The 527,001-nt window shown below is 36.7% G+C and overlaps 1 protein-coding gene, 2 long non-coding RNA genes and 1 other non-coding gene across 23 annotated transcripts; 2 read left to right on the top strand and 2 right to left on the bottom strand.

The window, feature by feature from the left end:
- Positions 1–8,765: 8,765 nt before the first annotated feature.
- LOC118155129 (small nucleolar RNA SNORA43) lies at positions 8,766–8,903 on the top strand. The gene has a single exon (XR_004745352.1). It is a non-coding gene; the product is annotated as a small nucleolar RNA SNORA43 (small nucleolar RNA).
- A 69,272-nt stretch (positions 8,904–78,175) lies between these two features.
- On the bottom strand, positions 78,176–82,281 carry LOC144576628 (uncharacterized). The gene is made up of 2 exons (XR_013518858.1): positions 81,235–82,281; positions 78,176–81,042 (listed from the first exon to the last, which is right to left on the bottom strand). It is a non-coding gene; the product is annotated as an uncharacterized LOC144576628 (long non-coding RNA).
- Positions 81,765–482,015, top strand: ZNF385B (zinc finger protein 385B). Of its 17 annotated transcripts, none has more exons than XM_008998610.4 (11): positions 81,765–82,225; positions 177,897–178,048; positions 178,801–179,100; positions 378,716–378,858; positions 400,952–400,990; positions 405,170–405,280; positions 443,734–443,896; positions 477,227–477,472; positions 478,275–478,453; positions 479,026–479,127; positions 480,535–482,015. In XM_008998610.4, the coding sequence occupies exons 3-11, from the start codon at positions 178,803–178,805 to the stop codon at positions 480,751–480,753; spliced, it is 1,500 nt and encodes a 499-aa protein (XP_008996858.1). In that variant the 5' UTR covers positions 81,765–82,225; positions 177,897–178,048; positions 178,801–178,802; the 3' UTR covers positions 480,754–482,015. The 17 variants fall into 17 exon arrangements, with proteins under 17 accessions (XP_008996858.1, XP_035160325.1, XP_008996859.1 ...); XM_054257485.2 differs by lacking the exon at positions 81,765–82,225 and adding an exon at positions 116,565–117,470; XM_035304434.3 differs by lacking the exon at positions 177,897–178,048.
- LOC118154546 (uncharacterized) lies at positions 269,454–311,737 on the bottom strand. 4 transcript variants are annotated; one of them, XR_008482102.2, is made up of 9 exons: positions 311,629–311,737; positions 297,074–297,189; positions 287,661–287,785; positions 285,314–285,426; positions 283,652–283,815; positions 274,096–274,216; positions 273,099–273,197; positions 272,499–272,727; positions 269,454–269,705 (listed from the first exon to the last, which is right to left on the bottom strand). It is a non-coding gene; the product is annotated as an uncharacterized LOC118154546 (long non-coding RNA). The 4 variants fall into 4 exon arrangements; XR_008482100.2 differs by having other exon boundaries at positions 272,499–272,694; XR_008482101.2 differs by lacking the exons at positions 283,652–283,815; positions 285,314–285,426 and having other exon boundaries at positions 272,499–272,694.
- Positions 482,016–527,001: the final 44,986 nt, after the last annotated feature.

Below are 527,001 nucleotides of genomic sequence, written 5' to 3'. Positions count from 1 at the left end.
TTGTTCACAAGTGTTGGTAAAGCTAGGTGTATGTTAGTCTTTAAACCAATACACAGTTATTTATAATTAGGACTACTCCCACAGGCAACATTTCTTCTTTCTGGACTGCTTGATATCATTTAAATGAAATTCTTTATGATTAGTACATTTTTCTCGGCCTTGAAGTTTTGTCACTCTTGATGAATTAATATGTATTTAATTTTTAATTTTGATTAATAGATCATTGGAAAACTTAACGGTTGTGAGATACGCAAGCAGCCTAACTGTAATTTGTTTTTTTATACGAATTTTAAGGGTTTCCATCATTGTAACTGTCACCGATTAATTACTATGACCATATTATTTATTACTTTTGAAATAAATATTGCCTCTGAGATCTTAGACTTGCTGGCAAACATTTGACCTTACTTGCTAAATGTAGACTTGTGCTTGCTCACCTTAAAGGTGCATATAGTTTGTTTTAGCCAATGTTTGGTTTCAGGAATACTGAGGCCGCTATTTTAATGTTTAGTTTTTGGGCATATGCTGATTCAAAATGTTTCCTATTTTTGTTTTTTAACTTGACTATAAGTAACAATAAAATTTATGTAATTAAATATCCTCGCCTTCTCCCCACCAACTCACAAAAAGCATTCATTTGAATGAGATAACTTAGATAAATTCTTTTTAGTATTTTTCTCCCTTTGTGGTGGTTAAAATTTGCTATCATCAGAAGGGGACTATCATAGACATAGTGCATTCCACAGAACTACAAGCTGAGGAGATTGGATTTAACAAACATGTAGGCCGTTAGCCCTAAGGGAAATAATTTATTTTTTTACTTGAACCCTCATCTTCGGGGGTGGTAAAAAGGAAAAAGTAGTAGACTAGGAATTTTAAATTACTTTTTTCACTTAAACCTTAGTTCATGACTTTTACATGTAAATATGGGAACCCATTCTTTTTATTAAGTACTTAAGACCTTAGAGTAGTTAGATTCTTTTTTAATGTTATTAATATGTATTAAGCTTTTACTATTTGCTCAGGTTTGTTTTAGGTACTAGAAATAAAACTGTAAACAGAGTTTCTACGCTTTGGGGCTTATAGTTCAGGGGAAGGAGATGGTAAAGACAATAAATAAATATGTGATATATCTAGAAGTGATAAGTGCTATGAAGTAAAGCAGAGAAAGGCAAGACTGAGTGATTGGGAGACTGGGTGTATAGAAGGTCAGAGCAGTTCTCTGATGAGGTGATGTTTGCCCAGATACCTGAACAGAGTGAGTACTTGAGACATGTGGATTTCTTGGGAAGAACCTTATAGGCAGAAGGAATAGCTGAGATACAAATGTTTTTTGATAGCAAATAGCCTGGAAATTTTTGTTAACATTTCCTATTCTACTTAATTTGTGTTTTGTCTTCTGTGTGTGTGTGCTCCTCACTACTTTATATTCTCTTCTACAAGCAATTAATGCCTAACTCCCTCTAGCAGAAGTATTTTAAGTGAGTCATATCAGAAGTAGAGACTAGAAGATGGATTGAGGAACTATCTTGTTCTGCCTTCAGAATGCATTTCTACAGCATCAACTGTGATGTATTCACATGTACTGTCTGCTACTCAGGCAGACTTTTCACCCTCATCTATTTAATGTGTAAACAAGAAACATGTTGCTGTTTCTATATTTTTACACTATTTTTAGAGGTAGCATTTTTTAAGAATCAACTGTGTTCTAGATATTTTGCATGCCCATTCCTTTTCAGCCTCTCAATTTCCTTGCTTCCAAAGTTCTAATTCTATATCCCTAGCTACCTGCTCCCATTGTCATCCCTTTAGGTTGACTTTCAAATCATACCATCTTTGAAATCCCTCCATGAAGCATCATACTTTGGCAACTGCCCATCGACTTCACCTGCTTTAGTACTGTTATTCTAGAAGTCCTTTCACCTCAGCAAACCTTCCGATCCATTGACTTCGTTATAATCAGTTACCAGTCCCCGCTCATGCATTTCTTTACTTCCCTCATTCGATGATCTGTCATTTGAATAGATAAATGAACAGATCAATGAATTTAATTCTTTCAAAACAACCCCATGAGAATTGGTATTGTCTTCCCACATCACAGAAGAGGAGACTGAAGTCCAAGGAGACTAATTAGGCTCAGGCCACAAAGTTGGTAAGTAATAGGATTTAACTCCAATCTTCATTCCAAAGCATAACTGGAGGATGCATTAAACTCAGAGAGGATTTGAGAATCAGCTGTGTCTCCTAGCAGGTGTGTGAACTTAGGCAAGTTATTTCACTTTTCTGACCTTCTGATTCATCTTAAAAATACTTGTGTCTACCTTACACAGTTGTAGTGAAAATTATATGAAATAATGAAGTCAAAGGGCCTAGAATAGCATGTAACACAGAATGTGCATTCAACAGTTTTTTCACAGCATACAGCAAAGATTTGAAAGAAAATTCAGGCTCATCAACTGGTTCATTATGATTGCTTCATTCCATCTGTAATGCCATTTGTAGTTTTAAAAAATGTGTGTTAAAATACCAACACAGCAAAATGAATTGATTTTTCTGGAGTCAAGGTGTGACACAGTAATTATCCATCATTTCTATCATAGTACCTGTTTCCCAGATGTACATATCCTTTTAGCTCAAGCAATCTGCTTCCTGCGTCTTACACTGCTACTTCACATTTCTCAAATGTGTTTCCAGAAACAAAGGTTTTGGTTATCCATGCTAGTTATGAGTGCAGTTTTTATTCTTGAGTTACTTTGTTTACACCATTTTCATTTTGGTGTAACTTTTATGTATCCCTCCCCACAAAAATATTCATATATTAGCAGATTAAATCTTCCCCATAGATTTTTTTTTTTCAGAACCCTGATGCTTTTGTTTTCCAATCCAATTCTCACTTTTTCCAGTGTAGTCAAATGTCCTTTCTGTCTGATCTTTCAAGTTCCTTCATTCTGTTCCCTGTATATTTCACAATGTTTCTTCAGCCAAGCAAACTTTAACACCCACTGATAGTTTAGCAGAGAACTCAGAGTGCCCACTGTGACATCTTGGAAACCTGTTCCCTTAACATGGACATTTTTCACATTGTACACTTTGAAACACTCACTGAAACATCTCCAAATGGTGTTTCTGACTCTCATCTCTTGTGTCCCCTGAGCCTTGAATATGGTCTACAACTTCCATTTATACTCACCCACATGTTGCTAAATCTCATTAAAAACCTGAGGCTGTTGCATATCTCCAATTAGAACTTAAGTTTCTTCAGTTGATTAGTTGTATCTATGCATTTTATGTTTACTAGACATAAAAATGAAGAAAAGTCTCTACCACTCCCACATTCTCGTCCGGCCACCTAAAGTTCATGATTTATGGTGAGAAACTAGACTATTGAGTTCATCTCAGATTATCATAGACACAGGTAGAAGAAGCAATGAGATAACTACCCAGGTGTGCATGTTCGTGTATATACTGCAGAAAAGAGTGCAAGTTCCTGTGGCTGAAGTGAAGGTAGGTATTTGCTTTTAGGAAAAGACCCAGATTTCATATTGAGTAACTTTAGTACCATTAAATTTGAATACTATTTGGCAAGTGCAAATTAAGTCTGACTGGATTTCTCATCTCACCATTACCACTTTCTGGCTGTTTACATTTAGGCAGATCTTTGAACCTCTTAGTCTTTTCACCTGTACGATGGTACAATTATAGCACCTCCCTCAAATGGTGGGTGATCTCTGGCACACTTAGAGCAGAGCCTGCCACTAAGTGCTCAGTCTGCTATTATTGCTGTTACTGATTTTATTCTTACCATTGTCATTAAAGCTGACATAATGCCCTAGACCAGGATTCACAAACTTCAGTACCTACAGGGGCCAGGTGAATATCACAAATGAGACAAATTGGGTAGTGAATCGGAGTCATTTAAAGCAGCAGCATTTACTCAACTTCATCCAGTTCTACCTGTAAAAACGAAGACAAGGTTGACCATCTGCCTGATGTTTGAAAGAATTAAAGAATCAGAATTTTTATGTAGCTTCTGATTTTTAAATGTTGACAATTATTAAACAGGCCAGAATTAAGCTGTTCAAAGTCATCTACAGGTAAACTACTGTCGCTAATTTGTGACTCCACTCTAGACTCTTAAAAACTATTACTTAATTTTGGAATGGCACGATTTGTAATACAAAGAAGGTCATTTTTCAGTTTCTGCTTCTCATAGAGTGGGAGGATGAGGTCCTTCATTTTTCTTGAAAAACCTTTTACTTTGCTAACCTCAGCAATCCCCACTGGCTAAATTGCTCTAAAACTTTTGTCAAGTTTTAGTTCTGCACTAAATTGGCCTACTTCCTCCCTGTAATCCAGGGATGGAAAATACGATTCATTTTTCCTCAAATCTGCATATTTTTAATGTCGTGCAATTGGTTCCAGCGATCTCCCATCACCGGGGTTTTTATTGCTATTCTATGTCCAAATCACCAAATTTCTTTGGAAAAACTTTGGCATGCTGTATCTTCCCACTCGAACTGCTGTCACCATAGTTCTGGCCCTTTTTACTTTCTCTTTTCTGTTTGAACTGTTAGACAGTAGTTTATTGGTCATCTCTGCAGTGTGTCAGGTACTCTGCTAGTTGCTGAGGACACAGACATGAGCAACAGAGACTTCAGTTGAGCCTAAATTATTGCAGGAGGAAGCAGAAAATAATCAAGTTCTAAAACAATAAAAACTAATACTTTGAAAAATGTTTGCCATTCAGAAAAGCTGAGAGAACAATGCAGTGACCTCTTACGTATCATCCACCTAGAATCAGATTAATTGAAAGCATTATTTTCATCCTGTCACTGCCTTATATGTTGAAGCAGTGACTCTTCCAGCCTATAGGATAAATGTAAATTTCCACCCTGTTACTTTATTGTTTTTTTTTTGAAGTTCAATTTCAACCTGTCTTTCCTTAATGTTTGCTGTAGGAGCTGCCATCCTTTAAGCACGACGATGTGACAGGCATGCCAGTGTCTAATTTTTACAGGAACAACTGTAAGGTAAGAAATATCCCAGTTTTACAGCTTGCACACTGGTGGTTACCCAGCCAGATGTGGCAGAGACAGGACTCTCAGCCACATGATCCCACTTGACAAGTGAAAATGTTTTTTGCTGATTGCCTTGCTGCACAAACCCTGCTGGACAGGGCTGGTTACTTACTGTCCCGAAAAACACTGTTCTTTCTTATCTCTGGATGTCTGCCTCCAGTGTACCCTTCACTTGAAATAGCATTTTCTGTTTGCTTATCCAAATCTTTCAAAACTCAGCACATCTACCTTGCTACTCATAAAGCTGCAATTCAAACCCCATGTGTTAAAAGGCCTTTTAATCAGTACTTAATGCATTGTGAATTGAAATCATTTTCATCATTTATCCTTTTATAAATTTCAGCTTTTATTTTATTTTTTTGAGACAGAGTCTTGCTCTGTCATCCAGGCTGGAGTGCAGTAGCACGATCCTGGCTCACTGCAACCTCCACCTCCTGGGTTCTAGCAATTCTCCTGCCTCAGCCTCATGGGTAGCTGAGATTACAGGTGTCTGCCACCATGCCTCTCTAATTTTTGTATTTTTAGTAGAGACAGGGTTTCACCATGTTGGCTAGGCTGGTCTCAAACTCCTGACCTCACCATCTGCCTGCCCCAGCCTCCCAATGTGCTGGGATTACAGGTGTGAGCCACTGTGCTCGGATTCCAGCTTTCATTTTAGATACGGGAATACATGTGTAGGATTGTTACACAGGTATATCACACCCTGGTAATGAGCTAGAACCTAACAGGTAGTTTTTCGACTCATGCCCCCATCCCCATCCCTCCCTCCCCTCTCTAGTGGTCCATGGTGTCTACTGTTCTCATGTTTATGTCCATATTTGCTTCCACTTTTAAATGAGACATACGGTATTTGGTTTTCTGTTCCTATTGTCTGCTTAAGATAATAGACACTAGCTGCATCCATGTTGCGACAAAGGACATAATTTCTTTTTTATTTTTTTTTTAGATGGAGCCTTGCTCTGTTGCCAGGCTGGAATGCAGTGGCGTGATTTCAGCTCACGGCAACCTCTGCCTCCCGTTTCCAGTGATTCTCCTGCCTCAGCCTCTTAAGTAGCTGGGACTACAGGTGCGCCCCACCGCACCCAGCTAATTTTTGTATTTTTAGTAGAGAAGAGGTTTTATTTACCATGTTGGCCAGGATGGTGTCGATCTCTTTACCTTGTGATCCGCCCACCTCGGCCTCCCAAAGTGCTGAAATTACAGGCGTGAGCTACAGTGCCCAGCCGACTATTAAATTATTTTTAATGCTATGTTAGATAATTACGTTATCTAATACCATTTTTTATGTATGTATTTTTTAATGTTTTAGTAGACTTCATCTTTTAAAGCAATTTTAGGTTCACAGCAGTAATAAGCAAAAGGTACAGAGATTTCCCAGGTACCCTCTGTGCATAGCCTTCCCATTATCAACAACCCCCACCAGGGGGGTGCATTTGTTACAATTGACAAACCTACATTGACACATCATCACCCCAAGTCCATCACCCCAATAGTGGAGGGTTCACTTTTGCAGGCACCTTAATCTATTTTTCTTTTCTTTTTTTTTTAAACCATCTTTTTATATTTAGAGACCGGGTTTTGCTATATTGCCCAGGCTGGTCTCAACCTCCTGGGCTCAAGTGGTTCCCCCTCACCTCAGCCTCCCAAGCAGCTAGGACTGCAGGCACATACCACCTCACAGAGCTAACACCTTGATTTTTGATCAGATACTTCAGTGACAGTCAAGTGGCTGTTAAAGTGAATTAGTTGTTTAATCAGTAATTTCATGCATTGAGATACCTAAAAAATTGGGCAAATGAGATTGAATCTACTGCAATTAGAAGTCATTGTGATTTCCATTCTTTATATAGCACCCTGTTTTGCTTAATCATAGATCTTCCCTGCCCCAAAACTATTTTTGTGACCAATATATGTGAAACCCCTGTGAGAGCTGTACGGAACATTTGCTGCTTTTTGTCTGAAGATTTTTTCTCTCTCTGATGAAATGATTCTAGTGAACCGGCCAACAAAATAACTTCCTGGTGTGGCCACACCTAGTACTCCATTCCCCGGGGAAACTGTAATTGGTTCAGGAGAGAGCATATGACCTAAGCTGGGTCACAAGGAGTTCTCTCCTAGTTTTTCTATTTGGCCATGAAATACATGGCCACGTCTAAGGGCATAGCAGAGCAGGAATAATGTTTATTGGAGTGGAGCATTCACTGACCCATGGAGAAAGGTAGTCTACAGTAGAAGAAGATTAGTACAGCTCAAAAGGAAGCAGAGCCCAGAGAGAGGAGCAAAGTCCAAACAATTTTGTGAGTCCTCGAATTGAGTTGTGGCTGAAGTTAGCCTCCCAGTTATATGAGCCAATGAATCCTCTTTCTACTTAAGCTACTTTGATTTGGATTTGTACCACATGCACTGAAAGTATCTGTATGAATTCAAGGATTTTCCTGTTGATGAATAGTTTGAATCATTTGGTACAAGCAGCTATGCCCACCATATTATACTTTTGCTTGCATACTTTTGCTTGCAGCTCTTTAACTATAGATGGAAATAAGTACAGACTCAGTAAAGCTACTGATGAAAAAAATTCAATAAGGGACCTTTGGGTGTCTTTTAATACTTTGTGGAAACATCTAAATGAGAGATTTTTAGATGAAGGTAATTGTTTTACTAGAAATCAGTGCTCCATTTTATAAATTACAGAGAAGCCCTCCTTTCACAGCACTCTTTCTGGGCTTTGAAGTGCCCTGCACAGGGGCAACAATTCAGTTCACAAACAACAATTGGCTTTATCTTACCAGTGAGAAGGACTGACCGTAGCTATTTTGGGAGTTGTAATACCTCCTTAAGCCACAAAGATACTTGAGCACATTACCTTAACAAGCAACATAGTCTGCAGATCGTTTTACAATATGAAATACTGAACGGCAAGAACACTGTGAACACTTTCAATCTTTTTACACAATATAAATGTAGTCTGAAAATCCCATTATACACAAATATATACAGACTCTTGAAAAAATGTGAAAAATGAATATTACCACCATTCCTGAAGTTTCTAGAACAATTTTGCTCTTGTCTTTAATATTTTTTGTCCAGAAAAGGAAAAGACTAAACTCATGGATAGTTATCCAAAGAGGTAAAGGAGAGAAGAGAAAATGGTTTGTGTAAATGAAAGATGCTGTCTACAGTAGCACGAATAATTCCATTTACAGCTGTCAGCCTGCTATGCATCACTTACATATGCTGCGGGCAACTATTGTGGAAGTGACAGGAGGACAGGAAGGCACGGGAAAGGGATAGACAGCTACTGATGAAAGAGTCGTCAACTACTGTAGATACTTCTCAGAGATTGGAAGTTGAATTTTACATTTCTTTATATCCCCAGGTTCAATGTAAAAAATTGCTTATAATTGTTCAATGAGCATTTGATAAATGAATGGGGGAACATTTTAGTTATTTTCCTTGAATCCTCGGCAGAATGATTTGATACACTTTGGATTCTTGAGGTTTTATGAAATTTTAAATTCAGGGTGACTATTAATCAAATTGAAATCCAAATATAAGCATTTTATGGTAAAACAGGAGAAAAAGGAAGGCAAAAATGCATTAGCTTAAATAAAACCTAGGACACCAAAATGAAGATAAAATGTATGCATGAAAGTGTGTTAAAGAAAATTGTTGCACTGTCCCGCAGATGCTATCCTGGATTTGCCAGCACCATAGATGCAGTTGTTCTGCTGTGTCTGTAATATCTGGGCAAAGAGAAAGTGGCTCTTTCTATGCTCAGTGTTCACAAACCAGTGAACACTAAAAATGTTTTATAGCCTGATGTTTTTTAGAATAAAATAATAAGAAAATTGTTGCATAGTGTTAGCTAAATTTGAACATACATGTTTCCTATGAGTCAGCAGTTTTTGTTTTGTTTTTTCTTGAGACAGTATCTTGCTCTGTTGCCCAGGCTGGAGTGCAGTAGTGTGATCTTGGCTTACTGCACCCTCCACCTCCTGTGTTCAAACGACTCTTCTGCCTCAGCCTCCTGAGTAGCTGGGATTACAGGCATCTGCCATCATGCCTGGCTAATTTTTGTATTTTTTGTAGAGACAGGATTTCACCATGTTGGCCAGGCTGGTCTCAAACTCCTGACCTCCTGATTCACCTACATCAGCCTCCGAAAGTTCTGGGATTACAGGTGTGAGCCACTACACCTGACCTGATTCAGCAATTCTGCTCTTAGGTATCCAATAAAAATGTGCACACAGGTACAACAAAAGACATGCACAACAGCCAAAATTTGAAATAACAACAGACATTCAAATTTGTGTTATATTCATGCAATGGAATACTATACAGTGATGAAAATGATAAAACCACAGTGACATTAAACAACATGGATGCATTTAACAAGCATAAATGCTGAATACAAAAGCCAGACAAAGAAATGCACATTATATGATCCCATCTATACAAAGTTGTAAAACAGGCAAAATTAATCGAGTCAGAATAGTGGTTACCTTTGAGAAGGAGAGTTGAGTAATGTTGAAGCAGGGATACATGTTGAGGAAAAACTACTGGGTGTTGGTAATATTCTCTTTCCAGACAAGTGTTAGTTACACAAGTGTATTCATTTTACATCTAATTCTAAATCCTTAGAATTTGCATACGTTCTGTTCAGTAGCAATAGCAAAAGAAGCTATGTAAAAGTCTCCTAGAATAACCTTTGCTTTTGACCTTCTTTTCAACTCACATACAGCTGAAATTATTGCCTCATCTTAACTGTAGACAAAGATGCATGAAGTGGCGATTATAACATGGCCACAAATTTCTCTAATCTCTCTATGCATGCCTTTTTAGTCAAGAGATATACTCCTTCCTCCTTGGGACCAAAATAGATACCCAATACCAAATCTGAGTTTTTATCTGAACCATAGTTAGGATTTTAACCTTTTTGCCCCTGGAGTATTTTTTTTATACCTCTGTGAGAGGTTTAAATCCAGCATGACTTACTTTGACCAATGGAACATTAGAAAGTAGGATGCATGCAGAAGCTGGAATAGTTCTTGTGCATAGAGGACTGGCCTCTCCTGATGCTGGAAATCCTTTCATCACCAAGATAATGAGCCCCAGCTAGCTTGCTGGATAATGAGAGATCATGGCCATTTCTCTAACTAACCTTGGGCCAACTGCCACACATAGTATATCCACCTCAGACCAGTTAGCCTGCTAAGTGCCAGAAATGTGAGTGAGCCTTGAGCTGTTTGGCACTGACCAGGACACCCAGCCAACTCTCAGAACTTCAAGAACTAATGTGTTTGCTCTTTTAAGCCACTAGTTTTGGAGTATTTGTTAATAGTTTGCTACACAACAAAAGCTGTCTGATACAAAAAATAATCCCTGAACTTTCTGCACAGCAACTAATATAACACTGCATACTGTTATACACTTAATAAATGTATTTAATCATGAGAGAGATTTCCTCTTCTCCAGGCCTTTTCTCCTAAGTAGTCTGTTTTATAACCTAAAACCTCAATATTAGCTTCACAAATGTTAAAATGTTTCAAATGTCTGTTTCATTGTTTTTGTCATTGTCAGTTTTGTTTTGTTTTATGTACTAGTCTCTTTGAAAGCTTCAGGAATGACCTTCGGATGTGTTAAGGTTTTCCCCGAAAGCCATGGTGATTACTGTTTCTATCACCACGATTTAGAAAGTAACAGTCAAAACTTGTTCAGCAGCTGCATGACTTCTTTTTAATGAATACATTTTCTGTCAGAGAAATGTTGAACAAATTTACTATGGAGGGTTGTGGAAACTCCTGTAAGCCTTTGAAGGAAAGACTTCTCTTCTATTTGAGCATGTAGGGCATCTCCTGTTTGATCTCTTGATCCCTACTAACCCTGTGGTTTTAGCCTATGCCACAAATACAACATAAAGAAGAAAGCCCAAGAAAAATTGGCATGCATCTCTGCACTGTAGTAGGACTGCTGTTAATTTTTATAGTGTTCTTAACTCTAAGAGACTTGTGGCTTATAATCTGGGTTTTTAAGAGAATCCTATGTATAAATAATTAGTTCTGTTGGCTGTGCCATTGTAGGTGATACCCCTATCTCTTAGTTACTGTTCATCTGGTGTGTATCACTGATCAAAAGTGTAGGGTGGAGGAGATTCTGGTGAATGGTTAATTAAAAATGAATACACAATAAAAAACCTAATCCAAGTATATGCTCTACTGATAAGGGCGCAATAGTGTCACCTTTAAAAAAAATACCAGTAGTGTAGGGAATGCTGCGATCTCTGTTCTTGCTTTTCTGCTGGTCTCAAATACTTTAATTTGAAAAGGGTAAAAACAAGTTTATGTGGTGGATATTAACTGATACATTTCTCTTTCCCCTTTCATCTACCCATCATTTTCTATTATCCCATACTTCCTTTCTGCTTTGAAGTCATTAGACAGGGGGCCACATTGTGCTCAGTGGGAGTTGTCCCTGTAGAACTAGAGAACAAAGATGTCAAGTCTTGGCTTTTGAGTTTCAAAAGCTATAGTACAACAGTAAGTCAGAGATACTTAGAGAAGAGTGTGATGAGGCAGAATTCAATTTTATAACTCTAATTTAAAATAAAGTTTCTCGAAACTTCAAGGAAGAACAGAAGACCCCATATAAATTTGAAATCGTTAAAGTGAATGCTACAGTTTGGCTGTGTCTCTACCCAAATCCCACTTGAATTGTATCTCCCAGAATTCCCACATGATGTGGGAGGGACCCAGGAAGAGGTAATTGGATCATGGCAGCCAGTCTTTCCCATGCTATTCTCATGATAGTGAATATGTCTCACCAAGATCTGATGGGATTATCAGTGGTTTCCACTTTTGTCTCTTCCTCATTTTTCTTTTGCTGCCACCATGTAAGGAGTGCCTTTTGCCTCCTGCCATGATTCTGAGGCCTCCCCAGCCATATGGAACTGTAAGTCCAATTTAACTTCTTTTTATCCTCAATTTAGGATATGTCTGTATCAGCAGCGAGAAAACAAACTAATACAGTAAATTGGACCTGTACGGTGGGGCATTGCTAAAAAGATACCTGAAAATGTGGAAGCGACTTTGGAACTGGGTAATAGGCAGGAGTTGGAACAGTTTGGAGGGCTCAGAAAAGACAGGAAAATGTGGGAAAGTTGAAACTCCCTGGAGACTTGTTGAATGGCTTTGACCAAAAGCCTGATAATGATATGGACAATAAGGTCTCAGCTGAGGTGGTCTTATATGGAGATAAGGAACTTATTAGGAACTGGAGCAAAAGTGACTTGTTATATTTTAGCAAAGAGACTAGCAGCATTTTGCCCCTGCCCTAGAGATTTGTGGAACTTTGAACTTTGAGAGAGATGATTTAGGTTATCTGGCAGAAGAAATTTCTAAGCAGCAAAGCATTCAAAAGGTGACTTGGGTGCTGCTAAAAGCATTCTGTTTCAAAAGGGAAATGGGGCATAAAAGTTCAGGAAATTTGCAGCCTAACAATGCAGTAGAAAAGAAAAACCCATTTTTTGAGAAATTCAAGCCAGCTATAGAAATTTAAAATTTGCGTAAGTAGCAAGGAGCCTTATGTTAATCCCCAAGACCATGGGAAAAATGTCTCCAGGCCATGTCAGAGAGCTTCCCAGTAGCCCCTCCCATCACAAGCCCAGAGGCCCAGTAGGAAAAAGTGGTTGTGTGGGCTGGGCCCAGGGTCCCCATATTGTCTGCAGCCTAGGGACTTGGTGTCTTGTGTCCCAGCCACTCCAGCTTTGGCTGAAAGGGGACAATGTAGAGCTCAGGCTGTGGCTTTAGATGGGGGAAACCCCAAGCCTTGGCAGCTTCCATATAGTGTGGAGCCTCTGTGCGCACAGAAGTCAATACTTGAGATTTGAGAACCTCCACCTAGATTTCAGAAGATGTATGGAAATGCCTGGATCCCCAGGCAAAAGTTTGCTACATAAGAGCAGCACTCCTGGAGAACTTCTGCTAGGGCAGTGCAGAAGGGAAATATGGGGTTGGAGTCCCCACACACAGTCCCTCCTGGGGCACTGCCTAATGGAACTGTGAGAAGAGGGTCATTGTCCTCCAGACCCCAAAATGGTAGATCCACTGGCAGCTTGCATCATGCCCCTGGAAAAACACAGACACTCAGTGCCAGCCCATGAAAGCAGCCAGGAAGGAGGCTGTACCCTGCAAAGCCACAAGAGTGGAGCTGCCCAAGACCATGGGAAACCACCTCTTGCATTAGTGTGACCCAGATGCAAGACATGGCATCAAAGGAGATCGTTTTGGAGCTTTAAGATTTCACTGCCCCACTGGATTTCAGATTTGCATGGGCCCCCTTTGTTTTGGCCAATTTATCCCATTTGGAACAGCTGTATTTACCAAAGACCCATACCCCCACTGTATATAGGAAGTAACTTGCTTGCTTTTGATTTTACAGGCTCATAGGTAGAAGGGACTTGCCTTGTCTTAGATGAGACTGGACTGTGGGTTTTTGGGTTATTGCTGAAGTGAGTTAAGACTTTAGGGGACTGTTGGGAAGACATGATTGGTTTTGAAATGTGAGAATATGAGATCTGGATGGGCCAGGGGTGGAATAACATGGTTTGCCTTGTTCCCACCAAAATCTCCACCTGAATTATATCTCCCAGAATTCCCACATGTTATGGGAGGGGCCTAGAGGGAGGTAATTAAATCATGGGGGCTGGTCTTTTCTGTGCTATTCTCATGATAGTGAATTAGTCTCACAAGAACTGATAGGTTTATCAGGGTTTCTGGTTTTGCTTCTTCCTCATTTTTCTCTTGCCACCACCATGTAAGAAGTGGCTTTTGCTTCCTGCCATGATTCTGAGGCCTCCCCAGCCAGGTGGAACTGTAAATCCAATTACACCTCTTTTTTTCCCAGTTTTGGGTATGTCTTTATCAACTGTGTGAAAACAAGCTAATACAGTTAAGGAGGCTCATATTCTGATGCCTGGAAAATGACAAGCCCCACAGAATTCTTTATATCACCATAGCACTAGAGAGTAGACTAGAAATTTCTGAATATAATGAATATACAGAAGAATTGTAGAAAGCCTTGCAGAATCCTTGCAAGACTCAACCAGGAGAGGGAAGTAGCCAAAAGACTTTTCTATGAAGATGACACTGAAAACCTGTGGATTTGTGATGCTGGGCTTCGTCATAATAGGGAGGAAAAAAACACAGCAGCAGATATAATGTGGAACTCATGACTAGAGGCCAAATGAAAACTCAGACATTGCTGGATTTTCCAGTGTAGAAGAGTGATGATAACTGAAATATTTCAAGATAGGTCCATAACAATCAGATATGAGACAATCAACCTAGTGGAGAAAATGGGGAGCAAGAAAATAATAAATTTACTGAATTCACCCAAAATTGATTAGATTAACTTTTCTATTACTAAAAAGAATAGAGTTCAAAATAGTTGCTGAATGAAAATAAAATTGTATGCCTTATGATCTAGAGTGGAGGGGTTGTAACAATAATGCAGGGCCAGATCATGAAGAGCATTGCCAACTGTGTTATGGAGAGTCATTAAAGGGCTTCAAAGACAGGGATCAGCTCTGTGATTTACGGATTCTCTTTAAGCAGTATAAAAAGTAGATTAAAGAACAGGTATATTAAAGGAAGGTGCCTAAGTGACAACAGTAGGTGACGGGGAGGCATTGGAAGAGAGAGGATTCATTGCTGTGGGACTTGCTTAGGATAAGGTTCAATTACACTAGATCTAATTTTTATGATAGGACACAAAACTTCTTTGATATTGAAAGTAACTTTATCAAGAAAAGATTGAGAATCCCTGGGATCAAATCTAAGTTAACATAATCATAATCCTGCCTGGATATAGGATAAATAACATATATTTATCTGAAGAACTTAATTTTGTATGGGAAGATTTAAGGGATGGTCTTATGTTATTTGACTATGTATCTTAGCTCCTTTGCATCCATTTAGGGTGTAGAATATAGAAAGTCACAAGGATACATTGCTCCTACCCTAACAAGAACGAAAGGGGATAACAAATTCATGTGTGTGGTTCAACAAAAGAGAACTGAGGATACAAAAAAGACCAATGAACTACATCAAAGTGAAAGAAGAAATCCTCAGCTACTCCATCCTTATAGAAAAGCTGGAGGAGGAGGAGGAAGCTGCCACAAAAGCAAATGAAAGAAAATAGCTGAGCTATTTAACATATTTTTTAAGGTAAAGCAAAGGAAGGTATGATGATTCAGAAACCCTAAGTGGCCCATGCACAAAGACAGTTTGCTCTTTTCAGATCTTTTCCAAAGGCCTTGACTGAGTCATTGCTGGCAAGATTGGGGAAGGACAGAGAAGTGGAGAGATTTATAGTCCAGAAGCACAGGCTTAAGTGTAAAAGAAGACAGGAGAATGGAGGGAATTCCACAAAGCACTATGGGCCAGAGAAAGGGGAGCTTTCTATGGTTGGTTGAGGGGTAGAGGACTTGTGAGAGATGTCTCTGCTCTTCTTAGACACAGGTGTGCTGGGCCTGCTGAAACCTGAGGGTAATGCAGGACAACTGCAAGAAAACTTCCAGGCATTTGAGGCCTTGTAAGTTGAAAGCAGCAGCCCACTGGAGCTGAGAGAGAAATTAAAGAGCTGACAGATAATCCCCTGAAAAACAGGTGCACCAGGCATCCCAAAGGCTAAAGTCAGGGATAGAGAACTTAGGCAAACTCTCCAGTTACTCAGATCTCAGCTATGCTAAAGGAAATATTCTAATCCTACCCTCAAACCTTTGAAGTCTTTGCTGAACTAAATCTAAAGCATCAGAAAGTCTATACTCATCTCAATTACAGATAGTTTGAGCTTCTCTCATTAATAGCCTAACTGAAAAGGGTACCCTTTTCTGAGTGAAAGTTGTGTTTGCTTTCATCTCTATTCCTTTATACACAATGTTAGCATTTAATCAAAATTATGAGATGCATAAAGAAGCAAGCAAATATGGCTCATAATAAAGGAAGAAAATAGTCATTTGAATAAGACCCAAAGATGATAGGAATGTTGAACATATCAAAGTATTTAAAATAATCATGATAAGCTAATGGTACTAGTAGAAAAGGTAAACAGTATTTGTGAAAAGATAGGGAATATCAGAAAAGCTGTAAAAACTATTTTTAAAAGAGCTATGAAAAATATGACAAGCATGAAGAATTCTTTTGGGGGCTTACAAGCCCAGAGTATATGCCACAAGAATGAATTTATGTACTTGAAGATAGGTCAACATAAATCATATAAACTGATACAAAAGTGAAAAATGAGAGAGAAAAAAGTGGAACACATGTCTAAGTGAAACAATGTAACATGACCAATCATACATGTAATTTGAGTTATGGAAAGAGAACAAAGAGAAGGAGGTCAAAATTGATGAAAATCCTCAGTGCACATATTCAAGAAACTCAGCAAACTCTAAGCTGAATAAATACAAATTAAAATTACACACAGGCACATCATAGTCAAACTGCTAAAAGAATCCAAGATAAAGGGAACATCTTAAAAGCAGCCAGAGAATAGAAAACACTCATACAGATGAATGACAATAAGAACGTAGAAGGACTACTCATTAGAAACAACTGAAAACTAGAAGACAGTGGAATAATATCTTCTAAGTGCTGAAAGAATAAAACTATAGTCTAGTATTCTATACCCAGCAAAAGAATCATCAAGCATGAAGGTGAAATAAAGACATTTGTACATGTAGAAAATATGGAAAAATATTCCTCTTTATCAGACCCACAATTACAGTAACCCTAAGAGAATTTCTTAAGACTGAAGAAAAAATAATACAGAGAGGAAAGGTGCCAGATAAAAATTATCAAATAGAAATATATGTATAATCAAATTTCAGTTAAAAATTATTGGTTGTTTAAATTAAAATCAATAGCAATATATTATGAAATTTATAGCATAAATAAAAGTTGAATTTATGAAAAGAATAGCACAAAGGGAGGGAGGGCAGTATTAGAAGTTCATTGTTGTAAGATGCTTATGCTATCAATGAAGTCATATATTAATTGTGGAAGATATACTGTGAAAGATAAAGATGCAGTCAGTCTTAGAGAACTCAGGCTGCCATAACAAAATATAGTAGACTGGATGGCTTAAACACCTAACATTTATTTCTGATAATTCTGGGGATTGAGAAGTTCAAGATCAAGGTGCCAGCCAATTTGGTTCCTGGTAAGGACTCTCTTCCTGGCGACTTTCTCACTATGTTTCCATACAATGGAGAGAGAAAGAAAACAAATTCTCTGGTCTCTTCTTACAATGGTAATAGCTGAATCATGAGGACCCCAACTTAATTACCTTTCAAAAGCTTCATCTCCAAATGCTAAAACTTTGGGGGTTAGAGTTTCAACACATGAACTTTGGGGGAACACAGCTCAGTCCATAGCAGTTATCTATTGTAATCTCCACAAAGAGTTGCAACTAAAAAGTCAATTGAGAAGCTAAATAGAATATATTTTAAAAGACTTGATTCACTCAAGAGATGATAGGGAGAAACAAATATAAAGGGAAAATGGGACAGATAGAAAAAAATCACAAACGTGGTAGAATTAAACGCATCAATAATTGCATGAAATGTAAATGAAGTAATGAGCTTTTCAGTTAAAGTAAGTGAAAGCCAATCAGACTCAATTGTGTTATTTATCAGTAATACATCTTAACTACAAAGACACAAACACAAAGAATGGAAAAAGATATGTGATGCATATACTAAACATAAAGAAACTATCTTAATATCAGATACTGCAAAGCAGAGTATTCCTAGAGAAAAAAGGGACATTTCATAATAGTAAAAGAGAAGATAATGACTGTGCACCTAATATAAAGCTCTTAAATGCTTGAAGTAATGGTGTGAATTCAATGCAAAAATATAGTTGGAGATCTTAATACCTCAGTAATCAATTAGATAAAAAATCAGTAAAGATATAGACTAGAGAAACTATGAAGTGAATTCATGTAATTTAGTTATAAAATAACCAGACCAAACCAAAACAGTTTTTCTCAATTGTACATGGAAAATGTGCCAAGATAGATCATACTGGACCACAAAATAAGTTGTAATAATTTCAGCAATTAAATTTATACAGAATGTATTCCTCTGACCACAACAGTATTAAGCTAGAAATTAATAACAGTAAGATATCTAGAGAATTTTTAAATATTTGGAAAACAAATTCTTAAGTAGCTCATGGGCCAAAGAAAAAATCACAAGAGAAGTAAAAAAAAAAATTTAGCAATGAAATGGCAATCGCAATATAGCATTTGAAAATTTGTGGCATGCATACTAATGCTGTACTTAGAGATAAATCAGTGGCTTTAAATGCTTACATTAGAAAAAAATATATACATTAAATGATTTATGCTTTCAATTTAAGCTAGAAAAATCAGAAGAAATTAACACAATATAAGTAAAAATGTAATTTGAAATTAGTAAAATAGAAAATGGACACAAAAATGAACAATGTAAAAAATTTTGTTCTTAGAAAAGATTAATAAAATAAATATCCAATAGGACTGATCAAGAAAAGAAATAAAGCCAAAATTGCCAATATTAAAAATGATAGAAAGGATGTTACAAATTATACAGATGTTAAAAGACAAAAAGGGATGTTATAAACAATTTTACACCAATAATTTAAACAACCTCAATAAATAGACAAATTCCAAATGTCTAATTACAAAAAAGAACATGACAATATATGAAAAACCTCCACAGCTTTATACCTATCAAAAAAATTAAAATCTTCATTTGAAATAGAATATAAAACTTGCCACAGATTCAGAAAATACAGGAAGAAGAGATGCTTCCCAACTTGCTTTATGAGGCCAGATTGCCCCTCTGTGAAGACCATACCAGAACATTCAAGGTGAGAAAATTTCAGCCCACTACACACAAGAATGGCTAAAATGAAAGACTAACCAACCATACCAAATGTTGGCACAGAGTGAATCAGCCAAAACTGTCATACAGTCATGGTGGAAATATATGATATAACTACTTTGAAGAAATTTGTAGCAGTCTTTTTAAAGCTAAATATATATTTACATTATGATCCGTAATCCCATACCTATGTAATCCAAAAGGACTTAAAATATGTGGTTCACCAAAGCCCTATAGAAAAACGTCTACAGTAGCTTTATAGTAGCTAAAATCTGGAATCACCCCAAGTAGTCATTAACAGAAAAATGAATAAGCAAATTGTGATGTAAAATATAATATTTTAAAAACATGTTCAATGAAAGAAGCTAGACATAAGAATAAATATTACTGATAAATATTCATGATTCTAGAAAAAAATCAAATCTAGTTAATGGTAATAGAATTCAGGACAGCAGTTGCTTGGGGTTAAGGGTTGAGGGGCAGGGCCGCAAGGGAAATTTCTGAGGTCGTGGAAATAATTTATAACTTTATAGGTATTTGGATTACATAGTTACATAAATTTGTCAAAATCAAACTTTATGCTTAATGACTGCACTTCACTGTATATGAATTATAGCTCAATAAATGTGGCTGGAAACAAAAATACTTAAAACAATTTATTATTACCATTATTATTATTTTGAGACATGGTCTGGCTCTGTCTCTCAGGATGGAATGCAGTGGCGTGATCTCGGCTCACTTCAGCCTGGACCTCCCAGGCTGAGTGACCTCAGCCCCCTGGGTTTCTGGGACTAAAGGTGTGCACCACCACACCAGACTAATTTTTGTATTTTTTATAGAGATAGGGTTTTGCCATTTTGTCCAGGCTGGTGTCAGACTTCTGAGCTCAAGAGATCCCCCTACCTTGAGCTCCTAAAGTGCTGCAATTCCAGGTGTGAACTACTGCACCCAGCCTGACAATTTATTTTCAATAAGTAAATTTTGCTAATAAAGTTAAATTTTTCAAGTAGAAAGTATTCAGCCTTAAATATATTATAAAATTGCTTATTGTTTATGTTAGAAAAACTGAAGCAACTTTCAATAGGATTATTTTTACATTTTTATCATTTTATTTCTCAAATGATTTTGCAAACTGTCACTTTATGGTAGGTCAAATTTGGGACTTTAAAAAGTCTTTTTCCTGTCTTTAAGATTTGATTAATTACCTAGTTATTTAAAATGCTTTGGGCCAGGCTATGTCTCATGCCTGAAATCTTAGCACTCTGGGAGGCCGAGGCGGGCAGATTGCTTGAGCTCAGGAGTTCGAGACTGATCTGGGCAGCATGGAAAATTTCTCTCTTCCAAAAATACAAAAATTAGCTGGGTGTGGTGGCACATGCCTGTAATTCCAGTTTCTCGGGAGACTGAGGTGGGAGGATCACTTGAGTCCAGGGAGGTTGAGGCTGCAATGAGACAAGATTGCACTACTGCACTCCAGCCTGGGTGACAGAGGGAGACACTGTCTCAAAAAATAAAATGCTAAACATTGGTGCCTAAACAGATTCTCTAAAAGCCTACCAATGTCAGTGTTTCTCCTACCAATGGGCCTTATTCTAACCCTTTCTATACACACATTGGGTCAAAAATTAAATCAATCTTATCTCTGTCAGACACCATTTGAAACAAATTTAAGTATCAGCAGCCTTATGATTTTACCAGTCCCAGACCTCTAGTTAATTTGTCATTAAATATAATTAAGAACCTGAAGTAATTCAGTTTAAGAATCTGCATAGGTTTTAAAGAGTAAATTAAAAGGCTTCCTTAATTCATTAGAAACCTGCAAAAAATTGGAACCCGAAGGAGACTTCCTGCTTTGGTATGTGATATTTTAAAAATACATCTATTTATCTGTAAGTAAAAGAGAAGGTCCTAGATAAAAGGATCATCTGAGTTTGCTATTTTATGCAAAGATATTTATTGTGTTGGAAAAAGACAGCCTTCTTTTTTGTAAGTGTATATATATCATTATATTTTTATTATAAATTTAATAGTATCATGAAAGAAAATTTGAGCGTCTGAGAAAAGATGGGAAAATAAAATGACCATAGTCTCGTGTCAAATGGAATTATAGTTAACACTGTGGAGTATTTCTTTTCCAGCTACTTTTAAAATGGTTTTTATTAAAGATTGACAACATAAAAAGGAGTATTTCTAATATACCTTAAGTCATAAGAACAATAAAAAGGAGCACTTTATCACCAATCTTACAAAATAGAATGCTCTTGCATCTTAGAAGCCCTAATTACTCCCACAGTATCCACGCCTCACTTTATCCCATAAGTAACCATTATCCTAAATTTTATATTTATATTCCTACATTTTATTTGTGGATTTACCACACAATATTGCCTTTATCTTTCTACTACACTTCTTAACATCTGTTACACGTTTGTGACCTCTTTGTCTCATTTTTGCTGCATTCTAAAGACTTCTACTAAATCTGCCTTCTGATAGTTCTAATTTTCTCTTCATCTGTGTCTAATATTCTGTTTAACCTGTCCACTGAGTTTTAACTTTCTATTACTTTATTTCTAGAATTTCAATTTGTTTCCCTTGAGTCTCTTTCTTCATTGTTTTAATATACTCTCATTCCCTTCTTAGATTTACAATTCTCTTTTATTTCTCTAAATATTTAATATATTGTTTATTTTTAATTTTGTACCTACATTATATTTAAAACTTTTGAATGTCAATTTTGCTGTTCATTTTTTCTTATTCAAGCTGCCATATTTTCATGACTGTTATTTTCATTTGTCAATGTGAGGTAATATTTCTGCTGATTTTTGAGGCCAAATTGTAGATATGTTTCCACAGAAAGAATGTATGTTTGACAGAATTACCATTTGACCCAGCAATCTCCTTATTGAGTGTATACCCAAGGGAATATAAATCATTCTACCATAAAGACTCACACATGCATGTGTTTATTGCAGCACTATTCACAATAGCAAAGACATAGAATCAACCTAAACACCCATCAACAGTAGACTGGAAAAGGAAAATGTGGTAGATAGACACCATTGAATATTATGTAGCCATAAAAAAGAATGAAATCATGTCCTTTGCAGCAACATGGATGGAGCTAGATGCCATTATCCTAAGCAGGTTAACACAGGAACAGAAAGCCTAATACTGCTTGTTCTCACTTATAAGTGGGAGCTAAGCAATGAGAACACGAGGAGAACAATACATACCGGGGCCTACTTGAAGGTGAGGGAGAGAGTAGTGTGAGTACCTATTGGGTACTATGCTTATTGTTTGTACACCAAACTCCTGTAACACAATTTACCTATATAGCAAACCTGCATATGTATTTACATAAGAAATCTGTACATGTAAATAAAAGTTTAAAATAACACAAAATAAAATAAAAAATTCAAAGGAACTTAAAAAAATGTATGTTTGAATCAGGCAGACACCTGGGGATGCTATCAACTTGAACACTTTCAAATTTTGGCTTAAAGTTTTGTGGACCACACTAGTAATATGAATTGCAGGTTCTAAAGTGTTTATGAGTGTGGTTTAATTTGCAAGAAGGCTGTTTTGTTCTATACCCAGCATCAATTTGTTTCCTTGATGATTCCTTCTGTGGAGTAGGCTTATCTCTACTCCTCTCTTTTACCAAGTATGCAGCTCTTTGGAGCCCAGCTTTATATGGGGTCTACAATTAGACTCGCCATCTTCTGCAGGATCCTAGGATTTTTTTCCCCCTAAACTTTGTTCAGTAATGTGTTGGTAAATGCTTAAGGGCTGCTTCTCTGATAAAAACATCCTTATTTGTAGTATTTGCCAATCTTTGTGTTGTAAATACATGCCAATTTCAAGTGCCAAAGTGATGTCCCTGAATGTGAAGATGGGAAAAGATGAGTACAATCAGTTCTTGGGGCCAGTAATAGGCAACTCTGTCACAGCACTGCTTGCACTTGGCATAGCTATGAAAAATGAAGCTAAATTCACCAGAGCTTAGCATATCTCTCTGATATAGTTCGGCTATTTCCCCACCCAAATCTCATCTTGAATTGTAGCTCCCATAATTCCCATGTGTCCCGAGAGGGACCCAGTGGGAGGTAATTGAATCACAGGAGTGAGTCCTCCCATGCTTTTCTTGTGATAGTAAGTCACACGAGATATGATGCTTTTATAAGTGGGTGCTCCCCTTCACAAGCCCTCTTGCCTGATGCCATATAAGACTTACCTTTGCACCTCATTCACCTTCAGTCATGATTGGGAGGCCTCTCCAGCCATGTGGAACTGTGATCCAATTAAACCTTTTTCCTTTATGAATTACCCAGTATGTCTTTATTGGCACTGTCAGAACAAACTAATACACTCTCAGAGGAAAAGACATTTGAGTAACTGTTACCTACCTGACTTTCCATTTTGACTTTGTTTTAGGATACTGTAGATCTATACCAGTTTGACAATATGTCTTAAAAGGAGATGCTTACTTTGATTATTCTATTTTTTGTTTAGCCCAAAATTTCTTGTTTTAAGCAAAAGGACTGGTTAGGGTATAGTCAACCTTATTGCCAAAAAGAGAGGTTCCATTCTTGGCCATTTTCTTTTTAAAAAATTCAATTTATTGCATCCGTGTACATACAGATAATACATGTTAATTATAGAACAGTTGAGAAATATACAAAAGTAGGTAGAATAATATGAAAACTATTGATAAATTCATAACCCGGAGCTAAGTACTGATAACATTTGGGTACTTATCTTTCTAATCTTTATATTATTTGTGTTCACTTAAATATCTCTGTGTGTTTTTAGCTATTGTGCATCAAGGTGTATCTACTATTTTAAAATCCGTTTTTGTTGTTGTTATTGTTTTGAGATATAGTCTCACTCTGTTGCCCAGGCTGGATTGTGCAGTGGCACAATCTCCAGTTCACTGCCTCCTCCACCTCCCAGATTCAGGTGATTCTCCTGCCTCAGCCTCCCGAGTGGCTGGGACTAAAGACACACATGACCACACCTGGCTGATTTTTGTATTTTTAGTAGAGACAGGGTTTCACCATATTGGCCAGGCTGGTTTCAAACTAATGGGCTCAAATGATCCACCCATCTCAGTCTCCCAAAGTGCTGGGATTGCAGGTGCGGGCCACCATGCCTGGTGAAATCTGTTTTTTATTTCTTTATGCTATTTAATGGATTTTTCTCATCATTAAATATTTATCTGTAACTCATTTTTATGGCTGTATTATGTTCTCTCACATGAATGAGCCAGAATGGCTGATCATGTATATTGTTTCTGTGTCTTCACCATAATAAATAATACTGAAATGAACATAAAAGATGTATTTCTGTTCAGTTTTCTGGCGCATACATTTTTTTCTCTCACCTTGGAATTGAGGCAGGCTTCCTCTGAATTGGTAGACTATTTTCTCCCTTTCTTATTTCTGCCTCACTCAGCTGTATCTCATTCTGCAGCAATTCACTTTTCTCCTATTGTATCTCCAGTTCCTCATCATTAATAATACTATTTATAGAACTACATTTGACTTTGTCAGCCAAATACATTAGCCATTTAAGAAATGGTGTCATGAAAAAATACATAGTTAAAAGCGAGTTTTAAAAGGCCAATGGGAAAAAAATCTATTGTCTTTTTTGTTTCCAATTTGATGTTTACTAAAATCAATTTTGCTCCTGGATATTGATGAATCTATAAGATATGGCCACCTTGTAAACTATCAAAAGTATTGCTTCTCAGCAAATAAAGATATTGCCAATCCATTGGGGCCATCTTTGGCAAAGGTATAGAGACAGCAGAGCATCTGCACTCAGTGAAGACAGTGTTTGCAACAAGAGTGAGTCATCAGTTTATGAGAAAGTCCAATGGGAGGTCAGTTCTTTCTTCATGAGTGCTCTTCATCTCTCTTGCTGCCCTGTGACTTGCTTTGGTCCAGTCTCTTTTGGGGCAAATCATCTATCAGGAAAGAAAAAGGCAAGAAGTGAAATAATGACTATAGGTTGATCCCTGAGAAAGAATAAAACATTTATTTTAACATACTACAAACTTGAGGTAGGAAAACGTGATGCTTCCCAAGAAATTGGTAGTCAAAAGAGAACATTCAAACTGTCATTTTTAATAATGTAATAATAATGGACTGTGGAATACCTTATATTAAAACTGAGTCATCTCAAAAAGTTAAGAAATAAAAGTAACTTCATTTCTCCAAAAGATTGGTAATGTGATATGAAATCAGAGGCTATTTATATGTCAAGCTTTAGTTGTGGAAGGATTACAGATAATATTCTTGTTGAACTCAATTTTCTTTCTTCCAGGTAAGTGATATATCTTGAAAGACTCTCTTCAACCCATTTCCTTCTTCTCTACTCCAAAGCAAGTGTCAAATTATCAGTCAGATCCCTCATATTCAGTTCCATGTATTCAGACACACAGTACTCAGACACTCAAACATATAACAATATGTTTTTTGTCTGTTTAACCAATTCTTGTTTACTCTTTATCCAGCAGCAAAAATAATTTTGTTGATAATATCAATTGTCCTATAAAATCGTAATGTAACAGGACTATAGATGATAAAGAGCACAGATATTTTTACAAAAGTTTGAATTCGAATCCCAGACTTTCACTAATTATCTGTGTGGCTTTGGTGAAATTGTTTGACATTTATCCAACTTCTTCATTTGTAAAATGGACATGTGAAGCCAATTTCACAGGTCACCTCCAAAATTAAATGAAGCAATATGTGTAAAGCACTTGGTACATTATGAGGATATGTGTGCAAACACCTATTATATATAGTAACACCCAAATTCAATTCATCTAGTATTCACTGAGTATTTACATTTAAGATAGTGGTTTGGTAAACTGGAAGAGTATATTCTACATAATCGACATGAACCTACATTCATAAAGTTTATAGTTGAGGATCAAATGTTACACATTTTAAACTTGTGCATAACAATATAAGGCAGCATATTATCAAAATACAATATGTGTGACAAAAGCTTTGATTTAGAAAGGTGAGTGAGATCTGTGTGGAACTCTCACCGGATATCTGGATAAGAGCGCAGATATTTTTATTTAATTTCCAACTTTTAAGTTCAGGGGTACCTGTGCAGAATGTGCAGGTTTGTTATATAGGTAAATGTGTGCCATTGTGGTCAGCTGTGCAGATCATCCCATCACCCAGGCATTAAGCCCAGCATCTACCAGCTATTCTTTCTGACCCTACCCTATCTTTCTGCTCCTCTATCTTCTCCCAACCCTCGCTCCCCAACAGGCCCCAGTGTGTGTGGTTCCCCTCTGTGTGTCCATGTGCTCTCATCATTTAGCTCCTACTTACAAGTGAGAGCATTTGGCATTTGGTTTTCTGTTCCTGCGTTAGTTCACTAAGGATAATAGCCTCCAGCTTTATTCATGTTCCTGCAAGGGACATGTTCTTGTTCCTTTTTATGGCTGTGAGCAGATCTTTTGAAGGAGATGGACTTAAGACTCTGAAAGACATAGTAGGGTGAGTAACAGCTCAGGTTCTGGAGTCAAATAGAACTTATTTGAATTCTAGCTCTGCCATCTCCAGCTCTTTGATCTAGGATACATTATTTAACCTCCCTATTCCTCAGTTATCCCATCTGGATGGCAAGTACCCCTAGCCATAGATTAGTTTGGAATGTTAAGTGAGGTTATGCATTAGTTAGTAGAGTTCTTGACCTGTGGTGAGTGCCCTATAAATATATATATTGTGCTGGTGGTGGTGACGGTAAATATTGTAAATGAGAACATAGAGGAAAATTAACATAGAAGCAACACAAGGATCAATTTTTAATATGCCCTTATGTTGTTATTTATGTACTTGATATGGTTTTAAAGGAAGCAGATAGGAATTTAATAAATACAACAAAGACTGTGATGATCATGCTTCATTTGCTATTTTTAAAATCAAACTGTAGAAGAGGATAAAAAAATGTTCAAGCTATTTAAATTATTCAATTTAAGTAAGTTTCAGAGCCAAAAAATATTCATGCATCATTTTAATTCTTGTTAGTGTATACAATTTTTAAAAAACCTCTGTACCATAATGTTAATGTTTAAATCCATTTGTTTTCTAAAGTTATGTTTCTGTTAATAATTTTTACTTTATTCCATTCCTTTTAAATATTGTTTCATTTTATGTAACTTTGTCTTTTTCTTTTAAGAATTATATTTATTGTTCTCATAATAATGAACATGCAGTTGAGTACAAGCCACAAAAGCCCCAACAGTGACGTTATTAATATACCTTCAAGATAAACATGAGTGGATACCAGGCATTTACATATCTGATGGATAAACTAGATGCAAATATGTTGAATAATAAAAATGTGTTTTGGTTTTCTATTAAATTATTGAAAATCCAAATGGTAAATATTAGTATATTATAAGGCTTGAATATTCATTATATGCCTTCCATGCTTGTGTTTTGCTCTCACTTGACAAAAATATTGTCATTTCTATAACCCTGAATATTTCTGAAGGATAATTTTATCATTAGAACTCAGCTGCTTTCTTTTAGAAAACCAGCCAATTGCTCTTTTAAAAGTTTGGCTGAGATGCAGTAGCTCATACCTGTAATCCCAGCATTTTGGGAGGCCAAGGCAGAAGGATTTCTTGAGTCCAGGAGTTTGAGACTAACTTGAGCAGCACAGGTGCCTGTAATCCCAGCTACTCGGGAGGCTGAGGCAGGAGAATTGCCTGAACCCAGGAGGCGGAGGCTGCGGTGAGCCGAGATCGCGCCATTGCACTCCAGCCTGGGTAACAAGAGCGAAACTCCGTCTCAAAAAAAAAAATAATAATAATAAGTTTGGATAACAGCAACATGTATTCCCCAATTGATAAAACTCTAATTTTGGGAGATGAGAAGGAATTATTCAATCATAAGTTCATAAGATGTACTGGAGCAGATGAAAGAAAATTTATCTAGGAGACATAAGCAATGAGTCAAGTTTAGAACAAGCATGAACAAAGAAAAAGAGAACCAGTCACAGGCTGTGCTAGAGGTAAGGACTTTGAACACTAGAGTGTAAAAGGTGAAGAGATACACAGCGTGCACAGGAGCAGCACCAGGAGCAAGATGCATGGAGCCTTCTTAGTGAGCATAGTCAGTACCAGGCCATGAACCAGACTGTCACTGGACCTAGTTCAAATGTTTCTTAGCATGGGGAGAAATGCCAGATATAGGTAATGGGGAGGAAGGCAGCAAATCACACTGCCATGTGTGTACCTATGCAACAACTTTGCATGTTCTTCACACGTACCCCCAAACCTAAAATGCAATAAGAAAATGCTTCTTAGCCTCATGACTCATATTGACTTTTAGGCTTTGACTGATTCCTGACCTTGGATGAAATATTCACTCTCCTAGAAGGATATCTGATTTTGAGGTGAGCATAGCAGATAGGAGTCCTTTATATCTAAGGAGGCTAGGTTTCTATGGACTGTGTACAGGCTGATTTCTTCAGCTCTTTATTCTCCCATGGGAATTTTCTTTCTCTGGGGCAAGCCCTTTCAGGTGATAGTTTTGGCCTTGAGTTTGACATTGCTAGTTGTTTCTAAAATCCTGACGCTAAAGATACTCCTTGGTAATCCATTAGACACACAAGGAGAAGCATCACTCTTTCAGGTCACTGCGACTACATTTATTGAATTTCTGTTTTAAGGTATTAAATGCTTAGTCAGTCAAAATTTATTGAGCACAGATGGAGTACCCAGCACTATATTAGAATCTGTAGGCACAGAAAAGACATAATAGATGAGGTTCATGCCCTAAAGTAATTTTGATACAGAAAAATAAATGTAAAAAACAAAAGAGCTCTTGAAATGAAGCATATAAATGTAAAAATTAATATAGCACATTTTATTTATGTATCATAGTCTACCATTTATTATGTATTTAATATTTGTCATATACATACAGTGTCTAAGACCCTAGGCTAGTGCCATGATGTTGTAACTTTGAATATAACACAGCCTGCTTGTAAATTGCTCATAATCTAAAAGTCGTGGTGCAAATAGACAAGTAATTATAATACTTGTGGTGTGCCAAGTAGCTGGTTCAGATCTCATATTGGTCTATTTAAGAAAAATAGAATGGATAATATTTATATTGTGCCTTAAAAGGTAAGAAAGATGAAATGAGAAAACATATACAGAGGGATTCCAGGTAGAACAAAATCTCAGAAGATAAAAACATAGCTTATCTCTATTAATTACCTAATTCTGTGTAAAAAATTTCCCAAAACTTATATGCTTAGAATGTATAATCATTTGCTGTATCTCATGGTGTCTAAGAGTGAGGAATTTGGGATTGGTGTGGCTGGCTGGTTCTGGTTTGGGGTCCTTAATAAGGTTGTGGTCACATGTCTGCCAGGGCTGCACCCATCTGAAAGTTTGAGTGGGTTGGAGGATTTTCTTCCATGATAGCTGGCTATGGCCAGGGGCTTTGGTTCTTCTTTAAGTGGTCTATGCATGGGCCATTTTAATGTCCTCCTAGTCTGTGGCTAGCTGGTTAGCCATTTAAGAGACCAAAGTGTAAGCTGTGATGCCTCTTATTACCACAGAAGTCACTTCTGCATTTTATTGGTCACACAGGCTAGCACTGATTTAATGTAGGAAGGAGCCTGAGATGAGGACAAAGACCAGGAGGTGAAGTTCACTGGAGATCATGTTGGAGACTAGATACAGCATCATCTGAAATGAGGATGATTTTAAAGTATACATAATATAGTTTATTTAGAAAGCAATTGCAGGCCTTTACTGGGAGTTCGCTCATCTACCTTCTCAACTAGAATCTGAGTGCCTTGAAGGCAGAATGGTGTCCTTTATTTGTGTTGTTTTTCTCAGTACCTAGAATACTGTTTGGTTAATAAAAGACACTTCATATGTGATTCTTGAAGAAGTGAATGAATGAATGAATATGAATGGATATGATCTGAGAGATAAATTAAAAATATCAAAACTACAGGGGGAAGTGTTGATTCAGAAAAGTGTGGGAAGCTACATAAATGAATCAGGGTCTGCACGGAATCTAGAAAAGAAGGCAGATCATAGGAATTGTAGGTGTTAGCCAGTCTCAGCCCAAACTTTGTCTGGGAGACATGATTTATTCCTATCACTCAGAAAGTCTACTTTATGATGTAGATGGGAGAGTATATGGATGAAATTGCCCTCAGAAAAACCAGAGAGTTCAGATTATTAAGACAGATCTGTGAATCTGATCTATCACCTCTCTGATAAGTCACTCTAAATTAGCCATCAAACACACCTGACCTCTAAACATTGCCAAAGGGGTCACGGCACTATGTTTACTGTGACAGATTGCCATTCTTCACACTAGAATTTCTTTGGAGAAAGTGGCAGAGAGGTTGAAGTCAATTATCTGTTGAGTTATCTGTTCTTTACAACCATGATAGGCCATGGCCAGGCCAGTTGCACTGAAGTCTGAAGTAGATTCTATGGCTCAGCCAGAAACAAAGGAAGACACAGGAGATAATATCATTATGATGAATCAAGGAATCCTGAAGCTGGAACCTGGAGTGATCACCTGAGTGCTGTAGACTGCTGGGCCCCGCCCTTACCCAGCCTACCCCCTTTTATAGAAAGTATTTAATATAAAATACAGTGAACACATACATAGCTGTCCTTATTCTGCACAGCTGCCAGGACATTCCAAAGAGCAAAGCAACCCTGAGAACACGTCCACTCACCATTGTGTATCTTTGATCTTGCACAGCTGCATTACTTGTTTACTGGTTCTGCACTAAACAGGAGAAAGCAGCTTTACTGGGGGCTGAAGATTCACTGAGCCCTTGGACGAGACTTTGTGTTCTGTCTGCCCTTGCTTTACCCTTGAGCACAGAACTAACTAAATCCAACCCCATTTATGCACAAACATAACTGTAAAGGTACAGAAAATGCAGACTGCTCTTATGCTGTCATGACAAGACCATTAAATTTGTAGATCATCCTTTTTTTCTTTCTCTTAGTTTATTTAAAGGAAGTATTACAGTTGTTCCTAATAACTCCATTAAAATAGGAGGGGTGATATATGTTTTCTTAATGCATAATCTGCTCTTGAGAAGCTGGCAGGGGTAGTATTTTAAGGTAATACTACACTTCTCACTTACATGCTGCCCTCATGAGGTCTGCTAAGAAGCTATCACCTCTCCCATGCAGCAGCAAGTGAATAGAAGCAAGGCCAGAGAGGAGAGGGTATGCAGCTCCTCTGTTGGGGAGTCAGGGGCCCAGGAGAGACTAAATGCATATAAGAGGTAAAATGGAAATTCTGTATTTTCCTTTTAGAAACATGGCGATTTATGATACAGAAGAACTGTGTGCGTATTTTCTTTCATTGCTAACAAGGTTACAGAAATCTTTTCAAATAAAAGGGCTGAATTTGTTTTTGACATCATCATTACTTTTTAAAAGAGGGGAGTAACAAGGTCAGCAACGATTCCCTCTGAAATGGAAATGAAGAGAATCAGCATCTATTCACATACGCCCTCACCCCTCACCCACGCACCCTTGCTCAACTTTTCCCTGCAACCCACACTGCGCTGGAAATAGATCGATAGACTGCTTGTCAGACTTATGCAAGGCTTACAGGCTCTAAACCTCTCTCAGACTGATGATCAGAGTGGGAGTCTACCCAAGGGGTTAAGAGTTGAGGTTTCACGGGGTTTCTTAATACACAAAGAAAATATATGGAGTTGAGATGTTAATCAAACAGAGCAGACTTGGGGCTATAACAATTTTAGGGTTCTCCCCTTCCTGAGTCACTTGTCAGGTGTGCTCTCCTACCCTCTCCTTGCAGCAAGTTTAGCTTTGACCCATAGTAAGAAACAGTTTTGTGATCTTGTCCTATCCAGAGTATTGCAAAGGAACGCTGATAACTCTGATTCAGCACCATGTCAGTGCTGCCCTTGGTCTCTGACTTTGGTGACCCAGGCTTGCAGTGACGACTTTGCTGTCACTGACTCCCAGCATCTATGTCCAAGGAATAAGATGCATGTCAGATGCTATCACTGACTGCCAGCATCTATGTCCAAGGTATCTCATCTTAGAACAGGGACTCCCTGTCCGGAGTCTCCCTGAATTTCCTGCCCGAACGTGGTCTCTTTTCATGGCTTGCCTGACCCGGTTTAGCCTTCTGAGCTCTGGCATTGTTTGTCCCTGTTTCTCAATCCGTTTGCATATCGCCATTGCCTGGAGACGGTGTAAGGTTTTGTTTTGTTTTTATGATTAAATATACATAACATAAAATTTACCCTGTTGATCACTTTCAAGTATACAATTCAGTGGCATTAATTACATTCATGTTGTTATATGACCATCGCCACTATTCATTGCCAGAATTTTACTTTTCTCACTTGAAATGCTATACCCATTAAACACTAATCTCCTTTTCCCCCCCTCCATATTCTCTGGAAACCACACTTTTACTTTCTGTCTCTGAAATTGACTAGGTATCTCAGATAAGTGATTATACAATATTTGTCCTTTACATTGGTGTTATTTCATTTAATATTTTCAAGCTTTGTCCATGTCATAGCATATATCAGAACTTAATTCACTTTTATTACAGAATAATATTCCATTGTATGTATATACCACATTATGTTTATCCATTCACCACTGATGGACATTTGGGTTGTTCCTACCTTTTCACTATTGTGAATAATGCTGCTCTGAACATTGGTGTAAGATACTCGTTTGAGTCTTTGCTTTCAATTCTTTTGACTATATACCCAGTAGGGAAATTTCTGGTTCATTTGGTAATTTTGTGTTTAATTTTTTTGAAGAACTGCCATATCATTTTTCATAGCAGCTGCACCATTTTATATTTCCCACCAGCAATGCACAAGTGTTCCAGTTTCTCCACATCCTTGCCAAGGTTCATTACAATCCCCATGTTCATTACAGCATTTTCTGTTTTATTTTTATTTGCTTGTTTTTCTAATAGCCATCCTAGTAGATGTGAAATGGTACCCAGGGAGTTTAAAAATTGCCAGTGCTCAGAGACGCTAATTTAATTGTTCAGAGATAGGGCCTTGTCAATAACTTTTTTAAAAAACTTCCCCAGGTGACATTAATGTGCAGCCACCATTGATAACCTCTAATACATTTTTGATTTATGTGACCTGACTACTGTCCCATATCCCCACACTGCTTTGCTGGTCTCACAAAAAGACAGATCTCCTGAGTTACTGCTATCTATACAGTATACTGTCCATATAGCAGTAACTCAGAAGATCTGTCTACTCCAAACCCTATGTTCTGTCTACTGTATTCCACTGTGCTTAAAGGGTGATTTTAAAGGGTTCCTGATGCACACTGCCAGCACAGAGCACACTAAATTGTTGTATCTGAATTGTGGAGGTGAATTAGTTTCCCAGGGCTGCCATAACAAATTACTGCAAAGTGGATGGCTTAAAACAACAGAGATTTAGTCTCTTGGAGTTCTGGATGCTGGAAGTCCAAAATCAAAGAAGGGTTATGTCCTCCTGCAGGCCCTGAGAGAGAATCCCTTACATGCTTCTCTCTTAGCTTTTGGCGGCTTCTGGCCATTCTTGGTGTTCTGTGGCTCAAAGCCACATCACTTCAAACTCTGCCTCTATCTGCATGTGGTCCTTCTGTCTTTTTGTGTCTTCTCTTCTTCTGTCTCAGAAAGAAACCAGCCATTCAATTTAGGGCCTCCCTAAGTCCACGATGATCTCATCTTCAGATGCTTATCTTTATTACAGCTGCAAAGATCCTTCTTTCAAAATAAGGTCATTAAGACATATGCCAGAGGTAAGAACTTGGACACATTTTTTTGGGAGCCCCAGTACAATCCACTACAGGAAATTTTCTCTTAGTCTTCCAAATTGCAATCAGTCATATTGTGATTCAAGAGTTCAACATATACCAAAGCTCAATCTGATATAATCTAGGCTGGAATAGGACTTGCATTAAAATCAGAGGGCCAAAGTGATCTGCAATCCCCAAGTTCATTACAGCATTTTAACAATAGCAAATACATGAAAATAATCCAATTGTCTATCAACAGATGAATGAGTAACACACACACACACACAGATACACACACACACACACACACACACACAATGGAATATTACTCAGCCTTAAAAAAGAAGGAAATTCTGCCATTTGCAACAACATGGATGGACCTGGAAGGCATTAAGCTAAGTGAGATAAGCCAGTCACAAGACAAATGCTGCATGATTCTACTTATATGAGACATCTAAAATAGTCAAACATATGCAGGCAGGCAGACAATAGAATAGTCATTCAAGGGAATGAGGTGAGGAAGATATGAAGACTTGTTCAATGGTATAAAGTTACATTTATACAAGATGAATAAATTCCAGAGAGAGATCTGCTGTAAAGCATGGTTGATATAGTCAACAAGAAGATATTTTGCACCTACAAATTTAAGAGACTTAACTGTTCTTACCATAAAAAGAGGCAAGGTACAAGGAATCCTTTGGAGGTGAAGGGTGATGAATATGTTGATTACCTTGATGGTGGTGGTGACAGCATGAGTGCATTCATGTGTTCAAACTCACCAAATTCTATACATTAATTATGTGAAGTTTTTGTATACTAATTAAGCCTCAATAAGGGTTGGAAGAAAAGAAAGCTGAGGTGGTCACATAAATCTTTGCCTCAGCCCAAATAAGCTGCTTGATGTTTTTGTTCTGGCCATCATGGGCTCTGACACAAAGTCAAGTCCCTGAGACAGTTTGAGACTGCCTTGGAGCCAAAGAGGTAGTGCTGAGACCCGATCTCAAGATGCCACAGGAGTGCCCAGACTAGAGTTCATATCCTGCTTTCCCTCCCTCTTAAACGCACCTGCCAGAGCACAGGGAATTAGAAGTATCTGGGGCAAAAATCTCCAATCAGTATAAGGAACTCTATGGATAGTGTCTCCTGGCTCAAACTTAGTCCATCTATCCTACTGCTCCCTGACGATTTCAAGGCTTCTTGGAAAGTTCAAAGAAAAGAAAAGAAAATATGGAAAAGGACACGGCTGCCTATTCTGTATAGAGATGGGAGGACTCCTTCCTAATCTATCCCATTCATCAGCTAATTTAACTGTCCTGTTTGGACCTGGCAGATTTATCCAGGCCAGTCTAGCCAAACCTTTCATAATCTCGGGCAGTTTTAGGAAAGGAAAGTTGCATTTTATCTCAAAAATACTTCCACTCTGGATCAGAATCAGGGAAGCCACACCTTTCTAACGGTGCATGCATCTGGCATCCTGGCTGTAATCCTAAACTAAATTATTTTCAGTTTTGCAGTGCTTGATAAGGTGTCTGAAATGAAAGCATTTTGCTTCTCAGCTTTGCACAGAATTGCACACATGGTTCTCACTCTCATTTTCCTTTGATATTTGAAATGATTTTATTACAAACTATAACTTTTCTTGAGTGACTACATCTGAGAAACTAAATGCAGTCTCCCAGTGGAATCAGCCATTTGTAAAACCGTCACAGAATCTCCAAGCAGAGGTTTTAAGAAGTGAGAGAGGCAATTTATCAACTTTTCATGCATACTCTCCTGACTGCTAAGGAAATTAAACTTGTTTTCACCTACTGAAACCTCAATACATTTTTATTATACAAATCTAATATGTGTTTAATGCTAACCTTCAATCAATTTACCCATTATGGTAAAATCCTAGTCCTATAGTTTTTCTCATTAGAAGTTTTGCTTTAGCATATTCGTTGATCCTGTTTATGAGTGTATCCTAATATTTTCTAAAGGTTATACTTTTTTTTAACATGAAGCTTCTAATCTGGTCATTTTTATATTTTAATTACCTATCTTAGGATGCTTAATTAGATGGAAAACCTCCAAGTTCGAGAACAAGGTCATATTAATCTCTGCCTCCAAGAGCCAAGGGAAGTGCCTGGATCATAGTAAGTATCCCATAAATGTTTATTGAAATGCACATATTTAAAGTTCATTTGTGCCTTACATATAACATGGAAGCCTAATCCCCTCTGTGTTTTACTTTATCAATTTTTAATAGTTATAATATGTGCTTTATTATAAGCCATCTCAGATATGAGCAGGGGATTTTAGTTATCTGTACATTAAAAAAGAATATCAAAGATATCCGCATATAAGTGGCCAGTAGATTCATGTAAAGATGTTATACTTTGTTCAGAATTAAACAAATACAAATTAAAATATCAAGACAATTTTATCCATCAGCTTGATACAAACATAGAAGCCTGATAATATTTTGAGCATTTTGATATGACAAGGGCAATGCCATAAATTGTTGATGGGAATTGAAATAGGAACATAAATTTGGGAGGAGAATATTTATTCCACTTAGGAGAGCCATCTAAATGTTGGGAACACAACCTAGGAAAATAACAATACACATGTACAGGTCTGTAAATACACATGTACAAACAGCTTTGAAATAAGTAGTTTGACATGATAATAAACAATTAAAGCAATTGATAAATAATTTCAATGCCCATCAGTAGACGCATGAATAAAAAACAGTGGTTCATGGAATGGAATATAATGCAGACATTTCAAAAAGCAAGGTAGATCTGCATGGTCTGGAAAGATGGCCATATATGCATGCACAAACAGGAAAAGTAGGGAAAGGTAAATGTCAAAGTGTTAATAGAGGAAGTCCTAGCCAGAGAAATCAGGCAAGAGTAAGAACTAAAACATATTCAAATAGGAAAAGAAGTTAAATTAACTCTCTTCACTAACTATATAGTTTCATACCTAGAAAGCCCTAAAGACTACTCTAAAAGGCTCCTGGAACTGATTAACAACTTCAGTAAAGTTTCAGGACACAAAAATCAATGTACAAAATTCAGCATTTCTATACACCAACATTAAAACAGAACGAAATCAATAACACAATCCCATTATAATAGCTACAAAAAATAAATACCTTGGAACACATATAACCAAGGAGGTGAAAGATTTTATGAGAAAAACTGCAAAACACTGCTGAAAGGTATCAAAGATGCCACAAACAAATGCAAAAACATTCCATGCTCATAGACTGGAAGAATCTACATCTTCCAGAATGGCCAAATTGCCCAAAGCAATCTACAGATTTTAAAATATTTATATCAAGCTACCAACATCATTTTTACAGAGCTGGAAAAAGCTATTTTAAATTGTTTATGGAGGCAAAAAAATAAGCCCAAATATTGAAAGCAATCCTAAGCAAAAGGAACCAAGCCAGAAGCATTACATTATCTGACTTCAAACTATAATATAAGGCTACAGTAACCAAAACTGCATGGTACAAAACAGACGCATAGACCAGAGGAACAGACTAGAGAACCCAGAATAAACCACACACCTATGACTATTTGATTATGACAAAATAAGCAATGAGAAAGGACCCCCTATTTAATAAATGGTTCTGGGAAAGCTGGCTAGCTATATGCAGAAGAATGAATCTGAACCCTTATCTTTCACCAAATATCATATATAAAAGCTCAAAACTATAAGAATCTTAGAAGAAAACCTAGGAAACATCATTCTGTACATTGATCTTGGAGAAAAATTGATGACTAAATCCTCAAAAGCAATTGCAACAGAAACAAAAATTGACAGATGAAACCCAATTAAACTAAAGAGCTTCTGCACAGCAAAACAGAACAAAACAAAACAAAAACTATCAACAGAGTAAACAGAATACAGAGATAAGGTATACTTATACACTGTTGGCAGAAATGTAAATTAGTTAAGCCTGTGGAAAGCAGTGTGGAGATTTCTCAAAGAACTTAAAACAGATTATCATTTGATCTGGCAATCCCATTACTGGGTATATATACAAAAGAAATCATTCTACCAAAAAGTTACATGCACTTGCATGTTCATCGCAGCACTATTTATCATAGCAAAGACATGGAACCATCCTAGGTGCCTGTCAATAGCGGATTTGATGAAGAAAATATGGTACATATGCACTATGTAATACTATGCAGCCATAAAAAAGAATGAAATCATGTCATTTTCAGCAACATGGATGCAGCTGGAGGTCTTTATCCTAAGCGAATTAACAAATAAACAGAAAGCCAACTACTGCCTGTTCTCACTTATAAGTGGAAGCTAACCATTAGTTACTTATGGACAAGATGGCAAAAATAGACACTGGGACTACTGCAAGGTAGACGGAAGGAGGAAGGCAACAATTGAGCACTATGCTCACTATCCAGTGGATGGGATCATTTGTACCACAAACCTCAGCATCACAAAATATACTCATGCAATAAACCTGCATATGTATTCCCTGAATCTAAAATAAAAGTTAAAATTATCATTAAAAAATAAAAGTTTCAATAGAATTTACATTGTAGGTACAGTGGATCTTCAATTTTTGCCTTTTTATCATTTTATTTTGTATAATGGGATTGTGCATAATTTTAACTTTGTTTCCCATATTTAAAAATATATATGGAAATAAATGTATATCTGTATGATATGGTTTTGTTTGTGTCCCCACCAAATCTCATATAGAATTGTAATCCCCAGTATTGGAGGTATTGGACCTGGTTGGATGTGATTTCATCATGGGGGCAGAGTTCTCAAAAATGGTTTAGCACCATTCTCCTTGGTACTGTACAGTGAGTTATCATGAGATCCGGTTGTTTTCAGGGTGTGTAGCACCTCCATCATCCTGCTCCTGCTCCCACTATGTGAGATTCCTCACTCCCCCTTTGCCTTCCACCATGATTATCAGTTTCATGACACTTTCCCAGAAGCCGAGCAGATGCTAGAATCATGCTTGCTATACAACCTGTGAAACCATGATCCAATTAAACCTCTTTTCTTTACTAATTATCTGGTATCAGGTATTTCTTTATAGCAGTGTGAGAAGAGACTGACTAATACAGGAAATTGGTACCAGGAGTAGGGTATTGCTATAAAGATACCTGTGGGAGCAACTTTGGAATTGAGTAATGGGCAGAGTTGGAAGAGTGTAGAGGGCTCAGGAAAAGACAGGAAGATAAGGTAAAGTTTGGAGATTCATAGAGACTTGTTGAATGGTTGTGACCAAAATGCTGATAGTGTTATGGACAGTGAGTTCCAGGCTGAGGAGGTCTCAAATGGAAATAAGGAACTTATAGAGAACTGGAGTAACGGTCACTCTTGCTATGCTTTAGCAGTCTGGCTGCATTGTGCCCCTGCTCTATAGATATGTGGAACTTTGAACTTGAGAGTGATGATTTAGGGTATCTGGAAGAAGATATTTCTAAACAGCAGAGCATTCAAGATGTGGTCTGAATGCTTCTAACAACCTATGCTCATATGTGTGAGAAAATACATATCCTGAAACTGGAACTTATAGTTAAAAGGGAAGCAGAGCATAAATATTTGGAAAGTTTGCACTATGGCCATGTGGTAGAAAAGGAAAGCCCATTTTCAGGGGAAGAATTCAAGCAGGCTGCAGAAATTTGCATAAAAAAAGGAGCCAAGTGCTAATAGCCAAGAAAATGGGGAAAAGTCCTCAAAGGCATTTCAGAGACTTGCAGCAGCCCCTCTCATCATAGGCCCAGAGGCTTAGGATAACAATAGTTTTGAGGGGCAGGCTCAGGGTCCCAGTTGCCCTTCACAGCCTCATCTCTGGACCCTGCTTCATACATCCCAGTTGCTCCAGCTCCCACCATGACTCAAAGAGACCCAGGTGTGGCCTAATTCAGAAGGTGCAATCTATAAGCCTTGGTGGCTTCCATGTGATGTTAAGCCTTCGGTGCACAGATTGTAACAGTTGAAGCTTGAGAGCCTCTACCTAGATTTCAGAGGATATATGGAGAAGCCTGGATGTCCAGGCAGAAACCTGCTGCAGGGGCAGAGCCCTCACAGAGAACCTGTACTAGGGCAGTGTGGAGGGGAAATATATGGTTGGACCCCACATGGGGAACTGCCTCATATAGCTGTGAGAAGAGAGCCACTGTCCTCTGGACCCCAGAATGGCAGATCCACTGACAGCTTGCACCCTGCACCTGGAAAAGCCATAGGCATTCAATACTAGTCTTTGAGACCAACCACAGGCGTTGAAGCTTAAAAAGCCACATGGGTGGAGCTGCCTAAGGCCTTGGGAGCCCACCCCTTGCATCAGTCTGCCCTGGATATGAGACATGGAGTCAAAGAAGATTATTCTGGAGCTTTCAGATTTTATGACTGCCCTGCTGGGTTTCAGGATTCTGTGGGTCCTGTAGCCCCTTTCATTTGGCTGCTTTCTCCCTTTTGGAATGACAATGTTTACCCAATACCTGTACCCTCGTTGTATCTTGGAAGTAACTAAATTGTTTTTATTTTACAGGCTCATAGATAAAAGGAATTTGCCTTGTCTCAGATAAGACTTGGGACTTTGAACATTTGAGTTAATGCTGGAACAAATTAAGATGCTGGGAAACTGTTGGAAAGGCATGACTGTGTTTTGAAATATAAGAAGATTTGAAATATGAGATTTGGAAGGGGTCGAGGGCAAAATGATATGATTTGGATGTGTCCTCTCCAAATCTCATGTTGAATTGTAATCCCTGTTGTTGGAGATGGGGCCTGATGGGAGGTGATTGGTTCATAATGACAGAATTCTCATGAATGGTTTAACACCATCCTCTTTGGTACTGTATAGTGAGTGAGTTATCACAAGATCTGTGTTTTTTTTTATTATTTTGGAAGACAGTGTGGCAATTTCTCAAGGATCTAGAACCAGAAAAACCATTTGACCTAGAAATTCCATTAGTTGTTATATGCGCAAAGGATTCCAAATCATTCTACTATGAAGACCCATACACACATATGTTTATTGCAGCACTATTCACAATAGCAAAGACTTGGAACCGACCCAAATGCTCATCAGTGATAGATTGGATAAAGAAAATGTGTCACATATATACCGTGGAATACTATGCAGCCATAAAAAAGAATGAGTTCATGTCCTTTGCAGGGAAATGAATGAAGCTGAAAGCCATCATTTTCAGCAAACTAATACAGGAACAACAACAAAAAAAAAACAAACACCACATGTTCTCATAAGTGGGAGTTGAACAGTGAGAACACATGGACACGGGAAGGGAGATCATCACACCAGGGCCTGTTGGGGGGTGGGGAGCAAGGGGAGGGATAGCATTAGGAGAAATACCTAATGTAGATGATGGGTTGATGGGTGCAGCAAACCACCATGGCACATGTATACCTATGTAACAAACCTGCACATTTTGCACATGTATCTCAAAACTTAAAGTAAAATAAATAATAATAATATACTAGAAAAAAATAACTGTTTTAAAATGTTTAGCACGTGCCTTGCCCCACACTTGCTCCTGCTCCCGCATTGTCAGATGCTTAGCTCCCCTTTGCCTTCTGCCAAGATTGTAAGTTTCCTGAGGCCTCCCCAGAAGCCAAGCAGATGCCAGAATCATGTTTCCTGTACAGCCTGTGGAACTGTGAGCCAGTTAAATCTCCTTTTTTTATAAATTACTCAGTCTCAGATATTTCTTTATGGCAGCATGAAAACAGACTAATATGCTGTGAATTATTATAGATCATACAAATAGAGGAAGATTGGTATAGAATATCTCCTTTCAATTTTTAATTTGTTAGAAATACTATATTTTCCCCTTTCAACCTCAGTGTTAGGGAGATAGAAATAATTCAGAGCATGTGACTAAATTGAATATAACGATTAACAGAAAATCATTATTTTCTTTTACTTTTTGCCATGGTTTGAATGTGTCCCTCAGCAATCACATGTTAGAAATTTAATCTCCAATGTAACAGTGTTGAGAGATGGGACCTCTAAGAGGCTGTGAGGCAGAGCCCTCATGAATGGCTTAATGCTGTTATCTTGGGAGTAGATTTCTGATAAAAAGATGAATTTGGTCCTCTTTCTCACTCTTTCTCTCATCCTCTCTTGCCCTTCCACCATGGGATGATGCAGCACGAAGTCCCTCACTAGATGCTGGCACCATGTTCTTGGACTTTCCAGCCTTCAGAACTGTGAGCCAAATATATTTCTGTTCATTACAGATTATATATATAGTCTGTATTATTCTGTTATTGCACCATAAGGTAGACTAAGACACTTTTAATATAAATTTCTTGTCATTTATTTTTTAAATTATCTTTAGATGCAGGAATCTGGGTTATGAAGTCGTGAAAAATGGAAGAAGAAAAAACTGAGTCCAGTCATACACCACATAACAATATCGCAGTCAATAATGGACTGCAGATGAGATGGCGGTCCCATAAGATTATAATGAAACTGAAAAATTCTTGTTGCCTGATGATATCATAGCCATCAAAACTTCCTAGTGCAACACATTAGTCATGTGTTTGTGGTGATGCTGATGTAAACAAACCAGCTGTGCTGTGCTACCAGTTGTACAGAAGGATAGCACATACAATTTTGTACAGTACATAATACTTGATAATAAATGACTATGTTACTGGTTTATGTACTTATCATTCTGTACTTTTTATCATTATTTTAGAGTATTGAACTTCTACTTACAAAAAAATGTTAACGTGTAAAAAACCTCTGGCATGTTCATCAGGAGGTATTGCAGAAGAAGGCAGTAATAGAAGGGATAACAGTTCCATGTGGGGTATTGCCCCTGAAAGCCTTCCCAGTGGGACAAGATGAGGTGGAAGATAGTGATATTGATTATTCTGACCCTGTGTAGGCCTAGGGCAATGTATGTGTTTGCAGCTTAGTTTTTAACAAGAAGTTTAAAAATTAAAACTTTAAATAGATAAAAGCTTATAGAATAAGGATATAAATGATAAAATATTCTTGTATAGCTGTACAATGTTTTTGTGTTTTAATCTGTTATTACAAAACAGTCAAAAAGTTTAAAACAACTAAAAAGTTTATAAAGTAAAAATGTTATAGTAATATGAAGTCAATTCATTAAGAAAGTTTTAAAAATTGGTGTAGCCTAAGGCGCTTTGTTCATAGTCTACAGTAGTGTATAGTAATGTCCTGGGCCTTCATATTTATTTAACAGTCACTCATGGACTCACCCAGATCAACTTCCAGTTCTGCAAGCTCCATTCTTAGTAAGTGCCCTATACAGATGTGCTGTTTGCTTTTACTTTTAGTCTTTCATACCATATATTTGCTGTCTCTTTTCTATGTTTAAATACCAAATACCAGTGTGTCACAATTGCTTTCAGTGTTTGGTACAGTAATTGTGCTATATAGGTTTATTGCCTAGGAGCAACAGGCTACCCCATAGAGCCTAGGTGTATTGTAGGCCATACCATCCAGGTTGGTGTAAGTACACTCTATGATGCTCACACAATGATGACATCACCTAACGATGCATTTCTCCAATTGTATCCCATTATTAAGGGATGCATGACTCTATTTTAGTGATGGCTGTACAAATCTCAAAGAAAAGTGGAGAAGACTAGGGCCAAGATGGAGGGGCCAAGAAGTTACAATTTGAGGATGCTTTTTCTCATTCATTCATTTAGTCAGTAATTTTTTATTCAGCATCTACTGTGTCTAGTAATGTAGGCACTGTGGCTCACTGATGGTATTCTTGGTTCACCTTGTAGAATTACTATCTGAAATCTGGAATCATCTATTTCTCCAAGGAGAAGAATCTTTATTTTAAATGAGAGAAGTGGAAGCGTATTTGTATATTGATGGAGCTAATTCAATTGAGAGGAGATAATTGCAGGAGCAAATTCCTTGAGTAAGGGAGAGAGGATGGGGTAAATGGAAGTCGTGGCCTTAGGTTGGAACAGAGACAGCTCATTATTGTAATAGTCCATTGGGCAGAGCAAAATGCTATAGAAATGTAAATGCCATATGGATGACTAGGCAATAAAACGTTGCCTATGATTCTAGGTTCAATCATCACATTTCCCACTTGTAAATTCTTTTTTATTTTTCTATAAATAAACTCCACAATCAAGAAATCACAAAATGTATAAATAGCAATGCACTAAATTTTCTAGTTTGTCCATAAATTGTCAAGAATTATTTAAAACTCAAAAATACTTCAACATTGACTAGAAATTGTATATTTCTAATTATTTTTCTTTTAATATACAAACTGGGTATTTATTCTTGATATGTTTGAAAAACTGATGTTGTGGTTTATTTGCTTTTGCAAGCTTAAATCATGACCGTAAGAGGATCTTGCTTTAAGGCACAAAGTTCCCAACTAAGAAAGTCCTTCACGTATGAATGGCCATCCCACCTTGTCTGACTTGGCTAAAGAGTTCTCCCCTCTTCTTTTTCTTTATAATCATCCCTTTTTTTGCAGAGCCTGTAGCATATCCCCTTTTCCTCATTTCCTTCTCTTGTCTATAATATCCATTCCACTACATTATTAATGCTGTTGAAGATTGCTCAGATATAAAACGTGTGAACTCTCTTCTCTCATCCTTAAGCCTGTTATAGATATACTGAATGAGATTGTTACTCTCTCTTCTCAACACCAGAGTCCTTGTTCCCTACATTTTTGTCCAGCTGGATGGGAAGGCAATTTTGAAGAGACAGGATGGCTTTAAGTCATATCGAAGCCTGAAATTTGTTAGTGCATTTCAAGCAGGGGGCTAAAAAAAGAGGGCCTTAGGGAAAGACCCTGAAGATGGAACTAGATAGGAAAGAAAAAGAAAAATATAGGGAGTAGAAGAGTGCTGCTGGCAAAATTTGCAGTTTTCAAAATATTGCTTATTACCAACCAGCAAAGATTGCAAGAGGAAACAATTCTCCATTCTCTTCATTCTTCCTTTAACATCCAAGGCACTCTGGTCCCAGATCCTGAAACTGATCTACTTGTTAATGGTACTAATACATTGCAGGTCACTGGCATTAGAGTTTAAAAGAATCAGTTTGGAAAACTTAAACAATTTTGATGGGAAAATTTTATTCCAATTTTTCAGTAATCAATTTTCAACTCATCTTTGGAACCCAGCAGAATCCTAAATTGTAAATACATACTTGAGCTGTATGTCAAGTTGAATTTTCAAACTACAAATTAGTATCTAATCACCCAGTTTGCAGAAGTATTGGCCCTAATGTTCCTTTAAAACAGGAAGGTCGGTATTTGTTTCCAGACCATTAACTACTTGATAGAGAATCTAGGGGTGGCTTACGCTATCTAATGCATAAAAGTTGAAAATTGTTAGACAAAGATAAGTGAGAAATAAATGTTAAATAAATTATAAGGAGATATGAATATAGAATTGATTTATTGATCTGTATATCTTAGGAACAAATCTATTTGTGAAAGTGAGGTAGAGTACTAATTGCTCACCAGGCACATAATATAATCTTGTTGTTGCTGTTGTTACAGAGAATAACCAAGTATTTTCCTCTTATAACATGAAATACTCACCAATATTTCTTTATCCCACTGTACAGATTTATCTGCCTATTACTTCATACACTTAATTGAAATGTTTATATATATATATGCATGCTAGTTATGAAAGAAAGTTTAGTGTCACTCTATCCCATATATTACAGAGAGTTATTAAAATTTAATGAGCATTAGTTGGTGATAAATCCTAGAGTGATAATTTAAAAGAAGATAGCAAAGTAAGGCAAATTATCCAGGTACTTCGGGAAAATGCAGAGTTGTTTTGCGTAATGCTTCTACATATTATTTAAAATTTCCTCTCAGATTTAATCTAATATTTTTACACCACGGAGTGATTTGAGTGAGACAGAATGATTGGCATTCTGGGAAAAGTCTTTGAGCATAGACCACTCTGTTTAGTGAAGGTAACTCTTACATCGGTTTGTAGGATTGAGAGAGGATGAAACTGGAGTGTTGGAGATGAAATAGAAGACTCTTGCATTTGCCTAATGAGGAGGAGATGAGGCTCTGAATTAGTGTAGGAGCAATGGAAATGGAAAGAGGGGGTGGTTTCTAGATTTTATGGTAGGATTGTGATAGCCTAGTGACAGACTAAGGAACACAGGGATGGGGGCGATGCAGAAGCCTCCCACATTTATGCAGAGAAAGAGAAAGGAGAGTTAGAGGAAGGTATTGGGAAGAATAAAATTTGAAGAAAGCCACACAATGTCTTGGAAGTCAAAGGAGGAGAGGGGCTTCAAGAAGGAGGTCAACAGAAACAAATGAATCAGAGAAGCACTGTCAGAGGAGAACAAAGAAGACACATATAGATTTAACAATTAGAAAGTTGATGTTCGTTTTTAATAATGTGATGAGACTGGAAGTCAGATTGTAGCAGGTTGAGGAGTAAAAGTAGTGTTAACTTGGAGGAAACGAGTGAAGGATGATTTTTGATAAGCAGTGATGAAGTGTAAATGAGAGCAGGTTATAACTCTTTAGGTAGAATAAGTTTGGGAAGATAGTTTTATTAGGATAATGGAAGCAGATTCTAAAGATACAATGAAGAGATGGGGTAGTAGTCTCTTACATTGGTGACCCCCAGTGAACTATATCTTCTGGGACTCATTCCCTGTGTACTCCCCTCCCCTTGAATTTGGGATGGCCCTTTGACCAACAGAATGCGATGCTCTTGGACAGGTTTCCAAACCAAGGTATTAAGAAGACCTGGCAACTTCTGCTTCTTCTGCTCTTGCATTCTGGAAGAAGGCAGCTGCCAAAGAAGAAGTCTGACTACCTGGCATCACCCTGCTGTGGAGAAAACCTATGCTATCCACGTGGAATCACCACATGGAGAGAGAGAAAGATGTCCAGGCAGCCCTCAGTTGTTCAAGGCATCCCAACTCAGGCACCAGATACAAGTGAAGAAGCCATTTTGCATTTTCCAGCTACAGAAGATGCCATATGATCACAGAGAAACCACCACCCTGCCTAAATTACAGACTTATAAGCAAATAAATGTTGTTTTAAATGCTGATGGTTTTGAGTGATTGATAAGCAGGAATATGTGACAGTAACAGGCGATTTTTAAAAATATGGATGTTGGATAGAGAGGTGTGAGGGATGGAATAAAGCCCCAAAGAAGATGAGTAGGGGATATGATCATAAGATCCAGTGAAAGAACTGGTCATCTTGGAAGCAAGTAAGGACACTGCCTTTTCTGAAGCAGAAAGGATTGAGGGAAGGGAGGGTAAAAATGAAATTAAAATTAGATATGGATGGGAGGAAATTGGACCCATCCAAGTTGGACAGCGAGGAATTATGTTGCGAATGAAGGCTGCGCAAAGAAGCTGAGAGCTGCAGAGGAGGAAAAAAGATTGTGAGTGGAATAGAGATTCATTCTGAGATGAGTAAATGGATGGCAGAGACGCTGTAAGAGCCACAGTGAGTGTGATAGTCATGAATTTGTGATGAGGCCAATCAACAAGGCTCAGTGATTATTTGTACCCATGCTTACTGAGGTTGACTTCCTTCAGTGATTAAAACTGTTTAGGTAGGTTACCAGCCATTCTACTTGGTTTAGGAGATTTTGATGCCGGTTATATTAACACACAGAAAAAATATATATAGCCCAACTGAAACTTCTGAGTATTTCAGGTTTTTCGGAGACCCTTTCCATTTTTGTATTTAAAAAAGCATGGCCCTGTTCCTTGCCCATTTGCAATACTAAAAATGATTTTCATTAGCAATTGCTGAATCATATACCTGAGATTACAGACAATGCTATTTATACTTAAAGAAATTGAGTGCACATCTATTTTAGCTTTCTGCCCTATTTTCATACTTTTATCCATTTGGATTTTTGTCCCATATGTTGTCCTCAGCACCATCTTAAGCTGCTGTCTAGTTATAGCTCAAAAAAGCTTCCGTTCCAAATGGGGCTTTATTTCAGTGGGTGGCAGGGGGGTGGGGAGGGGCTGTACTTCCTTTCAATCTATTACTTAACTGACAGATATTGTGAAGATTAATTAGCCAATTCTTAAAAGTTCTCTGTGGTGGCAAAACAGGAGTTCGTTTTTATATGTTAGAATTGTAGACCAACTGGTTTTGTAGCTCCTTATATGAAAGATAAACTCCGGGAGAGCTTTGGAATGTGGAAAGCCAAGGCTGACGTGATCCAATGACTTTGAGACACTAATAGGAGTTCATGATATCCCTATCTCACTACTGAATAAAATTTAGTAGCTTCTACCTGATCCATTGCCTCCTCTTGACCTCCAGAGGCTCCCTGCTCCCCGACCCCTCTTACTTTCTGAGGCGCAAATTCATTGATTAGCTTGATAGCTGGCTTTGAACTCCGGGTCCTATTTATTTTCCTGCCAGGACCTGTCTTGGTTCTTTCAGTTCTGGCTACTCACTCTGACTCTGTGATAGACTGCAATCAATGGATATGAAGTTTCAGCCTTTCATACACCTCTCACCAACTAGGATGTGGCCCAGCAATGAGGAAAGAACTTGCTAAGATTCAATATCCATTGACTCGTGCCATGCAATGCCTAATTGGCTAAACATAGGAAGTGCTCAGTGACATTCAGGTAAGTTTATCAGCTACTAATTAGGTTTGTTCACCAGAAAATCCCAATAGGCCATTTAAATGTGACAAGACAACACAGGTTGTCACGTTAGGTTTATGATTAATGTTCCAATTGCATTCAGTAAGGAAATTTAGGTTAGAATTCATTACTGGTTCTTTCATTCATTAGCTAGTAACTGATTTAGGATTTCTTTAGGTTCATACCTATTTGCTGAAAGTTAATACACATTAAGACAAGCATAGAATCACTATCAAGTTAAATAAATGACAGCCTAAAGGAAATTGAGTTATACATCATGTTATTTGCTATGGATAAATAAGCTAAGCATTTCAATGGAAACAAAAGCAAAATTTTTTTTTCAATCCCAGGCAAAGTACATGTTAAATACATTGGAAAGGAGAAAATAGTATCAAATGAATCTATGGCTTGGAAACTGGATTGGCATCAACATAGCTGGAAAATTCAGGCCAAGTTTGAGATATGCTAAAAACCAAATTTCCTGAAGGGCTGGGAGACTTTGGCATGCAGTATTAAGCAGTTAAATTCTAGAGCTGTTTCATTTGTGCCAGGGACTTACCATCAGCGACATCAAACTTGCATAACTACATTGCAGTTTTACTACTGAAAATAAACTTTTCTTGGCCTGAAAATACGCAGAAGGTAAATGGCAAGAAGATGTCAAAACTGCTGTGCAAAAAGCTGAAGGGAAACATTCATAGGATGAAGCTTGAGCATAAAGAACTCCTCTAAGACATCTGGCAGAACAATTTTCCTGTAAGAGGTAGCCATTAACTGGTTTGAAACAACACACCAAGCAAACTTATTTCATGTGAGGCCTTCCGAAATGATAACTAGCAACAAGGATGCCCCAGAGATCATAAAGTGAAAAATGATGATCAATAGCAAACATGGAGACATTTAATTCCTGTTATCGGATATGAAAAGACAACTTTTAATACAATGCTTGGAGTAGGTGCTTCTATGCTCCATGTATACACCCTGTTCTGGGTGAAGGTGCTCTTTCTCTCAGCTATCTAGGACACGGGCTGCTGACAACTCAGAGCTGATTCCCTCACCCTCTGTTGAAAAGAGCTGCCTTGCCCATGGTTATGTCCCCTCCACAGCCCATCTCCAGTGACTGGTACAAAGGCCTCCTCTCCCCTTGTCTTGATTCAGGACAACTCTCAAGGGCCATCCCACCTTCATATTTTCCCTGCAGTACTGTGGAGGCCTCTGTTGCAACTGCTTGGAACTTGGATAATAATCCTGCTTTTCTCATGCTCAAAAGGTGCTGTTGCTGAGAGCTAACACAGTAAACCACTCGCAGGCAAATCTGTCTCAGCGTCTCTTTCCCCAGAACTCGATCTAAGACAATGTTAATCTGATACTAACACAGTGTGATGGGACAGAAATGGTCAATGTACCATTGTTTCCAGCCTTCCTTTCCCCTACTCCTCTAAAGAGGAGTCATTCTTTGCCTGTTTCATTTCTTCCTCTGAGCCACCTTCTAGGAGCAGCATATTGCATTGAAGAGTTTTTATAAAAGGGGAAAGGTGGTAGGGAGAAAGATTAAAGTGCTGATGGGATGAAATGCAGGAGAAGCTATGGAAAATAATAAAAGTATTTGGGATTAAAAGGAGATTATATAAGAAATATTGTGCACAACATGATGAATTGAATTGTTGGGGAAATTAATTTTTGTGGCTTGACTGCCATTCCATTCTGAGGTTGGATTACATGGGTCACAATTTTTAAGCTTTATATTTGAATATAAGTAACTTCAGCTTTGGGCGTGAATAATTACACCAGCAAAGCCATTATTTTAGGAGTGTTTAAAAATAGGGCACAGTTGTATATAGTCTGATCTATATTCTTTTTATTCTATGAATTTAAATCAACAAAAAATAGATTTATGGGGCCCAGGATTTTAACCAACAAGGTTCATAATAAGATGAAAATAATTAAATAATGTTTTCAACCCTAATAATGACAGACATCTAAACCACTATTAAAACATCCAAGTGTCAGCCATAGACATAGGGGAGCTTGAATACTAGTAAAATGGTCTATGGGAATTTAGGACTAGGAGGGTAAAGACACTCTAGAGATCAGCACTTTAGATATTCAGTAAGTTACAGTTATTCTAATGTCCAATACCAATGGCACATAAGTATAATTGATCAGAAATCTGTTCAGGTTGGAGTAAAATGCAAGAGCACATGAAGCTAAGTAGAAGTTCCTTTCCTATTAGACTCACAGCCCAGGAACCATGTCCTTATTGGACTCTCTTGAATTGGTTTTGGGTTGGTTGTGAATCATAGCATCCTGAGTTACAAGACAGATCTCTTTTTTTTTTTTTGCTATTAAAAAAATACGGATAGTTAAGAATTATTAGCCAATTTTTCTCAAGATTAAACATTTCTCAAGAATATTTCTTAAAAATATACATGAGTATCTTTGGTGTTACACATAGGACAAGTATTACAAGTATTTCTGATTTCAGAGAACTGATAATCATCATGAACTTCAAGTAAATCCACCAGGTACTTCAATTTGTCATCCTTCAACTTGTTCTTTCAAGGCCTAATAGACAAGCTTTCATCTTAAAGATCTCTGGCTCTTTGATTCAGTTGCAAAGACTCCAAATTCAGGGTTGCAGAGCTTACTGGAGAAACTTGGGACAAGAAAATTAAACATCTTTTCCCGGGGAAAGGATAGAGAGTGGTGGGTTGCCCATGTCCCGTTTATCTTCAGACCCACACCGAGATCTATTAGGCTATTCTTGAAACTGGTCCCATTTCTGTCCTATGCTCCTACCCTTGGCCACCTGTGAAGTTGACCTCAGAAATCAATACCTATAACTTTTAATTTTATCTAAAAATTTTATTTTGGAATCCAAAATTTAAAAAATTGTATCAGAAACATTGACATATACTTTTCATAATATTATTTATATGATTATGATTCAGGTGTTTATGATTCAGAACAGAAATATGTAGAGGGTTAATCCTTTGAATCTTACCATTCTTTTAAAAAAGTTTATAGTAAAGTACAGCATATATAACCACAAATAGGTACTTTATAAGTGTGTAATGCAAGGAATCTTCACACAAGAAACATACCTGGTTAAAGAAACAACATTATCAGCACCCAGAGGCCTCTGTGCCTCCTTCTAGTCACTGCCCCTGCACCAAAGATACTGCTCTCTTGACTTTTTACTCCTTAGGTTGGTTTTGAGTGTTTTTTGTTTTTGTTTTTCTTCTTACATTGCACATAATTGGATGCAAAAAAGATGTGTGTCTGGATTCTTTTTTTCACTCTGTATTATTATATTTGTAAGATTTATTCTCATTGCTGCATGTTGCTGTAGATCATTCTTATTGCAAGTATTCCATTGTATGAGAATGCAACATATGATACCTTCTTCTAGAAACATTGTCCCTATAACCAGCCACAAAAATCTAATTTCCTACACATGGATATAGAGTGGACTAATAGATATGGAAGGGTGAGACGGTGGGAGGGAGAGAATGAGAAATTAATTAATGGGTGCAATGTACATTATTTGGATGATGACTTCACTAAAAGCCCAGACTTCACCACTAGGCAATATATCCACATAACAAAGCTGTGCTTGTATCCTTTGAATTTATGCAAATTAAAAAAAATCTAATTCTCATTGTTTGGTCTGACTCTCTGGAGCTACTCAATGCCCTGGGATGGGGTGGGGACATTAACCTTCCTCAGGCTTTTTACCCCTTTATGACCAAAAAGCCATTCCAGCCCACTTTGTAAACCTAGAGTTTCATTTTCAAAACAGTAGTCCCTGCTCATATGTGACTATTGAGCACTTAAAGTTGGGGTGGGGGGTGGCTATCATTATACTAGGATTTCAGATGCACTGCATATGTAAAATACACTACACGCAGTGGATTTCAAAGACGTGCTATGAAAAATAGTAATTTTTATATTGATTACTTGTTGAAATAATGATTTGGCTATGTTGGAATAAATAAAATATATTCTAGCATTAATTTCACATTTTGTAATTTAAAAATGTGGCTACTTGAAAATTTAAAATGAGATAGATGATACTCTTATACACCTATATATATCTTATATAGGTGGCTTAGTTATTATTAATATTATTATTTTGCTAAAAGCTAGAATGTTAGACCAGGTGATCTCCCTTGTTTTTTTGTTCAAAATTCATCTGAAGGTCCACGTGTCACTGGAGCATATACACATAATACCCAATTACCACCTGCGTAATTTGAAGTTGGTCCAAGTGAGAACCGACGCACACCTGCATAGGATGTGGGCGCTACACATATGCCTCAGATAGCCAATGAGCATGGGTAATTACATTAAGCACTCATACCACTTTAATTAAAACTCTGAAAAGAGATGTTGATTACACAGAAGTATATGAGGCTAAAATTCATGAGAGACTTCATATTTGGAGCTTCCATAGGGAAACCAGTTTTCGCTTCACTTAACACTGTTTATAGCTGCAGTTGGTTTATATGGAACATGTGGCAGCTAAAGTTCAAACAATTTACATATAGCAATATAATTTATATGGAGTCATTTTGCAGGCCAGCTGAATAATGAAAGTGTCAATTAATTTTAAAGTTTTTAGACACGTGTTTAGGTTTTATCATTCACAGACTGCATCTCAGATCAATTCCAAACATTCAAATTAAGGTAGTCTCACAAGTCCCACAGCCATAAAGAAATTAAGATAATCCTAGTGAAATAGGAATCTATATGTAAGAATTTTTAAAAGTGAAGATATGATTCCTAACAACATGGCTGATTTCTATATTCCACTCATATGAGAGGTTTTATTCTGATATATTGCTTTTAATCTGGTAGAATTGAGGACTGTTGAGAATTTCACCAAGTAGGTGAATTTTTAAATCTTTGGGTACATCTGAGTTTTTATATTTTTTAGTCAAGTTCACATTCTTCTCTAGTCTTGTTACTTATTGCTGACAAATACACACACACGCCTCTTATCTTTAAAGTCAGAAGGCCTTTAAATTATTAACAGCCTATAGAAATATGGCCTCTTCATTGTGCATTATGTTTCAGATCCCCCATTGCCCTAATCCTTTAATTAAAACTGGTGCAATTTAAGTAATTGCAATGATGTTTTCATGATTCTGTATTCTAATTGCATTTAAATGATGAATATTTGATGCCATATATTTGTCAGACAAATAGGAATAAGTATCCTCATTCCCCAAAGACAGTTATCACAAGTTAAACTAGGGAGGTTTTGATTAAAAGAATTAGGAAATTAGGCACAACATGTTAATGTGTCCAATGGGCAAATTCAAGGACTTCATTATGAATACCTTTGTGGGAAAAAGAAAAACTACGCTGATTTCAGAAAGGATTAAAAGTTGAACAGGCCTTGCGTTTTCATTACGAAATGTTCTGGTTTAGAATCTCCATTATTTTTTAAGCTACTTTGGGGACTGTTATAGAAACTGCCTCAGCTTCTGGAGAATGAACCTCTAGGTAAAGCACTGACTAGAATTTGTTTTTCTATCATTAGATCTTCACATAAAATCAGTTCATTAAAGTCCTTCTTGTCATCTTGAGGAGGAATAGAATAAAGTAAGTATTACTTTAAAGCAAGAATGGAATCAGAGAAATGGATGCCCTGGGTGCTCCTTTGTCCCTGTCCTTGTCACACACAGAGCAGCCTGCCATACCAGTAAAGTTCTCACAAGGCCACTGAAGACAGGAAGCAGAGGATGTAGTCATTTGGCATTCTTCTGCAGGCACCAAATTATTGGATACACAGAATCCAGAAGTGGTACAGCTGGAAAGGCCCTAGAGGTCATCGGATTCAACTCTTCTCCTTATGAGGATGCTGAGGTAGCATTCTCGTTACTGGCAGAGCATGATCTGCTTGTAAAGTACACAAAGTCACAGGCAGTGAAATGTGCACACACACTCCACAGACACATGTGAGCACTTCCATCCCCCACACTCCCACCCCTGTCCCCTGTTGTCAGTAAATTCTCCCAGCGTGGTATGTAGAGAACAGGGGAGGGGACTCTTTACATGGACCTGGGCCTGTCCTTTGAAAAACAACTGCTGAGAAATCCTCCTGAGGAAAATTTTCAGACCCAGTGCTGCAGTCTTGGGCGGGAGACAGCTCATCTATCTTAAGCCCACAGTTGTCGATAAAGTGTTTTAGAAAAATAAGGATGTGTAACTTTTTTATCAGCGTTGTCTGCGGCACAAAGGACCCAGGTGTTATTCATTTGCAGTTTGTACACTGCCTACTTCCAGACGGGCCACGTGTTTGGGTTTCTGTTGCCCTTCTCTTTAGTACCCACATAGACACAGGAAAGACTTACCTGGAGAGCGCAGTCGTTAACTTTCAGCAGCCCTAGGAGACGACTCCAATTTTCAACAGCAAATTGATACTATTGTTTGTTTCAGGAATGAAATTTTCAATCAAAAATATCCCCACCCTATTTTGAGATCACTTGAGCCTTCAAGGTTTGATTGAAAAGGCCAAAATGTGGGGCCACCCTTGCGACCCTCTGCTGTATACTGCTCTCCCACTTCTGCTTTTCTCATCTCCCAAATCTCCACCACCTCGTTCCCTCTAATACAGGATTTCTCAGCCACTGTGCTGTTGGGGCTGGATAATTCTTTTTTGTGGGAGATGTCCCCTGCAATGAGGGATGTTTAGCCACAACCCTAGTCTCTACCCACCGGATTTCAGTAGTACCCCCGCCTCCAGTAATAATAATAAAAAATGTCGCGGTGGCGCATGCCTGCAATTCAGCACTTTGGAAGGCCGATGCGCGCAGATCACGAGGTCAAGAGATTGAGACCAGCCTAACCAACATGATGAAACCCTGTCTGTTTTAGTCGGGTGTGGTGGCACACGTCTGCAGTCCCAGCCACTCGGGAGGCTGAGGCAGGAGAATTTCTTGAACCTGGGAGACGGAGGTTGCAGTGAGCCGAGAGGGCTCCACTGCACTTCACCTTGGTGACAGAGAGACACTCCGTCTCAAAAAAAAAAAAAAAGTCTCCAAGCATTGCTCTCACTCAGAGCCACTGCTCATTGTGTGGGGAAGGGCTCACTGTATAATCCATGATGCTGCATAGGTATAATCTGTGCAGTACCTGTGCCACACCTCACAGACTTTCTAGAGATGTCCAGTAAGAATTTCACCAAGTTCCCTTCCTGATCTCTATGGCAGTGGTGTTTTTGTGTAGCATGCTAAGAATTTCTCTGATGAGGTTGTCTTCATTAAGAACAAGAAGGATCGTATTGAGTAGAGGTGAGGACCTAGGATGTTGAAAAGTAAAAAAAGGAGAGAAGGGGAGGAAGAGAGAAGAAGAAAAAGAGGGAGAGAGAACAGGAATATTGCTTCATTCTAAAAATGGGTATTAATAATGGCCGATCAACATTTTGTGTATTTAAAATGGAGAACTCTGTAAATATTTATTGAGTTTACTTGTTCCAGATCTGAGTTGAAGTCCTGGATATCCTTATTAATTTTCTGTCTCGTTGAGTCTAAATCTCATTATGGGTCTTATGTATCTGGGTATTAAGATCTCTTATTGTTGCATTGATCCTTTTACCACTGTATCTTTGTTGCTTTGAAATCTATTTTATCAAATGTGAGAATTGCAACTTCTGCTTCTTGTTTATTTATTTATTTTTGCTCTCCATTTGGTTGGTAAATTTTTCTCCAACCCTTTGTTTTGAGTCTTTGTGTATCTTTGGATATACAGGTAGGTTTTGGCTGTATATTTTGATTGGGGGATTTAGTCGATTTAAATTTAGGGTTACTGCCATTTGATGTTAACTGGCTATTTTATCCATTCGTTGATGTAAATTCTTCTTTATGTTGATGCTCTTTACTTTTTGGTATATTTTTAGAAAGGCTCATACTGGTTGTTCCTTTCTATGTATAAGAACAAGAAGGATCTCCAGAGAGCTGTAGATTATTAAAGGAACCGGACCATGGGTACCTTTATCAGAGGATCCCCCTCTCCTTTCTGCCAGTGATGGAGCACTTCTTAAGCCGGCTGAGCCCTGAGTCGCATCAGAGAAGAGGAAGACTGCTTTGTACCTAGGGGCCTAGTTCTTAGTTCCAGGGGCTGACCCACTTCCCTGATGGTAACTCAGTTCACTCTTAAAGGCATTGGGGATACATTTGTTGGGGGGAAAAAAACTGTTCACCCTCTAATACCATGGATTTCAAATATTTCACATCCCAATGAGTAGAAGCTACAAGTACTGCTTTGTCAAACCAACTGATTGTTGATTTCTATCATCCTAAACAAATTATCATTTCCTTCCTAGCTAATTCCTTTGGTGAGAACAAGGAGTTCACAAACCAGTGCAGCTAGAGAAGAGGGTGTGCAGAACAGGAAAAGTGTGGGAGAAGCATTTTGCAGTTTATTAAAATATCAGCACCTGTTCTTTTTTTTTGATACAAAAACAAAAAGCAATGCATATATGCATATTTAAACTCTTCTGTCTTCTGGACCATTTCCCAGTAGTGAAGATTTATATTTCATGAGCATTTATATATATATAAATATATATGTAAATCTATATTATATATAAATATATACATAAATATATATATATTTCAGTGTTTAAGCTCAAATTTACAGGGCTGTTGGTAGATTAGCAGGTACACAGATGAGAAAAATATTAGCAGGCAGAATCATTTTCTTCCTACTCTCCTTAATTTCTTCCTTTACATGCTGGAACGGAGCGTCAGTGCTTACAAAGAGATTTTGGAGTCCATTCCAGGTGAGTGCAATGAATAAATGGTAGGACAGAAGAACACCCACCGATACAAAGAGGGGAAAAATCACCTTTTTAAAATGGCTAGATCTGTTTGCTTAACTCAGCATTTCTCCTCCTGGGGCCAGGGCTCCTAGCAGGGTCACAGAGATGCTGGCGAAGGGTCATGGAGACTGTGCCAGAAGGGGACCTCCTGCAGCTGTTTGATGGTAACATCTCCAAAGGCAGAGAGTCTGAACTGAATTCTGTCACTAGTTCCTTTTCCCAGCTCCAGCCTTCTGCTTACGCTGATGTCAGGAGGGACATTAGAGTCTGATTATTGAATTGTAAACTATAGTATGTTTATAGTAAATGGAGACAGTAAAGCTGTACCTCCGAAGTCTGAAAAGATGTTAACAAATCTAAATATGAGAAGTCTTTAGCCCTTTTGAAAAAGAAGGGACTTTTTCTTATAAAGTAGGTATTATAAATCCCAACTCCATGGAGCCATCCAGTTTCATGGGATTATATAACCCCCTTGAAATTCAAAATGTGCACTTTCCCGAAACAGGTACTGTATCTTTTATTCAGTTCTCTAAAGGGTCTGTAATTGCGGAAAGGTTGAGAATCACCGCCTTAGAGGCAGCTATGATGTTACTGTCTTTTGCCTAGGATTTTGGCTTGTTTCTTATCGTGTGTGTGTGTGTGTGTGTGTGTGTGTGTGTGTGTTTGGTTTTGAGTTTTCTTAGTTTCATTGGTGTTTCTCTATGAAATGGCGATTCCTCAAGGCCTTAGAAATAGAAATTCTATGAAATGTTTTCTAAGATGATGAGCCAATTTGAGGTTAAAGGTCCCTGGGACTGAATTCTTAACTCTCATTTTTTTAGGTCCTGTAGAAAGCTTTTCATTTGAAAATCAATCGTGACTTCCTGTGCAAGACAATGTTGGACTGAGAAAGAATCTTGGGTGGTGGGGGAAGATATGGAAAATTAAATATATAGGGTGTGCAATCACTTTTGTATCTTTCTTCAAATGTGTCTGAGATAACTGATTTTCTTCTGGTTTTCTGTTAAGATTGCTGACTTCATGGAAGAGGTGTGTACATTAAATGTGATACCCAGAGTAAGGAGTTGAGACTGAAGATGATCAACTGAGGCCAGGCCTGGGAAACAGGGCTTTGCCCTCCCACACTTCTGTCCTTGATTATAGCATCTCTATTCCCTTGGATGCTGAAGTCCTGAAACTGGATAGGGAAAGGAATGCATCTCCTCTTCTTTAAGAGGAGAGTGATTTTTCACCAGCTCATTCTCTGAAGCCAAAGGCCTCACTGTTTTGACACTCTAGGCACTGGCTTCTTGCGCTTGTCCGCTTTGTCTGGAGCACTTTTCCCTCAGAAAGCAACACAGCTCATTCACATCTTTCAAATTATGACACAGAAGTCACTTGCTGAGGGAGTTCTTTCCTGGATGTCCTAGTATGTTGAAGTTTCTCTTATATTTTATATTCCTCTTCCCTGATTTATTTTTTCTTTAGCACAAATCATTATTTTCTCTACTCTATATTTTACTTATTCATGTGTTATATAGTAGAACTTTGGCTCCATTAGAATGTAAACTCCATGAAGGCATGAATGTTTTGTTCAATCCTAAAATAATGGCACCATAGAACACTGTCTGGTTCATTGTAGACAATCAATCGATAGTCTTTGAATGAATAATACCAAGAGATCTGGGGATTAAACTTGCTTGTAAAAAGAGTACTATATGACCTTTAAATCCTATGATTCTGTGGTCAGGCAATCAGATGAATCAGGCAGACTGGTGTAAATGGTCCCATAGCTCCTCTGTCTATATCTATCAAAGCACTTGTTACCCACGTACCATAATGTTTAGGCTGGCTGTTTGCTTTACCAGGTTAAATTCTGCCAGAGAATGAGGATTATGTCTTTAACTCTGAGAGGAAGCCCTCAGCATATAGTTATATAGCAGATGCTCAGTAAATATGAAAAAGATGAGTGAATTAAAAAAATACAAAATACGCTAAGGACAGTCATTGAGGCAGATGTGAATATTCCATCAGAGGATAGAGAAATCCTTGGTAAAATATATCCTCATTTGTTTTGATTTAAGAAATTCCTTGGAGAGATGCTATGAAGAGTAGGGACAAAACCGTGATCTCTGAAGCAATATCTGGAAGCAAAATTAGGCAGGACAGACTTGGATCAGGCTCAGACTGAAGTGCTCAGGGTGCAGAATGAAGTTAGTGGCCATGAGAGGAGCCAGAGTGAGAGGTGGAAATAAAAGTTCAGGTGATTTGTTGGGTGTAAACCATCTTGGAGCAGTTTTCTGAGCTGTGGCAAGTAACAAGGGTTAGAATCTTAAGAAAAACAGTGGGGGCGATTCCAGGGTTGTTTCCCAGCAGGTCCTGGTTTCCACAGTGGCTTTAACCTTGAACATAAAGGTTTTGATATTCCGTCTTTCACATCCACAAAGTGCTCATAACCCTGGTGGTATATAACTTCCAGATCTGAATTCACTGCTTTGGGCTAAGAAGATATACAGACAAGAGACCTATGCCGGTGAATTTTTCAGATTTTTCAGTCTCATCTCCATTAGACCTTGAGCCCTGATGCATCATGGTTGGTACCTTTACTCAAACTAGTGGATTCTGGAGACTTAGCCATCATCTAACCCAGCCTTACAAACAGCCTTGCAAAAGTGGTATATTTAACCAAAATTTCATGGTGATTTTATTATAAAAGTACACCCACAATTAGCACATCTACTTTCTCCCAATCTCCCCAGCATTATTATTTATATCTTTGCAAGTGGCATTTCCTTTAGAAAATATGAAGCTATCCATCACTTTCCTTCTATAAAATTGTCACTTGTGTTTAAAAAACCTAACACCTTTTATCCTGCTCTCTTGGAAAGAAAATATTCACATAACCAAAGCGATCAAGATTTAGAAATCAGAAGCTGGGCACATCAATCAAGAAGTTTCTGCTCCAATAAAGAGGGGTTTGTGTTTTCTTTCCTTCATTGTTTTCTTCTAAGCATTCTCTTTTCATTAAATCACAATGCTAGAAAAGTCAGGGGCATGCTGTGCCTGTGTTTGTGGCTTATAGATCAAACGAAAGCTAGTACTAATCATCTTGCTTGATCTTAGAACCTATTAATTTCTAAGACCAGAACCTCAATGACACAAGTCTTTTATTCTGTGATCTTATTCAGTGTAATTTCCCTTTCTTCTCTTAAAGTAGACCTTAGAAAATGTTAGTTATGTAAAACCATTTTAAAGTCAACCATTATCTTTTCACTGGCCAATTAGATATAAGTTTGGTTTAAGAAAACTGTACCTTGCTTCTATTTTCCTAAGGAATCCTTAAAAAACACTTGTTACTACTCCAGGTCTAGGCCTACACAAAGAGGTAAACATCAGTCCATTTTTTCCATATTATAAAAGATTTTATGAAGATTAAACCAAGATCTGTTCTTAAGTCTGGAGTTAACAATCTTCTGGTAAGATATTTTTTTTCAAAGTCCTTCATGATCTTGAAGTTATGAAAAGAAAGTGATATAGAACATAAAATCCCTGAGATACTAAAGTTCTTAGGAGTAATTCTAAACATGGTAGGCCCTCAATAAATAGTGTTCAGTGAATCAGTGAAGCTGAGAATACTCTACATCCTTGGGCTTTTCCTAGAGTAAAGAGGATGGTGTAGGAACTGGGGAATGCTACCTGATATGGCCTCACTATATTCTGATGGGAACCACTGTGTAGGTAGATTAATACTGGGTCCTTCAGTTAAAGCTTTATTTCTGGGTAGCATATTGTCAGTGTATTCTTTGGTAACGAAATCTGTACCCTTTTACTTGGTTCCAGATAACATTGTTAAATTAAATCTTGAATCGCTCTGGGACACATTTAAAGCAGTGTCTAGAGGAAAATATATAGCAATAAATGCCCACATGAGAAGCAAGGAGAGATCTAAAATCGACACCCTATCATCAAAATTGAAAGAGCTAGAGGAGCAAGATCAAAAGAACTCAAAACCTAGCAGAAGACTAGAAATAACTAAGATTAAAGCAGAATTGAAGGAGATAGAGACATGAAAAAAATCCTTCAAAAAATCCATAAATCCAGGAGCTGTTTTTTTGAAAAGATCAACAAAATAGACAGACCACTAGCGAGATTAATAAAAAAGAAAAGAGAGAATAATCAAATAGATGCAATAAAAAAACGATAAAGGGGATATCGCCACAGATTCCACAGAAATACAAACCATCATCAGAGATTATTACAAACAACTCTATGCACATAAACTAATAAACCTGGAAGAAATGGATAAATTCCTGGACACTTGCATCCTCCCAAGCCTAAACCAGGAAGAAGTCGAAACCCTGAATAAAGCAATAACACAGTGCAGAAGTTAAGGCAGCAATTAAGAGCCTACCACCCCAAAAAAGCCCAGATCCAGATGGGTTCACAGCCGAATTCTACCAGACATACAAAGAGGAGCTGGTACCACTCCTTCTGAAACTATTCCAAGCAATCCCAAAAGAGGGAATCCTTCCCAAATCATTTTATGAGACCAACAACATTCTGATACCAAAACCTGGCAGACTCAGCAAGAAAGGAAAACTTCAGGCCAATATCCATGATGAACATAGATGCAAAAAATCTTCAATAATATACTGGCAAACCAATTGCAACAGCACATCAAAAAGCTTATCCACCATGATCAAGCAGGCTTCATCCCGGGGATGCAAGGCTGGTTCAACATACACAAGTCTATAAACGTAATTCACCACATAAACAGAACCAAAGACAAAAACCACATGATTATCTCAATTGATGCAGAGAAGGCCTTTGACAAAATTCAACAGCCCTTTATGCTAAAAACCTTGAATAAACTAGGTATTGATGGAATGTATCTCAAAATAATAAAAGCTATTTATGACAAACCCACAGTCAATATCATAATGAATGGGCAAAAACTGGAAGCATTCCCTTTGAAGTCTGGCACTAAACAAGGATGCCCTCTCTCACCACTCCTATTCAGTATAGTATTGGAAGTTCTAGCCAGAGCAATCAGGGAAGAAAAAGAAATAAAGGATATTTAAATAGGAGAGGAGGAAGTCAAATTGTCTCTATTTGCAGACGACATGATTATATATGTAGAAGACCCCATCATCTCAGCCCCAAATCTCCTGAAACTGCTAAGCAACTTCAGCAAAGTCTCAGGATACAAAATAAATGCGCAAAAATCACAAGCATTTCTATACACCAATAACAAACTTAAAGAGAGCCAAATTAAGAACAAACTGCCATTCACAATTGCTACAAAGAGAATAAAATACCTAGGAATACAACTAACAAGAAACATAAAGGAACTCTTCAAGGAGAACTACAAACCACTGCTCAATGAAATAAGGGAGGACACAAACAGATGGAGAAACATTCTATGTTCATGGTTAGGAAGAGTCAATATCGTGAAAATGGCCATACTGCCCAAAGTAATTTACAGATTCAACATTATCCCCATCAAGCCACCACTGACTTTCTTCACAGAACTGGAAAAAACCACCTTAAACTTCATATGGAATCAAAAGAGAGCCCGCATAGCCAAGTCAATTCTAAGCAAAAACAACAAAGTGGGAGGCATCACACTACTGGACTTCAAACTATACTATAAGACTACAGTAATCAAAACAGCATGGTACTGGTACCAAAACAGAGATATAGACCAATGGAACAGAACAGAGTCCTCGGAGGCAACACCACACATCTACAACCATCTGATCTTTGACAAACAAAGGCAAGCAATGGGGCAAGGAGTCCCTGTTTAATAAATGGTATTGGGAAAACTGGCTAGCCATGTGCAGAAAGCAGAAACTGGAGCCCTTCCTGAAACCTTACACTAAAATTAACTCCAGGTGGATTAAAGACTTAAACATAAGACCTAACACCATAAAATCCTAGAAGAAAACCTAGGCAAAACCATTCAGGACATAGGCGTTGGCAAGGACTTCATGACTAAAACACCAAAAGCATTGGTGACAAAAGCCAAAATAGACAAATGGAACCTAATCAAACTCCACAGCTTCTACACAGCAAAAGAAACAGTCATTAGCGTGAATCAGCAACCAACAGAATGGGAAAAAATTTTTGCAATCTACCCATCTGACAAAGGGCTAATATCCAGAATCTATAAAGAACTAAAACAGATTTATAAGAAAAAAAACAAACAAGCCCATTCAAAAGAGGGCAAAGTATATGAATAGACATTTTACAAAAGAAGACATACATGAGGCCAACAAACATATGAAAAAATGCTCATCATCACTGGTCATTAGAGAAATGCAAATCAAAACGACATTGAGATACCATCTCATGCCAGTTAGAATGGCAATCATTAAAAAATCTGGAGACAACAGATGCTGGAGAGGATGTGGAGATATAGGAACACTTTTACACTGTTGGTGGGAGTGTAAATTAGTTCAACTATTGTGGAAGACAGTGTGGCGATTCCTCAAGGACCTAGAAATAGGAATTCCATTTGATCCAGCAATCCCATTACTGGGTATATATCCAAAGGATTATAAATAGTTCTACTATAAGTACACATGCACATGAATGTTCATTGCAGCACTGTTTACAATAGAAAAGACCTGGAATCAACCCAAATGCCCATCGATGATAGACTGGACAGGGAGAATGTGGCACATACACACCATGGACTATTATGCAGCCATCAAAAACGATGAGTTCGTGTCCTTTGTAGGGACATGGATGAACCTGGAAACCGTCATTCTCAGAAAACTGACACAAGAACAGAAAATCAAACACCACATGTTCTCACTCATAGATGGATGTTGAACAATGAGAACACATGGACACAGGGAGGGGAGCATCACACACTGATGTCTGTCAGGGGAAATAGGGGAGGGACAGCACGGAGTGAGGAGTTGGGGAGAGATAGCATGGGGAGAAATGCCAGATATCGGTGATGGGGAGGAAGGCAGCAAATCACACTGCCATGTGTGTACCTATGCAACAATCTTACATGTTCTTCACATATACCCCAAAACCTAAAATGCAATAAAAAATAATAAAAAAAGAAAATACAACTCAAATATTTTTTCATTATGAGGTTAATATAACTCTTAGATTATAACTAAAACTGAATAAGGACTAAAAAAGAGATCAGATGTTTTCAAATAGGGTTTTAAGCCTAAGAGCAATCTCTCTGCATATGATACTGTGTCAATTCCAATTTATGAAAGAGTAAATTTCTCTCTCAGAGTTATCTCTGAAAAAAAAATAGCTTTGACTTCACTGCAAGTTTATTGTTTGTTGAGGTAAGCAAGTGGTAGAAGGACAACATTAATCTTACTACGCACTTGGTTTTCACTTCAGCTTTTCTCTGCCTCTTCGTTTACTGTTATGTTTAATACTAGGTTCTGTTTTTAGCCTGTGGGAGCGGGGAGAAGTATAAAAGATACTTATAACATCTGTAGCAATGGACAGAACAATGAATAATAATAGGAAATGTCTACAACATACCGTCTGGTTTAAACACAGATGTGTATTTTCTTTAAATATAAGAATCGTGTGCCCTAAAAAGGGAAGATTTACGACACTCTGCAGAGAGTCAAGAGCCCATTCTTGGTGGTTCTTAATTAACAAGAAGCAATGCTCCCTGTTAGTTGCCTATTTATTTATAGAACTACAGTGGTAGGTATTTCTCATTTATCCTATATATTATGAATGTAGAGGTCAAAGTGCTCTCCAAGAACAAAAGAAATGCTAGAAGAATTCTTTCATATCAAGTATTACGTATTTTATACCTAGTACAATAAATTCAAAATTAGGATATTCTGTGTTTCCTTCAAAATCTTGTCATGGCATTTGAAATCTTCAAAGAAAGTTTAATAAAGAATAAATGAAGGACATTAGGCACATTTTATAAAGTCATGGTTTTAATCCTTACCTACACAATAATCTCCACATAATAAGAGAACACCATCTGTAAAACCAACAAATAACTCCTAGAGAAAAAGTACCCTTTTTGTAAGCATTTATATATTTAGTCCCAATAATGAATTTACCAAACCTGCTTAGTTTGTGGAGAATAATTCATGTTTTCTTATTAGGCAACCCACACTTCAGAGAGATCCATGGTGCATCTTAACAGAATAAAAGTCATGATGATATACCTACCACATCTTTGAAAGGAAATTGAAATCCAAGTTAAATTATTGCAAAGATGTAAATGAAGATATTATTGTGAATATCGGTATGTTGAGACCATCTCAAGGACAATCTGGAGGACATTCATGGGCCACTCTGAAAATCACAGTGTGATGAAATGTCTCACGAGCATGGAAAACAATAAAAAAAGAATTATGAACTACCTTCTGTTATGACTGTTCATGAGCTCTACTTAGAAAAGGAAAGAAAAGACTTGATCTTTTATTGATAGAATATATGCTTAGGAAGATGTCTATTTTTTAATCACCTCCAAACTTTACCTTTCAGTATAATACAATGCATTTGGCTTGTTTGTCCAGGATAAATTTAATGTTATTTTCAGGGTCTCCTTATTTTCTACCTCTCTTTCTATGAAAAATAAATAATAAAATTGCAAAGCACCTTCTAATTACTCAAGTATATTAGCTTTTCTTAAGAGCCATCATCCCATGTACTATTTGCTTCTGCCACTCTCCCCTGTAACAGACAGTAGACATAATTGGAGATTCATGTTCTGCTCCCCACCTACAGGAGCAAATCCTGCTCCCATGGGCACACGTGAAGTCTGGTGGTACAGAGAGTTCTCAGTGAAGTTAGAGACAGCCAGCAATGTAACCATCAGGCACTAGGCCTCTAACCTGTTGGCTTCCTGCTTTTTGTTGGCTCTGTGTTCCAACTCTGTCTTGAAGGTTGTGCCTCATTTGGCAGATACCGGCTAACTATGTGCTCATTTGAAATATTCAGGATCGATCTGTAAAACTGACTTTATGTAGGTTCTTGAATTGTCTTGTTTTGCTCACAATAATAATTTTTAAAAGATACTGAAAAAAAATCCAACACAGCTGGGCTTCATACACAGATTCAATTTCTCCTGTTTCTGCAAAGATTTGTTTTTCATTGTTTCAATAACTTTTGACAAAGAAGCACTGGAGTAAAAGTGCTGACAATTTCAACTTCATTAGTTCAAATGTTTTCTCAATTTTGAAAACTTACAAAGCTTATCTAGAAAAGAAATGATGCAAGACAGTTGTTACAGAATAATTACAGATTTACTCTTAAAGGATAGCAAAATTGCTTATGCACTACATTTAATGAATATAAGCTCCTTCTACATAATAGAGTTTAAATAAACTGTATACTACCTGGAAGTGACAGGATGAGATACACTGGTGCCTACAGGGCTCATCATGACACTGCTCTGCTAGATGAAATGACAGCACAGGCAGGGATAACAGGATCCCCACATTGTTGCTGAAGAGGGTTGCTCAAACTTGAGTAGGCAGAATACAGACTTAAAAAGATGGGACAACAACTTCTGAACTGATGGAGAAGCTATAAATATTTGGGAAGCCACAAGCAGAAACTCCCAGCTTTGCAAATAGCTATAAGAAATGGGGGAAGTTGTTTTAAACAAAGATTGTCTGCTGACTGCAAATCTGAAATGACAAGGCAACAAAATATAAGCCTATCAGAGAGTGACTACAGCCTGGCCTTGAGGCCTTATGTGCACAGGACAGAAAGGAGGGGAGGTTCTTGTTCTGGCCTCCTCTTGGGCTGGCCATGCAGACCCTTTTGTTTCTCAGTTTACTGTGGCTTTCAAACATGTGAGACCAATTGACAGTAAGAAATACAGTTTCTATTACAGCCCAGCACATGCCTACAAATATGAAACCATAAAAGTAACCACAATTAAAGTTTAATAAACTGGCACTTATTTCTTATTTTTAGTATATGCCATGCAGGTACTTTATTTTCTACTCTGTGAAACGATCTTCAATTTCTATAAGAATAGGTAAAATTATATCTGTAATATATATGTCTATACATTTCAGGTAAAATTAAATACACATATTATATATTTATCTATATAGACGCATACAGATAATACGATATTATCTATTTAAATCAGTGTTAATCATGACTCTCCAATGGGCTGTGACCACAGTTTGATAAAGAAGATTAGAGGCCGGGCACGGTGGCTCAAGCCTGTAATCCTAGCACTTTGGGAGGCCGAGGTGGGTGGATCACGAGGTCAAGAGATCGAGACAATCCTGGTCAACATGGTGAAACTCCGTCTCTACTAAAAATACAAAAAGTTAGCTGGGCATGGTGACACGTGCCTGTAATCCCAGCTACTCAGGAGGCTGAGGCAGGAGAATTGCCTGAATCCAGGAGGCAGAGGTTGCAGTGAGCCGAGGTCACACCATTGCACTCCAGTCTGGGTAACAAGAGCAAAACTCCGTCTCAAAAAAAAAAAGACAATTAGAAGCCATGATGACTTCTTCACCAGCATGAGAAAGCTCTCACAGGAGCTCCACTGCCCTTCACCTTCCAAAGGGGCACCTGGTGCCTTGCCCACATTCTTTCGGTACCCATATAGGCAGTTTGTGCTGGCTTAATTTACACTTACTAGTCTAAGTGTTCTGACACTTTCTCCTTTGTTCATTCTGTATTCTCAGCTTGAGTGAAATTTAGAGCAACAGTGGCCATTCCTGTTTGACTCATGTATCTTCTTTCACAGCTTCTCCTAGGATCTAGCACAGTGTTTTCCTTCCACTGGACTGTTGATAAATGCCACTTACTGTTAATGAAATTGCGTGGCAATGCAGAAGAAGTATAATTTGATTAACTGCAAGGACTTATAAATGCAGACTTCTTTTCTCAACTAAACACTTCTTTTTTCTTTTTTTTGAGATGGAGTCTCAACCTGTCACCCAGTCTGGAGTGCAGTGCTGCAATCTCAGCTCACTGCAACCTCCACCTCCCAGGTTCAAGCAATTCTGCTGCCTCAGCCTCCCTAGTAGCTGGGATTATAGGAGTGCACCAACATGCCTGGCTAGTTTTTGTATTTTTAGTAGAGACAGCATTTCACCATGCTGGCCAAGCTGATCTCGAACTCCTGACCTCAGTTGATCCATCTGCCTTGATCTCCCAAAGTGCTGGGATTACAGGCATGAGCCACCATGCCTGGCCAAGAATTTTTACTCTGTCCATGATACTTTCTACCATGGTGATACATCTACCACAGTACTTTCCACCATGCTTGGCCAAGAATATATACTCTGTCCACAATACTTTCCACTATTTCACTGTTCATTTGTTTATTCATTTGTGCCTCAAATATTTATTTAGTGGTTAGTATTTGCCAGACATTGCTTAGAAATTGGGTATACATAGTCCATGCTCTCCAGTAATGTGGGCTACAAGACAGGTAATAGGTTTTCCTCAGAATTACGGTTTATTCAAATGAATTGTCATTGTGTCTAATTTTGATTTGGCTGGTGCAGATTTCTTGTATTTACTTTGTTTCCCTCAATGTCATTATATAATGTAAAATATGACCTGGCTTTTAAAAAAATGCTTACCTTACCAAAGATGCACTCAGTAAATCCCCTTTACACCCCATCCACTGTAATCTTTGCACCTCAAGTATATAGAATTAGACTAATTATAATCACAAGTTTATGAATATTATCATCATACATTCATTCAAAAGTCATCCATCTATTTACCTACCTATCATATCCAAATTGATCTATAGATTTAATATTGTACTAAACATAACAATATATTATAAAGCTATTATAATTAAGGTGGAACTTAATAGTGTCAATGGTCAGGGACATTACTTTATAAATTGACCAGTGGAACAGAACAGAGGACCTGAGGTAAATTTGTGTACCATTTTCTTTACATCAGAGGGGATATTGTAGATCACTAAGGAAAGGAGATACCATTGAGTAAGTCGAGCTAGGAAAAACTGTGGATCACCAAGATTGACTACAGATGGATTAAGAACTTAAATGTTGAAAGATAAAATATTTAGAAGACTATAGGTGAATACCTTTCTAACTGTAGGTACAGAAGGATTTCTTAAACATAATACAAAAGTACTAATTTTAAGATTAATAAATTTGACTACTCTAGAATTAAAAACTTGTGCTCATCAAGTCCTGTTCAAAAACAAAAAGACAAGCCCGAAACTTGGGGAAAATGTTTGCAGCACACCTAACTGACAAGAATCAGAACTGAACTACGTAAAGAATTGCCACAAATTAGAAATGATAAATACCTGGTTTTTTTTCCTATTCCCACCTACTTTCCCCTGCTCTTTTATTTTTGACTCTGATTCCCTTATCAAGCCAGCAACAAATTGGATATTGTCTGAACAAGTTGCTTACTGCTACATCTGTGCCATTTCCTTTGGTTAGAATACTTCTGCCACCACCAGCTGGACCACTGACATTCCATATACTTCTCTTATCATTCCCTAGAACCATCCTTGATGAATTCAACTCATCACTGCTTATTCCCTCAGAGTTCATAGAGAATCAATTCAAATTTGGTTGCTATGTTCCTCCTCCTCCTCCTCTTCTTCCTCCTCCTCCTCTTCCTCCTCCTCCTCCTCTTTCCCCTCCTCTTTCTCTTCTTCCTCCTCCTCCTCCTCCTCTTTGTACAGGCTGGTCTTGAATGCCTGGGCTCAAGCCAGCCTCCTGCCTCAGCCTCCTGAGTAGCTGGGACTACAAGCATTCACCACCATGCCTGGCTTTACATATTCTTCTTGAATTGATTTTTTTAGACATCCTGTATACTCTGCTACATTTCAAGTTTTCCTAAATATAAGAACTCTTGTGTTACATTCTGTTTTCATGGTTTTCCTTCTGCCTGGATTTTTTATCCCATAGCTTAGCACAATGTTGTGCACGTGTTGGGTATCTAGTAAGTGAAAGTTTCTTTTATGGACTAACTGATTGCAAACATAAAGATTTTACTGAGTTTAATAATAAACTCTTTAAAAGTAGAACAAAATAAAGGTGAATTTATCCAAGGAAGTGAAAAGAAAGAAAAAGGAAGCAGTTCACACAAATAAATACCTAATAGAGATCTCAGACAAGTTATGTAGACATATGGAAGAAATTTAAATATATCCATTTACGAAGAAATTGTGAAGTAGGAAGAAAGCTATGTAAATAAGCCAAATTAAGGAAAAATTACATATTAGAGTAGAGAAAGACAATAAGCAGCAAGTTTCAGAAAACATTTCAAATAGGCTGGCAACAAATGAAAGTAAATGACTGGACTAATTAGGGTTATAAGCAAGAGATTGTTTGAAGATAAAAACCCAGATGTGCATATGCCTCTTTAGCAAAAGCAGGTGGAGAGCTACCTTTTTAAGACAACAATTTTCCTGAAACAACAGATGTAGACATTTAAAAAAAAAAAAGTTACCTGCAAGTAAATTAGACAAGGCAGCAATTTCAGATAACCTGAGTTCATAATTTTTACAAAAAAGGAAGAAGCATCATTGATTTAGACATTTAGATGATATAAGTTATAAGAGTTTCAAAAAGATGAGGCTATAACATGATGGGAATTTATCCATCAATTAAAGGTTATATAAGTTAAGCAGTGAATTTAGTCTGGGCATTTAAGGCTCTCCAATTTCTTTGGTTACTCAAAGATATTTGAATGAAGGTAATTATTTGTAAATTAGTATTTCACATTACCCTCTAATAGTGAAATACAATAAAATGAGGTTTTATCTGTGCTTCATATTAAAGCTGTTGAGTTACTCAGGCACCAAAAGATCTAATTATAAAGCTGGTTCACATGTAAGGTATGTTCATGACAGGAATCCTGAGGGCAGGATTTCAGCACAACAAGGTTTCATCAGCACCACTCCGGTGCCTAATACATGCCTAAAGCCATGTATTACGTGTTGCAACCTCAACAGCAACATTTACTAGATAGTAATGCCATACCTAGGGTTGCATGAAGCTCTGTCAGATTAGGTCATAGAAAGAATGATGTTTTCAAAGATTCTGCATTCTGTATGCATGCATGATGGCTTTAGACACATCCAGTCATTCGTTTGGTCAGCCATGGAAGGCACCTGGGGTAAAGTAAGAAGTGTGGTGGCTTTGGAGTCTGAAAATATGGGAAGCCCAGGCTCTGTTATGCACTTGCTGGGTGACCTTGGGCAAATTGAGACTCTCTCTGAGCTTCATCTGATAAATGAAGTTGGGGAATTAGGGTTGTGGTGAAATATCTCTTCTACAGGGTTATTGTGAGGATTAATTTTGATCATACCTATGAAAACACTTTTTCAATCCCTGACAATCTCTAAAGGAAGAAAGGCCAAAAAGGATGAGAACTGAGAAGAAGTCTTGGGTTTTAGAATCAATATATCCTTGATGGTGTTGGAAGTGGAAATTTGATTGAGGATATGATGGATTTGATTGAAGAGAAGGTGAGAAAGTGCAGACAGCAAGTGGAGGCAGTTCTTTTTTTTCCCCAGGAAGTTTCTTGTTTCTAAAAATAGGTTAAACTTTTAAATGAGAGATTATGTCTTATGTATTTTTATATGTCTTTCTCCACTCTAGCTACATAGAAGAGTATTATGTGCACACATGCTCTTAAAATATTGGTGAAATAAGTGTTGATGACGAAGGAAAGAGCAAAAGAAGACAACAGCTTTAGGTGAAGAAAATTTAAGGATGTTTTTGTTTCATGGCTTTTCTCATTTTAAGAATAGGCTGCTGATGTATCAATTGTAAGAGGTCAGACTGACTAATGTAAGAAAGATGGAAGGTTTGCAGAGACGCAGTCATCTCAAATGATGGAGCCAGACAAGAGGAAGTAGGATCAAGAATACTGTGGAGGAATGCTGTACTGAATGCAGCAAAGGAAATTGGCATTAAGACCACATAGAGGTCTTACCTTGGACAGCAAAAGAGAAATTCTGAGGTGTTTCTTGTCATGAGGAAGAAAGTTGACGATGCTCAAGTCAGATGGGTTCTACCTTCCAGGAGTGCAAGAGTTAAGCTTTTCCTGCTGCATAGGAGCGTGGGTTGGGGGTTCTGACGTGTTTGAATGTTCCCTAAGAGGTTAATACGAGATAAGAAATGGATAGTTGAAAAGGACCTGGGGTAGGGATATCAGGATGTCAGGAGTGATGAAAAGAGGAGACTGATTGAGAACTACAGGTTAAGAATGGTGGAGTGGGAGGGCTTAGGGGCTAGATACTTACTTATTTTTAAGTGAGTGCAGGGCAAGAAAGGTATGCTGATGCTCTGCTGAATTTTCACCTCAGACCACCTAACCTGATAGTATACTTTTTCTTCTTTCAATGGAAGAAGGTAAGCAGGGAACCTGGCTTACAACTTGAAAATTGTTTACAAGAAATAAGCTTTTGAAATAGAGGTGAAGAAAATCAATATGGAAAATTTGGAATTACTGTGAAAAAGAAACATTCATAATTGAAATTGTCCAGAGGTGGCACGGGTTGTCTTGAAAAACACAAATTCCCAGCAATAGGGAAGCTCATCCAGGCCACGGTTTATAATAATTGGTTACAATTAAAACAAATGAAATTTAATGGATAAGCTTAAGTGGCATTTTACTACTCACCTAGCTGGGATATGCCTTTTTCTTCTGTGTCCAAATGTGTTTTAATATTTATTAGTTTTTATTAAATAAAATAAATACATAGATAAGAACAGAAGAAATTTAGGTTTCAAAAACCCTAGGGTTTCAGCAGATATTTGAACTAGATTGAGCATCACAAGTCTGCTAAAGCTGATAGTGCATACTATTCATCTCTGCCAATGGCTTTTTGAAAAGCCCTATTACTTTGATAACAAAAGTTAATATGTGAATATATTCTGCTTATAAAAAGTTTAGTGAATGTATAGTAGGATAATTTATTTGTATTATTCCTTTGTTGTTGGGCACTTAATTTGTTCCAAAGTTTCCATATTCAAACAATGATATAATAAATAGCTTTGTACATTCTGCTTTGCTTAGGTCTGTTACTGTGTCTCTAGAATAACGTGGGATTACTGTGTTAAAGCACATGCTCATCAATGAGGTAACTTCCTGAGAGGATGTATCAATTTACAGACCCATCAACAATGCATGAGAGAATCCCGCATTGTTTAATAGTCTCATATAACATATAATTACATCCTTAATATGATGAAGAAAATAAAATGTGAACTCCTCTCTTCCTAGCTTTTTAAATCAGGAAAACCTAACATATGTGAAAGAAATATCTGATGGTATATGCCACAAAATACAATTGTGGAAATGTGTTCATGTATGTACTATGTGAGTTATGCAGTGTGCTTGAAATGTTGTCAATCAAAATGTTTATAAATTGATTTATATGGATATGTTTCACATTTCTTTCAATCTTTTCGGGCATTAATTTATTTTGCTTTGTTGTGATCATGCTATATTCCATGATCTTCTTCTTTATACATTATCATTAATAATTTTTCATGTTACCACAAAGTTCTAACAAACATCATGTATGAGAATAGGTACATAACATTTTTTTAATGAGACGTGTTTAACCATTCCCTTTAAAGTGTCTTCAGTTTTTACTGTTATTAGTAAAGCTATGATAAATCTTTTTGGTGGGCCCTTTTCCCCCACATTTAACATTAAGTCTAGAACATATAGTCCTAGATTAAAATTGCCAACTGAGTCAACAGGAATAATTATTATAAGAGTTTGATAAATAGGGTAAATTGCTGTTAGGAAAAGCAGTTGAGCCAATGAATATCAATTCTGCTAGAATTGTTATCTTAATAACTTTTTAAAAGTGTGCTAATTTGATGCTATCTCATTCTATTTTAAATCAATGTTTATTTTTAGCAGGCATGAACATTGCATAGACCTGTCCTTTGTCTATAGAAAATTATCCTTTTAATTCATTTCTCAACCTTCGCTATTGATGGACAATTATTTGCTGTGGGAAGCTGTTCTGTGTGTTCACATTATTTGGCAGCATTCTGCCTTTACGGCATCCCTGACTTGCACCAACCAAAAAATGTCTTCACATACTTTGCCAATTATCCCACAGGGGACAAATCAGACTTTCTAAAGAATTTTTTAAGCAAATACGTTTTTAAAATGTAGTAAACTGTCTATTTGGTTGTCCTATTTCAAAAGTTTAGATGTTTGTATCAAAAGTGAGAAACCTTCATTCATGAAATAGCTGCAAGTGGAGGCAGGCCAAAATGTGACGAGGCTCATAGAGGTAAACTCAGCAAGTGTCATGATAGTGCCAAAGTTGAACAATAGGGAAACAGAGGCTCAGGAAATTTAGTTCAATGCCCAAGATCACGGTCCAAGAAGATGACACTAGCACTTTTGTCCTCCAGGCTTCAGATTTCTTCATAACCCCATCCTATGGCTCATGCCACACCTGATCCCCATTATAATTCAGCTGGGTCTATCTCCTTTCTGAAATCTTTTTCAGAAAATCCACCTGAGCTGCAATGATTTCTTCCAGTCCCCTAGAATATGCCTATATTAGCATGGAGTTGTTCAGGTAATGTTTGATGTTTAAACAATTGTCACTTATACTCTAGGCTTGATCCTAATGGCTTGAAAACTCTTGAAAGGTGCTTGGATAAAGGGCTCTGACCACCAAGGACATTCATAAAATACTATCAGTTAGGTCAGCTTCAATAACATTTTGAGGTTTTTGTTGTTGTTGTTAGGATTTTGATGGCTCCTTAAATTGGCCAAGTAATGCTAGCCCCTTATGAAAAGGGGGAAATAAATTTTGACCTGCAGTTAAAAACTGGGAAATGTCAGCAAAAACTATTTTCAAATTGAAAGGGTTATTAGTATATTATCTTTAATAAAAATGAGAGACGGGAAAAGGGATTGCTGAATTAGAAAATGAGGGAAGGCGCAGGGACCTGACAAGCAAAGTGAAAATGTAACATACTAAAGGGGAGACAACAGGGAGATAAGTACTGGATAACAGGAAAAGCAGCAACCATTGTTTGGTCGATAGTAAAACCAATATTATTTCTACGGCTTGTGAATTATAAACTCCATGTTGTTTACCATTCTACCCCTGGTGCTTAGTGGAAAGACTTGTATATTAAATACAGAATAATTATTAAAATGATTGAATGACTGCCTGGACCTGGCTTCTTGAAAGTCACTTCTTTTGTTGCAGCAGGGAATCAGGTCCTGTCCTTTATTTGAGTGTGCATAAGAATGGAAAATTTGGCTGGGCGCATTGGCTCACGCCTGTAATCCCGCACTTTGGGAGGCCGAGGTGGGTGGATCATGAGGTCAAGAGATCAAGACCATCCTGGCCAATATGGTGAAACCCTGTCTCTACTAAAAATACAAAAATTAGCTGGGCATGGTGGCACGTGCCTGTAGTCCCAGATACTTGGGAGGCTGAGGCAGGAGAGTCGCTTGAACCCAGGAGGCAGAGGTTGCAGTGAGCTGAGATCGCACCACTGCACTCCAGCCTGGCCTCAGAGCAAGACTCTGTCTTAAAAAAAAAAGAGAGAGAGAGAGAGAGAGAGAGAATGAAAAATTCCTAGGGGCATTTAAGCTTGCATTGAAAATCTACAACTAGTTTAGTAGTCCTAGGCACTGAAGGCAGTGCATGAATGCAAACAAAATATAAGGAATAGCTCATAGCTTTAAGGGCTTGACAATCTTATTGAAAAGATGAAATAGGAAGTAGCTACTATCTTTAAGGAGTTGTTTAAGGAGGTCCAGCTGGTCAATAATCAAAAAAAGATGAGAGGTCAAAAGTTGCAACGTATTTATAATTTATCAATAAATAGGGATCTTTCTCCTCAGTCTTCTCAACTCCTTTCAGGCAGCCCTGCATTAAGGAAACTAGGTTGAGAATGGCTTCAAGAGCTATGGTGACAGTAGTTGTACACATGAAAAACAGGAAATGTAAAACAACTTACTACGCAAATGGATACTGAGTTGCTGTTTTGCACTATATGTGAAGTTTTATAAAAGACAAAAGAACCAGTAGGATATGATTTATCTCTTCAGTGAAACTTATATTCTAATCAATCCTTTAACCTCAAGAAGTAGCATACAAAGAGCTTTTTACAGCTGAGATAAACCTGGGTTAGAATTGCGACTCCGCCAGTTTGTGATCTTGAGTATATCACAAACTTACAGATTCTCACTTTCCCCATTTGTAAAATGATATTAACAATTTATCCTACATAGGCTCCTCATAACAATAAAATGAGACAATGCACACGTACAGTGTCTGGACACAGCATCCTTTAATAAGGGCTAAGCGTTGGCTATTTAGACACTAAAGCTTTTTGAAAGTTATTCAACACAGTAAATTCAACAGTAGTTTATCTGAAATTATGGTATTGGTTAAAATGGAAAACTATTTAAAAATACAATTTGAAATCAAAAGATACTAGTCATTGGGGAGTTTCCACTGTTACTAGGCCTGCTACTAGGCAGTTATGAGTTATCTGCCCAAGGGAACAAATTGAAAAACTGAGCCTAGAAAATAATGCAGCATTTTTGAAAGGAGTGTTACTATGTTCAGATTTATAAAAGGTGGAGGAAAAGTCAAAATTGCATATGCAGTTAAAAGAAGATTAATTATTTTATATTTATCTCGGAGCAAAGAGCCAAACTGGGGAATAAGTGTTAACCACGGCAATCACCTTGCAATCTAATCAGGAAAGGATTTGGGGTATTGTAAAATCAGTGCAGTCTTCATCTTGGGGCCCAAGGCAGTGCTGGATTAGGTTTCAAAGGGACAGATGCATAACAAGAAGCAGTGTTATTACTGCAAAGCCATGGTTAGAGTCTAGAAGGAATACTTTTACAATATTAATCACCTCTGGACACAAAAGATACTACTGCCCCAGAGAGGGGCATGATGTCACAGCAAAGCACCAATTCCACTAAATCTCAAGAAAATAAATTTATAGGAGGAAAGAGTGAAAACAAACGGCTCAGTCACACTTGGGAAAATATTAAATAATTAATCTAAAAATATCAAGATAAATCATAATGTATTCAATGTAAAAAAGGAAGACACGTTAGTGAGCAAGGAATTTAAATACATGGTCCTTCTCTGCTAAGAGTATTCAAATAAAAAAGGAAGATGAAAGGGAACCCAATTTCCAGTTAAAAAATAATTATAGGCCAAGATGACAATTCCTTTTCAAAGAATACTAATGATTCACACAAAAACAATCTCCCAAGACAGAGACAGAAGAAAATAACAGCATAGTTTCTCAAGTAAGCTTGAGATGTAAGGAGTTTTGTATCCTTTCACCTTCCAAATACATAAGCTATGGTTAGATTTAAAATAGATTTAAAAATGAGACAAATGTAAAACACAAATTTACAACTCAGAAACAACTTTAAGATTTACAGTTAAAATAAACTATACCTTTTCATACATTTTTAGAGATACAGGTCTAAGTCAAATTTGAAACTTTTACCTAAAATCATCTCATTAGCCTCAAAGATCTATCAATTCCATTATTTTTTCCAAACATACAAGAAAATGATACTGAAAATTAACTGATCAATAAAACCCCGATTTTTTGTTACAATTCATTTTTATTTATCTTGAGTGGGCAGACCTCCTTAAGACAATTACTATTAGTGTCTTTGAAGAAATACTTTTTAACTGAGCCTGAGTTAGGACTGCTAAGAACAAATGTGATAAAGCATCTATCCCATTAATTTCTCACAATATGTGAAAGTTGAAATAAAATACAGAATCTTCTGACATATGCAAGATATTCATGCACCCTTGTAAACAAATATAATTTAGTAGCCTATTGTGAAATGTCAATATTTTCTTTCTTCCAGTTGTATGTTGCTTTACAAGTCTCAGACATTTTTTTTTTTTTCTGATTTTTTTTTTTTTTTTAATTTTTTATTGGATTTTAGGTTTTGGGGTACATGAGCAGAGCATGCAAGACAGTTGCGTAGGTACACACATGGCAGTGTGCTTTGCTTTTCTTCTCCCCTTCACCCACATTTGGCATTTCTCCCCAGGCTATCCCTCCCCACCTCCCCCTCCCACTGGCCCTCCCCTTTTCCCCCCAATAGACCCCAGTGTTTAGTACTCCCCTTTTTAAAAAATTTCTAGTACATTGTTAACCTCATCGCCAAATATTGGAGATAAACCTCCTATTTGCTTCCAAGTAGTTGTTAACTAAACTCTAATTGGCATTTGTCAGGTGTTTTACAGTTTGCAAAATAATCCCCATTTGCTTTGGTCTGTGGGATAATCCTATGAAGAAGGAGTATTTCTTTTTTGATATCAAAGGAGAAAAACTGAAGTTTAGAAGGAATGAAAAGTAACAGGTAACTAGTAAGTAAATGCAAAGTCAGAACTCAAGCCCTGCTCATCCAACACAGGAACTTGTATTTCCCCATTACTTGACACTGGAGCCATTTAAAAGTAGTTATCAGAAAGGGTTCCCAGTGAAGATGATTGAAAAACCAAATAGGATTAATAAGACACTTTGAATGAATGTTTGCAGAATACTGCAAAAACAACGGAGGAAAAGAGAAATATTAGAAAGACAACTATAACCACTGGTATTGTGTGTTCCTGTACAGTCTCCAAAGTGTTCTCTATACATCATGTCTCCTGAATATTACTGTAATCTATGGAGACAAGGCTGACTTAGTCTTGTTTTACAGGACTGAATTCTAGGCTTGAAAGCTACAGCTGAAGTTTAACTTTGGGTTTTCTGCAGTCAAATGCTCTACCACTGTGCTATAGCCCCAGACTTTGGGTTTTCTAATCCTATCTAGTCTGGTTTTCTCTATTGCAGGAGTGTTTTCAAAATATGGCCCCTGCCTGGGAACCAGAGTCTCACTGATGGCTGCAAAGAGATTCAAAATGTCTGTAGGCCCCTGTTTTACAATATGACATCTTTAAAAAAAATGTTTCCATAGGTTTTTGGGGGACAGGTAGTATTTGGTTATGTAAGTTCTTTAGTGGTGATTTGTGAGATTTTGGTGCACCCATCACTCGAGTAGTATACATCTTATGTGTGAACTCATTTCCATTTCTCATATAGTAAAACTAAGGGAACTATGAGGTCTCCAAATTTGTTGATGTTCCTTGTTATCACCAAGTTATTTATCCACTGGAAAGTGTAAACTCGTGAATGCAGTTAAAAGGAATTTGTCTAGCTAAGGTCTTCAATATTTAGGAATCAATGTACCACATACTTCATAAACACAAAAAGTAGGAAAAACAAACTTAAATTAGTCCTTTTCTGTTATGTTCCTTCTTGATACTTGGGATCTTTCCTTAATAAGCTAGCCTTCCAGTGTTGCTGTTATCCTGACCACTCTCCTAATGCCCCAAGCCTAGGGCTATAGTTCCCTGCATTGGTTTACTCCATTATTGCCAGGAATGAGCCATAATGGTTCCAGGAAAGCTGTGCTTGGAGGCTTTGAGGACAGGAGAATCCCCTATGTCAGGTAATACTGGAAAGGCATGGTCAATGACAAGTTATACAATAGGAATACATTTGCAATCAGAAAATCTGGACAGAAGCTGTTTTTTCTCTATATATTTAAATATTGTGTTTTTAAATTTAACATTGTTTCCGTATTGAAGTGCATTTAGAAAGGAGGCACTGCAATTGTTTCAATGCTTGGGGCTCACTCCAGAGGCCTTAATCCTGTCTTGGCTAGGGACCTGAAGGGCAGGATTCTTAGTCAGTTATGTCACAGGTGAAAAACTGGGAGCTGTCTGCATGTATTTCATGCTTCTTTCAGCTGTTAGGAAATGCAACCCTCAAATTATTCTCTGCATAAGTCTTAGCTATAGGTGATTAAAAATAGACAGGGAGGAGGGAAGGATATAGTTGCAGTTTGCAGGACATAAAAAATGCACATGCTGCTAAATTGTGCAAGCCACGGAGAACACTTCTCACAGGTGTTCCACTCTGCAGAGGTTACTCATTTGCCTCCAAGTGCAATCCAAGGTGTTGACTGGAGACTTTAAGGGGCCCTCACCCTTTTTCTGAATCTTAGATTCGTGGAGACACCAATACTTACCTGAGTTCAGAGGCAACCCTGACACACCACACTGTTCCCAACTCTGAAGTGCAGGGCACTGGAAGCTGGTTGTTTTCCTCAAGGAAGGTTTTTGCCTCTGGAATTTCCTGCTTTTCGCAGCCTGCCAGAGCTCTGCCTTACTGACCTTCAGGGACTTGTGAAAGACTTGTTTTCAATATACCCTTTACTGATGAGAAGAGATCTTAAGATCATAATTTTGTAAAAAAGATTTTAAGCAATTATCATAGCTCATGTTCTTTTGGGTTAAAATGATTGAATTTTGGTGCTGTCCTTCTGTAGCAACTTCAAATAAGGTACAGTTTTAAGAATAAACACACCAATAAGCGCCTGTCCTTAGAATTGAGACTGCCGACCTAGATGTGAAGATATTTGGATTCTAAAAATAGAAAACTGTAAGTCAGATTTATGTCCTTTCTCACCCTGGTACCTCAGATGTGCTGGTGCTTGCATTAACCCTATATTCCAAGGTGAGTTATAAACACAACCTGCTCCTTTAGAAAGCTCTAGGATGTTGTGTTTGTGTGTTTGTCACATCTCAAGCCCACCCTGGGAGAACAACATTGGATTTGGCTGGATGTTAAGATATTTATTCTAGACGATTCCACCAAGACATTAACAGCTGCAGGATTAATTATTTACGGAGTGAGTGTCAATCATCTGAGAGAAGAACCAAAGAAAAATGTTTTAAGATCATCTGGTTAAAAAAAAATCTCTGCTATATAATACAGCTCTCTGGTCATTTATGACTCTTGAACTTCTCCCCAAAGAAGTAATCTCAGAAAACTGCTCTTTAAAATTATTTTCCCTTTCTTAAGTGTTCTAAGTGTTTTCCCTTTCAGAACCAAGTACCTTGGCCATGTTTGCACTAATTTTCAGAAGATGCCCTCTACCTCAGGGTAACCGATGACAGATTTTAGTTTTGAAAACTTAAATACGGAAAAGAAATCCGGAGGAATATGAGCCCCCCGCCCACTAGACTTTCAGATCCGCGGCGAGGCTGCGATGCCTTCTGCGCTGCGGGCCTTCCCGGCTCCGCTAATTATGCCGAGGCTGCTCGCTGTGGTCTGCGAGCCCAGGGCTGGTCAGAGACGAAAAACATAGTCGGTCTGACGATCTGCAAGAAGAGTTTCACTCTGGCTTGACTAATATTGGAAGCATCCGCCCCACGGCGCGGCTTGGCATCTCGGCTTTGGGACCCCAGCCATTGCCAAAGATCTCTTCAGGACGCGAGCCCTGGGGCTGAGGACCGCGGCGGACCCCTGGTCGGGACGGAGCCTCCTCTGGCTGGCAGTGCGCGCACGCCTGGAAAGGCGGGATTTAAGGCAGCGATGCTGCGGGAGGCTCTGCAGTGTCAAGGAGCCCCCGAACGGTCCCGCCTCATTCCCTCTAGTGTGTGTGCCTCGCAAGTCTCTGCTTGGTAAACCGTCACAGCTTCGGCGCGCGAGAGTGGCGTTGGCACGGCCAAATCCCGGGGTCCTCGGCCAGGCCAGGGCAGCTGGCGGGCGGCGGCGCCGGGCCGGGCGCGCCCCGCGGGCTCCGGGCACACGCCCCTCACCTGGGCGAGGCCGGGCGCGCAGGCGCTCAGCGCGGGGACAGCGGCCGGGCGCTTAAGCCCCGCGCGGGCAAGAGTTGGACAGTTCCGGGGCCGCGCCGGGCCGAGCTATCGCCGGCGCCACCTCCACCTCCGCGGCCGCCACCGCTCTGGCTGCAGCAGATCGCGGGAGAACGTCTGCGCGAAGCCTGTGCAGCCCCGCGGGACCGCAGTCAACACCGGAGCGTGAGCAACAGCTTTCCGGCTGGAGGAGCCACTGCCCCACGCGTCCGCGGCCCGCGCGCCGAGGTAAGCTCCGGGCGCCCAGCCCAGCCCGGCATCCTCGGAATAGGCGCCCTCTGCTCGCCCGGCCCCCGCCCGCCTCCGCGTAGCGAGCGTGCACCTGGGCGCGCCGCCCGAGGTAACGGCTGGGAGGCCCCCTCCTGATAGAGTTTGCACCTTGTCCTGCAGTCCCACTTGTAGAAGAGGGCGCCCAGGCGCCTGTAGCTTCCACGACCTAATCCTAACTCCTGCGGACTCGCAAGAGTTAGGATTAGGTCGTGGAAGCCACAGGAGCAGACTCAGCTGTTCCCCAGGGTAGGCTCCAATTCCCAAGGACGGATGGAGAGGGGAGAGGACGAGGAGGGTGCCCCGCTGTGCTTAGCCGCAGCGCCTCCTCACCTGGGCTGGAAGTTTGGGGTTTTTCTTTCTCTCCCAGACCGGGAAACGAGTAGTTAATTAGGGGACGGAGGTGTGGGAGGAGGGTAGCAGTCGAAGCTTGGTGAGTCGCGGGTGAGTTCTGCAGCAGAGCCCAGATGAGATGGGGCGGAGGGGCACAGAGAAAGTCCCCAAAGTTTGCACTTGTTAGGAGCCCTGACGGGCGGCCTCGGCCACTAATCTCTGGTGAAGGTGTCAGCGCAGGGTGGGAGGACACTGTGGGACTGCGGAAGGGACTAGGAGAAGGGGAGGGGGAGGACCATCTGTTTCGCCACTGTTTTGTGCGGGGGCCTGTGGGGAGAAGGGAGAGCTGGCAGGACGATGCTTCCCTAGACTCTGGAGGACAAACAGTTTTCATGGTGAACCTGGATAGGAAGAGCTGTTCTTCAGGGGAAATAAATTGCCAAGAAGTATCCCCCGTCTCCCCACGCCCAAGAACACAAAATAAACGCGGCTTTGGAATGCTCTGAAAAGTTCTTGGGTTGGGAAACGTCTTCTTTCATTGTCACACAGAGATGAGGTTTGCAGTTCTGTTTGGTTTTTGCTTTGCTGAGGTATACACACCAAGGGGAATGCAAACTTTGTCGAGATGTAGTAGCAAAAAGATGTTCCTACAGAAGGAACAAAACATTTGTGTTATAGGGCCCAGCCTAAAGCATGGAAACTGGCAGCTTCCACACAGTTTATGAAACTGTGGGAAATGCATTTATCTAATTAAAAAGAAGGCTTTTCATAAAGTCAGTAAGCTACCTCTTAGATAAGTTAAAGGCTCGGGCTTGAAAGAACTCCCTTAAATGTTCCAGGGCCTAATTTCACCGGTTTTCAGCATCCTTTAATCTTATTTTAATGCCATATGTGCATTGAGTATGTGCTGCCCCTTCCCTGTAATAGATAAATGCCTTTAGAATGGAAAATACAGCATTGAAAGTTCTGTTACTTGAGGTTTTTAAGATGAAAAAAAAAATGCTTATTTGATCAAAGTGTTGGTTGTTTTTCAGATTCTATATTCCCATAAATTAAATATTTGTGGTATTGTAATTTACACTCTTACCTGTTTCCAAAAGTGATTTGAGGAAGCTTGGGATGAAAACCACAAATCAAATAGCTATTCTTATAGATCTCCTTGACCTCTCTTGGATGGATTTGTAGTAAAATACTTTGGGGAAGGTGAATTCTCCTAACAAAGGAAAAACTATTGTCCATTCTGGAATCATCCTGGTGATTTTAATGTTTTGCAGCATAATGTCTTATGTGCTTTGTTTGCAGTATATTATTTTACATTACATAAGTAATGATCCCTTTATGGAAGTTTAATAACCACTAAGTATCATGTATATTGAAAAAAATCATGTTGATATCTTACAGCATTTTAACAATATACAGATTCACAGAGCAAAAAGAAAACAATACATTTAATGTATTTTTCTTCAATGGAGGTAGACAGGAGACCAATGGAGGTGTCTCCTCTCCAGTCTAACCAGAGAAGGAACTGTCATTAGTACTTGTCACCCAAATGTGGCCAATTAGTGAGACCTGTCAACAGCTGGAGGATCACTTTAAAAAGTGTAACTATTAAATGAGGATTGATCAAAGCATATCAGGTGCTCCCAGCATTCTTTTTCTCAGGCAAGTGACCTGACTCAAAGAAAAAAATATCTTTCAAAACAATTCTGAGGTCTATACAGACTAATGCCATGTGGAGTCAGGCACCATGGAAAAGACAAGGATCTTAAGTCTTTGGACTGGCCACCCTGCCTGTCCTGCCCTAGACTTTTTCTCCCAGCTGAATCTGAAGATATCATTGCTTGATTTTTAACAGCAAGAATTTATATTTTTAAAAAATGAGCAATTAGCTAACTTCTTACAGGAGTGAGTTGTTCACAGAAATAAAGAGCAAAATTGCTTTCTGCTGTTCCCGTAATACCCTATCCTATATGTCTTCAAAGACCTAAAGAACAGGGAGTGTGTGTCTGTCCCAGTTTCCCATTGCTTTTTATGTGCCTGTGGTTTTTATTATATCCCTGCCACACCATTTCACTATCTCTATTTTGCCACCCCCCAACCCCCGATTCCTGTCTCTGTCCCCACTGTTTCTCAATATGGTCCTTTTATCTTTTCTTTTTCTTTCTTTCTTGTTTTTTAAAAAAATTCTGGGGATTTCTCTTCATCTCTGTTGCTTTATAGATTATAGGTTGTCTCCTTTTTGCTCTTTTGTATGTTACTTTTTATTCAGTTGTTTCTTTTTAATAGTGCTAGATTATTTCTTCCTGAAGTGACATCCTAGCTCTACTCTCCCTGCTAAATTTTACGTTTACATTTTGAATCACCTAAGAGATAATTTTGTATTTCTCTCAGGTGTCTCAACTCTAGCTGGTCTAACTAAGCTCTAATTAACTTTTCTCCTAAGTGAACAAGGATGACTTTGTGTCAATTTTAATATTTCTCCTAGTCACCGATGACCCTCCCAGTATCTTTGCCTTTCACATAAAATTCACAAACAAGTCAGACATAGTTCATCTCCATGATGTTTTATGATGCCTGCTTCTTCATCTTTCTATTCCCATGGTGGCTATTTTTTTTCAGTCTTCTTATCTCTTTCTAGAGACCACCACAATGGCTTCCTGACTCGTTTCCCATCTCCATTCTCTCCCAATTTATTTCACACTTCATTTTGCAGAATAAGCTTCCCAAAGAGAACCAAGCCTAATCACTGGCTAGTAAACTTTTCCTTAGTGTCCTACCGAGTGACATATTAAGCCCTCCTCAAACAGTGAAGAACTTCTGCGGTCCAGCCCCAAAGTAGCTCTGCATTTTTTACTTTGATCTCATTGGTTGATAGATCCAGTCATTAATTTATTAATTTCTCCAGTGAATATTTGAGTGCCTACTACATGACCAGCACGGCACTCAATAATTTTAAAAGCACCATGTGTATTGGCTCCATGATACATTTAAAATATTATTTTTCAATGTTGAACTCTATTAAAATATAATCTTAAGTGGTTGGAATGGAGTCCCAGAGATCCTACTAACTTCCGCTCCCTGCTCTTACTAGTCTTGAGACATCATCATAGAGTCCCAAGTCTCCTTGATGCAATTTGAGACTTCTCTAGGCTGAAGGTAGTATTTCCTTAACACAGCAGGTTGTCTTAGCTCTGTGTCATTGCTTATGCTGTTCCCTCTGCTAGTAAGGGGCCCTCTTACTTCCCTTCAATCATTTACACTTGTCAGAAAGTCAGTGCAATTGCTACATGCGTCCTGATCTCCCTCTGCACTCCAGCTTTTGCTTCAGCAAACCCTGTTATATTTTGCCTAACCTCTTCCCTGTGGACTACGAGTCAGAGTCTTCCAAATATATAGGTGCTTTCTGTATTCTCCCCTATGGGGTGGTGCACCCCTTGCTTAACATGGGACCTTCATTTCCTGAAATACCCAGCTCAGGGCCTGCCATATCATAGGACATCAACAAGAAATTTTAACTAGTTGGATTGAATTCTACGCAGTTCTGTAGTGCTAATTTATGTAATAACTATTTTATTAACACCTTAACAGGGCTCTTATAGTAGAACCAGTGCTTCTTAAACTTAGTGTGCATATAAATCATTACAAAAATCTTATTAAAATGCACATTCTGGTTGAACAGGTTTAGGATGAAGCCCAAGATTATGCCTTTCTCACAAGCTCCCAGGTAATTTTGAAATAGGTGATCCTTGAACCATGTTTTGAGAAGCAAGGCAGTAGATGATGCATAACATATTTGGGGTTTTCTAGCAGCCCCTGCCTCTCTGCCTGGAGATTGTCCTAGTTTGTTTCTGTTTCAATATTATTTTCTATTCTGAAAGTATGGTGGGCTTGGATATGCTTTCTGAAACTGAGTGGAAGGTTTGTTTATTCCCTGGGATTTTTACCTCATTTTACTGATACATGATTGCAGTTGCTAGTTCTCCTGACTACATTTTTCTCTGGCCAGTTGCATTGCTTGGTTAAATATTCCTTCTCATTTCCCTATCATATGTAGATCGCAGATTGTGAGATTGCAGCTGTTCTCCTTTCCCACTCTGGTTTGACTTCTTTTTATTTTGTCTCTGCTCTCTTGGTTTCTTACAATTCTCTTCAGGTGCCTTGGCTGACTCTATGCCCCACCTGTTTTCCTACTGCTTCCAAAATTTTTAAGCAAAAGGAGCACTGAAATAGGGCACAGGAGACTCAAGTTCTCTTTATTGCTAGGGTGAGATGTTGGGCACAGCTGTTTCTTTTCTGGGCTCTTGTATCACTTGTAGATGAAGGGCGTGGGTTACTTCCTGGGTCTACTTTACCACTAAAATACCATGTGGGATCTGCACATGGGGCAGAAGGAGCAGGTTGAGGGAAGGAAACGAAAATCTTCTGATGATGCTGGTGCTGATGTATGCCCCCGTCTGGTGCTCCTGTTTCAGGTTCCTGTTCTAGATAAACAACTTGAACTTTAGTTGTTATTCTAGCTCTAATTGAAGAAATATTCCTATTTCTTAAGAAAATGAATATTCATTGGCATCTTTGAATCCAGTTGTTCTCACCCTGGGATTCACACTGTAATCACTTTGGGAGCTTTAGAAAAACAGTGATGCTCTTAGCCATCTTTAGGGGATGCTTTCATATGTCAGTATTTTTAAAAAATCTCCCTCTTTCCAGACTGGATGGAGAACTACAAACTGGATGGACAACTACAGTAAAGGGAGTGTATTGTGGTATTTAGGAACACAGCATTTTGTCAAATCATGGCTTAGCCACTCACCACCAGCTTTGATAGCTTGTGGGTACGAGGGTTACTTAACTTCTTTGGCCCTCACTTTCTTTGTCTATGAAATGGGCTGACTTTGTTGCAGGATAATGTCTTTGGAGCCAGCAGTAGATACTATGCACACTGTGGTTATTCAAGAAATGGTAGTAGCTGTTTATCACCATAATGATACTATTAAAGCTTACATTCACTAACTGGTTAAGGGTTATCTTGCCTTTGCCAAGCTAACACTTTTCTTGACCCCTGGTCAGTTTCAGGACATTCAGCACCATGTGATCAGTCTGAAAAGAAATTTATGAGCATATTTTTCAGAAGTCAGTGAAAAAAATATGGAAGAAAGCATATATACTAACATGAAACAGTCACCCTTTTTTGATCTATTTGGTGCCACATCAACTCTATGATCTCATAAATAGATGGATGAAAATACATATAAACTGATACAAAAGATGACCAGGCTTTCATACCTCCTTTATGAAAAATGACTTAGTCTTTTAATAAAGACAGTTCTATCATCAACAAATAAAAATTGAAATTCATGGACCTAAGAGAGCATTTTATTTTGGAAATAAATATGAATGTAGAAAGCATTTACATTTCTGAGTTTATAATGGGAAATGGAATTTAAAAATAAAGAAGAAAAGCACACACAGAGAGCTATCCTGTGCTATGCAGGCCAAAGCTAATCAACTTTTTCTTTTCTTTTTGGCTGAGATTCTGAAATAGCCATTATGTTATTATGTTATCATTATATCAGCAAAACGAAGATTAGATAAATGGACATAAACAATATTAACCCAAGGCCCATATTCCCCTTTTCTGTTTTTTCTGTACACATCTGAAAATAAATAACAGAGGTGCGCTGTGATTCCAGTGGGCCTGGCAGAGCTACTCAGTCATGATTATCAGGGATTGTTATGCTGATATCCTTCACCTGTGAAAGAACTGTAGCTGAGTACTGTTTTCATTGTTTTCTCTTGGAATAAAAAGTTTCATTTCTGTATCATTTACTTTAGGATCAAGGAGAATATTTTCTGTTAAATCTTCACTAACAGCCTACTGTTTATTTTCCCTACTGTGATGCAATGTGTACTTTTTTATGACACAATTAAGACATGATGAAATTTTAAGAAGTACTTTGAGCTACACTAAGAAAAGGCCCATTGTGAGACATAATGAGTGAATTCTTCTAAATCTTTACTTCAGTATACAAGTGTTAAAACTGTGTTAAATTCTACAGGGAGCTGTGATTTTTGATGTGTGTTAAAGAGGTTCATCTGACAGATAGTGTGGTAAATAAAGTTTTCATGTCTAGAGGCCTGGACGCCTAGCAGTTAGCTTATAATGATTTCGATCCAGGGTTCAGTTTCAAATTCCTCTTAGGCTTAACAGATTCCTATTTCTGTGAAATAGGTTGGTGTAAAAGTAATTATAATTTTTGCCTTTATTTTTTAAATGGAGACCTAATAATAGGTAAGGATATGGAAATGACTACCATTCATTCAAAGACAATCATTAAATCAGTGTCAGTGTATGTTTAGAGTTAAAAGAGATCTTTGTACAAAATCATCACTGATAAATTAGAAAAATGGGACCCCGAGAATTTAGAATATTTAAAACTTGAGCTTAGGGAAATTAAACATTACGAGTGAGGGTAGAGAACTTCTGGCATTAACACTGACATTTAAACTTCACAGAGAAATTGTGTGGACCCTGTGATTTCCTTAGATTTGTTACGTTGGAGGTGAAAACACTTTTTCTCGCAGGCTGAGGGAGAAGTTTTACCTTGCATGGTATGAAAAAGCTAATGCTTCAATACAAACACAAAAATGCCATTGTTTGCCTACAAATATACATGCTTCAGACATTTCAATTTTATACACATGGAATTTTCTGTTTTTAAATAAGTTAGCCATTGCACATATTCTTAGACATCTGGAAATGATGATGATAAAACACATCTCATTTCCTGCATGTGATGCACTATTGAAGATGGGAAATAGCAAAGCCTAAATGTTGAGTTTGGCTCTGGTGTCATACTTTGTGTATGCAAATTTCAGTTCTTCCGTTTTTTAGCTTTGTGATTCTAAGTTACTTAACCTCTCTGTGCTTTAGTTTACCGAGTCTGAAAGAAACTTTCTTGGGATTTTCATCAGATAAAATTAGATAATGCACATAGCATACTTCACAAAGTTCTTGGCACCTACCATACTCATATATGTAGCCATAATTGTACATTATATAATTATTAATATTAAATACCTATAGGTACACTGATTTCTTTGCCAAGCTAACTTCTGCTACTCTGACTTTTAAACCTTCAGTTTGAAACTTACTATGTATTTTTCAGTTATATATTTTGTTTTCTCATCTGCCTTTCCTTGTTTAAAAGAACAATGAAATGAAGGAGAGTATAGTGGTGTGAAAGTCTAAGCATTACGAGGACTTTTGAATGTTCGTAACCACATGAAACACAGGTAGACTTGGGTTCTGGGAGTTTTGGAGGACCAAGTAGCTGAACACATAGCTTCTACATGAATATGCTTTCTGAACTTGGTATACCTGTAAGAACCTGGAATGTTTGGAAATGACCAAGTGAGGGAGTGATCCAGGTAGAGAAGCCAGCTTATGTAAACAGGGTTTATATAACTAGGACTCATTTATAGGACGGTCTTTTTTTCTGGTACTAGAATTGTATTAATCATTGGATAGTCACCTCTCCTGGGTTCATAGGTATTTGTTTTCACATCCAAATTTGATTTTCTAAATTGGAATATAGAAAGAAAAATAATTTGTAAGAGAAAGGTGTTATTGTCAAACTGTGCACAGGATTACCAAAGAGCGAAGTCCATTTGTACCTCATGACTACATGTGTGGTTCTTAAGAGTCAAACTCACTTTCACAGGAGTAAAATCTTCAAGAGTCAGAATGAGGAAGGTTGAGATATTAGTCTTGTTCCTCTTTTGCATAGTTGTCTTTTTCCCATGCTTGTGTTCATCAAGCTGGTTCTAAAGCCCTCTCTAATGCAGTCATTGTTGGACTTTAGCATGTGAAAGAAGACCTGGGAATTGGCTAAAGATACAGAGACATGGATTTAACCCTTGAAATCTCCGACTCACCAGGTCTGAGGTAGGACCCAGTAATCTAAGTAATTTACAAGTATCCCAGGTGATTGACAAACCACACTTGGAGATTAGCACTAGCTCTCAACTGGGGATATATATCAAAATTACCAGTGGTTCTTAGTAAAAGTCCAGCAAACTATGCCAAGCTCAACTCCCTATGTTCAGTACCACAGAGCACTCCTATCTTAAGTTGCTTTGAGAAATCGCCCACATGGAGCCTGTCATGTATGAATTCTGGAGAACAAGTCTGTGCTCCCTCATTGGGTATTCACTGGCCTTTACAGGTTTTAGTCCACCATGGTTTTCCATGCAAGCGTGAACCACTAGACACCTGCCACAGTATCTGTGTGAACTCACTTATGGTAAATGGATTCCAGGGCCCAAACCCTACAAAATCTAAAAGAGGTGATAGGAGGTAAGGTTCTAGAGCTGGCATTTTTGGCTCCCACTACGATAATTATGACTGCATAGAGTTTCACCTTTGCCTCCATGACTCACAGTTTTTCTGTAACCACACTGATGGCAGTGACCAGATGGATGGTATTGAGATCACTGTGACTGTTGAATGTCTAGAGGCTGCTTTTGCCTTCTCTGCATCCTGGAAAAAGCCATTTCTCCTGTCCTTGTGGTTTTATGGTGAGAAATAGACTCCTTTCTCTATGGTCCCTTCCTGCCTTCCCTTCTCCATAGCTGCCTAGTGGAGACTGAGATGACTGTGCCACATCACACTGTGCAGATGTGATGGTGCACATCCTAACTGCTGTTGTCCTGGCAGAGACATCCTCTTTCAGCCCTTGCAAATCCTTGGAGTCTTTCTTGCCTCACTGTGCATCGCTTACATAAGCAAGGTTTAAATTTGTCGAGAATTTCACAGGTTCTCAGATCTGTTTTCTTTCTTTTATATTGCATTGGAAAATGAATAGTATAATGTACTCTTAGCTGGCATGAGTCAAAGGTAGTCTGATCTTTAGGAAAATTTGATTCTTGAAATCACATTTCTGAATTATTAAGAAATTATCAAGAATTGTAGCAAGAAAAACTGTTTACTGTATATGCATAACAATTCTTCTGAGTCTTCTGTGTGTACTTCTATAGATCCATTTACAGTTGCAAACTGTAGAATTTTTTTATGTTGCTATATGTAATGAACAAAAATGACATTAAACATTTTGAAGCACTTTGTCATGAGTAGCTCTAACTCTGATCATTGATTATTTTGAAATCCAGCAATAGAATTCTGTCCTGTGAAAGAATGCTTTGTTATCTATAAAACCTCAGAGAGTGATTGAGAGGAGGGCGGCATAAAGTGACGGTTCAGCATTTTCTTGTTGTAGGGCCATGTTATGATTGAACCCTACGTTCAGTCTGATTCAGCTCTCATAGATGTCAACTTCCTTTTCTTTTTTAAAAGACAGGGTCTTGCTCTGTCACCCAGCCTGGAGTGCAGTGTTGCACTCCTATTTCACTGTGGCCTCCAACTCCTGGACTCAGGTGACCTTCCCACCTCACCCTCAAAGTAGCTAGGACTACAGGTGTGTACCACTATGGCCAGCTAATTAAAAAAGTATTTTATAGGTGATGTCTTTCTGTGTTTCACAGGCTCGTCTTAAGCCCGTGGCCTCAAGCAATTCTCCCACCTCGTCCTCCCAAAGTATTGGGATTTCAGATTTGAGTCACTGTGTCTGGCCTCAGTTTCTTTCTTTAGCTGTAAGGAAGGGCTCAATGATGATGGAAGATATTGGTGAAGGGGGTGATTGGCAAAAAGGTTGACCTACTCAGAAAATGATAAAACCAAATTAAATGTGAGAGGGGACAGGGGACTTTGCAAATAGGAGATGTCAAACTTTACAGATCTTCTCAAGAGGCAAATTGCTGGTCACATGGCAAGTTTATCTTGTAACATTAAGAAAAAAATGCAAAAGGCAACATCTGAACTGATGCATAAGGCCAATTCTGGTGGTAATTTGAGGAGCCCGCCATGGGACAGATTTTTAATAATCCACAGGGCTTGTGTTTAATTGGAAAGGTCATACCACACTAAGCATCTCTTGGTCTAGCCCACTTTTTCTTCTCTCTCAAGCCTTATTATAACCACAAGAAAGTGTGCATTAGCATTATGATTCCAGCACTGGTTGAAGCCACTCTAAGCAGCCTAGCATGCTGGAATTCACAAAGCAGAATCTGTGTGAGTCTCCCCCATCTCCCTGGCTGCTGTTTCTTAACCCCCTTTAGCAAAAGGATAGACAAAGCATGTGCCTCCCCATCTGGTTCTGAATAAAGAAGGCTTTGAACAAACATGATAGTTGCCTGTAAACACTTGAAGGGATGACATGTGGACAAGGAAGTAGATTCATTTTCCGAAGTTCCAGCAGGCACAGCCAGATTCAGTGTGTGGGATGCAGGTTTCAACTTAATATAAGAAAGAACTTTCTAGTGATTCATGCTATCCAGTAATTGTATAGCTACCTTGAAGTTTCATGTTCCTTCTAACTGAAATTATGTGTTAGATGAGAGGATCAGCTACCAGACATAGCATAGAAGGAATTCCTGCATTGAATGGAAGCCCAATTGAGCTGACTGCTATAGTCTTTCTCATTCTTGGCATTATTGATAAAATAATTTGAGGAGCGACTATAGGGGAAGGGGTTATGTAAAAAGAAAGGAAGTGGGAGAGGTGTTCCTGAACTCCTTAAAAGATGATAGAACAATTACTTCATTTCTTTCCCCCAGCTTTTTATTATTTTTCCAGGTTTTGAGCACACTGCACTTATTGAACACCTACTATATGCCACAGCATTATCTCATCTAACAGCAAAAAGCACAGATGCCAATGTGTTCCCTCTTAGCCAGAATTCTGCAGTTGTTTGCAGCCCTTCACCCAAGGGTCAAGCTTGGTGACTTCTCACAGGTTGTGCTGCATACCCATCACAGCTAAGTTTAAACTCCTTGGTAATCTTTTCATGTTTTCATATCACTTTTTCTGTGTTTCTCGTATGGTGCTTGCAATATTAGATTGTAATATGTTTGTGTTGATTTTTCTCACTAGACTGTAAGCTACTTGAGGGCAGACCCCTTGACTTATTTATCAGGTTAATGACTACACAAGTGTCTAACAAATAGTAAATGCTAATGTTCCTTGACTCAATATTTGATTGCTCCTCTTGTCACAACCCTCCCTCAAAAGAAATACCCATGATGACTTTTATCTTCAACATTTGAAACTAAAAGAAAAAATACTGGAATATTCTTTCTCTTCTGGACCCCACCTTCCTGATACTAATTATATCCTAATTACTTAACCCATCCATTCTATTTCAGGGGTGGAGGGAAAGAATGATGCCAAAAATAAATCCCCAAAATTAGAGAAGGGAAAACCAGTTATTACGCAACTCCTTCATCTCCCCAAATAGATGTGTTACCTTTGGTATCACTAGTGAAGGACGAGGAGGAAATCCTTCTCCCACTTCTAACTAGCTATGTGACCTGGAACTAGTCCTGTGACCACCTAATTGTTTCATTCACGATGATTTTGGGGCTCATTCAGTCTTAAAGCCTGTAATTCATAATCTCGGTTTCCTTCAAAGGTTTTCTGAAGTCCCTTTGTCCTTTTCATCTGCATGGTATTCTCCTAAATAACCACAAAGCCAGAATGATGCTGACAAGGGAAGAAGTGTTGGGCTTAGAATCCTGTTTGGAAGATGGCATTGGGATGAGGCTATATTCTTTGTGATCGGACCCCTCCAGATTGAGTCCCTTCCATATGGCCTTAGGCAAATTATAAACATATTTAAGCTGAGGATTCTTCTCATAATGGGCATAATATATATCTCATAGGATTGCAAGGACTCAATGAGATAACGTATATAAAGTGTTTTTCCTGTGCCGGAAACATGATAAGCCCTTAGAAATGATAGCTGCTATTATTTGGAAATAGTCCCCTCGCTTTTTTTTCTTTCTCTTTTCTATAACACCTGAAAGAGATCAGCACCCATCAGCACCCAAGTCCTGAAGAAGTTTCCTTGGCATGGGTTTTGTTGTGCTCTTGAACATCATTTCTTCACATTGCAGACTTAGTAAAGGAAAGTCAAGGTTCCTTCCTGCTGAGGCATTCTGCTCCCACATGTTCAGCGACCAAAAGAGCAGCCCATTCACAGTGGTTGAGACTATATTTATTTTAACATTTGCATAGGAGACACAAATGTTACTGAGGAGACGCTAGAAATGGACGTGGGGTCGTATATCTTAATATCACATAATGTATCTTACCCGAATAAAAATTCTTTCATTTGAAAAGGCTTTGACTGAGCAGTGGTGGCACAACAGCCCCTGAGCCTGACAATAAATAGACACCTTATAAAAATTTATGAAGTTCAGGTTGTAAAGAACAAACTGCACATACCGAGTAGTAGCATTCTTATTAAAATAATTTCATCTTTAAGTCCATTGTCTCTGCATCACCTGTAATAGAAGCTTGTGCTATGGCCAGACACCTCAACAGCCTGTAAACTTTTATATGGGCTTTTGGAAAGGGATGATTGGTTTACAAGATATGATTTTCTCATCTCACCAAATTAGATTATTAGAGATAGCGTCCCTGGATGTAAAATTTCAATCCTGAGTAAACCTATACCTCTGAGACTGTGCAGCCTGCTAGCAGAGTGGAAATGGAGCATAATAAATCTGCCCTCAGCCCATTTCTCTCCACAGAGTTCCATAATTCATTCTTTACTTGGTACCCATAACCGTTTTTTTTACAGCAAATTAGTCTTCATCCAGGCTGGCTCCTCTCATGTGCAGCACCTCCTCCTTGCTCCAGACCTCACCTCTTGGCATGAGGGCCAAGGGCTTCTTTCCAGAGCTGTGTGCCACCATGGACCCTCTATCCAAGCTATGTATCATATGGCAAGCAGTTATTCTAGTTATAGGCTTCTTTGTTGAAGTAGACTTTTAAAAAGATACTCTGTTTAAAGTGGATTTAAACAACAGCATCTGTGGAGCACATCGATATGTGCAATGAATATTTCACTTATTCTTTCCTGAGTCTCCTCTGAGGGGGCAGAGAAGGGGTAACCTGATACTAATACCACATGCTTCTTTATTCCAGTCCCTTCCACAGTGTCCATCTGTGCTGCCCTGTAGCTCCCATGGCTTCTCTCCCTCTCCTCTGGTTCATTATTGCTTTGGTCCAATGGCATTGCCACTACTGCTACTACTAAACCAAAAGTGTCTGCAAGGAACTTAGGAAAAAAGAAGCGTTAAGGAAGACTTTCTCCAAGGTAGAGTGGAGACAGCCATACAAAATTGGGAATTAAATACATGGTTTCTGGTCCTGTTTCCACTCTTAATTATTGTGGTGAGATTGGGCAGGGAATTTATCTTTAGTGAACCTCACTTTTCACATGTGTGAAACAAGTAAGTAGGAATAGGTAAATTTTAAGAAAAAAATTTTTTAAGTATGAACTTGGAAAATTGACCTCTCTTTTTTCTTATGATTCCATTATTAGGTGACTTGAGAATAAGCTGGTAGAATCTTGGGCTTTGGAAGAAGAGGTATCAAGATTATTGTGCTACCTTGCAGGGTATAGTGTGGGGACCGCTCAAAAGTAATTTTGTGTTGAAGGTTATCAGCTATAGTCTGGTCAGAGGGCAGGCACCTAGCACAGCAGCCTGATGAAGAATATAAGAATGGGGTCCTTAGCAGACAAGAAGCAGTGGCACCCAATTTGTCAGTTTTAGGGGAAGAATATATTAGTGTTCTCCAGTGATTTTAAACACTGTTAACTAAGTAGTTTGTTAAACTTTTTAAGAGTGTTTTCACCTGCATTTATTCATTCACGTTTTCTTCAACTCCTTGAATTTGGTAAAAGCTTTAGTTTCTTGCCACCTTGTGTCGGCAAATTTCCATTTGAAAATATGCAAATGTAACAGAACAAGCCAGTAACATACCTGGTTAAACATCTGAGTTATTAGAACAATTTAAATGAAATCTTGTACCTGTGTGTCTAAAATGACTTCAGATCCTGAGGCTGTTGAACCACATTCTGTTGGTTCGTGGTTTCAAATTCTGAAAATAGCCATTATAGATATTTTATAAGACTATGGGTCTGAAATGTAAATGTAAAAATAACTGAATAGCCCAAAATTTGGGACAAAAATGATGTAATTACTATTTTGATAGCAAAAGTCATCAGCTCCTCCAAGGAGATGGCTTTCCATAGCCAACCAAAAGTATGTATTCAGTCACTACCATGTGTAAGTATGCCAGTGAAGAGAATGTAGTCTAAGAGAGAATCTCTGAAACTTCCTTTTTACCTTTCATCATCTTGCAAAAAAACAAGTTGGCTTTGAAAAAGTCCTGCTAGCCACATGACATGACAACTCTTAGTAGTGTCCAGATAATTAAATGGGATGGACAATAGCGACCCATTTTGTCCTACCCTGGACCAGCTTAAACATACTTTGGATTCTAGGGCATCTAATATATCAAGTTGCAAATATGGGATAATGGATGATTTCATTCTTGAATTCTTTAGGAGGTCTCTAGGATCTCCCAAATAGTGAAACTCTTGCCAGTTTCCTACTGTGACCATCTGAAAGGATCATGTGTGCACATGTTGCATTGCACATACAAGCCCAGAAAATGGAACAAGGGCTGCAAATCTTCACAAATGAGTTTTGAATAATATGATATATGTGATCCATATATATCTTTTGTATGAGAGGCAAGTGTGACATGCCCTTTGGATGTTGACTTTATCCTTGATCCTTGTCCCCATCAATTTTGGTGGTACTTGCTCTCAGATTTACAGGTAGAATTACATTTCTGTACTGGCTGAGTACCCTGGGTCGAACTGCCTCCACTAACTAAAGCCCATTTACTGTCAAGATTTTTCATCTTTTTAGACTGGCATTATATTATACCACATTGTACATCACTGGTTCTTTGATTTTTTTCTCTTACCTGTCTTATATCCCCTCACCCTTCTTCAATTTATTGTATTGTACCCAATCAGGTCATATGACTCACTAAATAATTGAACTGGGAAAAGGCTGAATATTTGAGTAAATCTGTGGCAATATTTTTCTGGCAGAATATATATTTATATGGAGAAAATATTCTATGATGGACATCTAGTTTGTTCTTCTGATTATCTTAAAGCATTTCTACCTTTAGGGCTATTTAGAGTAGTTTCTGGATTGAGATAATTAGATTGGAGCATCAGCCTTGTATGGTGTTTGGGTAGTGATCATTATGCTCCTGACATATGGAAGAAAATAATATCCCTGGTATATGGATACTGTACATGTCACCAAGACAAGGTTACAAAGAAAGACAATGGGATAAGTAAGTCTTGAACATGGTTCTTCAAGTTTAGTAGTTTATAGATATTATCACTCATGAGAGAGTTATGATTTTACCCAATGCTATTTATATTTGGAGGACCCTCTGTTATTGGATTTTTAAGTTCTGAGAGTGATAGAGCTTGATATGAATAGTGTTACCTTCTTTTATAAGGCCACAATTAAACATCCTGCACATTTTTACATGCCTGGAGAGTCATATTTACTTTCTCTCCTGAACTTTTAGCGGTATCGATGAATCAAATGGTTTAATTTTTTAAATTCAGATCATTTTTTTTTTTTGCTGAACAATTATGATGTTTTTTACCTTGGTTTCCTTTTCTTTTCTTCTTTCCTTCTTTTTCTTTAATTTTAAATCTTGCTGAAATAGAAATAACACCAGTGATGGCAACAAGAGACTATGGGTGCTTGACTGTGTGTGGTGGTGTTTTAAGCCCAGAACATGTATTATATCTCTTAACAACAAGGTAGACACTATCATAGTCCCCATTTTGAAACTGATGCTTAGAAAGCTGAGAAATCTTTTTAAGTCATAGACTATAGTAACTGACAGGGTATGATTGTGAACCCAGGCTTCATTGACTCTAGAACCCACTTTTATTGTGAAAACCATACTGCAAGAGCAGAAGGGAAATGTAAAAATTATTTATTCCAAACTATTCTTTTTACTGATGAAGAAATAGTCAAGAGAGGTTAAGTACTTTATCCAAACCAGCAAATCGAGGAGGCAGTTTCAATTGATGTCCATTTTCAAGGAGGTTATGTAGGCATTTTCTGTTCTATCTAATTGGCCAACTCAGATCGCATATCATCTCTGGACCAATCTGCTATTACAAGGAGTTTGGGCTCATTGTACAGAATTGTTCAAAATGGCTGCTACCTTGCTCCTTTCTTTCTCGGGCTAAGAGGAAGGAATTCTTGTAGCTGGGCAGACAGTGCAAAAGCTGTCCACTGAATAGGGTTGCTATCTCCCAGGGCTGAAGGCAGACTCCTGCAAAGGAAATTTTCCATGTTATTAGAATTCCTTTTTCCCTCAAAGTTTTTGAAATTCAGGGTGAAACCAACCTGACTTCATTGTTCTTTACTCAGTCCACTCTCCAGGCCTTGCCTCTACGTTGAAGGTAGATTGAGTTTGACAGATGGAAAAACAGCAGCAGTCCTGACACTGGCTGCCAAATGGGACAGAGGAGGAGGTGATCTGATGGGTTGTGGCATTGAACTGAAAGGGCATAGATACCAATGCACAAATGAAGACAATGAATGGTGACCCTCCTGAGGAAATAGCATTTTCCATCACTGATTTAACTGCATTGAAGGTTTGGAAAAGAGAGAGGCAGTTACTCTATAAGGTACTGCTTTTTGTATATACCTATGTCACAGGTATGTGGATAATATATAACTCAGTTAATATTTACCTTGCATAGTAATGCTTCAATATAGATGTGTGTCTTGATTGGACTCAAAAAGCATTCTATTTTCTGTTTACAAAATGACTCTAAACTTATTCAGAGAAAGTACAAATAAAGAAGTTGCTATTCACTGAGATAACATTTGCAGATAAAAGGGTGATTGGTTGTGTTTTTTACTCTAGATGTTCACTTATTTTCCCTTTCCAGATAGGTAGTCAGACCCCCTGTGCTCCCTTTGTATCAGGGGAGAGTTGTGTTGCAGAGAGGAAGGAGAAATTGTCCATTCTAAAAGAAAAATGCCTTTGGTGTGCTAGAGGCCCCTTGAGGGGATACTATCCTGGGAGGTAGGAGCAGCAGAGACCTTTGGGAAGGTAAACAGGAAGATATGAAAGAATGGAAGAGAGAGATTGATTTTCTAAGGTTAGTAGATACAATAGTCTGCATCTTTAGAGCACCCTCAGTGCTGTGGCAGATCCTTGGGGTGGTGGGGGGTGACACCTAGGAAAGCAGTATATCTCTAGCTTTGGCAAAGAATCCCACAGCACCTAAGGGAAGCTCCCTCCACACCAAAGTCTGAAGAGGCCTTTAGTCCATCAGTTTCCCATTAAAATGCAAATCCAAGCATGATTCCCATGACTTCGTATCTGCAGGAAATAGAGGAAGATATTTTAAGCAGATGAAATAGCATGTGCAAAACTATGAGGCTGAAAGCACATGGACCCTACCAGTGACTGTTCATCTGGATTACAGGGGCCTGTGTTGAACAGCTGGAGGGATGGATGAGGGCTGCTCATGGTGGCCTCGACTGCCATCTGGTGGGGTCTCTGTGGGCCAGTGACATTTTGTAGGAACACATGTAATTTTTCAAATAAAATCTTACACAGAAACTCAATCTAGGAGTTAATCATGGAGGAGCACACCAGAGACTCTCATGCCATGCCTTCCACATACACCCTGAGTTCTTGAGACATCTCTGTGGGACCATGGCTGTGTATAATGGAAAACTCATATCTGATCCAGTTTGAGATTTTATAAGATGACCACAGTGATGGTATGAAGATACATTAAGGGACAAAGACAGGGAATTTTAGATGGCAGGCAAAGAAACCAATGAATGAGGAGAAATTTCAGAACACAAACTGGTTATATAAAAAGAAATGTATTTTTCTGTGAGTTTCAGTTTCATAGAATAGTGTGAACCTATTTGATTTGATGGCAGAAGTTTAGTTACATTAATAATTCAGGGTCACATTCTCCTTCTCTGACTTGGAACTAATCCCAGGGATATTTATATACATAGTAAAAACCACCATTTACTCAAAATGTAATTAAATAAAGAGCAGGTACTTCACCAAATTTAACTCATTTAATTACCATTGTAACCCCATGTGGTATATACTGTCATTATCTGCATCTCACAGATATGAAGAAACAGAGGCCTAGAAAGCTGAGTGATTCCTGGGATTTAAAAGTAGGCAGCCTGGCTTTCACTATGCTCTAGTATCTAGGTTCTTAACTAATTTAGCTGCAATGTGGAGGTATTTGTGGAGAGTGTGTCAGTTTGTTCTTGAGAGTGATCAATCCTTTCTGGCATCCATTGCCATTGGGGTTTTTTTGCTTTTACATATCATCTGGTTGTGGGACATCATCCATGTATGTTGCTCTGGATCTTCCCAAATGATTCTTTCTGCTACTCGTGAGCTGCACTAGGTTAAGAAGAAACTGTGTGTAGGACTTTACCTAAACGAGTGGCTCTCAGTAGAGATTTTGCACCCAGGAGACATTTGGTAATGTCTAGAAGCATTTTTAGTAATTGCAACTAGGGATGCAGAGTATGTTACAAGCATATGGAGGGCAGAGGACAGGGATGCTGCTAAATATCCTACACTCCACATGAGGATCCCACAGCAAAGAATTATCCAGACCAAAATATCAGTAGTGCTGAGGTTGAGAATCCCCAACACAGACATGAATTACATTTCAGCAATTTTATTTGCAAAGTCTTGCTTTCTTACCACAGTTCTGTCTTGCTGGGTCGGCACAGGTTCCCTTTGTTCTTAGATCCCACCAAACTATCCTGGGGTTTCTGATTCCTTTTCCTCCATCAGGGCTCAGTGCAGGGCTGGTGAGTGGGTTGGGACCTGGGCCTTCTTAATCTGTTGTATCAAACCCTGCAGTTAATCTCAACTATTTTTCCTTTTTCTTCCTTTTATCTAGTTTGAATATAGAAAGCTTTGCCCTTGCTGATCCTGGTCTTTCAAATCTATGGTCCATGAATTATTGTTCTCTTAACTTTTAAAATCCAAACTTTAAGAATGGATTACCTTTTTCTCTGTCTTATACTACATGATCCCGTTCCTGCAGGCAATACACACAGGAAGTCAGCAGACTGAAAGAAGTTTTGCAGAAATGCAGGGGAAATTTATTTGTCCATGTCAGCAATTTACAGTCTCTATTCTGAGGACCACTGGAGATGTCAGTAGGGTTTCTATCAAAGGGGAACTTCTCTCTAGGAATTCCCAAGTCATATAAGCATTCCTTAAAGCTCAGAAAAGCAAACTATTTAAATTTGTTTAGCCCAGGACTTTGCAAAAGTATTTGACCAGAAAACTTTCCTTTTTTAATGGAATCCCCAAGAACAGTTTGTGCATAGTTGAGAAATGTTAGTCTATGTGATAAATGTGGCCTTTATCAACACATTGGCAGAGAGAAGAGGACAGGTTCTCGAGATATTGAAAGTTAGACTTAGTAGTACTTGATGAATGATTGGTTATGAGAGGTAAGGAAGCAACAGAAATCAATGGAAAATAAATATAGAAACTTCAAAATTGAAGGAACAAATTTTGTATCATTCCTTGTATGTCACAAAGTATTATGCACCAGGGATTTTTAAAAGTGTAAACCACCAAATGATGGTACTGAATTTATCTTTTTCCTGGATTATTGTAATGGCCTTCTAAACGGTATCCTAGTGATACCATTCACTTTCTCTTCTAATTTCAACTGCACAAGGTCACCGAAAAAATATTTCTAAACAAAGACATACTTATGACATTGCTCTTATCACAGAACTTTGATGGTTAAATTTTGCACAGACAATCCAAGCTCCCTTGCATAGTGCTCAGAGATCCTTGTCAATGCCTTTTTGAATATGGATATATACAACTTAGTGTAACAAGAAATGAGTGGCTCTTACTCAGCAAGGCCTCACTCTGTACTGCCAGTGCTTATGTGCCTTTATGGGACTTTGGTGGACAAGGCAGGCTGGGCCGGGGATCACGTATCTGTTCCTGCCCTGTGTGAATGCCTTGATTCCATATGCTTTACAAATATATCTGTCATGTGACCTAATTGTAGAATGGAGGTGTGTGTGGTCCATCTCTGCCTGTGCGGGATCTTCCATTTGTCCTTCCAGATCCACCCTTACCCTTGTCTACTCTGAGCTCTGGAAAACTGACTTCTTTGTATTTCTCTGCCCTCTGTCTTAAAATGGGTTTTGCTAATGAGAAATGTTGGCAGGAGATGGGAGAGAGGGAAGAGATTGAGATTAGGGTGTTTATTCCCCAGATCCCTCCCTGGAGGCACTGCATCCTGGCTGTGTCCTGTGATGGCCTCTGCCCCTCTCAAGGTGGCCTCTGCCACCATCTTTTCTCTTCTCCAGGTTTGGGTAACAACCATCTCTTCTTCTCCCCTTGGGAGTAGGGGTTATAACACACCCTTAGCCCTTGTTTCCTGCAGTATCCTTGTGGTTCCTCTACATTCTGACTGTATGCTTGTAAATAATTCTTTAAAAATAAACCTTCTTGAAACTGCCCTAACTCAAATGTTCTACTTCCTTCCCATTGGGACCCTAACTTATATAGGTGACTATCTGAAACACTGAGATTTTTGAGGGTCTATGAATGGTAAGGATTTAAATGATAAAGAACTGGACTAAACAGATAGATCATGAAATGTCCACTGTAATGTTTACCTCATATTTCCAATATCATAAAATTATGGCATGAAATAGTAAGTTTAAAAATGACTTTGAATAAGGATAGTATGCCTTTTCTGGCCCAGAAAGACCATTTCTTTTGTGATCCACTGACTAATACAAATTAATGGAAGAGAGCTGCAGGTTGGTGTGAATGGTGGGGAAGACTCCAATTGCTCACAGTTCTCTCTGGTAGGGTCCTTGAAATTAGGTATGGTGGGAGGCTAATTGGAATGCAAAGACCCAGGAATCATCGAATGGCTCATTGGCTACAGCTTTTGCAGCCAGTTTTTAATGAATGCCAAATAAGCTTTCAAGGATAGGTGAGAGGCTGTCAGCTGACCACAGCTGAGCAGTTCTCTTCTGGATTCAGGTGTCAATCTTCTTCAGAAGAATTCTCCAGAAAGAATTCAGGTTGAAAGCCAATTCTAGATATTTTCCCTCATTCAGACTGTTTATAGGATTCCTTGTTTTTTCAATTAGGACAGAATATATAGCACCAGAGCTAAAAGGAAGATACTTTTGTAAGGAGCAGCAAATGCCCCCCTCCACCTTTTTTTTGGTTTACAACAATAACTGATATTTAGCTCTTACTTTAATTATTATTGTTTTATATTTTTAAGCAAAATTTGTATTTCAAAGGTCATTTTATATAAATTAATTTCACCTTCATGATTCTAGTCATGAAAAAATTAGAAATTGCTGATTATTTTCAGAGAAGAGTGAATAGTGCTTGAATATGACAGACAAGAGATATCATGAAGCTTCCAGTATTCTTGTTAACTATTTTTTGCTTATGGGTCTAGCCATATAGATATTTATATGTCTATCTATATATAGCTTTACATCCCATAGAAGCATGTTCTTTCCTTTCCCGAGGAATCTTGTTTTGGAAATGGCAACATAACAAGCATTTCCTTTGGAGCTGCAGAAGGGAAGGATCTGTATGTATTACAAGAATGATACTGGATGATGTGGAGCAAAGGATAACCCTGCTTTCCATGTTTTTAGAAGTTAGGCACTCCATGTGCATGAAGATTGTTGTATGAGGGGTAAAAAGACAAATCTATTGTATAAGCAGCATTTGCTATGCAGACTTTCTTGTTTTGTACAAATTGAAGTACTGGCATTGTAATCAGTGGTTCGTGCTTGGGACATGTGATTAGAGAAGATCCAAGTAATCTTTTGAATATGTAGTTCTCAGGCTGTGGTTTCTCTTAACCTCCCATAGTTATTTGATCATGGAGAGAAATGTTTATCATTTTATTTGAAAAAACAGGCACAGCATTGGAACCTTGATCTGTATAACTCAATAATTCTTATTTTATTCACCTCTGTATTCTACAGTGAAAGACATTTTTTCTACATTCGACCTTGAATAGGAAATGCCAGAGATTTGTGTATTTAAAGAATTAATAAATAAATTGTAGGTATATTGTGTACTTGAAATTTTAGTTTCTTTTAACTGTGATTCTGAAGTAGTATTAAAGTTAATAAAATTTCAATTGTAATGCAACAACTCTGAAAATGCACCTTATTTCTTGGTTATTCAATTATAGTGATAACAGACTATTGTAATCTTTCTTCTTTTAAATAACCTAACTCAGTGTTTATATCTAACTCTACTGTTCAGATTACAAGCCTTCTTTTATAGCTATAAAGAGCTTTAACAGGAAAATAGTCTTAATATTTATTATTCTATCTAAATAAGATAATGAATGTTTTTTTAAAAACCACGCAAGCTCTTTGTTGTGAGGAGTGCAAATATAAAATGCGTAAACCCGAATACCCTCAAAATACCTTTTAGATGAAGCAGTGTGTTTGGCGGGGAAGCCGCGGTGAGTCAGCTGTCTCTTCAGGCTCTGCTTTCTGAACAGTTGCTGACTTGTTTAGTGACCTTGGCCATGTTGGTCTTATTCCATTTTAGTTTTCCTCTTGACAAGTGAAATTCTTTCTACTAACCTGCTTTTCCTGAATTTGCTTTAGAAACGAGATGCCATATAAATACTAATTAACAATAATACCTTCCATATCAGGAACAAATTTCAATCTGAAATGAGAACACAATTTGTTGATATTTCTTTTGACCTTGTAATCCTTACCAAACATATAAAAAAATAAAATCCAAGCACATCATAAGGAAGTGTGCTAGGGCAAATGATTGATAGTTCATTGTCATGTAAATACTGTATTCCATATAGTTTCCTTTAAATATTGTCAGCTTGAAATCTGGCTTAGTAAGTTGGCAGCTTGAAGATCCCTGCTTTATTAGTTAACAAATGATTCTGAGTTTTATCACATTCTATTGTCAATCTTAGTTTTTAGGTGCCTAGGAATTAAAAATTATATGCTCAGCTGACCCTTTAATTAGCTCTCATTCTATCTTACATGATTTATAGTCTGGTGGCTTGCATGTAAAAATGATATATGATTTAATGAACTGGAAAGGCAGAATAGGTTCCCACCTCCGATTGTCTAATGCTTTTCTCTGGCTGGTGACTGGAGGGTTAGGGGCAAGTGAAGCAGCAATTGGATCCCCTCCTTCATTGATTGTTACAAGGACAGGAACGTCCAGTTTGCTGTGATTTTGCAAATATATGTTTGTTTCATTAGAAAACACAAGCGCTTTGATTCAGATATCTTGAAATCATTTTTTAAAAGAAATACGAGAGAGGCTATTGACTCAAATTCTCTTATTTTGCATTTTTATTTTATTGCTCTAAATGCAAATATTGCAGGGGAAGCAATGCAGAGTTTAACCTGCAGAGTCTGGCAGTGTTTTAACACTGTGGGTTTATGAAGTCCATAGGTGTTTATGAAATACATTAGACACTGATTGAGGTTTGGGTTTACAGCAGTGGATAAGAGAGGCGAGATCCCTTCATCACAGGACAGACAACAAATGATACGTAAATGCATAGACGTGAAAATTTCGCACTGTGTCATGTACTGAGTATTACGAAAAACAACTTTATGAAATGATTATTTTGGAAACCTCACATAGGTGGAATCATGCAGTATTTGTCTTTTGGTGACTGACTTATTTTACTTAGCTTAATGTCCTCAAAGTTCATCCATGTTGTTGACTATTGCACATTTCCTTCTTTTTTAAGGTTAAATAATATTTTATTGTTTGTAGGTATCACATTTTATTTATTCATTCACTTATAGTCAGTAGTATGTATTATACATTTAACGATTTGTGAAGAGGGTAGATCTCATGTGAAGCATTCTTACTATAACTACAATATTAATAATTATAACAACTTTAAACCAGGTGCTCTGAGACATATGCCAGAAGTGAGGGACTACAGTAGGACTGGTGTCAGAGAAGGCCTACCAAGGGAGTGACACCCCAGTCAGAACCCACATGAAATGAAGAGTCTGGAGGCAGAAATTCCCAAGCACAGGGCACAGAGAACACCAACTCCATGGAAGAACAAGCTTAACAATAATGACAAACAGAAAGGGGAAAGTGGGTCTGGAGACTAATGCATAAGGGTGAAGAGAGGCAGGACTTGAGAGCTGACAAGGGCAGATAGTGCAGTGCTTGGAGGACCACAGTAAGGAAGTGTCAGCAAGCATCGTATTCCTTAGACCTTTGCCACAGTTCTCCCGGTCCCCCCCCCGCCAACACATCAGAGGATCTGTGGTGCACGTGTTTAGCTTATGTGTATTCATTCCATTAGGTCTAGGCTCCACCTGAATAATATGGACTACAGAGTTCTCGGGCAGAACATACAAAAAGTGTCCCATTACCTCAAGGGTTTCCACCTTCCCTTCTGCCCAGTGTTTTATTTTGAAAAAGTACAAATAGATGGAAAAGTTGCTTAAACCCTTCACATAGGTTCACCAGTTGGAAACACTTTGCCACTTTTGCTTTATCTCTTTTCTTTCGGTATACACATTTGGTTTTGGTTTTGTTTTGTTTTGCTAAGGCATTTCAAAGTTAGTTGTAGACATCATGACATTTCACCCTTAAATACTTCAGTGTGTATCTGGTCATGTCCAGGAAAATTAACAATACAATACTTTTATCTACTATTCAGCCTATATTTACATTTTCCAAATTGTCCTAATTTTGTTCTTTATAGCTCATTGTTCTATTGTCGTATTTCTTTAGTCTCCTCTAATTCAGAATAGTCCCCCAGCCCTTTTTTGTTCCTTATGACACTGACATTTTTGAAGAGGCAAGCCAACTGCTCTGCAGAATATCTATCAATTTGGACATGCCTGATGTTTCCTTCTGAGTAGATTTTGGCTAGATGAATTTGGCAGGCATGCTTCATGGGTGGTGTTGTGTCCTTCATAGTGTATAATATCAGGAGGCTTATAATGGTACTTTGTTGATGATATTAAACTTGATTATTTGGTAAAGGTGTATTTGCCAGATTTTACCATTGTAAAGATACCTTTTTCTCTTTTGCAATCCATAACTAATCTGTGGGAAGATACTATGAGATTCTGAATATCTTGTTTTGTAATAGCCTTTCACCTAATGAGGTTAGCATCCACGGGTGCATCTTTCTAGAATCAGTCATTACCATGAAGGTTATAAAAACGATGACTCTCCATTTCTCTTGTTCCCTCTACACTCATCAGTTGACTTGTCTTTGTAAAGAAAAACTTTTCTCCCTGTCTTTCCTTGTAAACTATCAATATGGACTCAGTAATTTTTAAAAAAATTCATTATCTTATCATCCATTCCGGTCATAATACATTCTGATGTTGTAATTGTCTCAAATTTGACTAGTAAGAACCCCTTCCAGCTGACATTTTTTTTTTTTAATTTTTTATTGGATTATAGGTTTTGGGGTACATGAGCAGAGCATGCAAGACAGTTGCGTAGGTACACACATGGCAGTGTGCTTTGCTTTTCTTCTCCCCTTCACCCACATTTGGCATTTCTCCCCAGGCTATCCCTCCCCACCTCCCCCTCCCACTGGCCCTCCCCTTTTCCCCCCAATAGACCCCAGTGTTTAGTACTCCCCTTTCTGTGTCCATGTGTTCTCATTTTTCATCACCCACCTATGAGTGAGAATATGCGGTGTTTCATTTTCTGTTCTTGTGTCAGTTTGCTGAGGATGATGTTTTCCAGATTCATCCATGTCCCTACAAACGACACGAACTCATCATTTCTGATTGCTGCATAATATTCCATGGTGTATATGTGCCACATTTTTCCAATCCAGTCTATTATCAATGGGCATTTGGGTTGATTCCAGGTCTTTGCTATTGTAAACAGTGCTGCAATGAACATTCGTGTACATGTGTCCTTATAGTAGAACGATTTATAGTCTTTTGGATATATACCCAGTAATGGGATTGCTGGGTCAAATGGAATTTCTATTTCTAAGGCCTTGAGGAATCGCCACACTGTCTTCCACAATGGTTGAACTAATTTACACTCCCACCAACAGTGTAAAAGTGTTCCTTTTTCTCCACATCCTCTCCAGCATCTGTTGTCTCCAGATTTTTTAATGATCGCCATTCTAACTGGCATGAGATGGTATCTCAATGTGGTTTTGATTTGCATCTCTCTGATGACCAGTGACGATGAGCATTTTTTCATATGATTGTTGGCCTCATATATGTCTTCTTTCGTAAAGTATCTGTTCATATCCTTTGCCCACTTTTGAATGGGCTTGTTTGTTTTTTTCCTGTAAATCTGCTTGAGTTGTTTGTAAATTCTGGATATCAGCCCTTTGTCAGATGGGTAGACTGCGAAAATTTTTTCCCATTCTGTTGGTTGCCAATCCACTCTAGTGACTGTTTCTTTTGCCGTGCAGAAGCTGTGGAGTTTCATTAGGTCCCATTTGTCTATTTTGGCTTTTGTTGCCAATGCTTTTGGTGTTTTGTTCATGAAGTCCTTGCCTACTCCTATGTCCTGGATAGTTTTGCCTAGATTTCCTTCTAGGGTTTTTATGGTGCCAGGTCTTATGTTTAAGTCTTTAATCCATCTGGAGTTAATTTTAGTGTAAGGTGTCAGGAAGGGGTCCAGTTTCTGCTTTCTGCACATGGCTAGCCAGTTTTCCCAACACCATTTGTTAAACATGGAATCCTTGCCCCATTGCTTGTTTTTGTCAGGTTTATCAAAGATTGTATAGTTGTATGTATGTTGTGTTGCCTCTGGTGCCTCTGTTTTGTTCCATTGGTCTATATCTCTGTTTTGGTACCAGTACCATGCTGTTTTGATTACTGTAGCCTTGTAGTATAGTTTGAAATCCGGTAGTGTGATGCCCCCCGCTGTGTTCTTTTTGCTTAGAATTGACTTGGCTATGCGGGCTCTCTTTTGGTTCCATATGAAGTTCATGGTGGTTTTTTCCAGTTCTGTGAAGAAAGTCAATGGTAGCTTGATGGGGATAGCGTTGATTCTGTAAATTACTTTGGGCAGTATAGCCATTTTCACGATATTAATTCTTCCTAACCATGAACATGGAATGTTTCTCCATCTGTTTGTGTCCTCTCTGATTTCGTTGAGCAGTGGTTTGTAGTTCTCCTTGAAGAGGTCCCTTACATTCCTTGTGAGTTGTATTCCAAGGTATTTTATTCTTTTTGTAGCAATTGCGAATGGCAGTTCGCTCTTGATTTGGCTTTCTTTAAGTCTGTTATTGGTGTAGACGAATGCTTGTGATTTTTGCACATTGATTTTATATCCTGAGACTTTGCTGAAGTTGTTTATCAGTTTCAGGAGTTTTTGGGCTGAGGCGATGGGGTCTTCTAGGTATACTATCATGTCGTCTGCAAATAGAGACAATTTGGCTTCCACCTTTCCTATTTGAATACCCTTTATTTCTTTTTCTTGCCTGATTGCTCTGGCTAGAACTTCCAGTACTATATTGAATAGGAGTGGTGAGAGAGGGCATCCTTGTCTAGTACCAGATTTCAAAGGGAATGCTTCCAGTTTTTGCCCATTCAGTATGATATTGGCTGTTGGTTTGTCATAAATAGCTTTTATTACTTTGAGATACGTTCCATCGATACCGAGATTATTGAGGGTTTTTAGCATAAAGGGCTGTTGAATTTTGTCAAATGCCTTCTCTGCGTCAATTGAGATAATCATGTGGTTTTTGTTTTTGGTTCTGTTTATGTGGTGAATTACGTTGATAGACTTGCGTATGTTGAACCAGCCTTGCATCCCTGGGATGAATCCTACTTGATCATGATGAATAAGTTTTTTGATTTGCTGTTGCAATCGGCTTGCCAATATTTTATTGAAGATTTTTGCATCTATGTTCATCATGGATATTGGCCTGAAGTTTTCTTTTCTCGTTGGGTCTCTGCCGGGTTTTGGTATCAGGATGATGTTGGTCTCATAAAATGATTTGGGAAGGATTCCCTCTTTTTGGATTGTTTGAAATAGTTTTAGAAGGAATGGTACCAGCTCCTCCTTGTGTGTCTGGTAGAATTCGGCTGTGAACCCATCTGGACCTGGGTTTTTTTTGTGAGGTAGGCTCTTAATTGCTGCCTCAACTTCAGACCTTGTTATTGGTCTATTCATAGTTTCAGCTTCCTCCTGGTTTAGGCTTGGGAGGACACAGGAGTCCAGGAATTTATCCATTTCTTCCAGGTTTTCTAGTTTATGTGCATAGAGTTGTTTGTAATATTCTCTGATGATGGTTTGAATTTCTGTGGAATCTGTGGTGATTTCCCCTTTATCATTTTTTATTGCATCTATTTGGTTGTTCTCTCTTTTATTTTTAATCAATCTGGCTAGTGGTCTGTCTATTTTGTTGATCTTTTCAAAAAACCAACTCTTGGATTTATTGATTTTTTGAAGGGTTTTTCGTGTCTCAATCTCCTTCAGCTCAGCTCTGATCTTAGTAATTTCTTGTCTTCTGCTGGGTTTTGAGTTTTTTTGATCTTGCTCCTCTAGCTCTTTCAATTTTGACGATAGGGTGTCAATTTTGGATCTCTCCATTCTCCTCATATGGGCACTTATTGCTATATACTTTCCTCTAGAGACTGCTTTAAATGTGTCCCAGAGGTTCTGGCACGTTGTGTCTTCATTCTCATTGGTTTCGAAGAACTTCTTTATTTCTGCCTTCATTTCGTTGTTTACCCAGTCAACATTCAAGAGCCAGTTGTTCAGTTTCCATGAAGCTGTGCGGTTCTGGGTCGGTTTCTGAATTCTGAGTTCTAACTTGATTGCACTATGGTTTGAGAGGCTGTTTGTTATGATTTCAGTTGTTTTGCATTTGTTGAGCAGTGCTTTACTTCCAATTATGTGGTCAATTTTAGAGTAGGTGTGATGTGGTGCTGAGAAGAATGTGTATTCTGTGGATTTGGGGTGGAGAGTTCTGTAAATGTCCACCAGGTTTGCTTGCTCCAGGTCTGAGTTCAAGCCCTGGGTATCCTTGTTGATTTTCTGTCTGGTTGATCTGTCTAGTATTGACAGTGGAGTGTTAAAGTCTCCCACTATTATTGTGTGGGAGTCTAAGTCCTTCTGTAAGTCATTAAGAACTTGCCTTATGTATCTGGGTGCTCCTGTGTTGGGTCCATATATGTTTAGGATCGTTAGCTCTTCTTGTTGTATCGATCCTTTTATCATTATGTAATGGCCTTCTTTGTCTCTTTTGATCTTTGTTGCTTTAAAGTCTATTTTATCAGAGATGAGAATTGCAACTCCTGCTTTTTTTTGCTTTCCATTAGCTTGGTAAATCTTCCTCCATCCCTTTATTTTGAGCCTTTGTGTATCCTTGCATGTGAGATGGGTTTCCTGTATACAGCACACTGATGGGTTTTGGCTTTTTATCCAATTTGCCAGTCTGTGTCTTTTGATTGGTGCATTTAGTCCATTTACATTTAGGGTTAATATTGTTATGTGTGAATTTGATACTGCCATTTTGATTCTAAGTGGCTGTTTTGCCTGTTAGTTGTTGTAGATTCTTCATTATGTTGAAGCTCTTTAGCATTCAGTGTGATTTTGGAATGGCTGATACTGATTGATCCTTTCTATGTGTAGTGCCTCTTTTAGGAGCTCTTGTAAAGCAGGCCTGGTGGTGACAAAATCTCTGAGTACTTGCTTGTTCGCAAAGGATTTTATTCTTCCTTCACTTCTGAAGCTCAGTTTGGCTGGATATGAAATTCTGGGTTGAAAGTTCTTTTCTTTAAGAATGTTGAATATTGGCCCCCACTCTCTTCTGGCTTGTAGTGTTTCTGCCGAGAGATCTGCTGTGAGTCTGATGGGCTTCCCTTTGTGGGTGACCTGACCTTTCTCTCTGGCTGCCCTTAGTATTCTCTCCTTTATTTCAACCCTGTTGAATCTGACGATTATGTGCCTTGGGGTTGCTCTTCTTGCGGAATATCTTTGTGGTGTTCTCTGTATTTCCTGCAATTGAGTGTTGGCTTGTCTTGCTAGGTGGGGGAAATTTTCCTGGATGATGTCCTGAAGAGTATTTTCCAGCTGGGATTCATTCTCTTCGTCCCCTTCTGGTACACCTATCAAACGTAGGTTAGGTCTTTTCACATAGTCCCACATTTCTTGGAGACTTTGTTCATTCCTTTTTGCGCTTTTTTCTCTGATCTTGGTTTCTCGTTTTATTTCATTGAGTTGGTCTTCGACTTCAGATATTCTTTCTTCTGCTTGGTCAATTCGGCTATTGAAACTTGCGTTTGCTTCGCCAAGTTCTCGTATTGTGTTTTTCAGCTCCTTTAATTCATTCATATTCCTCTCTAAGGTATCCATTCTTGTTATCATTTCCTTGAATCTTTTTTCAAATCTTTTTTCAAGGTTCTTAGTTTCTTTGCATTGATTTAATACATGATCTTTTAGCTCACAAAAGTTTCTCATTATCCATCTTCTGAAGTCTAATTCCGTCATTTCGTCACAGTCATTCTCCGTCCAGCTTTGCTCCCTTGCTGGTGAGGAGTCTTGGTCCTTTCTAGGAGGCGATGTGTTCTGGTTTCGGGTGTTTTCCTCCTTTTTGCGCTGGTTTCTTCCCATCTTCGTGGATTTGTCCGCTGGTCGTCTGCGTAGTTGCTGACTTTTCATTTGGGTCTCTGAGTGGACACCCAGAATGTTGATGATGAAGTATTTCTGTTGCTTGGTTTTCCTTCTACCAGTCTAGCCCCTTCGCTGTACGACTGCTGAGGTCCGCTCCAGACCCTGCTTGTCTGGGGTGCACCTCTAGTAGCCGTGGCACAGCGAGGGATGCTACCAGTTTCTTTTTCTGCTCTCTTTGTCCCAGGATGATGCCTGCCTAATGACAGTCTTTTGGATATAGAGGGGTCAGGGAGCTGCTTGAGGAGACAGTTTGTACTCTATAGGGGTTTAATTGCTGAGCTGTGCACTCTGTTGTTCATTCAGGGCTGTTAGGCTGCTATGTTTTATTCTGCTGCAACACAGCTCATTAAACAACCCTTTTTTTTTTTTTCTCAAATGCTCTGTGTTGAGGGGTTTGGGCTTTATTTTTGGATGTCCGATCAGGTGTCCTGCCCAGCTCAAAGGCAGACTAGCCACTGTTTGGCTGCCGAGGCTCCGCCCTGCTGTTGTGTGATTCGCGCTGTTCCTGCCGGCTCTGCTGTGGTCTCCGCCACGCCCTGCGGCGGAGTCTCTTCGTTGTAGTGTGTTGCCTCAGCAACGGCAGGCTGTGTCAGCAGTGGGCGTGTATCTCAGTAGGGACGGGTTGCCTCGGCAACGGCTGGCTGCGTCAGCAGTGGGCGTGTATCTCAGTTGGGGCGGGTTGCCTCGGCAACGGCTGGCTGCCTCAGCAGTGGGCGAGTATATCAGTTGGGGCAGGTTGCCTCCGTAGTGGTGGACGCCCCTCCCCCACAGAGCGTCTCGGACCGTCTGCCCGGGATAGTTTGAAATCGCGGTTTTGTTCGTCCCACTGGGTATCCCAAACGATCTGTCCCTGCAATCCCCTGGGCTGGGCTACTGTGCAAGTCTCGTTCAGTCTCAATTCCAGCCCTCTCAAGTCTCAGGTTGCCGGTTCAACAAGGCACCCGGACAAGCGCGCCCTGTGGGGATTGCTGGGTATGGCCGGCCGCCGCCGCCCCAGCTGCCGGCTTCGCCAGGCAGACCTACTGCCTGGCGTCCTGTGTCTTTTTATACTTGGGAGTTTCCCCGTTCTGTGGGCAACAAAGATCAGTCTGGAAATGCAGCACTGACTCACCGTTTGCGAATTCAACGCGGGCTCCAATCCTGGGTTGTTCTCACAGCGCCATCTTGAGTCCCCTCCCCAGCTGACATTTTTAATTAGTTACTGAGCACTCCCCCTATCTCTACCTTTTTTGGTCTAGCTTAGAAGGAGGTTCAGGCTCATCTGTACTTTCCTTGCTCAAGACCAGCAATCATTGATTTCTCCAAAAGATTCTGGCTTCTTCTAGTGGGGACTGGTATTTAGAAACCAAAATCTAGGAACTAGCTATGTTTATTACTACTGGGATGTTATTGCTTCCGGGATGGGGGTATCATTGCTTTTAGTACTATTCAGCACATACACATGCATATATGGGTATGAGTACTTACTGATACCTCTAATTCTAGTCTCATACCACAGCATTCTTTTTCTCTTTCTCTCATTCTATAGCTGTATCTCCTCCCACAGAGAAAACCATGATTCCAATAACATGAATGTATTAATATTTACTTGTTTGTGGCTTACAATAACTCTCTCCCTAATTTTAGAATTGCTACACCAATATCCAGTACCAACAACAAACTCACTTAGTTCGAGATCTCTGTAGTTCTTTTTATCCTCAGAATATATTTTCTTGATATAAAGTCAAATGCTGTGTTCAAAAATTACCTGTATTATTTTCCATTTTCTTCTGTATGGTTATGTTATCTATTGGATATAGAATTCGGTTTATTTGTTTCTGAATGAGTTCAATTTTAGTTTCTCCCATACTTTCTTCTTTAAATTTAATTTTATAATATGTCAAACATTAACCTAACTCAAAAGTCAAAAATGTATAAAAAGATATATTCAATACTGCCAAGTGTTTAAAAAAATGGTCATTTTAGCTTTAAAATCTAATAAGGCAACAGTGTGTATAGTAATGACCAGTGAATAGGGCAATTTTATCAAATGACATAAGGGGTATCAGTACATTTTTAGAACTCTAAAGGGCCATGCAAATAATAATTCTTCTTGGTTTGATTCTGTATTATTAATTGCTTCTTTAATTGTAAATCTTTTAAATTTATACCTGAGAGTTGTATACTAATTTTTAGCAGAATACTGTGTGTAGATTTTCATTGTTTCTTTTGGTATACATAATCTATAGAGCAGTGTTTTTCTATGTATCACATCTTATTTGTGAGATCTGAAATACTTTCAAGGAAAATTAAAAGAACATTTGATTTGTACTGTTTTTGTGTGTATTTTTCTGGAATAGTCAAAATATGGGTACATTTGGGGGAAAAACTGAAAATTGTGAAAATTGGAAAATGTCAAATATGCAATTGTGTCTAAATAAAATTACACCAAGTATTTGATTGTTTGAATATATATACACATACTAACATATACATACATCTATACATATATATACACACATGTACATACACACACTTTTTCTCTGGATGTTTTGTCTCTCTATAATAAATTATATTAAAAAGTGATATTCTTAGAGAAATGTGAAATAATGAGTTGTGCAGATTTTAAAGGAGCTATAAATTTACTTTGAAAAATATTTTATGTAACATTGTTATTTTCACCCCAAAGTAGAGGAATTTCAAATGTATATAACATTTCTTGCTGAAGGTAATGTCAGCAAAATCACTTTAATTCAGCATAGTTCATTTACTCATGTAAGAAAAATTAATTGCATAATGTCTATTTGGTTAGGTCTTGAATATTTTCTCTAAGCATATCTCATTTTAATTCTAGGATGCTTTGATTTAGTGTAGAATATGATGATTATTATAAAATGTATACTTGGACTTTTAAGTAGGTTATTTAAATCATTAGCCTGAATATCATGCATACCCTGGAAACTCGAAGGGTGGCTAGAGTGTGGATTTGTATGCTTTTAAAAATGAGGTGGTGGTTGCTTGACATCTGGTTTTGCTTTCTGACTTGGTAAGCTAATGCAAGATGCCTAGAATAATGCCCTTTCCTTTAGTAAACCTAATAATTTTTTTTGAAAAGTCCACAAAACTTGCTTTTATCTAAATTCTAGTTTTGAAAGGTTTATATATATTAACATTTTTTACATGCAAATACTGACCCTGGAAGTGTTAAGCTCCTTTCAGTCATTTATACTGCAGTTTGATGCATTTTAATCTGATTACTTTCCTTCTAAATCCGAGAAGAGCTGTAGTGAGACTGCATTTTTAAAGGGAAAGGTGAATCTTTTGTAGCACATAGGGAACTTCAAGGATCATCCTGGAATGGATGCCTAATGTAACAGGAAACTGAAGTGGGAGGAGGGGGAGAGGGTGTGGTAGGAGAAGGAAGATTCCTTTGTAAATATAGCAAAAGGCCAGATTTTTCCAATTTTTTAGTTTTGCAGAGCAACTTGATTATCCAGAATCACCTGAGACACCAAATTCCTGGATCCTTCTTAGGAGCTTCTTTCCTCCAGAGCTCATCTTCCTAATCCTAACACAGTTTAATTAATCTGACTGCTGTTCTTGGTACTCTGAGACTCGTCTACAGAAGGAGGCTCTGTCACAGATCCTCAGACCCACAGCTGGATGTTATATGAGGGCAGTCTTGCCTAAATGGAAATGAAACTCCACACCCTATCATAATTTGTTTGTGCCTTATGCCTGAACTATTTCTTTATGTCACAAGAATTAATAATCTTCATGGTTCCAAATGCATGAATCAGAGAAACAGCAGGGAGTCAGAGATTTTTCTCTGTCAGTCTCTATGAGTCCATAAATTGAGATCTCAGGAGACAGATGTGCTTAGCACAGGAGTGGCAGAGCTTTGACTGCAATAATGGTCTTTCCACTTCTGATCCAGGGCTTGGACCCTTTGCCCAAATACCCAGTACTTGCTACTACTGAACTGACCTTCCTTTTTTCTCTTGGAAGGAGCATTTAAGCAAACTTCTGGGCCCATGAGAGCATTGGTATCTGCTTGCAAGGAAGTTTACTTCTGGAAAATTAGAGATTATATTTTCATGTGATGCAAGTATTTCCAAGTATATGTACTTCTAAAGAAATTTTAATTTAGATGATAAGCCCATTTTTGCCCTTTTTTTTTTTTCAAAGCAACTTGATCCGGTAAGTGTTGGCATCTTAAATGGAAATGTTTATGTAGTTTTGCTGGCTCTTCGCTATGGCAGTAAAATGCAAGACAGCGCTGTGGTTGAATAAAATTCTCAGAATTTTATTCATAGCTATTATAGTAGCTATGTAGTGGTATCTCTTTGTTGTTTTCATTTGCATTTCCCCACTGACATGACACTGAGTCTTTCAATATGCCTGTCATCTGTATATCTTCTTTAGTAAAGTGTCTATGCAGAGCATTTTGCTCTTTTTCAGTTGAGCTCCTTTGTTGAATGTTTAAGAGTTTTTTGTATATTTTGGATACAAGTTCTTTATCAGATATATGTTTTGCAGATATTTTCTCCCAATCTGTGGCTTATCTATGCATTCTCTTAACAATATCTTCTCAGAGCTAAAGTTTTTAATCTCAGTAAAGTTTCATCTATCATTATTTTTCTTTCATGGATTGTGCTTTCATGTTGCATCTAAAAAGCCATCTCCAAACCCAAGGTTACCTAGATTTTCCCCCATGTTATCTTCTAGAAGTTTTATGGTTTTTTGATTTACATTTAGTTCAAAATTTTGAGTTAATTTTTGTTAAAGGTGTTAGGTCAATGTCTAGATTATTAATATGTTTGCATGTATAGGTACAGTTCATTTAGTTTTCACTCTAGTGAGTGAATTAGCATTCTTGGATATATTTATAGGAAGATATTTTAATCACTGAAGACCTAGGAGAATATTGTTTTTCAGCTAACAGTCTCTTAACTATGAAGATAAATATTATCAGAACATGAAATTGTTTTCTCAGTGAAGTGTTTTAACATTTGGTCTTTCACTATACTTTAGAATGATTTGGAAAGACTAGAACTGTGTGTATGATTTGGAGCTGGTTGTATTTCTTAATTAAATGTTTGGTAATGCTCTTGTTTAAGTAGTTGTCGTCTTTTAAAACTTTTTTAAATCCATTTCATCCTCTGAGTTACTGGTTTGGAAGATTGTTACAATGTACCTGGCTTCTTTTCTTTTCTTTTTCTCTTCTTCTCTTTCTCTTCTTTTCTTTCCCTCCCTCCCTCCCTCCCTCCCTCCCTCCCTCCCTCCCTCCCTCCCTCCCTTCCTTCCTTCCTTCCTTCCTTCTTTCTTTTTCTTTCTTCTCTCTCTCTCTTTTCTTTCTTTCCCACTGTACTTGGCTAACAAACCTTAACATCTGCTGACATTGTTGATCCTAGGAATAAAAACGTGAGATGATCTCTGGAAATATTTCTAGGCACAGAGCCCAGACAATCCATAAAACCCATATATTTCAAACTATGCCAGTTTTGTGAAATCTTTACCAAATATTTGCCAGTGATTTGGTTACATAGGCCTGTTTAAAGAAAAGATTTTAAAGTTCTTGAGGTGATTTGTAATTTTCATGAAAACTAGGAGCCTTTTCATATCCAAATTTTTCCTTTCAGATTGTCTTGGTATTCTTTTTTGCAATAATGTAGCCACTCGCATTATAATGGTTTGCTTAGTGTTGAACCAAATAATCTGAAACAAAAGTGAATAAAGGATTTATTTTTTAAAACAAAATTTTACTTAAGCTACAAAGCAGAAATGAGGTCATATTTTACTTTTAATAAGGAGTTTTCAAATACAGGTTATTATTGCTAAATGTTGTGTGTAATATGGTGGGCTCGTGGTGAAGGAATTAATTGACAATTTAATACTTGCCATTTGGATTTTGTTTAGCTGTCCTTTGTATGATATATTTTTACCTCCTATCCTATATCGTTATCTCACACTTGCCATGTGTTTAAAAGGATTGGCATGAAAATAAAAATATATAGACCTAGCAATTCTAAGGCATATGTACCCATGTTCCACCAAACACAAGAATGTTCATAGCAGCATCATTTATAACACCCTCAACTGAAAAATACTCAAATGTCAGTTGATAGTAGTCTAGATAAATAAATGATATATTCATAAAATATTCATGAAATAATATATGCATAAAATATACTTTACATACATGAAAACAAATAGTTTGCAGTTATATCCAACAGTGTGGGCAAAACTCACAAAAGAATAAATTCTACTTAATTGCATTTATAGGAACTTTAAAAACAGGCAAATGTAACCCATGGTATCAAAAGTCAGGATAGTGGTTACATTTGAGTCACGTAGTGATTATAAGGGGGCATGAGAAGGCATCTGGGGTTTTGGTAATCTTGATCTTAATGCCGGCTATATGGGACATGTTCACTTTGTGACAATTCATAGGCTCTATGATGTTTGCTTGTATGCACACATGTTATATTTTAACAGCATGCTTTAAGAAAGGCAGTGTTTGCAACAACATAGGCCCCAGTGAGGGCAGCATTTAATAGGGAGCAGTTAATAATGGGGAGCTAGGAAATGTGGGCAGTTCTGGTTGTAAGAGATGTGTGAGGTTTATTTTTTAAAGATTATTTAACATTATTTAAATTATTACTTACATTTAAATTATTGTTCACATTTTGCATTTGAGAATTATATTTTTAAAATAAATAATTAAGTCTATTTACATAAATATAAAACACAGATTTCCCACTGCTGGAAATACATAATCATTTGCTTAAAATGGTATTTGTGTTGTTATGAAATCAGATATTGAAATTAATAGAGAGATCCTTGCTTAAACGTCTTTCATGACTTATCATTGCTCACAGGACAGAATTCTGATTTCCTGGGGAAGCATAGAAAGGCCCACGTGATCTAGACTCCCTCCAAGTCTATTTACCTGTTCTTCCCCAACCCTCCCTATCACACTATCTCCAAAATTCCCAGCTTCTTGCAGCTCCTTGGGCACTGGTTTTTCCACACTGACTAGTCTTTGCTTTGGCTACTCCTTCTCCCCTGCATGCCTATTATATTCACATATTTCAGACTACTGTGTTTCTAGTGCTTAATGCAGTATCTGGCCCTTGATGGGATGTCAGTTAATTAAAGCAGCTTGAAGACTTCATAAAGTAACTGTATCATCATCTTAAATCCTTAGATACTTTTGTGTCTCTTTGTTAGGTTTTAGGACATTCGGTGTAGTGTGAGTTTCCTGTTTATCTTTATTCTACGGCAGTATTTAGACCATGCTAGGAACTTAAGTGTGGAATGGACAAAAGATTTGAAGTTTTGAATTGATACAGAAACCAAAGTCAACTAGATTTGTCTTTGATGTATGCTTTATAAATTTTTAGCTTCAAATTTACCTTTCTAATTGCATGATTTATAGATGCAAAAGCTGTTGGTATTTATTTTTAGTATATGTTTTGTGGGTAGGTGCTAGGCAGTGAGAGAAATCCAAGCAAGTAAAAGAATTTTTTTCTGAATAATTTACAAAGCGAATTAAAAAAAAACCAGTAAAACAAAACCTACCTGTTCATTTTATGTTCATTTAGATCTATTGTGTGTATTATAGAGAAGTATCTTGCTGCTGGCCCCCTACTTTAAGGGAGACTGCTGCATACTTTAAAGGTGCCTATCAGGAATATTTTTGCTTCTCTGCAGGGCTATCAGTAGCTCTCTTTGCTTCATAGAGATGGATGGGGCTGGGGTAAGTGGTATCTGAGTATTCTAAAAGGAATGAAATCAGTCATCAAGTGAGAGTTAAAAATGGTGTCTTTTTATTGTTAATAAGCCAGCCTTCTACCTCTATCCCTGAAGAAAACCCATGAGTGCATCAAAGCTCTTGCATGTTTTGTTGTTGTTTATTTGTGGCTTTATAGTGTTGTACCAAGAAACAAAGCACCATCAATCTTTCTTAAAATACCCTTTCCCTTCCTGATACCTTTCGAAAAATTTATTTCTTATCTATTTAAACATTGAACTGCATTCTCGTTTGACAATTTCAAACTCTAAACTCTATTGCATGTAAGGTGGGTAGCTGCATTTTCGACAACTGTTTTTCATACTTTGGTAACTTGTTTATCTATCTATTCTCTTCAAATTTAAGGCTCTCATTTGCTGGTCAGGTGGCTCACAGAGGTGATGTGAAAAGGAGGATAAAGAGGTGTTAAAAAGCAGGATACCCAAAATTTCGTGTCAATAAAGCTGCCGAGCTGAGGGAGGGGATGGCATCAGAATACTGACAATGAATCCTAGAGTCATGGGAGGACAGAGATGGTGGGGCAATCCTGAGGTAGTAAACAGGAAGAAAGTTGGGGTTCACAGATGGTGGAAGCCATGAATTAAGGAAGGGAGGGGTCGTTGTCATCAATGGTATTTTACTCCCTCACTTCCTTGAAAATGGCATCTTATTTAACTCATAGTGAAGCAGGACTTGACAACACTGTAATGAAATTGCAAGGGGCAGAAAGGTCCATTCCCAAATGGCTTGATGAGTCATCTTGTGGGGACTTCTGCTTTAAAACCTCATTACTCCTTAACTGATAAAACCTAGGCACAGCTAACTAATCTGAGCTTCAAGATAACCTCTCAAGTAATTTAGAAAAGAGGAAATGAGATGCTTTCTTTTAAAGCTTGTCTTTAAACTGTTAGAATAGTAGGGGGTGGTTATTTTGTTAATCTTTATACTTTGGAAGAAGAATTGTGTTTTTATAGTAATACATTTTAGACTATCAAAAAAGAAGTGCTTTGACCACAGCTCAAAACCACCAAATATTTATTTTTAGACTAAGTTTAGACTGAGTGAATTTAAAATTTATTTTGGTATCTATCACTTGAAATTAAACAAAACAAAACAGGAAAGGGTGAATAGATAGTCATTGGGAACTGGACTGGTTTTGCTTTTGTAAATGGGGGATTAGGATTCGTCTTGTCCTATAAAGGACATGCAGCATTTAGATTAGACATAATCTGATTGTATTGTAATACAAAGGCCATTCAAGTCAGTTCAGTGTCCAGGGTCTATAAGCACCATATGACCACTTATTGGTCCAGGGAAGAGTATTAACAGAAAGATAATAATGAGTTTTAATCCAAATCCTTAAAGCACAACAGCTGTGGCTTCAAATGAATTTTCTTTCAGACATTAGAAGCACTGCTGTGTTTCTTACAACATGATAAATTGAACTATTTCTTTCTTTACTGACACAAAGAGTATGCCTATTTAACTTCACTTTTATTTGATTAGGTATTTCTCTTGTCTCACATTTCTTTTAGTATATAATATACATGTTGTCAAAATGTTTGTATATTTTTTAAAAATCAGACTACCCATATAAGAGCAAAGCACAAACCAGGCATCTCCTCAGCAAACTAGCATATATGGCCACCCTATATAAAAGTTGTGTTTTTAACTTTTAAAAAATTCTCCAATAAAATGATGAAGACACACTTAAGATATTAGGGAACCATATGTCCTTTCCATATGTGTTCAAAATATATGGTGCTTTGGAAATTAAAAAACAAAAACAAAATTAAACAAAACAAACACAGACTTATGTTCACAATGAGTATTTAAAATGCCAAGTTTATTTAAATATGATTCACAAATTTTTTCTTCTTTTCATTTTGAAATGTATTGAATTTAGCAAGCATTTATTTTCTGTATTTTTATGTTTTACTAATGCCATTATTCATGTTGAATATACTGTATAGTGAATTTGGGTAACATAGACTTATCTTTCAGCTCCCAAAGGGCTCTCTTTGGTTTGTGCATCAGTGTGTTCCCTCCCTTTAGCCACAGTGACATCTTTTGAGTGATGGTCACATGGACCAGACATGCACAAGTGGACTAGATACTAGCATTTTAATAGAGCTGCTATAGAAACAGACTCTGACTTTCCTGCTGGAAGTACTTGAACTTGTACCCTTGGGAAGTAGGGCAGACCATCTAAAGATTTTTTAAAAGCCTTAGATTGAATACAACATCTAAGATCTTCATACTAAGGTATGAAGATAGTCTTGGTGATACTACTTAGCTGGATCAAGCCAAACCCTGTCACTGGAGTTTTTTATTACATGAACTAGTAAACTCCTTTTATTGCTCAAGCCTTTTGCATTTGAGTTTCAGTTACTGGCAACCAAAAAAAAAAAAAAAACTAACTGAAACAAGACTGAAAAATAACCGCAAACCGTTGTGTTTGCAAATATTTGGAAACTATTATTTTTGAAAAGAGGAATGACATGCTATTTCAATGATTGACAGAGGAAGCTCTTAGAGTTAGATGTTGGGTCACGGAGGTAGAAAAGGATGAACAGTAAAATACAAGAAGAGTTGCTAAGAATTCTTCTGTACTAAGAGAAACAATGGGAACAAGTAAAATGTGTGTGAAGGAAAATGTTACTTGATAGTGAACCAAATTTTGACAAAAGGCACAGGAGGATTTAAAAGTGAGCTCGGCTTTGTGGTCTTGGATAGCCTGGAAGGGAAAACTAGGTCTAAAATTAAACTTGTCTAGACATAGCAAGCATCTGCATCTTTTTATCTAGAATTAAAACTCACCTGTTTGTGAAACTTGTGCTGCAGCTTTGTAGCACAGCATAGCAGTTTTATGTGATATTTTATGGTAACTGAAGAATGTGATATGTGGTGATAAGACCCAGTCAGAATAGTAGGTCTTACTTCTGTCACCTCAACTACTTTATCTCACTCATGGAATAAAAGTTAGTAAATTGGAATATTTCTTCGGCTAGAATTTTATGACCAGTGCAAAGTTATCTTTGATTCAGCATGAATTTTAAGCTCTTGAACACTATATTGTTTTTCTCCCCTCCCAAAAGAAGAGAACACATCTTTAGATAAAAATTTCTAAACAAATCCTGAAACCTTTGTATCCCTCACAACTGTCAAAGTTATATAATCACTAACAGAACTTTGACATCTTCATAGATGTTTTTACAGAAAATCTCTACAGAAAGTCCAGGACTGGTATGCCTTGTATGTAATGGATGGCTCCCATAAGCATAGAATTGCTATTGTTATGTGTTTATTATTGTGTGCAAAGAAGAATTCTTTAGAATGGAAAAAGATATTCCAATAACTTATTTATTATTTTTTCTTATTTGAGACAGAGTTTCACTCTTGTGACCCAGGCTGGAGTGCAATGGCGCGATCTCGGCTCACTGCAACCTCCGCCGCCTGTGTTCAGGCAATTCTCCTTCCTCAGCCTCCCGAGTAGCTGGGATTACAGGCGTGTGCCACCATGCCCAGCTAATTTTTTTGTATTTTTAGTAAAGACGGGGTTTCACCATGTTGACCAGGATGGTCTCGAGCTCTTGACCTCGTGATCCACCCACCTCGACCTCCCAAAGTGCTGGGATTACAGGCGTGAGCCACCGCACCCAGCCCCAATTACTTCATTTTTTAAGGCTTAATGATCTGGGCTCTTTGGCCTTTTACTTAAGGGGGAGATGTGTAGGTTTGCTACTTCTGTACGCAAATGGTAATCACATGCCAGTCTCAGTTACAAATTAAAATTCCGAAGTCTAGGGAAGGGTCTTTAGGTTCATGATGTGGAGATGACATTCGCAGTGCAAATGTCCTCCATAGCTTAGGAGTGGCACTTTCTGTGAGTGCAGGACTCCATCAGACTCTCTTGACCACCAAGGTCTGTATTGCTGCTGTTGCTGCTGATAATTAGGAATATGTTGAATTAGATAGAATATGATCATTTTCATCATTACCACCATGAAATTATAGTATTTATTTTTGAATGTTAAAATTCTTTAGCAAAAGAAATCATTTTTACACATTAGTATATTGCCTTTTATAGCAGCTAGTTTTGGGTGAAGTGACGTATTAAGCTCCACTAATTTGAGAACCTAAACGGTGAAATGACCTCGCACTTGGAAAATGTGTGGTTAATAGGATGACAGGCAATCTTCCTTTAAGGGAAGGCTAAGGAACGTGGAAAAGAAGGACAAAAGCCTGTGCTCAGTGGACTTTTATTTAACTTATTGCCTTAATAAAATTTATATTTTAGGAATCTATTGTGTAGGAATTTTTTTCATGGAGAAACAATAATATAAATTATTTCAATAAAAGTTCTGTTGCCCTCTTTCAAGGTGATCATTTTCTTCAAAAAGAGGAACATAATGTGTTTCTTGCTGTTACTTTTTTACAGAAAACCTTGCACTATGCAGCAGAAGATAGTGAATTTTAAGCATATGCTCTTGCTAATGAATTATCTCAGCTTTGTGTCTTTGGACACTAGGAGTACTTTTTTTCTTGCATCCTATTTTTGTCACTGCAGTCAGATTAATGAATTATGAACGGTACCATTTCATTCGGATAATCAGAATTAAGAGATGATGTTTTCCTTGGGTACTTCTCCTTGGATATATCATTAATCATATTCTGCAAACTGTAGTCAAGGCAGAACTGAGAATGCTAGTTTATGTGACATGTACTAAGGGGGGAAACAGGTTGTCATTTATTCTATCTTGGGTAAAGCACATCTTGGTAAAATGGCTAGATAAGGAATGACATCTTAAAATTGCTTCTTATTTTGATCTCTGTCATAGGCCTGAAGAATCTCCTGGGAAACTGTGAAGTGTTCTCACCAAAAGTAAAAGTCATTACTCAAGAGTATTGTTTTTAGTTTTATGTATGGCTTTTAAACCAAGGGGTGTGGCATAAAAATGTAAAATAACCGAACTCTCATTTGGAGGCTTTATTTATATTCTCTGCAGCTCCTACCCTGTTTGCAGCCTCCTGAACTCCCCACTGTATCCTTTGTTGGAGGAAATCCATATCTCTGAGAGGACATTTGTAATGGGTAATATGAGCATTTCTGATATTAAATGACTTTAAAGAAATTCACTCACAAAGATCTTTTAATTGCCCCCAAATGACTCCATGTATCATGACTACTTAAGAAGTGGTATAGATAGTTGGAAAGAGAGGAGGACATGGCAACGGGAGAGGGAACACCCTGTGCCCTGACACTTGGGAGTTTGTGCCCATTGGTCAGCTGTAGGAAGATTCAAGGACCACCTGTAGAGATTGGCAGTTTTTCTTTGATATGTACTATGAGTAGAAAAAAGAAAAAGGTATTCATTGAAAACTTTTGCTATGAGTTCCATTCAAATTCTATTAGTTTTGATAGGTTGCTCTGAAGTGCACAAATAGGAAATTTTGCCGTTATTTCTAGAATAGGAATATGAAAAATAAATGCAGCCTAGTAAATGAAGACTTATCAATAGTTAGTAGTATCATTAAGGTTTTAACATCTTAGCTGGAATCTCCATTCATGAACTCCTCCTTTTTCGGATTTAGAATATTTACAAGAAAAAGCAAACATCCACCATTTATGCTCTCTTGTAAAACCCTGGAAATATGTTACTATAACAAAATTCCTTATAGACAGTGAGGAAATAAAAAAATACAATTATAGCCTTTTAAGAAAGAAACCAAAGACATAAGTTTCATGTCAAAGTTATGCTTGGTAGACAAATCCATATTTATAGAAAAGTTCACAACCCTAAGAGATTTTATTATTTAAAAATAAAATTTGAAAATGAGTGAAACATTAAATTCTAGACAATTGGGAGAAAAAAAATCCTGAAACAAAGTAACACCCATAAATAGCACATAAGAATATGTTAAGAGTAAAGACAAAACACAGAATTTAATGTTAGAAGATGGAAAAACAGTAGAATTAAGACTGGTTTAAAATCAAACAATGAAATAAATGTTTGATAAACTAAATTTTAAAAAGAGAAGGAGAAACAGAAAATAAAAAACAAATTTAGAAATGAGAAAAGGGCTATAGTCAGAGTCAGAGAAGATTATAAATTATGCAAATATCGATATAACTTTATGCAAATATACTGAAAAATGAAGTAATGAAAATTTCTGCATGTTGTTCCTCATTAACAAAACCAAAGGTACATAATAAACTGGAAAAGAGATTTTGAGGTAGATCTTATAAAAAATTATCTAACTTTTATTTTAAAAAGTTCTTACCACTTAAGAAAACACATCAATGAAAAAATTTGAGCTATATGTACATATATACACACACACACATACACACACATATATATGTGTATATGCACATACACATTCACACACATATTCACATACATATACATGTATATATATATATATACATTCTAGGGGTGCTTGAAAAGTCTGGAAGCATAAGGTAAACTTATTTTTGACAGTGTGCTAGGGACACTTTCAAAAAGTGTGCTATAATTTCCATCAACCTCCAGATACCTTGTTAGGGGAAGTACCTGGTAAAATATGTCTAATTGTTAATATGAAAACTGTACAATACAATCATATGCTACAGTGTGTCCTGAAAGTCTGTCAACCAAGGCAAAAATAGTGTAAGAATGGAATTTGACAACATGGCTGCTATTGACAAAAATGTACCTTTTCCCCATCCTCCCAGAAAGGAGAGGGCAAAAGACCTCTGAGCTGTCCTTGAGGTTTGGAAACCATCATCTAAATGGTGACTATGGCAAACTGAAAGCCAAAGCTCATCCTCAAGTTTCGGAGGCCCTGAGCACCTCACAGTGTTCTACTCACCTTTCCTAAGGGGAAAAGTAAAACTGTCTGTGTGTATCCTCGAGAATTAAATTAGGTTGGCCAAGAAGGAATGAAGTTTCAAGGCTTGGAAGGGATGGAGATTCCCACCTAGAGTTATGGGTTACGAAGCACAGTGCAGGGTGGCAGGTCTATTCTGAGTCCTGGGGGGCATCCCAGGAATTAATAGGGCCGGTGGGTGATAGATGGATGATGTGGTGGAGGGGGTGGTGATATCATGAGGGAGGCCACTGTGTTCCAGGCACTTGAAGATTCCAAAGTCTTCACTGGCTTGGAAGTAGAGCCACCCACCTGTCCTTGGGGTTTGAACACCAGCATCTCAATGGTTACCACAACAGTCTGAAACCCATAAGACCCTTTTTGCTGAGTTTCCTGGTGATCTCACAGGGCCAGAGCAGAAAAGGGTATGAAATAATGCATAATATTGTTGGCAAATGGATACTTGGAGCCTTACTTTATTTGAATTAGAAAAATAAAGAAAAGCGACATTAAGTTCTATTTTGTGGAGTAAATTTTGTGTGTGTGTATTTATAAACATGCACATATTTATACATATATATCTATGAGGTATTGGCAAAAACACCAAAATAATAGCTGAATTCCAATAAGAAAGCCTACCTTAGTTACTTTGTACTCAGTGAAGAGGCCATTAGAACCGGCATTTGGGAAGAGCACTTCTTCTGGACTAGTTTGATATTTTTCCAGGTTTATCATGGAGTTTATAAAATCTGATGAGCATTAGGGCCAACACTGAGGATGAGAACCTTTCTATTCTTTTCATTGAGTAGAAGTGAGTCACTAGTGTGATGTGTCTCCAGCCGAATGAACTGACCAGGAGTGTGTCGTGGGAATCAAAAATGAAATTATAGTCCAGCATACTGTGTCAGTGCTTTGTGGTACCTAGTTTTGAAATCCGAAACGTTTCTTGCAAGATTGTATTTTATGTTTATGTGTAATATTAACACACTAGCAAGGGATTAATCATGATTGTTCAGAAATTATCTTTTAAATCTTAATTTAAAATAAAGTGATGTATAATCAAGAGACATCAATTGTAAGACTGATTTAAAGAGCCATTTAGTGAAGGAAAAATTATTTAATTATATCAGGTTATTTTAAACTGAAAGAAAAATAGCATTCTGCCAACTTATAAAGTAGTAATGTTTAAATTGACTGAATTCTCCAACTCTGCTGCTAGATCATTTTAGGGTATCTAGCAGCAGAGTTGGAGAATTTTTACTGAGGTTAATTAACACACTTGGAGGGACCTGTCATTATGTAGGAAAGGCAAATTTTAATAAAACTGTACTTTTAAGATTGTTAAGAACTCTCTCCTACCACATAGGATGCAGGGAAATATTCTCTCTAGTTCTTTCTCCCAGAAATATGCTGACATACACTCACCCACACATGCACACACTCACTTGGGCTGACACACACAATGTACTACACATACTCACACACACATGCAGTCTGCCACAGTCTTCTCCCTTCTCCCTACACATGCTTGCTTGTTCAAGCTGACACATACACAAACACACACACTCTTGCTCAGGCTGACACACCTACACAACATAAAAGTTGTATAGCCAACAGTGTTCTACCCACTTTTCCAAGGAGAAAAGTGCATATGCCTGTGAACTTTCTGTTTCTCAGATTGACTCTTATAAACTCACACTGTCTCCTGCAGGGCAACACACACACACATGCACATGCTCAAGCTGGCATGCACACATAGTATGCAGACACACAGCCAGTCATGTGAACATAACCACATAGACCCATTCAGATTGACACACGCACACAAACAGAGGGTTACACGCACAGTAGTGCCTGCTCACACACAGTTAAGCATTGGCTTTTTTTTCTTCTCCAGTGTTTTGTTGCTGATCTCTGACTTTTCTGCCTTTGATTTACATTCTCTGCATCTTTGACTTAGAGGTGGTGACAAAGACCAATTATTTCATGTGATTACATTTGGAGTGAAATTAGTGGTTTTGATACCAGCTCACTTTTATTATTCACATATAGTTTAAAAAACCTTCATGGGCTTTTTCTGCTTTAATATGTGAAAGTGAAAGTTGAGAGATTATATAAGTAGATAAGAAAATGGCATTTTAATATATACTTGTTGAGTCTACAGGATCAGATGAGAAGTTGGTAAGGATTATATCATGAAATTAAAAAAACAATTCTCTATTTTGCCAAATTGTAGATCAATGTTCTTATGTCACTTTGTGCTACTTTCTGTTACTTGCTTTCGCTGATTATAATAATAAACACTATGCAAAAGAACAATGATGCAACTTAGTATTTCGATAGGAGACAATAAAAAGGTGGGCAGTTGAGTTGCCTTTCTGAAACTGAGAGCTTTTTGTCTGTGAACATATAAGGACAGCAGAACATCAAAAATGTCCAGTGTTATTCACGACGAAGCTTTCACACAATGTCTAAAAGATTGGAAAGCAACATTTGGGACACACCAGATGTTTGTTTCTTGAAAGAATCTGGAAATCACAATTCTGGGATTTTGTTACTAATGAAGAAGAAAAAGGGGGGAAAAATCTTTCATAAACCACATTGGTCCATTGGTGCATTTCTTTTGAAAAATAAAATGAAATAAAAGAATGGAAATTAGAGTATATACATTATATTTGGAAAGGAACCACTAATATTTCTGAGATTTCATGTTGAAAAACGTGAGCTTTTATTTAAATATTTATTTATTATTTTATTCAATCACTTTCTTGGTCTTGCTAGTTGGATAAGAAAACTTTAGAAAACTGTACCAACGACAAACATTGAACTTCTATTTGAGGAAGCCCCGCTAGGTATAGTGTTTAGAGAAATTGTCTCCCATGTGGAAACCTAGGCGGAAGATCCTCCTGCTCTCTGCCCTCCTCCCAGGAAGCCTGATCAGGTAAGGCCTCAAGGCCTTCATAAGGACTTTGACTTTTACTGTAAGTGAAATAGGAAGTCATTAGAGACTTGTGAGCAGAAGAGTGACATAATCTAACTTGTGTTTGGTTTTAAACAATCATTTCTATTACAATGGGGAGAACAGACTGCTAGGGGATAAGAGATGAAGAAGAGGGTCCCTTCAGGGGGGGACCAAGGCATTCCAGAGGAAAAATGACTGTGGCTTAAACTAGAATGAAAGTAGAGAGAAGTGGTTAGATTCTGGTATATTTTGAAAATAGAGTAATTAGAATTTGCAGCTTTATTTGAAGTGGACAAAAGAAATGGAGACCAGTTGATGATTCTAAGGTTTTTAGCCTGAACAACTTGATGAAAGAAGTTTCTGTTTAGTTAAATGGATAATTTGGGGATGAGGGGTACTTGGGGTGGGGGTTGCTTCTTGGCAGTTTGATAGACATTCAAGTAGGGTAGGAAGTTCTGTCTGAGTCTGAAGTTTAGGTGAGAGATTGAATCTGGAGGAGTGTGTGTGTGACATTTAAGTTGTCAATGTACAAACATATTTAAAGATAAGAGCCTGAATGAGATGACCTTATGAATAAATAGATGGAAGAAGCACAAAGTTTGAGCCTTGGAGCATTTTAACATTTATCATCAGATACACGAAGGGGTACCAGCGAAGGCATCTAAGAAGGGTTAATAGTACAGTGTAGTGGTGTCTTAGAAACCAATACATTACAATTTTCAAGGAAGGATTCCTAAATGTGTCCTACAATACATAACAAATGTCAAATAACATGAGGACCATGAATTGACCACTGAATTTGCAAATGTGGAGGGCATTAGCGACCTGGTTAAACACTAGAGCATTGTTGAATGAATAAAATAATCTGAATCAAGGAATCAAGGAATCAATCAAGATATGGCATAGATATGTTAAAAGAATTGTTCCCTGTTAAAGAGGATAGTAACTGTATTTGGTTCCTGAAACAAAATGATTTCATGATCGTGACACATATTTAGGTAAACAGAAATACCAGTATAGTTCTTTTCCCTATTTTTGATAAGCTCCCTCTCCCATTCAGTTTTCATAATCTTTATCATTCTTTTCAAGTTCTATTTCAGTCTCAGCTGATGAGCTTGCCTCGTGCTTGACTTAGGTAATAAAAGTGACCATCTGTGAGTTGAGTGAATGTTCTGCTCCCATTACCTGCATATAAATCTATCTGTATTTGTTCCTTTCCAGTACTTCCTTCTCACAGATATCAAGGGAAAGATGTCCCTCCCAGGCAAGTCTCTCCACCTCTTCTCTTGATGCCTCTTTTCTTCAGGATCCTGGTGGCATTCATTGCTCCTTTTAAGCCTTTGTCCTCTCTCTCTCTCTATTGCTTCTCGCAGCTCATAGATTTGTTTGCTTATAGCTTTTCTCATCTTGAAAACACAGGCCTTTCCCCAATTTGTATTCCCATCTAACTAGACAAAAACAATAGAGACATGTCGTGAAGTATTTTAGAAATAAGGAAATGAAGAATGAAGAAAATCATAATCACCCATAATCCCATTCTCAGAGATGATTATTATGTGTTTACTTAAGTTTTTCCTATATGCATTTTTACCAACTGTGATGCCACTATATACATACACTTTTAAAATCCCCCTTTCATTCAGGTAACATCATTAATATTATCTTTTTCATGTGTTTGTTTATTTCAGCTAGTTAAGGCCATGTAATAAATTGTATCTCAGAACTCCTCCAGCCCTGGAGCTTCATGTACTTTTCCAAAGGCTTGAAATAGTTGTAAACGTTTCCACATGAAAAGGCCTCCACAACATTTATCCACACAGCCTGAGGGCACGTCACTATTTGTACTTCATGGAGTAGTTTTTGAGGGCATGACCAGGTGCCTCCATTGAAGGCCCTATGGTCCATGATCCCTCTAATATCCACCATCTCCTGCTTATCCTCCATTGCCCAGTTAATCTTGTTGCCAGTCCCCAAGACAATCATGATGTGCTTGTTCCTGATAGTGCATGGATCATATAACTCATACATTTTGTTGAAGTCAGGTACATTGGTAATATCCACAAGAAAAATAACTGCAAAATCTTTAACCTTCTCAATGATGCTGTACAAGACCTTGTCCATTTTCATGCATGTGGAGTCCCAGTCATTGCAGAAGCGAATGACAACCATGTGGTCCTCCTCTGGGAGAATGGGCTGGTCCACCTGCCAGCTGCTGTGGAGGTGCAGGAGTGTGTGTGACATAGTGGCCCACATGCTCACTGCTGCCCAAGGCCGAGTGCCAAGGAGGGCCCCGTGTGATGAGCACAGTCCCTCACTCTCAGTCCCTGTGGTCCCCAAAGACCCTCAGGGCCTGCCCACAACCCCCCCATCAGTATTGGGCCTGCTCCATTCACATAACATTGTAACACTTTCCACATGCTTTAAACAGGTTTGTAAATAACTATTAGAGTAGCTAGAGTTTTTGATACTGTATTTATGCTATGATTTATATATTCATCATTTTACTGGATTTTTCAAACCTATTTTTTATTTAAATAAAACTAAGGTGAATATCTTTGTATATAAATCTTTTACTACATGTCATATTATTTTCTAGGCTGGAGTCTGAAGGAAATTGCTGAGTCAAAGGATGTATACTGTTTTATGACTCTTGTTAGCTATTGCCAGATTGTTTTAAAAAATCAGTCTGCCAATTTATATGCCTACTGGGAAGTGAAAGAATGCCCTTCTCCCCAGGTTCTTAACTTTGAAGCCTTTTTAAAAGTTACTTTATGGGACAGTTCTTGCTAATTGGACAGTTTAATACTTAAACATATTTATTCGACTACTACAGAGTGAGCATCACTTTCCCATGCTTACAGAAGTCATTTATTTTGCTTTTATGATTTTTCTCCACTTAGCCTTTACCATCTTCCACATTCCCCAGTGACATTTTGGTAGGTTTTGTTGACTTCTATGATTTATCATATTGACGTTGTCAGCCATTTGTCTGTGATAGTGGCTGTAATAATTTTTTCTAGTTTTCTGCCTTATACTTTCATGCATTTATTAACTTAAAAGTTTTAGTTAATCAAATGACTAATTTATAATTAAATTGATCATAGAATTGGAAGCCCCAGAAAAGACCCAAGTAAATGTAATAAATTGGCATATGTTTAAGGTATTCAAATTTTGGGGCAAATGCTGTTAGAATTCTTTCTCTTATGTCATACCAAAATAAATTTCAAGTAGACTAAAGATTCTAATGTTAAAATATGAAAAAGATATAAGAGCATGTAAAAGAATGGAAGTATTTATATAATCATGAGATAGTGTTGATCTTTCCCAGCATGTCAATAAGGGTAGAAACCATTAGAGTAAATATTTTTAAATGTGACTAATTTGAAACCTTCCACACAATAAAAATTAACAAAGAAAAAATACAAATGACAAGCAGGAAAAATTATTTATAAAAAGATGGAAACTAGGCCGGGAGTGGTGGCTCATGCCTATAATCCCAGCACTTTGGGATGCTGAGGCGGTTGGATCACTAGGTCAAGAGATCGAGACCGTCCTGATCAACATGGTGAAACCCCATCTCTACTAAAAATACAAAAATTAGTTGGGCATGGTGGCACAGCCTGTAGTCCCAGCTACTCGGGAGGCTAAGGTAGGAGAATTGCTTGAACTCAGGAGGTGGAGGTTGCAGTGAGCCGAGATCGTGCCATTGCACTCCAGCCTGAGTAATAAGAGTGAAACTCCGTCTCAAAAAAAAAAAAAAGATGGAAACTATTAATTTTATAACTATTATATGAGAGCTCTCTGACAAATCTATTTTTAAAATTCCAATAGAACATTGATCAAAGAACATGATGGAATGACTTAGAAAACAAGAAATATTAATGACTAAGAAACATTAAAAAAATCAAACCACTAACTTTCAAAGAAATTAAAATACATACGTAGAGATAATCTTTGGGAATATATAAATGTGCTTTGTTTTTGATACTTTCTACTACGTGAATAACCTTACTGAGTCATTCAGTACTGGAGTCATTCAGTAAGGTCATTAGGTACCAAGCATGGTACCCAATAGTTTGTCAATGCTTTTCCCTTTCTCTCCCTCTGCTCTGGTGGTTGCCAGTGTTTATTGTTGCTATCTTTATTTCCATGAGTACCTAACGTTTAACTCCCACTTATAAGTGAGAACATGCAATATTCGGTTTTCAGTTCCTCTGTTACTTCACTTAGATTAATGACCTCTGGCCGCACCCGTATTGTGGCAAAGCACATGATTTCATTCCTTTTTTGTGGCCACATAGTATTCCATGATGTTTGTGTACCACATTTCTTTATCCAATCCACCATTGAAGGACACATAGTTTGATTTCACATCTTTGCTATTGTGAATAGTGCTTCAATGAACTGTGAGTATATCAGTGTTTTTGGTAGAAAAATTTATTTTCTTTTGGCTAGATACCTAGTAATGGGATTGCTGGGTTAAACGGTAGTTCTGTTTAGATTCTTTGCAAAACCTCCAAACTGCTTTCCAAAACTGCTGAATGAATTTATGTTCCTTCCAATAGTGTATAAGCATTCCCTTTTCTCTGAAATGTTGCTGTACCTGTTGGTTTTTTAGCTTTATTTAATAATAGCCATTCTGATTGGTGTAATGTTGTCTCATTGTGGTTTTAATTTGCACTTATTTGTTAATTAGTGATATTGAGCATTTTTTCATATGTTTATTGGCCACTTGTATGTCTTCTTTTGAAAAATGTCCATTCATGTCTTTTGCCCATTTTTAAATGGGTTGTAATTTGCTTGTTCAGTTAAGTTCCCTAGAGACTGGATATTAGACATTTGTCAAATACACAGTTTATAAATAATTTCCTCCCTTCTGAAGGTTGCCTGTTTACTCTGTTGATAGTTTCTTTTGCTGTATGGAAGGTCTTTATTTTAATTACGTCCCACTTGTCAATTTTGTTGTTGTTGTTGGAATTGCTTTTGAGGATTTAGTTATAAATTATTTCCCAAGACCAATGTCCAGAATGGTATTTCCTAGGTTTTTTTCTAGGAGTCTTATAGTTTGAGGTCTTACATTTAAATTTCTAATCGATGTTGTGTTAATTTTTGTAAATGTTAAAATGTAGAGGTCCGGTTTTATTCTTCTATGACTAATCGGCTATCTCAGCACCGTTTACTGAATAGGGAGTTCTTTCCCCATTGCTTATTTTTGTCAACTTTGTGAAAGATCAAAAGGCTGTAGGTGAGCAGCTTTATTTCTGGGTTTTCTATTCTGTTACATTGATCTGTGTATCTGGTTTTCTTTCTTTCTTTCTTTTTTTTTTTTTCCGAGACAGAGTTTCGCTCTTGTTACCCAGGCTGGAGTGCAATGGCGCGATCTCGGCTCACCGCAACCTCCGCCTCCTGGGTTCAGGCAATTCTCCTGCCTCAGCCTCCTGAGTAGCTGGGATTACAGGCACGTGCCACCATGCCCAACTAATTTTGTGTATCTGTTTTTATACGATACTATTTTGGTTATTGCAGCCTTAGAGTTTAGTTTCAAGTTAGGTAATGCAATATCTATGGCTTTGTTCTTTTTGCTTAGGATTGCTTTCAATATTTGGGTTCTTTTTTGTTCCATATGAATCTTATAATCTTTTTAGTTTTGTAAAAAATGATGCTGGTAGTGGGATAGAAATAATCTTGAACCTATAGATTGTGTTTGGTGGTATGGCTATTTTAACAATATTAATTCTTCTAATCCATCATGATGGAATATTTTTCCGTTTGTGCCATCTCTGATTTCTTTCTGCAGTGTTTTGAAGTTATCCCTATGAAAATCTTTTGCATCCATGGTTAGATGTATTACTGGGTATTTTATTGTTTTGTGTGTGTGTGTGTGGCTATTGTAAATGAGATTGCATTCTTGATTTGCCTCTCAGCCTGAACATTATTGGTGTATAGAAATGCTACTGATTTTTGTACATTGATTTTGTGTCTGAAACTTTACTGAAGCCATTTATCAGTTCTGGAAATCTTTTGGTGGAGTTTGTAGGGTTTTCTAGGTATAAAATCCTGTCTTCAGTGAGGAGAGACAGTTTGACTTCTTATTTTCCTTCTCGAATGAAAGCTAACAGAGTTAATCTTTATGCACTGTCTTGCTATTTCCAAAAGGCCAAGGCATGCTAGAAGCCTCTATTCCACCATCCTGAAAAAGAAAACAACCAAAATTGACTTTTACACCAGTGGTTGAAAGAGAAAATTGGGCTTATTTGTGTTTACTTCCAAGAGTTTTCTTTTATAGAATAAGATATTTTGTTGCCATTGGAAATGATAATGGCAGTGTATATCCACATTTATTTACATGGAAAGACCTCCTTAATGTAGAAATTAAAAACTTTAAATTACAAGGCAACTACAATTCCATTCACAAATAATAAAAACAAAACCACATATATGTATAAGTATATATACACACATACTAAAAAATAAAGAATATATTCTGAAATGTAACAATATTTTCCCTTGTAAGGAAATCAACAGTTTTTTATTTTTATATGCATTTTAAGATTTCAGAATTTCTCACAAATTACTTTTATAATTATAAAAATAAATGTATTTGCATTTTGAAATTGTCTGTTTTTCTTTTCTTCTTTTTTAAAGTCATTTTTCTCTACGCTTAAAGTCCTTTCATTGTAAAATAGCAACTTAAAAAAATTTTTTAAAGCTCTTTCTGTCTGCAATTTATTTGATATATAGTTTCAGGTGTGATTATAAATACCCCTAAAAAGACAATATTCAGAATAGTTGACCAAGTGTTTTAGTAACATTTATTAGATAATAAATGGCTGTTTTGTGGTATTACCTCACTGCTTTCATTATTATCTCATAACACTGTATCTTAAAACTGATAAGACAAAAGTTATTTTTTTCAGAACATACTTACATATTTGTTTTTCTGGATGAATGTTAGAATCAGCGGCTTAAAGTCACTTCCCCACACTTTTTAAGGTATACTGAATAAATATAATTTATTTTTTTCTTGATAATTCAGTGCCATGATTAATTATCATAAGCACTATAGCATTTTTGTGAGTTATTTAGGTATGATGGATTTTTTGCCCATGTCCCACATGACTCTTGATCATTAGGTTTTTCAAAATTTCTGTAATAAGTTTCTATTTTTCCCATGTTTCTTTAATACTTCCAGATGTCATACTTAACCCTTTTTAAACAACCTTCATTTGTAGTTGAATATATGATTAAAAATTTTTATCACTGTCTACAACATAAGACTCAACAATAGAACTCTGTGCCTTTTATTCTGATTTTTCTTGGGCCTTATATGTGTATTTCTTTGGCCATGTTTCATGTAATTTAGATTGCCGTTTTAATGACTGGCTAAGTGTGGCGTTACTATGTTTGCATGTGAATATGAAGATATACAAGTTAGAATAAGCTATAAAGGTAATAAAGCATAACTCAATGGCAAGAAATGCAAAGATAGAAGAGAGAGAGTTTAACTGAAACTCTTCATGAGGCAAAGTTGTTTACATGCCATGCTCTTGATCTTTTCTTCCATATAACTGAATCTCAGATTACTTTTCTCCTGAAACTTAGATGGTGTAATATAAATTAACAGAGTAAGGGGCCAGTAAACTAATGGATACTAAGTGATTTTTTTCTTTGTCCCTGAGCTTTTACATTTTCATATCATAGCTTGACAGTTATCAACCTGATTCAAAATTATTAATCCTAAATGTTTTCTCTTCTGCATGGAGGAGAAACTACCAATTCTCTATTCAGTGGTAGTTAAAGAATATTTCATTTATCTATTTCACCTGTTGTTATCTGTCTGTCTTATGGCATATTTTCCCAGGACAAACACATTGATGATATTTTCATAAACTTATTGCCACTGACCTTATTTTCCTGTTAATCATATGTGTTCTGTTGTTTTCTGCAAACCTGTAATATTATTGCAGTAGTAGAAACAATTTATTTTGTTAAAGCTCTAAAGGGAGGTGGGACCCATCAAAATTAAGGGCCTAGACATAGTAACAGATGCTCCTGTAGAGCAATGTTTCCCAAAAAAGGTCTAAGATGAAATATATGTAAATCTCCCTTTTGTCATTTATTTTTGGAATGTTCTCTGTTTTACCACACTTCATTTGTTTTTATATTTTTATTATGAAATACTTTAAATATAGAGACAAGTATACAAACTAGCTTACCACCAAGCACCTGCCACCCAATTTTATTCGACCTCAACATATTTGCCTTAGTTATTTTTTTTAGGCCAGCACTACATTACTGCTACAGCTGAGGTTCCTGTGTGCCTTTGCCTTATCCCTTTCTCTCCACAGGTAATCATAGCATTGAATTTACTTTTTACCTTCTCCATTCTTGAGTGTGTACTTTGCATACATGTATCACTTAAGAATTATGTACAATATTATTAATGATATTTGTCATGTTATCTGCTTCATATAAATGGTAACCTGCTATATTCTTTCTTTCTTTCTTTTTTGTTTTTGAGACGAAGTCTCACTCTGTCACTCAGGCTGGAGTGCAGTGGCAAGATCTCGGGTCACTGCAGCCTCTGCTTCCTGGGTTCAAGTGATTCTCCAGCCTCACCCTCCCGAGTAGATGGGTTTATAGGCACACGGCACTGTGTCTGGCTAATTTTTGTATTTTTAGTAGAAACGGGGTTTCATCATATTGGCCAGGCTGGCCTCATACTCCTGACCTCAGGTGATCTTCCCACCTCGGCCTTCCAAAGTGCTGGGATTATAGGTGTGAGCCACCACACCTGGCCTTATTCTTTAATTTACTTTTTGATTTGACATAATTTTAGAATTTGTTTACGATAAAGCTAGTAGTTTTGATTTATTTGTTTCAGCTGTTGAATAGCATTCCATGGTGTGAATATGCCAAATTTATCTAGTTTTCCACTTATATACATTTATATGTATATAAATAATATTTATATATTTCATACATATTTACCTATACAAACATGGTGGAAACAGACATTTCTCTCCTTATTTCCTAGGCAAGTATTTTCTTAACCATATACTTAGAAGTGAAACTGCTTCGTGATTAAGAATACACATCTTCCTAATGCCTCCAGATAGTGTTTGTACCAGTTTATATGCCCTCTAGAAAATATATGGATTGCCGTTGCTCACAGTACTCATTGTTGGACTTTTAAATGTTCTGTCATTCTGCATATGGTGTGAAATGGAATTTTGCAATTTTGCATTTCCCTGATTACTAGTGAGATTGAGCCTCTTTTCATATGTCATATGTTTGGAGGCAATAATAGTACAGGGTTAAGAGCCGGATGTTAAAGCCAGATAATTTGGTTTAAAATCCTGACTTTTCTGGGTGACCTTGGGCTTGCCACCACTTTGTGGCTCATTGGCAAATTAGGAATAATAATCACACCTACATTATGGGTATTTTCTGAGTTAATATGTGAGAATGTCTTACAACTGTGTTGAGCCTTAAGTAAGATGTCCTTGTTATAAAACATTAACAAAATGTGATAAGTTGGGTGCAAAAATTTAGTGATGTAAAATATCAGATTACATTATTGAAAGGTTAATGGCTCTAATCAGCCTTATCTGGAAAGACTGGGATGGAAAAATTCTGGGGATGGTGGGGCGAGGGGGGAGCCTAGGCTTCCCTTCAGGACCGCCCTGCCTCACCAACCTCTCCCTCTTCTTATTCAAAAGATCACTTTAGCTGAGGGTCCAGGCAGAAGACAAGGAGCCAATTACGAGGCATGAAATACCCTCTTATTTAAAATTAAGGGATATGTTATCTTAGAATTTTATTATGTTATTAACTATTTGGTTTTTCCTTATGCAAATAGCTCATTTAACATCTTATGCATTTTGTATTGGGTTATTTGCTTTCTGTTAGTGATTAGAATTAGTTCTTTACATATTTTGGACATAAGTTTATTTTCCCAGTTTTGGCTTATCTTTTCACATTGTTTATGACATTTTTGGTCTGTTTGTTGGCACAAAATTTAAAATTTTTGCCAAGATGGTTAAATTTAACGATCTTCCTTAATGATTTCTGCTTTTACATCAGGTTTAAGATTTTTTTCCCTGTCAGCCAAGCTATTAAAGACACTCTCCCATATTTTCCTCTAAATGTTATGAAGTTTTTCCTCTAAATGTTATGGAGTTTTTCCTCTAAATGTTATGAAGCAAAATTCTCTCTGGAATTTATTTTTTATATCTAGCATACTACATTAGAGAGCTAATCGTCCAAGCCCTATTTATTGCCTGGTTCCAGTGTCCTCTTTGTCTATCCATTATGTAAAACGACGCTGCATTTGTTACTATGTCTTTATAATAGCAGAAGAAGGAAGAACAGCAGCAGTAACAGCAACCCTTATATAGGTCTTACTGAATGCCAGGCACCATTCTATGTGTTTTACATATTCATTTAATCGTTAACTGGATCCTGTGAAGTAGGAACTCTCATTATTTCCATTTTATAAATAAGGAAGCTGAGGCACAGACTAGTTAGATAATTTGCCACATAAACCTATAGCTAGGATTCAAACCCACGCTGTGAAGGTGAGTAGAAATCCAGATTGTCTGGCTTCAGAGTCCACATTTAAAACTACTCTATTACCAGCCTCCCCAAAGTCCTGCTAGCTAGTAAACCACGTCCCCTCTCCTCCTCCTTCTTCTTCTTAAAAACAAAACAAAACAAAAAAAGTGTGAACAATATTGGTTAACTTCGGCAATCTTTTCTCTTTCATTTGTTTTTTTCCTCTCTTTCTCATCAGAAAAGGCTCTGGTAGTATAGTAAACAGGGTGCTAAATATAGATATTAAGTCATTTAATCATTTTGGGGTGACCAGACTTACCCTTTCTATAACTTAATTCAAATCTTCAAAGAGTTAGAGTTTGTCCAAATGATAGGCTGGGAGTAACTTCAGAATTTTTCTACTTTATTATACCTTCATTCTAGCCATTGTATATTCTGTTACTTCTCCTAGGATTAATTCTGAAAAAGCTATTTTTCCCCTTAAGTTCGTGGTTACTAGTCTTGAAATTCTCAGCAGAAGACACAGACATAAAAAGAAATAATTATAATAATATAGTTTATTAAGTTGCAGATTAGAATTATGAGAGCTTAGTCTAAGAAATACCTGCCCTGGCCGGGCACGGTGTCTCACGCCTATAATCCCAGCACTTTGGGAGGCCAAGGTGGGTGGATCACGAGGTCAAGAGATTGAGGCCATCCTGGTCAACATGGTGAAACCCTGTCTCTACTGAAAATACAAAAATTAGCTGGGCATGGTGGCGCATGCCTGTAGTCCCAGCTACTCGGGAAGCTGAGGCAGGAGAATTGTTTGAACCCAGGAGGAGGCGGTTGCAGTGAGCCAAGATCGTGCCATTGCACTCCAGCCTGGGTAACAAGAGCGAAACTCCAGCCTGGGTAACAGGAGCGAAACTCCATCTCAAAAAAAAAAAAAAAAATACCAACCCTGTCCAGGAGTTTCATGACTGCTGGTTTTGGTTTCATATCGGTATAACAACCCAAAACATAATGGCTTGAAACCACAATCATTTTATTATGCCTTATACTTCTATGGGCTAAAATCTACTGAGTATGTGATGATGCCTAGGGTTGCATTCATTTGGGGCTTGGCTGGGCTGGACCCTCCAAGATGTTTCATTCACATGCCTGGGGGTTGGTCCTGGCATAAGCTGGGAGTTAATCTGGAGTGTTTAACCAGTACGCCTTGGTTCCCCCCATATAACCTCTCCATATGGCATGATTTTTTCCTAGTATGGTGGCCGGGTTCCAAGAACAGAAAGTAAAGACTGAATCCTCTCATGGCCTAGGCTTGAGAGTCCCAGAATGTCACTTTCACCTCGTTCTATATTCCAAACCAGTCCCAAGGAAAGATTAAACATGAGGGAATTGAACTACCCACCTCTTGATGAGAAGGGTGTCATGAGAATATCGCACTGGAGGAATTGTCAGAAGTCCCTCTGGAAATTAACAATCACTGAGGGTGTTGCTTGAAATGGAAATTTGTTCTGAACTTTGAGGAATGAGAAGGGCTTCACTAGAAAGTATTAGGGGAAGAAGATCCAGGCAGCAGGTAAGAACAGAAGAGCAAAGGAGCATAATATGTTTGGTTAGTTTTTTACTGTGGAGTCACAGGGATGCAATTGATAAGGTGTGTTTGAAATAGTAAGAAAATAATAGCTAAAATTCATCAAGTGCTCACTGTGTGCCCAGCACATCCTGCCCTTTGAATGATTTATTTTTTTTATCCTCATAACAATCCTGTGAAGGCGACTACCATTACCTAAATTTTCTAGACAAGGAAACTGAGGTACAGCTAGGTTGAATAACTTGCACATGGTCACATACCTTGTAAGCATCAGAGTTAAATTTGAACATAGGCAATATGCCTTTAGAGTACCTTCTCCCCCACTGCTCCATTCAGGCTCCTGTAGATCATAAAAACGTGTATGCCATATTATATCTTGCCTCCCACAGACTGTGTATGTCATGTTATGGAAATCAGGCTCTGAGTAAGAAACTGGAGCAATCCCACTGGCGTTCTAATTGCTGTATTCTTAACACTGGTCCACATTTCTTAGGAGCAACTGAATCTTTGAGTCCCTCAGATATTGCTAGTGGCTCCATGGTTTCAGGAGGTCTAGGTCAAGTGAAGTCTTCCCTCTGCATGAATACATCTTCTGGTAATGCGGAAGGTGATGTTTTGAGAAAGCTCAGCCCAGCAAAAATGGTAGTAGCTAACGTGACAATAAGGTCCTCTCTCTGGGCATCTTTGAATGGGATACGCAGAGAGGGAAGCAGTTGAAAACAAAAACCCAGTGTTGGAGAGAAGCAAAGATGATGATAAGCAGAGCAGGGATAAACAGACTGGTGTTGGTAACATAGTTGCCAGAGCTGATTTGGATCCCAAATGACCTTTCAATCTTGAACCCATTTCTGTCTCTCTAAGCCTGAGTTGAATTCTTGGGTACTCTGGAAACTCTTGTCTTTCTTATTTCTGGATACAGACTTATCATCAATCTCCGTTATGTGGCATAACCTGAGTGAATTTGTACTCTTATAATCAAAAGATCTCAAATAAGTTGGAATTTAGCTCTTATCAGATGCTTGGTTACGCGGTGTGTGTGTGTGTGTGTGTGTGTGTGTGTGTGTGTGTGCGCGCGCGCAAATATATATATATATATATATATGTATATATATATTTTTTTTTTTTTTTTTTTTTTTTTTAAGAAAGAGGCTGAGCCTCTTTACGTGAGAATTGTCTTTCTTCGATCCTTTATAGAATCTTGTCCAGGGCTTTGCACTCAGTAAATGCTACTGATATTTGCTGATTGATTGTTCTGTCCATTGAGATTTATAACATGTATGTTGGTCATAGTCAAATAATGATAATATGCAAAATGTCATGCACAGTTTATACATCTTATTTATAAGATTGCGCTTCTACCTCTGAGCTGTTCCATTAATTAGACAAGAGAATTGGTCTAAACATTGTTTGAGTTTTTAAAATAATTTTAAATAAACAGCTGATGTTTATATTAAGATTTTTTTAGATTTAAAAACATTTTTGTTCAAAGTCAGGCATATATAGTCATGCACTAGTAAAAAATGCTCTCAGCAGTTTATTGCTTCCCATGAATGGTACATTAATACCATGTTGATTATTTTTTCTATTTTTTGTTAAGTATAATGAAACATTATTGTGGAAATGTTTATATTTACCAAAAATGTGTTACCTTAGAAGACATATGCCCTGTGTCACAAAGATGAATCTCCTGAACTATTTGTAATATAATAAAGGTCATGATGAACAACTCTGACTCTGAAACCAGTCTCTCTGAATTTTAATCTCATCCAAATCATGTGTAACTTTGGGCAAGCTGCATAAACTCTCTGGCCTCAGTTTCTTCATGGTAACATGAAGATGATAAAAATGGTTCCCTCACAGCAGTATTCTAAAGATTGAATGCATCCACAGTTGATGAGTTAATTTACTGTTAAAGTATGTGACATGCAGTCAGTGCTATATAAATAAGGCTTAGCTATTTCATTTTTGTTATTTACTGTTAGTTTCTAAGGCTAGCAAAGACATTTATTTAAAGTTTCATTTTACCGGTAGTTTTATCTGCCAAACCTTTTGGGTAGCAGTCAAAGAAAGCAGAACAGCAAACCTTATAACCAGCAGCATAGTATCATGGAGAACGCTCCTTCCCTGGGACCAGTCACTTCGCCTCCCAGAAATTTCCCCCAGTTTTATAAGTTGTAAGCATGGTTGCTTGAATCGCTGTCATTCAGCCTCAAAACAGCTGTACCATTCTAAAGTATCTGAGGGTGACATAATGGTAGAACACGGAACACTTGTAGAAATACTTGAGGAATGAGTCTGTGAGGTTTAATTTGTGCTAAAAATTCATCAACACATCTAGAGCAAGGCAAATTTTCCCAAGACAGATGGAGACTGTTTTAAGGTTGGTTTCATGATTCTGATTGGGACTGTTTTAATTTTATCATTGGATACTTCAAACGAAGGGATGAAATGTAGGGTAAATTATTATCTAAAATAGCCCTTCTGTTAAGATGTAGAGAGCAGAATGTGAATTTGAGAGGGGGAAGGAATTAATGTAGTAAATGGAACTGGAGACATTAACAGAAGGGGCTTAGAAAGAGGTGAAGCTAAGGAATGTAGCATTTTTAAATGGATGATTTAAAATGATGAATTACATAAAGGAATATTACCAACAGGATGCATAAGGAAGAGTGTGAAGAGTGCTGTCTATTTTAAAGATTGGAAGAAGCAGTACATATTTGGAGGGTCTCAGAGTATATAAACAGATCTGGTTAGCATGGCAGCCAGCTGCTCACCTCTCATGATGGAATAAGAAGAAATGTGCTTATGCTGAAGTATAAAGGATTTGGGATAGGCTTTTTAAACAATAAAGATTGTTAAACATTGATTGAAATGCATTATTTCAGCCCTGGTAATACTGAGAAATAGCTAATTAACTTAACTGCTAATCAACCAGTGACGTTCCCGTGCAAAGATGAAGTGATGGATCCATGACATGTTAACTACAATTTGGTTTGCTTTATATTTGAGTATTTCATAGCAATTTCTTACTTGGAAGTATAAAATTTTCTCAGACTCTTTCCTTCTGCCACCCTTTGTTTCTGTCAGATGTTCTGAAATTTTGTATATTGCCACTTTCCATTTCTTAGTTCCTCCATAGTGCTATGATTTTGTGTAAATGCATTAGAAGACCTCCTCTCAGATAAATTATTTGCCTGCCTCTTAAAACATACCCTAAAAGTGTGATGTGTAATTGTTCCATTTCATTTTATTTTTTATCATACAAATTTTTATATGGCAGATGTCATAATAAGTCCTAGAGATTCAAAATTGAATTTGGCATAATTTCTCTACTGTTGGGATTTACCGTGTAATGGGTTGAAGATAGACATGACTACAATAAAATGCCAGAAATGATGTCATTGAAATGTGACATGGCATCTTAGCACAGAGAAGAGAGTTAGGAACTTTGTCTTGGGAGGATGTGTATAGCGCCAAATATGACCACAGACCACTTTTCAGAGATTACATCTAGGTAAGGGGAAGTTACTGGGGACATTTGTCATTGGAGCCTCTCTCTAGCCCAGGACAGGAGAAACTTGGTCTAAAGTACTGGAAAATGCTTTAGATTAACCTTGATTGTTGTGGTTCACATAACCACTCCTTGGCAAGGCCTTGGTGAGCAGCTACTTCCTAGCAACAACTCCATACCATGAAGGAGAAAGCAAAATTTTTGGTAGAAAAGTGCCTGTATTTGCCACATTACCTCCTGAGGATATTTTGAGATTAGGTAATAAATTCAAAAGCACCTAGCAAGAAATAGACATTGAAGAAATACGTATTGAAAGAAAGGAAGGACGACCAAATGGAACATGTAGGCTTTGTTTGGATTCTAACTTGAACGCAGCAACTCTGAGGTGACTATTTTGAAGAAATTAGAAAACTTTGCTTATGAATTGGGTAACAGATAAAATCGAGGGACCACTGGCAGCTTTAGAATGGTTGAAATAACATTGTAGTTATGTAAGAAATCATCTATCCTTTTAAGAGATATATGCTGAAGTGTGTCTGAAGTCTGAGCTTTGCTTTAAAAGGCTTCAGCAAAACAGCAAAGAAGAGATGATGTAAATGTGGCAAATTCTTTATATTGTTAAATCTGAGTGATGGATATGTGGAGGCTCACTGACCTATTCTCTCCGCTTCTGAATGTTTTTGAAAATTTTCATAGCTAAACTCCTCTGCTCTTCCTCCCCCAGTGAGTGTTCATAACTAGATTGGTAGCATAGACATGTAACTATTGGCAGCATGCAAGATTTAATTGGAGAGAAGAAAATAATAGGCAACTGCAAAATTCAGAACTAAAAAAATCTATATACAGTATATATTTTTATTTTTACATGTGAGCTTAGATCTACTCTTTCAATGTGCAATCCCTAAAGCAGATATCCATTTAAAAGCAGAAAGGCAGATTTCCTCAGCTTTGATTTCAAACAGAAATTATGTTCAGAGTTCATAGGCAAGAATGAACAATTTTAATGGGTATGATTTGTAGTGTCCAAAAAAAGCAACTATAAATGAATCTCTTATTTATTCCCATTGCTTTATTATTTGCAGAATCACATTTAAAGTTTATGTCATATAATATTCTTTCTTTAACAAAGTTTATGCCTGTGTAAAACTTTTTTTAAATGATTAATTTTAGAGTTTTATTTTCCCTTAACATAAAATTTAGATAAATTTTATCTCCAACTTAGACTGTGTAAAAAGCTGTCCGGATGAATTTTCAGAAATGGGTTTTTATCTGAAGATTTATTTTCTATATTGAATAATCAGAGTTGGAATTAAAAGTCACTTGAGATTAGCAGGTTGCTTTTTTTCAAAAATGTTTTATCTGCTTTCAGAGTTTCAGCTCTTGGATGTCAGATTAAAATTCTGAAGCATGTTTGATTCATTTCAAAATTGAATGTCAAATCCAAAGACAGATATTTATAACTGAGTTCTGTTCAGACAAAAACTCAGTTTCTGGACCGCAGTTTGGATGATTGCAAAGCTCTCATTCACAGTTGATGTTGCTGTCATTTTAAACAAACAAATTAAAACTTTGAGATTGGATTTAGCAAACTAGCCATTTAATTCCCTGCTTATTATGCTTTATGTTTGCAGAGTGCTTTGGGGTCTATATATTGCTTTCAAATAAATTTTTTACCCACAATAGTACTCTGGCATTGGTAGTATTATTTCCACTTGACTATAAGAAACCTGAAGTTCTAAGAAGTGAAATGACTTGCCTAAAGTCATTCAGCTACTTAGCAGTTTAGCTAAGATTTCCATCTTCTATGAATTTTTCCATTTTAATATTTCTATTATAAATTTCTACAAGAAACTGGTAAAAAGAAAAATAACTTGTATGCTTCTTATATACCAGTATTTCAAAATTTTAATCAATGGGATATTTGTTCCTGCAGATGCGTAAAGAGGACATGACAATTCATATACTAATTTTCAGCAGATTTTAATGTAAATGAGTACAACACTGACTAGCAGAAATAGCCGGCTTTTAAAAGAAATAGATTATGATTATTACCTTTTAATATTGACACTTTAAATGAAAGCCTGAGGCATCCTTTTAAAACTCATCATTGATGGCTATTTCACCATGAAGCAGGACACCTTTTTCCATTAGACTGCATTGCTGAATTAGTATAATAATTATATAGTTATATATAATTATGTAATTGTGTATAAATAGAATTTAGTATATTGTATATACTGTAGAATTGTATATGCGGTAGAATTCAGTATAAATGAGAAAAGGTGAACAATGCAGGAGCTATAGAGTAAAATAAGCATGACAAATAAGCGTATGTGTAGTGTACTACTCTCACCAATCGTGATATGGGAACGTGTTGATTAGATTAAAATCAAATATCTAAATATCACCAAATCACTAAAATAGATTGGATAAACAGTTAATATAAAATATGATTCTTACAGGGAAAAAAGAGACAAGTAGCCAAGTTAGAATTCCCTGAATAAACCTGTTATGTAGATAAAATTTGAGAACAACATAAATGTTTAAATAATTATAAAACAGTATTAAATGTACAAAGCCATCCCTAAAAGTCAAAAGTAAAGTAAAACAGGCAACCTAACTATGTAACAAGTACATGGTATACCACATGTAAAAGAGCTTTTTACAGCTTTAAACCACAGTAATTTGACTATAGTTACCAAAGAATAGATACCATAAGAACAAAATAAAAGGTAAAAGGAATTTAAATTATTTACAATGAGTGTATTATTGTGGTCAGTAATCATTCTGTGACCCTGACACTAGTATTGTGAGATAAGGCAGATGAGTAATTATGTTGGTGTCCTTGCGAACTGGAATTTTGGGCACTGGATAAGGAATATAAAGATGAAGATCAGTGATCAATGAGGTTAATAGAAAACTTGTAGTCCTGAATTTGAATTACATTATCAGTATGAACTTGTGATGCATTTTATTTAAAAAAATATTTTCTAGCTCTGTCCACTAAATGGCATACAAACAATGATTGTATAACGATGAGCACTCCTAGCCACCAGACTTGTGGTATCTAAAAGACATGTCCCACTACGAGGAATGGGTGGGGTCTTGGATAAATGGTTGATTCTAGGGCTAGGGCAGGAAATAAAGAAGAGGAAGAAGGCAAGGAGACTATAAAGGCTACTGGGTTTGTGACAGAAGCACTCAGTCCATTTGAACAGGCTCTTACTAACCAAAGAACAGTTTGATTTTAAATTCAAATACTATCACTAATAGATTGAAACATATGAGATATGTTAGAATCCATAAGTTTGTAATGATATGTACAAAAAGATCCCTCCATGGCCACCTGTGGAAGATTCTAGTGGCCCAACTCAGTATTTCAAAACAAACACAGGGAAAAATATGAAGCAATATTCCTCTTTTCTATATGAACTGTACCTCAGGAAAAGCAAGAATCGATGAAGGGGTTTTCTTTTAGTAGGAGTATATTAGCTAATAAATGAAGTATGAATGGTGGATTAGAGTATTACTGTTGTACAAAAACAGATTGAGGTAATGACCACTAAGCAGCTGATCATGTCACAAAAAGAGAGACGTGAAGGCATCGTATGCCTCCTGATGAAGTCCTGTAACTGAATGGTGACAAAGGTTAGATCTCAATGTGATCAAGCCTTTAGATCTATCGGTTTTCAGAAAGAAAAGAAAAGTGAAAGAATGCATTAAAAGATACCTTAAGGATATAATCAGCAAACTCTAGCCCACGGAAAACTCTGAAGTACCGATAATCTGCTTTCTTCTACAAATAAATTACAAGAAGAAAAATGCGGAGAGAAACTATAGGCTAAAGTAATCTTAAAAGACATATCAACCAAAAGACTTATTCAGATCCTAATTCAGTAAATAGCTGCGGAAAAACATGCAGATGAAAATTGGGGAAACTTAAACACTGACAGGATATTTAATACTGTGAAGGAATTTTTATTAATTTTAAAAGTGTGATAACATGATTTTTTTTTAAATGCACATCTTTTAGAAACATACTAAAATATTTATAGGTAAAATTATATCATTCTGGGTTTGCTTCAAAATAATATAGGGAGAGGAGAAGTGGCAGGGAGTATATATGAAACAGAAGATGTTAATTTGTCAAAACTGGGAGTGAACTATACTATTTTTACTACTTTTGTGTATGTTTTAAATTTTCTACAGTAAGGTTTTAAATAGGAGTGTACTTAAGATGGACCTCAGAGGTTGTTTTATGGGGATAAGTCCTTGTTTCTGTGAAACAGTTATTATATTAAGAAGAATCTCTGCTTAGGGTTTTTTTAAAACCCCATTCCCAAAAGTACATTCATAATAAGATATAGTTAACGTTTCTTAAATATCAAGTATGTGCCAGACAGTTCTCTAGTCACTTTACATGTATTATCTTGCTTAAAATTTACCAGAATCCTGTGAAGAAATTCTACTGTCTTTACTTTTCAGATAAGTCTGAGAGATTAAATATCTTGAACCAAGACACAGCTAGTAGAGGGTACAGTCTCGCAATGCTGCCCTTGGCCTTTGGTGCTGGGGTGCTCAAGCCTACTCTCTTCAGCCTGAATAGTCCACAGGAGTAGAGACTTTGAGTGACCGTGTCTGCTGTTACACCTTTTACATTTTCTTCAACAGCACTTTTTGCCCATACTCAAGACTTTTTGGAGAGATCATAATTTACATTTCAGCAAAATAAGAGACTCCAAAACTAGTCAGCCTGCTGCAAGGCAGCACTAGCCACTATCTGAATCCTTAATGAAGCAAGCTGTTTCCCTTCCCCACAAGATGGGGGGGAAAAGAAAGCACAATTTTAGTTTTCACATTCTTCCTGATCAATTGTTCCAAGGTTGTTTTCCTTAGCATAGTGTATTCAAATGGAGTGCTGTCTTTAGGCAGTACTAGGATGGTGCATCCGAATATGCAACCTTCTCCTTATCATGCATGTGCATACAGGATGGGGGGAATCTAGTAAGAAAGAGCATTTTCAGTACAAAGAAATGAAAACAGCCCTTGGGTAAAACTCTGATGTTGCCCCAAGGAGATAGCTCCCACATCTCGGATCTAGGGGAACTTATAATACCTTTCAAAGGTGAATATTCAAGTTGTCTGTGGACTGTCAGGACATTTTGCGTAAGTCATCTCAAGCTGAGTAAATTAAAAACCTCAAGTTAGTAAAATCTTTTGTAAAGTGATCCTCTCTTTTAAAGTGCTGCTTCTTGCTACAAATTTCCTCAAGGTTGGTAAAAGAGTATATACTTTTCAATCTTAAAATTAGTTATTTCCACCCCCCTTTTTGTGGGTGGATTTTTCTATACCCTAAGCAAGGATAATCAAATTAAACCCTCCATAGTTTCTGTTCCATGGAAAAAAGAGGGAAGTAAATTGACATGGTCTATAGTAGTCCATTTTTTTGTTTCAATGGAAAAATTACCTTTATTACTAAGAGATACTTCTCACTTACTGTGTGTAGGTGTTGAATGGCTTCCAGATATATGGATGTTCAAAAGAGATTCAATTAAACTGGGGATTGCTTCATAATTTAAAATATGATTGCTTCTAACAAGAATTTAATGTCAGCTCTCTGATATTAATTATTGTAAAATTTGTGTCTTACTAAAGTCAGCCAACCCAAGTCACTGAGACCGCTGCTTATTTTAAAACACTGTGTAATAACAACTGAAATTAGCAAAAGTAAATTCTTAAGTGTTGGCTAACATAGAAAAAAACGTAAGAGAATGAAAACTGACATTTCTTTCTAGATTGTTAAATATATCTAGACTTTATATTATTTATACTTTATGAGGGAGAAGCTTATGATTATCTTTGTATCAAATTTATAATCTCATTATATAAAAATGATTTATAATGCACATCCACAGTACACTCATAAATGTTGAAGATAGAACTGACAACCTGCAAAACTCCCTACCACGGTTAACCAGGTTATTCTCATATACTTCCACCCCGTTTTTGCCTTCAAGGGATGATGTCACCTCCACAAAATGGAAATGATAAAAATCTTCTATGCTGAGTTCCTTTCAATGACTCTAACTTTTCCCGACAGTTACCTGCATTCATATTTTTCCCCCTTTTTTTTTCCTGAAAGCTTTTTCTTCTCTCTAAAGCTTTCTTACCTACTATGTTTGACATCCCTTCCCTACCTCCTCCTTCTGGGAACTTGCTACTGTAGTTATCCCTCTTTGGTTTTTAGCTTCCTTAATTTCAGGCTCTTTGTATTATATCTTCAAAATCACTCAAGTTTCTTTTCTCTAGAAAATGTTTTTCACTTGCTCCCACTGGCCTCTTCATTTCTTAGCCAGAATTCTTTGATGCAAGACCTATTACTGTTCTCTCCTTTTCCTTATTTTCTCATTCATTTTATTAAATTCCCTTCCACACATACTTTTCCCATTACACACTGACTTCAGATCCTATCTTTAGGCTGATAATTCCCCCAGATGTATCTCCACCCATAATCTCTCTCTGTGTTTAAGGACCAATTTCTTCTCTGTTATACCAAATCAGACCCTGCTCTGCTGTGTCCCCATTTCATCCAAGTTGACTCCTGCAGTCACACTGATCCCTCTTTCCTCTGTTATGATCGCAGATTCAAGGTAACTAGGCCTAAAGTTATAGAATAGTGTGTGCTGGTTCCTATTTCCCAGAAAGATTTTAAGTTTCTCAAGACCATGTATGATGTTTATGTTCCATATCCCGACTCCAAATCAGATCTAGAGAAATAGCAAGAATTGAACAGTTATTAATATTAGGAGGCAATAAATGTATTCATCCTTTGGGGAAAGAAACATCCACTTACATGACAAGTGATAGAATTTCAGAGTTATTGACCTATAAAATTGTGACTAAACTGTTTAAAATTTAGCTGCAATACAGACGCTCTTGTAGACCAAACAACACAGGTATAGGTGCATAAATAATAAATATTCTCTATGTACAAACACACATGGAGGTTGGGTGAGCATAATGGTAAGGTGTCAAGTAGAAGCTGATGTTGAGTTAACCAGAGTGATTTCCCAAAGGCAGATGGATTTCTGCAGATTCTGGTTTAAGATTGTAAAAGTAGAAAACTGGCCTCATAAGAACAGCTTGAGTTAAGGATCAAAGATAGAACACAGTCATTGGAGTCAACACAGAAAGGCAGAATAGAGACAAACCCAGAGATGTAGGTTTAAACTAGAAAACAGGCTCCCTCCAAAATGTTGTTCTTTCCTCTTCAAACTAAATTATTGCCAAAACTAAAAATATGTCATTTGTTCATGTAAAAGCTAACATTGGCATAATGGTTGCACATCTCATTTTGAATCTTAAACTGTAAAGTAAAACGATTGCATGTACAAAACATTACTTTCCTACTACCTCCTGAATTGTTCTGCTTCCTCGCCTCCTCACCAACTCCAGCACTTCTGTTATCTTTTCTTTTTACCTGTACACAGCACTGACATCTGCCCCCAGCCACCTGGCATGGCAGCTGTTGCTCACTGTATTAGTCCATTTTCACACTACTATAAAGAACTCCAGGAGACTGGGTGATTTATAAAGAAAAGAGGTTTGCCAGGCGCGGTGGCTCAAGCCTGTAATCCCAGCACTTTGGGAGGCCGAGGCGGGTGGATCACGAGGTCAAGAGATGGAGACCTTCCTGGTCAACATGGTGAAACCCCGTCTCTACTAAAGATACAAAAAATTAGCTGGGCATGGTGGCGCGTGCCTGTAATCCCAGCTACTCAGGAGGCTGAGGCAGGAGAATTGCCTGAACCCAGGAGGCGGAGGTTGCGGTGAGCCGAGATCGCGCCATTGCACTCCAGCCTGGGTTACAAGAGCGAAACTCCATCTCAAAAAAAAAAAAAAACGAAAAGAAGTTTAATTGACTCACAGTTTCTCATGGCTGAAGAGGCCTCAAGAATCTTACAGTTATGGTAGAAGTGAAAGCAGGCACGTCTTACATGACAGTAGGCGAGAGAGCATACGTGTGTGAAGCTAAAGAGGAAGAGCCTTTAAACCATCAGATGTCATGAAAACTCACTATCAGAGGAATAGCATGGGGGAAACTACCCCCATAATCCAGTCACCTACCACCAGGTCTCTCCCTCGCCACCTGGGGATTACAATTCCATCGATTGATTTGGGTGGGGACGAAAAGCCTAAAGATATCACCCACTAACACTTTAGCCACAGCTGGATTCCTTGAGACAGTCTTGTGTCCCTGCTGAGTGGTAGTGCTCACTGAACAAATACATCCCTTTCTTATGCTGAGTCACAGAGTACAGTGGGAAGAGTCTGAGATTTGGAGTCAGACAGATCTGGGTTCATGTCTGAATTTTCTAATTATTCAACATGTGAGTTTGCAATTTCCTTATTGTCTTGGAATTTTTCTCCTCATGTGTAAGGAAAGGAGTAATTAATTCTTTAAGGTTATTGAGGGGGATTATGAGAAAGTGTGTTTCAGTTGATAGCACAGTTTCTGCCAGAATGGATGCTTTCCCTCAAAGTTTCTCAGTGTGTGATCCCTAGAATACTCGCATCAGAATCACTTAACATGAAGACTTTGGGTATTACCTTTAGCTTGTTTAATTTAAAAATGCAGGTATCTATATTTTAAGCAAATTTACCAGTTAAGTCTTATGCAAACAAAGTTCAAAAATCTCTAGGATATGTACTTATGTTATTCCCTGACTTTCTCCTTTCTTTCTCTCTTTTCTTTTTCTCTTTACCTTCAATAACAAGAAAATATACAGGATGCATAAGAATTTTAAGGTGCTAACTACATTGTTTTTCATCAAGTTATTTTCACGTTTCAGAGTTTCATTTTTCTCTTATGTAAAAAGGAAATGGTCTGGGCACGGTGGCTACACCTGTAATTCCAGCACTTTGGGAGGCTGAGGTGGGCAGATCACCTGAGGCCAAGAGTTCAAGACCAGCCCAGTCAACATGGTGAAATCCCGTCTCTATTAAAAATACAAAGAATTAGCCAGGTGTGGTGGTGCATGGTTGTGATCACAGCTACTCAGGAGTCTGAGACAGGAGAATTGCTTGAACCCAGGATGTGGAGGTTGCAGTAAAGCAGTGAGTTGAGATGGTGCCACTGCACTCCAGCCTGGGCCACAAGAGCAAAACTCTGTCTCAAAAAAAAAAAAAAAAGAAATGGCCTACTTCTTCAGTCACTGCTTGGAATAAATTATTAAAGTGGTATCAATCACTCAGAAAAGGCATACACACAAAAGATAACTATAACAAAAATAATTAGAGTTGTAGGGGTCCCACTTTATTGAGAATAAGAATCAGTAATGTTCATATGTGGCTTATGACAGAATATAGTGTTATCCTAGTGCTGGGATGAAGGTGAGTTGAAAAAGGCACCTGTCTTGAGTGCAGACTTTAGGGGATGCGAAAAACTCAGTAATTGGGATAAATAATTTTTTTGTTATTTTAGAAAATAAAAAGTGAGGCCAGGCATGGGGGCTCATGCCTGTAATCCCAGCACTTTGGAAGGTGAATCACTTGAGGTCAAGAGTTTGAGACCAGCTTAACCAACATGGTGCAACCCTGTCTCTATTAAAAATACAAACAAAAAATTAGCTGGGCATGGTGGTGGATACTGTATTTCCAGCCACTTGGGAGGCTGAGGTGGAAGAATTGCTTCAACCTGGAACGTGGAAGCTGCAGTGAGGTGAGATCGCACCATTACACTCCAGGCTAGGAGACAGAGCAAGAGCAAAATTCTGTCTCCAAAAAAAAAAAAAAAAAAAAAGAAAGAAAGAAAAAGAAAAAGTAATATAAAAAACTCATTATGACCAAAAAATCAAAATTTAAAAACAATGCAGGCTCAGTATTGTTTTTCTTTTTTTCAGTTCTCCAATGGCGCGCCATGGCGCGCCATTCGTTTCAAAATGCTGCATTAAAATATTGCTTATCTTGGAAGCTGAGGTTTTAAAATGTCATACCTAAGACAGGTGCCTCACCTGTCTTACTAGCCTGGCTTTGGTTTATCTTCATGCTGAATCATTTCATATTTAATTAGCTAAAACCAAGTGGTTCATTTTCATGCACTTGCTGGGAGAATCTCCACTTAAACTTTTAAGTGACATTTGTAAAAATATTCTACTTTTTATACAAATATTGGAAAATATCCACATTTTGAGAATGTCAGTATGGCTATCAGGGATTCAGATAAGTCTCCAAAAGATACATGATTTTTCAAATGACAGTGTCACTAAAAGACTGTCAGAGAAGTAGCAAGACTGTAAATCTCAGGACTTGCTACTGTTTGTTTGTTTGGGGCTCATTTCTGATTGTTTGCAATAAAAACTGGAAAACTGGGAGTCAACAAAAAAGGAAAAATGTTAATGTAGATCAGAATCATCCTGGCAAGAGAAGTGATCACGGAAGGAGATTTTTGTATAATTAAATGTCAGTTTGCATTTTGAAATATTGCCTGCTGCCTCCCACTCAATCCCAAGTGAGATGAGAAGGACTATTCTCTATGCAAACCCAGAACTGACAGCAGCACTTGTTGGGTTCACTGTGAAGGATGAGCCATAGATCAGAAGGATCAGAGCAAATCATTTTCCCAAAGCAATAAAATGCAGCTGATAAATTATAGCATAAATAGGGGGACATTATAATTTTCCCCTATAAGAAAAGCAAATAACAAACAAAGCTGTGTAAACTTTTGGAATTTTGGAAGGGATTTTAGAGGTCATCTGGAATCATTCTCCTCCCTTTACAGAAGAGGAATTTGATGCCCAGACAGATGCCTGGTTTCTCAAGATTACTCCACTATCAAGCGACTGACAGAGCTGTCACTTTCTTCCACATGGTCATGGGAGTATTTGTTAGGTTGTGGAGCAGGTGGGTGGTACAATAGGGAATGGTACTGGTCTCCTGTTCCAACTAGGAGAATGGCTAAGAAGTCTTTACATTGGATGTAGTGGGGCTGGGAAGTAGGTAGACACTATTGGGTATCTACTCAGAAGCATCTGAACACACAAGTTTCTTGGCATTTCAAAAAGTACTTTTATTTCTTTCTGCCCCATTCCATGAACTACACAAATGCCAGATTTACTAAATCAAAGACTATAGGCCTGGGCATACGGATTTTGGTAAAAGTTCTCTGAGTGTTTCTAATGTGTACTTGCATTAAACATAGCTGCACTGGACAGTCATTTCTTTCCAACAAATATATCTCTGTCAGTCAATAACAACAATGTGAATTAATTCAGAGGTGAGCTTGAGTGGGAACACAGGGTGAAGCATAAGAGCATTATGGAAGAAATATATGAAAAGGCAAAAGAGGAGAAATCTTTCAAGGCAATTATTTTCTCTTTTCAATTTTGTTTTGTCAGTGTAAGAATAGAAGGAACTGAGATCCATAGTTAGCAACCTCTTAGGGAGTTTCCTGCCTTGTTCATCTCATAACCAGACCAAGCTCCTTAATGCCCTACTCGGAGCTAACCAAGAGTCACACGTGGGACAGTTGTCATGGAATATAATACTACAATATTCATCATCAAGGAATGATTTCAAAGGAAAAGTTGTTTTTGATCTTTTTTTCTAACCTCCGATGTAGAGAACTGAATTAATTACGCTCTTCAAATCATCACGTTATTACTCATTACTGGTTCATGAGAGGCTCCTTTCTTATATTTATTTATTTCCTTATATTTCCATTTCCCCACTCCCATCCCCAAATAGGCAAACTTCTCTTACGTTTGACATGAGTCCTTTTAAACTTATCCCAACATGCTGTAAGTGCATTTAGTATTTTAGTATGTTTTATGCTTCTCATCTGGGTCATTGAGGTAGGAAGAGAGAGGAAAGAAGGAGCTTCGCAGATGCATAAGTTTGCGTTCAACAGGCAGGCATTTGGATGCTCCATTTCAAAATGCTTTACAGTCCTCTCAGTTGTTCTTGGTGGTATAATACCATATAAAGTTTGCTTGTTGATATGAACATGGTATCCCAAGAATTCAAAACAATAAATTCAGTCCAGCTCATTCTTGCCTGTCATCTTCTCCATGGTCTCTAAGCGATTGGATGGTTGATTGCCAGCTGCCTGTATGTTGGAAGTAACTTGTACCCATTTATATATTTGAAAGTCATGAAACTGGTCTACAGTCTAACATAGTCACCAGTACCCATATTAAGATTTGTTTCAGAGCTGAACAAATTTTATGCATGTCGTTCTTTCTCAAAGTTTTTTTCTGAGTATAAGTCACAGTGATTATAACAACTTCATAACTTTGAATTTAAGAACCTATCTAAAAATAGTGGGGAATGCACTTTATGAACATTTTAGAGTAAATTTAACAATTACACTTCTGGGCAAAAAGTAAGTTTGTTTTTCACTATTTTCCAGGTTTTTTTTTTTTCTGTAATAGAATTAAGTCAAAGTTGACCACTTCTTTTATGGGGAAAGTGAGAACATAAAGATCTTAAATTTCATCAAATGCTTAAATTTCATCAAATGTAACGTTAGAGGCAGTGAAGATATTTGGCAAGGAAACTTTTTAAAGATCAATTATGAAAGGACAAAAGACTATTTAAAAGAAAATCAATATGGAAAGAACAGGTACAGGAAGGACAATAAATTAAAAGTTCAAGCAAAATCAACTTGTCATCAGGCTCTTGTGCCACACATCCTCTTTCTGGGCAGCCTTCTCTATTTCACATCAACTCCAGCTTGCAGTGGGGTGAGGACAAAATGAACAGGTCACAGGAACATCCTCTTTTGTTTGCAGCCTGGAGAGTTGGTCATGCCCCAGCGCTATCATAACACTAATGTTCAACAAGGCATTTTCTTCTTTTCTCTTCTGAACAGTTTCTGATTTTGATTCTTAAAATCAAATGTTTGACTATTTCAATTGCTCTGATATTGAGTCTTTGTGGCCGGTTCTCATCATTGTCTTTTATATACCTGGCCTTCTTCTCAGTAATTGGGTCATCTTCTGACTGTAGTGCCTTTGGGAATAATTTCTCCAGCAAAGTTTGCAGGGTCATTTCCTGACAGCCATATCATACCCACTGAAGCTGCCCACTTTGAATCTTGACCTGGTGTTCTCAACTCTCAAGGGAGCCTCAGGAATTGCTATTTTCTTCTCATGTTACTCTTGAGTATGTTACATTTACTGTGTGCTTTGACCCAATAGAACAAAGTCCCTCGTCTAAATCTATCTTTGTTCCTCATTAGTCTCAGTAGCTTGTAATAGGGCAACTATAAGGGGAAGATAAGAACCTGCAAAAAGACCAGAAAAATTGCTCACAGGAGGTACTAACTTCAAACTCACTGATGCTTCCATATTAACTGTTACCTAAGTGTGTATGTGTGTGTGCATGTGTGTATATCCAACATTGTATTTTCAATTCTTCCAGACCATGTTTTAAAATATAAGAGAGGAAAAGAATGAAAATCACATTAGAGTCAAAAGTTATACTTTTTGACCTGAAAAAGCTGATCAGAAAGCTTATATTCTCTCTGTGTTTAACTACAGATAAAACCTTGCATCTGCTGCACAATTAATATAACTTCTGTGACTTTTTAAGAGAACAAGTGATAAATGATACCTAAGATTCATTTCAGTGAATTAATTATAGAGCCATTTCTTTATCTGAAAGTTGCTGTGTTTCACAGTTTATCTTTTAGCGTTCAGAGCAGTGAAATAGACAAACCCCTAGTGTCCAGAGCTTGCAGGTGAAGTAAGGAGAGAAGTATATTGGAAAAGCTGGACAGATGTTACTTATTGAACATATGTTCAGCTCCTTTAGAGTCAGAGCCCTAGAATGGAAACTGGGTAGCCCTGTTTTGTGTCTGATAAGATTACACTGGAATGGTCTCCAACATACAGCCTAGTCCCTTTCAAGGAGTTTCAGAAGAGAACAGTTTATCACCACAGCCTTTAGGAAGAAATGTTTTCATAGTGTCTAACAAGAAGCTTTCCTGCTATTATCTTTCCCCTTCTTGACTGACTTTCAATGTAAATGCTCATTAGTGGCCACAGCCATTTACACAGTAGTCCAAGATGCCGTATGTCCTTACCAATATTAAGAGATATTGTATTGGTTTTCAGGCTTCTATACGTTTTCTACTATGTATCATATTTAAAACTATAATGACAAATATAAAATTATTTTAAATATTAGGAATTTCTATAACATAGAACAGGGACCAATTTCTAAGCCAAACACATTTTCAAAAATGAGAAGGTGAATAGATTTGAATACATTGAAATAAAAACATAAGTACATCCAAAAATCACTATGAACAAAATTAAAGATAAGCTAAATGGGAAAATATTTGTAAGTATTTGAGAGACAGAGTTTATGTGTTAAATATACAAAAAAAATCCCTTATAATAATGAAACGTAAGTACCAATGGGAAAAAAAGCAAAGGTCATGAATAGGAAATTCACGAATAAAAGCTGTAATACATGGTTAATATGCATATGAAAAACTGCTCAATTATACTAGCAAATAAGTGCATTTAAAAATATGCTGTGCTTTTCAGATTGAGTTCTTCAACCAGCTTTCTCAGTGCTGTGAGAGTAGAAAATAAACATTCTCCTACACTGCTGATAGAAGTAAAAATTGGTATCGTTAATCTAGAGATCAAATCGGCAATAAAGTGGACCTAGTAATTCTACTTCCAAAAATGTAACCTAAAGGAATATCATGGATATACATGAAGACACAAATGCAACAAAACAAAACAAAAATCAAAAACCACAACAACCGAAACAAAAGAAAACTTTTCTAAATATCTTTAAAATAGTCAAAAATGAAAAGGAAAAGGAAAAAAAGCAAAGAAAAGGGCCAGGTGCTGTGGCTCATGCCTGTAATCCGCACTTTGGGAGGCTGAGGCGGATGGATCATGAGGGCAGTAGTTCGAGACCAGCCTGGCCAAGATGGTGAAACCCCATTTCTACTAAAAAATACAAAAATTAACTGGGCGTGGTGGCATGTGCCTGTAATCCCAGCTATTCGGGAGGCTGAGGCAGGAGAATCATTTGAACCCAGGAGGTGGAGGTTGCAGTAAGCCGAGATCGTGCCACTCACTGCACCTCAGCCTGGGTCACAGAGTGAGATTCTGTCAAAAAGCGAAGAGAATTGAAGAGGGAAGGGGAGGGGAGAGGAGGGGAGAGGAAGGGAGAGGAAAGGAACCTTCCTGTCATATCACTGCCTTCAGGCTCCAGGGAAAATGAAGTGGTTTTTAGGCAGTCCCTAAGCCTCTTACATCTGAAGGTATTTGGGGCAAGTGGCTACCAATGCCCTGGGGGGATTACCTAAGATTCTCTAGCCTTGCCTGTGTTCTCTCCCCCTAGGTTCCCTATAAACCACGAATGAGACCTCAGTTTGGCTCAATTATCTCTATATTGTGGATATTTTGCTGTTATTAGGACCGATGTTGAAGATGAATATTTAATGCATAGAAAGATATTCGTAATTGAAAAAGCAGAAAACAAAATCATATACAGAGCAATCAGATTTTTGTAAATATATAATTACACTTTTAAAACTAGAAAAAGTGTACTCTAAAAATATAGGCATACCTCAAATATATCATGGGTTGGATTCTAGAGTCCGCAATAGAACAACTATCCTAATAAAGCAAGCCATATTAATTTTTTGGTTTCTTAGTGCATGTAAAAGTTATGTTTATACTGTAATTTAATGAGTATATAATATATCTAAAAAAGTACATACCTTAATTGAAAAATACTTTATTGCTACAAAATACTAATGATCATCTGAGCCTTCAGTGTGTCATAACGTTTTTGCTGCTGGAGAGTTTTGCCTCAGTGTTGATGGCTGCTGACTTAACAGAGTGGTGATTGCTGAAGGCTGGGATGGCGGTGGCAATTTCGCAAACCACAGAAATGAAGTTTTACACATCGATGTAGTCTTTCTTTCACAAAACTTTCTCTGTAGCATGCAGTGCTGTATGATAACAATTTATCCACATTAGAACTTCTTTCAAAATTGCAATCAATTTTCTCAAAACCTGCTGCTGCTATATCAACTGTTTATGAAATATTCTAAATTATTTGATATCATTTCAACAATGTTCACAGCATCTTTACCAAGATTCCTTTTTTTTTAAATTTTCTTTTTTTAAAGACGGGGTTTCATCATGTTGGTTAGTCTGGTCTTGAACTCCCAATCTCAGGTGATCCTCCCACCTTGGCCTCCAAAGTGCTTGGATTACAGGCATGAGCCACCACACCGGCTACCAAGATTTCATCTCAAGAAACCACTTTCTTTATTCATCCATAAGAAGCAACTCCTCATTCATTAAAGTTTTGTTGGGAGATTATAGCAGTTCAGTCACATTTTCAGCCTGTGCTTACCATTCTACTTCTCTTGCTACTTCCATCACATCTGCAGTTACATCCTCCACTTAAGTGTCTCTTGAACCCCTCAAAGTCACCCATGAGGGTTAGAATTAACTTCTAAATTCCTGTGAATGTTGATATTTTGAGCTCCTCCTATGAATCACAAATGTTCTTAATGGCATCAAATGGCAAATCCTTTCCAGAATATTTATTTTGTTCATATTCACCAGAGGACTCACTATTGATTGCAGCTATAACCTTTCAAAATGTATTTCTTAAATAATAAATTTTCTTTGTGAACATAGAACTTAAAAAATTTTATTGAATTATAGTATACATTCAGAAATGTATACCTATTGTAAGTGTACTGATCAATGGAATTCTTCAAATTGAGTACACCTCAATTTGAACATTTATCAGTCTGCTTTGTGCTTACTCTAAGTCATTATGCATCCCTTAGAACCTTCACCCCCTCCAAGCTAATGACTAGCCTGCCTTCTAAGAGCACTGATTTGTTTTACATGTTTTCATGCTTTATGTAAATAGATGAAATTGTATAATTTGTAAACTTCTGGAGTGGCTTCTTTTGCTCAATATTAATCTTGAGATTCTGTGAATGGGTAAATACATTAGACTATATTTGGGTACTTTTGAGTTTGGAAGTATTGTGAGTAGTGCTTCTATGAACATTATAGTGAATATATATCCATTTGGTGAACGTATATACATATTTCTGTTTGATATCGTATATGTAAGAATAAAATTGCTGGGTCTTAGACGATGCACGATGCATATGCTTAGCTTAGTAGACATTGCCAGTTTCCAAAATGGCTGTCCCACTTTATACTTCCACCAGCATTTACAAGTTTTGGTTGCATGTCTTCATGAAACACATATTTTCTGCCAGTACCCAATAGTTGTCTTTTCTGCTGCTTTCTCTCTTCCCAGTCTCACCCCAAAGTAGTTCCCAGTGTCTGTTATTTCCTTCTTTGTGTTCACAAATTCTTATCTTACTTATAAGTGAGAACACGCAATATTCAGTTTCTGTTCTTGCAATACTTTGCTAAGGATTATAGCCTACAGCTCCATCCATATTCCCACAAAAGACATGACCTCATTTTTTTTATGGCTGCATAATATTCCATGGTATACATGTACCACATTTTCTTTATCCAATCTGTCATTAATGGGCATTTAAGTTGATTCCATGTCTTTACTATTGTGAACAGTGCTGCAGTGAATATTCATGAGCATTTATCTTTATGATAGAGTGATTTATGTTCCTTTTGGTATATACCCAGTAATGGGATTGCTGGGTCAAATGGTAGTTCTGCTGTTAGCTCTTTGAAAAATTGCCATACTGATTTCCACAATGGTTGAACTAATTTACACTCCCAGCAACAGTGTATAAGTGTCCCCCTTTCTCTGAAACCTCACCAGCGTCTGTTATTTTTTGACATTTTAATAATTGCCATTCTGACTGGTATGGGATGGTATCTTATTGTAGTTTTGATTTGCATTTCTCTAATGATCAGTGATATTGCGCTTCTTTTCATATGCTTGCTGGCCGCATGTATGTCTTCTTTTGAGAAGTGTCTTTCATGTCCTTTGCCCATTTTTTAATGAGATTGTTTTTCTCTTGTAATTTTTTAAAAACTCCTTAAAGATTCTGGATATTAGACCTTTGCCAGATGCATTATTTGCAAATATTTTCTCCCATACGATAGGTTGTCTGTTTACTCTGTTGGTAGTTTCTCTTGCTGTGCAGAAGCTCTTCAGCTTAATTAGATCCCACTTGGCAATTTTTGCTTTTGTTATGATTGCTTTGGGTGTCTTTGCCATGAAATCTTTGCCAGTTCCTGTGTCCAGGATGTTATTCCCTAGGTTGTCTTCCAGGGTTTTTATAGACTTGGGTTTTATATTTAGGTCTTTAATCCATCTTGAGTTGATTTTTGTATATGTTATAGGGAAGGGGTCCTGCTTCAATCTTCTGCATATGGCTAGCCAGTTATCACAGCACATTTTGTCGAATAGGGAGTCTATTCCCCATTGCTTGTTTTTGTCAGCTTTGTCAAAGATTAGATGGTTGTAGATGTATGTCCTTATTTCTGGGCTTTCCCTTCTGTTCCATTGGTCTAAACACCTGTTTTTGTACCAGTATTATGCTGTTTTGGTTACTAGTCCTGTAGTATAATTTGACATTGGGTAACATGATGCTTCCAGCTTTGTTCTTTTTGCTTAAGATTGCCTTAGCTATTTGGGCTATTTTTTGGTTCCATATGAATTTTAAAAGAGTTTTTCCTAGTTCTGCAAAAAATGTCTTTGGAAGTTTGATAGGAATAGCAATGAATCTTAAATTGCTTTTGGTCGTATAGCCATTTTAATGGCATTGATTCTTCCTATCCACGAGCGTGGGATGTGTTTCCATTAGTTTGTGTCTTCTCTGATTTCTTTGAGCAGTGTTTTGTAATTCTCATCATAGAGATCTTTCACCTCCTTGGTTAGTGGTATTCCTAGGTATTTTTATTGTTTTTGTGGCAATTGTAAATGGGACTGCCTTTCTGATTTGGCTCTCAGTTTGGCTATTATTGATGTATAAGAATGCTAGTGATTTTTTACATTGATTTTATATCCTGAAACTTTGCAAAGTTGTTTATCAACTGAAGCAGCTTTTGGGCTGAGACTATGGGGTTTTCTAGATATAGAACATGTCATCTGCAAGCAGAGATAGTTTGACTTCCTCTCTTCCTATTTGGATCTTCTTAATTTTGTTCCCCTGTCTGATTGCTCTGACTAGGACTTCTAATATTATATTGAATAGAAATGGTGATGGAGGGCATCCTTGTCTTGAGCTGGTTTTTAAGGAGAATCCTTCCAGCTTTTGCCCATTCAGTATAATGTTTGCTGTGGGTTTTTCATAGATGGTTCTTGTTATTTGGAGATATGTTCCCTTAATACCTAATTTATTGCAGGTTTTTAACATGAGGGGGTGAAGTTTATCAAAAGCCTTTTCTGTGTCTATTGAGATAATCATGTGTTTTTGTCTTTAGTTCTGTTTATGTGATGAATACCATTTATTGATTTGCATATGTTGAACCAACCTTATATCCCAAGGATAAAGCCTGCTTTATCATGGTGGATTTGCTCTTTGCTGTGTTGCTGGATTCAGTTTGTAAGCATCTTGTCGAGGATGTTCGCATAAATGTTCACCAAGGATATTGTCCTGAAGGTTTCCGTGTGTGTGTGTGTGTGTGTGTGTGTGTGTGTGTGTGTGTGTTCATGTGCCTGTGCCAGGTTTTGGTATCAAGATGATTCTGGCCTCATAGAATGAGTTGAGGAGGAGTGCCTCTTTTCATTTTTTGGGAATAGTTTCTATAGGAATGGTACCAGCTCTTCTTTATACATCTGGTAGAATTTGGCTATGAATCCATCAGGTCCTGGGCTTCTTTTTTGGTTGATACATTATTTATAACTGATTCAATTTCAGAGCTTGTTATTGGTCTGTTCAGGGAATCAATATCTTCCTGGCTCATATTGGCAGGATGAATGTGTCCACGAATTTATCCATCCCTTCTAGGCTTTCTACTTTGTGTATATAGAGGTGTTCATAGTAGTTTCTGATGGTGGTTTTTCTTTGAAGAAACAATTTTAATTTTAGTGTATCCTAATTTATAGTTTTTCTCTTATAGTTAATATTTTCTATGTCTTTGCCTACTCCGAAGGCACGATAATGTTCTCTTTTCTTTTAAATATCTTATTATTTTTTTTTTAACAATTAGATTTGCAATCCTCTGGGATTGACATGCAGTGTGAAATCAGGATCAAGATAATTTTTTTCCAATATGTATATTCAAGCAACTTACTCCATTCATTGAAATTACTATCTTTTTATCACTTTGTCATAAGTTACCTGTGTCAGTGTTGTCATAAATCAGTGAATATATGTATATGTGGGTGCATGTATGTGTCTGAACTCTTCCTTCTGTTCCATTGGTCAGCTTATTTTTCCTTGGGCCAAACCAGACTGTCTTAATTGATAGAGCCTTATAGCATGCTGTGACATCTCTTAGTGTAAGTCCTACATCTTCATTGTTCTTCAGAATTTCCCTGGCTATTCTTGGTTCCTTTACCTTTTATATACATTTCAGAATCATGTTGTCAGTTTCCAAAAAGTAAACCTTCTGGGATTTTGGTTAAGACTGCACTGAATTTACAGATTGATTGGGGAGAATAAGTAAATTAGTTTTGTAATAAAAAATGCAAAGTAACTTTAAGCATAGGGTGACCACATGCTCCACTTTACCTGGGGCAGTCCCAGTTTAATCTGTTGATCGGACCTTTTGTTCGATTTGCCATTTCCCTGGGCAGAAGTGCTCTTACTTGCCTGATTAGTCATTTGACTAGCATATATATAAGTCTGATTATTTTTATTACAAATACAGTATCAATTTATTGCCTAAGAAGTCATCTTTGGGAATAAGTTATCCTAATTTAGAATTTCTTAAATATTTCTAAATGTTACTTTTAGAAAAATTAGCTTTGCATATACTTGATTTTCCAAATACATATTGTCAACAAATCTTTCAGGATGAGTTAAGAAGAATATCCTGTTGTGATGTTTGGAATAAAAAGTATTCTTGACTGGGAGAGAAAGGAGTTAGTAGGGAAGTTGCCTGTAGTTAAGGATTAGATCCAAACAAGGTCATGGCACATTTAATTCAGTTCCAGGTATGTGTTGGGAACCAAGTGAAAATTACTCCAAGGAGGCAGAATGCAAGTGTGGAAACCAGAATATTGAAGGAAGCAGAGAGGCCGTGTAATATTTACTCAAAATAATTCTGCAAATTAGAGAATGAGAGCTGGGCTCAGCTCCCGAGAGTTTTATATGGAACTCTAGCTTTCCAGCCATGATGTGGGTCAGGAGTCCCCATCCTGCCAGTCCTCTGGGACACCTGTGCCTTAGAGATGAGAAGGAAGCATCCATGATCTAAGAAGAAGGTTCTGGGAAAAACAGCCTGGACTCTTGTATCTTTTCTAGGGGCAAATGAGACCCTGAAAGTATTGCTGTTCATTCTCTAACATAAATCAATCAAATTTTCTTTCCACATTTCGCTGGTGGCAGGGTAAAGTCTGTTGGTGACTACCCAGTAGGGTCTCAGGCTAGGGAAGAACCTACTTGCAAATAGCAGCAATCTTTAGAGCAGTGCTTCTCAATATTGGCTGTCCATTAGAATCACCGGGGGGAGGTTTACACTACTAGGCCCAGCTGCCCCACCCACTTACCCTCTCCTCCAACCCCAGCAGTAAACCAAAATTAATGAAAATCTATAGAGATGGGATTCTGGCATCAATAGTTTTGAAAACAATACTAGGTACTTAATTATTTCCTTAATGAATAAAAAAATATATAAACACCATGTTTTAATATATGGGTACAGTGTGGAATGACTAAATTAAGGTAAGTAACATGTCCATTACCTCACATACTCATCATTTTTTTGTGCCCAGGTACTTTCAAGACCCAGTCAGGGTTTAGAACCATGGAGTCATTCTTGACACTAGTCACCCCCTCTGCCCCCAGGCCCACTTACTTAATCCACCACCAAGACATGTGGATGGGATATTTCTTCTCCAAGTGTTTGGCATCCATATACTCTACCCCTTGCTGTCACCATTACCCTGCAGGTCCAGGTGCCACCTTCTCTTGCCTAAAAATTGTAATATTCTTGTACTCATCCACATTCACATGACACCCCCTCTACTCTGCACCCTATTTTTTATCCAGTTGTGATTTTTTTTTCACAGCTCAAATCTAATCATATCAGGCCCCCACTTTAAGGCATTTCTGCACCTTCCCTAGACTGACAGCTCATGTTGGCCTACAAGGGCCTGCATGACTGACCAGGCCCTGCTCTGCTTTGCAGCTTTATTTCATATCTCATTCTGCCCTGCTCTCTCCACTCTAGATGGACTGGGCTGGTTTCATTTTGTCCCACCTGCCATCTTTCGTCTCACTTCTGGACCTTTGCACATAGGATCTCCTTTGCCTGCAGTGTTCTTCCCTCTACTGCTCTTCATCCTTTAGCTCTTAGTTTCCCCATTATCACATCCTGTCTGACTGCCTTGACCAAGGCAGCCCCTGCCACAGTACTGTGTCTTCTAGAATATTGGTTACAGGTGCCTTTGATCCATATCAGAAGGAAAAAAAAAATCAACTTCTTGTTAATGAAATTGTAGGTAAATAGAATCAATTTAAGCACTCAACCCTAATACATTTATATATTTGAACACTTAGCAAGTATGCGTTGTCTAACCAGAACTCTGTGAAAGCAATATTCATATTTAAAAGGCTAGAAATAAACATGAATAATTATCGTGTATCAATTGTAAATGAAAAAGACCAGAAGTAACCATGTAATGTTTGTGGTTCACTTTTTTTGTTATTCACATGTAACAAACTGTGGTTCACTTTGGTAGGAATATAGATTTTTCTCCAATCTTTTTCCTGTTCTTTGTATTTTCCAACATTTCTCGAATGATATGAATTACTTTTATAATGAATAAAAATGCAATAACTGTAAAAATGTATCTAGATGGACTGTATAGAAATTATGACTGAAAATAAAACTAGTCTATACAATGTGCTCTCTTTAATTGACTATACCTATACTTTCTGATAAAGCAAAATCCAGAGAATATCATTCTTGTTTGAATTCTCAGGTCATCTTTACAAGTTTACAATGAACTGAAAATATTACTTCCTTGTTAGATGGGTCTGTCTTGTGGGGAGCCATCCGCTCAATTGCCTGTGTTCCCTTCCACCCCTAAAAGGTTCCATAGCAGGTAGGAGAGCTCAGTCCTGTCTCCCAGGAAGACTCAGCTGTTGACTTGCTGGAGTGCTTCTAAGACCCTCTTAGGAAAGTGATTATAGTTGCACTCCAGCCCTGGCAATCATGGTGGGAAGAACAGAGCTGTGAGATCTGCCCTTTCTCAGGTTTTATGTTGGTTGTGTTTTGCAGTTTGCTGTCCTGTGCTCTGCTGCTGTTTCATACTGCACAACAGTGCCATGCAGGGGAGAGAGAGAACAGAATCTAGACTTCCTCTTATAAAGAGGACTAGGGAGCCCAGTCAATAAGGATTGTTCTTTCTCATAGCTAGACATATACTATATACAAGTTTTGTATCATATTAATATGATGCAAAAGCTAAGTGTTAAAATCAATATTTGACTATGAATAAAGCCCAATCCTATGATTAAAAATAACCCTTGACTCTTAGGGAGACCAAGGCTGGTGGATTACTTGAGGTCAGATGTTTGAGACAAGCCTGGCCAGCATGGTGAAACCCCATCTCTACTAAAAATACAAAAATTAGCCAAATATGGTGGCACATTCCTGTAATTCCAGCTACTTGGGAGGCTGAAGCGGGAGAATTGCTTGAACCTGGGAGGCAGAGGTTGCTGTATGCCAAGATTGTGCCCCTGCCCACCATCCTGGGCAATGGAACAAGCATCCATCGCAAAAAGAAAAAAAAAAAAAAACCTCTTGATATAAGGAAGTAAAAATTGTATTAGGAGTTATGTATTAATTATCTCCTGGCGGTAATATTCTATTTAGAAGTAGCAAAGCTGGTCTTGTGCTTTTAATTCATCCTCAAAAGATGAGAATAGTTCTCAAATGGATTTTTTTTCCTAGAAAGGTTCATGTCTTCATGAAATTAAATAAATAAAAATATAGTGCTTAAGTATTTATCTAATATCATTACAAAGATTAGAATTATAGTATAATTTAATTTCCATCCTAATAGTGTTTGTTTTTAGATCTGTGTATTTCAAAGTAAGTATAAGTTTTATTCATAGTTATTTAGCTAGTGCTACATTTAGCGGTCAATTTATTTTTCTATTTAATTGAGAATTGTTGTAATTGTTTTTCATGAATTAATAGCTTTTGTGTTAATTATTGTGACTTTTATGCTTATGAGAAGAAATATTTTTCCTTCTACTAATAGAGTATCAATGTCATAAGCATAAAATACTTTCGATTCCAATTTTATCAACATACACAATTGATGTTCTTACATTAAAAATAAAATACCTTTCTTGTTCTCATTATTGACATCATGATGCTATTTGTATATGACTGACCATAACTGAAACTACTTCAAAGATCAAGTATGCCAGAAAAGATACTGATTTACATACACATTGAACAGTTGGGCCTTCTGAAGGCCAGAAACAAATTAACTGTCAGCTTTTGGCTGAAGCTGAACTGGAGCTGAATTTATCAAAACACTTATTTTATTTTGTTAACGATTTATAGAGAATCTTATAAGTGCTAGATATCTGATTGGCTTTGGATCTATAATAATAAAAGAGAATAAAGTAAACTTATTTTCTTTACATTTAGGTAACACATATGTCCCAGCCTATTCGCCTATCATATTTCCTAATTTAAAAAATAGTTCAAATGTCTCTCCTACTAGCTGCAAGAATTCCAGTGTTTTATCAGTTTTTCCATCCTGAACATTTTTTGAGCCCCTGATATATCCCAAGCCAATTGTTGTTTGACGTCTTAACCAGCTGCGTGGTTTCGGGCCACTGCCTTCCTTGTCGTTGGTCACCAGCATCCGTCAGACTATTGCTCCTACTCTCGCACATATGGCTTTCACCCGGAATGCCATCCCAGACTCTTGTACAGTTCCTTACAGTAATAGGAATATCAACTGTGCTGTTTTCATGACTTCACTGATGGTTTGGAGATTTTTAAAAGGTGTGGGATGTTATACAAGAGGATAATTCAACAATTGTAACTAGATATATGAGTTCCTTGAGTTCATGGACCAAAACCCTCCTTCGGTGTTTTGTATTGTGCAAAGTCTTCTCTGCCCAGTCTCAGGCCTGTCACCCCATTTCAGGGCTCAGCTTACCTTTCCGCAGCAGGAATGCCTGAAACAAGATTCCCATATTTAGATCCTAAGCCTCCTGTTCCCCCAGACCCAGAGACAGTCATAAGCTCATACTCAGTGTCCATTTCCTGGCCCCTGTCAATCTTCTGGCATGACTGAGGTTGAAAATCTTTCTTCCTTCTCACACCCATCCATGGAGGTGTGATCTTTCTCTTTAGTTCTCAGGATAGTTCAGAGCAACATCAGCGCTTTCTCCAAAGTTGTGTTTTTTCAATCAGGAATGACCCCAAATATGGGGTTTATGCAATATAGTCCAGTTTGTGCTTCGGTAATTCTAGGCTGTTCTTTTGGAGGTAAAATATGTTCATGTTCTTATTGCGGCTTCCTGTCTCCACTGATCTCCTACTTGAACATATTCATTTCCCAGTATATAACAAAAACTTTCAGGAACAATACAATAATTATTATTTTGAGATGGAGTCTTGCTCTGTCATCCAGGCTGGAATGCAGTGGTGTGATCTTGGCTCACTGCAACCTCTGCCTCCCTGGTTCAAGCAATTCTCTATGTCAGCCTCCTGAGTAGCTGGGATTACAGGCACCTGCCAGCACTCCTGGCTAATTTCTTTTGTGTTTTTTTCATAGAGATGGGGTTTCACCATCTTGACCAGGCTGGTCTTGAACTGCTTACCTCGTGATCTACCCAGCTCAGCCTCCCAAAGTGCTGGAATTATAGGCGTGAGCCACCATGCCTGGCCAACAATACAATTTAAATCTACTTACAGGAAAGAAGTATTTTATGAAAGAAAAGATAATGTGCAGAGATGCAGCTGTGTCACAGTGAAGACAACCTTTTATATGATTGTGGAAAGCAGATCAAGTTCCTTGAAGCCATATTATCTCCAGAGTCTCCATTACAGAAGCATCTGTGCTTTACCTTCACTTAATAGGAAGATGCTCTCAGATGTCGTTCCCAAAATAAAGAAGTAGTGTGCCTCTAAAGCTGAGTTGAAAATTTTTCTCCAAGGGAAGTAAACTGCTAGAAACATTTAAATGTCAGTTTTTCTGACTCAGCCATTGATGTCAAATAATCCCAATTTCTTGGGATTCACACTAGACCACAGCATCCCATTAAAGTCTATTTCACTAGCACTCAACCAAGTGCCAATAAGTACTTGGGGAAAAAATTGAGACAGATGAACTGTCTAGTGAAATCAATTGCTAAGCAATAATTTCATTTCAATGCAATAAGTTCAAAGTATTTTGGGGACTGTTATACAAAGAGTTCTCCTTAGTCACTCTCCTAAACAATGAGAAGCAGAATGATTTCCTCTTCTAGTTTATTATAAGCTTTTTAAGTTTCTTAATTATATACATTTCTTTAGCCACCATAGGGCTGAGTTTAGCATATTGCCTATAATCAGTGTTTAATAAATGATTGTCTAGTTGAATTCGATCAAATGTAGCCTCTGATATCTGAATCCTACTATGAAATAAATACTGAAACATTCAATGAAATGAACATTCTCTACTGACCTCTTAATTTTCTCCAAAACTCTATTTTGGGGAAAGGAATTGTTTGTAATCTGGTACTCAGAACTCAACTTTTTGCCTCCCTTTTCAGTAGAAGTTCAGGAGGCAGTACCAGCCATTTTCAACATAAATGGGTAAAAATCAATGCCAGAGCGCCTATCTTCTCCATCTTTGTGTTTTAATCTTTACAAAGTATTGCCCAAACTTTCCCATGGTGCCCAGTGTTCCGGTGCCTGAGAAAGGTGGTTGCAGGAAAGAGCTATTGTCACATGGATGCTGACATAATATACCCATGTTTTCTCAGAATTTGAACTTTAATTACAGGATGAAAGACTTTGTCCTAAACAGTTAGTTTACAGATGAGTGATTGTACTTTTTCCTTGGGGAGCACACTGTTATTACCATTCCTAATCTCCAAATCCAAACAGCTGTCTGCTTAGCCCACATACAAGCTAAAATAATTAGAAAACATTGACCTTGGTTACTGTGTTCACAACCAGTGCTGCACACACATACACCCGACACCCATACTACACGCGGCACATATACCACATGCACTGCCTCCACCATACCCACATACCCCCTGAACTCCCCATACATCCCACACAAATGCCACATATACTACATACCACATGCACACCACACACATACACATCACACACCCACATATACCATACACAATCCACACACATATCACACACACATACTCCACACCTATACACTCCCACACATACCACACACACAATACACATCACATATACCACAGACCACAAACATAAAACACATATGCACACATATCACACTTGTCTGCCACTCTGCTAACCTCACACCCTCCCACACAAATACAGTGCGTTCAGTCAGCCAATATTTGTTAAGTGCCTATTTTATACAAAACATCATCTTAGATGCTGAGGATACAAAGATGAATAAAACATAGTTTTTTTTGTTTGTTTTTTTGAGATGGCGTTTCGCTCTTGTTACCCAGGCTGGAGTGCAATGGCGCAATCTCGGCTCACCACAACCTCTGCCTCCTGGGTTCAGGCAATTCTCCTGCCTCAGCCTCCTGAGTAGCTGGGATTACAGGCACACGCCACCATGCCCAGCTAATTTTTTGTATTTTTAGTAGAGACGGGGTTTCACCATGTTGACCAGGATTGTCTCGATCTCTTGACCTCGTGATCCACCCACCTCGGCCTCCCAAAGTGCTGGGATTACAGGCTTGAGCCACCGCGCCCGGCCAAAACATAGTTTTTATACTCAAGGAGCTTGGCAGGAAAATGTGGATCTTTTCAAAGTGTTGATTGTACTTTGTTGTAACTTCTTGTTTTCTCCTCTGTATTTCTCATTGGATTGTTGGGTCCCCTCAGACATCTCCTTGACCTTGCTCACTGTTTTCTCCCTGGTATCCTGCCCTCTGCCTACCTAGTATATATCAATATCCTGAAATGAGTGACTGAATAAGTAAAACATACATGCCATAAACTATATAAATAATTAAACTAGTAATATAAGAATTGTGTGTTGTGCTAACTTTATGAACACAACGCCTCAGGAGTACAGAGGTGGGAAGAGACCCTGGCGAGGGAGCATCATGAGGACATCAGGAAAAGTGGTAAGCAAGGAAACAGCCATCTTGGATTTGGCAATTAGCAGTGTTGATAGTCAATTTGCAAAGACAAGCACTACTGTGGAAGGGAGTTTCAAGCCAAGTTGTTAGGGGTTAAGGAATGAACAGGAAGTGGATAAAACTGATTGACTTGAGTTGAGGAATGAGCCTTTTCACACTTACATAAAAGGAAGGCAGTCTCTTAACTTATTCTCCATCTGATACGACCACTCTGAGTCAAATAATGTATTGCTGTACATGTGCAACAGAGATGTCTTTACCTCCAGATCAGTTTCCTGTCTTTTTTTAAAAAAATTATTATAGAAAACAATTGGATAACATGGTGAGAAATGCCAGATGTAGATGACGGGGGATGGAGGCAGCAAACCACATTGCCATGTGTGTACCTCTGCAACAATCCCATATGATCTGCACATGTACCCCAGAACCTAAAGTACAATAAAAAATAAGTAAATTATGATGAATTCAACAAAAAAAAAGAAAAGAAAACAATTGGATAGCAATGCAGGTCAGGGCCAGTCCTAGGGAATGTTGTAATACTGGAAGTTTCCTGATGGATCGCTTCCTGGTGATTTAAATTCACTCCTTAGGATATTCCCTGATTGTCCAATTTGAATTCAAAGCTCTTTTCTCTAAAAAAGACACAAGGACCAACCTTTTCTTATTCTTTCACCTGTACTAAAATATCTTATTCTCTTATGAATGTTAAGTTGTTGGTCATCTAATTTTGTAAAATAATACAAAAATGAAAGCATAGAATGTTTGGTTCAGTTGTCCTGACTATTCTTACACTGATTCCTGGCAATCCAAAGTACAGCGCTGCCCACTGCTCTGTTTAAAATCAGAACCCCCGAAGGTCCTTCTCTCCCATGCAAGTGAAACATGTAATTAAGATAGTCTGATGAAAAATTTTAAAATAGACAGTGAGATTTTCTCTCTTCTTACATTTAAACTCAATGCTACTTTTCCCTTAGTGAGAAAGCTGACATTATAAATGTTGTCACATTCACACGTATTATAAGCCTAGAAATTTTATCATCTCAGGCCAAAAGTGGATGCCGACACTCTGATATCTTGCCTCTCTGCCACCTCTAGGTCCTTTTCCTAAGACCTCTGCAGCTAAATATACTTTGGTTGCAAGTGGCTGTTAACAGAAGCTGACCTTGTTTTTCCCTGAGAGGGAGGAAAGTGTGAAGCCAGAACTACGACTAATAAATTGGGATTTGGTGAGCAGAGTACATGCCCCACCCCCAGGCATTTGATCTTTTCTAGAGTGGCCCATGAATGTGGTGTTGGAGGTTTGGGCAATCACTTGTGAGAGTAACCCTTGGAGAAGATAAAGTAGGGTTGATACTGGTACTCCGAAGAGGTTACAGAATTCTAGAAGAGCCATTTATTTTATATGAAAGATTTCTTTCTTACTACTTAAAATATGTATATTTAAATAAATCAAAAGTAGAATAATTTCCAGGAAAAATGGCAATCACAAAAACACAGGTAACATTGCTTTTTTATAAGATAATGCAAACAAAAAAGTCACAGGAACATTATGATGTATGTCTTGTGTCTGAAATACTATGTGTTAATTTGCAATATGGACAAGCCTGGGTACCTCCAAAGGTTAAATTTTCAGATGAAAGTGTAACAGTTCTCAGCTGGGTCAAGGATCTTGCTTACTTGAGTTGAAATATAAACTTGGGTTTCAATGATTGAGTACGATGGTGCCTGGCCTCATTCTGCAAGGTTAAACGTTATTGGCTTTTCTTACATTTCACAGTGGATTAGTTTTCTAGAAAGGACAAACTGTTAGTAATGAGCTCATTTTAAAATTCATTTACTTATTTCAACCAATTCTTATGTTTTAATATTTTAAGAGAAGATATAGATATTTGAACATAACTAACATGGCACTGATATTTCCTTAAGTTTTATGAGAAAAGTGGCTTTGTGATAACATAATATCTTAGGTTTAAGGAATAAAAACAAACATATTTATGTGCAGTTCAAATCCCATTTCAATTATGACTGAATTATTTTCTGTAGCTTAGCTACAGGAACTGCTTAAACCTTGTTTCTGCATAGTTTGAGCAGATGTTAATGCAGGAGCTAAAAGGAATAGATTGACTTGGAAAATTTGTGTAAGAGAGTCCCTTAAAATGGCATCATCAGGTTAAAGTATTGAAAGGGACAATCATAATTAATAATGTCTAAACAACCTTCACAATTGGATGCATGGATATAAACAAGGAGTCTTTGGGGGCCTAGTATACATTAGAATGAATATCTGGTTTTATGGTCAAACCTTTTCTGAATTTTAAACATCCCGCTTGTGAACACTCCAAATATGGACGTGTCTCTAGTAGCGCCTTTCCTTAGAGCTCTGAGCCAACTTGGATCAAAATAACTGTTGAAAGCCAATACCTTGCATCCCCTGAGTCTGTTCTATAAGCAGAAGTCCCTTACAAGCCATAATCCTTCCTTCATATAAACTCTTCATCTTTTATGGCACAACACTGCCACCCCAGACATTCCTTCTCACATGCACCCTTTTCTCTAAATTATAGCCAAATTGTCCTCCCCTTTCTTTTTGGGAAGCATCTTTTTATTTATTCAAATTGTAAACCAAAATGTTGTGATAATCCCACTGATAATTTTGAAAATTCTCATATTCCTGGTATTAACTAAAATGAAAAATTACATGAAATGGCACCAGACAAAATAAAATGTCAAGGCAATCTTCATCAATCAAAGGTCTCAAGGTTCAGAAAATCCCTTTCGAATCTTTCCTTAGTTCATAATCTACCTCTGTACTCTTATCTAAACAAATGAAGAAAACATCAACACTTTAAAATATGCAAAATCATGTCTTATTCTATTTTACTGTTTTTGAATTAGCAGTTTACTAAAATATTATTTTGTGTTTCAGATGTTCTACATTTCAATTCCATCAAATATTAAATTGACGTTTATGGGCTAAACTGGAAACTTAAAAACAATTTGTTTCCCTACAAGGATAAGAAAATATGTCCAAATTCCTGTCGGCTGACTTATAAAGAGACTTTTAGAACACAACCCAATGTAAGTTGCAGACATACAGTGTTTTGGTCTTTGTTAACTCTCCTTCGGTTAAGCCATGTATCTGTTTGTATGTGCCCAGGTATATGCAGATTGTATACACATTTGTGCATACAAATGTGCATACACATGAACATTTTCACAATTCTGGATTCATAACATCATTTATTCCTTCCTTCAATAAAATTTGAATGCCTATTTTGTAAAAGGTGCGGTTGTAGGCTTAAGGGATATCCAGAGTTGAAGTGACTGTCCTCATAGAGCTCATACTCTAATGTGGAGACAGACATAAGCCAAGTAATTGCACAAATATCTAAGAAATGTACACCCTGATAACTGCCATGAAGATAGATCACGTAACACGATATCTGAGCATATAACCACATCTTACCTTGTATTCAGGGTCAAAAAGGGTTTCATGAAGAAGGTTATTTGACAGCTGAGATCTCATGGGCAGGCAGAAGTTAAAAGAGTAAAGAGGGTAGAAGGTGATGGGAAGAGGGGAAAGGATGGAGTATAAAGTGCTCCAGGCAAAAGGAACTTCTGCTCAAAAACTCCAAGGCACAAGGGACTCATGTTCAAAGACTGTACTTGCTTATTTAGGTACTTTTGATGATTTTTTTTTCTAGGAGTAACCACTGAGTAGCTGGGCAACTTTTAGCTTAAAGAAACCATTAAAGATTCATTGTAATGATACTGGAAAATAAGAAGGCATCTATAATTTCAGGAGCACTTGTACTTGTTTTGTTTTTCAGGCATGAGGTACTCCTTAAGCCCTGACAACCATCTTGAAGATGGAATCATGAATATGGCAAATTTTCTACGGGGCTTTGAAGAAAAGGGGATAAAGAGTGACAGGCCTGAGGACCAGTTGAGCAAAGAGAAAAAGAAAATTCTGTTCTCCTTCTGTGAAGTGTGCAACATCCAGCTGAACTCTGCAGCCCAGGCTCAGGTGCATTCCAATGGCAAATCCCACCGCAAACGAGTGAAGCAGCTGAGTGATGGGCAGCCCCCACCGCCAACGCAGACCAGCCCCAGCAGCCACAGCAGCACAGGTAGGAGGCAGTGTTCTGGGCTCCATGTGCTATAGGGAGAAATGGTCCTGGTCTAGAAAATGAAGGATTTAGAACAAGACTTAATTTTTACCTTAAAACTGGGCCACCCTGATAACACGTACTCTTTCTCCTAAAGGTAAAACCCATGAGCTGTTTGTCACCTCTACAAATGTTTGTTACATCCACTGACATATGCACTGGCACACACGTGTACACACACACACACACAATTTGTATATTGGGCCAGAGACTTCCTGTGTCCCCACAATGTGTGAACACTTCTGAATGTATTTTGAAATGTGCTTTAAAATGGATCAGTGATGTCATTTTTTCCCCTCTCAAAATTAGCTTTCTTGGGTTTTCTTTATCCGCTTTCTATTGGGTGGCATACCACTTGATAGTATATAAAAAGCTACAGCTTTATTTATAACATCCTATGATGCAGGAGAGGAGCATTAATCTTGCATGTTAAACTTGTCATATTCTTTTAGAGAGTTGCCAGCAGTGTGCTGGGTGTTCTAACAATAGGAACAGGCACTGCCAAAACCAACGAGGCTTCCCTCTGAAACCCAGCACCATCATGCATCGCTTTCACTTGCCTCTCACCATTTCCTTGTGGGCTGGATAGAGGCAGAGCTCAGGAATTTTTGCATTTTTGCCTCTGCCCTGAATTCTAAATAATCTTTCAAATCCTTTATCTTATCCTTGGGCAGCACCTCTTCCTCTACATTGCTGGTTATTGAGTGTCTTCACTGTGACAGAATTAAAGAAAAATGTGATATTTACCTTTATCTGTGGTGACGATTTCTACAAAAGGCAGGCTTCCTCCCAAGGTTTGAGGTGGGAGGCCAAGATAAGCCTCCTCCCAAATGTGAGGGAAGAGCTCCAAATTCTACTCTAGCAAGGGTTTGCTCTGTAATGAGGCCTCGCTTGAAGTGAGATGATGCAGAGAAAGCATTTGTTGGAATTTCACTCATTGCCGTTACATGGTTATTGGTGTGTTGTAAATAATTTTTATATTTCAAGCCAAACCTAACTACTTTTTACTCAGTTAATGGTTTAATTTCATTAAACTGTTTTTTTCAGTCAATACTTAACATGCTGTGAAAGAAAGTAAAGGAACTTATAGGATATAAGATACATAATTATAATGGCAGAAAAATTATTTTTCCATTTTCTATTATGTTAATTATTCCAAGGTGTATTAATTTACCTATAGTTACATATTAAAAATATAGTTAGTGTTACAGCCAGGCCCAGTGGCTCACACCTGTAATCCCAGTAGTTTGGGAGGCCAAGGCAGGCAGATTGCTTGAGGCCAGGAGTTCAAGACCAGCCTGGGCCACATGGTGAAACCCTGTATCTACTAAAATTACAAAAATTAGATGGGCATGGTGGCACACACTCATAATCCAAGCGACTCAGGAATCTGTGGCAGGAGAATTGTTTGAACCCAGGAGGTGGATTCAAGATTGCACAACTGCACTCCAGCCTGGGCAACAGAGCAAAACTCTTTCTCAAGAAAAAAAGTATATATATGTATATGTGTGTGTATATATATACGTGTACACACACACACATACACACACACACACACACACACACACACATATATATATTTATTTATTTTAGTGTTGGGTTCAAAATGATACCTAAATTAGAGCACAAATAGCCTGAGTAAAGGTTTAAATTACATCTGTTAGAATGTAAATGTCTATAAATATCACAGTCATTAAAAATTATATTTCTGAAGAATACCTCATAATAGGGGAAATTGTCCATGATACAATGCTAAGTGGAACAGCAGGTGGAATATACCTAATGCTATTATGTGTGCATGTGTACACTATCTACTATTTAGAGTCTCCACTTAATGAGGTTCAAGCCTCACATCATTTCATTTTTATTTTGGTCACTTTCCTCAGTTTTGATCTATCAAATTTGTGTTTCCTGCTGGGTAGCAGTTCCCTTAACACCCTCTCAATTCTTAACTTCTCACTTTTGTATATTCAGAAAGATTCTTTGATTTAGTAGATTCAGTTCCATTTATAAAAACAATTATATTGCCAAATTAAGATTTGTCTACATGGACTCTAGAAGTTAGAGTGGAGGGCTGGGCACATGAGCTTCTACCCTGCCCCTGCCTCAGCCTGCTCTTCAGCCTAGTGGTGGGAAACCATAGAAGGATGGAAAGGTAGAGGTTAACCTTACCTTATAGACTCCACAAGGTGGCAATGCTGTTGTTCTTCATTGATGCTTACTATTTTGGCTGTCTCTGTGGGTCATACATGCTCCTAACAGACCCTGTGGATGAAGGGAATCCCCCTAGGTGGTTTCTTAGGCATTGAGAGTCCCTTGTGAGATAGCTACATCTTCCAGCTTACTCATAGTTATTAGCAAAAGGCTTAATTTCTTGACTGTATGTGCCTCTTTCTTCCACACTGGGGTTAGTCCTAGTAAGACTGTGTCCTCTTTTTTCGTATGCATCAATGCCTGGGGCTTGAGGTCAGGCACAGAATCCATCTGAGAATGAACATTCCTCTTGAAAACCTGGAACTGCTGGGGCCCAGGCAGGTACAGGTGGAGTGGACCGTGGGGGGCTTTTCTTTCCTGCTCAGGTAGCACAGGGGAGGCTGGCAAGCCCACTGACAAAGCAGGCACCTAAACAAGAAACAAAATGCCAGTCTTCCTTTTTTACTGTCACTTGGCTTCAGTGAATATTATGGGTTGAATTGTGTTTCTCCACCAAAAAAGAAGATGTATTGGAGTTCTAGTCTCTATTACCTCAGAATAAGATCTTATTTAGAGCTAGGTTCTTTACAGAGGTAATTAAGTTAAAATGAAGTCATTAGGGTGGCTCTAATCCAATATGACTGACATCCTTACAAAAAATAAAGGGAAATTCAGACACAGAGACAGATACACACACAGAGGGAAGATGATATGAGAAGAACTACAGGGAGGCAGCCATCTACAAGCCAAAGAGAGAGTCCTGGAATAGATCCTTCCCTCACAGCCCTTAGAAGGAACCAACCCAACTAACACATTGATTTTTGACTACTGTCCTCCAGAACTATAAGATGATACATTTCTGTTGTGTAAGCCACTTAGTTTGTGGTACTTTTTTACAGTGGCCCCAGAAAACAAACACAGGGAAGAAAATAAAAGCCATTTCACTCCCATAGAGAAAAAAAAATGTAGTAGATATTCTTTCCAAGAAAATGTTATTTTAAGAGGTGACTTCTCCTCTTCTGGGTCAGGTTTATAGTGTTAGAGTTGACATGAATGGGAATTGGGTCCACAGGGTGACAATTGAGTCTTGTTCCTGGGAATAAAAGGTGGGTTACCCCTAACCACTGGAAGTTCCTCTACCAAACTTAGTATTCAGGGTATTTAGAACCTTTAGATCTGAGCTTTAGAACAATAGAAATATCTTTTTTTTTTTTTAATTTAGAGGGAGAGAGAAACAGGAGAAGGAGAGAGAAAGAAACAGCTAACTCTCACACTGGGTGAGAGAAAGAAAAGATGGAATCCAGGAGAGGAAAACAGCTTCCACACTGAATGGAAGGGAAGAGAGAGAGATGGAGTTTAGGAGGGGAAAACAGGCTTCCATGAAGGGAGTGTTTGTGGAAGGAGACCCAAATATGGAGTCCTGAAATATTCTTAGAGTGTACCTCAAACTAGTCTGCTACGTGTGTGTGTGTGTAATCAGTGTACCAAAGTGACTTATGATAAGTAGCAGCAACATCCTTTTCTCAGCACTGTCTACCTAGCCAAATGTTTTATGAATACTCTGGGCTGTGAAGGAGAGAATCAAATGGAAAGGCAAAGTGAGTTGAGGTAACTTAGTTTGCATGTAGAAGATCCCTAATGCTTTCCCCATCCAGTTCCAAGGGGTAAGTGGAAATAACAGAAACCACAGATGGGTCTTGGCTTCTGGACAAAGTAGTTGTGTGTTTCTTCTCACAGGGTCCATAAAGACAGTTTGACCCTGGTGTTCCTGGCCCCTAATAGGGATGGGCTGAAGGACCTGAGGCAGTCTCATAATTCCTGTGGGCTTAGTAAGTGCAGAAGCTGCTGGTTGAGCCTGGGAACCACAGGGAAGTAGTCTTTTCTGTTGGACTGGGACAGTGTCAGGATAATGTTTCCCATGTACCACTGCAAAGATATGCAAATAAATATCTCACAGTTCCTGCATGAACTAATGACTAAATATCAGACAGAAATAAAAATGCCTCAGCAGATGTCCACATGCAGAAGTGACAGCCAGGTCATAAACACTCTTGACTGAGTCCTGGCACCATGTAAGCCCATAACTACCCTCCTCAACCCACCCCAAATCTAGATGCACCTCAGGTAAGTCACAACTGCCTGAAATTAAATAACTATCATCACATGAGACGGAACTTGTACTAGGCAGCATAATTTTTCATTAGCAGGTTTATCCTTAAATATTGGCTACAGGAAACTTTTCAACTAGAAAAAATGATGGAAGAATGAATCTTGGGGCTTTGAGAAGGAAAGAAGAAAGAACAATGGAAAGAATGGACATATGGTACATAGTAAACTACCTGTAGTAAGGTTCTCCAGAGAAACAGAACCAGTAGGAGAAAGGAATTATCTCACACAATTACAGAGATCTCCAGTTCTCAAGATCAGTAGGAAATCTGGAGACCCAGGAGATCCAATGGTGTCATTCCCATCTAAGTCCAAAAAACTTGAGAATCAGAAGATTTTATGGTATAGTTCTAATCTGGGGACTGGCAAATTCAGGACCCAAGAAGAGCTGATGTTTTAATATGAGTCTGAAGGCAGGAAAATAAACTAACATCATAGGTAGAAGGCAGTCAGGCAGGAAGAAATACTGAGAGTAAAGTGTTACAAATATCTGAACATCCACTGACCCAGTCAAGTTGACATATAAAATTAACCATTATGTTATCACTTGCTTCATCAATTTTATAAATCATATTTGATGACTGAAATAAATTATAATCATCTGATCCTAAAAACAATGATATTTAAAAGTAGGGAACTTAAATGCAATAAATTGTCTGCCATAAGTCACATATGTATATCATTATAATATTAATGGCAACCACTATGAAAACTATACAAAGAGATACAACCAAAAATAATATAAATAAATCAAGAGGGAGTCCTAAAAACTGTTCAAGTAAGCCACAGAACAGAAAGAAGAGAGAAACAGAGGACAGAGAACCAAAGGAAAAAACAGAAAGCAAATAATAAAATATTAAACTTAAGTGCTAATATCAATAATTAGTTTAAATGTAAATAGCCTAAATAAATCAATCAAAAGAGTGCATTTTAAAAAATGACCCACGTATATGCTGCTTACAAGAAACTCACTTCAAAATCAATAAGAGATACATTGAAAGTAAAAGAATGGAAAAGAAATGTCATGCAAACAGTAATTTAAAAAATAAAGGCAGGGGTAGCTATATTAATAGCTGATGAAGTAGAAAGGAAAGAAATTTACTAAAGATGGGGGAGATACTATGTACTGATAAAATGTTCAACTCACCAGGAAGACATAATCTTCCTAAATGTTCATGCATCAGATGACAGAGCCTCAAAATACATGAAGCAAAAACTCAGAGCAGAAAAAAGAAATGGATAAATGTACACTTGCAGTTGGGGACCCCTTCTCAGCAACTGATGGGATTATTAAACAGAAAATCAGGAAGAATATAAAAGGTCTGAACAACATAATCAACAAACAAGATCTAATTAATTTATATAGAACTCTACTCAACAACAGTAGAACACTTTTTTCCAAGTGCCTATACAACTATTCACAAAGGTAGACCATATATTGGACCATAACACAAATCTTAATGCATTTGAAAGAACTGTAATCATATACAACATTTTCTCTGACCATAATAAAATCAAGTACAAATTAATAGTAGAAAAACAACAGGAAAATTAAACAGTATGTCTCTTAAATAATCTATGAATCAAAGAAGTCTCAAAGGAAAAACTAGATGACAATGAAAGCACGACATAGTAAAATATGTGGAATGAAGCTAAAGCAGTACTGAGCTAGAAATTTATAGCCTTAAATGCTTATATTTGAAATGAGAAAAGTTCTCAAATAAATAAGTTTCCAACCAAGAAGCTAGAAAAAGAATAGAAAAACCAAACCACAAGCAAACAGAAGGAAGTAATAAAGACCCAGACCAAAAATATATGAACTTGAAAATAGGAAAGCAATAGAGGAAAAGTCAATAAAACAAAAATCTTATTCTTTAAAAAAAATCAATTAAATTTATAAGGTATTAGCAAGACTGATGAGGACAAGAAGAAAGAAGATACCAATGAGATACATGATATTATGAGAGAACTTGCAGCAATAAAAAATATAATAAATACGAAAAACTTGTATTTATAAATTTGACAAGTTATAAGGATGAACCAGTCCTTCAGAAACCATAAATAACTAAAATGCAACTAAAATAAAAATAGACAATCTGTACCAGGTGCAGTGGCTCATGCCTGTAATCCCAACACTTTGGGAGGCTGAGGTGGGTGGGTCACCTGAGGTCAGGTGTTCAGAACATCCTGGACAACATGATGAAACCCCATCTCTTCTAAAAATACAAAAATTAGCCGGGTCTGGTGACACATGCCTGTAATTCCAGCTACTCTGGAGGCTGAGAGAGGAGAATCACTTAAACCCAGGGGGCGTAGGTTGCAGTGAGCTGAGATTGTACCTGGGAGACAGAGAAAGACTCTGTCTCAAAAATAAAAATAAATTTAAAAGTAGACAATCTGAATAGGCCTAGCCATAAAATAAGCTGAATTTATAATTACAAAGCACTTAAAAAACAAATTTCTGGATTCATATGGTTTCAGTGGAGATTTCCACCAAGGATTTTTAAAATTGACACCAATTTTAAACAGTTGCTTTCAGAAAATAGAGGAAGAGGAAATACTTCCCAACTTATTTTATGAGGCTAGTATTAGCCTAATACCAAAATCAGACAAAGATGATATTTTTAAAAACCCACAGAATAGTATCTCATAAACTTCGACTAAAAAATTCTCAGCAAAATATAAGCAAATTGAATCCAGCAATTTATGAAAAGAATTATATACCATAACTAAGTGAGATTTATTCCAGGTATGCAAAACTGGCTCATCATTTAAAAATTAATAATCTACCAGCTGAGCACAGTGGCTCACACCTGTAATCCCAGCACTTTGGGAGGCTAAGGCAGGCAGATCACCTGAGGTCAGCAGTTCAAGACTAGCCTGGCCAACGTGGTGAAACCCCATCTTTACTAAAAACTCACAAAAAAAATTAACCAGGCATGGTGGTGTGTGCCTGTAATCCCAGCTACTCAGGAGGCTGAGGCAGGAGAATCACTTGAACCTGGAAGGTAGAGGTTGCAGTGAGCTGAGATCATGCCACTGCACTCCAGCCTGGGTAACAGAGTGGGACTCTATCTCAAATAATAACAATTAAAATAATTTACCATATCAACAAGCTAAAGAAAAGAATTCATATGATCATATTCATTAATGCCGTAAAAGTATTTGAGAAAACCCAATACACATGTTCAGCAAGCTAGGAATAGAGGGAAACTACCTTGATTTAATGGAAGCATCTAAACAAAGCCTACAGGCAACATCATACTTAATGGTGAAAGACAATGTTTTTCTCCTAAGACCAAAAAGAGGGAAGGATGTCCACTCTCAATTGTCTTACTCAACATGGTTCTGGAAGTTCTAGCCCTATAATAAGGCAAGAAAAACGAAAGAAGTAAAAACCTGTAATCTCAGTACTTTGGGAGACTGAGGAAAGAGGATCACTTGAGCTTAGGAGTTCAAGACCAGCCTGGGTTATACAGTGAGATCCTGTCTCTCCCCACCATCCCTCCAAAAAATAGAAAAAGTTAGCCAGGCATGGTGGTGCACACCTGTAATCCCAGCTACTCAGAAGGCTGTGGTGGGAGGATTGCTTGGGCACAGGAGGTTGAGGATGCAGTGAGCTGCAGTCACACCACTGTGCTCCAAAAGAGTGAGACCCCGTCTCAAGAAAAAAATCACATATTATATTTATACACTAAAAATGAACATATGGAAATCAAAATTTTTAAATGCAATACTATTTATAATCACTTCCAATAAAATGAAATACTTAGATATATACTTAAAAAATAATGTGTAGGATCTGTGTGCTGAAAATTAGAAAATGCCGAGAAAAGAAATTGGAGACCTAAATAAATGGAGAGACATACCATGTGTTTAGAAATCAGGATTGGAAAACTCAACGAGATTGAGATGGAAATTCTCCTTAAACTGATCTATAGTTTTCATGAAATTTCTGTCAAAATCCCAGCAAGTTCTTTTTGTAAACATAGACAAGCTTATGCTAAAATTTATATGAAAAAGCACAGACCTATTAGCTAGTTTAGCTACTAAGACTTGACAAAGAAGAAAAAAGGAGGGACTCTCTCTACCCAATATTGAGGCTTACTGTATATTAAAGTAATCAAGACTGGTTTTATTGTAGAGAGAGAGAGAGAGAGACAGAGAGAGAGACAGGAAAAAGATTAGAGAACCCAGACATAGACCCACACACATATACTCAATTGATTTTTTGATAAAGTTACAAAAGCAAGTCAGTGGAGGAAGAATACATTTTCAACAAATGGTCCTGGACTAATTGAACAGCTATAAGCAAACAAACAAATAACTTAGGTTTAAATCTCACACTATATGAAAAGATTAACTGAAAATGAATTATAGATTTAAATGTAATGACATAAAAATTTAAAACTTCTGATGGCTGCCCCTGAATTCCTGGGCTGTGGCTACATCACTTCAGTCTCTGCTTCTGTTTTCACAGTGTCTTCTGCTCTGTATGTCTGTGTCTTTTCTTCTGTCTCAAATCTCCTTTCTCCTATTTCATAAGGATGCTAGCCATTGGGTTTAGAGCTCACCTGTGTAATCTTGGGTTATTTTCTAATCTCAAGATCCCTAACAATCACATTCTGCAATAAGCCTTTTTGCAAAAAAAGATAGCACTCATGAGTTCCAAGGATTGGATATGAATATCTTTTGGGGGTGACTTGTTAAACAAACTGTGGTATATTTGCAGTAAGGAATACTACTCAACAATAAAAAGGAGTGGACCCTTGATACACACAACTTCAGGGAATTATACTGAGTGGAAAAGGCCAGTCCCTAAAAGATACTGTATAGATTTCATTTGTACAAATAGCAAAATTGTAGAAGTAGAGGACAAATTAGTGGTTGGTAATGGAAAGGGGTGAGTTTCAAGAAAAACGTAGATGTGGATACAAAACTGCAACATGAGAGATCCCTGCTGGGGGATACATGGATCTACACAGAACAACACACACACACACACACACACACACACACACACACACACAAATACAAGTAATACCAGGGAAATCTGAATAAGATTTGTACATCAGATCAATGTCAATATCCTGATTACACCATTATTCTACAGCCTTTAAAAATTTTTACTCTGGGTAGAAGCTGGGCAAGGGTTTCAAGAGAACTCCATTATTTCTTACAACTGCATGTGAATCTCCAATTATCTTAATAAAAATTTCAGTTAACCATTATAATAAAAATGACCACCTAAAACCCCCAGCTTTCTAATAGCATGATTAGAGATAATAGTAAAGACAAACTTGGGTATTTTTGTTATTTTAAATATTATCAAGTTCCTACTTTATGGAGATTAATAAAATATCTTAAGTATCAAGAAAAGATAAATATTTAAATAAGTGAATTGCAATATGCTATGCTAAGAACAATGACAGATCTCCATGTAAGGTAAATATACCACAGAGAAAGGAATGATTAACTTTATGGAGGTCAGAAGGCTTTCCAGAGGAGGTGATCTTTGAGATGAGCATTCAAAGATGAGTTTCAAATTATTCAAGAAAAAAAATTCCAGGTTTAGGGAACAGCAATGCAGATGCATATAGGAACAAACTATAGTTTCTTATTATTGGAGTGAAGTATGATTTGGGGAAAAAGGAATATCCCTTTGTAAAGGTATAAAGGAATTAGAACAGGAAGAAGGGTCTTCTGGTCCTGTGGGAACAGAGGCACAGGAAAAACGGCTGCAAATACATAGATGAGAAAGTCAGAGGCAGCTGCTGGAATTCAGAGCTAAGTTGTCCTGAGTTCTCTCTGTCAATCTGGTTTATGTCAACTAGGAGGCTCTGCATCAATTCCAGACATCTCACTTAGGTATTGCTTCCCCAGCATACCACAAGATTGCAAGCGTATTTTCTGTGACCTATTCACAGCTTCCCAACTCCAGATAAAACTGACCATATTCGTTCTCTATGTAGGGTCGCTAGTGACTAACATCCTGCCCTCTGGTATCCATTCTCATTTAAGATTGAAATTTTAAGACTAAAAAAAAAATCAAGCAAAGAGAATGGAGAAAAGTGATCCAAAGGGAGTGAGTGAGGAGAATGCTCAAAATCTCAACCTGAGGAAAAGCTTGGTGTGTCTAAAAAGCTGAGATGTGGCTGAACTGAGTAAGACAATTATTAATAGAAGGAAACAAAAGAGAGGTGTGGAAAGGTAGGCAGAAGCTTTCAGAAAAAAATTTAAAACAAGTTTTATTTTAATCATGATTCTGTGGGTCAGAAATGTGGGCTGGGCTCAGCAATGTGGTTCTTGTGTTGGACTCACTGGCGGACACCCATGGAGCTGCAGGCTGCTACAGGGTAACTGGGTTAGATGTTTTAGATGGCTTTGCACATGCATCTGGCAGTTGCTGCTGGCTGTAGGCTGGATAGTTCTCACTGGAAGATTAGACCAGGCTCTTCTCTGGTACCCAGCAGTCACCGAGCAGTTCTGCAAGACAGCAAGAATAGAAGCTGCAACTTACTGCCTTCTTTTGGTCAGAGCTAGTCACAAGGTGCTACGGTTTGAATGTTTGTGTCTGTCTAAAATTTATACATTAGAACTTAAACCCCAATGTTTAGTATTAAGAGGTGGTACCTTTGAGAAGTGATTAGACCATGAGGACTCCAACATTATGAAGAGATTAGTGCTCTTATAAAAGAGGCTTCAAGAGCTGCCTGCTCCTTCTGCTTTTCTGCCAAGTGTGAGGATACAGCATTGCTTTCTTCTAGAGGATTCCACAAGGCATCTCTTGGAAGGAGAGAGCAAGTACTCACCAGACACCAAATCTGCTGATACCTTGATCTTGGACTTCTCAGCCTTCAGAAATGTGAGAAGTAAATTTCTGTTATTTAAAAATCAACTCAGTCTGTGGTATTCTGTTATAGCAGCAGGAATGGCCTGAGACACAATGCCAGCTCAAATTCAAGGGATGAAAAAGTAGGATCTGCCTCTTAATTCAACAAGGGGCATATTTTATTTGGCCTTAGAAATTTTTAACTGAGCTTGAGTAGATTTTAAAGTGAGGACATTTGGGGTTGGGGAGAAGATAAGGGTGATAAAACCTGGGTATTTTGCAGCAGGAAGCAGAGTAGTAGTTTGGATGTGGGAATGGAGCGCAGGATTGGAAAATGGGTTGTCAGTTTGAGTGTTATATATAATTTTACTTATTTTTTGCTGGTATCGTCTGTGGTGTTCTTCTGTGCCCCCAGGATCTTCAGGGATCCATTAATATTTCTTACTTTCATTCCTATTCTACTTTCAAGAAACAGTTATTGGTATTAAATGGCTTCTGGGGTCAGGACACTAATGATAGATATTATAACTCTCAAAATATCTGGGGGTGGTTTTAAGTACATAGGCCAGATTTATAATATTGCATCTCATGCATATTTAGAACGTTAAGTTTATCTTCAAATGTGTTTTCCCAGACATTTTTGAAGAACTTTAAAAATTAAACTTGAAAAACGCAATACCATAGAATTACCACAAGATGGTGCCATGAGTATATTGAAAGTATGATAGTTTCCTCATTCCCTTGCCCACGTCAACTCTGATGGAACCTATTAATGAGTATGGAAAGAAAAGAAATAGCATACCAAGCATGTGTGGACATGCATGTGTGGGCAGGAGCATGCTCATCTGATAGACTTTCTGAGTACCTTGTATGCATTAGGCAGAATCTACAGGGGAGACCTGGCAGGGGGTGGGGAGGGTAGATGTTTCAGAATTGCAGGAGAGATCTTTCTCTAGTTTTCAGGAATAAAAATTACTACTTAAATATATTAATATTGCTCCATGTCTGGAAAAAATCTCCATTTTAAGATATATTAGAAAGGGACATAAATGTTGAATGATGCACCCTTAGGTTTGTATGACAGATTGAGAGAGAATTCATCAGTATGATCATGTATTTTCAGTGGAAACACATAGTTTCAAATGCTTGCTTTGACTTAATTTTGATGAATCAACTTGATATTTGTTATTCAACCAAGAAATCTGACTTTTGCAAAATATAATCACCATGGTGAATGTATAAGAAATCATTGAGTTTCTACCAGTAAGTGCACTATGTAAGTAAATCATTTCAGTGTGAGGCAGGTGGGTTAAATTATTTACAATATACTTATTTATTTAAACCTCTTAATAAATTCAGAAAACTCCTTTCATAGAATAATTATACAATCCACATATTGGATAGAGCCCATATGACTTATGGTTTTTAATGATGGGACAAGCTTAGCAGGGGAAAAGGCCTTGGTCAAAATATGTCAAATTGCACCTTTGAAAAGTGGGCATCTGCTTTTCTTCGTATAAATCCCAAGTCCTTTTAAGAGCACTCAGGAATTGTCTCTTACTTGTAGTTCTTCAGACTCGGTGATGATACATATAGCAGAAGGAATATTGATATACTTTTCTGATTCGTTGTCTAACTCAGAGTTGATCACTTTTTAGTGTCTAAGTATTTTACAAAATCCTGACTCTATTCTTCAAGGATAAGAGTTGGTGCCCTTTATCTATTCTCCGCAGATAAATTTAATTGAGATTGATACTGTAGGGCTTATTGAGATTGAAGTTCCTTGGGAATGAGAGTAGAGAAATTTGGAAATAGGGTGAAGTCTCAAGTTACAACTCTATCCACCCGCTGCCACACAAACGCTTTCAATTTGAGACAGAGCTCCAGCCATTTTCAGTGCTGTCAGAAATCTAAAACCACACCTGACGACGACTTGAAACAGTCATTGTAGAACAACTCCCTATTCTGTACCTGTGTTTAAAAACTATGCAAAGGATGTGGATTATACAAGGGTGTGGATTAAGTACAGAACTCTAAGGGATTGACACAGAAAAGAGTTTGAATGGAACGTTGATAAAATGAGTAAAAGGAGTGGTTGGCTCTCTTTTTAGTGAAGGGTGGATTGTCTTTTTCTTTAAGAATGCTTTGGAATATAAACTTTTACTTATTATATGTATTAAAAGATAAGAGTTGCTTAACATCAAGTCTTGGGTTTTAGATTTTGAAAACCAAATACTGATGCCTTTCAGTGTGGAAACTGAGTCTCAGACAATCATGGCAAGTGTTAGTGTGACTGAGTGATTTAAATTATCAAAGGCGTATTTAAAATCCTGGTGTCTGTCTGGAATAGAAGTGTTACCCATTTTAAACTAATCTAGGGAAAAGGGTTTTCAGTAGTGGGCCTAGTGGTAATTAGAGTTCAATTTCCACTGGGGGATGAATGTATTCTCACCTGGACTGACCAACTTTCTTCACACAGACATTTGACTTTGCATCTTAACAGTGTCACAGCCAAGGAGGCTGTTGGACAATGTTCTGGGTTATACAGCCCTGTGGAATGCTACAGCTGACCATGTGGTTGATATATGTCCTTGGCACTTAACAGTTTTTCTTGAGCTTGTTTTTGGGCCAGCTGTGAAGCACGTTTGCTCTTCTGATTACATGGAGTTTGGAGGAGGTGTAAGGGCTGGATATTTTACTTTTTAATGGGCTGAGTGTGCTGGTATTCACATAAATGTTAACCAACTTCATTTCAAGAGCTTGCTTTCTGGTGAGCCTGCACTGCAATCCAGAGACTCTTGTCCTGTTCACTGAGTAATTATCTGTCATTTTACAGACTTGACGTAAAAGGTATGGGGAGCTTTTTTTTTTTTTAATCATAGCCCTGAAGTGTTACTCATCTTATAGGTTAGTCAGTTACTTTGAGGAACTGCTGTAACTCCATAAAACCATTAGAGCACCATTTTGGTTGCTAAGAAAACAATTCACCAAATTATGTTGTATTGTCAAAAAAATAAATGCAGTTTCCTTCTTCACATAGAAAATGACTTTGTGATTGTATTCCATATACTAAGAGCCACACATTCTAGTATAGTTTGTTCAGGGATTAGAAAGACCACTCTCCACATAAATGCCTCCAGGACACTTCCCCAGTGCACGTTTAGGCCCCAAAATGCACCCAGGAAATGCTCTTTGAAGACAGTAACTGTTCTATAGACCCAAAGTCTTAGTGTATTGTCAATGCTCTGCTATATTAAAGTTCTTTAATGTACTTAAAGAAAAGTGTTTATTTGTGTAATGTCATAGGAAAGACTCCAAGAAAATACAACACATTATTCTTGTTTTTTGGAGAACGTATGTTTTTAAAATTGATTTAAAAATTAAACAGTTGACTCTTGATGGCAGATAATATTGCTACTTTTTTCTAAAATGGATTCTAAAGAACCTCTATAGCAAGTAGTATATAGTGTATATAAATAAACAGAAATCTTTACTTCATAAGGCAAAACTTATTTTTTGTTTGTTTGTTTCTGACAGTGTCACATGCACTGTTTAATATTAAGGATATTTTGCCTTTGGGTACAATGAGAAGAGGGTGAGATAACCCAATGTTTTTTGCCTCACTCTGAAGATACATCCTTCCTTTTAAAATTTCCTTTTGAAAATTAAGGTAGGTTGCTAAAAAAAAAAAAATTATGTCCAGTGCCTTTCACACTAGTGGGTATAAAGTTTAAGTAATCAATGAATACTATTAATATTATGGTTTTTTTGATTCAGTAATTTCGAGTGGCTTCTTCTGCCTTTCTTTTCCATGTCCTAGTTTTGTCATTGTATATTATGCAACATTTCTGCTCGGCTTTGTCTTTCAGTCTTAGTAGCACCTTTCCTCATATTTTTGCCCATCCATTAAAGTAACAGTACCCTCCAAATTTCCTGCCTAAGCAAGAGAACACCTGCTTAGGTACCATTTCCCAATCCATAACTTTATAGCAGTTTAGGTAAACGTTAATACTGTCCACAGTGTGTTACCTGTAATTCCTGAAATCCAAGAAGCAATGAAAACTGGAAGATTTTGTATTTCATATCAATGGGAAAATGTGACCTGAACTAATGTGAGCTTAAATTATAGCATTTATTTATCCCAGCAAGTATGAATATGCACGTGTTTTGCTATAGAATGTTAATGTTTCTGATTATAGAGTTGCTGCCCCAGACCCCAATGTGGCATTACATAACATCCGCCAATGGAGGCATTATGTAATTCCTGGCATACGTAGCATATTACCTTTCTAAAATCTGCAAACATTTGAATTCCAAAATGCATCAAGCACTAAGGGTTTTAGATAAGGGATTGACCTATAATCAAATATCTTGGTTTTAATTTTAAACTTTCATTACTAGGAAGCTTCATGTGTGCTAATAATAAAAATATTTTTAGGCATGCAATCTCTCGTGAACTATTTATATGACTATTTTCTAGGGAAAGTTTATGTGTGTGTTGGATGGGGCAGAGAGGACAGAAGAGAGAGAGGACAGGAACAATGGCAAAGTCAGTGATGCCCACTGCTGTTTCTCATAATACATTCAAATGTTGCCCTAGGGGCTTCAGGAGACACAAAACAAATGGAATTCAGGTGGCCAAAGTGACTGTGAGGAGTAAGTGTTCATTGGTGTATGTATATGTGTATGCACATGCTTGTGTGCATGTCCAATTGTGTGTCTAATCTGTCTCCAAGCAAGGGCATCTAACCTACAGCCATAAGGAGCCAACTTTCCATATGGAGACATAGTGAAAATACCCATGGGAGTGCTGTGTTTAATGTTGCTCCGGAATGCTGTGTTATGTAAATGCGTGCTGCTTATTTTTACACAGATGTTTCGTATTGTGGACACTTCTAAATGTGTCACCTCAGAGCTAGTAGGATTACTAGAACTGAACCCAGTCATTTATAGAAGATCCTCAAATCAGGAATTACCTTTATTGGATTCTCATTTGCTCTGCCCTCAGAGTCTTAATGAGAACCTAAAACCCTTTCTGAAAGATGGAATAGAACTTAAATGTGTTCTTTGTCAATGTTGCCTGCTAGGGATTTCTTCCGGTTTATTTTGGTGGCTTCTAATAAACGTTCTATTTCCTTTTTGCTTTGCAGTTTGCATGCACATGTCAAAGCTGTATATTTTGTGATATCAAATCACGGCTATTGCTTTCTGGGGTATAGCTACCTTGTGTCTTCTAAAAATAGTGTCCAGTAGCTCTTGCATCTTATATTTTAGTAACAAAAGAGGAAGAATGATAAAAAGGAAAGGTATAAATTTGGGGATAGTTGCATAAAAATACATGGGTTTCATGATTTTTTAAAATAATGAGCAAAGATGATAGTGTTAAAAATATCTATCATGCATGTTTGTTTTCTTATTAAACAGAATAGATTTAAATCTTTATTGTTTATGAAATTGTCTTAGAGTAAAACTGTTAGCATTTTGTCCTGGTGCTAGCATAGCATTGCACATTTTAAACTATCACCATTATTTTAATTTAGAGACGGGCATTTAGGAGTTAAAGGATGTTTGATTTGCCCTCTAATGGACGTCTGTGTCATATATATGGAATTATTTTTGTTATAATTGTAATAGTCTCCAATGATTTCACTTGTCTGTAGAGAAGTCCCAGGAACCTACAGCTATTTTGGTTTATGCAGCCTTTATAAGTCCTTATAATATAGACTACTGATTTCTTCCCTGTATCCTGCTCATTGTTGAAAAGCCAGAGCTATTTTTAACATTTACACAATTTCAATAGATGATTCTTTATTCCACAAGGTTTAGTGCTAAATCTGTTGAGACTTTCATAATCATATCCTTTTTGTGGTTTGCTTGAATTTGATCACAGTAGCTGATTTCATGCATTGATAATGAAGGCTTATGTTGCCTGTTTCTCAGCATAAATCCACCTCAGACTTGTACGTTGACAGTGCTTCTGGTTTCAGCACGCATGGAGATATAGAATTGAAATTGCTCTGCTTTCTTTACAAATGACTCAGAGTGTGCTTGTCCTTCCCTAAAATGTTGCCAGCGTGTAAAGGATTTTCAATGAGCAGTGCAATAAGCCAGCAACTGGGAAGGCTTGGAGCGGCACTGATATAACGTGGTGCTGTCACACAGATAATCAGGGCTGGAGCCAAGTCTTGGTAGCGCTGTGCATTACCCTGGTCACATACTGGAACTTTTGTTTATCTAACTTGGTTGCTCTGGAAGCTGGTGAAAGCCCTGCCAGGATGTGGAGTGGACTTCCTAGCAGAGGTGAGCATTTTTATTTAAAACTTGGTTGCTGGGGTCTGGGATGTCAGTAACAGATTCTTTCGTATGTTGAACTGAATCCTGTGGAGTCATCAATTGTGTTTATCGTGTCGTGCTGACACATCCAAAAGAGCAAAACTGAAGAGCAAAATATATGATTCTTTAATTTTGTTGGGAAGTAAGTCCTTACATGGCTGTGATGAGCATCCCTTTCTTCTGTGCTAGCTGTTTGCCGAGGGCATCTTACCAGTGGGTGACTTCCTTTGCATTTTAAACATTCCCAACAAGTCAGTGATATTATGCAATTTGCTATCGTTACTGAAAGTAGGTAATTAGCAATATTATTATGTGTTTCAGAAATATTAAAAAGGCTTAAACTAAGAGTACTTTGTGGAATCTTTGACGTGAAAAACAGATAGGAGGAGACAAGTCATGTTTCAAGATAACTAAGAAAGTAAGTGATGTGAATTACATACTGGAGTTGACACCTAGTTAAGCTTGACATTATTAATAATGAAAAGTTATGACCAGTCGTGCACTGGGCAACCAACAGTAATTGATTTCTAGTGATGGTGTGCAGAATGAGAACGAGAGGAAATTAGCAGTATTTCTTCATGAAGTGTGTTTTTTTTTAATAGCAGACATGCTTTTAATGTAGCAGATTTTATCACTTAAATATGCATAAAGTACATGCACTCACCTGGAGAGGTTAAATTACTAGGTCATCATGCTTGGAAAGGTTTGAGGTAGCCTTGTAAGTATATGGTATTTGAAAGCCAACTAGATAAGGGCAGACTCAAAGTTAGCCTCCAAGTAGATGGAGTGGTATTGCGTAGGCTTGGCTAAACTCTAATTCCTGTGTTTCTAAGCATGAACGAAGTGTGAGGGTTATAATGTATTAAATAGCATTATGTTTATTAAGTGTCTGTTTAGTGTATTAGGTTGGCAGGGGAATCTATTTTTATTTGATTGGAAGCAGCTAACATGGCACATGGAGTGTGTGTGTATATATGTGTATGTGTTTTTCCTGCTATATTTATTTGAGGCAGCTGTTTTCAGCTTTAAAGTTATAGCTAAGTGTGTATTTGTTTGACAGAAGACTCGAGAACCTCTTTTACTGCCAGTACACGTAAAGCTTGGCTAAGCAGACGCATCAGGAACAAACCATTTGTGTTCGCCAATCTGTCTCAGCAAGTCCCAGGGCCACTATCTTGCTAGAAGCCACTGTGTGCTTTTGAAAGCATGAAATTAGTTTTATACTGAGCACATGGTTTCTCATTTAGCAGCTCTTTTTATGGTAATGGTCAATTTATGGTTCACTGCCAGGATTTCAGTGTACTGTCAAAACTGATAGCTTCTGATAAGGCGTCTCTATGAAGTTTTTTTTTTAAAAAGTGGAGAGATAGGAAGAACCTAATTAGACCCTCAAGAATAGACTCTTACTTTCAACCTCATCTACTCTCTAGATGCTTTGTCATTTCTCTAAAGTTCCTTTATATTATTTAATCCAGAACCTACAGATTTAAAGTTGCTAATATCTGCCACTTTGTCCTTTGCTAACATGTGACATCCAAATAATTATGTTCTGAAATGTGAAGTATTTGTTTATTTTTTTCAGTACATTTGTAGAAAACCTCTCTATTTTTGGTCATATTGTGCAATTCATCATTATATTTATCTGCTTGTCTTGTCTCGTAATGCACCCCAGAGCACTGTAGGAGAGAGTGAAAGGCACATCTTACATTTGCTGTAAGCTATTCATACTTAGTTGTACATGTATGTGCTATGAGTAGGGTGAGTTAAATAATAAAATTAAAACAGCCTGTAGATACATTAGAAATTTGACCCAAAAATGCCTCCTTTAGGGCAATGGTCTCATTTAGAAAAGCAGAAGCCCTCAAATGCTAAAACTGTATTAATATTAAATACAGCTTTAATTTGTTTCCATAGAATAAAAATAAAATGCACTTGTCAATGTGCTAAGAATGCTTTCCTTACCCCTTTTTATTCAATCAGAAAATAACCCTGTTGAAAGTTGTGCTTGTCATAATGCATTTTGAAATAGAGGTGATCAAAATTACAAAGACATTTAGTGGAGTATTTATTTTTGTGCTGATTCTTTGCATGGTCGTAAAGGATATGCAGATGGAATAAGTACATATTGAAATGGTGCTAATATACTTTTTCTCTCATGCTCTTGACAATGGAACTGAAAACACTTCATGAATCCTGAATTTCCTCATTTTTTTTCTCGTTAATTATTAGATCTTTGCCTAGGTTAAGTGATTACACATGTAAAGACTCAAGATAAAATGTTGTTATTGTAATAAGGGTGTAACATGTACCATTATAATTAGACAACAATTCTGTTTTTAGATGAAGCAAAATGTGAAAACTTTTTTTTCTTCTATTCTTTTGGGAATGTTATATCACAAGTCATCAGATTGTTAAGGGGACTTGGTTTTAGATTTTGAGTTACAAATAAATGTTTATTAGTTCCCCAAAGACTGTGAGACAAATTGGATTTGTGGGTTGAGAATTAGAAAGTTAGAGGACATTGACATTTTCTCTTTGAAATTCCTGATGTTGTAACATGTTTAGTAAATGGAAACCTTTTTAAAAAAATTTTTAGAATGTCAGAATTGCCTTAGAATCATGAAATTTTTCATATTACATAGAACATAGAAAATTCACTCAGAGGAAGGAAAAGATTAATTTGGCATATCTGCCTGAAGTCTTAGTAGCAATTTCTCCTTCATAAGTAGTAGGATTTAGGAAATCATGAGGATATAAATCTCAGTGATTTGCCCGCATCTTTTCACTTTTGTATTAAGGAATAGCATCTTGAGTTGTTCCTCAGCACATCTTAAAAATAACTAGTTTCAAAAATTAGCAGATATAAACCTGTTTTAATTGAGAAACATGATTGCAAAATAAAATTACTGTCCAAATTTGGCTTTCCTGATTGTATACATCCAATAGTAGTTTGGGCAATTTATAGAGTTTGTAGTTTCTTTTGAGGTATGTTGCTAAGACAATTATACTTTAGTGTGAAAGTGGCTTCTTACCTTAAAGCTTCATTTACTATCAGTTTTTTCTCTTACTTTTTTTTTCTATTTTCCATTAATAAAGTTGGGAACATCAAGTTTTAGGGTTTCCAGATTTAGCACATAAAAATATAGAACTCTGCATTAAATTTGAATATTAGGCGGGTGGATCACGAGGTCAAGAGATGGAGACCATCCTGGTCAATATGGTGAAACCCCGTCTCTACTAAAAATACAAAAAATTAGCTGGGCATGGTGGCACGTACCTGTAATCCCAGCTTCTCAGGAGGCTGAGGCAGGAGAATTGCCTGAACCCAGGAGGCGGAGGTTGCGGTGAGCCGAGATCACGCCATTGCACTCCAGCCTGGGTAACAAGAACGAAACTCCGTCTCAAAAAAAAAAAAGTTTTGAATTTTAGCTAAAACAATAAATAATACTATATATGTATATATCCCATACAATATTTTGGATATGCTTAATACTGAAAATATTTAGTTGTTTAGCCAAAATTCAACTTGGATCTGGTGTCCTGTATTTGATCTGGAAACTCTACGCATTTTCTAAATAAGAAAGTGAGTCTCCAGTAATGGCCTAGAAAATTGGTTTTACCAGTGCCAAAATGGAGGCTCCACATTCCTGTAAAAGTGATCAGTTTTAACTGTTAGGGCAGATGCTTGACAACTCCTAGGGAAAGAAAGTTACCGTCTGAGAAACTTAAAATGGTGTCAAGAAATAAAGGACTGATGGAATCGAAATCACGAATAATAAATGAAAGCCTCCTATAATTACTAATCTAATAAAGGCAGCACATTAAATAACAAGTGTCAGTAACATTTTAAATAAATAATGAGTATTATACAATTAATTTCTAATTGTCATCCCTTATCAATTATAACATTTTCAGGATTTTCCTTCCTTAGCAGGTTTGAGATACTTACATATTCATTTTTCTTTTGTAGTTAAGATGCAAAATGAGAGGTCCCTCTCTCAATGCCTCCTCCCCGACATGTTCTTCTGGCCTTTATTTAAATATTAGTTACCTTCTTTAATTTAGGACTTAATTCTGACTGCCACCCTCTAGATTTCTCAGAGAGGCAGAGTAACTTGGAAACTTGACTTAGAAGAAAATCTATGGGATCCTTCAATTATTCAACTCACTGTTGCTGAATAAAATAGAATAGATACAATATTTATTATGTACCTACCGTGTACCTCATATGATATTAAAATATTTACAAGTAGGCTTTTATTGAATTCTCGTAACAATTTTGTAATGTTAATTAATTGTATGTATGCTAAGCTGTTTACCAAAACTCTGTTCCCAGACCCTAGCCACCCCAATTTTAACCACACTGGAACAGAGCAGAATGTTCTGTCCTAGATCTGAATGTTCTTCTTACGTATTGGGCAACTTCACTGTGGAATAAAGGGGTCCTGTTCTGATAATCTTCATCTCATTTCAGACTGTATTGCAAAATCCCCTTTGCCCACTCAGCCTCTGTATTACTTTTCTTCTCTTTTCTCACTTCCTAATATTCCCCCCTCCTTTTTGTTGATATCCTTAACAGGTGAAACTAGACATCAGTGTATCATTTCATTCTCCAAATGAGAAAAAAAAAATCACAGGCGTGGACCACATATAATATAACAGAATTTGGTGTTAGGAGAACCTATAGTTGATTAATAAACAATATGGACAACATGTTTGGAGTAATTTCTTTAACCTAACCTTTTGTTTCTAGTCTAAAATGCCACCTCAATTCTCTGTCAGTCATGCAACATTCAAACCCAGAACCTATTTTGAGCCTGAATTGATCAGTTGAATGTGAGCGCTGTTAACCCAAGTTTTGGAAATGAATTCGGTCTACCATCTCAAGAAAGTACTTCTTACTAAACCATATCTTCTTTGAATTAAATGTTACACCCACCAAATGATCTAGTTCATTTTTCAGTATCTATTGCCCTAGAGAACAAATTCCTATTTTCTTCCCTTTTTTTCATGTTTGTTAATACTATACCCTTATTTCAATCTGATCATTTTAAATCTCCCAAGATGTCTTTTGCCTCCACTCATCAATCTGTTTCCCACTTTTGCCTAATCATAAACGCTATTGTGTTATGCATTACTTCTTCTACTAGTTGAAACTGATATTGGTGGCCTTTTCTTGTATTTAAACTATGCTCTGTAGGAAAAGATTCTGGTTCCTTTTTACCTGAAATACTCTACTCCAGTCCCCATGTTGGCTCCAATGTCCTCCTACTTACTTCAGTACTGTCTCGTTGTGTGGTGTGTTTTTTATGCAAAAATGCCAATGTGAATCCATAATCTAAACTTCAATCCCTAAAAGTCTTCCAACAACATTTGTCCTCAAATTTTTGGAAAAAGTGCTGAAGGGTAAGCTAAAGTTCCTAATTTGAAGGACTCTCTTTCTTTTAATTTCTTAAACAGCGATATTGCTCAATACTATCTTTTCTTGGCAAATGGCAATTGAATGATAAAAAGATACCTCCACCAGGGAACACCTGGCCTGTCAGAGATAAGGAGCCCTCTGTCTCTAGTTTTTGCAGGGACTCTGTGATGCTACTGGGACATTTAGCAAATCACCTTTTTGCTCACATTTCAGATTTGGCATGTGAATTTCACTTGAAGATCTGTGGTATTTTTGTTTCATTTTTCTCTGATTGATTTTTCATTAGTGGTAGTTTTTTTTTTTATAAGAAATGACTTTACATCTAGGACTCTCCCTTCCTTCCAGCAAGTTAAAGGGAGATTTCTTTGCTCAGGATTCTTGGGGTTGGGGGTGCTGGGAGAGGGCAGGCTACATTCTGAAGAAATTTTATAATATCCAAGAGTAAGTAGACACAGAAATGAATCTGCAATGACTTATTTTTCTGACATTTTCCCATACTTTCTATATTTTTATTATTGCCCAATGGGTAATAGTATAGTTACAATAAATTAGTTAACTCTTAATCTAAGAGCTTTTGATCTTCTGTAATTTAAGTACATAGCCACTTTGTGTGATTTAGTAAGGTGAGTAAGCAATGAATACCACTCCTGCAGTAGTTAGAAATTCTGTAATGGGCTGTGAATCATGCTTTAATTGGGGTAAGAAGAAAATGGGTATGGCTTGGAAATGATCTCTGATGCTTATTGCTTGCTTCAGCTGATTTAACCAGCAATAAATGAAAGTTTCACTAAGCTATGCTAATACACTCCAGGGTTGGTAAATTTTGTGCCAGCCACCGTGATCATACGATTAACCTAAACTAATGAAATCCAGTGAAAGATGTGTCTAAGGTAAACCTACAATAAAGCTGAGCTCCATCTAAACTGTAAAAAGCTTCAGCTGAAATAAAAATAAACTACAAAAGTGACTTTAACACCCTGAAAACACAATAGCTAAGAACCAGACTGGGATTAGATACCCCAGTATGCTTAGTCCTAAATCCAAATAGTTCAACCAACAAAACCATTCACCAGAGCACTACAAGCAACAGCTTAAGACTCAAAAGACTTGGCAGTGCTTTATATCCTTCTTGAGAACCCTGTTCTGTAATCAATAAGCCCCGATGTACCTCACCATCTCTCACTACTCAGCCTGTATAATGCATCAGGTCAGCTCTCCAGCAGCAAATATTATCATTGTCCTTCTCAAATGGAGTGGCTGCAATAAATGGTGTATAATGAGACTTAATAATAACAGGAATGATAGTTGACTTTCAAACTAACCATATGCAAGACATTTTATATGTATAAACTTGTTTAATCTTTACAACAATCCCATATGTAAGCATTAGGGAAACTGAAGTACAGAGAGGTTAAGGTGCCCAAAGTCATCTAGCTATGTATTATAGGATAGTCATAATACTCAGGTGAGATTTGAATTTGCAGTGGGTGTGGAATCCATGCTTTTAACTAGGGCCCTAGACTAGCTCTCTGTGAGACATTTAACAAAGTCTTTGTTGATATTATTTTGTGAACAAAATAGAAAACTGTGGATTCAATGAGTGTAATTTTGTGGATTTGTAACTGGTTGAATATCTATACCTAAAGTCTACCTGGCCAATATTAACTTAAGGGAAGGCTCCAGGACTCTGCAATGACTTGGTGCGAACATTATGACTTATCTGTAGATGTTATCAAACTGGGATAATACATATGTAGGAAGACGCAATTGATGTAAATCCTGAGCCACCTCTGACACTAAATAAATTAGAAGTTCTGTGGCTGCTATCTAGGAATCAATATTTTTAAAACTCCCAGTGGGATCCTAATGTACAGCCTCAGTTAAAACCACTATTCTAGAGAAGTGGCCTAACTGCAACATGATCAGTTTCAACTAACAGTAAATGGAAGAAGGAGTGAAAAATGATGTAGGAATATTGATGAAATGTAAACTCATAATATGAGTCAAAAGCATGATATGATTACTTCCCACAATCTTAATGGTATCTTAGATGGGAGTTGAAGAAATAGAGCATCTGTAACAATGGAAGTTGGAGTCCTGCTCTTTGCTCAGCTGGGCAGAGCATGCCTGTAGTTTGGGTGAAATGCAGAGGAGGTTTTGGGTGTTTTCATGTGAGAGTGACCAGCCTGGTCAAAGTGCACTGAGTACCTTATCAAGGGGAAGAGATTGTTCAGGGGATTTATTTCGTGTAACATTTGAATTACAGTTTTTTCAGTAAAGCTTTTGGGTAAAATTAATGTCAGTAGACAGAGTTTTCCGGAAGAAAGATTTCTTTTTTTTTTTTTTTGGAAGGGAAGGAGGACTGGAGAAAGGCAGGAAGGGAGGGAGGGAGGAAGGAAGGAATGAAGGAAGGAAGGGAGGAAGTGGGGAGGAAGGGGGGAAGGGAAGGAAGGAATTCAAGCAATGAGAGAGACATTGCCGACCTGGATCTAGAGGTTTACAAGTTGATTTCTTTTTTTGAGAGAAGGAAAGAAAAAAAATGAGTAAAGGAGAGAAAGAAAGAGGAAGAGAGGGAGGGAGGGTGAACAGAAATATTGCTTTATTCTGAAAAAAAAAAAAAGGGTAATATAAAGAACTTCCCAGTAGAGCAGTCTGAAGATGAAGGGATTACTTTTTTTTTTTTTTTTTTTTTTGGACATGATACAGATCCCTCATTGGTGTTACTGAAACAAAGGCAGATTGTGACTTAGGCATAAGATAAAGGAAGTTTAAGGGCTGGATAGATCATTAAGGTAGATGATTTTCTAACTTCGGAATATAAGATTATATGAGCATGTTAAATTTCAAAGGTAATGCATGAGTGACTATTTGTTCATTACGTTAGTTCTGCATTCAGGAGAAGCAGTGGAGCAGCAGGGTTATGGAACAGTTTCTGAGGCATTCAGAGCACAGCTCCACAATTTAGCTGGTGATCATGGACACATTACTTCACTTTCCAAGTCTCAGTTTCCTTATCTGTAAAACAAGAATAATAATAGACTCAGTTTTATTTGTTGCCAAGATTAAGTGAGAATAATATATAAAGGTTTTTGCATAGCAAGTGGAGAGAACATGGGAGGAATATGATGTAATCAGAAATTATCCTAGTAAAAGCTGTGGGATTGTAAAATGAATTTACGATTTGGCATGTGGTAAGGATTCAATCAATTCAGCTGTTGTTATTTTCATATTTTTTTGATTATAGCTATCTTAATACAAATGAGGGTCTGAAACATAAAACCTAGAACAGATAGATATTGATGGAAGATATGGAGCTGGATTACAGGAGACACAACTTAGGTAGCATAGCATGTGAGACTCCGAGTAGGTGGAGGCCACATAAAGAATGGACCTGAGTAGGAAAAAAAGTTTCGGAAAGAAAATTGAAGAACTTTATTGCTTTTTACTCTTTACCCATTTCCAATTATTATTTCATTTGAGCCTTACTATCACCCTGAGAAGTAGAGAAAAGTAACATTTTTTCATTATACTGATAATAAACATCATCAAAAAGGTAGTGACTTGCTGAAGACAGCAGAACTGGAAGTTAAACCTAGACCTCTTGGACCCCACACCCCCCACTCAACAGCTTTCATACTTCACACTAACTTCTGCAGTTCTGTGTGCAACCCAGCTTGAATGTTTGCATTTGAATGACAGCTTAACAGTAGAGGCTGTAAACACTGTGGTGAAGTTTGGAAATGAAGGCAAGACCTGAAAATAGGGTTAGTGATTTGCATTTACTCCCTGTATAAAGTTTTAAAGCATTTCTATTGATTGGAAGTCAGCCTTTAACGACGGCTGGGATGATGATTAAAAGCTCAAGAAGTAGCCTTACTTCTTAAGTAGCCTTAATTCAATTATGTTAACGTTATTATCACATTTTATCATATCTGACTACTGAAAGGGCTTTCTATGTAATATAATTAACTATCCTTGACACACCTCATGCTAAAGGGCAAACTTCTTTAGCATGGCAAAACAAATCCAATAATTAATAAGAATCACCGTATAGTACAAATTTAATGGTCCAATAATTGAGGGAGGACCAAGGACAGAGACTAAAGTTTGTGCTTTGATATGTCAACCAAAATAAGAGCTAAAAAATATCTGCAATGTGGATAGAGGAAAAAAGATGCTATTTTTTCTTACCCATCACATGATAAGATCAAACCATATGGTAACACAGTGAACTATCTCGTGTGTGTGGGCATGGAGCAATCTCATACATTGTTGTATGGAGTATAAATTCATTCATTTAATATTTGCAGGGAAATGTGGTAATAACTATTAAAACTTAAAAGGTACATATCTTTCGATCCAGCAATTGCACTACCAGATTTAGTTAGCAGATACCTAACATATACAAAGACACATAAAATAAATATTCTTGCATGTGTGTATGTACATATACATGAAGATTTTATTGCAAAGTTATTTATAGTAGAAAAATATAGGATAAAATATTCAGCAATAGATGATAATAATTATGGTTCATTCATGCCATGTGGTATTATGCAGTAATTTAAAATAATAAGATACATCCTTAAGAACTGATATGGAATAACATGCAAAATATAAGAAAAATTAGAAATATGCAGAACAAAGTTTGTATGTGTGTATGTACATGTATACATACATATGGGGAAAGGAGGAGGGGATCAGGAAAAAGAGGAAAAGAATGAATTTATTTCATGGGAGACTGGGGACTGGGTTGACGGTAGAATTACTTTAAACTGTATACTCTGTGCTGTTTGAAGTAGACTTATGTTAAACTATTATACTCTTGTACTTTTAAATTTTTTAACATACACATGGCTTACTTTGAGAATAACAAATATATTTGCATTAAAAAGAATATAAAAGATGAAAGAAGTGGAGGGAAAAATGGAAGGAATGTGATGTGACCAAAAGTTATCACAGGAAAAGCTTGCAGAGTTGCGAGATGATGACTTTATGGTTTCTAGTCAAAGTTAATGGATGGGAAAAGATAGAGAGAATAAGTCACCCCATCAGGTAACTGGATGATGATCCAGCCTGTTGCCTTTGTCCTCCCAAGTGTATGTTGCCTAGAAGTTCAAGGAGAAAGCTGACGTTTAAGTCCTGAGAAGGAGTTGCATTGACCCTCTCTGATCATTTCTGGTATCCAGCCTTAGCCTGCCTGATAATGCATTTTTACCTTCTGTAATTCCTGGAAATAACTCTCCAAGAATTAATGATTGTACATAGTCATCTGAGTGTCAGTCCCTTAAAACTTCTACTTTTCTTACTCTTGAGTGTCCATGTAAAACATTAAGGGCCTTGGGGAATTTCAGCTTGTATTGCAAATGAAAATTTTCAAGGTAGCTCAAGGCAAGTCACACCACCATATAAAAAATAGAGGAAGAATGGCCGAAGTCACATTAAAATAATAAATCATACCTTAAACCTGCAAATATGACAGCATTCCATGCAGCACTGAGCGCACCCTGTGGTTTTTAATCTCATATATTTAGTTCTCTGTTTGAGAAACTCATAACACTGGGTGATCGTACCTTTGGGGTTGTAATACAGAATCATGATGAGATGATGGACATTTTATGATGAACTCTCTTGCTTCTAGGGGTTTAATACTGAGTTAGAATATTAATTTAACTCATTCTTTTTGTTTAATAAGCTCAAAATCCCAGCTGAGCCCAAATGGGAGTCATTTTATCTTATATTCAACATCAGCTTGCAGAACGGAAGCATGAAATGTTTGATTAATATTATGATCAGCTGACTATTGGTTAACTAGCTATTTCCCTTCTGTCTTCTAATTGGTCCAAATTGGCTAGACTGCTGCTCTTTGAAATATGTTATTCTTTGCATTTGAAGATGATGCTATTGGATTTTCACCAAGTCATACATACCCTTTTCCTATTATGATCAGCTGCATAATTGCTGGCATTTATGCATTTCCTACACAGGATTAAGGGCAAAGCTAGCGTTTGTGAATCCATAAAGAGCCAACTGGACAACAGAAACGCCATGGTATTTGTCTCAGCACCATGCTCTAAATTGGCTGAGCTAATGGGACACAATCAGTTGACCTAATGCTAAAATTCTATGAATTTCCATCTTTGCCTCATGAAAAATGACAGCAGAAACAGAGCAGGGAAAGATGCCTCATTAAACTTCTGCTGTGAGACAGTTTTAATAGGTTCAGAGAGGTGTACGAGGATCAGCAAAGGGAATATAACCTCAAAGTATAAAGGCTGAACATTTGTGCAAAAAAGAGAGAGATCTTAATCCAAGTAAGTTTTTTTCCTTTGCAAGGTCTTTCTTCTTTCTGTACAGATTAGTGCCAAATGGTGTCTGTTTGTGTCATGTCTAGAGGGTATGGTGGCTGTCAGGGACTGTCAAGAAACAAGAGGTGGCAAAGCAGGCAAGATGGTGTGTACATTTCCGGTAGTCTTCCCAGCTCTGGCTATATGTTAGAATCAATTGGGAAACTTTTATTAGTTTGTTTATTTTAGAAACAAAGTCTTGCTATGTTGCCCAGGTGGGAGTGCAGTGGCACAATCACAGATCACTGCCTCCTAGAACTCCTAGGCTCAAATGATCCTTTCACTCTAGCCTCCTGAATAGCTGGGAGTATAGGTGTGAGGCACCACTTCTGGCAGGAGAATTTTAAAGAATACCGTGCCTATACTCCACCCTGATCAATTAAATCAGAATTGCTGGCATGGGTGTTTTAAGAACTCCTCAGTTTGTTCTAAAGCTACCTTTGAGAATCACTGGTTGAAGGGGTTGGTTTGTGCTCTGTGGTGCAGGTGCTGGAGAGTTTTTGAAATAAGCACCACAAACAAATTGATTGAAAAGAAATGCTTAAGAGTGAATTAAGAAAGTACAAATGGCAAAGATTTTATGATTTACTATATCAGGGAGCCGCAGGTTTGAACCCTGACCAGATTGAGCAAGAATCCAGTTATATTTAGATTTAACAATTTAGAATTAACAACTAAAGCAATCCTAGCCTGGGGATTCTATGGTCTATTAGTCTGTTTTTGCACTGCTATAAAGACATACTTGAAACTGGATAATTTATAAAAAAAAAAAAAAAGATTTAATTGACTCACAGTTCCATGTGGCTGGGGAGGCCTCAGGAAACTTACAATTATGGCAGAAGGGGAAGCAGGCACGTCTTAAATGGTGGCAGGGAAAAGAGAGCATGTAAAGAAGGAACTGTCAAACACTTAAAAAACCATCAAATCTCATGACAGCATGGTGGAACCACCAGCATGATCCAGTCACTGGGAGGTGCCTCTCTCGACATGTGAGGATTATGGGGATTATATTTTGAGATGAGATTTGTGGGGACACAGAGCCCAACCATATCGTATGATATTTAATCTTCTGCCTTCCTGAGAACTAATCGTAATGTCACCCTTGAAATATTTAGAAAATTGGAGAGGGTGAGTACTTCATATACACATTATGCCACTTGAAGTATAAGAACAAGATGAGGCCAGAAGCTACAAGGTAATAATATATCTCTAAACATAAAAGTGCAAGGGTTATCCTTTGGTTTTTACTCTGATTTTGTCCCTGTGGTCTTGAAACTTCTGAGAGGTTTATGTCTGTTTACAAATTCCATTTTCTAAGACCATTTTGCACTCATAAGATTCTGTTTCCTTGGAATTTACTACAAGATTGAGTCCACCTCCAGCTGTCTCAAATTGTGTTTAATCACCAGGAAAGTTGTGTTGATTGTCAGTGATGTTTGCTTGATTAATTCAGCTCTAGCTGTGTTTCCTTTTTACCTGTGTCTTTCAGCATGTCTTAGAAAATTAAATGTTTCCTTTTGGGATTTTCAGGGAACTTGAACTGAAAAGGAAGTTAATTTCCTTGTTTTTTTTTTTTAGAATAGAAGAATATTTTCATTAGTTTTCTTTAATTCAGTTTTGATTTCAGAGCAAATATTTTATGTGAACTAAATTTTCTTTGAAGTCATGCTTTTACTTCACTATGTTATTAGAATTTGATCTATTCTTTGGCTAATACTCTAAAGCATAAACTACTTGAATCTTTTTAAAAGCCATTACTTTGGGAGTTGGATTTAAGAAAAATTTGAAAAGTGCTTGTGCTACCTGAGTTTCTAATAATTTTTAATAGCTTTCTGACTCGATCTTTTATCAACAATTCATAATGGGCTTCAAAGTTATAAATATATAAAATAAAATGGCTGTTTTTGAAGAATATTTTTCCATTGATTTCTATTACTGTTAGTGTTGTTTTCTTTCTGTCCCAAAGTCTTCCCTAAAGATTACAGTTTGCTAACCAGTATTAAATATTTTTGATGACATCAGTTCTTTGAAAAGAAAGTGCAATTTATTGAAACCAGCTAATAGCAAATTTAAAATAAAAAGCTTTAAAAATGTATCTCACATATTAAAATGCTATTATATTTTGGACTAAAAAAGTTATGAAAAACATAAATTTGTAAGACCTAAGATCCACAAATGTGTGTTTTTCACACTCACTTCTCTCTTCCATATGAAAGAGGTCATGGTGTGGTGGAAAGAACACCAGATGAGAGGTAGGTTTTCTGGATTCTTATCTTGAGACTGCTACCAATGGATCTGGAGACCTTGAGCAAGTCTCTAAAACAAGAAATTAAGATTAATTTTTTTGGGTACTTTTTTTTTTTTTTTTCTTTTTTGAGATGGAGTTTCGCTCTTGTTTACCCAGGCTGGAGTGCAATGGTGCTATCTCGGCTCACTGCAACCTCTGCCTCCTGAGTTCAGGCAATTCTCCTGCCTCAGCCTCCTGAGTAGCTGGGATTACAGGCATGCGTCACCATGCCCAGCTAATTTTTTTTTTTTTTTTTTGTATTTTTAGTAGAGACCGGGTTTCACCATGACCAGGATTGTCTCAATCTCTTGACCTCGTGATCCATCCGCCTCGGCCTCCCAAAGTGCTGGGATTACAGGCATGAGCCACCATGCCTGGCCTCTTTTAGTACTCTTTAAGAACCACTTAAGCTAGAAAATTCTAAGGAAACTTTTTCTGTGACTTTATAGATGCTTGAAGTTTGACTGCATTAGTTTTTTAAAAAAGAAAATGGGTAATGTTTTTTATTTTCTCCAGAATTAGCTGTTCTGAGAACACAAAAGATTAAATGGAGATTATTATTGAAATAACTACATTTGGAGGGTTCAGTCGTATGCATTTCATTCAGACAACTTTCTCATTTATTTTTCTCTAAAAGAGTGAAATCTGACAAAAGGGCACTTGCTCTCTGGGAATGGGAATAAGCTGCATTTGTTTCAAGATTCTGGTCATTTTTTGTGATTATGATGCTCTACAGAAACACCTTGAAGAGCCCATATTGTTTGTTGTTATCAATATTCATGTGTCACACTATTAAACATTCTTTTTATAGACTTCACAAAAATGCCCCAGTGATATGATTTGTCACCCAATGAAAACCTGCTGCCTCCAAGCTAGTCTGGGCATCTGCTCACAAATAAGATTTCCTCAATGTTCAAAATAAATCTTTTTAGTCACTTTATGGTAGCTTCTGATGCACTCCATATGGCTTAAATACATAGAATTTAGGTGTGACGTGATGTTTTTCCTATGGTGGTTATTCAAATTAGTTTTTATTTGGTCATATTTATTGGCTACATTTTTAATCATATAATTCTCAGTTTATTCTTATTTTGTATAAAATTCTAAGTTTATAAAAATATATCTCTGCAGAATAACTATACCGCTATGGTCTACTTAAGTAGATTATATATATTTTGAGGTGGCAAATATTGTTACTGTTTCCCACTGTTAATCTTTAGAAGGGCAGAAGTAGCCATTTATAGCTGTAGCAATCATATATTTTTCAGATATGATTTTCCTTATTATACAGGCCTTCCCAAGTATGTAATTATAAGATAGCTCATGCTGCAGGATCCTAAGATTGCTTAGATAGCACACCTCCCTTTGAAAATTCTGTGGACAGGAAATTAAATCAGTGGTATTTTATATCGTTTGGAGATTAACTGTTGGAAAGCTAAAAATGATGGATTTTAAAAAGTGTGATAATTGAAGTGATAATCTATTTTAATATATCTTAAATTTATGAAAATAATAAAGTCATAAATTGAGTGCTTCTGATTCACTCAATCCACCTTTAAAGGCAGCTGAGATCTCTTTTTAATGTTGAGTATCTTTTCATCTCATCCAAACTCATCACTGTAGTCCGGTTGCTCCATGAAACACACACAGGAAACTCTACTTGAAGATGACTACTTCAAGACAAAGTGATATACTCATTTAATTCATACATTGTGGTTAAAGTACTTGAGTTAAAGTAATGTGGATTCTGATCTTCATTCTTCATTAACTAGCTCAATGTCCAGTTGTACTACTTACTTAACATCTCTTTGGTTTAATTTTCTTATGCTTCAAATAAGAAAAATGTTATATGTCTAATATACTAAGTATATTACATAAGATGGTGTCTATAGATATGTATAAAGCACAAATGCAGTGATACTACTACATTATCTCCTCCTCATCAACATCACAAGTTATTTATTAAAGAGAAGTAGTATGTAATTTTTTGACTACTTCTGTGTTGATAATTGGCCTTTGTCAACATGAAATGATGTAGAAAGCCTATAACAGGAGCACTAAAAGGTGACTTGTAGTAAAAACACTAGGCCACCACCACCACAGTGTATTGAAGTCTTACCCTGTGCCAGCCACTATGTTAAGTGCTTTATGTATAACCACATTTACTATATAAAGAATTGCTTCAATGTAGTACTAATACACCCATATCCTAATGAGCAACAGAGACCCAGAAAGTAACAGCCCCTAAGTCTTAAACTAGTAAGTCAAAGAGTGAGAAATGTGATTCCAAACTTATATAATTATATTATTAAAACAATGTCTGGAATTTGAATGGGCTGGAGAGATAGAAGGAAACACATAAAGGATATGAAGTTCAAGACATGCATTAAGAAGATAAAAAGAGGCCCAAAGCAGTCTCTTACCTCTGAGCTCCCAAATAATGGTAACTGGTTTGTTAGGACAATAAATAGATGAGATTTTAATGAAGGGAAAGATACAGAATACCAAAGGTGAGCCTACCACACTACTCCTTTTCTTAACTGGTATTTCATACAAGTTGTAAAGGACACTTAAAAGTTGCTGTGGAGAGAAAGTTTGAAATGACAGTTGTACACAAGAATGCAAAACTAGGAGCTATCACTTTATGGAGATAGATTACTCTCATTTTATATATATGGATATATATGTGTGTGTGTATATATACATCTAGATGTGTGTGTATATATAAAAATGATGTGTGTATATATATGTGTGTGTGTGTGTGTATATATACATCTAGATGTGTGTGTATATATAAAAATGATGTGTGTATATGTGTGTGTGTGTGTGTGTATATACACATCTAGATGTGTGTGTATATATAAAAATGATGTGTGTATATATATGTGTGTGTGTGTGTGTATATATACACATCTAGATGTGTGTGTATATATAAAAATGATGTGTATATATATGTGTGTGTGTGTGTGTAGGTTCATATGTTTAAAAGAATCTGGGTTTCTTTGAAACATCTTATCAATTGGAACATAGTCTTTGCTATCGAATATCTATTTTTAACCTTTATCAAACAATTTACAAAGTAATTTCTTTGTTAACTTTTTATGCTTTCGGTTGTTGGTTTGCACCATTTCTTGTCGATTTCACACTGTAAAACAGTGTGAAACTGACAGAGCTAGAGAAATACAGAATATTTTGAACACATACCAAAAATATACTGTGAAAAAGCCAACACTTAATTTATAGAATCCAAAGAAAATGTCTAAAAATTAATCTCATGTATATAAAATGTATATGTATATGATTTATATACATATATTTATCTTAGAAGCAAAGGGAAACTATTTGTATTTATATATACATATAGACATATACATGCATGTATATGTTTTTATATACATGTGATGAGTAATTTTAAGGTAACTGAATCTTGTTTTTGTCATTGACTATACAAAGTATGTTATAGGGAAGTGTAGTTAAAGCAGTATTTCCTTATAAGTAACCTTTTCGTTGAAAATCTACAACTCTCCTAGGCTGGAATAATTTCACTTGACATTTCTGAATACTTAGACATTTCTAAACTTAGGTGTTTAGAAATTAGATTATTTGATTGAACAGTGTACACTGAACCTTTAATCACACAAGCCACTTTTCTTACTGTGTTTTGAAAATGTCTGTGACTCATGATCTGATAGGTGAAATTAAATATATATTATATAAGTTTAATTAATATTATTACTGTTACATAGTTACACATAGATTACAGTAGTATTTATTATAATGCTTGTTTATGTGAATTATATAATTTTTCTCAAGTTAAATATTAATATTTACAGATGCCTACCAACAGTGACCACGATTTAGAATTCACTTTCAAAATAAGCTAATTTCATAGCAAAATGGTTTAAATTGTAAAAATCTTACATTAATAATTTTCTATAAAACTAATTCATTTATATGTACAGACACTTTCTATGCATCAAGGATGACAGATACATTTCCATCCTCCCTAGCTTCCCAGCTTACTGTCTAGAGAACAATTATTTATTAGAATTTGGCTTAAAGGGTCAGAATAATTATTGACCTCTAGAAAGGAGCTTCCATTTCAATATTTCTATCCTGCAATCTATAACCTTAGCTTCATGTGCTCCTCTTAAACTGAAATTTTGTTTGAATAATGTGCACTAAATATGGTTTGTAACATTGTAACTGCTGTGCTGAATCAGCCTATGTGAATGGCTTTCCATGATATAAACTTTTACACATTATTTTCTAACATGTTTGTTAGTAAATTTTTTTTTTTCTGATGGAGTATTGCACTGTCACCCAGTCTGGAGTGCAGTGGTGTGATCTCAGCTTGCTGCAACCTCCACCTCCCGGATTCAAGTGATTCTCCTGCCTCAGCCTCCCAAGTAGCTGGGATTACATGTCCCCACAACCACGCCTGGCTAATTTTTGTATTAGTAGAGATGGCATTTCACTGTCTTGTCTAGGTTGGTCTTGAACTCCTGATCTCATGATCCACCCACCTCGGCCTGGCCTCCCAAAGTGCTGGGATTACAGGCATGAGCCTCCATGCCCAGCTGAGGTTTAATCCTTAATAGGGCAAATTATAGAGTGATTCTACCTTGATCGACATGTCTTTGAAATAATTTACATAACTAAAATATTTTTGAGAACCAATTTAATTGAGCCTTTAGACAATTTCTTTCAATACTACATGTTTTCTTCTTGACAACCACATACTATCACAAAGCTTTCATTTAGTTTTCTGATGCCTTTCTTTATTAATTATTATTATTATTATTTTACTCAGATGGAGACTTGCCCTGTTGCCCAAGCTGGAGTGCAGTAGCACAATCTTGGCTTCCTGCAACATTCACTTTCCAGGGTTAAGAGATTCTCCTGCCTTGGCCTCCTGAGTAGCTGGGATTACAGGTGCCCATCATCATACCGGGTGAATTTTTAGATTTTTAGTAGAGATGGGGTTTCACTATATTGGTCAGGCTGGTCTCAAACTCCTGACCTTGTGATCCGCCTGCCTCGACCTCCCAATGTGTTGTGATTACAGGCGTGTGCCACCATGCCCCGCCTGATGCCTTTAAATTGCTTCTTTTAATTTTCACTAATACAAGATTATACTAATTGGCAATACTAAAATATACTAGTTTTTATATGATGTACGAGCAGTGACATTTCTGAGTCCTTGATTTAACTACTTTACTGTTTTGGTCCCAATTGATAAGCAAGCAAAGAAACTTAGCCTACTTAGTACATTGAGAATGTAGAATATTTTTAAATGAAAAATACATAATATTTTCAAAAAGTATATAAAATATTAGGTAGCTTTGAAAAATTTAGGCACCAATGTATCTACCCCCTTATTCAAAAATAAAACCTTACCTCAGATATCCCTTGCTTCTACCTTAATGCCCAGAAGTAATTCCTCTCTGATATTGTGTGTTAATTTTTCCACTGCTTTTCTTTAGTTTTTAATCACTAAATATGTGTGTTTTGAAATATATTTAGTTTTTGCCTACTGTCACATACTCATCCATAATATAATTTTAAATATTCATACTTTTTGATGTATAGCTATATTTCATGAATGAAATACTTCTTTATTATGGCAAACACCGCAATTACTTTTGCATCAACCTAATATATTCTTTTGTTTCCTACATTTCAATTTATTTACATGTCCTACTGATAATCCACATTTTGGTTATTACCTTTCTTAATTAGAAGCAGTGCTGGTTTGAACATTCACATACATGATATTTACAGCTTTCTCTGGGTTATATAATTATACTTTGAGGGCATATCATCTCCAAGAAGTGAATTTAAGGTTTAAGAGATCTGCATGTTCAACTTGAAATGTTTTTTTTTTCCTGTTTTGTTCATGCTGTAGCCCCAGAATACTACATTGTAAATAGTCTATTATTATATATTAAGTGAAGACATGAATGCCAAAGTATTTTTCTAAGTTGTAGTATCAGTTCACACTCTGACCAGCAGCAGATGATCATTTTGTTGTGTCACATCCTCTGCAACACTTGAGACTGCCTGACTTTTTAAAATTGTTGACAATCTGGTGGCTGTGAAATGGTGTCTCATTGGGGATTTAATTTGCGTATCCCTGGTAACTAATGAAACTGAGCATCTTTTCATGTTTATTGGCCATTTGTGTTTCCTTTTTGGTGAAATTCTTATTTATATCCAGTGACCATTTTAATACAATCACTAATTTAAAAAAAGTATTTGTAGTAGTTATATAGTAGAGTTAACTAATTCTTTTTCAGTTTTCTCTGTTGCAGATAGATTGTCACATAGAATGGCTTGAGTTTTTATTTTTGGTGAATCTTGGTAAAATTAATCCTTAATTTTAATATCAAATATTTTTACTGTTTTTTATGAATTTTGCTTTTTAATATTCCATTTAAGAAGTGTTTCTCTGCCTTGAGGTCATGCAGATCTCAAATTTATTAATCTGCAATTGCTATAATTTAGCTTTGAATCTTGAACTTACCTGCAACTGTTTTTATACAATCAATTTTATGCGTTTTTCTTTCTTCTACATATATAACCAGTTGTTCCAGAATCATTTAGTGAATAGTTTCTTCTTCCCCACTGGCTTTCAATATTCATTGTGCCAAAAATTAAGTTTCTGTGTATGTACACATCTTCTCTATTTCTTAGACCTTGTGTGTGTATGCCTGTGTGTGTGTGTGTGTGTGTGTGTGTGTGTGTTTTGTCTTATTTCACTGACTAGAACGTCTAGCAACTTAAATAGAAATGGTCAAAGTATGCAGTTTCTTTTTATATTCTATTCCATTCCATTGAATTGCTTATCTTTACACCAATGTCATAATGTCTTAACATCTGTGAATGTATAAAATGTCTTCATAGCTGATTGATCAAAGCACTCCACATTGTTTTCCTTCTTTAGGAATGGTATCTCCCTCATTTGCCTTTCTATACAAATGTTGAGTTTTTTGTCTAAGTCCATGGCTTACCTCACCATAAATTTATGTCTTCTTTAAAATCTTCATGTAAATTTTATAATTTTCTTCAAAAATGGCTCACACATCTCTTGTTATATATACGTCTAGGTATTTTACATTTTCTGCTATTTTAAGTGATATCTTTTTATAACATATGTTTACTAATTGATCATTGTAATACATAGAAATGTAATTGACTTTGTATGTTTATTTTTATTTGTCTTAAATTGTCTAATAATTCTTATAATTATCTTTAGATTATTTTATATTATATATAAATATAAATCATATAATCTACAAATGTGTCTTTGTTTAATCTTCTCTATTTCTTAGACCTTGTGTGTGTATGTGCACGTGTGTGTGTGTGTGTGTGTTTTGTCTTATTTCACTGACTAGAACTTCTAGCAACTTAAATAGAAATGGTCAAAGTATGCATTATTGCCTTTATTCCTTATTTTATAGGAAATACTTTCAAATTTCATTAATTGGTATGAGTTTTTTTAATAGCTATCCTTTAAATATTATTACTTTTTTTATATTACTAGTATGCTAACAATTTTTGTTATAAATAATATTGTATTTTATTACTTTTTCTCTCTTTATTGAAATAATTGTATGGTTTTACATTTATATATATGTATGTAGTGAATTACATGAATTGATTTTCTGAGTAAACCAGTTGTGATTTCTGGGTAATTTCATTTAGTTCATAGTATTTAATTTTTAATCCATTACTGAATTCAGTGTGCTGATGATTTTGTTCAACCTGTCTTCATGAGGAAGGATGAACTGATTTCTTGTATTTTGCTAATATGGTTTTGTTATAATATTTAATAGCCTGATAAATAAGAAATATGTCTTCCTTTTTCATTCTTTGGATGAAAATTTGTGAGATTGAATTTCTCTATTACTTGAAAGATTAGAAAAACTTGCCTTTATAACAAATCTTACATAAATGATTTGGGTTTTCTAGTTCTTCTTTGGTCAATTTTGATTAAGTTGTTTTCCCAGGAATGTTTAAAATTTTGAAACATCTCTAATTATGTTTTTCTTTTCGTTCCTAATATTGTTTATTTGTGTATTCCTTTGTGATGTATTGAAACTTCATCATTTTAACCTAATATTTATTTTGAATTGAATCTAAACAGTTGAGATCTTCTATGCTTATAGAGATAATTGATGTTCTTGGATTTCTACCATCTTATGAGCTTTCTTTTTTTTTTTTTTTTGAGATGGAGTTTCACTCTTGTTGCCCAGGCTGGAGTGCAATGGCACAATCTTGGCTCACTGCAACCTCCACCTCCCAGGTTCAAGCGATTCTCCTGCCTCAGCTTCCCGTGTAGCTGGGATTACAGGCATGTGCCACCACAACTGGCTAATTTTGTATTTTTAATAGAGATGAGGTTTCTCCGTGTTGGACAGGCTGGTCTTGAACTCCTGACCTTAAGTGAACCACCCGCCTCGCCCTCCCAAAGTGCTGGAATTACAGGCATGAGCCACCACGCCAGGCCTGTGTCTTCTCTTTCCCTTTTTTCCTTCCTCCCTCCTCTCATTCCCCTCCTTCTCTCCCCTTTTTCCCTGCTCTCCTTTTCTCTCCCTTCCTCCCCTTTCCTCTTCTCCTTTTTCACACATTTGGATGGACTACCCTTTGTCCTTAAATTTTCATTTTAGCTTTCTATATGTTTAGAAGTTTTTATTGTACATATATTCTTTTAATAGTTACTCTACTATTGTAATTTTATGTTATTTCTCCCCAAAATTAGGCATTATTATCACTATTTTAAATTGTTGATATGTTTTTAGATTTACCCTTTGAGAGAAGGGTCTAAAGGGTCTATCGAGTCTAAATCTGTTTTGCATGACCTTTGCTTTACCCTCTCCCAGTGTTGTTTCCTTAGGATCATACTTATTTAAGATAAATGTGGAACATTAGCTCTGTTCAATATTGTTTACTGTGATAACAACTCCTGTTTTGGACTAAGAGAACTGTTAATTAACATACCAACCTGGGAGCTCATCTGATTACAAATATATGAAAATCTGTTGAAGAAAACGTAATCTTAGCTTCCTTGGATGGTTCTTTCTTAACTGAGTGTGTATAACTTATAGGGACTTGAAAAATATGTTCACAGGTAATTAGAAGATGTGGTCCCCTTCATGTATGAAGCTTCCTTGTATCAGAGTAGCCTGCATGCATTTGTGAGATCTCATTTCTTACAACTCAGTTGAGAATATTTTTATAGAATCAGGAAAGCAATAGCTAGGCTGCTGCAAGAACATCTGTTGAAGATGTATTTGATGGTATCATGTTAACATGCTGTTCTCACTGCTATATCATTCTTAGTAAACCTGGTGGCAGTTCAAATTATTTTCTGTATGAAAGTTAGTCTGAACCCAAACCACTGCTGGTCATTCCAAGTGGGCACTGTATTTCATGTATTTATCAATAGCTTTGGTCATCCCATCTTGAAGCTCAGATGTTAGTAAGATAGTATTTCCTTGTACTTCATCTGTCATTATAGCCTCTGGGAAAAACACAGTGCAAAATGTCACCTTACAAAGAGGGAGCATAATGTATTTGTAATGGATATATAATGAAAGAGGAGGTGGAGAAACTACCCCTTGCACCTGGGTGTGGTGAGCACTGCAAGAGGCAGGTAAAGTATAAGGTGGTAGGGGATTCATAGGTATTGTGATTGCCTCCTCTCTAGCTTGGTCGACTCATCCAGTAGGAGTCGTCATCTTAAATAGGTTAATAGGAAAGCCAGAAAACAAGGGATATTTACCCCTGATGCCCTTTGAAACCCGGAGTGGGCTCATAGGTGGAGGCAGGAAGCAGAGACCTACTAGACGAGGTTGTCCATTGGCAACATATAGAAACTTAGGAGAGCGGAAATGGTGGCATGGTGTGGTTAGGAGAGAGACATGCAGAAGCTCCCAGCAGCTCATGATAAGCTGGCTTGTGAGGAGGAGTCCTGAGGAATATCAGATTAATTGTAGAAACACACACACATACACACACACACACACACACACACAGAGTTTTAAAGTGTGAGTAAATTCGTAATCTTCACATCATCTCCCACTTATGTTGTCTGCTTCTATGAGTAATTACCTTTAAAATGAAAATACAAATTTGGCTTTTTTTTTTTTTTTTACTATTAGAGACAGGATCTCACTATGTTGACCAGGCTAGCCTTGAACTCCTGGCCTAAGTGAACCTCTCATCTAGGCCTACCAAAGTGCTGTAATTACAGGCATGAGGCATGACACCTGGCTGAAAATAGAAATTTGTAAAGAAACAATATATATAGAAGGAGTCATTTAAAAGCCAGGCATTCATAATTCTCAACTTTTATTTTGATGATTTAGTGTGTAATGAACTGTAAAAGTAGTACGTTTAAGTATAGCTCAAAGTACAGATATTAGAATCATCCTATACTGGAAGAAAAAATATACATATATATAATATGTATATACATTTTTGATCATAAAATAAGGAAAACACTTTTAAGACCCAGTATTTAAAATAAGTGAAGCTAAAATTCTCATTACTGATGTGTCAACATGCATGTGGATAAATAAAATCTTAGATAAATGCTTTCCACATTAAGGAACAATACCCTTTGTAATAGTAAAGATTATTCTTCAGAAATACTGATGCTTCATATTATATTCTATTTAAAATATTGGTAGAATAGTGAAGTTTCATTAATTCAGAATTTACTAAATGAGATATTATGAATATCACTGGCTCAGCATAGCATAAACATTAGGCTACCTAATGAGAAATCTGTTTGCCATGAAATTGAGTAGCAAAAATGTCTTCAGATGAGTGTTAATCTGTGTAAGGAAAAGTCACTTTCAAGGATTCTGATACATTTATGCAAGTATTAAGAGCTAATAACAAATAACATATGATATAATAACAATTACATATGGTATACAATGTAGTAACAAATAATTACATATGATATAATAACAAATAACATACTATGTAATAACAAATAATTATATACGATATCCTATGCTTTCCCCTTTCCTCATCCTCATAATTGTTTTTGTGAGTGTAATGAGAGGTAGGAAACAACTCAGCAAGAGTTAAAACTATCATAAGAAGGTTTTTGTTTGTTTATTTGTTTAAGACAAGGCCTCACTCTGTCAGCCAGGCAGGAGGGCCATGGCATGACTGCAACCTCAAGCTCCTGGGCTCAGGTGATCCTCTACTTCAGCCTCCTGAATAGCTGAGACTACAGGTGTGTACCACCATGCCTGGCTAGCTTCTAAAAAATACTTTATAGAAATAGGATCTCACTATGTTGTCAAGGCTGGTCTCAAACTCTGGGGCTTAAGCAATCCTCCCACCTTGGCATCCCAAAATGTTAGGATTATAGGCATGAGCCACTGTGCCCAGACATACTTTCTTATTCTCTCTTTCTCTGCCTCTCACCCTCCTTCCCTCCGTCTGTCCTTCTATCTTGGCAGAACAAGGTAGAAGTGATGCCATTAAGCAGGGAAAAATATTTACATAAAATCTATCTAAAGAAAACTTGTGTTTATCTCCTTAAAAGTTTAAGCTTCAGAATGTATATATTTGTTTGACTTTGTTCACTTTTATGGAAGCCAAAAATAGAAACTGTCTTGCTATGAGAAAATAAGCAATCACTTGGAAATAATTTTTATTTCTTATTTTATATGAACATTCCTACTTTTGATCTAATTTTTTTTGAATATTCATTTTGAGGGCCTAAAACTTTAAACAGTTTGTTCCTAATTATCATTGATGCATAACAGATTACCCCAAAACTTTGTAGCTTAATGTGCAGCAGTCATTTAATTATATCTCAGAGTATCTGTGTATCAGTAATTCAAGAAAAATTCAGCTGAGCAGTTCAGACCCAGAGGCTAACATGGTTACAGGTAGGCAGTAGCTGGAGCTGGAACAGCTAAAGACAAGCTGAGCATCTCTATGTCTTCACCCAGTTCGTCTCAGCTACATGGTCTCTCCATACAGGCTAATGTGGGCTTTCTCACTGCTTGGTAGCCTTAGGAGAATCTGATAGTTGATACAGTGGATCAAGGGTCCAAGCCAGAGTGTTTCAGCTTATATCTGTTTCATCACCTTTAATGATCTAGCCTCAGAAAGACATTTACTGCCACTTTCACCGCATTCTGTTGGTTAAAAGCAACTTGCTAATTCACCCAGAATAAAAAGGAAAGGAATTAGACTACCTTTTAGAATTGAAGGTTCTAGAAGAGACTGGGGGATAGGAGGGACAAGGCATCTTTAGAATATACTATTTGCTACATAATTTTTAAGTAAATAAGATACATAATTTGTATGCAACATTTTTATGTAGTGAACATAGTTTGACTCAAGATTTTTTTAGTACCACTAAAGCATTTTCTCAAGAAAATGTGGAAACTGTCTAGATTAGCCTATAATACAGCTGCAGCATAAAATGGAAAATAGATCAGGGATTACACATAGTTTTATAAGCATGTGCGATTTATTAAAGAGATATTTCTTCACAACTGAGATTTTAAAAATGAGAAAAATATGACCTTTTCTATTATGAAAACCATTATTTAAGCCAAAATGACAATTTCATGATGACTGTCCTCTGGGTGTGTTTGTCACTAGAGCACAGACTGGTGCAGTTCTTCAGATGAATTTGGTAAGGATTAAAAAAAATAGCGACCGATGTCTCCAAATGCACCCCATCTAAAGCAAGAAGATAAACACAGCCCTTTGAACTTAACAAAATCATGTGTTTGTTAGGATTGCTGCAGTGTTAAACAAAATATTTAAGGTGGTTCTTATTAGCCCTTGCATTCCATTATGTAGCTATTAAGGGCTGTGGAATTCAACGATATTCAAAAGCAGACAAAGTATAGGCATAAATTATTTAAATGGGCATACCACTCCCACATTTTTAATGAAGGCAAGAATAAAAGCAAAATTATTATGGGTAAATGATGACTATTCATTATTTACCCATTATAAAGTAAAACAATATTTATTTAACATTATTTAATAATTTAATATTTATTTATGATGGGTATTTATCATTATTTTGTGATGGGTAAATATTTATTCATCATAAAGTAACAGGGTATTTTGCATATATCAACCTTAATTTAGTATTTCATCGCACAGAGCAAAGAAGTTGCGTTTACATGTCCTAGATTTTATTACATGATGACTGCAATAGACTTGAACTGATTATTTTATAAAGTTTTAGGTGCGGAGCATTAATTAGCATACATTCTTAACTCATAGAACCAGCTGTAAATGTGATTTTTGGTCCCAGTGCTTTCTCAGTAAATTTCTTTTCCTGGAGCTACCTACAATCTTCATGCAAACACACTTCTAAATCTTTTAATTGTGAAGAAATCTGTAGTTTGTGGTTGTTTACTCTGTATATGACATCTTAGATATTTAGACCACAAACATCTAGAAGTTAGGAAGTCAGAGGTGGGGTATGGATTCTGGAAGTATCAGTGGTTCAAAGTGAGATGTGAATTTGGAAGTCATCACCTACAGTGGTGGGACATGGCCAGTTTAGGGAAGGGATCAAGTGGTACCAAGAAGTACAGGATTTTGCATGAGCTGTTATCACATAAAGTTATCCTTATTTTTTTGAGAGTTAGAATTAGGTTATTTGTGAGTGAGTGGGGTTATTTGTCTTAATGGCTTCCATGTGCATACATGTGTTTAATTTTGTCAGCAGTAACTGATGGCTTTTGATGTGCATGCTTTGGGGGTAGATATAAACAGGAAAATTTTGACAGATGTGGGAGATAAAACCACCCGCATTAGAACAGTTCTACATTCAGGAAACTCTTACTTTATTTTTGAAACAAAATCTTGCTTTGTTACCCGTTGTTACCCAGGCTGGAGCACAGTGCTGCTGCTTAGCCCATGACAACCTTCGCCTCCCGAGCACAAATAATTCTTGTGCCTCAGCCTCCCGAGTCACTGGGATTACAGGTATGTGCCACCACACCTGGCTAAATTTTTTTGTAGTTTTTGGAAGAGATAGGTTTTCACCATGTTGGCCAGGCTAGTCTCTAACTCCTGACCTCAGGTGATCCTCCTGCCTCGGCCTCCCAAAGTGCTGGGATTACAAGCATGAGCCACCACGCCCGACCCAAAATTCTTTTCAAAAGCAAGATTTAAGGTTTGGGAAGGATCATAGATGTAATCCTAAATTTTAACCTTCTTAAGGGTGATACTTCTGGCTATTACCCTAACCCTTTAACAGCCATAGCTTTTGACCCCATAGCCTTTTTGTTGTGTATAATACAACACTTGCCCAAATCTGCCTTTCCAAACCTATCTCCTTTGTTAAGGAGGCATTGCATGGTTGAAAATAAGGCTGACTGCTGGGTTTAAATCCTAGCTCTACCACCCGCTTATTGGATATTCTTAGGTAAGTAACTTAAGAGCTCTCTGCCTCATTTGCCTTGTATATAAAATGGGAATAACAATAGTGCTTCTTTATGAAGGTGTCATGGAATTAATTGAGTTTATGTTGCTGGAATAGCAGATATTGGCACATGTACAGTAAATATTGACTATGGTCATTGTTATTGTTATTATTTGTAGTAGTAGTATTCCAGCCCCTTACTTCTTCCATGGTCTTTTCTATTCCTCCTCCTATGCTTTAGACTTTCTAAGTAGCTCAGTTCTTCACAACTTTGTCTGACTGGGCATGACTCTCTGCAGGGCAGAGTAAACTGACATGGCATTTTGCTTGACTTTCCAACATTCATGTTTACCATTGTACCCATTTTGCTTAGAACCTTTCCTGGCATGATAAGTATTTATCAAGGAATATTATTTTATGATGTCTATTCTGGAGGCTAGATTATTAAGAAAATTAGTATGTCCTGAGCTTGCATAGGGCAAGAATAGGGGACTGGAAGTATAGAAGAAAATTCTTACACTGTGAGTGGACCAATATAAAGATTCATGAGTTAAGCAAGAAACACACAGCTCAATGTTTTAGATAACACTTAGGGTTCATTTAATCCCATTCCTTACCCAACTAGAGGCATTTCTTTTATAACATGCATTTATTCAGCCAGTCATTAATATGTATTGAGAATCTATTCTGTGTCAAGCCTATGTTAGGCACTGAAGATACTTTACTTAAAGCAGATTTGGACCATGCCCTCATGGAGCTTACAGTGAAATGGGTGCAACCAGTGTTAATCAAATAATCATGCACTTATGTGATAGGTACGGTGAAGGAAGCACCTAGAGAAAAACTAGAATGAATTGCAGGGAGAATGAGTATAGGTAGCAGGGAAGAGGGAGTAGTTACAGTGATCAGAGAGAAAATTAGCTGAGATTGAAGATTAAATAGGAGTTAACTAGTTGGAAAAAGAAATGTGAATTCTAAGCAAAAGGAGAAAGTGTGATGATGTATTTGAAGAACTAAAGAAGGCCATCATGGCTGGAGCCAAGAGAGAGAGGAACAGGAGTCAGAAATGATGTCAGAGAGGTAAATATAGGTAAGAACTAATTCCATTCCATCAACGCATTTATCCCCTTTTCCTCTCTTGAAAATATAAATGCTCCTTGATTTAAGATGAGGTTGCATCCCTATAAACCCATCTTCAGTTCAGAATATTGTAAGTTGAAAATGCATTTAATACACCTTAACCTACTGAGCATCATAGCTTAGCCTAGGCTACCTTAAAAGTGCTCAGAACACTTTTATTGCTTACAGTTGGGTAAAATCATCTGATGACACAGCCCACTGTGGAGTGTGGGTCGTTTACCCTTCTGATCACATGGTTGACTATATGCTGTGGCTCACGGCTGTTGCCCAGCCTCATAAGAGAGTATCATGCTGCATGTTACTAGCCCAGGAAAAGATCAAAAGTCAAAATGTGCAGTGTGGCTTTTATTGAATGCAATTCACTTTTAAACCATTGTAAAATCTAAATATTGTATTAACAAGCAAAAGCATTGTAAGTTGGGGACTGTCTATACAATGGATTTAAGAGAGAGCAAGAAAAGTTTGTAGGAGATTATTAGGAGAGATGCTTTTCAAACTTTAGTGTTTCTATGTTCCTCTAAAGCATCTTGGGGTCTTGTTAAAGTGCAAATTCTGATTTAGCACATCAGATACGGAGCCTGATAATCTGCCTTTCTAACGAGCCCTCAATGATGCTGGCGATTCTTGTCCTGAGATCTCACTCTGAGCAGTTAGTACCTAGATGAGACTATAGTAATGGTGATGGAAACAGGAAAGGAGAGATTCAAGACAGATTAGAGAAACAAAAGCAAAAGAGCATAGTGAAGAAGATGAGAGGCAAGGTGAAAAGAGTGGTGTCTGTGTTTCGGGTTTATGTAGCTGGTTGTGGATAGCGCTACTTACTCTAGAATGTTTGGGGAGGTTTAACATATTCTATTTGTGTATGAACAAGGAGGCTAGTAGTAGGGTAGAATTCTTTAGAAAAGTGGAAAAGATTTGAAGTTGCTACCAGGGAGTATTGAGGAGAACATGGATTAAGAATATGTGGAATGTTTACTATGAAATTTTGAAGGCTGGGGATTGGAGACTGGAAATCATAGTGTTATCAGTGGGAGAAAAAATAATTTTCTCGAACAAAATGTAGCAACCCAGAGTAGAGAATGTAATAGTTGGATTTGTCTCAGATTTGAATTTTTCTGTGAATCTTGACAAAGGATAGTGTATCAATAGAGTTATCCATGTTGATGAGTGTCATGTCGGACTCCTATTGAGTTCAGCAGGGATGGCATCATGTTTGAGATACCAAAGAAGGGACCCAAAGCCAGCAAACAAAACATAGAGTTTATCAAGGGGACTTACATATGTGGCACTCCAGTGGCAGTAGACTGAAGAGAACTGCTACCACTTGTAAAACAACAACAACAACAAAAACTTGCAGTTTATATAGCATATCCGCAGTAGGCTGAGCAGAACTGCTACCACTCATTAAAAAAAAAACAAAAGACGGCCGGGCGCGGTGGCTCAAGCCTGTAATCCCAGCACTTTGGGAGGCCGAGGCAGGTGGATCACGAGGTCAAGAGATCGAGACCATCCTGGTCAACATGGTGAAACCCCGTCTCTACTGAAAAAAAAAATACAAAAAATTAGCTGGGCATGGTGGCGCGTGCCTGTAATCCCAGCTACTCAGGAGGCTGAGGCAGGAGAATTGCCTGAACCCAGGAGGCGGAGGTTGCAGTGAGCCAAGATAGCGCCATTGCACTCCAGCCTGGGTAACAAGAGTGAAACTCTGCCTCAAAAAAAGAAAACACCAAAAGACATGCAGTTTATATAGCATTTTTGCAGTAGGGAACAGAACTGCTACCATTTGAAAAAGATACAATTTATATAGCATTTTCACTTAGCATCCTCCCGCTAGCAACCTCTAACTGGCAACCTTCATTTAACCCAAAATGAAGGGCCTTGATCCCATGGGATGGACCAGGTTCAGATGTTCCTGACAAATAAGGAATCAGTCTCTGGGTTGGCCACTCCCAGATTCTTTAGCTTGGATTCTGAACACACATTCTTTTTATACCATAGAGTCATTATCAGCATATGTTTAAGTTAGACTCTTGCTGTCAGGTACATCTGCCATACATTCCACCCCAGCATAACCTCGAATGGGCCTAACATTTCTGTCATGTCATTCTTCCACTATTTCCCTGGGGCCAGGTATATACAGAAGAGCATTGCAGTCAGACACTGCAGCAGCAATACAAACTACAACAACAGAAAAAAAAACATATTTAGTAACAGTCATAGAAAGTTTTGCCAAGTGTTGGGGAATTGATTAAACCACATGGGTTTTTGGGTGGTCGTAAAGATGGTGAACCCAACACCAACATCTTAGAAACAAACAAACCTTTGCTAAGTCTTTGGAAACCAGGAACAAGGAAGAATAGAAGAAGATATGGCTTGTTAATATAAACTGTGTTTACAGTTATGGAATGAGAACTAGTAGTCCTAAGGTGGAATTGAGGAGCAAGGAGGACAGAAATTGAGGAGCAAGGAAGACAGGAATCCACTCCTAGCCCAGAGTACTCATTAAGAGGGACCCAGTAGAGCAATGCCTTCAGAGATCTAGGTTTCACTTGGAGCAGGAAGTAAAGGAAGACTGTAGGGCAGAGATGGAGGAGAGTGGGGAATTTTTTGTTTTATTTTCTATGGAATGAGAATTCTAGAACAAAAAATAGAAATATTTGTGAATGAGATACTTTCTGTGGGTTTAGGCCAGGGGGAAAATGGGGCAGAGTGGCATAGGAATGAGAATACGGGAAGGAATAGATAGCAGGATGTGCTTCTGTTTGGAGGTTACCAAGTTTTAGGTAGCTGCAAGTATTCTAAAGAATTGACATCAAGGATTGTCTGGTGGACACAGAAGAATAGTCTGGCTTTATAAAAATACTGTACTTAAAAATGCCTGGAGGAATTGTACCATATGTTAATCCCAGCCAGCTGAGCAGGCAGGCCATGCTATTAGTTAATTCCTAAGATTCTAAGTAGGTGTTACAAATTGACAACAGATCCTGGTGGAGAAGAAACTTTAGCCTCTTCAAAGTACCTTTGGCCCTGGCATCTGCTCATTAGTCAATAACTCTGCCGACCACATGGCTGCTCAAGCTGGAAATCTCACAATCACCTGGACCTCCATTCTACCTTCTTCATTTCTTTCTATGCTGACTTCACATTCTCACTTGATTCACTGTTACGGTGTTTTAGGAGGCCTTTGTTCTTTAGCCTAATCTCCCAAAGGTGTTTCCTTTTGCTACCCTCCAAAGTGAAAAGCACTATTTTTTTTATTATCAAAGCCATACATGCTTCTTGCAAAACCAACTCAGATAACACAGAAACTGTAGTAAAGAATGCAAAATTATCTGAAATCCTACATCCTAGCATTACTACTATTAACATTTTTCTATGTCCTTATAGACTTTCTCTATGTGGATATGTTGTTTTAATGTAGTGGAACCTTATTATATGCACTTTCTTAACATTTATTTTCTAACAATAGATTATGGAGCTCTTTCCCTCAAAAAATACTTATATCATTTTTAAAGCCAACACTATTCTATTATAGGGATTTGTCATGATTTATTATTCAATTCCATATAACTGAATTTGGTTTATATTTATTTGCTATGATATATAACAATGTAATGAACATTCTTATGCTAATGATTCTTATGCTTTTATAAAACAAAAATCTGATCATGTTACATAGTTTCTTGCTCGAAATTCATCAGTGGCTCTCTAACCTGTGACTTTTGGGATTAAATTTAATCACTTAGCATGGCAGAAAAGATCATTTATCATCTGACTTGGTCTGTTTCCAGCCTGATTTCTCAATACACCTCCACACCTGCTACTCTGGTCAGGAGCTCTGCTTAAGTGCCCATTAATACCTCCATCATGAGGCATTATCAGTGTGTGTTTACATCTTCCCAGCTTCACTGTAAACTCTTTAAGGGACTATGTATTTTGTCTCTGAGAATAGTTACGTGAGGGCACTCAGTATTTGTTTGGTTGCAAGAAAGACAATAAACGCATGCACACATGTGTATTTTTTTCCTTATTTCTCATTTTCCCTCCCTGGAAATATTTTAATAAGTTCTTTTTTGTTATAGGTTATATTTTCTTATAATATTCAATTTACTCATTCTTTAGTTCATTCCATTTAACAAAAGCAGATTGAGCATCTACTATATGCCAGATACTATTATAGGTATTGGAAAGTAGTGAACAAAACCTCCTGGACCTGACATTTTAATGAGGAGACAGACAAAATATAAGGTAAATAAATGACATGTATACTATGTTAAAGAGTGAGTATTAAGGAAAGAAAATACAGTAAGGAAGAAGGTTTTGAAGTTTGTGTATGTTCAAAGAGTGAGGTTGATAGTTTAGGTAGGCTGGGAAGGCAAGCTTGTTTCCTTAAGGGTGGAAGCTAGTCATGAGGTTTCTGGGGAAGTGCATTCTAAGCTGAGAAAAGAGTAAGTGCTATGATCTTGAGGCAGGTGCATGTCAGATAAGTTGGAGGAGGAGGAAGGAGGCTAATGTTGCTGCTTCAGAGAAAACTTGAGGGAGAGTAGGTGAAGTAAGAGTGGAGATAGCAAGCCAGATGGCTATAGCATTGTCAGACCTTTGGCCTTTGCCCTGGCTAAAGAGAAGAGCCAAGGTTATAATAGAGTGCAGTGGCGTGACCTGGGCTTACTGTAACCACTGTCTCCCGGGTTCAAGCAATTCTGCCTTAGCTTCCTGAGTAGCTGGGACTATAGGCCCGCACCACCACACCCTGCTAATTTATAACTTTTAGTTGAGACAGGATTTCATCATGTTAGCCAGGATGGTCTTGATCTCCTGACCTCGTGATCCGTCTGCCTCAGCCTCCCAAAGTGCTGGGATTACAGGTGTGAGCCGCTGTTCCTGGCCATGACTTTCTTTTTAACAGAATATTCCTGGCTATTTTATTGAAAAGAGGCTGAAGGTGGCCAATAAGTTGGCTATTGCAATCATTCAGGCAGAAGTTTTGTTTTCATAACCAGGATGGTGAATGTCACCAGAGTAACAGCGAATGACTGAATTGTAAATTTCTTTTGAAGATGTTTGTTTATGGTACAGACATGGGATGTGAGAGAAAGAGCAGAATCACAGATAACACCAAGATTCTCCATCCCTCAAAGCAAAAAAAAAACAATAAAAAATCTATTTACCCAGAAATTACTTATTTTTACCCCATTAGCCTAATTTCAGACTCATACTTAACCCATCTTAACTACATAGAATGGAAGTTGTCCCATACATAACTCTATTTTTGAATACTTTTGTTTCTGATTATGTGGTGTCACTATAACCTAAGGAGACTAGTTCCTGTATTTGTGTCTTAATGAAGAACCAGTTTCATTATTCAATAAGCAACTCATGTACGATACCCAAATCCAGTTTTGACATTTGTCATAAAATGTCTTGGACTGTGGTGCTCTAATAATAAAATTTTCCTGAATATTGTAACTGCATTTGTTTAGCACCTGGATCACTTTTCAATAAATGAGTCCAGATGACTCTAAATGAATTTATAGATAAAGCAAACCTGGCTTTTACTCACAAATTTTCTAGTGACTATATTAATAATATTAATAGCTATAAAGTAAAATAAAGAACTTACAATAATAGGATTGTTTTCTATTTTGATTAAATTATTTTAAAGTCATAGCATCACAAGTCTTAAAATACAGAATAATATTAATAGATTTGCACTAGCATGTATTTTAAAATAATTTGGATATGATTTATTTATAAATACAATGATCAAAAATCATCTTAATTCAAGGACTGTCACTTTTAAAAAATGAAAATGTGAAAAGTCTCTTGAAGCAGCAATCTGGCCTCTTTGGGAATCGCTAGATACAATGGGTATTTGTCTCCTTTCACTCACATTTCTTAACGGAGGTTTCATCTCTGGGAGGCTGAGGATGGAACAAACAGTTTATACTTGGATGGGGGCCTGTTCCTTTCCATGGGTTACCTTTATATGTGTAATAGCTAGAGACGTACCTATTTTCTAGGTACGATAGAATGGCTACTTTCTGTTTTTCCAGTGGATTTTCAAATTTTGCCTTTAAACCCTGAGGAGTCATTTAAGCAGGACTGTAACTATCAACCGTACAAGTTAAGTGATTCTTTTATGAGGTTCAGTAGTGAATTCCTTATAAAATATGCTCAAAACATTGTTGAGATGCTAGTTACTGAACTGAAATGTTCAAGGTACCCAGCAAAGGCACCTGAGATGGCAGAAATCTCAGGCATGACTAACAAGTGCCAGGCATTTCTGAGAAACAATATGCATGCCGTTCAATTCTCTAACATCTTTAAAAAAGGGTAAAACTAAAAAACAAAAACAACTTACATGTAGAAAATAATATTGATATTTAAAACTAGTGATTAAAAGTGTGATCTGGCATTTCCAGTGACTTTGGACAATGTCTGGGTGACCTTGGGTAAGTTTCTTAATATCGTTTTTGCTTTCTTTATACTGTATATTAAATGTAAATAATAATTGTTTCTACTACACAGGATTGTTGTGAAGATAAATAGTTTATTGTCAAAAAAAAAACCTAGTAGGACGGTTTCTAGCACACTAAATTATCAATAGTCATTAGTTACTATTGTCTAAGAATACAGTGGAACTCTTGAGCTTACATCTAAATTACATCTTAAGAATAAAGTGTAGAAAGTGATAAGCATAGAAAGAAAATAGTTCCAGGGAATCCTTACCCTGGCTATTTTTAGTGGGTTGTTTTGTATTCATCACTGGTAGTATTCTTGCCAGAAGCCAGGTAGGGAGGATTTCTAACCTACATGTGAGACTTTCAAAGTGTATTACCTATAAAATTTTCTATCAATATTAATAAAATATTAGAAAATTAATAGAGGTGGTTGGTACTGTAACCATTTTTAATTCTGAAAAGATAAACAGGATACAGATGATACCAATAAGCTTTATTGTAAAAATAGCACTCATGATTTACTCTGAAAATTGGGACACATTGTCTCTGCTTTATCATTTCCACCATTCTTCAAACTGAATTTATTCAGCATCCCACAAAGATGAATCATGTCTTTCTTTGCTATAGTGCTGTACTCCCTACCATCATCTCTGAGCATCTCCAGGTTCTGTAGGCAGAGATGTGCAATGTGAAGATCAAAAGATGACATTAAAGAAAGCAACATTTGCATAAGGCCAGGGAGTCCTTGGCACATGGCATATTGAAGTGATAGTTTGGATTTGAGAATACGGTTATAAAACCTAGGGTGAATAAATATGGTATACTCAGGCATTGGAAAAGTTCAGTGGAAAGGCTTCCATATCATATGAGCAATGGAATGTGGATTCAGCGGAATAAATGTGACCTGTGAGGACTCAGTCAGCAATTTGTTCATAATGCAAGGGTGCATTTTGGAGTCATGGGCTGCAGAACTTAAGGATGAGTACAAACAGAGAAGGATCATTCAAGACAGGTTCCATCCATTCCATTTAGGGAAAGTACTTTGGATAATGTGCTTTTTGGAGGCTTTTTTGATGAAAATGGTAACTTTTTTTTGGCAAGACCTATTTTTTTTTTTCTCAATGGCATTTATGAACAACTCTTTCTTCCTCATTCATTTTGTAAGTTACTTTTCACTGCCACTTGTTTAATTTTCCTATTTCTACACCATTTTTTGGTATTTATCTACTCACAAATGTAATCTATCAACCACCAACAGAGAATATATCATATGAAAGTATAGATGAGCCCTTAGGGAAATTACACAAGAAACCTCCCTGCTCAAGTGGGTCAGGTTTGTCATGTGGCTGTACAAATGGCAACGTACTGTTTCTAGCCACACCTCCTACATATATTCTGCATCTTTTGTTGAAAGCAGAAATTACTTAGTCATATAAGAATTATTATTCTTTAAAATTTACATATTTAATAATTGTGTAGTCATAACCCAAAATATATGCTCTGTAACATCCACAATTATGTCTAAGATGGTGTGTCACTAGTGCCAGCAATATTTCAAACAAAGGCTATGTTAAATCATTGTTGCTGAAGTGCAAAACAAATACTAGAGCCCTTTGAGGATTTCTGCTTGAGTGTTTATTTCAGCCTATGAGTGTATGTTTGAAAAACGTGTTATTTAAATTTTCTCCTCAGAAAGGAGAGAAGTAAGTGGGGAATTATTGTTTAATGGAGTGAGTTTCAGCTTGAGAAAATGAAAAAGTTCTGGAGGTGAATGGTGGTGATGATTGTATAACAATATGAATATACTTAATGCCATTGCACTGTGCATTTAAAAACAGTTAAAATGGTACATTTTATGTATGTATATTTTACCACAAAATTTTAAATTGTCTCCTCCAAATCTAAAGAGCTTTCCAGCATATTTACAACATTATTTGATAATATCATTTTCCTTGAAATGACTTTAAATCCAATATAAATATGCAAGTAAAAAATGTATTAACACAAAACATTTGTCAAACTTCAATAGTGAAATTATTTAAATTAACTGGTCTTGGTATTGAGAGGAAAAACACTAAAACATTCGTTAGTAGGGATCAGAGGATGATCTCTTGATTTTATTCTTATCTTCATGACCTTGTAGTTTAATGTAATGGTTCCTAGCTTGACTGCTAAGTTTAGAGATGACTTTTTATTCACTTTAGTCAAAGACAGAGATTATTCAATAAAAACCATAAACATTAAACTTCTGATATCTGGAAGTTGTATTAGATTGAATTTCAGGTATTATGGGCAGAATAAAGTGCTTTTACTATGATCACTTCTCTTTTCAACTCTATATATTTCTAGTTTAATGGCATCATAATAGTATGACTGGGATTTACCAGCCAGAGTTATAAATATGTAACATTCATTTCTATGTAATATATTACACAGTTATTTTATGAAGAAGTAGTTGCCCTTGATTTAAAAATGGATATTTGATTTGAATAAATGGTGCTGGAATTTATGTGATACTCTTAAGTTATTCTGCCCTTTCAGACGCTGAAATGCTTTTTTGAAATGTCAGAGTTGGATAAATAATAATTGCCTTCTAGAATCTTCAGTATATATTATGGTTATTTTAAAACCCAATTTCAAACCTTTGAAATAAAAATAATTTTTACCATAGCTATTGCTTTAGCCATGGAAGATAGCTGTGTATTCTAATATCAAACTATGTTTTTTTATTAGAGGACTCACCGAAAACTACCTTTTATATATACAGATGGTTATCTGGTTAGCATGTTCTTTTTAATTATTCCATTTCTTATAGAATTCAGATGTACAATTCCCATATTTACAGATTTTGTTTCCATTTACCAAAAAAGGAAAAGAGCACATCAATTCTTTTGATTAGGATCATCTTAAAACAGGTAGGGATCAGATAGCACAGGTAGGGATCTTCCATTTTAATCTCCATTTGGACTGTGGAGAAAGCCAAAAGGCTTAGCTTACTGTAGTGGTCCATTCTCACACTGCTATAAGAGCTGCCTGAGATGGTGTAATTTATAAAGCAAAGAGGTTTAATTGACTCACAGTTCAGCGTGTCTGGGTAGGCTTCAGGAAACTTACAATTATGGTAGAAGGCAAAGGGGAAGCAAAGCACCTTCTTTGCAAGGCGGCAGGAAGGAGAAGTGTATGACAGCAGAGGAAAAACTACCATTTATAAAACCTTCAGATCTCATGAGAATTCACTCACTATCATGAGAACAGTAATGGGGAGACAGCCCCTATAATCTAATCACTTCTGAACATCAGGTTCCTCTCTTAATACCTGGGGAATACAATTCAAGATAGGATTTGGATGAGAACACAAAACTCAACTATATCTCTTACAGTCATAGTGAGATGGACATGGGTAGTGGACTGAGTATGAATTTTACTCTACAAAATCAGTTGTCCAAAACAAAAAATACACATAGGCTTGCTTTCATAAGCAAAATTAAATCAGACTTCAAGGGGATGAGGACACTTAATCCTAGTTAACTGGAGGTTCCCATAACCTGAAGGTCTCTGGAAAATACCAGTCTTACACTGAGAGAAACTAGGGAATGGGAATGTTATTATGGTGTTTTATTATCACTGGTCCTTCCTGTGACCCTTCTATCTATGCCTGTACCAAGCTTCAGCATTGTTGTTTAACTATCATTGTCTCTTTCCTACTTTCCAGGGCTGAATTAAGAATGGTAGATGGTCCCAGCATTGAGATTATTATAATTAAAATAAGAGTCATACTAAGCTTTCCAAATCTAGTATATCAATGTTGAGTTCTGTTGTATTTTGGTACTGATGTGTAATACATATGTAGATATGAAAATAGCTTCTTTCTATAGTTTTTTAAATGCAAAGTTCTTGAAATGTTCATTAAAACCAAACCTGGATTTCTGTGTACTCTAAGCACATGCTTAAGCTACCTGTTAGGTGGGCCAGTGCTGCTCATAGGCATATTGAAAGTAGCCTGGGGCTGCTGTGCATGGGAGTATCACTAAATGACTATGAATGATTTCTTCTCATTTGGAGACATTTTCCTAGCCACTTCATTAGGATATATTGTTTTACTTGTGCTTTCAAAACAATATCAGTATAGCCATTAGAATTGGTCAGGCTTTCTCACTACCAGTCCTTCTCCAGAAGAGTGGAAAGTAGTTGGTCAGACTCTTGGGTGAGGTTGGAGGTGAGTCAAAATGCATTCAAATTTGTCTAGGATAGTCCTAGTTGGTACCTAGTACCCCAATATAATTTATTGTCTTTTTAAACAGATTTAGTGAAATACAATTTACATGACATACAATTCAGTGGTTTTTAGTATACTCGCAGATACTTGTAACCATAACCGCAGTAACTTTTAGAATATTATTGTAACCTCAAAAAGAAACCCTGTACCTTTTAGCTACTAGCTGCTTATTGATTGCCCTGTCTACATTTTCCACAATACCTTCAGTGCTAAGGAATCACTGATCTACTTTCTGTCTCTATAGATTTTCCTATTCTGGACTTTCATATAAATGGATTAATACAGTGTCTGGACTTTTGTGACTGACTTATTTCACTTAGCATAAGGTTTTTAAGGCCTAGCCATGTTGTGGCAGATACCCACACACCATCCCTTTTTATGGCTGAATAATATTCCATTGTGTACATATACCACATTTTGTTTATTTACTTGTCTGTTGATTGACATTTGGGTTGTTTCTACATTTTGGCTGTTATGAATAATGCTGCTGTAAACAACTGTGTACAAGCTTTCGTGTGTTTCTATGGCTACATCGTTTTGCATTCACTGTAGCATGCGTGAGGATTTCCATCTCTATGTTCTCATGAATACTTATTATTCGACTTATTAATTCTGGCCATCTTAGCTGGAGTAAAGTGATATCTCATTGTGGTTTTGATTTCCATTTCCCTGATGACTAATCATGTTAAGTATTTTTTAAATGTGCTTATTGGCCTTTTATATATCTTCCTTGGGGAAATATCTATTTAAATCTGTCTCCCATTTTCTAATTATACCTTTGTTTGTTCTTGTGTTGTAATAAATATATAATATCTTTATTCTAGGTACAAGTTTCTTTCAGTTACATAACTTTTTAAAAATATTTTTTCATTCTGTGAGTTGTCTTTTCAATTCTTGATGGTGTCATTTGAGGCACAAAATTTAGATTTAATGAAGTCCAGTTTATCTATTTCTTTCTTTGATTGCTCATACTTTTGGTATCATATCTAAAAATCCTTTACCAAATTTGAACATTTATGAAAATGCACCCCTATGTTTTCTTATAATAGTCTTGTAGTTTTAGTTCTTACATTTAGGTTTTTTATCCATTTTGAGTTCATTTTAAAATATGATTTAAGTAGGTATAATTATTAATAGCATTTCTTCTGACTATCTAAAATGTCCCTGGTTGTGTGATAAATTATATGGTCACCCTAATTGGCAGTATAGTCAATGAAGTATAGTAAAACTCTCTGATCTATGACAGTAATATAACTGTAGTTTTAATCTCAAGAGCATCATATTCTAACACAGCTTACCAATCCAGATTCACCACATATAAGTATGACACTAAGTAAATATAGAGAAAACCATTTTTATAAGATAAATAAAATGCATCAGAGGGTAAGAAGAGAAACTAAAGCTCACAGATGTCTTCTCTCTTTTTTTTTTTTTTATTGTTACTGTTGAGATGGAGTCTTACTCTGTCACCCAGGCTGGAGTGCAGTGGTGGGATCTCAGCTCACTGCTAGTTCCACCTCCCAAGTTCAACAGATTCTCCTGCCTTAGCCTCTGGAGTAGCTGGGGCTACAGGCTCACACCATCACACCGGCTAATTTTTGTATTTTTTAGTAGAGACAGGGTTTTGTTGTGTTGGCCAGGCTGGTCTCGGACTCCTGAACTCAAATGATCTGCCAACCTTGACATCCCAAAGTGCTGGGATTACAAGCACGAGCCAGTTTGCCCTGCCCAGATGTCTTCTTTCAAAAGCCTATGACTGTATTTTAAAGCCTCAAAGTCCAATCCCTTTTCATTCCTAGAATATTATATTCAGTTTCTGCTGTTGAAACAGTGTGGCTGTATGTCAACATGCTCAGTAGGGTGTCTATTAACTTTAAAACGTCAGTTTATAGGCAATTTTGTATTTTCTTTTAAATAATTTAAGTATATTTTACGATTAGATTTCATAATTTCCTGGAATTAGTGACTAATAGTTACACAGCGAGCTAAATTTAGTGATATAAATCCACAGTGGAGAAAAAAAGTGTTAATGCAGCTAAGTTGAGGGCTATTCCAGATTCTACATGTGGCACCTGTCTACCAGTTCGAAGGATATCAGTTTCATTGTCCTAACTGTATAACTCTATTGAATGAATTATGTATTGAAGATATAAATAATCTACTTGGCTATGAATTGTTATCAGGTAAATTTAGTTATGAGTTAACAATGATATGTGGTATATTCCTGTTTAGAATTTAACAAAAATAATAAAATCTTTAAGAAATGTTTCGCCATTTCTAACATGTAGTCAAAAACAAAGTTCTATATTTGAAGATAAGTGAGTCTATTAATTATATATTAGTATTTTCGGGTTTCATATACAATTCGGTAACATACTTTTGATGACATTGCTCTGACTATAAGAAAAAATGTGTTTTTATTTTTGACTCTGTAAACTTGAGTTATTTAAAGATTTAGTCTAGAGCAGAATTCTTTTTCTGTCTTTTTGTGTAATATCCAAAGATCAATATTACAATCAGACAAACACCTGATTATTTCACATTTGCTTGACTTTGTTCCCTGGGTCTGAAGGAGATGGAGGGACCAAATGTCTCATTTGCCAAGACAGGAAGTTATTGCTTTCTTGATTCTGTCAATCTGTTTGTACCTGTGATTATTTCATAAAAAGTATTTTGAATGAGGTTACATGTTTATCACTTTCAGGAACAGCTCTGTGGGGCAGAAAACAAATGCAAAAGAGAAAAAACACAGCCAGTGAAACTCTGGGTTGTTTTTATTAGTTATCAAGCTCTGAGAACTTTGAAATAAGTGTTTTTAAGTTATTCTTTAAACATTTATGTGTCAGAAATAATTTCTTATTCCATTATTCTCTCCATTTTTATATTGGGTCAATTTATTTGGTCCTAATCAGACAGCCAGTAAAGAATAGAAGATCATAATTCATATTTCCCTATTCATACATGTAGATGATAGTGTTGCAGATACTGAGACATGGTGGCCATGTTTCTGCCTCCTTCTCCCTGCAGTCATTCAGCATCCTCCCTGATACTACAAGAGTATGACTCTCAAAAGGAACATATATGGTGGGTTGGATGAGAATTGCTAACATAAGTGGGCCTCTCTTCTTTAAGTGAATGTGCATTATCCTGCTACTTGGTAGAAACAAGGTTAGGAACAATTTCTCCTGGGATAGTCTAATAAATGTAGACCAAATGGTATAATTCTGATCTCTTAGAAAAATATGAAAAAATTGTGCCCAACTAAAAGTGTTCTAAGTGAGTGCTTCTCAAACTTAAAAAGGCAAGCTCTGATTTAACAGTCCAAGACTGTTTTTTCTAACAAGCTTCCAGGAGATGGACACTGCTGGTACAGGGACCACATCAAATAGCCAGGGTCTATGAGGTCCCCCAGGTTGCAGTGGGCTGGCCCCTCAGGGTACTGGAGTTGGAAGATGAAATGACAGGGCCTGTCCCAAGATGAGGCAAGTACTTGCTCCTGTGAACAGAGTAGTCTAGGAGGAAGCTCCAGCAAGCACTAAGGGAGAGGCGCTAATCATGGAGGAGTAATGAGTCCAGATCCCTGCAAAATCTTCACCAATGAGAGCAGACTTGTTTTAATTGAGAGAAGATCAATCTCTCAGAAGGTTGCTAATATTTGGAGAGGTAGATGAGAAACATTACACAATGGCATGAAAAACAACTTTAGCAACCAGCTTCTGAGTGAAATAGAGGAAACTGGCATATCAAAATGCAGTAATATATGTGAAATCACTTTGTGAATGTAAATTGCTACTCAAATATAGGTCATTTATCATTAATCTAATAGCCTTGGGCAAATCAACTGACGTGGGGTCATGGGGTTGAGGGGATCACAGCAGGATTATAAGGGATACTGAGGAAAGAAGGGATTGAAGCAGTAATGAACAGCCAGTTTTAAAGTCCATGTAGAGAATGGAGGAGAGAGAAGGATGCATGTGGTAACAAGATATTTTGCTTGGGGAAGAACTGGAACCAGGGATCTATAAGGGATCTTAAATGTTTCTTGAGCCAGATCCTTCACTTTATATATGAGCAAACTGAGGTCCAGGAAAGTTAAATGATGTGTACAAAGTGGCTCAGCAAGCGGGGAGCAGAACAGTGACCCCTTTAGCATTTGGAGATACCAGAATGATGGGTCACCAGAGGCCAGGAGTAGAGGGGTAAGAAGGGGATGTGGTGAGTGCATGCACAGATAGAATTAGAGAGAAGGAATAAGATGCACTGTTATGGTAGTACACCAAGGTGACTACGGTTAACAATAATTTATTGCGTATTTCAAAATAACTAAAAGAGTGGAATCAGAATGTTCCTATCACAAAGAAACAATGAATGCTTGAGGTGATGGATACCCAAGTTAGCCTGATTTGATCATTACATATTGTATGCTTGTATTGAAATATCACACATACCCCATAAGTATGTACAACTATTATGTATTCATAATTATTTATTTAAAAACTAATTTTAAAAACAATAAGATATCCAGTTAAATTTGAATTTCAGATAAATAAAAATAATTTTTAGTTTAAATGTGTCAAATGAATACCTCTCATAAGGTCCAATATATATGACATACTGAAAAATTATTTGTTTTTGCTCTGAAATTCACATTTAGTTGGACATTCTATATTTTATCTGGCAGCACTAGACTCATTGAAACTTCATCACTTTTTAGTAAGTAGAGATATGAGATGAAGAAAATAAATTCCTTGAGCTGCTATTCACCTTGTATTTAGGATGCAAACTTCATCAGGATGTGACTTTCTGTGTGTGTTTGTTCTCAGAATTTCCCCAGGATCTAAATCACTCATAATGAGAAAATGAAATGGTCATGGTAACAATGGTAAAACATTGTGGCATGCAGGATGCTTAACATAATGAAGAACAGAACTGGCATTTAGGTATTTGTTCATAAAGATATTCTCTGTGGCTTATATTTCATTTTTTAAGCAGAGCAGATCTAGAGCAAATTTCTGAAGAATGTTCACTATAATATAAATGATTAAAAGGATAGATAAGATTTTGAAAATGAACTTTTGAGTGATATTAGGGTTTGAAAGTTCTGGATGACTAGTTTATTAGAATCACAAGATTAATTCTTAGGACTTTAATTGATTAATAACTTAGAGATTTAAGATGTGGCATGTAGCACAAATTGATGTGATTTGGAATATATTTCAAAAAAGAAAAAACACCTCAGAACTCGTTTTTCACCAAAGGGAAACATGACAGAGGTGCTGATTTCTGGAGCCTTCCCCACGCCTCCCTGCCAGCAAAATAGGTGCAGGTGGAGTTGATCAGAGTCATCTTCACCTTCCTCTAGATCTAAGTCAGTGCTCAGGAAACAGAGTTCACCCAGATTCATGCACCTTTGATAAAACTACAATCTTGTAAGAATTCTTAAACTGATACTTGTGGCAGAAAAGGATGACGTGCAAGAATAACAATTATAACTCATTTGTTAAGGACGTACTGTGAGCAAGAATGATTTCCTACGAATCTTGTGCAGAAGATGTGATCCCATCTTTCAGATAAGAAAATCTAGGCATAGAAAAATGAAGTGACTTTACATAGTAAGTGGTGAAAGTGGAATTTGAATCTAAATTTTTTTCTATCATATAACACTGCATATCAACTCATTCTTAGAATACAGTCCTGCTGAATACTGCCTTATTTTTAAAAAATCAGCAGTTGAACATAATTACAATTGACCCTTGAACAGCATGATTTTGTACTGCACAGTCCACTTATACATGGCTTTTTCCAACCAAATGCAGATCAAAATATAGTATTAATGGGATACAAAACCTGCATATGTAGAGGACCAACTTTCCTTATACACAGCTTCTGCAGGGCCAACTGTGAAACTTGAATATGTGCAGATGCTGATGGTCCTGGAACCAATCACTACATATACTAAGGGACTACTGTACAAGTAGATCATGTTACCATGAAGCTAACTCTGAAATCACATGAAGATAATAAACATTTTTGACCCACAAGAGTGCAGGAGAAGGGAAGGCAAGCTTGCTGGTCTACATGACCATGGCAGTGAAGCTCTAAGCAATGCATATATCATCAGTCCAGTGTCTCAGTTCTCTCTCTTCCCCCCACCCTGTCATCTCTAGAAGGCAATGCACTCTCTGCATTTTCTCACTGTGCCATTATCATCTTGCCTGGGTCTATCAGTTGGTGCCTGGGCAGGCAGCAGATAGTATATTGAAGTAGAGTAATTAAAGATAGTTTAATGAAGGTAATATTTTCTAAGATATGGGCAAGGTTAAGAGAACCAATGGAAGAGTGAAGAACCAGAGATTAGCAATGCTGGAATCAATGTTCCCACACTCTGAAGTTACTAGAAGACAAAGAGAGCTTTAGTCATAGGAGAGAGACAACCAACAGGTAAGGAGCTGCTGTCTTCCAAAAAAGGATAAAGCCAATTTATTGACATTGGGAAAGGGTAGAACCAAACAAAGTCTGAGATAAAAATAAACAAATATGTGCACGTGCATGTGTGTACAGGCACACATACACACACCCCTACCTCTGCCCTCACACTGTTCTTCATGTAGTCCTGTCTTTTGCTAGTGGCTAACATTAATGGTACTCAACCAGAAATCAGAGCAGAAAGGAGGCACTGATGTAGTCGACAAAGGTCAGTCTCCTAGGCACAGTACAGAGTGAAGAATGGGAGAATGTTAGATCTAGAAGGGCGAATGGAACATACGCATTGCATAGAGCTTCACTGCCATGGTCATGTAGACCAATAAACTTGCCTTCCCTTCTGCACTCTTGTTTTCCATGTTCCCTTCCTTTTCTCTCCCAAGTCTTGCTCCTGAAGTTGGCCCTCCATGCCCTGTTCTGCATGAGGGCCATCAGTGCTCTGTCCTTCACTTAAGTGATGTTACCCTGGTGCTGGGCTCAGTGTCTGCAAAGCTTCAGGTTCTTTCCAGCTCCATTCTTAAGTCCATATAGAGATGCACAGGCTGTGGCAGTTCTCATTAGGAGCCTCCTCCATTGTCATCTACTTCCTTGGTTCTCAGGTGTTACCTGAAAAGCCTTTCTTCCTTGCCATAACCACGGGCAGACTGTTTTATCTGCCTCACCATGCCCAGAGTGTTAGAGTCCTAAAGGTATTTCCCTCAGATAGCCACACTCCTAGGAAATTAAGTAGACTCTGTTCCCATGGCAGTCTGGATTTTCTACAACATTTAATTTTTAAATTATATTTATTTTATTGTGCACTGAAGTATAATTATTAACATATCATCTTCTAAGTACAGATGTAACTGAGGTTGTAGGCAATGTCATACACATCTCCTCATCACCAAAAGCCCAGGAAGAGTTCCCTTCAACATATCTCTTTAGGTTAATGGTTACAACAAATGCAAGAATTCAGAATGATAAAATAATATCTTTTTAAAATCTAGTTTTTTAAAAAAAAATTGACAGACAAAATTGTATATATTTATTATGGTTGCCTGGGGCTAGGGCAATTGGTAGGAAGTAGGGAAGACATTGATCAAAGGATACAAAATTTCAGCTACGGAGGAGGAAGATATTCAAGAAACCTATCGTAGGACATGGTGATGATAATTAATAACAATGTATTGTATTCAAAAAAATGCTGGAGAGTCCATGACATTTCTGTGCCATGAACAGTGGAAGTCTCTCTGTCTTTAACACTTATTGCCCAGTAGCATCCAGAACACATTTAGCACAGCCTCAGAGCATTGGCACTCAAAGAACATAGTTCAACAATGAAAGGCTTGTCTTTCTTCTTTCTTTCTTTTTTATTGGTGGCGGGGCAGGATGGGGTTAGGGAGTGATCTCACTATGTTGCCCAGGCTGGTATTGAACTCCTGGGCTCAAGGAATCCTCTAACCTCAGCCTCCTGAGTAGCTGGGATTTTGGATGGGCACCACTGAGCCTGGAAGCTCTTTTTAAAGGTAAAGGTTTTTACTTGCTTTCCTTGAATATTCTGAAAAGGATCCATAACCCCGGTCCACCAACTTTGTACTTCCCTTAACTTCTGTGTACATCCCTTAACTCCTCAGGCCTCTTTTCTCTCATCATCCCCAAGCCCCTCCTCACCTCTAACTCATATACCTCCCTTCTTTCTACTCTTCCCTCTTTCTTTCATCTCTAGACCACGGAAGTCCTAGAAAACTTGCCAGGCAACAAAACTCTCCTTGGGGGCAGAAAAGGGACAGAAACTGAGCTGGCAGAGTCAGAGTCCCTCTTTATAGCTAGAGGATTAGAAAGACCTTCCTAATGTTCAAACCAAATCTATGGGGTAGGTGGTACCAGCTCCAGCTTATAAATGAAAAAGTTGAATGACAGCCATGATTTGAATTATGACTGTGGTATGTGTCTTTTTCATGAATAATAGCAATGTAGTAGCTTCTAGCAATTGAACAAATGTTTTTACTAGTCTTGTGCTGTCATGCATGTTTCATTTTAAATTTTCACATAAACCCAATGAGATAGTAGTATTGTTACCACTACTTTACGCCTGAAGATACTAAGGTGTGGAAAATTTTTGGCACTTTGTTGGCCACACAGCTAGTGTGCTTCAGAGTCACAACTTGAACTAAAGTCTATCATACTCCAGATCTGACTCTAAGTCACTGCTCAATGTTCCCACGATACCTGCTTTATGATGTTATATACTAGGAGCATAGGGATAGTATAGTAGCTCCTTATTCATCCCCTGGATAATTCTAGGTAATTCACCAGGGTGGGAGGACATTTTTAAGAAATAAGAAAGAATCCATATGGCAGGAGCTATTGAGATATGGCTTGATGTAATACAGGCCAGTTAGTCATACAACAAAGTCCGTGCTCACTATTTTAAAGTAGAGAAATTTGGCATTTATCATATGAATGAAGAGAATCAGAAATAGCAGATGACTCTGTGGACCTGGAACCAAAAGATAGATTACCAAATGTAGATTCCTCAAGTTGATGTTTATCAGTTAGCCCATTATCAGATTCAGAAGAGATTGAAGATTCACAGTATTTCTTTAAAGATCACCTAGTAATCATCATCTTCCCCCTGGGGAGTTTCCCAGTTGCACGGATCATTTCCTCCATGTTTGGCTCCCAGTTAGTAATAGACTGCACTCAAGCACCCATGGGTATTCTTGACAGCTCTTAGTCATGTCAAATAATATCAAGGTAGAAGGTAAGGAAGTGTACTGCATTGAGTTGAAAATATGGCTGTGATAATTTTGTGGATGATAAGTCCTGACACAAATTAGCCTACTAATTCCAAAGTAAATAAAATATGAAGATATTTTGATAAAAAAAAACAGTACAAATTTTGGCTAGTCAGTTGCCTCCAGAGAATTGACACACACACAAAAGCTGTGAAATAATTCTCAGGAGCTCACAGACAAATTGTGCTGTAGAGTTCAGATAATTTTCTAAGATATGTATTTCTAAACAAAATTTCCATTTTTTTAGTTGAAAGGTATTCAGTTTTTAGTAGATTAAAATAACTTCTAGTGTTAAAATAGAAATATCATATGTTTTTAGCTGATATCTCCAAGATTTACAGAGCATTCAGGTTTTCTCTCCTGATTTTAGGAGCAAGGAGGTTAAGGGAACCATGCTTTTGGAATCATGGAAATGTATACTAAATCATAAACTCAAACCATTGTTCTACCTGCTGGACAGTCATTCACACTGTTTATCCTTCTGCCTCTCCCAACACCTAACTTTACAGGTGAAGGAGGTGAGACTCAGGAACATAGTGTGTAAAAGAGCACATGTAGAACCCAGATCTCCTTCAGGCTTCCTTTCCCCAAACCGATTTCTAATGTAAATCCTCCCTTTTCCAGGCTAATGTCTCTTTTCAGTGTCAATTTCACCACATTTTTATAACATCATAAGCACTGTGCCAAGCACTTGGAGTATAGAGACCACAGAGTACTCCAGAGCTCATAATATTGAGCAGTTTAGTTGCTGTTGTGAGTTTTTTGTTTTTTGTTTGTTTTGAGATGTGGTCTCACACTGTCGCCTAGGCTGGAGTGCATTGGCATGATCTTGATTCACTGCAACCCCCACCTCTCAGATTCAAGCAATTCTCCTGCCTCAACCTCCCAAAAAGCTGGGATTACAGGTGTCCACCACCACACCCAGCTAATTTTTTGTATTTCTAGTAGAGACAGGGTTTTACTATGTTGGCCAGGTTGGTCTCAAACTTCTGACCTGTCATCCGCCCACCTCCACCTCCTAAAGTGCTGGGATTACAGGTGTGAGCCACCACACCCAGCCTGTTGTTGTTTTTAAGAACAACCCAAAGACCACAGCTCAGTGACACTGGAGCTGCTTATGGAGGCCTGTGGAATCAGCACCTATGGAGAGGTTGGCACTCACTACAGCTGTTAAAGGGGACACAGCAACTTAAACAACTGATGGTTAGTGCTCAGGTAAAAGGAATAAAAGATGTTTATGTAAATGGATTCATCAACTCACCCTATCATGTTAGCTAAAGGTTTTTTATGACCCTTGATTCAAGTGGGAAAATGAAAGACAGCATGTGTCTGAAAAGAGCAGTGCTGCTGAAAGGAAATAAAGGAAAATAGAGAGGAGGTGGCCTCCACTCGCTTCTCAACTAATAGAAGGCAGCCAGCTCAGAGTCTTCCACATCATCTTTACACTCGATCATATTGGCCTCTGATGCCAGCTAATGTGAAACATATATGTGCTAATGTGTGTAGTACATCCTGGTTATCAACTTTTTGTATGTGTTGTATTTTTGCTAAATAGGCCTGGTAGGTTTGCTTTTCAAAATCATGTCATGTTTAGCATCAGAGGGTGACTGATTACATTTTAGGTACACAGGCTAAGCCTAGAGAAGCAGAAGAGGGCACTAATTTTTTTTTTTTTAAGCATTTTGTGTGTCAGACCCTGTGCTGCAAACTTAAAATATAGCATTTATTAATAGGTCGTAAAAAATTGTGCTGTCCATAGAGTCAGGATGATAGCAGTTACCATACTCCATCTATAGGCCATGCATTGGTGTTGACTACCATTTCTCCTTCCTAATGATTATATAACTATTGCACTTTTAATTAGGAAGGCAATGATGCTGATACCAAGAAATTCAATGCAATTAACTTTTTATTATTAGAGATAAAAATTAATCTTCAATTCCTTTGGCCTTTTAATTGTTAACTATGGAATCAGTCAAATGTGGAGGCTGAAGAAGCATCAAGGGATAATGTAACTGCAACTCTTCAAACAATTGTATCTGTCTGGAGAATGAAGATTGATAGTCTGGAAAATAGATCTCATTGTTTCAGTAGTAGAATTATGGGCTTTGTCAGTGGCTATTAAGAGAGTTTCTCTAAGAAACTTTTTACCAAAAGAAAAAAAAGTGATATTTGTAAGATGAAGGAAATCTAATTCAGCCACTTTTCATTAAGCAAGGCCAGAAACTCTAATTCCCAAGTTCATAGTTGATGAAAGGCCCCAAAGCATTAATTATCCATTTTTCAAGTTTCTTGATAGAAAGCTCTTCAATTAGATATAGACAAGGGGAAATTATAGTATAAGGCAGAGTATTTTGTCCTTTCTAAAGAGCACTAGGAAAATACAGACAATGTAACAATGTTAAGACATAATTATTTTAAATGAATTAAGCACTTAAAATTATCTTAAAAGATGTTAAATTACTTTTAGTATTGCTATTTCACATAATGTGCCTAAAATTTTAGCTCAGAAAGTAAACTTGCATTCAGTGTTCATGTAAGTTTCCTAAATCCTTGGGGAGGCTAAGTTGCCTTGGGCATCTCTGGACATCCCTTGGGTAATAGATTATTGTGGATGAACTAGGTAGTGTTTTCTGTTCAAAGTCCGGGTGAATGTTGGAAATGTGATTCAGTATGTCATGATGTTAGGAAGATCGATTCATTGTCTTACTTGTTGCTTCTGATGTCATTTGACAAGCATCATTTGTACAACCATTATTTTTTTCTGTCTTCCTCATTCGTAAATAAGGTAGATGTGAGTGTAAATTATTGACTCAGTATAAGGCTATGGACAATCATGGATTAATATAAGTAAGAGGAAATGCCCTCCTCTTTGTTAAACCACACAATGGTAGCACATGAATATTTTATTCTACCTTTTTGAAGTGGAACAAGTTTAGAAGGTGAGTTTAAGTAACCTAAGGCTTTCTTGTTTTGTTGAGGAGGTAGTGTTTCTTGTTATTTGCTACTAACCAGAGAATGAAGATGTAACTGTTTACCTCAGCAGGATAAAATGAAAACAACTCCAACTGTGGTTCACCAGCAAGCTAAACTCTGAGTACAAATATGTCCAGGAATTATTTCTCATGTGAACACAAAGGCAATTCAGAACACACATTGAGAATGGTTAGAAGTAGTCACTGATATTCTTTATGATTTTGATATGCTAATCGAGGCTCCTGATAGCAGATTGCAAATGTAAATGGGAGATTTTTAGAATCTCAGTCTTGAAAACTAAATTGTATGTGCTCATTATTATTAGAAGGCTCCAAGGTCCATCTTCCAGAAATGAGAAAAAACTACTTTTTCCTAAATTTATAACATTTCTCATTTTAAAGTTAAAAAAATAATAATAAGAGAACAGTGCTAAAATATGATCAATTTTAGAAATCTCTGAATTATTTTTTCTAATAATGTAGAAGATGTCAATTAACTTACATAAACTCTTTTTCCTGATACCCATTGTGATCAAAAGTATACAATTTAAAAATACCATGAGGAGGTCAGAATTGTATTCTACAGTGAGTGAAGAGTATTTAAGCTATACAAAGGGATCACAGTCATAAAACTATTTTATTACCAAAGTATTTTAATCTATTTCTCTAACCATACTGTGAAGCACTTCTTTTTCTTTCATACATTGTATTGTGTAGCCACTATTAAGAAAAGTAACAATTCTTTCTTTCCCTAAAACTGGAAAAATGAACTAAAGAAGTTCAGAACATAGAGTCTCTGAAGTTTGATCATGCTAACATGATTTCGTTTTAAAAAAGCATCCAAAACAGAATTCTACCCACATTTGAGATTTTTTACTGTATCTAAGAAAGTATGAAACATTGTTCATGAACATTATTTAATGTGAAAAAAATAAATGGAAAATGTCCTTTTTTTGTTGACCTTAATAAATTTATGTATTTTTAAAAACAAAGAGGTTTAGGAGAAAATATCAATGCCAGTTTTGAAGACTCACAATGAGTCTAGTTAGAGTCAAAAGTTTTAAAAAAAAGCCAGTTGTTTAAGTCATAGATAATTTATTCTGTTCTCACATTATTTTAAACAGCTGCATGTATGGTAGAAATATCCAGGGATCAAGAATTGGAGTGTGAGACTAAATTCTGCCACATTATAGATGTGTGAACTTGGGGAATAAAATTTGACCATCTCTAAGTCTCAGTTTTTACATCTATATTTAGAAAACAATTTTCAGTGCTTCTTATCTCTCACAGGGTGGTTCTGAATATTGAGATAAAGGATTGATAATTTGTGAACTGCTTTACACCTGTAACATTACTTACTACTTTTAACAATTAGAGTAACATATTTTCTCTCAAGATAACAAAATATTAGATTTTAATATTTAACATTCTAAAGTTAAAACCAGTAAAGGTGAGAGGAAATTGAAGGAAAGTCAAAAAAGAAGAATATTTTAAGTGAGCTTTATATTGAAGTATAACATAGCTGAGAAGAGTTTATAAATCCTAAGTGTTTGCCCTAATTAATTATAAAAAAGTTAACAAACATAAGTCACTACTAGCCAGGTCAAGAAATAGAACATTACCAGCAACCAGAAGGTCTCCGTATGCTCTGTTATAAACCAATAATTACTACCCTCTTTTCCGAAGATAACTACTATCCTGACTTGTAACCTTATAATGTAAGGTTGCCTTTTCTTGACTTTAATGTAAATGGAATTATACAATATGTATTTTAAAAATCAGCCTTCCTTAGAGATGTTATGTATACCTATAGTGGAGTCATCTTTATTACTATATCCTATTTCATATTTCAAATATACCATGATTTATTCAGAAATACTTTTTCAAATTAAGGAAGCTTCATCTTATTTATAGTTTAGTAAGTTTTTTTTGTCATGAGTGGAAATTTTACTTTTTAAAATGCTTTTCTACGTTTCTTGAGATGATCACATGATTTTTCTCCTTTATTCTGTTGAAATAGGAAGAATTAGATTGATTTTAGAATGTTTTACCAATCTTGCATTGCTAAAATAAACACAACTTCATTATCCAAGTAAATGATACAAACTTATAATTATTTCAAAGTAAAAAGCTTATTTTTTAAAAGAAAGAAAATGAGAAAGGTGGTGGAGCCATTTATTAGCCAGGTTTATTTGTAGTCAAAACTAATGTATAGTCACTTTAAAGTCATGAGTTTCACACAAAGTTAAGACAAAATAGAAACTAGGGATCAGGTTTAGACTGACGGGCTAGTCAAAAGCATAAATAAGAAATGTAAACAGTCCATTTAAAACTGTTAAGACTCAGAATTTCAGAATCAGTTGATAAACTGTGAACAGTACATTGAAAGTCATAACTGGGTGGGAATCTCTGGGGGTAGGAGGTGATTCACCTGACAGTAACTCCGCATGGGTCAAAAGCATAGGAATCTCCACAAACAATTCTGCTGCGATTCTTTGCTATAATAATAACAGCAATAATAACTGTTAATAAGAAATAAAATGAGAGCAGGCTCAGAAATTTAATGGAAGCTCAGAATGATTACCATTTAAACTATCTTCTTAGTCCAAGAAAAGCAAGAAACCAGATTCAGTGATACATCTATAAGCCAGGGTCAGTTTAGGACAGTTTCTCACTGGTGCTGACAGAAATTAAGAAACTCAGTCTTCTCACTGAATTTGCCAGAATAGAAGTATTTTTCAGTTGCTTGAAACAAAATTACAGTCATGTATCACCTAATGATGGGGATGCATTCTGTGAAATATGTCATTAGGCGATTTCACAGTGGGACAATCATAGAGTGTACTTACGTAAACCAAAATGGTATAGCCTACTACACAGAAATAGGCATAGCCTATTTTTCCCAGTCTACAAGCTATATAGCATGTTACTATACTGAATACTGTTGGCACTTGTAACACAATGGTAAGTATTTATGTATCTAAAAGTTTCAAAACATGAAAAAGGTACTATAAAAATATTATAATCTTTTTGGACCACTGAGATGTTGATCACCATCTGCAGAGGTCTGTCCTGCAGACCCTGACTCAGCAACAGATGAATGGATACACTCTCACACCCAGTACAGTGATTTGAGTGGGTTGGGGATGGTCATTGGCTGTTCTCAGAGGGTGATTGCAGCTAACCGACAACTTCTCCCTGTTCTTCCTCGAATTTTATAGATTTAGTAATAGTGGTTCTAAGTCAACATTCTTGTGGATAATTAACATGTTTAAAAGAGTGCTTTTACAAATGATACAAGTTTTTGGTTCTGGAGCTCAGAATAAACACCATTAACTGGTAATTCCCCTTTGACCTCCACCTGAGAGGACCATCCAGCACAAAGTTTACATGAGTAAACAAATTAGAGTAGAGACAAAGGACTGTGGGGTAAACAGACTTAACTGGGGAAGCTTTTATTATTCCTCATCTTTACCCTATGACTTAATACTCTAATGTACAAACTGGCTGCCTTCAGCACATTCTCATTAAAACCTTTCAGCCTTCCAAAAGGTTTGAGACTATAATCTTATAACTTTCCCTAATATTTTGCCAGCCACCCCCAGTGCATCCCAACAGACCACCATTTAAAATGGGATCTGTCATTCTGTCATTGACCGATGTCATTGAACTGCAGTTCAGTCATTGACTGAAATGTCATTATGTGTTATGTGACTGTAGTTCCTTCTATATATTAGACTACTGACAGTTACATGAACATCTAACCGTTGCAAAGCATTGAGAATACAAAGTGTAGTTTGTATTCTAAGAAAGCACAATTTCTAACCTTAAGGAATTATAATCTAGTTGTGGGAACATCAGTTAAATTCAAATTAATAAATTTTCATACACATTATTATTAAGGCTCAGCATCATATGAGAATGTGTGAACAGCAAATCTTAGTTCAATGTAGAGAGAAATTTCTGTGGGGTTAGGAGGTTGGATGACTTCCCAAAGAGCATATGAACTCTTATTGATACTGTTTAAAACTTAAAATCACAGAGAATATGGCAGAGGACACAGTGGGCTAGGAAAGTGGGCTTGAGAAGGCACTGGGTTTGTTTGGCTTAAGGTCATCTATACTGACAGAAAACCCAAAATAGCAATGGCTTAAGTGAAATAGAAATGTATTTCTTCTTTACCTAGTGTGTCAATCATCTGTGTCTGGTATGATATTCCAAGGTGTCAGGAAACCAGGTTCCTACTTTCTTTTGCTCTGGTATGTTCAAGCACATAGTTTTACCTTAGGGTCGTATATGGCTTATCAAGCACTAGTATTATATCCCAGGCACTAGAAGGAAAAAAGTGCAGGCACTTCTGTTTCCTTTAAGAAAATATAGTATCTAGAAGTCCTGCATGGCCTGAGCTTTGTTACATGGCCATACCTGCCTGAAAGAGATGCTGTGAAATATAGGTTTTATTTCAGGTAGCCATGCACCTAGTTAAAGATTAATGCTCTATTTATAAAGTAGGGAAAAACATATATTGAGAGAGTAAGAGAACTCTGCCAAAGTTATCAGCACAGGATTGTAGGCGTGAGGAACGTTGGACAAGTGTGAGGAGACAGATTGACTGAAACAGATAATTTTTGTATCTTATATATCCAATACAAGAAAATAACTTGATCATGAGTGAGGGAATCACAGATAGTTCTCTTAAAGAAAAATCCAACCTTATTCAATCTGACTTTAACAATGAAGTCACTTTTTTTTTCTTTTTTGTTTGTGGCCTCTTGATATAAAAGAAAGAGACCTATTTATCATCCTTGCTAAGTGGGAATAATTCTGCACTGTCTCTAGGTTCATTCTTCTGTTGGTTTATATCTGCTCACATTATTGCACAATGCAACAATTGGAAATACTGAGAACTACACTAGAAGGAATGCATCTTGAACTAAAATTTCAGAAAATATATCACAATTCTGTAAAAAATCTCAAACAGTATTTTAGAAGAAAGACCCAGTGAAGTGGACAGGGAAAAATTGCATCTCTTCAGGTTAGTCTGGCTGTTTGTATAGAAGAGAGATTAAACATATAAATGAAGGCATGAGACACCATCTTCATCTTTTCCTATTGTCAGGCATCTTTCCTATTGTCTGCCCTTCCCATCTCAACTTTTATCCAAATCACATGCTAGGCAACTAGTAGATCTTTTCAAATAAAAAATGTTTATTTGCCTTTCTAATTTACCATTGTAACACTAGAACTCAGGGAAAGCATTTTAACTTTTATAGTAAACAATAAAAAAGCCTCATAAAGCTTCTTGCAACAACTTCATTCCTTTCAGAAGTTAAGATATATTCCTTATGAATGCCAACATTGTGACATTTGTGTTGCCAATTATTTTCTCTACAATCATTCTTTTAACTTTACTTCCTGTTGTTTGGGAAGACTTTGCAGAGAACATATTTTTAATAGACTATAATCACACGGGCAACAGAGATCTTGGCAAGTAGCTATTAACAGTATAGACAGAAACTTGGAGTGTGATGGTTTTAGACTTCCTGTGCTTCATGATGCTATTTTAATGAACTAAGAGTATAAACTAAATTTAGATCCTGCTGACTGTTGCTGGAGCCAGTGCATGTCTCTTTTGCAGACAATGCTAGATTTAGTTTCTGTGTATTTTTGTCAAGATGGAACTGCAGTTTGAAGCTCCCAGCCCTTCTAAGCATTTTTATAGCTATACATATGTATTTCATGACTGCTTTGATTTGCCTCTGGTCACTTAAGTTTTGTTGTTCTTAAAGCAGTTACTGACATTTGTGTTTTTCTTGTGTTATTGCATTTTATTTTCATAAATCCTGGGGTTATACTTAAAGAATTTAATTTCTGACAATAAACCCGTGTTACTCCCTAAGTATTTCTCTATTTCACAGTTTTTCATCTCCAACAGTATTTGGCATTTGGGGTCAGATAATTCTTTGTTATGGGGAGCTGTACTGTACTTTGTGGAATGTTCAGCAGCATCCTTGGCCTCTACTCATTAGATACCAGTAAACACTTCTCTCCACCTCAGTGGTGACAACAAAGAATGTCTCAGACATTACCAAATGACCCTTGAGAGTAAAATCATCCCCAGTGGAGGACCACTTTCCACTCTAACCTGTCCACTTCCCTCCATTCCTTCACTACTGCCATGGACCAGGCTACTGTCATCTCTCAGCGGATTGTAAACAGCTCCCTGTGGGATTGTCCTGCCTGTCCCCCAACTGCTCTCCAGGTCATTCCCCATTTTGTAGCCAAAACGATCTTTTTGAAACCCCAATCTCATCATGTTACTCCCTTTAAAAATACTGTCAGTATTTTTCAATGACTTAGTACACAGATACAACTCTTGAAAGTAGCCTACATTCATTCTAGTTGGACACAAAGCACTCCTTGACCTCACCTCAACCCACTTTCTCGTGCCAGGTCAGGCCCTCATACCTCCCCTTCTCCTGCACTTGCCTTACTCCAGCCCTCTCCACTCACCTGTGCAACTCACACTCACTCTTCAATTCTGGCTTCAGCCTCAAGCTGCCAGTATATTCTTATTTGTCAAGTTAGGAACAAGTAAGATTGACATGGTGCTGGTAATTCTAGGTCAATCAGATTAGAGTCAATTATCCAAAAACCACTTTATCAAAAGACCTGATTATTGAACTAAGTCACCAAATACAGTTGACCCTTGAACAACATGGGATAGGATTGCATGCATCCACTTACATGCAGATTTTCTTCCACCTCTGCCAACCTGAGACAGCAAGCCAGTTCCTCCTTTTCCTCCTCCTCCTCAGCCTACTCTACATGAGAATGACAAACATGAGGAACTGCACAATAATCCACTTCTACTTAATGAATACTATCTTTTTTCTTCCTTATTTTCTTAGTAAGATTTTCTTTCCTTTAGCTTACTTTATTGCAAGTATATAATGTATAATTCATCTGATATATAAAATATTTGTTAACAAAATGTGTTATCAGTAAGACTTCTGGTCAACAGTAGGCTATTAGCAGTTAGGTTTTTGGGAGCTGGAGTTACATGTGAATTTTTGACTGCATGGGAGTTGCTGCCCCTAACTCCCATATTATTCAAGGGTAACTGTATACAAATTTAACAAAATCTTGATTTTCTTTTTACTTTGTCTAGTGTTTCCTACAATGAGTTTTACATGGGTTAGATGGGATTTCAGGGAACCATGAGGGTTGTAATGAGTTAGTATTTGGGAATTTGGGGGTTAGAAGTCTGTCTGTATACCTGCGAGCCCTGTCCCTCTATTCAGTTTTCCCTCTCTAGGACTAGACCACCCATGTGCTGACCTGTGTCTCCATCTAGCAGACAGCTGGAGTCAGAATCAAGTTTCAAATTCCTTAAAATGCAGTAATGATAACATAGGGAAAAGCAGAAATCTTCAAAATCTATTAAAATATTTTATATAGTATCTATCACTTTATAGTTTGTAAGCAGATTAAAATAATTTGCTAAATTGTTGAAGCTAATAAATTCACCAATATATGTTTTGGAATTATAAGGAAAGGATCCTGAAAATTCTAAAATATTGGCAAGATTGATAATGACTTTAAAAGGATTCAGTAGAAATCAGTATCAGGTAAAGATTTCCCATGTGAAATTTGGGTTCTATTTGTAAGAATGAATTCATTCATAAGACTAAACTACCCATTGCCCCCTAACTTTTGACAAATTGAATATTCTTTTACAAAGGTCATAAAGCCAATGTATTTTTTACTACAGTCAAGAAAAATATATTATAGTTGCACAATTGCAATTCTACGTTTACTTGATTAGTACTAATCTGTCTCCTTCACTACATTAAAAGCTTCATGAAAGCAGGAATTGTGACCACTTTTTGCTCATTATTTATCCACAGAGCATATTGTAGTCACCAGGCATAAAGCAGATGTTCATTTAAATCTTGTAGAATAAATACTTTCTTTTAAAGGAATTCAATATTAGCCTTTCAATATATAATAATGGCATTGCAAATAGTCCCTGGCCTTAAGAAAGCTCTTAATAATTTGGGACATAATTCTTTAAAAACAATGATATACAATAACATATATAGTAATTGTGTTTCTAAAATTAATACATTTAACTTAATCTTTTGATAGTTATATCAAATAACATTTCATTTTCAGATAAAAGTCTGATTATATGTTGCATAAAAAGGTTTATAAGTCTTTTTTACTATAAATGAAATAAGGTGGTTCTTTATCAAGTTTAAGAAATATTTCATTGTGAGAATATTTTAAAACGTTATAAAATAGTATCTTTAAATAAAACTAGAACAAGAGTATTGTCTTTAGATTAGACAGATTCCAGTTATTGTTGGCAGTGATGCTTCTGTAGCTTGAGATGATCTTATTCTGAGATGATTCAGAATGCATATGAATATACTAGGCTTTCCAAAGGGGCTGGAGAAGAGGAAAGTCAAGTGAAAGAGGCAGAAGGAAGGGGGGCAACAGGTAGGCCTGAGAGAAAAATTGCCTGTTAAATTTTATTTGGGCTCTTAATTGAAAACTGCCATAATTCCAACACATGTTCTCATTTTTTCTTCTAAATTCTTCTGCCATATAAAGCATATAAATAACAGTTATTTAATGACCATTATGGGGTCTACAATCCATAATTCTTTAATTGTTTCATATTTTGTATTCTATAGTTTATAACTTCAGTTCAGAGATTTGTGAACATGTATGATGATTTGTTTCTGTATTTTGCCCATGGTGGCTCATAATTTTTGATGGTGAGCTCATGTTTCACTGGGCTTTCTCTGTGGGAACTTCAAGGCATGGGATGAGGATGCACTTCTCTAGAAAGAATCACTTTAGTTACTTCCAGGTACTCTAGGATGCAACCAATCCTGGACCATATATGTTACTTAGCTTGGCTTGGGGTTTCTTGGGCCAGGAAGATAGTGAATATCTAAATCCTGAACCATGTAAGGGTGGGACTATGGTTATAAATTCTCAGAAAGCCACACTCTCCCCTCAATATCTAACCAAAACAGATGGCTTTTCTTGCCATCCCCCTTTGCTGGTGAGTAGATTTCCTCTGCAGAGGATTTGGCCTTGAGCTTCATTTTTAATTCTCCACCTTTCAGAGGAGCAAAGCCTTGATTTTTGCTTCCATTCAGCTGTCAGACCTAGGACTCTAGGATACCCATAGTGGCAAATGGCCTCAGGATACCCATGGCAGTAGTGCTTGGTTCATTTTGACTGCTATAAAAAATATCTTAAACTGGGTGGCTTATAAACAACAGAAATTTATTTCTCACAGTTCTGGGAAGTCCAAGATCAAGGGGCTAGCAGATTCGGTGTCTGGTAAGGACCCACTTCATCACAGATGCCTCTTTTTCTCTGAATCTTCACTTGGTGGAAGAGGTAGAGTCTCTTGGGCATCTTTTATAAGGGCACTAATTCCATTCATAGGGCCTCTACTCCCATGACCTAATTATCTCCCAAAGGCCTCACTTCCTAATACCATCACCTTGGGAGTTAGGATTTCAACATAAAATTGGTGGGGGGGGGTGGGGGCACAAACATTCAGACCATAGTATTCTACCCCTTACTCCTCCCCAAAAATTCATGTCTTTCTTGTATACAAATGACATTCATCCCATCCAAAGAGAACCAAAAATCTTGACTTGTTTCCGCATCAACTTAAAAATCCAAAGTCAAAAGTCTCAGTAAATATCATCAAAATCAGATATGGGTGAGACTTAAGGTATGATTTATTTTGAGGCAAATTCCCTTTCAGCTGTGAGCCTGTGAAATCAAACAAGTTTTGTGCTTCTAAAATGCAGTGGTGGAATAGGCACCGGACAAACATTCCCATTCAAAAGAGAGAAATGGAAAAGAAGAAAGAAGTGATAAATCCTGAGCAATGACAAAAATCTTAAGGCTCAAGAATAATCTTTGATTCAAAGCTCTGGCTTCCAGGCCCCCTGGAGCTGTGGTCCCACCTTCAGGACACACTGGGGCAGAGGTTGGATCTGCAGATTTCCAGGCAGCCCTGTCCCCACTGCTTTGCAGGGCATAGCCCATGTCACAGCTCTCAAGAGCATGGGTTTGGCACCTGCAGTTCTCTCGAGCTGGAATCTTACCTGGGTGTCTCTACCATCCTAGAATCTCAGGAGAAGCCATTTGGTCCCAGTTCTGCTGGGCATTGCCTTAGTGGGGGCTCTGTGCAGTGGTGCTCTCCTGGAGACAGTCCTTTGCCTGGACCCCACAGTTCTCTATGGCATTCAAATCTGGGTAGATGCAGCCACCCTGCCACTGCTTTGCTGGTTGTAGTGCATGCTACATCTGGGGCAGCCAGGGAATGTAGGATGGAGTTCGGAGTGGAGGCAGCAGAGCTTTGAGACAGAGGGGCTGGGGGAACAAGGTTACAATGAAGTTTCCTGTGTGTCTGCAGTCCCTTCTTAGAAATTGTTCCACCTACCTCCCTTCTACTGTGGGCCTATGATGAGGGTGGCAGCCCTGATGATTTCTGAATTGCTTTTGGAATCATTTTTTTAATCATCTTGGAGAATAATTGTTCCTGCATTTTGTTTAGACAGCTGACGAATCTTCTCAGATCATCGTCATTTGGCTACACCTTTCGTGTTCTGTCTTGAACATGCTTTGTCAATATGATAGGCTGTGAATTTCCCAAAGGTTTAAGTCTTATGTCCCTTTTATTAATAATTCCATCTTTAAATTAGTTCTCTTTTTTCACATTTTACTAAAATCCCTCAAGAAGGACCAGATTGCATTTATGATGTAGGCTAATCAGAAAAAGAGAATATTTTTGAGTTGAACTCAAAATGACGTGCAGGAATTCAATATTTCAAGCAGAAGGAGCATAAAAAAGCCAAAGATTCTCTTGAAAGTTCTTAGTGTGTTGGGGAACACTTAAGTAGCTGACAGTGGCCAGAACCATCTCAAATAGACAAAGTTTATATACTTGATGGCACTTTGATATGATAGTGGTAGCTAACATTCACCGAGCATTTGCTGTGTGCCAGGCACTGTTGCAAGTGCTTCACATGTAATAAGTCATTTAATTCTTTCAACAATTCTATGAGGTGGGTATCATGATCATATTCTGTAGTTGGAGAAACTTTGGATAAGTGAATTTTCCATGGTCATAGAGTTACAGATGGGCAAGCTTAGAATAAGTTCAGTTATTCTCACCCAGTTATTCTCACCCAGGGCCCACACTCTTAGCCTTTATCTTCCACTACCCACAGTAAAGCCTGGATTTGCATTGAAGGATTTAATCAAAAGTTCTCATTTTTTAGGAATCTTAATTAATGAAGAAAGTATCTCCTCTTTAGACTGCATATGCCCCCAAAATTCACTTGTTCTTTTTCAGATTAATTAAAATGTTGTCCTTCTCCAAGAAAACTTTGTGATTAAATGGATGCCTTTTCAATGGTGTGTTGGACCAGCTCACAAGAACCGGTCACTAGATTTTCAGGAATTTTGCCAATTATTAGATATAGCTGTTGTTAAAATTATATAAATGTATATTGTATGAATTGCATTTCAAATTAAGTAATAAATATTCTAAAACTATTTCTAATTTTTTTTTTACATCTTACTATCCATGCTCTTGAGTTTTTTATAACGCTTGCATCTGTGTGGTGGAAATACTATAGAGTAGTATGTTACTGCATTTCTCCTCCCAGTCCACACTCAATAATGTCATGTTGTTAGCTCTCAATTGGCAATGGTGAATGTATTAGCACCATGATTTTGTAAACACTGCTAATCGGGGATTTTCCCTCACCTCCAGAGAGCTGGTTGCTCAACATTTACCACCACATCACCACCATTATCCCTTCTTTAAAATATTTCACCCTAAGTTGATTCTCAGAAGAGCTCTGTATTACATAGAGGGTTTGACTTGTATAGCAGAGACCTCTGGTGTCTAAACTGTATTAGTGCTTCAGTACCTAAAAGAAGTTTGGAAATGTTCATTAGTTTCTCATTAACACAATTATTTGAGAAAATTGAGAATCCATGTTAGCTTTAATAACCTCCAAAGAAACCCCCTGATGCCCAGTGAACGAAGCCTTCTTGGTTTGAGAAATTCAAATTCACTCCTCCAGAGTGAAAATGCATTTCTTCATTTCCCCCCTCAATTTACTGAAGTTGGGAGCCACTATCATGCAGTGGAAAAGGTCAAGATACCTAGAGGCTGCTGGCTAGGTCACTAAACAGCCAGGTGATCTGGGCTTAGCGGTCTTTTTGTACTTTAGAATCATCTGGAGACTTTTAAAATATATTAGGAATTGTAAATATGCTGATGACAGGCCCCACCTAAGTCCATTAAGTTAGAGGCTTTGGGAGTTGGAGCCTATGTGTTGGTGTGCTTTGAAGTGAAGTGCTCCTGAGATGGTTTTAATGTGTAACCAATATGAGAACTACTGTTCAAGACATTTACAGAGTTGGACCCTTTAATTAAAGGGTCCAACTGCCGGGCCAGAACTCCTGCTGTCAAATCCCCACTTCTCAGCTTCCCCTAGCTGTGTAACCTCAGGTAAGTTATTTACAGTCTCTGGGCTTCAGTTTCCTCATGTGTAAAATTAGAATCATCATAATATATTAGTTAATACAGATAGAACATTCAAAGCAGCGTTTTTGCCAGTATTACTATTAAATATGCTCTCTTTGTAGTTCTATGTTGTCTGTATGCTTTGTAACTTACAGCCGTTTACATACTTGAAGCTGTACCTTGATATTCTTTTTACTGAACTTTTTAAGCTTCCTTCTGTTTTCCAGCTTTTTAATTATATTAACATTTCCCCCTTTAACTGTGCAAAATTTTTTATTTTCCTTTTAGTTGTAAAACCCCAGACAGGGTAAAGTTTTTCAGATGGCTCCAAGCCACTATTGCTGAACAATATCTACTATATCATTTTAATAAATCTTTAGAATTAAAATTTGCATTGGCTGAAAGTGATGTTTCCTTTACATTACAAAGAATTAAAATTATCCTTCTTTTTCCCCTAGCTTATAAGGTAGTAGCAATAAATTTTTATAGACCCTCCTCTCAGCAAAAACAAATCAAATAGAGAAAGTTAAAAAAAAGAGAGAAGTGTTGGCTCCAGGAACTGTTTGATTAGATGAACTTGCAGGGTAAAACACTTTAACCACATCTTTGCATGCAAAATAAAAATAGAGAAAATGCACTGTTGCCGTCCATTTAGCTTGAGGAGGGCTAATGACTAATGAAATGGAAATAAAGGAGAAACCAATCATGAATATACTATTTTAGGAACAAAATTCACTGGAAGAAGTAGCTGAAAAGTAGTTCGATAAAGGAGAATATTAGGGCATGGCAATTCAAAGGGACAGACTACTGTATACTGTGGTCTCTTCAGATGACTGTTTTTCAGTGCCTTTGATAGAGAAAAGAGAAAAAGTTAAGGTAACTATATGAGTATTACCAACAAATATTTTGAGGTTGAAAATTGGAAAGGATTAGTTCAGTCCTATGGTCTTCTGTGACCCTCATAATTTTATATTGTATAAATTATTAAATATGATGTCATTAATATTAAAGCATAATGAATGGTCAGTACCCCAAATTCCACTTATGAATAGGGTGATCCTTCAGAGACTTAAGAGGAATTGAGTCTTGTGATTAACTTTTGCTCTTTTCTTGTGGTTTAAACTAACTCTAGATACATGAAAGGCCATTTCTCTTGATTAGGATTTGTTTGGTTGCAAGAAATAGACAGGCTTAGGCTAACTTAAGGAGGAGTTTGTTTTGAGATGACAACAGTGAATCTCAGGAAATCTAAGGTCAGTGATTACAGCTGTCTGGGACTTTACTGTAACTGATGTCCATTACCTGGAAAACCATAGGCAATCATCTTTTCCCTCAGTCAGTCTATACCTCTCTTATGACATCTTGTCATCTCGTATTCTCCTCTCTCTAGGCACCTTTCCTTCTTCCCCATAAACTCTGACTTAAACATAGCTCCCAGTGAAGCTGGTCAGAACTTGGCACTCTCCAGCGTTTACTCCACTGTTTCACATCTTCCAAGTTCCAAGTTAGTACATGATTTCTGCAGAATATTAGTGGCAAAACCTCAGACGTCTTCTTGATTTACTACTCTATTTGCAGACTGTTTTAATCTCATTTGACATTATACGGCTATTTTTAAAAATTATTTGCTTGAATATAACCATATAATGACTACTGAATGTTAATGCAGGTACTAAGATCAAGTTGGGGAAAAAAATCACAGAAATAGCAAATCAATATCTCTTGAATTTTGCAATTCTTTCCCTTTTGGTGGGGGTAGGGATGGAGCAGAGATGAGAAACTAAAATCTTTCCAATTGTATTATGCTGCCAAACCAAACAATGTTAATTAATATAAGAAACATAATGCAGATTTTATTATGCAAGTTGTTAATTGAAAGACATATAAAGATCTGGGAGTTTTCATCTTAATATGGATAAATGTGATAATCTTCAAGAAAACAACCATGATAAATAAATCTAGGTAAAACAAAAAACAACAGCCACAGGTATTTTTATCAGATGTTGGAACCTGTGCATACATTTTATAGATTAGTCCTTTGGTGAGAGAAATATGTGAGCAAATGAAAAGAGCTCTGTGATCAGAATCAGGAAACATTAGTCTACCATAAATTCCATGAGAGCAGGAGATCCTGTAGCCTCAGCTCTCAGAGCAGGGCCTGGCCCAGAGAGGAAACTCAATAAAGATTAAAAGAATGAATAAATGTTCTTATGATTTTTCACTGAACCAGCTAAGTGACAAAAAGCAAGATAATTTTCCTCTCTGGGTCTCAGTTTCTTCAATTAATAAAATGCCATGGTTTTGGAGTCATTTTAAGAATTGACATTCTATGATTATATAACATATATTCAAAATTTTAAAACATCTATATGTTAAATCTTTTCTTAAAACTATATTCTTTATTTGAAAGCATGTAATTCCCTTGGACAAAGCAATTCTTTATCTTTTCATTAGTAAGATGGTTTGGAATTTATATGTGTGAATTATCTTGGAAAACAGTATTGCCGATAAAAGTATTTTATAACTAATTTAACAATGCTAAGTCACATGAGGGAAAACTATTGCCATATGCCTGTCAGACGATATTTCAGCAATTTTGACTTCAGCTAACTCAACTCTTACAAAATACCTGATTTTCAGTCTCATAGGCAAACATCTATTGTAACCAACTCTTGAAATAAAGCAAAAGCCTGTGGTGATTTCCTTAATGAATTTTGTTTTAGATTTTATGTTAATAGGGAGCAAATCTTAAAATTTTGGGGGGTTTTCATCTCCCAATGTCGGATGTATCTTTACATTTTTGTTTGCAGAATATCATCTCACTACAAAATTGTCTGACTTTACAAAGTTTTATGGTCTCGTCCATCTCCCTCTGAATAGATGCCTTGGGCAAACTAGGAAAAACACATTCCTCCCAGCTGGAGATCAGTCACACAGGATAAACAGTCAGAGCATTTTTCTGCCCCAGGCAAACTCTGCCTGAGAGGACCAGCTGGCTTTGCATAAAAATAAGAAAGGTAGAGTGGGTGCACACTGAGCAGGTAGAGATTTTTTTTAAATGAAAAGAAAAAAAAAAGATAGCAGTTCGAATTTAACCCTGTTGAAAAACTTGACACATCTGAGCATCTATTTTAAGAAAACCTACATTGCATTATTTGAACATCTGCTATCCAGTGTAGGAAAGGAGCTGGTGCTCTGTCTGGTGGCATCGCTGATGACATAGTAATGCAATTCTTTTGATGTGTCCAGTTGTGCAGAGATGTGACTTGTTCAAACTATGTTAATTATACAGCATGATGTTGTCATGGAAATCTGATGACACTGATAGAGAATAAATAGTTTAATGAGGGCCAGGTTATAAAGGTTTCTGGGGAGTCACAGCTTCCCAGCATATGAATTATTGCCTTTGTCCAAGTTAAATGCTTGGGTAGAAATGGCAATGCCATCTTAGTGGTTAAAAAATTTAATGCCTTGAAAAATATCATGCATGTAAGCCAGTCTCTAAGCTGGATTCCCGCCATCACCTCTCTGCCAACTTCTGATGCTCATCTCTATGGATGTAGAGATACAGATAATACAGGTAAAAAGATTAAGTCACTGAGGAGTTGTGGGAATTGATCATTGTAGCTCACTATAAATATCGTATTGCCCATTATCCTCATTTCCTTTGTGGTGTTTGTTTCACACCATTCACTGTACATCAGCATTGTGACAGTGATCAGTGTGAGCCTCCTGTGTGTCTTTAGTCCATGTGCTTGCACAGGCCTAGAGTCTTACTCCTATAGAATCAGAGGATCAGTAGGGCCCAGAAGAAACCTAAGAACTTGTCTAGTTCTCAATATTTACCTGTTATAAGGTTTTTAAATGAGATTATATAAATTAGTTGATTCTGTATCCAGGATTGTATAAACTGTGTAGTTTTTTAAAAAGTCAAACCCTTCTCCCTATAATTTTTTAAATGAGAATTTTTTTTAATTTAGTGAAAAAAAATCTTCAAAATCCTGCCATGTTAACATATTTTGGAGTACTTCCTTTCAAATATGTTTCTGTAAATGTGCACATTTACATCAATATATGGCATGTATATTTTTACATAATTGACTTCAATTGTATATCCAGTTCTATATTATTTTCCCCACTTGTTATATAGTGCACGTTTCTTATGTAACTCAATATATTTCATAATACAAGACACATCCAATATTCTGGACATTTAGGATGTCTTCGTATGTTTGTGATTATACATAATGTAATGAGCATTTTCACTCATACAACAATTTTTTCTTTTTGTTTCTCTCTTCTGGATTCTCAAACTCAGAACTCGTGTAACTCCCTAAATGTTCAATCTATTCAAATAAACAGTAGCCTAGTTAATAGCAATTATCTATATCTACAGAGAACTGTACTTGTGAAAAATTGAAAAGCTATGATTAGGCTACAATTTTTCCTCAGTTAAGCATAATCTCAACAGAAATAATAGTAGTTAATGCCTTTAGATAGATGGTCTTAAGTGAAGCCTAAGTATTAAAAATGAGTGCAATTGTACAATTTTACACATATTTTAGACACTAAATATGAAATATCAATGCATAATTAATTCATGAAATTAACACTTAGCATGATAGAAAAATGTGAAATATTGGTATGGTATGGTTTAAACAATCTACTCTTAGATAGTTTCATTCTACCCTGAAGAGGGTAATACAAGAAAAAAAACTCCCCTGAAAAAAAAAAAATCAAAGAGAAACAAAAAGAACCTCTTACTTCTTTGAAAAAAAATCGTTTTACTTAAAACTATTAAGAATTCTAAAAAGACATGAAATTTTACATTTTCTGGAAATCATTACAGAAAAACTTCAGTTTAACTCTGCTGCCTCAAATCTCTGGATTATATGAGGAAGAAGCTTGGTAGGACCACCGGCTTTGAAGATTTATGACCCTGGGTAATTTGCTTATGCTATCTTGGTCTTACTGGCTTAATCTGTACAATGGGTGTTATGAGAATTGAATGTAAATTCCCCAGAAGAGTACCTGATACATAACTGGCACTTAGTTCCTTCTGTTCTTGCTTTTAAATGATAATGAGAGATTATTTCATGAGATAAATTTTTAAAATAATTTCTCTCTTTGATGAAAGACAGCAACTAAAACTGTGCTAGTAGGTGAATGGTTAATATTTTTCCATAAAATAATAAACCTGTAGACAACTTGAGGGATGACTGATAATACACTACACATAAATAAATAAAATTCAGTGATGCAATTATGGTGTTTTCCTAAGGTACTCTGATTTTTTTTATATATAGCTAATTGGTCAGAAAATAATGAAAACAATAACTTAAATATGTATGGCAATTTATGGTTTCAAGTATCATTATATTTAGTGGGTTTGATCCTCACAATGTCAGTATTACAGAAGTTCATGCAAAGTGAGTAATTGGCCTTAGGCAAAAACAACTAATTAATATTAAAGACAGAATTGAAAGACATCTTGTTATTTCTCTCTCATTTAATTCTATTAACCATCAAGTAAGGAGAGAAGAGGAAAATCAAAACTAAAATGATGGAGTATCTAAAATTTAATGGAAGGGAAAACTTCTTATTAAAAACTGTGCTCCTCAATGATTGTTAGTATTAAGAAAACAGAAATTGAAAATAAATGAGCCATGTATGCATCATAAAAACTAGAAAAAAGTTTATTCAAAAGTAAAAGAACTTGGAAGCAGACATTAATAAAGATAAAAGCAAATATTAGTGGAATGGAAAACACAGAAGAAATAAAAATAAAGCAAGTATTTTAAAAAGCAGCTGATTCTTTTGAAGGGGATCTGCTTAAATAGACATCCATGGCCAACCTGATGAAGGAAGAATTAAGAATACAAATGGAAAACATCGCAGTTCCATCTAATCTTCCAAAAATAGATAATCCTACTAGCTATTCAAACTTTTTAGAGAAAGAGAGGGGTGCTCAGTTATCCAATTCCTTTTATGAAATTAGCATATCCTTAATATTGAGCACCTGGTAAAGATGCTGTATTAGCTTGCTAAGGCTATGGTAACAAAGTACTACAGACTGAATGACTTAAACAACAAAAATGTGTTGTTTCAGTCCTAGAGGCAAGAAGTATCTCACCGCGCACGCGCGCACACGCGCACACCCCACTCCCCATAAACTATAACATAGACTTTTTAAAAAGTCCCTCTGGATCTATGAATTATTCACACCAGCTACTAATCTTTTTTGATATTTCTATTTAGGATTAGCAATTTCTTCTGCCTTCATTTAGCTGCATTGCTGGGCCTGTAATAGGCAAATGTGTATATACCCAGCTTCCTTCACTGTGATTACCTTTCTCCTGTCTTTTCATACAATGGATTGCTACTTTGCAAAACAATCTGAAACTGCTGTAATTCCTCCAATAATGAACATCTGCTTCACTAATAACAAATCTATATCCCACACCTGTTTATATGCTAGCTTAGTATTTAATGATTTTTATTTATAAAGCCAAATCACAGTGGTTTTTACAGTGACTTTAATGCCGAATCATAGTACTTCTTTAAGTGTAAGTTTTAAAAACCATTTTTTAAACAGCAATTAAACTCAACACATGATATGACTCAAAAGTGATATTATTTATGTGACTCAAAAATGATATCACTCAACTGAAGAGATAATACGAACAGCTAAACACAAGTTCATGGAGAAACTAATATCGACCACCACTGTCATGAATACTTCCTTGTGGGTAGTTATCATAAGATGCAAATAGTTACGGATGCACACTGATTCAGAGCTGTGAAAATGGGTTTGAAAAAGTCTTAGATTCTACATGATATGGTAATAACACAATTTATAATGGAAACTGTCCTCATCCTAGATGTTAGGGTAACCTAATAAGGTAGAGCAGTGGTTCTCAAAGTGTAGTCCCAGGACAAGCAACATCAGCATCACCTGGTGTATTAGGCAGGGTTCTCCAGAGAGACAAAATCAATAAGATATAGATGTAGATATCAGATATAAATATATGAGGGGAATTAAGGGAATTGGCTCACACAATTATGGAGGGTGAAAAGTCTATGACAGGGTGTTTGCAAGCTGAGACCCAGGATACTGGTGGCATGGCTGAGTTCAAGTTCAAGGCCTCAGAATCAGGAAATACACATACATTCAATATATCTATTGGATATGCAAGAGACCTGCATTTCATAATGGCAAAAATAGGCCTCGGTCTCTTTTATAACTGTCATCCTTAGCCATTTCTCTCTCTTTGTTCCCTTTGCTCTAAGTTACCCTGTTTTCATAGCCCTTCCCCATTTTTCCTTCACCAAATTAGATTCACTTCCCTTTTGCAATTTTCTCAGACTTTCTCTCCCTTATTTTCCTATTTTTAACTTTTTAACCTTGCTTTAACCAAAATAAAAGTAACTAGTTATGTTAACATTGAATCTCCAAATTAAGGAATAGCGAAATACAGAAATATGAACAAGTATCCATAAAAATTAGGACTCTGGGAAGTTACACTGCTGTCCTCTGTCATTATAACAAGTAAAAGTAAGATAGTATCTAGTAGAGTATAATATAGAAAATTGCTAAAATATGTAATACTTGGACATGTCATTTATTTTTATTTTAGAAAACATAGTCTCAGAAATCACATTCATCTCCCTGGCTTTAGTGCTGGCTTGCATGCTGTGTCTTCTTCCTTTGGGTCCAGACATATTTTCTCTTTTAAAAATTGTTAATACACATGCAGTAGAAAAATAACAAGAGATGAGATGTTCCTTTGTTGTATGTTCACTGCAATCGCCTTATTGCTTAAAAACTGTAAGGCTTGTTCTTCTCTCAGTAGAAACCTATTTCAGAAATAATTTTCTTTGAATTGGAGTCAAACAAATAATCCATCATGAAACTGAAATCTCACTGGAGGTTCAAGCTCATAATACCAAATAATAAATGTATCTGCATTTTCTGATCATTGGTGAGTAATATAATTTTAATACTCAATCTTCCTATAAAACATGCATAGTGTGCAATTTCTTTTGTAGCAGAATTTCTTTTTAGTTTAGAGTGAAATGTGTTTCAGATTCGTAGACAAAAACACTGGGGAAAAAGTAATTACATTAAAAATATTATTTAATGAACTTTCTTGCATACATGTAAATTTTTTCTTTGTGAATTGAGTAGAAAATTTTACTTGGAAATTTTAAAGAAACAGCATGATCAATTCAGAATTTATATCTCAAACTCCAGTTAAGTAACCTACTTTTCGACAATTTTTGTTGGCTCTGTAGGCTGAGGAGGCAACATCTACTGACAGTCACTCTATTGTTTGTTAGTTTCAAATGAGGTACACAGTGAGTGAGTGGAGTCAGGCCAGTACTCCAGCAGGCTTAGGATACAAGGAAGAGTTTGTGAAGGCTCACACTCAATCTGCAATAAAACTGGTGGCAGGTTAACGTACCTCTCAGTTCCTGACACATTTGTTATACAGAAATTACAGACCGACTGACTTGACTATTGCTAAGAAAAATGCTTCTTGGTAAGTAACCTAATTTTAAAATGTTGATTTGTTTTAAACTGATAGGAAATATATATATTTAGCTATACTTGGCTTTTGTTGTAATTTTCCAGAGTTAACACAGATTTCAAACTGTGCTAGGCCATGTTGTGATTAGTATTATTTGTCCTGCTAGATTTTTAGGTGGCAAGGTTTGGCAATTTAGAATAATCTTGGAAATGTGTATATAAGTTAAAGAAGCAGTCATGATCAGTATTTGATCTGTATTTTTTTCTTCCACTAAAATTGTCATAAGATTTTTGGGTTTAATCAGCAGTTGTTAAAGGCAATAGTCTTCATGATCTAAATGTTAACATGATTTTTTGTTTAAAAATATTTTGGACAGCTATATGATGTTAAATGCTCTGATATGTATTCTAAGAAGGACCAGTTCTATGTGATTATTATAATACTCAAGATAAATTGAAATCCCTAGACTATCAGTTTTAAAATTAGTTTCAAGTAGTGGAACAATGAAAAGATAAAGTTTTAATGTGCTATACATATTTAGTAATACTCAAAATTATATCTTATGCAATATAAAGTATTTTTAAATATAATATTTACATGCCTTAGTCTTAATAGAAATCTGACAAACTTTTCAAAGAAAATTATATAGGAAGCTTTCTCATTTTAATAAAGAGCATAATTAAATAAGAATTTCATTTGGAAAGTATATAAATGCTTTTAAAATGCTTCATTGATAGAATCCTTCTTTTACTCTCAAGTTAATATTGTAAAATATGGTGAAATTTTAGGGCTTGGATTATTTATTTGGAAAATAGACATTTTTCTAAAAGAATCTATTGGTAAACACACAATAAGTTGAGGAATTTTCCAGTTAAAAAAGGCTAAACAAATATTTGAAAGCTCCAGGAAATTTAGGTGAAAATATCTTCCATTGCATTGATTATACTTTTACCAGTTGCAAACACTACCTCATGTGTGACAACAATTTAAGTCTTTATTTTGGAGGTATTAAGAATGTCACCATTTTGGCTAGCCATGGTTGCTCATGCCTGTAATCCCAGCATTTTGAGAGCCAAGGTGGGCAGATCACCTGAGGTCAGGAGTTCAAGACCAGCCTGGACAGTAGAGATGGTGAAACCCCATCTCTACTAAAAATAAAAAAATAAAAATTATCTGGTTGTGGTGGTATGGACCTGTAATCTCAGCTACTGAGGCAAAAGCAGGAGAATCACTTGAAGCAGGGAGGGGGAGGTTACAGTGAGACAAGATCATGCCATTGCACTCCAGCCTGGAAAATGAGCAAAACTCCATCTCAAACACACACACACACACACACACACACACACACACACACACAGAATGGAGCTATTTTAAGGAATGTTTGAGAACCCATTTGGGATATAGTAAAGACAGCTATATTTGTACCTTAAGTGATACTTTTACTTTGTTGTGAGTGTATTTAAATAACTTAAATATTAGGTCAATCTGCACAGAGAATGCCTACAATTTATTGTGTATTTGCCGATCAAGTTTTGCTATAATTTCAGGCCCGTTATTCTACCTGGTAACAGTACTATAACTGAAGAAGAGTGCTGGTCAGGGAAATGGGAGACCTAGGTTTTCATCCTGGCTCCTCAAGACTTCTTCTAACCATTAGGTCACTTCCTGTATAAAATGATTTCTTAAAATTTTACTCTATTTTTGCAATTCCACTTCTGCCTTCTTGACTTGCATAATCCTGTCATGTTGGAGATACCATATACCTGTATGAAATGCATTAAATATTTTAAACAAGGGCAATCTATTCACATGGGAGCTCCCTTTGGGTCATGAGTTTCAGTGCCATTGATGGGGCAATAAATGATGTTGGTGATTTCAGAGAATGATCCCAGCCTCTGGAAATAGCACCTATACTTGTGTGAAATGGTCACAATTTTGTTATCATTTACCAAGGTCCTTACACATGCATGTTTTATGACCTTCAAAGAAAATTTCGACCCTGGAGACATATATTTCGAATATCTAACTTTAAGACATACATATTTTTAAAGGGCATATTGCAGTTGAAATCATCTGTGCAGTAGCTTTTCAAATGCAGAATCATAAAATATTTTCATACCATGTCCATGACCTCTTCATTTGCCCAAGATTTTCTCCATTTGATTGAAAATTGAAAGTTTGCAGATTTGAGTTTTCAATCATTTCACTGTAGTGAGGTGGCAAAGCATGAGCTTGAGATGATGGCAGTTCAAAACCCTTCTCCTCCACTTCCAAGTGGTTTCAGGAAAACTGCTTGTCCTTTCTGCACTCATTTCCTTCATAAATGAGGGTACCAATATTAAAGATTACTGTAAGGATTAAATAGATAATATTTATAAAGTGTCAAGTGTAATACTTTAACCAATAAATGGTAGGCAATTATTGTTGTCTTACTAAATTATTTTATCAACTGTCTTATTAAGACTGTTTCTATTTTGATTCACAGTACTTTCTAGGATTGCTGAAATTGTTTTGGTTTTATGCAGTTATTCACTTCAGTGTTCCAGTAAGATGACTGAATTATTTTCCTGTGTGAGTTTAGAGTCAACTAGATCTAACTCTAAATTATAGTTGTGAGCTATAATTACTTCAATGGTTAAGACCATTTTGGCCAGGAGGAGTAAAAAGTTATATTTTACAAAGAAGTATTTGTGAATTCATCTCTGCCTTCTATTCATACCTTGGTTAAAATGAGCCATGGTGTTGAGCAGTTTCTTTGGAACGTTACATAAACTTACTTATTCTTGGCCACATAGCAGTTGGGAATACGCAAACAGGCCTGAAAGGAACCAAACAGCCAATCTTTACAAGCAGGAAACCTAATATTTACACAATAATAGGGTGATGGCCACTAAGGGGGCTTATGACTAAGTTTTCTTATTCATCATGAATAGGAGCTAGCATCTTTTCTTCAAAGACTTGTGTTAATATGTTCAACGGGACTAGACTGAAGCACAGTTGTGATGCAGGCATTTCAACACCAGAGGCTCTCTGCTCTTCCCCTCCTCTGCCCCAGTACAGAGCGCCCTCACATTCTCCTCCTTTCCCTTATCAAACTGGCTTTCTGGTTTTCTATTTTACACCAAGATACAAATGCCTTGTTGTCATTCATCAACATTTTCTATATATTTGCATTTTAGCACACTGAACAATTTAAGCTAAAAATCTAAAGCTCTAAGCCCATAAAATTGTAAGCAATGAGTAGCTTGAAAGCTTTCGGAGAAACACAGAGGTATAATCACTAGATCATACATATTCATTGCCCCCAATGGGCAAAAAATTATTCCTGGGAGCAAAAAAAACTTCTCTTTTTATGTACGAGCACAGATATACATATGGTACATAGATACATGGTTTATCTGTAGTATTAAAATTTCATGGGAGACATGTAATAAAAATGTCTAAGAAGGCCCCTTAGAAGGGCAACAGTGAGTAAAAAGGCTAAGAAACACTGCTGTAGATGAGGATATCAAAGGACTTTGTAAGATTGCAGTTTGAATTTTTACTGAATTGTCTCAATGTTTTCAGCATGAAGGAACTGATGCCTGATTTAGTACTTATATTTGATACCAGTATTTATATTCTCATACATCAAATATGATCAGCTGCTATGCCATTATTCTTTTTAGTTTTAGTAGGAAATAAAGAGAAGGACTTGAGGAAAAGATATACTTAACCTTGAATCCAGCTGTACCTCTTACGTGTTCTGTGACCCTTGGCAAATCATCTACCCTCTTTAAGCTTCAGTTTTCTTCTATTTAGTTTACTTGGGAATCAAAATGTCCACCTGATGGAATTCTAATATCATAAAGATTAATTATAATAATGTACATAAAACTTTCTGCAAATTGCCTAGTACATAATAAATACATGCCTGTGAGTAGCTATAATTTTATGTGTTGTGCCTTTTTACCTCAAATATTGGCTTTAAAACTTATAGAAAAAGAAATCTAGATTAAGGAGGTAAAGGTATTGTCCATGAAGGTCAGGCAGAACTCCCTCTAAGACAAATGTTAACCTAGTCATAAAAAAGCAAGATAAACTTCTAATATTTCTTTTAAACCAGTAACCAAACCTATTAACATAAATAAAAAACAGAATAAAATCCAAATGAACATATCTAGACTAGTGTAATTTCTGTTAAATGTAGAATAATTACCCTGACCATTCTATTAAAATACATTTTCTTTAAATACTACATTGCACTTAGCTGTAAAGTACTTGTTTTATTCCCCTAGAACCATGACTCAGTGTTATTCGGAATCCCCATCTGTTTGTGACATCACTTTTGCCTGGAATGTTATTCCCTTGTCTCCTTACTGGGTAGACATACTTGCCTTTAAATATTCATGGTATGTAATTGTAGGATAGATAAATTAATTGAAAAGAAGTAGTTTTTCTTCCTGAGAATTCATGTGGAGTTAGTCCAATTTAAGTATTAATGCAACTCTGGAAAATTTTGTTCCTTTAAAAGGAGTGTCCACAATTTGCCCCACCTCTCTTTCTATTTTTCTTCAAGTACTTGTTCCACTTTTGTGATTTGCTCTTAAATCCCTAACCTCTTAACATTGTTTCCAGGTTTTCTTTTTTTTGCTTTCTTTTCTTTATAAGATTAATATTTAATACCTCTACAGACAAAACTCCAATGGAGAAGGAGAAGTGCTTCAGTTGTACCATTGTTTTGGCAAAATAGAATAAATGGGCAACTCTGGTATGCATAATGCATTCTCCATTGCCTTTTCTGCTTATCTTCTTTTTTGGTAATTTATCTCTTCAACAATGTTTTTACTTTTCTGTACTAGCAATTATTAATAATAAGTAACTATAGAATAGTATTCTTCATGCCAAAGTGTGGCTTTGTTACTTTTGACTTACAGCAGAAAATACAGGATTTTGAGAAGCAGTATTACGAGAATTCTACAGGTAGGCAACACATTTATTCAGCAGAAGTAGCCCACAAGGAGCGGAATCCAAAACTATCCATGATAGAATTATTCAAAACCTTTCCTAGCTTTCCAGAGAGTTGAAAGGACAGAGTTTTCCAGGGTAGACAAACATCATATTTCAAAAGCATGTGAGAAATCCAAGAGCCTCATTTGGAATAAAATATATTGGCTCAGATTCTGTCTTCATATGCCTTAAAAAATCATACTCCAAAAGGACTATGGAAGTTTTGACTTTAAAAAGCCATTAGGCTGCAAGTTGGGTTAAGAATACATGCATACTAAATGGCATCCTGGAAGTTTCAGTGCATTATCGGTAGTCTCTAATTTATGTAGTATTGTCATAGCTTACTTACTGCCATTTCAGTGAAAGAATCTGAGATTTCAAGATAGTAAGAGGCAAATATTTTTGCAGAGATTTGAAACCGAACTCCTTTGAGAACTTCCCAGTGAAATCATTTCCCCAAACCTGGAAATCTAAAAGTGACATCCCCAAGAGGTTAGAATGATGTTCACATACTTGAACTTGGAACTACGGTATCATAAAGAATTAATATGGTATTCTTGATCCCTATTTATTTTAGTTAAGACAGGAAAAGTGACTTAATCAAGATGTCTCATCTAGGAAATTTGAATTAAAATACAATCTTCTTTCCAAACATTTATTCTGCTTCCCTCTGTTTCCATCTAGTAGGCTGGACAAGAGCCCTGGCCTGTGTGACAGGCTCCTATCCTCCTGCACTGGAAGGCGGTGGGGAGATAGGAAATAGGAGACCGAGGTTTTCATCCTGGCTCCTCAAGACTGCTTTTAACCATTCCTCTATAAAATGAGGTCACTTCCTCTATAAAATGATTTCTTAAAGTTGTATTCTATTTTTGCGATTCTACTTCTCCCTTCTTGGCTTCCATTATCCTGTCATGTTGGAGACACTGTATGCCTATAAAATAAAGAGGATATTTTAAACAAGGGCAGTCTTTTCACGTGGGAACTCCCTTTAGTTTAAGGTTCAGTGCCATTGGTGGGAAATAAATGGTGTTGGTGACTTAGGAAAATAATCCTAAATCCATCCGTTTATTCTGTTTGCACCTCTGTCAGCAAATCCAAGGTGTTTCCTCCTCTGAAATATACTAAAAATGACCCTTCTCTATTAAAACTATTTTTATTTCTCCTCATTGTTGTACATCTCTATGTCTTTCTCTGGAAATATTTCAAAATAATTTGGAGAAACATTGTCAACTATTTTTCATTCCTTTAGAAAGATTAAAGTGGCCTTGGCTAGTGTGGAGAAGGCGCTGACTGTTCTGCGTTTGTTCACTAGCTGGGGTATTGTTAAACGAGAGAACACTTGCCACTGCTGCTCATATGTTGTCTTTTTTTCTCCTTTACAACTCTCTTGGGCCTTTTAGGGTACTTCAGTGTTGTAGAAGGAAATAGAGATGGCTTGATAATTGATTTTTTTTCCTGCTATATTGGTTCTATGTCTCTTACAAAGTAGCAGAGCCTACTCTCTTCTATGTGGTATCAGTCAGAGTTCCAACTGAACACTGAAGGCATAAACAGCTCAGATTTTCAATTAGGATTTCATTAAGGACCTACTTGATGTGGGCAGGTTTAGGGTAGTGAGTAGCTGATGTTAAGGTACTTATTGACCCACCATAAGTCTCCCCATTCCTGAAAGGGAAGGGGAGGTAATGGAGCTGCCTAAGTTTAGTAAGAGCTGAAACTGGAGACTGGATGGAAACTATTCAACAAGAGCTGTTCTTCTAGAGAGAGGCCATTGCCAGAATGCAGGCACAAACGGAACTCAAAAGAAATCCCCTGACTTCACTCTTCTTCTGTGCAGCTGTAGTGCACAGGGTCTAGTGAGGGAGATCTGTTGGCTCCTAAAAGAAACGGTCCCAACTTGTCCTTTTGCATGTTGACATGCTTTTTCAATATCTCCTGATGTTCTGTGTCTATAGCAGCTCCAGCTCCTAGTTCTAATTCAACTATTTTCATTCTTCTGTGCATTTAGAAAAGAGATGATCATTACTTTAGCCAATTGCTTAACAAATTTTTATTGGGCATATATTATGGGCTAACTACAATGTTAGAAAGGCCCCAAGGATATCAAGGAGGTGAATGAAGCAGAAAAGACCCCTGTCCCTAAGTGACTTTTTCTTCCCTGCCTAAACTATGGCTTTAAGAACTCAGAGACTCTTCTAGAAATCCTCAATCTTCTTATGTTTTCTGGGGAGTGCTTTGCTCAATTCTAAACAATAGAGATGAGCAAATCAATAGGTAAAGTGTTTGTAGTACTCAATTTTCATCATTCATTCATTCATTCAAAAATTTATTTCTGAGCATCTATTGTGATTAGTATATGTAGAGATTGAGAAATCAGTAAGTTATCTTAGGGTTTGGGGTTCTGCTCATCTAGCTGAAAACAGATATGCAAATAACTACAATGGCAAGGTGTCAAGAGCAAGGGACTAGCAAATGATTCCATTGTTTTGGATGAAGTTGACTATGAGAGTTGTGATAATAACCATAACACCCAATTTCCTGGCTGCTTGGATGAGCAGTTTAAAGACTCACTGCTAGTAATGTGTGCTTTTATTTAATGGGAATCCCATAAGTACTCACTTGTAAAAAGCAGGGTTTCCCAGAATCCATTGGCACAAACTGTTCAAACCCTTGAAATACACACAGAACAATTCAGGCAGTGTTAACACTGGGATAAACTATATGACTGAATTAGGGAGCTCAGGAGAAACTGTTTTTAGAGATCATTTGACATGTACTTTTTACTAGTCCCTACAGCCTATACTTTAGAACGATACTCATTGAAACTGTGAAAAATGAAACCACATCATGAAATGTTTTCCTCATAATAGTTAGCATTATTTGTGTATTTTAATGGTTGTAACTATGGACTCTTTATAGCTACATAGGACATAGATCTTGTCATGTTTTTAAATCTACATCTTAAAATGCTTTGTCCTTAGACAAGAGTTTTCTGATCCTCTGATGTATTAAAAATGGAGCTCAGTTCTGTTTTTTAATCTGAGACAAAAAATTTTCTCTGGAAGTATAGTTTTGGCCTACAGTTTGGTTCTTTCTATCTTCTCTAAATGATAGAAACACTCCCATTTTTCATCACTTTCTGATTCTCCTTTCCATTATTTTCTAGAGAAAAGGTGTCCCTGATAACGATAAAGAAAATGAATCTTAGCCATTTTCCATTAGCAGTACAGTCTTCTTCAGGTTCACCATGACATCCATAGGGACTGGATTAATACCTTAGCTCTGACCTTGTTAACAGCAGCTCATCACACAGATGGTTTAGCACTCAAACACCAAGGGGGCCTCTGCATGGTAACATTCAGATTCTCCTTTATTCACGCACAGATCCGTATTTGGAGGTTCTCATAAAACTTAGTCTTGGAGAGTATCTTGCTGGAATTTGGGGTTTTGTTTTTATTTTTTTATTTGTAGTGAAAGAGGTTGAGTATATACTGTAGAATACACAGTGTATTCAAGGAACTGGAAACAGTGTAAACTTATTTTTATATACTATGTTGGTTATATTTTAAAATATTATGCTTGGTGTGTCTTGTCTCCAGGCATCTTTTCCAGTGAAGGACCTTTAAATGTAAAGCCATTTGTCAAATTATTAATCTAAAAAAGTGAAATATCTTATTTTCCTGTTTCTGGGCTTTTTGGACATTCTCAGTGTTTGTTATCAACTTTTTTTTCAGATGAACCATTGAATGAGTGCACTGCTTTACATTTATTGATCCCTCACCTGAAGACATACTGAACACTTTGTTTCGAAAAATGGCATATACAGTATCGAAAAATAAGTGTATCCTGTGTCAGTTACCTAATTTGAAGACAACTTGTATAATTTTACCCTTTTGACAGATTTTTGTACATGGGAAAAAAAAATCAGGAGAAAACATGTACTCTGAAGACATTAAAGTCAGAATTATTTAAACAGATCTATGTGTATCTTTTATATTATGCAGTTAAAGTAATGCATGCCCTTTCTTCTTTGAGTAATACCAGTGGCACGGTGGAATCAAAAGGCATTGTTTCCAAATGTTTGCCATTTTGATGCTGATGATAACTATTATGATATTTTGTCTTAATAAATTCTTACATTGTAATAGGGTATAACTGTATCAATTGTCTAGTGGATTTAATGCCTCTTAACTCGTAAGGCAGGGATAGGATTACTTATCCGTCAGCTAAGTCTTGTGCTGTGACACATTGAATCAAAGAAAATTCATAATGTCATATAAACACAAAAGACTTTTGTGTCTTGGTTTCTCACTGCCCTACCTTATTGATTTGCTTTTCTTCTACTTCTGATAAAGGCAATGAAATATCTATCCTGTATGGAATAAATGTGAGTTACTGATATAACCAAATGACTGCCAAAGGCACAGTGCCACTCTCCACATGACAGCTTGTTACAGGATTCCTCTTTCAATAATGAAACCCTACAGCCTTTGCACCAAGCTCAAGCATAAAGGATATCATGTTATCCTTTCAGCATTTCATAGTATCTTTTACTTGGGCTTTCATTTGTCTCCAAGTATCCCTTATCCTAAATAATGTATGTCAGTTTCTCTCATATGTACCTATTTTTGTGATTTCCTCTGAATAAAACTTATTTATCAAGGAAACATTCTCCATGGACCAGTGTCCTAAACATGAAGCTTTGATATAATGGAACTAAATGTGAATTCGAATTTATGTCCTTTTCTCATACTTCAAATACATGTATCCTTTCTCAAAATAGATACATGCACCCAATCTTTCCAGGTGAAATCTCTCATTCTGCTTGTTTAGTGTTCTAGAATCTGCTAGAGAAGAACTGTTTTGAGTATAGTAAATATGCTACATATATGGCAGTAAACACAGGTAGGTGCTTCAAAACTGTTGAAATCACCTATTTGTGAACTGGCTCTGTATATGAGGTACTGGCTCATGCATTTATTTAACCATATGTAAGTAGTGCCCACCAGGTGTCAGGCTCTGTGCTGAGCACGGGGTCTCCAGTCATGACATTTCTTTTCTTTTAGCAGTAAGAGGAAGGGTGTTAATACTGGGAAACATAAACAGGTCCTATGATTAGAATTATGTTCTTACAATGTATTTTGTACTGATTTTATTTTATTAAGCTTAACACTGCATTTTTTTTCAAATTAAAGCAAAATGTAGCATGGTAAAACTTAAGAATCTAGACAGAAATGTAACAAAAAGCAAAAGTTTCTTTTCTTTTCCACAAACCTCCAATCTTAATTTCCCCACACATACTTTGCTAATGGATTTTGTGCTTTGTTTCAGAGTAAAAGAAAATAAATCAAAACTGAAAACACACAGACATGCAAATATGTATACATGCACGTATTTGTATTATATGAAATATTCTACACCTTTATATTTTTACTTAGTACTATATCTGGTGTATCATCTTGTAGTCTTTTTCAGGGATGATGTATTTACCACATAAGATAATTAAAATATGTTGAAACAATCTCAAAATTACAGAAAATCTGCAATATGGAACCAAGAACTTTTTCTTTTCTGAGTAATTTACCCTATCACCCTGGAGCATTGTGGTATGGATTTTTTATAAGTGAGACAATCTCCTATACAACTACAATACAATCATCAAAATAGAGAAATCAACATAGATACATCTATACCTAATCCTCAGACCCTGTTCAGGTTCTGGCATTTGTCCTAATAATATGTTTTATACTTATAGAATCCATTTCAAAATCACTGATTACATTTCACTGTCATGTCTGTTTTGTCTTCTTTAGTCTGGAAAATTACTCAGCGTGTGTGTATGTGTGTCATTTTCATGATCTTGACACTTTTGAATAGTTCATGTTTCCTGATGCTTCCTCTTGATTGACTCCAGGTTATGTATCTTTGGTGGGAATATCATGAAAATGATGCTATATTCCTTTTACTGTATCATATCAGAGCTCAGGTAATTTTAATTTCTGTCATTATTGATAATGTTTACTTTGATCTCTTGTTAAAGGTGATATTTTCCAGGATTTTCTACCATGGAGTTACTCTTTTCATTCTTTATAATTAATAGCATTTTGTGCAGAAGTATTTGAAACCTTTGAATGCTTATAAATATCTCATTCTTTGTCAAACTTTCCATTTATTCATTTATTTCTATCCATATGGATGATGGTTTCCTGTTTTATTCAATGCGTTATAACCCTTTACTATCATCAATTATTTTGATGTGCAAATTGTCCCAGATTGGTCCAGAGGGAGTTCCTTCCAGCTGCCTCCAGTGTCCTTTTGACTCAGGAGACTTGTCATTTCTTGAGCACTTCCTTGCTATCTGCCACAGTAATACATTTCAGGCTCATTTTGTACTTTCCTTATCCCAGCCTTGATGTCAGCCTTATCTCTAAGACATCCCGGTTGTTTGTAATGGAGAGTGGTATTTGGAAACCAAGATTTGGGTGCTTTTGGGGGGGGGGTGTTGCTGCTCTCAAACCTTCTCAGTGGCAAGTGCTGGGAGCAAATGTAGATATGTGCATGCACATACACAAACGTGCACATCTACCTCCATTTATATCTGTCAGTGTGTGTTGAAAACCATGACTTTATACTGATACCTCCAATCTGGCACCACAGAATGTACTATTTTTCTCCCTTTCCCTATTTATAACTTACTTCTCCAAGAGTGAGAAGCTGGTTCTTATTATCCTAATATATTTACGGAATCGATCAACACCCCTATGTAACTGTCTCTCATTGCCACTGCCACCTTTCCTCTTTAGATGCCTCCTCCTCCCACCTGGGCTCTGACACATCACATGGGGCTGCCAATACCTTACTCCCCACCCCCATGTGGAAGCCCTCCCTATTCCACCCATGCACTAATACCACATGGCCAACCGAGTCCCACCCCCTAGCATGGACATCCTCCTCACCCTACTCAGGTTGCCCCCGTGTGTGGACACCTTTATTGTCCTCTGGAGGCCCTGACTTCTCATGCTGGGCACTCCTGCCACAGTTACCTTTCTCTCTCAGTTTTGATCCCCCATTCTGAGTCCCCAATGATACAGACTATACCTTGCTCTGTTCCATCTAATAACTTTAGAAGGGAGTTACTCAAGAAAATTAAGGAGAGAGTGAATTCTTATAAGATCATTGTCTGCCAGTATTTTAATTTGAATAATGATAAAGGAGGATTAAAAAATAGGATTAAAAAATAATGATAAATGTTTTGATGACTAAAGTGGCTTAGACCATCTCATCCCTCTTTTCTGAGTCTCTTTCTTTCCCCTCAGTGAGAGTAATCAGTCATTAGCGATGCTGTTAGTGCATGTTTTTCCTTTTTAATGTAGATGGTCATTAACTTAGTAACCCTATAGGAACATTCTGTGTGCCCGAATGTCTTCTCCTCATTTTCCTTATCCCTGGGAACTCCTAGCCACATACCTGTTCTTTTTATTGTTTCTGGTATAGCTGCTATTGAAGGAAACCTCATTCTAGTACCATAGTCACTAAAGCAGGAGATTGTGTTCCTCTTTTATCACTTCTTACTTATTTAGAGCTCAGTGATCTCCTGGTCAGACTCAGGATCAAGACTCAGCAGTATGGTATACAGGCCTGTGGCCGGGGTTGGGTAGGAGAGCTCTAGACAGCTCTAAGTATCTATAGGCTGGACACTTCAGGACATCCATACCATAGCTTGATTTCATTCTATGCATGTAACAAAATACTGATCTACCACATAAATATGTACAAATATTATGTATCCAAAAAAGATTAAATGAGCTTCAGGGCTCAGGGAATTTGAGAGTTCCAGGATCGTATAGGGACAACTTTAGCCACATTAAGGTTTGTTAGATTCTTTCATGCTAACTACAGAACATAGGCAATTGTCTCTGGGGGATGCTCCAGACTGCAGTAGAAGTTTGCAGCTGTTGAGTGTTGTATTCACATATAGATAAGACATGGTGTGGGAGGTTTGTGCTGCTGGGCGAGTTTGTGTCAGCCTGACCTGGAGGGCAGGCAGTCTGTTTCTGTCTAAAAGTCAAAGCTGTGACATCTGACACTGATAACCAAAGTAATGTCTGTATGAAATTTTAATTCCTAAAAGTTTGCTGCTCATGGGTTATAGCTTTATCTAAGTGTCTGATTATATATTAAATAGTTCATAAATTTATTCATGCAGTAGATCTTGGAAAATTTTCCCTAAAGGAGGATACGGTTGCCATTTTAAACAAACTCAAAAATCACATACCTACTGACCTGATTGTAATCTGTTTATCCATGACATTTAAACTAGGAGCACATTTTTGTCTGGGCAAGGTAGCTCCTCCCTGTAATCCAGCACTTTGGGAGGCTGAGATGGGTGGATCATGAAGTCAAAAGATCGAGACCATCCTAGTCAACATGGTGAAACCTCTTCTCTACTAAAATACAAAAAATTAGTTGGGTGTGGTGGCGTGTGCCTGTAATCCTAGCTACTCAGGAGGCTGAGGCAGGGGAATCGCTTGAACCTCAGAGGCGGATGTTGCAGTGAGCTGAGATTGTGCCACTGCACTCTAGCCTGGCAACAGAACAAGACTCCATCTGAAAAAAAAAACAACCTAGGAGCACATTTTTATAAAGGTACTCACTTTGCAAATTGGAGGATGTGATTTCATTTTGGCATGTTAAATTATCTTTCTTTCATTACACCAAATATGGTGCCAAGCCCACAGGCTCAGAGAACCTGAAGGTTTTACAGGCAGCAAGTCAGGAAGATTTGTTTTGTGTCCTGGGCTGAGGGCTCAGGTTGTCAGCAGGAGCTCATTTATTCATTCATTTATTCAGTGGATATTACTGAGCACCTCCTGTGCTAAACATACTGTTAAGTAGGTAACAGGATACAGTTAAGTACAATGTCAGATTTAGGTTTTTAAAAGATCACTCGGGCAGCATTGTGGAGGATAAAATACAGGATGGGTAGACAAAGGCAGGTGAGCCAGGCAGAGATAATTACGGCATTTGGGGGAAGAAGCTGGCTTGAGGTGGGAATGGCGACAGAAAGGAGACAGATTAGACCCTATGTGGTTTTTAACCTTCCGCAGGGTTGTGAGCCACTCATCATCAGATGAAAACCTGTGACCGCCACAGAGGGAAACGTGCATATGGGCATGAATAAAAGTACAGTTTCACAAGGCCGGCCCTTCATCATCCCCATCAGGAAAGGGGTCACAGGCCTGGATTCTAGAGGTCTCAACTGACATCCATCAGTGAGCCCTGCCCTACAGGACTTTAGGACGGGAGAGCACACATCAGGCTGGGCTCATGAGAAAAGAAAGCTCCGTAGAGGAAGGGGTACATGAGCTAGGACCCGAGGTGAGGACTTGGAAGGCACTTCAGATGGCATAAGCAGTCTCCCAGCTTTTATCACTTTATGAGTCTTCATGAACTGTATTGGGAGAACCATAAAGCTTGAGTCTTGAGAGTAATTGGTTCCCAAGAGCCACCTCAGAACTCTTCCTTGTTACATTATATAATAGTGCATATGAAACCTGTAACATATGGCCTATTAGGTAGACCTCAGTCAATATTAGTTATTTTTATTACTAAGCACATCAAAATACATATAAGATAGTATGTGATGTGTGGTTTTTTCTCCAGAGTGACAGAGAATTATTCGATAGCAATGGCTTGATTATATCAGCAGTCCCCAGTATTAGGAATAAAAATGGGTTAAAAGCCAGCCCTGGAAAGTTTAGCATTTCTCAACCACATTGTCAGAAATTACAAAGTTCTGCTTTCTAAGGTTGGGTGTCACAATACATGACTTTTGGAAGTGACAGAATTTATTCCAGCTGCCATGCTGAGCCACATTGAAGTTAGGCATTTGAAGTCCTTACATTTGCTGTAAGTCTAATAAAGTGGTAATTTGAAGCATAATACCTGTGGTATTTTAATGTTTTTCACAAACTTCTTTGCCATTAAAATTCTGACAACTCCTTCTCTGACAAGAATTCTAGAGAAGGGTGACACTGCCTCAGTATGAAGCCATCCTCCTGCCAATAAATAGTAATGGGAAATTATAGTATGTATATATGTTATATTTTTAAAACAGTTTATAACAAACTTTAAATAAATTATGTGATTTATATGATACATAACAAACTATATAAAAATGGGACTGTAAGACAGGAAGTTTTACAAAGTGAAATCATCATTTCAAACACACTGTGGTCAGAGAGATGCTCAAAGGGATACTTTTTTTTATTATTATACTTTAAGTTCTGGAGTACATGTGCAGAATGTGCAGGTTTGATACTTAGGTATACATGTGCCATGGTGGTTTGCTGCACCCATCAACCCATCATCCACATTAGGAATTTCCCCTAATGCTATCTCTCCCCCAGGTCTCCACTCCCCGCTCCCTCCCCAGCAGGTCCCACTGTGTGCTGTTTCCCTCCTCAAAGGGACATATTTTAGGAAAATAAGAAAAAGGAGACACAGTGAGTGATGGAGTCTGTGAGTAATGAGGATGTTTAATTGATCAGGTGATGGGCTGAGACTTTCTTCATGCTTTGTTTGAGTCTAATGCCTGAGTCCTACCACCTATAATTCAGGAAATTATAGGAATAAAAAGTTTCCAAAATTATCTTTGGAATAGTTGGCAACTTGATTTGAACTTTCACAATGAGAGTAAGTCTTTCACCAAAAACTTTGAAATATTTCTCTCTTAAACTGAGTTTTAAGAGATTGGTGACTTACAGAATATATGACAAAAGGCAGCTTTTCTGTTACATCTATTTTTGGTAAATATCAACAAGTTGATAACTTCAATGTGAAGCATGTTTTGCACAGTGGCTGTGTGCGTGCATTTTGTGGTCTGACTGCAGTCTAGCCATATGACCATCAAATTCGGGAGCCTAACTGGTAGGGCTGTTCTGAGGTTTAAATGAGATAATTGGGTATAAATTTTGGCACAGGGGCTGAAGATAGCAATCATTCAAGGAAAGCAAGTGAACTGCTAACATTAGCTTCATGGAATGCCAGCAGCACTAACAAAGAGAGCTTGAAAATATCTAGGACAGTGAGGGTAGAATAGATTATGTCTGCTTTCCTATATGGCAGTTAGAAGCCAAACTGGAAGCAAACTCCAGGATTTCAGCTTCCATATTCTTTTCACCAGACTAGCAGTTCTCAAATATGATTAAACTTGAGTATCATCAGGAAAAATAGTTGTGGGTGGGGGGTGTTTGCTTATAAGTATAGAATCTTCTCAGATAATCAAATTAAGTAAGCACATTTAGAGTGTTGCTCAGGATTTTGAATGTTTTTAACATTTATAAACATAACATTTATTGGAGTATCATCTGTGAGCTAACATTGTGCTATATTATTTCTTTTCATTTTTTAATTAACAATAAAATTGACTTTTTTGACCTGGGAGTTTTAGCACATACATATAGATCCATGAAACTACCACTGCAATCACAGTTCAAACAGTTCCATCACTCTAAAAACTTATTTTGTGCTATACCGTTGTACTTACACTGTTTCTCCATCCCTAACCCTTGGCAACCACTGTGCTGTTCCCCACCACCATAGTTGTACCTTCCCCAGAATGTAACATAAATGGATTCATACCATATGCTACCTTTTGAAACTGGCCTCTTTCACTCAGCATAGTCTTTGAGATTCATCCTTGTTTTCGCATGTATAAAAAGTTCATTCCTTTTTTATTGTTGAGCAGTATTTCATTCCATTTGATACTACAGTAGAACTAGATGAGTAGTCCTTTCTTAAATCTCAGTAACAACCTGGAATCTGAAACTGTATCATTGAATTTTCATATTTTGTTATGTTAAATGCATTGGTCTATCTGCATTTTGAATGGATCTTTTAACTATGTTTGATTCTGTAATTTCTTGCATTGATCATCTGAAGAATACTAGTTTTCTGAAACACACAGATCATCTAAATGTTGATACATTTCCTTATGTAATAGTGAAAAAAATCACATTCATTGATATCATCATCAATATCATCAGAAAAGTATGTAAATATTGAGAGGTTGCCAGGCTCACTGTGGTGAATACTAGTTATTCAAAATCTTGTTGCTGGAAAGTCTGAATGTTGGCTGGGCATGGTGGCTCACTCCTGTAATCCCAGCCCTTTGGGAAGCCGAGGTGGGTGGATCACCTGAGATCAGGAGATCAAGACCAACTTGGCTAACATGGTGAAACCCTGTTTCTACTAAAAATACAAAAAATTAGCTGGTCATGGTGGTACCCACCTGTAATCCCAGCTACTCAGGAGGCTGAGGCAGGAGAATTGCTTGAACCTGGGAGGCTGAGGTTCCAGTGAGCTGAGATTGCACCACTGCACTCCAGCTTGAGTAAGAAGAACGAAACTTCAACTCTAAAAAAAAAAAAAAAAAAAAAAAGTCTGAATGTAATTGACCGAAACAAAAGAATGTTTCCCTTGAAGTGATCAATTCACTTCATTTATTTTTGAGAAAATGTCTGTCAAATACCCAAATCTTAATATCCATAGTTTGTCTGTAAATCGCTGTTTTGAGTGAAAACTGTTCCATGAGAAAAGGAGCTGGGTCAGCTCACTACTGAAACAGTCATTCAGGAGCTTTTCATTGGGACAGTCACGATATTTTCATTCACAGCAGAGATACTTTGTGTACACTTACAATTTTTCCACACAGAATATTCAAAAAATGTTTACTGCATGTTGAGATTTAATGAAATTAATCATTTTTACTACTTTATCCAGGGACATTCTTAAGATAAATTTCTTTTTCTGTTTAAAATTCTAAGTATAGGGTGGTGAAGATTAGAACTAGTAGCTTGGCAGCTCTGCCTTTACTCTTCCTAAGGCACCATCAGTTTTACACACTATTGGTTTTGTACCATCAGCACAAATGGCAACACAGTGAAAAAGACAAATAAAAAGTTTTATTGTGAAAATAGTTTCACTTTGCAGACCTTCTGAGGGTGTCTCAGAACGCTGAAGGGTCTACAGACTACACTGCAAAATTGCTAGATTATGCTTCATGTTGGTTCAAACAAGAATAACTAAGATCAATATAGAAAATAGTTTCTATGAGAAAAAAAGAAATGGAGTTGTTGAGACAGGAGGGGACACAGATGAAGGAGTGGCTTGATTCATGTTGTCAGATATTTGAGTTAGTTGAAGATCACTTGTTCTCCATGTTTGAGGATGTAAATGAAACTAAAGGAAGATCATTATTGGCCATTAGAAGGAAGGCTGAAGTGTTTTATGACCTAGAGATCTTCAAAACAGAATCACAGTTATTCTGTTAAGACACTTATTATTTTAAATATCTGAAGGTAGAAGACAAGGCGAAATGATTCCGTGATATTCTAATATTAGGATTTTGTGGTACTAAGGATGTGTGGCTTTATAAGTATAGTTATCTTTGTTGTTGACATTTTTTTCTTTCAAGCCACTTTTCAATATGTCTGAAAACGCAATTTCATTCTAAATCAGTCTTTCGTTTCATATGGTTTCTCAGAGCCCCTGCAAGATGCTGTACTTAATAACTTGCAGGTTAGAATTGAATCAAACTTTGAGACAGACGCTGCCGCTAAGGGAGCCACACGTTGTTCCCACACATGCTAAGGAATAATGGGGGCAGATAATCTAAATTATATTTTATATATATAAAATGGTAATTTCCAAAAGTCCATTTCTGCTACAAGAAAAGTCATACAATTTGTCCCTTGAACTAACAAACTGAAGTATGGCTACAAACAAAAGTTATATTTCATTACAAAAAAGAAAGCTGTCAAATTATCAAAGTCTGGGAAATGAAACTATAAATCCACCTTAGCCTGTATAGAGACTTGGAGGAATAAGTTGTTTTGCCTGCAGAAAAATATATTTATTTTAAATACATATATGTATTTTAAAATATATATAAAGAAAAATATAGTTTTTTTTTTTAAAAAAGTATATATTTCAGTTGTTTTGCCTGCAGAAAAATGTAGCTCCATGGGGAAGGTATGAGAAGGGCAATTCAAAGTGAGTGGGTGACATTGAAGTGGCAATAACTGGACTGATTAAAAAGATTAGGATGTGGTTGCTTTAGGCTGAGAAAACAAAGGAGTATGATTGAAGACTATAGAACTTTGCAGCATATGGCTAGGACCAAACACACCTGTTCATCAAATGTCTGAAAAGCAGCACAAAGGAAAATGGAATTCTAAGTCAGAAAATAAAATATAACAAATAAAAATAATCTTTTTTATTCAGTGGTCACATTATGGAAATCATGTAGATACAGACATCTAAAAAAAGATTCTGAGAGGATTTAGGAAAATTTGTGCTTAATAGATCCATAATAAAAGTTAAGGGAAAAAAACCTTTTTCAGAGAGAAACTACATTCATAACTTTGAAACTGGAAATCAAAGAAAAGAATTTTGGACCAAATGATCCATGTGTTTGACATAGGTGGTGTTTATCATACCATTGTGTTCACAAATAAGAAACTAAAAGTTGTTCAGGCTAACATTAAAATATATTACTTAAGATTTTTCTTTGTAGTTTTGTTTTTTACTCAGTTAACCAAGTGTAACACCAAATGGGACCTCCTATTTATTCCACTGCTCCCCATAAGCTGCTTCAAAGTGGTGGTTGTCTTTATTCTGCCATCATTCCCCAGTCATTTGTTCTTTCCACTTAGCAATTTGCTGATCATCCTTTTCAAATTGAATTTAAATGACTCCCATTATAATTTCTTTTTTATTTTGACCAATTTCAAACCATATCCTACTGCAAGAATAGTACAAAAAACATCCATATACTCCTTCATCCAACTCTATTAAATATTAATTTTTCCACACTTGCATTTATTCTTTTACTCTCTTGAACTCTATAGAATGTTGATTTATGTTTCATATACTTTTGTTCATACATTTACATATCATTTTTATGCATATATACTCATGCTGAATCATTTGATAATCATTACAGATAACAAGACACTTCACTCCTAAATTCTTCAGCATGCACATCCTGAGAACAAGAACATTCTCTGTAAAATACCTGGGAATAATGATAAAGTGGTAGTGGTAGAGTACTATTATATAGCACACACTCTTGTCATATTTCCTCAATTGCTACAATAATATCATTTAGGTAATTTTTTTCCAACCGAGGATCCAATCCGGGATTACGCACTACATTTAATGGTCAGACCTTTGTGATCTCCTTTAAATTAAACAACTCTTCAACTTTTCTTGTTGTTGTTCTATATAACATTTACATTTTCAAAAATCCAGGTTGTTTTGCAAAATGTCCTTCCTTTTGGATCTGATTCCTTCCTCATGATTAGATTAAGATTGAGCATTTTTGGCAGGCTATCTGCACAGGTAATGCTGTGTCCTTCCCAGTGTCATTCTCAGAGTACGTAAGATGTCAATATATTTCATTGCTGGCGATGATAAGATAAAGACAGTGTCTGCATGATTTCTTCATTGTAAAGAAACTTTAAAAATTCAAATGTAATCTACACAGTGATACTTTGAGATTGTGTGAATATTCTGTTTCCCAGATTTTTCCTTAGTGGTTTTAGCATCCATTGATAACCATTGCCTGAATTGGCTATTACTACGTGATAGTGAAATTCTAGTTATCTATTTCTATCATGACTTTTATATTTATTAGTTTGTTTGCTTGGCTTCCCTCCTTCCTCTACCCTTAAAATTTTTAGAATCATTGTGTACTTGTAGATACACTTTTTCTTTTTTACTGTACTTTTTAACATGATAATTTTTTTCTCAGATTTATTAAGGTATAATTGACAAATGACTTTATGTATTTATAGTGTACAATGTTATATTTTGATGTCTGTATATACTGTGAAGTGATAAATCAAACTAACGCATTCATCAACTCACATACTTATTTTTTGTGGTGAAAAGATTTACAATCTACTCCTTTAGCAATTTTCAAGTATATAATACATTATTATTAACTAAAGTCACCATGCTATACAATAGATCTCTGGGACTCCATCCTGTCTAACTAAACTAAACCTTCATACCCTTTGACCATTTTTTGATTGATTATCTCATTTTTCTTTTATTTCTCTCTCTCTCTCTCTCTCTGTCTCTCTCTCGTTGTGTGTGTGTGTGTGTGTGAGTGAGAGTGAGACAGGATCTCACTCTGTCCCCAGCCTGGAATGCAGTGGCACTCTCTGGGCTCACTGCAGCCTTAACCTTCTGGACTCAGTTGATCCTCCAACCACAGCCTCCTAGGTAGCTGGGACTACAAGCACATGCCTCTTTGCTCTAATAATGTTTTGTATCTTTTGAAGAGATGAGATTTTGACATGTTGCCCAGGCTGGTCTCAAATTCCTGAGCTCAAACAATCAGGCTGCATCAGTCTCCCAAAGTGCTTGAATTATAGACATGAGCCACTGACCCTGACCATTTCTCAATTCAATAGTATTATAATCTATTTCTGTAATTTTTCACTTTGATACTCAAATTGTACCAAAGTGATCATCATCAAGAGCCTTCTGAGTTGGCTTATTTCTTTTTGACTTGTCCTCATCAGTTTGAGCACATCCTCCATGGTACATTCAGATGTACATAGAGATACTTCAGGCCTAACTTGGGCCTATCCCTGGTCCCTTTTCATAGGGTGGGAATGGAATTCAGAAACACAGATCTAGATAGTAGGTTTGCTTATTGCTTCTGGAGTGGCATTGCTTCTAGGTCCTTTCAGTGGATATAGAAGGAGTTCACATATACACAGTAGTATTATAGCTATATGGTATAATGTTGCTATACTCCTACCATCAGTTTCATTTCAGCACTGCTGTATTCACATTTCATATTTGCATTTTCATTCTCCCAAGTAAGAATGAACATACTTACTTATTTTCTCAGTCCTACAACACACACAAAATAGTTTCAGATTTTCTACACCAGGACTGCTACCAACAACAAACTTACTGAGTCAGATTCAAAAATTCTTAAATTATTTTTTTTTGTCCTCAGAATTATTTGTCTCTCTATGTAAAGTCAGAATATTTTTAAAGACCAACATGTAAATTAATTCTTCATTTTTCTTCTAACAGGTTGATATAGGCTTAGGGGTTTTGTTGTCATTGTTGTTTTAATTTGATTTTGTTGTGATAAAAACAGTTAATGTGAGATCTACACTCACCACATTGTTAAGTGCACAATATGGTATTGTTAACTACAGGTACAATGTTGTACAGAAGACCTCTCTGATGTATTTGTCCTGCTTAATCAACAATTTTTTCTCATATTTGTTTTTTAATATAGTCTATTGAAGAATTTTTCCAATGTTGTTGATTTACTATGTTTGGAATATGCAAATAAATGCTGGTTTTAAGTGATAGGAAATCTAAATTTCACATTGCCAGCTATATGAAAATCCAGTCAAAATTCAGTGTTGTCTTCATATGTGTGATCTATTTAGAAACTTGAGAAAGCATAAATATTTTTCTTTCTTGTACTAACAAAGATTTTAATTTTTATTACCTCTCCAACTTTAAGATCAAGACTTTTTTCAAACATACTAATATCACAAGGCAAAATGGAGGGATGATTAACAATCTGTCTCTGGAATTAGATTGCCAAAAGGCAAAGTCTGGTCCCCACCCTCCCGACATTTGCTAGTTGCAACCAGGTTGAGTTTGTTATCCTTTTACTGCCTTGTCCTCTTCATCTGTAAAATCAGGATATGGCAGACTTGAAATACTACAAGGCACTTGGTGCAATGCCTGATGAATAGTAAGTCCCAAATAAATGTTAGCTATGATTTCAGTGGTGACAGTGTTCAATTTGAAACTGTATTTTAGATATCCAGAGTTCCTAATACTAAATTTCAAGACCTTTTTTTTTTTTGTCTTGGTAACTGGGCTTTCTGTGGGTTGGGGAGTTGTTTTTCTTTCTCTGTCTCAGTACTTTTGATGTATAAGGAAAAGTTAAAGCTTAACTAGGAGTTTTGGCACTGAGAATGACCTTGTCCTTGTGTTGAAGTATCTGAAAAATAAAAATAAAAATTTCCCCTGTAAAATTCCAGTCAGTTGCTGTTGCTGGTCCTGGGACAGGCTGTCTCTGTCAGGATGCCGAGCATTACTGCCTCTATAATCACTGAGGCATCTGCCTGAGATCTCATGGCTGAAAACTAGGTAGGAAAGTCTGTATTATATCTAATAATAGCTCTGGAAATTTTCCTGAAATACTTGCTGGCGACTCCCAGTGTTGACAGGCATAGCATAGTATAACTAAAGCGAGGACATTATTTCTACTCTTGCTAGTGAGTATGGTACAGTACTAACCAAAATAATAGCTAGAAATTACTTGCCATGACTTCTTTATGTTTTTACTTGTAGTGCTCTTGGGTTTCAGCCAAGAGTGGCTAGATATATTTATATAGATGTCCTTTTAATTCACAAACAGCTTTTTATAAGCTATAGATTCATATTAACTATTCATTCCACCAATGGAATAAGAGAAAAATTATATTGACACGATTATTCTTCTATTCCACAAGACAGTGTAAAATTACTGTATGTTTGGCTTCTGTGTATGTGTAGTGGACTCCCTGAGGATGGAGTGCAAGAGTCAAAGGATAATGCTAAAGGAATTGTAAAAAAGTTTTAGATAGGAAAGTCAAAATGCTTTGATTAACCATTGGAAAAGACGGAACAGTGAGGTGATGATTCTCTCAAGACAGACGATTGCTGTGAAGCCAGTGAAGCTTAAACTTCGGTCCCCTCACTTGTACAGGTTCTTCCAAGGCCCTAAGAGGGCCTGAGAAGTATGTTCACATGGTTATATGATTTTGTAATATTTGCTAAAGTGAGGTATTTTAATCACAATTGGATAAGACAACTGTTTTATTCCATTCCAGCTTTTTGTTCATTTCACTTTTCCTTGTGTTGGGTGATATTGGGGATAGCTTTGGGAAGAGGAGACTAAGGGTTGGAGATACATTTACTCAGAGTTTAGTGGGATGTGCATAAGGTCTGCAGTCACTTCTGTGTATAATTAAGCTATTATCAGCCATGCCGGGGAAGGAATGTCTGGCTTCTAGATTCTACCACACACTCAGCTGACTCTCCCAGCATGGCTAGTGGCTATGTTGTGTTATGAGTGTGCCCTACAGCACCAGGACCTACAAGTAGTAAAGGCGAAATGATGATTGCAATGTACAGAACCAGAAGCTATTCTGTGGAAAATTTTCAATCACCAAACATGTAAACTTGTAGCTGGATGGTTGTTCTAATTGATCTCTAGTCAAAATGTAGGTTCTGACCTGTCAAAAATATAGTAGATAATATACTGGCATATACAATTATTAATATGTCATACATTTTTTCTCTGTGGGGAGTTGCTTAAAATAGAATTTATAAATTTTATAAAATTTTATATGATTGTTTAAAAATTATAGGATAAAATTTCTGAGTAAAGCACAAACCATAGGAGTTCTACAAATAAGAATATGTTTGTATAGATCACCAGCTCTTATGTGTTCCAACTATCAAAAATTTAAGTCTGGCTGATCACGCCAGAGGAAAGACTGACTTATCTTTCTGATATCTGTATAGAGTGATATCACAAAATTATTATATGAAAAGGGGATCAAAGAGTAGGCAACCCAAAAAATACAGGAACAATACAGAAGTATAACAGGCAATACATTTATAAAAATATTATTTTTCATATTTTATGATTTCTCTATTTTCCAGCTTTTTTATATTTAGATAATGTGCTATGATTTCTTTCCCTTAACCTAAATAAATATTGACTTTCTTGCCTAATTTTGTGTTTGTGATTTTATGTTAATTTTCTAAGAGTGTACTCCACAAATTGTTTAGATTTCAGGTCTCTGAAAATCTGAATTTTTCCAGTGCTCTATTCATATATAAAGGATGCTTACAGTGTAGTTCTATAGACAGTCACTTATTCATATGCTTGAGGTTAATAATGATTAGGATATGAGTAAAGATTATATTGTATACTTCACCATGACAGATCCTGTAATAAATTGGCAAGCTTTGCTCTAAGTAATAAAATTTCACATGCTGGCTGACAGTAATCTATATGTCATCTGTGTTCTGTGAGTGCTCAGCCTGTTCTAGTTGAGAATCTCCCCTAAGACACAATCAGTTTCAATGGTGGATGGAGGCACTTCCCATTATAAGAAATCAGTTTCCTTCTAAAAATGTCTGGGTCTGAAAATACATAAGAGCCTGAAATATACCTGAAAGCAAGAAAGCTACCAAAAAATACTGCAGTCATGTCAAAAAGACACAGAAAATCATTTCTAAGAATCAAAAAAATAATGTCTGCAATTTATGGAAAAACATCAGATATATTAACATTCATTAGTGCATAATGACGGCAAAAGTTTTTTTAAAAAAAGGAAGAAAATAAGCTTTCTGTTAACCTTGAAGGATACAAGAGTGTAAATTCATTATGTAAACTGGTTAGTAAAGGGAATGAAAACATTTATGCTGTTGTTCCTGTACAAACTGTAATTCAGGCTAACCAAATAGCTGATAAGTAAAATGTCTGCTCTACAGAAGAACTCCAGCCAATACATGAAGAAGGAATAAAAGACCTAAACCATCACTCTTTTGTTACCCTTGCTGAAATAACGAATTTAGGAAATGATCATCAATTGCTGCCCATACAATTAGATGAAAGGTTGGTGGAGAATTTTTATAAGATGACATAGGATGAGAAGACCAAAACTCACTAATTAGCAAAAGAAAGACAGCAGAAATTACTCACCTTCTGATGTGATGTAGAAGTAGAACCCCACTCATGAAATATACTTGTCAAAAAGTAGGACATGTATCTGATCAAACCGCTGGGTCTAACTACCAATTTTCAAGAAACTCAGAAGAAAGAGGAGCATATCATGTGATACCATGGAAACCAATCAGCAAAATCCAAAATGTAAGACATTCTACAGGACAAATGACTCAAATAAATGGCAAAAGAAAAAAGAGGGAAAGGACTATCAAAAGATTAATTAACAAATTAGAATAAATTAATTCTTAAGAGACATTTTATCCAGATGCTCCAGATCTTGATTTGAACAAAGCAGCTCTGTAAAAAAGAGCTTTGATGGAATCAGGGAAGGTTAAATATGGACCAATTATTAGATAACATTAAAGAATTACTGATAATTTTAACATGCAATAATAGTATTGTGATAATGTTTAAAATGAGCTTATCTCTTAAAAATACAAAATAATATATTTACAAATAAAATGATAAAATATCTGAGATTTGCTTGAAAATAATCCAGCTGGGGAGAAAAAAAACCATGCTTGATGTGTACAATGAAATTAGGTTGGCCTTATGTTGAACATTATTAAATCTGGATAATGGAGGCATGGGGACTTATATTATTGTAACTACTTTTAGATAACTAAAACCTCTAAGTTTGTTTCATGATAGTCAAAGGTACATAGAAAGTAAATGTTGGAAGCAAATGCTGAAATATACTCTACCTAAACTTTCCTGCTACTATTTGTTTTTGGAAAAAAAAAAAACTTGATCAATAGAAACACCCAATTTTTGACATTTGTGAAATGTTAAATACAAATATTATAAGCAGTAGTGTGCTAGCAAATAGCTCTCCAAAGAAGAAAGCCCTGATTTGTAGTATTTACCAGTTTTCAAGATGTGAATACTCCTACCAAGGCTGATTTCAAGCTATTGATGGATCTTCATGAACTGTGGAATTGGGAAGAGATGTGTGCTCTGAGCAGCTACCTCCAGCCTACATCTGGAAAGATGACAGAGAATCATTAGTTTCTGGAGTTAGATTATGGATCTTGGATCAGATCCCAGCTCTACAGTGAACGCTCTGTTTCCCTTTGTTCAGCTTAGTTTTTCTGAGCTTTTCCTCCTCTTAAAATAGGAATAATTCCTACTACATTAAGATAAAGATTAAATCAGATCATGCATGTAATGGACCTAGTATGGTTCCAGTTGCACAGTGAGTGATCATTCATGCTAATATTGTTTCTTCTCTTTAAGTTAAAATAGAAGAGGGAACTCTTGGTCTGGGGCAGTTTCAAAGTTTTAAACGAGGGGAATGAAGTCGATCATCTTTTCAGAAGGCTTCCTGCCCAGAATTTCTATAATTAGTTAAAATTACAGGTTTCAGGCACAGTGTCACAAACCTGCCAAAAATTCACCAAGCTCCAATTTGGTTGGATATTAATTGGTAGGCTGAGAAGTGAATGTGATATGATTTAGCTAGAACAGAACTATTTGTTAAAGGTAGGGGTTTCTGTCCAGTGTGATCTGGAATTACAAGTACACAGTAACAATTAAGTATTATCTTAGACTTGACAGGGTAAAGAGATTATAACTTTCTTAATCTTCTCCTGGGGAATGCTGAGGCCCAGATGAGATGTTTCTGGCATGAATAACCCTAGAGGTTATATTGGAACATTGGAAGTGTTTTTATTCACAATTGTGATCATGATTCAATAGAATTATTAATAATAGCATTTTACTTTCCAAATTCTTTAAGTTGGATGATTAACAATGTCTCAATTCATGAAAGAGAGTTGGGTCTTTTTTTTTTTACTTTGCTTTGTTTGCTGAATAATTTATTTCTTCAGTGAAGAAATCTAATGTTAAGGTAATAACTGATTAGTCAGTAATAATGCAGTTTTCAAGATTACTGAATTATATGCATATATAAATGTTTTTCAGTTTATTATAACTCAGGCTAGAGAAAAGCTGAATTATAAGTTAAGCCCATTTTTACAACCTGCAGACACTAATACTAAAAGCATTTGAAATTTGATTTACTTATCTGGGTTGCTGTGTTCCTACTGGGAATACAACTTAGGGATGTATTTTTCCCTCTTAGGGAGAGTCACATGCATCATAAATCTACATATTTTGAATTTCTGAGCAAATACTTAAGTAGATAAGCAGGAGTATACTGTATCCTCTATCTGAGGCAGTGTGCTGTACCATCTATCCCATCTTCTTTGATCTCTGAAAGAATAGTTTTTCCTTCAGAAAATTAAAACATTTGGCCCTTGGAAATTTGAACTTCCTGTTTTCTGAAAACAGTGCTATTTATAATAAATATAATTAAGTGGCACATCTCATGCCAGTTAGAATGGCTATCATTAAAAAATCTGGAGACAACAGATGCTGGAGAGGATATGGAGAAATAGGAACACTTTTACACTGCTGGTGGGAGTATAAATTAGTTCAACCATTGTGGAAGACAGTGTGGCGATTCCTCAAGGACCTAGAAATAGAAATTCCATTTGACCCAGCAATCCCATTACTGGGTATATATCCAAAGGATTATAAATGGTTCTACTATAAGTACACATGCACACCAATGTTTATTGCAGCACTGTTTACAATAGCAAAGACCTGGAATCAACCCAAATGCCCATCGATGATAGACTGGACAGGGAAAATGTGGCACATATACACCATGGAATATTATGTGGCAATCAAAAACGATGAGGTTCATGTCCTTTGTAGGGACATGGATGAATCTGGAGAACATCATTCTCAGCAAACTGACACAAGAACAGAAAATAAAATACTGCATATTCTCACTCATAGGTGGGTGATGAACAATGAGAACACATGGACACAGGGAGGGGAGCACTACACACTGGGGTCTATTGGGGGGAATAGGGGAGGGACAGCGGGGCAGGGAGCTGGGGAGGGATAGCATGGGGAGAAATGCCAGATGTGGGTGAAGGGGAGGAAGACAGCAAATCACACTGCCACGTGTGTACCTATGCAACTATCTTGCATGTTCTGCACATGTACCCCAAAACCTAAAATGCAATAAAAAAAAAGAAACATGATGACCAGAATGTCAAAAAAAAAAAAAAGAAAGAAAATGGAACAAAATAGAAACTATTAGTGTGCCACACATAGAAAATAGTGTTCTGTGAAACTTATGCTTCAGGTATGTATGCGTGTCTATGCGTATACATTATGAGTTGTGAAATAAAATTTATTTCTGAGGCATGTTAGAGCATTGATGCTTTAAAATGTACAATAAGAAAAGATATTGAAAAAATAACAATATAATCCTTTCTTTTATAATCTATACATTCTTGAAATTTTAAAAATAAAATCATCCTAGATTTAGAAGTGGGTAGGGTACTGCCTCGGCATTAGGAGACAGCAAAGAATGAGAGGGGAGTAGCGCTCTTTGGGAGACATGGTTCTGAAGATGCATCTTGTATCTGTTTTAGTTTTATCCTTTTAGGCAGGAAAGATCTTACTACATGACTTGTGCATCCATTTTATATTTATATAGATATGTATGTTTTATATATGCACACATATACATAATTTAGTATATATAGTTTTGATATTGTATTCCTTGTACCAGCCCTATTATCTCAATTAGATTTCAAGACTTTTAAGGTCAGGGACTTTGTCTTAGGGATCTGGCATCTTTTCACTCATCAAGCACCTCACACACACACAGAGTAGTATATACTTACTAAGAAATTATTGTTAATAAAGAAAATGGTTAAAGTTCATGCCACATTACTTAGCCATCTTTATTCATCTGTTTATATATTTATGCATGTAAAAGGATTGCAGCAATTTATTAAGGCATGAATAAGAAAATAATGACTGAATTGTCAGATAAAAATAAAGAACCATAATATCTCAACATATATACATATGTAAATATATATGTATTAATATATCATAAAATAAGTAAATAAGTAAGTAAAGCCAGAGGAAAAAATATAGTCAGACTCTAAGTTCTTTCATAGTTCTCTTTCTCTCATTCTTATTCTTGCATCTGAACTTCCCAGTAGGCAAAGTGAAAAGAAATATGTATCAGTTACATGAATTCTTATTAAAGAAAAAGACACTCTCAGGGAAAACAAAGATTTTCCTTGTATATATGGCCAAAAATCATTTCTCACATGAAGTTTCATGGAGGAGACAGTGAGTCTGGACTAGAAAATATCTACATCACCCCTCCAGGTAATGGATTTTATTTCTCCGTTTCTTCTGCTCCTCCCTAAATGCTGAAGACTATGACAAAATCCAGCAATCTCTAAGAAGACAGGAAGTTATGGTCCAGTATAGAATCTATTGCCCTAATAATATCGCTTAGAACACTTAGAAGAAATTGTTCAAACAGTTCTCCCCAGATACCACCTATCTCAACCGGAATTTAACTGAACTGGATGGTAGAGAGTATAAGATTACATTCCCTAGCAAGGGCCTTGATAATAGGCATTTATAATTGTTGGTTGATAGCAAATTCATGTGTTTCAGCAAAAAATCATGACTAGGAGTTTAGATCAATATCCTTTGGTGGAAATTAGCAACTTTACCAACATCCCCATCAGAGTGATGGGATGAGCAATTCTACCTCCATACAAAGATGAGCCATTCTGCAACAAACGTTTTGAAGGCTTGAATCTACAGTATCATTTCAGAGCAGTTTCAAAGCACATGGGAATAATTTTTGCATATAATTTTCTTTGTCTCTTCTCTAGATTACTGCTAATCACAAGCTTTTGCTCACACTAGTAGTACTATTCTTGTTTTCTCTGGCTTCATGTATGTCAGGAGGTCCTATTACGTTTCCTACAACAGTCCATAATTGAGTTGGAAGTAAACTTGAAAGACAGAAGACCTAGTATTTGGAACACCAAACAGAAATAATAGAATAATCAGGTGTTTATGAAACGTTGACTTTGTGCAGAAGTGGAAGAATCACTTCCATAACTTGAAAGTTTATACTAAAGAGCATGCTAGTAAAGATAAGCCACAAAATGCAGGTGATGGTGGGGAGTTCCAGACCATTCTGGGAGGAATCACTGTAAGAAACTAAGGATTAAGCACAGGTGATGGGGTACAAGGCATTTTGGGGCAGTGAAAAGATAGCACATACCTAGAGAAAATAAATAAAGGTATGTAGGAAAGACTTGGTAAATGTTACTGCTTATTGAAATGCAAGCAGACCCTTAAAAATGAGAGTTGGGAAAGTAATGAAGAGATGATGAGTTGTCCTTGGGCTGGTTCTCGTGAACCTAAGGAGAAGTGATCTTCAGAAAAGCATAGAAACAACTACCAGGCAGCCACTTTATTTAAAAAATATGGTTGCAGAGGAAAACCCCCTTAGAAGGAAACATAAGATATTTGTCTTACTTTTTGGAGTCAAACAACTCTTTTGAGAAACAAAATGTTTGGCTATAATTTATTTGTAAAATCAGAAGGTTTAGTTGTTAGCCAAGAAACTGACTGGCTGTTTGCAGCAGAAAAGAAATTTGTTGAAAAGTCATTGGTGAGCTCACGGCAGAACCAGGTTCAGGACATTGGAGAAAGCAAAGGGAAGTAGGAAAGTAGAACCAGAGCTTGGATTCATGCCATGAAACCCATCTGGTAAGAGTAGGGCTGCTCCTGCCACTAAGCACTGTCTACCACAGTTGCACCCCTCCACTGGACCAAACTCCTGCCCACCACCCTCTTCTGGAGATTGGATACATCTGCTGCTACTGTGCAGTCTCCAAAATGGCATCTCCCCTGTTCCTGCCTCTTGATATCACTAGTTCAGGATTTATGGGGTGGAGGACCAGGAAAGGGAAATAAAATCTGTCTGACTGGCTGAGTATAAGTCATGTACTCACATCTTAGCTTCAAGAATCACTGAGAAAGTGAGAGTTTAGCCATTTGTGCTCCTATAGTGAGTAATGGACTTTGTCTTATCTCAAAACTCATTAAGGTGCAGAATTCTTAAGAGAGGCATAGGTTTAGATTCTGGGAATCGAGGAAAAAAAAAAGACAAATGTCCACTAGAATTTCCACTCAAGCTTTCATTTATTCTTGAGTTCTTGATTGCTTTTTGGAGCTAAATTCTCAGGACATCCTAGAAAAGGCAATCCAGTGAATCTTGATTTTCTGTTCTAGTTTAAATAATGCAATTCAAACATGCCTCGAGCCATTGCCCGTTTGAAGATCCAGTTAAGCCTCAAGTGTATCACAACTTTTTAATGCCAAGTGCCAACATTTTAAGTTTTGACATTAAATTTATTCTGCTGTTGGTGCTTATATTTTAAGTGGCATAATTGAAAATAAATCTAAATGTGTGAAGTTTTAGTTTGTGTGTGCCTTCTGAAGGCTCTCAGGAAAGCCTTGATAATGATGAGAGTGCACAAACTGGCCCTCATGGATGCCAGTGGTGTAGGCATGTCCCTCCCTTCACTGGGTACCCTGCCAGCCACCCTTGTCCTCTCTACAGCTGCTGTTCTTTCAGAGTACAGGCCGAGCTCCTTTCTGTCTCCAGTTAGTTGACAATGCCAGTTACAGAGATTCATGTCAGACCACACTCCAATGTGGTAGTTGTACAAGTGGGGGCTGGAAAGTTTATCAAAGTGGTTGTGATTAAAAATTTTTATTCTTATATGTGTGGCTTAAAATAACACAAAGTTCTGAAAATGCAGAGTAAGAACCTGAATAACTCCTCTAAGATTCTAAAATTCATAGCTGGAACGTAAGTAACTTCTATAACCCTTCCTGGGAGGACGTCCTCCCAAGCCATCCTAGCCTAAACTTAGAAAGCAAGGTTTATTTTTTAACTTTGGTACCTCCCTGAGTTATTCCAGGAAGGTTTTTCTTAGGGATTTTCCGGTGTCATTAAATGCCACAGACAGAGTATGTGCTGCACAAAGCCAGATTTTGTCTTCATTATTTTTGAAGATAAATCCAGGAAACTTCATGAGCTTACTGTTTATACCAGTGCAAACTAGGCTAAAAGATGTCAGGGTGATGATACAGCTGAGAGTGATGGCCCTGAATGAGTTTCAGGGCTGGGTTGTTATACTACATTTTTATTAATAGTTGCACGTCTTGCAATCTGATTCATTTCTAGCCACAGGCCTTTGAGCCTTACTAATTTGCATAAGGGCTGAGAGCCATGCTAATTTTTTCTTTTTATTTCAGTATATTTTGTGTTAAGGGAAAACAAGCAAATAGATTTTTGATAAGAAAATGGTGGCCAGGCTGAGGAGCTGAACTTGTAGCTAAAATGTTACAGCTTAGTATACAGTGGAAGAGATAACATCTTGGTAGATTGGTGACTTCTGTGTTTCCCATGTATACTTTTATAGTTTTTGCAAGATTCAGAGATGCTAAACTCTCATCATGTTGTCAAATTGAAGGTAACATTTAACATGAAGCAAATCTTTCTACCATTTTCATCAGTGGCTTAAAAGAAGATAATAGGTTTTCATTTTATTTCCAAAGTCATTCTTGGACTTTCAGGTTACACTGAAAAATGAGATCAAAGGTGTGAAATGGAGGTGACTCACTGTCCCCAAAACACAATCCCAAAGGAGCTACTGAGGCACAGAATTCCATGTGAAACCTTGTCTCTTTCTTTTTTATTTTTATTTTTTTTTGAGACAGGAACTCATTCTTGTCGCCCAGGCTGGAGTGCAGCAGCATGATCTCTGCTCACTGCAACCTCTGCCTACCAGGTTCGAGTGATTCTTCTGCCTCACGAGTAGCTGGGACTACAGGCCCATGCCACCACACCCAGCTAATTTTTTGTATGTTTAGTAAAGATGGGGTTTTACTGTGTTAGCCAGGATGGTATTGATCTCCTGACCTTGTGATCTGCCTGTCTCAGCCTCCCAAAGTTCTGGGATTACAGGTGTGAGCCACCATGCCCGGCCTAAACCTTGTTTCTTATGTGCCCTCTCACCTAAACCTGATATAACAAGAAGGAAGTAAAGAAAGAAAAAAGAAAGGGAACTTGCAGGATGGAATTCACAGTGATGGAAGCAGCTCTCACTGGCTTGGGGGAACCAACTGTATGCATTTCTTTGCAAACTTACTTAAATGACATGTTGATAGTTTAAAATCAGCCATGGTGGGAATGATTTACACTATAATCATTGGCAGTACTACAAATCGGATGTCCCTCTTCCCAAAGACTTTGTTGTTAACATTTATTAGCATTCCACTGGTGACCTGCTGTTGAGAGGAACATTGTGTATCACAACCTTGACATCATTACCACTACCTGATTCTGATTTTTCAAGATATGTAAAATTTCTAAAGACCTAGACTATCTGCATTTGTTTCCTGTGCTCTTTTAACTTGCTAGATTTCTTCAATTGCATAGTTATCTTTTTGCCCCCTCCCTTTTTTTCTACCCCATTCTTAGTTATCCTCTCATAATTTCTTGGTCTTCTCAGTGTAGACCCTGATATATTATGAAGTATTAATATTCATACTGCCTAGTTAGTAAGATACAAGACATCAAGTAGTATTATAGATTCTTTCATTTCAGCAAACACTAACTGAGCATCTCCTTTGCCTAAGATGCTGTACCAGAGAAAATAAAGGACAGTACCTAGTCCTCAAACAACTTGATATCTGGGGAAAACATCAGACATGTATATGATTAAGACTAGTGCAGAACATAGTGTGAAAGATGCTTTTTTAAAAAGTACAAAGAAAATGCAAACTGAAGCACAGAGAATAGAGATTATTTCTGACTGCAAAAATTAGAGAAGGCCTCATGAATACAGAGCCATCTCAACGAGTCTTAAATAATTGCTATGCATATTGAAGATGAAGTTTTTATTTTATATAAATATATGACTATAAGACTCACATTAAAGTAGTTTGTAAATTAATTCATATTATTTAGTGATCTGCCAAAATTAGCTTGTTGTCATTGGAGTTAGGAAAACAGCAAAAATAAAATTTTAAAAGTCCTAAATATATGGAACTGATACTAGATTCAGAAGATGCCAATGTAGAGAATGCATTTTCCTCATCTTTTGTGCCTTCCGTAGGTTATTCTGAGAACACTGTTTATAGAAGGTCTGTAATAAAAGTTTATAATTACCTATGACTAATTATGTCAGGCACTTTTACATATATTATATTGTCAAAGACTAAAACCAGAAAAGTTAATCTTTTTCAATATATCACAATAAGGAGGGCATCCTAGAACCAAGGATCAGAGTCTCTGCAGAGTGGTGTTGCATTAGACTTTTATAGATAGGAGTCAACAAGTTACAAGTGAGAGGATCCACAGTAGGAATTTTGCAATCAGGGGAAGTCTCACTCAGCTAGATGAACAGGAAAGGTTTATCTCTGTGGCTAGCTAGTTTCTGGGGAAAAGAAATCATAATCTTAGCTAATCACTCAAGAGACAAAGAACAGGAAGTTGACTAGGGGCAAAATGAGAAGGTTCTGTGTCCAGCCTTGTTATCAGGTTTAGGCAAAAGGAGAAAGGCCTATGATTCTGTCAGTATTTAACCCACATGGTTACTCTGAAATATATCATCACCAAAAGTCAGAAATTGACATTCAGAGAGGTTGAGAGACTTGCTAAGATCACAAAGCTACTGAATGACAGTATTTCATCCTATATCTTTCTAGTTTTCTCTTTTTATTATGCTATATTACTCACATTGTGTTGAATGGATGCTTAAACAGTAATTTTTATGGTTAATGTGAGTTTTATTTATTTTCTATGTATTTATACACATATTACCTAGTTTGGAAATAATGGTCTTCAGAGAACCAGGTCTAAATGTTTAGAAATGACAGCTATCTGTTCACAAACAGGTTTATAATAAAAGTATCTCTTCTTCCTCATAAGAAAATCTACCTTTTGAGTGACTGCATAGGGAGGAATATGGGATTCTAATGTCTTAATATTTAGAGTGATTACTTTTGCTGTTAATCAATAAGCTGTATTCTGATAGGAAGTATCAATGCTTCTTTTTCAGCTCTGCTCTGTGGAACCCTAGAGGTTTGACAGGAGGTACTTTGAGATCCTCACAGAAGTTTTTGGCTGGATTGGGGAACAGGACAGGATTCAGACAGGGCTTGGTTACCCAGCTTCTGCCTAAGCTATTGCATATACATGTTGAATATGAAAGTTTAAAAAGGCTCACTAAAGAAGGTAATAAAAATGCTATTAATCTGACAGAATCAGTTATTTTAATAAAACAAATGCTGAATATGTATATTTCTTTTGGAAGCCTTAAGTCCATAAGTGTACTGGCTATTACCAGCTTCATGGAGACTCTTGCTGTGTTTTTGATATTCACAGCAATGAAATGTTGTGATGCCCCCGAAATGTTCATCAACACAGCAGGGGAATCTAACCTGTCTGGCCTGAATCATTTGGCATCTATTCCTTGCTCAAAGTTTTCTGGTAATTATGAGTGTGAAGTGATAATTCGTGGGTGAGTTTTGTCCTCTGATCCAGTCATTTAATTCTTTTTGTAAAATCATGTTTTAAAATTTTGTGTTAGTAAACAGACCAGGTGTTGTCTCATAGTAACTGCATTATATTCTCTGAACACTGAATCAAAAATGGAAGCAAAACAGAAGCCACTACACTTCTGGCTGTGCTACTTTCCTAACCATAGTAACTGTCTGTTCTAAGTAGAAGAGAAGAATGAGCAGTTTCAGCTTAGAATGTGGGGTTGCTGTAGCCAAGAACTCTTGAAGTACCTTGTCACTACTGGCAGCAGGAACATGGGATTTTTAACTTAGAGGCAAGCAGAGTAAAGTTTAGTGCTTTCCTGATTCCTCTTGTTCTCCTATGAAGAGATAACTTGGCTGCCCCTGCTCCATGCATCATATGCCAAGAACTTCAGGCAATGACAGGAGATGCTATTGTTAGCTTTTATTCTCTCTATAACCTCTTGATTTTAAATAGGAGTGCTATGGTTAGAGGAAGATGGCAAAATGAAAAATAAGAAGACATCAGCCAAAAGATACCAGAAGATAGAAGAAAATGAGATAAGGGGCTATGAACTGGAGGGCAAAACAAGTGAATTATTTGTGGCGGTCTGAGTTTCTAGACATTTTGGAGAAATTGAATCTTAGGAAACTGTTTTGAAAGGAGTCATAAACATGGTTAAAGAGGAAAGAGTGACATTTAAGGCAGGGGAACTGCAAGTGCAAAAGCTTATAGTGGAAATGAACCATAGATATTGACCATGGAAAGGTATGTAGGGCTGAGGAATAAGCAGGCCAGAATACAGAGGCTGGCATCAGTAGACCGAAATTTTACACTTTGCTGCTGAAATTATAACCTTTAGTAAACTGATAATCTATCTAAGATAAGGGATAAAAATTTTTTTAATCTTCTTTGATATGGTTTGGGAATTTAATGAGCATAGGAGTGATCACTTTCTTGGTCCCTGAAACAGGGAGGAAAAATTAGTATTATAAATAGCTAGACTAGGAGCTTGTTAATTATATCTTTCTTTTGCTCCCTCTTTCTCAGGCTACAATTGTCAGACCTGAGTAATAATAAGCAGGAAGAAGAAGAGAGAGTGAGCACAAGAGAAATGTGTGATTAGAAGGCTCCTAGCATAGCTAATGCTAACTTTCCTCCCCATTTAGGGGGACCAAGTTCTCAAGATTCTTACGGGTACATTCTTTAAAAGAGTAATTATCTCTAGAAGGGTTGAAAATTACCTCCTTGGGGTATAATGTCCAATATTTGGATAATGGATATACTAGAAGCCCAACCCCCACCATTATGCAGGTAATACTCATGTAACAAACAAGCACATGTACCCTCTGGATCTATATTTTTTTAAAGTGTAGTTCTCAAATTGAGGTTCCTAAACTGGCAGCCTTAGTACTACATGAGAACTTGTAAGAAATGCTGGTTTTCAGGCCTCCTCCTAGGTGTACAGAAGTATAAACTCTGAGGTGGAACCCACCAATCTGTTTTAAAAAGCCTTCAGGGTGATTCTCATGCACACTAAAATCTGAAAAACACTGCCTTAAAGCTTTTTTTTTTTTACCAATATAAAAGTACTCCAGAAACTAGAAAGTTTATGCATTTTTCTTCCAAACTCCTTTTCTCAATGCTTTACAATTTTTTGATTAAATCTAGGAGAAATAAAAAGAACCCAGTCAGGTGGTGCTAGGCTTTCAACACACACTGTTCTCCCTTTGAAAAAGAAAAGTGTAGCTGCGCTCCAGACCTACAAACAGCAACTGCAAGAGCACCCAACTGGGGTGCATCGTAGAGCATCAGTCCCTGCCTTGGATGTGTAAACCCAGGAAGGATATTTTTTAAATCAATTATTAACCTCAGACTCAGAAGTGTTCTATTTGACAGAGCTTCAGAAACTGAATCATTAATGATATCCAAGACAAACATATAGCTGGTGATGCTGAACTTAAAGAGAATTTAGCAGCTGTTTATTAAATGCCAAGAGATAATTGGTAATTGCAACTTTGGGGATCAAATAAAAATGACAAAGGTAATAGACAGCACACTAAAAGGGGGACAAGTGGAAATATGAAGGCTGTGGTCACTAAATATAAGGAGAACTGAGATGCAGCTTTTTGTCAAAAGGAGGGAGAATGGAGTAAGAGTCACAGCAAGGAACAAGAGGCAGATGAGAGGAGTGGGAGTCTAATTATAATAAAAGCTGATTGATTGGACAGGTGTGGTGGCTCACACTTATAATCCCAGCATCTGGGGAGGCTAAGGCAGGAAGATTTCTTGGGCCCAGGAGTTCAAGATGAGCCTGAGCAATATAGTGAGACCCTGTCTCTCCAACAAATAAAAAAATTAGCCAGGCCTGATGGCATGTGACTGTGATACCAGCTACTCAGGAGGCTGAGGTGAAGAGATCATTTGATCCCACGAGTTGAAGGCTACAGTGAGCTATGATCACACCACTGCACTCTAGCCTCAGTCAGAGTGAGACACCATCTGAAAAAAAAAAAACCTAATTGATTCATGCCTTTAACAGGAAGCCCTATCTCTGCTAAAAATACAAAAATTTAGCCAGGTGTGGTGGCATGCACCTATAGTCTCAGTTACTCGGGAGGCTGAGGCAGGAGAATTGCTTGAACCTGGGAGGTGGAGGTTGTAGTGAGCCAAGATCATGCCATTGCACTCCAGCGTGGGTGACAGAGTAAGACTCCATCTCAAATAAAAAGAGAAAGGAGGGTAAGACTATAAAATATACTGTCAATAAAGAACCATTAAACATAGATACTCTTGTATTATTAGTAACTAACATTTTGAGTTCTCATTATGTGCCAAGCACTGTACTAAGTGCTCTCATTTGATTCTCACAATAGCCCTGTGAAATAGACACTATTATTCCTACTAAGAGATGAGGAAACTGAGGCTTTTAGAAGGAAAGTTACACAGCTAGTATGTAAGCCTCTAGGATTTGAACCAGGCAGTCCTACTCCAGGATCTGAGCTCTTCACATATAAACTTCACAATTTATCACATCTCCAAGATGACTAAATACTATTCTATATGCTACCATCCTTTTAAAATAATTGTCTTACTGTTATTTTCTGATTACAAAATGAATATATGATCATTGCATCTAACTCAGAAAATTCAGAAAGTGTTTGTAAAGTAAAGATCATTCTTGGTCCCATCACCCAGAGATTATGATGGTAACATATGATGTACTTTATTTTTATACTTGGTGCCTCAGAACCATCTAGGGTGCCCTTTAGCAGGAAATCAGCTCCAGCCCAGACACTCTGATGCACAAGGTCTGGGTAAGGTCAGGCTTGTGTATTTTCAATAAGTACCTCTTCTATAAAGCCATAGTTCAAGCCCAGTTCTGAAAACACCATTCTATAACTTAGATTTTCAAATATTTCTGTGCAGAACATTCTGTATTTAGTTTATCTCTAGATTGTAGAATGCCTTGATTTTTCTCATCAAAGCTATTTTGTTTCAGAACCAGGAAAATATCTAATACAGAAGTAGTTTTCAAACATTAGTTTGCATCAGAATTACCTAGAGGACTTGTTAAAACATGGACTACAGACTTTATGATTTGTTAGGTCTGGGATGGAGCCCAATAACATGCAGTTTTAACAAGTTCCAGGATATTGCTGCTTCTGCTGATACAGGGACCACACTTTAAGAACCACTGTAATAGAGAGTACTTCCAAATGAGAGTTCCTGGTAGAAACTCTTCTTATGGTCTTTGGAAATCCCTTAAGATTCAAGTACAAGAGCCTGACCTTGAGGTCATTACTTAGAAACAAATTCAGTGACATATACTAGCATGACTAACATCATTCCTTCCTCAGAAATTCCATATGTGAAAACTCTATTCAGCTGTATCCATGTCTCTATGACAACAGTAAAAGTGTAACAAGAAAAGAATAGCGGCTGACGCTGTCAGCTAAAAAATCTTAAATGTCCACATGACTTCCCAGTGATGGAAGGGACAGTAGTACAAGGTCATTTGCACCCAGTAACAGGCATAACACCTATCACAGAAGTCTAATATGTGGCATTTCTTAAGGAGGACAAATACCAGAGGAGGATGTTGATGCTACTGGCAATTTTTATGAATTATACATGATGCACTATTTTAAAATTCAGCAGAAAACTGTCATTTACCCTCTTATAATAAAAGGAATTGTATGAAAAATGAAGTGCTAGGTGTGTAAATATGAGAGGCTACCAATATAATGGATCTTAAGCACATTTCTCTTTGCTGTCTAGCCCGAGACAGAAGACTAAGCTTTTAAAAGTAGGGTTGACCTTTGGAAATCCAGCAGAAGCATTCATGAACTAGATGCGTCAGTACTGTCAATCTGTGCTTCCACGCTAGCAACCAATTTCTAAATGTAACTCTATCATTTTATTGACTTTTGGCTTTAACTCTTTGATACTGGAGTAATACAAGTTTATAACTATATTTGGTATTTGACATTTACTTGTCAATCAGCAGAAACATGAAAAAAAACCCTTTCAGACAATATAATTTACCCTAGAAGTTTAAATGTTGAAATTAGAGATGTTCATTATTACTACAGACTGCTAAAATTCATCTAGGAAAATTCATTCATTTATGATTCAGTCAACAAATATCTATTGAGCATTATTCCAAGCCTTATTGTACATTCAGGGGATAGAGCAGTGAAATTATTGTATTTCACTGTTAAAAATACAAATTATTATTCTACATTCCAAGCAGTATTGTAGATTCAGGGGATAGAACAGTGAGAAAACACACACACACACACACACACACATACACAGAAGTGGAGCAAGATGACCGATTAGAAGCCTTCATCAATCGTTCTCCTCACAGGAATACCAAGTTGAACAACTGTTCACACACGCGCACACACACACACACACACACACAAACGCCTTCATAAGAACAAAAAATCAGGTGAGTGATCACAGTACCTGATTTTAACTTCATGTCACTGAAAGAGGCACTGAAGAGGGTAGGAAAGATAGTCGTGAGTAGCCAGCACCACCCCTCCTCCATCCCACCACAGCAGCCTTGTGGCACAGAAAGAGAATCTGTGCATTTGGGAAAGGGAGACCATAGTGATTGTAGAACTTTGCATTGGAACTCAGTGCTGCCCCCTCACAACAGAAAGCAGGGCCAGTCAGAACTCAGCTGGTGCTCAGTAGGGAGCATTTAGACCAGCCCTAGCCAGAGGGCAATCATACCTCTTCAGTCAGAACCTGAGTTCTGGCAAGCCTTGCCACCACAGAATAAAGTGTTGTGGGGATCTAAATAAACTTAAAAGGAAGTCTAGGCTACAAAGACTGCAGTTCTTGGGCAAGTCCTGGTGCTAGTGAGAAATGAGGTTTGTTAGCCAAGGAAGTGCTTGCACCACCCTCCCCCAATCACAGACAGTGCTGCTTGCAATTCTGGAAAGACTCCTTCCTCCACTTGAGAAGAGAAGAAGAGTAACGAGGACTTTCTTTTGCAGCTCGGATACCAACTCCACCGTAGTAGGATAGGGCACCAAGCAGAGTTCTAAGGCTCCCATTCTAGTCCTTAGCTTCTGGATGACATTTCTAGACACACCCTGGTTCAGAAGAGAACCCACTGCCTTGAAGGGAAGGACCCAGTCCTGGGAGGATGCATCACCTGCTGAATAAAGAGCTGTTGGACTCTGAATAATCAGCAGTGACCCAGGTAGTACTTACCATGGGCCTTGGGTGAGACTCAGAGACATGCTGGCTTCAGATGTGAGCCATTACATTCCCAGCTGTGGTTGCTATAGGGCAACCACATGCTTGAGAAAGGAGAGGGCCAAGTCCAAAACTGAAGACATTAGAGCAGAAAAAAAATAGAGAGAGGGAAGAGTAAAGGAGATTTTGTCTTGGAGCTTAAATATCAGGTTGACCACAGTTGGTAGAACACTAAGCAAGCTCTTGGGTCTTCAGTTCCAGGCTTTGCTCTGGAAAAGTATTTCTGGATATTCCCTGGGCCAGAGGGAAGCAAGAAGGGAGAGTCCCAGGCCTGGCAATATTCCCCACAGGAACACTGAAGAGCCCTTGAAATTTGAGTGAACATTGGCAGTAGCAAGGCAGTACTTGTTATGGGTCTAAGACAGTGGTGGCTAGAGGGAGAGACTCTGCTTGTGCAAAGGGAAAGGAAGAGTGGGAAAGGTTTTCTTCTTGTGGCTTGGCTTTCAGCGCAGCCACAGTAGAATAGAACACCAAGTAGATTCCTAAGGTTTCCAGCTCTAGGTCCTGGCTCTTGGATGGCATCTCTAGACCTTCCCAGGGTTTCAGGGAACTCACTACTCTGAAGGGAAGGACATAATCTTTGCCACCAGCCCACCTGGGATGATTGTAGAGCCCCAGGGCATGGAGCAAACATAGATGATGGCGCCAGGCAGTAGTTACTGCGGGCAAGACCCAGCACCATGCTGGCTTCAGGTCTGACACAGTGCAGTCCCAGTACTGGTGCTTGTGTCACCCATCGCCCAACTCCACATAGCTCAGCACAAAGAGGGAGAAACTCCATTAGTTTGTGAAAGTAAGGGAAGAGAAAAAGAGTGTCTGCCTGATAATCTAGAGAATTTTTCTACATCTTACCCAAGACCACCAAGGGAGTGCCCCTACAAGTCTGCAGGAGCTACAGTATTACGGGGCTTGGAGAGCCCCCTAATTCAGACATGGCTGCAGAGGCCAAAAACTTAGATTACAAAACCCAACGTTCTTCAAATGCTTGGAAATCCTTCCAAAGAAGGATGCCTACAAACAAAGGCAGACTGTGAGGACTACAATAAATATTTAACTCTTAAATGCCAGACACTGGCAAACATCCACAAGCATCAAGGCCATCCAGCAAAACATTACTTCACGAAACAAACTAATTAAGGTATCAAGGAATAATCCTGGAGAAACAGAGATATGTGACCTTTCAGACAGAGAATTCAAAATAGCCATTTTGAGGAAACTCGATGAAAGATAACATGGAGAAGGAATTCAGAATCCTAGGAGATAAATTTAAAAATAAGTTGAAATAGTTAAGAATCAGAAATTCTGGAATTTAGAAATACAATGGACATATTGCAGAATTTATCAGAATCTCTTACCAGACTAAGCAAAAGAAGAAGAGGAGAAGGAGGAGGAATGGGAGGGGGAGAAGAAAGAAAATAAGGAGGGAGAGGAGGGGGAGGAGAAGGAAGAAAAGACCCAAATAAATAAAATTAGAGCTGGAAAAGGAGACATTACAATCAATACCATGGAAATTCAAAGGATCATTAGAGGCTACTATGAGCAACTATATGCTGACAAATTGGAAAGCTTAGAAGAAATCAGTAAATTCCTAGACACATACAACCTACCAGGATTGAACCATGAAGAAATTCAAAACCTGAACAGACCACTAACAAGTAATGAGATCAAAACCATAATAAAGTCTCCCAGAAAAGGAAAGCCTGGGACCACTGATGAATTTCACTAAACATTTAAAGAAGAACTAATACCAATCTATAAAAACTATTCAAAAAAAATGTGAGGAGGAAATACTTCCAAACTCATTCCATGAGGCCAGTATTACCCTGATACTAAAACCAGACAAAGACACATCAATAACAAAGAACTACAAGCCAATTTTCTTGATGAACGTGGATGCAAAAATCCTCAACAAAATATTAGCCAACTGAATTCAATGACATATTAAAAATATCATCCATCATGGCCAAGTGGGGTTTATCCCAGGAATTCAAGGATGATTTAATGTATGCAAATCAATCAATGTGATACATCAAGAGAATGAATGACAAAACCATATGAGCATGTCAACTGATGCTGAAAAAGCATATGATAACATTCAACATCTCTTCATGATAGAACACTTCAAAAAACTGGTTATGAAAGGAATATACTTCAACAAAATAAAAGCCATATATGACAGACCCACAGCTAGTATCATAATGAATGGGGAAAAACTGAAAGTCTTTTCTCTAAAATGTGGAACATGACAAGGATGCTAACTTTCACCACTGTGATTCATCATAGTACTAGAAGCCCTAGCTAGAACAACCAGAAAAGAGAATGAAAGAAAGGGCATCCAAACTGGAAAGGAAGAAGTCAAATTATAAAAAATATATATATTTGTAACAGAAAGAAATAGTAAATGCTTGAGGTGATGGATATCCCATTTACCTGAATGTGATTGTTAGGCATTATATGTCTATATCAAAATATCTCATGTACCGCATAAGTATATACACCTACTATGTATTCATAAAAAAATTTTTTAATTTTTTAAAGGAAATAAAGCCAGGTCATTTGAAATTTAAAAGATGTGCATGCATACACACACACACACACACACACACACACAGCTCTGACCCTTTGGGAACTTACACTGTAATGGTGATGAGGTCTGTGTTATTCTCATCTTTGAGAACTTTGCTATGTAAAGAACCAATGATGAGTCATCTCTTAGGAGCTTGTTAAAAATGCAAATCTCAGGTCCAGATGTCCTAAAACAGAATCTGTATGTTATTTTATGATATCCCCAAGTGATTTGCATCCACATTAAAATCTGAGAATCACTGTTCTAGAAAAGAGCCTGAGGTAAAGATTAAAATTCTGATTTTATTTGAAAGCACAAGCACAATAGAGTAAAAATAGGGGGAAAGGGAAATGAGGAAAAGGAAGCTGTAAACAATGAAATATTGTGGTGGCTATGACTTCAAAATGAGTCTGGAAGGGGCACAGAAGGTCACCCAGTAGGTAGGTTTGTTCTGTATGTGACTTCTTCTGCTCATAGTTGGCAAGGAAATTCACATCAAACTCTTTCTCCTGAATCCTGCTTTCTACAGATTGAAATTCATACCACTGCATGGTTTCTGCACCCCTTCTATTCTGGGTTACTAAGTCCAGCTATGAAAGTGGAGGAGCAGGTGCAGACCAAGAAAACAAAAAATAAGGGAGCAGTTAAGAGTTTCTGAGATGGGCAGGGCACAGTGCCTCATGCCTGTAATCCTAGCATTTTGGGAGGCCAAGGTGGGCAGATCACCTGAGGTCAGGAGTTAAAGACCAGCCTGGCCAATTTGGTGAAGCCCTGGTATATTAATAATATAAAAATTAGCTGGGAATGGTGTTACATGCCTGTAATCCCAGCTACTCAGAGGCTGAGGCAGTAGAATTGCTTGAACCCAGCAGATGGAGGTTGCAGTGAGCCAAGATTGCACCATTCCACTCCAGCCTGGGTGACATGAGCAAAACTCTATCTCAAAAAAATAAAAATAAAAGTTTCTAAGACAAAGTTTGTATCTCAAAATAGTACATATGGGAAATTCCATCCAGATATGTTTGAAGTACATCGAAATAACATTTATTTGTCAGCAGAAATACAGAAAACCCTCTCTGCCAAACAAGGTAATTCACCATATAATTGTGAACGTTATGTTAGAAATTATCATCATGACTAGGAATTACTGTTTTTTCTTGATATTTATGAGTACTCCCTAACTCCCTGAGTATGACCTACTGTTCCTTTGAGATCACTCAGGATTTCCACATAACCATTATTAGCTCCTTCTCTATGTCCAGGTTTCTAGTTGTATTAGTCCATTTTCATACTGCTGTAAAGAACTACCTGAGACTGGGAAATTTATAAAGAAAAGAGGTTTAGTTGACTCACAGTTCCACATGGCTGGAGAGGCGTCATGAAACTTACAATCATTGTAGTTGTAGAAGGTGAAGGGGAAGCAAGGCACATCTTACACGCTGGCAGGAGAGAGAGTGAGGAAGGAGGTATCACGGTTTTAAACCATCGTTCTCTTGAAAACTCACTAACTATCACGAGAACAGCATGGGGAAAATCTATCCCTATGATCCAATCACCTCCCACCAGGTCCCTCGCCTAACACATGGGAATTACAATTCAAGATAGGATTTGGGTGGGGACACAGAGCCAAACCGTATCACTCACCCTGCTTCGCCACATTTATTGATATCTGTGGTGCATTTGTGAATCTTGAATACTCAGGCCCATTTTTATTCATCCTGTATACTGATCCAAACCACACCCACACATGTCTGTTTTGATATCATCATGCTGACATCCTCCTTGGATAAGCCAAAAATCAGGTTCAGAAATAACCAAATAATCTGGATTAGTAAATCCAGATAAGCAAATTGGAGGAGATATCAAAAGAGAAGCCAAAGATCCCAGAGTGGGGCAGATCCAAGACCCAGGAGAAAAATAGCACTCACTCACCAAAGTGTGTACCCTCCCAGAGAGCTCCCACTATGAGAAATTCTCATCCAGCCCATCCAGATTTGACTTTGTCTAGAATCTGTGAAAATTACAAAAATGTGACCAATACCTAAATGTAATGAGTAGTTATCCGCAGCAATGAGAATATAGATTTTTCCCTTTCATTTTTATCATTTCCTGTGCTTTTCAAAATTTCTGTGATGAAGCTATACTGCTTTTATAATGAGAATCTCATTATTTTTGTGAAATAATATATTTTGGCAAGGAGATTCTTTTAAAAACAGAATAAGGAAAAACCAGAATGACATGTGGCTGTTAAAGTTTTAATTATTTGAACATACATAGATAGTAAATCTCCCCAAACTTTAGTTTAGAGTTTAGGAAACTCTAGATTTCCACAGCACCCACAACCTAAAGGAAAAAATCTTTTCCTCACAGCAAAAGAGGGTAAATATGTGAAGAATCAGAAAGCAGAAATTGTGCTTTCTGAACGCAATACTGCACTGCCAAATGTCTAATGAGACATTTCAAGAAAGTCTGTAACTTCCTTGTACTGGTGAAACACAGGCAGCTACTGTCCAGCCCTAACTAAAGTAATGAGAAGGGCCTTCAGAAATATTGGCACATGATGTTGGTCAGCCCTAAACTCTAGACACCTTTTAAAGAAATGCTTAGTGTACTTTCCAAATTCTACTTCAAATTCCAGCCTTAACCTATATACTGCACAACTAGCAGAATGTTTTCTGCTAGTTGATCATTTGATCAACTCTAATCAGATGTCAGAGTTAGTTTTGTATTAATATTAATATTAACAGATATGGTTAGTTTATTTGTACACATTTTTTGACTACCATCTACTACTTATACTTCCTATGCTATTACAAAAATATAATAACCTCTACTCAGACTTACAAGATAATGGATACTTATCTTCCAAAAGTGGTTTCTAAAACAGTTCAAAATTCACTGGTGCTGAAAAGCCCTTCTCACCTAGATATTAATGTTCACCTTAAATTTCTTAAGTCTCAGGTTACTATCTCTGTGAAAAGGGAGGAATGCTGGCTTTCTCATTGTGTCTGCTGCTTTGGTTTGGGACCCTGGAGGTTTCCAGCCTCTAATACCATTAATCTTTGATAGTGAAAACTGGTTAATTTACTTGAGAATACCATACTTAAGGACATGAATCAGTAATGGCCATTTGGCCTCCCTGTAATTATTATGCTCACATGATAATTCATAAAAATAAATGTATCTTCAGAGAAAATGATTCCTGATCATTCAGTGTTCATACTGAACCAAATCACTTAGTAAGTACAGCTATTCACAGCCTGCCACTGCACACATATTGTAGCCATTAGGACCTGCTGCTACTCTGTTTGTTAAACAGTGAGCTCTGGTATTTACTTAGATGACTCAATATGAATGAGGTTTTTAGATCCCACCTTTATAACTGACTAGCATAAATACACTCAAACTCATGTCTTGGTCTCTCATTTTTTAAAAAGAAATGCCTATTAATAATTGATGATTCTAATGAAATTTTCAGATTTTTTCACATTTAGAAAGTGACACTTCAAGTTTGTAGGTATTTTAGTTAGTTTATAAACCAGAGCATATGACATAAATGAAATAGCACAGGAAGCAGTGTATCTTACTGTCCTATTTTAATCAGAAAGTAAATCTCACAGAAAGAAAAATCATTTTTCTAGTCAACCTAAGAGTAGTAGGTAAAGTGACATCTGGTAAAATTGAAATACTTCTAAAAAAATCTGTTAACATTTAACATGTCCAAATACATTGCTGTGCATTTTGAAAAATCATAATGTGTGCTTTAAACATGCCTCTATTAGGCATCCAAAATCCTTGAGATAAAGGAGACAAACTTTATTATATTGAAGATATAGGCTATGCTTTCAATAAATATGAAGCCAGAAACAAAAACATCATATGAATACTTCTTAAAATATGCAATGTGGGAAACAAGTTACTCATCAGTTACGTACCTTGCTTGAAAAGAAAACACTTAAGGCCAGGTGCGGTGGCTCACTCCGGTGCTCCCAGCACTTTGGGAGGCCGAGGAGGGTGGATCACAAGGTCAAGAGATCGAGACCATCCTGGTCAACATGGTGAAACCCCGTCTCTACTAAAAATATAAAAATTAGCAGGGCATGGTGCGTGCCTGTAATCCCAGCAGGAGAATTGCCTGAACCCAGGAGGTGGAGGTTGTAGTGAGCCGAGATCGCGCCATTGCACTCCAGCCTGGGTAACAAGAGTGAAACTCGGTCTCAAAAAAAAAAAAAAAGGAACACTTATTACTCTCTTGTGCTACTGAACATATTCTTATGTTCTTGGATTCAGTTAAAGGTATTTGTAGACACAGTGACATTTCACAATTTTAAATGTTATAATATTCTGAGGAAATATAGTTTGACACATTCCCTGCAGAAACTAATTTGATAAGGGTAGTATTTATAAGTAGGCAAGAACAGTTATAAATGCTCAAAAACAGTCTTGACATTTTACTTTGCAACAAATTAATGTCTATATAAGCCCTGTAATATAGTTTATAAATATATATAATATACAAAATATTTACTTTCGAAAAACCTCTCTGTACAGCAAGACCTACTTGTAGATTATTTGCATTTTAATTTATGTGATAAAGAGGATTCAAAAAAGATTACCAACATAATTTGTTTTAAATTGTAGCAATGAGTGATGGAAATTCTGGGTTCCAACTAGTTATCTTTTGGCAGTTAAGTCAAAGTTCTAGATAATAGGACATTCTTTTATTGGGTCAGCATAATTTTTGTATTTTTTTCACTTATTTCCCTTCTTAAAATTGCTCCTTTTTCTACCCGTCGTCATCCCCTTCTTAGCAATCCATTTAAAAATTTTATGTCTTAATTTGTTAGCAGTCCTATACCTTAAGGTTTTTTTCATTTTTGTTTTGCTTTTCCAGTCAGCTTTTAGACTTACTGAGAGCAGAGTCTCTGCAACTTTGCTTTGATTTCTCCCACTGGGTCAAGTGTTGTGCCAATCCTTAGAGAGACCTTTTGATAGAAGTGTTCAGAATGGACTTCGCTTTAAAACTGATCACAAATTACTACAAAAGCACTTTCTGAATGGAGGCTTGGATTTCCCTTCCAGTAAATTGTCTGCAATAGAAGAAACATTGTTGAAAAATGCAGAATTCTTTTTAATATAAGCTCACTAATATAGTCTGATGCTATCTGCACCTTTTATTAGTAGACACTTCTATTTATTGTATAAATATCTTTTAAAATCCTAATATATCATACTCTAGTTATTTTTTTTCTTTTTGTAGAATCTACTGCAAAGAGACACTTAATTTTATTTGATGCATTCCTGTTTACTCTCCCATAAATATAGAATTGTTGTAGTTCATTTGGAGAGCGAGTATATAGAGGAATTACTGGCCTAAGATGAAGTACCCAGTCTAGTCCTATTTTCATCAGTGAATACCCTGTGAGATTTTTCAAGTAACTAACCACTGTCAATCTGTTTTTATTAAGGGTTAACTGTAGACACTATTTTCTTTACCTTCCTTGGAGAATTGTTGCTACAATCACATGACATGATATATGGGCTAGCACTCTGAATACTATAAAGAACCATACAAATGTATGCTGTGATTATACCAGTCTTCACCATGATACACTGAAGGTTATAAACAAAATTGTTGTTTTAAGATCCTAAGCCATTGTCTTGGTTTTGGGATGGAAAGCAATTTCTTTTGAAAAATAAGATTCTAAAACCCTATTTTTAAAGAGCAAAGCTTTGCCACTGTTTATATACTGAACCAGACCCTACCACAACCAAACTAATCTGGGCTACCTTGGAAGATTGTACTAACACTCACATATATTGAGTGTATGCGCTCTGCTAAGCCTTGTATGGCTTTAAATGACAGACTCATTGCCTCTCATTTAATCAGTACAGCCCTATAAAGATGGGTAATACTGTTATCCTTACTTTATCAGTGAAGAAATTGTGGCTTAGATTGACCGATGTGCTGATGTGTCTAGGCACACCCCCCACAATGACCAAAGATAACAGACGCAGAGCCAAACTTGAACCCACATTTGTCTTACTTCAGCACCAATGTGCTCCCCCTCTTTTCTCTCCTGGCAATACTGTTACAAAAGGCCGAGTCAATTTTAGAGAAATCCAAATCCATGAAGAAGAATATTAAATAGTAAGAATCACATTGTTTAATTTCAAATTGGTGTAAAAATACTTGTGAAATTATATTGCTCTTTGGAGATTTTTAAGGAAAATTTTAGTATGTTTACACATAAATAGCTTTTAAAATACGAATCAACAATGAAAAATAAATACCAAAAAGCGCTGCTTTAATGAGTTATTGCACAAATAAGACGTACCTGTGTCAATGCATATACTTTCCAACTATGTAATGTTTGTTCCTATGTCAAGAGTTTGTTCTGTAATGTAACATCTGAATTATCGCAACTTCTATCAAAAAATAAAATTACACTAATAAAAAATTCTGGTTTCCTAGACTCTCATCTGTTGCCAATATATATGAATTTTCTCTTGAAAAATTACAGGGTGGTTACCATGTAGAAGGCAAAAACGTTTGAGTAATTTATGGTCATTTAGATGGGCTAATGGAAAAACAAAACCCTTACATATGAAAAAAAATGTAATTCCAATTAGCAATCTTAGGTGATTTATGCTAAGTAGAATGCTCATAATTATTGTAACTTTTAAAAAAAGAAAGCATGCATGCCGTATTTTGGTTAATGAGACTGAATATGTAATTGTACGGTGTCTTTAAATAAGCTCATACAAATAGTCTAATTCTAATTGCACTTTTTCTTAGTGGATAGTTCTGAGTATTGCCATAATATATGTTTGAAAATCCTGATATATCATACTGTTTATATTTTTTCTTTCTTCTAGAATATACTACAAAGAGACCTTTAATGTTATTTATGCAATAGACTTTATATACATCTCCCATCGATGCGACAAGAATTGTAGGTTAGTTACTAAGTAGTAAAAACAGAATCATTTTAATCTTGCTCCTAAAATCTTTTTCTTGTTTACTCTCAGAGCTTGTCAAAGTAAAAAGCATAGCAGATCACAGCTTTAACAGGAGAAATTCAGAAAATCCTCAGGCATATTTGGGGCACAGGATGTTTAAGAACGAAAACTTTTTCTTTGATCATGACATTTCAGTGTAATAACATTGCTGGCTCTCTTGATTCTTTTAAGGGACCTTGTAGTTATTCACCTCACAGAATATTTGCAATGGGTACATTGCAATTAATATAAAATTTCAATTCAGATATATAAATGTAAATATATACATTGTTTAAATTGTGTCCCAAATTCAAGTGGTGAATGTAATTTGAAAGAATCCTTATTCTTCAAATCACTGGGGCACAAAGCAGGATTACTTTTTATATTAGGTTCTATTTTATACATAATGCCAGAGCTATGAAAAAATAGAACTAGCAAAATGAAACTGCAAACTGTTATCATACTTAGATTTAGAAACTTTATAGTCTAGTTGCTATTATGTTAAAAGTCAGAAAAAATGTTTATACCTGTTATATAGTTTCATAAGGCATAAAAATGATAATCCTAGATTATAACTGAGAATTTTATACATAAAATGAATATTTTATTATTGCTTTGAGATATTTTCAGAATTTCCTGAGTGAACTTTGAAATCTCATTCTTGCTTGACCCAGCCCAAAATCCTTACTCCTCCTCCCTCAGCATAAAGCTATCAAATAAGCTGGCAGCATCCCAAACCTAAATGCAGCTTCCAGATGTTGCTTTAGAATTATACCAGGCTCTCTAATGTATATATTTCAAAGATTTGTAATATATGCATATTTATCTTTTATATACAAGAAAATGATGCTGACTGGAATACCCACCTGGGTTATATGCATTCATTCATCCAAGGATTAAATGGGCCTATGTGTTTATAATGTCACTTTCACTTTGTTCTCTTTTCTATCCACATATATTTATGAAACTTTTGAGAAACTCATCTGTACTACACCATTTTTTTCAGTGGGAGTATAAATACTGCTATTATGTGGGAAAGTCAGAGTTGGAATTTTTTTTTTTTTATGTAATGTGGTCTTTCTACTAGAGTGATAGAATTCTGAGAACTTTCTTTAGGCACTCTGTAATGGAGAAGAAAAGCAAATAACACAGGGTTGGTTCTTGCCTTCAAGGAGCTCACAATGAAGTAGTTAAAACTGGCAAACAGAATGATACAAAACAATAAATGCAAGACTTTAGTTCTGCTAAGCAACTTAAATGGCAATGCACCTGTAGGACCAAAAATAAGATAATACATTAATTATTCTTTCAATATAAAGGAATCTACATGTGCAGAGATTTGAGAGATAAATTATTTGACTCAAAAGATAGAGAAATGGATACCTGATAACTTACCTTGACTTATCTATTCAGAGAAATATTTTCTCATTTGGAGTAGCCACCTTAGGAAGCTGTGTAACTGTTCTTTGATTAGAATTTTATTAGATTTCCTCTAGTTGACTTGGCTGCAGAAGTAATTCAGTTTATTATCAAACTTGTCAGCATCCAACTTACATTTGTAGTTTTTTAAGCCACAATGCTAAACATCCTTCTTTAATTGCACATTGAAATGATATTTTAAAGAAATGTCAAGTGTTTTTAAGTGACGTCTTTAGTTCTCGACATGCTGGAGTTATTTTCTTTATTGAGCCCATTGTTGCAATTCAGATTATATCTTTCATTATATAACCCTTGTGTTTGTAGACATTCTCTAAGCAATGATATGGCCTTAGGCTAAGCCAGACCATTAAATCTGCTCTGGGCTGGAAGACAGGCATAAATGAGGAATCAGACATCATTTAAAGTTGTTTTCATTTAGGTTTACTAATAAGCCAATAAACAAATGAGAGATCACAATACAGGTTAGTGGATGCAGTTCATGATGACTTCTTTCTTCTACATATTCGTAGTGGCATATTCAAAATGGTTAATGCAATCCATGTACCATGAAGCATCCACCTGGACAGAGCAGCCCGGAGCCAGCAGGTTTGCCTCATGGCCCACTAGGCTAGGGAAAGGGCGTTTACCCATCATTACAGAAGAAATTTCTTCCTGAATTACTGATAGATACTTCCATATTCTATTTTTTACTAAGTCACCAAACCTAGCTTCCACTGGTCTTCAGAATGCTGTTTGAATTTTCAAGAGTTCTCTTATTTCTCTTCTATACAATCACTGGTCGGTCTTATTGGTGGTTTAAGGAATGCCTAGTATCTGCTTTTGTCTTTCGGTATGCTTACTGAGTACCTACTTTAGGAAAAACACTTCGTCAACATGTAATGCCACAACACTTAAATAACTTAATGGAGATATTTTAACAGATAGAAAACTTGGGGAGAAAATAGTTGCACATAAAACTATAAAAGCATTCTTATTTTTAAGTTATTTTGGGGAAATATTAACTAAGCAAGATTAAAGCATTTCTCTAAGTTTTCTCCCATTAATTCTGTTGTGACTGATAAATTTTGGCAATTAGTTGAAACTAAACATTTGTTTATCAAAAGTTATTACTTTGTTCCCATTACTTTTTACTATTTTAAATACTTTTCATCTACATGAACTTGACATTAAGTCATAAAAGTAGTAAGTTGTATAGACTTGTGATTTTTGTAATCAGAAGATCTGGATCTGATATTCTGATCCTAAAACTCAAAAGACATAGTTTTGAGCAAGTTTCTTAATCTTCTTGGACCTCTGTTTCTAAATCCAGAAACTTTGATGTATCTAAGCATCAAAAATGTACCATAAAAATGCAGTATTTTAATCTTAAGAGACCATTGTATATATATATCATTGATGGAGTCATCATCATGCAGCTCATGACTGTGTATAGATTAAATCATGATTCCTCACATATTTTAGAATTTCTTCACAGTAAGTGCCTTTAATTAGTGATCATTTTCTTCTTTTTTACTGTAACCATCTAAAGCACTTAATAGAAAAATCTGTTGCTTATAGCAAAGTATCTCACTAGTTTATTTAAAGAATCAGTATAACAAATCCTTTTTATTTTCAAAATAAAATTCCTGAACCGTAAGAATGAGTTAACTCTTTTTAGAAGGATGAATGCTGAAGTTAAGGCTGATTTTTCTATGTACCAAATATCCAGGTATAAAATGTCACAATTTCAAAAGCTGTTATGCACGCAATGCCTTAGTTTCGTGGAATTTTTTTGGCATTTATTACAACTTTATGGGATTTTCAGAATCTAAATTCTAATATATGATTCACGCTTTTGATGTATCATGTGCATATTCTCACCACCACCTCATACATAGGGATTATTTTTAATAAATCCATACCAGAATATTAAAGGATATATATATAATAAATATTACAGGATATATATATTATGAATAGACTTCGTATTTGAAATACTCAAATATATCACATGATTTACTCGTCAAAAAGAAACCCGTAACATATTTTGAACACTTAAGACTAAAGCACATTAGAACCATGCCGTGATGAGGAGGATATAAAACAAGGAAACTTCTGTGGTGAGCCCCATAATACAACAACAATTAGCATTAATCACAGAAAAACCCAGTCCATACTCCATTCAAGATAGTATCTCTCATCACAGTAGAGCAGGATGCAGACTAGAAAACACATGAACTAGAGCACCACAAACAAATACAGCAGAGGAGGCAGTTGAAGAGTCTCAGGAATATTAAGAAAACAAGCTCATTTTAATGGGTTTTAGTTTGGGCTGTAGAGGCAATACCTTTCTGAAAGCATGTCACAATTTACTGATATTATTTTTTAGTTTTCAAAAGTTTGCATTCCTTGAGTATGTCTTCATCCTAAAAAATATAATATTGAAGCACTTTACTAACCACAAACTAGTTCATAACAGGGTATATTGTAATTACTGTGGCAATTATATTATACATTTTTTTTTTTGCTGACTTGGAATTACTTCAAGATTTTTTCTTTGGACTGATATTTTCAAATCTTGAGCTCTAGTGAAAATGATTTTTACTTATTCACATTGTTAAAAGTTGAATTAATCTTTTCAGAGGGTTTTGTGTATGGTTAATTTTTGGTATTGGGACACTTCAACTTAGAATTTGAACTTCAAGAAAAAAAGACATGAGACAATAATATTATGAATGTTTCTTTTTCTGACTGTAAGACATGAACATAATATGTATTTCATATCAACCTCATAAAACATTCCAATGTTCCCAGGCCACATTAAAATGCAAAATAAGATGGTATTATATAGCTTGTATCAATAAGACTCATGAATAATTGACACAAAGATATCTGTGCATTCGTCATGTGATAAGCTCAGATGGAGTGACTACAAGAAAGGCAGATGGAAGGAACAGGAAAAACTGATGGAATAATAATTTTAAAAGTAAAGCTACTGATTGTGAAGGATACAGATTAACTTTGTATATACAGTCATTGACATATTAAGTTACACCTATATCCAAACTTAGGTGTCAATGTAGTACATTTTATAAGAAAAAAAAACAGTCAAAGTCATATATACATCAGAGTCTTTGGCTACCACTGAACTGTGTTAAAGTGTTGCCGTACCTTTTAAGATAAAATGGTGCAGTAAACTCACCATAAAAATATGAAACCCAGATTTGTGGCTGTGGAAAAAACCACCAAGGGAAGTAGAACTTTACTGAAGATATAAATTAGGTACCTGAAGTGGGTGCTGCTATAACAAATAACTAAAAATGTAAGCGTGGCTTTGGAATCAGAAAGTGGATAGAGGCTGTAGCAATTTAGAGGATCATGAGAGAAATGTTTTGATTGCTTTGAACAGACTCTTAGTAGAAATATGGACACTAAAGTGTCTGCTAGTGAGCTCAGTAAGATGTGGGAAACAAAGTATTGGGAATTGAAAGAATGGAGATAGATCCTTGTTATGTAGTGGTTAAAAAAAAAAGCTTAGTGGAATTGTCTCTTAATGTGGAAAAGATAACCTGAGAAAGATGAACTAGGATATCTAACTAAAGAAATTTTCAAGCGAAGTATTGAAAATGTGGCCTGATTAGAGTTTTACTCTTTTACTGCCATTTTACTCTTGTCGCTTAGAGTAAAATGTCAGAGGAGAGAAATAAATTGAGGTAAACTATTAAACAAAAAGAAACTCAGGCTTGACGCTTTGAGAAATTATCAGTTTGTTCAGATGGCAAAAGGTGCTAAAAGTAAGAGATTGCTTCTGAAAGTGTGGCATAGGAAAAAAAAAGCAGGGGTGTGGTTGTACAACTGTTTGCTGAAACCTTTGAAAGATCAAAAGATTACAGTGTTTGGTTCTAAGACATTAAAGTTGTGCCTAATAGACCTCAAATTAGAGGGCTTCAGTGAACCTTAAGAGTGCTGCCCTCAGCCTTCTCAACAGAAGCCAAAAATAGAGGACTTTTCAAAAAAGATTTGTAAATGTGGTCTGTCTGATGGAGAACATCTCTATGTCATCCACAAGAGACTCACAACGTTTTTGAGAAAATTATGTCAGGGAGACTACAAAGTGAAAGGAGGCTGTTAGACACCAAAATTCTACTTGTAGAAAGCAGGCTGATAAAACTACTTAGTTTCAAACTGCTGTTCAAAAAGGATGAGTGACTAAGCAGGCAGAAGCAGCAGTCCAGAGGGAAGAACTGAGAGCTTGTAGGTAAGAGTCTATCCTGTTCAATGCCTGGTGAGACCCTACACAGAGAATCCAGTCATGCCCACTCAGGCTTCTAACCTACAGAACTGTGAGGTAACAAATGGATATTGTTCCAAGCCACTGATGTTTTTTCTTGAGTAATTTGTTATGCAGGAATAGAAACCTATTAGAGATATTGAAAGTCAATCCACCAGAAGAGTTTAAAGAATTTGGTAGAGAAAATAGCAGTTCCTTGAAATTTTTATGTATACCCACTTCTAAATTGTTTACAAAATGCTTGCTCTGAAAACAGTTTTTTAATGCTGTATTCTGTAGATGGTTTCTATGAAGTTATAAATGCACATATTCCTGGATTCAGGAACTCACCAGTTATTTTCTCTCTCTCTCTCTCTTTTTTTTGACAGGGTCTTGCTCTGTTGCTCAGGCTGTGCAGAGCACAGTCATGCGATAACGTACTTAATGTACTTATTTATGGTTCCAGCTACTTGGGGGCCAGGAGGATGGGTAGAGCAGCCAGGGCTGAGGTATGAGGATCACTGGAGCCCAGGAGGTCAAGATTGCAGTGAGGCGTGATCACACCACTTCACTCCAGCCTGGGTGACAGAGTGAGACCCTGTCTCCAAGAAAAACAAAACAAAACCAAAAGAGTATCTGGAATGGCTGAAAAGCAACCTTTGGCTTGAGTTTCTAGATATGACTTCTAAAGCCCTATCACAGAACTGGGCTGCTCAAAGAGCTGCAGCTGCTGCTACCATTAGGAAGCATCACCACCCTGCCCCTCTGCCACAGCCCACAGCATTACAGCCAGATGCCGTAGCCTCCAGTCTCTTCATGTGACCTAATTTAGCATTGCTGAATGATGGAACCTAAATCATACCTGGGAGAGCATACAGGAAATGTAGTTTTTAAGCTTTACAGGAATAAATATTAGAAAAAATGTGGCACAGTTGTTGAATAACCCCTAAGTATCTCCCACAGGGGCCTAATGATTTAAATTAAGAAGGCATTAGAAAGCCATTTCATTTAGGAAGGCAAAATTCTTCATTTTGGTGGAAGTAATAAAAAGATCAGATACCCGGTGGATGATTTTTTTTCCCTTCAATCTTCCTAGTTTTAGATTTTCATTAACTCTTTTAAGTGATAGTTTTCATTTTTTTCAGTATAAATTCCCTATTGAATGATTAATAGAAAAGATAAAAGATTATTTTTTATCAGCATTTATCTTATGCTTACATAAAATTTGCTTTATCATATTATCACAGGTCTACAAAATCTTTGTTTAGTCATTTCTAATTTAAGTTCACTAGATGCCTGTGGGGACATGTGTCTGTACCCAGTTACCCAGGAGGCTGAGGTGGGAGGATTGCCTAAGCCCAGGAGGTTGAGGTTGTAGCAAACCATGATTGGACCACTGCACTCCAGCTGGGGTGACAGAATGAGACTCTGTCTTTAAAAAAAAATAAAGCCAAGAAAAGAGTTTACCTTTATCTACTGAGACAATGGCTTGGTATCATGGTTTGAATATAATGTTGCCCTGAGATGAGAGTCCTACTAACTTACAAGTGTATTTTGGCATTGAGCCTCCTCTTTATCTGAACTGGCTTCAAAAATACTAGTGTCAAAAATAACATCAGCTCATAATGGGCTTACAGCACTGATCGTAGTTTTAGTAACTGAGTCAGCCTTAGGCCAAGTGCCATTAGCTGGCTCAAGTCATATGTTAGGGTATTATTTTCTACGACTTACAGTCAGAACTTTGGGGCTTAGACGTAGGTAGTCATAAAGAAGACTAGAACTCAGTAGTGGTGACCAGTCTCTTCCTTGCTGTAACATACGCAAACAAGTAGGTATATTATAAAATATGTGATGATGAGTTGACCATGACTAAATTAGCATACTGCCATTTGAGAGCACTGGTCCATTTTCAATAGCTTTGAGTACCGCTCATTAATGAAACCTGTTGGAATTAACCACTTCTTATTCTAATGTTTATTTAGATTTATTTGTGTGACTGCCAAATTAAGTTGAAGTTACAGCTGCTTTTTAACAATAACAAATTACTAAACAAACTACCAATCTACACTACTAGACTAAGAACTAAAAGGAAAGCAAAAGCCAGCTCAAAACAAAGAACTGGGGGAGTGAAGTGAATTTTTTTAACTTTTGCCCTCGCTTAGTAACTGTTTTCTTCAGTTTTCTGTTCCTTTTTGCCTGCTTTTCTTTTACATATTTGAAAAAAGACTGCCAGATTGTTTTTCCTCTCCCCTATTTCCTTTCTCATCTTGACTTATATGCCCTAGAAATGAAAATTGTAATTGGGAAAAGGGGTCTATTGCATGTGTGTGCTCTTAACAGGAAGAAAGATTATGAAGGAGGATGGCTATAACTAAGGTAGCCATTTAGCTCAATTTTCTTAGGATCTTCTTGGTCTATGCCTATTAATAGCATCCTCTTTCATTCTCTAAACTTTCCTAGTTTGGATAACAAATACATTGTCACCCTAGTTATAACTTTGATGAGTTAAAGGATGGTATAGACAACTGTAAGAACCTCTGAAAATGTTGACAGTAGTTGACCTTTTGGTAGATACAGTTTTAGTTAGCCTCTTATTAAAAGAATTGTCTTTCTTGACACTTGAGTATCTGTGTACTCTTCAGAACTATGTTATCTTTTGGGGGTGTTTTCAAATATTTAAGTAATTGTTCTTGTATATATGCATGAAAATTGAACTCAGTATTCTTGTACATTTATAATAAATGAGAAGATATGTTCAATTTAGTAATTTAAGAAAAATAATCCTAGTGAGAATTCTTATTTGAAATTGTATTTCAGAAACATAAATGGAGATTTAATCAAACGTATTCCTCATGGATTTTTAAAAAATAAGTTGTTGAAGAATACCATTGTTGCTAATAATTTTTGGTAAGGAAAAATTATTGAAATGGAAAATTGAATATTTGGAATGCCCAGCAAACAATAAAACTTATTAATGTCTTTTTCAGATACTTCAATATTTTTTATTTATACTTTCTGAATGTTATTTTTTGTTATGTTTCAGTGTTTATCATAGTTTTTAAAAAAGTTTCCTCCCTCAAACTAGGTTTTCATTCCCATCGATAGCAAGTCATTCATTTTTATCATAATTGAAAGCAATATTAATATTTGGGGAGAATTTAATTCAATCCTGGGGAAGTTATTTCCTTGTCTTCCCTTTGAACAGTAACATTTTATGGTGGGTTGAATAGATAAAGCTCATTTTATCTAAAAACTTAGGTTTTAGAGTCCCAAGTAGGTTGTAACAGACAGTATTCTCATATGAGAATTGATAATGTTCCCTTATAATGTACTTAATATAAGGTTGTAGAGACTTTTGAGAATCTATTAGGGCCTGCTCTCAATAACAAAAAAGACAGAGGCATATATGATTATTAGAGTTGCCGAAAACCTTCCATGAGCAGTTTAGACATAAGGCCTTCAATTAGAACTAACATACTTCAGTTTAATTTTTTTAATCCTGTTAATTATTCACATAATGCAACAATCCCATCTGGATGATGAAACAATAGAACATAATTCCAAAGGAGTTTTCATAGTATGTTCTTTTCTGTGAAGAATATTGTCCAAAGACCTTACAGTATGCTTTTCTGCAGTGTTCTTCCCAATTACTAAGTATTAGCACTTTTCTAGGGTGGAATTTGCTGTTTCTGCTGTGGTAAAGATGACATGGAGTTAATCACCATGTCATGCTTTCATTCTCAGTTTTTTAGTGAGGTATACTTATTACCAAAAGAAAGCCTTCTACAAAAATAGTAGAGCCTATGTTATGATTGAATTGTGTATTTTAGCCATCCAACTAACTGAGGCTATTAAATTACAGTGGTCAGAGCCATACTTCTGAGTTATAAAAATGGTATTTAAGTTATTTAAAGAAACAGGTTTTTTTCAAAATAGACTTTATATTTGCCTGCATGAATAACCAGAGGAAGAGTGTGTAGGGAGGTCTTAACTGCACTACTGCCAACATGTTTTCTGGAAGATATTATAAGGGGAGGAAGAATAGGGAAAGAGAATCTGCCGGTTTTGAGATTTGTCTGTTTTTAGAGGATTCGTAGCTGTTTATTCTTCATAAATGGAGCATGTGCAGGTTTCGGTGGTATAAGTATTGAAAAGATATTGTTCCTGCCCAAGATATCCTATTATATTGCTGTTAACCACACTTCATTTTCATTCTATGGACTACATAGGGCATGCTCTGGGCCTGTTTTTCACTAAGGAAAAAGAAAATGAGCTGCTACTTAAGGTCACTGGGGCAGAAGGAACCCTTCGGTCCAGCTGATCTTATAGAATAGCCCTGGAGGGAAACTCAGGATTCGGCCCACAGCTCTGACACTTGATAAATCTTGGAAAGGTTCTATCTGAGCTTAAGTTTATCTATTAATGAGGACAATCCACATGTTCCATCATATCCAGTTTATGGGGGAAAAAGAGAGAATCTATGTGAACTCTCAAGGAGGACCAGGTCTTAATGTTAGCTAAGCAGAGCAAAGTATAAGCCAAGCAGAGAGAGAAAGTTCAGTGGCTTTACTTTCTACCCTGAAGCCTCACCAGGTACTGAGGTCACCATTTGGGCTGGACGGTTTTGAGGTGCTTTTAAATTAGCCCTGCTTAGAAAAGATTAAGATAAAGTTTCATTAGCAAAGAGCAGCTTTCTAGAGATGAACATTAAGCAAAGTCATTTAAGAAAAGCAATATTAGCCAGGCCGACCCCTGCCTCCTACTGGGTTCTGTAATACTGATTGAGAGTCATATGCCCAAAGCCCTTTAATTGCTGTCTGTATTTCCCTAGTCAATAAAATAAATATTCTACTCAAAGTAAGACATGCTCTAGTATAAATATTCCCATTTCTCCTTAATCTAAGAACTACTGGAAAGCTGAAAAAAACTTGTTTTGAAACCTCACCATTCACATAATGTAGAAAGGACAGAGGGAACACTTGTAATCATATGAAATGAATAGGAAATATACAATTAACAGAACTTTAAAAATAACATAAAATAATTCCCTATTATTATAAGGAATATAAATAAGTATGTGTGTGGCAGGCAGCAGGCGGAGGGGGGTTCATTCTCTCATATATGTGTGTTTCTTGGAGGGAATATACCAATCTGGGACTAAGATACTTTATCTTTGTAATAGGTAGTAGATAATTAGAAAATCCCTAACATTCCATTAAAACTTAACTTTATAGGACTGTTGGCACTACAGTAATTATAAGGAACTGTGGGTCAGTATATTAGTCCATTGTCACACTGCTATAAAGATACTATCTGACAATGGATAATTATAAAGGAAAGAGGTTTAATTGACTCAGTTTCACATGGTGAGGGAAGCCTCAGGAGACTTACAATCATGGCGGAGGGTGAAGGGGATATAAGGGACATCTTACATAGCAGCAGGAGAGAAAGAGTGCAAAAGAAAACCACTTTTAAGTCATCAGATCTCCTGAGAACTCCCTGTCATGAAAACAGCATAGAGAAAACCACCCCCATGATCTAATCACCTCCCACAAGATCCTTCCCTTGACCAGTAGGGATTGCAATTCAAGACAAGATTTGGGTGTGGATGCAGAGCCAAACTGTATCAGTCAAGTAAAACATTTATCTCAAGGGAAAGCTGAAATAGTTAAATGATATCTATGTAGCATTAAACATATAAAATTCTCAGGAGTGCAGAAAAAGAATCTAAAATGGAGAAATAAAGCCACAAATTCATGAATAGTAATACGTATTCTGGATGGTAAAATAGTAGTAACAACAGTCAAGGTAAAATAGGCAAAATGGCACAGGTAAAAGTACCCGTTGCCAGGCATTGAGATTGAACCCTATGTCTGCATTGTCTCATTTAATCGCATGAAACAAATTCGAACATAACCCATCTTTTACAAATGAGAGATCAGAGACACAAAGAGGTTCACTTCCTTGCCTAACCTGTCTGAAGCTGAGGTACATTAGTTCAAGTCCCAGTGGTCTGACTCCAGGGTCTGTGCCCTCTCTTGCTCAATCCTAATAACCCTGTAAGATGAGCACTGCCCACTGACTTAAATAATGGTTTCCACATTACAGGGAGTGGCAGCAGAAGATCAGAGAAGTTAGGTGACTTCTCCAGGGTCACACACAAACCTCACACAATAGCAGGGATGTTAACCCAGGCCTTTTTAAACATGTGCTTTCTGATGTGCCATGCTAAATTTTCTCCCATTGTCATTTTTGTCATTTTAGTGATGGTTTAATGAATACAGAATTGGATATCTGACTATAATTAGATCTGCCTCACAAAAGAAAAATTAGCAGATCAACACTAGGTTTCAGACTAGCAATAAGCATTCACATCACAATAACATCCTCTTTTCAAAGTGGCCTAGTACATAGGTCTCCATAAGACATGCATAGTGGGACTTTTCACAAACCTGCTTCTATCCAGTGACTAAACTGATGATGTCTCATTGATATTTTTCCTTTCAATCATGGAGCTAGTGAGGTAAAGTGAGGCTTGGCTAATTATTTCTAAATTCTGGGACCCTCTAATATATTCACATATCAGGCTCAGCATCAATGGGTATATACAAATAGGAAATAGGCATGTAATCTAGGCTTTTACCGGGGAGAGAGAGAGCTACCATTTCTTTCACCCTCTCTGGGAGACAGACAAGAGCTGTGAATTAAAGAAATGCTCATGCTACTTCCCAACTAGCCCACTTTAAAAATAAATTTATGCTCTCCCTTTTCTAAGCCTTCTTTTGTTCTCCCCTCTGGTGTTCTTCTTTCCCTATGGAAAATGTTGTCTAGGCATCCCTACCCAGTTTGTACTTGATGGAATAATGGATAGGAAGCTGGATCATTCAGTCCCTGGCTCTCTGCTGATACAAGCAGAAATGGAGCCAGTTAGACCAGAGTTAAGCCTCCTATTCATTTCATGTATGCCATTGAGCAGCTAGAGAGTAATGATTATTTTTATTCCCTCCTGGCAATAAGCCTGAGAGGCAAACTGACAAGTAACAAGAAAATCCAAAATTAAAGCTGACATACCTTCCTTAATTCTTCCCAAGGTGCTTGGGTATGATTTTTATTTAATGTTTCTTTGTCACTAAAAAGATATGGGATATGAGTTAACACATGAAACTGTTTCAGGTAATAGAAATTGGCTTGAAAACTAAGACCAAAATGTAAGAAATACCACAGTGGCAGGAGGTTTAAGTCAAGTAGAAGCAGGTTTCTGAAATATTAGCATGTAGATTGATGCAGCGCTCTCTCTACAGTGCTGGGCAGCATTTTGCAAGGTTTCTTGTTTTTTTGTGACATTTTCCTTGTGTGTATAGCTGCTAAAGCTCAGCCCTATTGTACCATCATGTTTTCCTCTTCAGGTTCACCACCATTGGTGGTAGGTCAGAAACATCATCCACGTACACAAAGGACAGTGCATTGTAACATTTGAAGATGGAAAAGAATCTTCAGTCATTAGGCAGGCTGACCTCAGGGCTGTCAAGCAAATTATGCCAGTCCAGGATGTCTGCTCAGAGGATCACTGTGGTGTGGCATATGATAAATGAGTGGTTTTCATGGCCTCGGGCTCCTTCCCAGAAGAAAGAGTCTAAGTTGGAAAATGATTTTAGCAATCATGGTGGGTAAGTGTGACAGAACTCAAATACCACCCCCTATCTCCCTGCTTGCATGAGGAATGGCAGGACTGGGTCTTAACTTCTAGCATGTTCAATAAAAGATGAGAAAAATAATCTTCCCTATTCATTCCCCCTCTTTGAGATAAAAATTTGCCCAAGCATAATAACTTTTTTGTTGTTGTTAAGATGCAGTCTCACTCTGTCACCAGGCTGGAATCCAGTGGTATGATCTCAGGTCACTGCAGCCTCTGCCTCCCGAGTGCAAGCAATTCTTCTTCCTCAGCCTCCTGAGTAGCTGGGACTACAGGTGCGCGCCACCACACCCAGCTAACATTTATATTTTTAGTAGAGAGAGACTCACCATGTTGGCCAGGATGGTCTTGATCTCTTGACCTCATGTCCACCTGTCTTGGCCTCCCAAAGTGCTGCGATTACAGGTCTGAGCCACTGCACCAGTCAGAATATCATTTTTTAAATATCAGACATTTTGCTCATTAAGAGAGAAGGGCCTGCCAAATGCTTGTCTTTCCAACAGAGGTCAGAAACTGGCATTGACAAAATGACATCAGTTTTTCACCTCACCTCAGTATGGAAAGTCTTTGTATTCAAGTGCCATCAACACCTGAAGGAATATAAAAAGCCACTTTATCTTTTGAGAGACTCTAAACATAGGACAAGTTTGTTTTATTCACAGATATAAGAAAGGGATTTAGTATTAAGAGAAAATAGAAGTTGAATATTTATAGTACCCTTGACCTTCTTATGTACAGAAGACTTGAAGCAAACCTGGGCTTGGAGGGAATTTTTTAAATCGTTTCTCTTTTCCTGTGCTTTGGGAGTGATGTTAAATTCTGCCAGCTGTAACACTTGTGCATTTTAAACCTCTTTTACTTAAAGCTTCAGCTTTTTGGGTAAGTTTTTGTTTTTGTTTATGGTACCTAAACAACAGAAATTAGCCTCCATCTCAGATAGTCTTTGCATTATTAAAATTCAGTTTGTTGTACAGTGCTTTAATGGGCTCTTTAGGGCCTTTACTTAGCAATGTTATATACCAGGAACTATTAAAACATTCCAAATAAAACAGATTCACCAGCTAAGCGCTCTGTTTTACTGTGGTCCTGAATGAAAAGGACAAACTAGTTATCATCACTTAAAAAATTGTAATCTATTCCAAAGTGTACCTATTCCAAAGGTAGTTTTCTCATATTAAGTAACTTAGTCACATAATTCTGGGAAAGTCCTAGAGAGTTTATTACCCTCTCTTTTTTTTCATATGTTTTAGAAGCCAAACAAACTAATTAAAACAATTTAACCTATTATAGGTTATTTTATGAAATGTTTAGAGTAATTTCTTAATCTGAGACAAGTATTTCTTCTGCCAGAAAGAATGTGGCACCATATTACTGTCTCCATCTGGTATGTATTTAAAGATTTTGAACACCTTTAAAAATACCTAAGTGCTAATTGGTAAGGTCAACCAGGTGGAAGGGAGTGGAGAGTAGGGAGGAAGGTGAATATACAGTAAAATAATACATCATTTTTAAATGATCTAGCTCACGTTTTCTTTCAACCAAAAAAGAGTGATTGCTCCCCATCAAATATTTACTTAAATATTTGATATTTGAACCTTCTTGAACCAAGTTGGCAACCTACAGAGCTGGGCCCTGGCTGCCCTCCTTTTAAGTCAGTGGGGTGGCAGCCCAGTATAGCACAAGAGCTATACAAGTCAGGCAAGAGCTACAGCTTCTATTCTTCACTCTGCCATTAATTAGATGAGTGACCCTGAGCAAGTCATTTAACTTTTTTGGGGCCTTGTTTCCTTATTAGTAATAATAGCGGCTTAGACTAGATTCCTATAACAGATTCTACCGGGCTGCTGATATGCCATGTTTTGGTGAGACATAAAAAGCAGCCCCCATCTTCAAGGAAGTGAGAGTTTAGTAGGAAAGACATCTATAAACACAAATGTATGCCAAAAAAGTGCTTTTGAGACTATTACAGAAATTTGTACAATGTACATTGGGTGCACCAAAAGAAAAGTTGTCAATCCTATCTGGGTTTCAGTAAGAGATAAAATTCACTTAACAGATGAAATGATTGAACTGAGTTTGAATGACACTAACCAGATGAACATGGGGATGGAAAGTATAAGAGCACAGGTCTATAGGAGTGAGTCAGCATCAAGCCCCAGGACCTAACAGCAGTCCTCTATGGCTGGAATGTAAGCATAAGATAAAATATTCAAAGGATCATTGGAACAAATGGAAAATCCTTCTATGACATAAGGATTCCAGAATTTGTGAGATGCTACAGCAGAGTTCTAAGTAGTTTTGTGAACTGTTCATATATGTGTTCTAGAAAGTTCATTCTTGCAAAGCATGGCAAAGGTGAGCAAGGAAACCATTTAGGAGGCTACTGCAGAAGTACATGGAAGAGATGATAAAGGTCACCATAGTAGCCATTGAATAGAAGGAACAGAACTATAAGATTGAGGAAAGTAATTTCCATGAAATCACTGATTAAATGAGGGTTGAAGAAAGAGGAGGAAAGCCTGTAACACCCTTTCAGCTTTCATCTCCCGTGAGTCAATTATTCCAAGACTGTTAGATTACACACTGAAACCTCTCAATTCAAGGAATGTTTTTCATAAACAGACTTAATGGAAATATATTTTTAGATCTTGATAGATATAATGGCATATTGTTTTGAATTTGTTGCTTTTCAACTGTTGGAGTTATTCTCTTTTTAAAGGGAGCCCTATAATGGTAGTGCAGAATGAGTCAGGTATTAAAGTTAATTTGTCATTTAGAAGACATGCCATAGGCAAGTAAATAGGTACTATAAAAACACCTTGAATCATGTGGTGCTCTGTTAAAGGGCAAAAAAAAAGAATCCATTTGTGCTTACATTCGGAAACTCCATGAGGTAGGTCAATATAAATACCCAAGAGACTCTGAGAGCCAAAAACAAGAGCAGCCTATAAACAGTATCCACATAACCTGAAAACAGAACTCATGCGAATTTTTTCCTTTTTTACTCTGGGTACATTTGTTACTTATCCTATCGTGAGCACTGTCTTTATATCATTCCATTGCTTTCTGTCAAACGTCTTGAAAGTATCTCTCTTTTATCCCATCTTATTCACTCAAGCCCACTGTAAGCTGGCTGCCACCCAGAATGCACCAATAAGGTACCTCTGGCAAAGGTCACCAGTGTCTTCCTAATTTCCAAATCCAGTGGATGTGTGTCACTCCTCATCTTACTTGACCTTTATGCTATGTTATGAAACTCTCCTCATTTGCCCTCTGTGTGTGACATCAGGATTGCCCTGATTTTCCCTCACCTCTGTCTCCTTTGTCACTGTCAGGTCCATGGGCTCCTCTTTCAAACTCTACACTCTCCCTGGGTCATTTCCTTTATACATATGGCATCTATATATAGGTGATGTTCATTCTTCTGGCCTGAGTCATGCCCCTATGTTTGAAAAATGAAAATCTAACTTTCTTTTGGACATCAACACCTGGTTGTCCCTCAGGCAACTCAAATTGAAAACATCCAAAACTGAACTCCTTCTTTCTTCTTCTCCGCATTTCTCAGTAGGTATATGTAGCTTTTCCTGTTTCCCTCATGCATACTTCCCCACTGCATGCCTTCTAAGCCACCTTTGATCCTCCAGATACGTTGTAATCACTATAAACTCTGAGTCTTTGCACATGCTCAGAAGCCTTCCTGATACACATATGAAACATATATTTTCTTCATCTGGCTGAATTTTATGGAACTTTCAGGCCTTTGTGAAGATATTACCTCCTTCAGAAAACTTTCCTGCCCCTAGACTCATGTTGTTCGATGCCCATCTTTTTTTTTTTTTTTTTTGTCATTTTATGGTACTTTATGCTGCATTGCAGCAATTCTTACTGCCTTAGGGTGTGAGAGGACAGGTGATAGGAGGATGATTTTGCACCCACCCCTAGGGAAATTTGACAATGTCTGGAGACATTTTTGATTATACCAAGGGGTTAGGATGCTACTTATATCTAGTGAGTAGAGGCTGGGGATGCTACCCACATCCCTATAATATTCTACAATGCATAGCACCCCCACAACACTGAATTATTCAGTTCAAAATGTCATTAATACCAAGGTTGAAAAACTCTGCTCTGATGTAATTATCTACTTATTTTTCTGTTTCTCCCACTAGACAATAAGCTTTTGGAGACAGGGACTATGTCTTCTTCAACAATGTGTACACAAGAAGTAGCATGTTGTTTGGCATATTGTAGACGCTCAGTAAATATGAATGTATAAACTGAGTTGGTATGTTGATGGATGGTTTGAATGGTTTTTCCATCTGGCCCAGAGAGAAAACATGTAATTATATGTAGACTGAGGGCAGTAAGATCTGAGGTTTCACTCCCGAAATGGCCCTGATGCCAATTCTGCTGTTCGAGGTGCTGATCATGGGGAGAAGTAGAAGGACTCAAACTATGGATGCTTGAAACATACATACTATTTTGTTGTCTAAGTATATATAATTATATTTATTTAGATATTTATCTATATTGTTGAGTGAGGTATAACAATGCACGTGTTTGTATCCATTGCTAGTAACCAACAATAGGTCTGAGTACCTATTATATGCAAGATATTTTAGCATGCTGTTATGGGAAAACAAAGTTTGGATTAACTTCTGGATTAGTTTCAAAGTGAGCCATATAACCCTAAGCAAGAATCATAGCCTCACTAATCTTCAGTATTCTCAACTAATAAGCATAGAGTTGTTTTGATGATTACATAATTGAAAATGTATAAAGTACTTGATATATAGCAAGTCCTCAATAAATGTTACTTCCTTCTGCCTCTTTTCCAAACTCTCTATATTAGTTAGTAATTGCATTTGACACAGAAAGAGAGCACTGGTAACAATGGCTTAAATTGATAGTTTATTTTTCTTCCACATAAAAGAAGTCTGGAGGTCTGAAATACATGATTGGTTTGATGACTCCTCAGAGTCATTAAGAAATTCCGTCCCTTTTTAGCCTCAACATTTTACTATGCCTAAAGTGTGGCCCTGGTACTCAAAATGCCTGTCACTTCTACATGCCAAGCAGCAGTCTGTAGGACAGGGTGAAGAAGGTCATGCCTTCTCTCTTTGAAAGAACTATCCAGAAGCATTTCTGCTACAGTAAGTATTCTTCCATGTAAATTCTTCAAGACCTAGCATCTCAAATATAAAGGAAACAAATGTTGTTGTAGTATTTAAATAATTCATTTTACCATTCTATACCAAACATTATTTTGTGGCCTCTAAGTGAGTGTATGTGTGTGTGTGTGTGTATGTGTGTACGTATTCCCAATATATAAATACAGACTTATAGTAATGGAGCTCATTATTTCTAACACCAAAAATTATTTAATTTTAAAAATCATATTTCTCACTGACAGGGCCTGGAAATAGTGATATCCCAGTAGCAAAGAGCACACCCAATGCCCAGATCTGGGTTTCTAAATACCAATTCTTTAATAAAAGGAACTAGAAAGCCTTGAAGGTTAGGATTAACATCACAGTGATAAATCATATTGCCATCATCCAACACTTTAGTATTGTGATAAAAAGGGCACTTTATGTCTGTGGTATTCATTCAAAAAACCCAACATGCCAATTCAATTATGAGAGAAACATTAGACAAACCTAAACTGAGGGGCATTTACAAAACACCTGATCAGTACTCCTCAAACTATTCAAGGTCATAATAAAAAAGGAATGAAAGAGATGTCACAGACTAGGGGAGACTAAGGAAGCATGATGGAAAGAGAAAGAGCATTAGTTAAAAAAAAAAAAAGCTAGTGAAATATAAATAAAGTCTGGAATTTAGTTAGTAGAATTGTAACAATATTAGTTTATCTTGTTTTAATTTTAGTCATTCCACAATGTATACATACATCAAAATGTTACATTATATGCCCTAAATGTATATAATTTTTATTTGTCAATTTAAAAGCAATATTGATAGACCAGCCTGGCCAACATGGTGAAACTTTGTCTCTACTAAAAATACAAAAGTTAGCCAGGCATGGTGGAGCGTGCCTGTAATCCCAGCTACTCTGGAGGCTGAGGCAAGAGAATTGCTTGAACCTAGAGGGCAGAGGCTGCAGTGAGCTGAGACCACACGATTGCACCTCCCACCCGGGCAATGAGAGTGAAACTCCATCTAAAACAAAAACAAACAAAACAAAACAAAAAAAACAATATTGATTTCTTAATTACAAAATTACCATGGTAACATAAGATGTTAACAATGGCGGAAATGAAGTAAGCAGTATATGAGAAATCTCTGTATTATCTTTGTAATTTTTCTATAAATTAAAAATTATTCCAAATTATAAAGTTTATTTTAAAAATGCAAATTACTGGCATACATTGAAAACTGGTTAATTTTGTAGGGCATTATGTATACTGGATACATTTGAGTATAATTTCCATATATGTAGGGACTTTGTCTAATATGTTCCTTTATGTCTCCTCAAGAACTAAAAATGTATATAAGGATAATACCAGGGAAGAAAGTGCACACTCAGAAAACCCCTCTGATCTGTTTCTGAGTTACTGTGAATGCTCAGTGTATTATTCTGTAAATTGTTTTAACATCCTGACTAGCCATGTCATAGTCCAGGAGAATCAACGTACTTTTTCTCCATAATTTTCCTAATGGAACATTTTATGAAATGTAGGTCCTGGAGGAGTTGATAACCAACTGCTAGACACTTTATTAGAAAAATAAGTGTTTGTAGCACTAATTCTAATCCAAGGAAATTGAAGCCTTTTTATAATCCTGTGAGATTAATAGATCAGGTGTTGAAAACTACACAGTTCTAATTTTCTATAAATTAGTCATTTTCTCTCTATTAGTGTAAAAAAGATCTAACAGGAAAGGTACTTGATTAAAAAACCAGTCTCATCGCTTGCTACTGAAGTGGTTATGAGGAAGTCTGAAAATCTCTCTAAGCCTAAATTTGCTAGTAAAATTGGAGTAGTGAGACCTTGCAAGGTATCTGTACAGTCCTCTATTAATGAAAATACAGGGTAATTTACTACCACAAGAGCTCAATAATAACACAGTTTCCATAGACAGAGGCTTCTTTCTGTCTCACCTAACAATTCGGAAATGGTATTACAGCTTACTGGGAGCTCAGTCTACTCCATCGTCTTGCTTACATACTTCTGGTGTGCAATCATTTTTTGCAGGCTTAACTCATTACCACTTACACATTCCAGATTAACAAAACACAGAACGAAAAAAGAAGGAAGTACACCTTACTTTCTAAGGGTATGATCTGGAAGTCATCACTTCTACTCATCTCCCATTGGCTGGAGCTCAGTCATTATAGCCCCAGCTAGCTGCAGGAATGCTGGGAAATGCTTTCTTTAGCTAGGAAGCTATTTGCAGAGTTCTTACTTCTGGTATTATGAAGATTGGAAAGACAAGTAACAGTGCCAACCATAACTACATGGAGTAGTGCCTTACATGGAAACTTACATGCTCAGCAAATGACATTCTCATTAAATCATCTGGATGATAATTAGTGTGAAAAGAATAGGTAAGGAAAAACGTTTTACCAACTATGACTTTTAAATCACTCAGAATTAAGGATAGACCTTCCTCGAAGCTATGTTTGCATTTGAAAATTTGTTCATCTTCTTGTAAATTAAAACACAGCTTTCCAAAAATAAGATCTATTCATCTTAAGGAAAATAAGCTGCAGGAGTAATTTTTTAAAGTGTTCTTGCTTTTGTATGTAACAGCTAGTTTCCCTTCCAGCTCAGGAAACTCAATAGATTTAGAAGGAACCATGCTCGGTAAAAAAGGAAAGCTACAAAGAAAACTGTTACTTATTTTTAATGGAGAAATTCTTTTGTTGCACAGTTATAATTTCTGTAATCATAATTTTTCTCCTGTCTACTCTTTCCATGGATTCAGTTTCAAGCTTTTAGTCGTAATTTGTATTTACAAACATGGGACTGCACTTTTATTGATCTGTTTTCATCTTTCTTGGTTTGGTTTGTTTCCTGAAAATGTTTACAGTAACATGCTGAACTTGGACAGTTGCATTCCAGGGAAAGTAGTTTATACTGAGCCCCATTCATGATAACCTTGCCTAGGACATTCTTACATTTCGTAGACCACAACTCCAGGTTGTCAGTCCCTCATGTGATTTGTCAGACCACACTGCTACCCAGCTGGCAGCTCGACATGGTTCAGTTGGCCCTGCTCTTTGCAACATGATGGGTGAACATGATACCAGCTATATTAGTTTGCCTGGGCAGCTGTAACAAAATACCACAGACTTGCTTAACAATTTTCTCATAGTTCTGAAGACTGAGAAGTCCAAGAACAAGTCTTCAGCCTATTCAGTTTCTGGAAAGGGCTCTTGGCTTGCAGATGCCCCCTTCTCACTGTATCCTCTGAAGTCAAGAAGAGAAAGCTCTAGAATCTCTTTCGCTCCTTATAAGAGAACTAGCCCATTAGATTAGGGCCCACTTTTATTATTTCATTTGATCTTTATCACCTCCTCACCTGGCTTCCTGGCCTGACTACAAATACAGTCACATTGGTGGTTAGGACTTTCAAATTTAAATTATGGAGGTAAGCAGGACATAAATACTCAGCCTAAAACACTGGTCTTTCTTTTATTTATTCCTCACAAAGAGTGAATATTTTTTCTATTATTTTCCCTGTGCCATCCTGGGCAACCTGCCTAAAATTTCCTATGGTGGAAGATTGTGCCAGTGGCTTCCTAAAGTCTTTTTCTAATGAGACCTCTGGTTTAATGTCAGTGTTTGGAAACCCACAGAATACCTTGGGAGTTATACAATGTTAAGAAATTAAAATAAAATGATATTTGTAGAGCACTTTACACTTTTCTTGCTCACATTATTTCTTTAATCCTTATGGTAATTTGGTGAGAACGATTGGGATGTTGCATTGGCTCTATTTTATATATTAGAAAATTGAAGTTTGGAATGTTCACTGATTTCTCTAAGGTCTCAGGACTAATAGTTGATCAACACCAAGACTCCATTCCAGGCCTTCAAATTTCTAAATCACATTTGACCAAATATGAGCTGAATTTGGCCCTGGAATCACTAAAAATTTGGTTTCAATCCAACTTCTGTCACTTATTAACAGTAAGTGGGAAAGTTACTTAACTCACTAAAATCCTCAATCTTCTCTGTAAGATGCAAATAATAAAGTCCACCTTAGAGTGTTCTAATGAAAATCAAATTATATAATGTGTAGAAATAACTTAGCAAAGCATCTGCTACATAGAAAATTGTTCAAAATTGTTGGTTATTATTTTCAAGCACATATCAAATTCTATTTATTGACTTTAACTCTGAATTTATATTTTATTGGACTTTAGAATAAAGTATTATTTAAATTATATGAGCTATGGACAGATCTCCAAATGTTTTACAAATTTATAAGTGTTATAAAATTTATAATATGGGTTTTATTGAGATATGAGCATCTTAATTGTCGACATCTGTCTCTTTGTATATATTTATTTACATATTTATTCAGGTATATATTCATGCCTGGTCAAGCAACAGATTAAAGCAGTTAACAATTAGCAGACACAGTAAATAGCTTATATTTTAAGCTATATTTTCAGTTATATTTTAAGCAAGCCAGTGAAGCCAGTGGGATTTTTTTAGTTATCTAACTTTGATATGGTCATTTCATTATCTAGCTTTAGATTGAGGTCATTTTGTTCTCATTAATAAAAGAAACTGAGGTTGGTATTCTTAGCTTTTATCTCACACCAGAAAGCCAACAACATTCAGTATATGCTAATAATTATGATGAAAAAATATTAAGGAAGCAAAGATTAAGCTACTTGAAATCTGGTATACTGAAAAGCCTAATTAATACAATTTTCAGTTTTCCTCCACATTAGCCAGGATATAGTCTCCAGCAAAATACATATTTTTCTATTAGTCTAATTCTACAAACCCAACATAAGAGGTCATTGAGTGGAAGGTACTCTCCTGACGTGCCCATATTTGTCAGGTAATTTAATGTGTATGTCAGGATAAAGTAACAACACATATTATAATTTGTTTTGCACTTCATTCCTGATTCTCATATGGATATAATTAGGAAATTTTATACACTTCTAGATTTAATCTGTGTATATGTTTATGGATATGCAAGTAAGAGAATGTTCTTATTCAGATAATTAGTTCTAGTTCAGTTTTGCAGAGGAGGTCAAATAAGCTTTTCTCAGGTAGAAGAAACTATACCAAACCAAGAGTTAACACACTTGATGCAGAGTTTATTAGCAATGTAAATGTCATTACCTCTGATTGAACAGCTGAACAAACAGCGAAGGGCCACTGTGACTTTCAAACTTTAGGAACAGAATCTAATGACCTTAGAAAGCAAAATAACTGTTTCCCATTAAGTATGGAAGTTATTCAGTTCTGACCATCATCATGATTGGCAATTAATAATTCAAATGACTTGTGTTAATCCAAAATGGTTCTCAGTATCTGGGCAGGGCAACTATGACTGTGTATATGAGTGAGGTACATTGTAACAAAATTGTTTTCATTCTATGCCTCATAGTCTCAGAGCGACTGTACACACATGGATAGGTACCACATCCATTCTCTAATGGTCTTGATTTGGGAGGGCAAGACGAATATTCCTACTACATTAGTTTGCTTTTATGTATAATTGCTATGGTTTTAAGAAATGGCTTAAATTGTAGTGTATACTCAGAAAGGAGAGTTACTTATTACCTTGTACATAACTCACTTATTGCCCTTGTAATACATTTGTTTGCTTTTCCCAACTACCTTCTTAAAAGCAGGGAACCTGTCTGAGTTAGGACGAACACAGGCACTGGTTTATAGCAGATGCTTAAGAAATATTTGAATGAATGTATAAATGGGTTAGAGCTTCTGAATGGAAGCCTATAGTACTTAAATGTACAACATACATAAATATAAACATTATCCAAAGCATCTCTCAGTGTATATGTGGATGCACAAACACACATATACATCCCATGTCCACTAGTTAAGGAAAGTGATTAATGTCTAAAGGTGTCTTGCCAACACTAGTAGCATATAATTATGTTATTAAGTAATATGTAATTGTGAAAGAAGGAAAAACCATTTAGAAGTTTATTGATTGCTTAATATGAAAAATGGATATATGTTAGCTTATAAACATTATGAGTTAAATATATCAGCCTAAGAAAACTTACAGAAATGCAAACACATTGACATTTATTCATAGCCACAGTTTTGGGATTTTTTGTTTGTTTGTTTTTAGTAAAGATGGCACAAACCACTAAACAATTAGTTTATTCATTGTTTTCCTTACTGTGGCCATAACAAGTATTCGTATTAGTAATTTATTAAAAATACTGATACATAATTATCCAAACTTTTATAAAAAGCAGTTATAGTTTTTTCCTGATAAGAATAAGCAATTTTGCAGTTTATAAGGTTTTAATAAACCCTTAAATTAACCTTACTTTTTCCCCAAGATTAGTAATTATAAAGAGGCATAGGTCCAGTTTTCACGTTTTCTACCAGAAATATACTGGCATGCACGGGCAATGTTTCTCTTTAAAGTAGATATTGGTACTATATAAATAGAGAATTACAATCATAGGTCTTATAGAAGGAAAGGACCTATATTCATGTACTTTTTGGCATATGCTATTAGAGCAACTTTATGTTTCAGTGTGAGATTTATATATCTGGTACATAATCAACTTTATATCAGGTACTCTCATTAGAACTAGAAGTAGCTTTAAATGGAAAAAATATTATTCCACCATCTCAGAAAAGAGTTTGGGCGTATTCCTCACTAGTTTTGACCATAAAAGATCCCTTTAGTACACCTGGGCCTGGGTCCCCTGCTTATTGTCTCATAGAGGGTTCTAAAGCTTCATGGAGTCTTTTACTCTGTTAGTCCAATGTTATAGGGCTCTTCTCCATGCGTAAAGATTCATTTGCAAATAATGATACTTTCTATTGCCTCAATATATTTTCATATCCAGTTTTCTCCTAGATTCCTTATATATCATCTGAGGAATGCTCAAAGCCATCTGTTATGAGATTTTCTTCAAACCTTCTCTAGCAAAAGGACTGGTTTTTATCATAACACACTTAACACCTTGATCAAGGAGGGAAACAGTGCAGCAGAGATTTCTGGAACAAAAAGATCAATTGGACTTACCCTGTGTTTGTTGAACTGCCTGAATTTTATAATCCCATGTGGATATGGGTATAGAGCTGAGATGCAAACACCTCCTGCTTCCTGGTCTCTTCCCTGAATTATGTTTCTATATTATCAGTATCTCCTTGCTACCAGTTTTCTCTGAAGTCATTATAGACTATGTTGAATCTATGAATCATGTTCACATTTGTTAGTCATTGAATAAATATTTGTCCAGAACTGGGTGTATGACTGTGCTCTTATGTAAAGATGCTCACAATATAATGCAGTAATAATGATGTGAATATAGGTATTACAGGAACAAAGTGAAGGAATACTTCATCCAACCTTAGTGAGTCAAAAGATGCTTCCTCTCTTAAAGATGTATAGAAACGGTTAGATTTATGACCATGTAGGCTATGTTAGTGTAAACGACATGATGAAGGTAAAGCTCCATGGGCATGGACACCCCAGCTGTCTAGATTAGGCCACATTCCCAACATCATGCATTCGATGTGGCTCAGAGGCCCTAGCCCTTAGCAAATCTATGTCAAATTAATAAATGGAAAAAAAGTATTTTAAGCAGGAGAGTGATGCGGTTCATTTTTGATTTTTAAATATATTGTTCTGGCAGTGGCATGGGAGATGGATCTAAAGAGACTGAAACTGGAGTAAGGAGTCCAGTAATGATGGGAAGAGATGAGGGTCTGACCTAGGGCAGACGGCAGTCACAGGGATGGATTTGAAACATACTGAACATCTAAAACCTGGTGACTGTGTGGCTGTAGGAAGAAAAGCAGAAGGATGGGGCAAGTGTTATGGCAGAGTTGCCATCATCTAACTTAAAGAATATAAGGAGAGGAGTTATCTAAAGGAAGAAACAAGTTAAAGTTTTTATGCAACGTATTATAATTTAAATGTGTGCCAACTTTTGAAATGAACCCATGAGGAAATTCTAATAGATTTTTAATGAATATCTTGTAGCACTTTAAAAATTTTAAATATCCCATGGGCATTATACCATTATACTGGATCAAGAATATAAACTAAAAGCATGGGTATCTCGCTTTAAACAAAACAAAACAAAAAAAATCTTTTAAGACTATCGAAACACTTGGGCGTAACTACCACTTATTCTTCATGCAGAAATCTTGGTAGAGAGAAAATTGTATTAATTCTTTCCTCCCTTTTGCTTTCTTTTTTTTCTTGATATTCTTCTCCTGGGTCTAGCATTCTGCAGTAAAGTAAACAGAATCAGCTACTGCTCCCAGACAAGTGGCCTTTGAAAGCTTCTCCTGTAGGAAGAAAAGCTTTCCAAGGAAAGGAGCAATGCTTTCAGGCCAAGGAGAATTCCAAATAAATAACATTTCTACTTCTGCTTCTCAATCTGGCTTTAACATTTGGTGAGGGGCAAAACAACCCAACCAAAGAAAGCTATTGTTCGTTTGAACTTAAAGTTCAAATAATGTTACATTTAATTTGTTATCAGATCATTATAACTATAGTTGAAATATCTAATCCTGGTATGGTAAAGATTTGTAAGAAATCTTGTTCAATTTTTTTTCTCCCTTTTAGCACTGCTGTCTTCCTCTTCTATATGTATGTTTTAGTATCACAGAATGAGTAATTTTATTGCCACATCTCAGAGCAAATTCTCTCAGCCCAGATAAATTTGGCTTTTGGCATGGTTATGGGGCATCCAGTTGGCAATACCCAGCAGGTATCTGGATATACAGAGCTGAGGAAGGGGGCAGAGGCCGGAGCTCTGAGAAGCAGTCATTGGCAGAGAGATGATATCGAGAGAGGCAGGGAGACCATCCAGAGGGTAAGAGGGACACCAGCAGAAGACTGATGTTGGCACCTGAACATTATCAACATACACCGAAACAAAAGAAGAAGGGCAGTTCTAAAAAGAGAAAGCAATTAGAGAGACTAGAGGAGGGCCTGGAGAGAGAAATATCCTAGAAGGCACAGATTCAAGAACTTAAAGGAGGGAGTAAGAGAGCAAATAAAACAAACAGCTTCTTTCCTTAGGTAAAGCCCTGACTGCCTAACCTCCCTCCTTCCTTCCCTAACTCCTCAGAACCTTAAGAGAAGACGGTAGTTAGTTGTTGTTGTGTCCTTACTTATAAATGTTCACACTCTATACTATATGAAGGCTATCATTTCTTCATTGTACAAGTATGACTTCAGATTAACTTTCTTAGTATTGCTTCCATCTAGTTTGTTTATAGGCTTTGTGGTTTTTAATGGTCTTTTCCTGTAAGTAGCTATAGTTGATTTGACTGTAATACAAGTCCTTCAATATTAATTATTTTAGTGGTTACCCAGCAGATTTTATCATTGTTTACTCGAGAATGTTTTTTAGCCTACTCTCCTCCTTATTCGGAATAAAGCAGATAAATACCTTGCTCAGAGCCAAACAGGAATACTTTAGATTCTGCTTCCATAGACTTTCTACTTTATTTGCACTGACTCCTAAAAATATCGAAAAGGATATATAGAAAAGTTCATTGAATTGTCTGAGTTCATTTATTGTTCTGAGCAAGAACAATACTCCCTATCTGATCAGTATCACTGCTGATCCATATTTTATCCACAGAAAGGTACAGTTTTGTTTTTCCCCAAAGAGATTGTGGTTTAACCTATATTTGCCCTACTGTAAAATATAGTTTGTGTGTAAAATTCAAACCCCTTAATCTAGGTCTGAGTCCTACTTCTATTAAAACACCCTCAAGTAGTTAATTTTTATTTGCCCATTCCTCATGGGTAAAGATTTTGTTAAGGATCTTAGACAGCATTACGGTAAAGGAGTGATTTTAAAAGTCGTCTCTCTTGGTTCACAAGGATACAGTTCTGTGTAAAAAGAAAATAAAATAGATATTATAATAATGCTATACTTTTTATCAACTGTATGTCAGAGCTCCTTATTGACCTTATTTTTATGGCATTTTGGTGAGTTTGTTTTTATTCTAGTTCTCATATTCACAGAAACCAGAATGTAAAAAATTAAGACTTTTATCCAAAGCCACATAGGGATTAGATCTGAGTAACTTTGGCATTGCTGACACACTACTTGTCTTTTTCCTCCAAGCTTACTTAAAATATTTATGAAGCCCTTGAAAGCCTTCTCATCCGTTTTTTTATTTTCCCCTTAGAGTATTGATTTCTATTTTTTTAACTTCAAAAATTCACATCGCACAATTGTGAAAACGTTTGAAAATAACTTTCTTAAATTTAGCTTTTAATCTAAATTTTTTATTTTTTTAAATACCTAATTTTATAGCACATGATATAGCTTATAAAACAAATATTCATCAACGTTGAGCAAAATGATAAATTTTACTTTTGAAAGTTTGTTTTTAGGAAAAACTGAACCTATCCTTTAATTTTTTGTTCCTTGGTGTTTTTTTTTTTCCTGGTAGCTGCTGGCCTCACAAAGTATCATTAGCATATCAGTTTGGTGTTTTGGCAAAATAAAAATTATACTAATCCTTTCATCCAAGTCTAAGTGCTATTGCTTAAAATTTTTCTTCTGGAATTTTTCATGTGAAGTTCTCGGACATTGAGAAAAGATAATGATTCAGATTTATTGATAAAGACTAATTGCTGCAAGAGATGTACTGTGAGATGCATATGCAAAGTCCGAGAAGACATGATAGAGAAGATATGAAGTAGCCATTCCTAAGTCACTTTCTTCTTCTTTAAAGTATCAACATTTATTAGGTTAACATCAAATACTTGAGAGCAGATTCTTGAAATCATTGACCAAATCTGACTCTTGCTATAAGATTTGAAATGCCTGAAAATCAAAAGTAATTGTGGAAATTCAGATACTTTGTTATTTATTAAATGGTCCTGGTAATTTTAATGATAGCCACATATTTTAAACAAATGATTATCTTTGAGAGAGGAATTATAAGTGAGAGCCTAATTCAACAATTCCCTTTTTTCATGGCTGTTGTTTGCCCTTCTTTTTGGTGGTACTGAAAAAAAAATAGGGTTTAGTGGGAAGGGGAGGCCTGCACAGTCTAGCACACAGGCCTTACACCTGTAGTATGGAAAGGTAGAAACCAAAATCCCTGAGCTGGAGGGATTTTTAGGTCAAAGCTTAGACATGACATTCCCCTCCAAGCTGAGCTCTCCTTCTGTGTTCTTTCTCCATGATAGGCCCCTCCATCTATCTACCCAAGCTGGGAGTCTTGGTGAATAGTACATTGGTATTAGCCCCATCTCTAATCAGTTATCATGTCCTTTTGAGTCTATCTCTTTTGTCTGTGTTGTTTTCTCATTACAGCCTAACCCTCAGTTCAAATTGTCTCTCAATGGATTACTATAATGCCTTCTTCTTGAATTCCTTAGCACTATCAGCCTCTTTTTTTTTCTCACCCAGCCTTCATCATAAGCTCCTCTTGAACATATACATAATTTATTCTCTAACCACCAATGTTTCTAATACAAAGGCCTCATCATGGCATGCCCTTGTTTAAAATCTGTCTTTGACACTTCACTGCTTTTAGGACAATTCTAAACACATTAAACTGACTTATAGGACTTGAATTGATCTGATCCCAGCTTACGTCTCCAAGAACATTTCTTACCCCAGAGAAAACTTTAGTCAATACTGAAAATCTTTCATTTCAGGACACCATTCTTATTCTGGCTCCAGGTCTGGCTTTATGTGTAGTTTTCTCAAAACATACCTTGATCAGTTCTTCTTCTATCATATTCCCTTTATCCTAGATAAATTCTACTCTTCAAGTTTTCAGTTTAGATTTTACTTTTTCAAGAAAGCCTTACTGGACACCTATGAAAGAATTACATACCCTTAGCATATCAGTATTTTTTCCTATTGCCACATTATCACTCTGTATCTTAAATGCCTGTACGTTCAAGTGAACCCTTCACAAGGCAGTTAGCTCCATGAAGGCATAGTCTCAAGGTTTCTGGTCCATCATTATATCCTTAACACCTAGTACAGTATGTGGCTTTTAGCCATCATTAAAAGTCAGTTGGATATTTGAATAGATGGACTTTTTTATTCATAAACAGCTGAGAAGGCCAAGTGTGATTTTAGAATTACCAGACACCTCAAAGTTCTGTGCCAGAATATGGAAACATAAAGTGGCTCCTGGCCCACCTCTTGTCCTGTTCAACAAGAAGGTGGACACCTAGTTCTGACTGCCAACCTCCAACTACATTTCCTGAAAATAGCCATTTTGAGGCTACTCCCAGGCCCACACAGATGTTGTCAGAAAAGGAAGGGATATGGAAAAGAGACCTACACAGAACTTGGAAGTAGTCCCAGGGCCATTAGGGCATGGACTTACAGAATCTCAGGAACCCAGGATGTGGTCTAGAAGGAGTGGGGAGGGAAGGCATAGACAATGTGGGCTGATCCTTTTGACCTATGGACTGGGTAGGAGTATGGCCAGGGAGGGTTGTGTCTACGAGCCCTACTCCAAGCAGGAGATGATCTGGATTTGTTCTAGAGTTTGTACTCATGTATATTTGTGAAAGTATAGCATTAAAAACAACTGTCTAATATTATATTTGTAAAACCCCATCTGAAAATATGAATAGAACTTAAAGGTTGTAACTAACCTTTTAATTGTTTGTATTTGAAGACCACATGACTCTCTATTCTGTTGTGTTCTGGGAAACAGTTTCAAGTACCGTTTAAGAGCACAGTGTTTAAAGCCAGAACAGGTGTATGAGTTGTGAGATCGTTTTTGTTCTGAATTGTCCCTTTGCTGGCTATGAAGCCCTTGGCAGAGTGCTTCATCTGCTGAATAGAGGTAATCTTCCTTTGGGCTTGTAGTGAGAGTACGTGAGGTTAGAGTCTTTAAAAGGCTTAGCTCAAGTAAATGCTCAATAGATCACAGGGCTGTCATCATCATCATAATCACTGTCATTATTTTTACAGCTGTTATTTCTCATTGTCTATAACTGTTGTGATGACCTTGAGCAAGTCACATAACCTCTCAGAACCTCAATTTCTTCCTCCATAAAACGAGATGTTTGGAGCAGAGAGTAACGAAGATTTTGTCCAGTTAAAAGTAAGGACTTTCAGGAGTTCCTTCTCTTTCAGTTTACGCTGAACTTGAACTTGACCCCACAAGCTGTGTTTAAATTGTTAATGGAATTTAGCTACTATGCATGTAGTATCTCTATCTATTCTACTTTTATCAAACTTGGTATGCAATAACTGAAGAAACCTGGATTAAATATGTTGTTTATGAAGCAACTATGCAGTTTATGAAACAAGTATTTGCTTTATAGAAGAAGGATTTCTTGTAGAATCCCTTTTACTCACAGGCTCTTCTAGTACATTAAAAATAAAATTTGATTTTAAAAAAGATATTTGGTTTGCCTGCAACTTTTCAGAAACATATGCAGACATTTCTAATCCTTTGAATCACAGAATCCTTTGTGAATTGATTAACTCTGATTCCTCTCTTTGAGTAATGAGCATGGCTGCAAATATTTGCATACAATTCCTGGAGAGGGGGTTGTCCATGGATCCTAATTTAAGAATCCCTGGCATAAAGCCAAAATAAAGAGAAAGCCAATAAAAACAGAATATGCTGAGAATATTATAGGCATTTCTAAATGCCAGTCTCCAAACACCTGGCTCTATTCAGAATCAGAGAAACAAAGAGAGAACTAATATTTATTGAGCTCACACTGTGCCGGACACTGTGTTAAGCACTGTGTAAGTGTCCTTCCCCTTCCAAATCTAAGAAAGACAAGTATTATTTCTGATGAGAAAACTGAGGCTCACAGAATAAGCACTTCTTCAAAGTCTTTTCACCATTAAGTGGTAAAAGAAAATTTGAACTGGGGTCTAGCTCTAAGACTACATACACTATGATAAAAGACCCTAAATCCCTTCACATTTATTCCCAAGCTCCCAAGTCTTTATTAAAGAATAGATCACAGAAATGTATAGATTTTTCTTCTTAGTGAACTCACAAAGGAATTCCCAAAATCAGCTTCCTGTTGAGAGCCAGTCCTTTCCCTCTCCCATGTTCTGTGCCATCAGAGCTGGGAGGACTTGCAGAAGTGATATGTTCGTGTTGGGATGGGGTGGGGCAGCAGAGAGCTGAGAGATGAGGGACTCTCTTGGCTGGACGTGATTCAAAAGTTCTGATCCTCTACGTGCTCCAGTAAAGTTTTCCGGCTGGCATCTGTGTTAAAGAGTTGTCAGCTGGGAGCAGAGAAGTAGCCAGTCAGCTTCAGAAAACCTCATTTGCCAAGTCTCACATGAGAATAGTGAAGACAGCCTCCATTTGGAAAAGACCTGCTTCTAGAAAGATTTATTACATAGGGGTCATGTTGCATAACATGGGCTATGTTCAGGATACTCAACTCCTCCTTGATTCATTCACATTTCATAAGATAGCTAGTTAATCTCTTCAAAAAGGAGGGACTAAATGGGGAAGTAAATGAAGGGCCTGATATGAATGACAGAACAACCTAAGTCTTATTGGAATTCTTTCTTGGACTATGTCTATAGCCTTGGTGCTATAAGCCAATATTGAGCTTCTTCATAAACAGCGTGACCCAATGCTGTGCAGAAAGCTCTGTGCTTTGCACACTTAAAGACCTTATATATTAAGGTAAGTTCTGTTGTCCTCATGTTCTAACCTGTCCAAACAGAACATTCATGGTGATTTGGGAATATACTCACAAATACATTTTTGGTTTCAAGTCATTTTAAGATATGCTATCTTATCACCTTAGCCTTTATGTGTCCTAGAAAATTATGCTGCTTTCACAGTGATATTAAAGGCACTGTGAGATTTGGTATTTGATTTAGATTTTCCTCATGATTTCCCATATAATATATAACTGCTTCATAAAGTTACTTGCTATGAAGTATTTCAGACCTTTATTCGGCAGTAATGAGGAAGATACTACTTGAAAATGTTTAAGAGTAAAATATGCATATTTAGGAGTAACTGACATCTGACATGCATTTTTTTCTCATATGCTATGGATGGTGCAAAAGATATTTACTAGTGTAAAGATGATACCACCTTATATCAGCAAGGCAGCATAACATAGCAATAAAATTTTGGACTCTAGAGCCAAACTATGTGTGTTTGAACCCCAGCTCTGATGCTTGCCTGCTTCAGGACCTTGGGCAAGATATTGTGTCTTTGTGTACCCTGTTTCCTCATCTAGAGAATGCAGATAATAGCAAGTTCTTCCTTTATTGTGTTAATTTGGAAATCGGGTGGATTCATATACATAAGTGCTTAGAACAGTGTTGGTGAATAATAAATGTTATGTAAGTGTTAGACATTGTTTTACAAATGTGTAAAGATGACTAATAAACTCTAGGTGTTAGATGGTTTCAAAATAACAGTTTATCCTCAGTTTAAGCTCTAACTAGGACCTATGCCATTCTGTCTTCTTATACCAAATCTGCACATCAATTAATGGCTTCACTGACATCTGTGGGCTGAGGATCCTCATGTACCTGTAAATGGAAATGTGTACTAAGTTTGATAGATTTCAGTTTGACAGGTTGAATAAATACCATTTCTCACACATACCCAACATATTTTTGCCAAATGTATGTCAGCCCTACTGTGATAATGAAATACCACTGTACCATAAATGTTGCTAACTTCATAACAGCTTTGAATATGATCAGTGAATACTGAGGGAAAAAATAACACGAATACTATGTGAGAAGTCCTTGAAACCATTTTATGCTAAAATAGTATCTTCACATTCGAAAGTGCTGCAAAATATGTATTCACTCAAAATATGTATTGAGTACCTACTATGGGCCTGGCACTGCTCTAGAAACTGGGAATATAGTCGTTGCCTTTGTGGAGATTATATTTTAGTGAGAGGAGATAATGAAAAAGTAAACAAGTAAAAGATGGTCATTTTAGAGACAAGTAAGTGCCATGAAGTAAAGAAAACAGAGCAGTGTAATAGAGGGAGTGGCTCACTTAGGAGGTGGTAACTGAGCTGAGGCACAACTGAAATGGGAGCAAGGAGTTTCATGCTGAGGGAACAGCAAAGGCAAAGCCTGAGATAGAGTGAATGTGATGTGTTTGGGAAAGAGGGAAGAAGGAAGCTTAGATCTTGGGGGCTGGGGAGGAGAGGCAGTACTTGGTGAGGTTTTGGAAGTAGGCAGGGGCTTAATTAAACGCGTGGTGACTGTAGGCCATGGCAAGGGGGCTGATTTTAATCCAGGTGCTGTGGGAAGCTGTTGCACTGGAGTGACATGATCAGATTTGTACTTTTGAACAGTTTGCTTGGCTGCTGTGTCAGAACCAAATGAGCATAAGGGGTCCCAGAAAGATCCCTTAACAGCCATAAGCTGTAATACAGACAAATGCTGGTGTCTCAGACTAGTATCTGACAGTGACATGGAAGGAGATGGGAAGATTTGCAGTCTATGTTGAAGGTGGAAACAACAGGACTTGCCAATAGTCTAAATGTAGATGGGAGCTAAAGGAGGAATCGAAGAATCACGTATTGTAAGGTCCTGTTCAAGTCTTGCCTTCTCAGTGAAACTTTCCCCACCTCTTCTAACCCACTTTTGTCTCTCCTTTGATCATAGTGGTTGGTGAGCTGACAGTATGTGCAAGGCATTGTTCCTGCTGCTTAGAATACATTAGTGAATGAAACAAAGCTCTCTGCCCTATGGATGTTATGTTCTGTCCTGTACCACTTCTATATCTGTGCCTCTAATTTACACTAAATTTTATGTGTCTTTATTTAGTCTCTAATTGTATTGTATGTATTATTTTTGTTCTCTAAACAGACAAGCACCTTTAGGACCAGTGACCCCCCCCCCCCGCTTTTCAATTTACCATAACATCTAGCTCAGTGATGGTGGAAGCAAAAGCAACAGTTTAAATATGTTCTTTTCATCCCCACAGATAGCTTGTTTATAGGTTTGCCTGCTGCTTTAAATAAGAAAACTAATGAAAAATCCAAAATTGCAATTCAGATGATTAGAAGGGCCATAATTTTTTCATTAAAAAAGATTGTGGGTTGGGTTCAGTGGCTTATGCCTGTAATCCCAGCACTTTGGGAGGCCAAGGTAGGTGGATCATTTGAGGTCAGGAGTGTGAGACCAGCCTGGCCAACATGGCAAAAGTCCTTCTCTACTAAAAATACAAAATTAGCCTGGTGTGGTGATGGGCACCCGTAATCCCAGCTACTCAGGAGGCTGAGGCAGGAGAAACGGTTGAACTCAGGAGGTGGAGGTTGCAGTAAGCCTGAAATCGTGCCACTGCACGCCTGGGTGACAGAGCGAGACGATGTCTCAAAAAAACAAAAAAGATTATGTACTCACTCAAGAGTTACTCTAAAATAACAGCTGCCCTCCCCCAATAAATATAATTAAAAATTTGTAAACAAGTCATTACGCATTTGTCAGGGGGATTTGGATGAAGGAACTGAAGCTGAGAAATCAGAGGCGATAGTATATTTAAATTAATCCAAAATGAAGACATGGAAACTATAATTTAGAGTTGTAAAAAGAAAATAATTTCTGATTTCTAAAAATTCAAATATGTGCACTTTATACAGGACTTCCATTTTCTACATTTACAATTTACAATCAACAGTTATAAATCCTTTAACCAGGTCACATTCATCCTGGCAATGAAAAGTAACGATTCAAATACACAACTAAGTTGGCTTCAGGTTATGACTTTCTGAATATGTCTTAAAATACTAACAAGAAAACAAAAGTCATGGTTTTATGTTTTGCCAGGAAGACAGTATCTTCACAAACACTCATAGGCTATTGACTCCTTTTCAAGACCCCTTAGAGTAGGATTGGCATTGAGGTGCTATTGCTAATGCAATGCTGTGTCTTCCACAGCTGTCCTGCAGGTTAATTAAGCTTTCGAGGATTATCCCTGGAATTATTATTTCCATGAAAAATGCTTCTGGATTCTAGAATACTGACTTTAAACCAAAATTAGGAACATACTTCATTTATAAGAGGTCTTTAACTTGTTTCTGTAATTCTCATAATCCATGTACTCTTTGAAGATGATCATAATTATCATGAGCAATAAAACCTTTAATCAGGTAGTATGCAGCAGCACAGTTCTTATGTTAAAAGCACAGATGCTGTCACCTTGCCTCTTTCGTTCACTCAATACATTCATTAAGTGCCTTCTCTGGGCAGGGCCCTAGACAAACAGCAGTAAATCAAGTCTGGTGTCTAAGCCGGAAGAGCTTAGAGCTCTTTGGGGAAGAAGACACATGTGCAAGTAATACACAGTGAACAATCTTAAGTTCTGTAGCGGAGATGAAAATAAAATGTATTCAGGTTCAGAAGAAAGCAAAATGCTTTCTTCTGAAAAAAAGAGGGAAGGCTTCCTGGAAGAGATGGCATTTGAAGTGCCACTTGAAAATGGAGAGAATTTTAAAGGAAACAAGAGAAAAGCATCCTGGAAGTCATGACAGCATGAAAAAGTGATAGAAAGTGTGTATGTACAAGAAGCAGCTAGTGCTTCATGCAGGCAACATTTCTGGAGCAACTACCAAGTGTAAGGCCCTGCCTATGAAGCCAGAGAAGAAAAGAAAAATAAGATGTGGGCCCCGCCCTGAGGGAGAATTTAGTTTAATAAATCTTATAAAGTGTGAGAAAACAGTTTCCATTTAAGTTTGAGGATGGTGGTGGATGCTGAACTGCAGCACTGGAATTGGATTTTATGGTGATGTTGATAATAATGCTCATCATTCACTAAATCCTTCAGTGTTCTAGGCACCATGGTAAAAATTTACGTGCATTATTTCCTTCAGAGCTCCTCATGAGATATGATTGCTGTTTTATTCCTACTTGTCAGCTGAGAAAATTGGGGTTAAGTCAAGTAATTTATGTAGTGTTTCCCAGCTGGTAAGTAGCAGAGTAGAGATTTAAACTCATGTATAGTATTACAGAGCCTGTAAGTCACTGAGGGGAGCCATAGGAGATGTTTGAGTAGGGTATTGACTGATTTGAGCTGTTCTTCTTAAGAATTCATTTGACTACAAGGGGAATGCAATGATTAAGGAATTATGTTGTGAACAGCTAATGAGGACCTAAATGAAGGTAATGATAATGGGTATGAAAAAGGAAAGGGGGTGACAGATGTCATAAAGTTTACTAACTGGATTCAGGGACAAGGAAGAGGGAGAAATCAAATACAGCTTAAAGTTTTAGAGTCTGCATGTGAGGAAGTAAAGACCAGCAGAGAAGAAATATCCTTTAGGCAGTGAGGTGAGGGGATGGGGGCAGGGAGGCTGGGATAAGTAGTTTAATTTTGTGCAAGTTGAACTTGAGGTGCCAGTGGGATACACATCGGAGGGAAAATGCAAAAGTTGAGGTTAGAAATACAAAAATTGATCTTGGAAAAGAGGTGATTTAGAAAGATTGTATTCTACCAATGGTAGAGAGGTTGACGAGGACTGATAGGGGCCTTCAGAACCTTAGTTTTATTTTGCTAGAGAAATCATAAGCAGAAATCAATACAGTGTTTATGAAGTGAAGGATAGTAAAAAATAAAGCAAAGGAATATGGGCTACTCTAAAAGAAGTTAAATGGTAAGAGCAAGTAGTTGGTAGACTAAGAGGCTAACAAGAATGAAGCAAGTTTTGTTTCCTTAAGAATGGGCTGACTAAAGAAAGATGGTGTTTGATAGGGTAAGGTTTATAGAGAGGGTGGGGCTGCATTAACTAACTCAAGGTGATGACTTAGCTGGGTGATGCCTGGTGCCTCCTTTGGATCCATCCAAACTCTTCTCATCTTTTAGATAACCACTTAAATGTCGCCTCTCTGCAGAGCCTTTGACTCTCCTGTAGTTTTCCCCATAGAGGGTTAAGTGTTTCTTATCCAATTCTCCCACAGCTTAGTACCTACCTGCACTATGGACCAGTGGTTCTCAAACATCAGCATGTTTCAGGTCATTTGGGGGACTGGCTAAAACACAGATTACTGGACCCTATCCCCAGTGTTTAGGATTCTACAGATCTGGAGTGAGGCCTCAGAATTTGCTTTTCTAATAAGTTCTCAGGTGATGCTGTTCTGAGAACCACACTTTGTGTACTACTGAACTAAACTAAAAATATGTGAGAGGTACAAATAAAGAGCTTGGGAGCTCAAGGATGCACTAATAGTCCAGACTTAGAAATGTTCTAGAAAAATACTCCAAGAAATCAGTCATGATTTAACAACAGGTAAGAAAGAATAAAATACTTCGCTTAGCTTCATGAAATAAAAATACTTTGAAGAGGTCATCAGCATAATCTCTATAGAGCAGAGGTTTCTTAGGGGAGAGCTATCACAGATGAAGCTTTTTTTTTTAAATGAAAACCACAGCCATGACTATAATTTTGCTGTAATCATGAGGAATGCCCAATTGTTATTTGAGGGGAAATAAGTATATAGCCAGCATACTATTTTTCATTTAGAGTAGTATTTTGTTATTATTCATAACTGAGATCATTGAGACTGGAAAAATGTACCATTTCTAAGAGCTAGTTTTATAATTACCATTTTGTTTGCTGCATCCAATTATTCATGTAGGTTTACCTGTCCCTGGTAGTTACTGTGCAAATCTGACATAAGCAGATATACTAAATCTCAGAATTTGCGTAAGTATAATTTTTTCAGTACATCACTGAAGTGTTGGCTGTGGTTAGCAAATGTGCTGAGTTGCACAACCAAAGGTCCAAAATCCTTCCTGACATTCGCAAGCATCAGTCATTTCAAGTTTCCTTTATTCATTCAAATACCAACTAAGCTAACTCATCAGTGTCAATGACAATCAGCTTAGCATAAGCAAAACAACCATTCGGTCATAGCCACACTGTGTAACATGGATATATCAGATGCTTTATTCTGATAATATAGTCTGATGCCACTAGATGCAAAGTTTAATTAATTAGATATGAGAGTAAATAATAAAACATTTTTATTCCAAGCCTGTATAACTTTAATTTTACCATGATAATACCCCATATAACTGAAATTAGGTTTTTGAGTTGAGATGCACAAACCTATTAATTTTATTAATAGCAAATTGATATCTACTTTAGTCTTTTTGAATATATGAATCTTTATTTAAAACCTAAAAATCCATGGGAAAGGAAACAAATTCTTCAGGCCTAATAGTATGCAAATAAATTATTCTTGTCTAACAGAATAAAAATAAAGTTTGTCATGAGAACACATTCCTTTTTGAAATAAAAAGCAATTTAAAAAATTTAGTTACCCACCTAAGAGAGAATAATCCCCTTGACATATAAGTGATACTGAAAACTCCAAATTGTTATGATAAGTAGATATTTTGGTAGAATTGAATTGCTTTCTTAGAGGGGAAATGTGTCAGTTTTCTTCATTTCAAACTTTACCATGACACAGTGGTAGTTTTTGAGTAGCTGGGAGATACTTAGAAAAATTACGTGAAAGAAAGCCACTTGTCAGTCTTTTAGGATATATTTGGTTCTCTGTCATCAGAAGGTAGTCTGCCCTCTCCCTGGAATCAAGTTGCAAACACTATCCTCAATAGTAATTAGAGCTAGGCGGCAATTACAGGACATATGATTTGTTCAGAAGCACTGCCTGCCAGCGGTTTCCTAGCACCACATTTCACAGGAGCACCAGGTTAAAATGATGGAATTATTTACCTTTAAATGTAATACCTTGTACAATGCTCAAATGCAGAAGTGAACGTGGACTTTAACCTTAAAAACAAAGGTAAGCACTGCTAATTAACCCACATTTACACCTTAAGAAACTTTCTTATGAAGTATGTGACAAAAATATAAAACAGTTCAAATGAACTTCAGAAAAAGAGAAAAGTATCCGAATTAAGACAAATAGAATTTGCTAGTTGTGCAACTCCTTAGTCTAATGCTATCATGATTTTCCTAGCCTGTTTGTATTTCAGTTGCACTTTTGAACCACTGTGCTAACTATAATGACGAGGTGACTGATTTCCCATATTTCTTTAATCTTTATGAGCTACCATTTCCTTTTCTTTCAGTTTGTGTCAGAATAACTACTAGGTAAAAATGAGATTCATGTCAATCCAAGTATGTTAGAACACTCTCTCCTTTTTATCTTCTCTTCAGAAAGTATGTTTAAGCTAATGATTATACATGTCCAAGAATCTACATTCAGATTGACAGGATAGTGGCTGGTAGCCTGTAATCAAATTGAGTGACGTGGGCGATTTGCGTTCTTATCACATGATTTTTATGATAGGCACCATTTCAAGTGTTAATGTTCCATCTAATTCACGTCAAAGCTCAATGGTTTCATGTTTGTTTAGACCCTTGGGCATAGAAATCTCTCTGGAAACCAGGTGAGTTTAGCTCCTCAAGAGGGAGTATTGTCTGTTATAAGAGTAGGTATAATTTGTATGTATACAATAGGTATTTGCAAAATTCTTATTTCTATTTTGATGTTATCACTTTATTTTCCCCATCTTTTATTTCTTCCACCTTACTCCCCACCTAAGAAATCCTTTTTTTTTCTTCAATTTTTCCATTTGTAAATCATGAATAAATACATTGTTAGGGAAGTATTAGGAAAGGACTTATGTACTCTTGGCACCAGGAAGATGTTTTTATCTCATTGTCTCCAGTGGGATTTCAGGTGGTTTGGAAAATATTGAAAGAGCATTGACTTCTTTTATTCTGTCTTACTCATCGGTTAGAAGTGTAAACACTGAGGGTTCAAGGGACTTGCAAAAAATGAATAGGTTAAGCCAAAGTGCATTAATTTTTCCAAGGTCCTTGAGACACTGATTTGTGACCTCTTCGCAGATAATGTTGCTCAGTATAGTTATTACATACCTGATTTAGGGAGAATTTTTTTGTAGTGCCAGATTCATCATTGCCTTCATTTTCTATGTTTAATTTTCATAGAATTATTTATCCCTAAACATATTTTCTTCATCAGAAAAACATGGGATGATCATAAGCCATACAAAGTTTAGACAAGGACTTAGTGTGGTATGTATAAAACACATGTAAAGAGCTACTTAACATATGTAAAAGCACCTTGTGCTCTCCAGTAAAATGGCATAGTATTTGTAGAAAGCAGGACGCAATGATGAATTTCTGTAAAAATATACCATAAAATTCTATGGTGCACGTAAGTTTCTAACTTGTCCCACTCCTTCACATGCATGGCAGATACCCTCGTGGGAGCACGTAATGAAAACAATCCTCGGCTGTTACAACTAGCATGACTACTGGAGACACAATTAGAGATATAGTCTAATTTAATTGTTAAATCTTGTCACAGGGACAAACCTGTCCTGATCCTAGAATAATCTTGCTATTAACCTTTTGATTTATAGAAGCAAATATTAAAAATAAAACTAATACAGTATAGTTGCAACTTAAGGCAAACGACAAATTTTCTGAGTTATTTGTAGGTCCCTGGAAGTATTATGGTGGGAGCCAGAGACAAAGGAGACACACAGATAGGCACACACATGTACAAAAACAGAGACAGAGACAGAGACAGAGATGTCAATACATGAGACACAGGAGATGAGAGAGGCAGAAAAGACAGGTGAGAAAGTAGGAGACTATAGAAACCATTATTAGGAAAGGGAGAGAAAGAGGGCATTACAGAAAGAGAGACAGAGATACAAGTCAAAGTTTGGAAAGTTGTAGAGATTGTGCAATTTGGGAACTTTGGGTTTTGCATTTCTATTAGCAGAAATCATACTTTCTTAAGTTAAATGCATTGAACACCAGATTCATTTTTGAGAATTGTTTACTTTCCTTGGCATCTTTTAAAGCAAAAGGAGCTTGAAGTGTTTGAAGTTCAGGAGAGACCAAGAGTTAAAACAAATGTTTTTGAAGAAAATTTTCCATTCCTTTGTTGCCTCATAAAGCAAATCATTGAAAAGGAAAATAATGAGTGCTGTGATGAAATGCTCTACTTTCAGTGGTACTACTTATGAAAAAGTTATTATGGCTTGACTTTTGGTGTGCACTGCTGGGATAGGAGAGAATCATTTAGGAAGCCAAAGTGAAATTCCATATAAAGAATATTATTCAGGTTTAAAAAGATCCTACCATTTGCAACAACGTGATTGAGACTGGAAGATTTCATGTTAAATGACATAAGCCAGAAAAAAAACACTGCATGATCTCTCTTATATATAGAAATTTTTTTAATGTCAAATATATAGAAACAGAGAATAGAGTGGTGGCTATCACAGTGTGGGGGAGAGGGGAACATGGGGAGATGTAGGCAAATATAGGCAAAGGGCAGAAAGTTGTAATTATACAGAATGACTATATATCTAGAGATCTAAGGTACAGCATGAGGACTGTAGTTAATATTGTTTTGTATATTAGAAAATTTCTAAGAGTGGATTTTAGGTACTCTTACCACACAAAGTAACCATGTGACATAATGGATGTATGTCAAATTGCTTTACCATAGTAATCATTTCACTATATATGTGTGCATCAAAACATCATATTGTATACAGTAAATTTTATATGATATTAAAAAAAGAACCTGACAATCAAATCATAAAGTAAAAATTTCGATGACTATGTTAAAAAAGAAGAAAAAGAAATTTCACATGAGAAAGTCTGGTACAAAGTCAGTATAATAGCACAAGAGTAACATGATGCACAGGGACGGGGCAGTCATTTATGAGTCTCTTCACGTGCAGAAAATGCTTGGGTGTTCACTGGAGATGTTCTGCACGTGGCTAGTGCCCCAGAAACTGCCTACCTGACCAAAGCAAATAGCATGAGTTTCTGGTATGTCAGGATAATGGCAGAGTTTCAAGAACCCAGGCCAACTATTGGCCTAATCTGTTAAATACCCACTGGAGACCCTTTAGAGTACACACATTCCCTGGGTCACAGGACGTGTCATATGAGCTCGCATTGCCTTCTGGTCACCCACAGGAGTGTTTGAAGGAGTTAGATGCCCTGCTTGACTAGACTGCTCCTGCTCATGCAGTTTTGCTCTACTCTACTTCATTTTATACAGATTTTTGTCATACAATGAGGAGGAGAAAGGAAATAACATCATTTTAGGAGTAAGATATTAAGAAATTTCCAATAAGGAATTGGTACTAATTCTAGTCCACTTTGCAAAACTAAGCAAAACTCACTGTCTTTCTTCCCTCTCCAGATCATTCTTCACCTTTTTTTCCCATTGTAGCTCCAGTTTTACCCTATGTTCACAATCTCTGCTCACTCTGTCCCTGGCATGGCCGGATCAGGCTCCCCATACCAGGTTTCCAAAGGGATGGGACAGGGGCTTTCATGCTGCTTGCACAGCCAACCCTGGCTGCCAGATGGAAGCCATCTCTGCCGCTCCTGGGTGAGAATGGCTTATTTGCTGATGGAGGACCAAGAGTGGCCTTTTCTATGATGGCCGCCATGACTATCATAGCTTACTATCATTATTTATGAACACTCTATAGTGCATTATAATTCTGGTGGCCTTGGGATACATGTGCAAAAAGGGTTTAGAGCAGTTTTTACTGTTTCTATTTATTCCCAAGTTGTGCCTTCTGGGATTTTATTACCTTTTGTTGTTATTGTTAATATGGGCAACTGGTTTTGAATAGCTATGAAGTGTTTGGTTAATATTTAAGCTAAAGAGACCATCTTTCTCTGCCAAGGTGGGAGTGGAGAGCACAAGCAGAGCAAATATTAACTCTTATTTTCTCAAATTGAATAAGCTTGAGGTGGGGGAAATATCCTTTCAAAAAGGATGATTTATATAAACCACCATGCTTTCCTTTTCCCTCCTTTTGGTTCTTAAATGCCACAGCCTAGACATTGAAAGCAGAAACTGAAATTCTCTGAAGCTAGGGGAAAAAGCATTTTGTGCCCTAGAGCTAGAATTTATAGCAGCAGCTGGGTGTGCTGACCTCCAGAGTTGCTGTATCCGGATCCCTTTAGCCTGGCTTTTCGTGGGAACTGCAGAGGAGAGGCCTAAAGACAGAGCCAGAGGTCTGAATAGCCCTGCTGCACTGATCTCAAGTGGAAGGTCAGTTACCATTGCTTGAAAAAAATGTCTTTTCAGACAGTATTTTTGTTGTGATTCTAATAGCACTTCAGTATAAAAACCACCAATACCACCGTGAGTGTGCCTCCTACCATGAGGCTGTTTCAGTTAGTTATATGGATCCAAGTAGTATGGTTAAAGTGTAGTTGTAATGAGCTTTGTTGTTCTCTTTTCTTTACCATTGGGAATATTAAAAGAAGTATTTAAAATGAGGTGTTATACTGGGGATTCAAAAAGCAGGGAGGAAGTGAGGGAGACAAGGGTTGAAAGCGTACCTATGAAGTACTATGTTCATTACTTGGGCAGCCCAAACCTCAACATCATACAGTATACCCATTATGTAAACCTGCACATGTACCCTATGAATCTAAAACGTATATATAATACATGTTTTATATATATAATAAAATAAAATGAGCTGTTTTAATCAATCTTGTGCTGTTTTTCAAACTGGAAAGAAATGTTGGCTTTTGGCCACACTGGCTTTTCTTGCACTGAATTTCTCTCATTAATCATGTTGATAAAATAGTAAAATTAAAATCTCATTTAACAAATGAACACTCTATTTAAAATTTCAGTCAAAGTTAAAAAAGAAAACAGACCAAATACTAACCTTAAATTTTTTAAGAAGGTAATGATGACAATATGTGATTCTTATATATCTTTGGTTGTATACACTTAAATATCCAAAACAGTGTTCACGGGCACTGAGCTTTAGGTTTGGTTCTGCCATCATGCAGGTACCATGTTAGATTAGACTCTCCAAATCCCATTTTTGTTATTCAATATGAAGGGTGGATTCCTAAATTATGCTTACCTCTAAAATTTTATTAAATATGATTTTTCTAGAACTGTTTGGTGACTTGAGAAGCACAGTTGTGCTTTTCCTGGGAAAGTTGTATTTTTAGGGAGGTTTCCAAAATAAATGATCATTCTGCACTGCTGTTAGGTCTCTAGCATGCTGTAAAGGTATAGCAAATAGTTCCTCTGTTTGTAATAGAAAGAGCCTTCAGACTTCAAGAAAAGGTCTTAATGCCATTGAGGAGAGTCACCAGGCAAATGTAGCTCAGGACCGTAGGTCATTTTGCCAGAAAATATCATCAGGCGCTGTGACCTCCCAATCCATTCTCGACCTCAGACAATTTTAGTAAAGCCCTGTCTGGAGATAATTTTGGCTTCTCCAAAGACTTTGTAATTTAGAAACAGCACATGACATTCCCTTTTGATAAGTCAGGTGTTTAAAAACTATTGCAAAAAACTTGAGAACACATTTGTTAGAATATTTTTTTTTCTTTTTCAGATTTCCTTTTTTGCATGATCATGCTTAATATTATTGGGTTATAATTTGAGAAACTATGATAAAGCAAAACATTTTAAATTCAGTCATAACTCTTTAAATTTATTTAAGTTATTAAATTCTCATACTTTTCAACGCTGCTTGAAAAAAAGGATCGCAGCCAATGAAGTATGTCACATGTTTGATCAAATGATAGTTTATACTATATAGCAAATAAATCTTATCCACTTTTTAACAACACTTAAATATAAGAAATTTAGTCTGTGGGCAAGATATTCAGGTGTAAATGAATCACCACTTGGCTAAATGAATCACCACTTGGCTGTACATGTTCTATTGCCACAGTATCTGAAAAGCCATCTGTTGCATGTTGGTGAAAGATTCATCGTTTTGTGTAAAAGCTGGCGTATTACTACTAAACTCAAAGGACATTGTGGCTTTATATCCCTCATGATGCGACTTCTTTGATTTTTTTGATGCGGCACTTCATTATTGCTTATCAACTTTCGTGCAGTGCTCAAAAGGATTTATTTTTAAATGTAACATTCTGCCAGTCTACTGCCATGGTGGCTGCTGTCAGAGCTCTTTTTAAGGGGGAACCCTGAGCTTCCCCAAGGGAAATTCAGGCACGTAACTGCCAATTGTTAGATTTTATAGGCTCAGAGTTCTAGATTTACATTTTTCTCTTTGGCATCACTAGAGTCTGTGTTATTCTCCTCTATTCACTTCCTAAATTCAGCAAGGAAGCATCAGCATTAAAGAGAATTTTATTTGCTCACAAATCGTTTTGAGCAAAATCAAGCTGGCAATGGGAAAAAAAGAACTTAGAAAGCATCATTGTCATCCCAAACCTATACCAACTTGACAATATTTGAAGATATTCTTCTTATTGGGAAATTGTGCCTGTATTTGTAAAAATATTTTATTAAAATTAGCATTGAGTATATTTTTAAAAATTTCTTTTAATTTATAACACACAGAAAAGTGTATATCAGTGTGTAGTTGAATGAATGTACACAAATACAGCGTACATGTGTTGCCCCCAGATCAAGGAAAGAACATTTCTGGTACCTTAGAAGACATTCTAATGCTCTATTCTAGTCATCTCACCCCCCGCCTCATCCCACCCTTTCTACAAGGAGAGCCACTATCCTTATAATAAGTTACTTTGCCTGGTTTTGTACTTTATGTAAATGGTATCATACAGCATGTACTCCTTTATTTTAGTTCTTTTTTGCAATGTTATGCTTGCAAGGTCTATTTGTTGTTGCATGTAAGTATATGTCATTTGTTCTCATTGCTATATTTCATTGCATGAATGTTTCATTGTGTGAAGATACAAAAATTGTTCTTTCTATTGTTGATGGATTAACTGACTTAACTGGGGCTATTAAGAAGAATATTGCTATGAGCATTCTAGTACATACCATCTCTGTTAGGTATATACATAGAAGTGAAATTTCTGGGTCATAGGATATGTATATATTTAGCTTACATAGATATTGCCAAGTAGTTTTCAAAGTAGCTGTGACAATTTATGCTTTAATATAGAGTTCTAGTTGCTCTGTATTCTTGTCGACACATAATCATCTTTATCTTTCTTCATCAAATTGAACCTTTCTTGTGGATATGTAGTGATATCTCATTGTGGTTGTAATTCACATACTCCTAACTACTAATGAGGTTAAGCACCTTTTTTGTAAGTTTACTGGCCATTTTAACATATGCTTTTATGAAATGTCCAAGTCTTTTGCCCATTTATCTAGTATTGTAATTCTCTTACTGATTTGTAGGAGTTCTATATTTAGATTCAGGTCCTTGGTCAAAACATATTTATTGTGAATATTGTCACCCACGCTCTGGATTATCTTTTCACTTTCTTGATGATGTCTTATTCCTACATTCTTACTAATAGAATATATTATCAATATTTTTCTTTTATGATTAGCATCTTTTTTTTCCTGTTTAAGAGATCTTTGCTTACACCAAGGTCACAAAGATATTCTGTTTTTCTGTTTGTGGTTTTATCATTAAATCCAAAACCCTAAGAATACCTTGAGAGCCTGAAAAAAAATTTAACTTCAATATATTCTGTTTTCTCTTTGCTTTCTGTTTATATAGTTCCCTCCACCATTCTTTCATATATACCTTTCGAAACAAAAGCCATTCCTCAAAGTTTATCTTAAGAGATATCTCATCTGTGGAAACATTTATGAACTAGATGCAATTTCTTTCTTTCTTGAACCTACTTAACATTATTTTTATATAATATATGACCCCTGTCATTTATGGTAAGTATTAATAGATTTAATTATTTATACTGTCCTGGGATATGGCTTAGTATCAAGGATTAGTAACCATAGTAACTGAAGCTTATACAGGTTATATATCAGGCACAGGTTTAGGCACTTTGCATAGAAAAAAATCTCAGTTTTCCCACCTGTCCTATGATATAGCTATTCTTATTTTTCTCAATTACAGAAAAGAAAATAGAGGCATAAATAAGTAAAACTACTTGTCCAAGGTTGCACAAGAAAGTAGTGGACCTAGGAATCTTGAGTTTCTAACGTATCTGTCTCCTGAGTTGGTGCTTTTAACAGGGATAGAACAGTGTTGCCTATATTATTTTAATTAAAAAAAATTAAGGTTTGATTCCATGCTCAAAAAATTGAATGAAGAAATTTTTTCTATCTAGATGTTCACAGTGCCTGTTAGTATGTTAAAAACTCTGAGATGCATTACAAAAAAAGAACCACTTTAAGCTTTGTTGAGGTAACGTGTTCTAAATGTATTTGATGACAGAATCTGTTTCATATACCAACTTTACGTATAATCTACTTTAGGGAATGATGACAGGGCTTTTAAGTCAGATGAACAGGAGTTTGGACCCAGGCTTTACCACATACTGAGTGATCTTAGTCACTCTAAACCTCACCTTTCTCATCTCTAAAGTGGGAATAATAACATAAATATAATAGAGTTGCATTATATTTTAATAAGAATAAGGGACACAAATCACGTAGCATGTCATCTGGCATACAGTAAAATCTCATTAAATGGTAGCAGTTGTTATTATTTTCTTACCTTAAAAAATCAAATAAGTTCTGACTCAGTTCATAGTCCCTGTAGTTGTTAGCACTGTGCCTTGTTAGCCCCTCATAAGTATTTATTGAATTAAATAATATTATTATTTGGGGAAGAGTCTTTTTAGATAAATATATTCATTATATATCTTAGTTATTTCAGTATCAGATGCTACACTAAGGTCAAATAAGTTTCAATTAATTCCCAAGTGAATACTATGCCTATTTGGAGATCCAGTATTTTAAATATCTTAGGTTTATGGTAAAATGCTTCTCCCTCAGTATCCATATGACTGGAGTGTTTTCACCTGCACAATTTGGTGACCATAGCATGGTAGTGAAAAGCAAAATTCAGAAGTCAAATAGTCTGGATTCTAATTCTGGCTCCTCTACATACAAACTATATGAAGTTGGACTTAATCTCTCTGTGCCTCAGTTTCTCATCTGTAAAATGGCGCTAATAACTTATCAGATTGTGAAGATTAAATAAATATATGTATAAGTATATATATGAGTATATATAAATGAGGATATATACCTACATATGTAATGAGCTTAGAAGAGTGCCTGCTACATAGTATGTGCTATAAAAATGTTATCACTCTTACTGCTATTATGAGACCTTTTCAAAAGCAATATCCTTTATCAGTCACCTCCCCTATTCATATAGTCACCTCTTAATGGCCATGGTTTTGATAGTCTCTTGGTAAATTATTTTCTTCACCTAGTAGATTAATGAAAGAATGGAAATGGCTGAGAGAAGTATAGGAGATGCTGTGTCGGTAATTATCCTGGTGAGAGAAAAAATATCCAGTATTAGGTACAACAAAGCTGGGAAAGCCATTAAAAAAAAGAGAGAGAAAAAACAGTTTGGCAGAACATCTGAAATGCCACTCATTTAAATTTCTTTAAAGAAATCTTCTGGAGTTCTACAGTTCGCATTGCCTACCCGAATAGGCTTTTGTAATATGTTAAGATTTTAATTTCAGTACTCACTGAAGGGAACATAGGTAATAATGGCATATGAAGGAACTACTACTGCAGGATATCAAATAGATACAGATTTGATCTCATTCTGTAAATGCTTCTTTATGCATATTTTTTGACTCTGGCATACTCTTTCAAAGAATGAGGTGTTTTGTGTGCTTCTGTTTTGGTATATAAACAAGAGCCACTAGGAATTCTCAAAGTTATAATCTAAATTGGCTTTTAAGATTATATATCTAAAGGTCAAAGACTAAGGCAATAATTTCAGGTGTCATCTGTCCTCAAGTTAGGTTGTATTGTGATGTATTATGACATAATCCATTAACATAAGGTACCTATTATGTTACAGAGGCAGTTGGCTGAAATAATAGTTTTCTTATGATCATATTAGGAAATTGTCTTTTACATATTATTGGTTTCATAGCTATAGATGAATACAACTTGTATTTTACCAGCAAAATGAAATATATGGAAGAAAGTTAATTGCAATCTAATGGGAATGTATATGAATACATGGAATTTCCATGATAAGAGTGAAACTAGTGGAGGACATCCCCAAATGCCAGTGAGACCCTGACTCTTATCTGGTGTCCAGGCTTTTGATGCTGTTGTGAGAAGGAATTCAAGGACAAATTGGACTATAATAAAAGTATAGATTTATTACAAAGTGAAAAGTATACACTGAAGAAAGGAGATTGTGGGCATATTCAAGAGAAATAAGTCATACCACAGGGTTTGGAGTTGCTATCTTTATGGGTTTCTTTAATCAAGTTGTGGGATATTCATGAACATTCCTGGAAAGATATGAAAATTTCTTGGAACTGTGTGCTACTCATTTTACACCCAATATGGGTGGTCTCAGAACTGTCATTGCACTGGTGGGTGTGTGATTTACTATGTTAATAAGAGTATAATAAGGTCCTAGGTAAAACCTAGGTCAAATCCAGCTCCATGTTGGGTCCAGTTAGTCTTAGTCAGCTTGGCCCACACCTTGGTTTTTTAGGGTCTTATCAGCCCCTACCTTATGCAGCTATTTCAACAGTTTTCTGCTGCTAAACATGTGAAACTGCTGCCTAGAATTTTCTATTTTCCTGTGATCATCTTGTATTATTCCTGTCTCAAGAGTGTTACATTATTCCTGTTAAACCTTTGGAGTATGCATGCTTATATGTGTTAGTACAGGAAGTTTGATAAATATATGCATTCAGTGATATAAAAAGTTTTATTATCAAATAGGGTGACACCCTTATGATATATACCAGATTATATACTATGCTCTGAAACAGAAGTACAAATAGGAGATGTCTTACATAATATTGCCAGATAGTTTATACAGAAGTCAAAGGTTGATTCTGCCCCATGAGAATGGCAATGTAATGGGTATATTATGCCACCTTTTGCATTGAAATGCTTGCTCATTATATTTTCAACCTTTTTTCTCAGCAAGTCCTTGACTTTTGGAGAAATTAAGCATTTCTTTCAGAGTGCAATACATTTTGGCCAAATTCCTGCTTGTAACTCCTGCTGACTTTCAGGCATCCGGAGGTGAGGAGAAAGGGTTCTTCAGCAGCAGCAGCAGCAGCAAACTCTGAAATAAGAAGACAGAGAGATCAAAGCATGAAATATCTTGCGCAAAAAAATGCACTTTGTCCCTATTTATTTACCATTTGCAAAAACAGGCAATAAGTCCTGGTGAAGCAGTATTAAAAAGTAGATTTTGAAAGTGAAAACAGCAAGGTTGAGGTGAAGGATTGATCAAAGTATAGTTTATATTTATTCAGAAGATCTACCATTACTTTAAAACAATCTGTGTTTGACATGGCAAACTGCCTGTCATTTAAATGCTAATGAAATGGTAAATAGCTGCTAAGTTTTTTATGCTAATGAGTAGTGTCACTTAAGAAGTTCTCAAGCCTTGTCTTTATTAACATAGAGATTTGATTGGGTAAGGGGGAACATTGTGCACGCCAGCCTTTGTTGATGGAGTAATCTGTTTGTGAAGTTCCCTGTTGCATTCTATTTTATTTGGATTTTTTAGTATAAAGTGACTCTCACCAGGCCCTCAGGTACCAGGTACACAGTATTATCAGAGCCACCATTGTGGGCTTAGAGAAAGAATTTTGCTTCCCTTCAGGAGACCCACAATGGCAAAATAATTACGTATTTGTTTATTGTTCAGCTTTAAGTAGAATGAGTCTATACATTTACTTTAGACATTTAATGACTATAGTAATAATAAATTAAGACAGGCTACTGGTATAACAAATATTTCTGTTTTTTAACTTAGCTAAGAGTTTAAAGCAAAGCTTTTAAGATAAATATTTTAATAAGGGCTTCTGCAACATTTGATACATTTATATAATACATCATTATAGATCTATAAGCACTGAAGTTAACATTACCTAATTTGAAGAGTAATGTGTAATTAAATACAGGGTGGTTATGTGAATCAGAGTATTTACTTGAGCATCAGAAAAAAAACATTACTCTCAATCTATACTTTTGGCTGGTTCTATTTTTGCTGAGTGCTACTCTGCTTTCCCTAATGGACGGGGCTGACCTCAAGACTTGCCATTACAGATAAATGCTTTAAGCACCCTTCTCTCTTTTTTCTCTTCTGTTTTTAGGATCAATGTAAATGAAGTATGACAGTCCATTAAACACTATTGCCAATAATGTTCTGGAACAATTTGAAATATGATACAGAGTTTATTAAGAAAATTCATTACCAAAAAAGAATCATTGAAATAGAAATTGTAATGAGTCTACGACACTATGTAAAAAATTGGTGGAAATTTTAAGAGCTAGAGCATTATCTCATATTGTTCATTTCTCCTTGAAGTCAATAGGAGACGTTAGGCATATAATTCTTATGTGGTCCTATATAGGCAGGCCAGGAAAAATTGGAACCCTCATACACTGATAGTTATCACTTAAAATGTTTCAGACCCTTTGGAAAACAGCCTGACACTTCTTCAAAATACTAAGCCATCTAGTTACCAGATGACCCAACAATTTCCAAAATTTGACTCCCAGGTATATACCTGAGAGAATGGAAAACATATATCCACATAAGAATTTGTAAATGAATACTCATAGTAGCATTGTTTATAATAGCAAAAAAGCGGGAGTAATTCAAATGCCCATTAATTGATGAATGGATAAGCAAAATTTGGGACATCCATACAATAGACTATTATTAAGCCCTAAAAATGAATGAAATTCTGATACGTTCTACAAAATAGATAAACTTCAAAAACATTATGTCAAATGAAAGGAGTCACAAAAGACTACATGACATATTATATTATTTCATTTAAATGAAATGTCCAGAATAGTGAAATCTAGAGATAAAGAAAATAGACTAGTGGTTGCCAGGAGCTAGGGATATTAGGAGGAACTGGGGAGTGACTGCTAATGGATAAGAGTTACTTTTAGATGTCATAAAAATGTTCTAAAATTGATTATGATAATGATTGATTTGGAATTCAAAATAGCCTAAATGTTATCTTGAATCATAGCTCCCATAATCCCCACATCATGGGAGGGACCTGGTGAGAGGTAATTGAATCATATGGGCAGGTTTTTCCCATGCTGTTCTTGTGATAGTGTATAAGTCTCATGAGATCTGATGGTTTTATAAAGGGGAGTTCCCCTGAACACCTTTTCTTGCCTACCACCATGTAAGACATGCTTTTGCTCCTCCTTCACCTTCCATCATGATTGTGAGGCCTCCCCAGCCATGTAGAACTGTAAGTTCATTAAATCTCTTTTACTTTATAAATTACTCAGTCTCAGGTATTTCTTCATAGTAGTATGAAAATCTCTACCAAAAAAAAAACTGTGAAACATTGATGAAAGAAATCGAAGAGGACACACACACACAAAAAATGGAAGATATTCCATGTTCATGGATTGGAAGGATCAATATTGTTAAAATGTCCATACTACCCAAAGCAATCTGCAGATTCAGTGTAATCCCTATCAAAATACCAATAACAACATTTTTCACAGACATAGAACAGGCTACCCTAAAATGTATATGGAAGCACAAAAGATCCAGAATAGCCAAAGTTAACCTGAGCAAAAATAACAAAACTGGAGGAATCACATTACCTGACTTCAAATTATTCTTCAGAGATATAGTAACCAAAACATTATGGTACTTGCATAAAAACAGACACATAGACCAATGGAACAGAATAGTGAACCCAGAAATAAATCTGTACATCCACAGTGAACTCATTTTTGACAAAGGTGCCAAAAATATACATAGCGGAAAGGACAGTCTCTTCAATAAATGGTGGTGGAAAAGCTGAATGTCTATGTTTAGAAGAATGAAACTAGACCCCTATCTGTCACCATATACAAAAATAAAATCAAAATGTATTAAAGATATAAATCTATGATCTCAAACAATAAAACTACAACATGAAAACATTGGGGAAACTCCAGAATATTGGATTAGTAAAAAATTTCTTGAGCAATACCATCCAAGCAGTCAAAGAAAGCAAAAATGTATGGATGAGATTACAAGTTACAAAGCTTCTGCACAGCAACAAAAACAATCAACAAAGTGAAGAGGCAACCCATAGAATAGGAGAAAATATTTGCAAACTATCCATCTGATACAGGATTATAACCAGACTAGATAAGGAGCTCAACCAAGTCTATTTTAAAAATCTGAATAAAAAATAGGCAAAAGATCTGAAAAGACATTTCTCAAAAGAAGACACATCATTGATCTTCAAAAACTGGCAATCAAAACCATAATGAGATATTATCTCACCCCAGTTAAAGTGGCTTTTATTCAAAACACAGATGATAACGAATGCTGGCAAGGATGTGGAGAAAAGGGGACCCTCCTACACTGTTGGTGGAAATGTAAATTAATACAGCTGCTAAGGAAAACAGTTTGGCAGTTCCAAAAAAACTAAAATTTGAGCTACCATGTGACCCAACAATCCTACTGCTAGGTATATACCCCAAAGAAAGAAAATCAGTATATCAAAGACATATCTGCACTTCCATGTTTATAGCGAAACTATTCACAATAGCCAAGATTTGAAAGCAACCTAAGTGTCCATCAACAGATGAATGGAAAAAGAAAATGTGGTACATCTATACAATAGAGTACTATTCAGCCATGGAAAGAATGAGATCCTGTCATTTGCAACAACATGGATGAAACTGGAGGACATTATATTAAGTGAAATAACCCAGGCACAGAAAGACAAACTTCACATGTTCCCACTTATTTGTGGAGCTAAAAATTAAAACAATTGAACTGGAGACAGAGAATAGAATGATGGTTACTAGAGATTGGGAAGAGGGGAAGGGAGTGGGAATGGTTAATAGGTACAAAAATATAGTTAGAGGCTGACTGTGGTGGCTCACACCTGTAATCCCAGCACTTTGGGAGGTCAAGACTGATGGGTTGCTTGAGCCTAGGAGTTCAAGACCAGCATGGGCAATGTGGCAAAAACTCCGTCTCTACAAAAAGTACAAAAATTAGCCAGGTGTGCTGGCATGTGCCTGTGCTCCCAGCTACTTGGGAGACTGAAGTTGGTGGATCACCAGAGCCCGGGGAGGTCAGGGCTACAGTGAAAGATGATCACGTCACTGAACTCCAGCCTGGGTGACAAAGTGAGACCCTGTCCTGAAAAATAGTAATAATAAATAAATTTAAATTAAAAAATAAAAATATAGTTAGAATGGATAAGATCTAGTATTTGATAGCACAATAGGCCTACTATGGTCAAAATAACTTACTGTACATTTCAAAATAACTAAAAGAGCTTAACTGGATTGTTTGTAAAGCAGAGAAAGGATAAATGCTTGATGGGATGGATACTCCATTTACACTGATGTGATTATTATGCATTCTGTGCCTATATCAAAATATCTTGTGTACTTCATAAATGCATGTATCTATTATGTACCCACAAAAGTTAAACAATTTTTTAAAATAGTCAACCAGGAAAAAATAGAGGTGACAGCTAATTTAACTGCTAAAAAGGATATTTGCTACAATAATACAAAACTCATTAGAAATAAGAGTCGAAGATAAAAATTTGAATCCTTCTCCTAACTACTGCCTGTCCCCGAATACCGTCTGCAGCCAAGCCATAATAAACCCTTTTAGTCTTTAACTATCCAATGTCTAGACTACCTATTCACCTCAAAGTAAAAACAACTTTCAGAAATTTTTCTTTTTTAAGAGAACAAGTTGAATCATACTTTGAGAGCAGACAGTAACTATACAGGTTCAAGTTACCTTACTTTTGTAAAAACCCTGTACTTATATTTGATTTACATAAAACCTGTCTACTAGCCATTCAGTAATTCTGAATAGCAAAGAGTGTCTGGCTTCAAGATGCTCCTCCCCGCTTCTCTCCTGCACTTCTGGCTAGTCAGAAGCAAAGAGTTGGCCAACAGGACATTCTCATTCAGCCTGACCCACCTGCCAGTAGGATCTGTCTACTAGGTGTCCTGGCTGAGTCTGAGCATTTCTCAGCCCTTGCTCATAGGGAAGTGTTGTGCATCACTGTCTTGGATAATGAGGAGGAAGATCCTTTTTATTGTGTTTACTACTCCTGTGCCATTTGCTTACTTCCAGCATAACTCTCTTGCACAACAGATTTGTTCTTGCACTACAGATTTGGGAGGGAGATAGATGTAAGCCAGAAATTGAATTCATTTTTGTTTTGTTCTTGGCAGGTAGTACATGCCACACTACTACCCTTCCTGCTCTTGTGCGCACACCTACCCTGATGATGCAGCCTTCACTGGATATCAAACCATTTATGTCTTTTCCAGTGGACAGTAGTTCTGCTGTTGGGCTCTTTCCAAATTTTAACACAGTGAGTAAATTCATTTCTATTTTATTTCTGTTCTCCTCCATTGCTTTCATTACATTTGGGAATAGTCAATGGATATAGCCTGTTTCCAAAATATGTAATTTTAGACCATATGTTGGTTATGCTGCTCCGTTGTTCTATGAAAGATAATTCTTCACCCATGGGAGTAGCCCAAACAATAGCCAGCATGTTTATTATACAAATATTTCCACAGAAAACTTTTCACTTGTTGTGTTGTACAATCTTGATAAAATTTTCAGTGGCTTTGGAACATATGTCACTTCCGGGATGTTATTCACATACTCAGGAACATAATTTAGAGATACCAAGACATGTTGATTTTTCCCTTCTTTTAGAAAGAAAATAAAAAAAATGAATGTAGGCCATGTCTCTCTGGCTGCATTTTTATTTGGGAGATATTTTAGATAAAATGTGACTCTTACACAAACAAAATTTATATTTGGGGGCTATTGTAGATTATGTGAATTTGACTGTATTAAGAAAAAGAAAAACACTCATTTTAAATCTATATATTAGCTATCTGCAAGATACTTTGACATTTTAAAATCTATGATAAACGTTAGTGAATTACCTATAATTACTAATGTTCTTCAGGTCTGCTGACTTTCTTTTATTTGAATGAAAAACATTTTGTAGGTGTGTCAAGTGGAGCATGAAATATTTCAACAATAGAATTTAGCATAAAATCAATCTGTAGCCAGATTCTAAACCTTATAGTAAAAGAAAAGGTTCAACAGTTCAGGTGAATGCATAAATTGTCAGCTTGGTTGATAAATACAGTCAGTTGGGTCATGATGGTCTACATAAAGGATACAGCATTTTAAATGCTGCTGTAATAAAAAAAATAATTGCATTATCTACAACATGCCACAGCGAGCATCTGAAGTATTGCCAAATGTTTCATTTTTCAACCTTATTTTCTGTATGAAGTGAAAATAGCAAGAGAATTTTTCCTTAAGGATTTTCAATAAAATCTGCTGACAGGCCCTCTGTCAGGGCTTAGAGTTGTAAGGTAATTAGAGGGTAGGGCATCAGCCAACTTTTTACAGAGCATTGGCCTTGACTTAGTAAACAGTTGAATGTTTTTGTCTTCTTTGAGTTTTTCAGAGACGAGTCAAACAGTTAATGAAAGAAAAGCTATAAAAGGTGAGCATTGTTCCTTGAGTAGTGGAGTGGCTCAGTAGGATAAAACATGCCTGCCTTGGTTCCATCAATCGATCCAACTCCTCCCAGAGCACCACATTACACCATTTCAGAGAACGTGAACTTGATGATGCCAATGGTATCCTCTATTCAAACATTTGTGATAAATTCCAAACATAACTGAATTAAGCTGTACTTCAAAAAATATTTATGAGGTCTTTAGAAGTTAGCATTTATAGCCATTGCAGAAATCTAGCTGCTGTCAGGAAGCAGCATTCATGGTGCAAGTAGTCATAAATGGCTTACTGTGGCGCACCTCTCTTTATTTATTTTCTTTGACTTTTTACTGTATTTATTTATTCGAGACAGCCTTGCTCTGTTGCCTAGGCTGGAGTGCAATGGCATGAGCTCAGCTCACTGCAGCCTCCACCTCCCAGGTTCAAGTGATTCTCGTGCCTCAGCCTCCTGGGTAGCTGGGATTACAAGTGTACGCCACCATGCCTGGCTAATTTTTGTATTTTTGATAGAGACAGGATTTCAACCCGTTGGCCAGGCTGGTCTCAAACTCCTGGCCTCAAGTGATTCGACCGCCTCCACCTCCTAAAGTCCTGAGCTTATATGTGTGAACCATTGTGCCGGCCTCTTTATTTATTTTTTTAAACATAAATAATACATGAATACTTATTCTAAAAATTCAAATAAAACCAGCATTCAAGGTAAAATTAGAAAGTCACATTTCCTACCCCTGCACACACTTTTACTTCCTTCACTAGAGGAAGGTGGTCAGCAGCTAGTATCGATCTTTCCAATCCCCTTCTGGAAGTATGTTATGCATATACCTAAAGGGTATCTAGTCACAGTTTTGTTTTTCACAATTGCAATCAAATAATTAGCACTAATCTGTTAGTCACATTTTTGGTTATCAAAATGTCTTACATCTGACTCTCTGTTTTGAAGAGCTGTAAAACAAAAATTGAGAGAATATTTTCATAAAGCATTTTTAAAGATAAAGTTACAATTTCATAATGGTTTATTAATGTTGCATAGAGGGTACAGATGCACTAAAATGCCTTTTTGTTTGTTTGATTAATTGTACACAGCAGTTAATCTTATTATATATTTGAGAAAACCCAAAGAATAATTATATTAATAGAAGTTCATTTTTTTCCTTCTTGGAAGAAAATTAACATAATTTTCAAATAAAAATACTATTTGGGGAAGGTGAAGAATACCACAAAGAATTACATGAAATAATTATTTTACTCTCCCTATATTATATGCACAGCATTTATTAAGCAGAGAGCTCTTCAAGTAATGTATTAAATATAAAGTCATTATAAGCGGAACCCCTATCATCTTGTAAGAAATGAATTTATGTGATCATTGGGTGACCTATGATTTTTCACTGTGAGTTGGAATTTAAATTACTCTAATCCTTTTCCTATAGACTTTCCATTCTGTTATCCAACTCACCCAACAGAATACCTAAGGGAATGTCATGAAAGTCATTGTCCACATTTTCCTAGGAAAATGCTATTATATCACCATTTGTAACTACACTGGATTATTGTATATTTGTGATTTTTCCATCTCTCAAAGTACTTAGACCTCAAAACGTTTTGGTAGGCCACTATTATTACTCCTATTGTCTAGAGGAAGAAAGATAGTTATTGAAGGAAGAACTGAGACTTGAATTAGAATCTTTTTAACTTCAAAACTCATGTTTGGGCCCTACGTTCTTGAGTCATTTGGCCCATATCACCTCCCACCTCATTCACTGTGAACAAAGCTCAATCAGAAATCTTTTGTACTCTTTTCTGGAACTGTGGTAGGCAATTTTCAATAGAATCATTAAATAGAGGAAATGGTTTTTTTGCATGTGTATAATAGACCTCTACAAACAATACGAAGCAGAATATATTTGAAAAACAGCTATAATTTCTTGTTGGCAAAATTTTTAAGTATATTGTACTCAATAGTCCATCTGTTCTTTGAAAACTAGGTGAAATTTACCATATCTCTTTATTTTTAACCAAGGTTAATATTAGTAAATATAAGAAATGAGGCCAATTTTCATCTTATAATTATTATCAGAAGAATGAAAACACTATGCTGGGACACCATAGCTGAAAGTTTTGAAGGTTTGATGTTTTGTTATTCTCTTTAAGTAGATTTTTAAAAACATATAATGTTTTCCTCTACTGAGACCAGCTCAGCCATAGAGACCCCCACCCAGAGGCACTGAAGGCATTAAGAAGCAGACACCCAGACAGAATAGTAAAGTGGGACTACTTGGGGGCCAACAGTCTTCCGAGCAGAGAGTTTCAGGGGCCTGACAGCATTCTGGGCTGAGAGCCTCCAGCAGACTCTGACCTACATATTTATTCTCTCTGAACAATGATTATTATTAACAAACAGGTGTTCTGTTTTCTCATAGAACCAAGACAAACTAGGTAGGCAGCTGGTGCCTACTTACCACTGATCAAGGACAAACTAGAAAGTATTCTCCACGAGGGAGCCACAGGGAGCAGGGTCACATATCCTGTGCTTAAAGAATTGTTTTAACTGGTGTATGATATACATATACTGTTTTGCTACTTTAGAATGCCCTAAGCAGTTTTCCACTTAGCAGGGGGTGGCTAGGTTTTTTTTGCCATCATTCTTCTTAGCAAACAATATAATTTTATCATACACTCAGCATTTCTCAGCATTCCTCTTTCTTATAGTGAAGTATAATATTATCTGATAAACATAGAAAGAATGAAATGAGATTATGTTGTATTCCAATATAGAATAAATGCCTGTTCTATGCTAAGTTGTACCCAATGAAGAAATATCGGGTTCTTTTAGTGGTTGCCTTGCCTTATCCACCACAACTGACAGAATCTCTCTCAATGCTTAGGTATGAAAAAATAAGCAAATTATTTTAGTCTTTGTATAAGCAGAGTTTAAAGAGACATGATAAGGAAGATGGAGTTTGGATCATTGATAATTTATGATGGAGTACATGCTAAGGACACATGTACTCCATGTACATGTACTCATGTACATGACTGGAGGATGATGATGTTAACTCTGTGCTTCAGCAGTGTACTTTACAGAGGGGATGTTTTGAGTCATTATAGGTAAAAACCTGTGTGGACCAAAACATAAATTTTAAAAAATCTTGATCCTGATATTCCAAAACCTGTGCCTGGCTACACACTAAAGCTCATTTCCACCACTGCTACCCTACCTTCATCTATGTGTCATTCAAAGTTCAACTTAGATAGCACCTCCTTCCCAGAAAGTCTTCTGTGACTCTTCAAGTCTGAATTAAGTTCCATCCTTTGTGTTCAAAAGTAGCCCCAGATTACACCAATTATAGCACTTATCACACCATAGTCAAATTACCTGCTAATCTTTCTTCTTCACTAGAACATCAGATCCTTGAGGACAGAGGCTCTATCTTATTCACCTTAGCATGTTGGGTGTCTGACACAGGTGCTCAACAAAATTTTTTGGAAGAGAGGAAAAGTCAGAAGGAAGGGCCCCAGTTCCTTGGTTTTCAATGTTCATACTCCCCAGTCTCGTAAAAGGAACATTAACATTTATGAGTCCCTTCTAAGACCAGATGATAAGCCCAAGTACTTAACTTTATTTTTATATTCCTGAGAACTCTCATTGTTTTCTAGGCTAAAGGCAATAGTTACAAACTCCATTCCAGCTATAGTGCCCAGTGCTCACTGTTTGGTTGGTGTATGAATATTGGGAGTTTACTACATTCCTTGTCCCAGAACCCAGCTTTAGAGTATTTAAAAACAAAATTGTTAGTTACTGGATTTTATGGAAAATATATGTAGTAAAGAGTATTAGGTTTGGGGAGAAGATAAGCAAATTAAATAAAACAAAAATACCCTTGTGCCCAATAAACTTATAAGAAAAAAATGGAGTAAATAAACTTGAAAAAGCAAAGGGAAAATCGTTACTGAAGTTTATAGTGTTCAAGAAACAACATAAAAAATATTTTTTTCTTAGTAGAGATGTTTTCATTTTTCATTATTAATTTTTATTTAGATTTGCCAATTTCTTCATGGTCATTCTTCAGTGGCTGTGTGTAATGTTTTGGGAGCTGCCAAAATACACACAACTGCTTCTTACATTAGAATTAGGATCTCCCATTTCCTTTACTGTAGATTAAATTTTCATCTTTGTTCACAAACAACTGGGATAATACTTGGTGTTTACTTGCCCTTAAGAAGAGACTTCTTCTTCCTAATTGAAATAGATTGAATACTTACCAAGATGGATAATATTAACTCAATATGATAAAGTAAGTACATTTATAAGACACATTTATATAGAGAGAGACTGCTATGAATTGAATGTTTGTTCCCCCTCAAAATTCATATGTTCAAGTAATAATCCCCAATTTGAGAGTGATGGTATTTGGAGGTAGAGCCTTTGAAGGTAATTTGTGTTAGTTGAGGTCATGAGGTGGGTCTTCATGATGGGATTAGTGCTCTATAAGAAGAGACAGAGAGAGCTTTTCCTCCTCTTTGCCATGGGAGGACACAGTAAGAAGGCAGCCAGCTGCAAGCCCAGGAAGACAGCACTCACCCAGAACCCTACCATGCTGGCACCGCAGCCTTCAGAACTATGAGAAAATAAATTACTGTTTTTTTCACCCAGTCTATGGTATTTGGTTATGGCAGCCTGAGCAGACTGAGACACATACCCAACTTACATGATGTGACAATACGTAAGTAAAGTTTCTTTAAAAGCAGCCACACACTGTGTGCATGCAGATGTATGTGTAACTGTTCAGAGCAATAGCTATAATCAAGAGCTGCCTTAGGACTGCAGTTATCTGTCGGTTTCTCTGCCAATTGTCAGGTGTTTCACGTGCCTATTTATTTGAAATTTTTTTTGAGTCCTGCCATGTTTTTACAACTGCTCTAGGAAAGTATAAGTACAATGGCAGTCACTGCTACTTTATTGCAAGAGTCTCAGCAATCTTAATTTTGTGAACAATAATCTGATTTTTACTGCTTACCTTGAAATTATTTTTTTCCTGAGACATAAGCAAATATGTGGGACAGAATAAAGATGATTTCTAAGTTTAAAGTTCTAAACCACCATATGATTCTTTGAATCATCCATGACAAGCTATGAAATGATCTACATGATTACCATTTATTTTATCATTCTAGAACCTCTGAGATTCTGACTCATTCATGGTTTGGCAATATTGATGAATATTTAAAAAATTTTTTTTCTTGTAGTAGAAATAAAAATATGTTCATCAGAGAGATTCTAAATAAAGAAATTGGGAATCAAATTCACATTTGCTTTGCTTTTAATTCATGCCATGATTCCCATGAGGTGTTATTGTAAGGAAACCTGAAGCTAGGGCATTTAACTTTTTAACTTGCCTTTAATATCTTTATCTGTTTAGTGAAGTCTTTATTTAAACATTTGAATATGTATTTTTATCTTATTTGATTACTTTAAATTTAAGTAGAATACTTTTGCAACCCAAATATGAACTTTTATCCTTTGAGTCTTGTCACCCTAATAGTGCTTGCTGTCATTAAAAAGTTATGTATTCCATATTTCTTAGGATACTAGTATGTCCAACTGACAGCTTGTGCTGACACATTCATCACAGTCAAGTAAAAGAAAATATGGTTGAATCTTTATTTTTTGTGACATGCTTTAAAATATATTGAAGGATTATCTTGTTTTATGTGTTCTAAAGGAGTGTATAGAACTAAAATATGCCAATGAAAATTTTCCGTGCTTACTGAAAATCACTTGAAGAGGGGAGAGGTTGATACCTATTACTAGGCTTAGATAACACAACAGCAACATTCCCCAGATCATTAGAAAAAAAATTAGTTAAAGGAAGTCTTTGAAATGTGGTATAAAGCTAACAAAGATTTTGTACAAATATTTAAGCATTGGTTTATTTGACTAGAAAAGTTTATATTTCTATTAATTTTTTTTTTTTTGAGACAGAGTTTGGCTCTGTTGCCCAGGCTGGAGTGCAGTAGTGCAATCTTGGCTCACTGCAGCCTCCACCTCCTGGATTCCAGAGATTCTTCTGCCTCAACCTCCTAGTAGCTGAAACTACAGGTGCACACCACCACACCTAGCTAATTTTTGTATTTTTTTGGTAGAGATGGGGTTTTGCTATGTTGCCCAGGCTGGTCTCAAACTCCTGAGCTCAGGTAACTTGCCTGCCTCAGCCTTCCAAAGTACTGGAATTACAGGTGTGAGCCACCATTCCTGGCCCATTTCTATTAAATTTAACAGGGAGAAAAAGTATGTAAACACACCATGGGTAGGAAAGAAAAACACATAGTGACCATCTGCACTATTGTGTCCCTCACCCTTTCAAACCACAGTATGTGCTTTTCCAATTTGACTCATGTCTTTTGCCTACTCAAAAGCCTCAAGATTTCTCTTACTAAGGGCTTTGTCTTCAAATCTCCCTCTTCTCTCTACTCACTCTTGAAACCCCTTTAGAATGTATAGATATTATTTATACGGTATGTATGTATGTACTGTATGTTTGTATAATGTGTAGCAACATTTTTTTCTCTCTAATAAATTGCTTGTTTAGGGCATCTAGAAAAAGTCACTCATTCACAACCATTTACTGCATGTCTACAAGTCCCTGGCATTGTGCCAAGGAGACAGTTTATTGTGATGAATTAGAAATTGCTCAGTAGAAATTGCTTCCTCTTGTATAATTAACTATCACTTAACAGAGGATTGTGCTCATAGTGAACAGTCAATTCACTTCATAAAAGCTGCCTAAACATATGAGATTGAGGCTTTGATAGACCTTTATGAGGTAAAGGAATATAAAATTTCAGGAGCCTATGAAAAGAGGCATCTGTAGATCCACCATGCTTTGTCCTCTTACATGTCCCTTTCTTTATTCTAGTCCCAATGTCACATGGCTCTGGGGCCTCATCTTCAGTGCTAGAGTTTCAAGGATTATGTGTACTTGGAGGGGACATCAGATTTTCTGGCAAGACAGGTCTTCAGTCTTGGCGCTGTCCCAGGTCAGCATTTTTCAAGAGTAAAGTCAACTTGGAAAAAGTGTCTATGTTGGTCCCTCATCTGAAAAATTTTTATCTTATTCTACAGTAATATTCTTAACAAATCTCCATATAATTAAAAAGGATGAAGAGGAAACAGGAAAATTTTAAGAGGAAAATTCTTAGCTTTTCTCAGTGACCAAAACTTTATGTCTCTGTGGTAAAATAGGCAAGCCTAATAAATACAAAAAAAAAGTAGCAAAATATTATGGTACAAAACATTCCCTCCAGCCCAGAAAAGGTATTTTTAAATTAGTTAGTTGCTCTATAAATTTTAATCAATGATGGTGGCCCCTGAAACTCTATCAACAGCTTGCGAACCCATTCAACAACACAGATCTGTTTTTTCTTCCACCTTCTAGATTTTTGTGTTCAGAATTAAGTCTTACATCCCTTCGGGGTTGGAGAGACATACTTTGGAATATTCTGGTTCCTTTACTTTTATAGATACTTTGAGGGTGCTAAAGATGAATTGGAGTGCTGTTTAGCAATCTGTAAAGTTTCGACATCTTTGCAAAGCTCAGTAGGAATCTTGAAAAAACAATTTTTACAGATTTGCTTTCAATTCAGGTTTTCTTACCTTCCTTTTTATGTTCTGATACTTGAAATTTTTGAAAGATACAAATCACATAAATGATACCTTTTTTCATGGAATTCTAGCATCAGAAGGATTTAGCATATTTCAAAGACATTTTACATTAATTCTCTTAATGTATCCACATATGAAATACACTACACGTGTCATTGTTGTGCCCTTTTTGCAAATCAGAAGACTGAAGACTAGAATCCAGTCTTCTCACTTATTCTGGTAGAGAGTCCTACCACTGAAAAGAAAAAAAATAAAATCCAAATATCAAAAAAGCAAAAGCTGGTCTCCACCATACTATATCCTGAACTTAAATGTGTGCACTTCTCTCAGGTTATTCATGTGCGAAATATTTTTTTTAAGTACCCAGTAAATCCTGTGGCTTCTAAATTCAAGTTGAAAATTCTCCTTTGCGGTGTATTTGATACAGGAGTTAGATGCGTCTTGTCAGCCTATACTTGTTTTATCTTATTATGAATACAGTTTTTAGAGCCAACCAAAGAACTGAGTAGTATTAGAGAAAATATACCTGATTTTTTTTCACAGGCTGATGATTTACAAATAATTAGCAACACACAGAAAGAAATTTTCTAACAATTAAGAACACATGTCTGGGCCCACTTAATGTCTGTGTTCCCCAGGTAGACCCAAACTGAGGAACCCATAAATATCTGCATTTCCCAAAATGAGCGAAAGTTGTTAGATGCTAAAATGATTACAAATGACTGTTATCACATGCGCATTTTTGAAGCACTTAACCTTTCTAAGGAAGTGGTAGCATTTATTTATTTAGTCAGTCACTCATTCAACAACTATTTCCTACCTCCTCCAAAAAGCCATTTGGAGAGTTCTTTCAGACCTCAGAAAAATAACTCTACTTTGTTGTTCTAAAGTAAACTTCTAACCATCCTATCTGGCCTTGCCTCTGCTTCATGCTGTCCAGGGAAGCAGAACCCAGAATAAAAGGGAGAACAAGATAAGGTGATTCACTTGATAGTATAAGGAAAAAAACAACAGAGTAGGGGTTAGAAGACCCAGGTCTACAGTCATAGTCTTTGATCACAAGAAAGTCACTTTGTGCCTCTTTTCCTCATTTTCATGATGTAATACCTTCCTATTTTTACATTATAGAGATTTGAGTTTATTATGTTTATGAGGAATTGAGGGTATATGACTGAAAATTTAGAAAAATTTTGAAGTTTAATGAGAGGCTGTGAAAAAATCATAAGTATATAACATATCACCATACTATTTCTAATAACTTAAAATAACTATAAATATCAAATGAGATGATGTTTATGAAAGAATACTTAAAACAGCAAAGCTCTATTCTTACAATATTGATATTTTAATTACTATTTCTATCCCTTTGATCTCTTCTTCCTAATTACTTCAAATAAACCAAGTTTTATGTTTGTCACTTGGGCTGGCTGTGTACATTACAGCAATCCTAATTAACGTAGATGCTAAAGATATACATACTGTTTAAGAACTTAAGAGTTTAAGAACTTAACACTCCAGTTTAAAATAGTTATTCCTGGTACTTAGCAGGTGCTCACTTTATGTTATCTGAATGAGATAATGCTAGAGCATACCTAAAGATCACAGTAACTTGACTGCCTGGAAACCATACAGAGGTGCTACAGCTGAATTCGGAGCAGATATCAGAAGAGAATATATTAAGTGGAGGCTGGGAATAAGCAAAACCAATTTGAGTGGATTCTATTTTTCCCTGTTTACTTTCAGTAACATTTAGGCTTTAAAGGCTACATGCCATTTTAAACCTGAGAGCTGTGTACCTATGATACATTGTCATAGAGTACTAAGACATAATGTTTTTTGCTATATTTTTAAAATACTGTTTACATCCAAATATAGAACCTTAATTCCCACATTATTCATTAATCAAATTGCAACTAGGTTAGAATGGCCATTTAAAACACATTTTAAACTAAGTCATAATAATCAATATATCAAATTATCCTTTGTGCATTGATAATGGATATTTATTCCCAAAAAATCCCTTGAACTTTGACTGTTATACATCTCCCTTTTCCCTACCACTCTTCCCCCCCCACACACACACCTGTTTTCCTGCATTTAAATTGCCAATCTCATGAAAAGAACCCCCTTAACCTGTGCTCTGAGCATGGCATCTAACTGTAAGTTCGTTGCCTTCTGAAAAAAGATTAGTAGTTTTATATTCTATCCAAAAGTATTTTGTAGACTTTAAGGGTATGTACATATGCATAAAAAATATTTTGGGCCGGGCAGGGTGGCTCACACCTGTAATCCCAGCACTTTGGGAGGCCGAGGCGGGTGGATCACGAGGTCAAAAGATCGAGACCATCCTGGTCAACATGGTGAAACCCCGTCTCTACTAAAAAAAAAAAAATACAAAAAATTAGCTGGGCATGCTGGTGCATGCCTGTAATCCCAGCTACTCGGGAGGCTAAGGCAGGAGAATTGTCTAAACCCAGGAGGTGGAGGTTGCTGTGAGCCGAGATCGCGCCATTGCACTCCAGCCTGGGTAACAAGAGTAAAACTCCGTCTCAAAAAAAAAAAAAAAAAAAAAAAAAATTCTCAATGCAAATATCCACCTAAATAAAAAAATTTTAAATTACACAGGCTAAGACATTCATAGCTCTACAGCTGTTAGAACAGCAGAGAAATCTACCAGTCTTTAGACTTCTGAGGTGGTGGGGGGAGTAAAACTGATACATCTTACATCAGTTCCCTCAGAAGAACTATCTAGGAAGACAGCCTGTAGCACAGAGCTCATCACTCCTGTGCAATCAGACCCTCCATTGTCTTCAGAGATTGCTGCTGCCTTACAGGCCTGGCCCCTTTAATGGATGAGTAGCTTCTGAAGAACCACTGTGACACCCAGATGCAGAGTTCTTTGAAACTACACATCTGGGGAAACTTCATTTTATTGCAGTGCAAGGGTAATGTCAGAATTTCGTGGAGTAGGTCATCACAGGAAATTGTCAGCAATTCATAGACTCCCTTTTACGTTTGCTTCAGCCTCTAGGGTAATCACAAAAGATTATAGTCTCCATTTCAGCTCTCATATCACTTAAATATCCTCTGCTGAGAGCGTGATTGATTTCCAGGGGCCAGCTTTTAACCTCAGCTTTGGGAGGGCCAGTGGAACTGTAGTGGTTTGATAACCGTCACCAACTGATATTGTGATATTGTTCTATTGTGAGGCAGCAATCTGCTGATTCTTGATTAATTATACAAAATCCTTTTAATAAAGTGGCATATCAACTTTTCATATTGTCAGGTATAGGTATTTGTCTGATTTTAGTTAGTATTACAGGTTGCAGGGAGGCAGAAGGGTGAATAAAAATGTCAGATGAGTCTCATGAAGACTTTGAAGGGCCAAACATCCTGATAGACTGAACTTCAGGAAAGAAAGCAGAATAATTCAGAAACATTTCTGAAAATCTTTATAAGGAGTGCATAGATTGTAAATACAAATGATTTTTGCGTCTTAACAGCCTTTTTCTGAATGTTACTGAGAGACTTGACATCTTTCATGACAACTTGTTATGTGGTTCATGTAGGTTTTTCTTCGTTGTTTGATTAGGAATTCTTGGTGCCATATCCATGGCCAACATATAAGCAAACTGGATGTGTTTTTAACTGGATGTGATTTCATTCACTGTGTTTGTTTTTCTCTTACATGTGTGTTACTCTATTCAGAACATACAGAGGCAGAGAGGGCTTGGTGTATATTTGAAATAAATTTGGTAAATGCGATAGTTTTGCCTGGCAGTAACTATGTTTCTTACAAATTCAGAAGAAAAGACAGTTCAATTTAAACTACTTTTGTTTGAACCAGAGTCTCCTTGCAATCACGTGAGAATAATGGTAAATCAAATGGACAAATGTTGAATGTCAAGCTGTACCATTAACAGAGCCTTATTCAATAAAGCAATTATCACTGCAGAAAGCAGAGTGAAGCACTCTATTAAAGCTCTTTATTTTACTTTACAACTATTGTATATTTGGTATACCACAAATGCAGAGACAAATTTGAACCAGAAATGTTTTCCACTAAGAAGAGCTAATATGTGTACACATGCCTATTTATAGAGAAGGCCAACAGCAAGATGAACAGATGACATAAAATATTTTGATGTCAACTTTCCACAAAACCGCTCAGGGGCCATTTTCCTAGTTAAAGCCCTAAAATGTTAATGGTGACAAGGCAAGCCTGTGAGGAAGAGGACCAGTAGAATCAATTCTGATATAGCTGCGACATCCTTGGGTGGGAATCAGGGAAGGGGAAACAGCTAAAATATAGGATACCCAGTTAAAGAGAATATTTATTTATTTACATATAAATATATATATATATATTTTTTTGAGGTGGAGTCTCACTCTGTCACCCAGGCTGGAGTGCAGTGGCGTGATCTTGGCTCACTGCACTTGAACCTCCCAGGTTCAAGTGATTCTCCTGCCTCAGCCTCCCAAGTAGCTGGGATTACAGACACCCACCAACACTCCCAGCCGATTTTTATATTTTCAGTAGATGTGGGGTTTTGCCATGTTGGCCAGGCTGATCTCAAACTCCTGACCTCAGGTGATCCACCCACCTTGGTCTCCCAAAGGGCTGGGATTAAAGGTGTGAGCCACTGTGACCAGCCTAAAGTGGAGTTTTAGATAAACTGCAAACAAATAATTTTTAATGTCAGTATGTGCCATGCAATGTTTGGCACATACTTTTAAAACTTATTTTTTGTTTACCCTTTAACTAGACAGCTTATATTTTTATTTGCTAAATCTAATAACCATAGAAGGAGATCTAGATTCAGGTGTTACCTGAGGAGGCTCAAACAAATCACTAAAATTCTCCAAATCTTTCTTTATTTTCAAGCAAGAACACTAAAGTCAGGCTAGTAGTTCTGGGGCCTGACCTCTCTGCTTCAGTATTCAGCATTTTATTCTATTGAGTTTCCAGTTAGGAATTTTGTTTGGGTGGGTGAGGAGGTTCTGGGGCTCATACAAAAACAATTTTTTTTAAGTTTGAAAGTGTAGATTATCCCTTACATTTCACCACTGCGTAATGGGCATGTGGCATGGGAAATTAAGAGCCCAAAATACTTAGAACATTGCACATTTGTTACTTTGTCTAGAGCTTTGCTAGTCCTCAATTGTCATGTTTCTTCTTAGTGAAAGGGCAAGAAATGTGTTGTCCCCCGTCTGGGGGGGAAATGCTTCATTTCCACTTAGCTTTGCAAAATGAAGAAATATGTTCAAACAGAAATATATTCAAAGTTTCAGGTTTCTCTTTTGCACTTCTTCCTGTCTGGTGGAGTTTTCTTTTGATCTTATACGTTTTTAATTTGTGTCATGGACCTCAGCATCAGACTGTATCTGATTAGTCACTCAACAGCCTTTCAAACTTAGCTTTGACAGAATGGTTTTGAAAGGATGTCAGTTAATGCATGTGGCTGTTCAGGAGATGTATTGATTTTTAAATCAAGAAAGTTTATTACTTCTCTAGTCTCTTAGAGAGCCCTTGTAATGTATTTTTGAGGCCGTTTACCGGAAAACAAGCAATTGTATCCTTACTTAGATTTGGAGATTTAGCACCACTGTTTTTTTTAAAACTGCATCTGTAAGTATCAGCAACTATTCTTCAGTTACTTGTATATCTTTTTTTCTCTCCTAAAAACGAATCCTATTTTATAAAAAGATATCTTCAGATTTATTTTTGGCACTGAATTTTATGTTATGGAAATTTAATCTTGAGGACAATTTGGGGATTGTTTTCAAGTCACTATTTAAAACAGAAGTCCGAAAATGGATTACTGTGTGTTAGCTCACGTATTTGGCCCGTCCTTGCAAACTTCAGGATGGAGCTCTCTTCCAGTGTGCTGTGGAATAATCATTTCTCATGACCTATCTTCAAATGAATCTCTATTTTATTTCGTAGTTTACACATCTACTGAAAAGTTATTCTTTAGTCTGTCTCCAGAAATGATATATGTCTCATTTTATTTTACCCCAAGGAGATACAATAACACATAAGGAAACACCCAGCCATTTTATTTAGATTCCCTTGGTGAATCTACTTTCTGTTCCTATCACTCAGAATAGTATACTACAAACAGTTTTGTTGGTATTTGTCTTTGGGTGATAGAGTTTATTGTCAGCTACATAAGTCTTGAGCTATTCGTTGTTGCTGTTTAAATATGAATATATCCCATTGAGAAGTATAAAGTATAATAAGTACTTTGAGGACAGTAACTTCTCCACATACAAAACATACTGGTAATACTTATTTTATTTCTTCTTCTGGGATACTAAAATTCACAAGAGGTAAATTCTTATTAATTCCCTAAAAGATTCTGGGTAGTTTTTCATTTTGCTTAAAACATCTGTAATTTTTCTCATATTTTTTCAAAAGGCCATCCACTAATATCATATGAACTGTTAGGCATGATTTTTGGAAGATGTTACAGATCGTTAAAATATTCTTTATACTTTGACCAAAAATTATTTTAGTTATAGGAACATCAAATCTTGAAAATAAAATGAAAACCCTATCAGAAACTTTCTTTGCATCCTGTTGGAAAAATACCTGTATTCCCTAATGATTTCCAGTCACATCTAAGTATTTGCTTATTCAAGAATGGAAAGAAACAAAGAAAAGCACAGAGTTTCCTTAGAAAATATAATTCAGCTTGTTAACTTAATGCTTTTTCCCTACATTGAAAACAGCAGTTGTAATTGGGGTTGAGGATGCTTTGAGCTTCTTTAATAAATCACATTAACCAACCAGACCTTTCAGTATCCATTTAAAAACCTGAATATGAATACATATGCAAGAGAATTTCAGTTATTTAGTTTACTTATTTAAAACTCAAATAGGAACATCAACGCCAAAAATATTGCTGGGTATTGTGTGTTAGTGACTATGAGGTAAAAGTAAACATTTAATTAAGTCCCATACCCATTTCAGAAATAAATTGAAAGTCTTATTTGTTAAACTGAACTTTTTGAAAAGCTCTTTCATGTGGCTTCTTAAATTACCCAGCAGCGTAACTACAGCTTTGCTGCATCACTCTTGATCCCAGCATGGAAAATCACCAAGCATGTGGAGCTAGCCAGGAAAATGGAACATTTTACATTTGGACTGACCATATTTGTTACATACAAGGATCTACTGTGAGAGTTAGACATTCAGCTTCAGTCAGGTACCCAGCTCGAACCTTATGGCATCTCCTATTAACAAAATAACTATGGTCTGAAAAATAACTTAAGAATTATTTTTTCTACACAGAGTTTAAAATTATTGTCAAAAGCATTACTAGGTTTCCACTAAAGAGAGAGGAATGGTGAAATCACCCATTCATTTGCTTTTAGCTTTATTACTTTTACCATTTGGTAACTCTTTAGGGTTCAAAAAGTGTTAAAGATGAAAAATATCATATTGTTGTAATACCCTCAGAAACAACTGTTAGAGCTTAGACAACGTATGTTTTTTTTTTTTAAGACAGAAGTAACTCATGATCATTTTGCTATTCACTCACCAAGTTCCAGACCAACCACACTGTACAGAAACCTATTAGAAAGGTCTCCAGAGGAGAGGAGTCTAGTACTTAGCATTCATCCTTAGAGAACTTTCAAATTGTACATTACTTTAGTTTCCCTTTGTTCTTGGGATTATGATAATGGTGGTGGCTCTGAGATCAGTTGTTGTCTGCTAGTTGGTAGTTGAAAAAAATTCTCTGCAGATATCTCAGAGACGGTGTTGGAAGCTGAGGAGCATGCCTTTTAGTCTTCAGGTTTTACCAATTATATGAGTTTGTATTCTGTATCTTCTCTAAATCATAGAAGAGATTTTTTTTTTTTGCATATTTGGTATGGCTTTACATGTAAAAGTATCTGAATTACAGTGGGTATCAAGACAACAAAAATGTGTTTTTAGGAATTCTTCATGGTAAAGTGTTTCTTTTCTTCTATTTTATTTTTTTTCATGCTACTGACAACCCTCTGAAAATACCTTATTTATCACTTTAGAGATTTGGGTCTGGGACTCCCCAGCTAAAATGTTGGATTTTTGAAAGCCTATTCTACACTATATGTCCAACTCCTAAAACTATGTATGATAGGTACTTAATAAACTTTTACCATATAAATAAAAATTATAGAAAGATATGGTAAATATGTAAACAAATTGGAAATCATACATTTATAAAAGTGTAATATGTTGAAAAGGAACAAAAATTCCTAAGGACAGAACTGAATATTTAAAGTTGATATGAAACCCTTACCTCTAAAACAGTTGCACCTTTTACTACCAGAGTCATCTAGAAAAAGGACATTATTTTGTTAAAGAAACCCCAAAATAGAATGAAGATGAAATTTCTCCAGAATAAAAGACCAGAAAATACAGAGTTTAGAGTTTAATCTTCTTTTCTTTCTTTCTTTTCTGTTTTTTGTTTTGTTTTGTTTTGTTTTTGTTTTTTGAGACAGAGTCTCCCTCTATTGCCCAGGCTGGAGTGCAGTGGCACAATCTTGGCTTACTGCAACCTCTGCCTCATGGGATCAAGTAATTCTCCTGCCTCAGCCTCTCAAGTAGCTGGGATTACAAATGTCTGCCATCTCACCCAGCGAATTATTGTATTTTTAGTAGACATGGGTTTCACCATATTGGCCAGGCTGGTCTTGAACTTCTGGCCACATGATCCACCCGCCTCGGCCTCCAAAAGTGCTGGGATTACAGGCGTGAGCCACCATACCCGGCCAGTCTTCTTTTCAAAACAGATCTTCAAGAAACATCACAGGATTTTTTTTTCTTGGCTTTAGTCATCCTTTCTGTTAATGAAATATACAACTCTTGTTTGGTAATTCCCAGAGTTTCTTAGAGGAGCCCTGACAATATGGAATTGGAGTGAAATATATCAAGCTTTAATTCATATTTTAGAAAACAGAGGGAAAAAATAAAATGCTATTCTGTACTTTACTCTGCTACGCTACTTTATCTCTGGGCTGACTCCCTTATGTTTTCTATAAGGAATATATACTGTCATTAAGGAGGCTCTACAAAAGTGGGAGAAACTGAAATCCTGGGGTTTCACCTAATTTTGGCGACTATTAAATGTTGCCAGTAGTCAACTAGCCTCAAAATACTTAAAAGCCTGCAACATTTTAATAAAATAGCAGTAGTAGCAGCAATAATAATAAAGCTTCCCTGGATCTGGGAATTAGATATAATGTAATCTGTTAGTTTCTGAAGTATGTGTTGTGTTGTTATTGCCTTTATAACAGCTCCGAATGAATGGTTAACTTTCTCCTTGGGTAATTATATCCCAGTGAAAGAGGGGCCCAGTTAATGTTGTTGCTTGCAAGCCACAACCAATATATGGTTTCAGGAAAGAACTGGGGATTCTTGAGGAAACCACCTTCCCAAACACTTGACCCTTGGTTTAATAAACAGTTTGTGGAGAGAGTGACATGCCATTCGTCTTCCTTTCAGCAGCACTGATCACATTAGGTGGACCTTTGTCAGGGTGCTCTAGGTAGGAGAAGCAGTGTCAGCAAGGCAAGCCTCGGCTCTTACATACTCCGATGCAAACATGCAGATCCCATGGTGGCAGGCACTCCCTGTGTAATGTTCCATGCGGTGTGTTTTTAATGAAGCTTCTGAAGTGAAATTCAAAATAGTACAAAGTTCTATGGTTCCAGTCTGGGCAATATGGTGAAACCCCATCTCTACAAAAAATTAGCCAAGCATGGTGGCACATACCTGGAATCCCAGCTACCCAGAAGGCTGAGGTGAAAGAATCACTTGAGCCTGAGAGGCAGAGGTTGCAGTGACCCAGATTGAGTCACTGCACTCCATCCTGAGTGACAGAGAGTGACGCTGTGTCAAAGAAAAAAGTTATATGGTTAAAGGGGTGTTGCCAAGAAAATACAATCCTTTGTATTTCTTGATTTTTAAGATAAAAAAAATTGTCTTTGTTATAGCTGTGCCTGTTTTCTTTCTATTCAACTTTTCAAGGATTTTTGAAAAGCAAAACATCAACATAAAGACATATGGTCAGTCTTTAAATATAAAAGACAAAACCGATTTTAAAGTAACTTTAAAGAAATATTGCTCTTCAGTGACACAGCTATCACCTAAACATGTTTTTTCATGAATGTTTGAAGTTCTATTGAGACCCTGTTGTCACATCTTTTTCCCATGTCTGATATTGAAAAAGGAAGTGATTAAAAAATAGCTATTCTTTTTGTACTGCAGTAATTCCATAATATCACAGTTTAAAAGTTGATACTTAGCCAAACTTCCAGGAGGCCCAAAGTCAGAAGGATTTAGTAGCTGAGTTCTGCTTAGCAGCAAATCGAGGGCAGGTGCTTTGCAGCAAATGGAGGACAGGTGCAAATGATGACTGCCACTTGCAAACACATAATCTCTAAATATTCCCAGGACTTCTTTTTTTTTTTTTTTTTTTTTTCCCTGTGTGCAAACCCAATTGTTATCATGGAGAAAGAGGACAGGACAGCCCAAATTTTTATTTTTATTTTTATTTTTTTTTGAGACGGAGTTTCGCTCTTTTCACCCAGGCTGGAGTGCAATGGCGCGATCTCGGCTCACCGCAACCTCCGCCTCCTGGGTTCAGGCAATTCTCCTGCCTCAGCCTCCCGAGTAGCTGGGATTACAGGCACGCACCACCATGCCCAGCTAATTTTTTGTATTTTTAGTAGAGACAGGGTCTCACCATATTGACCAAGATGGTCTCAATCTCTTGACCTCGTGATCCACCCGCCTCGGCCTTCCTAAGTGCTGGGATTACAGGCTTGAGCCACCGCGCCCAGCCCCAAATTTTTATTTATGGCTTTCCTGAAGTTGCACAAGAAGAAATGGGCCTACCCTAAGAATATCAGAAATGAGTCAGAAAGAGAAAACCTAGACTTCTTTCTCAAGGATAATTTTCCTTAAGCACCTTAGGTTTGTGTAGACAGCTACCTTCCAGGATGCAGAAGTTTCAGGAAAGCTTGTGTATTCTTCTCCATCACGTACCCTTTAGCAGTGCAGTGCAATACACTCAGGGCTCCTGCAGTGTTCCTTTAGCAGGGAACAATGTGGAGAGAGACTCCTACCTGTGTTTGAATGCTGACCTACGAACTTGAGGGTGATTCATTATCGAACCTCTCAAAGCCTTGGATTCCTCATTAGTAAAAGGAGGATAATAATCATGTCTGCCTCGTGTGATGATGGAAACTACAGGAGGTAGTTCCTTAGTATAGTTCCTAGCAAATCTCAGTAAATCAAAGCTGCTATTATAATGATGTTTATTATTGTTATTACACAGCTAGAAAAAAGAAAAAGAAAAAAGTCCTGGGAGAATAACACACGGATGTCATTGTCAAAGGGAAAAAAATATCAAAGTAGGGGTGGCGGCAGGGGGGACAGACATTTTTGTGCCTCTCATGCCTCATTGTTTTGCTTAATGGCAACTTATTTTCCCAACCTCCAATTGCATAGAGTGTGTACTAACTTTTTCACTTTTTAACTTTTAAAATTATGACCTTTTTGTGTTTACTCATTTCCCTATCCAGTCTGAGACAGCATCTAAAACATATTGGAACTGTAGAAATATTTGCCCAATGGCTGACTTGAAATTTTAAAAGTAAAAATCCTGGTTTCTATTTCTGTTTATTAGAACTACCAGGGCCTGCTATACTGTATAAGTAATAAATGCTTAACAAATGCTTTTTAGGACATTGGTTAAAATAGATCACTCAGTGTAAGGTGAGATTTTCTCATCTTTACAAATAGTATGGGCTGGGCAAGTTGGCTCACATCTGTAATATCAGCACTCTGGGAGGCTAAGGCAGGAGGATTACATGAGGCCAGAAGTTCAAGACCAGCCTGGGCAACATAGCAAGACTCTGTCTCTCTACCATAAATAAATAAAGGTTTTTAAAAATTTAGCTAGGCAGCCGGGCACAGTGGCTCACGCCTGTAATCCCAGCACTTTGGTGGCCTGAGGTGGGCAGATCATGAGGTCAAGAGATTGAGACCATCCTGACCAACATGGTGAAACCCCATCTCTACTAAAAGTACAACAATTAGCTCAGCATGGTGGCATGCACCTGTGGTCCCAGCTACTCAGGAGGCTGAGGCGGAAGAATCACTTGAACCCAGGAGGCAGAGGTTGCAGTGAGCCGAGATTGCGCCACTGCACTCCAGCCTGGCGACAGAGCAAGACTCCATCTCAAAAAAAAAAATTACCTGGGCACGGTGGCATATGCCTGTACTCCTAGCTACTCAGGAGGCTGAATTGGGAGGATCCTAAGTTTAAGGCTTCAGTCACTCCACTGCCTTCCACAGAGACTCTGTGAGAATAAAATAAATAGTATGGATAAAAGAAAGTCCTGTACAATTCTTCAGTGGTCTTTTTGTTTTGTAATGAGGGTGATGCCCAAGTTCCCACCCCAGTGCTATCTGATGGCTAGTTAAATCCTTTTAAGACTCTTACAAGAATAGACTCGAATGTCATGACTCTTGAAAAGTACTGGGATAGTTGAACAAGTTTATAATTCCATTTTCTCTGCCTAAAGTCCCACAGAGCAAAATTTTCTAGAGTCTAAATATAATCTAGTATTGGTCAAGTCACTTGAGCACACAGCCCCCATCTTAGATGGATCCTACCTTTAGTGAAGTGCTGCAGTGTGTTTATTTTCCCTATGTCTAGGTTTCACTTGCAACTGCATATTTTTACATGACTCTTTATACTGTGCAGATGTAAATTATTTTTTGGTATACCAAGAGAAAGTAATGCTCTTTAAAAAAAAAACTCACATAGATTTGTAGTCCCTGCAATCTCAAATACACCAAAAAAAGAGTTTGTTCTTATTTTGATATTGAAAATATGATAGATGGTCTGATAAGGCCAACTTCATTAGTGCATTTTATAAGTACTACAATATAATTGTTAATTTGTCCCTACATAGCCTCCAATTACCTCCTCAATTCCTGGTAACAGCCGCAACCTCATCTTTCATTTTTATTACCTACCAGTTAATTGCACTAATAGGTCTTGCTTTTCATTTCTGCATCATTTTCACTAGAAAAAGTGGCAAGTGTTAACTTTTGCTGCTTTTTATTTAGTAAGTGTTTCAGACTTTTACTCAGAGAAAAGCAAGGAAAATGGGCTTTTCAATTTTTCATGGAATTGTGCTTCCTAGTCTCATTCCAGATGACTGCTTCTAACTTTTACTTTTTTAGAAAAGAAGAGGCTTATTTGGGACCAATAAATTTTGCCAGGTAAGGAATATTGGTAGCTAGATCTGTTTGGTAGGGTATTTTTTTTCTTTAAAAAAAGCTTCTTTAGTATTATTTCCTAATGAATTATAATTTTCTCAAACCATAGACAGCTTTTTTTGCACAATTTGAACTAACATGAACTAATTTAGTGTGACTACTTAATAAGACATTTGTTAATTTAAAAGCTATATTGCAAACATTTAAGAAATATTTTTGAAAGTACTTCTTCATTTTTAACAATGTCTATGAAATGTCACCTGAATCTTTAACAATATGAATTTGTTATGCAATTGCAATAGCTCCAATAATTTTTGAGTAATCTACACATGAAATCATTATGATATAAAACAGTTTTGACTATACTAAACTGAGTTATTTGCATTGATCACATTGTAAGATTTATGATAATGGTTTTATTCATCCTGAATGTTTTATTCATCCTGAAACTTCGTGATTAAATAAAAGAATTATCATCGATTTAGTTACATGCGTCTCATTATGACTACAGAGAACTGGCATTACACTAGCAGAGGAAAAAAATGTAAGTTACCATAAATTAATGTCATAGCTATTTTATCTAGCTTTTAGAGCATTGTACTAATGCTAAGAACAAAAATTGAGAATTGTACCACTTTATACTTGTTACTTAAAAAGTATCTGAAAGCCTTCTTCGTTGCTGTCACATTTGGATCACATTGAAATGACTCAAGTATTTGTAGTTATTGCATCAGAGGGCAAATACTCAAAACATTAGTTTGGTAGTGTCTGTTTCAAAATCAGATACATTGTCAAATGGGGCATTCTTTTTTATTCCATTTAAAGTCTCTTTTCAACTAAATCACGTGCCCCAGAGTGACATTAAATATGAAAATATAACTACAGAATTTTGTGATAAACAGCAGAAGAAAAGAGATTTAGACTAGAAGAAGAAGTGAATCTTTTCCAGAAACCTATAAGGAAATAGAGAATTAAGAGAAAAATAAAGAAAATCTGTTCCGAGTGAGAAAGATGGGGGTGCAATCTTGATGAAATTAGTGATAAGTTATCCAAAGGATGAAAGGCAGCAAGAGTTTATGACAAGTAGCAAATAAGGGGTAGAAAGGCTGTGCTTATTTAGTTGATTTTATGAGAAAAATTAGGATTACATATGGAAGCTGGAGGAGCTGATTCTGGGGAGTTTCATGAACTCTACAGAGTTTTAGAGAACAGATGGATGGAAACTTTCCTACCTTTTTATTTGGAGTGCTCAACCACAACTCACCTTTCAGGATGGAGAGCTCTCAACCTTGGAGACACAAAGGCATATTTTCAGGCCAGTATGGTGCAAATGTGAAATTTGAGCAGAATAAAACTATTAGGGGCTGGGCATGGTGGTTCACACCTGTAATCCCAGCACTTTGGGAGTCCGAGGCAGGCAAATCACCTGAGGTCAGGAGTTTGAGACCAGTCTGGCCAACCAGGTTAAACTCCAAACAAAAGGTTTTTACCTGTTTTACTCCTGGTAAAAACACAAACAAACAAACAAAAAACTAGCCAGGTACAGTGGTGAGCACCTGTAATCCCAACTACTTGGGAGGCTGAGGCAGGAAATTGCTTGAACATGGGAGGCAGTGGTTACAGTGAGCCAAGATTATGCCACTGCACTCCATCCTGGGCCACAAAGCAAGACTTTGCCTCAAAAAACAAACAAAAAACTGTATTAGGAGTTATGTGAAAAATTATGTATGTAGTTAACAATTTTTACAACTTAATGAGAATATTTATATTCAAAGATCTTGTTGGAGCTGTCAATAGATATAATAGTCAACTAAAAACTTGAAACTAGATATTTGTAAATGTATCTTTCGTCTTTCTATGTTGTGGCATGAAAACAGGTACGATACAGGCATTCACTTTGAGGAAAGTTTTAATGTTGATGTTAATTTCAATATATGTTTTGAAAGGAGTAATAGGAAAGTGTACCGTTTAAGCGTATCTTAATATTTGATATATATATTTGATATAAATAAAAAATATTAGTGTATGGATATGGTGAAAAATGAAAATAGCATGCAGAAAACTAGTATTTAGGAAATATTCATATTGTTTAATCCCTTGTAGTTCACATGTCACTAGATGGGAAGTATTTTCTGGAGCCTGAGAACAGAAACTATCTCAATAAAATTCTCTTGTTTTTTAACTTTGCAAAACAGTGGGATTTTTCATCCTGCCAAGATAAGTTAGTTAGTTTTATTTTTAAGCCTGTCTAAATTCATTTGCCATGTCTGGCAACTGTCAGAAAGTACAGTTTCATATTTTGCAATAAAATATGAATAAAATAAGAAAGTAAACTAGGATTTTATTTTCTGGACTTTTGAAATGTTCTTTGTCACATGGAGAGTTTTAAAAATTATTATTTTCATTAAATAAAATTTGATATAATCAATTATGACCTTCAGAAGTATGAATCCCTAGATTTTCCAGTAATGATATGATAGATTTAGTAGTTAAACATAATACTCTTAAGAAGTTTTTTTTATTAAATTATCATATATAAAATTGACTTTCTGAGGGGAAAGTTCTATGAATTTTAACATATGTATAGATTTGTGAAACCATTACATTGTAGTTAGGCTATAGAACAGTTCTGTCTCTCCAGAAAACTTCCCTCTTAGCATTTTTTTAAAGATGGAGACAGTGTCTTGCTATGTGCCCAGGCGAGTCTCAAACTCCTGGGCTCAATTGATCCTCCTGCCTCAGCTTCCCAAAGTACTGGAATTATAGGCATAATACTCTGTGCCTGACACCCTCTTAGAATTTTTAAGTGTCTCAAACCACCATAACTGTTCTTTATTGTGGGAATTCGATGTCCTGTTATCTCTCTTGAATTCGTAACCAGAAAATTTATTATTCAATAACTCTTCAATCCACTTGTCTTTCTAATGTGCTTATCTTTTAATTGCCAATTTTGCATTTTGGTGATTTATAATCATGATCAAAGCTAGTAGTCATTTCTTTCTTTGTCAAATATCATCAACTAATCCAGTCTTAATCTCTAACCTCAGGAGATTTCCTAGACAATGGTGTCAATGGATCTGTCCTCATTCATGTTACATCTGTTTATGTAACATGTAATGTTTTGTTCATCATCTGCATTGCTTTTTGAACTGCCAGTTGTCTGATGTAATTGCTGGAGATTATTATCTGGAGTACACAAGAGAGTCACTGCTGTGTCTCTTTTCTAGACTCTGCAGATCTAGGTGTTTCTTTCCCTGAATGTTTTCATGACTTTGTGCCATACATTTTCTGTTTCAGTACTTGCATCACTGTATATCATCTGAATTTATATGATACATGCAAATCAAAAGGGGAAAATCACAAGCTATAAATCAAAACTTTACTTGATTAATATTTAAACAAGAGTTGCATATTAGCCAAACTGTTTTAGGCATGTAAGTGTACAGTTGTGACACACATTTTCAGTAGAATAATTTTCAGTTGATGGCACATGAAAGTTAAATTATTTTAAACATATATTCAATCAATACTTTCCGTGCTCTGGTAACAGCCTGTCATTTATGACTTTACCATACATCAAAAGTTAAGAAGCACATATATATTTGTAATAATTGTCATTAACATCATTTGAAGCCATCTTAAGTATTATTATCTCATACAGGGAAAACATTAACATTTTTAGCTGGGCATAGTGTGGCACAAGCCTGTAGTCCCAGCTTCTTGGGAGGCTGAAGCAAGAGGACCACTTGAGCCCAGAGGTTGAGGCTGCAGTGAACTATGATCATGCCACACTACATTCCAGCTTGGGCAATGGAGCAAGACCCTGTTTCAAGGGAAAAAAATTAATTTTAACCCTCACCTTTAGATCTTAAGTTTTCTTGTTTTTTGATTATTCTAAGGTTTTCCAAGGCTCCTTCTATAGAGATAAGGTTTCTTGGAATATGGTGATTCTCTTGTGGTCTTTTTTGAGTTACGTTTTCAAAGCCATTTTTTGTTTTAATTTATATCATTTTTTTTTAATTTTTGGAGAAAAATATATTACTATTGAATGAGATTGTTTATTATTCTTGTTTAGGAACTACAAGTTAAAACTTTATGGAATATTATAGGTACTCTCATTTGCTCGCACTATTGTCTTTTCTTTGAAGTTACAAATTGACTGTTTTCTCATTTACTCTTCAGATGGATCCTGTGCAAAAGGCAGTTATTAACCATACATTTGGAGTATCCATTCCCCCAAAGAAGAAACAAGTTATTTCTTGTAATGTCTGTCAGCTTCGCTTTAACTCTGATGTGAGTATCACCTTTTCATTATTCTCTGTAGTTTTTCAGAGCTGAAAGTCTGATCTGAATATGTACATTTCTTCCTATTTACATACTCTTTAAAAGCCACTCATATTGTAGCCCACTTATTTCAGGATGCCAGCTTTTCAAGGGATTTGGGTTCAGTGCCTTAAACTTGAACAATAGAGTATAGTTGGCCCTCTGCATCCACAGGTTCCATATCCATGGATTCAACCTAGCTCACATTGAAAGCATCTTTTAGAAGAACAATACAACAATAAAAAATAATACAGAATTTAAAACCAGTAGAGGATTATAGACAATAGTCTATATGTGGCTAATATCAAAAAATTAAGAATTTATCTATGTAATCAGTCTCAACTATATCATTTTACACGTAATTTCACTAATTATATTTATTTGTCAAAACTACTTGAGTAGCAGAAAATATGAAAAAAGTTTTAAAATGCAATGAAGATACTTTAAAAATTAAAATGCAATAAATGCTGAAGAAAACCATTTTTACTACTTGATATCAAGTGCCACATGTCATGTTTGTGTCAAATTTTGATAAATACCTAAGAGAATTAATTCCCTATGTGATTTACATTTTCCCAGATTATAAAACACAGAGAAAATTTCATAAATTATTTTATCTGGCTAGCATAATCATCCTGCTAAAAAAGATAAGAAAATGGAACAGATCAATCTCTTTTATGAAAATGGGTTTCTAAATTTATAAACAAAATAACAGGAGAGCAAAGTAAGCAATATTAGAATATTTGCAATATCCAATTACCAAGTAAAGCCAATGACCAAAGTAAATCAGAATCTGAAGACTGCATATAATATGTGGTAATTCCTGAGTTGCTTGACCCAGAAGCCACTTTGAAAAGAGATTGTTGCAGAATACTAAATACTAAACTTGTTGTTTAGAAATACTAAAATAATAATTACTCTTGTTTGCATATACTATTAAATTATGTTTTAATAATTTACATGGGAAGCTAATAAAAATTATAGTCTTTGGAAAGGAGATGTTTATAATGATTTATAAAATTATATTTAATACAATTTTAATCAAAAGTCCAGTGTTTTTTTAGTACGTGATAAAACTGCATGTTCAGGAATCAAAATGTATCTAAATAAACTGAAAAATATACAGTGTTAATTCATTTGAAGTCTTAATATTGTTAAGATGTCAGTTCTTCCCCCAGCTGATCTGTAGATGCAGCACAATCTTGATGAAAACCCCAAAATGCTTTTTTAGTGTAGAAAATGGCAAGCTGTTTCTTAAATATACCCAGGAAAGAAAAGCCCTAGAATAGCCAAAACATTTTCTTAAAGAACAAATTTTAAAGACTTAACACTTCCTGATTTTAAAACTTTCTCTAAAATCTACAATAATCAAGACTGTGAAATTGGTAAAAGAATAGTAGACACATGGATCAATGGAACAGAACAGAGTCCAGAAATATGACTCACACCAACAAAGTCAATTGATTTTCAACAAAGTTGCAGAGTGAATTCAATAAAGAAAGGCTAATCTTTTCAACAAATAGTGCTAGAAAAATTGCATATTCATCTCTAAATTAAAAAAACACCTTGACTGCTACCTGCTAGAAAACATAAAAATTAATTCAATAGGAGCATTTATAAAATAAAAATTTTTTTTAAAGTATTAAACTTCTAGATGAAAACAGTAGAAAATCTATTTGGCTTTGCATTAGGCAAAAATTTCTTAGAAAATAAAAACTGTGAACCATAGGAATTTTTATATATTGGACTTTATCAAAATTCAAAACTTCTACTCTAGAAGACACTGTTACACTCTTAAGAAAATGAAAAAAAAAAGCAATAGACTGGGATAAAAATATTTGTGTCTGCTTAAGAATTTCTATACAAAATATAAAAATAACTTATAATTCAATAATAAATGATAAAATAGGAAAACGATTTGAATAGGCACTTTATCAAAGAAGAAATATGAATCACAAATAAACACATATAAAGATGCTCAACATGTTTAATGATTAAGGAAGTACAAATTAAAACCACAATTAGATACCACTACACCTATTAGAATGATGAAAACTAAACAAATTGATAGGATCAAATGGCTAGGATGATGAACAACTGGACCTCTCATACATTGTTAGTGAGAATACAAAATGGTACAGCCACTTTGGAAAACAATTTAGCAGTTATTATTAAGAAACCTTATAAAGCTTTATATATATTGCCCATATGATCCAGCAATCCCACTTCTAAGTATATACCCTAGGCAAATGAAAACATATATTTATCCATATGTGCTGCTTAAAGTAATTTTTTTTCTTATTTTTTTATTGCATTTTAGGTTTTGGGGTACATGTGCAGAGCATGCAATACAGTTGCATAGGTACACACATGGCAGTGTGTTCTGTTTGCTTTCACCCCTTCACCCACATTCGGTGTTTCTCCCCAGGCTATCCCTCCCCACCTTCCCCTCCCACTGGCCCTCCCCTTTTCCCCCCAATAGACCCCAGTGTTTAGTACTCCCCTCTCTGTGTCCATGTCTTCTCATTTTTCATCACCCGCCTAAGAGTGAGAATATGCGGTGTTTCATTTTCTGTTCTTGTGTCAGTTTGCTGAGAATGATGTTCTCCAGATTCATCCATGTCCCTACAAACGACACGAACTCATCATTTCTGATTGCTGCATAATATTCCATGGTGTATATGTGCCACATTTTCCCAATCCAGTCTATCATCAATGGGCATTTGGGTTGATTCCAGGTCTTTGCTATTGTAAACAGTGCTGCAATAAACATTTGTGTGCATGTGTCCTTATAGTAGAATGATTTATAGTCCTTTGGGTATATACCCAGTAATGGGATTGCTGGGTCAAATGGAATTTCTATTTCTAAGGCCTTGAGGAATCGCCACACTGTCTTCCACAATGGTTGGACTAATTTACACTCCCACCAACAGTGTAAAAGTGTTCCTTTTTCTCCACATCCTCTCCAGCATCTGTTGTCTCCAGATTTTTTAATGATTGCCATTCTAACTGGTGTGAGATGGTATCTCAATGTGGTTTTGATTTGCATCTCTCTGATGACCAGTGACGATGAGCATTTTTTCATATGATTGTTGGCCTCATATATGTCTTCTTTCATAAAGTGTCTGTTCATATCCTTTGCCCACTTTTGAATGGGCTTGTTTGTTTTTTCTTGTAAATCTGTTTGAGTTCTTTGTAAATTCTGGATATCAGCCCTTTGTCAGATGGGTAAACTGCAAAAATTTTTTCCCATTCTGTTGGTTGCCGATTTACTCTAGTGACTGTTTCTTCTACCGTGCAGAAGCTGTGGAGTTTGATTAGGTCCCATTTGTCTATTTTGGCTTTTGTTGCCAATGCTTTTGGTGTTTTGTTCATGAAGTCCTTGAGAGATATAGACCAATGGAACAAAACAGAGGCACCGGAGGCAACACAACATATCTACAACTATACAATCTTTGATAAACCTGACAAAAACAAGCAATGGGGAAAGGATTCCCTATTTAACAAATGGTGTTGGGAAAACTGGCTAGCCATGTGCAGAAAGCAGAAACTGGACCCCTTCCTGACACCTTACACTAAAATTAACTCCAGATGGATTAAAGACTTAAACATAAGACCTGGCACGATAAAAACCATAGAAGGAAATCTAGGCAAAACTATCCAGGACATAGGACTAGGCTTAAAGTAATTTTATTCATAATTTCCCAAAACTGAAATTGACCCACATGTCCATCAACTGTTGAATAAACAAACCATGTTAAAGCCATTCAATGAAAATAAAGAAATAAAAGTAAATAGAAATAAAAGAAAAGAAAAAGAAAGTACTGATACATGCTACAAAATGGATGAATTTCAAAGGCAGTATGCTAAGTGAGAGAAGTAAGAGACAAAGACACTGTATGATTGCACTTGGATAACCTTCTGCAAAAGACAAAACTATGGGGATAGTCAGATAAGTAGTTAACAGGGACTGAGGGTTAAGTTAGAGATTTGACCACAAAGGAGAATTCAGGAACCTTTTTGGATGATGAAAATATTCTGTATCTTTATTGCTGTGTTGTTTACCTAACAGTCTTTGTTTTTCAAAATTCATTAAGCTGAATTCTTAAAAAAGTATTTTACTATATTTAGAGTATACTTTAGTAAACCTAACTAGAAAAAATTAATGATATGAGCCACAAAATATCTTATAAATAGAAGACTAGTTTATGATAGAGATGTTAACTACTAAATATATTAAACTGCAATGTTACTACTAGATTAAAAGTATAATAAAAGACTTTTGTAAGTATAGACACAATAATTAATATTGAAATAGATTCAAGTAAATTTAACAGTATTGCTCAGTTATTCAAATTTTTAGAGTTATACTGAGAAATTAAACTTTATTGTTATATAAATATGACATGAAAATGTTTACTACTTACCTGATCACTTATAAAATGAATGCCCAACTAAAGACATGCTGCATCTTTAACACTGGCATTCTTGCTGCCACAAGGCCAGATACTTGAAAATATCTCACAGTACAATGCAAACAATAGATTTCAGAATGAAATTGCAAAAATTGTACAAAAGATGCATAATTTTATGAAGTTCGCAAATGTAATGTTAGAGAACTGCTTGGTTCAAAGCCACTGAAAAATGAGTTGATTTAAGAAGAGTAAAATAACAAGGTTGACAATGGTTAGATTCTTTGAAACAAAAGATGTTGAACACTGACTGAATAATTGGGGCTCAGAGACAATTATGAATTTCTCAATTTAAAAAAATAACATTTATAGTTCTAAACTGTGATAATATTAAAAAAACATATTGAGGGTGGGTGCAGTGGCTCATGCCTGTAATCCCAGCACTTTGGGAGGCTGAGGCAGGTGGATCACTTGAGGTCAGGTATTCGAGGCTAGCCTGACTGACATGGTGAAAGCCCATCTCTACCAAAAATATGAAATGAGCCAAGTGGGGTGGCACACACCTGTAATCCCAACTCCTTGAGAGACTGAGGCAGGAGAATCGCTTGAACCCGGATAGCAGAGGTTGCAGTAAGCTGAGATTGCTCCATTGCACTCCAGCCTGAGCAACAAGAGCAAAACTCCATCTCAACACAGACACAGACACACACACACACACACACACACACAGAAAAAACTACCCCTTTCCCCTTCTTTCCAACCTTTGTGTCATTCCCTATTTGTAACCACTTTAATATTTTAATATTTTTTGCCTATCTTTCCAGGGTTTGCTTATGCAAATATAATTAAGTATAAATCCATATTCTTATTTCCTTCCTTTTCTATGTAAATGGTAGCATACTACTGACACTCTTCTTTGCCTTGCATTTTTTATGTAACAATATATTCTGGAGAATATTTTCTATTAGAACATAGAGAGCTCCCTTACTCTATAGATGTGGTAAGCAAAGATGCCCATATCCTAATTTCTGGAACTTGTCAATATATCTTACATAGCAAAGGGGAATTAAGGTAGTGGATGGAATTAAGGGAGCTAATATTCTGACCTCATGATAAAAGGATTACCCTGGATCATCCTGTGGCCCCATTGTAATCAGTAGGTCTTTAAAAGTAGAAGAGGGAGGCAGAAGAGGCAGTCAGAGTGAGGCTATCTGACAAGGAGTCCACTGGCCATTGCTGGCTTTACAGGGGAAGGAAGAAGCCACAAGCCAAGGAATGTGGGCAACCTCTAAAAGCTGGAAAAGACAAATAAATGGATTTTCCCTTAGAGCCTCCAGAAGGAATGCAGCCCTGCCAGCACCTTGGTGTCAGCCCAGTGAGACCCATGCCAGATTTCTGACCCCCAGAACTATAAGATAATAAACCATTAAGTTTATAAAAAAATTGCTATGAAAGCAACGGAAAACTAATTCAGTAGTTTATTTGTACATGTTTCATAGTTTAACTCATCCCTTATAGGTGGGCACTTAAAATTAAATTCTTTTAATATCGCCTAGGTTTTTAGTCTATAAATGGCAGAGCTAGGACATAAGTCTGGATCTCTTGCCTCTAAATCTACAGCTCTTATTTTGTTGCCTCACATAACTTTACTCATTTCCTAAGCATTTACTGAACTCTTCCTGTATGATAAACACTTTGCTAATCTCTACAATATGGCCTGAAATGGACCACATGATCTTTAGGAGGACAATTCAAGTTCTATAAATCATTGTCATGGTATCTGTCAGGGGCATAGGATATAAACACCTCCATCTTAAAGTCAATAGCTAAAACCCAGAAAAAGTAACTATGAATTTTTTTTTTAATTTGTGTTGTTGGCTGAGCTGGAGGAGGCCTAAGAATTTCATTCAAGCCCCAGAATTATTCCATGAGTAGGTCCACCTTTGTCTTGAGCTCCATTTGATGTCAGCCATTTTCTTAGTACTTACTAATAGGGACATGGACACATGTGCACATGTAAGCACATAACCATCAGCCTCCTTGATATAGCTCCAAAGTTCCATTGATTATAAACAAAGAAATTAAATTTCCGAGTCATTCTTAGATGCTGGACAATAAAGCCACGAAGTCTGGATGGCAGATTCACAAATGTGACATATACATGTTCTCAGTGTTTAGTAATTGTGCTAAAATCTACATAACCAAGCTCTAAAACTGAGCACTTTTTATCTGGGGGGGGGAGCTTATTATTTTATAATTACCCTATTTACATTTTAATGTAAGAATTAAGAAGATGCTCATCCTTATATTTTAATAACATTTCTAAATCAACCTGAGACTAAATTGGCTTCACTCTTCAGTATAGAAAATACGTTTATTGAAAAATCTGGAAAGCAGATGCACAGTAAACAGACTGCATTTTGCAGTTCTTCATTATCCATATAAAATATATCAGAGTTAGCTTCCTGCATTAAAATTCAAGATGACCTAATTTAAGTGTTCTATATCCCTCTTTGTCCAGCTCTTATCATCATGGTAGAACTACCCTGTTGAAATGCAAAATGCTACAGCTTTATTTGCACAACACACAGTTATGTAAATGAGCAAGCATTAATCACAAACATTTCCCAAATGAACCTTTACAAATTAACACCATTAACTTTGCCAGGGAGCTGGCATTGCAGTCCAGGAATAATATGCTTTCCAACAGAGTTCCAGACATTTACCCAAATGTTTGTATCACCTCAAGCCCTACTTTGTTCTTGACCACCTTTTTTCTAACATGGTGTACCTTAGCTGAATGAGGCTGCCTAACCCTGAATGTTTCTTTATTCTCTAGTAACTGAGTACCCTGCAACTGCAGTATGGTCATACATTGATAAGCCTAAATCTGAATCTTTATCTTTTAGCTGGAAAATGCCATTTCCAGAGTTAAGCTTTGCCAGCCAAATGAGCTAACATACACTTCAGAAAATTTTTTGATACTAACATTTATCTCATTTTGGCTAAGTTAAAATGGGCAGATCCCAAATAATTTCTAATTTACATATTAGTTTCAATTTCTTGGAGGATAGTAGCAGAAGGATGAAAGAAAGTGATTCTTACACAAAATCAAATCTTTATACAAAATTGAATCAAAATCAAATTCTTAAGCAGATTCTTACACAAAGCAGGGCAACTTGATTCTCTTAAATGTTTAAAAACAGAGATTATATTATTATTATTAATCTCAGAACACAGTTTATTATAAATACCCTTAATGTATTTCTGAGTCTTGTATGCCTTATAGGCAAATCAAAATGAAAGCATGGTAATATTTTAAATAAAATTATATATACTCTAGGTCAGTAATTGACCCTGAAATTTTGGTACTCAGCATTAATACCACAGGTAATTAAGCATGAGACACATTGTCCCTAAATATTGACCCCACAGGCTTTTATTACCCATTTGGAGCTAGCCCATTTGATTTTTCAAATTTACATTATTATCTTTGAATAATATCATAAACATTGATCACTTATAGTTTATATTTTATTTTTATGGTACCTCTAGGTTTGTGATCTGTTGATGTTTTTTATTGTGTTTTCTGATTTTAGGTTATCCAGTATCCCTCTCTCTCATTTTAGCCTTCGGTTCTTTTGGCTGTGCTCTATTTTCTCATGTCTGAAGACATAAAGTGACAATCTCATGCCATTTCATTGATTTACATTAGAATGATTAAGTAAAAATGGACAGGAAATTAAGGGTTTGCTTAGAAGTTTAAATGGTAGAATGACCAACCACTTGTGTAAACATTTCTGTGGGTGACCTAACTGCCCTACTCTTTAGTATAAATCTCTCTGAAATTTCAGAAAATGCAATCACTCAATGACCTCCCTCAATTCCCCTGGGACTACAGTTAGTGTGCAGTTGGTACATCCAAAATACCACCTCACTATGCATCTGTGTCTTTGTCATCTTAGCGTTTTTCATTTGGATAAGGCCAGTTAGGTTATGCCCTCCTGGGTCTTTCTGCCTATATGTCTTTTTTTGGTTTTAATTTTATTCCAATTTCCTGGTTTATTTAGCAGTTATTATAATACAATACAAACTTGTATTTGTTTTGCATAAACAAACTTCCCCATCTACCATCTGCCATTTAGAAGGCCTTAGTGCGGTCTCTGCTGGAGGCTCTGGCATTCTCTTTCACCCAGCAGAGACCTCAGCAGTCAAGAGATTAGGAAGGAAGCCACAATTTTGAGTTTCACATAACTCCCTTTCTACATGAAATTGACTGATTTTGCATCTCCCTTGGCCACCAGACCTAACTCTACCTCTCTCCACCAGCTGCCACAAGGCAGCAAGTCCCTGCAGCAGCTGTGTTTTTTTCTCTGAGAAATCCGATCAACTGGGAAACAGGAACCCCATTAGACACTATGTTTGAAGATGTCACTTGCAGCAAAAGCTGAAGAGTCACACAGCTGCAAGAGTACCCACTTGGGTTCTCTGAAGGATCAAGCTTTTTATTTGTCATTATGTAACATTCTCCTAGGGGATTCCACATTTTGCTACTGACTGCCCGGTGGGTGCTTGTTTTTAACTCTAGACATTCTATCTGCATGTTTTATGTTTCTCTTTCCCTGCATTTTCTTCTAAACTATTGCATTTCTTCTTTCTTCCTTCTCTACTCAATTTTCTCTTCTCTCTCTCCTCCAACTCTTCCCCTTTATCCTCTCTTCCTCTTTTTCTGGCACAAAAGTACAAATGAAATTTCTCCTGTCTTTCTTGGACATTTGTAGTTTCTTTATTGAGCTTTTTTAGCTTAACAACTAGATTTATTGTTTTAAATATAGACATATATTACTTAAAAAGTCTTTTAGAAGGTTAAAAAATATATTAAGCTTGTTATTTGAAACTCAACCAAACATATTATTTAAAAAATAAATTCACCTTCTATTTTCTGAATATTCAGCTACTCTGTAGTTGTTGGTACTTTACCCTAATGGGTTTGTCAGAAAAAACTTTGAACATTCACATTCATGTATATATACATTTACCTATATATATGTATATTCACATATATGAACATTACCTATACATACACACATCACTGTGTATATATACACACCTGTATACACATTCACTGCCTGCCACATATACACATCTACTGCGTTCTCTTGAAAGCCCTTAAGATTGATAGCAGCTTCACATATATGAACAGATAAGATAGATAGCACATTCACTTATATGAACATTCACATATATATACATACATACACACACACACATATACACCCTCACTGCAGCCACACATACACATCAACTGCATTTTTTGTGAAAGCTCTTAAGATAGATAGCAGCTTCTTTAATGTATAAACTTGTAGCATATTTATGTAATTCTAGATTGTATATACACAATTTCATATAAGCAGTGTGTTAGTGTGTGTTTGTGTGTGTGTGTGTGTGTGTGTGTGTGTGTGTGTTCAAGAATACTAGTTCCTAGGCTATTATATTTCACCTATATAAATAGTGGCCTCCCATGCAAAACCTAATTAAGCCATGGAAGTTGACCCTCACAGAAAAGCAACTTTATGATAAGGGGGTTTGAAGAAAATTACATATAAACTGAACTCTGCAGCAGATGATTAAATAAAGAGATAACCACAGTAGTGATAATCTTCTTGCTGGGTTGGGAACCAAAAAGCTAGTTGCAAAGTTTACATCTGCTGTTCAGCAGTACAAATTGTTGAATAAATGAATAATATTGTAAGTTTGAAAAAACCAACTGATTCTGTCAAGAGAAACGGTACTGAAAATAGAAGGAATCAATAGCATCAAATGGAAATCTAGAAAATGATAGCCTGCTTTTGTCAAACATTTTACATTTTTGCCATAAATAAGACTATTTATATTGATTCTTAGCTTTGAAAAGTAGTGAAGCAGATAGGACATAATTAAAAGTATAAATCTCAGGAGCTTGGGAAGGTAATTCTCCGCTTTGCAGACAGAACTGACAAAATGATGAACATTTTTTGCTTCAATATGACAGAAATATAGCATGATTACAGGGAGCGGGGACATACCGTGCTAAAAGTTTCGTTCGATAGCTGCTTCATAACAAAGTTCAGTCATGTTTTCTGAAGCATGTAGTAGTCACTTATTAAATACAAACTTGTTTCCAAAGTAGCACTAAAATGTTATTTAAAAAGTCACAGCATTTCTTAGCATTACCATGTTTTAAATTGGTATTTGGATAATTTAAGATTGATTTTAAATTTATAACTGAAGAAAAAGAAAAGACAAGGTTATATGCCAAGTTTAAAAACATGATTATGATGACTCATAAATGTTCATCAAATCCTATATTTAACTAATGGGGAAATTACTCAATATACATCATTCAATATTTTTTCTGGCTTTTCTTTAAATACATAGATGTCTAACATGACATGTTATTTTAACTATTCATATGTGTTCAATGATATTCAAAGTTTGATGATCAGCCTAATATGATGTTATGAAGCAAAGAAAATATGAACGTTACTAGGAGAGTACCAGTACTCACCTTCACTTATCATAATACATTCTCATAGAAAACCATTATGTGTCCACGATACACTGTCAAAACTGCAAGCTTTGATATATTTCCATTAAATCATAGTTTGCTGATCAAACATTAATAACACCTTTAAAAATACTATGCGTTTTCTTTTTTCCTGTGCAAAATTTGTGTTACTAACTCTTTTAGTCAAAAGGAAAAGATTCCTGGAAGGATTCAGAAGTCATTTTGTCAGTGATCTTTCTCATGCAAAAGTTGTCTTGCCACTTGGGAGTTGGGAAAAAACTCTTGAGGGTTTGTGTATTTTCCTTCTTCACTTGGTATGGATTTCTTTAGTAAAGATTGGTTGCAGAATCCTTAACAATAAGATGTTTCATTCGATATTTGTGGTTTGGGATTCTTCAGCTGAAAATTTATTCAACATACAATTAAGAACAGGTAGAGTTGCTAGACTGAACACCTGCAGCCTTCCGAAATGATTAGTTGCTGGTTTTAAGTTTAAATTCAGGCTTTATTTAAGAAGTACTTGGTTCGCTGTAGCTTATCTTTTATTCAGTATGCTTGAGTGGGCAATTCGCTATAATTTTTATGATTTATGTAAGACAAAAACAAAAGTGAAGCTGAATGGAACAAAAAAATAAGTTTACTCCACTGCTTTCAAGTAACAGACTGACTTAATACAAATTAGAACATTCTGCAGAAGAGGTACCCTTTAGGTACTTTCATTTCTCAAGCAGCTCTTTAAATGAAGTGACAGCGTTTTGCCCTGGAAGCCAGAGAATTTTAGATGTGGTGGGTCAGCATAAAGAGCAGTTTCTTTGGAAAGTCTGACTGGCTGTAAGGAACTTTATGATGTGTGACTTGTGGGTAGGGTGGAGGTGGAGATAGCATATAAGGAAGTATTACTTTAGCCAATTTTAAAATTTCAACCTAAGAAGATTTTGTTGGCAAAATACTGTAGCTGGTTAACATGAGTTATTTAAACAGAGTAAAGAAGGAGTCAACTTAGCCAGAGAGTTAGGAGAAGAGAGTCAAAGTAGTTCCTGCCTTGAAAGGAAGATCTGAGAAATATACCCTCCAACACGTGGTTATCTAGCGAAGGAAACAAAACTGATACATTTATAAATACCGCTGAAATGTATGATGTTAACACAGTAATATAAATTTAATTATAAATTAAGGAATGGAGACAGTACATGGGATAGAAAAAGGTGAAAAGTATCATTTGATTAAATCCTTCTCTTCTATCAGGCCCTGTACTGGGTATTGTACACATGTTCTCTTTGTATTTGCACAAAGGTTCCTGGTGGAGGTAAACTGAGAAAGACTTGAGAGATGGTCAAGGATTTAATCACTTTTAGTTCTTAATACTCCATCTTACCTAAATCTTTAAAAAAAAATGCGAAGAAACCTTTGTCCTTATTTTCCTCACTTTAGTTCTGCATTCTAGGGCTCATAGAGAGCACATGTTAGGTTCACTACTTCAAAAACAGATCAAAGACAAAGACTCTTGAGAATATATAACCCTGTTAAGGCTCTTACTTTGGGGGCTAAGAATGTGATTCACCTCATTAATTTGTGCTTCCTTCAAATTAGAAGATGTGTTTTAGTTCTAATAAATAATAATTTCATTACTTTAGCAGTGGGACACCTAACATATCTGACACTCCCATTGCAGGCCATTTTTAATACTCCCTCCTCGCTAGGTAAAAGGCATTTTCAGAAATAATTGTGAAATTACATGACTCTTAACAATAGCCATAAAGAAATTCATAAACTTTTTAAAATTAAAGTTTGAATATAGTACTATGCCACTAGATATTACCAGTTCACAAAATGGAAAAAGGCAATTGGTTAATATTTGTGTTATATTAATGTATTTTATAAATGGGGAAAACTTATATATTAGTCCATCACAGAAATGAACAACACCATTATAGTAACAAGTGAATTTTAATAAAATTAAAATTGTACAACATAGAGTTTAGGTACCTACTAAATTATACCACTAATATAATAACATTTTAATTTCATTTATTTCTTATTTTTAAAGCATATAATAACTTTAAAAGAAGCATACATTTCCATTTTAATGCTACTAGCCAAAATCAGTAAAATATTGCATGAGCTACAATTTATATTACCAAACAAATTAATACACCTCACAGTTGCCACTCTCTCACTTAAATCTAAAACACAAAAATTCCAAGTGAAACGATTGAAATTCTGAGGTTTTGTTTCTTTGCCTTTAAATTTACTATCCTATCATTATTGACTTCAAATCAACTATTAAATGCAGGAATCTGAGTGGAACAGGTTTGCAAAGTTGAATTGCACTGAAACAAGCTTGAGGGATTCCTCACCATTTAGGAACTTAACTGTTATACTGAATGGGTGTAGAGGAGTCACTGTGAATTGGAAATTCCATTGTGTAACTACAAGTTCTCTCTATTAACTGCCATGTAGTCAGTTTAAAAATTTGAAAAAGCCCTCATTTTAAGCTTGCATATATATTATTAAAACTCACCTGCAACCACAGCAATTGTTTATTTAAAACTTAGACCAATAAAAAACTGTTTTTCAGAGAAGAGTATTTTATTATTCATTATACATTACCAGTATGTTATGGTGAGAAAAAGTAGGCTGATTTTTGGTCAGTTTTATTATTTTTTTAAACAAATTGAAACCCTATTTCCTGCACCTGAAGTGAACAGTCCCACAGCCCTACCTTCAGTATACCACTGATATTTGTCATTTAATTAATAGGAATTCTAGTTCTGCTTTAAATATGTGTTACATTTAGCAGAGGAGATATGTAGTGCTAACTTATAATCACCAAATAGTTTCCTTTTTGTTTTCAATAAATCTCACTGGATGTTCTCTGAAAAGTAATTTTTATTATCTCTCGACTATGAGCTTAAGGTGATTACCCAGTTTTTCCCTGGAAATAAATAACATTCTATAATATGGGGGACAGCTGTAGAACCCTTTTATGTGATGATTTATTTTTAAATGTTGTGAATTTTAGTGGCCTTTTCTTATGTCATTTAAGAGGAATGGAAAAGGCTAGATTCACTAAAGGAATAGTTAGGTTGTTATTGTTTTGTAATTTAAATTGTTTAAGCCAACAAAATGTCCTATACACACTGCTAAACTAAAAATACTAACAATTTCTTTTTAAGACTTATACATTTACATAGATAGTTATAGAAGGGGATATTCATTAGTACCTGTAAATACTGAGAAAATGATGAATGTCTATATTTGTAAAATAGAATAGAATTACTGAATTTGCAGATGTAGATATAAAAATACAAAATTTGAATATGTGAAACATTCTTGGTATACTAGCTCTCTAGAGATTTAGACATTGAATAATTGTCTTTGGATATGTTTTCATTTTCATAAATGCAGTAAATTCTTATTAAATTGGACTACATTAATTAGGGATTTGTTATCATTCCCGTATAAGCAAATTGTACTTTTGTTGATCCAAATTCTTTCTTCAAAGATAATGCAAATGATTGTCACAAAGGAGGTTGAAGCATAGAGATTTAGAACACAAGCAGAAAGAACAGAAGCAGAACCACTCTTCCAATCATACTTAGGCATTTAAGGCCAGTCATTAAAACACAAGAATGATAATGATACAAAATAATTCTTACCAGGCACGCCTGTCTTCCCAACACTTTGGGAAGCTGAGACAGGCAGATCACTTGAGCCCAGAAGTTCCAGACCAGCCTGGGAAACATACCAAAACCCCATTTCTATGAAAAATACAAAAATTAGCAAAGCCTGGTGGCATATACCTGTAGTCCCAGCTACTTGGGAAGCTGAGGTGGGAAGAGTACTTCGAGCCCAGGAGGACAAGGCTGCAGTGAGATTTTATATATATATATATATATATATATATATATATATATATATATATATATATATCTCACACACACACATACACACACATATATATATACATTTTAACAAACCATTTAAAAATTCTTGGTAACAGGTATCAACTAACAGCATTTCTGCAAAAATGTTCTACTTTTGGAACTTTATTTTTTTACCATTTCATTATGACCTTTATCTAAATTAGTCCACATGAATGAGCCTTTTCTGAAATTATGATCATTCAATAATATCTAATACTAATGCCTTTTAAAAAAAATGAATATTTTTGTAACTTTGTTAACATTCTCTTTCAGGTCAAGTGTTTAACCTTGATAATTACATTCACATTCCAAGCCAAGCAAATACTGTCTTGAGGTCTGAATCATCCAATTTAGTTACTTACACTGATCAAATTAGCTGAATGATCAATAAATCACTGGTTATGTGTTCTGACCTATTATGTGTCTATTTTGATGAATGAGTGATTGAACCATTATATATAAGAATTATTTTCCAGGTAATTGAGCTATTGGTCCATTGTAAATCTGATCATTCTACACTAAGACTGGTCAAGCAGCCAGACCCAAAAACTCAGGCCAACCAGTGACTCTTGCTTTACTTCTCTGCTTCCAGTAATAGTTGTATAGCCTATGTGATTAATTTGTACATGTGGCTATTTTTTATGGGGGGTGTGTGTGTGTGTGTGTGTGTCAACTAGGCAGAAATAACTCAGAAATCTAAGTAGGAGTAAGAGTAGTAAAAGATGCTCATTTGGCCACTTTTATACCAAAATTTTCACTATAGTCACCTAGCATCCTCAAAATCCAGGTACCTAACCAGTCATGCCCATCTCTAGGCTCCTGCCTCATTGCTTGCCATGCTTCAGCCACAAGGGCTTTTATTTCCATAAATCTGCCAAGCTACTTTTGCCCCTCCCAGTTTGGGCCTAGTTCAAAATTCCTCTTTCAGGTCTCACCTTCAATGTCCCTTCTTCAGAGGAGATTTTCTAGATTACATAGTCCAAATTAGCTCTACCTCCGAAAATAATTTGATAACATTCTGTAAACTCTATGACATATATCACAATTAGTAAAGGTATCTCTATGTAGCTGTTATTTAATACCTGTTCCCTACACACACACAATTGTTGTTGGTTCTATTAGAACACAGACTGGGTCTGTTGTCCATTGCTAACTACCTGGTGTCTAGCATAATGCATATTTCTTCAATAAATAAATGATTCTAAGAGGGATCTTTAACTTATGACAACCTAAGGATTCATTGAGAATTACTGAATGTTTTCTACAGTGAAAATTACACATTATATGGGTCACATAAGGTCATATTCCCAAATCTGTTTTCATCTCCAGATCATCCACTCTAAGAAAATGAAGATCATCTTTTACCAGAGTACCTAACAGGGAAGAGTCTATTCTGTTTTGGATCCTCCACTGTAAAGGCTGTTTGGACCTGGGTTTCTATCTTGTTTGGGGACCCTATGGTGCAGTGGTTCAGAGCCCAATCCTTTAATTCTGGATTTGAATCCAGGGTCTTTCATTTCTGGTAGTGTGATACTGAACAATTACTTAGCTTTCTGGAGTATCTCTAAACTGAGGCTAATAATATTTGCCTCATATAATTCTATGAGAGTTAACTGTAGTATTGCATGTGAAGTGCTCAGCATTGTGCCTGGTACATGGCAATAATAAATGGTAGCTGTTTCTCATTATTTTATTATTGAAGTTATAGAGTAATTTTTGTAATCTGACATTGTGTTTGCACCCCTTTTGGATGCCATGTTATTTCTATGGCTCTGTACTCAACTCTTTGAGGCTATGGGCAAGGTGTTATAATTTTCCTTGAAGCAACAGTCCAAACTAGCTCTTTATTTTATACAAACTTGGCTACTTCTACATTTCTGATGCAGCATTATCAAACATTCTTCCAGGCCATGAGAACCTCATCTTGTTTCCCAGTAATTTCACAAGGGTTGCCTTGAAATTATAGAAGAGTATTTTAGCACACTGAAGATGTTGTGTGTCCATTAAGACTATTTTCTCTTTAATAGTTGTATTTTTAAATTATTTTTCTTTTGAAATTTTTTCTTCCCTTGTCCTCTGTGTCTTATTACCCTCTTGTTTATCCAGCTTATCTGGTAGCCCCTTTTCTGTATTCTGCACTGACTTACAATCTTCATGCTACCTACTAAATATGGCTGTTTCTCAAGATTCTTTTCTCAAATAGACTTTCTCTTCTCACTACTTAATTCCTCAGAAACCTCGTCTATTTCCAAAGTTTCATCTATCATCCATCATCTTAGCAGATGGTTTCCAAGTGGTTGTCTCCAGCCTTGGCCAGTTTTCTCAACTACCACTTTTATTTTCAATCATTTGTGGAACCTCTCCACTAAGTTTCTCATTAGTGGCTTAAAGGCCCAAACTAAGTACTCATTTTTCATTGCAAAATTTCCCCAACCACCATAAATGTACCTTTTTGATATTTGTTTTGGAATCTTCCCTGCCATTTGGGTCTGAGAATTTAAAGTCAACTCTAATTACTTTCTCTTTCTCAATTTAATTGTGTTGCAAATAATAAAAATTATTTCTCCACTCAGTTATTCATTCATCCATGTAATCAGTATTTGTCAAACGGCTACAATACTTGAGTCAATGTGCTAAATGCAAGAAATAGAGTGAAGAACAAAAATTTTACAGGTACAAGTATTAATGGAGGTTATTGTCTTGTGGTAGAAGACAGACAATAATCACACTATTATATAAATAAACAATTAACTTACATTTTGAGAAGTGCTAGAAAGGGAAGAACCCAAGAGTTTGGATGTGACCTAGTCTGGAAGGTCATGGAAGGGTTCCCAGTGTTTGAACCAGATTCTGAAGGAAGAACTGGAATTAAGTAGAGAAAGAGAGAAGGGATCATATTCTAGGCATGTGCAGAAGGAGAGCACTATACTTATAATACAGACACACTGTCTTTCAGTTCCCCAGAGAACAACAGAGAAAAAAAACAAAATTTGAGGTGTATAGGGAGTAATCCATACAAGTTTGAATGTAATGATTTTAGATTTTAAACTAAAAACAGTGAAAAGGCATTGTGGATTTTTTTGCAGAGGAATGGCATGATTATATTTGTGTTTCAAAAATATCGCTATGACGTCCAGGTGGAGAACAGATTGTGAGAGATCAAGAGGGGCCTTTGCATGGTCACTAAGGGGGCTTTGCAAGAGTTGAGATGAAAAATAATGGCAGTTTGAACCAAAATTGTAGTGGTAGAGATCTAAAGAATCAACCTGAGTAGAGAAATATTTAGGAGGTAAAATCTATAGGACTTGGTGATGGATTGAATGTGGGGTAAAGGTAAGATGTGGCAATGAAAGCACTCCCTGGATTTGGTTCTTTCAACAGATTCAGTGTCAGGCTGCTGTAAAGACATACCTGAGACTGGGTAACTTATGAAGAAAAGAGAATTAATCAGCTAATGGTTCTGCAGGCTGTACAGGCTTCTGCTTCTGGGAAGGCCTCAGGAAAGTTACAATCATGGCAGAAGGCAAAGGGAAAGCAAGCACATCTTCACATGGATGGGAAGATTGTTTTTGAGATAGACTCTCACTCTGTCATCCAGACTGGAGTGCAGTGGTATGATCTCAGCTCACCACAACTATCAGGTTCAAGCAATTCTTGAACCTCTGCCTCTCAAGTAGCTGGGATTACAGACATGCACCACCACACCCAGCTAATTTTTGTGTTTTCAGTAGAGACAGGGTTTTGCCATGTTGGCCAGGCTGGTCTCAAACACCTGGCCTCTAGTGATCTACCTACCTCAGCCTCCCGAAGAACTGAGATTACAGGCATGAGCCACCACTCCTGGCCTCTCCTTCATGTTTGAAGGATATTTTTGTCAGATAGACTATTCTAGGGTAAAAGGCTTTTTCCTTCAGTACTATCAATATGTCATATCACTCTTTCCTGGCCTTTAAAGTTTTCACTGAAAAGTCTGCTGGCAGATGTATTGGAGCTCCATTGTATGTGATCTGTTTATTTTCTCTTGTGGCTTTTAGTATCCTTTCTTTATTTTTGGTCTTTGGGACTTTGATGATTAAATGCCTTGAGGTAGTCTTTTTTGGGTTAAATCTACTTGGTGTTCTAAACCTTCTTGTACTTGGATTTTGATGTCTTTCCCTATGTTTGGGAAGTTCTCTGTTATTATGTCTTTGAATAAACTTTCTATCTCTATCTCTTTTTCTATTTCTACCTCCTCTTTAAGGCCAACACTTCTTAGATTTGCCCTTTCGAGGCTATTTTCTAGATCCTATAGGCACACTTCAGTGTTTTTTATTCTTTTTTCTTTTGTCTTCTCTCTCCATGTATTTCCAAATAGCCTGTTTTCAAGCTCACTAATTCTTTCTTCTGTTTCATCAATTCTGCTATTAAAGAACTCCAATGAATTCTTCAGTTTGCCAGTTGCATTTTTCAACTCCAGAATTTCTGCTCAATTCTTTTCAATTATTTCAATCTCTTTGTTAAATTTGTGTAATATAATTCTGAATTTTTTTCTCTGTGTTATCTTGAATTTCTTTATGTTTTTTCAACACCGTTATTTTGAATTCTGTGTCTGATACTGTTTCTAAAATTGGTGACTTGTGTCTTATTTATTCATTTGGTGAACTCATGGTTTCCTGGATAGTGTTGATGCTAGTAAATGTTTTTTGGGCATTGAAGAGTTAGGTATTTAGGTAGTCTTCACTATCTGGGCTTATTGTAGCCATCCTTCATGGGAAGACTTTGCAGATATTTGAAAGCACTTGGGTTTTGTGATCTAAGCTGTATCTGCTTTAGGGACACCCCAACCCCTAAAATGCTGCAGTATTTGCAGACTCATAGAGGTACTGCCTTGATGGTCTTGGACAGGATCTGGGAAAATTCTCTGGATTACCAAGCAGAGACTTGTTCTTTTTCCTTAATTTCTCCCACATATGTAGGGTCTCTCTCCATTCTAAGCCACCTAAAGCTGGGGGTAGAGTGATAAGCACCCCTGTGGACACTACCACTATGACTGTGCTGGATGAGACCTGAAGCCAGCATAGCACTGGGTCTCACTCCAGGCCTGTTGTAACCACTCCAGGACTACTGCCTATGTTCACTCAAGGGACTTTACAATCAGCAGGTGGCAAAGCCAACTAGGTCTGTTTTCTTCCCTTTATGGTGGTGAGGTCCCCAAGTTCCAGGTGGGTACAGAAGTGCCATCTGTCAGTCGGGTACTAGAGTCAAAACCTTAGAAGGCTACCTGGTATTCTATTGTATTGAGGCTGGGCTGGCACTCAAACCACAAAATACAGTCCGTCCCATTATTCCTTCCCTTTTCCAAAAGCAGAGGAGCCTCATCTCATAGCCACCATCACCTCAGACCATGAAGATTACTACCAGATTTCTGTCAGTGTTTCCTTAAGGCACAAGGTCTCTTAAGTTAGCTTGTCATGAATGCTGCCTGGCCTGGGACTCACCGTTAAAGACAGTGGGCTCACCCTCTGGCCCAAGGTAGGTTCAGAAATGCTATCCAAGAGTCCAGGCCTGGAACTGGGGACCCCGAGAATACACTCAGTACTCTACCCCTCTGTGGTCATGCTGATACCTAAGGTGCAAAACAAAGTCCCCTTTACTTTTCCCTCTGCTTTTCTCAATCAGAAGGAGTTTTGCCCTGTAGGTATCACACAAAAATAAAATAAATATATACAACCACTTAAAAATAAGAAAACTTTACTCATATGAAATATCTCTAAAACCTATTGCTAAATAGAAAAGGCAAAGTGCAGAATATCATATGTAGTATGTAGGCACTTGTCTAGAAATAAAAGAAAGAAAAAACTACACATATATATATACATTTGCTTGATAGGCATGTAAACAATCTCTGGCAGGATATACAAGAAAGTGAGAACTCATTGCTGAATCTGAGAGGTAAATTTTCTCTGCTTATTTTTTATACCTTTAACTGTGTGATTATTTTACCCAGATTTTTAAGAATTTAAAAGAAATAATTTAAAAGAAACAAAAGAAATTATTAGCTAACTGAACATGAATGAAATTCCATCAAAATTATGCATGATTTATGTTCAAAACTTGCAGATATGTGGAAAATTATAAATATTGGTTAAGAAAACCATGTTTTTGAAGCCTTTCTGATTGGTCGTTGGGATTTGATTTTGAACCCTTTTCAACTGTTTCCTGGTTGAGCCTCCTCTTCTACATTGCCTCACCCCGAGCCTCTCTACTATGCACACACAGTTGGTTCTTCATACAGCAACCAAAGCGATCCTTTAATAAATAGAAGTCAAATGTGGTTGCTCTTCTGATTTAAAACACTGCTGTGATTCTGAACCTACTCTAAATAAAAGTTAAAATTCTTACAGTGGATATTTGGTGTTCCCTGAACCTGAAGTACTCTTCTCCAGGTATCTACCTAGTTAACTCCCTTACTTCATTCAGGTCTTGATGAAAATGCACTCTCAACAGAGTTTCCTTGATACTTAAAGTGGCACGTTACACTATTGTCTACCCCTTACACATCTTTATTTTTTATAGCACTATGTAACATATTCATAGGTATATTTCTTATCAGTTAAAACTATCTAAAATATATATATATATAAATTTATAATTACTTATCTATATCCCCATATTAGGACTCAAGTTTCTATAGATCTGTATCCCACAACACTTAGAGTAATGCCTAGAATATAATATGTATTCAACAGATATTTGTTGTATTAAAGAATGGATGGACTCTCAGTGTTATGTTTCTGCTTTTAGAATATTTTTCTCCCTCTGCTTTATATATATACACACACACACAGACAGACATGTATATGTATATATATATATATATACATATATATATTCTCCCTCTGCTTTATATATACACACAAACATATATATACATGCTATATACATGCCATATGTACACATACACATGCCATATACATATATGTGGTATTCAAGTTGTTATCCTCTACATAGGATTATAAGCTTCTAGAAGCCACAAACCATGTCTTCTGAAACACCTATTACATGATACATAATGAAACATTGCTAAATAGAGTTGAATTAAAATAATTCATATTGATGATATCATATATTATATGACAACTATTGGTGAGTAGAACTTTTAGACAATATCACACAGAATCAGAAAATGGAACCCACTAGCATCTTCTGATTCTATTAAAACATTTTAGGTTTTATTGATGAATCAAAGTAATAGATATTATTTTTGTTTTGCCTCCAACAGACCAATATCTTATATGTGAGGAAGGTTGACCCAATTAATTTTGAATGAAAACTTCTAGTTTAATCTGGTGCTTTACTATAAGATGGTCTTAGCATGACTCAGATGGGCTAAGCGACTACTGAAGGTGTGTTTTCATTATTTTCTCTCAGTTATATTTGTGTTTTGAAGGTATCTGTTATTAATCTTCACATTTACACATTCCACTTAATTTTAAATTATAAAATCCCTTCTAGGTTTTAATAATTGGTTTAGGATTTTGGAGTATGAATTTTACAAAGACCTATTTTGTTAAACAGGTTTTCAAATGAGTAATGATAAGTAAATAATATATTAAACATATATAAAATATTACTAATGCTATTCTTTAACTAATTCTCTGAGTATTGTACTTTCAAAGTTACTTTGCCACTTTTGTCTACATTAAGGATATTGTTTGTCAGACAAAAGGAGACACAATGCAAATTCTAATTTTAGATTTATTTTGTGTAATTTATGCAAATTTCCTTATGCGGAACTCAAAGTAAATGTAATACCTTCTGGATTGATTAAAAATTAATGTGTGGACACCTGGAAGCCTAATTTAAAAGCCCATCAGAAGGCTTGAATCAGTTAGCTATAGAGTTACAGCTTCAATGTGTAAACTTGAATCATACTGCATTACTTATCATTGGGTAACAAAAATTGTTTTTCTGAAGCATACAATAGCATTCTGTTTTCCCACTGAAAGACAGCAGCACTCTCAAGCACATTAATAACTATAAACTCTGAAATATCCTCCTTTATATTTCAAGGTAGCTGAGAATTTTCAACTAAGATTTCCCAGTTTAAGATAAATTAATTTGAGGGAAATGGGTGACTTATACTTTTAAATACTTTTAGGAAAATCATAAAATAAATAATTCAAAAATAGTAAGTAGTTATTAATAAAATATAATATTTTGTGTCATATTATAAAATAAAAGATGGACAGGCATGGTGTTGCATGCCTGAAATCTCAGCACTTTGGGAGAGCAAAGCAGTAGGATCACTTGAGACCAGGAGTTTAAGACTAGCCTGAGCAATATAGCAAGACCTTACCTCTCCAAAAAAATTTAAAAAAAATAGCAAGGCATTGTGGCATGTACCTGTAGTCCCAGCTACTTGGGAGGCTAAAGCAGGAGGACAGCGTGAGCCCAGGAGTTTGAGTTTGCAGCAAGCTGTCATGGCCCCTCTGAACTTCAACCTGGGTGACGGAGTAAGACCCTGTCTCTAAAATAAGTGAATAAATAAATGAAAAATAAAATATAATATCCATGTGTTTTATTAAATCTGTAAAGTTTAGGACTTCTAACAGGTGAGGTACCTATAGACATAATTCTTTGAGAAAATTAGATAATTTTATAAATTATGATGGTTAGCATTATTTCATATTTAAGATTATGTTAGTAGACAGAGATCTCATTTTCTTACTCTGGCATAATAGAGAATATAATTTATCAAGTGCATTCTTCATGAAGTTTGTGATTTGTCCCCTCTTATGATTTGAGAGAGTGGCTAAAGGCATGCTTTGCCAGATATCATTTACTTCATCTTGCCTACCTTAAACTCTAGTGCATATACTAAGAGTTTACACATATATTTATCATTAAATTGACTCAGATATTGATCCTAATTCAGAAGGCAAAGTAAATATACCTTTCAGAAATTCTAAAATTGTAATATAATGTAAATGGAGAGTTAAGCAGTCTTGCTTTCTTAACATAAGTATTTCAGATACTTTTTGCTGAATTCTTAAATAAATTATGATGATGTTAAATTGTAACACTAAAAAAAATCATTTTGTTACTAGTTACCTATGTTGAAAAATTCATATAAACCTACTTCCATTAGGTTGGTGAGGGAAAAATCTTTTTCAAAATAAAATCTCTATAATTTACAGTATTCATTCATATAATTAAGGAACTGATCATCTGAGATTAGCTTTACCTTGGCACATATATAATAAACTTATTTATAAAAGAAGATAATTTTTAATTATGGCTTGATTTGAAATACAGAAGAGAACTGGAGGAGAGAGAGGATAAACAGAATTGAACAAATGAAAAGATCTGTGTTCGGATCACAGCTGATACAGCCAAGCTTCAACAATTGTCTTGCGTATGCCCTGTGCTACTTTACCCTAAACTGGTAACTTAGAGTGCCAGTGAATATCTAGGCAAAGAAATGTAGATTGCTGGGAATCATCTAAAATTAATAATCTGCCTTCTAGTAATTGAAAGGGAAATGTAACACTCACTGGGAAAATGAGGCAAAATTTTATTTACTTGAAACTTCATTGTAAGAAATGATTTTATTTTTTTAAAACAATTTTTTTACTATATTCCAGCTGATTTTTTGACTCAAACTGCAGCATCTTTCTAATTTATCATGTAAATTCTGTCATATTTATTTGATCCATTTATAGCTTCTCTATGTTTCTGTGTGTAATTCATTCCACCAGTGAATCATGGGCAAGAAACATGAGCATCAAGGCTCTTAGCTGACAAATAAGCACATTTGAAAAATTACTTTCAAGTCCACTAAAGATCTTAGCATTTTAAGAAGCAAATTAATTTGCCTACATTGAAGTTTTTTGATAATGTGATTGAATATATATATATATAATGTTCCTATACTCAAATAGTGGTATTTTAAAGCAGTTGTAACCCAAGAACTCTCCTTCTATCTTATAATAATTGATAGAATCTAAATTGGGCCCAAAGAGAATTAGCAGTCTAGAGTACACATCATTTTCTTCTTTGAAAGCGACCACTTTCACTTTAGTAACACAGAAGTATTTGGAGTTGATGGGGTTTTATATATATATATATATATATATATATAACCAGTAAATATAGAATGTCATAGTCACAACTCTGGCCTGGTACAATCCAGAAGATACTACTAATATTGAAATATATGTGAATAGTGCTCTGCAGAGTTATGCAATGTGATGGCCCTAGACAGGCCACAGCAACTGACAGTGTTTCTCTAGCCATAAATTAGCAATTAGCAAAGACATTGTCTTTTTAAGCTAAAAAGCTCATAATAGTTATTATTTTGTCTGGAATTTTTTTAACAGATCCCAATAGATGAGGATTAAATGAAGTGAATATCAAAGCCCAGTAATATGTCATTACTGATATTTCATGCCTTACAATTGGAAATATCAGCAGAAAACCTTACTAGCAATCTTTGGATAAGTAAGCCTTTTGGTTGGGTATAGCTTATGCTTCCTATATTGTAGCTTTGTCTCAGAGTGTGTGATCTTATGAATGTAACAAGTATATGCAAAAAGCATTGTAATAGTAAAAAAGTTTTATCTTGAAACAATGATTCAAGTAATTATTTAATTATTACTCAGTAAACTTTAGTCTGTTTCTTAGTATATTTAACTATAGCATTTTAAGTGCCTTGCTTTTATCTCAAAGAATTATTAAGGGCTCAGTACAAATAATTTAATATAGATTTATAGTATGGAGAAGAGGATAAAATCTGTAATGTAAAAGCAGTATCTTACATCATAATCATTTTCTTTTTTTTCTTTTTTCTTTTTTGAGACAGAGTTTTGCTCTGTCACCAGGCTGAAGTACAGTGGTACAATCTTGGCTCACTGCAACCTTCGCCTCCCAGGTTCAAGTGGTTCTCTTGCCCCAGCCTCCTGAGCAGCTGGGGCTACAGACACATGCCACCAGGCCCAGCTAATTTTTGTATTTTTAGTAGAGATGGGGTTTCACCATGTTGTCCAGGATGATCTCGATCTCTTGATCTTGTGATCTGCCTGCCTCAGCCTCCCAAAATGCCTACAAATAGAATATTTGATGTTTAAATTGAAAACACTATGTTTCTGTGATACAAGGACCATCATTTTCAAGGTAGTACAATGTAGAGCCCCTTCCCTATTATTCCCTTTATGTCTCTAGTCTAGTGAAGCTGAAAAGCGTACGTGCCCAGGAAACACTGTATAGTACACAGGACTCAGTGCCTTGGCACATATTGTTCCCTTTGCCCATAATACCTCCATCTCCACTCTGCCACATCAGATCCCTACCTTTGCAGCAGAACAAAGCTCTGAGCTTTTCATGGAGCTTCCTTGATTTCCTTCAATCTGAAGAGATTTACCTCTCCTCTGACTCTCATATTCTTTATTTCTTGGTACCTCCCATTTTACAATTACACCTTCTGCTTTGGATTATAGCTATTTGTATGCTTGTTTTTTCTTCCAGCCACCATTCTTGCAAGTAGAGGTCTTTGTTTTTAATCTTTTACAATACCTAGCCCATGGCAGGTACTAAATAATTCTTTGCAAAATAAATCATCAGGTTTCCCCTTTGTTAGTTTAGCCTGTTTTATGGTAGTTGATTTGACATATGTTGTATTTGGTATTTTAGTATATCCGGTTTTTCTGAAAATTAGCCGACCTCTGCTATTTCCCTTATAACTCTACTTAACATGTTGAAATCTAAGGTGTCAGGAAAAAAAGATGCCAGTAGTTTTAGTTATGCACTTTCTTTAATTAAGGGAACAGTTCTAATTACCGTTTTTTTTGAGACGGAGTTTCTCTCTTGTTACCCAGGCTGGAGTGCAATGGCCTGATCTCGGCTCACCGCAACCTCCGCCTCCTGGGTTCAGGCAGTTCTCCTGCCTCAGCCTCCTGAGTAGCTGGGATTACAGGCACGTGCCACCATGCCCAGCTAATTTTTTGTATTTTTAGTAGAGACGGGGTTTCACCATGTTGACCAGGATGGTCTTGATCTCTTGACCTCGTGATCCACCCATCTTGGCCTCCCAAAGTGCTTGGATTACAGGCGTGAGCCACCACGCCCGGCCCTAATTACTTTTTAAAATGCAAAAAAGATTGGTTCTATTGGTAAATAGATAGGTAAATACTTTTGCCAGAGCCATTACTTTACCCCAGTCACTTTGTGAATTTGTGCTTAGACTGTTTTTTCTATACAAAGTGAGCACAGTTTAATGTCCTCATGCAAGATCTTAGCCATCTCTCTGAAGTCCAAATTAGGACAATAAGGTAAAAATTAGTCCAAGCACAGTGTCTCATGCCTGTAATCCCAGTACTTTGGGAGGCCAAGGTAGGCGGGTCATGAGGTCAGGAGATAGAGACCAGCCTGGCCAACATGGTGAAACCCCGTCTCTACTAAAATACAAAAAATTAGCCAGCTATGGTGGCAAGCACCTGTAGTCCCAGCTACTTGGGAAGCTGAGGCAGGGGAATCACTTGAACCCAGGAGGCAGAGGTTGCAGTGAGCTGAGATCACATCACTGAATTCCAGTCTGGTGACAGAGCAAGTGTTTGTCAAAAAAAAAAAAAAATGAAAAAAAGAAGACAATGAAGAAATAAGGTAAAAATCAATCAGAAATGAGACCACAGTGAATTTTAGAAGTTTTTTGGTTAGTTTTTTTTAAAAAAACACTAAGATATCTCATTCTTTATCTTTTTCTGTTTGGACCAGTGGGGTTCTAAGAGATGTAAAGGATTTGAGAAAGTGAAGGCCTTTAGCAACAAAGGTTATTAATGGAAGAAAACATTCCAAGTTGTCATTTCCTGTCAAAGCTATTCCTCTATCAGTGGGTGGTCAGGTAACTACCAGAGTGGCCTTAAGAGAAGAACCTGTATGCTGATGAATTTTTACATGAAGGTCAGTGTGGTGGTGGTTAGGGCAACTCTTTCTAATTCTGGCAATTCTTGTGAAGAGGTTTCTTTGGTCACTGTCAGTTAGAGGCACAGCAGCACTTTAGGAGGGGAAGCAGAATGCAAGTCATCAGTGCTAGACAAGTGTGTGTCTACTAATTACTCACTAGGTGTAAAGTAAGTCATTAGCCAACCAAGTTTCTTAGAAGTGACACAGGAGCCATTGTTGATGGGCTTGATGTGTGTTGCCTAGTTTATGGGTTTCCTGGCTCCTGTCCTTGTTTCTTTCACTCCTCAATTAAGAAAATTCCTAGATAATGAAGTCAGGTTAATCTTTTGCTACTTAACAGTGTCTCAGTTTCACTTGAAGATTTGCCCAGCATTTAGAAGCTGTTGACACTGCCTCAGACACAGTACAAGTGATAGCAAAGTGCCGCTACTAAGAATACCACAGGAGAACTGGAAAGATGCCAAATATAAGGAAGTGGCACTTGCCATTCTATCTTTATTCCACAGTCTTCCACCCCATTTTTCCCAAACAATAGTCAGTAGAAGCTAAAAAGCCTTGCTGCACTTCTCCTTCTGGTCCTGAACTCAAAGCAGAAGTGGATCATGGCTATGGAAGGAGAGTTTTTTCCATCTTGACCAGTGAAGTGTCACTTAGTTGGATCTTTACCCCAAGTGTTAATTGATGCTGCTAACTTTCAGCACTGATGCCAAGAAATAGTAATGAGGAAATGACACTCAGTTTATTTTGTACTTGGAGGTTTTATTTAGAGAACCATATGTTTCTTTAACCAAAGGGCACTAAAGTAACACTGCACTATTTAGTGTACTTGGAAAGATGAGTTTTTAGCAGGTCTCCTGATACCTTGTAGAAATTGTTATATACCTAAAAAGTGGAACTATTTTTTTTTGAGACAGAGTCTTACTCTGTTGCCCAGGCCAGAGTGCAGTGGCACAATCAGGGCTGATGGCAGCCTCCACTTTCCAGGCTCAAGTGATCCTCCTACCTCCTCCCCTCAAGAAGCTGGGACTACAGGCATGTGCTAATTTTTTTGAATTTTAGTAGAATTAAGGCCTCACAATGTTGCCCACATTGGTCTCATACTCCTGAGCTCAAGCGATACTCCCTCCAGGGCCTCTGAAAGTGCTGCACTTACCAGCACTGCACCTGGCCTAAACAGAAGGATCAGAATCCTGGTGTTTTATACTAGCATATTTCCAATGAATTATGTATTTCCTACTCATAGCAATTTCTATACAATTAAGCTATAATCCTTCTCTGAGTCATTAAAAGCAGCATGCTTTGTGTATATATTTTTTACTTCTAATAAAATTATAATTTTAACTTAGTGTAGGTATTTATATGTATAATGTGGTTATATAATTAAATAGAGGTATGCATGTAAGCATTTTATATCTATCATGGCTTTTCTGCCCACATGTGTGGCTTTTAATAAGTTATGTAATTTCTCTATGCCCAGTTTCCTGTTTGTAAAATTCTGATCAATAATACCTATTGCATAGGATATTACAAGGATTAAATGAGCTAAAACATGTAATGCATTTAGAATTGTGCCTGAAACAGTACTTAGTAATATTAATCATTATTGATGACACTCATGAGGTGGATCCAAGATGGCTGAATAGGAACAGCTCTGGAGTGCAATTCCCAGGAGAACAACGCAGAGGGTGAGTGATCACTGCATTGCCAAACGAGTTATTACTGCCCGTAGACCAGGAGATTCCTAGGCTGAAAAGCACCACTAGTTTCCAGCATGGCTGTTTTAGCCAGCACAGCAGGTCTCCCCACAAAAACTCACAGTAATCTGAGCAGCTGTTTCAACCGGCACCTGAAACGCCTGGGAGACAGAGCCACCCATTCAACCGAAAAAAGGGGTGAAACAGGGAGCCAGGTGATCTGGCTCAGCAGGTCCCACCCCCACAAAGACCAGCAATCTGAAATGCTCTAGACTGAGAGTTTCACAGAAAATGCAGCTGGACCCAGGACAGTCCAGCTCTGTGAGGAGAAGGGCATCTGCCCTTCTGCTGAGGCAGTCCGCCATTACCAAGTCAGTCTGCCATTACTGAGGCAGACTGCCATTACTGAGGCAGTTCTAATTATACCTCTATTTAAAAAAAAAAACACAAGGAAGTTCACACAACAGATAGGCAGAGCCCACGGCAGCTTGGCAACGCCTCTGCTGGCAGATTGTGACTAGGCTACCTCCTAGCAGGGCAGGGCATCTCTGATAAAAGCAGCACATCAGGAACTTATAAATAAAGCCCCACATTCCCAGGACAGAGTACCTGGGAAAAAAGGCAGTTATGAGTTCCGCTGCAGCAGACTTAAATGTACCTGCCCAGCAGCTCTGAACAAAACAACGTAGCTCACAGCTCAGCACTTTTGCTCTTATAAGGGACAGACTGTCTCCTCAAGCAGCTCCCTGACCCATGTATATCCAAAGAGATACCTCATAAAGGAGCACTCGGGATGACATCTGGCAGGTATCCTTCTGGGACGCAGATAACAGAGGAAGAAACTGGCAGCAACCCTTACTACTCTGCAGCCACCACTGGTGATCCCCAGGCAAGAAGGGTCTGGAGTGGACCTGCAACTGTCCTACAGCAGAGGGACCTGACTGTTAGAAGGAAAACTAAAAAACAGAAAGAAATAACTGCATCATCAACAAAAAGGACATCCACTCAGAGACCCCATCTAAAAGTCACCAACTACAAAGACCACAGGTAAATAAATCCACAAAGATGGGAAGAAGCCAGCACAAAAAGGATGAAAACACCCCAAACCAGTAAGCCTCTCGTCTCCAAGGGATCACAAATCCACACCATCAAGGGAACAAGGCTGGATCAGGAATGAGTCTGATGAATTGACAGAAACAGGCTTTAGAAGGTGGGTAATAACAAACTTCTCTGAGCTAAGAGAACATGTTCTAAGAACCTTGTTCTAAGAACCTTAGTTTCTAAAGAAACTAAGAACCTTGAAAAAAGGTTTGACAAAATGCTAACAACAATCAACAGCTTAGAGAAGAATGTAAATGAATTGATGGAGTTGAAAAACACAACAGGAGAACTTCACAAAGCATACACAAGTTTCGATAGCCAAATCGACAAAGCAGAAGAAAGGATATCAGAGATTAAAGAGCAATTCAGTGAAATAAAAAGAGAAGGCAAGATTAGAGAAAAAAAGAATAAAAAGAAATGAGCAAAGCCTCAAGAAATATGGGATTATATGAAAAGACCTAATCTACCTTTGGTAGGTATACCTGAATGTGACAGAGAGAATGAATCCAAGGTGGAAAACACTCTTCAGGATATTAACCAGGAGAACTTCCCCAACCTAGCAAGGCAAGCCAATATTCAAGTCCAGGAAATACAGAGAACACCACAAAGATATTCCTCAAGAAGAGCAACCCCAAGGCACATAATTGTCAGATTCACCAGGGTTGAAATGAAGGAAAAATGGTAAGGGCAGCCAGAGAGAAGTGAGGATCACCACAAAGGGAAGCCCATCAGACTCACAGCAGATCTCTCAGCAGAAACCCTACAAGCCAGAAGAGAGTGGGGGCCAATATTCAACATCCTTAAAGAAAAGAACTTTCAACCCAGAATTTCATATCCAGCCAAACTAAGCTTCATGAGTGAAGGAGAAATAAAATCCTTTATGGACAAGCAATTGCTCAGAGATTTCATCACCACCAGGCCTGCCTAACAAGAGATCCTGAAAGAAGCACTAAACATAGAAAGGAACAACCAGTATCAGCCACTCCGATTATGTACCAAATGGTAAACAACATCGACCATGGAAGAAACTGCATCAACTAATGGGCAAATCAACCAGCTAGCATCAAAACAGCAGAATCAAATTCACACATAACAATATTGACCTTAAATGTAAATGGGCTAAAGGCCCCAATCAAAAGAAACAGACTGACAAATTGTATAAAAAGTCAAAACCCATCAGTGCACTTCATTTAGGAAACCCATCTCACATGCAAGAACACACATAGGCTCAAAATAAAGGGATGGAGGAAGATTTACCAAGCAAATGGAGAGCAAAAAAAAAAAGCAGTAGTTGCAATCCTAGTCTCTGATAAAATGGACTTTAAACCAACAAAGATCAAAAGAGATGAAGGACATTACATAATGATAAAAGGGTCAATGCAACAAGAAGAGTTAACAATCCTAAATATATATGTACCCAATACAGGAGCACCTAGATACATAAAGCAAGTTCTTAATGTCCTACAAAGAGACTTAGACTCCCACACAATAATCATGGGAGACTTTAACACTCCACTGTCAATATTAGAGAGATCGAGACAGAAAATTAACAAGGATATCCAGAACTTGAACTCACATCTGGACCAAGCAAACCTAATAAACATTTACAGAACTCTCCACCCCAAATCCACAGAATATACATTCTTCTCAGCACCACATCACACCTACGCTAAAATTGACCATATAATTGGAAGTGAATCACTTCTCAACAAATGCAAAAGAATGGAAATTATAACAAACAGTCTCTCACACCACAGTGCAATCAAATTAGAACTCAGGATTAAGAAACTAACTCAAAACCACACAACTTTATGGAAACTGAACAACTGGCTCTTGAATGTTGACTAGATAAACAATGAAATGAATGCAGAAATAAAGAAGTTCTTCCAAACCAATGAGAACAAAGACACAACATACCAGAATCTCTGGGGCACACTTAAAGCAGTGTCTAGAGGAAAATTTATAGCAATAAATGCCCACATGAGGAGGAAGGAAAGATCTAAAATTGACACCCTATCATCAGAATTGAAAGAGCTAGAGGGGCAAGATTAAAAAAACTCAAAAGCTAGCAGAAGACAAGAAATAACTAAGATCAGAGCAGAACTGAAGGAGGTAGAGATACAAAAAACCCTTAAAAAAATTAATGAATCCAGGAGCTGGCTTTTTGAAAAGATCAACAAAATAGACAGACCATTAGCCAGATTAATAAAACAGAAAAGAGAGAAGAGTCAAATAGATGCAATAAAAAATGATAAAGGGGATATTACCACCGATTCCACAGAAATATAAAGTACCATTAGAGATTACTACAAACAACTCTATGCACATAAACCAGTAAACCTGGAAGAAATTAATAAATTCCTGTACACTTGCATCCTTCCAAGCCTAAACAAGGAAGAAGTCGAAACCCTGAATAGATTAATAACAAGGGCTGAAGTTGAGGCAGCAATTAAGAGCCTACCACCCAAAAAAAGTCCAGGTCCAGACAGGTTCACAGCTGAATTCTATCAGACATACAAAGAGGAGCTGGTACCACTCTTTCTGAAACTAGTCTAAACAATCCAAAAAGGGGAAATCCTTCTCAAATCATTTTATGAGACCAACATCATCCTGATCCCAAAACCCAGCAGAGACTCAACAAGAAAAGAAAATTTCAGGCCAATATCCATGATAAACATAGGTGCAAAAATCTTAATAAAATACTGGCAAATGGACTGCAACAGCACATCAAAAAGCTTGTACATCACCATCAACTAGGCTTCATCCAAGGGATTCAAGGGTGGTTAAACATATGCAAGTCTATAAATGTAATCCACCACATAAACAGAAACAAAGACAAAAACCACATGATTATGTCAATAGATGCATAGAAGGCCTTCAACAAAATTCAACAGCCTTTATGCTGAAAACTCTCAATAAACTAGAAATCGATGGAAGGTATCTCAAAATAATAAAAGGTATTTATGAGAAATCCACAGCCAATATCATACTGAATGGGCAAAAATTGGAAGCGTTCCCTTTGAAATCCAGCACTAGGTTGCCCTCTCTCACCACTCCTTTTCAATATAGTATTGGAAGTTCTAGCCAGAGCAATCAGGCAAGAAAAAGAAATAAAGAGTATTCAATTAGGAAAGGAGGAAGTCAAATTGTCTCTATTTGCAGATGACATGATTGTATATTTAGAAGACCCCATCATCTCAGCCTAAAATCTCCTGAAACTGATAAGCAACTTCAGAAATATCAGGATACAAAATCAATGTGCAGAAATCACAAGCATTCCTATACACTAATAACAGACTTAAAGAGTGCCAAATCAAGAATGAACTGCCATTCACAATTGCTACAAAGAGAATAAAATACCTAAGAATACAACTTACAAAGGATGTAAAGGACTTCCTCAAAGAGAATTACAAACCACTGCTCAAGGAAGTAAGAGAGGACACAAACAGATGGAAAAACATTCCACCCTCGTGGTTAACAAGAATCAATATTGTGAAAATAGTCATACTGCCCAAAGTAATTTATAGATTCAACACTATCCCCATCAAGCCACCCATGACCCTCTTCACATAACTGGAAAAAAAACACCTTAAACTTCATAGAGAACCAAAAAAAGAGCCCACGTAGCCAGGACAATCATAAGCAAAAAGAACAAAGCTGGAGGCATCATGCTACCTGACTTCAAACTATACTACTAGGCTACAGTAATCAAAACAGCATGGTACTGGTACTAAAACAGAGATATAGACCAATGAAACCAAACAGAGACCTCAGAGGCAAAACCACACATCTATAACCGTCTGATCTTTGAAAAAACTGACAAAAACAAGCAATGAGAAAAGGATTTCCTGTTTAATAAATGGTGTTGGGAAAACTGGCTTGCCATGTGCAAGAAAGCAGAAACTGGACCCCTTCCTGACACCTTACACTAAAATTAACTCCAGATGGATTAAAGACTTAAACATAGACCTAACCTCATAAAAGCCCTAGAAGAAAGCCTAGGCAAAACCATTCAGGACATAGGCATAGACAAGGACTTCATGACTAAAACACCAAAAACATTGGCAACAAAAGCCAAATTAGACAAATGGGATCTAATTAAACTCCAGAGCTTCTGTACAGCAAAAGAAACAATCATTAGAGTGAACCAGCAACCAACATAATGGAAAAAAAATTTGCAAATCTACCCATCTGACAAAGGGCTAATATCCAGAATCTACAAAGAACTAAAACAGATTTACAAGAAAAACAAACCAATTCAAAAGTGGGTGAAGGATATGAACAGACATTTTTTAAAAGAAGACATATGAGGCCAACAAACATGAAAAAATGCTCATCATCACTGGTCATTAGAGAAATGCAAATCAAAACCACATTGAGATACCATCTCACTCCAGTTAGAATGATGATCATTAAAAAATCTGAAGACAGATTCTGGAGAGGATGTGGAGAAATAGGAACACTTTTACACTGTTGGTGGGAGTGTAAATTAGTTCAACCATTGTGGAAGACAGTGTGGCAATTCCTCAAGGAACTAGAAATAGAAATTCCATATGACCCAGCAATCCCATTACTGGGTATATGTTCAAAGGATTATAAATTGTTCTAATATAAAGACACATGCACCTGTGTGTTCATTGTGGCACTGTTTACAATAGCAAAGACCTGGAATCAATCCAAATGCCCATCCATGATAGACTGAACAAGGAAAATGTGGCCCATATACACTGTGGAATACTAGGCAGCCATCAAAAACGTTGAGTTTGTGTCCTTTGTAGGGACATGGATGAATCTGGAAACCATCATTCTCAGCAAACTGACACAAGAACAGAAAATCAAGCACTGCATGTTCTCACTCATAGGCAGGTGTTGAACAGTGAGAACACACAGACACAGGGAGTGGAGCATCACACACTGAGGTCTGTTGAGAGGGAATTAGGGAGGAACAGTAGGGAGGTTGGGGAGGGATAACATGGGGAGAAATGCCAGATATAGGTGACGGGAGGATGGAGGCAGCAAACCACCTTGCCATGAATGTACCCTAAAGGGCAATTTTATATATATAAAGATTTTTTAAATGACACTCATTTTACAGTATGACAGCCAGAACAAGAAGGCAGAACTTGGTGTTCTTTGACCTCACTGGGATAACTCAAATTTTGGGTGCAGTGGGGCACACCAGGAGATTCCAATTTTTTACTGTGCTGTACAGGTCCAAAATATGGGCCATAAGAACACCATGAGTCTAATTTTAGGGTTACAAATAAATATTAGCAAATAGGCAAATTCTCAAATACAGAATCCATAAATAAAGATCAACTATATCTGTAAAAAAAATTAATCATTATTATAGTATTATATTACATTATCAATTTTTAATTTTTATTTGCATACTTTCTTAATGTATAACTACCAAACTATATTAGATGGATTTAAACATTCTTGGTTGGTAATAAATAAAGGCCATCAAATAATTTTATACTTTTCTCTCCCCATGGTATTTCTTCCCCAACTTGACAGAGAACAACATGAGAAGTCCTTGAGGAAACCAAGTACGAACAATGTAGTGTCAATAAGATCTCAAAAGATACTTATTCAGGGAGTTAGGGACCGTGTATATTCAGCACAAGGCTATATACCTTGGGTGATCTGGGTTATATGCTAGGGAAATCACTAGTGTGTCCAAAACGTATCCTTGATTACACTACTACCAAAGCAAATTTTTTTCCCCAACCACTTCCCACTCTACAAGAAATAACACAGCAGAATCAGGGTACATTGAAAAACAGACTGTGACATGAATCTGTAATCAAGCTTCCACTCAAAAGGGACAGCAAATACATGGATATGATGTTTAACTCACTTCATGACCCTTAAGACTTGTGATTGTATCATCCATAATGTTTGACATGAACAAATTCATCATCATCATTTATGAGCTTAGGATAAAGTAGGGTTATTCCCAACCAAGATCTGGAAGTAATGCTGGCATTGAAATGCTGCTCACCATCACCAGTTCTGCTGAACTAGCTATCGCTGGATGTCTGAAGATAGCAAAGCAACATGTCCTGGTGAGCTAGAGCGAAACAAGCAGGAAAGGCAGAAGAAACACTTCCAACAACACACAAAAAGCAAACTTAGATGGCTTAGTCTAATCATGACATGTTAGAAGAGTGCTTCGTCTCTAGTAGTTAGTAGTGAAATGGTTCCACTTAAGCAAAGGGCATAAGCAGGACTGATAATACCTAAGCCTTCAAGAAATTGATGATATTATTATAATGGAGAATATTATATTCATATTCTCCATTAGTGATTTTACCAGAAGAATCATATATTCTCTCTGCTGCCTTCCTTTCTGTGTCACCTCTTTTCTCTCATATTCAGTCCAACAAACATGTAATAAATAGCTGCTGCAGAAATCTTCCCCATTTGGAATTTGTGTGTATCATCATGCTTCTGCTTGAGAATCTCACCTCAGTGGTGACCTCCTCTACATAACTGCACATCTAGTTTCCTTGACCTCATGTTGTTGATGTTCCACCAGGAGGCCTATCTAAGCCCCTCTCCAGCCATGGCCATCACTGTTCCAGCACTCTAGCGTCAGTCCTTTCCTTAGGCCTGCATCCTCCAACCAGAAACGTACTCTTCTCTACCAGTGTAAATGGATCCCTTTCCTGAAATCTCAAAAGTTACATGAATAGAAAGGTTCATATAATCTTCTTCAAACATATATAAGTATATAAAGAAAACTGATCTTTTTTAAAGTTATTATTTCTTTAGAAATTCCCTAACAAAAGTTCAACTTGCTTTACATAAGATTTATTGTTCATTTCACTTTTACAACTAAGCTAATATACCATATATGTTTAGTTTTGTTTCTTTTCACCAAATGCATGTTTATATTTTTTCTGTCTTTTCAAAATATAATTCAAGTGAATATACTTAGATTCCTGTGTTAATGTGTATATTAATACTAGATGCCAATAAGATAAAAGCCTTGTTGTTTAGGCAGAGAGAATTTTCCAAATGTCGGTAAGTTGACTACATGTTTTCAAGGCTTGTTGTAATTTGTTTTTGTGTTTTGTCTTGCTCTTTCTTTTCCTTTTGATCTAGTACTGAAGTTACAGTTCTATATATGCTTTGCATATAAATGAATTTAACACTATTCACTAGGACTTCATAATCACATTTGAGTTCAGAAACAAGAGTTTGTTTCTACCTCCTTTGTGGCTTATATTATCCATTCTTGTAACTGGAATCATCAAAACGATGCATGAAGTGCATGTAGATCTCTCCAAAAACTTCAGTGTCATTTTTCACTCAATATCACCTATTAACCTGTTGTTTTGTCACACCAGTTGGTCTCAGAGCCCAGAAGAAAGTAGACATGGCAAACAGGATTTTAGCTGAAGGAAAATGACTGAGGAAGGTCGTACCCACATGCATGGGTAGGACACTCAAAGCTGCTGCTCCAGTCAGTGTTTGAAAAGTAGCCGCAGTAGGCACTGGTGGGAGGGCACTGATGACAAAGCTCACCTTCATCGCAATTTTGCCCTAATCCCTTTTTCCACTCATATGCCTGGTTTTTTAAAGATGCAGGTCCTTTGTATTATATAGGCGGTTTTGATATGCTATACCCTCTTAGGAACTGGTCTGCCATTTCGTGAAATGACAAAAACATAGTCAGGTACTGAGTTGTAAATGTCTGTGGTGCCTATGATCGAATGTATTTTTTTCCTGCATGATCATCCATTGTAGTGTTTGTAATTAGCAAAAAATGAGCCTGATTTGTTCTCCTTTGTAGAGCCAGGCCGAGGCCCACTACAAAGGAAGTAAACATGCCAAGAAGGTCAAAGCACTAGAGGCAACGAAAAATAAACCCAAAATGGTTTCTTCCAAGGACAGCGCAAAGGCTAATCCCAGCTGCTCCATCACTCCAATCACAGGCAACAACTCTGACAAATCAGGTCAATGACACTTTTTGTTCTTTACATTCTTTGTGTTTCTCCTGTTTCCCTGCCCTGACCCCATTTTCCTGCCCTCAGTTGTTGCATGTTACTCTCCATGATTTGTTTTCATGATATTAACATGTTTCCTTCATGGGAAGGATTATACGTTTGCACAGAATCTAAGCATTTGATATGTTGCCATTCCATGTTGTTAAATATATACGTTTAAGTATATATGTGTGTATATAAATATATATATATATAAGTATATATGCATGAAAATGAGTAGAGACTACTTGATCACAATGTGTTTAGACCAAAATCTGGAAATGAATCTAAAATACTGAGTTTATTACTCCTTTCTATTTATTTTATGTTTTTTACTATAGACTATTAGTGAAGGACTTCTTAAACTTGTTTACTAATAGATATTTTTATGTTCTCTTATCCCAATAAAAAGGAGTTGAGGAGCAAAAGGGGGAAACTTTCTGAGAGAGTGGCATTACTAAATGAATCTGGAAATATGCTTAGTAATAGAAGATACTGCTTTTTGAAGGTATTCAGAGTTCACTCAGAGTTACAAATGCACTTACATATATTAAGGGAATTATTTCCAAAGAAATTAACTGATTAACAGAAGACCTTTATATGTAAATGGAAATGGGTTACTAGGTGAAAGGCCTCTGAAGAAGAGTCTATATTTCATAGTACCAGTGAATGGGTAGAATTTCTGAGTAGGTTCATTCAGTGAAAAGATAAAAAATTCATTTTTGTAGCATGGATACCATGAAATTGGATGTTTAATAGGCTTCCACACTCTCACATCTGCCCCTCAGGGCCCGTGACAGATATGTCATCTTGTTTCAGTGACTCACTGAGGAATAGTGTCTGTTAAAGGAGACTAAGAAAAGATTATCTTTCTCTTATGTTTGATGCCGTCTTTAGGGGCCTCCCTCTTGTAGGAAACACATTTCTGATTCTCTTCTACTTCTGAAATCATTGGAGAATCTTAGAAGGAGACTTAAGAATGCTTTCCTATGGCTTTTGGAGAAAATCAAATCCATTACTCTAAGAGGAAGGTTCAGAAAACCTGTTCAAACAAAGAGACTATGGGAAAAGGGGACATTATTAATCAGGCTCTGTAGTTGCTGGCTCCAAAAGCTCTTCAGCCTAGAAGGAGTGAGCTAAGCTAAATTTGGAATAAAGACTTTTTTTTCTTTGTACAATAAGATCACAAATCATATTATCTGATGAACAGATACAGTCAAAAATGCCAGATTATGTCTCCTTCTCTGAAGAACAAAGCCTTTTTACATATATTGTCTAATTAGTCTTCAATCAATATCAGTTATAACATCAAATAATGTCTCTATTTTGCAAAATTCTAAACTGTGGTGAGGTACACAGTGTGTCAGTTATTTGCTAGAGGCTACCCAGTGTTTGGAAGAGCAGGAACCATCACCTGCTGACTTCCTGCCTGGTTTCATTTAATACAGGATATCACTGCCTCTATGAAATAATACTCTTCAATACTCTGCAAAAGGTTTCATTATCTAAATTATGCTCTTTACCTTCCAGCAAAACATATAAGTAAAATGATAAAATAATGGAGGTTAGTTTCACTTTATTCTTTCAGATAATATAACAGTTGGTAGGTACTATACATATTACAATATTGCTACTGAGTAAGCTCAGGGTTCCACTTAAGTATATTATTATTTGAAAATTGGGTTAGCTCTAGGGATAGCAGTAAAAGTATTAAGCAGAAAAAAAGTATCAAAATCAGAAATAGAGATGAAACAATCAGAGTTGGATCCATTTTTTAAAGAAAACAGTGTGGAAGAATAGAAAAGAAAATAGAAAAAAAAAAAGGTCACAGATTAGGAGATAAAACCAAGGAACGAGTGATACAGAAATAGAAAATCCAATGCAAAGGTCCTAGATTATAGTTACAGCATGCCTTACACCTATGAGATGCCCAATTTCAATGAGCATATGTCGAAATAAAGTTTAAGGATTCAAGCCTTTTATTCCATTACTCAAATGATAGCAGGTACTCAGTAAAAGAAAAACACTTCCTAGGTAGTTGTGTTTGCCTACAGAGCATTTGGGAAACACCAGGATAAAAGCATAGCAGTGGTGTGAACAAGAAATGAGAATTAAGATCTGAAACCCAAGGGAGAGGAAAACAAATCTCAACCACAGCATTTCTTCTTCAGTACATATGTGGTGGTCTTTCTTCCTGCATTTTCTGCTTCCTCTGCCAGTTTCTTAACCAACTCCTAGTACCTGTAGTCTAACAGTATTGATGTCACTCACTGTGTGACTATCCAGATTTCGACTAGAAGTAATAGAAACCACCTACATTTGGAGGTTATCTCATTTTTCATGTTTCCTTACTCAAAAATCTGTGTAAATTATTTGGTAACTCATTTGCTGGGCCATTACTTTTTTGCTCCTCTGTGTTTGGTGTAAGTATTAATGCTCATATTTTATTTGTTCTATTATATTTATAAAAGCTACACCAAAGTCATTGAAAGATGGCACTATTTTTTTAAAACAAAAACATGTATTTGCTAAATAGATACATATTCTTTTGTCACCGTCAACCATATGTCAGCTTTTAAGCAAGAATTCCCACATGGATTTTATAGAATTTTCAAGTTGGAAAATTAGAAGCTTTGCCCAGATGGGAAATCTGGTCCAAACAATGTAATACCTAATGTATTGTTAACTGCCTGTTTCTAAATCCTTGGAAAGCTCCCACGGCTTTGTCAGAATCGTAGATTTTTGTTGATATCTGCCTTTCATTTCATTTAAAATCCTGTTTTAGAAAAACACAAGACACAAAAATCAGTACTTCACAAAAGGTCCAGGTACAATGTAGGGAGAAAAAGGGTGGGAATAGGAATGATGGCTGTAATAATTGACTAAAATGTTTTATTTCAGACAATGTTGCTTTAAGAAATCAGCCAAAAATTAGACTAAAAGTCACTGTGAAATTCATGACTGACTGGCAAATCTCATGAGACTCAAATTCCTCAACATTGGTCTTTTTCTTCTGAATGAAGAGTTCTGTCAAGTGGGCTTAAGTAGTATCTGTAATTCTCAGATATTTAAATGAAAAGTGAAAACGTTACTCACTTGATGTCTCAGCTGCCAGATTTAAATATGCAGGCACTCACAGCATCCATAGGGTTGACTAATTCAATTTCCATTCTCATGTTTTAGCATCAATAGCTTAGCAACAGAGTGTTTTTCAATGAGAGCAAATTTTGAGAAAGAGGAAATAGCCAGGTGTTAATGGAGGGAGTTTCTGGGAGAGCAGCATTCTGGAAACATCCATCAAGACACGGTGTGATTTCAAGGTATCTGACAAGAAACTTGGGACCTATAGGATTACTCTTTTTTTGAGACAGAGTCTCGCTCTGTCATCTAGGCTGGAATGTAGTGGTGCCATATCAGCTCACTGCAACCGCCACCTCCCATGTTCAAGCAATTCTCGTGCCTCAGTCTTCAAGTAGCTGGGATTACAGGTGCCCACCATCAGGCCTGGCTAAATTTTGTATTTTTAGTAGATACGGGGTTTCACCATGTTGGCCAGGCTGGTCTTGAACTCCTGACCTCAAGTGATCCACCTGCCTTGGCCTCCCAAAATGCTGGAATTACAGGTGTGCACCACTATGCCCAGCTGGTGAATACTTCTGCTTCTCGAGAGCACACACTGTGTATTCTAAGAAGTGATCTAAAAGTCTTCCAAGTGCTAGGGAAGCCCTCTTAGCTGCTATTTTGGCACTTGGGACAACCATTTTTCTCTTTTATGTTACATTTGAAGACATAATTTGGTTCATGTTATATCCAGATCTGTATAAGGCAAAGGGATGTGTTATAACAGACTATCATGTATAAAATTCTGGGATATCATGACTAGCTTTCCTTTTTTCTCTAAGGTCAGTAAACAAAATGGGTTTAAACTACAATAGCATGATTTGCATTTATTATAAGAAGTTCTAACTAAACGATTTGAAAAATTAGATATATTTCATTAAAGCTATTCTTCAGTTATATGAGAATAGTTGTTCACTCACTTTTTGTAAGTCGAGGTAGAATTACATGTGAAATCCAAAGAAACAGCTTTATAGTCTCCTAGGATCTGTCCCAACTTTTAATGATGCATCAGAGGAAGTTGGAAACATAATGGGAGGGAGGAAAAATGTGCTTTGGGAGAATTGGGGTCAAAACACAGCAAGCATTAGGCAGCTTCAGGAAGATGGCTAGAACATATTGGCCAGACACTCTACCCAAATTTCCCCCTGGAGTTCAAGTGTCATAATGTCATATGATAATACACTTCCCTGTGATAATATGCCCAATACATCAAATTGAAGGCTCTCTTGTGACAGCACTTAACAACTCATACCAGGTTAAGAAAAATACAGAGCTTCCAAAAAAATCCTGTTTCTTAAAAATAATAAAATATTATAATAGTCAACCTAATGATAAAATATTGTGATAGTCAACCTAATAGTTCATATGTCTGGGCTGTAGCACTGGATTTGTTTTAAAAATTAATTAGGTATCAAGATAGGGAAAAGATATTTCTAGTTTAAAGTATTTAAAGCTACTTAGAGCTAAACAGCCTTTAATTAGTTGGTGTCTAAACAGATGAAAGCATATGGAACGATTCAAAATGCTATAGATGTATTTATAAATGCAGTTAAGAGCAAAGATAATTGAGCCAGCATCTTTTGTTGAAATATAACAGTAGGAACACCTTAAATTTGTTCAGCTTACAAGATGGAGTTAGATATCCATTTTTACTTGACTGTCATAATCTTTTGATAGATGGTGCTGAAATTATTATCCATTGTTTATTAATTCATGCAACAAACTTGGTATCCATTTGTTCATTCAACAAATATTGATTATCTATACTAAATAACAAAATGCCTTTGGGTGCAACAGTGAACAGAAGGACATTTGTTGCCCTTAAAAGGTTCCAACCTAGTGGTGTTTTTAATTGTCATTGTTAGATATTAGAGATTTAAAGAGAAATAATATGTAGTCATCACCTTCAAGCTGCTCCCCAAAATTTGGTAACAATGAAGAACGTGGGTCATGAGAATGTTAAGTGGTTTATGTCAGGTTGCACAACTCAAATCCCAATAGAGTCAGGATGGAAACTCGGGGTTTCTTGTTCCATGCTTATATCAATTTTCTAATTACTTCTAAACTTCTGTGACTTGGAGGAGTAAATACAAGTATTCCAATGGGCAAAGGCAGAAACCACTAACTACTTTCTAAATAATTGATAAGTAGGACCATATATTACTTTTACATTGCTTGCTGACTGTTTTGGTATAAGCTGTGGCAGTGAAAGGACCATCAAGCCTTTGTTTCATTGAGAATCCTTCGTTTCTATGCAGGATATAATCTGTAGTGTTTTAGTGTAATAGAACAAAAGTTTTAGAAGTTACAAATCTTTTCAAGGACAAATTTGAATAAAATCACTCATTTTAGGTAAATGGCAAATGATAAATGTGTTCTCAAGCTCCTGCTTGACAATTATAGACTTTACATGTCTAAAGTCAAATGTACTCACTAAAATAGAGACTAACACTGAGACGGAGCATCGCAGAATGGCAGAAAGCTTGCCCTGCTTCCAAAAGGGTACAGGTGAGTTCTCTTGAACACACTGCAGATTTTCAATAGCATTTTGAATTATTCTAACTAAAATATTTCCCCTGAGGACAGGGAGATAGTTTTATTTATCCCACACCCATGCCCAAGGGAGAGCATGAGGTAACAGTGTTAGAAAAAAACATGAGAAGGAGAAAAAGAGGAAAGGACATCTTGAAACAGCTCATTTTCATTTTCAGCATGTTGTGCTTTTGCATGGTGGCAGCTCCTCGGGTGTAAACCCAGAGTAGTTATTAATGATCAGATCAGTATGATTTGCCTCAAAAGTTGTAGTTTAGCTTTTTATGGTCATCCTGTTGCCATATGAAAGTGTATTTTCAATTTTGTTGAAGGTTTTTCTGCCTTAGATATAAATGGAGACCCTCGCCTCATCATTTTTATGAGTTCCCCTGTGTACTTCACAGTTTTTATGTGTTGTTACAAATGGGGCCAAGTTTTCCAATTGACAACTTCTCATTTCTGTTCACTGCCACAGGACTCCATCAATTAGCCAGCAAGGTCTTCCTAGCTGCCTCTTCACCCTTATTTGTCTCTGTAACAGGACCTTGTGATGTTGAATGTAAGAAAAATAGTTTTCTGCTTTGGCAGCATCTGTCACTTACAGACAAGCACCCTCATAAATTTGGCATACATCTATCCAAATCCAGGAGGCCAAAATTTCATATCCTTCATAAAATAATAGATTAACAATATTTATGACAAACATCTCAAGTCTGAAGTTCTGGGGTACAGTCATGTAGAACATAAATGAGTCCCACCTGTCTAAAGAGAACAGACCATTATAATAAGGCTCATATTTTCATGAAATATACATATATCATTATGACTTTCAAAATCAACTTAAAAAATAGAACTGCCTCCATCTTTACCCATGCACCTTGAATTTGACAATAGCATCCTTCCAGGTAAGGCTGAAGATTCTTAGTAGTTAAATGTTTGTCATCTTCTGGGAACCAACTTCTGAAATTTTAGAGCATTTGATATTGCTTTCAAATAACGCTGAACATTTATTGTCAGTTTCTCCACTTTTGATAGCTATTTTCTAGTGCTGCTCTAAGAAAAGTGAACCAAAAGTTAAGACTGATTTATGATTTACTGAGTGTCTGTTAACTTATGACTTACTGAGGATATATTATAAACTATTCCAAAAAGTAAAACCTTGGATTCCTCCTTGTTAAAGCTTATATCACTATTAAAAACTTTTTTCATCTTCATTCATATTTATTTTAACTAGTATTTATCTCTTGATTACATTTATACATAACTTTCTTACATTAAAAAGATATCAAAATATAAAAGAATTTTATATGTACATTGAATAATTCTGTAAATGTATAACCGTAAATGCCCTTGAGATTTCAACAAAAGTTATTACTTACATTTTTATGACATTCTACTTATTTGCTTCAGGAAGAATTCTCTTACAGTGACTTGTTTTTCTGACATGGGTGGATTATCAAATAGAGCTCCTCAATAAATATTTATATATTCTGTGTGTGAGGCATATGTGGTAAGCATTTTGGGGGACTGAGTCCACTTTTTTTTTTTTTTTTGAGACAGTGTTACACTGTTGCTCAGGCTGGAGTGCCATGGCACGATCTTGGCTCACTGCAACCTCCACCTCCCTGGTTCAAGTGATTCTCCTGCCTCTGCCTCCAGAGAAGCTGGGATTACAAGTGTGTACCACCATGCCCAGCTAATTTTTGTATTTTTAGTAGAGACAGGGTTTTTCCATGTTAGCCAGGCTGGTCTCAAACTCCTAACCTCAGGTGATCTGTCCACCTCCACCTCCCAAAGTGCTGGGATTATAGGCATGAACCACCATGCCCAGCCTGTGTTTACTTCTAAGAAAGCTTATGGTCTAGTACCATACAAAGGTATCCTTACAGTATAATGCTTTCAGTGTTCTTTCACTGAAACATGTCTAAAGTCTGTTCCTCTTTCCTGATCCTTTCCTTGAAGCTCAGGTTCACTGCTGTGAACACCAGGCATAATAGTTGCAGTAATGGATTGGTGCTCTCATTTCTGTAGACCAGCACTGCCTAATAAAACACTGTATGATAATGGAAATGGTCTATAATCTGTGTTGTCCAACATGACTGTGGCTAACAACATATGACTTTTCAGCACTTGAAATGTGCCTTATGTTACTGAGAAAGTCAATATTTCATTTTATTTAATTTCAATTAATTCTAAGTCACCACACAAGGCTAGTGGCTACTGTATTGGACAGTATACCACTACACTGTGATACTCCTTGCTCTTTTAACTAGCTGTGATTCCAGGGAAGTTACTCAATCCTGTGAACCTCTCTTTTCCATCTGTAAAGTAGAAATAATGCCCTCCCTATTTAATGACAATGTTGCATGGATCAAATGAAATGACTGTAAACGAGCTTCACAAAATACAGATTATAACAGAAATGCCTGTTAATGATGTTCTTGCAGGTTTTTTTCCTTCCTTCTCCTGTGGTACTTATTTTAGCCACCCTTCTTTCTGCTTTTTGTGAAAGATGATGGCGGCACCTTGTAGTAGCCAGCTATCATCATCTTCCATTATGCTGCACCTAGTATCCTATAGTCTAGAAAAATAGATCCAAGTTTCTTAGACTTACATGCAAAAATAATTTTAATAACAATACTAATAACATATAACTGAATGAGCATTATGTGCTTAATAGCATGCTAAATATTTTATATGCACTATCTTATTTAAAGATTATAATAGTATTCTGGTGGATATTAGAAAGGCACACCCAGAGAGGGGAAACAATGGCCCAGAGTTTTTCAGATAGAAAGTATTAGGTTACTGCAAAAGTAATCACGGTTTTTGCCATTAAAAGTAATGTTAAGTAACATACTAATTATGTTACTGCTATGTCAGGATAGTAATTTTTGCCATTAAAAGTACTGGTTAAAACCGTAATTCCTTTTACACCAACCTAGTATTTCTGTTGCCAGGATCTCACTTGGGCCGTCCATCAAACCTACTATCATTATACATATACTCACTGCATCTGGGTGAATGTCTGTGAATTTACACTTACTGCTTAGCTTGCTGAAGGCTGTTTGAGATTTATTTACTAGATGACACTTTGAGAAGTCTGACATCTCAGAAATGTGTGTTGTTTCTTTCCCCCACTCTATTTTACAACTGCTTTTTTAAAAATCAAGTTGTGAGAGACCTTATGTAAGAATATATTAATGAAGGTATGATTCCTGAGTGCCATGTACCTACTTTACATCCATAGTATAGTAGAATGAGCATGAGCTTGAAGTCAGACACATTAGCTCTGCCTCTCTCTGAACTCATTTAACCTTGACCAAGTCATACTCATAGAGCTTCTGTTTCCTCATCTGTAAAATGGGAGTGCTACATATACTCTGTGGAGTACTATGCAGCCATAAAAAAGAATGAATGTATGTCCTTTGCAGGGATATGGATGAAGCAGGAAACCATCATTCTCAGCAAACTAATACAGAAACAGAAAACCAAACACCACATGTTCTCACTCATAAGTGGGAGTTGAACAATAAGAACACATGGACACAGGGAGGGAAACATCACACAGGGGGCCTGTCAGGGGTGGGGGGAAGGGGAGGGATAGCATTAGGAGAAATACCCAATGTAGATGATGGGTTGATGGGTACAGCAAACTACCATGACACATGTATACCTGTGTAACAAGCCTGCACCTTCTGCACATGTATCCCAGAATTTAAAGTATAATTATTTTTTTAAAAATGGGAGTGCTAATACCTATGTCCTAGGATTGTTGTAAGAATTAATGAACTAATACATGTAAGGTGCCTGGCTCAGTGCCTGTCATGCAGCAGACACTCAGTAAACATTAGTCATAAAAAGTAACCATTTGTTCAAAGAAATTTGCAGGCCCTGTCTTTATTTTGACTCTATGATCATTTCATGAAATGCTGGCATGTATCAGTGACCTGTACTTACATTCCTCTTTATGTACTTGATTTATTGGTTCATAGTAATTATTTGCACTTGTGTTTTCATTCCAGGACATTAAGGTGTCATGAGCCTGACTTTCAATGAGACATTTAAAGATGTGGAAGAGCCTTCTTGGTCTTTCTCACTTTTGTATGAAATGGTGGAAATGTCTTTCTACCCATCCTTCCACTGGTTAATGTGTCTCATATGTTATGTTCCCTGCAGCCCCTGATACTCTATCCATACACAGTAGTGACATAATTAGTACATATTAAGTGAATGTCATTAAGTGGCATTCAAAAATGAAGATCTGGTGCCCTCCCTAGAATGTGGACAATGCAAGAAGGCACTGTCTTAGCTCTTTTTCTTTGTTTTCATTAAGATGGATGCGTACCGCACAGGTTGACAGTTGCTGTATGTACAGCCACAGTATTGAAAGAATGACCTAATACATTCCCATTTGTGGAAAGAGAAAATTGGGTGCTACATGTGGGGAAGCAGCCCTGCCTGGAGCCAGGGTTGGCTACTGAGATCAAAATTAGGGAGGAGGGTATGATCCAAGTGAGAAGCACACCCCTGCCTGAACAGTCCCTGCTGCATTTATGTCAGTAAAAAAGCAGAAACTTGTTAGCCCATACATTTTATGTCCAGCTTTTACAAAAAAAAATTCTTGATATATATATTTTTGATATTCCTTATACGCTATTAATTACTTAACTGAGAACATACATGCTTGTTTTCTTCAAATATAAAATAATAAATACTAGACGTTCTTATCACAGAAGAGATTATTTTATTCCTTGCTTTGAAATGTTTGAACTTCTGTCAGTGTCATGATTTTTGCCCATTTAAGAAGCAAATGGCCATATCGACATTAACAATAATTTGACTTCCCTAGCAAAATATCATTGTTCTTAGTTCCCCGTTACGGAAAATGATTTTACTCAATGTGGAAAGTAATAATTCATACACTGCATTTTTAGTTTAGGAAAAATTATTTGCTTATTTCTTTTCAACCAAAATTGTGCCCAGTCCTTTGACTATCCAATAGAAGTTTTCTAATATTTAATAGAAGTTTTATAAGTACTTTTAAAAATCATTAGCAGCTGTCCTGCTAATATTACCTACAGTATTTTAAATTGAGAGAACCCTTTTGGAAGGCACCTTCATAGAATAAATCAAGAACCATTGTGATGTTTATTCTATTAGACCGGTGAATTCCTCTTCCTGGATTCTATACCAAGGCAATAATCCTAAATACAAACCAAGAACAATAAAATATTATGCATTAAGATGTCTAATGTAGCATTTGTATTAATGAAAAATGGAAACAGGATTATTGGTACTAGGGAAATTACTTAAGTACTTGTATTATGCAGCTTTAAAGTAAATAGAAGTAGCAACATAAAAAGGTGAGTAATATATTAAGGCAGAATGAAATGATGGGCAGAGACACAGAGGTTCTTAACCTCTGTTTATGCCATGGATGCTGGTGGCTGGCTACTGAAGCCTATTCTCAAACTGATATTTTTGAATCTATAAAATGGAATTGAGAGTTTTTCAAAGAAAACCAATTACATTAAAATACAATTATCAATTTTTAGTTATGATATAGTAATATAGCAATAATGCATTAAATAAGATCTAGCAGTGGGTCTAATATCTACCATAATTTTGAAGTGGTGAAGAATATAAATAATATTTCAAGCATTTTATGACAACCACAATGTCTGATGAAAATATGTGATTTCCATTGGTGACAAAGTTACAGGTACTGCTAGGACTACTATCATTTGTCACCTTCAATTATAATTGAAGAAAGTGCTAGATTTCCATTGAGAAAAAATGAAAATAAAAATGTTTTTTGCCATCCAAGTTATTGGATGCCTTGAATTCATGGGCTTCTTTCAAGTCCACAGAGCCCAGTTTGAAAACTCCTGTTAAGTGTGACAGGATTATGAGTTATGTTCTCTATTCTCCATGTGAAGTTATTTTTATAATAACTTGTAAAGTCTTGATGAGGTATATATATATGATGGGGCACAGGTAGGATGGGCAGGAAACTCTTGGCCATTTATTTTATATTATTGTGAGTTTCATAGTTTGCAATGCAACATCATATCTATTTCTTGCTCAATTCTGTTATGGTCACAATTGCACAGTCATAAATCTCCATATACTAATGTTCCTAAGAGACCTAGCATGATAAGAAACCCCCAAACTACTTTGAGGAATCAGGCCTCTTAAAATAATATCACGTTAAGGCTTTTAACTGCTCAAGATAATTTTTAGAGCTATGTATACATGAACTCCAAAATTCCTGTCCTCCAGATGGCAAAGACCAAGAGAAAATACTACCACATGGTTACAAGAAGAAGCTCCCAAGGACATAAAACAAGAGGAGAGGGAAACCTAGTCCAGTTTTGTTTGTTTGTTTCAGGGACATGCAGCCATGTTTGTAACTGACCAGCTTGCTGGGCTGGCTTGGACAGCAGGCTTATAGAGGTCCTAGACCCACATTTTATCCTAAGGTACCCCCTTTTTATGACATAACAAGGCAGAAAGGTAAATTAATTAGGTAAAGCACATCGGACTTGCCACAGGCTAACACTAGCCTCACAAATCCTTTTTTCCATTAAAATTTTACAAGAGACAAACAGTGATTTTTAACATTCCTTCAACCAGTTTGCAGAGAGAGAGGCCAGAAGGCTGACTGGTAAGAAATTCTTACCTTTCACCAGCATCCTAAGTTTCTGGGTTCCTTCTCCCTGAGCAGCCCTAGTAACCCTACTTCTTGCACCATAGCCCTGGGGGCCAAACCACATCACAAAGAAAAGTCATCTTTTTCAGTTTCATGGAACCATAGTCAAAAAAAGAGCCTCTCAGTTTTGCAAGATGCAGCCCAACAGGCTGCATGGAGGAAGTGGATTAACATTTTCCATTCCAGCCAAAGCAAAATATACATGACAAAACATAGACATTTTTGATTTGGGCCACTCCATTTTTGTTTAAGCCACTCTACTTAGCACCCAATATCAAACTGGCAAGGTTGAAACTTGCCCCTGGTTGATGCCTGTCATCATTAATCCATTCAAAGTGGTGTGGAATGACCTCCAGCCAGGAGTTTCAACATGTGGTCTCTGGACAAGATGGAAGAACAGATAGTAGCCCCAAGTAACAGAAAAGATAAAATAGGGTAAGGAAAGAAAGTGAGAGAGAAAAGCATGGCCTGTGATGGGGTAGGGAAGGCAAGGAATTCAGGGAAGCCAGGGAAACACCCACAGATCCCAGCAACACTGAATCAAAGTTCAGGTGAGCACTTGTCAGTTACAAAGGAATCTCTTCCAGCAGTCCTGTCAGTTCTCAAGTTTCCTCCATTACAGAGAAAAAAAACTCCCCACGTCTTATGATTCTGCACGTGCCTAATCCAGTCACCTACAGCTGACAGCAAAGAGCATGAGGCAGATTAATCTAAAGAGAATAGTAGTTAATAACTCATGATGCCAAATCTATTTTTAACCAGAGGGACTTTACTTAGGTGCACCTTTAATCCCCTAACATTTTGGGAAGGACTCTAACCTTCCTACATTGGGCCTCAAACCCAAGTTCAGTCAACCACCCTTGCCTTTTACTAAGAAGGGTCTTTAACCTTCTCAATATTAGGAGGGATTCTAACTCTCCTAAATTGGACCTCTAACCCAATCCCATCCTTTATGCAGGTAAAATGTACCCCACCACTTACCCAAAGTCGGCCAATTGGTGCTGTGCTGATGATTTTCCTCTAGATCAGGGATCTCTTTAGTGTAGTCCCTTCACGGTTTGCCAGGAAGATGTTACCAGAAAGGGGTAACATCCAGATCCCAAGAGAGGGTTCTTGGACCTCACACAAGAAAGAATTTGGGGAAAGTCAATAGAACAAATTTGTCCAACCCACAGCCCACAGTCCACATGCAGCTGAGGACTTCAAATGCAATACAACACAAATCCGTAAACTTTCTTAAAACATTATGAGATTTTTTGTGATTTAATTTTTTTACTTTATCAGCTATCATTAGTGTTAGTATAATTTACGTGTGGCCCAAGACAATTCTTCTTTCAATGAAAGCAAGTTTATTAAGAAAGAAACAAAAAGAATGGCTATCCATAGGCAAAACATCACTTTTTAAAGGAGACTTCCTATGGCCAATAGACTTTCTCCTGTAACCTCTAGGTCTTAAATACAAAGCTGGCTTTAACAACATTGTAATAAAGCTGCAGACTGAATTTAAATACATTAGAGTTTTTTTATGATTGGCTTTTAGAAATGTATCTGTAAAGGATTGGTATCTTTTCTGTGCAGTCCAGCCCCCAAATGTCCACATAGTCTCCTTTGAGCAGGCAGTACCTAGTCAGGTCCATGAAAAGTAAGAGCCTGGTACCTGTGTCCCTGAAGCAGCCTGAGGCAAAAAGCTTGTCTCCTGGCAGTAATTATTTTTTCCTGACTAGATGAAGGAGAGACTCAGTTTCCTCAGTAGCTCTCAGGCTGACCTTTCCATTGTCAGTGCTCACTTCATCCTGCCTAAAGTATCAAAGCTAAAACCCTTTGCTGATCTCTGCATCTAGAGAGGAAGGAGGGTGAGGGGAGCTGAATTCAAATGTTTTACTTGTACCTCGTCAATCTGTTTCCTCTGTAAAGAGCCATTCATTTCAAAGAAAAAGAACCTTTTCTCATTTCACCTAGAAAATGTTTTTAATCGTACTCCCAGCTTTTGAATCTCTACTATACCTACTCCCTGAGGAATTTGATTTGAGCAACATGAGTTACTTATTCTATTTTCCATAATAAAGCTGCCTCAGAAATAACTGTTTCACATCTCTTGGTGACAAATCAGAAAGGGGCAGTTTTTCAACCTGGAGAAGTTGAAATATGATTTCTCCATTGTACAAGTCAAATGGTTGGAAAAACTACACAAAATAAGAGAAAGCTGTTCATTAGATTCAAACTCTAGCAAACAAGCCCTCTTTTATTCTCACTCAGAAAAGCTGACAAATTCACTAACATCAGTGCCAGTTCACTGATACAGAAGGTAGGCTGCCAGCTTTCAACATGGAGATAGTTGGAGGTGTCATTTTTTTTATCTGAGTGTGAGGCTGGCAGCTTGTGCTTCCTAAGTGACACAAGGGACAACAGGTCAGTTGTCATATGATGCTTAGACAAGGAAGGCAATGGCTGGCATTTTATTGAACCACAGAATCTCTGCAGGCCATGAACCAATGGTCAGAACCTGACTGATGGAGGCTTTCAAATGGAAAGAGCAGTGGCATCCTCAGTCAGGATTGTAGCCTGGCAGAAAATTGCCAGAAGATGTGAGTGTGACGCAAGGCTGGTTTTGGACTTTTGAAGTTCACCACCTAACTTTTATGGGTCCTAAGTTACTTAAGATGAATAATGAGGGCCGGGTGCGGTGGCTCATGCCTGTAATCCCAGCACTTTGAGAGGTCGAGCCAGGTGAGTCATGAGGTCAAGAGATCGAGACCATCCTGGTCAACATGATGAAACCCCATCTCTACTAAAAATACAAAAAATTAGCTGGGCATGGTGGCACGTGCCTGTAATCCCAGTTACTCAGGAGGCTGAGGCAGGAGAATCGCCTGAACCCAGGAGGCAGAGGTTGCCATGAGCCGAGATCGCGCCATTGCACTCCAGCCTGGGTAACAAGAGCGAAATTCCATCTTAAAAAAAAAAAGAGATGAATAATGAATAAGCTTTTTATTTATTTTCTTAAAGATAAGGACATGTAGATTCTGATTCAGTGAAGAGTCACTTTAATTTATAGACAATTTTCCCTGCTTTTGGGATTAGTCTAAAAGTCAAGATATGAAAATTAGACACAAACATAGCTAATTAGGATTTAGCAAGATTCATAGTCATCAACCATGCTTGAAGAGACAGGGTTTCTGCAATTTAGCTATAGGCATGGTAATGCAGCGGTGGATGAGAAGGGCCCAACTGCCTTAGATTGATCCAATGTGTAGTATTACAGTGCTCAGAGAATTTCAAAAACTAGCTTCTAGTTCCATGTTTGTCCTTGGCTACTCAGTACTTCCAGGCTTATGACTCTAATACTCTGTTTCGTTTTCCACTCCTGCAAAATGTCATATGCCATATAGAAAATGTTTTCTGTTTCCAAAGGTGGTTCAGCAGTTCACCCTCAAGTGAGAAACTGAAATTAGATATTTCCAACAGGAAATCCTAGAACTAATAAAGCAAGTCAGCTAACCAGTAGGTGTTATAAGCTAAACCAGCCTGTACTATACTATGATAGGAAACCCTTGGGGACATTTGGAATTAGATCAAGTTTAAATGAGGCATCTAGCCTAAATGGATGACTGAAGAATTCCCAATGTACTTCGGAGTCAGTCTTGGGCCACCAGATGTAAAATTATGTGCCTTGAGAATATGGGTTAATCATGAGAGATACTATCACTAAGATATAAAGTCTTTATAATGACACATTTAGTAATGGACATATATTACCTAAAGAGTAGAGAGTGGGGGAAAGTAAATAATGCCACAGGACATTATATGTGGAATGTCTTTCTTTCTTTTCATTTATTTATTTCTTTTTTTTTTTTAAGACAAGACTCTCTCTGTTGCCTAGACTGGAGTGCAGTGGCACAATCTCAGCTCACTGCAACCTCCACCTCCTAGGTTCAAGCAATTCTCCTGCCTCATCTTCCCAAGTAGCTGGGATTACACATGCATGCCACTATGCCTGGCTAATTTTTATATTTTTAGTATAAACTGGGTTTCATCATGTTGGCCATGCTAGTCTTGAACTCCTAACCTCAAATGATCTGCCCACCTCCATAGTGCTGGGATTATAGGTGTGAGCCACCATGCCTGGTGGAATTTCTTAAAGAGTATTATTACACAAGTATATCAACCATGTAATTGTTGATAACACAAGTGAATATTGTATAGTGTAATTTAATATTGACTACATAGACCATTGCAGAGATGGGTTGTTGGGCTAGAAACCTCTGATGAATTTCCAAACAGAATACCTATAGTTTCATGAGAAATCTGGCCAAAGAACAGAACATGAATTTAATTGCAAAGAGGAATGGCTATATTTTCGTGATTCTTTTTTTCACATGTGCTTCAGAATTTCTGGCAGTGGTCAATGCCTTACCTATATTGTTATTGGAGGTACATTGTTTATTTATATGTATGTTTGTATAGGATTTGTAACAAAGGAGATAATCACAGATTTGTTCATTTCATCAAACATCAAAATATTGGACCTGGCACAAAAGAATGTGTTTGGGGTTATGACCTTGTCTAGTACATTTCAAGGAGATCCACTCAAGAAAATTGTTTCAACCTCAAGGGACATTAAATATATATTGCAAATATATAGGCTTGACAGCAATGATATGAGTAATTTACATAGTCAACAGCTAAAATGCATTTATGTGTCTGTTCTATGTATATTTGTTTTACTAGTTATGATTCAGCTATTAACAGTACATTTTTCTTATATTTTTACTTGTGAGGCTAGAGAGCACTGCCTTGAATTGGACATTCCTTATTTCAGCAAACCTATTGCTCACGTATGGCTTTCTGTACATTGGGCATAAAGATAAATCAAGACATGGTTCCAGGACTCAAGAATCTCTCTATCCTGGTAATAATGTTGAAGTGCAAAAAATAATTATAATTAATGAAAGATCATAATATAATTAGGTAAAGAGGATTATCAAAGCATGGAGTAGAGAAAAAGGGAAAACATGGGCTCAGAAACTAGAAAGGTCAAGATCAGCAAGGAAATTTCATGGTAATCCAGAGAGAATAGATTAGGGCCTGAAATGAGGCAGTGGCACATAATAAATACTAAATAAATGTCTGCTAATTTAAAGGGTAAATAAGGCTGATAGATGAGGAAATTAGTTAAATGCAGAATATAAGAGAGAGAATTTAAGAGTCATTGCTGACAGTTCTAATATATAACTGGCAATGCCATCAATTGATGTGGGGACTACTTGGAAAGGCCCCTGTGTGGACCAGCTTATCCATTCAGTATCAGGCATGTTGAGTTTGAAATGCCCATGAAATATCTAAAAACAGATATCCTATAGAGTATTGGTGGAAAAAGGTCTTGATCTTGAGAGAAAAGTAGATAATTTACCTGTGGATTTAGGAATCTATGTCAATGTGGTAGAGGAAGTCATTGAATTGAGTTAGATCACATAATGCCCAAGAAGAAGACAAGAGTGTGATCTTGAGGAATGCCAACATTTAGGAGCAGGCAGAAGAATAGGAGATGGTGAAAAGAGTCTAGAACAAGCTGTTGCAGAAGCTAAAGGAGAACGGGTCAGGGGAAGTGTCATGGACATCAAGGGTGAAAAATATTGTGGACACTGAAGGGAAAAGGTTTCCAGAAGAAATTCGTGTCCAGTGCAAGAGAAGACAGAGACGTCTTTGGTTTTTACAGAAGGATAAAGACAGATAGGAAGAGAGGGAGCAGAAAGGGCTACTTCACACGCCAACTTCCAGTTCAGCACCAGAGAGAAGATAGGTGGGAAGCCCTAGGAGTAAACTAAGTCAAGGAATGACTTTTAGAATATAGAGCTTTCAGCATTTTGTAGACAAAAAAAATCAGGTGGAAAGAAAGTAATTGAAGCTATAGGAAATATGTTTAAGAAATAGACCAAGTAGAAGCATATACCTTTTCCTCAGAAATGTGAAGAAAATGGGTGCAGATGGAAGAAATTGTGATATTGGAGTGATCTCACCAGCTTCCCCATTTCTCTAAGAAATAGGAGACCAGACATGAAAGATTTGGAACATTGGTAGGGAACCTTAGAACAAGGATAAAACTTCCATGCAGAAGTTTTATCTTTATATAATCATTTTTATATAAATGATTTTTATGATTTACATTAAATGGTAATCATTTATATAATCATATTTCCCTCTTTCATTTATTGACCTCTTCTGAGACATATAACTTTTTATCATATATGTTCCTAACTTAAGCAAATCTAATTCATATGAATATAGAATTTTAAAATAATTATGTGTGAATACTGCACTCCTAAGAAAGCTCTGTTTTCATACACACACACACACACAAAATCTTTTAAATAGTGCATTCAAGTGATTACTAAATTTTCCCAGATCTTTCTGCACATCACCTTTCAGGAAAATATCTAATAAATAAAGTAAGGCAACTTGAGAGTTGTATCTGATCGTTATCTGCAATATCAGCCTTTTCTTCCTGCTCCTTCAGATAGGTGTAGTCCCGTTACACTACAAATGAATACTCCTTTTTTTGTGCATCCAACAATAATAATGATGACGCTCTAGCATCTTTACATCTCTTACAACATTTTATTTTGCAGAGAATTCCAAGGTACTGATTTCATTTGTTCACCTTGCAGCCTGTGTGCTTTTTTTTTTATCCATTAACTATCTTAATGGAATTCTTCCTTAAACTTTAAAAATATCTGTCATCAGTTGGTGGCTTCTATCAGTTGTATTGTGTCAAACGTATAGATAAGGAGGAGACAAAACAAGGTAAAGGCTTGTCTTCTGCAGCACACCAATTTACATACATACAGGTTTGCAGTGTTTCTTTTTTTTTTTTTCCTTTTGTCTGGTGTAGAGCCCTCTGAGCTTTTCAGCTTCATTTCTCCCAAGACTGCACAATTGGAAGAAAGTAGGTACTCTGACTGATGCCCATTAATTTCTTATCATTTAGAAAGTGGAAAGATAAAGCAGAGGAGAATGATTTTAGAATTCCTTATCAGAGCAAGCTAACTTGGTTTAATGAGTGTTAAACAGTAACATGGGCATTGCTTTGTTTTTTGGAATAATAATGAGATGTTGGACAAGGTGCTTGTGAATACAGGAAAGAATATGACCAGCAGTCCTTTCACAGCATGCTTCTGTTTAGTGCAATATTATGTATAAAAAGGAAAAATTCATTGTATTATATGACAAGCAGTATTCTTTAGAGACCTCAGAAAGCACAAAGTGCAATTCTATTGAAATTGTGGCCTTGGTGATCTGTGAACTTTTTTCAAGTTTTGGGGCTTCTTTGCTATTCTGGAAGGCTTGTTTCAGAAGATGTCAATAGGTATCATTGAGCCCAATGAGTCTTCCATGATAAATGGCATGGATTTAGAAATTCATGGGTCCTGGGAAGTGCGGAATAGAATTAATGACCCTGGCCTCATTATCTGAGCTTGCATTTTCCAACTGAAACCCTTGCCTCACTTTTACAGTCTTCTTGGTTCTTAAAGCCAATAAGAAAAGAGTAGTATTTTGCACATGTAAGCATTAAGCTCTCAATCACGCAAACCACTTTCTCAAGATGAATCAGTCAGTGAAAAATGGAATTAGGAATAGCCAAGTTTTTCTGGCTGAGAGGCCAGGAAGTTTTGTTAGCATCCCGAATATTGTTATCTCAAATCTTAGTAAACGACACCACCCACCATTTATCAAGTGCCCATGCTAAAACCATGATAGTGAGACTTGATTCCTCTCTTTCTCCAATGTCTCATACCTAATCCATCAATAAGCCTAGCTGGTTCTACCTACAAATATATTCTGAAACCACTGCTCAGTTCTCTATCACTACCACCTTGGTCTAAGCAACCACCAGCTCTCTCATGGACAACTGAAGTCATTTCTTGACTGATCTCCTCATGTTTATACTTTCACAGTCTATTCTCTACACAGGAGGCAAAATGATCTTATTAATACAGGAATGAGATCATCTCTCTCTCCTAGTCAGTAATTAAACTTACGTTACATTCAAATTTTTTCATGCTCTACCAGGCTGTATGTGATCTGTTCCCTCCAACTCCTCCACCTCACATCCTACAGTCACATACCAGTCTCACTGACTTTCTTGTCCTTGCTTGTTCTCACCTCAAGGTTTGTAGACTTGCTGTGCTTTCTTCCTGGAACACTCTTTCTTCCAGAATTTCTATTCATTTACATATCTCTCAAATATTGTAATTGCTTGACAGGTTCATCTTGCTTGTTGCACAGATAAAACCAATCCACTGAGACAGCAGTATTGTGGTAGGAAAAGTTTAATAGTTACAGGGCTAGACAAGTGAAAGGATGGGAGTAACTACTCATATCACCTGCCCTGAAAGCTTGGAGGTTAGAGTTTTTCAAGGATAGTTTCGTGGGCAGGGACTAAGGAATGGGGAATGCTGATTGTTTGGGAATGAAATCATAGAGATGTGGAAAACAGTCCTCGTGTGCTGAGTCAGCCTCTGAGTCAGGACCACAGGACTGGTTGAGTCATGAGTCATGGGTCTGAGTGGAGTCAGTCATTTGAAAAGTCTGAAAAATATCTCAAAAGATTAATCTTAGGATCTACAACAGTGATGTTCTCTATAAGAAACACTGGGAAAGTCACAAATGTTGTGACTTCTGGCCACAGGTGTCCTGAGCAGTAAGGGATTGTAGAAAAGCAAGCTAGGGAACAATGGCTGGTAACTGTTTAACTACACCTATATCTTGGCAGAATTCAGGCCCCTTCCATACTCTGAATCTTATCACCTTTCAGTAGACTTACAAAACAAGGCAGGGAGGGTAAGTTTTAGGGAGGAACGGCTATCATCCTTGCTTCAAAGTTAAGCTGTAAACTAAATTCCTTCCATGATTAGCTTGGCCTACACCCAGGACTGAGTGAGGGCAGGCAGCCTGTGAGACTAGAAGCAAGATGGAGTCAGCTGTTACACTTCTCTATCATAATCTTTGCATAGGTGGTTTCAATATCACCTCTTCAGATAGGCCTGAGCAGACCCTTTTACTACGACCAGCTTTATTTTTCTTCTCAGTGCACTTACACTGAAACATTGTATGTATTATATATAGTTTTATATATGCTTTGAATATATGTGCTTTGAAATTTGTTATGTATAAAATAGTTTATATTTATGTTATAATGCAAACTTGTTATTTAATAAATATATTGATATATGAATTAAGATTTACATTTAAATTATTTAAAATACATTTGTATATATAAATACATACACACAAACTTACTTTCTCTCTCCCCCACTAGATGAATTCCGCTGAATCAGAGACTTGGTATTTTTATTGCTTTTATTGCCTAGTATAGTGTATAGCACATAATAGGGGCTCAATAAGTATTTGTTGAATGGATGGATGGTTATTTCCTTAGGACAGATTTCTAGAGGAGACTTTCTTGGTGAAATGATATTAACTTCATATATTGTTTAACAGTGGTTATACTACTTTTCCTCTAAACCAAGCATAGATGCCTATATTGTATCTGCCCCACTTATTGTAATTTCTAAATCGTTGCCACCTCTCAGAGGGAGAAAATGATACTTCTTAGTGGCCTTAATTCAGACAATTTAATAAATCAAGACATACATTATCAATAACAAGAATGCAAAGAAAATTTTATTTCATATGGGGAATCAGAGGCCTCCTTTTGAATGTCCATTAATTCTTCTGAGAAATCAGACAAGACTTGAAAATTCAGAGAAAACAACACCTACACAAATTTTTTCTTAAAATGTACTTTTGAAGACTATTTTCATTTGCTTTCTTAGGTTACATGAAAAGTTGCAACTTTAGAGGAGGAAAAAGTAATTTTCTCTCTCTCCTGAGTTCTTGATTGGAACTGATCCCTGTAACAAAAGGCAGATTAACAAGAAAAAAAAGAAGTTTTTTTTTTTTAACTTGCTTTATGTATCTGGGTACTCCTATATTGGGTGTACATATGTTTAGGATAGTTAGCTCTTCTTGTTGCATTAAAAAAGAAGTTTATTAAGATGTATACTTCATGTATAAATGGGAGATACCCAGAGAAATGAGTAAATCTCCAAGAGGTGATTTATTTTGAATTCAGGCTCAACTTTGATCTTAAGCTGTAACAAATAAAGAAGGGTGTTGAGAGGACAGTTATGAGGAAGTGACCAGGAAAAGCACAGTAAACAAGGTTAAGGTTTGTTATGCAGATTTAAACTGCTGCCTTCTCCATTTAACAAGACTCTAGAGGCTAGAGTCATTCTTATTTTCTTGGTATAGTAAGGGAGACACCCCAACAGATAGAGTTGTTTTTTTTAATAGATATATACTTCTCTTACAAAAGAGTAACTTCTACAGAGCTTCAGCTGTAGCTTCTGCAGGGATGGCATAATCTGGCCTGCTATACACCATTAAACAACCACATCAAAGCAAACTTATTTATCTGGTTCTCTACAAGGTGTGCCTGTAATATTCTGTATTAGTCTGTTTTCATGCTGCTGATAAAGACGTACCTGAGACTGGGCAATTTATAAACAAAAAAAAATTTAATGGACTTACAGTTCTATGTGGATGAGGAGGCCTCACAATCATGGAAGAAGGCAAGGAGGAGCAAGTCATGCCTTACATGGAAGGCCGCAGGCAAACAGACAGCTTGTGCAGGGAAACTCTTTCTTATAAAACCATTAGATCTCATGAGACTTATTCACTATCATAAGAACAGCATGGGAAAGAACTGCCCACATGATTCATTACCTCCCACCAAGCCCCTCCCACAACACTTGGGAATTCAAGACGAGATTTGGGTGGGGACACAGCCAAACCATATCATATGCTATGCTCTCTATGGCATCAGGTAACTTACATATACAAAGATATTACTATCCAATCACCTTTAGTCAACATGACAAACATTCAAGAAGGTGTTTCTAAAAATAAACATTCTTAGTCTAATATTTCTTAAAACAGACAAGCAATAAGAATACTGGCTCAGGGTTCAGGAAGCCTTTGTTTGAATCCATGCTCTGCCATTTATTAATTGAATGACTACAGGAAAGTTGTTTATTCTATTTAAGCCTGGGGCCTTTTCTTTTTAAACAATCGGGGTTATTATAAGACAACATTTAGGAGTGAAAAGTATGCCACAATCTGGGAGATGATTTGTGAAGTGTATATCTGAAAAAGGACTCCTGATCAGGCTTATTTGAAGAATTCCTATAAATCAATAATAAAAAAGCTGACAACCCAGCTTTAAAAAAATGGGGTAAATATATGAACAAACACTTACAAAATATACAATTGGTGAATAAAAAAAAAAGGAGCTCTTTATGACTAGTCACTGGGGAAATACAAATTAAAACCACAACAAGACACTGTCACGCCTCCACTAGAATGGCTAAAATCAAAAAGACCAACAATACTGATAGCATGGATTAGATAAGATGTGGAACAATTAGAATTTTCATACATTGCTGATAGAAATATATATTGGCACAATCAGTTTGGAAAACCGTTTTCAGAATCTACTAAAGCTAGATATGAATATCTTGTGACCCAATAATTCTACTATGTATATATATGTAACAAAAATGAATATTTATGCCTACCAAAAAACACTTAAAAGAATGTACATAGAATTATTCAAAATGGCTAAAAACTGAAAACATTTTAAATGTTCCTCAATAGCAAAATAGATAAACTTTAGCATACTCATACAATGGAATACTACCCAGCAGTGAAAAAATAACCTTCTATCTATAATAATATGGATGAATCTTAGACATATAATGTTGAGTGAAAGAAGCCAGGCACAAATGAAATAGATTGTGTGATTTCCTTATATGAAGCTTAAAAATGGATAAAACTGATCTAGGTTAATAGGGGTGGTTATCTTTGGGGGAATCTCAACTGGTAGGAGTTCAAGGGAGCCTCTGGGGTGGTGAAAACACTTTATATCATCAGGTGTATTGTATTTACATGAATGTGTACATACATTCAAATGTATTCAATTTATGTATTTTACAGTACATGCTATACCTCAAAAGAAAAAAAAGAAGTTTAAAAGTACAGATAGTAACCTTTTCTATCTCATTATAGTGTTTAAAGAATAAATTAGATAATGACTATAAGTTCTTAAAAGAGTGCTTGGTCTACAGTAAGTGCTCAATTACTATGAGTGGTTGATTTGTGATTATTATTGTTATGTTTACCATTATTGTAAATTGAGGCTAGCATTTTTGCTCTGGGCAAAGCAAATTTTCAAATAGTGATCGCACTGCTGATTTCAGATTTTAAGAACAATGCTCCAATGAACTTAACCTTATTAGGTTTGTATAAAAGGAAGTTTATTATTATTATAATTTTTTTACTTTAGTGTACAATTTTTTAACTCCTAAAACTGCATTTAAGATTTTTGTTTCCTTTCAGAGTAATAAGAATTTTTTAAATTATACTAAGGTACAAGTCATCATAAATCTTATGAAACAATATTCATCTGTTTTAGTAATCAAATAAATACTAATCAAATTAACAATGTGATACCATATTATGTCTGTTGGATTGGTAAAAGCAATGGATGATTAGACTAGTACAGGTACAGGAAACCCATGATATTTTATGATGCTCCTGTGAGCATGACCATTCTGGAGGGCAATTTGGTATGTGCATCAAAAGCTCACAAATGTACAGGATCTTTGTCCCAGCAATTTATCTTGAAGTTTATGTCCTGAGGAAATTATCAGATGAGTTTTCAGAGATGTCCACATATATAACTGTTTATATAACTGGTTTACTGAATATATGAATTCAATGAGATACAAACATGATAGCCTATACAGCCATGTGTTGCTTAACAATGCAGATACATTTCAGGACATGTATTTTTAGGCACTTTTGTCATTGTGCAAATATCATTCAGTGTATTGTACTCACACAAATCTAGGTGGTATAGCCTACTGCATGCTTAAGCTGTATAGTTTACCCTAGTATTAGTTCCTTCTCACACTGCTAATAAAGACATTCCCAAGACTGAGTAATTTTTTTTTTTTTTTTTTTGAGATGCAGTCTCACTCTGTCACCCAGGCTGGAGTGCAGCAGTGCAATCTTAGCTCACTGTAACCTCTGCCTCCTGGGTTCAAGCATTTCTCCTGCCTCAGCCTCCCAGGAAGCTGGGATTACAGGCACATGCCACCATGCCTGGCTAAATTATTTTGTTTTTGTTTTTGTATTTTTAGTAGAGACAAGGTTTCGTCATGTTGCCCAGGCTGGTCTCGAACTCCTGGCCTCAAGTGATCTGCCTGCCTCAGCCTCCCAAAGTGCTGGGATTATAGGCATGAGCCACTGCACCTGGCCGAGACTAGGTAAATTATAAAGGAAGGAGGTTTATTTGACTCACAGCTCAGCATAGCTAGAGAAGCCTCAGGAAACTTACAATCATGGTGGAAGGGGAAAGAAAACGCCTTCTTTACATGGTAGCAGCAAGGAGACCTGCCAAGCAAAAGGGGGGAAAGCCCCTTATAAAACCATCAGACCTCATGAGAACTCACTATCAGTAGAACCAGCAGCATGTAAGTAACTGCCCCTATGATTCAATTACCTCTCACTGGCTCCCTCCCATGACATATGGAGATTATGAGAACTACAATTCAAGATGTTTTCTGGTTGAGGACACAGCCAAACCATATACCTATTTAGCTCCTAGGCTACACACCTGGATAGCAGGTTACTGTACTAAATACTGTAGGCAATTGCAACACAATAGCAAGCATTTGTGTATCTAAACATAGGTAAGTAATCTTAAAAATACTGTATAAAATAAAAAATGGTATACCTGTATAGAGCATTTACCATGAATGGAACTTGTAGAGGTGGAGGTTGCTCTGGGTGAGTCAGTGAGTGAGTGGCAAGTGAATGTGAAGGCCTAGGACATTAGTATACACTTACTGTACTAGAATATTACTATAGACTTTATAAGCACTATATACTTAGGTTACACTAAATTTCTCCTCTAAAATTTTCTTTCTTCAGTAATAAATTAACCTCAGTTTAATGTAACCTTTTTGCTTTATAAAGTTTCAAAAAATTTTTAAAATTCTGACTTTTTTGTAATAACACTTAAAACATAAACCACTGTACAGTGCTACAAAAATTCTTTATATTCTTATTCTGGAAGCTCTTTCCTATCTTTAAATTTATTTATTTAACTTTTTTAACTTTTTGACTAAAAACTATGACACAAACACACATATTAAGCTAGGCCTACACTGGGTCAGGATCATTAATATCACTGTCTTCCACTTCCACATCTCAACCCACTGGAAGGTCTTCAGGCGCAATTACACATGTGGAGCTGTCATAAATGATAACAGTGCCTCCTTCTAGAATACCTCTAGAGGAACCTGCCTGAGGCTGTCTTACAGATTAATTTTTTTACAAATGGAAGGAGTACACCCTAAAATAATTATTATAAAAAGCACAGTATAGTAACTATATAAACCAGTAACATAGTCATTTATTATCATTATCAAGTATTATTTACCTTACATAGTTGTGTGTCCTATACTTTTATAGAACTGGTAGCACAGCAGATCTGTTTACATAGAATCACCAGAAGCACATGAGTAATGTGTTACACTACAACATCATGACAGCTACCACATCTCTAGGCAATAGGAATTTTTCAACTCCATTATAATCTTATGGGACTACCATTGTATATGCAGTCCATCATTGACTGAAATGTCATTATGTGACACATGACTGTATGCTCTACTCAATCTCCCTTTCTCATTCCTCAAAGACATTGTCAGATATCAAAAGCCTGGTCCTATTTGAAACCTTTGACTCTTATCTAGTTGAATACTCCCTTTTTTTCTGGCTCAGGTTGAACCATGGAAAGGGGTATATTCTGCTCTTTCTTCCATGTCCCATGCTTTCTGATTCTTGTTCTTTCCATTGTTAGAGATAAGAGGAGGAATTAGAGGAGAAAAAGGGGCAAATGCTTTTGTACTTAATGACAATCACAGTTGTTCCCTGAATGACAGATGTCCAGATGCTGTCTGGCTCCCACAGGGACAATATGTGAATTCTTCATAAGGTTGGTTCCCTAACCTCTTACAAACCTTCCTCAGCTTGTGCCACTAAAGGTACACACTTCCGCCTCTTGCTGCCAAGGTCCTAGTGATTAGACTTCTTGTGTTGGGCACTAACAATATGACTTGAGTCAGGCCACTTTTCAAAGCATCTTATTGACCCAAAGAAATCTTATTCAGGCCGGGCGTGGTGGCTCAAGCCTGTAATCCCAGCACTTTGGGAGGCCGAGGCGGGTGGATCACGAGGTCAACAGATCGAGACCATCCTGGTCAACATGGTGAAACCCCGTCTCTACTAAAAATACAAAAAATTAGCTGGGCATGGTGGCGCGTGCCTGTAATCCCAGCTACTCAGGAGGCTGAGGCAGGAGAATTGCCTGAACCCAGGAGGCGGAGGTTGCGGTGAGCCGAGATCGCGCCATTGCACTCCAGCCTCGGTAACAAGAGCGAAACTCCGTCTAAAAAAAATAAAAAGAAAAATAAATTAAAAAAAAAAATCTTATTCAACCCTGACATGCCAAACTAAGATTATAGATTCTTCTTCTTCTTACCTTTCTTGTTCCAGCCCCATCTCCCTCCAACCTTTATTTCCCCTACTTCACTTGATGTGAGTTAAAGATTGCCAAGACCTGCAGGAGTCTAACTAGGGAATGAAATCCCAGTGTCCCCTACTTATATGCACTTCTGGCTTTATTAGTTTGGGGTTCAAAAGCTCCCAACCAGACCAGAAATTCATGACTCCAGTGAGTCCTCCAATCTTCAGACTACTTTATATATCCTGGACAGGTGAGTGATAGGATGCTGGTAGCTGGATCACTTCTATTAAATCTTATAAATCCTTCAGGACAGTGTTGGGGGTTTCTGAGGAACTCTCTAATATGCTGCAATACTAAATAACAATTGCTTTCAATTTTCAGTTATGTCCTTCATTGAGGCATCTGGTATCCTTTCAAAATTAACAAAAATGCAAACCAGCAATAACCCAGATATCAAAAGAAGATTGCCAAATACAGTACATTCATATAAATAAATATCACTTGGTGTTAGAAATCTTAATCCAGTTCTGCATTTATTGACATGGAAAAGTGTTCTTGATTTATTCCTAAGTGAAAAATATTAGTTACAGAACTGTATGTTTCTGTATATTCATATTTGCTATTGTGTAAAAATAGTATGGAGTAATATATACCAAAGAATCATCATTCTAAGTCAAAACTATTGTGTGTGAGCCAAATATCACCTGCCACCTATATTTGTAAGCAAAATTTTATTGGATCACAGCCATGCCAGTGGCAGCTTTCCTGCTACAAAGCAGAGTTGAGTAGTTACAATAGAGACATAGCCACAAAGCTTAATGTGTCTTCTGGAGCTCTATAGAAAAAGTGTATCGACTTATATTCTAGGTGATAAAATCATGAGTAATTTTAAATTTTAAAAAATTTTTGTCTGACTTCATTTTTAAAATTTTCTGCAGTAAGCATAAATTTATTGTATAAAATACGTATCTATTATTAAACCACTGAATTCTGGTTAGAAAATCTTTTTTTTTTTTTTTGAGACGGAGTTTCGCTCTTGTTACTCAGGCTGGAGTGCAATGGCCGATCTCGGCTCACCGCAATCTCCGCCTCCTGGGTTCAGACAATTTTCCTGCCTCAGCCTCCTGAGTAGCTGGGATGACAGGCACACACCACCATGCCCAGCTAATTTTTTGTATTTTTAGTAGAGACGGGGTTTCACCATGTTGACCAGGATGGTCTCGATCTCTTGACCTCGTGATCCACCCGCCTCGGCCTCCCAAAGTGCTGGGATTACAGGTGTGAGCTACCGCGCCTGGCCAGAAAATCTTATTACATTATAAAATTAAACCAGTCAAATAATAAAAATCTGATTATAGCTTTCAAAGTTCTAATTCAAAATATAAGACCTACATTGTAGGTAGTATATTAATTTTTCCTTTTTAAAATTAAGACCTACGTGTGGACATGACTCTTCCATGTGCCAACAGGATTGGTTTCTCGAAACTTCCTTTTAGAACTTCTGGTATGATCTTTTTATCTTATGTCTTAGCATATTAGTCTTCTGAGGCTGTGTTTGCATAATACAATGCTAAGTTTGATGAATAAGGTGGATTAATTTGAGTAACAATTTTGGAGTAAGAAATAAGGGTGGTAGACATTTTGAAGACTGGTTTTCTTTACTTGGCTTATAAACTGGACATAAAAGGAATATCAAAGAAAAGAGTTTTCAAGTGTTTGGAGCTTTGGAAAATAAATGAATTAGTATGGAACTTCCCAAGGACACTACTTTGAAAAAATAAATTCACTTGCATGCATAAATTATGGATATTTGTTACAACAGATAATTCTGATGTAGCTACGCAAATTTTGCTTCAAAATCCTGTAGGATAAAACCTTATAAAACGTGTTTGAGTAATCAGGAAATAATTAGGACAGCCAGAAGACCTGCTAATTAACATTAGGTGAGGGAATACTTGAAAATAGAATTCGTCTTAACCAGAAGTTCCAGATGACATGCATCTTTATTAAAAGAAACAGAAGTAAACAGTACTTTAATTAAACTTTCAAATACTCCAAGAGGCTTTTAAAATACCAGTAAGGAATGAGAAATAACACAATGGATTTTCATGAAAATATGAAGCAATTAAGATGAGAAATAATAAATTTATGCTTTGAATTTATACATTTGCATATTGAGAAAGAATGCCACTATTCAAATATATAAATATATCAGTGACTTTTCAAATGTTAAGATCTGTTTTATTGACTAGATAGTATCTATCCAATAACAGAATTTCCTGATAGGGTAAAATCATTTACACGTTAACGAAGTCAACATTTTTCCTTAATATTCTCAAAGATTAAGACTCTGGCCTAAGAAAAAAACATAATTTATCTAAACATTCATCTCAACATATTTTAAAAGGAAGGTGTCTGCCATTAGTATATATTTTAATAGTTTTAAGATATTCTCTGCCTTCTGGCTCAATTGATCTCTGTAATAATAACTACCATTACATTTGTTGCCAGTTCTATACTCAACTACTAGGTATTCACCAAGAAAACCCCAAGATTTCTAACACCTAAGTATTTCATCGTGTTTCTGCTTCTAACCATTCACTTCCCACTCATTTTCGACCCTATTCTGTGCTTATCTAAATCTGACCTTCAGAACCTTCAAAATGCCACTTCCTTAATGAAGAATGTCTCTCTCTTCTTAAGCAAAAGTAATCATTTTCTGCTCTGTGCTCTCATGCCTCTTACCAGGTTCTGTTGTAAATTAGAGATCTTTGAATGACTGTCTCATTTCCTCCTGCTATGTTTTGATTTTCTTATAGTCCATACTTACTTTATTTACTAGTCTCTTCAGTGTCTAACGCATTGTCAGCAATTAATATATTGTTAATATGCACTTGTTAATTCATAAATTACCTCTTTGAAAAGGAGATGTAAAAAGGAAATCTTTTTCTTAAAGAAATAGCAACATAGAGAAAATACATAACTTTGTATATCTTCTCAATGTAACCTAAATCCGAGGTGCTGATTTTACTACTAGATAGATATTTTCACTTAAGCCAAATAAATATACTTTAAAAACTAAACTATACTTGTAAAACAAAGCAACTGCTATTTCACATCTAGGGTGACTGTTATATACTTTTGTATCATTAGTGATATACTAAGTATTCCTTTTGAGCAGAAATATTACTGTACCATAGCCTAATCATTTAGAGAAAACATCATGCTCATTTATGCCACTTACTAATTTGTGGGACATTATTTAATTTTGAAAAGGCTCAATTTCCTCATCTTTAAAATGGGAATAATTATTTTGAGCTTATCTATTTTACAAGTTTTCTGTGAAAGCTAATAAGACAATGTAAGTGATAGCACTTTGTAAACTGTAAAGTACTATATAAATGTAAGGGTTTATGAGGGACATTAATATAAGGGACATTATTAGTACTATGCTCTCATAGTACTAATATCTATCTAGTAGTACTAATATCTATCTATCTCATAGTACTAATATCTATCTAGTAGTAAAATGAGTGAGTCAATGGCTGAAACAAGTCAGATTCTTTTAGATCAAATTTATAGAAATATCTTATGAAATGCTTGAAGCAAGGAAAGATTTTGGTATATAATAACTTTAATTTTCATCACAGGAAACTGAGTAATTCCAAATATTAAGATTACTGAATTACTTTGGTGCTTTATGGGTTCTATGAGATTGCAAATTCAATCTGAGGGATCCTTACAGATGAGAGGGTTCCAGGCCTAAAATATTCTCCAATCTAATTTAGTGACTATTACCAATTAGGAAGAATGATTTTATGTCCTTCTCTAACACTATAGAGGTCAGTTTAATAAAACTCTAAGACCTTTTCCTTCATATTTCATGTAATCCTGAAGCTTTAGTACACTCACTTAAAGGGAATATGGAATGTCAGCCTAAGGATGAAAAAGAGTCTCAGCATTCATTCATTCTAAGTAACACCCAAATCTGGAATCCTGCTATGGCACCCTGGATGTCACTAGTCTCAACCTGAATGGATCCAACTCAAAAAAAAAAAAAAAAAAAAAAAGATGGAAATCAACTGCTTATTCCTAAGTCAGTTAGGCTTTTCTTTATATAATATCTTAGTAAAATATGATCTCCCGTCATTTGCAATGTGTCCTAAAAGCTTAGGTTTACCCATATACAGAACCGTGTACCATACACACAGAAACACATACCACATTGCTGTTGCCTTGTCTCTCCTTCCCTCTTAGTCTTCTAGGCCAATGGTACACAATTCCAAATTAGCTAGGGCAGTGAGCAAATATATTCTCAGGTTTAATTCCCTTTCTCTCTTCATGAGAGTTAATCAGCATATCTATAGACATTTTCTAAGAGTACCAGCTCTACTAGGATTAAATGTGTGATGGATTTTGCTGTTGCTTACAGAGCCCCTGTTTCTTTCCCAAAGGAGTCACTGAACAGAGCCTGTCTTGAATAACAAATGAACTTCAATGAGTTAAATTCTGTTAAAGTCACTCTGACTCTCATAGCCTGCACATGGGTCTTGAGGATTATAAGCATTTAGTAGCTACATGATCAAACTGCCAAAATGTCTTTAAATGACTTGGCTAATTTTCATATTGTGCTTATGGTTAATGTTGTTATTTAAAACTTTTGATTTAGACTGGCAGTAATTAATAAGAACAATGAATGGAATCCTTGTCTCTTACATTTTGAATAAATTGCACTGCCATCCACAGAGCAGCAAAAACTTAACTAATCATAACCAAAATTAACCATGTTTCTTCTATTCCACAATCCAAAGTAAAAATTTTAACTTGGTATAAAAATTAAAGTTTAACTTATCTCTGTCATAATTAAACATACATAGTCAAATAAAACTAACATGGCCTAATGGTTTCTTTCATGTTACCTTCATGGGATGTAATTGTATCAGAGGGCAGGTGGTTTTATTTAATAATAAAGATTTTCTTGTAGCATAATTTACAACTCAGGGATATCAGACAGAAAGTTACCTGCTCCAAGTGGGAGAACAAAGTCATTTTTCATAAGTCATCCTTATCTTAGGATGACCTAATATGGAAACTGATGGCATGGTGTTCTGTTTGATTTAAACATAGAGGTTGATTTAACCTCTATAAACTAAAATCTATGCTGAAATAAAAACTTCACATAAAAATCAAATTTCTATTTTTAGAAATGTGTATGGTGATTTATCATTGTTTATATGATATATGAGGCTTCAATAAGATTTCTCTGTGTTTCTCTTAGAAGATAAAGGGAAGTTAAAAGCCAACAGTTCCAGTCAGCCGTCAAGCTCTGAAAGTGGCTCATTTCTCCTCAAATCTGGCACAACACCCCTGCCACCTGGAGTAGCCATTTCTCCCTCCAAGAGCACAAATGGATCTCCCAGTACTGTTGCTGAATCAGAAGAAGAAAAAGCCAAAAAATTACTTTATTGTTCACTATGCAAAGTGGCTGTGAACTCCCTGTCACAGCTAGAGGCACACAACACAGGTTAGCAGCCATCTTTTGCATTTAAATAATGTTTATAAGAAAACCCAACTTTTCCCATCAGAATACCATATCTTTTGTTGTTCAGACCTTAGGTTTGTTCAACGCTTCTCTACTTTTTTGATTCAAAGGAGTGATTTTAGAAAAGTATGATCATATGACTTTGAAAATAGCAAGGCAAAAGCAGCTTGGAGATCAAACTTGTCCTATTCTTTATTTCCTTAGAAACATCTAATACTGTTCAAAAATCATTTTGATGAAGTGACAAAGATGAAGATAAATATTTATGCACAATGATCACTGCAACACACTTATAAGAGAATAAAAATGGAAACAACCTAAAAGCCCACCAGTAGGGAATTACTGAATAAATTATAGTAACTCAATATGATCTATGTTAAACAGCCATTGAACCATAATGATCAGAAAATATTTACGTGATTTGCTATGTGAAATTTTCAGGATAATTAATTAGTATGATCCCAATTTTGAATTTTTTTTTTAGTGCATTAAGAAAAGAACCTGACAAGAAACACACTAAAATGATAATAGTGGTTACCCCTGAGTAGTGCAAGTATGGGTAATCTTTATTTTCTTATGTTTCTCTATATATTTTTTATTTTATTCTCTTACATCTTTCTATTTTTTACAATAAAATATGTTACATTTATAATCAGCATTAAAATGATCATTTAAAAAAAAGCATTGGGAATTTTAGCCTGCAGATAAATTTCTCAAGGATAAGAAAACAAAGAGCTTTATATAATTCTTGGATAGCTGTTTAATATGTCTCTTTCTGTCTTAGGATCTAAACACAAGACCATGGTTGAAGCTCGTAATGGGGCTGGTCCAATTAAATCCTATCCTAGACCTGGATCAAGATTAAAGGTGCAGAATGGCAGTAAGGGATCAGGACTACAGAACAAGACATTTCATTGCGAAATCTGTGATGTTCATGTTAATTCAGAAATTCAACTCAAACAGGTAACATCCTGAATTAGTAAACATTGTTGTTTGCGGTCACCACTTGACTGTTTCTTCTCATCTATGAAATGGTTCTTACTGTGCTCACAGTTAAATTGACTAACTTTTGTAGAATGCATACAATATGCAACATACAGGTGCTATGTGGCAGAAAAAGTTAGTATGAAATATTTGAGCATCTACTGTTACTATATGTCAGGTTCCAGGCTAGATGTTGGAGAAATGGTAACAGTAGTCACTAGAGCCTACAGTTGAGCAGCAGTTTCTGGTAAGGTGAGATGTTAAGCCTGTCTTCCAAAGGCTCAAAATCGGATTAGAGAGAGAGAGAGACTCATCAGTAACAGTGGTAATACCAGGAAAAATCTGATAAGGGCTATAGAGAACAGAGAGGGACAGAGGCATTACAATTGAGGGAGGAATAAGTCTTAATTTAGAAATCATAACAATTTTACCCACACCATTGTGGAACTATGGACCTGGAGTTGGCAGTGGAGTAAACAGCTACCTAGAAATATATTTTACATGGAATGGGACCCACATTCAATTCAGCTAATGCATCAAACTTTTTTCAGCACATTTCTAGCCGAAGGCATAAAGATCGAGTTGCAGGGAAACCACTGAAGCCAAAATACAGCCCTTACAACAAACTCCAACGGAGCCCAAGTATTCTAGCAGTAAGTTTACCTCACCTGCTTACCTGTTTAGTTGGGCAGCCTTGCTGGGTTGGGCAGCCACTGTGGCTAAGGAGGGCATAGAGTCTAATGGGCATGAAAGGTCTTGAATTTAAATAGCCTCATAGAAGTTTTAGAATGAACTGCTTAGTTCCTGCTATAGAGTAACTTAGAAAACAGAAACTGAACTTCTTTAACAGCTAATACTTTACTCTTCACCAAGTTGTTTTCAAAAGACCCCCCTCTTTAGCATATAAAGATAAGTAAAGCCTCAAGAACAAGGACAAGTGATGCCTAAGGAATCCTGGGATGTTGAACCTGGAAAGAGGGATTTCTTTCATAAAACAAAAATCCATCAATTTAATATCCTCATGCTTTCTGGGTTTTTTTGTTTTTTTTTAAAGTCAATATGAGAAGGTAAAGTGGTGTCTCTATCATGTGCTCTCTCCATTCTAGCAGGCATGTTGGTAAATAGCCTGTTTTACCTGCTCTCAATATGTGCTATTTTCAGTGTCTTTCCAAAAACACCTAAGGACTCCAGCAGTAAGTGTCATATAAATACCAAGATGGATGGATTTCACAGTCTCCCTGGGACTGGGCCCAGTGCAGTGTTTGGTCTGAGGATGAAGCTGAGCTTGTCCAGCTGGAAGCAATCCTGAGATTACCTTCCAGCTTCTCCAAAGCCTCTGTCTGATGCTGCAAGCAGGTGTTACCTGCATTAAGCAAATCCAGCTTGCAGTGCTCCTCCTGAGTGCAGGAGAGAGAAGTTAAGGATTGATTTCTTCACAGGAGGATTCTATCCTGGCATTCCATTAAATAGAGAGTTTTGAGCCCGCTTACAATCATTCTCAACAATAGAAATTTGATTTAGTTGTGATTTTTCAAGGAATACTCATTAAGTAGCCAGTGAGAGAGGCTGACTGTTTTCTTGCTCTTCAGGGTCCCTAGTGTCCTGAACTCATTACCTAACCTCAATGCAGCTTATCTAAGAGAAGGGAAGGATCACACACATTCTCAAAAAACAAAACAAAACTCTCTAGGCCTCATCATAGTTTAAGACAAGCCTGAACTTTGAGTTGAGCTTCATCAACTAAGCAGGAAACTTCCGGGCACTTTTTTTTTTCCTGCCAATCAGCACATAAAAAAGCTTTAGCATTTATTCCGAGGCCTTTCCCTGTGCCCTAGCACACAGAAGCAAAGATCACCAAATAAAAGTAAAGAAAGCTATGCTATGAGCCCCTGAAACCAGCACTGTGAAAATAATCATTTCTCAACTTCTGAGAGTAAAGATTTTCAGAATTTAAGACTTCTTAATGTTGGTGTTTTACATATGGAAAGATGTCGATGTCTGTAATAGTTTTATTCAAAAATATTATCTCCGCCCCATTCCTGATTTTCCCCCTCCATTAGGCAAAACTTGCATTCCAGAAAGATATGATGAAGCCTTTGGCCCCAGCCTTCCTGTCCTCACCTCTTGCGGCGGCGGCGGCCGTGTCCTCTGCGCTGTCACTCCCACCTCGGCCTTCTGCCTCGCTCTTCCAGGCTCCAGCCATTCCTCCAGCTCTTCTGAGGCCGGGGCACGGGCCCATCCGTGCCACTCCTGCCTCCATCCTCTTTGCTCCGTACTAATGTCTGCAAAACCCAAGACGTTTGAGGCCAGTAGGAAGTTGAGAAGAAAAGCCACAAGGATTCAGCAATTTAAGCAGTTTGTATTGCAGTACCCCCATTCACCCACAAAATGCAGCCTACCCACCCCAAGCCCCAATTCCAAACAGAAACACATCACTAGATTCAAGAGCGCTTTTAGAGACCACTCCTATAACTTAGGAATCTGAGCAGCATAGGCTTTATCTCCCTATTTCCTCCCTGACCCTACCCCGTTCAATTTATGTATCTCAGACATTTGGTTTCCTGCACATGTATTGGTCAGAAAGAAAAAGAAAGAAAATCATTCTCTATTTTTTCCATGGGTATGATCTGGCTTAAAACAATATGGAATATGTTCCTGACAGACTTGAAAACTAGGATCTTCCTCAGATGTCTGTAAATAACTCTGGTATCCAACTGGGTGTATTCTAGTGTGGAACAAAAATCAGTGAACACAAGTGCTTACTTGTGGATACCACCTTAACAACAGATCACAAAGTTCTCTTTTTGGTGTACTGTTGACACAGATTGTATACTGTTTCGACCCAAGTACTGTTGTATCCTGTGTAGTACTAGATTTGTATCTCTTGTCTAAATTAAACATTTTTAGTTGCTGTGTAAATGTTAGGAAGCAACGTAGCTTTGAATTTTCTCTTTAAGAGAACAAAAGATAATGTATTTTCTTTGTTTCACATTTTATTTGGAGATATTTAAATGAAATAGAAAGCCATATAACATAGCTATAATTACTACCTGTTTGCTATTTTTGTTTAACTTATTTTGTAGCTTCCTCACTGGTTTGTGTTGCTAAGCAAATGTATACAAACATAAAAAGAGCTTCCCAAATTGCACATTTTTGCATCTCTTGTGCATTCTGCAAGAAGACAATGAATCCATGTATTTCTATATAATTATCTTCTTCATTTTTAACCTGTTTTCATTTGTAATGATGCTACATAATTTTGTGGCTCTTTAATGCAATAATGTACAGAAGATTAAAAAAATTTATAATTGAACAATTTGTTTCTCTGTTCACTGAGTATGTTGCAGGTCATGCTCCCCTGCTCCCCTTTCTAAGCTGATATCAGCAAGACTGGAATGTTTGTGGTATCAGGGGTGAGTTATCATAAAACAACAAAATAGAGTAAACTCTTTTAGAGCATCTGTATCTGCAACCTGTAAATGGTAAAATGTCTGTGTATTTTTTTAAATGTAACTTTTCAATAAAAGTACAAAATATAAAATCTGTATTTTCAATGTTTTTTGTCTCCTGAGGCACCTCCAATTTGAAATCATCTGATGAAAGATTTTTAATAGGTACAAAGATTGCTTCTGACATAGCATTTTTAGCTCTTGTTTGCAGCATATTTATTTGTCATGTTTATTCATTACTGTTCACAGCATCTCCATGAGGTGAAATTTTACTGCTGTTTTCTCTCTGAATCTCTAAGATGTTGGGCCAAAGGTGTCGAGTAGCAGCCTGCAAAAAACTTTGGACTCAGATTTTTTTAACTTACTGTGGGTCCTCTAAACCTCTAGTTCAACTTTTATTGGTGTCCATGGCATTTATGATCTCTTTTAAGAGAATTTTATTCCATTTCTCCTCCTTTGCCTTCTTCAATCAGCATATCCTTTTTTTTCTTCCACCTCATTCTGTTGCTTTTAAGTATAAAGATCAATGCATCACTGTTTATTCTGGTGAATTATTGCTGCTTACAAGACTGCTCTAAAACTTAGTAGCTTAAAATAATAACTATTTGATAACTAGTTATATCAGAATTTCATGGGTGAAGAACTCCATCAGGATTTGGCTGGGCTGTTCTTCTCTACCCGGTGACATCAACAGAGTGCCATTGGTAGCATTCAGCTCTTAGGTGGGCTGGGCTGGAGGGCCCAGGATAACTTCCCTCATATGTCTCGCCCAGTCAAAAATGGCTGGAAGGTTGAGCCTTACTGGAACCATCTACCAAGGGCCTCCATGTGGCCTCCCTAGCATCCTCCTTGTTGTCTCAGGTAGTTACATAGTAGCAGACAGAACATTTTAAGAGCCCTGGGTGAAAATCAAAGCCTTCTTAAGAAATAGTGTTGAAACTCCCAGCACATCTTATGCTACATTCCATTGATCATGCAAGTCACTAAGACTAACCCAGATTCAAGGGGAAGAAAATTAGACATCACTTCTCAATATGAAGAAGAGAAAGAATTTGCTACCATCTTTAATTTACCACACTGTTATAGAAATTGGAGGGGAGTGGCTACAAAACCATTACCGATCCTGTCTCTCCCTACTGACATGTTAAGCGTGTCAGTTTCTTAAAATGAGAATTAGGGTGGGACTGAGATTCTCATTTCTAAAAATTTAAGGCCAGTAGGTGGCAGTGTAGCTGTGACGCATGGCAACAGACTTCCTCTGAGTTTATCCAACTGAAAATTGTTGAATATTTTAGTCTTGTAATCAAGTTTCTTTCAGATTCTAGTAAGATTCCAGTTTGGTACTCAGAATTTGGCATTTTAAACAAATAAGACTCATTTGAAGTCTAACAATACTAGTTACACTTAACCTTGGTTGTACCTTCGGACATGATTTATAGACCGCATGTCCTGATGGATTTGTGTTTCCATTGAACACTTTGGGGTACTTTTTATTTTTATTTTTAGAGACTTCAATGGCCATGATATTTGGTTTATCTTTCATTATCCTAAATTTCATTAAAGCTTTCTACAATCCTCAAAAATTTAACATGTCAGTATTTAAACAGACCCAGGAATTTACTGATTAGATTTGTAGAGTTAAGTTTTGTTAAAAATTACCTCAGGGAAGAAGTACAAAAGAATACCAGTTAATTAAAATGAATGTTTTCAAAAGAAGCCAAGAGTGGTTTTAAACAATTATTCATAAAATAACTATGAAACACATATATTTCATGATTCACTCTGATTCTGAGGTGCTAGTATTGGTCAACCCTGGAAAGGATACTTGTATTTGAACTAACACCTCTTCCTATGCGATTTCTAATGAGAAAAGAGTGCCACCCTACTTCACTTATTGTGAAAGTTATAAAACATACTGCTTCCTCTGACACAGTCTCTCTCTGGTCTCTGTAGAGTCAGAAAACTGGTCTCAGGTACGGTTGCCAGATAAAATATAAAATACCCAGTCAAATTTGAATTTCAGATAAACCATAATTGTCTGGCATAAGATTTTAAATAATTTTAGTATGATATTGCACATAGCAGAAATATGTTTCATAAATACACATGCAATATTTGGGACCTATTTATACTAGATTATTTGTTGTTTATCTGAAACTCAAATTTAAATGGACATCCTATATTTTTATTTGCTAAATGTGGCAACCCTTTTCTCATGAGCATTTCTGTGATGCTTCAGGAGAAAAACAACCTCTTGGGTATTAAAAACAAAATAATGAGCTTTTAAAAGGCACATCATAATATATACTCACAAATAGGCAGAAGAAGGAATTTGCATGACGTAACTATTAATGATATATTGACTTTGCGTAAGACCAGCAAGGGGGAAAATGTAACTGTAGATGCCTCTTACTTAAAGCTATAGTGATACCTGTTTATTGAAATTATTGTAAAAGGGTAAAACAAAATTTTAATTTGTCTCATACACCAACCACAGAACCCTTGATTTTCTTCTTTGCTCTAAAAGAATTCTGGCTTTTCAGAGCAGAAATAGATATGGTCATGTCAAATTTTTCTCTCGGTGTATAAAAAAAAAAACTGTACTACATTTAATGTCATTGGGAAAGAGAAGGAAGAAAATTCCCACTGGAAAAATGAACAAACAAAGGACAACAGGTAGAAATCCTGTTCTGCAAAGACTCTCCAAGGGAGCCTAAAGAGACTGACCAAAGAGATTGAATTTGGGGATCTTTTGTAAAATGGGCACCCACTACCTGGGGTGCCATCAGGAGAAGAAACATGGGGAGGAGAGAGATGGCCAGGAGCTGTTTGACAGATAAAGATTAAGTTAGCATGAAGAAATAGACACCCTAGATAACCACAGGCATCTTCAGGTGCAGGATGAAGGATTTCACTCCACCTCTGCAGGTCTGTGTGGATTCTGGCCTTTCTGTACAGTGCTTCTTCCATCAGATCCTTGTTTTGTTCCTATGATGGCCTAAATGTCAGAGATGACACATCTCTTTGGAAAAAAAAGTTTCTGGTACCTCGGTGGGTTGAGGAGAAATTATGGAGAGAAAGAGCAAATTCCACAGGGGATGCTGTTTGTCTCTTTCCCTTCTCCAAGTAATTAGCTCCATAGGGGAATTCATCAAGGACATGTCCTTGCAGGTACTCAGCAGCTATGGAGTGTGACTTGGTAATTGCCTTTATGTCTTAGGCTAAAATTTCTAAAGCTGGATTGACTCATGTATTCTCCACTCCTAGATAAGTGCTCAAAATGCATAAATGCTCTGGTCATCAGATAGAATTCCTTCTCTAGGTGCACTGAAAATATCTTCCTGTCATATTTTTCATTTTAAGAAGTCACTTATCTACAGATAATTGGAAAAAGTTGCCACTAAGTATCTGCTGTCTATTTTTATCATAGTGAAAAAGTAAAATTAGGATATAGCAGAACTAAACAAGAAAAATACATAATTTGCACTCAAAGACCTGAATCCAAATTCTGATCATATCATATAGACATTCGTTATGTGATCTTATGTCAGAAAAATATTGTATGTAATATCCCCAAAGCCTTGGTTTTTCAAATACGTAAAACAGATATAATAGTATTCAACTGTTAGGGTGATTCTGAGAAGCAGATATAGTTAAACATGTGAGAATGTTTTGGTACATTATCACATGCTATATAAATTTGCATAGTAGATGGATAAATCAAATCAACAATTATTCTCATTTTAAATTTCTAAATTGTAAGATTCTCTCAATTTAGCCAGCCTTTTGCTACCTTGTATTTATATTTTATTATAGATTCAGTAGGTTTGTTACATAGGTATACTATACATAGTTATATAACATGATGCTGGGGTTTGAGCTTCTAATGCACATAGGACCCAATAGGCAGTTTTTCAGCTTGCCCTCCTCCCTTCTTCCCTGAGTCCCCAGTGCCTGCTGTTTCCATCTTCATGTCCATGTGTACTCATTGTTTAGTTCCCAAGTTAAAATATGCAGAATTTGATTTTCTGTTTCTGTGTTATTTCACTTAGGATAATGCCCTCCAGCTGTACTGATGGAGCTGCAAAGAACATGATTTCATTTTTTTATGTCAAATTACCCAATTTTAAGTCTTTAGTGGTGACCTAGACTCAGAAAAAATGTATCTGTAGAGAAGAAATAGCAAATTCATTAATTGCATATTTATGCTCCTAGTCTCAAAGGTATAATCCAAATTGAAGTAATAATAAGGTAACAGAGCCAAGGAAATGCAAAATGTTTGCTTATCACAAGAATGTCTGAATTTTATATCTTATTTCCACATTAGAAAAACAGAATCTTAAGTTTTAAAAAATAAAAAGCTTCCTTACATTGTAAAAAAGAAATCACAACTCTTGTTATGCAAAATAAAAATCTCTGATGTAAAAAAACAAAATACTATAAAGAATATTTAAATATACAAAACAAATGAGAAAATATTTACAATCCTTATGACATTTAAAGGTTCATATTCTTATTATACAGAGAATGTGTAAAATGGGGAAGGAGAATGCTTTCAAAAAAGAAATTAGAAAACTAGACAAAAAGGCAAACCAAAAGAGATAAAATATACACAAATGCGTAATAGAAAGAGATATGTCTCCTTACTGAGGTAATGTGAATGACATCAACATATTTTTGATCTAGCATATTAACAAATAAATTTTCCAAATTTTTAAAACCTAGTATTAAAGAGGGTAGGGAAATAGATGTATCCATACACCGTTAGTAGTAATGAAAATTGCTTCAACTTATCTGGATGGCTGGTCATATGTATCAATCATCATGTTAGTTTTCCATAACTTTTGGCCCAGAAATTTCAGGTCCAAGATTTTATTCTAAGACAATAACCATGTAAATTTAAAAAGATTTATGCACAAGTATGTTTTGAATCAGAAAATAAAAAGTTTATGGATACAACAGGAGGGGAAAAAAACTAGAGAACCAACATGCCATGGGAAACAAGGCCATTAAACTTGACAGCATACTTCTCAATTATTGACGTGAAAAGATACCAATGATATGTGTCTAAGGGGAGAAAATAAGTAGTTATAGAATGCATCCTGAGTGTGATCACACTCACGTTAATTTTTTTTTTTTCTTTTCAAGAAGAAGCTTTGCTTTTGTCACCCAGGCTGGAGAGCAGTGGCGCAATCTCAGCTCACTGCAACCTCCACCTCCATGACTAATTTTTGTATTTTTAGTAGAGATGGGGTTTCACTATGTTGGGCAGGCTGGTCTTGAACTCCTGACCTCAGGTGATCTGCCTGTATTGGCCTCCCAAAGTGCTGAGATTACAGGCATAAGCCACCTCACCCTGCCTAAATTTTAAAACTATACCTGTGTGTTCATATTTATGGATGGAAAGATGTCTGATAAAAAGTGGTTAATCCTCATTGATAAAAGAAGTTACACTTGGGTGGTAGATTTCTCTATGGCCTTATATTTTGATTATAATTTTTGGTACAGTTTGAATTTTTTACAATGAATATGTCACTGTTCAGAATCATGCAAATATAATCAGTTGTCTCATTATAATAAAAACATATACTTTTCACTTATAATGTCAGAGCGACAATTTCAAAGGACTCTAAGACATTATAATTAGAAAATAAACATATAATAAATATCAAATAAGAATGGTTGATTATAAATATAACAGGCAAGTTAAGACTTTAAGTGTTTCTTCAAATTTTTTTTCTGCCTTGAGAGATACTGTTTTCCTTACATGTTGAGAAACTGTAATAAGGTTATTTTGAAAGAGGAAATAACCACTTTGCTTAAATACCGTAAATGGCCTCTTGAGGCCTATGACTCTCAATGCCACTCACAGCGACTCTTCCCACCTTTCTTGTAGTTCTGGGCTCTCCTCTTGCCCCAACAATGCCATGTTTTTTTATAACTAAGTACCAGTTTTTGGGAATTGCATAACCAGTACATAGATTCCTATGGCTCTATTTTTAAAAACTGAGAGGCCGGGCGCCCTGGCTCACGCCAGTTATCCCAACACTTTGGGAGGCCGAAGTGGGTGGATCATGAGATCAGGAAATCAAGACCACCCTGGCCAACACAGTGAAACCTCGTCTCCACTAAAATACAAAAAAATTAGCCAGGTGTGGTGGTGCACACCTGTAGTCCTAGCTACTCAGGAGGCTGAGGCAGGGGAATCACTTGAACCCAGGAGGCAGAAACTGCAGTGAGCCGAGATCGCACCACTGCACTCCATCCTGGGCAACAGAGCTCATTCCATCTCAAAAAAAAAAAAAAAGGAGAAATTATATCTATTTATGCTAGTAATCACATTATTACTAGAACAAAATGCATTTATCTTTTACTGTTGACTGGAAGTGCATTTGTACTATAAAATATGTAGTTTGGTGAACAGACCTCTAACTGAAGGAAAAGGCAGCCTTTCTCTTTCCTCTTTGAGATGACCAACAGCTTAGGCATATTTGTCTGATGTTAAAAGAGAACAGACTAGATACATGCAAATAGCTGGTAAAATCTCCTTGAAGAGCAACTGACAACATTTAACCTACAAGACCCAAAAGGTTCAAATGATAAAAGGATGATGTAAAACACAAGCTCTCTTTCCTTCAAAGAGTCGGAATTCCATTTGGATGCTCTCCCTAAGAAAATTCATTATTTGGATGCCATTGATTGTTTCACTTTCCACTAAATATAAACACATGGCACGTATGAGACTGAATGTTAAAATCAAAGCTTGCATGACAAATAGGAAAACCCTCTAGTGAAGAAACACTGCATTTTGATTTCTAGCTCTTCAGGATAAAGATCACTACACTCTTCCTCGTGGCTCCTGGTAATAAGAGTCTCTCCTGAGATGCAGTATCATTATGGATAGCTGATAGCCAAGCTCATGACTTTGTTAAAACAAAAGGTTAGCTTTAACTCTCACTCTTAGAATGACTGAGCCCATTTTAAAATCAATATAGTGGGCGGCTAAGCACTGAAATTAGTTTGGAAGCAGAACACCAAGCAAGAGTGGAAAAGTACCACTCTCAGGCCAGAGAGCAAGAACTTTTCTATAGGGTGGTTGTTAGCTTTGTCTACAGGCAAAAAACATAAAGTGATCCAGTATTCACTGAGGTGCAAAATACAACCTGGACCGCAGATTCTCAAAGATAGTGCATAGAACAATCACCTGGAAAGATTATCAAAATGCAGATGCCAGAGACCCACCCCAGAGAGTATTATTCAAAAAGGTATAAGTTGCTCCCAGAAATGTGCATCAGAGCAGGTACCCCTAGTGCAACCGAGAGAAGACAGAACAGTCTAGCTCATAAGATTGAAGAAAGCTTTATTGGTGCTTTCACTGTGCTGCATGTGAGGCCCAGATTAAAGCAATAAACATTTCCAAAGATTATAGTGAGTAGACCCAGCTTCAGACTAAGCCTCTAAGGAGGTCCATCTCAAACAGAATCTTGTATATAGCCCTTACTTTCAAAAAAACAAAAACAAATATTTTGTAATATGGAAGAGGATGTTGTGAGTCAAGACAAAGAAACCAGATAACCTCTAACTTAAAGATAGAAATTTTTAAAAAGTTATTTTAGGTATTTACAAAAGATTTAGGCTACTTCGTAGGTAGCAATTCTAGAAAACTAAGAGGAGGATTACTGAAGATGGCTTTCAGTGCAAGGTCTCTAAAATTTACCCATTGTTATTGTGGACTAGGCAAAGCATGACTGTCTAAAGACAGGACAATTAATAATTGAGAACACAACTGAAGGAACCACTCTGTCCTATGGTCCTAATTCCTTAATAAATCTACTACAATAATGCTAAAATTTGGCTACAATAATACTTGATTTATAACTCAGGGGATAAGGTGTTTAACGTAAGTTTATGTTTTATATACATGAATCTTAGCCCCTCCAGAACTACATTTCTGTGGTTTTATTCAAACTTGTGGCTGGAACACTTTCTAAAAGTGATTACCTATGGTCTTGTCTGTGCAGTATACTACAGCAAGTATGCCATTTGCGACATGATATATTGGCTATAATCTTTTCTTGATGAGTCAAGTTCCTCAAACCGTCATTTGTGGCACATATGTGGATGTCATATAATCATGGAAAAGCAAGGAACTAAAAATCAGAATTTGTGAATTTTTGTCAGCAAAGCCTATACTTACTAGGCATGTTACCTTAAGCAAGTTTGAGACTCCATGTCCTCCTCTATAAAATGGGATAATATTACTTGCCTTGCATTTGCCAAAATGTATTGTGGAGATGAAATAAAAAATAATTACAGTAAATGCTCAATACATCTTTAGCTTTTCTGTCTTTGGCATGTCAGGCACTGAACATATCCAAAAAGCAGACAAGGAATCAAGCTCACAGAGACTAACATTGACAAATTTATCCCAGGCAGCTCATGCCATCTCCAATGCTCCCCATGACTTTGCCATATCACTGTCAGAGCATCATATTCCACAGCCAAATCCTGGAAACCATTTGTAGAAACACAGAGCTTGTGAACTACTTACGGGGGTTCCTGCTGAGAGATGACATCTGAGTTACAAAAATGGGAAAATGAATGGAAAAGAGCTTTTAGTTTAGTTCCATTCAATGGTCATTTGCATCAGACACTGAAAAGATGATAAACAGATGATTCCCACATTCCAGTTTCTTAAAATGCTGGGAAGTAGAAAAGAGAGAAGGGCAGTGGAGAGGAGGAGGTGTCCATGCAGATAAACACATGTGAACATTATTTTGATGTATGGTAAGATCAAAGGGAATATCACTAGCCAAACTAAGGGGATGGCATATATGTGTGGCTTGGCAAGAAGAAAAGGCTTCCAGTGAGAAAGCATGACATGAAGATAGTTCAGTGTATGAAGAGAACCAGAGCATTTCATAGAGCCTGAAATGAGAAGCAGGAGGGGTACAAGGAGGCTGGGAGATAAATATGGATCAGTCATAAAGAACCTTATACAGTGGTCTGTGCTAAATCCTGTAGCTTGTGGGGATTACTAAAGGTTTCTAATTGATACCAATATGATGAGATTTGCATTTAGGGAGAGCTTTCCGGAAACAATATAAAGGAGGGATTGGAGGAAATTACATGGATCAGAGAAAGAGTTATGAGGCCATGAGAATGGCCTGAACTAGGGCCTCAGTCATAAAAACTATGAAATGTTTTGGACAACAAAAACCAAGCAGCAGCAGTAGCAGCAGTGATGACAGCATAATGTTCATAACGTTGCTACACTTAAAGCATCTCCAGAGCAAGAACGCTGGGACCTGGAACCAGGTGGAAGCTCACTTGATACTCATTGAAAGAGTTTAGTTTTACAGTCTCCATGTAACCAGCATGATTGTAATATTCTCTGAGTTCCACTGTTTACTTTTTTAATGCATAATTTTTTTAGTGTCAAATTGCAAAGTAGTCATTCCTTACCCTCTTTAGTTTCTATGAATGGAGAATCCAGAGAAGCAAGACTGTTAGAACTGTGTGTAAAAAAGGAACAGAGCTCCTGGAGCAGCCCGAGGGATGCTCCCAGAAGTAAAGTGTACTAGAATCATCTTAGTCTTTTTGACATCTATTTCAGCTGCTCAACAGCATTTTTTTTCTATCTTATTTTTGGTGTTCCATAGTGTTTGTAGGTTATTATGAATCACTATTATAATATGAAAATAAATCATAATCTTGTTAATTCATTCTACAAACTAAAATGTGCCACGTGCTGTGTTAAGAATATTGAAATAAATGAGACTCTCACCTGGGTATGAAGGAAATTAAGACTCCCAAAGAAAGTAAAGTCAATTACTGGGGTAATAGGCTCCTTTTACCTGCATTTATCTGTTTGTTTTAACTTGAACTGACTTATTCTGCTTCTGATAATGCTGAGATGAGTTTAATCTAGGGTTATGAACCTAGTTGAGAATTACCTGTGAAGGTTCCAAAAAATATCAAAGCCATGGTCTCATCATCAGATCAACTAAATCAGAATCTAAAATGACGAGCCCCTGGCATTGACATGAAAAGAAAGAGACTCCCCAGGTGACCTTCATGAGCAGACCTAACAACCATCAAAAGGCTTGAAACCCGCTGTTATTCAGAGCTGAAGAAGGACCACAGATACGAAGCCCAGAGGCATTTGGTGCCCCAGATCACTTCTATTTGAGAGCAAAATATGTCTCCCAAGCTAAGGGAAAAAATAAACAAACCAGCTAAGTAGGTGTATGATTGGTGGAAGAGAAGAATATATTTTGACTAAATTATGTCTTAATCAGATTATCTTCCCATTTCACCCATATGTGGGCTTCCAGACCATTCTCATCTGGCATTGTGTCCATGAGGACTTGGAAAGAATAACATTTTTATTAATTACTAAACTTCTGATGGAAAAGAAGAAACTAGAAACTAGCCTGCTAAAATGATTTATCTAAATATAAAATTCCTAAAGTGGTAGAGTAATCTGTTCTGCCACTGATGTCAGTACAACAACAAAAATTAAATCCCCATCATTGACACATTTTTGTATGGTTGGCCCCAAAAATTACCAGAGAAATTTTAAAGAATATCTTATTGTAAGTTAACAATTTATAATTGTTTAAATTTATGGGGTAAAAAGTGATTTCATGATTTATAAATCCAATGTAGAATAAGTAAGTCAAGTAGTTAACATCTTACTTTTTTTTATCACCTCAAATAAGTAACATTTTTTATGGTCAGAACATTTAAAATGTACTCTCTCAGCAATTTTGAAATGTTCACTACTCTTAACTATATTCACCACACTGTTCAATAGAGCTCAGAAAAAAAAAAAAAAAACAGTATTCTTTCTGAGATTTTGTACCCGTTGGCCATCATCTCCCCATTCCTTCCATTCCCCAGCCTCTGTAACCACCATTCTACCGGAAAATTGCATGGATTAAATTCATGAAAATTGTGAATTGGTTTTCATGAAATGGCTTTCTGATCACATAGCAGTATTTTGATACACTAGTCACATTTGCTTCATCTTTATGATGATCAACAGAGGAAGACAATCCCATATATTTAATAAACAATGGCTGCAGACACTAATGCTAAAAAGTCACGGCTGCTTCTAAACTATGATGTCCACTGAAGTCTCAAACAGGTTCAAAATGATCTCTATCTGCTTTGAGTGTGAATTTTGCCTCCATGGGGTGATATCATCTGCTGTCCTTTCTGAGTGAGACCCCATACCATTATCAGATTCTATAAAGTGAACCACAGGGGGAACCTCACACAGAGCATGACAACAGCAGGACTGTAACAATATTTTATAAGACAGAGACTCCTTTCTCTTTCCTTCTTTGAAGTTTTGCTAGCCAAATACAAATCCTCAGCAAAGGGCTTTCTGATTTAGGGACATCCCCGATAACTCCAATATGTTGTGCTCTGGCCATGACTCTCAGAGAAATGTTAAGGTAACTCCCTTTTCTGCATCCCTTAGAACTTTTTCTAAAACAAAGTTGGAAACATACATCACAGACAGAAATGCAATCCTGTTCACCAAGAACAGAGCCCATTACAGAGCCCCCAGGCAAATCAAGCCCTGAAGAGAGGTAATGGAAAGACGCCCTGCACCTGTTTGCATCCCTTCACACCCAGAAGTCACGACCCATCATCTGTAAGTGCCAGGACCTGGAGGAGGAGATTAGGTTTTCAACCAACTAATAAAGCCAGTGAATGTAAGCTGCTTGATATCCCCAAACAGGTGGAACTGCTGTGGGTGACCCTGTGAGCTGGGAGTTGGGGGTGGGGGCTGACTTGCTAGCGATTGAAGCGGGAGGCAGTCATCAGCAGGTTTCCCAGTTGGTGTTGATTCCACGAAACCAGCTCACCTACTCTTACTGTCCGGAGACATAGGTAAAATAGTGTTCATTAAAAGCAAACACAGGCAGTGGAGCTAAGCTATTAGGCAATGCTGGATCTTGACAATTTAGGGTAAGTCAAAATCCTTACAGGCAAGACCAATTTGGCATTTAGGAAGTCAGGAGTCATTTTCTAGGAGCAGGGGGTGCACTGCTTTAGCTGCTAGAGCTTTGAGGCTGGTAAGCTTGACTTCCCAGCACAGCTCCCTCCTAAGGGCAGTTCAGTCTATAAAGGGACCCATCTGGAGTAATTGCAAATGCGCTTGGCTCTAATCTCGGTAATCAGTGTGAAACCTTGATCCAGCATGTGTTGAATGCAATGCAGTTTTCTTTTTCTTCTCTAGGAAGCAGATGGGAACCGTTACAACAAAAAGAGCCAAAGGAAGAAGAAAGCCTGTGGTTTTGCTGCCCCTACAAATAAGTGGGAAGCAGTTTCCTGCTTTCCCCAGAGATGCTTGGAAGAAAATAGGATGTTCTAGGACATAAGTCTGAAAAGGTAAACAAGCCATTTAATTAACAGAATCACTTTGGAGCAAAAGAAAAAAAGCAGGGAAAGGGTGAAATTAAGTACAAATCAATACAAACTATGGAAATATGAGATTCTTATGGACATAATGATTCCCCCCAAACTTTTACTGGCCCCTAACCCCTCCCATGACCAATGACCCCAACATGAAGGTGCCCTTTCCCAGCCAGGAGCCATTTTATTGCTTTAAACCAGTGCACACAATCCCTTTAGACTTTGGTTTCAGAGGACCCATGGCAGGTGTGCCTCTGAATCCCGGGACCTCAAAACCTTGTTAGTATTCTTTGAACCGGGCCTTGCATAGAGGCTTCCACAATTTAATAAGTTCCTTCTGACTTGATCGTGGGGATCAGGAAGATGAACTGCTACCATTTTATTTTACCTGTTTCCAGGCGATGCAGATAGGCAGTAAAATTAATTAAATCAACATTCTCCATTACCACTCCTGCTATTTCCCCAGAATAAGTTGTCACTCTAAGAAAAAGAATTTTTTTTCCCCAAGGCTGTTTTAAAATGATAATACAATCTCTGCTGCAAATGCAGGAGGCTGGCAATGAGTTGTGCAAACCTCCCTTTCTCAATTTAATTAAACTCATGTAGCAAGGATGTCTTTTGGAGCCATAGTTTTCTATTGGGTTCAGACATATTTAGGCATATCTGGGGAATTTGCAGGGTGGAATCGCTTTGCAGAGCAAAGCAAATGGCCTTCTATCACAGTCAGTTGCCTCAAAAAGGAGGAGCCCAAAGAGCCCTTGGCAAGTAAGGAAAGGGCTTTGGGTTGAGGAGCTTAACCTGATAGCAAAGCCTTGGAGGAGGAGACACTTCTTAATCTTTTTGTCTCATAGACCCCTTTGAGAATCTGCTGAAAGTATTGGTTATTGGACCCTGTCCAATACCGCAGAAAACATTTACATATGCATTTACACCGCTCAATTTCTTACACCATACCAGATGCATTCTCATATTCCAGGAAACCTATCTGCGGATCACCACTGATGGTTCTGTGGACTCAGGGAAGCACTTTACTTAGAATTTCTGCTTTTCAAGAATTGACTGGAAATAGCTCAGCTTCTCTACCCTGTCTCCAGCCCGGTTCCCTGGATGCAGGTCTGGTCCTGGACAGAAAGGAGGCCACTGTTCTCAATTCAGTAACACACTGGACTCCAAGTAACACTGCTTTGGCCTCCTGTGTCTGGATCTATTCCAAGGGGATTGATTGTGCCCACCCCCACCTTCACCACAGGCACTCTTAGGACAGCCACCAGACCTGGATATCTGTGCCCAGCAGAGATGTGAGACAGTGCAGCTGCTATGGGGGTAGAACATTTCTGGGAAAACCCACTGAGGCCTGAGGAACTGGGACTCACCCAGGTAAGGGCACCTGCACCAAGCCAGCCAAATGTGAATGTAAATGGAACAGTGATCTCATTTGTACCTACAGATTGGTGAGGCCCAGTAACATTTGTTATACCTGATAATTACCTCCTTTACATCATTATTTGGGATTTGGTACTAGACAATCTTAGTCTAAGACACAGGGGCATTTCTGGAATATAGTTCTTTACTCTCAGCCTGGGAAACATAGGAAGACTGTCTCTACAGAAAATTTTAACATCAGCCAGTTGTGAGCAAGCATACCCATAGTTCCTAGCTACTCCGGAGGTGGTATGGGAGGATTACTTGAGTCCAGGAGGTCAAGGATGCAGTGAGTCATGATTGTGTCACTGCACTCCAGCCTTGGCAACAGGGAAAGACTGTGTCTCAGAAAAAAATAGTACTATGGATATAACCATGATCATAATACCTCGATTTGGTACGGATTTTTGATATTCACAAAGCATTTCTTTCCTTTAACGTAGCTTATTTAGTGGTTGAGAACACAGGTTCTGGAGGCAGACTGTCTAAGTTCAATTTCTAGCTCCACCATTTACCAGCTGTGTGACTTACAGCAAAGTATTAACCTCTCTGCATCTTGGTTTCCTCATCTGTAAGTGACAATAGTAATTCCTTCCTCATAGGATTGGTATGAGGATTAAATGAGTTGTCACATACAATGATCTTAGAACAATGTTCAGTATATCACAACTGCTCAATAAATATAAATAATTGTATTCATTTAAATATTTAATGCATACATGAGTTGGTGCCTTCTTTTAATTTTTCATTTGATTTACATCTTTTGTTATTTTCTTATGTACATCTTACTCCATTTAATCTCTTGTGAAATAATTTAATATGGTTAATAAGTTTGAATTTGTGATGGCCAACTTAAGGGCATCCTTTAACTGTGTGCTGAGAGATACTGCTTGAAGATGATACTCACTGAGATGTCACTTGAAACTATTCTTTTTTCCCATTTGCACCAGTTATATGTCTACAGGTTTCTTAAGTAGTTTATTTTGCTCATAAATAGAATCCATCCGAAAGTTGAACTTATTTATGGAACCCAGCAACTTTTCCATCAAGGCAAGATGGCTAAACACCTATGAAGTGACATTTAAGGGTCACTAAGAACTTGCCTGTTTCAAATAGGTCCCACTAATCCCTGCTTCCTTCTATTGGCATCAGGGTTTCCTTCTCTTCCTGTGTGGTCTGAAACAAACACTGTGACTGCTTTGCTGACTAGGGTATAACTCACTGCTTTGAGGCACTAGGGAAGTTACTGCTTCTAGAAAGTACAAGCACTATACACACAGTGTTTACTTTTCAAGACATTTTAATGTGATTATTCTCATATGTACCTTCCAGTGCACCTGAAGGGTGAGGTAATCTTATCACAATCTACAGGTGAGGAAACAGAGAGGCTGAGAGTCAGCCAAAATTACAAACATACTCATAGATTTTCCGAGCAATTAATAAGTGCTCAGCTTGGTCTCCTTTGAGGGCTAAAAATAGAAGACCCACATTTAGAGGAGTGTACAATTTAGCTTTGTTTCTTTTTTTCTCTTGGAGGTTAGGGATTGTGTTTAAAATTTCTAGATTTCTATATTAACTGATGCTGTGAAAAACAACCTACCACAGAGAACAAGAAACCAAAAACAGCTGAGTTTCAGAACAGAGGTGAAATGGAAGAGGATACCAGTACATGATTTAAATGCTGGATACAGCCAACAGTGATGGTCTTTAGTGATGCAGAACTAAGATGAACATGGGCCCTGACTGCAGGGTTAGATTCCCAATAATTCACTGAAAACAAGTAAAACCAACAGTGGTCAGTTTGTCCTGCGACCAGTGCTGGATCTCACACAGCCCATGATATTATAAAGGTAAGGATCTCTAGGTGCTGAATTACACGTAGCAACTGGAGCCTCCTCATTCTGAGTGGAGGATCAGATGAGGCCTATTCATCATCAGGAAAACTGCTCCCTGATATTCTCATAAAGTCGTGTGAGGTTTTAATTTTTTTTTTTACAGTTTCAGGACTGGAAAAGCTATGATGACTTTTCAGTTCCATTCTGTTTCAAAAATTAGCTATTAATATTGTATCCTTATTTACCATTTGATTTATTTTCTCTGCCTTTCCTGCCTCATCTTGCTCCAGTTGCTCTTGAGCACCTACCTCACATCACACATTGTTTCTCAAGAATATCTTGTTGAGCGCATGTCCTGCCTAGCATTCATTCCCCCTAATTACTAATGCTACTAATTAGCACCTGGCTGTCACCAGAGACCTCCATCTCCCTATCAGTATAGTGTGGGTATGCCTAGACCACCCCTGGCTACATTGGGTGTGTGATCCAAGTTCAGGCTGCTAAACTGGAGCCTGAGAAATGGAGAGAATTAGGGATCCTTCACTGGGCAATGGTGTCCTGAAAGCATTGCCCACTAGTTGTTATCTCTAGATCCCTGAAACTGTTCTTCCCAAGACCCAGCCAGTCATCTTTTCTTTGATTCTGTGAGTAGTTCTGTCTCCTCCTACCAATAAATTCCCATTTACCTTTGTGCTAAGCAGGATCAATTTCTGTAGCTTGCATCCAAGAATTCATAACTGATGCGGTGCTTCAGACACAGCAGAGTAAAGGAATTGCTTTCTCTGTAACCATCAAGCTCAAATATGTTGAAAAATCCAAGACCTTTTGCTATGTTAAGAGGCAATATGTCATATATTGAGAAAAAAACATGTGTCCTTCCTAGTTTGAATCCAAGCTTCATCACTCACCATGAGTTGAGGGAACATAACCTCTCTGGGCCTCAGTTTTTCCCTCTGATAATAATAGCTTCTACCTCATGGAAGTCTTAAAGGTCTGAATGAGCTAATACAGATCATTCCATGTATTTTGTACAGCTAGTACAGAATCTAAAACTTAATAAGCTCTCAATAAGAGTATCCATTATATTTCTTGCTCTCCATGTCCAGTGAGTTCATATTAAATCAGAATGAACAGGCAAAGTGTTCAGAATTTGAATAATTCCCTATCAAGCCACTACACCAACATACTATGTGATTTCTGTGGTACCTCCATCTTTTTGCTGTAAAATGGAGTAAAACAGATGGGTTGTGAGTTAATGAGTATATAAAGCACTGTAAAATCCTTACATAAAAGAGGCCCCTGAGCATCATTATCACATGACAAGAAATTGACTGTTACTTTAGGTCAGATTTTATATTTTTAATATACTTTAAATGCATTTCTGAGTCAACATGTGAGATGAGGAAAACAAGTGGTGTTTGAACAGAAGCTCATGAACAGTGGTATAATTACTTCTTGGCCTGCACTGCCTTGTTATAGTCAACTCACTGCACAAAGAGTTTATAAGACAAAAAATCCTAATTTTTCTGAGGTTTACAATTTCTGAGACCTAGTTCTCATAAGCAAAGCCATGCCAAGTCTACTTCTGTGACTTGGATGAGCTCAAACACTTGTGAGTAAATCCTAGAACATTCAGCTATTCATTTTTTAATAAACATCAAGCCAAAATCAGCATCCTTTCTCAATAAAGCTGTTTTTAGAGTATCTCAAAATTCCTTAATACTTCCAAGGACACCAACGTCATCTAATTTATGAATTGTAAAGATCATCTCCCTTTCAGTCATTATGGGGAATACAATAAAAATAACCATTATTATGCCCAGTGAATAATAAACAATTCCATGGGTAGCATGGTTTGGAATTGAACCTGGATTTTAGTTGTCTCTAGCACTCATTAGCTATGTGACTTTGACAAATCACTTACATTATTTTTTTTTAGTTAAACAAGGTAACACATAATTTGTAAACTACTGTGTGAGGCATCTAACCCAATATCTAGCACATAATAAATATTTCTTCTCCTTTGGGCCCTGAGATAGAAGATTCTATAACCTTGGTGAAATCCTAGAGCCCTCAGGTTTTCAGGTCATTCTCTTGAGGATTAAATTGAGTTTACAGGAACATAGGAGGAGTGATAATTTTGCTATCTGCTCTTCAGATCTCCCAACAGAATTAACAGGAACCACTGAAACTGTTTTCTTTCTCAAATTTCCCATATCAGAAGTCTATATAGTAATGAGAAATAATGGGACTGAAAACAGGACCCCGGTAACCTTCTATTCCTAAACCTGCTGTCAACATCTGCAGGCAAGGATGCAAGCAAACTCACAGCTTTCTGGTGCCCCCTGGAGGCTACCGACACTCTGCCTCATAATGCAAGGAACTTCTCTCCAAGGGCAAAAAAGGGAAATTCAGTCTTGCTCCTACACACGTTAAAGTTAAAAATTATCTCAAGCTTTTGTAGTCTGATACTAAATTCATTTTTATTTTCTCATATAGAGTAGTTATCTTTATTTCTATGCTTATTAATGTTCTATGTCTGAATCCTTTAGAATAAATGACAAATATTAGAGACAAGGTAATAATAAATGATATTCCAGAGAAATGCAAATTAAAACCACAATGAGATACCACTTCAAATGCATAAGTGTGGCTAATATTTTTTAAAAAGAGCAGAAAATAACAAGTGTTGGTGAAGATGTGGAGAAATTGGAACCCTTATGCACTGCTGGTGAGAAATTACATACTTGCTGTGAAAAACAATTTGTCAGTTTCTCAAAAATTTAAAAATAGAAATACCATATGATCTAGCAATTCCATTTCCTGGTATATATCCAAAAGAATTTAAAATAGGAACACAAATATATACGTATACACATATGCATAGCAACATTATTCACAATAGCCAAAAGGTGAAAGCAACCCATGTCCATTGATGGATGAATGGACAAACAAAATGTGGTTTGTGTTTGCAAATGAATACACACAAACAGACACACTTAGAAATATTATTCAGCCTTCAAATTAAGGAAATTCTAACATATGCTACAACGTGCATAAACCTTAAAGGCATTATGCTAAGTGAAATAATCCAGTCACAAAAAAACAAATACTATATTATTCCTCAAGTAAGGGTACTTGGAGTAGTCAAATTCATAGAGAAAGTAGAATGTTAGTTGCCCAAGTTTGGGCCCAGAGAAGAATGGAGAGTTATTGTATAAAGGATACAGAGTTTGAATTTTATAAGATGAAAAATTCTAGAGAGGGATAGTGATTAATGTGAATATATTTAATGCCTCTGAACTATACATTTAAAAATGGTTAGACTAGTAAACTTTGTTATATATTTTACCATAATATTTTTAAATAAATTAAGAAGACTATTTTTTATCTTTTAAGCTCAAGGGTACATGTGCAGGTTTGTTATGTAGATAAATTTGAATCATGGGAGTTTGTTGTACAGATTATTCCATCACCCACATATTTAACCTAGTACCCTTTGGTTTTTTTTTTTTTTTACTGATCCTCTCCCTCTTTCCACCCTGCATCTTCTGATAGAACCCAGTGTCAGTTGTTCCCCTTTGTGTCTATGGACCCTCATCCTTTAGCTCTTATTTATAAGCAAGAAAATGGGAAATTTGGCTTTCTGTTCCTACATTAGTTTGTTAAGGATAATGGCCTCCAGCTTCATCCATGTCCTTGAAAAGGACGTGATCTTTCTTTTTTAAGGCTGCAGAGTATTCCATGGTGTGTATGCGTGTGTGTGTGCATGTATGCACACACGCATACACATATATGTATGTATATATTTTATTCATCCTGTCTATCATTGATGGATATTAGGTTGATTCCATGTCTTTGCTATTGTCAGTAGTACTTCAGTGGACATATGTGTTCATGTATCTTTATAACAGAACAATTTATATTCCTTTGGGTATATCCTAGCAATGGGATTGCTGGGTCAAATGGTATTTCTGTCTTTATGTCTTTGATGAATTGCCACACTGTCTTCCACCATGACTGAACTAATTTACACTCCCACTAACAGTGTATAAGTGTTCCTTTTTCTCCACAACCTCACCAGCATCTGTTATTTTTTCCCTTTTTAATAATAGCCATTCTGACCCTCAGATAGTATTTCATTGTGTTTTTGATTTGCATTTCTCTAATGATAAGTGATGTGGAGCTTTTTTTCATATGATTGTTGGCTGCATGTGTGTTTTCTTTTGACAAGTGTCTGTTCATGTTCTTTGCCCACTTTTTCATGGAGTTGTTAATTTTTTCTTGTAAATTTGTTTAAGCTCCTTATAAATATTGGACATTAGATCTTTGTCTGATGTACAGTTTGCAAAACTTGTCTGTCGTTCTGCAGATTGTTTGTTTACTCTATTGATTTTTTTTTTTTTTTTTTTTTTTTTTTTTTTTGCCGTGCAGAAGCTCTTCAGTTTAATTAGATCCCATTTGTCAATTTTTATTGTGCTACAATTGCTTTTGGCATCTTCGTCATGAGATCTTTGCCTGTGCCTATGTCCTGAATGGTATCACCTAGGTTGTCTTCCAGAGTTTTTATAGTTTTGGGTTTTACATTTAAGTTTTTAATCCAGCTCAAGTTAATTTTTGTATATGGTGTAAGGAAGGGGTCCAGTTTCAATCTTCTGCATATGGCTAGCCAGTTATCCTAGCACCATTTATTGAATATGGAATCCTTTCACCATTGCTTGTTTTTGTAAGGTGTGTTGAAGATCAAATAGTTGTGCGGTCTTATGTCTGACTTTTCTATTAACTATAGTTAATATCAGCATGCAATATATCTCTTGAACGTATTCCTCCTACCTAACTGAAATTTTGTGTTAGGTACCCCTCCCCTCCAGCCTAAAAACTTTCACAATAACATTTTTAGGTAATCACCATTTTATTCTCTGTTTCAATGAGTTAGACTTTTTTATACTCTACAAGTAAGTAAGATCATACAGTATTCAGCTTTCTGCATCCACCTTATTTCACTCAACCTAATATCCTCCTGATTCATCCATGTTGTCACAAATGACAGGATTTTCTTCTTTTCAAAGGCTGAATAGTATTCCATTGTGTATATATAGTACATTTTCTTATCCATTCACCTATTAATAAACACTTAGGTTGATACCATATCTTGGCTATTGTGACTAATGCTGCAATAAACATGGGAGTGCAGATATCACTTCAATATACGGATTTCATATTCTTTGAACATATACCCAGCAATGAGATTGTTAGATAATATGATAGCTCTATTTTTAATTAATTAAGGAATATTTATACTATTTTTTATATTGGCTATGCTAATTCACATTTCCACCAACAGTATGCAATGGTTCCCTTTTCTCTGCATCCTTCCCAGTACTTTTTATCTTTTGTCCTTTTTGTTTGTCTGTTTTTAAGAGACAAGTTCTCATTCTGTGGCCCAGGCTGGAGTTCAGTGGCATGATTATGGCTCACTGCAGGCTTGAATTCCTAGGCTCAAATAATCCTCCTACCTCAGTCTCCCAAGTAGCTGGGACTACAGGCACATGCCACAATGCCTAGCTAATTCTTTTGTCTTTCTGATAATAGCTATTCTAACAGGTATGATGTAGTATCTCATTGTTTTAATTTGCTTTTCCCTGATGATTAGTAATGTTGAGCACTTTTTTTCATATACTTCTTGGTCTTTCACATGTCTTTCTTTGTCTTTCTTTGAGAAATTTCTATTCAGGTCCTTAGCCCATCTTTTAATTGGGTCTTGTTTTCTTGCTATTGAGCTATTTGAGTTCCTTATATGTTTTGGATATTAACCCCTTAATGGATTTATGGTTTACAAATATTTTTCCCATTTCATAAGTTCTCTCTACACTTTATTGATTGTTTTCTTTGCTGCACAGAAGTATTTTTGTTTCGAGGCAACCCCCAGCAGTTGATTTTTGCTTTTGTTACTTGTGCAAACATGTTACATGTTAGGGATCATGTCCAAAAAAAATTTGTCCAGACCAAGGTCATAAAGGATTTTCCCTATGTTTATTTCTGATAGCTTTACAGTTTCAGGTCTTAAATCTAAATCCTTAATCAGTTTTCAGCTGATTTTTGCATGGTGTGAGATAAGGATCTAGTTTCATTCTTCTGCATGTGGATATCCAATTTTCCTAGGACTGTTTATTGAATAAAATTTTTTTCCCATTGTGTGTTCTTGTCATCATTGTCAAAAATCAATTGACCATAAATGCATGGATTTACTTCTGGGCTCTCTATTCAGTTCCATTAGTCTGTGTCTGCTTTTATGTCAGTACCATGCTGTGTTAATTATTATAACTTTTATTATCTATTATTGTGAAACAGAATCTTACGGTTTAAACCCACAGTGATTTGTTACTTCTCATGATCCTATGAATCAGGAATTTGCATGGCTCACCTGGCTTGTTCTGCATCACATGATGTCAGCTACTGAACCCTCCTTTATCTGGGATCTGGACTGGGGCTGACATCTGAGATGCCCTTCCATCCCTATGGTTTTTCTCCTTACTAGTCATTTATTAGTCCAGCCTATGCTTTCTTATACCATGGTGACAGGGATCCAGAGGAAAAAAAAGCAAAGGTTGCCAGAACTCCTAAGAATTTGTCTTAGAAGTCCCAGAATACTATTATTTTCCCCACATCTTATTTGTAAGACTCAAGGGGAGAAAAAGTAGACTCAGCTTCTTGATGTGAGGGGCAATATGCAAGAGTGGGGGAATTGCCAGCAGAATTTAGAGATTTTTCTACCATAATAACATTTTAGGAGTTTATTTTATTCAAAAAAAAATTTTTTTTTAGATTGACGGGCTACTTGTATAGATTCGTTACATGGGTATATGGTGTGATGCTGAGGTTTAAGCTCCTAATGATCTCATTGCCCAAGCAATGAACATAATAACTGATAGATAGTTTTTCAAGTCTTTCTTCCCTCTCTCCTTTTCCCCTTCTGGGATACCCAGTGTCTATTGTTTTCACCGTTGTGTCCATGTGAACCCAATGTTTAGCGCGCACTTAGAAGTGAAAATATGTAGCATTTGGATTTCTATTTCTGCATTAATTTACTCAGAATAACTGCCTCCAGCTGTATCCATCTTGCTGCAAAGGACATGACTTTGTTCTTTTTTATAGCCGAATAGTACTACATGGTGTTATATGTACCACATTTTCTTTATCCAATTCATTATTGATGTGCACCTGAGTTGATTCCATGTCTTTGCTACTGTGAATAGTGCTGTGATAAACACATGAATACATGTGTCTTTTTGATAGAACAATTTGTCATCTTTAGGTATATACCCAGTAATGGGATTGCTGAGTCAAATGGTAATTCTATTTTGATTTCTTTGAGAAATCTCTAAACTATTTTCCACAGGGCTGAACTAATTTACATTCCTACCAATGGTGTATAAGTGTTCCCTTTTCTCTGCAACTTTGCCAACACCTGTGTTTTTTCTTTTGTACTTTTTAATATAAGCCATTCTGACTTATGTGAGATAATATTTCATTACGGCTTTGATTTGCATCCCTCTCATGATTAGTGATGGTGTGCCATTTTTATCATGTTTCTTGGCCACTTGTATGTCTCCTTTTGAGAAGTATCTGATTGTGTCTTTTGCCCATTTTTTAATGGAGTTGTTTGTTTTGTTGATTTGTTTCAGTTCCTTATAGATTCTGGATATTAGACATTTTTGGGAAAACTGAGTCTCAGTGGTACAATCTCAGCTCACTGCAACCTCCACCTCCAGGATTCAAGTAATACACCTGCCTAAGCCTCCAAAGTAGCTGGAATTACAGGCATGTGCCAGCACACCTGGCTAATTTTTTTGTATTTTGAGTAGAGACAGGGTTTCACCATGTTGGCCAGTCTGATCTCAAATTCCTGACCTCAGGTGATCTGCATGCCTCAGCCTCCCAGAATTCTGGGAATCACTGATGTGAGTCACCATGTCCAGCCTTGGATATTAGACTTTGTTGGGTCCATAGTTTGTAAATATTTTTTCCAATTCTGTAGATTGTCTGTCTATGCTATTGATAATTCCATTTGCTGTGCAGAAACTCTTAAGTCTAATTGGATCCCAATTGCCAATTTTTGTTTTTGTTGCATTGGATTTTGAGGACTTAGTCAAAATTATTTGCCTAGGCCAGTGTCTAGAAGAGTATTTCCTACTTTTTTCTAGAATTTTTACAGTTTTAGGTTTTATATTTAAATGTTTAATCCAGCTTGGGTTAATTTTTTTATACCGTGATAGATAGGGGTTCAGTTTCATTCTTCTACTTATAGTTAGCTGGTTTTCCCAACATCCTTCATTGAATAGAATGTCCTTTCCCCATTGTTTGTTTTTGTCAACTTTGTCAAAGATCAGTTGGTTGTAGGTATGCAGCTTTATTTCAGTGATCTCTATTCTGTTCCATTGTTCTATGTGTCTATTTTTGTGCCAATGCCAGGCCGTTTTGGTTACTGTAACCTTGTAGTATGGTTTGAAGTCAAGTAGAGTGATGCCTCCAGCTTTGTTGTGTTTATTTAGGATTCCCTTGGCTATTTGGGCTCTTTGGGGGTTCCATATGAATATCAGAATAGTTTTTTTCTAAAAATAACTTTGGAAATATGATGAAAATAGCACCAAATTCATAAACTGCTTTGTGTAGTATGGACATTTAAAAATATTGATTCTTCTAATCCATGAACATAGGATGGTTTTCCCTTTGTTTGTATTGTCTATGATATCTTTCAGCAATATTTTGTAGTTCTCCTTACAGAAATCTTTCACCTCCTCAGTTACATGTATTCCTAGGTATTTTATTTTTTGTAAATTGGAATTGCAATTTTTATTTGGCTCTTGGCTTGAATGTCATTGATGTACAGAAATGCTACTGATTTTTGTATGTTGATTTTTGTAGTCTAAGACTTTACTGAAGTCATTTTTCAGGTCTAGGAGTCTTTTGGTGAAATCTTTCAGATTTTCTAGATGTGGAATTATATCATCAGCAAAGAGATAATTTGACTTCCTATTTTACTATTTGAATGCCTTTCATTTCTTTCTCTTGCATGATTGCTCTGGCTAGGACTTCCAGTATTACATCAATAGAAGTGAGAGTGGACATCTTCGTCTTGTTCTTAGGTGGAATGCTTCCAGATTTTGCTTGTTCAGTATAATGTTGGCTATGGATTTATTATAGATGGCTTTTACTATTTTGAGATATGTTTCATCAATGTTCAGTTTGAGGGTTTCTATCCTGAGAGGATGTTGGATTTTACTAAATGCTTTTTCTGCATCTATTGAAATGATCATATGGTTTTTGGGTTTTATTCTGTTTATGTGGTTTATCATATGTATTGATTTGCATATGTTGAACTCTCCTTGCATCCCAGGATTAAAACTCACTTGATCTTGGTGAATTAATTTTTGATGTGTGAGAGCTGGATTGAGTTTACTAGCACTTTGTTAAGGATTTTTGCATCTGTGTTTGTCAGGGATATTGGCCTGAAATGTTCTTTTTGTTGTTGTTGCATCTTCGCAAGATTTTGGTATTAGGATGATATTGGTTTCATTGAATGCATTAAAGAAGAGTCTCATTCTTGATTTTTTGAAACAGTTTAAGTAGGATTGGTACTAACTCTTTTTGTGCATCCAGTAAAATTTGGCTATGAATCCATCTTGTCCAGGGTTTTTTGTAGTTGGTAGTTTTTTAAATCACTGATTCAATTTCATTACTCATTATTGGTCTATTTAGGATTTTTGTTTCTTCCTGACTCAATCTTGGGAGATTGTTGATTTCCAGTGTATTTTCAGGTATTTACCTATTTCCTCTGGATTTTCTAGTGTGTATGCATAGAGGCGTTCACAATACTCCCTGAGGATCTTTTGTATTTCTGTGGGATTGGTGTGATGTCACCTTTGTCATTTCTGATTGTGCTTATTTGAATCATCCCTCGTTTTTATTAATCTAGCTAGTGATCTATCAATCTAGTTTATCTTTTCAAAAAACTAACTTTCAATTTGTTGATCCTTTGTATTTTTGGGGGGGATTCTCAATCTCATTTTGTTCTGCTTAGATTTTTAGTTATTTCTTCTGCTAGCTTTGAATTTAGTTTGTTCTTGTTTTTCTAGTTTTCTGAGGGGCAAAGTTAAGTTGTTAATTTGAGATTGTTCTACTGGGACTCACAGACACAAAGATGGAAACAATAAACAATGGGGGTTCCAAAAAGGGCAAAGAAATGAGGGAGTGGGGGAAGAGTTGAAAAACTACTTACCAGGTGCTATGTTTTCTACTTGGGTGATAGGATCATTGGAAGCCCAAACCTCAGCATCAGGCAAAAAAGAAAAAGGGAGGGGTGGTAAATGTTATAAACATGCAATTCAGAGAAAATAATACTTGAATGGTCAATAAGCATATGAAAATATGGTATATATTTCTTCATAATCAGGAATATAATTAACACGACAATAATATACCATTACTGAACTCGCATCCATTCTGGGTTTACCAGAACTCATGCTTATTCTATATGAACACACCTAAGACTCTAGGAGTAAGTGGGGACTCTGAGAGTCGATGCTATTAATTTAAACCAGAACTTGCTTCAAAGAAAGTAATCCAAATAACTAAAGTAGTCTAAAAAATACAAATATCCAAAGAATGCTATCATTTTCTTTCTTAGTCACATTGCTTACCTGTATTAACTAAAATTTACACTAAAAATATTTTTTAAGGGAAAGATAGGATAACCTAAATTTCTTTTTCTTTGAGATTTTTCTTATTTGTCAATAAATCAAAGATAGAGTGTTGGCAGAAAACGTGTGTAACAAGAAGTGACTAGAACAATTTTTTGTGTATTTCAATTGTTTAGGCAGGAATTAAACACATATGCATACACAAACTACAAAATACTGGTAATTCTGCAAATGAGTTGAATGCGCTTATTAAAACTGGCACTGTATTATATTAAGATGAATGGTTAAATTTATGCTAATAGCTTAAAGTTTTTCTTTACTTAAAATGATGATTATCCCAATTGGGTATCATAATTAATAAAATTACTTCAAAAGAAATAACTTTATATATTAGTATTTTCAATAGAACTCTTTCCTGCTTTGGAACAAGAAGCCCACATTTTCATGTTGCTCCGAGCCCCAGATATAATATAGCCAGGCTTGTTAAAAATCTTAACTATTCTAACTATGATGAAAGTTTATTTTCTTATTTATTCAACCAACCTAGACCTTTTTATCTCTCCACAAGCACCAAGTTCCAGCTGTTACTGAGGAACTGGAGAAGGGAGAAGGGAAGCAACCACGGGAGATGAGTAAGCAGTGGAACACAAGATTAATGCACAAAGGCTGAAGTCGTGACCTGTTTAAGAGTAGGTTAAATGCATTCATTTACATCTTAGGATTATTGTAACAAGGACATGAACACACCCTTTGATCTGATATCCACTACACCCCAGTGGTACTCAAGGCACTTCTATTGCTTGAGTGACACCCCTTTTTCCCATCTATATCTTCCTGTCCTGTATCATACGTGGTGCGGGGAGTTAACAGAGAACCAACCCTTACTCCCAGCCTAAAACTCTAACATCCAGGGAATTAAATACTTTGTGTTTCAGGACAAGTGCAGTGGTTCACACCTATAATCCCAGTACTTTGGGAGGCCAAGGCAGGTGGATCATTTGAGGTCAGGAGTTCAAGACCACCCTGGCCAAAATGGTGAAACCCTGCCTCTACTAAAAATACAAAAAATTAGCTGGGTATGGTGGCATACACCTGTAATCCTAGCTACTAGGGAGGCTGAGGCAGGAGAATCACTTGAACCCAGGAGACGGAGGTTGCAGTGAGCCCAGCTTGTGCCACTGCACTCCAGCCTGGGTGACAGAGCAAGACTCCATCTTAAAATAAAAAAAAAAAAACTCTGTGTTTCAGTTACATCTGTCTGTTCTTTTCAGGGAGGGAAATTTGCTACATCTGTTCATGTTCTTCTTCTATTTTCCCTTCTACTTAGTGAGCAGGTCTCTTCTTGGGTATGACTAACCCATCACAAACTTGGAAGCTGGGAGAAAAGGGACTTCCCATGGAGCAAATATAAGGATCTAATTCTGGCCCCTTACAAGTCCTGTCTAGAAAGTGACTCCATGTTTTCTTTAAGTCATGTCACTCTTCACCACAGTTGAAACAAACTTGGGACTGTTTCCCACCACTAAAGTTCTGAGCAGCTCAGGAGTGATTACTGAAGCTGTCCCAACCAAAGAAGAGTTTGAAAATGCCTAATGAGTGGTGGAGAAACTTAAGATCCCCCTGTGACACAGCCTGCCCCACTGTCAGCCTGGTCAGTGTTGAGATACCTACTTGGGAGCCTCACTTTAATAGGAGAGGAAGAATACCAGCTTCACTTGCTGTGCTCCAATGTGACTCTATTGCCTGGATCCCAAATCACTGTTCAGCATTAGCATTCAAGAGCTTCTGGGCTCCAAGCACCACACTATTGCCCCCGGTGGATGATACAGTAAACTAGCTTTTTCAAGCTGAACACCTAGATGGAATCTTTCTCTCAAATTTGGTTATTAATTTGATACATGAATCCCAGTAATTGCCTACCCTAACCTATGCTCTCTCTAGAACAGCAAAGTAGTTTGCCATAGGCCAGGTAGGTTAGACCCTCATTTAACTGGCTGTATTTCTCAATCATCAGCAGTTTCCACAACTGTATCATTTATTGGTGTTTCTACTCTCCACTGTAAGTCTACTTCTCCAGTCCCTGGCATGCTACTTTCTGGAAAAAAAAAAATCCCAAATAGCAATTACTGAATACCACAAGAGTCACTAAGTATCTAGGGGATCCAGTACCAGCAGTGGGGCTGGCCAGAAACTTCTAATTATAAGAGCAGTTAAGTCACCAACCTCCTCTTCCCTTTCATGAATGATACCCATTTCTTCAGAACTAGGTGAGTGTGGAGTTTGGGTAAAAAAATGAATGTTCAAGCTTTCTCACTAACTAGATAAATCTAAAATCTCCTGCTAAAAAACAACCAGATAGTAGAAAATTAATGTAAAAAATATGCTTCCTCATCTGAAAAAGTGTATCTACCAAAAACTACTCAATAGCATTCTTAATGGAGAAATTTTATAAACTTTTCACTTAAAAATCAGTTTTGAGAAAAAAGATAACTACTATAAGCACTTCTATTCAACATGAAGCTTGGGTTCTGGCACGTTGGGATACCCCATTCTGCCCACCTATATTTTCTTCTTTTAGCACAGTAAGGAAAGAAAATAAATAAAACCAAATAAGGATTGGAAACGAAGAAAATAAATTGTTTATTCACAGATGATATTATGACATAAATATTTTTAAAGAAATTATTTGAATTAATAAAAGTATAGCAAAGTGACTGGATATAAGATCAATATTTAAAAATCTATTGTAGTTCTGTACACCAGCAAAACCCAAAAAGTTAGAAAGCCTGCCTTTGAGAAGATGTTACTTTCTCTAGCAATAAAACATTAAATATTTATAAATTAATCTTATAAAATGTGTTTAAAATTTTGGGGGAGAAAATGATAAATTGTTATCACAAGCCATTGAAGAACATCTAAATAAATAACAATTATACCTTAGTAGATAGGAAAACTCAAATCTTAAAAGTTCCAACTCTTTCCAAATTAATGTATAAGATTCTATGCCTTACAATCAAATTTTCTTAAGGGTTTTTCTAGGAATTTGACAAACATTGAAATTTTTATGGAAAGGCAAAAGCCAAGGGATTGCCAAGACATTCTAAAGAGGGGAGAATTGGGAGAGAGGGAGGTGGTAAAAGAATTATTATTCTATTAAAATTTACTATGAAGCCAAAAAGCCATTGGCAAATTGGCAATGGAACAAGGAAGAGAGCTCAGCAACAGACGTACAGCATATTTGAAAACAGCATGAATGACAGAGGTAGTGTTGCAAATGACGGGGAAAGGAATAAACCATTCAGCATATGGTACTGGGATGACTGGGTATTCATTTTAAAATTAAAAAAATTATCTCTACCTCACAGTGCATAAAATAATCCATTTAAATGGATTAAAAATTTGAATGTGAAAGGTAATTAAAATAGACATCATAAAAATGTTATTCTTGGTTTGGGACTAGATATTAATCCAAAGGGCAGCCTTGAGTCCAAAATTTTAGATGACAGCTTTTTATTTATTTATTTATTGAGACAGAATCTCTGTCACCCAGTCTGGAGTGCAGTGACACAATCTTGGCTCACTGCAGCCTCCACCACCAGAGCTCAAACGATCCTTCCACCTCAGCCTTCTGAGTTGCTAGGATTACAGGCACATGCTATCATGCCTGGCTAATTTTTGTATTATTTGTAGAAACAGAGTTTTGCCATGTTTCCCAGGCTAATAAATGAGAGCTTTTTAAATGTGGAGATAAACCAAGGAGTCCAATGAAAAGCAGCCATGATGTAACATTTTATTAAGCAATTACAGTAAGCAAATAAAAAGTAATTAAATTTTATCTTCATTAAATCTGTAAAAATACACCAATGTGGAGAGGAATTCTTAGGTGCATACAGGCTTAGGTATCTTATAACTTCTTGTGAAAATATTCATTTTATCACTAAAAATAGCCATCTTTACCCTATTAAGCTTTTTGTCTTAAACTCTACTTAGTGTGACATTAACCTTACTGTCTGTCTTTTCATGAGAATTTGACACATCTTTTTCCACATGTTTACTTTCAATTTCTATGTTTTACTTTGCCTCAGATATGTCTCTTATAGGAGAATATAGCTAAAATTTAAAACTAAACAATGATCTCCATTGCTGTAAAAGTATGTTTTATATTTGTTGCATAACAGATATATTTGAACCTACTTTTATCATCTCTTTTTGCTGTTAATTATGTGTTTTCTTTGCTGCTTTCATTCTCCTTTGCTTCCTTCTAATGAATTGATAGAGTGCTCTTCATTTTATTTTTTACTTCACTGACTTGGAACGAACACATTTGATGTTTGTGCATTTTTGTTGTTGTTGTTAACAAAGTCCAAAGTTAATCAAAATCTCTGTCTTCCTTCCAAATAGTATAAAGACTCTGGAATACTGCAACACTACTTCCCCTCCACATTATTGTAATCTGCTATTTTAGCCCCAATTATTCTTTGCTATTAATTGCTAGTTGAAGGGCCTTAGACTTTTTACTTTATTTACTAACCATTTTACTTTATTTACGACCATTTCTTTATACACTCTTTCCTTTGTGGCTTCATATCCTTCTTCTTGAAATACATGCTCTATCTTTGAAAGTATCTTTATTTATGAATCTATCTTGAATAGTGGTCAATTAAGTATAGAATGTTAGACTGACAGAAAAGTTTTTCTTAGAACTTTGAAAACACCGTTTTACTTTCTTCTAACATTTTTTGGTGCTGATGAGAAGCCTGTTGTCTGTAAAGTTTTTATCCCTTTATAAGTAACTTGTGTTATCTCTCTGGTTAATTTTCTCTTTGTATTTTATAGTTTTATCAAGATATATTTAGGTGAATTTGTTCTGTTTATCCTGGTGACATCTTAGGTTTCTTCAGTCTGAGAATTCCTGTTCTTCATCAATTCAGGGAAATTCTCACTATTCAATATATATTGTACTTTTTAATTGTATTCTTCATTTCTCTTACCCGCCATTTAGTATTTTTTCTCTTTAGTTCTTCATAGTGTACTCAAATAATCTCTTTACTTTTTCTCCCAAGATTATTATTACCTCTTTACCTATGTCTAATCTGCTGTTCGATCTATGTTTTGAGGTTTTCATTTCTAAGCTTATATTATTTTTACTTCTAGGTCTTTAACTTTGTTCTTTAAAAAAAAAAATCCGGCTGGGCTGGGCGCAGTGGCTCACACCTGTAATCCTAGCATTTGAGGAGGCTGAGGCGGGTGGGTTACGAGGTCAGGAGATCAAGACCACCCTGGCAAACACAGTGAAACTCTGGCTGTACTAAAAATGCAAAACTTAGCCAGCCGTGGCAGTGTGCGCCTGTAATCACAGCTATTTGGGAGGTTGAGGCAGGAGAATTGCTTGAACCTGGGAGGCAGAGGTTGCAGTGAACCGAGATCGCAGATTGCACTCCAGCCCTGGGCGGCAGAGCAAGACTCTGCATTTAAAAATTAAATAAATAAATAAATAAATAAATAAATAAATAAATAAATAAATAAATAAATAAAAATCAGGCTGGGCGTGGTGGCTCGCGCCTATAATAATCCCAGCACTTTGGGAGGCTGAAGCAGGCAGATTGCCTGAGCTCAAGTGTTGGAAACCAGCCTGGGCAACATGGTAAAATTCCATCTCTACAAAAAGTGTGGTAGCGCACGCTTGTAGTCCCAACTACTTGGCAGGCTGAGGTGGGAGGATCACTTGAGCCAGGGAGGCAGAAGTTGCAGCGAGACACGATGGCGTCACTGTACTCCAGCCTGGGCAGCAGAGATAGACCCTGTCACCAAAAAAAGAAAAAAAAAATCAATCCCTTCTCTTTTCATTGTGTCCTTTTTCGCAATAGTTCCTATTTCTTTTTTAACTCTAAGTATTTTGAAAATCTTATTTTAATTCTTTTTAGATTATTCTATTATCTGCAATTCTTAAGTTCCTAATTAGCTTGTTTGCTGCCTTTGCTGATGCTCAGCTAATTTATTTTGTGTGTTATTTGTATTTTTTCTTGTGAGATAACATCCAGAAGAAATTATTATATTGTTGAACTCTTTTGTTATGAAAATGTCTTACAGAACAGTTTTATACTTGTTTCTCCTGGAACCCAATAGATTTCAAAGATTCTAGTTTGTTTTTCTGTTATGTTCCCTGCTGTGAGTTCCCGAGTTTGAAGTACTACAAATGTATACCCCACATCTAAGTGTGGTACAAGCTTGAGGTTATAATTTCTAATACACGACTTCTTTTTTACTGAAAGCATGGGACAAATAAAAACATTTCCACTCTTTTCCCCAGTCCAGCTCAGAGTTTGTCTGGTCCCCTTTTAACAAATAGGGCAGTACATCCAAGATCCAACATTCATCCAACAGTGTCACTTCCATTTTCTATATCTTCTTAGGAATGAGGCCATGTCACCTCCTCTAAGAAAGCATTAGAATCACAGCAGTAGCTTCAGTCTGGTTCCACTCTTTGCTCATTGCTTTAGTTTTGATTTTTCTCTTTTCGTCTGGCACACAGATTTCTCTTTATTTTGAGCTTGATTATACATTCACAAATTTTTCAAGTGTATCTTTTATCCAACATTTTTATAAGTTATATTATGAAGACCTCATCTATGTTAATGTAGTCCACTGTGTTGATAGAAGTTTCATTCATGAATTATTTTCTTTTTTAAATACATGTTAATACTCATTCAGTCTTCTGAGTGCTAGTTTGCCTTTAATTTTAATATTTTAAATCTTTCTTATAAAATAATTAAGACATATATATCAGAACAAAGAATAGTGCAACAAACACAAATGTACCCATTACCCATCTTAAAAAAAAGTGCTCATAGAGGTTATGTCACTGAGTACCTACCTCAAATGGGATACCTTTCTCTCCTTCCCAACAGTAACACTTTTCATGATTTTGGTGTTGATTATTCCCATACATTTCTTTCTTCTTTTATTACATTCTTAAATAGCCTTAATGGCATGGTTATATGTATTTTAACACATCTATAACATGCACACATATGTGTGTACATCTATAACATATACACATATATGTTATATGTGTATAACATACACACATATATGTTATAGTTGTGTGCACATATATGTTATAGATGTGTTAAAATATGTATGTGTGTTCCTTTTTATGACCAGTTCACAATTATTTATCTGTTCTCATAGGCTATGGTTTAAATGTGTCCTCCAAAGTTTATATACTAGAAACTTAATCCCCAATGCAACAGTGTTGAGAAGTAAAATCTTTCAGAGGTGATGAACAGATGCCCTCATAAATGGAGTAATACTGTTACGTGAATGGGTTAGTTATCATGGGAGTGGTTCCTGACAAAAGAATGAGTTTGGGCCCCTCCCTCCCTCTTTCTCTCTCTCACATGCTGTGTCCCCATGCAATGTCTTCTGCCATCTTACAATGCAGAGCAAGTCCTTACCAGATGCAGATCCTTTATCTTGGACTTGCCAGCCTTCAGAATTGTGAGACAAATAAACTTCTATTATTTGTAAATTACCTAGTCTATGATATTCTGTTATACTAACACAAAGCACTAAGATATCACATCAATAGATATCTATGGTATTTCCAATATTTTACTACTGCTAACAGTGCTACTATGAACATTTTTGTGTGTATGTATATGAATTCTATCGGAGTGAATATACTAACTTGTAGAACACTTGCATTTTTAGCTTTACTAAAACAAATTTATGTAAAGTTGTTATATAAAAGTTACATTTAGTGCCTCCTCTATGTATAGTAAACATCTTACAAATTCTCCTTTCCTTTTGCTTCTCTCTCAATAGCTTCCACATGGATTGCAGACACTTCACCAAACTATTCTCAAGTCCCAACTCACAAATCTCTGCATGTTCTTATCAACATTCTGCAGGTCTTTTACTCTCACAGGCCAAAACTCTGTAGGAGAGCAGGAGTACTTGGTTGGCTTCACCTCCTTCTGTTTGCCCTTGACCCAGTGAAGGTAAAAGGTAAACATCCCAGCCACCTAATAAGTAAAGGTTTATTTCCTCCTTTTCTAACATTTTAATATAGGAAATTCTGTCATGAATACAATTATTTAAATTCTTTCAGAAGTGACTTCCCAAGTTAAATTAATACAAAAATTTATGTGTTTTCTTAGGTATCGTTTTACATGTTCATTTCAAAACATATTCTAAAGGAAATATTAATTCCTTTGTTTACTATACAAAGGGACTTACTCTGATACAAAAATTCTGGGCTGCATAGATGACCTTCAAAAGAACACAAAACTCCTGAAATTATATACACTATGTGTGTGTGTGCATTATGTACATTTTGCTTGGAGGAAGGTCGATAACTGTTACCAGATTTTCAAAGAAGCCATGACCTCATAATAATGTATAATTAATTTTCTACCTATGGAATTAATTTCAGGTGCATATGGATGAGGTCAGCCCCACCAGAGCCTAATGGGTACACACACATGGTCTCTTGGAACCTTTCCCTCACTATAAATAGTCCCTTCGCATAGTCTAGGTCTATTTCTTCAGGGAAACTATAGACTATGGGTTACAATTAAATGATCTTTCTGGTCTATAATTTTATGTTGTATACTATAAATCAATAACGATGCCTGCCGTTGTAAATGTTTCCTGTTTAAAGCCACAGATACATAAAACTTGTAAGTATACACTTCTGTGTATTTGTTCCAATCAACTGAAATAATTGGAAATGGCAAAACATTCCTTTATATATAGTTAATATTCTAGAGGCTTTTTAAAACATTAATTTAGTCCATATCTTTATGGGGCTTCTAGGAAATTGTTTACTATTATGAGAAAGAAGAAAGAATAGGCAGAATACAGAAAATGGTTAGAGCGGTGAAACTACTCAGTATGATAATGTAATGGCAGATACATGTCATTATATATTTGTCCAAACCCATAGAACGTACAACACCAAGAGTGAACCCTAATGAAACTATGGACTTTGGGTGGTTATAATGGATCAATGTAAGTTTATCAATTGTAACAAAAGTACCACTCCGGTGGGGAATGTTGGTAATAGGGAAGGCTATGTATGTGTGAGGGTAGAGGATATATGGGAAGTTTCATAACTTCTGTTTAATTTTTCTGTGAACCCAAAGCTGCTTTAGAAAATAAAGTCCATTTTCCAAAAATGATGAAAGAATTTTTTTTCCACTTCAGCTGATTACTAAGGATATGCCTTTCTCAATTTACTCTCGAGAATGTATTTATGTTAATATATTCCTGTTAATATATTCTTAGAATAAGAGGCATGTGGCCACCCAAATTCATGGCTAAATTTCTGAATTGATAGAGTAAAATTGCTAACAACAGAAATGCTTGTATTGACCAAGCACTGCAGTTTGATTAAGTTTGCTCATTTATTTTATAAATTTGCCGTAAAGCTTTTAGAAAAGTTTTATTACTCAAATTATGAGGCTAAGTCAGAGCAGCCTTTTAAATCTATGAATTAATTAGATCTCTATTTCTAGAGCACTGAAAATATCGACCCCTTTCTTTCGATGAATATGTTTTTTCTCTATTACAAATAGATTATTATTTAGTTTATAATTTGCATGGTTTGCAATCATTCATATGTATAGTACCTAGACAGATCAGTAAATATAAATTTACTTCACTATCCACTTCTGGGTAAATGAGAGAAGCTTATATATGCATGTTATATAAGAAATTACCCTTCATAAAGTCATTTTCTACATTCAATACATTTAAATGCATGCCTAAGCAAGGATATAGTTCTCACCTATTTGTGTTCTCCATGCGAAATTCTTTTTGCTTTCTTTATAACTTCCATGTAGGAGTTACCTCAGCCCAGCATTTCTGCTTTCTCCTATTTTTTTCTTTTTGGCCACCACTTTGTTCTTTCTACTACTTATCATCACTTCCTTATCCTTTCTATAAGGCATTTATCAGTTCATTCTTGATAAGTCTTTTTCCATCTCTAATCTTCATATACCAGGTTTGATTGTTTTTTCTAACTCCATTCAGAACCAGATTTGACTGTGTCCATGTCATTGGCAGGGCTTGCTCCACCACCTTCACTCATCAGTCACAGCAATTGGTCCAGGAATAGGTACAAGATCGTAGCTGAATTAACCTGGAAAAAGAGAGTTTTCTTTCTTTCAGGGTTTTTAGGCTGGTAGTATTTAAGACTGAAGCTCATAGAAGCCACCTTGCCACACAGGAAGACATTGTCTGAGGATGATGCCACCACACAAAAGAGAACAGAGCAAAGAGAGTAAGAGAGGCAGATTCTAAAGATATTTTTCAATACCTAGATCCAGTTATGCTTGATCAATCCCTTGACTTTTCCTTTATATCAATGCAATGATGTGCTTTGACCAGTTTGAGTCATGTTTGTTTCATATGAAGCATTCCAATACCTTATTTTGTTTTAGAAAATTTAATTTTCCTTCAATAAAAGTAAGATATTTCTAACAAAATCCCACATATGGTTACATTAGAACAACATAGCATTAGTTAAGATACATCAGATTGCTGGAAATGGAAACCAATTTCAATCTTGCATATTTTAAAATAGGTGTTTGCTCATTTCGGTTTTGTTGTTGTTGCTGTTCTTTAGGTTCTGGGGTACATGTACAGATCATGCAGGATTGTTGCAGAGGTACATACATGACAAGGTGGTTTGCTGTCTCCATTCACCAATTACCTATATCTGGCATTTCTCCCCATGTTATCTCTCCCCACCCTCTGCTGTCCCTCCCCTAGCCCCCCACAACAGACCCCAGAGTGTGATGCTCCCCTCCCTGTGTTCACGTGTACTCATTGTTCAATACCTGCCTATGAGTAAGAACATGTGGTGTTTGATTTTCTGTTCTTGTGTCAGTTTGCTGAGAATGATGGTTTCCAGATTCGTCCATGTCCTTAAAAGGACACAAACTCATTGTTTTTTATGGCTGCATAGTATTCCATGGTGTATATGTGCCACATTTTCATTGTCCAGTTTATCATCCATGGGCATTTGGGTTGGTTTTAGGTCTTTGCTTTTGTGAACTGTGTCACAATGAACATATGTGTGCATGTGTCTTTATAATAGAATGATTTATAATCCTTTGATATATACCAAGTAATGGGATTGTTGGGTCAAATGGAATTTCTATTTCTAGATCCTTGATGAAATGCCACACTGTCTTCCACAATGGTTGAACTAATTTACACTCCCACCAACAGTGTAAAAGTCTTTCTATTTCTCCAAATTCTCTCCAGCATCTGCCTCCAGATTTTTTAATGATTGCCATTCTAACTGGTGTGAGATGATACCTCAATGTAGGTTTGATTCACATTTCTCTAATGACCAGTGATAATAGCATTTTTTCATATGTTTATTGGCCTCATATATGTCTTCTTTTGAAAAGTGTCTATTCATATCCTTGGACACTTTTGAGTGAGTTTGTTTTTTTCTTGTAAATCTGTTTTAGTTCTTTGTAGATTCTGGATATTAGCCCTTTGTCAAATGGGTAGATTGCAAAAATTTTTTCCATTCTGTTGGTTGCCAGTTCACTCTAATGATTGTTTCTTTTGCTGTACTGAGGCTCTGGAGTTTAATTAGATCCCATTTGTCTAATTTTGCTTTTGTTGCCAATAATTTTGGTATTTTAGTCATGAAGTCCTTGCCTATGTCTATGTCTTGAATGGTTTTGCCTAGGTTTTCTTCTAGGGTTTTTATGGTGTTAGGTCTTATATTTAAGCCTCTTATCCATCTGGAGTTAATTTTAGTGTAAGATGTCAGGAAGGGGTCCAGTTTCTGCTTTCTGCAAATGGTGAGCCAGTTTTCCCAACACCATTTATTAAACAGGGAATCCTTTCCCCATTACTTGTTTTTGTCAGGTTTGTCAAAGATTGTATGGTTGTAGATGTGTGGCATTGCCTCTGAGCCCTCTGTTCTGTTACATTGGTCTCTATCTCTGTTTTGGTACCAGTACCATGCTGTTTTGATTACTGTAGCATTGTAGTATAGTTTGAAGTCAGGTAGCGTGATGCCTCCAGCTTTGTTCTTTTTGCTTATGATTGTCTTGGCTATGTGGGCTCTCCTTTGGTTCCATATGAAGTTTAAGGTGGCTTTTTCCACTTTTGTGAAGAAGGGCATTGGTAGCTTGCTGGGGATAGCATTGAATCTATAAATTATTTTGGGTAGCATGGCCATTTTCCCAATATTGATTCTTCCTAACCATGAGCAGGAATGTTTGTCCATCTGTTTGTCATCTCTTATTTCCTTGAGCTTTGATTTGTAGTTCTCCTTGAAGAGGTTCTTTACATCCTTTGTTAGTTATATTCCTAGGTATTTTATTCTCTTTGTAGTGTGGATGGGAGTTCACTCTTGATTTGGCTCTCTGTTAGTCTGTTATTTGGTGTATAGGAATGCTTATGATTTCTGAACGTTGATTTTGTATCCTGACACTTTGCTCAAATTGCTTATCAGTTTCAGGAGATTTTGGGCTGAGACTATGGGTTCTTCTAAATATACAATCATGTCATCTGCATATAGAGACAATTTGCTCTCCTACTTTCCTAATTTTATACCCTTTATTTCTTTTTCTTACCTGATTGCTCTGGCTAGAACTTCCAATACTATATTGAATAGGAGTGGTGAGAGAGGGCCTTTGTCTAGTGCCAGAGTTCAAAGGGAATGCTTCCAGTTTTTGCCCATTCAGTATGATATTGGCTGTGGGTTTGTCGTAAATAGCTTTTATTATTTTGAGATACGTTCCATCAATACCTAGTTTTAGAGTTTTTCACATAAAGGGTTGTTGAATTTTGTTGAAGGCCTTCTATGCATCTGTTGAAATAATCATGTGGTTTTTGTCTTTGGTTTGATTTGTGTGATGGATTACATTTATAGAATTGCATATGTTGAACCAGCCTTGCATCCCTGGGATGAAACCTGCTTGATGTTGATGTATAAGCTTTTTGATGTGCTGTTGCAATCAGTTTGCTAGTATTTTATTGAAGATTTTTGCATCTATGTTCATCATGGATGTTAGCCTGAAGTTTTCTATTTTTTTTTTTTTTTTTTTGAGTCTCTGCCAGGTTTTGGTGTCAGGATGATGTTGGTCTCATAAAATGATTTGGGAAGAATTGCCTCTTTTTGGATTGTTTGGAATAGTTTCAGAAGGAGTGGTACCAGCTCCTCTTGCTATGTCTGGTAGAATTCAGCTGTGAACCTGTCTGGACCTGGGCTTTTTTTGGCTGGTAGGCAATTAATTGCTGACTCAACTTCAGCCCTTTTTATTGGTCTATTCAGGGTTTCAACTTTTTCCTGGTTTTGGCTTGGGAGGTTTCAAGTGTCCAAGTTTACTGGTTTTTGTGCATAGAGTTGTTTGTAGTAATCTCTGATGGTAGTTTGTATTTCAGTGGAATCGGTAATGTTATCCCCTTTATTGTTTTTTATTGCATCTGTTTGATTCCTCTCTTTTCTTTTTTATTAATCTGGCTAGCAGTCTGTCTATTTTGTTGATCTTTTCAAAAAACCAGCTCCTGGATTTATTGATTTTTTAAGGGTTTTTTTGTGTCTCTTTCTCCTTCAGTTCTGCTCTGATCTTAGTTACTTCTTGTCTTATGCTAGCTTTTGAGGTTGTTTTTTTTTTATCTTGCTCCTCTAGCTCTTTCAATCCTGATGATAGGGTGTCAATTTTGGATCTTTCCTTACTTCTCATATGGGCATTTATTGCTGTAAATTTCCCTCTAGACTCTGTAAATTTCCCTCTAGACATTGCTTTAAATGTGTCCCAGAGATTCTGGTAAGTTTTATCTTCATTCTCATTGGTTTTGAAGAACATCTTTATTTCTGCCTTCATTTCATTTTTTATCCAGTGGACATTCAGGAGCCAGTTGTTCAGTTTCAATAAAGTTGTGTGATTCTGAGTTGGTTTCTTAATCCTGAGTTCTAATTTGATTGCACTGTTGTCTGAGAGACTGTTATGATTTCATTTTTTGCATTTGCTGAAGAGTGATTTACTTCCAATTATGTGGTCAATTTTAGAGTAGGTACAATGCAGTGCTGAGAAGAATGTATATTCTGTGGATTTAGGGTGGAGAGTTCCGTAGATGTCTATTAGGTCCACTTGATCCAGATCTGAGTTGAAGCCCTGGATATCCCTGTTAATTTTCTGTCTTGTTGATCTGTCTAATATTGACAGCGGAGTGTTAACATCTCCCACTATTATTGTATGAGAGTCTAAGTCTCTTTGTAGGTCATTAAGAACTTACTTTATGTATCTGGGTGCTCCTGTATTGGGTGCATATATATTTAGTATCATTAACTCTTCTTGTTGCATTGATTCTTTTAACATTATGTAATGCCCTTCTTTGTCTCTTTTGATCTTTGCTGGTTTAAAGTCCATTTCGTCAGAGAATAGGATTGACACTCCTGCTTTTTCTTATTCTCCATTTGCTTGGTAAATCTTCCTCCATCCCTTTATTTTGATCCTATGTGTGTCCTTGCATGTGAGATGGGTTTCCTAAATGAAGCACACTGAGGGGTTTTGACTTTTTATGCAATTTGCCAGTCTGTTTCTTTTGATTGGGGCATTTAGCTTATATATATTTAAGGTTAATATTGTTATATGTGAATTTGATCCTGCCATTTTGATGCTAGCTGGTTGTTTTTCCCATTAGTTGATGCTGTTTCTTCATTGTATTGATAGTCTTTATCATTTGGTACGTTTTTGGAGTGGCTGGTACTGGTTGTTCGTTCCATGTTTAGTGCTTATTTCAGGAGCTCTTGTGAGGCAGGCCTGGTGGTGTCAAAATCTCTGAGCAACTGCTTGTTCATAAAGGATTTTATTTCTCCTTCATTATGAAGCTTAGTTAGGCTGAATATGAAATTCTAGGTTGAAAGTCCTTTTCTTTAAGGATGTTGAATATTGGCCCCCACTGTCTTCTGGCTTGTAGAGTTTTTGCCAAGAGATCCACTATGAGTCTGATGGGCTTCCCTTTGTGGGTGACCTGACCTTTCTCTCTGGCTGCCCTTAGCATTTTCTCCTTCATTTCAATCCTGGTGAATCCGATGATTATGTGCCTTGGGGTTGCTCTTCTTGAAGAATATCTTTGCGGTGTTCTCTATGCTTTCTGGACTTGAATGTTGGCCTGCCTTGCTAGGTTGGAGAAGTTCTCCTGAATAATATCCTGAGGAGTGTTTTCCAGCTTGGATTCATTCTCACCGTCACATTCTAGTACACCTATCAAACATAGATTAGGTCTTTTCACATATTCCAATATTTCTGGGAGGCTTTATTTCTTTTCACTTTTTTTCTCTAATCTTGCCTTCATGTTTTATTTCACTGAGTTGATCTTCAATCTCTGATATCCTTTCTTCTGCTTGGTTGATTTGGCTATTGAAATTTGTGTATGCTTTGCTAAGTTCTAGTGCTATGTTTTTCATCTCCATTGAGTCATTTATGTTCCTCTCTAAGTTGGTCATTCTAGTTAGCATTTTTGTCAAACCTTTTTTCAAGGTTCTTAGATTCATTGCTTTGGGTTAGAGCATGTTCTTTTAGCTCAGAGAAGTTTGTTATTACCCACCTAATGAAACCTACTTCTGTCAATTCATCAGACTTATTCCCCATCCAGCTTTGTTCCCTTTCTGGTGAGTTGTGATCGCTTGGAGGAGGAGAGGCATTCTGGTTTTTGGTGTTTTCATTCTTTTTGTACTGGTTTCTTCCCATCTTCATGGATTTATCTACCTGTGGTCTTTATAGTTGGTGACTTTTGGATGGAGTCTATAAGTGGGCATCCTTTTTGTTGATGTTGAAGCTATTTCTTTCTGTTTTTTAGTTTTCCCTTCTAACACTCAGGCTCCTCTGCTGCAGGACTCCTGGAGACCCACTCCAGATCCTGCTAACCTGGGGATCACCCTTGGGGGCTGTAGAACAGTAAGGGTTGCTGCCGGTTTCTTCTTCTGTTATCTTTGTCTCAGAAAAGTACCCACCAGATGTCAGCTAGAGCTCTCCTTTATGAGGTGTCTCTTTGGATCCACAGTGGTCAAGGAGCCCCTTGAGAAGACAGTGTGTCCCTTATCAGAGTTCAAGTGCTATGCTGGGAGCTCTGTTGTTCTGTTTGGAGCTGCTGGGCAGGTAAGTTTAAGTCTGCTGCAGCAGAACTCATAAGCGCCTCTTTTCCCAGGTGCTCTGTCCTGGGAAGGTGGAGCTTTATTTATAAGTTCTTGACATGCTTCTGCCTTTTTCAGAGATGCCTGCCCAGCAAGTAGGTAGTCTAAGCACAGTCTGCCAGGAGAGGCATTGCTGAGCTTACTTGGGCTCTGCCCAGCTGCTGTGTAAACTTCCTTGTGGTTTTGTTTACATAGGTAGAGTTAGAACAGTCTGCCTCGTACCCTACAAGCCAGACAGTAATGATGGTCTGCCTTAGTAATAGTGGTCTGCCTCAGTAATGGCAGATTACCCCAGTAATGGCAGACTGCCTCAATAATTGTGGACTGCCTCAGTAGTGGTGGACTGCCTTGGTAATGGCAGATACCCTTCCCCTGACAGAGCTGGACCATCCAGGGTCCAGCTGCACTTGCTGCGAAACTCTGAATCTAGAGTGTTTCAGATTGCTGGTCTTTGTGGGGGTGGGACCCACTGAGCCAGATCACCTGTCTCCCTGCTTTCAGCCACCTCTTTTACAGTTGAACAGGTGGTTCTGTCTCCCAGGAGTTCCAGGTGCCAGTTGAAACAGCCACCCAAATTTGTGTGAGTTTTTGTGCAGAAACCCACGGTGCTGGCTGAAACAGCTGTGCTTGAAACTCCTGGTGCTTTTTGGCCTGGAAATCTCCTAGTCTGTAGGCAGTAAAAACTGTAGGAGAAGCAGCTGTATCTAAATCAGAGTGCTGAAGTGGATGGAAAAGCCCCCAATGGCCTCTGTTGTCTAGGAACGGGAGTCCTCCAGGGACTTCCCGGGTGAGGCAGCGCCCTTCCCTGCCTTGGCTCGCCTTTCTTGGGCTACATCCACTGTGCGAACAGTCCCATTGAGATGCACCTGGTACCTCATTTGTAAATGTGGTGATAACTCGCCCTCTGTGTTGCTCTTGCTGGGAACTGCACTCAAGAGCTGTTTCTTTTTGACCATCTTGGATCTCCCCCTGTTTGCTCATTTCTGTAAAGTTTCAGTGGTAAGCAAGGCTCAGGCATGACTGAGTTCCAGAACTTTAATGCTAGTTTTCCATATTTTAGTTCTCCACCAATCCCTCTTTTCAGCTTGACATCATTCTCTCAGGTTGACAGATTTTCTCAATGTGGAGAAAATGTGACCACTGGGAGCTCCAGAACTGCATACCAACCACATTTTTATTATCTTTAAATAAAAGGTTATGCTTCCTCCAGCTCCAAGTACTCTGATTATCCCATTATAACTACACCTGAAAAAATCATGTGGAAAACATATAGACTCTATCACTGAATAGCCATAAATTACATGCCTGCCTCTGTGGTCAGAAGGCAACCTCTTGCAATTGATGATCCCAGTAGAACCCCATGAAATTAGAACACATGGAAAAGGTAGGGAAGCAATTTCTCAAGTAGAAACATAAGAGGTGTAAGATTTCTGTGAAACACATCAAGTTGCCCACTCATGTTTATCCCTTGTTCTTCTCCAAACTCCACTAAAATGAAGGAATAAACTGATTTTTGAAAACTTATGGCTTTGAAGAAAGTAATATTCATGGGTGAGAGAGAGCTTAACACAATTTTGGGAGGCAAAAAACTAACAGAAGAACAGAACCAATCATCTTGTTGGAAGATGTCAAAGCCTAAGGAGTGGTCAGAGAGCAATATCTTGAAGGATTTTACATCACCTGGCATGGCTGCCAGGGGAGGAGCTGTAAAAGGAGATTCGAGTTAAAGTTGTGTGGAATGGTCATCAGCAGAATTTCAGAAATCTTTAATTCCCATGCAGCAGGTACTTTCAATAATACCTACTCAAGAGACTGGGGTTCTTTATACAATTTGAATGAGAAATGTTAAAGTCTCACAATCAGACTGGCAGAAGAATGGGTAGGATATGGGGTTGGTAATAGAGAATTAATTTACAAGCTGCACGTAGCTCCCCAAGCCCCATCCTCATTACATCTTTGTGCAGTGCACTGCCTGAACTAGTTATGTGGATATGTCTAGAACTGTTAAATCTTGGTTAACTAGAATCTTTGTCTGCATCCTTCTTTTAGGAAAATTAGGTAAAAGGAAAACAATAAGCTTATGATATCAGAGATTTATTTAAAACAAGAAACTGTAGTTCATTCCAGTTTTTTGCCTCTAACAAAGCTGTACAGAAATTATGAATATTCTAGGAGATGCCCAGGCATCACATGATCCTAAATCATCAAAACAACATTGAATTGTGTTTGGCATTTTATACTTACTGAGCCAGGAAAGTAAAGTGGTTCCATTTAGAAAAGTTTTCTAAACTAATAGTTAAAACAAAGAGTTTTCTTATAAACAGTGAATTAACCAGGAATTTGGAACATTCTGGTTAATTGTGATTTTGCTAGATATTGATATTTTATAGCTCCTACCCCTTTGATTCAGGAGCTACCTCCCTATCATTGAATTGATGAGTTGTATTTAGTAAAGTTTGATATTTGGATTCATTCAGTAATAACACTTGGAAATTTCTTACCACTATTTTTA

The sequence above is a fragment of the Callithrix jacchus genome, chromosome 6 (assembly GCF_049354715.1).
Source record: "Callithrix jacchus isolate 240 chromosome 6, calJac240_pri, whole genome shotgun sequence".
NCBI lineage: Eukaryota > Metazoa > Chordata > Mammalia > Primates > Cebidae > Callithrix > Callithrix jacchus.
Note: the sequence above shows the minus strand (reverse complement) of the source record. Positions and strands in the feature narration are given on the sequence as shown.

Coding starts and splice junctions, on each gene's coding strand:
- ZNF385B (XM_035304434.3), top strand. CDS start 178,803: ATGAGGTACTCCTTAAGCCCTGACAACCATCTTGAAGATGGAATCATG. Junction 400,991..405,169: donor GGACCAATAAATTTTGCCAG/GTAAGGAATATT, acceptor TTTACTCTTCAG/ATGGATCCTGTGCAAAAGGC. Junction 443,897..477,226: donor CAACAACTCTGACAAATCAG/GTCAATGACACT, acceptor TGTTTCTCTTAG/AAGATAAAGGGAAGTTAAAA.